Below are 576,716 nucleotides of genomic sequence, written 5' to 3' on the forward strand. Positions count from 1 at the left end.
GTTCATAGGGCTTCGTGAGCAATTTTTATTAGAGGTTTTCTTGGACACAAAGTGACCAGAAAAGAACACGTAATTCTGGTATTGTACATTTTTTCTGATAACGTACAGTGTGGGATAAATAATAAATTCCTTTCAGGGAACAGACTTTTGCAGATGCCCAAATGCATTTTTAGATTTTTTTTTTTTTTTTTTTAGAAATAAAAAATTTTTTTTTTACAATTCCATTTTTTTTTTTAACTCCCATTGGAGACTTATACTTGTATGTTAGGGGAATGAAGGGGTTAATAAATGTTTGGAGTGAAAACATGGGCTGATTTTAAGGGGTTAAAAAAACAAGTGTAATCTCATTGTAGGACACCAGAGTGTTCAGGGTTAGCTGATCCTTGGTAGTAAGAGGGATTATGTCAGGGTCAGCAGCTAGCAATTTGTTCTGGTTACAGAAAACAAATAAGTAAGAAGAATGTGAAGCGCGTTGGGTGTCCGACGCTGGAGAGGTCTAGTTAAAGAAATCATGTCAGCCAGGGTAAAGCTGGAGGTCCATACAACTCCAGGAAACCGCGCTGAACAAAGTGAAACTATTCTAGCAGCGACAATTCATAAGCAGATTATCAACAGCACGCCGGTAGCGAGGCAGAGGGGATGCAGAGCCACTGTGGGAACTACGGACAACAGCACTCCGGTAGCGAGGCAGAGGGGGTGCAGAGCCGCTGTGGGAACTACGGACAACAGCACTCCGGTAGTGAGGCAGAGGGGGTGCAGAGCCGCTGTGGGAACTACGAACAACAGCTCCTGAGTAACACACTTAGGCCTCTCTCAAACAGGCGTTTTTGTACAGCGTTTAGCGCTGCGTTTTCAGTACTGTACAACGCTCCCATTCATTTCAATGGGGCTGCTCACACAAGGCTGAAAATGCTGCTTTGAAAAAAAAAAACTGTTTTGAAAGCACTGCATGTTTTATCTTTGGGCGTTTTCAGCTGCGAGTCTTCCATTGAAATGAATGGGCAGCGTTTTCAGTTGCGTTTTTGCAAACGCCCTGTGTGAGAGACGCCTTATGCTTGAAAGACCACTTGACGGTCAAAACGTGGCATTTTACTGAAAAATAAAGCATTTGTGATTTTATGCAAACTATTCTAGCAGCGAGGAAGGATGTCATTCTGGCCGAGTACAGGATGTAGTGCCAACTCTGCAGTGTAAGAGGCGCAGTCTCTCCCCCCCCCTGTATTTTTGGACTGTAACTACTGCAAAAATCCGTAGAAGATCCGAGAGTACACAGAGGAGACCATAAACATGTCTGTGTGGCTGCACCTTCAGGCTCTGTTCGCACCTTGTTGGAGGGCTGTGGATCCCTTATTAACAATCCAATTCTCAGAATGGTTCCTAGAAATGCGAACCATCAGCAGCCCGGGACCTCCGTTAGCCTCTGAATGACACGGCCCTTTTTATGCCCCACTCACGCCAGTGACGTATATGCGCTATACAGGACACACGGTTGCATGCCACCGTGCCCGTATTGGCGATTACTACTGTAGTATTTGGCACTGTGGGGACAGCTCACATCGGCGCAGTCCTGGCAGCGCCATGTTTCAGTAGGCGCGCCATCCGACTCAAAGTGAAATCACACATTTCAGTGCACACTTCTGTGCAGACAGAAGCCCTTGGTGCGCACCAAAATAGAGCATATTGCTTTTTTTCCCCCATGCTCGAAATGCGATTTTGTGGCCACAAATATGCCCATAGGTGGCCGCCCTTAGAATTAGGTTTTTTTTTGCTTTTCACTTTCAAAATTCATGACTTATTTTTCTAGCGTCGGAGAGCTTGCTCTTTGCATGGCAAGTTGTATTTTTCAAATTGTATTAATTTTACGATCCAGTGTACTGGAAATGAAACCTTAAACCCCTGCTGGCCTGGGAGCTGCGACAGAACATACATTGGCTGGCAGGAAGACGACTGCCGGCAATGTACGTAACCTCACAGGAAGGAGAGGAATCAGCCAGCTGGAGCGGAGGTGGTGACCCCCTCCCCCGGACTGCAGGAGACAGGAAAAGATGGGGGAGGTGAAGATCTGTTAAGTAGACTGACGGGGTAGAATAGGTCAGTATATAATTTTTAATGACAGAACCCCTTTAAGGAAAAAATAAATAAAATAAAATTTGTAAGTGGGGTGAAATGGAAAAATATTCTGCCAACCTGGGGGTGGGGGGTGGGGAAATAGTCCTATTTTTACAGTGTGCACTATGGTAAGAATTACATAACTTTTCTTGGGTCAGTATGATACCAAGTTATATATATTTTTTTTTCTGTACTGCTCTTAAAAACAAATATATTTGAAGGAAAAAAAATTATTTTCTTCTGCCATCTTCTGACCATAATTCCCCCCCTCTGTCGATAGGGTTGTGTGAGGGCCACACAGGACATCCTGTAGTTTCAATTGGTAACAATTAGAGATGAGCGAGCATATTCGATAAGGCAAACTACTCGAGCGAGTAGTGCCTTATGCTAGTATCTGCCCGCTCGTCTCTAAAGATTCGGCTGCCGGCGCGGGTGACAGGCGAGTTGCGGCGGTGAGTGAGAGAGGGAGAGAGAGATCTCCCCTCCGTTCCTTCACGCTCTCCCCCGCCGCTCCCCACCCCCGCCAGCAGCCGAATCTTTAGAGACGAGCGAGCAGGTACTCGAATAAGGCACTACTCGCTCGAGTAGTTAGCCTTAGCGAGTATGCTCGCTCATCTCTAGTAACAATCTGAAGGTTATATGACTTTTTGAATGCTTTTTGTAAATTTTTAATTCTTGGGGAGATGTGTTTTTATTATAGTTATGGAAAAAATGTTTTCCAATATGAGACTTGTGTATACAGCAACATGAAGGACATTATACAGCAGGACTGAGCAGTGTATCTGTAAAGCCAACACAGAGGCGAGACAGTAGGATCAGCATCATCTGTGTGGCTTTCACACTCTAGCTGCTCTCTCCTCACCTTTGCGATGGAGGAGGTTACATGCTGCCCAAAGACATGTATGGTTGCCTGCGTACAGATTTTATCGGCAAACTCACAGTGCAAAAGGGAAGAGGTGGCATTTTTCTGTAATAAGTAGTACACTTGTACTACTGAGTTATGAAAAAACAAATTCCCAGTAGCATGAAAAACTATAATGTTATATGGGGAAGAAGCGGAGCCTCCGATGCATATATGTGAACATGTTTGGCAGTTTTGCGCTGTGACGGTGAGGTGATGCACTGGGAACAGCGCAGGACAACCCACCTGAAAGCAGATATGTGTAATATTACATATATCACATTCAATATTCTGTCAGTATGTTACCATTTAGGAAAACTATATTACCTCTGTAAAGCTGAAGAAGAGTCCTACACCCCCGAGGATTTTCAGGGCTTCATCAGCGTGGATCAACGCTTTGTTGCCGCACGTCTCACATGATTTCATAGTAATCTTACAATCCTGAAGGTAAAGGACAGGAAGAACATCAATAAGCAGAGACACGCAACTGAATGATCAGCAGGGGGATATTCAGACAGTTCTCAATTAGACAGTAACTGAGCGCACACTTACAGGGGGTACAAAAACTAGTTACTGGGGTCTTCCAGAATGGGGACTTTAAGTCTGGGTTCCCAATGAGCATAAATCTCGCGGAATGTTCGCAGCAGGTCCGCACGGAAATTCTGCAAGATTTCTGCAGCGGAAAGGCTGCTTCAAAACCCGCACAGCAGCTTGTCCACCTATATTCTGCTGCGGAAATGGCGATACAATTGACATATGGCAGATTTGAATTCCGCACCATGTCATTTCTGTGTGGCTTGTCGCAGCGTGTGAACGAGATTTTTGCAAATGCTGTCCACTTTGTTGCTTAGTCTTGGGTTTAAAAATGCATGCAGAAAGTCTGCACGGAAATTCCACCCAGTGTGAACCCAGCCTAAGAGTAGGTTTACACTCGCTGATTTGCTGCGGCCTTTGGTGCAGCAAATCAGCAATGTGTGACCATATCCTGAAGGGGTGCTGCCATCCTGGCTTTTCATAGCCTAGATCGGAATCTGCAGCTATACTTCGTGGCCACTTGGCAGCTACTAACTACAGAAAGAGCCGGGCCCTTCAGCTCCCATTGAAGTATATGGAAACTACGTAAGCAGCCGGCACAGCCAGCACCGTTGTTACCCTTCACTTGATTCCCCGCAGCTCCTGTTCCAACGGTGCCAGGTCCGCAGCTACATTAGTCTTTCGGCTCCAGTGACGATGTCCCAACACGAGGACATGTGAACGCTGCAGCCATTCACCAGCCGATTCTGAGTTACAGAGCCGATAACTGGCTGCCCCTGTGATAGGACATAACCGCTGGAGCATAAGCTGCGTGCAGTGCGGGACCAGGCACCGTTGGAATGGGACTTGCAGGGGCTTCGACCAGGTTGACATGTGTGAAAATGCCAACTTTGTGCGGACACAGCGCTAGAACCGGGTATCTAGAGAGTATGGGAAACACGGCACCCTGCCCCCCCCCAAGCCTTCAAATTTGAGCCCTATAATGTAGTTTATGAAGCTCAAAATATGATGACCGGTTCCCTTTAAATTCCCTTCACAAGCCCATTTAGACTTTATGGGGAACGAAAATACGTGAAAGGCAGAGTGAAAGCACCACAAATGTAAAGAAGAAGAAAAATAAATGTAAACTGATCAAATTCTAAAAACGGTTATTAATGTTGACGAGGAGCGCGCTGCTCACCGCTTGGCAGAATGCAAACTCTTCGTTATATTCTGCTACTTTGCCGGTGACGTTCAGCCATCCACAACAGCCCAAAGTCTTCTCCGTTTCTCTCCTGGTCGCATTGCTCATGGTAGTCCATGCTTCGTTAAGAAACCGCTCCTGTAGAAAGCAAAGTAGTGCTGGTCATAGCGGAGGTAGGGGGACCAAAAACACACAAAATGCAGGGCTTCTAATAAATAGATAAGGTGTGCTACTGGAAGAATAGGACTCAAGTTACCGTTACACGGGGTGAAAACAGATTTTCGGTTATAACGGTCTTGTGTACGAGCAACTACTCACAGGGCAAGAATTACCTTAGTAGACACTTCTTAAACAAAGGGACTAGTGAGCCACTTCTTGCTTGGTATAAACAGGCATTTCATAGAATGGTAGAGTTGGAAGGGACCTCCAGGGTCATCGGGTCCAACCCCCTGCTCAGTGCAGGATTCACCAAGTCATCCAAGATAGATTTGTCCAGCCTTTGTTTGAAGACTTCCATTGAAGGAGAACTCCCCACATCCTGTGGAAACCTGTTCCACTCATTGATCACCCTCACTGTCAAATAGTTTTTTTCCATAATATCTAGTCTGTCTCCTCCATTTGTTCCTCTTTGAATGACTACCTGCTCACTGTGAATGGAGGCGCGCGGCTTGAAGAGATCTCAGGCCTGCTCCACCTTCACTCATTGAATGACTATTGCTGCTGTGTGAAAGCATGGTTGCTAGGTGCTTATGTGCCCGACTGTCAACCTACAAAACAACATCTCAATTGACTGTTGTTGAAAGGGATATATTGTTTCCAGTGATATCAGAGGGTGATCGCATTGTTAGTCAATGGCATAACTGACAGAAACCTGCAAAAATGTCCGCCCCCATGATCACATACTAGCAATGCAGATAATCCCACAAAACACATATGCATACGTGTGCACACATGCAGACTACCTATTCTGCACCGCTCACTTTGGGTTTACAGCACCTTTAGGAAAAGGTGTCTATAATTTGCAATAGCCCATTTTGGCCCATGGCAACATCTGACACACGTGGGTTCGTATGCAGTGGGATTTGGAGCCGGGCCCGCTCCATACCCAGTGGGTGTCAGCTACCAAAAACAGGCTAAGCTTGACTGCAGATTCAGAGAGAACTTGAATCTTGACAGCTAACAGTTTAGATGCTGCAGCACTTCCAGATAGCGAGGGCCAATAGTACCTGCATCTTGGCCCAAAACATACCAGCCCTCACACAACCCCACTGGCAGGACAATATAAAGTAGCTTTTGAATTGCTTTCTATAAACACCTACATATAATGTAAAAAAACAAGCCCTCATACAGCTACGCCAAAAAGTAGAAAAAAGTTATGATTGTTTTAAAAGCATGGAGGCAAAAACAGAATGGACATGTCTCCAAGGGATTACAAACCACAAGCTAGACTGACAATGGGGGGGAAAAGGGGTCCCTTACCTGTTGAGATGAATTCATAGCCAAGCAGGAGCAGGAGACCACCAGTTGAAAAATAAAGATGAGAATTAAAACCACCATATACTGACAACAGTTAAGGAAGCTGAACCCGGGGATTTAAAGGGAACCTGTCATGTTGAAAATACAAGTCTGTTCTGTAGGCGGCGTGTTCTAGCAGGAGGGGCTGAGCAGATGGAGAGTTTTGTGGGAAAAGATTCAGTCTAACTTGTATTTTATCCATTTTTTTGCTCTGCTCATTCTGAGTTTACAGGTCCAGTGGGCGGAGCCATCAGTGATTCACAGAAATCTCTGTATGCACAGATAAGACCGCCCATTGGACTCCTAAATTCAGAATGAGCAGAGGTGTAAATGACTAACGCACAAGTTGGACTGAATCGACACACACACACACACACACACACACACACACACACACACACACACACACGCACACACACACACACACACACACGGCCAGCGCTTTCCATAGCAACGCTATGAAAAACTTCAGACAGCCTGATTCGCCGGCATCACATCTGTGGACAGGCGCCCTTAAGAGTCAAGCAAGAGGAGCCAAAGCCCCTCCGAGTCAGCACATCACTACCACAACCCGGCCTCTCCTGCACATCGGGAACGGAAGCACTGATATCTCAGAAGTAAAGGCTCATTTACAGGAGCCAATGATCCCTCAAATGACAGTGAGTGACAGCTTTGAGCGATCATTTTGCATAAACTATTAAGTAGCTACTTAAGTACCAATTAAGTATGCAAATGAAGCCTTCCCTGAATGAGGTTAATAGCCCTAGGCTCTTATCTGTGCTCAGATCCTTTGTTCTCCACAATGCTATCAGCACTTCCCTTGGAGAACTACTGAAAAGAGTGAAAGACAAATTTAAGGTTGGACTGAATTTAAGGATCAGCTAGCAGTGCACAAAAAGTGCACGAAGGGCGCATATTTAGACCCAACGATAATCACTAAAACGATCACTTTTCAGCAATCATCCCTCTGTGTAAATGGGTCTTAAGACTTTCTGCAAATTTGGAAAGGGAGCATTATTTTTTAAACCCATATCTCTCCACTAAATGTTCTTATCAGCTGATTGATGACCACAAAAGTCATTTGCCTTGAAACAATGATCATTTAGACACGCACTTTTTCGTTTATTCCATTGTAGGTCTGTCAGGAGGGTCTGGAAAGGCCTAGGATTTGGTCTGCGGATCGCCTATTGTCCATTTGCCTATACCCCTTCTTTAATAAAGCCTTCTGACTGGTCAGTATGGCACGTTTGGTGTGCCAGCATGACCTGCCATGTGACGGATACCAACACAGCTTAAAGGATACAATAAACAGCATCACTTGGTGATGACTAACTGCTCCAATTAATCCAATGATGGCAATTAGAAGAAGGAAAACTCCAATGGCGATGACTCCGCCGATGATGTGGAGGCTGGACACTATCCCGAAGCTTTTGCCCCATGCTGCCACTCCAATTAACAGGAGGCCCACCAGCTGAAAGAAAGGAAGCAGCATTAGCACCGGTATACAGACTTACCATAGACAGAGCGGCAATAGGAGAATATCTACATCTTACTACGTAACCTAAAGAATGGAACTCACCGACTTCCTAGAATGAAGTCTTCTATACAACCAGTATACAGTTACATCTTGCAGAACGCATTGCGATACGCAAAACCTTCACACGAGCGCTGTCCACTCGCAGTACAGCCGGGTGAAAAGATCGCGGCTATACTGCATGAAAGATCGCGTGAACGGGTTAATTCCAGCTATTTTAAGTAGCCCGTTCACATGATCCGAGGTGCGCGTTTTCCAGCTCCCATAGGAGTCTATGGAAAGCACGCACCAGAGATAGGTCAGGTCCTATCTTTGCCCGCACCACATGCCTTATCTTTGTTAGGTGCACAAATTTAGCCCACCTAACAATCGTTCATGTGAACGCTTCTATAGGAACCCTAATGGTCTTGCTAGGATTTACTGCAGCTTTTTCTCAAAAAACCAAAAATATACAAAAACAGGTCAATTGGCTTCATGTGCGTGTCAGCAGATGGGGTTACGGTTTGTATTGCTACCCTGTATCGCCAAGTCAAATAAAATCACGTCTCCACAACCCCCAGGCCGGTCCTTCTTCCACAAGCCCTGCGCAAGTCCTTCTGACCGAAATGTGGACTAGAGCTTTGATCCAACAGCGCTTATCTACTCCTCTGTTGATACGAATCCATGCTTAGTTCAAAACTACAATTAGACGACTCCTTTACGTTCTACAAGTGCAAACTATTGATGGCGTATCCTTGGGACTCCTACCAATCTACTATTGATGACCTAGCTCACCACTTGGGATCTTGCTGATGAGTCATTTGCTGGGTTGGTGAGCTCATGCACTGAGTGGATTTCTGCAGGAAGCAGACAGCTCCGTTGCTACTGTCGTGGCCAGGCTTGGTAATGCAGGCAAAGTGCCTACTGAACTGAATGTAAACTGTACCTGCAATACCAAGCCTGACCACTGAAGAGAGAACGGAGCTGTCCGTTTCCTACAGAAATCAGCTCTGTTCATGAGTATACTGGCCTTGCAAAAAGCTAATCAGCGGTGGGTCCCAGATAATGAACCTCTGTCAATCTACTACTAGAGAAGAGACCTGTGCTGGAGTGAGGTGGTGAGTTCTATATTTTTCCTCTCTCATTGTCTTACAATCTACTACTAATAGCTTGTCCTACTGATAGGTCATCAATAGTTTACAACTAGAGATGAGCGAGCACGCTCGTTTAAGGCTGCTACTCTTATTGCGTAACTGTGTACTCGCTCAAGCAGCATGCGGGGGGAAGAGTGAGGCCCCCCCCCCCCATGCTGCTCAGGTGAGTACACAGTTACTCGATCGAGTAGCAGCCTTCAACGAGCGTGCTCGCTCATCTCTATTTACAAACCTTTAATAACTGCAATTCATATCAACGCAGCGATCTATATTGTGCCCCATCTTCACGTACAGTAAGACAGTAAGTGCAACACAATCCTCTGCGCTAATGACATCAGTGTTTATACATTTAAAGGGGTACTCCCATATTGGCCAATTATGGTAGAGATGACAAGACCCCTCTACATGCAGCGGCCAGAAGCAGGCAAACAATTGTTTGCTGCGCTACATGGTTTCTGGAACTCTATAGAAGTGAGCTGAAGTTACAGACACCGAGCGGGACCTGCGTGCCAACTCATTCTAGTAACTTTGGAGTTAGAGAAAGTGTAGAAGAGCCCCCTGGCTGTCCCTATATGCCCAACCGCCACAAAAGTTACAACAAATCTGCTTTGTAAAGCCACAATGGAAGAAAAAAAAATGTTTAAGTCTTCTTGCAGGAAAAAAGCCCAAGTAATACATTCCCTTAGACTAACCACACACACACGCTAATGAGTCTACAGACTTGTAGCGGCACATACTTAAATTCCCTGACACCTAAAAAAATTACACATGTAATTAAAAATCAAATACCAAAATATTTGCAGTGCAAAAAAAAAAAAAAGCAACCCTGGAGGCTAAAGTCAGACGAAGCCGAAACACTGTAGCTTCTGCACCCAGACCAACCCGCAGCAAAGGGGATACAATGTTACCAGACAGAACATCCCTGCAGACATAGATCACCCCATCAGGCAGAAGGCGACAACTCAGTAAGGCCGCCTGCACACGGGCCGAAAGCCGCCACTTCCGCCATTTCCGCCACTGAAAGTTTGCATAGGAGTGCATTACAATACGCACTCCTATGCAGACGGACGCGGTTTGGCCGCGCGAAATCTCACGCGGCAAACAAACCGCAACATGTCCTATTTTTGTGCGGGGCACGCACTCACCCGGCCGCCGGCTCCGGTCTGCGCATGCGCCGGCTGCGCCGCAGCCGGCACATGAAAGAGCTGGGGCCGCCAGGCGCAGGAGAGTACGCGCTCGTCCCTGCAGGCTCTCGGGTCGGGTCCCGCGGCGAGAATTCTCGCTGCCGGATCCGACCCGCTCGTGTGCAGGCGGCTTGATCGTTCAACTAATGTCATTTATTCCCATCCCAGGGGCGATCCCAACAAGGTGTAAGAGGAGCGGTCATGTGCCTTTTATTCACCGCTGTAGGATGTTCTGCCATCTTCCTCCATCACATAGAAGCCGCAGGAGGCGAGTCATGTAATATCTATGTAATCATCTGGATGGGTAGGACACAGATAACCGAATACAACAGGTTTTCTAGGTACTTTTTTCAGTCTATTAAAACGAGAAAAAAAAAAAAAAAGTTGGAAAACAAAATCCAAGGCCGCATTCTAGCATCTGCCAGGTCAGCGATCCAGAAGGCCAGGAGACCCTGTGACACTGATGACGAGCCAGCACACAGGACAAAAGTCACACAGAGGAGGCCCAGCAGCTTACAATACAGTAATACTATAGCCAACTTCTCACTGGTCATGAGAGGGTCTGAGACCCCCTAAACTCATTGCCAGTAAGATGTACCTCTTGCTTAGCTGCAACCTGTAAGGAATAAACAAGTAGTCACTGAGGCAGAGGGAACATTTAAAACCTAACTGAAAAGTTAATAGTAAACCAAGTAATCTTGAAGATATGCTACCTTTTAATGGCTGACAAAAATACATGATGTTAATGCAAGCTTTCACCCCTACTTAGGGTTCTTCTTCAGGCTTCAATGAAATAGATCCGAAGAGGCATGCATTATATAATGCATTGCCTCTTCGGATCCATTTCATTTAAGCCTGAAGAACCCTGAGAGGTTCCAAAGCTTGCATTAACATCATGTATTTTTGTCAGCCATTAAAAGGTAGCATATCTTCAAGATTACTTGGTTTCTCTTAGAAAGTATCTGAAACTACGCCTTTGTTTTCCTCAAATCGTTATGTGATCTCAATTCTGACCAACTCAGATCTGCCTGGGGTTATGGATTCATCCTCTAGTCAGTTTCTCAGTTTTTGTGCTACAAGGATCTACCACAGAACGTGCATAGAGGCGGACACAGACACTCCTATCACTGTTACTAGTGATGATCACAGTTATAATTGAGGAGATCACAACTTATCCTCCTGACTGTATAGTTAAAGGTCTGTAGCTTATTTAAAAGACTAATAGCTAACGATAATTAAACTTCCCCCAGCAGGCAAAAATGGTATCGCCTCAGCGAATGCATCATGGGAAACATGTGAGAATGAAAGCAAAAAAATCTCACCATCAAGAGGGTGCCAGAAAAGCATCAGAGAGGGGGCTGCAATATGCGGAGTGTGACAGGTAGTCAGAGAAGGAGGACGCAGGGACGGCAAAATGTGTTTGCACCGGAGTGGCCCTTTAATCCTCACCAGTTGAAACACAGCGATATCTGATCCCAGGGCGAAATCTTTAAGAATGACCTCAATTTATCTTGAAATTTCCTTCATGAACCCATCCGAACACCAAGTGCACAAAAGGAGTCCGTTACGTTGCTAAAGCAGATTAGTACAACCATCTAAGGCCCATGCCGCATACAGTATATCCACGTCGGCCTCCATTGGGGTATCAGACGAAAAAAGTTGGGGCCGTCACATAGAAGCACTTGGTCTAAAGAACAAGCAGACCCCCGGATTATTTCATAGAGGACACAGTAGTCACAGGCTGTTTGAGAAGTGGTGGGTGAAGCACCCAGCTGGCACCACAAGGGTGCCAGCTCATCAGCTACTCTTGCCCACTATGGGCCTTTCAGTACCAGGGTCCTACTACTAAGAGCGGACATACACTGTACAGCGTGCTACACTGTCTGCGTGGGTCCGATGTTCTACCTCATCTACCAAAAAGGGGAAGTGACACAGACGGCTTCCCCACGACTAGCCAGAGCCCACGTACAACTGTCACATGGCATGCAAATCAGAACACAACAGAAAACTTTCCCCTTACACCCACTTTTTCACTTCCTCTTGGAAGTCAGTCGCAATTTTGAATAACATTGTTGCCTCCCAGCACCTGCATACGGCATTCGCATGGACCGGTCAAGAGGCCGCGTGAATGTAGTCGCGTACATGGGGGGGTCCAGGTCTGTACTCCTAGATAGGTAGCAAGAAGCGTCACCTGCCCAGGAATAACTAGTCTCCGGAAACACGGACCCCTCCAGCCTGTAGGTCAGCATCCCCACAGACACCCCACTCCACCAGCAAGTACTTTCATGGTGGCATAAGGCCTCATTCACACGGGCGTCAAAGTCTGCGATTTTATCACAATGCAACAAAAATCGCATGTATGTGAAGGCCAGGCTTTCCAATGGGTTCCTTCACATTTGCAATGTTTTGTAGCATGGGACATTGCTAGTCCAAAACCCCGCTGGTTCTGCATCCCATGCTTCCCTATGGAGCCTTCCTCTCTGTTGCATTGCATGAAAACACGATTCTCGCGTGGTGCGACGCAACTTTGACAGTAGGAAATCCTACTGCCAAAGCCCCTAACCTAAGCCCTGGCTGCAGGCAAGAAAAAAAAAAGTGTATACATCACCTTATAAGCGCTGTCCGGCGCTGCTGCAACCTCCTCCCAGTCCCCGGCACTGGTCTTCTTCATCTCTTCTGGCCGGGGATTGAAAAATCCCCGCCTCCTGGAAGTGCTGCCTCTGAATGGCTGACGCTTAGCCAGTTAGAGCCAGCACTCAATGAACCAATCACAGCCATTTGAGTGCTGGCTCTGATTGGCTAAGCGTCAGCCAATCAGAGGCAGTGCTTCCAGGAGGCGGGGAGTTTTCAATCCCTGGCCAGAAGAAATGCTGAAGACAGCTGCTGGGGACTGGGAGGAAGCTGCAGCAGCCCCAGACGGCGCTTCTAAGATGATGTTTTTTTTTCCCCCTGCAGCTAGGGTCTTATATTTCAAGCCCCCACCCAAAAATCCTTGAAAGTGGTGCTGCAGAGTTACGCAACTTTGTAGCGCTACAAAATAACAGTATTGCAGCGAGAAAACGCAGCGATATCGCATGGACCAGCGATGCGTTATTGCTGCAATGCTGTGTCGCCCGTGTGAAGGAGGCCAAAAGTTATCATCACCTGATGAACCAGCGCTTGCTCATCCGGCAGCTGATCTTGGGTTTATTGACAAGGCCCGATGGTCAGGTAAACGCCCGTGCCCAATTATCATCAGGCCAGGTAGGTGTTCAATAGAGCCAAAGATTCTATGAAGGCCGCTTCAAGCCAAAAGAGAAACAGACCTTCCCCAAAAGGGGTTTCCCAATGACGGAAATTACCTAGAGGTAACATGAAAACCACCTAGAAAGTCCCTGACTCCTCGGTCCCGGGCCGCTGCCCATATTTGTACATGCAGTTTACTACATCGCTGAATGCTGCCTTTGTACATTTGGCACAAGGTGAGTCCACATCGGCCTTCACCGACAGACTCCCCCCAGGTTTAGAAGTTCTCGTTTGAGGGAGAAAACGAAGACTCTTGTTTATAGACTTTCCTCCCCTTCCATCTTCCTCCCATTCTCCAAACTCCCACCTCCTGTGATTGCCACTTTCCTTGGTATGCCGTGTAACAGCCAAAGAAGAGTCAATCAAGGTGGATGGATGCATGGACCACCGGCTCATGAATAGGCCGGACCTACTTACAGCCCGGCGCTGCAAATGCTGGACTTCTCATGCTAGGTTTTGTGCTCCAGATCCACAGCACATCCACGGCTCCACAAGAGAAATGCCGCTGGATCAGAGTGTCCGTCACATCTTTATGTGAGGATAAAGGACGTGAAAGTTTATTGCTGCGACTACAACAAAACTGTGAAAAAGCCATCATTTAGGGAAAAAAAAAAACCACCATGGCATTTTTGCAGCAATAGACTTGGATGTAACCGCACTGTGTGGGTGAAGTCCATAGAAAGCAAAACCCAGAAGCTCATGTAGTTGTTGGCGTGTCTAGTACTCCGCCCTGTGGTTACTGGCAGCGGTCAGGGAATGCTGTGACCGGTAGTTACAGCCGGAGACCAGCGCCCTGCAGTAGTCATGTATGTTGGTGGCTATGGAAGAATCACAGATTTTAATGGCTGGCAGCATTGGCGCACGTTTTTATCTTTGGGCATGCAATCACGCACGACTGGACTCTGTGTGCCGCCATACCACCTCCTGCTGCACTCTTCAGGTTTACATGAAGAAGGTTTGTTCCACTTCTTACCATTGATGACTTTATCTTCAACATCACCCCCAGCGATCAGCTGCTCCCTCAAGACCCTGTTATATACAAAGCGGCCATCTTGCAGAGAGCGCCGTACGTTGTGCAGTGGCCCTGCTTGGTATTGCAGGTTAAGTCCTATTCACTTCTATGGAAGAGTTCCTACAAATACCAACCCGAACGTTTGCATGACGTACAGATCTGTCTGTGTACTGGAATGGCAGCCCCAGGAAGCAACTGACTGAGGGTCCCATGTGGCAGACCCCCACCTATGGCCCTACTGATTAGAGCCTCTCACACTGTATATGTAGTGTACGCTTATTGTATGTGCCAGGAGAGTATACAGATCCACCTCCATTCATCCCGGGCAGCGGCCTGCAATAGTGCCACCCGCTGCACTACCCCAGTGCAGATACCATGCGGGAAGCCGCCCTTAAAGGGATTGTGCCGCGATAGGATAGGGGTTACACAGTGTCAGCAGCTGGGACCACCACTGATCCCCAGAACAGGACGGAAGCGCAGGGAGCAACGGTGGCACACGGTCACCGCTGCTCCAGTCAACCATTGGATGACCAGAGACCCCCGAGGCTTCCCCCCCCTTTGGTCTTAGAATCCCCCGCTTCCTACATATGTGCGCCTTCCATATTCACATATCACATGAAATATCGCCTTTACACTACCAAAGCTCTATAGCGTAATAGGTAGTATAAAGATGGCGGCGACCCAAAAAAACTGAATGGAGGGAGGGCAGAGAAGATGCAGGCGATACCACCCCCCCTCCGGGATGGGGAGAGAGTTCCGAAATCGGAGGGTGTTTTTACGGCTGCTTACAGGGGCGGAGCTGCTGCGCATTTACCGCAAACCGGATGAGTTACAAAATCTGCCCCAAAAAAATAAAAAATCTGCCAAAATCCACACGACAAAAACCCGTCCGGCGACCTGCGGACCGCATCCTCTGTGTTGCGAACGACTGCGGCAGCACGCAGGCAGTCATGCTCAGTACAGGGCTTTTTTCTTTATTTGTATTTCCCCACGCTGTTGCTTAGCAACCCGTAGCCTGTACATAACACTTGCATATCGGGTGCGGATCAGACACTGGCATCAATGGAAGCCCTCCGAAATTGTCTACCAGCCACAACAGCAGTCTGTGAGCCTCCGGGGCAGACAATGCTCTGTGAGCGCCGGACTCACCATGTACACCACGTTGAGCGCACACAGCGCGTTCTTGGAGCAGGTGAAGCCGCCGCACACCATCCTCCTCCCGCTGCTCCTCACACCGGCGCCGCTAGGAACGGGGATGTCTCTTTAAGAGGGAAGGCTCTTCTCCTTCCTCCCTCTGCACCGCTAGCCGGTGACGTCACTGCTGAGCGCTCATTGGCTACGCAGCACGCAGCCGTCTCCGCATCCGGCGTACAGTAGTTCCTAGGAAGTCCCTCTTTCCGGCGTAGAAGTGACGTCAGCGGAAGTGGACCGTAACAGGCGGCCATGTTGCTCCACCCGCCTCTCCCTTTATAAACACTGCGCTGAGATGCGACACATAACTGTTCTTTGTTTGCTCAGTCCTAAATAAAGGATTACAAAAATGTATCAGAGAGCAGAGGTTATTGCTGCTGACAGCGATTGTTCTCAGTGAGAGAAACCACGTAATATTGTGGATATGATACCTTTTACATGATGTTACTAGCAAGCTTTTGTGTCTTCTATCCATTCTAGCCTGATGAAGGATCGATAGAAGACTTGAAAGCTTGCTGTAACATCATTGGTTACAATACAAACAATGTGTTTTCTTGTCCCATTGAAAACAATTCTAAAGGCAATGCGAAAATATAGGTCATGCCTAGAGATGAGCGAACCTACTCGGCCACGCCCCTTTTTCACCCGAGCACCGCGATTTTCGAGTACTTCCGCACTCGGGCGAATAGATTCGGGGGGGGGGGGGGCACCTTGGGTGAGTGGGGGGTTGCAGCGGGGAGTCGGGGGGAGAGGGAGAGAGGGCTCCCCCTGTTCCTCGCTGCTACCCCCTGCTCCGCCATGCCTCCCCCCGCCCCCCGAATCTTTTCACCCGAGTACGGAAGTACTCGAAAATCGCGGTGCTCGATGGAGTAATTACTCGAAACGAGTAGGTTCGCTCATCTCTAGTCATGCCGTAATTTTTTTCCCACACCGCATCAATGACTCCATTCAAAGGGGTTCATATTCGTGCGAGATTTGTGTGCCTCATAACGCACAACTCTTGCATGATTTTCTCGGCCTCAGACTGTGAGCCTAAAGCCGGATCCCACCTAACTTTTGGGGAAAAAAAGCAGAGCATGGCATAAACGATTAAAAAGTCACAGTTTTGGCCCGTGATAGAATTCTGGAGAAGCCGGATTATTTAGCAGACAGTTCAGATGTCACATGCAGATCGGTGTCCATCAGGACCGTTAGCGACCGCTGTATGCCTTCGGCTACTTTCACACGTGAGTTTTATCGCGGCGACTTTGCCGTGATAAAACGCCGGCCGAAAATAGTTACCATCTAAAGCACATGTGTCAAACACAAGGCCCGCGGGCCGAATCCGGCCCGCTGCCTCGTTTCATGTGGCCCGCGGCGTGCCGACGCTGCTCACCACTAAGCTATTACCAGCTGGAGTGCTGCAGCTCCCCGCTGGCATATTAACATTTTTCACAACACTTCTGCCCTATTCAGCAATTCCAGCAACCTGATTGGTTGCTTGGTGAATCAGCCAACCCAAACAACCAATCAGGCTGCTGGAACTGCTGAATAAGCAGAAGTGATGTGGAAAATGTTAATATGTGAGCGGAGGGGAAGCAGCGCAGACAGCAAGGAGGAGGTAAGTATGTGGTTTAGGGGGCTAATGGTGGCTGCTGGGGGGAGTTAATATGGTGGCTGCTGAGAGGGGGGGTTAATGGTGGCTGCTGAGAGGGGGGGTTAATGGTGGCTGCTGAGAGGGGGGGGGGGTTAATGGTGGCTGCTGAGAGGGGGGGGTTAATGGTGGCTGCTGAGAGGGGGGGTTAATGGTGGCTGCTGAGAGAGGGGGGGGGTTAATGGTGGCTGCTGAGAGAGGGGGGGGTTAATGGTGGCTGCTGAGAGAGGGGGGGTTAATGGTGGCTGCTGAGAGAGGGGGGGGTTAATGGTGGCTGCTGAGAGAGGGGGGGTTAATGGTGGCTGCTGAGAGAGGGGGGGTTAATGGTGGCTGCTGAGAGAGGGGGGGTTAATGGTGGCTGCTGAGAGAGGGGGGGTTAATGGTGGCTCCTGAGAGGGGGGTTAATGGTGGCTGATGAGAGGGGGGTTAATGGTGGCTGATGAGAGGGGGGTTAATGGTGGCTGCTGAGAGGGGGGGGGTTAATGGTGGCTGCTGAGAGAGGGGGGGTTAATGGTGGCTGCTGAGAGAGGGGGGGTTAATGGTGGCTGCTGAGAGAGGGGGGGTTAATGGTGGCTGCTGAGAGGAGGGGGTTAATGGTAGCTACGGGGGGGGGGGGTTAATGGTGGCTATGGGGGGGGGGTTAATGGTGGCTGCTGGAGGAGGGGGGTTAATGGTGGCTGCTGGAGGAGGGGGGTTAATGGTGGCTACTGGAGGAGAGGGGTTAATGGTGGCTGCTGGAGGAGGGGGGTAAATGGTGGCTGCTGGAGGAGGGGGGTAAATGGCGGTGGCTGCTGGAGGAGGGGGGTAAATGGCGGCGGCTGAGAGGGGGGGGTTAATGGCGGCTGCTGAGAGGGGGGGGTTAATGGCGGCTGCTGAGAGGGGGGGTTAATGGTGGCTGCTGAGAGGGGGGGGTTAATGGTGGCTGCTGAGAGGGGGGGGTTAATGGTGGCTGCTGAGAGGGGGGGTTAATGGTGGCTGCTGAGAGGGGGGGGTTAATGGTGGCTGCTGAGAGGGGGGGGTTAATGGTGGCTGCTGAGAGGGGGGGGTTAATGGTGGCTGCTGAGAGGGGGGGGTTAATGGTGGCTGCTGAGAGGGGGGGGTTAATGGTGGCTGCTGAGAGGGGGGGGGTTAATGGTGGCTGCTGAGAGGGGGGGGTTAATGGTGGCTGCTGAGAGGGGGGGGTTAATGGTGGCTGCTGAGAGGGGGGGGTTAATGGTGGCTGCTGAGAGGGGGGGGTTAATGGTGGCTGCTGAGAGGGGGGGGTTAATGGTGGCTGCTGAGAGGGGGGGGGTTAATGGTGGCTGCTGAGAGGGGGGGGTTAATGGTGGCTGCTGAGAGGGGGGGGTTAATGGTGGCTGCTGAGAGGGGGGGGTTAATGGTGGCTGCTGAGAGGGGGGGTTAATGGTGGCTGCTGGGGGGGTCACTATTAGGGCTTGTTCACATGGGTATTTCGGTAGCACAAATACGCTGTGTATTTGCGCAATCAAAAATTGCTAATGCCTGCATATTTGGGCACGGAAAAAAGAACGCAGATGGGCCCACTGAGATGGTGCCCAAATATGCAGTGAATACATAGGTTTCCTGCGCATTCACCACGTATTTGCGCGGCCCATTCACTTCAATGGCCTATTGGGGTGCGTAGTACGCAACAAAATAGGTCCTGCTGTGTGACAATATACATCATGTGAATGACTCACTGACATCAATGGCTTCTATTCACTGCATATTATGTACGCAAATACGCTTGTGTGAACGAGCCCTTACTGTACTGTCTTACAATTACAATCGGCCCTTTGAAGGTCACCATAAGCCCGATGTGGCCCTCGGTGAAAATGAGTTTGACACCCCTGATCTAAAGCTTTGGATTCTGAGGCATTTGTTCTGGTGCAGAAAGTCGGCCGGCCATAAAAGATAGCGAACATAGTGTGCATTCCAGCCGACCGCATCTACGCCATCTGGAAAAGATAGATCCTGTCCTATCTTTTGTTGGAATATGCCAGTCGTTCCCATAGACGTCTATGGGAGCCTATAGGAACCATTAGAAAAGGGAATGGGGAGGGAGTTTAGCAGCGGCTCGCATTGCTAAAGTTCCTCCCCTTGCCAGCAGCTCCCATAGGCTGTGGAGGGAGGAGGGGGAGTTTAGCATGGCAAACGCTGCTAAGCTTCCGCCACCATCCCCTCCCCTTGCTGGCTAGGGCAGAGAGTGGGTGGGAGTTTAGCCTACTAGCTCTGCTATACTTCCCCCCTGCCTTTGCCGGCAAGGGGTGGAGAGGGGAGGCAAAGCTGAACTCTCTCCCCCGGCCGACAGTATTTCGGTCGTCTGAATGGGTGAGAAAACGGGAGATGTAGCCACGGCTTGGTTACGGCTGCCTCTCGTTCATGCGATTTTTTTTAATTGCAATTCGGGCGGCCTTAGGGAGGCTTCACACAGGTGTATTGCGATTTTCGGTTGTGTAAATACGCTGCGTAAATACAGAAGTGCGTGTGTTTTTTGGGCAGCGTATGTACGTGTTATGTATACTTAATACAGCATTTGGCACATGAATACACATAAAGCTAGGACATGTCACAATGCTTTTACCCAACAGAAATACGCCGCGAAGATTCACAAATATGAATGAACCCCTTGAAATTAGTACAAAAAAAAAAACGTGTGTAAATACGCAGCGTGCACTCATGTGAATGAGCCCCTAGGACGGCTTCACATGGATGTATGTGCATTTGCGTGCGCCTCAGTTCAACGTACTTGCGCCGTGTACGAGTCCATTTTGCACACGCACCTGTGTATCTTACAGTACTTTTGCTGCCCGCAGGGCATGTCTATTTGCGCACGGTTGACGAACACGCCCCAATTTAAATGGCTTTTTAGCCTAATAAGATTGCAGATGTGTTCTTTTTCCAGCGGAATTGCGTAGCGTATTGCGCATCTCCTTGCATATTGCGCACATTTGCGTACCGCCCACTGACTTCTATGGGGGCTCGTTGTGTTCAATTGCACACAAAAGTAATTCTGTACTGTGGACATGCCAGCCATCGCGTCGACGCACATGCGCAGTACACATTATGCTGCGCCATCGCTAGGCGATGACGCGGATCCCGTGACCTTTCTGCCATGATGAGTGCAGAAAGGCCGCAGGTCGGACGGCTTCTATTGACTTTAATGGAATCCGCCTAGAAATAGAATATACCGCCATTATTTTCCCCACAAGCGGAAAATCACAATTGATTTCTGCTCGTGGGCAGGAAAAAACACTTTCCCATAGCATACTATGGCAGGTATTTGCTGTGGAATCCAGGGGCGGGCGCCCGCTTTGGGTTCCGCAATGCAAATCCGTCCGTGTTCAGGCGGCCTTCGTAGTTGCCTACTTCTGGCCTTCTTGTTGTATCGTCTATCCATAGATAATGGTTCTCTGCCATTTGCTAAACTTCCAGATGATTTGTGTGACCTCTTATTTCTGCCAGATAAAGCATTCAGAAATGCAAAAAGTTACATTAAAAAAAGGAGAAATTAGACTTTCACCGCCGCTCTCAGTGCTTTCATTGTCTAAATGTAATTTATTACAATATAATACATGCAGTATATTAAATAGTAACATAAAATAGTGCAATACATTTGAATGTCTCAGGATTGCCACCTTGTGGCTAGAGGTGGTAAGATGGATATTTCTCATCCTTTTTTCTTAAAGGGGTTATGCATGCTTTAATCCCATCAAGACTAGAGATTTTTCATTTTTTTAGGGTGCATTACATGGGCATATACCCGCGATTTTTATGTACATCTCATCACATCACTTGCAAGTGTTCAAGTGTGTGAAAAATTCACATAAAAATCACCCTCTATTCCCTATCAGAGCAAAAAAAAATGGAATCACACTCGTATAAATCTCGCATTTACCTTGTGAGTGCAATGCAATTTTTTTCTCCTATAGGGAATAAAGAATCTCCCAATAATTGGACATACTGCAAATTCTCTAGCTGGCAGTATGAGAATAATCCCTCATGTAAACACACCCATTCTTCTCACAACTGATTTCTGTGCATCTTGCAATGCAAATTGTAATAGGAAAAACCAGATGGACGCCTTACAGACTAGATCACAATGTTATCATGTTACTATGAAAGGTGGCCGAAATTTAACTGTGTGCTAAAAACTGTGCTAACAATTTGGTGAAAAAACTGACAAGAACAAAGACAACTAAGGCCCAATGTCCACGGGCAGATTTGATTTCCGGCACCCGCGCGGAAGATCCGCAAGCCAAGCCGCCAATAGGGATGCATTAGCGGATCGCACAAGCAGGAGAAAATCGCAGCATGCTCCATTTTCTGTGGATTCCCGCACAGAAGGCTTCCATTGAAGTCAATGGAAGCCGTCCGATCGGTGGCACACCGCAGCTGACACTGTGCCGCGGATCCGCGGAAAAGCAGGAGATTTGAAAAAGAAAAAAAGGCACTGTGCATGCGCTGTGCTGAAGAAGGAAGATCGAGGCCCGTGGTGGATCTGGAGAGGTAGGAAAATATCCCATGGCCACAGGCACGCACGGATTCTGTGCGGGATTCCAGACTCAGAATCCATGCGTTCCGTAGACATTGGGCCTAATACGTGGTATAAAGTTAGACAGAAGTGCAAAAGATTTATCATCCAGTATGAGTCACTAGGATAAGGCTGGCGTATTTTTGGTCTGTCTCTTTAACTACTGCACTAACTATTAAGCCCCATTTACACACACAGATGATCGCTCAAAATTTGTCAGAAACTGACAGTTTTGAGCGATCATTTTGCATTAGCTACTAATGGGCTAATCAGCCCATTAGTATCTAACTAGCTTCATTTGCATGTATTTAGAGAACAGCAGGCGGTCTGTCCTCTAAATATATCGCTATTGTTCTCCAGTGGGACAGCAGCTGAAAGAATGTTATAAGCACTGCCCACAGAGAACTCAACGTCCGATCCCTCTTATAAGGGATGACAGATTTTACACTGTGCTGAACTCAGCGATGAACGAAAAGTGCACAGTAAGTGCATGATGGGCACATTTACACGCAACGATTATCGCTCAAAAGATGGCTTTTATTGTTTTAATTTCTGTCCTGATTTTTTAATGTACACGTATATACAGCTGGCCGGTGTGGAATTCTGTGTGTAGAACACGTAGCATCAGGATGTGAGCACTGATGGAAGGAGAAATCCAATATGAGCTCTAGCACTCTACGTTACTTCAGAAGGGTCGGTGATCCGGGATTATTCTGATTGCCAGATTGGAGTCAGGAAGGAATTTGTTTCCTCTTAAACAAGGAAAACTGGCTTCTACTTCATTAGGGTTTTGTTGCCTTCCTCTGGATCAACATAATAGGCTGAACAGGATGGACATATTTTTTTCAGCCTGACATACTATTTTGAAAACATATCTGTATTTAGAACATATTAAACAATTGTGTATACATTTTTAAAAACTACTTACGAATTTTGAACTACTGAGAGCTCTTAGTCATAGCATAGCATGTCATTCTGCACAAAACAACTCCCTCTTACTAAGCGTTACATACCAGGGACACCTTACGAGACTTGTCATTATGGAGAGTCTCAGGATTAGGGCTCCTTCACACTGCCATTCGCGATATCGCTGCCAGAAAATTGCGGCAATATCGCCTATGTGATCATGACATGTTTGAGCGACAGCGATGCTGTTTCTGACAAATAATCTCGCATCTCATTGCTGCCGCTTGCGATTTTCTCGCGCGATAGACTATAGGAGTTTTTTAATGTTAAAAACACATTACATTGCATCGCACGAACATCGCAAGTTCGTTCGTTGTGATAAAACGGAGGCTCTAAAGGGAAACATGGGTGATAAAAACAAAAGTAAAAGGCAGAAAGAAAGGGAAGGCAGTGATTTACAAACATCACAGGACAGAAGACATCTTAAATGGGAATAAAACCATTGGAAAGCATTGAATGGCTGTGATTGGCTGACACCGCATGAGTTAGCCAATCACAGCCATTCAAGGATGTCATTGAATTGCTGTGATTGGCTGGCGCCGCGTGTGTTAGCCAATCACAGCATTAGCTTTCTGGAGGCGGGGATTTCAAACCCTGCATCCAGAAAGCAATGCTCTGTCGGGGACAAGGAGGGAGCGACAGCCTGCAGCAGCGCCCCAGAACGCGGGGGGAGGTGAGTAGTGATTTTTTTTTTTTACACCGTATTCCAGGCATATAAGGCGACAGTTGGGGGATCGTCCTATATGCCCCGTCGCCTTATATGCCGGAATATACAGTAGTATTATATTTTTTTCATCTCCCCATAATGATTTTGTGACAGATTATATAGTTATATTAACCCTTTCCAATCCACTGTCTGACGTCTGAAGACATTCTGAAGGCTGTACGGCTCTGATGTCGGAAAACGTCCGGCAGGGTATTCTTACTGTAGATTACTGGCTACTCTGTTGTCGGGGGCCTCTCCAGCATGTCACATAACGCAGCACTGGCTCTAGCCAGCAGATGGTGCCATTGTATAATGGCAGAAAGAGAAAGCCCCCTAGGAAACCCTGAATGTAAAATTAGATTGCAAAGGGTTAATACCTGCTGTATGGTGTTAATGCCATAAGGTTAGCATCACACAAGTGTATGTGTATTTGCGGAACAAACATTGGTTTCTTGCATGTGCATCAGTGTATATTTTGCTGGTTTTTGCTCGTGCAAGCCATGTACATTTGAGCGCAAACAAATACACACCGATGCTCCCAGCCATTGAAATAGCTAAGTAGTTTAACGAGTTCAAGATGTGTTATTTTCCATTTGCAATTGCGCAGCGTATCACATACCCTGTTTCCCCGAAAATAAGACAGTGTCTTTTATTAATTTTTGCTCCCAAAAATTCACTAGGTCTTATTTTCAGGGAATGTCTGATTTTTTTCATGAAGAAGAATTCACATTTATTGTTGAACAAAAAAAATGAACATTTTTATATACTGTACAGTAGTTGTCATCACAAACCAGCAAAACCAGACAAACTGTGAATTTCTTGTTACTACTCTACAATCAATGGTACATTTACTGATCCCGATAGTTATGAACACAAAGCAAGATTTATCCAATGACAGTCATGTCATCATCTTCTGGAACATCAGCATAAGAATCCAAACCCTGAATTTCCTGGTGATTTTCCTGTGACTCTATTTCTTTCAGAATCATTGGCCCAAATCTCTCATGTCTAGCAATAGCACTGTCCTTAAATGAGTACTTCTTGTCCTGCCCGACTCACACACAGGGCCACAAGAAATAGGGGCTGTAAAGTACCTGGCTCCCACACACTCTCTGGAGACTGTAACGGTCCCCCACAGCAGTTCCTGGACCACTTGTACAGCAGGGACAGTATTGCAGCTCCCGGCCACCAGGGGGAGCTCATCACAGCAGACTCGCACAGCAGGGACAGAACTAGGCCTTACTTTCGGGGAAGGCCTCATTTTTAGCACTTCAGCAAAACATCTACTAGGTCTTATTTTCAGGGAAACACAGTATCTCATAGTGTACTGCGCATGTATTTGCGCATTCCCTTTGACTTCTATAGAGACTTTTGGCATGCAATTGCTCATGAAAATAGAACATGCAGAATTTTTTTTTTGCGCAAGTCAAATGCGTATTAAAAATACGTGCATCTAAACGAACCAATTAAAATCAATGTGTTCTATTCACTCCATATTGCATGCACAAATACGCATGCAGATTCGCCGGAGTGAAGCTGACCTAAGGCTTCGGTGCGTATTTTTATGTCAGTGCACTAGAAGGCAATGTTCTTCCTGTTAATATAGACTCATGCATACGCAAAAACGCATACAATCATGTAGTGTGATGGTGTGCAAATCATTATCTGACAGTAGGAGTTGTAGAAGGAGATGGGATTCAAAGAGAGACCATTGATTGGCGTAATAGGTCACCTGACTGGGTGTCGGTAAGCTGGGTAAGGAAGAAGCGGTAAGCCATGGGCATAGTTCAGGGAAGAAGGAAGCCTGGCATTATGAGTGAGGTAGGAAAAGCGTAAAGTCTATAGTCAGTCTAAGGCCTCTAGCACACAGGCGTTTTTTCGTGGCTGTTTTGCCACGATAAAACGCCTGCCGAAAATTGCGACAATCTGAAGCATTGGATTCTAATGCATCCGTTCAGATGGGCGATTTTCCGGCACGTAAAATTGTCCGTCCGGAAAAGAGAGCGCATACGGTGTGCATTCCGGCCGGCCACTTGTCCCATCTTTTTACTGAAATACGTAGCCAGTTCTCACATGGAGCCATGAGAGCTGTCAGAAAAGAGGAGGGGGGGGGGGGGGGGGGGGGGGGGAGTTTAGCAGCAGCTCGCGTTGCTAAAGTCACTCCTCCTCCTTACCTTACTGGCAGCTCCCATTGGCTGAGGAGAGAGGGTAAGGAAATTAGCATGGCAAGCGCTGTTGAAGTCCCCCCCCTTCCCTTTGCCAGCAACTCTTATAGGCTTCTATGGGGGCTTTTATTGGCGATCAGCTGGCAAAGGGAAGCAGCACTTAACCCTTTCCAATCCACTGTCTGACCTCTGAAGACATTATGATTTAAAGGGGTTGTCCCGCGCCGAAACGGGTTTTTTTTTTTTCAATAGCCCCCCCGTTCGGCGCGAGACAAACCCGATGCAGGGGTTTAAAAAAAACAAAACGGATAGTACTTACCCGAATCCCCGCGCTCCAGTGACTTCTTACTTACCTTGCGAAGATGGCCGCCGGGATCTTCACCCACGGTGGACCGCAGGTCTTCTTCCATGGTGCACCATGGGCTCTGTGCGTTCCATTGCCGATTCCAGCCTCCTGATTGGCTGGAATTGGCACACGTGACGGGGCGGAGCTACGAGGAGCAGCTCTCCGGCACGAGCGGCCCCATTCAGAAGGGAGAAGACCGGACTGCGCAAGCGCGTCTAATCGGGCGATTGGACGCTGAAATTAGACGGCACCATGGAGACGAGGACGCTAGCAACGGAGCAGGTAAGTGAATAACTTCTGTATGGCTCATATTTAATGCACGATGTACATTACAAAGTGCATTAATATGGCCATACAGAAGTGTATACCCCCTCTTGCTTTCGCGGGACAACCCCTTTAAGGCTGTACAGCTCCGATTTTGGAAGACATCCATCGGGGGTTCTCTTACTCTATATTGCCAGCATCTCTGCTGTCGGAGCCTATCCAACGTGTCACCTCATGCAGTACTGGCTTTAGTCAGCATATAGTGCTGTTTAACGGCAGAAAAAGAGTAAGCCCCCTAGGAAAACCAGGATACAAATTGGATTGGAAAGGGTTAAGTCTCTCCCCCTAGCTGATGGAATTCTGCAGCCCAGCCGTCTAAATGGGTGAGAAAACGGGAGATTTAGCCGCTACTTGGTTGCGATTTTCTCTCATTCGTGCGATTTTCGGCCGCGATACGGGCATCCGAAAATCGCAATGCTTGTGTGAAAGAGCCCTTAGGACCTTTAAAGGCAAAGGAAAAAATGGCAGCAGCGGATTATCCTGCCTGATTTCTCTGCTGCCCTTTTTGGTTTATTTTGTATTCTCTTTATCATTCTACTCTCTTTGTGTGGTTGGTTAGGGTGAAATGGCATTGAGCGCCTTAATGTTATATAATGTGTATATCTGTCATGACCCAGGGTTACTTCCTGCTCCATGACAGATATAAGCCTCGGTCACACGGGCGTTTGTTTGCGCGATTTGCGGATCGCATGACGGATGCGCATCCGCAAATCGCGTGACCGGGGCCGACGATTCGCCGAAAAATCTGCAGCTAGCAGCGTTTTCAGCGAAACGGCCCAGCGCTGCCCGCTATCCTCTGCCACAGCTGTGGCAGAGGAGAACGATGTTCGCCCATTGAATTCAATGGAGCCGGCAATACAGCCGGCTCCATTGAAAGCAATGGGCTGCCGGCGAGCGCTGGATGAATTTTCGGGAAGGGCTTAAAAATATAAGCCCTTCCCTGAAAACCATCCTAAAATGTGTAAAAAAAAAAAAAAAAAAAGGATACTCACCTTTTTCCTGCAGCCGGAGTTCAGCCGCGTCCGGCCGGCAGCTCTTCTGAACTGCTCTGTGTAGTATTCAGCAGGCAGGGATTTAAAATCCCCGCCTGCTGAATGGGCTGCCTCTGATTGGTCACAGCCCCCACCAATCAGAGGCAGCTCTCACTCACCTATTCATGAATTCATGAATGGGTGAGTGAGTGCTGCCTCTGATTGGCTGAGCGCAGGGACCAATCAGAGGCAGCTCTCAGCTGTCATTCAATAGCTGAGAGCTACCTCTGATTGGTCCTTGCGCTCAGCCAATCAGAGGCAGCACTCACTCACCCATTCAGTGAGAGCTGCCTCTGATTGGTGAGGGCTGTGACCAATCAGAGGCAGCCCATTCAGCAGGCGGGGATTTTAAATCCCCGCCTGCTAAAAACTACACAGAGCAGTTCAGGAGAACTGCCGGCCGGATGCGGCTGAACTCCGGCTGCAGGAAAAAGGTGAGTATACTTTTTTTTTTAACACATTTCAGGATGCTTTTCAGGGAAGGGCTTATATTTTTAAGCCCTTCCTGAAAATTCATCCCGCGCTCGCCGGCAGCCCATTGCTTTCAATGGAGCGGGCTGTATTGCCGGCTCCATTGAATTTAATGGGCGAACATCGTTCTTCTCTGCCACAGCTGCTATAGCTGTGGCAGAGGAGAGCGATCTTTATAGTATATGTTCTCAATGGGGTCGGCGCTGCTGCCGCCTGCTCCATTGAGCGCATATATAGAACACAACTAATCGCAGAACGCAGATAGGCGCGATCTGTGAATTGTTGTGTCCTATAATTTATCGCACATCCGCATAAAAAGCGGACATGTGACCGATCCCATTGTGAAGCATTGGGTGTATATATGCACGGATCACATGCACATGCGCAAATCGCGCGAACAAACGCCCGTCTCACCAAGGCCTCATGCATCACGAGTGTTCTTTCTTCCCAGTCCTGTCACAATAGTTTAATCCCCTAAAGGCCATGGTCAATGCTGGCCACAGCATCTAAGCGGTGGGCAGAAGGAGGCGGCTCCCTTTATCAGTCCATCGATACTATTGTGTCTTTTTTTCACCAATAAATTCACATTTAACAAATAAAAATTAGGTCAAATAAAGTCTATCCACAATAGTAGCTTACTTTCAATCTTTTTTTGGGGATTGTGTGTGTTTGTGTGAGGGGGGATAGCAATTCTAACTTTTGCTATGGAGCTTGATGATTTCATTGTATGATCCCCATGGTTACATGGCCTTGCTTTCTGTCTTTGCGACTCTACATTGGTAAAACAGACTTTCTTTAAAAGATACAAGACACGAGCCATAAGATTAAACCCATTACATTTTATATATATTATTGTGCAAAAGTTTTAGGCAGGTGTGGAAAAAGTGCTGCAAAGTAATATTTTTTTCCTCAAAAATAGAAGGTGCCTAACTCCAGATTTTTTTCTGCAGCAGGACAACGACCACAAACATAAAGCCAATTAACATTAAGGCCGGGTTCACACAGCTGAGATTCTCGCATGAGGTTTGTGCGTTGCTAGATGCACAAATCTTGCACAAATATTAACCCCTTTATTTTAAATGGGGTCCTGTGATGTGGGGAAAAAAAAATCAGGTCATGTTCTATCTTGGGGTGAGCCGTTGCTTTGCTTACTGTTTTTAATAGGGCCGGCGGTAGCATAGGAATAAATGGGACTGAGCTGCAGTAACAGCAGAACCAAAAATACGGCGCTGTGTCTAGTAATCAGTAAAGGGGATGTGGCCCTCTCTGGAGTTCTATACTGTAAGAAACCTCAGTCAGAAAATGACCTATTGACTTCAAGAAGAGAATATTGTATGTGTGAGCCTACTCTCTGACCTGTGCAGAGAGGGGGAGGAGGTGAACTGTGACAATCACATATTTTGAATGGTGGATCCTGTGTTCTATACACTGCTGGTATGATCTTTCATTATAACCTTGCCTGTGATAATATCAGGATAGCTGCTCAGTGGTCAGCGTGAAACCTGCATTTTAACCCTTTCCGATCCACTGTCTGACGTCTTAAGGCATTATGATTTAAGGCTGTACAGCTCCGATGTTGGAAGACAAATTGGATTGGAAACGGGTTAATATACATAAAGACGTGGAAAAATGGTCCAGCTGCTGTGTAACACAATGTTCACATGAGGCGCTGCATCAAAGGTCACATTATTTGATTATGTTATCATATATTTGGATAAGGTTATATAAACAACTTTGAGAAAGGTGTCCTTGGGACCTTATTAGATTGGAAAACACAAGGCTGATGGATACATTTCTTCTATCATCATATTCTTGTGTTTAGAAATATGGTTTATGTATTACTATATTGCCAGGATGGTAGATACAGTGGGTATTAGTGTATCATGATGCCACCAGGAACTCCTGGTGGAGTCAAGATTGACAGGGGGTGATGCCCCCTGTACGTGATTGCCTGCAGGTCCTGGCAGGCCAGTTACTTGAAACAGCTGCTGCATGTGCTTTTCATCCAAGGCGCCCTGGACCTCATTAACTTCATGGACGCCGCTGCAGGTGCACATTGGGCCAGCTGAAAGACGACGACGGTCCAGAATACAGCACCCCGCTCTGTGTTGAAGAGCAGAGCGGGGTCGGCATTAGTGAGGCCACACTGCCGTGAAGTGGCTTTTGCCGGGAGCAACGCAGAAGGCGCTCCTCCTGCCACAGATCTCGTGAACATTGCGGTCGGCAGCAGAGAGACACAGCGTCGGGGGTGCGGGAAGGGACAGACGCCGTCCACACTGCGCTGTACTCCCTGACATGCGTCCCCCTGACACTGCAGGAGGAGAGCAGGGAGCCTACACGAACGGCACACACTCCTTTACTGGCTGCTGTCACATATAGCAGGAGGAGGACAGCTGGGAGGACACAAGTGGTAAACTGGGGGACAGGCGGCAAGCTGCGCAGAGCTGCTCTGTCGCATTGCACATAGTATGACTCACAGAAATTACGCTTAGCGCCTTCGAGGACCTTAAAGCTTTGACCCTATCGGGAGCTAGCGGTGTGAGAGGGGCGTTCCGCCTGTCAAACCCCTAGCTTCCAGTGGCGTCAAGATACACTAATACCGATAGAGTGGATATAATAAGTCTACACACCCCTGTTGAATCTGACAAAGATGATAAAAATCAGATGAAAAAAATCTGACAAAGATGAATCATTTCACATTTATTTCCATCTTCGATGTGACCCGTTATCTGTACAATTCCAGTAAAAAACAAACAGAAATCTTTTAGGGTGAAAAAATAAGAATAACAAAACTAAAATACTGTGGTTGCATAAGTGTGAACATCCTCTTATATTTGGGGATGTGTTCAGAATTAGCCAATCACATTTAAACTCATGATAAATAGTAGTCAGTACCCCGCTGCCATTATTTACAGTAACTCTGATTTACCCCATATAAAGTTCAGCTCTTCTAGTCGGATTTTCCTGCCATTTTCTAAGGCCAGCTACACATGGGCGCTGCATTTTTGCGGAACAAACATTGTTTTTTTTGCACGCACATACCCATATTTTACTGTACTTTTTGCGTGTGCAACCATGTGCCAAAAAAAAAAGCACTGATGCTTCCAGCCATTGAAATGACTAATTAGTAGAGATGAGCGAGTATACTCGCTAAGGCACATTACTCGAGCGAGTAGTGCCTTAGCCAAGAATCTCCCCGCTCGTCTCTAAAGATTCGGGGGCCGGTGCGGGTGACAGGTGAGTTGCGGCGGGGAGCAGGGGGGAGCGGGGGGAGGAGAGGGAGAGAGAGGGAGAGAGAGATCTCCCCTCCGTTCCTCCCCGCTCCCCTCCGTTCCTCCCCGCTCTCCCTGCCGGCCCCCAAATCTTTAGAGACGAGCGGGGAGATACTCGGCTAAGGCACTACTCGCTCGAGTAATGTGCCTTACTGAGTATACTCGCTCATCTCTACTAATTAGTCTAATCATTTCAAGATGTGTTCATTTTCCTGCACAATTTCGCAATGTTTTCTAATTCAAGATCACCTGGACACGAGGAAGGTGTCTGTGAAGTGGATCCTGAAATGTTTGTCAGCAGATCAAAGGTGTGCCTGTGTGCAAGCCTCTTGGGAAATTCTAAAGTGTGATGGAAGGAGTCAAAAGAATGGAGACACAATAGTTTCCCGCGTTCATAGAAGTTCGGTGTGTTAAAGTCATCATCCAAGGTAATGGCGTGTGTCCTCTGGGATAAAGATGGGATACTGTTTGTAGACTGCCTTCCAAAGAGATTTACTATTATGGCCATATATTAGACAACACTTCTGGATTAGCTGAAGGAGGCATTCAAAACTTAAAGGCACAAAAAAGTTGACCCAAGGTGTTCTTGCACAACAATCCATCATTCCGCACAGTGGCTATCAACTAGAGCAAACCAGCTGACATGGGCTTCGAGGTGCCGGATCATCCTCCTTTCATTCGCCTGATCTGTCACCCTTAGACTTTCATCTGGTTTTTAATTTGAAGAAACATCTCAAAGTAACCTTAATTTGACTCCATTTCAGACACAACTGTAGCGGCTGATGCCTTGTTTGCCACTTAACCAAAGGGATCATATCTAGATGGGTTGAAGGATTTGGTATGATTCAGTAGAGTCAGTAGAATCTTATCAGCACCCCCTTGTAATACTACAATTATACATTTTATAAATGTAATAAATACTACCCTACCCATGCAGCCATAGTTGGACATACAAGCTGTTTAATGCTGGGGTTTCAGATCTTAGGCCCATGGCAATCAGCTGATCATAGGGGGGGCTAGCTTCACTTGAAAAGTGGAGTTGTCATGAAGAGACTAACATTTCAAACAACACACAAGAGGCCCCAAAAATCTTAAACCTAAGGACAAAAATGAATGTCCTTCAGTTCTGGCTAATAGCCAGATGAGACCCTTTTACTCATAATATACTCTACTTTATCAACTTCTAATTCCAGATAATTGAAGAGTATGCCTACATTTGTCTCCAAATTTGTGAGCAGGATTTGGCCAAGTGGTGAAGTCATGCCATCACCCTGTATATCTGGCCTATAAAATAAAATGAGTCATCCACAATACTCTACATTTACTGATGCATGGCAGTACTCGGCTTTCTAAGCGCCTAACATGTAAGTCCAAGTTATGCTTTTGAAGCCACTGATTGACTGACCTTGGGGATTAACACATTCTCCTTCATGTGGAACAGTTCTGGTGATAGTAAATATCAGTTACATAACGGCCTTCCTGAAAGTGACCTTCCGGGTAAGAAAAACAAAATGGCCGCATCGGCTTCTCTGACTAGCTGATATACATTAGTATGCATCAGTAGTCTAAGACATTGCACTTGCTTTGATTAACCAGTATTGCCCACATAAGTAGTCAGAGCAGCATGTATTGTCTTGGGTAACCAATCTAGTATGCATCAGGTAGTCACAGAAGTGGTGCAGCCATCTATGTTTGTCCAGGCCTGGAGGATTGTTTTAAAGTTCTTCTGTACTTTAATCAATAAGGGCGAAAGAACAGATCTATCAATAGTAATCTCAAACACTATGGCTACTTTCTAAGATACTCCTTTTACATGGGGAGGGAAAAGTTGCTAGCAAGATACGGAACACAACTAGAGATGAGCGAGCACCCAAATCCTCGGGTCCGCGTTATTCGAGTCGAGCTTTTCATAAAATTCGAGAGCCCTACTCTAGTAACGAACCCCATTGGCTAGAATGGGAGACTCGAGCATTTTTGTATGTGGGACGCCGGGGGCCGAGCTTTTTTTTTTCTTGGTTCGTGTCTCTCTTTCTCTCTCTCCCTCTTCCTTTCTTTGTCTTCCCCTTCCTGCCAGCCAAAAAATTTGCCATTGACGCGCACGCTGTGTTGCGGCGGGGAGGGGCCAAAACAGGCACGTCACAGCGGGGTGGAGCCAAAAACTGGGGCGGGGTCAAACGCGGTGTGATACTCGTTCGAGTAACGAGCACCATCGAGTACGCTAATACTCGAACGAGCATCAAGCTCGGCAGAGTACGTTCGCTCAACTCTAAACACTACTCATACCTTCACCGCCTTGCCACCCCCTGTGTGTAGTACTAAGTCTTCAGAGATGTCAACCTGGGAAAACCCTTCACGAGGTGATACTCGGGCAGTGGGTGGCAGTAAGAATGGAAGTAGACTTTTTGACGGAGTGACTTATATAAAACAGTGTGGCAAAATAAACTCAATTCCCCCCCCCATATTAATATATTAAATTGAAGCAATAATTTTACGTAACAGAAATAACTGCCCTTATCGTGAAATCTAAAGCCATCAATATATTACATATAGAGCCAAGACTTTAAAAATGATGCCACAATGATGTCCTAAAATTAATCGCCTAAAACAATAACCGTATTGCCAGAAAGGTTATATAAAACTGAAGAAGAACAGACCCCTGTAACTATTGTTTATTGGCCGCGGTGGGGTTGTGGCACAGTGGTCTGGACACGTAGATAGACTGGCTGCACTTTTCAGTCTGTCCAGCAGGTTGATGTTTGTTTTGTAGTTTGTTATTTCTTTAGGTGTTACTTTGGTCCTTTCTTTGCATTCCCTCAGTGTTTCCTCCTTTCACTGATTTTGTTCTTTTGTTTCCTATGTGGATTTTACCCTGGAGTTTGTGGAACTCTGTCTGTCCGATTGCATAGCCTCGGTCATTATTTAAGTCTGCTTCTGGGTCTGGTTGTTGCTGATTATTTTCTTAGTATTTGTGGAGAGGAGACGTATTCGTGGTGGACGAGTAGAGCTGTAAAGCTCTGCTGTAAAGATAAGTGGTGCTTTTGTTTGTTAATTTGTGTTTCCCTTCTTTTAGTTGTTAGAGTTAGTTGCCGAGGCACGAGACAGGGGGCCGCCTTTATTGAGGCAATAACGTCGATTTTAGGCAGAACAGTTCTTGTCCTAGTACCCTTTTCCCAAAAATAAGACCCTGTCTTTTATTAAATTTTGCCCCGAAAGAGGCACAGGGTTTTATTTTGGGGGGATGTCTTATAAAAGCAGCAGAGCACTGTGATTTCACTTTCATTTTCGGAGGCAGCGTTTCTGCCTCTGACAGCAGCTTTAGCACACCCCATAATTAATGAGGTGTGCTAAACGCAAAAAATAGAACAGACAGCACTTAAAAATCGAACGCATGTCTGCAAGGCTTCCATTGAAAACAATGGAAGAGTTATACCATGTTTAATTGCGGTAAAAAAAACTCTGCGTGTTACTTACCTAGAACGGTCAGGGTCCCTTCCGCTGGTCTGCAAAGTTCTGGCATATTGCTTGAAGTGGCCGACAGAAGATCGCTTTCTGGTAACAGGGTTCATAAACCCTGCCTGCAGAAAGCGCTGGCTCTGATTGGTTCTCGGCTCAGCCAATCACTGCAGCGCTGAATGAACCAATCACAGCCATCACATTGAATGGTTGTCATTGGTTTATCAAGCGCTCAGCCGTGGCGCTTGAGAACCAATCAGAGCCATCTCTTCCTGGAAGCTGAGTTTATGAACTCCATTACGAGGAAGCGATCTATCGTAAGCTGTTGAGGACTGTAAGCAAGCTGCCGGAACTCCGCAGAGCGGCGTGAGGGACCCAACGGCAACTGATAGGTAAGTATTGCTTTTTTATGTAGTGTAGCTAAGGCTTATTTTTGGGGTAGGGATTATATTTTAAGCCCCCCCCCCGAAAATCAGGGCAGGACTTATTACCAGGAAACACAGTAATTAGGTCTTCCTTTTGTTTAGATTACATGATATCTTATTCCATTCCATGGTTTGCTCCCTGTGTCACCACAACTTTATGTTCGTTTTGGGTGGTGTGTCTTATGCTCAGGGCGAATGTTACACCCTCTATATGAATATCAGACTCCAGATCCTGTGAGGACCCAGTGAAGCGATGCTCGGAGTTTAACATGAGCCAGGGTCTAAGAGGGTAAGTATACAAGCCATTGTGTATTGGAATAATCCATTTGTTAATGGCAATTTTTTAAATAAATGCTGTATCCACTTCCTGGCAACCAGGTTAAAACTATATTTCACCTGGTAACATGACTGGTTAAGAGAGGCTAGAAAAAAGGTGGCTTCCAGGAAAGCAGAAATCATTGACACGTGTTAGATGTATGAGTCACATATGCCATGGTTGGGCACGGCCGTCAGTCACACACTACATGCCACACTTCTTCCTCAGCCATCTATGGATGTTTGCCCATAGGGCTTGCGCACACTCTTGTCCCCTGTCTTAAAGGGCCAGCACATGCTCCTTAAACTGGGTTCCCTCCAGTTTGCACGTCCAGCTATACTAGCCATCTATTTGCACAAGCCCCTATTTGTATTTGTTCCGATTCTGGTTCCTGCTTGATTCCTGACCACTCTTACTTCTATGCTCCCTAACTTTGGCTCTGTTTATTGGACTACATTATTGCCTACTGTCTGTCTTGACCATCTACCTGGACCTCGTTACTGCTAGTCTGCCGCCAGCCCTAACGACTGTAAGTTTAACAGTTACGCACCTGTTCACACCATCAGGTGAAACACTTCGGCCTTATGCAGCCACACAGCTGTGCAAGTAAGGGCCTGGGGACCCCGCAGCAAATACCATATCCTGCTTCAAGGGGTCAAGTGTGAAAATCGGGATTCCTGAAGTGCTGTTTCATCAGATAGCTCAAAGTCAACTTTGGGCTATCTGACAAGGCAGACAGATGTGGACCCACCTTGTGCGGCTCGGTGGATCTGCATCCGTCTGCCTGACAATATGTACATTATATGTAATTAGGTTTGTAAATATGCATATGTATATAAAATGTATGTATCTAAATGATATGTATGAGATGTATGTAAATTATTTACTCTACAACCCTACAGCCAGCTTCCTCAGATTTTCCAACCACTTTACATATCCAGTAAATGAAGCTGACACGTTGGTTGCAGTAAATACAATATTCATTTTATCTACACAATGACTTCTGTTTCTAGGTTTCACAGATATTTACTATAATTCTTTTATATTTAGACCTCAGAAGCATTGGGAACATGAGTTTGTGTAAAAGGGAAAGCACAAAGAGTTGGACGAGAGGTAGCAATTAGAGATGAGCGAACGTACTCATCCGAGCTTGATACTCGTTCGAGTATTAGCGTGTTCGGGATGCTCGTTACTCGTAACGAGTACCACGCGATGTTCGAGTTACTTTCACTTTCATCTCTGAGACGTTAGCGCGCTTTTCTGGCCAATTGAAAGACAGGGAAGGCATTACAACTTCCCCCTGTGACGTTCAAGCCCTATACCACCCCCCTGCAGTGAGTGGCTGGCGAGATCAGGTGTCACCCGAGTATATAAATCGGCCCCTCCCGCGGCTCGCCTCAGATGCGTTGTGACAGAGATCAGGGACAGTGGTATCGTGTTGGAGCTGCTGTAGGGAGAGTGTAGGCTTCAAGAATCCCAACGGTCCTTCTTAGGGCCACATCTAACCGTGTGCAGTACTGTGGAGGCTGCTTTTTGCAGTGTTGCACATTTTTTTCTTTGGTATATCGGCCGTGCAGAGCATTGCGCCCTGCAGTAATAGTCCAGGGACAGAAGTGTGGAGGCAGAGAGAGCGTTAGGAGTTATTGTAGGCTTCAAGAACCCCAACGGTCCTTCTTAGGGCCACATCTAACCGTGTGCAGTAGTGTGGAGGCTGCTTTTAGCAGTGTTGCACTTTTTTTTTTTTTGGTATATCGGCCGTGCAGAGCATTGCGCCCTGCAGTAATACTCCAGGGACAGAAGTGTGTAGGCAGGGACAGAAGACATATATTATTGATTGAATATACGCAGTGGTCCTTTTCAAAAAAATATTGGGCAAAAAATCTATTTGGCCTGCCTGTCACTGTGCTCAGTGTTCTGGGTCCGTGTGTGCTGGGGGTAGTAGTTTTCCAAAATCATACGCAGCCAGCTAAGTGTTACAGCAGGCTTGCGCCAAATTATTTCCTGGCTCTGAAATCACCGCTCTGTTGCAGTTAATAACAGTGCAACACTCTGCAGTTCTGTGACACACTCCAGGGACAGAAGACATATATTATTGATTCAATATACGCAGTGGGCCTTTTCTAAAAAATATTTGGAAAAAATCTATTTGGCCTGCCTGTCACTGTGCTCAGTGTTCTGGGTCCGTGTGTGCTGGGGGTAGTAGTTCTACAAATAAATACGCAGCCAGCTAAGTGTTACAGCAGGCGTGCGCCAAATTATTTTCTGGCATTCCGTAAACGAAGTCAGCCTCCAACCACAGGCCAATAAGCGGCACATTTAATTACAGCGTTCTGTTTCTGCACTACTGGTAATACACCATGCTGAGGGGTAGGGGTAGGCCTATAGGACGTGTACGCGGGCGAGGACGCGGAGGCCCAAGTCAGGGTGTGGGCACAGGCCGAGCCAGTGCGGTGGCCAGGGGTAGAGGCAGGGCCAGACCGAATAATCCACCAACTGGTTCCCAAAGCGCCCCCTCGCGCCATGCCACCCTGCAGAGGTCAAGGTGCTCTACGGTGTGGCAGTTTTTCACAGAGACGCCTGACGACCGACGAACAGTGGTGTGCAACCTTTGTCGCGCCAAGATCAGCTGGGGAGGCACTACCACCAGCATGCGCAGGCATATGATGGCCAAGCACCCCACAAGGTGGGACGATGCCCGTTCACCGCCTCCGGTTTGCACCACTGCCTCTCCCCCTGTGCCCCAACCTGCCACTGAGATCCAACCCCCCTCTGAGGACACAGGCAGTACCGTCTCCTGGCCTGCACCCACACCCTCACCTCCGCTGTCCTCGGCCCCATCCAGCAATGTCTCTCAGCGTAGCGTCCAGACGTCGCTAGCGCCACAGTTTGAGCACAAGCGCAAGTACGACGCCACGCACCCGCACGCTCAAGCATTAAACGTGCACATTGCAAAATTGATCAGCCTAGAGATGCTGCCGTATAGGCTTGTGGAAACGGAGGCTTTCAAAAGCATGATGGCGGCGGCGGCCCCGCGCTACTCGGTTCCCAGTCGCCACTACTTTTCCCGATGTGCCGTCCCAGGCCTGCACGACCACGTCTCCCGCAACATTGTACGCGCCCTCACCAACGCGGTTACTGCCAAGGTCCACTTAACAACAGACACGTGGACAAGCACAGGCGGGCAGTGCCACTATATCTCCCTGACGGCACATTGGGTGAATTTAGTGGAGGCTGGGACAGAGTCAGAGCCTGGGACCGCTCACGTCCTACCCACCCCCCGAATTGCGTGCCCCAGCTCGGTGGTGGTATCTGCGGCGGTGTATGCTTCCTCCACTAAACCACCCTCCTCCTCCTCCTACGCAACCTCTGTCTCGCAATCAAGATGTGTTAGCAGCAGCAGCACGTCGCCAGCAGTCGGTGTCACGCAGCGTGGCAGCACAGCGGTGGGCAAGCGTCAGCAGGCCGTGCTGAAACTACTCAGCTTAGGAGAGAAGAGCCACACAGCCCACGAACTGCTGCAGGGTCTGACAGAGCAGACCAACCGCTGGCTTGCGCCGCTGAGCCTCCAACCGGGCATGGTCGTGTGTGACAACGGCCGTAACCTGGTGGCGGCTCTGCAGCTCGGCAGCCTCACGCACGTGCCATGCCTGGCCCATGTCTTTAATTTGGTTGTTCAGCGCTTTCTGAAAAGCTACCCCCACTTGTCATACCTGCTCGAAAAGGTGCGCCAGCTCTGCGCACATTTCCGCAAATCCCACACGCACGCTGCCACCCTGCGGACACTGCAACATCGGTTTAATCTGCCAGTGCACCGACTGCTGTGCGACGTGCCCACACAGTGGAACTCTACGCTCCACATGTTGGCCAGACTCTATGAGCAGCGTAGAGCTATAGTGCAATACCAACTCCAACATGGGCTGCGCAGTGGGAGTCAGCCTCCTCAATTATTTACAGAAGAGTGGGCCTGGTTGGCAGCCATCTGCCAGGTCCTTGGAAACTTTGAGGAGTCTACCCAGATGGTGAGCGGGGATGCTGCAATCATTAGCGTCACCATTCCTCTGCTATGCCTCTTGAGAAGTTCCCTGCAAAGCATAAAGGCAGACGCTTTGGAATCAGAAACGGAGGCGGGGGAAGACAGTATGTCGCTGGATAGTCAGAGCAACCTCATGTCTATATCTCAGCACGTTGAGGAGGAGGGGGAGGAGCATGAGGAGGAGGGGGAAGAGACAGCTTGGCCCACTGCTGAGGGGACAGATGCTGCTTGCCTGTCATCCTTTCAGCGTGTATGGCCAGAGGAGGAGGGGGAGGAGCATGAGGAGGAGGGGGAAGAGACAGCTTGCCCAATGCTGAGGGTACAGATGCAGCTTGCCTGTCATCCTTTCAGCGTGTATGGCCAGAGGAGGAGGAGGAGGAGGAGAAGCCTGAAAGTGATCTTCCTAGTGAGGACAGCCATGTGTTGCGTACAGGTACCCTGGCACACATGGCTGACTTCATGTTAGGATGCCTTTCTCGTGACCCTCGCATTACACGCATTCTGGCCACTACGGATTACTGGGTGTACACACTGCTCAACCCACGGTATAAGGAGAGCCTTTCCACTCTCATTCCCGAAGAGGAAAGGGGTTCGAGAATGATGCTATACCACAGGGCGCTGGTGGACAAACTGATGGTAAACTTCCCATCCGACAGCGCTAGTGGCCGAAGGCGCATATCCGCGGCCCAGGTAGCAGGGGAGGCGCAGAGATCAGGCAGCATGTACAGCGCAGGCAGGGGAACACTCTCTAAGGCCTTTGACAGCTTTCTGGCTCCCCAGCAAGACTGTGTCACCGGTCCCCAGTCAAGGCTGAGTTGGCGGGAGCACTGTAAAAGGATGGTGAGGGAGTACGTAGCCGATTGCACGACCGTCCTCGGTGACGCCTCTGCCCCCTACAACTACTGGGTGTTGAAGCTGGACACGTGGCCTGAACTCGCGCTGTATGCCCTGGAGGTGCTTGCTTGTCCTGCGGCTAGCGTTTTGTCAGAGAGTGTGTTTAGTGTGGCTGGGGGAATCATCACGGATAAGCGTACCCGCCTGTCAACCGACAGTGCCGACAGGCTTACACTCATCAAGATGAACAAAGCCTGGATTTCCCCAGACTTCTCTTCTCCACCAGCGGACAGCAGCGATACCTAAACAATACGTAGGCTGCACCCGCGGATGGAAGCATCGTTCTCTATCACCATCCAAAACGGGGACCTTTTTGCTTCATCAATCTGTGTATAATATTCATCCTCCTCCTCCTGCTCCTCCTCCTGAAACCTGACGTAATGACGCCGAACGTGCAATTTTTCTTAGGCCCACAAGGCTCAGTCATATAATTTTTCTAAACAATTTTTATACGTTTCAATGCTCATTAAAGCGTTGAAACTTTCACCTGAACCAATTTTTATTTTAACTGGGCTGCCTCCAGGCCTAGTTAGTTACCAATTAAGCCACATAAACCAAAGCGATTAATGGGTTTCACCTGCCCTCTCGGTTGGGCATGGGCAATTTTTCTCAGGTACATTAGTACTGTTGGTACACCAATTTTTGTGGGCCCTCGCCTACAGTGTAATCCAATTAATTTTTTGCCCACCTGCATTACAGCTGACGTAACATCAGCTGTGATGGGCAATGCAATGGGATATTTTTATGTACCGCCGGTGGCTTCCAGGGAGCCACCCATGCTGTGGGTCCACAGGGAGTTGTATATGCATCTGTGTCCACTTCTAAAGAACCCCAGTCTGACTGGGGCATTTCAGGAACTCGGGGGTATCTTCGATGAACCGGACCGAGTGGGGTTGGCGGTTTCACGGTTGCTGGCGCTGCATCAGGGGTCGCTTTGTGTGGAGGATTATTGCTCCAATTTCAGACGCTATGCGGGTGACACTGCATGGAACGATAGTGCCCTGAAGGACGTTTTTCTGCAAGGTCTCCCGGACGCGGTCAAAGAGCTGTTGATCTCCTATCCCGTTCCCGGGTCCTTAAAGGAGGCTATGGAGCTAGCGGTGAAGGCAGATAGGAGGCTCAGGGCTGGGAAGCAGGACAGGCAGACCAGTAGAGTCAGGGAGGTCGTTTGTCCTGTTCCCTCCTCTCCCGTACCAGTCTCTGTTCCCGAGCCTATGGAACTGGACCCGCTGGATCCCAAGGAGCGACGCCGAGTTCGGTTATTGCATCATCTCTGCCTCTACTGCGGGAAAGCTGGACATCGGGTGATAACCTGCCCCCTGAGGCCTCAGCGTCCACAGTCTGAATCGGCAGAAAGACTCCCAGTCCTAGGCGATTGCAGGGAGGGTCGCCTAGGACCACAGGTACGTCCTAGACTTCTGATACCCTGCCAGGTTAGATTCCGGAACTTCTCCCGCCTAGGGCAGGCGTTTATTGATTCCGGAGCAGCCGCTAACCTGGTAAGCATGCGTCTCGTTGAGCCCCTGAGGGCTGAATTTGTGGCGCTGAAGACGCCAATTCGTTTTGCTAGCATTGATGCTACTCCTCTTGCTTCGGGCTTGGTACGATGGAGGACCCCAGTGTTACAACTCACGGTGGGGGGTCGCCATTCGGAAGGTCTATCATTCCTGGTGATGGAGAAAATGTCGGTAGACATGGTACTAGGGATGCCGTGGCTGGCGTTGCACAACCCCCAATTCAATTGGGCCACTGGGGAGCTAACCCATTGGGGGCCGTCCTGCCATAGCCATTGCACTTCCCTTCCTCCCTGCTCAGTCGATACCGCACTCAGTCCCCGAGGTCTCACTTACCTTCACACCACGCCCGCCTGCACTGCTGCTGATGTCGCCACCGATGCCCTGCAGGGGGGACGGAAGAAAGGGGTGGGGTCTCGTATGCAGTTGCGTTGTGAGGAGAGTCTGTCGGTATTTGAGCCGTACAGGGTGGGACAGAAGGGGTACCAGTCCTCTGGAAATCGCAAAAGGAGGGGTCGCAGGGGGTTCCATAAGTCTTTGTCGAAACCTGTTGTCCCTTCGGTGATGTCCCTTCAAACTTGTCTATTTTTTTTCTGGGGCTATACATTATATATCTTGCATATAAGTGACAATATGGTGTCGGATTATCTCATGGAGCACAGTGCTTTTCATTTGGACTTCCTTTATTTGAACCACTTCTGTAAGTCGATGTTTATTATAACTTGTCTTCCCTAAATGAGGATAAGATGTAACATTGTGTGATGTAAGACTCGAGTTTCCACACATTCCGCTGCTTTACCACCAAATATTGCTTTAAAGTGAACCTTTTATGGACATAGAGACTATAAACATGTCTTATAGATATCCTCGATTAGCAGAGAGTGTTTAGATCTGTTGGTGACCCTTCTATAAGTATCTGAGAAATATCCAGCTCAGATAATAATAAACTTATTGTAAACCAAACTTTCACCTATTAACAACATATTACAGATGAAATGGAAAACGTTTATACATTATGAATACTTCTAATTAGTGTTGGTTTAGCTCCATCTTACTGTCTGAGGCCTTTTCAGATGGGCGTGATTTAGTCCCATTACGTGGCCGTGATAATCACGGCCGCATAACGGGACGGAGTAAAACTCCTGATTTCAATGGTTTTGCTTTCATTAGCGGTATTCTCGCCCATTAATAGTACGGACGAGAAAAAATAGGACTTGCGCATTCGGCCTTGTGTTTTTGCCTTGACATGTAACCTAAGCTGTAGAAAAAGGTCATACGTAGGGTTCACATGAGCGTATGTTGGCTGGGTATTACGTGTGTATTTCTTACGTGCATACGCAGTAACTACGCCTGTAACCTGCATATTCACTGCGTATGTTAGGGCTCCCACCCACTAGCGTTTTTTTCTCCACTGCACTGCGAGAGTAAGTGAAAACTCTCGCAGAGCAGTGCGAGAAATCGCATCGCTGCGACAGTCTTTTCAATGGGGCCAGCGGCAGCAGCGCTAGCCCCATTGAAAAGATATGGAGAATGCTGCGGACTTCTGCCACAGATGTGACAGCTGTGGCAGAAGTCAGCGGCATGCTATCCCATTGCTTGAATGAATAGTTAAGAGCTATCTGCCATTGGCTGAGCGCTCAGCCAATAGCTAAGCAGTAGCTGCTATTGGCTGAGCCCTCAGCCAATCTGCACAGCCCTTTCAGAAGGCGGGGAATTTTAAATCCCCGTCTGCTGAAAGAGCTCAGTAGCAGTGCCGGGGAGCCAGCTGGAGGAGGCGGCTGACAACAGGAGAGGTGAGTAACTTATTTATTTATTTTTTAACCACTTTTTTATGATTATCGGGGAAGGATTATATTTCAAGCCCTTCTCCGATAATCATTCTGCGGGGCTTGTCAGAAACCACTGCTTTCAATGGGATCGGCAGCAGTGCCGATCCCATTGAAAGCAATGGGATAGCATGCCACTGACTTCTGCCACAGCTGTGGGAGCCATAAACACTTAGGCAGCCATAAACTATAATGGTGCATATTAAAAAACCCAGGTCTGAATAACCAATGTTAAACAATGGGCTTTCAGCACTGTATATTACACGTGTGAAAAATATGCGCACAATACGCAGCTAAAATATGCTCGTGGGAGTATAGGTCCATTCAGAAAAAAACAATTAATGCTTCAAAACATCGTTTAAGCTAACGAAAGTGAACAATAATCATTCAGTTTAAATGCAAGCCAACGACTGGACAACGAACAAGAATCGTGCGCTTCTAGTTCATTGTCGGGTTTACCCATCATAAAAATCATTGTCAGCCTGTTGGCTTCTCGTTGCATTTAAACACTGATCGTTCAGTGTTTCACGTAGGAATGTAAATGAAAAGTTAGAACAACACCTCTATGGCGCCACCTATTCAAAGGCAGCATTATTGCAAGGTAATGTCAGACTTTTTAAACAAGGCTTATAACAATGACTGGGAATTGTAAGCCAAAGCCATAATAACCATGCACAGACAGCTGTTTCAAGGTAACTGCACTTCATCAGTCAGCAGCAGGTTTCTGGCCTGGCTAGTGACAGGCCTATAGACATGGGTCACATAGAAGGAGTGAGAAGACTTATAATGAATGGTCATTCTGGCTTTGGCTCACAATTCCCTGCCATTGTTATAATGCTTGTTTTAAAAGTGTGACATTGACTTGCAGGAATGCTGCCTTCCAAGAAGTGGCACTGCAGAGGGGCATGCATGGCCTTATAAGTCTCCCACACCTTCTAGGTGCTCTCCCTAAGGCTTTATTCACACAAGCACTGGCGTAACTATAGAGGATGCAGGAGATACAGTTGCACCTTGGCCCAGGAGCCTTAGGGGGCCCAAAAGGCCTCTCTTCTCCATATTGGGAGCCCAGTACTATTAATAAAGCATGATAGTTGGGGGCCCTGTTACAGGTTTTGCATTGGGGCCCAGTAGCTTCAAGTTACGCCTCTGCACACAAGCGTATATTGGTCACTGTTTTCACGACCAGCCGATATACGCTACCATCAGACAGGCGATTTTCCACCACGTAAAAGCGCTTGGCTGGCTAGGGGAGTGGTGGGAGGTTGACGCTGCAAGTGAGAGCAGGAAGAAAGATCACTGGCTGTTACCTTCGCCTGTCCTCCAGTGCAGCCTCCAATGATCCCAGGGAATAACACAGGAACTTTTGATTATATTATCACTCTTTGCAATCGGGATAATGTTTGCTTCCTCATTGTCATATTTAAAGGGGTTGTCCCGTGAAATCAAGTGGGGTTATACACTTCTGTATGGCCATATTAATGCACTTTGTAATATACATCGTGCATTAAATATGAGTCATACAGAAGTTATTCACTTACCCACTCCGTTGCTGGCGTCCCTGTCTCCGTGGCTCCGACTAATTTCTGCATTTTCTGGCTTCTTCAGATGCGCTTGCGCTGTCCGGTCTTCTGCTGTGTTGACTGGGGCCGCTCCGGCGTGCTCGCGCCGGAGAGCTGGTCTACGCATCGTCATCGTAGCTCCGCCTCCGTCACGTGGTGCCGATCAGCCAATTAGGTGGCTGTAATCGGCAGTGGAACGCAAGACAGGAGAAGATACTCCACGGTGCACCATGGGAGAAGACCTGCGGTGCACCATGGGAGAAAACCACGGTGCATCCTTGGGAAAGGACCGGCGGCCATCTTTAAAAGAAGAAAAGAAAAAACTGCCCGAACGGGGATGCAGGTAAGCGATTTTTTTTTTTTTAAATTACAAAGGGATTGTTTTAAACGGGGCATAATGTGGGGGTATGTTGAAAAAAAATGTTTTTGATTTCGCCGCGGGACAACCCCTTTAAGCTTGTATGGAGATATGTGCACGTATATAGACGTAGGCATAAGGGGCACATATGAACTGCTTTTTTAGACATTGTGCATCTCAAGATGTTGGGTCAGACATTTAGTTGCGAATATGATTTTTTATGCATTTTTTTCCAATCCAAAATGCTGGAGGTCAAATTTACAATATCCCAGGTGTATAGTTTATGAAAATATAGGTATGAGGGCATAATATGCTTTTTGTTTTTGTTTATTTCGATTTTTTTCTTTCTTTCTTGTGTTTCAAAAATTTAAAACCCCTGATTCAGAAACTCCTGGCAGTGAAAGTGTTAAAGTCATGGGTTTTATAGGTAAATCTGAACTTCATTTTCAGGTCGGCATCATATAGGCGTATTTGCATGTGAAAAATGTACCCGTGCAACATGCAAAGAAGAGAACCCATGCATTTCAATGGGCTTGCTCACATTTTCATTTTATGCGCACGCATATCAGTTGCGCAAAAAAATATGCAGTGTGCTCTACTTCTCTGCGCATTTTTAAAACAAAGGTCCCTATAGAAGTTAATGGTGTGCAAATGCACGCGTAATACGCAAGGAGATGCGTTATACGCTGCGTAATTGCACAGAAAAAAAACCATCTGGAACTTATTAGACGAATTAGCCATTTCAATCTCTCGCCTTTGTTTGCCGCACGCAAATGTACCTGCCCTGCAGTCGGAAAAAGTACAGTAAAATATGCGATACATGTGCAAAAAAGCCCTATTCAGTGCGCAAAAAAGTTGCGCTAAGTTGAGCGCAAATGTGCATACCCTTGTGTGATGCCGGCTGAGTGATGTGAAAGATATAGAGAGTCACTGCTTTCCTGACTCATTTTGCAACTGTTTGTAAACAATTTTTTGTGGAGCAACACAGGAAGTTTTGTGAAATAAGGAACAAAATGAAATTTTAACTGATTTTGTCACTTTTCACGGAGGTTCCTGTAGTTGGTAATTAGTATGCACAGCCTATGGGACACACGGGGTTAGTTGTGTGCCTGTGCCATCCCCGTGAGGTCACTGGGACTAGAGCTCTATAAAGAGGTCCCTGCACTGAAGTCTTGCAGATCCTCCACCATGAAGGGCGCTGTTGTTCTGCTGTGGCTCTTGCCGTCCCTGATTCATGCAGCTAAACTGCCGACACCAAGTGAGTAACCGCTTCTGTTACTCCTTCTTCTTTGTGGGGTTGTGGGAATAATTAGTGATTTGTCAATTGGAGGAAATGTTCTATTTTTGCTAATTCTGTTGAATGTAGGTTAGCTGGAATGCAAAGCTTGATGCCGTCCGCCGGTGCGGAAATACTGCGGCGCTTATTCTGCAGGTCCCAAACCCAAATTAACGGATGGCGGTAATAGATGCTGAGATGAAATCTTGTAGATCGGCTGCAGAGAACATCAGGGGCTGCAGGGTCCGTTCTGAAGTACTCAGCGCTTGGTATTAGGCGAGATGCAGACAGACGTATACGTGGGCGCAAAATTTAGGCGTACAATACGCAGAGAATAGAACCCACTGATTGGTTTGTTCAAATGCGCATATTTTCCTGCACATTTCGGTTATGCAAAAAAAAGTAGTCAACGGGGATGCGCAAATGCACACACAATACGCTAGGAGATGCGTAAAGCACTGCGTGATTGCGCAGGAAAAACACATCTGGAACCCATTAGACTAATTAGCTATTTCAATCGATGCATATTTTTTTGCAGCGTGCAAATGAACATGACTCGCGGGTGGAAAAGTGACAGTAAAATATGCTGAGGCGCGTGCAAAAAAATAGCGTTCTTTCCGCAAAAACACTACGTTCAGGCGCGCAAATACTCGTGTTCGTGTGAATGGAGCCTTACAGCAGCTTCAGACGGCCATTTGATCAATTGCACACTCTTTAGCCAAATGTATTTGCACAGTGGCCAAGGTAGATTTGCACGGTGCATAGTACTGTACTTTTTGCGCACGCAGGGCATGTTAACACGCGAGCACGACGCACCCCCAATGTGATTTAAAAGGCTATTTTGCTTGATGAGGTCCAGATATGTTCCGTTTTTTCACGGACGTGTGCAGCATATTGCACATTTGTTTATGTATTTGCGCACCACCCATAGACTTCTATGAAAAGTTAAAAATTGAATCGCACTCGTATGAAACTGGCATGTAGAAGTGAGTGTGATGCGATTTTATTTCTCACTCATTGGCGAAATTTCTGCAGTCTCGCAGATAAATAGAACACGCTGTCTCGCAGCATCATTACAACAGAAAAATCGCACATGTGAATACAACCGCTGAAAACAACGGGGGCTACGTCATCGCGTCGCGCAACGCACAAAACTCACCTCATTTTCTCGCCCATGTGAATGCACCCTTAAGCCTCTTTCCCACGAGCGGATATACGGTGATGACGTTCTTATGTTTTCACGCCCACTCCCTATAAGCTCCTGAATGGGCATTTTTCCGCGATCCCGGACAGCGTTTTCTCGTCCACCCTGGAAAATCCTCGCTCTGCCAAAATCCTCGGAATGCCTTCCAATGCCTGTATAGTGGCACCTGTAACATTTCGCAGCTCCCATAAACTCCTATGGGAGCTGAAAAAAAGGGGAGGGGGAGGCAGTTTAGCAGCGTCCAACGGTGGGAAAAGCTTATTGGTGCCTCTATATAGGCATTTGAAGTCATTCCGAGGATTTATGCCGACTGAGGAATTTCCAGGCTGCGGCGTGTTTTTTCGCTAATACGCCGCGTGAATGAACAAGAAAATGCTAATTAGGCTCGGGAATTGATCGCGTCTTCTCTTCATTCACGGAAATTTACAGTGCGTGCGGGTGACCGTAACGCATACGCTCGTATGAAGGAGCCCTAATACTGTATTTTTTGCGCACACATGTCCTGTGTATTTGCACACACAGAAAAATACGCAAGCGTGCTTCCATTGATTTCAGTGGACAATTAATTAGCGCAGCTAAAATTCGTATGAATGGTTGTTAAAACTTCCGTTTTATTGCCTGTTGAGACAGCCCCGTTCCGGCGCATATACACCGAGCCCAAGATACCATCAGGCGGGGGGAGACAGTTTAGCTCTGCTAAACTACCTCCCGATTTCCCCTGCCTCTCAGGAAGGGGAGGGGCAGGATTGGGTGGGTACTAGTGTGCTAAGCTGCCACCCACTATCCGCCCCTTATTGGCTGCCGGCAATTAGAAGGGTGGAGCTTAGCAACTAGCTCCTGCCCTGTTCCTCCTCCTCCCATTACAAACAGCTGGCAAGGGGTGGAGAGGAGGAGGAAAGGGGGTGGGAGTTTAGTAGACACACTGCTAAACTCCCTCCCACCTGCCTTCTCTGGAAGCTGTCAAAGGCTCCCATAGGAGTCTATGGGAGCTGCCACCTTATTCCGGCAAGGAAGATAGTTCCTGAACTATCTTTCCTGCCCGGTGTAAAAGTGCCCGGCTGAAATGCTCTATCTTGGCCGGCCTGGTACTTTAACGCTGCGGGAATACGCCCATCAGAACCAATGCATTAGATGGGCGGCATATATTAGCCAGGCGTGAAAGTGCGGCCGATGTACGCTCGTGTGAATGACGCCTGAGACTCATTTATCATCAGTATATGTGACTGAGCTTATGCAACTGTCCTTATTATTACATCTCCGTTTTGTATGGAGCTGTAATAAGTCTGTCATAAAGGTGATACCTCTAGCGTCATAAGGAGGATATGGAGGTTTTATCTGTCAGATGTCACAAGTAAGGAAGAATGCCTCCATACATATGGCGCCCAACGGAGCCTGTACAGCCGCAATAGGAGGCTTTCCAGGCTCTATAAAGAGGCACAACAGTAGTATGAGGCCTCCTGTACACGGGCGTAAGTGTAATCACGCTCGACAGAGGAGGACATGATTGCGCTCTGAATGGAGACTGATCCTGTCCTCTGGGGAGCAGGCCCTGTTCACATCAGCGCGGGACACACCCGCGTCATGCTTTAAGAGTCGGGGCTGTCTAATGAGTAGGCAGGCCAGTCTACATAGTAGGCAGGTCAGCCTAATTAGTTGCTGGCGTAGTAATTAACACCACCAAATTGCGCAGTTACAAGCATAATTTGTGCACAGGGGCGCACATTTTTACACCCACATAGACTTCTATGGAGCGTTGGTTGTGCAAATGCAGGCAAAAATAAAGCATGTTGTGTATGTTCGCCGGCGGCAAAAATGCACGCAAAAAAATGACTAATGTGAGTGAACCCATTTAAACCTATGGGTTATAATGGTTGCAGTTCCCACGGCCGATTTACTGCACGCAAAAACGTGCTTAGTAGTGCTCGTGTGAATGAGGGCTGAGGCCAGATTCACATGGGGGGTATTTGCACACGCAATATGCAAAGAATAAAGGCCCATTTAGACACAAGGATGATCACTCAAAATTCGCTTAAACGGCAGTTTGAGTGACAGTTTTGAACGTTCACTTTGCATAAGGGTGCATTCACACGAACGTATATCGGCTCGGTTTTCACGCCGAGCCGATATACGTTGTCCTCGGGTGCAGAGGGGGGAGGATGGAAGAGCCAGGGCCAGGAACTGAGGCTCCCGCCCCCTCTCTGCCTCCTCTCCGCCCCTCTGCACTATTTGCAATGGGGAGAGGCGGGACGGGGGCGGGGCCGATTCCCGGACTTTAGCCCCGCCCCATCCCGCCTCCTCTCATTGCAAATAGTGCAGAGGGGCGGAGAGGAGGCAGAGAGGGGGCGGGAGCCTCAGTTCCTGGCCCTGGCTCTTCCATCCTCCCCCCTCTGCACCCGAGGACAACGTATATCGGCTCGGCGTGAAAACCGAGCCGATATACGTTCGTGTGAATGCACCCTAAGTGTGTAAATGAAGCTCACGCTGTATGCAGAAGACAAGCGACCCGGTATCTTCAACATACAGCTGTTGTCTACTCGGAGCGCTCAGTATACAGCTGACCGGTCTGAGCGGGGTGTGCAGAAGACAAGCGGGATCGGGTATCTTCAACATACAGCTGTTGTCTACTCAGAGCACTCAGCTAGTATACAGCTGACCGGTCTGAGCGGGGTGTGCAGAAGACAAGTGGGGCCGCTTGTCTGTTGTATACAGCTGTTTTCTTCTCGGAGTGCTGGTATACAGCTGAGCGCTCCGAACGGGGTATACAGAAAACAGCTGGAGCGTTGTCTTCGGCATACTTCTACTGTGTTCTCCGAGCGGGATACCAGCACACAGTCCTGATAAGACTCACCGTTGTCTTTCAGCTTGTCTTAACGAAAACTGCACAATGTCCGCGCGTTTAGAGCCAACGATTCTCGTTCAAAAGATGTCTCTGAGCAAATTTTGAGCGAGAGTCTTTGGGTCTAAATGGGCTTTAAAGCCCATGAGTTCACTGTTCGGCCGATCACAGCTATTAACCCTTTGAATGCCGCCGTCAGTTCTGACAGCGGCATTTAAATCCTCGGGGGTCCGCACGGCCCCCCCGCGGTGAGATCAGGGGAGCCGTGCAGGTGTCATGGCAGCTGGGGGCCTGAAGGCCCCAGGGCTGCCTTGAGAGACTGCCTATCAAGCCATCCCCGTGGGGTGGCTTGATAGGCTGCCTGTGAAATTGCAGTACGACGTAATGCTGTAGCATTACGTCATACTGCAGGAGCGATCAAAGCATCGCATATTGTAATCCCCCAGGGGGACTTGAATGTAAAATAAAAAAAAAGATCAATAACGTTTTTTTAGTTGTTAAAAAAAAATAAAGTATTAAAAGTTTAAATCACCCCCCTTTTGCCATATCTATAATTTAAAAATCTAAATAATAAAATAAAAATACATATCTAGTATCGCCACGTCCGTAAAAGTTTGCTCTATCAAAGTAGCACATTATTCACCCCGCACAGTGAACGTTGTCCGAAAAAAAAAAAAAGAACCCCAGAAATGCACTTTTTTTAGTCACCCTGTCTCCCAGAAGAAATGCAATGAAAATCAATCAAAAAGCTGTATGTATTCCAAATTAGTACTAACGAAAACTTTAGGACATCCCACAAAAAATGAGCCCTCGCTCAACTACGTCGACGGAAAAATAAAAGTTATTGCACGCACAAAATGACGGCAGAAAATAATTGAAAAAAATGAAATGTCTTTGAAAAGAAAAAAAAAGAGTAGTATAGTAAAAAAAACCTATACAAGTTTGGTATTGTAGCAATCGTACCGACCCATAGAATAAAGTTATCATCTCGTTTGTGTTGCAGTTTGTGCACCGTAGAAACAAGACGCACTGAAAGATGGTGGAATGTTGTTTTTTTTTCATTTTACTCCACTTAGAATTTTTTTAAAGTTTTTCAGTACATTATATGGTACTTTATATAGCACCATTAAAAACTACAACTCGTCCCGCAAAAAAAAGCCCTCAAATAACGACGTCGATGGATAAATAAAGGAGTTACGATTTCTTTAAAGGGGGAGGAAAAAACGTAAATGGAAAAAAAAAGGGTCCGCGTCATGAAGGGGTTAACTAGTTTTTGAATAGAGTTCTGTATCAATAACATGTTTATTCCCTGGATAACAGAGAAATCCCCATCACAATCTGCTGCAATTAATGATGAGATTCAAAAACTGTCTGAGCAGCTGTATGCGAGTGATGTAAACCGAGCGGACAGTGGTGACATTATCCTGAACCTTCAGCACAAGGTGTCCAGCTCCCAGACTGGTACAGGGACAGACTTCTGCAGCCAAAAGTAAGCCGACAACATGGTGACATGTACTAATATGATGTATAGCTATGTATGTATTATTGCTTGATATCCATGTTTTATGCTTTTAATCAAGTCATGGCATGCCCAGTTCCTCAGTCTCATCTACGCTCTTCTCATTTGCATATTTCCCAGAAGAGCATGAATGGCCTTATAAGCCTCCTCACCCCTACTCTCCCTAAGGAGAAACGATACCCTTCCAGACCCAAGCCAATATAAAAGTATCTTTTATTATAATTTTCTAGGACAAGTAAAAAATCAACAACAATATAAGACCTTGTTCACATCTACGCCAAGCCTACCATTGTTTGGCTCTGTTATAGGGGCCAAGCAATGCCAAAAAAACGGATCAGACACATGCTGGACGTTAATGGCACCCGATGGACCCATTTCACTCGGGCTCCTGCCATGCTGCACAATACTATTCCTGGGCAGATTTGCGCAATTTTGTCTGGCATTTTGCGCCATTTCTGCGTTGGCTATGAATGCAGCCTCTGATGTGGATGTGAATATGCCCTTACACACACTGTATATTAGAAAATTTTAATGATCCGCTTTACATAATTTTGTAGGTAGAATAAGTATTATTAACCTGGGTTCTACAATACAAATATATCCTACCCAGTCAGCAAATGCAGGACGATGGGACATCCGGGCTCCTCTAATAGTGAAAGAATAGATATATTGTACTGAGACACAAACAAGTAGAGATCCAGGCAACGCTCCAATATAGATCCTGTTCTTTCCCAGGCAACATTTCTGCTACAATGAACCCTTCTTAAATAATACAATAGTGCTACTATGTCTACAATGTATACAAAGTCACTCAAGTGAATCACAAATACAAGGATCGTCGTGTAAAGTGTAGTAGTGTATGTGTATGTGAATGAAGCTGGAATTGTATTCACTTGTAGACACTTGTACAACTGCAATTTAATTTTACTATTGTTAAGTTAAACCATTAGTTCAGTTTCCTTCTATGGAGATATAACCTAGAAGGCTCAGGTTGGCATAGGGAGCAGTCTGTGGGAGAGAGGGGGTGCAGTTTGTGAAGGGGAGCATGGGCAGCAGCCTGTGTGCAGGGGAAGAAGTCTATGGGAGGCGGCATATGGAGCAGTCTGTGAGAGAGTGAGTAGTCTGTGAGGGAGGGGGGCATGGGGATCAGTCTGTAAGAGAAAAGGGGGACATGGGGAGCAGTGTGTGTGAGATAGGGGTACATGGGGAGCAGTCATTTGCAGATGGGGCATGGGTGAATACAGAATATGGAGAGTAGTTTAGGAGAGATTGGCGCACAGGGAGCAATTTATGCGAGAAAAGGGGCATGGAGAGCAGTTGGTATGAGATCGGGCAATGGGGAAAGGTTTGTGAGAGGAGAGCATGGGGAGCAGTCTGTGAGTGAGGAAGCATGAGTAGAAGTCTATATCGGGTCAACAGGAGCAATCCGTGTGAAATGGCAATATGGAGATCAGTTTATTTGAAAATGAGGGGCATGCTGAGCAGTCTTTGTGAGAGGGGGGCTTGGGGAGCAGTCTGTGAGACATGGGCGAATGGGGAACAAAGGTGACATTATTACTTTGTGGTACACTAATACTGGCATTGTACAACTCAAATCTGGGGCACAGTATGAGCACAATCTGTTTAGCAGTATATTTTTGGGAACACAATCTGCAATTTTGTTTTCAGGGAATGTCTGTGTGGCACTATTTTTGGGTAGTATCTTTGGCTAACAAGCTGTTGGCTTACTTCCGACACCCCAAAAAAACATAATATTCATACAACTGAGTCTAGGCTCGGACTGCAGGTGAATCCCCTGTTGGCCCCAGGCTCCTACATAAGTGATGCACTGTGAAGTACACTCGCTGCACTACATACAGATAGCGGTATCCCAGACAGTCTATACATCCATATGATAAACTGGATAGTTTATGTATTTCTATAAACACAATCTGCATGGGATGACAACTAAGCGCCAGTATTCTTCCTCCCTGGAACATACCTTTTCATCAACACTGGAGGGGCTGCTTTTACAAACTATCCTCCAGTCCCCTACGGCGGCCAGTGGCATGGCGCTATGTAAGCATGCATGCTCGGCTCACATAGCTGAGAGGTCCCCAAGTCCAAGGCAAGACCCAGAAAGCAAGCTATCGAGAGGACCCCCAGGAAAGAAACAGTTTGAGAGAATGACCAAACAGCCAGGAATCTTCTGCAATTGGTGGTGGTAGTGGAGTCATGTATTATTTGCATGTAGCACTATAGTGAGCCTCAAAATAATTTTTCCCACTGGGTCTTAGCACCCCAGTCCAACACTGATTAAGTTCATGGCTCCCTGAGGCTAAGACTGCCACTTCTTCTTTACCAGGTTGGGAAAATGCCTGAGAGGTTCACACAAATCCAATTGAGCTCTACCAGGTCTAAAATAATGAGCTTCATCAAAGAAGCACAAAACATCCAGTAAAATAAGTTGAGTGGGAGTCTCCCATCTTTCCCCCAACTCTAGCAATCTCAGCACTTTTCTAGGTTATGTACTTAAAACCTATTCCCGTGTGAGAGGAATCTAGGGGAAATATACGCATTTTCCATGACTACCCCATCTCTATCACACAATATGTATATAAATATTTCTTCTGTGTGGGAGGGAGGACATATACCTTCAGACTTGTGCCAGAATCTTTTAAGAACTTGGCAACACTTCTTGAAATTCTGGAGATCAGTGCTGCAACTAACTTCTGAATTGACTGAATGTTGGTATAATATTTCAGCAGTTGGTGCCCCACTTTTAATAGCCTTTTCCCAGGGCCAAACTTTGTTGAAAACCTGCCCTGGACCATGTGATAGGTAAGACTCTCTTGACATTTGCGCTGGAACCTCCATTCAAAGGTTCTGTTCCAGATCCAGCACAAAATACCAGAAGAATAAGCACTTTTTCTCCTCGTAAAATGCCAGACAGCTGACCAGAACCTGAATGAACCCCAATGGAGTCTGTTCAATGCTGTTTGGCTCCATCATTGGATGGACCCATTGGCCAATGGATTCCCCTTTCCTGCTCCCTGAACAGAGCAGGAAAATGGAACCCCCACCGCAAATGTGAAAGCAGCCAAGGTCCATTTAAACTCAATGTATGCTTTCATGGTAACATTTAGTTTTACCAGCATCACTTTGCCACCTAGCCTAAACCCTTCAGATCTACTGCTACAAGACTGAATCCTGCAGAGCTTTATATATGCATCACCTTAGTTTCATATACAACTCATTAGATAGAATGAGGTTTTGTTTCTATATATGTGATGGGACTTTTTTGCCTCACAAGTCTTAATTCCTACCCTTTAGGCTTTTCAAGTATGTCAATGAAGCCAAACTCTTCGCCCGTCCAACTTTTGCCCGACTAATCTCTTTGCTGGACAATTATGTTAAGCACACAGGGACTGTGGAAATAGTCAGCAAAGAAGAGATCCAAGAAGAAACCACCTTTATAAAGGAAATATTCAAAACTTCGATCATGAAACAGCTTTCCAGTTTCTTGATTTCAAAAGGTATGCCAAAACTGCTTCACTAATAGCACAAGTGTTGCTTTCCTCGGTGCTGGTGTAACATAGTGGTTACCAGCTAGGGGGTGCAGTACATGTTTTAATTTCGGCTGACAATTTAATATATACTGCAGGCTGGACCTCTTCTTCCCCTGGCAATAAACATTCACCTCCTCCTTCCTCACAGAGGTAGTATGAGCTGTCATCTTCTCCTTCCCTCTCAGTAAACTGCTAGTTTCATATCTCTCCCAGCCACCCTCTACTCAGTCATTGCATTCAGTACTGTAGAGCAGTCCGTCAGTCTGTCTGACCAACCGATTTTAGAAGACTCTTAATCCTTCAGCCTACTGAAGGTTGGAAGATAGTGTAAGCAATGCATTAAATTGAAAATTTTTAATAAGATGAATTGGGGAAATGTTTTATATCCAAAAATACATTACAGGAGTATTCTGGAACTTAAGCTACTAATGACCTATCCTCAGGATAGGTCATCAATAGTTGATCTATGATGGCCCACCACTTGGAATCCCTGCTGGTCAGCTGATCATTGTGGACAAAGTCAGAAGCAGACACCTCTGTGCAAGGACTTGGGTTGATATTCCATTGAATGAGAGCTGTGCCTGTAATACTAACCTGAGCCACTGCATTACGGACAGCGCTATCTGCTTCCGACTGTCTGCAATGATAGCTGACCGAGTGTTGGCTGATCGACGAGGAGTGGCTGACTTACCCATCAACTGATGACCTGACCTAAGGATACGTCATCAGTGGTTAATTCCCAGGCATCCCCTTTATTAGCCTAAACAGATGTCTCTTTGCAGCACTACTGATACGTTATAGAATAACCATGACGTCACTTTGTGTTTTGTCTGACATGACTGTTTTAATGAACAGGTTATTACACATCAATTGAAAGCTTTGAGAATGACTTTCGGGAAATGTGGTTTGGACTGTTCACCCGCTCTAAAGGGCCCTTGGACTCCTCAGGCTTTGAACATGTCTTCCATGGTGAGATAAATATTCTAAGCAAATTGAAACTCAACAGCAACAGCGGATACCAAAAGAGTTACAAGAGAAGGAAAGCTTATTACTGAGTTTGGGAGTGATATTGGGGGAAAAGTTAATATGAGGGTGAAGTATAGATATCAAAAGTAGTAGCTATTGTAGGGCCAGATTCACATCTGCGCTGGCTCCTCCATGCATCAGTGGCCGTGCGTAAATAGTATTAGGGCTCAATCACAGTGCCGTAGGCGCAACTACACTCACTGGTACGGAGCGTAGCTGTGCCTGAATGAGGGGAATCCCTTCCCCTTCGCCAGCAGTTCAACCTCCGCGTCAGATCGTGGGAGTTTGAAAAAGGATGCGGGGATTCGGGGGCGGGCACGCGGTATGCACTACAAATCACAGACAGCAAAAGACAAAACAAAATCACTGAAATCCCATAGAGATCATTAGTTTAGTCCCAGTATACGACTGTGATTATTACGGTCATATAAGGCGAGAAAACCACGCTCATCTGAATCCGCCCTTAGGTAAAGGTACAGTCCCCTGGTGCAAGCACCAAGTCGTGGCCGACGCCTAGGGTGACATCACATAGTGCCATTTTCTTGGCAGACTGTTTTTTTGTGGGGTGGTTTGCCATTGCCTTCTCCAGTCATCTCCCCCTTCCCCAGCAAACTGGGTACTCCTTTTACCGACCTCAAAAGGATGGAAGGCTGAGTCAACCTTGAGCCGGCTACCTGAACCATGCGGGGATTGAACCTGCAACCTTCAGATCGTGAGCAAGAGCTTAGGACTGCATTTTGCTAACTCAACACTCTGCACCACACAAGGCTCTTAAGTGGATTTTAAATGGGCAAGTGTGATATTGGGCCGTGAATCACGGGTCTATATTGTGCTCGCCAACATGTGATTTACCTGTGGATACATCACTTCGGCGAAGCAGCGATCCTCCGCAGACAGCTAAGAATCGCAGAGTGTCTCCCATTAATTGAAATGGGGAGATCTCGCACGGCATCGCACTGGCAAGCACCTAGCATGCAGTGCGATGCTGCCGCCGGCCCCATTGAAAGTAATGGACGATAAGATGCGAGGGCATGCCCAAAGATAGAATGTGCTGCGATTTGTTTCCTGCATCGCTCATGTGTATGACCCCATTCAAAAAAATGGGGTTCATGCTTGTGCGAGATTTGTGTGTCTCACAACACAGAAATCTCGCCCCTGTGATGTCGGCCTCAGGGCTCCTTCACACGGGCATGTTTCCATGTGCAATACGCAGAGAATAAAACCCAATGATTTCAATGGGTTTATTGAAATGTCTTTTTTTTATAAATGCGCGCACAAAAAAATAGGACCTGCTCTATTTTTGTGTGCATTTGCGCACCAAAGATCCCTATGGAAATCTATGGGGGAGCGCAAATGTGCGCAATATGCAAGCAAATGTGTTCTTTTTCCTGCAAAACCACATCTGAAACTCTTTAGACTAAATAGCCCTTTAAATCAGGGTGTGTCTGTCTGCCACGGGCAAATAAACATGCCATGTTCACGCAAAAAGTGTAGTCAAATACGCCGATACACACGTAAAAAAAAACTTTGTACATAGCAGAAATACCTTGCCTTGAAGTGTGTGCATTTGCGCATACGCCGGTGTAAAGGAGCCCTTAGGCATTAGGCATAGGGGAAGGGGGTAGTTTAGCGCGACTCGCTCTGCTAAGCGCCCCCTCCCCTTGCCGGCGGCTCTCATTGGCTAATCGCGACCAAAAGATAGGACAAGTCCTATCTTTTCGGCCGTGCGTAAAAGCATGCCTGTTGCTTCAATCAGTTATTAGCAATCAGTAATGTCTCTGTAGGTCATCCATGTTTTCTATAATGCAGGTGAAATCCACAAAGGAAAGATAGCCGGATTTCATAGTTGGGTGAATCTCTATCTGCTGGAGAAGGCTGGTCAGATTGATTACCTCAGCTACAGCGCAGACGGACCGGTAAGTGCGAACGCCTGTTGTTTGTTAATGCCCTGTTACACTGAACGATCAGTGATGAGCTCATTGTCCATCGTCTATGCAGCATATATCGTTCAGTGTAAATAGCTGCTGTTCAGTTTTGAACAGCCACTATGTTAAGTCAATGGAGAGGGGCGGGGGAGCGCGAGGAGTGAAATCTCCTGCAGCCTCCACGGCCCCCCCCCTGTGAGAAAGCCAGCACTACTAGCTCCTGTGCAGTATGTGCGGGGACGAGTGTCGGGCATCGTTTGCCCGACATTCACCCCATCTAAATGGGCCTTTAGCCTTACCAGCAACTTCCATCAGAAAAAAAGAAAACCTCTTCTTTGTAAAGTGTTTCCTTCTTTTCTCTATTGCAGAAGGAAAGGTGACCGTTGCATGCGATTATGGAAATAAGTCCTCAGGACATTAGTTTCCTGTATTAATTGTATGTTATTTGTAAACAATTAGCACTAGCAGTCTAATTTGCATATAAGGGGCTGCATTACTCTTCCTAGCATGGGTAATACAGCATTGGGTAATGTCAGATATGTTCAGTGACTCAGAACTGCACACAACTGGAGTCCTACTGTCCCTTGTCATTAGCATAATCACCACTATGTGGCAGTATTTGAACATGGTTAATTGAATTACATTGCAATGAGTAAAGAGTTAGACCAGGATGAGTACTAAATATACTGAATGCACCCTAAATTAGCTTCATTAATACCGGCAAGTGTGGAAAATAGAGGCCAATATCAATTCATTTAAAAGCAAGAGGATTTACACACATAATTAAAGAGAAGTCGGGGTAGTTTTGCGTGGGCCAATAGTCTTCAGAATGATCAATCAAATGAGCGATTATGGGTGACTATCGGGCCGTGTAAGCACATCAGCAGACGGGGTACTGAGCGAGAAGTCACTGTGTGGTCACTAGTGCTTCCATATTAGTTTACGGAAATGAAGCGACTAGTCAGCGACTTCTCGCTCAGTACAAACAGACAACCCTTCATCTTTGAATGACTGTCTGTTTGCAGTGAATGAATGCGGGTGGGTGGAAAAGATCTCCGGTGCTCTTCGGCTCCATTCACTAAATGACTATTGCTCCTATGTGAAAGCACAGGGGTGATGGCTATTCCTTCTAAACCCACGCCTCGGGCAGCTTCAGACGAACGTATTTGCGTGCATTTTTACACAAGCAAAAATTGCGAACGCTTTTGCGCATAAGAAATAATGCAAAACGCAGAATAGAACTCATTGATTTCAATGGGTTTGTTCTCATTTCCTTTTTTTGTGGGCGCATTTATTGCACGCGCAGAAATAGGACCTGATCTATTTTCCTGCGTATTTGCACACCAAGGGCCTGATAGAAGTCTACAGGAGTGTGCGCAAATGTGTGTAAAAATGCAAGAACATGTGTAATTTTATGAAAAAGGGAACACATCTGAACCTCATTAGGCTTAATAGCCTTCTAAATCAAGGCGGGGATGTGTCATGTACGCATCAGCGTGCAAATCAGTCTCCTTCACTGTAAAATACTTTGCGCTGTGGCGAGGCATTTGGGTGGTTTACATCTGCGTTACAGCCTCTAAAAATAAGCCAGGCAGCTGAGGGGAAACCGAATGGACCCCGTTACAGTCAAGTGGGTTCGTTCAGTGCTGATCGATTCCGTCGGCCACAGGGATTTCCCTTTCTTGCTCCTGAAGCAGGGAAGTGGAACCTTGGGCGCCGGTGTGACACCACCCTTAGGCCTTGTCCTTACGAATGCCATTTTAGCGCTCCGATAGCAGCGCTAAAAATATACAGCTATCGGAGTGCTAAATCGCCTAAATAAAGAATAGCTGCGACCAAGTCGTAGCTATTCTCTACAAGTTTAACACGGCCGGCTGCGGCGCCTTCCAGTGCTCTAGCGCCGCACCCCCGAGATGAAGGGAGTTCCCAGTGGGGAGGAAGGGGGTCACTGGCAGGGATGTTAAACTCCCTCCCCCTCCCTTTGTCGTCTGGCTGGCATAGGAGTCTATGGAAGCGCCGGCGTTGTGCCGTCAAGAGATGAGACAAGTTGATGGAGAGAAATCTCGGCATTAAAAAAAAAATCCTGTCTTATCTTTTGATATGCAATTTTTTTTTCATTTTTTTTATTTTTTTTTAGGCTTGTCAAAAAACTTGTTCGTCTGAAAGAACCCATAGGAAACCATAGGCTCTTTTAGATGCGATTTTTTTTGACACACCAACTCTGTATCAAAATGACATTCATGTGAAAAAGGCCTCAGCAAGCAGTTGACTAGAATGGAAATAGCCAATGTTATCCTTTCATCTTGTCTTGTTACTTCTGTTGCATCTGCAGTGGAGCGGTTATCCTGATGTTTTCGCCTTCCAGTTTAAGTGGTCGACCTATGTGAAAACTCTTAGCTCTTTGTTTTTGGGATCCAGTCCTGAGTTTGACATTGCGATGTACACACTCTGCTACGTCACTCAGCCGGATAAGATGTAAGTATTTCTATACACCATGCATGACATACTGTTATGCTACATACGTAGCACATACTACTCTGTCCAGGTAGGTTTATATTCGGCATGTAGGGGACAATGTTGCAGAAGTCATTGTTAAGAGAAGATCTTATTAAGTACATTGGGGGGGGGGGGGTAAATTTGCGCGTTTTTTAAAGTCAGTTTTTCCTTTATTTACAACCAATGTATCAAATGTTGCACGCTGATGATGAATTAGTCGCATCGTCAAATAGGTCTAGAGATCTCGAGTCCCGTTTCATACCACCCAGGTGCTGGAGTGAGATCGCAACATATTTTGTGACTTTTTAAAAAGTCAAATTTATTAAATTTGTCTGAATTTGTGCAAACCCTATCTCCTTTTATAGACACTTTACAAAGGTGAAGTTATAGGCGTACAACAGCAAAAAGTTACAAAACATTTTTTAGCAAAAATTTGCAATGTTTTTACGACAGAAAACTAACGTACAGCCTCAATAAATCCTCCATTCTGCTTCTAATCTATATCATATTCAGCAAGCCACACTTATCGGTTACCAGTTGCAGTTGAAACACAGTTTCTTCTAAATTTGGGGTGCATCACTGACATTGTATTTAATAACTGTTGTACGAGATAATGTATATAATAGCCATTATCCTTTCTAGTCAGTGATAGAGAGGTTTATGTAATGGGTTCCCAGAATAAACTTACTTTCTCTACTGTTTTCTGAAAGTGCCTGACCATTTTCTTTAGCAGTTTAATGGTTGTAATAAAAGTTTATATTTTTGTAACTCCATTGTCTGCTCCGTATCCTGTACCTGTATTGTCTACCATCTACTGCAATAGGGAAAATAGTGAATATAAAAATACTGATAAGCAGTACCAGACTCCTCTCTGCACACACTGAAAATTTTGTAAAAGTTAAATTTGAAAAAAACAAAAACCCCAGAACGGATCGGTATAAGTGACAGACCGCAGAAATCAGCATGCCTGACATGAAGAGGATGTCCAATCTATTAGAGCATATACATGATAAAGGAGGGTCACTACTAAATGTTAGCATTACTCAAAACACAGAGTTATTATATAGAGTGTCTTTCAGTCTGGCAGACCTGACACTACCATCATATGGTCATGCATTTAGTTGAATGGATGCCCACAGCTTGCAACCCAAAGTAGCCTTGAAAAAAAGTGACCTCATGTTGAAGTTGGGTCAAAACCAGCAGCAAGTGGGATGAACACAAGTAGACAGGAGTCAGCAATCTTTGGCCTCACCAACACGGAGATTCTTTTCTCTCTGCGGTCCTCTTGGTGTATACTGGCAGCAGACATGGCAGCTGCTGTGTCACCATTCCAAACTCCTGGTATCATGGCACCGAGGATGTAAGTGCTGATGCCAGAAGAACAGGCATTGATTTTACGTCCCTTAATTGGCTGCGGCGGCGGCGGCCACCTGACATCCACTGTCATAGACCAGAAGAGCTGCAGGAGCCCCTGCGCTGTTTTTCCAGGGGGAGAAGAGAGGCAAGTATTGCTTCTTTTGTTATTTTACAGCATAGACAACTGTTTAAATTTCAGACAACCCCTTTAAGATTGGCATATGGTAGACTGGAGGTTGAACCTATTGATCCTTCAATTCTCTGTTTTCACTGTACAAGCTTATTAGATTTTGCAGAAGACCTTACAATATGACAGTGGGGTAATCAATAAGTAAAGTCTGGCATACAAGCTTCGAAGATGAGTCAGATGAACCTTATAGGTCACCAGCCTTTCATTTCTTGTGAGTCACATTCAATTGTTGAATGTGGAAAAACAAAAAACATGACATTTCAAAACTTTTGCAAAGCAATAATTTTGGTGTGAAATTTGACACATTTGTATTACACAAATTAAACTGGCGATGTTCATGTGAGAAGGGGGTTAGAATATGTCTGCAATATGTTGTTGCAGGTGGTGGTATCACAACACAAATTAAGAATATGATGCAGCGGAAGGAGTTACAAAATAAGCAAAATTTACTTATAAACAAAGGAATGAAAATGAGTAACGATGTATTTAAAGGGTTAACACTTTGCTACTTGCAACACAATCCACCTGAGACATAGCATTCAAACGGCTGATATGTCACTATCCAGTAGGCCTGCATCCCTGTGACACTATCTCAGTTTGAACCTGTGAGTACCAGTACAGTCAAAATCCTCTTGTGACAGGCCTGTTTAAATGTTTGTATCACAACCATGTTCACCCCTAGTGGTTTTTACTGATGCCAGCCTCACTTACGACTCGTTGACAATGAGCTCCTCTGTGTCGTTTTTGGTCTTGGTCTGTTGCTCTGCCACGCAGCCCACATTTGCTTTGTCTTTCAGACAGCTTTTCTAACTGGATCCTGATGTTCACTCAGGTCATACAACAGCAGCAACTCGAACAGCCCTTCTCCCATGCAGGGGCTTAGGCTCCTGCTGCCTTTTCCTGTATGGCAGCAGCAGCTCCTCTGCAGTTTGTTGCACCTTTCTGTAGCAGAAGCTCTCAGCAGTACCTCCATTTACTAACACAGTCTCTGCACTCTGTCTGTGGTGCAGCAGAAATTCCTTTTATAGTACTGACCTTATCTCACTAGAAAGTTCCCAGGGAGCATGCTCAGTTCCGTTTTAAAGGACCAACTTGGTGCTCCATTGTGAAGCTCAGTACACCATAGGCATTGACACACCTTCAGTCCTTTTAGAAGCAGAATTCACCCTCTAGGAGTGTGTCATAACTCATGGTTAACATGGGGTTGTTAGCCACATGTGGCTCCTGAGATGCTGGTTGGGAACAACTGATAAACAGTAGAGCATAATCTAGCACCCATGTGGAATACCTTCTAACACTTATTGTTCACTTAAAGAAGATGTCCACTTGTAAACTATTGGTTGCCTATCCTCAGGATAGGTCACCAGCAGTAAATCGCCGAGGGTCTACTACATAGGACCCAAGCCGATCAGCTGTTTCCTAGCTGGTGCACTGAGCTGGTTTCTGCAGGAAGCAGACAGCTCTGTTATCACGGCAGTGGCCAGGCTTGGTATTACAGCAAAGTTGTCATTCATTTCAATGACTGCAATACCAGCCCTGGCCACTACAGTGAGAACAGAGCTGTTTGATTCCTGCAGAAATTAGCTTAGTGCAGTGGCCCTAAAAACAGCTGATGACGGACGCCCAGAGGATAGGCCATCAATAGCTTACAAATGGACAACCCCTTTTAAGCACTATTCTATTAGAACATACACAGGTAACACCTCTAGATTCATTACAAATGATTAACTTTATTATCTAATGATACTCGGATAAGGCTTTCTTTATACTAGTATCAAGGCTTCCATTTATTACAAAAACCATAATTTGGTGCCGGATTCAAAATACAACAGATGCAAATAATAAGCAATGGACTCCATCAACTTACAAGGGTGTTCGTCAAGGTATCATTCATTTGACAGCATAAATAGATATGCATGCTACATTATTCTTGCCATCAAACGTGACAAAAACCCAAAGGAGGTTCCCAACGCCAAAGTGATCAAAGCCCCAAACTGTCTTTTCTTGTTCGGTTTCTTTGGCTGTTCTTCTCCTATATACTGATATCTGTTTCTTTCAGGTGCACGGTAAAATTGGGTGGATCTACTCTCAAAATCCAAACCTACAGTTGGCCCAACTCATCCTACGGAAGTGGCAAAAGATATTTATCAACCTCTTACCCCAATATTTAGAGCAAGTGTTTGAAACATTGCAAATAACCTTTGACAAAAATGCTTTCTTTTTTTAATAAGCCATGACTAAATAATAACTGTAGTCTCTTTAATAAATCTAATATTTAGTCAGCTGATCAGACGCAGCAAACATAATGTTCAATTACTGTATGCTTTGAGTATTGAAATTCCATTAAGGCTTTACATTGTAGCTTTGTGGCAGTTTTTGAGCCAAATTCGGTAGTGGCTGCAGCAGTAAGAAGTATAGGTCCATCCTTTATATTTCCCATAGCCTTTGAATCCACTTCTGGCTTTGGTTGTATCAAAAACGTCCAAATATCCTTCTCTGTACACCTTGGAGGTTGTACAAAGCTTTAATACAATTGTATATATGAATCTGAACTCCTATTAATAAAAAATAACGTGATATTAGTGATGTTAATATTATTTCATGTTTTTGTCTGTCCTCTTGTTGTTTTTCAACTAGAGATGAGCTTTTTTCTAGTAACTGCCTACTCGGGCAAAAAGATTCAGGGGCAGTGGGGTGGAGCAGGGGGTAGCAGGGGGAAACAGGGTGGAGATCTCTCTCCCCCCCGCTCCCATCAGCAACCCCGGCTCACCCCTGGCGCCCCCCAAATCTTTTCGCCCGAGTAATTGCTCTAAACCTGCACGTTCGCTCATCTCTATTTTCAACCCTTAAAAGTGAGTTTTATCTTCATTTTTTCTTTGACTATCCAGTAATCAAAGATATTTTAGAATCTATTGGGTCCCATTGACACCAGATTAAAGTAATTGTATTAGAAGAAATACTATGGTTCCCACATAGAAGTAAATCTGTTGTAGGAAGAGTGCCAGGACCTGACTGGATAATGCCCTCAACTACTTTCCTTCACCAAGAATTAAAAAACAGGACAGCACTTCAGAGAATTGCTTAGTCAAGACCAATCAATGGTCAACAAATAAATGGTCTGCCATACCTGTGTTCCAAAAAAACATCAAACAACATGCTGTGGCGGTACCTCATGATCTAGGACATCCAAGAGCAGAGAGTGAAATGGAACAGCCGACAGGGATACAATAGCTTGGTCATAAAAGTAAATAGCCAAAGGAAAAAATGAGTTCCAGGTGAAGGCACATACGTAATACATAAAGAAATGATAAAGACATAATGAAGGCACTTACTGCAGTGGGGGGCAGGGGGCAGGAACTACATGAAACCCTCCTGGTATCCAGGTCAGCCCAAAGAGTTGTTGCAAACCAGAATTAGAGTTCTTGATCCATATATGGTGGGATAGAGCTTCTTTGTCCGTAGAGACAGAATCATGTGTCCGTGCAACTTGTTTCGGAGAAAACATTCTTATTTTATCAAGCACAGCCGGAATTACAATGTGACAGAAAACAGATCTTATAGAGTGTTTTACCTGGTATTCATTGGTGGCAATGGGAGGAGGAGCACCATGCATACTTATGTTCGTGCCTTTCCTTCACCAGTCATGCTGCTACCTCCAGCCTGATACCGCAGCCCAACTTTCAAGGCCTAGTACACTTCAATATACTCTTCAATGCGTCAAGATGTAGGGGAGTGAAGTGAGTGACAATTGCTTCATTGGTCCATAAAGGGTACAAGAGGCAGTAATGACACAATACAAGTAATTATCAGTAAACTTAAAATTTTTATCACTTGAACCAAAAACACATTCTTTTGGTAATTATTTTCAAGACTATAGTTGCAAAATTTGAGTAATTTTTTTGTCACTTCACTCAATATTCGTCAGATTTGAGAAGATACATGTGAATTGGGCGTAGTTTCCCAGAAGACCTAGATGGAACCAAATGTATTAAAATAAAATGTAAAGAAACCTTGTTATTTGTATAGCGCCAACTAGAGATGAGCGAATATACTCGTTTCGAGTAATTACTCGATCGAGCACCGCGATTTTTGAGTACTTCCGTACTCGGGTGAAAAGATTCGGGGGGGCGCCGGGAGGCGGGGGAAGGCGTGTCAGAGCGGGGGGTAGCAGCGGGGAACAGGAGGGAGCTCTCTCTCTCTCCCTCTCCCCCCCACTCCCCGCTGCAACCCCCCACTCACCCACGGCGCCCCCCGAATCTTTTCATCCAAGTACGGAAGTACTCGAAAATCGCTGCGCTCGGGCGAAAAAGGGGCCTGTCCGAGTAGGTTCACGCATCTCTAGCGGCAACTTATTACGCAGCACTTTAAGATAATTTATTACCCCACAGCAAGCTGGGTACTCATTGATATTAATTGTATAAAGATAAAGGTTGCAAATTTATGGTGCAAATCCTCATTTAAAATGTGCATTTTTATAAATATTGCCACATCTCAACAACTGCAATCTCCAATTTGACTTTAGTAAAATATGTCATGATAAAGGGGCGATGTGTTTGAGAAATATTTTAGTCCTGCCTTTATAGTTCTGAAAAGTGTCCAGAAGTTTGGAGAGGAGTCGTAAAACCTAAACATAGGCTCTTCTGAGACAGGCCAGCTGGGTTCACCAGCGTCTCGGCTAGATCCTTAACCTCATGATGAAGAAATTCTGACACCAGTCTCCTATAGTTCTGGAACACTGCGGACCCTTGACCACGCGACAGAAAAACACCCATTAACAGGAGCCTCAGATAGCCACTCAATAAAGTACTTCACTTGGATGCTGTATCACAATGGAACTTTAATGACAGCAACAATGTTGCACACATAGTTTGGTTAAAGTCCCTTTTACTCCGAACAATTCACTTGGATGAGCGAAAATGAATGATAATTAAACAATGAACTCAACTAATGGAACATTAACAATTTCTCTCTCTGTGATGTACTTTTACATCACAGTAGTCCAGGATGGGTATGAAGCTGGCTCAGGAGCTGAGCCCGCTGCATGCCTGGTGGGTGCCAGCTGTTCCTGACTGCTGACACCCGCTGCAGACATCTGCGATCAGAGCTAGCTCTGTTCACGGCTGTTTGACAGCTTTCATGCCTGGTCAATCCTGACTCCAACATGTAAATTGGATGCCCCCCCTCAAACCCACCATCGGTCCCCCTTGTGATGTGATCATGGGGGTGCCGATGATTGCCATGGCAGCCCTGTGAAGGCTCACAGGGCTGCATATATTTAACCAAAGTAGCCCCTACCAATTGGGGGCTTAATATGTTAACGCAAAAAACACCATATACTGCAATATTGAAGTATTGTAGTATGTTGCAGACCGCTGTTTCCTAACTCCAGTCCTCAAGGCACCCCAACAGGTCATGTTTTCAGGATCTCCTATAGTTAGAACCCCTGTGGCAATGTCTGAGGCACTAACAATAACTACATCACCTGTGTATAATACTATGAAACTCTGAAAACATGACCCATTGGAGTGCTTTGAGGCCTGGAGTTGTGAAAAACTGTTGTAGACACAAACAAATAGTCACAAGTTCAAGTTCCCTAAGGGGAATAAAAATAGTGTAAAATTTAAGTGAAAGCTAATTTTAAAAAATTGAAAAATATTAAAAATTCAAAAAAAATCCTCCTTTTCCCACCCCCCAAAAAATTCCATAAGTGAGGGAAAAAAACTGGAAAATAAATTACACTGTTTGCAGTGCATTTTATAATTCCCTGTGGATCTACAGCCAACATCTGTTTGTAACTAGAGATGAGCAGGCACCAAAATGCTCGGGTGCTCGTTGCTCGAGTCGAACTTTCCGCGATGCTCGAGGGTTCGTTTCGAGTAACAAACCCCATTGAAGTCAATAGGTTACTCGAGCATTTTTGTATATGATCGATGCTCCGGATAGGTCTTCACTTGTAAAAAACCAGAAAACATCCGAAATCCACGGAAACACCACAGAAACGGATAGGGAAGGGCAGGGGCAGCATGCAGGGCTGCATCTCAGGCTCCCAGGTCCCACTATTAAGCCACAATAGGGGCAAGAGTCTGCCTTCCCCCCTAACAATTTTTACTTTGGACAAACCCTCTTTAGCAAGGCACACCTTAGCAAATCACCACACTACCTGCAACCAAGCACAATCACTGCCTGGGGGTCACACCGCTGCCTCTTCTCCTGGGTTATATGCTGCCCAACCCCCCGCATGACCCTGCGTCCACAGCACACACAAAAGTGTCCCTGCGCAGCCTTCAGCTGCCCTCATGCCACACGCTTACTTCATAGCTACACCACCCTCATGTCTATTTCCAAGTGCGTCTGCGATGTGGAGGAACCGGAGGCACACACTGCAGAGGGTTGGCAGGGCCAGGCAGCGACCCTCTTCGAAAGGGGTGGGCGATAGCCCACAATGCTGTTGAGAATTGATGAGAAATTAGCATTCGATCTTCACGTGAGCGGGCCCAGGGTCAAGCTCGTTCCCAGCCTCCACCTTGTGTGACCCAAGGTGCCGCGGGTTACATAGCAATAGCTCAATCGACACCGCAAGGGGAAAGCCATCTGCACTCTGCACCCTACCCAAGTCAGTCAGTGTCTTTGTGCCAGACAGGTAAATCACCGCAATCGGAAGTCTGTGTGCACCCACAGCATAGGTGGGTCCTAGGCGACCCAAAACATCAACCATGAAGAAATCAGGGTGCCCAAACATGGCAGACTTTCACTGCGCCTCTGCACAAACCCTCAGCAATCGCGGGCATGAAGCGGACTTCAATGCTAGTTCAGCTGCGAAGGTCTCAGTAAATCAGTTAGGTTTTCTTTCACCGCTCCAATGACTGGATTAGCCAGGAAAAAGTCCCACAGGCCCAAACTGGCGCAGTTGCAGTTCCCCCGGGACGTAGCCCTCAGCCCACACCCTCAGCAATCGCGGGCATGAAGCGGACTTCGATGCTAGTACAGCATTGAACGTCTCATTAATGCAGTAGCGCTCCTCTTCTTTGGCCCAAACCAGTTATCAGATAACTGTGGTAACACGAGAGCAAATACATGATGCCCAGTGCTGATCCCCTGACCCCAAGCAAGAGGAGGAGGTGGCCTTACAAGGCCAAGAAACCATGACCAGGACCCACTGTAGCCTGTGTGGGAAGCATGTGAGCAGGCCCTTAGTCCGGCTCGGTCCCAGCAAACACAGTGTGGTACCCAAGGTGCCATGAGTTACATAGCAATGGGCAATCTGGGTTCCCTCATACTATTCATTCTGTGTTGGTGTCGGATAGCTCAATCGACTCCGCAAGGGGAAAGCCATCTGCACTCTGCACCCTATCAAAGTCAGTCAGTGACTTTGTGCCAGACAGGTAAAACACCGCTATGGGAAGTCTGTGTGCACCCACAGCATAGGTGGGTCCTAGGCGACCCAAGACATGAACCATGAAGAAATCAGAGTGCCCAAACATGGCAGACTTTCACTGCGCCGAGGACATAGGCCTCTGCACAAACCCTCAGCAATTGTGGGCATAGAGCGGACTCCGATGCTAGTACAGCTGTGAATGTCTCATTAAGGCAGTAACTCTCCTCTTCTGTGGCCCAAACAAGTTTCTCAGATAATTGTGGTAACACTAGAGAAAATACATATTGGCCTCGGCCCACAATTTATGCCCTAGTCAGTGAGTGTTTTTGGGCCAGATAGGTAAAACACCGTGATGGGAAGTCTGTGTGCACCCATAGTATAAACAGACCCCTGTAACATTCCAGTAGAAAAAGTATAAGCAGACCCCAGTAATATTTCGGTTGCAGTAGTATAGGCAGACCCCAGTACCATTTCTGTAATAGAAGTATAGGCAGACCCCTGTAACATTTTGGTAGCAGGAGTACAGGCAGACCCCTGTAACATTTCGGTAGCAGGAGTATAGGCAGACCCCAGTGCCATTTCTGTAGTAGAAGTATAGGCTTACCCCTGTAACATTTAAGTGGCAGCAGTATAGGCAGACCCCTGTAACATTTATGTAGCAGCAGTATAGGCAGACCCCTGTAACATTTACGTGGCAGAAGTATAGGCAGACCCCAGTAACATTTATGTAGCAGCAGTATAGCCAGACCCCAGTATCATTTCTGTAGCAGCAGTATAGGCAGACCCCAGTGCCATTTCTGTAGTAGAAGCATAGGCTTACCCCTGTAACATTTAAGTGGCAGCAGTATAGGCAGACCCCTGTAACATTTATGTAGCAGCAGTATAGGCAGACCCCTGTAACATTTATGTGGCAGAAGTATAGGCAGACCCCAGTAACATTTATGTAACAGCAGTATAGCCAGACCCCAGTATCATTTCTGTAGCAGCAGTATAGGCAGACCCCAGCACCATTTCTGAAGTAGAAGTATAGGCAGACCCCTGTATCTTGTAGCAGAAGTATAGGCAGACCCCTGTAACAATTAAGTGGCAGAAGTATAGGCAAACCCCAGCACCATTTCTGTAGTAGAAGTATAGGCAGACCCCTGTAACATTTCTGTAGCAGCAGTATGGGCAGACCCCTGCAACATTTACGTGGCAGAAGTATAGGCAGACCCCTGTAACATTTATGTGGCAGAAGTATAGGCAGACCCCTGTAACATTTTTGTAGCAGCAGTATAGGCAGACCCCTGTAACATTTACGTGGCAGAAGTATAGGCAGACCCCAGTAACAATCTTGTAGCAGAAGTATAGGCAGACCCCAGTAACATTCTTGTAGCAGAAGTATAGGCAGACCTCTGTAACATTTAAGTGGCAGCAGTATAGGCAGACCCCAGCACCATTTCTGTAGTAGAAGTATAGGCAGACCCCTGTAACATTTCTGTAGTAGAAGTATAGGCAGAACCCTGTAACATTTCTGTAGCAGCAGTATAGGCAGACCCCTGTAACATTTACGTGGCAGAAGTATAGGCAGACCCCTGTAACATTTACGTGGCAGAAGTATAGGCAGACCCCTGTAACATTTTTGTAGCAGCAGTGTAGGCAGACCCCTGTAACATTTACGTGGTAGAAGTATAGGCAGACCCCAGTAACAATCTTGTAGCAGACGTATAGGCAGACCCCTGTAACATTTAAGTGGCAGCAGTATAGGCAGACCCCTGTAACATTTTTGTAGCAGCAGTATGGGCAGACCCCTGTAACATTTACATGGCAGAAGTATAGGTAGACCCCAGTAACAATCTTGTAGCAGAAGTATATGCAGGCAGACCCCAGTAAAAGTTCTGTAGTAATAGTATAGGGCAACCTCTAAAACATTGAGGTACCATGAGTGTAGGCGTGGGCCCGAAAAATTAGTGTACCAACAGTACAAGTGTATCTCTGAAAAATGTATCAACCGAGAGGGCAGGTGAAACCCATTAATATTTTATGAAAGATACAGCTCACTGTTGCTTAATTTGTAAGAGAGCCTGGAGGCAGCCCTGTTAAAAAAATTGGTTCATGTTAAAGTATCTTTAAAAAATTGTAAAAACATTGTTAGATGAGCCTTTTGGGCCACAGAAAAATTGGCACTTCAGCGCGATCACATGTTGTTTCTGGAGGAGGAGTAGCAGAAGGAGGACAAATGTCAGAGACAGATTGACAAAGCTAAATGCCCCGTTTTTCCGGTGATGGAGAAGAGTGATTTAATCTGCGGTTGCAGCGAAAAGAATCTTTAGGTTCCGCTGCTCTCCACCGGTGGAGAAGAGAAGTCTAAGGAAATCCAGGCTTAGTTCATCTTTATGAGTGTAAGCATGTCGGCACTGGCAGTTGACAGGCGGGTACGCTTATCCGTGATGATTCCCCCAGCTGCACTAAACACCCTCTCTGACAAGACGCTAGCGGCAGGGCACGTCAGCACCTTCAGGGCATACAGCGCAGTTCGTGCCACGTGCCAGCTTTGACACCCAATAGTTGTATGGAGCAGAGGCATCACGGAGGATGGTGGTACGATCAGCTACGTACTCCCTCACCATCTTTTTACAGTGCTCCCTCCGACTCAGCCTTGACTGGGGAGTGGTGACGCAGTCTTTTATGGGGAGCCATAAAGCTGGAAAAGGCCTTGGAGAGTGTTCCCCTGCCTGTGCTGAACATGCTGCCTGATCTCCGCGCCTCCCCTGCTACTTGGCCCTCGGAACTGCGCCTTCTGCCGCTAGCGCTGTCAGATGGGAAGTTTAGCATTACTTTGTCCACCAGGGCCCTATGGTATTGCATCACTCTCGTACCCCTTTCCTCTTCAGGAATGAGAGTGGAAAGGTTCTCCTTATACCATGGGTCGAGAAGGGTGTACACCCAGTAATCCGTGTTGGCCAGAATGCGTCTAACGCGAGGGTCACGAGAAAGGCAGCCTAACATAAAGTCAGTCATGTGTGCCAGGGTGCCAGTACGCAAGACATGGCTGTCCTCGCTAGGAAGATGACTTTCAGGATCCTCCTCCTCCTCCTCCTCCTCAACAGCCCATACACGCAGAACAGATGAGAGGCAAGCAGCATGGGCACTCTGCAGAGTGCCCAGCTGTCTCTTCCCCCTCCTCCTGCTCCTCCTCCTGCTCCCCCTCCTCCTCCAAAACGCGCTGAGATATAGACGCGAGGGTGGTCTGGCTATCAAGCGACATACTGTCATCCCCCATCTCCTGTTCCAACCGCAAAGTGTCGGCCTTTATGCCTTGCAGCGAACTTCTCAGCAGGCATAGCAGCGGGATGGTAACGCTAATGACTGTAGCGTCGCCGCTCACCATCTGGGTAGACTCCTCAAAGTTTCCGAGGACCTGGCAGATGTCTGCCATCCAGGCACACTCCTCGGTAAAGAATTGGGGAGGCTCACTACCACTACGCCGCCCATGTTGGAGTTGGTATTCCACTATTGCTCTACGCTGCTCATAGAGTCTGGCCAACATTTGCAGCGTAGAATTCCACCGTGTGAGCACGTCGCACAGCAGTCGGTGCTCTGGAAGATTAAACCGATGTTGCAGTGTCCTCAGGGTGGCAGCTTCCCAGTAACCGCGTTGGTGAGGGCACGATTGATGGTGCGGGAGACGTGTTGGTGTAGGGCTGGGACGGCACACCGGGAAAAATAGTGGCGACTTGGGACCGAGTAGTGTGGGACCACCGCCGCCGCCATCATGTTTTTGAAAGCCTCCGTTTCCACAAGCCTGTACGGCAGCATCTCCAGGCTGATTAATTTGGCAATGCGCATGTTTAAAGCTTGAGCGTGCGTGTGTGTGGCGGCCTATTTGCGCTTTCGCTCCAACGCTTGCGCTAGCGACAGCTGGACGCTGCGCTGAGAGACATTGCTGGAAGGGATCGAGGACAGCGGAGGTGAGGGTGTGAGTGCAGGCCGGGAGCCGCTCGTGCCTGTGTCCTGAGAGGGGAGTTGGATCTGAGTGGCAGGTTGGGGCACAGGGGAAGAGGCAGTGGTGTGACCCGGAGGTGGTGAACGGCCTTCGTCCCACCTTGTGGGGTGCTTGGCCATCATATGCCTGCGCATGCTGGTGGTGGTGGTGAGGCTGGTAGTGGTGGCTCCCCAGCTGATCTTGGCGCGACACAGGTTGCACACCACTGTTCTTCGGTTGTCCGCGCTCTCACTGAAAAACATCCACACCTTTGAACACCTAGGCCTCTGCACGGTGGCTTGGCGTGAGGAGGTGCTTTGGGAAACAGTTGGGGGATTCTTCGCTCTGGCCCTGCCTCTACCCCTGGCCACCCCACTGCCTCTTCCAACCTGTCCTGCTGCTGCACTTACCTCTCCCTCTGAAGACCTGTCCTCAGTAGGCTTAGCAAACCAGGTGGGGTCAGTCACCTCATCGTCCAGATGCTCTTCCTCCGAATCCTCTGTGCGCTGCTCCCTCGGACTAACTGCCCTTACTACTACCTCACTGATAGACAACTGTGTCTCATCATCATCGTCCTCCTCACCCACTGAAAGCTCTTGAGACAGTTGCCGGAAGTCCCCAACCTCATCACCCAGACCCCGGAACCTTTCCAAAGGTTGGGCATTGGTCATGACAAACTCCTCCGGTGGGAGAGGAACCATTGTTGCCCAATCAGGGCAGGGACCCGAGAACAGTTCCTGGGAGTCTGCCTGCTCATCAGAATGTGTCATTTTCATGGAGTGAGGAGGCTGGGAGGAAGGAGGAGCAGCAGTCAGAGGATTCAGAGTTGCAGCAGTGGACTGCGTAGAAGACTGGGTGGCCAATACATTGCTGGATGCACTTTCTGCCATCCACGACAGGACCTGCTCACACTGCTCTGTTTGTAATAAAGGTCTACCACGTGGACCCATAAATTGTGATATGAAGCTGGGGACCCCAGAAACTTGCCTCTCTCCTAATCCCGCAGCAGCCGGCTGTGATTCACATGGACTAGGAACTCGGACTGTGCCCACACCCTCATTTGGACCTCCGCGTCCTTGCCCGCGTCCACGTTCACGTCCTCGACCCCTACCCCTCAGCATGGTGGATTACGAATAGAGCAGACACAGAGCGGTGTAAATAATTATGGAATTATTTGCATACACTTTCACGCTGACAGCGGTATTGTAACGCTAACTCCAGGCAGAAACAAAGAATACGGAAGGCTGCAAACAGGCCTAGCTGTGCAATAGTGATGCACTACAACTCCCACCAGACACCCTGTAAATTTCAGACGGTCAGAGGTAGCCCAACGATTGAGCTTTTTTTTTTTTCTTTTTGAAAAAGAATACAGGCTATCTAGTGTGTATATGACTTTCCCTCTATCAGTGGCTGTGGCCGTACGCTGTGCGTTAAGTTCACTGCAGACACAGACCGGTGTAAAAAATTATGGAATTATTGGCGTACAGTTTGAGGCTGAGAGCAGTATTGTAACACAAACAGCAAGCAATAAAAAAATTATATGGAAGGCTTACACAGGGGCGGAGAGGAGGCAGACAGGGGGCGGGAGCTCAGTTCCTGCTCCTGGCTCTTCCATCCCCCCCCCTGCACATGAAGACGGCGTATATCGGCTTGGCGTGAAAACCGAGCCGATATACGTTCGTGTGAATCCAGCCCTGTGTGATGCGATCATGACTCATTTTTATAGCACACTAGCTTACCCGTCACGCGTTGCTGCGAAGACAGACAGACATACATTCGTTTTTATATATCTAGATAACAACCAATCACAGCGCAGCTTTCAAGTTACCTCAGCGGTATAATATATAACAATCAATCACAGCGCAGCTTTCATGTTACCTCAGTGGTATAATATATAACAACCAATCGCAGCGCAGCTTTCATGTAACCTCAGTAGTATAAGAAGTAGCAACCAATCACAGCACAGCTTTCATGTTGCCTCAGCAGTATAATATATAGCAACTAGAGATGAGCGAACGTACTCGTCCGAGCTTGATACTCGTTCGAGTATTAGCGTGTTCGAGATGCTCGTTACTAGAGGCGAGCACCACGCGATGTTCGAGTTACTTTCACTTTCATCTCTGAGACGTTAGCGCGCTTTTCTGGCCAATAGAAAGACAGGGAAGGCATTACAACTTCCCCCTGCGACGTTCAAGCCCTATACCACCCCCCTGCAGTGAGTGGCTGGCGAGATCAGGTGTCACCCGAGTATATAAATCGGCCCCTCCCGCGGCTCGCCACAGATGCATTCTGACAGAGATCAGGGAAAGTGCTGCCGATGCCGGAGCTGCTATAGGGAGAGTGTTACGAGTTATTTTAGGCTTTAAGAACCCCAACAGTCCTTCTTAGGGCCACATCTAACCGTGTGCAGTACTGTTGAGGCTGCTTTTTGCAGTGTTGCACATTTTTTTTTTTTTGTATATCGGCCGTGCAGAGCATTGCATCCTCAGTCTGCAGTCATTGTACAGAGTATAGGGCCAGTACTGGTGAGGCAGGGAAAGAGATATTCAGGCTATGTAGGCAGTGGGCTTTTTCCCAAAAATTGGGGAAAAATACTATATTTGGGCTGCCTGTGACCGTCTTCAGTTTACTGCGTGTCTGCTGGGGGTAGTAGTCCTAATTAATACGCAGCTAAGCGTTACAGCAGGCTTGCGCAAAATTGTTTCCTGGATCTGCTGTCTCTGTTACATCAGCGCCGTCATCCCGCCAGAGGGAAACAGTATACATAATATTATACGCTGCCTACAGTATCTATCTGCTGGGGGTAGTAATCCTAATTAATACGCAGCTAAGCGTTACAGCAGGCTGGCGCAAAATTGGTTCCTGGATCTGCTGTCTGTTACATCAGCGCCGTCATCCCGCCAGGGGGAAACAGTATACATAATATTATACGCTGCCTACAGTATCTATCTGCTTGGGGTAGTAGTCCTAATTAATACGCAGCTAAGCGTTACAGCAGGCTTGCGCAAAATTGTTTCCTGGATCTGCTGTCTCTGTTACATCAGCGCCGTCATCCCGCCAGAGGGAAACAGTATACATAATATTATACGCTACCTACAGTATCTATCTGCTGGGGGTAGTAGTCCTAATTAATACGCAGCTAAGCGTTACAGCAGGCTGGCGCAAAATTGTTTCCTGGATCTGCTGTGCGTTCCGTAAGGGAAGTCAGCCTCCAACCACAGGCCAATAAGCGGCACATTTAATTACAGCGTTCTGTTTCTGCACTACTGGTAATACAGCATGCTGAGGGGTAGGGGTAGGCCTAGAGAACGTGGACGCGGGCGAGGACGCGGAGGCCCAAGTCAGGGTGTGGGCAGAGGCCGGGCTCCTGATCCAGGTGTATCGCAGCCGACTGCTGCGGGATTAGGAGAGAGGCACGTTTCTGGCGTCCCCACATTCATCTCACAATTAATGGGTCCACGCGGTAGACCTTTATTAGAAAATGAGCAGTGTGAGCAGGTCCTGTCGTGGATGGCAGAAAGTGCATCCAGCAATCTATCGACCACCCAGAATTCTGCGCCGTCCACTGCTGCAACTCTGAATCCTCTGGCTGCTGCTCCTCCTTCCTCCCAGCCTCCTCACTCCATTACAATGACACATTCTGAGGAGCAGGCAGACTTCCAGGAACTGTTCTCGGGCCCCTGCCCAGAATGGGCAGCAATGGTTCCGAATCCTCTCCCACTGGAGGAGTTTGTCGTGACCGATGCCCAACCTTTGGAAAGTTCCCGGGGTCTTCGGGATGAGGCTGGGGACTTCCGGCAACTGTCTCAAGAGCTTTCAGTGGGTGAGGAGGACGATGACGATGAGACACAGTTGTCTATCACTCAGGTAGTAGTAATTGGAGTAAGTCCGAGGGAGGAGCGCACAGAGGATTCGGAGGAAGAGCAGCAGGACCATGAGGTGACTGACCCCACCTGGTTTGCTACGCCTACTGAGGACAGGTCTTCAGAGGGGGAGGCAAGTGCAGCAGCAGGGCAGGTTGGAAGAGGCAGTGCGGTGGCCAGGGGTAGAGGCAGGGCCAGACCGAATAATCCACCAAGTGTTTCCCAAAGCGCCCCCTCGCACCATGCCACCCTGCAGAGGCCGAGGTGCTCAAAGGTCTGGCAGTTTTTCACTGAGAGTGCAGACGACCGACGAACAGTGGTGTGCAACCTTTGTCGCGCCAAGATCAGCCGGGGAGCCACCACCACCAGCCTCACCACCACCAGCATGCGCAGACATATGATGGCCAAGCACCACACAAGGTGGGACGAAGGCCGTTCACCACCTCCGGTTTGCACCGCTTCCTCTCCCCCTGTGCCCCAACCTGCCACTGAGATCCAACCCCCCTCTCAGGACACAGGCACTACCGTCTCCTGGCCTGCACCCACACCCTCACCTCCGCTGTGCTTGCCCCATCCACCAATGTCTCTCAGCGCATCGTCCAGCCGTCGCTAGCGCAAGTGTTGGAGCGCAAACGCAAGTACGCCGCCACGCACCTGCACGCTCAAGCGTTAAACGTGCACATAGCTAAATTTATCAGCCTGGAGATGCTGCCGCATAGGGTTGTGGAAACGGAGGCTTTCAAAGGTATGATGGCGGCCGCGGCCCCGCGCTACTCAGTTCCCAGTCGCCACTACTTTTCCCGATGTGCCGTCCCAGCTCTGCACGACTACGTCTCCCGCAACATTGTACGCGCCCTCACCAACGCGGTTACTGGCAAGGTCCACTTAACAATGGACACGTGGACAAGCACAGGCGGGCAGGGCCACTATATCTCCCTGATGGCACATTGGGTGAATTTAGTGGAGGCTGGGACAGAGTCAGAGCCTGGGACCGCTCATGTCCTACCCACCCCCAGAATTGCGGGCCCCAGCTCGGTGGTGGTATCTGCGGGGGTGTATGCTTCCTCCACTAAACCACCCTCCTCCTCCTACGCAACCTCTGTCTCGCAATCAAGATGTGTCAGCAGCAGCACGTCGCCAGCAGTCGGTGTCGCGCGTCGTGGCAGCACAGCGGTGGGCAAGCGTCAGCAGGCCGTGCTGAAGCTACTCAGCTTAGAAGAGAAGAGGCACACGGCCCACGAACTGCTGCAGGGTCTGACAGAGCAGACCGACCGCTGGCTTGTGCCGCTGAGCCTCCAACCAGGCATGGTCGTGTGTGACAACGGCCGTAACCTGGTGGCGGCTCTGCAGCTCGGCAGCCTCACGCACGTGCCATGCCTGGCCCACGTCTTTAATTTGGTGGTTCAGCGCTTTCTGAAAAGCTACCCATGCTTGTCAGACCTGCTCGGAAAGGTGCGCCGCCTCTGCGCACATTTCTGCAAGTCCCACACGGACGCTGCCACCCTGCGCACCCTGCAACATCGGTTTCATCTGCCAGTGCACCGACTGCTGTGCGACGTGCCCACACGGTGGAACTCTACGCTCCACATGTTGGCCAGGCTCTATGAGCAGCGTAGAGCTATAGTGGAATACCAACTCCAACATGGGCGGTGCAGTGGGAGTCAGCCTCCTCAATTCTTTACAGAATAGTGGGCCTGGTTGGCAGACATCTGCCGGGTCCTTGGAAACTTTGAGGAGTTTACCCAGATGGTGAGCGGCGATGCTGCAATCATTAGCGTCACCATTCCTCTTCCATGCCTCTTGAGAAGTTCCCTGGAAAGCATAAAGGCAGACGCTTTGCGCTCGGAAACAGAGGCGGGGGAAGACAGTATGTCGCTGGATAGTCAGAGCACCCTCCTGTCTATATCTCAGCGCGTTGAGGAGGAGGAGCATGAGGAGGATGAGGAGGAGGGGGAAGAGACAGCTTGGCCCACTGCTGAGGGTACCCATGCTGCTTGCCTGTCATCCTTTCAGCGTGTATGGCCTGAGGAGGAGGAGGAGGAGGATCCTGAAAGTGATCTTCCTAGTGAGGACAGCCATGTGTTGCGTACAGGTACCCTGGCACACATGGCTGACTTCATGTTAGGATGCCTTTCTCGTGACCCTCGCGTTACACGCATTCTGGCCACTACGGATTACTGGGTGTACACAGTGCTCGACCCACGGTATAAGGAGAACCTTTCCTCTCTTATACCCGAAGAGGAAAGGAGTTCGAGAGTGATGCTATACCACAGGACCCTGGCGGACAAACTGATGGTAAAATTCCCATCCGACAGCGCTAGCGGCCGAAGGCGCAGTTCCGAGGGCCAGGTAGCAGGGGAGGTGCAGAGATCAGGCAGCATGTACAGCACAGGCAGGGGAACACTCTCTAAGGCCTTTGACAGCTTTCTCGCTCCCCAGCAAGACTGTGTCACCGCTCCCCAGTCAAGGCTGAGTCGGCGGGAGCACTGTAAAAGGATGGGGAGGGAGTACGTAGCCGATCGCACGACCGTCCTCCGTGACGCCTCTGCCCCCTACAACTACTGGGTGTCGAAGCTGGACACGTGGCCTGAACTCGCGCTGTATGCCCTGGAGGTGCTTGCTTGTCCTGCGGCTAGCGTCTTGTCAGAGAGGGTGTTTAGTGCGGCTGGGGGAATCATCACAGATAAGCGTACCCGCCTGTCAACCGACAGTGCCGACAGGCTTACACTCATCAAGATGAACAAAGCCTGGATTTCCCCAGACTTCTCTTCTCCACCAGCGGACAGCAGCGATACCTAAACAATACGTAGGCTGCACCCGCGGATGGAAGCATTGTTCTCTATCACCATCAAAAACGTGGACCTTTTAGCTTCATCAATCTGTGTATAATATTCCTCCTCCTACTCCTGCTCCTCCTCCTGAAACCTGACGTAGTCACGCCGAACGGGCAATTTTTCTTAGGCCCACAAGGCTCAGTCATATTATTTTTGTAAACACTTTTTATACGTTTCAATGCTCATTAAAGCATTGAAACTTGCACCTGAACCAATTTTTATTTTAACTGGGCTGCCTCCAGGCCTAGTTACAAATTAAGCCACATTAACCAAAGCGATTAATGGGTTTCAGCTGCCCTCTTGGTTGGACATGGGCAATTTTTCTGACGTACATTAGTACTGTTGGTACACCAATTTTTGTGGGCCCTCGCCTACAGTGTAATCCAATTAATTTTTTGCCCACCTGCATTAAAGCTGACGTTACATCAGCTGTGATGGGCACTGCAATGGGATACATTTATGTACAGCCGGTGGGTTCCAGGGAGCCACCCATGCTGTCGGTCCACACGGAGTTGTAACTGCATGTGTCCACTTCTAAAGAACCCCAGTGTGACTGGGGCATGCAGTGTGGGCCGAAGCCCACCTGCATTAAACATGACATTACCTCAGCTGTGATGGGCAATGCAATGGGATATATTTATGTACCGCCGGTGGCTTCCTGGCACCCACCCATGCTGTGGGTGCACACGGAGTTGTAATTGCATGTGTCCACTTCTGAAGAACCCCAGTCTGACTGGGGCATGCAGTGTGGGCCGAAGCCCACCTGCATTTAATCGGACGTTACCTCAGCTGTGATGGGCACTGCAATGGGATACATTTATGTACAGCCGGTAGGTTCCAGGGAGCCACCCATGCTGTGGGTGAACACGGAATTCCCATTGCGGAGTTGTACCTGCCTGTGACTATTTATAAAAAAACGCGGTCTGACTGGGACATGCAGACACCTTGACAGAATGAATAGTGTGTGGCACATAGGTTCCCCATTGCTATGCCCACGTGTGCAGATCCTGATGGCGGTGGCACAGGATTATATTTCTCATTGCTTCTGTACAGCATTGTGGGCTATCACCCCGCCCCTTTTAAAGAGGGTCGCTGCCTAGCCGTGCCAACCCTCTGCAGTGTGTGCCTGCGGTTCATCCTCATGGCAGACGCACTTATAAATAGACACGAGGGTGGTGTGGCATGAGGGCAGCTGAAGGCTGCGCAGGGACAATTTGGTGTGCGCTGTGGACACTGGGTCGTGCAGGGGGGGTTGGGCAGCATGTAACCCAGGAGAAGTGGCAGCGGAGTGTCATGCAGGCAGTGATTGTGCTTTGTTGGAGGTAGTGTGGTGCTTAGCTAAGGTATGCATTGTTAATGAGGGCTTTTCAGAAGTAAAAGTTGTTGGGAGGGGGGCACTCTTGCCGCTATTGTGGCTTAATAGTGGGACCTGGGAACTTGAGATGCAGCCCAACATGTAGCCCCTCGCCTGCCCTATCCATTGCTGTGTCGTTCCCATCACTTTCTTGAATTGCCCAGATTTTCACAAATGGAAACCTTAGCGAGCATCGGCGATATACAAAAATGCTCAGGTCGCCCATTGACTTCAATGGGGTTCGTTACTCGAAACGAACCCTCGAGCATCGCGAAAATTTTGTCCCGAGTAACGAGCACCCGAGCATTTTGGTGCTCGCTCATCTCTAATAGCAACCAATCACAGCACAGATTTCATGTTACCTCTGCAGTATAAGAAATAACAACCAATTACAGCACAGCTTTCATGTTACCTCAGCAGTATAAGAAATAGCAACCAATCACAGCACAGCTTTCATTTTAGCTCAGCATTCTCAATATCCAGCCTCAGTCTTGCAAAACGTTTTGGCGGATGCATCATTTTGTAGTTGAACACGCTTGTTCGTAATGCCTTTTGCTTTCATGCTTGAGATGGAAATCAAACGATCTTTGTCTGGGGGGCATAACTGTCGACGATGCTCGCACGCACGCCACCCATCGTAGGATAGATGTACTATGCCAGTAATCTTCCCAGGAGTGTACTCAACAACTTCCCAAAGTTTCATGGCGATTGGATGAATGGTGTAGTAATGCATAAGGGACAGACAGACATTCATTTTTATATATATAGATGACATCAGGAAGTAAGAGAATTAGATTCCGTACGTAAAATTTGGACCTAATTCTTTTGCGCATAGAATTGAATAATGGAGTTGGGACCCATTAGCTTTTCCTATTTATGACATAATCAATGCTCGTGCCAAATTTCCCGTTTCTATGACACCGGAAAGTGAAAAAATTAGATTCCGCACGTAAAATTTCGACGCCAATTCTTTTGCGCTAGAATTGAATAATCGAGTTGGGACCTACGAACTTTTCCTACTTATGACATAATCAATGCTCGTGCCAAATTTCCCGTTTCTATGACACCGGAAAGGGAGATAATTAGATTCCGTACGTAAAATTTGGACGCTAATTCTTTTGCGCATAGAATTGAATAATCGAGTTGGGACCCATTAACTTTTCCTATTTATGACATAATCAATGCTCCTGCCAAATTTCGAGTTTCTATAACACCGGGAAGTGAGAGAATTAAATTCCGTACGTAAAATTTGGACGCTAATTCTTTTGCGCATAGAATTGAATAATCGTGTTGGGACCCATTAACTTTTTCTATTCATGACATAATCAATGCTCGGGCCAAATTTTAAGTTTCTATGACATTGGAAAGTGACAGATTTAGATTACGTACGTAAAATTTTGACGCCAATTCTTTTGCGCTAGAATTGAATAATCGAGTTGGGACCCAATTACTTTTCCTATTTTGGAGATAATCTATGCTTGTGCCAAATTTCATGTTTCTACGACATCGGGAAGTTGGAGAACTTTTGGCGAGTCAGTCAGTCAGTGAGTGAGTCAGTGAGGCAGTGAGGGCTTTCGTCTTTATATATATAGATAAGCCTGGCAAAAGTGTGTAGAACATATCCTGCTTTTTTTCCTTTGTGCATGTAACAATTGTAGAAATGCATTAAAATCGCATGAAAATCAGTCTGATTTTTCAAGACAAATCTTACCGCAACAGGACCTATCTTACTGCAACAGCGCAGAGTTTGAATATTCAAAAAAACCTTTGTTTATGCGCTAATACACTCTGTAGTGGCGAGCATATTAGCGTAGGCACTCATGTGTTTTTGCCCTAACTCATAGTGACAAGTTTTTCAAAGTGGTTTGAAAGTGAGTGCTGATTGGTAGTATTACCGTAGTTCTACGTCCTCCCCAGAAGGTTATATACATTGCATGAGTCCATTATTTGGGGGCATTTACAAGAAATTTTGAAAAAAATAACATTTCTTTGAGCAGCTGAAGCATTAATATGAATGAAATAATTAAATCAGGGATTAGAGATGAGCAAGCGTACTTGGAAAAGCACTACTCGCTCGAGTAATTTGCTTTATCCGAGTATCGCTGTGCTCGTCCCTGAAGATTCGGGTGCCGCTGCGGCTGACAGGTGAGTCGCAGCGGGGAGCAGGGGAGAGCGGGCGGGAGAGAGGGAGAGAAAGATCTCCCCTCCGTTCCTCCCCGCTCTCCCCTGCAGCTCCCCGCTCCGTGCTGGCACCCGAATCTTCAGGGACGAGCACAGCGATACTCGGATAAAGCAAATTACTCGAGCGAGTAGTGCTTTTCCGAGTACGCTCGCTCATCTCTATCAGGGATACATCATTCATTATGTAATTCTCCATGCTTATATAATCCTTTACATGTAGACAATGATGACGGGAAAACATGACAGCAATGTAACCAGCAGAACTAGTTTAACCAGACAACCTAATGTGTAGGTCTGATTACAATGTAACGTCACAATGTGCCCCTGTGTGCCGGGAGAAGTTATATACTTCTTCTCAACTTGATTATTTTCTGTTTTAGGCTAGAATCAGATGACTGTATTTGCACACAACACATAGTGAATAGAACCTGACAATTTTGTGCGTGCAATTCGGTCATGCAAAAAAATATGCATGTGCTATTCTCAGGGAAATAAAACATATGGAACTAATTACACTAATTGGCCATTTCAATGGCCATGTCCGTGGATCTTTGCATACGCAAAGATCCACAGTCCCAGCCATGGACATGGCCAATTAGTATAAGTACAGTAAAAAAAACGGCGCACGCAAAATCGTAACCCCTGATGTGCAAATGAGCACATAAATGCATATACACCTGTTTGAATCCGGGTATTTGTGTGTGCAAAATGTGCCCATGCAGTACGCAGAGAATGGAGCTCATTTAATATCAGTGCGCTCATTCTCATCACTCTTTTTTGTGCACCAAAGATCTCCATAAAGGTCTTAGGGAGATGCACAAAGACACACTTAATACCCACACAATTGCGCAATATGCTACGTAATTCTGCTGGAAAAAGAAGACATCTGAAACTCAGGCTAAATAGCCTTTAAAATAATGGCCAGGTTTTGTCCTGCGACCATGTGAAGTGGCCCCGTAAGTGCAGGAAGTACAGTAATATGTAAAAAAATGCACACAAAAGTTCATAATTTATGCTGCAAATGTGCTGCACATGTGCCCGTGTGAGGGGGCCCTTAGGGCTCTTTCACACAAGGGACCTAAGTGCGCAAAAATCCTGTGCACAAAAAAAATTGCGGCTTACTGCGCACAAAAACGTGTGAATGGATGATTTTCTTCAATCATGCTGAATTGGCATTAAAATAAATTATTCACACATTTGGGAGCTGCGTGTTACAGAAAAACTGCATTGCTTTTAGGGAGTTCAGTGGATGAACCTAGAAATAGGAGTAATTGGGTTAGAGAGAGAGATCCATCTTCCCGGCTGAGGAGCACCCATCTTCCATCTGAGGGTTTGCTATCACAGAGGCGCATGAGGGCACCATTAGCCCTTATGTTGCTGAAGATGGAGGAGAGAGAACGACTTCACCTCTAAGAAAAGACTGAGAATGGGAATGAGTGAGCCTGAGTTTTTTTTTCCACAAAAGTCCTGTAATCGAGAGCCCTTGTAAGTAACCACTCCGTCTGGTGACTGTGTATTTTCCCAAGCAAGCCAAGTGCAGAAGCCTATCAAATTTCTAAATACAATCTGAAGTTTGTTTTGCAAGTCCTACACGGCCATCTGAAATCCGGATCACCGTATAGTGGTACACCCTTTTAACTGACACCCACGCATCCTAGAGTCTTTGAGAGTGGTGCGATAATTACTGCCATTCTGTGGCCATTGACTTTCATGTCAAGTTTTCTGAATAATACTGATCTGCCTGCACTGTAAAGCCTGCCTGCTGAAGTTGTTTGTACCGTGTTTAAAAAGTCACTAGTAAAGTTTTACCAGGCCTCAACCATTCCTGAGGACCTGAGGTACGATACACTTGTCCAGTGATTATTGATTCGCAGTGTATGAATGCCGGTGTGTGGAACGGTGGCGTCACGAACTGACAATTACTACACCCTCCTCCTGAGGACTACTGGCCCTATTCTTTGCTGTTGTAACTCCCTCTGGGACCAGGAGTTGGTAAGTGCCACCGTGACAGGCCCATGCACTACACCATCCCAACTCTAGCCGGATGCTTGAGTAGCGAGTCATTCCCCTGCAGTATCCCACACTTGGGTCATTGCAATTTTTGGCGTCTCTCTCACAGGACGTTACACGTCTATGAACACTCCTGCGCATTGCGCAACAAAGACAGGTGAGGTCCTATCTTTTCATGCAGTAGGGAATTTCAGTTGCTGAGGTCCTCTATTTTTTTTTAATTGGTTACCATTTTTTTTTTTTTGTGGGCCAAAAATTCTTCGTCTGAATGTTTCCATAGGAAACTATTGGTTCTAATAGCCGCAATTTCTTTTGTACGCAGAATTTATGCTCGCTTAGGTCCTTGTGTGAAAGAGCCCTAATGGTAATTATTAAAAAGGATATAAGAGGGTACAAGTGGTGGGCTTAGGGTTTCCCCGATATGATGGCCTGACGGGCCATGACTGAGGCTGGCTCCTGCGTATAGAGCGCCAAGCTCCACAAAAGAAGTCATGGTCCCCTTGTCCTCCGGTGTGGGCAGATGGAAAACTAGAGACTCTTTACCCGGTTCTGGCCATACCGGTTTGGGAAAGGGCTGAGTACTGAAGTAGTCCTGCTCACTGCCCTAGCTCAGAGGCTCCATGTGTAACTCATATAGGTGTCTGGAGTTGACATTTATGCTTCAAATAATTAATTTTAATAAAACAGCAATGAAGTAGATGAACCCGATCCCAGATACCGGAGTAACTTAGGCCTCCCTCACACAGGGCGTTTGCAGAAATGCAGCGTTTTTCAACTTTTTTCAGCATGCAACTGCCGTGTAAACTTATTCTGAAGACTTCCTCACCAAGTTGTGTGTGGCTGGACTCACTTTACCCAACATACAGCCATAGAGTCAGTACAGTAAAGTAGTAGTGTGACCAACTGGTGACCACTGAGAGCCCATGACCAACTGTCCAAATGCACGTAAGCACCAAGCCGCTTTGGTGGTGGTTAACTCTGCACCCTTCTCGAACCTCTCTGACCCCATTCTTACTATCTAAATGGGTCTGAAAGCACCATGCGTTACATTCAGATATCAACTGAAGAACAGGCGTGCCTGAATTTTCATTGCTTGCTTAAGTTAAAGGGTTAAAGCGTTGGCCTGGAGATAGACTGTGACTTGCACCACAAATTTGCCAAAATAGCTACATGCGCCAAAATTTGTGCCAAATTTTGGCAATATAAAACTAAACATGCTCTGAGATGCTCAAAAAAGATGATGTCAGAATTATAAAAGAATTCATTGCTGCACCCCAATAGAAAAATCCAGTGACTAAGTGCCAGACCAGACTTGTTGTAGAGAGAGTTATAGCCTGCAGGGCTGGAGAATGAGGCCTGCAGGAGGTATAGGGGCTGCAGAGAGAAACTGTATCGCTGTACAAAGCATACAAAGCAGTGAACTGTTTGAAGAACCAAGAGAGTCTGGGACTCGACTGTGGAACTATTAGATCAGAACTATGAGAGGACATCCAGAGAATCATCGATGTCAGGGTGTAAGTAAGGCCGGCCTCAATAAAAGCCAACATGTGTACACAATTAAAAGGACAGTTGTAACAGGCCTACTAGCAGAGATAGTGACAATTCCACAGACAGTAAGTCTGTTAGAAGTTGCAAGCATTCGAACCCACTTGAGAGGCTGTGTATCGTAAAAGGAACTTTTGCTTAATATTCTATAACAGACTTTTCACAATTACAATTGCTACAATTTTAAAACTAACTCAGGCCTCATGCACACGGTTCAAATTGAATTGCGAATCCCACATATGTCAGCAGGCGCAGGCGATTCACTGCTCAATGTGCCCGTTGATGTGTGTGAAGATTCCATTGAAGCCAAAAATTACGCACAAAATTACATTGATTTTTTTTGTGAACTTTGCGCATCAAGTACAGGTGTTCTACGTTTGTCATGTGCATTTACACACACCCGATGAGCTCCTGCAGTGCTCATATGCCACATATTTTTTCAAGCAATATGTTCATGTGAACGAACCCACTGAAATCAATGGGTTCTATTTACTTCTTAATACGCTGAGCAAATACGCACCTGTGAACAAGCCATAAGACAGATGGGCATGTTTTTGTCCCATTCTGGGGCTGTGAACATCATAGCTGCAAAACGGGACAAAACAAAACCATTGATTTCAATAGTTTCATTTTCACTTTCCGGTCTCTATGTGCGAGAATGATAAGGCAGGACCTATATTCCCACTTTTTTTTTTCTATCTGTTTAAGCCCTTATATGATGATGAAACTTTATTTACATAAACCATGAAATCCATTTAGACCAGATACTGTTTAGTAATGCACCACTTACTAATATAATATAGTGAAAGGGATTTGAGTTGGTCAAACACATGATATATGAACTTTAGCAGCTCGCTGAGGAGACATGTTGGCTTGTTGCTTTCGCATATGAGCTGCATGTGTTTTACGAACTTCCGCTGCTCGCCGAGGAGACATGTTCACTCGTAGCTTTCACATATCTGCTGCACGAGATTTACAAACTTCAGCTGCTCGCTGAGGTGAAATTGTGGCTTGTCGCTGTGTCATGTAAGCTACATTAGCTTCACAGCAGCGTTGACCCCTCTGTGGTGACATGTTTACATGACAGCGACAGTTTGTTACAACACTGGACTACGGTTCACAATTAGATGAAGGCTGGACTGGTGTTGGCGGCATCAGCACTTGCGATAACATGATATCACGTTCAGGGGATGTAAGGTGGTAAAGGACTATACTTCAATGTTGTTGGTCAATATGTACTGCCAGCTATGTATGTGGACATTTGTGAGGTGTCATTTATTGGAGTCTCCACACAGATGTCCAGCTGTCTCACAACCAGCTACAAATTGGCAGACTGAGTAGTGCTGTATCCACAGCAACTAAGGTCGCGGGGATTTGTGGGCGATGTGGTCTGACCATAATCCCTCATTCAGTTCTCAGGGAAGAAGGACCTGTGACGACGTCACCGTCTTGTCATCAAGGGTGGAGCTCAGAGCCCCGGTGACTGATCACATGACGGTGACAACATCCCAGATCCTGTAAGCGCACAGTTGCTGTCTGGCTCTTCTGGTTTAGTACCTGTGATGACATGACCCTCATTGCGCCTCTGTGGTGTTTGATACATAATAAACAGCTCTGTTACATAGACGTCACACACACACAGCTCTGCTACATGGATGTCACACACACACACAGCTCTCCTACATGCACGTTACAGACACACACAGCTCTGCTACATGCACATCACAGACACACAGGTCTGCTACGTGCACGTTGCACACACACACACACACACACAGCTCTGCTACACACGTGTCACACACACAGCGTTGCTACAGGTACGTCAAATGTGACTGACCACAAAACAGTGACATTACTGGTCCTGTAAGCACACAGCTGCAGTTTAGCTCTGCATGTTTTAGAACCTATGATGACATCACCATCGTGTGATCAGGGGTGGAGCTCAGAACCCTGGTGACTAATCACAAGACGGTGACATCATCACATTTAACTCACACAGTCACTCATCACCCACAGACAGGTGGTCGTTAGTTAGATATTTTGAAGATGGTTTGTGAACACAGGGTGAGCATCTTTAAAGTATCACTATTCAGAGATGTCTAGAGAGACATCTACTGGGTGTAATTGAATGTAGAAGTGATCCATGTGAAAAAAAGTTTTCAGCACTGTTGACTGGGCCAGGTCTGACTTTCTTGAAACAGCAAGTGCACTACTTGTGCCTTGCAGATTCTCCATAGACCTCTCAAAAACAGCTGTAGCAATGTCTTCTGCTTGTTGTTGAGAGATTGGTTTCTATTTTATTCCAGGTCGGACTTCCAAAATGTTTGTTTCCTCGAATTTCGCCACCATCATTCTCAGTGCACTTGGTGACATTGGGCCTCTTTGCATTTGACGAATTTGCAGAAATTCTCCTATTGCTCTTGATAAATTGCTTGCACATGTCCTGACTAATATTATCACCAAGTTTGGTTCAATTACGCCCAGTTTATGTCTCTCTAGACATGTCTGACAAATTGTGATCACCCTGTACATACATTATACATGACATTTAGGATGGTTTCAGGTCTATGTTGGATCCTCTGCTCGGAGGTTGCGTCACAGATCCGGCTCAAAATACTAGAAGGAAAAGCTCTGCATGCAGCACTTTTTCTTCCATTCAAAAGCCAGGTAGCTGAGCGGAAACCAATGCGGTCTGTTCAGTTCCATCCTAAGACGGAACCGCTCAGCTGTGGGGACTTCCCTTTCCTGCTCCCGAACATAGCCGGAACCTCGGGCGCAGATGTGAAACCACCATTACTTTAGTTTATTATTCTGGCATTAAGATAGTAAGGCCAGCTTCATAGTGGCAAGGGCGATATCTGGCCGTGATTCACAGCCCGATATCGCCCTCGCAATCCATATGAAACCCCATAGATGCGAGGCATTTTAATGTGAAAACAGTCTGGCATCACTGTGCAGAATCCCTTCCTCAGTGCGGGGAATCCCTTCACCCCGCCATGGCTTAAGGGATTTCCCTGCTACGTCTGAAGGGATTCCCTGCGGGGCTGAAGGGATTCCCCTCTGGGATGAAGGAATTTCCTGCTGCGGCTATTGCGGAGGATTGCGGAGTTCTCCCATTGCCTTTAATGGGTCCGGCAGCCCCATTGATGACAATGGGCGGTATCGCAAAAAGATAGAACATGCTGTGATTTTTTTTTTTCACACAACATCACAGGTGGGAAGGAAGCCATTGAAAATCATTGATTGCAAAATTCAGCTTTCTCGCTCATTCTCGCAGCATGCGAAAATACAGGAAGAAATAACGCTGCACGCAACACTGTTTCTTCTGGTAAAATGCCGGACATTTGAGCAGAAACTGAACGAACTCCATTACAGTCATTGGGGTCCGTTCCATGCTGTTTGGTTCCGTCATAAGATGGATAGAATCGGCCAGGGGGTTCTCCTTTGCTGCTCCCCAGACGGAGCAGGAAAATGCATCCCCTGACGCAGCAGTGAAAGCAGCCTTAGGGCTTATTCAGACGACCGTATTTGCGGAGGCATTTCAGCACATTGAAAAGTCGTACATATAACGCAAGCTGCGATGCATTTGTGCAAGAAAAAATAAGACCTGCTCTATCTCTCTCAGCCGTATCTCTTATACGGGATGTGAAAAGATCAGTCTTGCCCTATCTTTCGCCATGTTACGCAGAAAGCTGCCATAGACTTTTATGGCAGCAGAAAAAATGGGAGTTACCCTGGGTACAATGTTGGGAAAAGAAGACAGCTGGCCCTAATTAGGCACTTTATTGCCATTCTAAGGGTTTCTTTCGATCATTGTTTGCCATCACACCTGTGTGTTTTTTTTACGTGCGCGCTGCAGCATCTGGTGTGGATAGCTTTAAAAACGGCAATTACGATTGGGAGTCGAGCTCATTAAATATTCAATCATGCGAATATACATTCCGTACGGGCGAACACATACACACATACGCCCGTGTGAAGGAGGCCTTAGGACTTATTGGCGAGGGTGAGAATCTCGTGTGAGTTTTGTGCATTGTAAGAAGCACAGAAGTCGCACAAATATGAACTTCATTCTTTTGGAAGGACTTATTCCCACAAGCTAAGCTGCAAGGATAAGGGTCACAGCATGCCCTATCTTAGGACATTCCCTCGGAACACCTCACCCAGGGGCGTAACTATAGAGGGTGCAGGGGATGCGGTTGCACCCGGGCCCAGGAAACTTAGGGGGCCCATAAGGCCTCTCTTCTCCATATAGGGAGCCCAGTGCTATGAATAAAGCATTATAGTTGGGGGGCCTGTTACAGGTTTTGCATTGGGGCCCAGAAGCTTCAAGTTATGTCTCTGTGCAGCATGGTTTAGGTATGGATACGGGTACAGATACAGATAGAGTGGGGCCCCAGCTCACGTTTTGCATCAGGGCCCCTGAGCCGTTAGTTACGTCCCTGGCCTCACCCATTGTTTTTCAGCGGTGGTCCCCTGTAGAGAGAGATTAAAATCCTTTGAATCTTCTGATATTACCATACAGATCTGCTTATTAAGTGAAGATATATAAGGATAAGTTGGGCATTAAGTTAAACCTCTAAAAACTACCGAGCCCACAGCAACCCTTATTTTCACCTCCTCACGGGACTACACAAGTTTTACCACGATCAGCACCATTTCTGAATGAATTCAACTTACGAGTCCTGGGGTGAGTAGGATATCAACTTAAGCCCTGATCAATCCATCCGCCATTGCAGCCTATTCCACAACCTCTCACTAAGGAATACTGAATCCCATGCCCATCCTAAGGAAAAAACCCTGCAAGATGGCCTAGACCATGTATCCCCAGAGACAGAGCTCATACATGGCGACTGGAATTATTGAGTTCCTTCCCTAAACTATGCTCTGATCCTGTCCTGGAATTTTAGGAAGATAGTCATCACGTAGCGCCGCGATCGAGCCTGGACAGACGCTTGTAACACCAATGAGTTTAACAAGCTGTCACACAAAGCACCCTGCCAGATTTTTTTCGTGGATCATCAGAGCGATAGCCATTCATACCCAGATGGCTCTATCCCACAAAAGCTCTATCACCGACGCAGCAAGCGACCCTACAGCAGGTGAACACCCGAGCAAAAGGGTTCCATCCTCATCCTTGGTAGCCCTGTCCTCTTTAGACAACGCACTGCTAACCTATATCCAAAAGATGTTCAGGAAGTAGCTGCAAACGGCTATGCACAACATCTCCAAGCAAGTCGGTGACCCGGGTAAGCTAGAGCTGAAAACAGATGAAATCATTGACGCCCTAAATCAAGAAAGAACAAAGTGGGATGACTACTCAGCTAGGGTGGAAGCTCTCAAATTACAGTTCGAAGACCTGGAAAACAGGAGCAGGAGAGTCAATATTTATATTAGATGCCTGCCAAAGAACATCAGCAACCTGAAAGAAGTGGCAATTAATCTATTTTCTGCCCTAATGCCCAAGGTCTCCCAAGAATCTTTCCACATGGACAGGATACACCGCGCTCTCTCTAAACCTTCCAACATGGAACAGCTGTGAGACATCATACTCAAACTGCACTATTCAGAGATGAGATGAGACAACGAGATGAGATGAGACAACGACAACAAACATCGACCTGAGGGCTGCTGTGACTAATATATAATGTTTTGTTGGGCTGGCTCCTCTACCCCCCATTCTCCCCCCCACCACACACACAACTGGCGCCCACAATGTAAAGGGATTTAATTCCCCTATCAAAAGGCGTAAAGCCTTACTGCAATACCTGAAAGAGAAAGAAGCCAGATATAACTTGTCTTCAGGAGACACACTTCTCCTCAACTTCAATCCCAGTACTCTATTGAGTTTTTTCATCATTTGCCCCCCCAAAAATACCAAGGAGTCTCCATACTCCTGCACAACTCTCTCCCTATCTGCATTAATAATACAGAAATAGATCCACATGGCAGATTCATACTTTTACATGGCTTCTTATATGACCGAAATATTATAATCCTTAACTCATATGCTCTAGTTAAATGCCCCTTTAGACTTTTCTCTCTTATTGCAAATAAACTAAAGGTTTCCCACAACTCCAGTATATACTGGATGGGAGACTTCAACATGACACTTTCAACTGCCCTAGATTGCTCCTCACCTGGGCCAGATAAACTCAGTGCCTCTTAAAAACTTCCTTGAATGTTACAATGAAGACCTTGGCTCTAGCTGATGTCTGGAGAGAGGTTCATTACACGTAGAAAGGCTACACCTTCTACTCTCAGCCACATTGAACATACTCCCGCATAGATTGGACACTGATCTCTAGCTATTTAGTACCCACACTAGTCCAGGCCAGGGATATTCTATGTGCCTCCTCTGATCATGATATAATCCTCTTTCACTTCTTGACCCAAAAAGCCCTGTGACCTTCGAAGGGATGGAGACTAAATGAAACCCTCCAGAAGGACCCAACAACTCTCACATAAATAACACAGCAGCTAACTTTATATTTATCCACAAATGTTAACCCATAAACTCAATCAAAATGAATGTTCTACTTCGACTCCTCTATCTGTTCAGGTGCCTCCCAACTAGCATCCCCTCACCAGACTTGATGGCTATGCAACAGGCCATCTCACAATCTATCTGGAACAACAAGAGACCCCGAATTAAACAACAAATAATATTCCATCACAGAAGAATAGGGGGCTATCCGTACCTAATCTACAAAAGTACTACTCAGCACAGATGGTCCAGATCCCCCCATCTTTGCATGCCCGGGAGCCCCCCTTTGTGGGGAGCTTGAAGCCTCCCAGGTGTCTCAGGGCTTTCTTCTGGGACAAAAAATCTAACCCCTGTACTATACGACACCTCTCACCCCTCATTTTTCACCTCCTTAGAATATGGAAGATGCAGTAAATAGAGTTACGCACTCCTTATTCTCAGACTACCCACCACTATTTCCTATTATCCCCAGCCAAGCCTTTTCCCTAAGCAGGATAATGGATAGTTTTACCTGGTGGCGAAGTAGAGGATTGACTTCATTATGACATTTTATCACATTAAATAGATTCATGAATATACAACAAATCACAGAAAAATACTCAGTACCAGGGGACTTGTTATTGGAAGCCCATCAGATTTATAGCTTCTTACAATTTATACTTCCTCAACCACACTACCAAGTATCCAATACGCCATTGGAGAGGCTGTTTACCTGGTCACCCCTCCAACCGGGGACAATTTCTCTCCTATACAATACCATGAACCAACCCTTGTGTGATGACAAACTTCCGTTCATGAGATGCTGGAAGGCGGACCTGAACATATCGCTCTCTATGGCAAGATGGCACCACTGCTGTACATTTGTTGCCAAAGGTAGCCACCAGGTGACCCTGTCCGAAACCTCCTACAAGATATTACATACGACACACTATGTCTCCACAACCATAAACAAGTTCTCATATTCTACTTCTGCAAATTGTTTTAGAGGTTGTGGGACACTGGGTGCTGTCATATCTGGTGGACATGTCCAACGGCGAAAACGTTGTGGAGGCAGGTAGCCAACCAGGTCTCGAGAGTATTCAGCAAAACATTCCCCCTCACCCCTTCGGTTTTGCTGCTGGCAGACAAGCTCACTGCGTATACTAACCAACAACACAAACTCTCTCAGTATATTTAAATGGCAACCAGGATCTGCATGGCATCCCAATGGTTGAAATCCTCCCTTAATTTCAACTCTATGATAGCCAGTATTTCCAAAATGATGAAAAACTATCTGCTACAAGAGACGATAGTATAGAGGGTTTTCTTAAGACTTGGCAACCATGGTCTGACTATCTAGATCCGTGATGGCGAACCTTTGACACACGTGTCAGCACTGACATGCGTAGCCATAGTCGTTGACACGCGGCCGCTGTCGGCTGTTCACCCCGTTAGTGGTGAATACCAGCAGGGGCTGTGGCTCGCCTGCTGGTATTCACTAACCAGCGCTACTAGCAGCAGTGATCCTGGCGTACACCGTAATGTCAGTGTGCAGCTGGGATCCTCCTCTCCCCTCCCCCGACGTCACCTAACACTTGGTTCTACGAGAGCGTCCGGGGAGGAGGCGTCCGGCAGTACACAGACGTCATAGTGTGCGCCGGAGATCATCACTGCTACTAGTGGCGCAGAGGGCAGCGGAGGAGCGGAGCTTCAAGGAGATGGAGGTGGTAAGTATATGGGTCGTGGGGGGCACTGTCACTGCTGGGGGCCGCTATAGGGGGCACTGTCACTGCTGGGGGGCCGCTGTGTGGGGCGCTGTCACTGCTGGGGGCCACTGTGGGGGGGTGCTGTCGCTGTGGGGGGAGCTGTCGCTGCTGGGGGCCGCTGTGGGGGCGCTGTCACTGCTGGGGCCACTGTAGGGGGCACTGTCACTGCTGGGGGCTCATCATTACTGAGATAAGTGATGCTGAGACTGCGAGAGGCAAGGGCCTCTGCTATGGCTATTTTGGGTTTATTAAATACAGTTATATATTACAATTATACATTTTTGTTATTTAAATTATAAAAATCGCGAATTTATGTTTTTTTCTCGAAGTGACACACCACCCGAGTTATGCTTGGTTTTTTGGCGCATTTTGACACACCGAGCTCAAAAGGTTGCCCATCACTGATCTATTTATTCCAAATATGCCGAGATTATGACCTCATAGGAGAAACTCCCCCAAGACACACCAGACAATGTTATCCTGAACGTCTAATATATAAACAACAGTTAATTCATGGCGGATACAATAATGAGTGGTAATTTATATATTATGTTGCTTATTTGTTTGCTTGACAAATGTTTACAAAGCTTTGATTGATATCTCTAAGGCCTCATGTCCATGGGGAAATTCAGGCCCGCATGGAATTCCTGCAGCGGGTCCCTCCTGCACTGCAGACATGAGGCCAAGAAATCAGATTATACTTATCTTACCCACCGCACAGCACAAATACAGCTGCGGGTGTGCCGCGGGACCGGATGGCTTCCATAGGCTTCAATGGAAGCTGCGGGAGCAGTCCATGCGGAAAACCCGCACAAAATGGAGCATGCTGCGGGTGGTTTCCCACGCGTGCGATCCACGTGCCAGGGAAAAATGACGTCCGCAGGTATTTAATTACCTGCGGGTGTCCAATGATTCCCTATGAGCACAGATCACACGTGTGGAACACCCGCGCGGTTTTACTAATTCCATTTTGCCCATAAACATTTGGTCTAAAGATCCCCTGCAAGGGGTAATTATAAATATATGAAATCCAAATAAAACCTTTTGAAACTAAAAGGTATGGGAATTTAAAAAAAAAACTGAAAAAAACCAAAACTGAAAGCGATCAATGTTTTTGAAAACCCATTGAAATCAATGATCAGTTTATTTTGGGTTTTACATCAGTTTCTCTCCTCCAAAAATTCAGACAGAAAGCCTAAACTGAGCCGTAACGCAGCTGTGAAAGCAGCCTTCCCCTTAGGATAGAGTTAGACAGCATAAACAATAATACTTTTTTTTCCTGCTAATGAAAGAGTTAATGCCGCCCTTCCACAGAAAGCCCCCTCGGGCGAGTGACATGCCGGAGGCCGTGTTCTAGAACGGTGCTACAGACAATTTGCAGCACATGATGAACGGGATGGAGTTGTCTGACGTTCCTACGATGCGTAAACCTGCCCGGCTACCAGGATTGTATCACCTGCCACACAGCATTGTTAGGCTGCCTCGAACAAGCAGTCTATTTATCGCTCTGCACAGACTGCGGTCACCTTCCGTCACCCCAGGCACCTGCGCAGGAGGCAAGAGCCGAGCGTGTACGTCTCCCTACCTGACACGGTTTCTGCTTCTTTGGGACTCTAAGAGAATATAAGGGATTCCTGTATAAATGGATTTTTCTTAAGTGTCTCTATGTTCTCTTTACCTTTCTCTTTATATCAATATTGTCTTTAATGGGGAAACCTCTCATTGTACCGCGTGCACCTGGAACACAGCAGGATGCTGCCAGCAGCTCTGTGGAGAACAATGGGTGATGCGAGGGCACGCCCAAAGACAGGACATGCCATGAGTTGTTTACCATGATACGGGAAAAAAAAATTGCTCACGTGTATGACCCCATTCAAAAGAATGGGGGTTCATAGTCATGCCAGATTTGTCTCACAACGCACAAATCTTGCACGGTTTTCTCAGCTGTTAGAAAACGGCTTTAGCCTTTAGAAAAATTTGACGCAGCAAATATCACACCGATCAGCCGTAGTATTAACCCTTTGCAATCCAATTTTGGATTCAGGGTTTTCTAGGGGGCTTTCTCTTTCTGTCATTATACAATGGCGTCGTCTGCTGGCTAGAGCCAGTACTGCAGTATGGGACATGCTGGAGAGGCCCCCGAGAACATAGCGGCCAGTAATCTACAATAAGAATACCCTGCCGGACATCTTCCAACATCGGAGCTGTACAGCCTTCAATCAGAATGTCTTCAGACGTCAGACAGTGGATTGGAAAGGGTTAACCCCTTCTCACTGCAGCCCTGTCTTTTTTTTTAAATTTGCATTTTTCATACCTAGTTTAAAAAAAAATCATTGTTTTTTTAAATTTCTTTAGCGACATAGCCACATGAGGGCTTATGCTCTGTGTTTTCATGCTGATGCGAGGCGGTTTTTTTTGGCAAAAACGTCTCCCATCACTTCTGTGAAGTAGTGATCCTCCGGGGGCGGCTTTCAGCTGCGTTAGAGGATTGGCAAGTGTTTCCCATTGTTTTTAATGGGATACCTCGCATTGCACTCATATTGAACGCCGTGCGATGTGTTTTTCTGTCAAATAATGGACAATGCATTGCGAGGAATGCGAAAAGATCAGACATGCAGCGATTTTGTATAGGACTCTATTCAAACAATTGGGGTTCATATTCCTGCAAGATTCATGCGTTTCACAACACACAAATTTCGCACGGGTTTTTGAGCCGTGGCAAAGCCGCTTAAGGCAATGCCAAATTTATAGGTTTTTTTATGCTGTACTACTTAATAGAAATAAAATAGTCTTTTTTTAATTGCTTCCTATCGCCATGTTCTGAACCCCATAATGTTTTACATTTTCTGTCCGTGAAACTGTGTGAGGCCTTGTTTTTTTCTGTGGGGTGAGAGTTTTTGTATATACTGGTACCATTCAATTTTTTTTAGATGGGGTGATCAAAAAAAGATTAATTTTGGCATTCTGTTTTTTCTATTCTTGATGGTGTTTACCATACAGGATAAATTATGTGATATTTTAAGAAATTGGAATTTTACAGACACGGCAATGCCAATTTTTGTGTTTTTTGTTTTTACTTTTCTCTGTGATTATGAAAAGGGTTTTCCTTAAACTTTTAATAGTTAAAAAAACTTTATTAATAGAGATGAGCGAACCTACTCGGCCACGCCCCTTTTTCGCCGAGCACCGCGATTTTCGAGTACTTCCGTACTCGGGCGAAAAGATTCGGGGGGTGGCGTGGGTTAGTCGGGGGTTGCAGCGGGGAGTGGGGGGGGGGGAGAGGGAGAGAGAGAGGGCTCCCCCCGTTCCCCGCTGCTACCCCCCGCTCCGCCACGCCTCCCCCCGCCCCCCGAATCTTTTCACCCGAGTACGGAAGTACTCGAAAATCGCGGTGCTTGATCGAGTAATTACTCGAAACGAGTATACTCGCTCATCTCTATTTATTAATCTTATTTTTTTTTTTTTAACTTTTTTGAGTCTCCACCATCTGTTTGCATGTACAATACATCATACATTGCACATTTACAGTCAGTCTATTAGGACCTACCACAAGCAAGGCTTAATGGAAGGAAATGCATTGCAGATCAGGGGACCTTCACAAGGCTCCAGGCTGGCATGGTAACCAAATAGCCCCCTGCCTGTGACTGTCGGGGTGAGAAGCGACCTTCACAGCTACAGGCAGAGCAGGACACGGGAGTCCCGTTCTCAAGATCAGCGGGGGTCTCTGCCATGAGAATCTTACCAAATCAGCAAGTTATCTCATATCCTTGTAATTCTGGTACAACCGTCTTAAGTATTAGGGCTCTCTCACACATGCGCTTTTTACGCTCTCATTGATTTCAGTGGGGCCTCGCAGACATGCGCTCGATTTTCGAGCACTGTCTGCTCTATTTTGCTGTGTTTAGTACCCCTCATCACCTACCTGCATCTGAAAACTAAAGTAAAATCGCAGCAAAACGCTGCGATCAAAATCTCGCCATTTTGCCAAGCACATGTGTGATAGTGGCCTTAGGTCTCATGTTCACGGGGAAAATCAGGCCCGCTGTGGATTCTCCATGCAGAATCCCACAGCGCGTCATTCCTTTCCCGGGGACATGAGGCCTGAAAACAAGAATAAACTCACCTGTCCTTGACGCTGCGTGTCTCCCCTCCGTTGCGGCCAGATCTTCTTTCTTCAGCCCGGCAGCGTGCCACGCGCATACGCCGGGCACATCTGCCGGGCCGAAGAAAGAAGATCCGGCCGCGACGGAAGGGAGACCTGCAGCGTCAAGGACAGGTGAGTTTAATTATGGTACAGGTGTTCTGCAGATCCGGACGGCTTCCATAGGCTTCAATAGAAGCCTGCGGGAGCTGTCCCCGTGGGACACCCGCCTGAAAATGGAGCATGTCCATTTTTTTTCCCGCACGCGGATCCGCATCTGAAGCGAAAAATGACATCCGCAGGTATTTAACTACCTGTGGGTGTCCAATGCATCCCTATGGGGCGCGGATCCGCGTTCGGGAAAAACGCTGTGGATTTTAACCCCTTGGACATGAGGCCTTAGGCTTCAAGACACAGTCTTCTTGTATGCGAAAGATGCCAAAGTCAAGCCAAGGAGACCCAGATGCCAAGGCTATATTTGATTCCACCACCTCAGTACTGATGATGTCACGTCCTACTCTATATGGAAACATCCTGTTGTACTGTATGTACACTATCATAATGGCGTATTGATTTGTATAGTCTATAGTTACATCATTGTGCAATTAAAGCCTACGTCTGTGGTTAACTTTTAGACAAAGAGACCCTGCAGGCAAGAGGGGTTGCAATTCTTATTGCTATTCCCCCGTACATGCATCTACTTGTAAAGTTGGATGAACTTGTGTAAATAAAAAAGTTTCTCAAAACTTGAGTTACTCGTTGTTTGTCTCTTTTTTAAAAACTTTCTTTGAACTGTGATTCCGAATAAGCTTTTTCTGTTCTTTAAAAAATAGCAATCCCCATTTTTTTTAAAGCCCATTCTAAGCTGTTGTCAGGGCCTGGTGTAAAACTGTCACGAGAGAAGATGTGGTAGCAGACCTCATTGTACAATAGGATTCGTTGCTAGTCTGGTTGGTGGTTATCTACTTCCTGCATGCCGTCTTGCAGCTTAGTTTCAGATGATATACGTTACAGCTTCCTCTATCTCTACGCTTTTATTTAATGCCCAGTAGATGAATCTTTCGATAAAAACAAAAACTTTAGACTTTCTTTAGAACTTTTCCTTCGGGCCTCGAGGGCAACGAATAGAGTTAAACCCATCGTTCATTGTTTAGGCTATGACTGTAGTGTCTGGGAGGGACATTGTCAGTCAGCTTCGAAGCACATCTGAAACTTTCCTGCCAGTCCAGGAAGTGCACACGTGAACAGAGGAGATGCCGCGACTGACAGAGTGAAAGAAGAGCAGTGACAGCACTGAAAAAAAGTTAGTTTAACTGTACAGGTGCTGTGTACCTGACACGGGAGATTTCAAGGGAAAGCCTCTTACCAAAAAAGACCGAATGGATACATTCTCCAAGTGATTTATCTTAAAAGGTGTTATTCATGTGCACATCTACTGGGAACATAACAGGGGATGAGTGGCGAGCTTGGAAGAAGCAGAGATGGGACACCGGGGAGTTTCCGGACAAGTACTCCGAAGCACCAGAACTCAGCGGCTATTCGTGGAGAGGTAAAAAGACATAATGTGACCAAAGCCCAACTCAACAGACTCCGAAAACTGGTGGAAAATGTGAGCGATCAGCAGCTGAGAGTCAGCCTGGTGGTGACCTTGAATAGCTTACGAGGTAAGGAGACTGCCTTGTGATACTCTTTGTGTACGTGCAATATGTGCGGTAGACATGAGGGATGCTATGTGAGGTCAAAACAGTTGACCTATATATATTTCGTATGTTAGGGGCATTTTTTTTTGCATGCATTCATGTTGAATCTGTACCATTAACACCAGGAATGGGATGTACTAAGTGTCTACATATTGACCATTGATCAAACGTGGCGTGCATGTAAAGCTGATGTTACATTGTGAAAGAAAACCCCAGACTTAGGCCGGCTGCACACAAATGGATTTGCATTGCGGGAATCCAGGGTCGGCGTCCACACTGCAGATCCGCAGCAAATCACGTTTGTAGCATTCTATGTAAAATTACTTTTTCCTGCGTACTTACTGAAACCAATTGCGATTTCCGTGAGCGGAGGGAAAATCATAGCATGTTCTATTTTAGTGAAGGCAATGGAAGCTGTCCGACCCGCAGCCCGTCCGCAATTAACATTCCGGATAGTTGTGGGTACAAAGAAACATTTTCAAAAATCTTTACTGCGCATGTCTGATGGCAGCTCGCCGCTGCTATCAGCAGTACAGATAAAGAAGAGAATAGACAGGTACGCACGGATGCCGGCGACAGTCTGTGCCAGATTCCGCTGCGGGCTCCTGCATGTGGAATCCGACCCGTTTGTGTGCCGCCGGCCTTATAAATTTAGTAACTGATGCCCCTTAATGCCATCTGTCACCCACAGACTTCCATGTTAAAAAAAGTATGTCACATGACATACCTTTTTCTTAAAGAATGGCTCTGAAAAAATGGCAACCCTGGCAAACACCGGATGAAGGGAGGCCAAAAGAATACTACATTGATCTCCACTCTTGACATATACCTGGGACATATGTCACTGAGACACAGTGTGAAAGGAGCCTAAGGGCTTAAACAGAAGGGAACATGAACAAATACGTTCAGCACTATGGAGCATACTAGTGCATGAACCTATTCACACTATTGCGCACGAGCAAAAAAAAGCAGGAAGATTGCCCTTGCCCTATCTTTTCTTGCACATAGAAAAACTCTGTACGAAAAAGATAGGGCAAGTCGTATTGTTGCTTGCTTGTAGTAATAAGGGCATAAACAAAGGAACGTGTTTGCGGAGGTTTTTGCATATGTGAATATCACGCCTACAAAACCCAATCAATCAAAACCACTGATTTCAATGGATTCATTCTCACCAGAGGAGAACTTATTGATATCAATGGGCCTCTCTATTTTTATTGTGTATTTGTGCACCAAGGGCTCCATAGAAGTCTGAGAGGCGCGCAAAATGCAAGAACACGCGCAATATGCTACACAACTCCGTTAACGAGAACACATTCTCAGGGCTTAAACAGATGGGCGGGGTTTAGTCTCATTATGCGGCAGTGATTGTCAAAGCCGCATAACGAGACCAAACAAAAAAAGCAAAACCATTAATTTTTAATGGTTTCGCTTTCACTATTGGCATTTTTGCGAATTTATGCTATGCACGAGAAAAGATAGGACTCACCCTACGTATTACCTATGTGCGAGAAAGATACTGCAAGACCTATCTTCCCGCGTGGAGTTTGTATACTCCGGAAAAAAAAGCCTGGTTCGTGCGCAACCGCGCTCTATAGCAACGAGTGTTGTTGCGCTCACGCCCCTCTGTTTAGGCCCTCAGGCGAAATTCGGATCGGATAGCTTACGGAAATCCTGTCTGTGTGTTGTCAGATGTGCTAACACTGCAGATTGACATGCGCTGTTCTCATCCAAATATCGGACAAGAATAGGACATTCCACGATTTTTTTTTTACTCGTGCGAGTTAAAGAAAAATCCAATGTGCATTAGCCCGTTCAAATGAATGGGGGATATTTCTGTCAGATTTTCAGACTGATTTTTTGCTTGGCCCGAGAAAAAAATTCCATGTGCGTGTACCCTCAAGCTTTACTTTATCCATGGTTATATACACAGTGCTCAGTGAGCACAATGTATACTATACAGGAAGCTGCAGTGCTGCTTCCAGTGTTGGTTCCACCAATCAGTAGAACCCGCATGTTTTATCCATAGCTGTGCAAAGTTTAAAAAAAAAAAAATTGAATGATGTTCCTATAATTCCCAAAAAAGTAGAATTTTTAATTTAAAAAAAAATGGAAAATTGTGCGCTATAGTGTCAAAAATGAAAGTTAAGCCTAGTGCACTGATTTTTATTGCTACTACCGTGTTTCCCCCGAAAATAAGACAGTGTCTTATATTAATTTTTGTTCAAACATTTTTTACTTTTTTACTTGTATAGCTGCCTGGACACTATTTAAATTGACTTTTTAAATTAACTGTTAGCAGGGCTTAATTTTGGAGTAGGGCTTATATTTCAAGCATCCTTAAAAAGCCTGAAAAATCATTTAGCATCCTCAAAAATTCTGAAAAATCATGCTATGTCTTATTTTCAGGGTATGTCTTATTTTCAGGGAAACAGGGTATGTTTCATGACTAATATACAGTTTCTATAATATTGATTGTGTATATAAAATACCGCAAACCTATTTTACACCTTGTAGATGATTTGGGTGAGAGGTCACGACTAAAATGATGGGCTAATATATACAGGAGCGAGTGCAGCACAGATAAGTGCTGTATTGCTGTGAGAAGCACTATTGTCATTTACTACATTCAAGTACATAAACCATGCTCTGCCATGTATCAGAATGACTGCCATTGGGCTCTGGCAATGCTCCGCTGGTTTCCATGACAGCACATCTTGTGCCAATAAATACAACTTTCAGCAAATGAGTAAAGATTTGTATTGTTGAGCAATTTTATGCCCACCACTGTGCAAAACTGTGCTAAGTATATATCCTGGTAATGTGGCAGCACATAGTAACCCAGCCTCACCACTATTACCTTATGAAAACCTCCTATGCAAGATTAGTATGGAAGCAGAATATAAATGTCATCTATTATCAGCATAGAATGGATATTTCACTTAGATTTCAGCAAGTCAAGGCTATTCTTTGTCATTAATCACTGCAGAAAGTGGATAACAACTAGCCACAATGGAAACAGCAGTTCACTACTGGCCTACAGTGCAGCCCACACACTGAGGTGGCGGGAGAGTCATTCCATGTCAAGTGGTCTAAAACAAGAAAAAGTCCACTGTCATATCTCAGATTTTGTTCAAATCGCCTATGGTATCAATATGACATTTCCAAAAGTTTTAGGTTCGTACAACTAATGGTTCCCGATTTAGCGCCCCTCTGTTTAAGGAGGATGGGGGGGTGTCTGCAAGTGTGTGCACAGCAATGAATAAAATGGCATTTTTTAAGTTATTAATCAATTTGGAACCATGTGATCATGAAAGCTAAAAATTGACGGTCCTGAACAACTTTTTATGCTAAGTTTAATGGTACAATTGTGAACATTTCTGGTTCCAGAGCTAGCTTGAAAACTTTGCTCGAAGGGTGCCTCAGAATCTGTCATTCTCTGCAGAAGGAAATTTGGGCCACTCTAGCATCTACCCAAAAGGTGATACAAACCTGATATGTGAACCACGTATTATACTAGTGGGAGTCACTATTCTGGTGAGTTTTCAGCTTATAAAAACCTACAGGCACTTCGCAGCAATCCATCAGATATGTCATTGTGTACAAAAATGATAAAAGTTACCGCTTTCTTAACCCTTTGCAATCCAATTTTGGATTCAGGGTTTCCTAGGGGGATTTTTCTTTTTGTCATTATAGAATGGTGCCATCTGCTGTCTAGAGCCAGTACTGCGGTGTGGGTCATGCTGGAAAGGCCCCCGACAACAGAGCGGCCAGTAATATACAGTAAGAATACCCTGCCGGACGTCTTCTGACATCGGAGCTGAACAGCCTGCAATCAGAATGTCTTCAGACATCAGATAGAGGATTAAAAAGGATTAAACTTAATTATAAAAAAAGAGCTTACAGTGTTTTCTTACTGATACTATGTGAAAGGGAATTTTATTTTCTCTGTTATATCAGTAAGTTTTCATTTTGCAATGCCAACTATGGTGTGGTTATAATTCTGTCAAAGTAGGGGGGTGTTTGTGCAAAACTACTAAGTATCAGAGCCGGCTCATAAATTAAAAATACCACCAGAACCAAACTCATAATATAAATACAGCACCAGAGCCAAGCTCATAACATAAATGCAGCACCAGAGCCAAGCTCATAAAATAAATGCAGCGCCAGAACTAAGCTCATGACTTTAAAGCACACCAGAACCAAGTTCAGTAAATAAATACAGCACCAAAACCAAACATGAGTACAGCCACAGAACCAAGCTGAAAACATAAATATAGTAGCAAAACTAAGCAATTGTGTCGTTGGGTTTGCCGATTGTTGTGACAGCGGCATTGTCCTATTTCAATACCAGGTTTTATCTTGAACTGGCATCGCTGAAACCAGGTCATGAGTCTCTGTTGGCCCAAACAGGAGGACAAAGGGATCAGTACTTCAATCATGGAGCTCGGCCTGTTGCTCCCTATTCCACCAGGTCCACTCCTTGCCCTACAGGCTGAAACCAACCCGGAGAACCGGATAAGCCCCGAGTCTGCCACCAGTGCCCTCTCACAATATATTAGTTACACTTAAAAAGAAGAAATAAATGGTCATTTCTGTACATTTTATAACAACAAATCCCCAAATGTCTTAGTTAAAGATGGCAGGCCTTGTGATTGGACGAGGGGATCTCTACTATAGAAACCTTTTGCCCTTCAGATAACAAAGCTGCCTCCAATGAAGTACAGTATTTTTTAAAACCCTTAGAATATCATGGCAAATCAATGATTCTTAGTAAGGTTTACTAACTATACTGTTATTTTAAGCCTCAGAAGCTTAAAAATTCCAAGTCAGTACCTACAGGAGATGATTATCTGCTGTTTTCTTTGGATCTTGGTCTTTGGTTACTTTGTAGCTCAGTGCAAATGGAGTTATGATCTGTGACTACGGTTTACCTATGATGTTTGTAGAGAGTCTGCAGTAGTCTGAGACACCCCTCCTGCCTCATCATTGGTTTAGAGACACACTCTCCCTATTTTATCATTGGTTGAGGCTGCTGTTCTCTCCTCTCCCTGAAACTCCGCCTTCTCTCCTGGGTTGCTTTTTATAGATACAGCAAAGTTTAACTTGGTTGTGATAACCTTCTGCAATAAGTTATCTTATCTTAAGATAAGAGAACAATAGATTTTTAATAACTTAACACAAGAAAACCCATTGTAAAGCAATTAAAAGGGTAGACAAACGCTGGCACAGAAAGTCATCATAACTTGTTAAAAGTCAGGTTAAAATCTGATACATTTGTAACTTAGCTCTATAGGGCAGAGCTGTGATTTGTGACTATGGTTCACCTATGGTGTCTACAGGGAGTTTGTGGTAGTCTAAGACACACCTCCTGTATCATCATTGGTTCAGGCTTATGCTGTGTCCCTCCCATAGAGCTCTGCCTCCTCTGATTCGTTGCTGTGTATTAATATAAATGCATGTCTATTACAGGCTCAGCAGGAAGTCAGTGCATGGAGTTAATTTTTAGTACAGAGAAGGCAGAATGATTACTAAACCACAAGTGAGAGAAAGATGATTATCAGATAACTGAAAAAAGGTTTGGTACCATACACATATATCAAGACATTTAACCCTTAGGGCTCGGTCAGACGAGCGTGTTTTAGGTCTGTGTAAAATGAATGCTTCTAAAAGAACCAGTGGGTTCTTCTAGAAGCGTTCAAATGCACAGAAATTTTAGTGCAAAACAGCACGCACCTAAAAAGGAGTTTCCATTGACTCCTATGGGAGCAGAAGTTAATGTAAACTCCTGTGCTGGGAATAGATACCCGCTGCTTACAGCATTTAAAATGTGCTTCTGGTCGAAAGCACCTTTTAAATGTCCCGCTGTTAACTCCTGTTAGTGCCCGCTGGGATGAGGGGACTCCGAGGGTTCCGTTAATCCCCGCGGGACTAACAGGATTTAACAATGGGACATTTAAAAGGTGCTTCTGGGCAGCTCATCTTACTTGGCCTGCTGTAAGCAGCGGTGACTTTCTCACAGCAGTGATCTTCTCCCATTGCTTTCAATGAAGCTGCTGCTGCCCCATTGAAAGCAATCTGATGAAGCAGACCCCCCGCAGGGATTTGGCTGAGTGTAGGTACCAATCACAGCCATTTAATGATTGAATGGCTGTGATTGGTCCCTGCATTCAGCCAATCAGAGGCAGAGCTTCCAGGAGGCAGGGATTTTTAATTCTTGGCCAGAAGAAATTATTCAGAAGAGTGTTGGGGAGCCGGGAAGAAGACACGCCAAAGCCCTGACAGCGCTGCTAGGTGATGTATTTTTTTTTCAAGCAGCTAATGGTTATTTTCAGGGAAGGGCTTATATTTCAAGCCCTTCTCCAAAAATCCCTGTGGGGGTTGCCTTTATCTTATTACTTTCAATGGGACGGCAGCAGCGCCAGCCCCATTGAAAGCAATGCGATAGCATCGCACTCCTGTGCCACAGCTGTGACAGCTGTAGCAGGGGAATCTTTCGTGTCCACTGCAGTCCCCTCATTAACTGAACACTGTTACAGTGCTCTCACAGTGTTCAGTGATGAGGGAACCTTCGTGGAGCAGTTGCGTTTCTCAAAGCGCAGCTGCTCCAGTGAACGGGCAAAGTTTCATGCACTGCGCATATGAAACTTTGCCCATTCACGCACTTTCAGCGCTCGTCTGACCGAGCCCTTAGTCAGAAAGAACCTGGAGTGTGGCTTTAATGCAATAAGTTGTAAAAGAAACAGTAGAATAAAATGTTGTAATACTACATATTATTCCCATATAGTGATGTGGCTGCTGCTATTAATGTTGTTCTCTTGTGATCTTTTTAAGAACTACATGGTGATGAAGCTAATACATATTTTATAGGTCAGTTATGAATAGACATTGTGAAGATATTGGAAGGGAGTAGTAAAAATGTTACCAAGCCTTTTAATGATGTGTCCCTGCTGTGACACTTCATTCTCTCTCTTATATATCAGTATGCTCCTTCCTGCTTTATAAATGATTGTGCAGTCACATAAGTGATGCTGCCAGATGCCACCGTGAACAGACAAGATTCAGGGGCCTAATGCACATGGCATACTGTGGTGTCCAAGACCCGGGGCACACGCTGAGAAGATGGCAGGGTAGAGATGACACTTGTCACAGTGGCTCTACCAAACTCCTCCCCAGAGGGACGCGTGCAACCTCAGCCAAAGCACCACTTGGCCACTTCCAGGCAGCGCTGGGACAGCGGTTACCTGTATAGTAGTGTAGTGGACTGAAGAAGTTGTCACTCATGACGCCACCATTCCTGAGTCCACACACAGTTATATTTGAATACCTCAACCACTGGGAACGGGCAGTGACTGGAACTTTACTTCTCCAATGCAAATTTCACACACCAGTGCAGGAAGAACAGTTCAGAAAAGGTCAGGGAGGAGAACACAGGATGACACCGGGCCTACAGTCCTAGTTATCTGTATGACTCCGCTCCTGGACACGCACTGAAGGTGGACACAACACTCCGCTGACACTCACTTGCGGTTAGTAGCTTGAACACTGCATGGTGGGCTCCTTCTTTCACTCACTCTCAAGGTAGGGGTCCAGTGATGGGAACATCAAGATACCTCTCCTCAGCTTCCATACTTCACCACATGGGGGTTGATGGTACCCCCATGTGGCCAGCACTCTGCCTTTACACTCTACCATTGAAGCAATGGAACTCAACTCCACTCCTTCTCTCCTCTTTGACAAGACAATTGGTTACAATTTCCAGACATATCTTAGCCATTAACAGACATTAACCTATTACCTGCTGCAGCTGTGCCATACACATAACTAGAGACAAGACAATTTGCACAGTGCATTCACACTGAAGACATGACATGTATGACAATTATGGAAGGGCCAGAAATATATACTTCGGGCAACTACAATACTACAGCTCCATATAGCTTCCGAATTGTACACTTCTATGAGGCACAACCGTACCTGTGCATGCCTCCAATTTCATACAGAGGCACAGAAATGATCACATGATAAAATGTGGCAACTTTCATCAAATGTCATATTATTGAGCAAAGCTTGTAGAGAAGAATATCTTTTAGATATTGCGCCCCGTAGAGCATGATATGGTTATACATTGAGTCCCTTTAGTTACCCTGTGCGCACAAGGCTCTATATTCAATGTTTTCCATCCATTTCTTTATAAAGAATTACATTTTGGCTGTAACTGTTATCAGATACTGCAAAACAATCTGCTGTAAATGTCAGGTCACCAAGTGTAAGTACTGTAGAACTTCCAAGCATAGCTGTCTGTAGCTACATGCAACCAGTGCAGTTGTGCTTGGCACCAGCTTATAGGGTGGCACATGGTGGATGCAGGTTGCGGGCAATTCCCTCCCCCCCCATCCCTTAATTTGCCCAGCTAGATAATACTCCTCCTCCACCTTGTGGAGCTACATGAATCATCCTCATCCTGGCCCTGTCTCCTCTCCTCTGATGTTCCAAGACATCCCACAACACAATTGCTTAAAGGAGATGTCCCGCGCCGAAACGGGTTTTTTTTTTTTTTTAAACCCCCCCCCCGTTCGGCGCGAGACAACCCCGATGCAGGGGTTAAAAAAACCACCCGCACAGCGCTTACCTGAATCCCGGCGGTCCGGCGTCTTCATACTCACCTGCTGAAGATGGCCGCCGGGATCCTCTGTCTTCATGGACCGCAGGGCTTCTGTGCGGTCCATTGCCGATTCCAGCCTCCTGATTGGCTGGAATCGGCACGTGACGGGGCGGAGCTACACGGAGCCCCATTCAGAAAAGAAGAAGACCCGGACTGCGCAAGCGCGGCTAATTTGGCCATCGGAGGGCGAAAATTAGTCGGCACCATGGAGACGAGGACGCCAGCAACGGAGCAGGTAAGTATAAAACTTTTTATAACTTCTGTATGGCTCATAATTAATGCACAATGTACATTACAAAGTGCATTATTATGGCCATGCAGAAGTGTATAGACCCACTTGCTGCCTCGGGACAACCCCTTTAATTCTAATGCTGTATTTATGCTATAATCTTGGTTCTAGTATTGTATCTATTTACTGAGGTTGATTCTATTCATGGGTTGAACTTTGTTCTAGTATTGTATCATTGTACCAAGTTTGGTTTCTGCTGTATTTATGTTTCGAATTTGGTTCTGGTGGCATATTTATATTATAAGCTTGGTTCTGGTGCAGTATTTATGCTATGAGTTTGGTTCTAGTGCTGTATCTATGTACTGAGCTTGGTACTGGTGCTGTATTTATGTTATGACCTTGATTCTGATGCTGCATTTCTATACTAAGGTTGGTTCTGGTGCTATATCAATGTACTGAGCTTGGTTCTGGTGCTGTATCTATTTTCTGAGCTAGGTTCTGGTGCTGTATCTATTTTCTGAGCTTGGTTCTGGTTCTATATCTATGTACTGAGCTTGGTTCTGGTGCTGTATCTATTTTCTGAGCTTGGTTATAGTGCTGTATCTATGTACTGAGCTTGGTACTGATGCTGCGTTTATGTTATGAGTTTGGTTCTGGTGCTGTATCTATGTAGTGAGTTTGGTACTGGTGCTGTATTTATGCTATGAGTTTGGTTTTGGTGCTGTATCTAAGTTCTGAGCTTCGTTCTGGTTATAAGTTTGGTTCTGGTGCCATATTTATGTACTGTGGTTCGTTCTGGAGCTGGATCTATGCGATGAGCTTGGTACTGGTACAGTACTTATTCACTGAGCTTTTCTGGTGTGGGCCAGCACTGCTTCCAAGGTTAAGTGGTGGCAGGCGTCAAAATATTAGAAGGTTATGTTACGCTAGAAGTCTGAATTGAAATAATTAAAGAAATCCTGTGAAGTAATTTGCAGTATTTATATTAACCCTTTCCAATCCACTGTCTGACGTCTAAAGACATTATGATTTAAGGCTGTACAGCTCCGATGTTGGAAGACGTCTGTCGGGGTTCTCTTACTGTATATTGCCAGCCTCTCTGCTGTTGGAGCCTATCCAGCGTGTCACCTCATGCAGTACTGGCTTTAGCCAACATATAGCGCTGTTGTATAACAGCAGAAAAAGACTAAGCCCCCTAGGAAAACCAGAATACAAATTGGATTGGAAAGGGTTAATTTCAAGATTCAAGATTTCATACAGTCTAAGACAACAGTTAGTGGGGATGTGAATTAGCTGCTGCTCCTGTATGAAAAAGGAGATTCTAGAAGAGCATTGGTTGCTAGAGGTATAATATAACATTTGAAGTGCCTGTCCATTTCTATGGAGAAGGTGGAAGTGATGATCTTATAAAATGGAGATGTACGGTAACATTATGGTCTTAGGGTCTGTAAATTAAATCGTGCATGTGATATTACTGCGGATAGACTCTAAAACCAGAATACAAGTTTCCAAAAAATGTGTCACAGTTTTTGCAGAAAATACATTTTAAGCGCATGTTCTGGCTTATATTAGAGTTAGCTGATTGGAACTTCAGGCTGGTGGATTCTTCAGCGCTGCTGATGACTAAGAGCCTTATGTTTCTGTGCTGATAAAAATGACCTCTATTTAAATCAGAGCCGAGTACTTAAACTTTACAAAATGCTGACTGCGTTTCTGCCAGGATTGAAGAATTGGGTAATATTAGTCCAGCTTTCTCTGAAAACCGTTTTATTCAGTGATGATGGTGAATGTGCATTTTATATAACCTTGGGGTAGGCATTGCATCAATAAAAAGATCATCATGTAGTGGGATAGGTTTGCAGATCTGCACCGAAATCTTTCCAACCTCTTGGACTTTCCAACATTTACATGGAAAAGTAGCATAGCGCCTCAATAACCAATCAGGAGCTAGCTTCAATCTGTTAAATGGTTTATGTTGTGTGTGTATAAGATTGGTTATATATAAGTGTATATATTGATTTTCAGTGCTGATCAATGATGTAATTAGGAGCTCCTGGGCCCCAATGTAAAATCTGTAATGGGGCGCCACCTATCACATGCCAATTATAATAATGATGTCTCTTTATGTGGCAAAGGAGTCTTTGTGTTTTTGCAGGCACTAGCTGACATTGTGCGGTGGCCATGACGCAAAAGTAGGTCCTATGTGACCATGGCATCGGCGTATGTGCCCTGTCATTCAGCGCATGGGGTCAAGGTGTTATCGTCTATCTGTTGTATGGGGTTTGATTGGTTGGCTGGGAACTGGTTTTCCCGGCTGGCCAATCAACCTTTATTGTAGTATATAAATTCCAGCCCCCTCTGCAAGGTGGAGTTCTGGTCTGGTCCACATTCCCTGGTGTCATCTCATAGTCAGATAAGTCTTTTGCAGTTTTGCTTTCTAGTACTGTTGTGACTATTTTTATTTACATTTGTCAGTTGTCACCACTTTTAATTAGGTAGCCCCCATGTTTCAGATGAGGGGTTGCCCTTGTCAGAGCGATCGTCTTGCTTTTAGGCAGGGTTTGGCTAGATTAGTATGATAGGGTGAGATTTCCCTCTCCCCATTGTGTAGTTTTGTTATTAATCGTTTCATTCTCTGAGTTTCTTTTTGGACATCTATTATATCTGATCCGAATGTGGCGTTTTTGGCGTCTGTCTCGGACGTAACACCAGGGCCCCATTGCGACTATTATGCATTCCTTTGCTGGCTTTTAATATCCAGTCCCTATTGTACACTTCAAGAGAAAATCTGATTGGCTGCTGGAGTTTCAATTACTTGACTCACTTGACTGGGGAAGAAGGGGACCTCATTTTTCAATTAGTCCTGAAAGTAGAACTTGCACCTATCAGACATTTATGGCACAATATAATTTCTGATACGCCATGAATGACTCAGATGTGAATATCACTTTAGGTTCTACTTTGGCCCTTGATAGTGGTTCAAATGGCCAATGCTTGTTACAATTACATACATTATAGGTATGTGGAATATTTCACTACTATGGAAAGTGTAGTAATAGGTAACTGTAGTAAAAATATGAATTTGTATCTCATTCTGCATTGACCTTGGCATAAAACAATCATTCTAGTTTTTACTTCAAATCTTAACCCAACATAATACATATGCAATTGAGATTACAACAACTAGGGATTACCTGCTAATCCACCCTTTGTGAATACACCAAACAATATGTTGTAACTAAGCCTCCCCTTGTAAGTGATGATTTAGTTATTTAACATAATTCAACCTTGCACCTGTCGCTCCACCATACTTGATGCATCATCACCACATCATGACCCATTTACCCGTTCTCTATACAAAGCAGGCAGGCACAGACAAGCAGCATTTTATAATGGGCAGTTGAAATGATCAGCAGCCACTTTGTGATAATTACATAGTCTCCCATTCATCAGGTAGGTGAGATCAAATGGAAGCAAGTTTAAGTATAGCATGCAGCACAGTTTACCACCCCGCATAAAATGTATTACAGGTTGTTACCCCTGCAGAGAATGCAGTTGCTCTTAGTGTTTAAGTGCATCTTTGATTATGATTACACTATAACTTTCCCCTCCAATAACTGTAAATAACCATAGTGTAATGCAATGGATTATTACCAGGAATGTATGCTTGAGTGGGGCAAATACAGTCATGAGAAAAGCTAAGCACGCCCTCTTTGAGTTCTATGGTTTTATGTATCAGGACATGATAAAAATAAAAACAACCATCCTCAGAAGGTCTTAAAATTAGTTAAATATAACCTCAGGTGAACAACAATACATGACAAATTACCCCATGCCATTATTTAACAAAAAGTAGACCAAAATGCAGAAGCAGTGTGTGAAAAATTGAGTTCACCACTCTAATCAATAACTTGTAGAAACACCTTAAGCAATAATAACTTGAAGTAATTGTTTTCTGTATAACTTTGTCAGTCTCCCATATCGATCTGGAGGAATTTTGGCCCAATCTTCTTTACAATGTTGCTTCAGTTCAGTGAGGTTTATGGAAATTTGTTTATGCACAGCTCTCGTAAGATCTCACCACAGTATTTCAATTGGGTTGCGCTCTGGACTTTGACTGGGTCATTATAATATCTTGATTCTTTTCTTTTTCAGCCATCCATTTGTAGATTTGATGGTGTACTGGGGATCATTGTGCTCTTGTATGAGCTAGTTTCAGCTGAGCTTTAGGTTTTAGATCAATGTCCTCACATTTGACTCTAGAATACTTTGGTATACATAGGAGTTCATGGTCAACTCAATAACTGCAAGGTGCTCAGTTCCTGGGGCTGTAAGCCCAAATCATCACACCTGGGCATTATGGTCCATTTATGGTCGATTTAGCCACTTTGATCTTGTTTGTCCAAAGGATATTGTTCCAGAAGTCTTGTGGTTTGTTCAGATGCAACTTTGAAAACTTTAGCCATGCTGACATGTCCATTTTGTAAAGAAGAGGCTTTCTCCTCCCAACCCTTCCAAACAGGCCATACTTGTTCTGTCTTTTTCTAATTGTATTGTCATGAACTTCAACATTTAACAAATTGAGGCCTTTAAAGTCTGAGACGTAGCCTGGGGGGTTTTGCAGTTTCTCTGGGCATTGCATGGTCTGACCCTGGGGTAAATTTGCTGGGACATCCACTTCTGGGAAGATTGTCAACTACCTTGAATGTTTTTCACTTGTGAATATTCATTCTCACTGTAGAAAGATGGTCTCCAAAATGCTTGGAAATGGTCTTATAACCTTTCCCAGAATGAGGAGCAGCAATAATTACTTCTGTAAGATAATCACTGATGTCTTTCCTTCTTGGCATTGGTTTATTACATGCATGATAACTCCAGACCAGCAAACTACCAAAATGTTTGTCACATTTGCTGATGATGAATTAATCAAGGACATTTGATTGGCACTATCTGGTTGTTATTTACTCTCTTAATTCCTATAGAAGCAATAAGGGTGTACTTAAGTTTTCACACACTGCTTCTGCATTTTGGTCTAGTTTAAAAAAAAAAAAAATGAGACAGTGTAATCTGTCACGTCTTGCTATTCAATTAAGGTTGAACTTACCTAATAACTTTAAGACATTCTTAGGACCAGGTGTTTTTTCATTATGTCCTGATGCGTAAAACTATAAAATTCAAAGAGGGTGCACTTAGTTTTTCTCTTCTGACTGTACACAGATGATTTGCAGGTCCTTCTGCAAATGCCTTTGTTATGAATGATTATATTAGCTGTATAATAAGAAGTATAATGTAAAGTAAAGCAGATGCTTTGGCTGCCATGAGGTTTGTGGACAGGAAGGCTCTGATTGCCCCTTTCCGTCTTCATTATAGTTGGTTTTAACCTCTGTAGACTACATCCTCTTCAATACATCCTCTTCACAACATTAACAGTTCCTCTGATATAAGGTTGTACAAATAGACCTGTATTTACATAGGCGTCAATATTAGTTTAACCTTTTTGCTCATTAGATTGATTCTGGTTTGTTTATGTGTCATTTATTGTCTCAGCACTCTCAGCACTTGTGATATTAGAAGGGTGATTTGGAGTAGGGCTTCTCAATCTTTCTACTAGGGTCTTACCAGCCAGACCATGATGATGCTTGGGGCTCGACATTGGTTAGAATCCATGTCTAAAGTTTTAAAAATTACCTCTTTTATCCTAAAATAAAATTCCTGGTACCCAGAATAATATTAAACAAGTACAAAATAAGTCAATTATGTTGCAAACTAGAGATCGGTGCAACCATAGAAAGTGTAGCACATAATCACTTCTATCTAAACTGCCCCCCCAATTACATCCCACCAACAACTGGATGGAGAGGCACCGTACTCATTAGGCCCACCTTATAGGTTGAAAAACACTGGTTTAGACCATTTGATCATGACCATCAGTGTCATAAATAATGGGCACATCCGGTAAATCTTTGCCTTGTTTGCCAACAGAATTACACCTGTAATCCATGCGCCCCTTTGTATCTGTGCTTAGCTTTTGTCACGGCGACATCCGCAGAGTGAGGTGACATCACACCTTCAGCCCTGATCTGCTACATCCCCATGCCGATGCATGGTCACTGTCATTTTGGCACTGAGCACTGGCTGTTATGGGCAGATTGGTTGGCTGGGACTTGGGACAGTCCAGCCAGCCAATTGCCATTGGTGTGTGTATTCTGGACCCTCCTCTCGGAGAACACCAGTCATACTTTTGCCACAGTTGGTCTGTTCTGCCTTGCTGTTTGACTCCTGTCTGACACCTGGCTGCAACCTGTCTGACTCCTGTCTGACACACGTTTGACTTCTGTGTGACACCTTGCTGAATCCTGTCTGTAGAGTTTCTGCCTAATGTGCGATTTGACCCAGTTGGCAGTTCCTGATCCTAACCTGTATATTATTCTAGTTAAGCCTGTCTGGTTATAACTTTATCTGTGGTGTGGTTACATTCTATCCCTCTACATCTGTGGTTTTTATATTTATTTTCCATCTAACCTCTGCCTGTTACTATCTAGAGAAAGCTACGGTCACCCCAGATTCCTGATTTGGGGCCGTCCTTATCAGTGCAATCACCCTAATTATAGGCAAGGCTCCTCTCCATGTGTTGTACTAACATTCTGGTTCTCAGTGTTAATATATTGTGTGTATCTCTGTCCTCTTTAGGCAATATATTTATGTCCATATAGTCCACGTTGGATAAGTCCTGCACAGTACATGTTATAGCATGTTATATATACTAAACATTTTGACATTGTGTGGAAACTTTTAGATATAATTCTGAGAATTTTATTACCAGCTTCTTTATATGAACCACAATAGAACAATGCTATCATTACTCTGTGAATACCAGGGGATATTATACTAGATGAATGGCTAATTAAATGTATGAGAAAGCACTTTCTTATGCATTTATTTTAAGGGCTGCATCTTTTTATCTACTATATTATTATGCCTTGTATACACAGAACATATCTTTCATACATACTTACTCACTGCAAGTATATAGCAAATTATCCTGGGAGTAATAGAAGCAAAGATTAAAGAAATAATGGTAAAAATAAGCAGCTAAACTGCCTCAAAAGGAAATATGTTTAAAGAAAGCTCCAAGAAATATTGTGCATACAATAAACTACCTGCACTTAGCACACGGATGTGCAATTATGTATTGTTTTCTACTTAATTATTAGTTTTCTTTAAACGAAGACGCCTGTGCGAGAACGTGTTGGATTTCACATGACATTACAGCCGTTCCTCACTAAGAGGCATCTTAGATTCACGCTGTGTTATTTGATGCGGGTACATTGTGTAATGCTGCTTTCTTAATGAAATGTGTTTTTATACATGACTAATTAGGGGCGGAACAGATGGTGTTTCCTAAGTGCACTATGCCCATAACATCTACTTGTGAAATGTTCTGTCAGCAAGTCCCATTTTCCATCTTTGTATGATGTAGAACAAAATAGCATGTTATGAGCTTGTGGATTAATGGATTAGAGCTGGACATTGTTTGTTGGACAGTAAGTGTTACTTCCAAGCTGGACACATTATACTTTGTACCGATTCGCATGTATTTTCAGCCGGATCTGCGAGGAAACCTCCGGTTGGAGCTTCCGACGTAGATGTGAAACCAGCCTCAGAAGCTGTTTTGATGGCAAGTTACACATTTAGCTGCGGATGTCACTCTTTGCATTGCAAAGTAAGGCCTTTCCTCACAAACGAGTTAAAATCGCGACCATTAGAACCAATGGTTTCCTATGGCTTCATTCAGACGAATAATTTTTTGGTGCGCAAAAAAAAAATCAGACCGAAGAAGACAACACACAAGTGGGATTTCAGCGACCAAAATTTCCTGCTGCTGAAAATATAGGTCTTGCCCTATTTTTTGATAGAACAATGCAGGAGGCTCCATAGACTCCTATGGGAGTCTATGGAAGGCATCAAAAAAAGAGGGGAAATGAACTGCTAAACACTGACACGTGCCTCTAGTTGAGTCATTTAATAGTCATTAAAGTAGTTCTGCTGACCGAGGAATTTCAGGGCAGCAGTGTGAATGGCTGGAAAAATCGCAAATAATATCCGCTACTTAGTCATTGTTCATCCGATTTTCAACGTCGCTCATGTGAAAGAGGCCTAAGAAATTCAAAGGCATATCTGCTTCAAAACATATGATACACATGTGCAGTCTGCTGATTTGTTATGCAGCAGGAAATTGACACTATATGTCAACATCGCTAAATTATACCCCAAACTTTCTAGTTGAAATGTGTATGAGCAAGGAATACATCACAACATGGAGTTAAGAATAGACAGAATGAAAACCCACAGAACAAAAATATCAGTTTCTAGTTATACGTTGCATGCAGACATTAGCATTACTCTGAAAAGTGATGCACTCTCTCATGAGAAGAGTCTTGTCAAAGTGTGAAGTATCATTTCAAATCATACATTTACAGTTATCTCTCCACTAGAGGGCTCTGATAACAATTGAGAAGCGACTATTCGGCCTCATTTACACTGAAAGATGATCGCTGAAAAATCGCTCGAACGACAGTTTGAGTGACAGTTTTTATGGATCATCTTTGCATAGTCTATAGTAGCTAAGTAGTCTTAAAGAGCTATGCAGGCAGAAACAGACACCAATGATATCGCTTGGTGAACAATACAGCTGTTTTGCATAAGCAGACAGCTGCATTGTTCTCCAAGCTTACAGCTCGCACTCCGCTGTGAACTACCAGCGCGACAGAAGCTGAAAGAATCTTATCAGCACTGCCGACTGTGATATCAGCGGTGCAGGCTGTTAAGAGTTCATCACTCAATTCTAGAAAACTAGAATTGAGCGACGAACGAATCGTGCACAAAAACCACACGATGTCCGTGCACTAAGATGCAACAGTTATCGCTCAAAAGGTGGCTTTGAGTGAATTTTCAGCAATAATAGTTTTGTCTAAATGGGCCATTAGTTCTCTGACCACAAATAATGAGATGGTAATTTGTTTCTCACATAGACATACACATTTATATGGCTGTTTGTTACAAAAAGCTGCTTTAAAGAGAACCTGTAAAGAGACGATAAACTAAATTATGGTTCTTAAAGTTTAGATGATGTGGAGGCCAGAAATCCTCTTTTTATACTCAACCTCTCCCTAGTTCCTGCAGCGTACCCATGCGAACCTACAACAGCTTGACTTTCTTCAGAAGGTTGTGCCCACGCAGTCCTGTAGAGCTGAATGAAAATCTGCATGCACAGCCTTCTGAAGAGAGTCACGTTAGCTCTGCGTGTGCTGGCCTTGGACATCCGCAGGAACGGAGCAAGGTGAGTATGAAAAGAAGCTCCCTGGACTCTCCGTCACCTAAACTATAAGCACCATAATTAAGTTTATGGTGCTTGTAGTTGATGACAGGTTCTATTTAAAGTGGTTGTCTGGGAGTCCAGGATTAATAGTTGTTTTGTGGGGGTCTGCTCCTTGGGATCCCTGCTGTTCAGCTGATTGAAGTCACAGTGGCGCTCCGGTGATACTGCTGTTAACTCAGCCCATACCACGCACAACGCCATACATTGCATAGTGGCTGGGCCTGGCATTGCAGTTCAAATTGGGTTTGTGCATACTGTTAGCCCACCACAGCATTGTGTACTCAGGGATGGTGAACTCGGAGATGCCAGTTCACGATGGTCTCTGTGACAAAGTCCACTTAGGAGGAGAAGAAGAACGAAGAGGAAGAGGAGGTGAAAGATCATGAGGTGCTTGACCCAACATGGACAAACGGGGAGAGTCATCATAGCAGAGGGCGGAGGAAGAGGTAGACATTTCGCGTTCAGCATCATGCCAAGAGTAGGTTGTCACAAACAGACCTAAGGGCTGCATCGTCCCCATTAGCTACTACTAGTCACAGCAGCACCAACATCAGGCCCACAGCTACATCTGCTCACAGGACTTGTGCAGCCTGGGCATTTTTTGAAATTGCAGGGATGGCAGAAGAGCGGTCATCAGTAAGATCTGCGTAAGCGTTTATGGCAGGAACGCAAACAACCTCAACACAACTTGTATGAAAAGCCGCATGAATTCCCACCAGCTGCTGCCTTGGAGATCCGACCCGGGCCAGAGGCAAGGAGTCAACCTCTTCTTATAATAATAATAAGATTTGAAGAAACAATCTGAGCCTCATTAGCATGAAAATCACCTAGTCACACAACAAGGAGCAGTATGTTGCTGAAAAAATGCGCTGCTGAGAGCTACAGAGCACAAAACCTTCAGTTCACTACATACACCCATCTGGCATTCTTTATCAGCACTACCCCTCCCTCAGGCATTGTCTCACAAACTCCCTCTCCCTGCCAATGCCATTGTTAGGCAGCATTAGCTAAACAATGGCAATGTTTAGCTAACACTGCTAATCTCACTATGCCTCCCTTTTTCCCCCAGCTCCCATAGGAGTCTATGGACACTCCTGTGCTTTGCGCACCAAAGATAGGTCAAGACTAGAGATGAGCGAGCGTACTCGGAAAAGCACTACTCGCTCGAGTAATTTGCTTTATTCGAGTATCGCTGTGCTCGTCCCAGAAGATTCGGGTGCCGCTGCGGCTGACAGGTGAGTCGCAGCGGGGAGCAGGGGAGAGCGGGCGGGAGAGAGGGAGAGAAAGATCTCCCCTCCGTTCCTCCCCGCTCTCCCCTGCAGCTCCCCACTCTGTGCCGGCACCCGAATCTTCAGGGACGAGCACAGTGATACTCGGATAAAGCAAATTACTCGAGCGAGTAGTGCTTTTCCGAGTACGCTCGCTCATCTCTAGTCAAGACCTATATTTTTGCACAGTAGGTAATTTCAGTTGCTGAATTTCAGTCGCAGTTGTCCTATTTTTTAGGTGCAATTTTTTTGCGCGCCTAAAATTCCTTCTTCCTAATGTTTCCATAAGAAACCGTTGGGTCTAATAGTCACTTTTTTATACGGCTAACTTAGCTGCACAAATACCCTTGCGTAAACGAGCCCTAAAAAAAAATTTGCACTTGCATGGGAATTGCATGCAAATTCCATGGTATGTAATTGCCATGCGTTTTTCAATTCTCCCATAGAAAATAATGGGCAATTCTTGAAGAAGAATCACCCAAAAATAAGACATGCAGCAAATTTTCTAACTTGGACTATCGGTCCGAGAGAAAGATCTCTCCTCTTTTCCAATCTTGAAATCGGACAGAACTCATGGAGGAAAATCTCTAGTGTGAATGCACCTTACTAAACTCAGTTGGCTTAGTAGGTATTCTTAGAATGAGTATTGATACACCTGTGGTTTCCTGGAGGCTCACGTGACAGCTGTGGCTTAGCCCCCTCCTCTTGTCTTATTCTTAAAATGACTTGTTACCATTTGACTTCCTTTCAAGACACCCACATGCTGTCATCCTCGCTCGCTATTCATACGCCAGTGAATATATTTATACTGGTCATGAATTTCCTGAAATCAAGTGTGTGTGCCTGTGTGGTAGAAGAACATTAGGTGACAACCGTACTGAAATCTGTTACAGAAGAAGGGAACGGGGAGATCAACCACCTTATACAAAAATGTCAGCAAGTTGATATTCCTGTCATCAGACTGGTTGTCTTGGGTATTCGTAGACTATGAGTCAACTCATTTTTTCTTGACAACTTAGCTAAAAAAACATAGAAAGATAACATTTGAAGGAGGCATCAGACAACAAAAAAAAAAGAATTAAAAATACAGTGTTTATCTCAATGTCTCCAGGTTCCATCCCGGAATTCTGTCCGAATCTCTAAAAACAGGAGGTAGATGGAACCCCAGGATGGAACCGTAGGCTGTCATTGCTGAAACAGAGACTAATAAGGCCTCCATCTCAACAGGTTCCATTCGAATAGCGTTATCGAATACATTACTTTGCCTTACTGGTCTATTTTTGATGGTCTGCAAGCTTGTAGATGGTTGGCAACCCTGTCCACAAAAATGACGCTGTGGTTGCTTCCATATAATATAGGTTAACTAAGGCTCTATATAACTATTCCTGGTGTCCATACGAGGTATAACACGGCATATACATCCCTTCAAACTAGCTTTACTGGGCAGCGTGGGATGAAAAATCACCTTTAAAGGAAACCTATCAATGGTTCTAACTGTACTAGACCGACTACTGAATAACAGGCATTTCCAAATATATGTTTGTAATAGTCCCATTTGTAAGCTTCATGCATGTGCCTGAAGTTCCGCGGACGGGTGTATGCACAAAAAAAGTATCCCTGTTGTGGGCTGATTCGCTGTTCCCATCAGCGCATGTGTTGGTCTGTGGAACTTCTGGCGCATGCATGAAGTTCAAAGTACACCCAGAAGGGTGTAACTCAGCAGCAGCGGAGGTCGGGGGGTGTATGCTAAAGCTTGTGGCCAGAAGAAACGGTCTGGGCCGGTCCACCGGACCGAACTGTGGTATCTGCATATGGCGTGGGAAGGTTTTAAAAATGTTTTTCTGGAGTTATGCTGACAAATGGAACAGTTACAAACATATTTGGAAAGGCCTGTTATAAAGCAGTTATCTCCTGTAGTCTGGCTGGTCTCATACGGCCATAAGTAGCTGCACACCGCATGCAAGAACACAGCAAGTACACAATGACATGAGTACTGGCTGCATGCCATCAAACCCCATACACTATGTTAGCGTGCATGCGTGCTTAATATGCGCCAACATAGTGTATGCCACGATTTTTTTTTTTGCATGAGTAATACACGCATGAAAAAAAACACACACGTGTGAGTGGCCCAATAGAAATCAATGAAAGAATCAACATGACTCTTCTCAGCCAGATGACTCTTCTTTGCTCATTTGCATATAACATGAGATAATCTTGGAGCCTAATTGCAGAGGTATATGGGCTCGTTGAGAATGGAAGGGAAGTGATTTTTAATCCCCTGCCAACCAGAGATGTCAGTTTTTGAGAGAGATCGTGGTGACAAGTTCTATTTTACACAGATGCCATATACGTTAAACATACTGCACAAACACTGTGGACACTTACCTAAATTTAAAAAGTATTCAACAAACCAGAGTCCGCAGCATTACCGTCAGAGCTCCTGGCATCAGCGCTCATATCCTGGGCCCCATGATGGCAGGAGTTTCTGGAACTCATGCTACCATCTCTAATTGGCTGGAGTGGTCATGTGCTTTCGACTGGTCCTCTATCTGGACATTACCGCCGATACCACCTGCATCCTGGGACTCCAACAGAGTACACCCTCATTTTTTATATTAGGCAGAGCCCAACTGGGAAAAGGGGTTTTATTCTAATAACACTTTTTTGTTTACTACTTAGTTCTATATGTCTTCTTTCATAGTTTTCATGTCTTCAGTAAGAATCTACAATGTAGAAAGTAAGAAAAAAAACTTGGAATGAAAAGGTGCTTCCAAACTTTTGACTGCTACTGTAAGTTGCTGAGTTTTCCAAATAGCAAGGGATTCCATTATCTCCCTCATGCAGCCTGAACAATGTTCTTGTGTGGCTGAATCTCCGACCTGTCATCTTCCCGCACATTATTCCACATGCTAGTTTCTCACTTAGTAATTAATCTCTGCAGAGAGCACTTTTCTTCTATTTATCCCTAGATGCAAACTGCTCCTTGCTTTTACCCCTTGAGCATATGGGCTATTAGCAATGTATAAATATTTGTGTGCTGGCCTGGTTGGTTTTGATGTTTTTGTTGATATGCATTGACGTTGCCGTTATAGAATGTCTTTAGAATAGTGTCTTAAATATATTCTTTCTCGGATTTCTTCCACTGCCACCTCCACATTTTCTTTCCTGTCACTCAGTCTCATAATTACACAGTGCAGACACTGCTGATTGTGGCTTCTGCTAGTATTGTGTTGCTCTAAGCTTGCCCCCGCACCTCTGACTCACTGAGCATACCGGCACTGCTGGAGTTGTGTTGCTATCAAGTAAAGCATACCAAGAAACTGATGTTATAGGAGGCTGTTATCTCCAATTCTATATTGTCAGCTTAGCAGATATATGGAGATAATTCAAATAATAATCTAACTATGCTGGAAACAGTAAACCACTGAATATGGTGTCTCAGAGGACAACACAATGGCGGCTTTTTCTCTATATTAATCTTTGTATTATTTAGTATTACATTTTGCTCATACTGGTGTATAGTAAAGCAGAGCTTTGGGGTCCGGTAGAGAATACAGATAGACCACTTATTAGATTTGTTATTGGACTGTTGGAATTCATTATGTACAATACACACCTTTCTCATTGGTACCAGGTGCTTCCACCGGCTCAGGGGCACAGCAATGGGAAGCCCATTTGCCCCCATGTATGTTAATCCATTCTGGACTGGTGGGAGGATACACTGGTGTTTAGTGAAGAAGCACAATGGACCTCCCAGATTGCTTGCTGTGGATGGTTTATAGATGACGTCTTTTTACTGTGAAGTGAGATGTTGTTTGAAACATTTGTTGGTCATCATAATCAAAATAGTATCAATGTACATTTCACTAGTGAAATTAATGACAAGAAACTCACCTTTCTAGGTTTATGTATTGAAAAAGACAGTTATCATCGACTTGTCACAAAGACCTTTCGTAGTAAACCTACTTCCTCGAATGCCCTCCTCAATTGGGAAAGCCATCAGCCACAATCATTGAGGAGGGACATTCAGAAGGGACAATACCTACGTATTTGGTGTAACGTTTCCACTATTAGTTTCTTTAGGGAGGAAGTAAGAGAATTGAGAAATCATTTTACATAAAGAGAGTACCTGGATTGGGTGTTATGCTCTGCTTTTCATACTGCACTAAAAGTTGAAAGCTTGAAATATACTGGTGCCAATGAAGAGGGAAGAGAATCATAGAATAATGTACTTTATAGCCACGTATTATGACAGGTGTGGACAAGCTCTGGATATTCTCAGAAAGTATTGGGGAAACTTTACCTAATGATGAAGATATTAAGGAAGTGATCAATGATCACCCCCAGTGTACTTTTCAGAAAGGGAGATCAATTAAGGATAGATTCATACACAGCCATACCAAATTCAAAAACCAGCAAATGCGTGGCTGTATTTTTTAATACAGGATTTCTGTAGCTGTAATTTGAATGATGTGGTGTATGTCTGCAAATGTTCTTGCCCACTGGACTAAGTCAGAAAAACCTGACAACAACTGAGGAGAAGAATAGGTGACCGGCTGCAGGATATCGGTTACCAGAAGGACTTCCTGTCCCGTCCGACCTGAGCATAATGCACACCACACCCAGGACAAATGTAAAAAGAGACTGAACACCATAACAGAGTGAATTGCAAACAGGACTTGCGAGCAGACATCCAACAACAACTGACAAACAGCAAAACTTTCACCTAGAATACTAACACACATAAGCAGATGGAATAGTTAAATTACGTACAAGGTATTGGTTCATATTTTGGTCAAGATACTTAAGCTCATGAGCCCACAACAAGGGTCCTCGTTGTCTCATAAGTCCCTACTCTAACAAGACAACTCAAATCCCAGGGAGTCCTGCCTGCAAGCGGGTCGTTCGTCCCAATTGGGTTGGCCCCACACTGGAACCTAGTGGTCTGGCTCGCCATAGATGGTAAACGGCATACAAGCAGAACAGGACACTGTTCACACCAACAAATGAGGTAATCCCACTCAGAACCTCATGCATGCAGCCATACCAAGCAAAGCATGCAAGACTCCAAACACCAGGGTTCTGGGAGGAATAAGGAGAAAGATAAATAACCAGTGCCCTCTAGCAAGAGGGGCTGGCATTTATGTGCAGCAGACCGGTGGTAACTGGCTGACCGGAGAACTCCACACCCATCCAGCTCAAGCATTCCACATCTGTGCAAGTGTGCTCCTGGAAACCTATAGAACTACAGGTCCCATGAGCGCAATGCGACACTCCTCCATTATATTGGCTAAACATAAGGGAGATCCAAGTGTCCTGAGATTTATGTCCTTGAAATGGTGAGAAAACCTTCATGAGGTGGAGATTGAGACAAGAGAATACTAAATAAATCAGAATAAATTTTTTAAATGATATCTATGGTGCCATACGAGTTAAATGAATATATAATTTGAGGGCTTGATGCTGGGGCTGGAGTGGATAATGCATTCTAGAACATCTATTCTGTACTCGCGCAGTGATGTCGTATGATGGTACGATGAGAAGCTGTGTATGTCCCATTTAGAGGCATCATATATACGTTTTCTGCCACATATATAATAAAGTAAAGTTTTTTAAAGGGCTTTTTTTGCAGTGATATAATTTGTTGTACACTTCCTACTTGATATCATGTTAATGATAGTGAGACCACTTATTAGACTTTACTGTTTTCAGAAGCGTTGTACTTTTTAGCAATACACATCACTGACGTGTAACCTTGAGAGTATTGAAAAGCATAGTTGATATACAATAGTTGCACTTGTGGCCGCTGCAGGGAAATGTAGGGTTTGACAAAGTATTTATGACTGAATATGCCATGGGGGCACTTAATGCCTCCACTCTCATAGACTGCCCAGTGACACACAAACTCCTGCACATGACCCCCTACACACACAGATTGCTCCTTATACCTCCCTTTCACAAACTACCTTCCAGCTTGCTTCTACAGGTTATAGGAGGAGCTGAAGGTCCAGCTTCCTGTTTCCTACAGCAGATATGGGTGCAGGGAGGGATATCAGAGGACCGTGCAGCTATAAATGTATGACTGAAAAGTTTTCTCTATGATCAGGCAGAGAGCTTCATTAGCGCTCTACCTGATCAGAGAGTTCAGGGAGTCTGTAAGGGGAAAAACAATTCAGTATAGTCCCTTTGGGGATGGGGGCTATGCACATTTGCCCAGTTTATCGCCCCGGATGTCAGCCCTGGCTACTCTGATCACAGTATTTCATTAGCTGGCTAATAAATTCCATCTGGGTGGGAAATGGAAGTTATTCTAGCTATATTTCTAAAAGCAGGAAGTAAGTAAATGACTGCAGTAATTCAAGTTTCCCCTACATCGGCTTGATGACGATGTAGTATAGCCGGGCAGGTAACAGGCTGGTGTAGCAGGGCCGGGCAGGTAACAGGCTGTTGTAGAAGAGATGGGCAGGTAATAGGCTGATGTAGCAGAGCTGTGGCAATAGCAGACTAATGTAGCACAGTTATGCAGGTAACAGGCCAGACAAGGCTGGGTAACAAAAGGCGACGCAGTTTAGCATTTCACATGACCAGACCTTGGAAAAACTTGATTGATAATCAAGCAAGGCATGACTGAAGTCTCAAGATACAAATAAAGTAGTTAATGTGTTCATTAGCAACCACTGTGACAACAGTGACCAAAGACCATGGAGAGTTAACCACTGCATTGCCACAGTGGACCATACTGTCAAAACATGTTTCTCCTAGCCAAGAACCCAGCAATATGTACAGAGGACCTAGCGAAATGGCACAAGCTCCACAGAGATGCAGGTGGATGTTGCCAAAAAGCAGAGCAGCAAACAGCCATATGATTGACGCTACGCGTGACAAAAGCTAATAAACACCATGGACCGATCGCTTTTAGTTCAGTGCAAAAACTAATTGATATCAATGGCTAACTGGAGGTATGCTGTAAAAGAATGAATGAAGGAAGGAATGAAAAACAGAAGTAAGATTGTATATTGCAGTCACTTCCATGCAGTGCAGCCTCTTGTCTGATGCTTATCAGATACCATCTTGATGCTCAAATTTCTGTTTTTACTTTCACTATTCTGCGCTATCAGTCCCATGATCACATAACCAGCTACAATCTGTACCATCTCGGCTGCAAGAAAAAAACTGCCTTGACATTATGTATTCACCTAAATAAGCTACAAACCATAAGTATACAATCAGAATGATGAGCTGTGATCTCCTCTATTATAACTGTTACAGGAGCTGTGCGGTATTCATCAGTAACTGTGATAGGACAGTCCATGCCCACCTCTGACAAGCATGTGTGGTATACTCCATGCAATATCCTTGTAATATACTCAGCCTCACATGACCAGATTTGAATTGCGGATTCCGCGATCGGTGTCTGTGCAAACAATCTGCGTTAAAACATTGGCATTGAAAGGCATGTATTTCTGAATTTTCCTTCACATTTCCGGTTATGAATTGCATATTCCGCGGGTGGAAGAAAAATTCCAGCATGCTGCATTTTACCGAGGTATCCGTGCGGACGGCCTCCATTGAGCCGCCCATTAACATTGTGTATGGGCTGGAGATATCCATGTCATTGCTAAGCGACGGCGCTGGGAATACAAACAAAAATACAAGAGCACTGTGCATGAACGCTTGCGTTCCTCCGCAGTTATATGCAATACAGTTAAGTGCTGTACACAAGGTCATCGGCCAAGCTCACAGCCGGAATCAGCTGCGGGCCTCCCATATGCGGAATCTGACCTGCTAATATGAGCCTGGTCTAATGCTGATTGAGAAACTGACTAATATGAGAACACATAGACCCAAGTAAATCTATGCTGGTCAGCATTGAGATCATATGACTAACTGAGAAGAAGGAGGCCGAGACTTTCAGATAGCAAAGAGTAACTAACCAAGGTAATACTAACTGATTTGTATATACCAGGGGGATAGCTACATACTCAATGAAGAAAAAATTCACCGGAGCGGCCCTTTAACAATTGTGGGCTATGGATGATGATAATATGTAACACATATAATGAATGCTATTGGATTGACGTTTCTGTAGAAGAGTTGCTTGCAGTTTGAAGGAGTGAAGCCAAAATAGTAATTGTGAAGCACTGAAATCATTCATGTGTGGAAAGAGGAATCACGAGAGGGGCGCACCTGCTAATAATACAATGAATAGTACACATTATCGGTATTGTTGAAAAGACTTTGTGGATAATAAACTGCCTCCTTTTTGCAGAGTCAGGCCTACATGTTTGCTATCAGTCTATCTGAATAAACAGAACTGTGTTTTAAGATGTCATGTGGTTTTTTACGGTAATACTTAAAGGGGCATACCCTCTGTGAAACAAATAAAAGTTATTTTTTGTATAATGAAAAGTTATGGAATTTACAAAATAGAGGGTTCAACGTTAAAACCTCCCACAAATTAATCAATCAATATGATAATATTATAATGGATAATGGATTATAATTGGCACTAGATGAAAGAAAAACTCAGAGAATTTTGGGACCTTTTTCTTTTTAAGAAACCTGTCCAATCTAACAGGGTATGTCAGTCAGCAATCGGTATAAAAGAGGAAATTCTGCATAGCAACAGGGTCCATTAGACCCTTGGTATTGGTTTCTGGCAGACCCATTTCTCATTGGACATTCTGCCCTATAAGAAGGTTTTTGGGATTGTCTGATAGACAGTGGTGTGACAGAGAGAGGGAACCCGTGATTGGTCAGGGGAGGGAGAGAAGGGAAAGTACCACACAGGAAGACTAGGATGTGTGCCGTTACTTGGGGGTTATTCTAGGGAAAGCAAGTGGAGCAGACATATGTGCAGTGAGGAAGAGAGTAGTGAGAGATGCAGGGAGGGAGAGCAGAACAAGGAGCAGAGCGTGAAGGTCTGGTACGGGTAAGCAGTTGTGAGGAAGTCTGGAGAGGCTCTTCCTCCCACTGGAGTCACAAGTGTACCTGTAACTGCAGCGTCCAAGGAGTGGGCCCACAGCCGAGGAGACAGCTGGGTAAATCAAGGCCTTGTCACGGGGCTCTACCATCTCTTCCCCTGGTGGTAGCTTGGGACCCGTCCAAGTTACTACTGGGGGAGGTCACAGGGAAAGGCAACTAAAATTACTTTGAGTCTCTTGTGTTACTCGTGATGCCACCGTTTCCATCCTCTTCGGTGAAACTGGATTTTGTAATGAAAGAGTCTACGCACACAGGGCAACTTTTCATGGACAAACCAGGAATGGTCAGTAGTGTCCATTTACTTTAACTTCAGAACAGATCCAACAAATACCAAGGTACTGACACAAATTACTCTTCTAGAAGGTGGTGCGACAGGGAGGACTTCTTGGGGTGATTCGGGCAATCCACAGGCTAGTGTGCGATCCCACTCCCAGCGACTCTTTCTCTCTCACTCTCCAACTCTCTACGGGTCCACACTCACACTTTCTGTACTGTAGTATTGCCAATCAACAATCCCTCTCCTCATTTGGTACTTAGTGGTAGCACGGTACATCCCTGGTGGAGTAATCCCAGGTCGCACAACAGTGAAACGCTCGGCCTCTTCCATGCTTCCACACACAGACCGATGACAGTTTCTGTGTGCGGGCTGACTCTCCTCCAAACCACAGGGAGCACCCCATGCATTCACCAAGCAAACACATATATATCACAAGGTCACATGACATACAACATGATACATTTCTCAGACATAACCCAGACATTAACCCATTCAGTGCTGCAGAGGTGCAATGCACATCCAATGCATACACATAGAAGACACTGACAATACAATTGCACAGGACAAGCATTTAACATTATGAAGGGGCCCCGCTAACTCTGGGCCACCATATAGCCATGATTGAGAGAACCCAAGTGCCTTAGGCAGGGTCCAGTCACGTGAGTGAGTGAGTCAGCACAGCATCTAGTTCCTTAACTCCTTAAGAACCGGGCTGTTTTGTGCCTTAGGGACCAGACACTTTTTAGGGATTTTACCCATGTGGTGGTTTAACTGCTCGATTTCTTTTTCCTTCAGCTAGCAAAATTATTTTTCCTTATGGTATATTTACGGTAAAATAAAGTATTGGAACGGGTTCCTCATTTTGTTTCAGATGTTTTGATATATAATATGTATGGTTTTGGATTACAGGGCGCATACAGCGACAGTTGTGGTTGGTGTCGGCTTTGGGTTATTCTCTTTTTTATGTATATATTTTTATTTTATTCTGTAATTTTGTTTTACGTATTCATGTAATTATTTTTTTTGCTTTTTTTTTATCATCTATGTCCCCCATGATGTCATATAAGACCTCTGGGGGACATTCACGTTTTTTTGACACTTTTCCACTGTAGCTGGGGCATCCATAGGAAAACATCCCCCTGTAGTGACAATAGTCACTCGCAGAGTTGATCTGGGTCTTCTAGGACCCTACAGCCCTGCTGTATCAGTGAGCTCCCAGTGGTCACGTGAATACCAGGTCGCATGGTGGAAGTTATACTTAGTACACAGCGCTCATTGAGCACTATGTTGCCGGGAAAGGAAGAGGCAGAAGGTTAAAAACTGCTTCTCCCTTCTCCTTCGGGTTCTCAGCTGTGACTAACAGCTGAAAACCCATCCTTCTTCTGCTTGATTGCAGCAGCAGAGGCTTTAATCCCACACTGTATTTTTACTATTGGCTGGAATTAAAGCCCAGGACCAAGCACTGTATATTTACCGCGCTTGGTCCTTAAGAGGTTAATCTGCTCAGAAGGGAGCACACGGACACCAGTGCCATAGTCTCCACCGCCACAGAAGCCTCCTTTTCACTAAAGGTCATTTATTTCTTATTTAGGACGCAGCAGGACCTGCTTTTACACAAGCTGCTAACCTCCAACCCCCCCAGATCACTGAGGCTACCTTACTGCAATCGTACAATTGACGAATATTGTAAATAATTGTATGCAGAGGAACTGTGAATGTTATAAGTCTGTGGAGGTCAATAAACTGTTGCAATATGGTTCTACTACAACTTCAGTCTCTGCCTGATTGCGTCTATCACAACTCTGTGCCATATAGCACTGGCGTCACGACAAATTATAAGACTGCAAATTCATGTCTTGTTCGCTGCCTATGTATGGTAGAGCTATGGGGTTTTCACTAGTATGGTGACTATTATACTTTGTTCAGGTCCGGTTCACGCTATTTTTGTAAGTTTAATTGTATAACAATAGACATGTTTGAAGAGAACATGACAAGAATGTAAGTACAGATTGGATATTGTTCGTTCTACCAATTGAGCACATGTAGAAGTTTATTCGTATGTTTCAAAAACTTTCTTGAGTAATTCTTATGTCTCCTGTAATTTCCTTTTCCTACCGTTCAACTTTGTGCTCTGTGAACTGATAACATGTGGGAGGTTTGAAAGGAACACCCTGTATTTTCTGTAGCAATTCTTCATGATTTGTAAGATCTCAGCTTGCTGTCATTCAACCTTTGTTGATTACTTTCAGTGAATAATAAGCTATCCTGGTCATATGGTGGACACATACTGTAGGTGCAGAACCGATTATGGTTAGAGTAGATGTACTAGAACTGTGTTTTGTTTCTGCGCTGTGTAGGTGTGTGTCCATTTCATGACCCATGGAAATAAATAATGAAAATGGCTATTGAATGTCTGAATTAATAGGTTGTCTAGTTGTAAACTATTCAAGGCCTATCCTTAGGATGGGCCATCAATAGAAGATCAGCGGGAATCTGCCACCCATGCAAGCAGACAGCTCCGTTCGCACTGCAGTGGCCAGGCTTGGTATCACAGGCAATGTTACCATTCATTTTAATACCTGTAATACCAAGCCTGGCCACTACAGTGGAAACAGTCTACTTCCTGCAGAAATTATCTCAATGTAGAAACAAACTGGCTTAGTGAACTGGCTCTGCTGATTGGCAGTGGGTCCCGCACAATAGAGCCTTGTTAATCTACCATTGATGGCCTATCTTAAGGATAGAGGCGGTAGAGGCAGACGCATATTGGGAAGCAGAATAGAGTAGTAGAGAAACAGGATGTGATAGTGTTATGAAATTTATAAGGAAAATATGCCATTTTATTTATACTGCTGATTGCTTACATAAACATTGTGACAGAAAAACTTGGGTTTCTAATTTCACACTTAATGCGTATACAGTATGAAAAAATTGCATATACGGTGATTCAAAATATATTTCTACAATTGAAGTAATAATAATCAAATTGAGCACATGGGAAATGCTTGCATTATGGTTGCTGCCGAGTATGGGGAGAGATTATCCATAGCTGCCTGTATTCCCCCAGCAATCAGAAAGCGTCTGACATATCAGTAGGAAATAAAATATTACTGAAGCACAAAACAGTTGGGCTTCGCTTCATGAGTGTGCATCTTACCACATTGGTTATCATAACTTCCTGTATGGTCGATACATCTTTAACAAATACACAAATAGCAATAAGGCTTCCTTTATACAATATGGTTATGTGAAGCAGAGGGTATGGCCATCATCTGCACTCCAAAACTCCACAAAGTGCATCGTTACCTTGCCGTACACGCAGCTCCCATAGCCATTTGGCTTAGCCTGCTTCTTCCCCAGGCTGGGAGCGTTGTAGGAGCAGCTCACATCTTGCTTAAAGGGGTTTTCCATGACCTAAAAAAAGGTGAAAGGGCTTAAATTGAAAAAAAATAATACTCAGCTATACTTGCGGCTGCCCTCCCAGCACTGTAATCCCAATGCCCGCCAAATGGAACATGGAAGACGTCGCGGTCACGCGCCGTTCATTGTGCCCGTTATGGCTCAGCCACTTACAGGCTTCAGCGGTGATTATTATAAGGCTGCTGAAGCCTGTAAGTGACTGAGTGGTCACATGCACAATGTGCGGTGGGCACCAGGACTACAGTGCTGAACAGTGAGTCATTGGGATAGGTGAGTATTCAATTTTTGTTAATTTTATGCCTTTTTAACTTTTTTTAAGTCTTGAAAAACTCTCTTAAAAGGATTGTCTGAGTTCACTTTTGTTTGCTAAAACAAGCTTTCCCATAACCCATATTCACAAATTAGCATCCCTTCTCACAAATACCCCGTTTCGGGTCTCAACTTTAACATAATGTTTACAAGCTGCAGCAGCGTGTGTATGGGACGTGACAGGCTGCTGCAGCCAACGCAGAGCTCAGTGATTGATCTATATAAAGTCTGATTTTGTTTATGCATGTACCCTCTGATTTGTAATTGTTTCCGCTATATAGATAAAAATGATCATTCCTGTTATTAATAAAGTTATTTGGAAAAATGCTACATAAATACAACAAGGACATGGTGGGCAGGACATATTGCTGTTGAAAGTACCTACATCATACCTCCAAATAGGTCTTTCTTCAACTTTTTCTTTAACAATCTCTTTTTATTGACAAGATGTATAAACAGAGTTTATACAATCAAAGACAAAGAGTAAAAAATATATATAAAAATGAGCAGTAATGCGTTGTCAAATTGAAAAAGTAATCATAATAGAATGAACATAACAAAAAAGTAAACTAAATTAATGAAAAGTAAAACCAGATCAACAAGATCAAGGAGAAAAGTTGGCCACAGCGATGCCCTATAACTAGAGATGAGCGAACCTACTCGTTTAGGGTGTTTTTGCACTAGAGCACCGCTTTTTCCGAGTAACTGACTACTCGGCCGAAAGGATTCGGGGGCGCCGGAGGTGAGCAGGGGGTTGCAGAGGGGAGTGGGGGGGGGGGGGAGAAAGAGAGAGAGCTCCCCCTTGTTCCCCACTGCTACCCCCCGCTCCACCATGCCACCCCCTGCCCTCGAATCTTTTCGTCCGAGTAGTCAGTTACTCGGAAAAAGCGGTGCTCGAGTGCAAAAATGCCCTAAACAAGTAGGTTCGCTCATCTCTACCTATAACCACCCACTATGGAGCAAACAGTCTTTCTTTAACTTTAAGAAACAAAATCCGCAGGCGTAAAATAAAGAACTAAATGCTGCCCCTGCACCCACCACTCAGAACCCAGAAGAAGCCGGTGCGCTGTCACTTGCTACACATTCTGCACGTGACTACTCAGCCAATCACAGGCTTCAGAGGCCATGGAAGAATCACCACTGAAGCCTATGAGTGGCTGAGGGAGTCACACGGGCAATGAATGTCACGTGATCTCCCACCTGCTTCTTCAGGGCTCTGAGCGGCGGGCATCGGGGCTCTAGTGCTTGGCGGGGATCTCTGAAGTAGGTGAGTATGCATTTTTTTCCTTTATCTTACACAATTATATGCCTGGAAATTATTTTCTTAGAGTCGCAGAAAACCTCTTATAGGCCGCCTGCACACTGCAGAGCCGGATTCCACATGCGGAATCCCGCAGCGAAATCCGGCTCTGGCAGCAGCAGCGTCCGTGCTTACCTGCTCTGTCGCTGTTTTTCTGTAATGTGGATGAACCCGGTGGCTCGCCATCGCACGTGCGGCCACGGGTCGGACGGCTTCCATTGACTTCAATGGATGATGTCCGTGCAGAGCCCGCATGTAAATGGAGCATGCTGCGATTTTTCCCCCGCAAGCAGAAATCGCAATTGATATCCGCCTGTGTATAGGAAGTAGCGGATCTCCATAGGACGTAACAGGCGGTTTCCGCAGCAAATATTTGCCTGCGTGCCGGAGGTCTGAGTAATATACGATCCTCCTGAATGAATCTGTTGAGGCGAAGAACATACCTTATAAGGAATTGTTTAAACAAATATTAAAACCCATCATACTCTTTGAAAAATGTAATATAGCTATTGCAGCGCTCTGTTCACTTATACATATGCTCCTATCAAAAATAGACCCGTTTCCATGGCATCCGAGCGCAGTACTGTGCACTTAGAATGAGTCACACAATGTTTAGTGCACAAGTTAGAAGACCAGAGTTTGCAGTATTCCGACTTACATAAGAAACAGTTACTCCATACTCATGGGGTCTTGGACTGTACTGATACAACACAATCAGTCCATTGTCTCCTACCTGAGCATCCTGTATCACAAAGAAGCCATCATACACATCAAAGGCTGCCTTAGAACCAACATTACACAACTTTGTTCTTGTCATAGTTACCAAAGAGAACAAAAAAATCTATTACTGTCTTGCAGCATCCTACACTTGTGCCTCCTCGCTCTGCTCATCCACTTACTGCTAAGTGAAAATGAGTTTAGCAAAGTTTCACAACTTGCTGTATTTTTTTTAACCCTCATATATACTTTATATCTGACATGCTTGTGGGAAGTTTTCCCATTGATACAATTAGGCCGGGTTCACATCTGCGCTGGGACCTCTGTTTCGGAGGTTCCAACGCAGATCCGCAACAAAGTACCGGAAGAAATAGTGCTGCACACAGCTGTAATGCTGGGCAGCTGAGCAGAAATGGAACAAACCTCATTATAGTCAATGGGGTCCATTCGGCGCTGTCAGTTCCGTCATAAGACGGACCAGTTCAGCCAAGGAATTTCCCCTTTCCTGCTCCCGAATGGAGTAGGAAGACGGAACCCCCTACTGCAGATGTGAAAGCTGCCTTATCTATTTTTTAAATCTATTTTAGCAACTTTTTGCATTAGTTTTAAGTCACTCATTATGTAAAAAATATTTTTAATTTTTCTAGTTTCCTCACAGACAAAAAAAACTGATCGACCATAGAAGATTCCAGATTTAAACCCACCATTACTGCTAGTGGGGCAGGGCAGGCATTACCACTTGCAGAGCAGATTCTGGGCCGTACCTGGCATAACAGGTCCTGTCGCAGGAGTACATTAGGCTAGACAGACAGTGGCTTGTGGCACACAGCATGCTGGAGGCCTGACATCTTGCTTCTTGACTTTAATCAACTGTAAAACAAGTAACTGAAGCCGTCTCTGGATGTGCATCATACATCTGATGTTTTGTAAGGTGGGTCCTTGTGACAAACAAACAGTCTATAGTAAATATTACTCAACGAGGACCTCTGATTGCTTGACAGTGATCTATAGGGCGATCAGCAGTAACCGTTCTATGTAAGAGAAGCAAACAGTCCACAATGAAGAAGACTTACAGCAGCTGGAGTCCATGTCTTCCGATTCATGAAGGGCAGCTCTTTCTCTTATTTCTGGTGGGGCAAGAAGTGGAGGCAAGCCTAAAGCTCCTCAAGCAACACAATCTGTTCAGGGGTTCCCTACTAGGCAATAACTCATTCCGTGCAGATCACAGGCTGGATACTAGCTCTTGTATGGAGACATGGTACAGAACCCAGCTGGCAGCTATTCCTTCATCCTTCTTCAGCATGCAAGGCCATGCTAGAGGGGTATAGGATCCCTACTGGCAGCCGTTCCTTCCTTCTCATATCTTCACTGGCATGCTCTGCACTGATGCTGCATACAATCACTTTCCATAATGCCCAAGAACCTTCAGGATCTTTCCAAACATGTGATCTCATTACACTGCAAAAGGAATCGAAAGCAGTAATACTGAGTGACCACTAGAGGTCCGCCTCGTCCATAGTTTACCACAAATACCATATTAAAAACCAAGCTAATAACTCATGTTGCATGTTCCTTCATGACCACTCCCTTACAAAGCATAAAAAATAACAGATGCAAACACTTGCTTTTCTGTTTGCACATGTGCTCCATTGAAAACAATTTAGTGGGAAAAAAAGAAAGGCTACTTTTTGTTTGTTTGTTTTTTTCTGGAAAAAAACAGAACAGCAGACTACGCTATATTGTTTCTGTGAAACAGAATGGACATAAGATGAGAAGAAGAAATGTTTGTCTTTTTCTGTTCCTATAACAGGACAGAAACCCTAAATGCAGATGTGATGCTATTTGTATCTGCACATACCATAGTATATTAAGGCTGCTTTAACATCTGCTGCAGGAGTTCCATTTTCCTGCTTTATTCGGTGAGTAGGAAATGGGAAATTCCTGGCCAAATGGGTCTGTCTTAGGCTGGATTGAGACGAACGTATATTGGCTCGGTTTTCACGCCGAGCTAAAAATACGGTGTCCTCATCTGTAGGGGGGGGGGGGGGGGGAGGATGGAAGAGCCAGGAGCAGGAACTGAGCTCCCGCCCCCTCTCTGCCTCCTCTCCGCCCCCTCTCTGCCCTTCTGCACTATTTGCAATGAGGAGAGGCGGGACGGGGCTAATTCTCGGCACTTGGCCCCGCCCCCGCCCCACCTCTCCTTATTGCAAATAGTGCAGAGGGGCAGAGAGGAGGCAGAGAGGGGGTGGGAGCTCAGAGCACTGCTCCTGGCTCTTCCAGCCTCCTCACCCTGCAGAGAGAGACGACGTGTATCGGCTGGGTGTGAAAACCCAGCCGATATACGTTCATCTGAATCCAACCTTATGACGGAACCGAACAGCGCCGAATGGACTCCCTTGACTATAATAGAGCTTTTTGGTTTCTGATCAGCTGCCTGGAATTTTACAGGAAGAGAAAGCACAGCATGCAGCGCTATTTCTTCTAGATTTTTGTGCTGAATCTGCGGTGGAACCTCCCAATGTAGGTTCCAGTGCAGATGTGAACCCAGCCTTAGGCTATGCTAGTTATTGTCTTCTTAATTGTTGTGTGCAAGATAATATTGAGATTTACAGTATTCAATACTTCACATTTATATTTGTTGTTCTGTATTCCAGTTCCTGCAACCACAAGTCCAAAACATGATGTACAGTATACCGCTTGTTACCAAGTTTAGGTTTTGATAAAGGAAGCAATATATTTCTGTTCTAGAAAAACTCTCTTAATTAGGTGAAGTAACTTCTGTCCACATAGTTTGCAATTACCCTGGACCCGCCAGATCTCTTCATTTTATTGTGGAACAGTGTGGATACTATTCTTTAAGCCACACCTACTTAAAAAAACACTTTGCTGAGCATTTACCCTCTTCTTCATATCCCGATGCCTCCTTCTACCCAACTGTTAATGACTTTTTGTACTGTCATCACATTGTCAGTAATTGGCACAATATTCAGATTACTAGTAGTGGTCTGTAGTTGGAGTATTTTCTGGTTGGTTCACCACAGCACCGTTCAGTTATCATAAGGTCATTATGTGCTGCAGGAAAAAGATAAAAAACTAGGCACCACAATAAACAAAATGGGGTGCTGCTATTGTGTCAATGAGACTATATATAATAAAAAAAGGGAGAAAAGCAACACAATACGGGAAAAGCGCACACCCAAAATGAAAAAAACAAAAACAAATATAAACTTTATTGGTAAGTACACTGAAAAACAAGCATAAAAACAAAACAAAAAAACAATACGGTCCTCACTATATGGGGCAGAAAAGTCTGTGCAACCAATGATGTACTGTATATAAAACAATCAACTAAAATTAAGACTAAACTGTCAATTGTGGATCAACATATATCCCACACAATATATAAACACTATCTAGAACGCAACCAACATTTATCCCATAAATAATACAAAAGAATGTAAATTACAAAGTGAAGTAAAAGTGCAAACAAATATATAAATAGCCAAAAACATCATTTCATGAAATTAAAAAAATGGAAGCAATTACCAAACCCCATGATATGGTCTGGGAAGGAAAAATAAATGTAGCCCAAATAAACAAAAAGGCTGCACAGAATAAAATCCCCACGCCTATTGCTATACACAACTTCCTCAGGGGTGGTGACAAGATACCAACACTCCATTATATACTGTGTTCATGATGTTATCCGCACACACCGGCGTCCTGGCAGGTTGAAATAATGTTGAAAACTAGAAAGAGGTTTGGTGTTCATTAGAGATGAGCGAGTATACTCGCTAAGGCACATTACTCGAGCGAGTAGTGCCTTAGCCGAGTATCTCCCCGCTCATCTCTAAAGATTCGGGGGTCGGCGCGGGTGACAGGTGAGTTGCGGGGAGGATCGGGGGGGGGGGAGTGGGTGGAGAGGGAGAGAGAGATCTCCCCTCCGTTCCTCCCCGCTCTCCCCCGCCGCCAGCCCCCGAATCTTTAGAGACGAGCGGGGAGATACTCGGCTAAGGCACTACTCGCTCGAGTAATGTGCCTTAGCGAGTATACTCGCTCATCTCTAGTGTTCACAACGGACAAAAAAAAACTCTTCCGCTCGGATGTTCGTCGACTAATTTAGGCACAATATCAATCTGGTTAGAAACCCTTTTTCAAGCTAAATCATGAGGTGCCAAGGCATAAGCTGTGACAAAGTGTCCCAATCGGGAGTGGGCAGGAGTATATGTCATAGGGACTGCTGGTGATACCAAGTGGCTGATGCTCCATTGTCATGAGCAGTTTAGGCTTCAGATGCAACCTAGCAGAGGACTGGGGAAACTTCCAGAAACTTGCAGCCTATAAGCCGGAACAAAATTAAAATTTCAGTCAACCTTATGGAGCTTTATATGCCTCAAAGTTGTGTTAGAAGACCCAAAAGCTTGCTGTAACATCATGTATTTTTGTTAGCCATTAAAAGGTATCATGTCCACAAGATAACTTGGCTTCTCTTGCTGGGAACAATCACACTTTTCTCTACTGGCTAACACCGTACCAAACCTTTTTTTTGTTCAAAAAATTAGAATTTTTTTGTGATTCCAATTTTCCACATGACTCTCAATTTGGATCTACAATTTTGGATAGATATGAGCAAATGTTTGGCCGGTTCGAACAAATTTAGTTCATTCTGAATTAGTTTGAACTGAGCCTTCTCCAATAATAATCCTGGCCAAGCGGTTTTGCAGTTGACCTGTGGATCAGCACTGTCACCTTGCTAGGGTCTTAGGTTTAAATCTGACAACATCTGCATGGAGTTTTCATGTTATCCCCAAAACAATCACCTTTATCGAACTCCATGTAGAAGTTAGTTTTAGGTCAGATTTGACCAAAAACTAACTAATCTCACGCACTGCAAGACAACAGTGCTAACCACTGAGCCACCATGCTTCTTCCTACTCTTCTTCTACCTCTTCCTCCTAATTTACCATAAGTGCCACATGATGTAAAAGAAAATGTGATTCAGCAGACTAAAGTACCTTCATCCATTCTCCATGGTCCAGTTGTGATGCCCATGTGCCCTTTGTAGGTACTTTTGATGAAGCACAGGGATCAGAATGGGCACTCTGATTAGTCTCTGGCTTTGTAACCCAAAATGTAGCACTCTATGACGTAATGTGTATTCTGATACTTTTTTAATCACAGCCAATATATACTTTATAAGCGATATGTGTTACAGTAGCTCTTCTGTAGAATTGGACCATAGAAGGTAGCCTTTGCTCAAACATCAAAGAATCGAAAACCCATAACCTTGCCACTAGATCACTTGTTGTTTTTCCTCTGTCCACTTCTGCTAGGTACTAACCACAGCATATATAAGAATATTTTTGGGGATGTGTCTGATATCCAGTGGAAGAAACTGAAATAATTAAAGATGGTTGGTTTCACAATTTCACTTCTTCAATCCAAGAATAATAAACCGTCATTCGCATGTCAAGCACAACTGAATTTACCAGTTACATTATACCAGGGGTTAATCAGAGTCTGCAATTTGCAAATATTAACCTTGAACCGCTATATATTTTTGTCTTTATTACTTTCTGCTGTGTGCGTCACACATAAGTAACAGCATCCGATGACTAAACATTACTTGAGTGAATCACTGTACTGCAAGCCAAGCTCCACTAACTCTACTGAATAGTCAACCTGTCAACCTCGATCAAGGTCAACTTCTATCACTTGTAGGATGATTGACATTTCGGAGGCAGTGTTTGAAGGAGATCTATACAAATAAAACATGACTACTAGGAAATTAACTCTTCCATGCTTATGTATTATGATTTCACAGTATTTTTGACCGAATTTTTTGAATCACTCCATTACAATCTGGATGCATCCATTTTATTAGTTAGCATATTCTATGACGGCTCATTCTACGATGGTCCTTGTCAGTGCAGTAATATCCTGATTACAAACCTAGCAGGCACATAATTCATAATTTCAATCAGTAAAGAATTATATTACAGTGGGTGTTTGGCACAAAAAAGTTAATTGCAGCCGCTAGTGAAGAACTGCCTTGGATCTTTAAAGGTTTTGTTATGACTCAGATAGGTGCAAACATTTCATCCGGATGGGATGGGATGTAATATCATGTCCTAAAAGAATGGATATGCATACACCCAATATACAAATGCAGAGAACACAAGATATTTATAATGAAACCAAAAAGAGGGCAAAGGGATAATCTGACCCTAACCTACTAATGCAATGTGACCCTACCTAAAAGTGGAGCATTCGCCTTGATGAGGACAACCCACGTCAGGCATCTAGGACGACCCTGACTCTCCCTATTTGGAAACATAGATAATGTTTGCTACAATAAATAATAATATATGCGTTAAAGATTTTAAACAAACACACAATGAACCAGAAGAAACGCCAGTGCAGGAATACGCCTCTGAGCAACACATTTGCGCAGTGAACAAGGTTGATTTGTGTGTGTGTCTGCACATAGTCCTGTACTTTTTTGCGCATGCAGGGCCTGTTCCTTTTGCGTGCGCGATACTCCCCTGCCCTGATTTAAAAGGCTTATCTAATGAGGTGGGTTCTCTTTTTCACAGAATAGCGCAGCATATCGCACATGTTTCTTGCATTTCGCACACGTATTTGTGCACCTCCCATGGACTTCTATGGGGCCCATGGTGCGCAAATACGCAGGAAAATAGAGCAGTATATATTTTTTGTGCAGGTGAGAAATATGCGTGCAAAAAATGGAAGTGAGAACGAACTCCTTGATATCAATGGATTCTAGTCTCTGCATATTGCATGTATAGCAAATACGTCCATCTGAAGCCGCTCTTGAACATTATACCGCGTTGGATGAAATTTTAGGCTGTTATTATCTTTTTGGAGTAGATCATTGCTGTAATAATTATATTATATTTGCTCTGTAACTTTCTGGCATTCATTTCAAGCTTACTGAAATGATACGGCTTTAGAAAAAAAAGCCGTTTCACCTGACTGCACACCGTAACCGGAATTGCTCTTCTTCAAAAAGTAGATGTTAATTATATGCATTTGTCTGGATTCTCTGCAATTTCATCTCAGTGGCTTTAGTACATCTTTAATAATACAGTGTAGCGAAATAAACTTTCCATCTCTCTTCTTTCTCTCTCACTCATAAAAACTGACCTTCCCTGATTCATAAGATAGGATTGGCCTATAGTCACCCAAATCAAAACTCTTTAAGTTATCCATAAAGTTTTTCACACAGGTCTTTTAAGGCACAGATAGAAGTGGACTCACCAGGAATGGGAAATATAAGGGAAGGACCTTCTTGTTTGACCTATTTCTGGCTTTGGCTGCAAAAACTGCATCAAAAATACAATATGAAGACCCATGTGTGAAACCGCCATTAGCCATCTAAAAGCGCTAATCTAATACAGTTACCAAATAATACCACTATACAATAAGCAAATAATATTACCATACGTAATAATACTATGCTGTTCCTGAGAACCCATGATGTCAAGATCAACAATACCAGTAATAACACTATGCAAGGGCCGAATAAGACCATGAACACGTTTTACCGCCACACAGTGACAGGATAATATTACCATACTGTAACTAAAAGGACTATGCAAAGACCAATATTACCACCACACAGTGACTATACAGTAGGAGATACCAGATCTACAAAGACACTCTGCAGACCTTAAAGGGGAATACAGTAGAGTTAAATTCAATGAATCACGTCTTCTCTGATTGACGTCAATCGCTTTCACTTTTCTTTTCCATCTGGTCAAGACTGTCATGAATACTTCTTCCAGCCATGACTCATTTGCAGAATTTTCTCCCCACTTTTCCAGCATCCAATCCCAATTCTGCACAAACTCCTCACCAATAGAGGGTGATCGTGCTTGCTTTGAGCAAAGTGTGCCCTATAGAAGCCCAACACACTAAGTGCTGCTTACTAGAGATGAGTGAACTTTTGAAAAGTTTGGTTTAGCTGATTCACCAAATTTCGATTCGAACCAAACCTTCACCAATAATAAAATGGCAGTGACTCTTCTTCTGTGACTCAGTCATTAGCACTGTTGTCTTGCAGTGCTGGGTCCCAGGTTCAAATCTGACAAGACCTGCATGGAGTTTGTATGTTCTCCTTCTATTTCATAATTAACCTCTTTTTTTAACGTCATGCAGATGTTGCCCTTTGCCGATTTGCACCTAGGACCCCAGTGCTAATGACTGAGCCACCACACTTCTTCTGCCGCCATAAACATATGCACTACATAAACAAAGGGAATTATTATGAAGAAGAAACCCACAAAGAACATTAAAAAATCCATACAGATGTTGTTCTTGGTCAGTTTCGAATCTAAAACCCTAACACTGCAAGGCAACATTGCTAACCACTGAGCTCCCCTTCTTCTTCCTCTTCGACCTAAACAGGGTTCAACTGGTTCAGTTTTCTCAAGACTACTGTATAGATAGTGACCTGTTTAGCCTTAAATAGTAGTAGTGCATCTTTTAGCCCCCCCCCCCCCCCAGTGATAGTGCTTCCATTACACCCCACATAGTAATCATGCTTCTGTGCTCCTCTTAGAGCCTCACATAGTAATAGTGCCCTCACTCCCTTTTGGGCTCCCAATCAGCAATAATATCCCCTTTTATGCCCACTACTCAGTAACACTTCCCTTTGTTCCCCTACAGTAGTAGTGTCCTGGTTTGTGCCTCCACATCATAGCAGTGCCTCTTGTGTGCACCTTTAAAAAAAAAAAAGTTAAATTCACCTAACCCTATGCTCATGATGAGTTAGGACTTCTTTCTGTCAGTGTCCTACATTAGCGGCGGGATGCAATGATGTAATTGCGCCAGTTGCTCTGGACTGCTTAGGTCCTCAGCATATTCTTGGAGTTTAGTGTGCCGCAGATATAAACCAGCATAAGGCCTATGTCCGAAAATGGCGCAGCAGCAAGGTAATGGCTGTCTGCTCTGCTATAGCTTTTAACTGTATCCACATCCTGAAGAAAGTTTTATGAACATGCACAAAACTTTCATCTTTTCCTTGCCCATTCCTGGGTTGTTGTTTTTTAGGCTACTAGTATATGCACTCTTGTAATCATACAGTACTTTACATTTGCAATTACCGGTATGCAACTACTACAGAGCTGAATAGTGATTTAACACTGCTTACAACATGTCATCTATGGGTTTTCCTACTAAGTTGAACTATCAAAATGCACAAAAGAAGGTTTTGTATGACAATTCCATACTTCCACTTGTGAATAAGCTGGTACAATTAAAATAGGCACAAAGTGCCAGTTACATAGGATTACAGGGCTCACAAATTCCTGCAATACACAATGTCCCTTTTGGAATGTATTGGATATATCTACTTGCTATAAATATGGTTGTGGCTCCCACCATCAGCTGTCGGTTCATTGTACTTGGCAATTTATAAAAAGGCAGTACTGTACATGGAATATCTTATCAGAAGCATATCCTCAACTAGGTTGCCATATGGAATACTACTAGAATAATGAGACCTAGTAATTAAAACCTGTAAGCTCTCGCTTAACCCCTTGAGTGGCGGGTTTCCTACCACCCTGTTGTGCCCACCAGGGCAGGTTTTTTAAAATGGTCTAATAATTGAATTTCAACTAGTTTTGCAGTTGCGTCTCAAGAGCCATAACTTTTTCATTTTTCCATTGACATGGCCATATGAGGGCTTGGTTTTTGCGGGACAAGTTGTGAATTTTTAAACAGGGGGGAGGAAAAAAAGAAATGGGGAAAAAAGAAAAAAAGGGGCCATGTCATTAAGGGGTTAAATAATGTATTAACTTCCTTCTCTGGGTCATTACGACGCATGGATACCACATGTGTGATTGTATTTTTGATTTTTTACAAAGTAAAGGGAGACAAGTGTTTTTTTTATTTTTTTAATAATTTTTTAAATTTTTTTTTTTTTGGTCCCTTTAGGGGACTTCCACAGGGACCCATCAGGACCCCTGATCACATTCCGGGGGTCCGATGGTGACAGCCCTTTACATGCTGCAGTGACAGCCCTTTACATGCTGCAGTCACATAGACTGCAGCATGTAAAGGGTTAACACAGCAGAGATCGGAGGTTTTCTCTGATTTCTGCTGTAAGAGCTGGTACCTAGCTGTCCTCTGACAGCTAACAACCAGCTCTCCCTGCCACAGAGACCATCGGCTTGCTTCTGACAAGCCGATGGTCTCTATGGCAACCTGTAAACAAAGCAGGACATTGCCGATATGCCGGCAATATCTTCTGCTGATTTTTCAAAGCCCTTGCTTTGTTCTCTGTGGGTCTGTGCAGGCAGAGCACAGTGTCACAGCTTGTGGCATTGTGCTCTGCAGCTCCCATAGTGATACATAGCCCGGAAATCTTCCGGGCTATGTTGCTATGAGCAGTGGAGCTCGTCCCCGGAAATTTTCCGGGCGTGCCACTCAAGGGGTTAATAGACTTTCTGCTATGTAAAAGTTGTATTAGGGATCAAATATTTTGACCCTTTCCAGTCCGCTGTCTGACGTCTTAAGACATTATGATTTAATGCTGTATAGCTCCGATGTTGGAAGACATCTGCCGGGGTTCTCTTACTGTATATTGACAGCCTCTCTGCTGTTGGAGCCTATCCAACAGGTCACCTCATGCAGTACCGGCTTTAACCAGCATATAGCGCTGTTGTTTAATGGCAGACAAAGAGTAAGCCCCCTAGGAAAACCAGGATACAAATTAGATTGGAAAAGGTTAAGGAGGATTTCCGAGATTGGAGTGAAGGTATCTGCATTAGCAGAGCCATATTCTAAATATACTGTACTTGCCTTTTTGAAAATGCAATCCTTTATCCTCAGAACCCACTATACTCTTTTTACAATAACTAGTGGTGATGTGTTATCCACTGAGGTGTCCTATCACGTGACCATGGGGGTTCATCATACCATTGTATGGGGCTCCCCTGAAGGGTTAAGTGGTTGCCATTCCAATAATCTATGAGTTGCGCCAAAATGGCCACATCAAATTTTTATTGATTAGAACTGAGCATGCCCAGAAGGACATTCATTGATTGGCTGATATAAGTAGTTTCTGCTGCCCCGGAAGTGCAGGAAGTGTGTCTGTTAGAGATGAGCGAACGTACTCGTCCGAGCTTGATACTCGTTCGAGTATTAGCGTGTTCGAGATGCTCGTTACTCGAGGCGAGCACCACGCGATGTTCGAGTTACTTTCACTTTCATCTCTGAGATGTTAGCGCGCTTTTCTGGCCAATAGAAAGACGGAAGGCATTACAACTTCCCCCTGCGACGTTCAAGCCCTATACCACCCCCTGCAGTGAGTGGCTGTCGAGATCAGGTGTCACCTGAGTATTTAAATAGGCCCTTCCCGCAGCTCGCCACAGATGCGTTCTGACATAGATCAGGGAAAGTGCTGCTGATGCTGGAGCTGCTATAGGGAGAGTGTTAGGAGTTATTTTAGCCTTTAAGAACCCCAACGGTCCTTCTTAGGGCCACATCTGACCGTGTGCAGTACTGTTGAGGCTGCTTTTAGCAGTGCTGCACATTTTTTTTTTTTTGTATATCGGCCGTGCAGAGCATTGCATCCTCAGTCTGCAGTAATTTTACATAGTATAGGGCCAGTACTAGTGAGGCAGGGACAGTGGGAAAGGTGAAAGAGATATACTGTCTATATAGGCAGTGGGCTTTTTCAAAAAAATTTGGGAAAAATACTATCTTTGGGCTGCCTGTGACCGTCCTCAGTGTACTGCGTCTCTGCTGGGGGTAGTAGTCCTAATTAATACGCAGCTAAGTGTTACAGCAGGCTTGCGCAAAAGTGTTTCCTGGCTCTGCGTTGCCCATTACATCACCGCCGTCATCCTGTCCAGAGGGAAACAGTCTGCAGTAATTTTACATAGTATAGGGCCAGTAGTGGTGAGGCAGGGACAGTGGGAAAGGTGAAAGACATATACTGTCTATATAGGCAGTGGGCTTTTTCAAAAAAATTTGGGGAAAAAAAATATATTTGGGCTGCCTGTGACCGTCCTCAGTGTACTGCGTCTCTGCTGGGGGTAGTAGTCCTAATTAATACACAGCTAAGTGTTACAGCAGGCTTGCGCAAAAGTGTTTCCTGGCTCTGCGTTGCCCGTTACATCACCGCCGTCATCCCGTCCAGAGGGAAACAGTATACATATATACGCTGCCTACAGTATCTGTCTGCTGTCTCAGCTCAGCCTTTAAAAAAATAGAAGCAAAACACTTAAGGCCTACTAGTGGCCTTTGGACACTTGACTGCTTCTGCGCTGTGAATTCCACTAGCTCAGTCATACGCACCTACGTCTCACTACAGGCTTGCGCAAAATTCTTTCCTGGCACTGCTGTGCATTCTGTAAGTGAAGTCAGCCTCCAACCACAGGCCAATAAGCGGCACATTTAATTACAGCGTTCTGTTTCTGCACTACTGGTAATACACCATGCTGAGGGGTAGGGGTAGGCCTAGAGGACGTGGATGCGGGCGAGGACATGGAGGCCCAAGTCAGGATGTGGTCACAGGCCGAGCTCCTGATCCAGGTGTATCGCAGCCAACTGCTGCGGGATTAGGAGAGAGGCACGTTTCTGGCATCCCAAGATTAATCTCACAATTAATGGGTCCACGCGGTAGACCTTTATTAGAAAATGAGCTGTGTGAGCAGGTCCTGTTGTGGATGGCAGAAAGTGCATCCAGCAATCTATCGACCACCCAGAGTTCTGCGCCGTCCACTGCTGCAACTCTGAATCCTCTGGCTGCTGCTCCTCCTTCCTCCCAGCCTCCTCACTCCATTACAATGACACATTCTGAGGAGCAGGCAGACTCCCAGGAACTGTTCTCGGGCCCCTGCCCAGAATGGGCAGCAATGGTTCCCATCCCACCGGAGGAGTTTGTCGTGACCGATGCCCAACCTTTGGAAAGTTCCCGAGGTCTGGGGGATGAGGCTGGGGACTTCCGGCAACTGTCTCAAGAGCTTTCAGTGGGTGAGGAGGACGACGACGATGAGACACAGTTGTCTATCACTCAGGTAGTAGTAATTGCAGTAATTGGGAGGAGCGCACAGAGGATTCGGAGGAAGAGCAGCAGGACGATGAGGTGACTGACCCCACCTGGTTTGCTAAGCCTACTGAGGACAGGTCTTCAGAGGGGGAGGCAAGTGCAGCAGCAGGGCAGGTTGGAAGAGGCAGTGCGGTGGCCAGGGGTAGAGGCAGGGGCAGACCGAATAATCCACCAACTGTTTCCCAAAGCGCCCCCTCGCGCCATGCCACCTTGCAGAGGCCGAGGTGCTCAAAGGTCTGGCAGTTTTTCACTAAGAGTGCAGACGACCGACAAGCAGTGGTGTGCAACCTTTGTCGCGCCAAGATCAGCCGGGGAGCCACCACCACCAGACTCACCACCACCAGCATGCGCAGGCATATGATGGCCAAGCACCCCACAAGGTGGGACGATGCCCGTTCACCGCCTCCGGTTTGCACCACTGCCTCTCCCCCTGTGCCCCAACCTGCCACTGAGATCCAACCTCCCTCTCAGGACACAGGCACTACCGTCTCCTGGCCTGCACCCACACCCTCACCTCCGCTGTCCTCGGCCCCATCCACCAATGTCTCTCAGCGCACCGTCCAGCCGTCGCTAGCGCAAGTGTTTGAGCGCAAGCGCAAGTACGCCGCCACGCACCCACACGCTCGAGCGTTAAACGTGCACATAGCCAAATTGATCAGCCTGGAGATGCTGCCGTATAGGGTTGTGGAAACGGAGGCTTTCAAAAGCATGATGGCGGCGGCGGCCCCGCGCTACTCAGTTCCCAGTCGCCACTACTTTTCCCGATGTGCCGTCCCAGCCCTGCACGACCACGTCTCCCGCAACATTGTACGCGCCCTCACCAACGCGGTTACTGCCAAGGTCCACTTAACAATGGACACGTGGACAAGCACAGGCGGGCAGGGCCACTATATCTCCCTGACGGCACATTGGGTGAATTTAGTGGAGGCTGGGACCGAGTCAGAGCCTGGGACCGCTCACGTCCTACCCACCCCCAGAATTGCGGGCCCCAGCTCGGTGCTGGTATCTGCGGCGGTGTATGCTTCCTCCACTAAACCACCCTCCTCCTCCTCCTACACAACCTCTGTCTCGCAATCAAGATGTGTCAGCAGCAGCACGTCGCCAGCAGTCGGTGTCGCGCGGCGTGGCAGCACAGCGGTGGGCAAGCGTCAGCAGGCCGTGCTGAAACTACTCAGCTTAGGAGAGAAGAGGCACACGGCCAACGAACTGCTGCAGGGTCTGACAGAGCAGACCGACCGCTGGCTTGCGCCGCTGAGCCTCCAACCGGGCATGGTCGTGTGTGACAACGGCCGTAAGCTGGTGGCGGCTCTGCAGCTCAGCAGCCTCACGCACGTGCCATGCCTGGCCCACGTCTTTAATTTGATGGTTCAGCGCTTTCTGAAAAGCTACCCACGCTTGTCAGACCTGCTCGGAAAGGTGCGCCGGCTCAGCGCACATTTCCGCAAGTCCCACACGGACGCTGCCACCCTGCGCACCCTGCAACATCGGTTTAATCTGCCAGTGCACCGACTGCTGTGCGACGTGCCCACACGGTGGAACTCCACGCTCCACATGTTGGCCAGGCTCTATGAGCAGCGTAGAGCTATAGTGTAATACCAACTCCAACATGGGCGGCGTAGTGGGAGTCAGCCTCCTCAATTCTTTACAGAAGAGTGGGCTTGGTTGGCAGACATCTGCCAGGTCCTTGGAAACTTTGAGGAGTCTACCCAGATGGGGAGCGGCGATGCTGCAATCATTAGCGTCACCATTCCTCTGCTATGCCTCTTGAGAAGTTCCCTGCAAAGCATAAAGGCAGACGCTTTGCGCTCGGAAACGGAGGCAGGGGAAGACAGTATGTCGCTGGATAGTCAGAGCACCCTCCTGTCTATATCTCAGCGCGTTGAGGAGGAGGAGGAGGAGGAGGAGCATGAGGAGGAGGGGGAAGAGACAGCTTGGCCCACTGCTGAGGGTACCCATGCTGCTTGCCTGTCATCCTTTCAGCGTGTATGGCCTGAGGAGGAGGAGGAGGATCCTGAAAGTGATCTTCCTAGTGAGGACAGCCATGTGTTGCGTACAGGTACCCTGGCACACATGGCTGACTTCATGTTAGGATGCCTTTCTCGTGACCCTCGCGTTACACGCATTCTGGCCACTACGGATTACTGGTACACACTGCTCGACCCACGGTATAAGGAGAACCTTTCCACTCTCATACCCGAAGAGGAAAGGGGTTCGAGAGTGATGCTATACCACAGGACCCTGGCGGACAAACTGATGGTAAAATTCCCATCCGACAGCGCTAGTGGCAGAAGGCGCAGTTCCGAGGGCCAGGTAGCAGGGGAGGCGCGGAGATCAGGCAGCATGTACAGCGCAGGCAGGGGAACACTCTCCAAGGCCTTTGACAGCTTTATGGCTCCCCAGCAAGACTGTGTCACCGCTCCCCAGTCAAGGCTGAGTCGGCGGTAGCACTGTAAAAGGATGGTGAGGGAGTACGTAGCCGATCGCACGATCGTCCTCCGTGACGCCTCTGCCGCCTACAACTACTGGGTGTCGAAGCTGGACACGTGGCCTGAACTCGCGCTATATGCCCTTGAGGTGCTTGCTTGTCCTGCGGCTAGCGTCTTGTCAGAGAGGGTGTTTAGTGCGGCTGGGGGAATCATCACGGATAAGCGTACCCGCCTGTCAACCGACAGTGCCGACAGGCTTACACTCATCAAGATGAACAAAGCCTGGATTTCCCCAGACTTCTTTTCTCCACCAGCGGACAGCAGCGATACCTAAACAATACGTAGGCTGCACCCGTGGATGGAAGAATTGTTCTCTATCACCATAAAAAACGGGGACCTTTTAGCTTCATCAATCAGTGTATTGTATTCATCCTCCTCCTCCTGCTCCTCCTCCTGAAACCTCACGTAATCACGCCAAACGGGCAATTTTTCTTAGGCCCACAAGGCTCAGTCATATAATTTTTGTAAACAATTTTTATACGTTTCAATGCTCATTAAAGCGTTGAAACTTGCACCTGAACCAATTTTTATTTTAACTGGGCTGTCTCCAGGCCTAGTTACAAATTAAACCACATTAACCAAAGCGATTAATGGGTTTCACCTGCCCTCTTGGTTGGGCATGGGCAATTTTTCTGAGGTACATTAGTACTGTTGGTACACCAATTTTTTGGGGCCCTCACCTACAGTGTAATCCAATAAATTTTTAGCCCACCTGCATTAAACCTGACATTACCTCATCTGTGCTGGGCACTGCAATGGGATATATTTATGTACCGCCGGTGGGTTCCAGGGACCCACCCATGCTGTCGGTCCACACGGAGTTGTAACTGCATGTGTCCACTTCTAAAGAACCCCAGTCTGACTGGGGCATGCAGTGTGGGCCGAAGCCCACCTGCATTAAACCTGACGTTAGCTTTGCTGTCCAGGACACTGCAATGGGATATATTTATGTACCGCCGGTGGCTTCCTGGCACCCACCCATGCTGTCGGTCCACACGGAGTTGTAACTGCATGTGTCCACTTCTAATGAACCCCAGTCTGACTGGGGCATACAGTGTGGGCCGAAGCCCACCTGCATTAAACCTGACGTTAGCTTTGCTGTCCAGGGCACTGCAATGGGATATATTTATGTACCGCCGGTGGCTTCCTGGCACCCACCGATGCTGTCAGTCCACACGGAGTTGTAACTGCATGTGTCCACTTCTAAAGAACCCCAGTCTGACTGGGGCATGCAGTGTGGGCCGAAGCCCACCTGCATTAAACCTGACGTTAGCTCTGCTGTGATGGGCACTGCAATGGGATACATTTATGTACAGCCGGTGGGTTCCAGGGAGCCACCCATGCTGTGGGTGCACATGGAATTCCCATTGCGGAGTTGTACCTGCCTGTGACTATTTATAAAAAACCCCGGTCTGATTGGGGCATGCAGACACCTTGACAGAATGAATAGTGTGTGGCACATGGGTTCCCCATTGCTATGCCCACGTGTGCAGCTCCTGATGGAGGTGGCACAGGATTGGATTTCTCATTGCTTCTGTACAGCATTATGGGCTATCGCCCCGCCCCTTTTAAAGAGGGTCGCTGCCTGGCCGTGCCAAGCCTCTGCAGTGTGTGCCTCCGGTTCCTCCTCATGGCAGACGCGCTTATAAATAGACATGAGGGTGGTGTGGCATGAGGGCAGCTGAAGGCTGCGCAGGGACACTTTGGTGTGTGCTGTGGACACTGGGTCGTGCGGGGGAGGGGGGAAGGGGGTTGGGCAGCATGTTACCCAGGAGAAGTGGCAGTGGAGTGTCATGCAGGCAGTGATTGTGCTTTGTTGGAGGTAGTGTGGTGCTTAGCTAAGGTATGCATTGCTAATGAGGGCTTTTCAGAAGTAAAAGTTGTTGGGAGGGGGGGGGCACTCTTGCCGCTATTGTGGCTTAATAGTGGGACCTGGGAACTTGAGATGCAGCCCAACATGTAGCCCCCCGCCTGCCCTATCCGTTGCTGTGTCGTTCCCATCACTTTCTTGAATTGCCCAGATTTTCACAAATGGAAACCTTAGAAAGCATCGGCGAAATACAAAAATGCTCGAGTCGCCCATTGACTTCAATGGGGTTCGTTACTCGAAACGAACCCTCGAGCATTGCGAAATTTTCATCCCGAGTAACGAGCACCTGAGCATTTTGATGCTCGCTCATCTCTAGTGTCTGTCTATTAGAAGTTGCAGAGCAGCTGCTGCCAACAGGTGACAGACACAGTTGGATGCACCACCATGAGTAGGGGGAGCACAGCATCTGAAAGAGAGAAGCAGCCGTTGCTGCGTTGAGTCTACTCCGGGTACTGTTGACTGAAGGTGCAATGATCTGCAGAGAGGATAGAAGTCTCAAGCGCTATTGCAAGAGGCCCTGGTTTTTCTCTACTGAGGAACTTGAGACCAGCTGGGAACACATCTGGACAGCGATGTAGTGTAGGTGCAGCTAGTCTCAAGCCTAACATTGGGTGTGCATACCACCAGGGACCAGGGTAGTAAATCAACTGATCTGTGGAATAGTTCGGTGTCATATAAAGTGATTGGGGTTATGATGATAACAGATTTGGAGTGTGGAATAAAAGTGTACAGCTCGCGTGTATGGACTGAGACACACATATAGAAATTAAAGCTCATGGCATAGATACTTTAGTCTGAAGTTTATGGATGGAACTGCCTATACACCATGTTGAGCAAAATTTAATTTTAATTCTATCAAATGGAACTGTGTGACACATTACACATTTATTCCCAGTGTATTGGAGCTGATCGGACTCAGTATTGTTCTTACTGTTATTGCTATTTCGTATTGCATCTCAATTAGCTGTAATTTAGGGCTTAGGTAGCCATAAATTAATTGTATGGTAAAAGTTTAATTGCTCATATCTATCTATCTAATATCTACCGTGTTTTCCTAAAAATATCACCCTGTCTTATATGATTTTTTGCACCCAAAAGAGGCACAGGGTCTTATTTTCAAAGGAGGTCTTATTATACTTACCTAGCAGGCTCAGTCCAGGTCCCTCCCCCTGCTCTCCAGAGTTCCGACCCGCTTCCCGCAGTCCTTAGCCACTTATACAACATCACTTCCTAGTTATGGAATTCATGAATCCCACCTTCAGGAAGCGATAGCTGTGATTGGCTTTTCGACCGCTGCCCAGCCAATCAATGCAGTGTTGGATGAACCAATGTGAAGGCTGTCATTGGTTTATCCAGCGCTGCATTGATTGGCTGAGCAGCGGTCGAAGAACTAATCAACAGCCATTGCGTTGTAGAAGCTGGATTTATGAATGGACTGAACCATGGACAATCACAGCCATTGCATTGGTTCATCCAGCGCTGCATTAATTGGCTGAACAGCGGTGGAAGAATCAATCACAGCCATCGCTTCCTGGAGGTGGGATTTATGTTGTACAAGCGGCTGAGGACTGCAGGAACTGCGCTGAACCTCTAGAGAGCAGTGGGAGGGACTTGGACCAAGCCTGCTAGGTAATGTGTTCTTTTTTTTATGTAGTGTAACTAGGGCTTATTTTTGGGGTAGAGCTTATATGTCAAGCCTCCCCAAAATTAGGCCAGGGCTTATTTTTGGGGTAGGCCTTATTTTCATGGAAACAGGGTATCTATCCATCTGTAATATAAAACAATTTGTGATTTTGACATTTCTCCTGCACGTCTTTTCTAAGTGGCATACTTTATTGGCTTTTAAAGACAATAAAATCCTAACTTATACCACAAATGATGTTTTCAATCTGAGTGTGTGTGGGCGAATTGCTATGGAAATGATTCTCTGTTCTGGCTCACAAGATTTCAGGAAACAAGAAGACAGGGTGCCTCTATTACGCCTGCCAATTGATGTCCAGAATTATTCAGTACCCAGAGCTGCAGCTGCTCTCTAGGTCTGAACTGGGATTCATGCAGCTTGAAAGCTTACTAATTATAATAGCAAAGTTACTACATGGCCAAAAATGTACAGATATGGAGTTTTAAAGTTCCTATTAAATAGAGATAAAGTTATGTAAATTCGGAATGAGCATTTAGTACAATAGTGCTCCTTTTCTGGGAGTCCACATTAGTCAAACACATAACATGTATGATTATAGAGACACAATTACACATAATGTGCTGTATACTCTATGATATTATATATCATGTAATGTTTAATAATGTGACCACTTTATAATCATTCAGGACAAAGGGGGGAGACCAGAGGCGTAACTTGAAGCTTCTGGGCCCTGGTGCAAAATCTGTAACAGGGCCCCCAACTATTATGCTTTTTTTCATAGTACTGGGCTCCCAATATGTAGAAGAGAGGCCTTATGGGCCCCCTAAGGGTCCTGGGCCCGGGTGCAACTGCACCCCCTGCACCCCCTATAGTTACGCCCATGGGTGAGACCGAAAAGAATACACTTACACCTCTGACTTCAACTTCACAGAATTAATGAATCCCATAGGGTCGGGTTGTGTAGACAGGGTTGTGAATCCATATAGGGTTGCTACTTCATGGCAGTCCAGGTTTGCATAGGAGGTAAAAGAGCGCAATGGTTATTTAATAGTTTTTCATATATAGTATATGATATATACACTCCTCCCTCTTGCCAATATCAGACACATATAGTGGATATAAAAAGTCTACACACTCATTTATCACGTTAAAAAAATCCAACAAAGATGAATCATTTCAGATTTATTTCCGCCTTTGATGTGATCCATTATCTCTGAAATTCCATTAAAAAAATGCTGAAATCTTTTAGGGTGGAAAAAAAACAAACTAAGACATTGTTTTTGCATAAGTGTGAACACCCTCTTATATTTGGGGCTGTGTTCAGAATTAGCCAATCACATTTAAACTCATGATAAATTGTAGTCAGCACTCTGCTGCCATTATTTACCGGGATTCTGATTGACCCCATATAAAGTTCAGCTCTTCTAGGAGGATTTTCCTGATATTTTCTTAGTTGCATTTTTCAGCAAAAGCCGTAAAGAGCTTACCACACATCAAATGGGTCTGATTGTTGGAAGGTATCAGTCAGGAGAAGGGGACCAAAAACGTCCAAGGCATTACATATACCATGGAACACAATGAAGATGGTCATCAAAAAGGGGGTTAAATTTGGCACAACAGTAACATTACCTTGAAATGGATGTCCCTCAAAAGTGATGAAAAGACCAGAAGAAAATTGGTCCAGGATCTGCCAAGACGCCTACAGCAACATTAAAGGAGCTGCATGAATTTCTGGTAAGTTCTGGTTGTGTAGAGCATGTGGCAACCATCTCTATTCTTCATATGTCTGGCCTGGGGGGTAGGGGGGCAAGACAGAAGCCTTTTCTAACAAAGAAAAACATCCAAGCCGGACTATGTTTTGCCAAAACCTACATCAAGTCTGCCAGAGGCATGTGGGAGAACTTGTTATGGTCTGATGAGACCAAGGAGGAACTTTTTGGCCATAATTCCAAAAGGTATGTTTGGCATAAAGCCAACACTGCGCATCACCAGAATAGCACGATACCCACAATGAAACATGGTGGAGGCAGCATTATGCTTTGGGGATGTTTTTCTGCTGCTTGAACTGGGGCTTTAGTCAAGGTGAAGGGAATTATGAACCGCTCCAAATATCATTCCATTTTGGCACAAAACCTTCAGGCTTCTGCTAAAATGAGGAAGATGAAAAGGAATTTCACCTTTCAGCAGGACAACGACCCAAACCATACCTCCAAATCACCAAAAGTATGGCTTCGCCAGGAGAAGAGCAGAGTTTTGGAATGGCCCAACTAGAGCCCAGACCTGAATCCCATTGGAGATCTCTGGGTTGACCTAAAGAGGGCGCTACACACGAGATGCTCTCACAATCTGTGACAGGTTTGGAGAGAGTGACTCATGGGGGAATGTCAGTAACTAAAAAAGGCCTAACCGAACATGCAGTGCATTAAACTTATAGGTTTTTCTATGTACTGTAGCACGTTATGCCCCAGCAATTACTGAAGAAGAGGGTTTTCCTCGAACCGCGTTTGTTCTGCTGGTTTTACTCCTCATATGATAAAATCTTCATATCTTACCATCCTCACCGTTTTTTTGGAGTTGTTGCTCCTTGAGCCATTTTTCTTCCAATCCCACTGTGTACTTCTTGGCCTGTCTTGTACAGGTACTTGTCTGGCCGGTAGCACCTCCTACATATACTTGTACCACTATTCATCAACGAACTTTATATATATTCACCCATGGAATAGCTACCCCACTTTCCTTTTACCCATTAGGTCAAAAGGTACATCAACAAAGTATTAGTTTTGGGGTGCGCATATTTATGCAACCACGTTATTTTAGATTTCTTTTTACATTTTTCCACCCTAAAAGATTTCAGCTTTTTTTTTTTTTAACCCATTCAGGACCAGGCACTGTAAATTTATGGCGCCTGGTCCTGGGCTTAAAGCGCAGCCATATGTAAGTTTACGGCATTTATTTAAGCCTCCTGTTAGTAACAGCAGATAACCCGGAAGAGAAGGCAGGAGGGATTTTTAACCCTTTCTGCCTTCTCCTTCTCCCGAGTACTGAAAAGTGAAAGCAGAAGTGTAACTTCTACTACGGGAGCCCGGGGGTCATGTGACCGTCAGGATTCCCTGCTGTAGCAAAGCTGCAGGGTCCCAGAAGACCCTTAACACCTCTGCCAGTGACTAATGTCACTACAGGGGATGTTTTTACCTGTAACTGGGCTCCTATGGATGCCTCAGCTACAGTGGGAATGTGTCAAATAAAAAATAACAAAAAACATGTGAATGTCCCCCAGAGGTCTTATATGACGTCATGGGGGACATAGATAGTAAAAAACATAATTACATAAATAAGTAAAACAAAATTACAGAATTAAACAATATATACATAGGAAAGAAAATAACCCAAAGCCAATGCCAACCAAAACCATCGCTGTATACACCCTGTAAACCAAAACCATACATATTATATAACTAAACGTCCGAAACAAAATGAGGAACCTGTTCCCATACTTTATTTTAGAGTAAATATACTAATTTAAAAAAAAAACTATAAATGTTAAAAAAAAAATAAATCATTTTTTAGCTTTTTACCCCCAATAAAACTAAAAAATAGGGAGGAAAAGTCAGTGAAAAAGATATTAAAAAAATAGCCCTATATGTCCCGGAAAAATAGTTTTATACTTTGAGGCTCCTAGGTCCCAATACAAAATCCGGAACAGAGACCCTCACCTACCATGTGCCATTTATAATACTACTGTTACTGCTATAGACAAGGTTTTTTTGCACGCGTATTGCCGTGTTTTTACTGTACTTTTTGCGCATGCAGGGTATGTTCATTTCTGCGTGCCAGCTGAATACGCTCACTATTTAAGTGGCTGTTTAGCCTAATGAGTTCTAGATGTCTTCTCTTTTTTGACAGAATTGCATAGTGCTTCACACATCCTGTTGCACGTGCATTTGTGCCTCCCCATAGACTTCTATGGGGACCCTCGATGTGCACAAAAATAGAGCAAAATTGGAATATGTGTACGAACCCATTGACATCAATGGGTTCTATTCTCTACGTATTGCATGCAAATACACCCTTGTGAAGGAGCCCTTCGTTGTGCACATTTTGGCACTCGTAAACTCCTAATACACAGAGAATAGAAACAATTCATGTCGGTGGTTTCGTACACATTTCCCGATCCAAAGCTGCAAAAAAAATGTAACATAAAACAGGAGCCGATACGGGATGCTAGCAAAACGACTATTTATTTATTCATTTGTTCACTATCGCTTAACAATGGGGTTACGAAGAAAGCAAAATTAAAGCACTTCACAGACAGAAATTATCCATCATTACAGTAATTACTGCCCATTTATCCCAAGCTCCATTCATCTTCTTCGGGAACATGAAAGGCAGATCAGACCTTTGTTGAGGAGTTGAACCCACTAGCATCAGGTCACAGATTTACTGCCGAAGAACCACCTCTCAGGATAGATGGGCTTTATCATCCTTTGCTGCAGCAGAATTAAAATATAATTATGCAAAACATATTTATAGAGATTCCCATGAACTGAGGGTACAGTCACTAAGCTATAATGAGCTAATGCTAATCACTGTATGTTGGACGGCAGATCTCAGTCCAAAAATTTGCAAGGTGACTTTCTTTCAAACACTGTAAATGAATCATTGCATTTCCTCATTATCCGCTTATCTCTGGAAAGCTGTTAATTACCTGCTTGATTAGTCATAGGTTATTAGCCACATCTTAGTGATTTTGCTCCATTTTATATCATTGTGAAGTTGGTAATCCTTGGAATTAAAAGTTGTTCATATATTATTATTATATATCTACCTGCTTTATGCTCTATCTTATGGTTGATCACAGTGTTGGATACACTTAGGGCTCAGCTTATGGTTGATCACAGTGCTGGATACACTTAGGGCTTGGCCTATGGTTGATCACAGTACTGGATACACTTATGGCTCGGCATATCTAGCTACTTCATGTCCCATCTAATCGTTGATCACAGTACTTGAGTCACGTCCACCCAGTACGTGCTGGAACCGTAACCCACAGATCTCGCATATAAACACACAAACGTCATCAAAACAATAATAAACTAAAACATGGGAACTCTTTAGCCATCTAAATAGCCCCAGGGCCAGTGACCTACCTACACGTGGGCAATTCGCTCTGACAAGGACGTACCTGACCTCGTACCTCGGTCCTTAGTTGAACCTACGTGGGACAGGGGAGTAGCATAAAGAAACCCAAACTTAGTGTTGCGATGCAGCAGGCAAATGATAGTTCCAGGACCGAGCTCTGACTAGAACCACAGATTCATTGGTAATTCAGTCCAGCCTTAGCCAGACTAAATAGCCGTGACAATTACCCTCAGGTGCAGCTAAATATGTCTCATCTAATACCACACCCACCAGGGCCAGAATATGGAGAACCACCTACAAAACCTGTACCAGACTATCAGCATGGCAGCAATCCCAGAAACACCACAACAACTTGATACACTTATGGTTTGGCCTATGGTTGATCACAATGCTGAATACACTTTTGGCTCAGTTTATGGTTGATCACAGTTCTTGATACACTTATGACTGGGCTTATGGTTCATCACAGTACTGGATACACTTATGGTTGATCACAATGCTGGATACACTTATGGCTTGGCTTATGGTTGATCATAGTGCTGGATACACTTATGGTTTATCACAATGCTGGATACACTTTTGGCTCAGTTTATGGTTGATCACAGTGCTGGACACACTTATGGTTGATCACAATGCTGGATACACTTATGGCTGGGCTTCTGGTTGATCATAGTGCTGGATACACTTATGGTTGATCACAATGCTAAATACACTTATGGCTCAGCTTATGGTTGATCACACTGCTTGATAGACTTATGGCTCAGTTCACACCAGTGTTCAGGTTTTCATTTTTCTGTTCTGCTGTGGGTGTCCCTGCCCAATCTGTCTTATGATAAAATCAAAAAGCACCAGATGGACCCCATTGAGTATAATGGGGTCTGCCTGGCTTCCGCTATGCCCTTTGTCATTTTCAATAAATAGCACAGCATCTGCACTAATATGTCTGGAATTTTAGGGCAAATGTATCCTGAGGGTTCCAAATGGAATCTGCGGTGGAAGCGGGAATAGCGTAATGGGGTTGTACCATGTTATAACCCCTTGGTGACATCCGCAGTGCATGTGTAGCAGATGTGCATGGGAACTGTAGGGAGTGGGCTCAGGAGCCAAGCCACTCCATACGCGGTAGGTGTTGGCTGTCTTTGACAACTGCAATCAGAGATAACATCAATCGCAGCTGTTAACCATTTAAATATCATAATCAGCATTTAAACGTCTCAAAAAGCATCATATTTATGATGGACATTTGGGTATCATGGCAGCCTGGGGCCTTGTGAAGGCCCCCAGAGCTTCCATTTATTCCTGCCTATTAGCAGAATGCTTGCAGAAATATAATATACTGCAATACTGAAATATTGCAGTAGATTATATAAGTGATCAAAGATCTGTAGTTCAGGTCCCCAGTTAAATGGAATGAACCCCCCCCCCCCCCCCACCAGATTAGTCAGGTTAAAGTTCATGGGGACCACTGCACTCGGCTACCTACAGCAATCCCATGGACATGAATGAAGAAGCAACACGTGTTCTCAACCATCGTTCCTTAGGGCGGTCACAGGGTGGACATTGTCACAGTTAGTGTGGACCCAATAGTCAAATCCATACCAATCAGAGATTTATCCCCTGTCCTGCAGACAAATGATAAGCATAACTCCTTGAGAACAAGGTTATTTTTTGTTTTTTCGTTTTTGGTTTCTCTTCCCCACTTTAGTTTTATTTTATTGTGTTACTTTAAAACATAAAATATCTTTCGAAAAATTTTTTTTTTTTTACTGCCGCTGTCTTCTGACCATCATAACTTTTTATTTCTCCAGCGAGCTCTATGAAGGCTTGTTCTTTGCAGGACAACCTGTGGTTTCTAATGGAACCATTTTTGGGTACATATAACTTTTTGATAGTTTTTTAAATAAAACTTTGCCTTGGAGACGGAGTGAGTAAAAAAGCGTTATTCTGGCATTGTGTATTTTCTACCGATTGCGTTCACTATGAAGGGTAAATAATGTGTTATTTAAAAAAAAATCTGACTTATTTTTAATGCATCATCGAACCAGAGGAAGTGAGGCATGAAATGCGTTGTTGTAGTATTACAATTGTATCCTTTAATTGTATAAATAATAATAAATGTTTTTTGTTTTTAAAAGCAAAAATACTGTCATCAAAAGGCTAAAAAGCACATCTGGATGTAAACATTATATGGCTCGTAATTCACAGCCGTGAAACTGCTGTAACCTGTATAAGCAATATAGAGATCAGAGGAATACAGGCTGTACAGAAAGGATTTCTCCCTGCTGGTTGCTGTCAGTCATGCGCTCTGCTTCCTGCTGATGTTATTGCTCTAACCTGCAGCAATTGGAGAAATGCCATTAAATCCCGGCGAGCTGTTAGCTTCTACTTACCTGGACAACACACGATGAATTAAGATTTGTCTATGAAAGTGTTAAGGTGCCATTGTAATTTTGGCAAATGTGTGTCTCTGTTTAAGCAGAGGTATAAGTGTGAGGACTGATACAAACTGCCCTATTATGGCTTTGTATTGAGCTGCAATAGAATGACCATAGAGATACTTGTGGCCATGGAGATGCTTAGCTCTATACAGCTCTGTTGGTTAACTGCAGAGAAGTCACTGTGGATGGAGCGTTAGGCCTTTGTCACGAATGCTGTGCTGAAATCTACATCAAATCCAATGACAAGCAGAATAGCATGCATGAGCATGGGCATTCCACAACTTCCCTCTCATAGACTCATAGAATGGTAGAGTTGGAACGGACCCTCAGGGTCATCGGGTCCAACCCCCTGCTCAGTGCAGGATTCACTAAATCATCCCAGACAGACATTTGTGTAGACTTCTTTTGAAGACTTCCATTGAAGGAGAACTCACCACCTCCTGTGGTAACCTGTTCCACTCATTCATCACCCTCACTGCCAGAAGGTTTTTTCTAATATCTAATCTACGAAAAATGTTCATGTGGATTTTTTCTGCACTGCACTGAGAGATAGGCATGATACTTATTTTGGATGAAAGTACCAAGGATTAGTCCCGCTGAATGATAGGACTGGCCTTAGGCTTTGCGATGCCCTGTGCAAAATTGCCCTTTGGAGCTCAATGGATACTCTTTCGGCTTGTCGGATGAATGGAGCCAATGCATCCACTTAGGCTGTGTTTAAATCCTTGCCATTGTTTTCTTCATAAATGAAAACCATAATGTAGCGCCTGATCCAATTCGTCCTTATACATTACATGGATCCCGTTAACACATAATGAGTTGTGTGAGGTGTTCCACCACAAAATACATTACTTTGATGGGTAGAATAGTGCTGCATGATTCACTACTCTTCCCATTAAATTTGTGATGGAAGCTCTTGAAAGTCGTGTGGACAGAGCCTTAGAGAGAGCTTTTCTTGGTGTATGCATTCTTAATAGATCATTAACGTGATGTGATTTGCAGAAGGCATTCTGTGTGATGTCCACACCATCTTTTATCCTGACACCTAATTTATTATAAAAACCAGCACAATGACATCATTGCGGCAGTCTTTGGGATAAGACTCAATACTGTGAGCTGCACTGCTCCGAAGAATGGCTTTTTCTTAGTGAATCCATAGAGAGTAGTGACAGCAGGGCAGAGAGTGGTTCAAATAGTAAGTTGCACCTGTTGCTCCTCAATTTGTCAACTGGTGCTATATGTAACAGCACTGGTCGAGTATAGCTAAGTCCAACCATGAATCTGAGTAACAGCCTTCGATTTCTGCAATGGAAGTACATGCCAGATTTAATGCCAGTGTGTAAACAGCGCGTTATAGGACCCAGCGCCACACTTTTAAAGGGCACTGTGCTTGACAAAGTTATAGGACACTCTGAAAGTCAATCTTATAGGACATTTCGCCTGGGTACTGTACATGATAGGGCACTGTGGCCAATAATGTTATAAGATCCTGTGGTTGGCAATGTGAAAGGACACTAAAGGCAATGTTTAGGGCATTGTGGTTGATGATGTTACTCTTTTTCAGCACAACATTTTTGATGCATCTTATAGTCTGAAGTATCTGTAACTTTTGTGATCCAAAATATGAGTAAATTATATGCACAAACCGGTTATAGATTTCCAGACTAATTAGTCAGTGCTTATGAAAGCTACACAGGGAGTATGACTGCTCCGGCTTCTAAAGTTCTGAATATGAACACCTGCCGTAATAGGGAATGAGTGTTCTGCTTGCGCTTTCTTTTCTGAAAACTGTTCCAGAAACCTATCATCATAATGCTTTTAAACATGTCAAATGTTGAAACATTTTTAAATACCATGACGCAAATCAGGATTCATGTTACTTCTTTATATATGATGAATTTTTTGTGAATGCTGTAGTCTCTAATGTACTGTACAATCTGTTCATGACAGTAACTTCAAAGGCTGGAGACACGTTATAAATATTACTTTAAAGGGGCTTTGTCATTAAAAAAAAACCTAAACTTACCTATTCCTTCCCTGTCTGTCTCCTTATCACATCTTCTCCTGGTTGAGCTTCTCCAGTGCCCCAGGTCAGCTCACTGCAGGCTGGGCCCAGCTTGTTATGAGGGCTGGTTATCACAAACTCCTTCCTGCTGGGTCAGTGAAGGTCACATCCCTGTGCTGTAGCTTCACTGCCTAGGAAGGAATTGTAATCTATTTCAGAGACAGCTCGCATGAGCAATCTCTGAAGAAGATAGGCAGTCCTCCTGCTGGCCCATGAGCTGTGACATAACGTACATTGGCAGACTGCCAACCTAATGTACCGTAACCTCACAGGAAGGAGCAGAATCAGGCAGCTGGAGGTGAAGTGAGCACCCGGACTGCAGGAGACAGGAGAAAATAAGGCAGGTGAAGATCTGGTAAGTAGACTGATGGGGGAGGAATAGATAAGTAGAGCATTTTTCTTTTTTAGTGACAGAACCCTTTTAAGATCAAATATGAGAGTATGACTTCTAGGGAATCTAGTTGCCCAAGCATTTTTCTGACAAGCTTCTTCTAATTGGCAAAGGTATTTTCCCCACTGAATCGATAATTGGACAAATATCTATTCTGGATGGTTTTTGTAACATAGTAACATCAGTTACAGAACCTATAAATAGAGTATCACGTCCAATCAGGACAGGCTGGTTCCAAAAACCTGAAAGACTCACAGGCTGTGAACAAACAGACCGCAAGTGCCCACAAAACTGTGGTAAACAATAACGAAAACAGAAACCAGGGAAACACTGTCCCTATAAAACCTTTACCCAGGAAAGGGACCTGCCAATACACAGATAACCCACCCTAACAAGGGCGATCCTGACCATGTACTTAGGCCACTAGCAGACCCTACATGGGAGAGGGGAAAACCATAAAGAACAAGATATCAACAATAGTAGCCTGAGTACTTAGCTTGTTGAAGATTAAGGAAAACAGGAAATCCAGCACCAACCTCTAACTTCCACCGCAATCAGAGGGAGGCTGAATTAAACAGCAATGAGCTAAGTGCAAGGCCTGGTTAAATAGCCCTCCCAAATTACGCACAGGTGAAACCAAGCAAGCTTCACCTTAAACCACTCCCACCAGATTCAGAAGATGAAAAGTACCAAATGCAAGACCTGAAACAGACTACTAGAAAGGAACAGATCCCAGAACCACCGCAATATAAAGTTTATCCAAACATATCCGAAAACTGCAAAAATGACAGGAGGCTGTGTGAAAAAGCCATCCTCACTGGTAAAAACGTTAATGTCAATAAAATCAACTACCATATTCAAGATACGATTTCAGGCTCCATAGCTGACCGATACAGTCATGGATGCTGACGAGGCTGTACATTATCCAATGGAGTTCCTCAATTCCCTTGACTTGCCTGGGATGCCACCTCATCACCTGCGACTTATTATTGGCCCACCCATCACGCTGCTCCGGAATCTTGACTATCCTAGCTTATACAATGGTATGAGACTGTATGTTAAAAAATATTGCCCAACATAATAGAAGTGACATTATTGGTGGGAAAGGAAATAGGAGACCATGTGTTCACTTCTTGCATCGCACTGATTTCAGCAGATTTTAGTTTTAAGTGATTACAATTTCCGGTATCACCATCAACAAGCCACAAGATCGGTAAAAGACGTGCTGTGGTATTAACTTGGAGTCACTGTATTTTTCCCATGAGCAGTTATACTAAGGCCCCCTGTCCACGGTCGTGATTTTGCCGGTGGTAAATCACCAGCGAATCACGCCGTCTGAAGCTTCCCATAGCGTTACTATGGAAAGCGCCGGCCCCCTGTCCACAAGCGGAGAATCATGCTGCGATAGGCTGACAGCGGAAATCCGTCTGCCGGCTCCTGCTCCCAGGCGGAGATTCGCCGCGGGATACCGCAATGCCCGTGGACAGGCAGCCTAAGTCTGCTCAAAAGTAGGCTCAACAAATCATTTTTTTAATCTATGCTTTAGGTGGAAAACACTAAAAATTGTTTACAAACAAGTTTTAAATTATGTGTCACCATCAATAAAGCACAGTGGCCAAGAATAAAAAGTTTTTGTGGTCTCCATGCTGTTCCCATGGAAATGATGCATTGTATGATCTAGAGGTTCTCAAGAAAAAAGGGAAAATAATTAAATAGATTTAAAGAAAAAAACTAAATATTACAGACTGTGAAGTGTTAAAAAAATGACAAAAAAACGGTTGATATTCTTTGCCTCTCTAATTGGGCCAAAGACAACAATGAGTATTTCTTAGTAGGAAACAGCATTAGAAAATATTCATATAGCTAAATGTATACCTGGGCAATGTTGGGTATATAAACTGGTTGCTGATGGCTTTTTCTGAGGATATACCTTCAAGAGTAGACTGAGGTCCACCCTCTGAGGCCCCTGCTGATCAGCAGTTTGCCAAGCCAGTGCACTTATGCACTGAGCTGATTTCTGAGAGAGCTCTGATCTCTTTGCAGTGGCCAGGTTTGGTATTACAGGCTGAGTTCAAATTGAACTGAATGGATGTAATACCAAACCAGGCCACTGCAGTGAGAACTGTGCTGTCTGCTTCCTGCACAGATTATTTCAGTGCATCAGCACACCAGTCTGGAAAACAGCTGATGAGTGGTGAGTCCAAGTGGCTGACCCCCTCCGATCCACTGTTGATGGTCTATCCTAAGAATAGATCATCAATAGTTTACAATTAGACAACCCTATTAATAAATGCTGAGATAGTTAAGTCTAGAATAGTCATTAACATGGGAAATTTAACCCTATGCTTTCTATAGCCTACCATGTGTGAAGGCGGAGACCAGTCATTAATCCTCTGATTTGACTCAGATACTGTACAGAGAGCCCAGTCATGGGTGCTTGTGATCTTGCAGCTTTATTGAATTCTGCAATGGCAGGGCTCTATAGAGAGGTTACACCACTTTGGCACTGTTCAGAGATTTCTGTTGCTGAATATCTGACACAGCATTTTAAGCAAAGAGGAATTCTATTCAATGGCTTGTGCTTAGAGTTTTATATCAGATGGTGAGTAGCAGAAATCTCTGAGGATGGTCAGTCTTAGCTACATGCAACTCATGCACTTGCACAGTACATTGACAATCAGTTTGTATGGGGGGCACCAGGAAGATAGTGGCTGGGAAGGATTGTCCATTTTAGGTCCACCTGACCAGGTGATCTTCTTCCTCCTAGAACTACATGAATCAGCCTCCTCCTTGCTCTGGCTCCTCCCCTCTGATGTTCTGAGGTCCAAAAACTAACATTTTGCATTGACATAAGTATTCAAACCCTGTACTCTTTCCAGAGATGTTATACACCAAGTTATACACCTCCTCCTGTAACATCATAGCAACAGTCCTCCAGAACGCCACCGACTGTCTGTTCGCTGTTTCTAACACAATGTCTTCACTCTACCTAAGACTGAACATCTCAAAAGCTGACCTCCTGTTTCTGCCTTTTATTAACAGACCTCATCCTGACATCTCAGTGTGTGGCACCACCATAACTCCCAGACAGCACGCCCGCTGTCTTGGGGTTATAGTCAATCTCTCCTTTACCCCCTATATCCAATTTCTCACCTGAACGTTTCAGCTGCATATCAAGAACATCGCAAGAATCCGGCCTTTTTTCACTGTGGACACGCTAAAAATGCTCACTGCCGCCCTCATCCACTCTCGGTTCGATCATTGCAACTCGCTGCTGATCGGCCTCCCCTGTGCCAGACTCTCCCCTCTCCAATCCATTCTAAATGCGGTAGCCAGCCTCATCTTCCTGTCCAGCCGCTACTCGGACACCTCTGCCCTGTGTCGGTCGCTGCACTGGCTGCCTCTCAAATATAGGATTCAATTCAAACTCACCACCCTCATCCACAAAGCCCTCCATAGCACCGTATTGCCATATATTGCCTCCCTCATCTTAAGCCACCATCCAGTTTGTGCCCTGTGCTCCACTAATGAAATCAAATTAAGCGTCCCTTTAATTTGAACCTCTCATTCCTGCCTCCAAGACTTCTCCAGAGCAGCACCAATCCTCTGGAATACGCTACCCAAAACTATCCGGGCAATCCCGTACGCACAAAACTTCAGGTGTGCTCTAAAAACGCACCTCTTCAGGGAGGCATACCACATCTCCTAAACCAAACCCTCTTTAACTCCACCTGATAACATGCTCTCTATGTGTATAGATAGCATCCCACACTCTCCACCTCGCCATACCGCTCACATCTCCAGCCCCTTTACCTTCTGTATCACCCCATTATTTGTAGTATGTAAGCTCGTTGGAGCAGGACCCTCACCCGTACTGTTTCCATCAACTGATTACTATGTAACTGTGGTTTTGTTTCTGTTCCCCCTGTCTTGTAAGCGCTGCAGAATATGTTGTCGCTATATAAATAAAGATTATTATTATTAGGTGTTTGATTGGGTTCATGTCAGGGCTCTGGTTTGGCCACTGAAGGACATTCACAGAGTTGTCCCTAATGGTGCGGTTCGACGGCACAATCTAGTTCACAAAATCGTTCAAATGAACGAAAGTGAATGATAATCGTTCAGTTTAAATGCGAGCCAACGACTGAATAATAAACAAGAATCATGAGGTTCTTGTTCGCGATTCAGTTTCAGCCGGCATAAAAATCGGCGCCGTCTCGTTCACTTGTCGGGCAGTTTAGACACTGATCATTCACTGTTTCACATGATTTGCAGTCTGTATGTATTCTGCTTGAAACCCTGAACGATCAGTGAATGAGAACCGAATGATTCTCAATGAGAATCATGTAGTCTAAATAGGCTACACGAGCGCGAACGAGCTGGTGATGATGTCACCATCTCGTTCGCTCGGGCAAACGAAAATAATATGATTCTCGTTCTGTCTAACATGGCCATAAGCCCCTCCTGTGTTGTCTTGGCTTTGTGCTTAGGGTCATTGTCTTGTTAGAAGGTAAACATTCTACTCAGTCTAAAGTCCCTGGAATCTGGATTAGATTTATACCTCTGTACTTTGCTCCATTCAGCTTTCCATCAACTCTGACCGGTCTCCCTGTTTCAGCCACTGAAAAGCACCCTCCAGCATGATGCTGCCACCACCATAGGGATGGCATTGGGCAGGTGATGTCTGGTTTCCTCCAGACATAATGTGTAGATTTGAGGCCAAAATTCAGTCTTGGTTTCATAAAATCAGAGAATCTTGTTTCTCACAGTCTGAGAGTCCTCGGGGTTTTTTTTGGTAAACTCCAGGCAGACTTTCATGTGTCTTTTAATGAGGAGGTGCTTCTTTCTGCTCACTTTGCCATAAAGCCTATATTGGTGCAGTGTTGCAGTGTCGGTTGACCTTCTAGAAGTTTCTTCCATCTGCATACAAGATCTGGGGAGCTCAGCTGGAGTAGCTATTGTCTTCTAATTACTTAGTAGGGTGAGTTGGCCAGCTCTAGGAAGAGTCCTGGTTGTTTCAGACTTCATACATTTAAAAATTTTGAAGGTCACTGTATAGACTGCACAAGACCACAACATAAGAGAATGTAAAAAAAAACATTGAAAGGGTCTGAAGACTTTGCAGACCCATTGTATATTATGAGCTTGGTTCTGGTGATGTATTTATGGTATGAGCTTAGGTCTGTTGATGTATTTATGTTAGGAGCTTAGTTCTGGTACAGTATCTGTGTACTGAGGTTGGTTCTTGCTGGATTTATGTTACGAGCTTGGTTCTTGTGCTATATTTATGTTTGCTTCTGTTACAGTATTTCTTCACTGAGCTGTTCTGGTGCGGGTATGCTGCTATCGTGTTGCTTTCTGCACAAGCAGGATACAGACATGCTGCATATCAGTGCAATATATACAAGTTTTTTCTTACCTTATGATGGGGAGGAATGTCCATACGGGATGTCACTAGAGATGAGCGAGTATACTCGGTAAAGGCAATTGCTCGAGCGAGCATTGTCTTTATCGAGTACCTGCCCGCTCGAGATGAAAGGTTGAGGTGCCGGCGGCGGGCAGGGAGCTGCGGAGGAGAACGCAGCGGAACGGAGGGGAGATCTCTCCCTCCCTCTCCCCCCCCCCCCCCCCCCGCTCCCTACTGCTGACAGCCGCTACTCCCCGCTCCCCCGTGCCGGCACCCGAACCTTTCATCTCGAGCAGGCAGGTACTCGATAAAGGCAATGCTCGCTCGAGCAATTGCCTTTACCGAGTATACTCGCTCATCTCTAGATGTCTCCTAACATAAGGCTAGCATTGTCCCTGAGAGTTGCAAAATGGGTTTAATATGTTTATGATTCCGTGTCATACTGGAAGCCAGTGGAGGTCTGAGCTCATGGGCTTTACCAATGTTATCTTCTCACGTATCTATGACATATTAGAAGACCATTCTGTCTCTCTTTGCAGTGTGACATAACCAATAATACACAGATTCCTTTAGTTATTCTTATACAAGCTCTTCTATGATTAAGCACAAGCTTACTGCTCTATTATCCCCTGCTGAGTTCTTTACATCTCGTTGAACAAAGCAACCGACTTTTATTCTTTCCTGTTCTGTGGAAAGTTCTAGAAATTCACTGAAAAGAATATTCATGTCTGCCATACATTTTGTCTCTTTCAAGTGTGTTTCATCTACATCGTTCTAACTTATTTACCTCTGTGAACTAGCTTTGCAAAAACTAGCCTATGCGCTAAAATGCAACCTTGTTCATGTGCAAATACGTTGCACTAGGGCAACTGTTTTTGCGCAACCGCTCGCGGGAAGTCGCCCTAAGTTAGGTTGTTTTAACACTTTCCAATCCACTGTCTGATGTCTAAAGATATTCTGATTGAAGGCTGTACAGCTTCCAATGTGGAAAGACGTCCGGCAGGGTATTCTTACTGTATATGACTGGCCACTCTGTTGTCGGGGGCCTCTCCAACATTTCCAATACCGCAGAACTGGCTCTGGCCAGCAGGTGGCTCCATTGTATAATTGCAGAAAGAGAAAACCCCCTAGGAAACCCTGAATCCAAAACTGGATTGCAAAGGGTTAATAGCTGCATATTGCTTATCTATTAACAGAAGCTACTACTGCCAACTTCATCTCCAGCTTTATATGTTAAAATTAAAAAATATAGATTTATGTACGCCTGGTGTCCTCATTGTACCCTGATTCCTGTGTTGCTCAACCATTCCGCAACAGTTTCTGATAGAAAGCAGCCATGTTCTTCTAAGTCTGGGCAACCTCTTTAAGTGCTAATTACAAAAAATTATGGGTTTATTCACAAGTTATTTTTTTACATAAAAACATTAAATTTTTACAAAAATGTGGTTTTACCTAACTCAAAAAATCATCCGCCCCCGGCTTATGTAAATTCATTTTAAAGGGGTTGTATGAAATTATACCTGTATTTGTTTCCAGAAATAGTCACCTGTGAAGGGAATGGAGCTGCAATACCAGATATAGCCAATGGGGAAGAGTGGCACTGTTTCTTGGATAAAAGTAGACATTTTTTATTAATCCTAGACAACCCTAACAAGAACTTGTCTGACTTGTTAATAGAATTTACTGTTAATGGTGTGGCTTATATTCTTCCCTATCTTGTCTATTTCATGCATCTATCTTGGCTTCATTTATTTTGGTAGACATCAGAAGGGAAATGCAAAATCCCTGTGCAAAAACCATGTTGTGTTCTTTTTTTCCCCTTTTTTCTCTTGTGTTTTCTACTGCAGTGTTTTTCGATAGGCATATGTTTATCTGCAAAAAAAAATGCAAGCAGAAGGAAAACTTCAGATCTATGGATCAAAGACTGACTTTTTGACTTCTGTAGGTGACACTATTCTCTTTGAATGTCTGCATTATAGATGTGGCTGTGTTTAGGAGTGATGATGACTTACAGTATGCAATAAATAAATAAGCACTGGAAGGCACTTGATATCACATAAGAGTCCTGTAAATGGATTTAATGAAAAGCTTCAAATTGTAAGTCTATTTTAATTAATCGGTTCCCAAAGGATCATAGTTAGGGCTGTTGCATGGGCGTAACTATAGGGGGCGCAGGGGATGCGGTTGCACCCGGGCCCAGGAGCCTTAGGGGGCCCATAAGGCCTCTCTACTTCATATAGGGAGCCCAGTACTATGAATAAAGCATTATAGTTTGGGGCCCTGTTACAAATTTTGAATTGGGGCCCAGGAGCTTTAGGTTACGCCTCTGAGTTGGGGAACACAATACATTTCTTTGGTATGCCTAACAGAATGTTACCCAAATACAGACCGAAGAATATTAAATAGATGTCGCGGGTGGTGGTATCGCGACACAGATTGAGAATATGATGCAGCAGCAGGAGTTACAAAATGATACAATGTTTATATATGAACAAAGAAAGGGAAATGAGTAATGTTCTAACAACAAACAGGACTGCGAGTGTAACAAGAGAGCATCCGCTACGTCTAGAAGAAAGCAGGTTTCATCACCAACACAGAAGGGGCTTCTTTACTGTAAGAGCAGTGAGACTGTGGAACTCTCTACCTGAGGATGTGGTGATGGCAAAATCAATTGAGGAGTTTAGGAGGGGACTAGACGTCTTTCTAGAGCGGAAGGATATAAATTTTAGGTGACCAGCGAGTTGTTGATCCGGGCTGAACTAGATGGACATTGTCTTCATTCGGCCTAACATGCTATGTTACTATGTTACTGCGGCATACAGTTATTCATACCAGATAACAAACCAAGCTCTGCTACATCTGTATGTTACAATGTGAGAGCAGCATGGTATTTGATTCCGTCATCGTTGGCTTGCTCACTACTCGTTCGATTTAACCAGCGCTCATTCAGTCGTTCTCATTCGCTTATACAGCAAATGGGAGAGACTGAACGATTTCTTGTGTGAACGAGCCAACGATGTATCTGCCTGTATAAACAGGCTGCCGGACAGCGAACGCGTTAGCAATGATGTCACTCGCTCGTTCAGATGATAAACTGGCTTGTCAAAAAGTACCGTTAGAAAGGAAAAGAGAAGGAAGGAACGGAGAGAGGGAAGACAAGAAAGACTATTATAAATACAGACCTCCTTATGTGAAGCTGGAATGTTACAATGTAACACCCACCAAACAGCATCAAGGACTGGATTTCAACATCATGGAAAGCCATATGTGGGTTGTTGAATCGGACGGTAATCCAATAGGATGAGGCGTCCGAGCCGATGTGTGTATTGTCACATACTCTAAACACGTGTCAGACAGACTTTCTTTATTTCAAACAACTATTCTCTTTCTCTCCTTGTTTCTACACTAGACTCAACTTAATGCACAAGAGCCTCGTGTGGTGCAGAGTGTTAGGGCAGAATGCAGACCTAAGCTCTCGCTCACGACCTGAAGGTTGTGGGTTCAATCCCTGAATGGTTCAGGTAGCCGACTCAAGGTTGACTCAGCCTTTCATCCTTCCGAGGTTGGTAAAGTGAGTACCCAGCTTGCTGGGGGTAAAGATGACTGGGGAAGGCAATAGCAAACCACCCGCAAAAACAGTCTGCCGAGAAAACGTCACAATGTGACGTCACCCTAGGAGTCGGTCACAACTCGGTGCTTGCACCAGGGGACTTTACCTTTACCAATGCACTTATGGTGGCGTTACCTAACTGAAATGCCTTCCATTGTTCTCTTCTATTTCCATAAAGATAACAACTACATCAAATATTTAACAGTATATATTTAAAAATAATTGTTTCTATACAACGAACCAATTATATGTACAAAACTGCTTGACTTGCATTTGCGAAGGTGAAAAAGTTGGTAAGAAAGTACTTCCCTACCTCAGCCAGCAGGTGGCATAGTCTTTTACATTTCCTCTTGCAGATAGATACGGGCATAAAGAGATTACGTGGGTTTGCAGTTTATATTGGCATCACTGTTTGGCCCGACTTAAAGGAGCGTGATTTAATTGCATATTACGCATGCAATGTATGCGCACATAGTACATTGATTTTCATTGATCTATTCACACTTGCGTATATTCATTGTGTATAATATGTGCATAAAAAAGAACGCAGCATGTTCTATTCTACCATATATTACACGCGAGAGAGACTTATTGTTCTCTATGGGTGCGGAAAAACGCTGTACATATGCAGTTACGCAGCTCGTTTTATACACAGTGTTTTACAGTAGGGTTGTGTAAGCTCGGTCTTTAGGCTTAGGCTCCGTTCATACGTACCAGAAGTGGTGCAGATTTGCCGCAGCAGAAAATCTTCATCAGAATCCATGTCATTTCTGCATCAAAAACTGCGTCATATTGGTGTAGATTTTGATGCATATTTTGGTGTGGATCTGCAGAAGACTTCACCCCTTCTGTTGAAAGGATAGGATCAGCTGTGGATGTACGGATCTGCATAGTAAAATATCGATATTTGTAGATGATACGAAATTATACAAGATAATTAATACAGCAGAGGACAATATGCAGCTACAAACGGACCTAGATAAGCTGGGGGCTTGGGCAGAAAAATGGCAAATGAAGTTCAATGTTGATAAATGTAAGGTTATGCACATGGGCAGGAGAAACGGATGTCACCAATATACTCTAAATGAGGTACAGCTAGGGAGAAGTGATACGGAAAAAGACCGGGGGGTACTAGTGGACTATAGATTAAACTGGAGTAACCAATGCCAGTCAGCTGCTGCAAAGGCAAATAAAGTCTTGAGGTGCATTAAAAGAGGTATCGGGGCAAAGGATGAGAACATTATCCTTCCACAATATAAGGCACTTGTCAGGCCTCACATGGAATACTGTGTACAGTTCTGGTCACCGGTGCTTAGGAAAGATGTAGCAGTGCTTGAGGGGGTGCAAAGGAGGGCAACTAAATTAATAAACGGGATGGGAGGACTGGAATACCCAGAGAGGCTATTAAAATTGGGATTATTCACCATGGAAAAAAATAACTATGTATAAATACATGAGGGGACGATACAAGGATCTCTCCCATGATCTGTTTATACCCAGGACTACGACGGTAACAAGAGGACATCCTCTACATCTAGAAGAAAGCAGGTTTCATCGCCAACACAGAAAAGGGTTCTTTACTGTAAGAGCAGTGAGACTGTGGAACTCTCTACCTGAGGACGTGGTGATGGCAAAATCCATAGAGGAGTTTAAGAGGGAACTAAACGTCTTTCTAGAGCGCTATGATATTACAGGATATAGACATTAGGTGACCAGCGGGTTTTTGATCTGGATCTTGGAGTCAGGTAGGAATTTTCAAAATGTTGATCCAGAGATTATTCTGACTGCCATTATGGAGTCCAGAAGAAATTTTTCCCCCTAATGGACTAAATTGGCTTCTGCCTCATTGGGGGTGGGGGATGGACACAGGCTGAACTAGATGGACATTGTCTCCCTTTAGCCTAACATACTATGTTACTATGTAAAATCCATAGATTTTGAAGCAGATTTTGATATGGAACTGACGTGATCTTACACGGCAAAAAATTTGCATAATTTCTGGTAGTTTGTGAAGAACCACAAGAAACGGTCAGTCTGGGGCACACAGGCAATGATATCAGATACTGGAATTGTGTTCATATGGAGTTTGATGGTGGAGAAGTTGGTTGAAGCTTAGCCCCTTCTTCATTGGTGGTGTGAACCTTAAGAGTGCTTTTCCGCTGCACCAACAGAGCAAATAAGGTAGGAAGAACCAGCCTGAAGGCAATTCCATCCTTCTCTTAACAAGTACCAAGCTTGCCTGTCATGGGATATGGGTTGAGGAGTAGTGATGTGAACCATCACCTCTTGGAGGTCCTATTTTGACAGCTCTCTTGCAATGGACCTCTAGTTTAACGTCTGCTTACATGAGAATGAGCTTGTAAATGCTGTTAGTAAACCATCGCTCCATGTAAATGGGCCTTTAGGAAGGAATTTTTTTCCCCTAAATGAGGAAAATTAGCTTCTCCCTCATTCGTTTTTTTTGCCTTCCTGTGGATACATACTATGTTACTATAGGTTGTCCTAATAACTCTATAGAAACAGTGATGCAATTGGTGATTGGGAAATTCTATCTGAAATACAATGATATAGTGTAGGTAATGCATGGCTATAGTGGGCCTTGTATATTATGGACTCTATAAGGGATAGATGGTACCTAGCAGCACTGCGAACTGACCCATTCCTCGCATGATTGGGTTTATGAGTATAATGTGCTTTTATCCTTCATCTCAGTTCTGTTCCCGGCTTTGTTCTCTGTGTGACAGTAGCCACGCCATCAATAACCACTATGGCCATCACAACCAGCCTCTGGCAAAATGTTGCAATATATTGATTTTAACATATTTTTAGTGTTAAAATAACATGCTCTGTGAATCCTCCTGTGCCCAGGGAGGGGGCTCCGATTTTTCAGTAGACCGCTCACCGAGTTCTCAACTGCTAGGGATTATGTTGTTTTGGTGAATAGAAGAAAAATGACACAATCCATCAATATTCTAAGAAATTGAGGTTCTGTATTCCCAGCCTTAGTATGAAGCATCCTCCTTACACAGTGCGACTTCTGCTTAGTCCCGTTTTAGAAGACCTGCTACGTATCTCTTCCATTAGAGTGTGTAACACCACTACGTTTAATTATTCCTGCTGTTTTGCAACACTTTCGGCGCTCTGGTTGTCATGACAACTGAATAAAGAGGTAAAATTAAGATAACAGAAAAGTCTGTAAGGTTTCAGCATCACTTCCTCAATTTTCATTAATTTTCAGGAGGCACAACATTTAACTCCTTCCACCAATCAGATGGTTTTTATTGATTTTAGGATTCTAGTAGAAAGATGTAAGATCACCCCCAAGACGCTACTGGACTTAAAGGAACTGGACAGTAGGGCTTGGACCCTAAAAATGTAGATATGACTGCAGGAAGGCGAAATACAGACTAGTTTTAGAGAGGACCCTTTGACTAGAGCTGGTGACCACATATGATTACTGGTGTTGTGTTTTCGCTGATTTGCAAGGTCTAATATCCATGTGGATTTGTATCTTCTTCATAGACAATCATGGTGGTCTTGGGTATCTACCAGTTGACTAGTTCATTCTGTCCCATATATTCCCATACCACAACTTCCTTAACCCCTTTGATGTAACATAGGGGTATCCGCTCAATGGAGATAAATGCGGGGACATAGATTTTCAGTTTTCGATGTGTTTATTTCACCTTAACATTTAAATTGGAACATAGAGATAATTTCTGAATTTGCAAGCCTCACATGGGCAGAAAGATAAATACTTTGGGTGTTTCAAAAAGTTGTACCTAATTTGAAATCACTCCCCCCATACACCCCCACAGCCCCCATAAATGAAACTCTTACCAATAGAAAGGTTGGGGCATAGAATTTCAAGGGATTACTACTAGAGATGAGCAAGCATACTCGCTAAGGGCAATTACTCGAGCGAGCATTGTCCTTAGTGAGTACCTGCCCGCTCGGAAGAAAAGATTCGGGTACCGGCGGGGGGCAGGGAGCGGAGGGGGAGAGCAGGGGGGAACGGAGGGGAGATCTCTCTCTCCCTCTCTCCCCCCCACTTCCCCCTGCTCACTCTCGCAACTCACCTCTCAACCCCGCCGGCACCCGAATCTTGTCTTCCGAGTGGGCAGGTACTCGCTAAGGACAATACTCACTCGAGTAATTGCCCTTAGCGAGTATGCTCGCTAGAGATGAGCGAACGTACTCGGTAAGGACGATTTCGCAATCGACCACCGCGATTTTCGAGTACTTCACTACTCGGGTGAAAAGTACTCGGGGGCGCTGTGGGTGAGCGGGGGGTTGCAGAGGGGAGTGGGGGGGGGGGGGAGAGGGATAGAGAGAGAGCTCCCACCTGTTCCGCGCTGCTACCCCCACTCCCCTCTGCAACCCCCCGCCCCACAGCGCCCCCGAGTACTTTTCACCCGAGTAGTGAAGTACTCGAAAATCGCGGTGCTCGATTGCGAAATCGCCCTTACCGAGTACGTTCGCTCATCTCTAATGCTCGCTCATCTCTAATTACTACCTCTCGCAGTGCACAAACAGCCCCTAGCCCCAGTCATTCGCAATATGGTGACCCCGCAACACAAGGCCTTTTGTGTCCTGCATTCTGTATTATTTGTAATATTTTGAACATAAGTATTTTTCTGCCATTTAGAAGTCCTGGGGAAGTAAATCCAATAAAAAGCCATACCTAGTGCCTTCTGCATCCTGAAAAAACACCAATGAGCACAAAACACCACAAATCAAAAATGCTGTATACGTAATGTTTTCTATATTTCATTCTAGATTTTAAAGTGTCATCTGGCTCCAATGTTTTTGACTTAAAAAAATGCCACGAAAAACACTAACAAAAATGCCCCGAAAGCACGGAAAACGCTGTGTATGAATCCAACCAGAAGAATATATTTAGTTGCTACATAAATAGCGGTTGAGTAGTGCTGTAATACTATGAAATGTTCTCTTTGTATAGAGAATCTGGCCGTAATGACATGCACTCCTATGGGCCGCATGCTGTTTAGTACATCCTGCCTTCTTCTGATGTACTGCAGATATAGGTTTGATAAAAGAGCATATTTATCTCACAGTCTTGCAGACTGAAGATTGGTAACTAGTGTTATTAATAGAGGTGAGCGAGTACCAAAATGCTCGGGTCCTCGTTATTCGAGTTGAGCTTTTCGTAATATTTGAGAGCTCTATTCGAGTAACGAATCCCATTGAAGTCAATGGGAGACCCGAGCATTTTTGTATTTGACCCGCCTGGTGCCGATCTCTCTCTCTCCCAGCAAGCCACATACTGCTATGGACGTGTGGACCCTGGCACGCAGGGGCATAACTATAGGGGATGCAGTTGCACCAGGGCCCAGGAGCCTTAGGGGGCCCATAAGGCCTCTCTTCTTCATATAGGGAGCCCAGTACTATGAATAAAGAATTATAGTTGGGGGCCCTGTTACAGCTTTTGCATTGGGGCCCAGAAGCTTCAAGTTATGTCTCTGTGCAGCATGGATTAGGTATGGGTACGGGTACAGATACAGATAGAGTTTTGCATCAGGGCCCCTGAGCCTTTAGTTACGCCCCTGCTGGCACGTCACAGAAGGAAGTGGTAAAGCGGCGAGGGGTCGAAGTTGGCGTGGTACTCGCTCGAGTAATGAGCACCATCGAGTATGCTAATACTGGAACAAGCATCAAGCTCGGACGAGCATGTTCGCTCAACTCTAGTTATTAATCATTATTCACATTAATTATCATTATTACTTAAGGCACAATTACACAGGCAGAATTTGCCCAAAACACGTGGAACGTTCTGTACCATTATCCGCATGTCTTAACGTGCACTGCTGTCCCAATGCCTAACACTGTTAGTAAAAGCATAGGTATCGAGGAACATTCAGAAACCAATAATTCTAACCCCTTAGATGCCACAATCAATGCTCTCAGAGTAACTTTGACCCCTTAGATGCTACAGTTAATGCTTTCAGACATTTCTGTACACCAAAACATGCAATCAGAAGTGATCAATAAGTCATGTGCACCCCAAAATGGTATCAATGAAAATGTAAGCACATCTTACAACAATCAAGCCCCCACACAACTCCATGGTTAGAACATTTAAAAAAATAGTAAAACTCTCTGAATATGGTGGTGAAAAAAATCTAATTGTGTAAAAGTAGACAAAAAGTTATATAAATTTGGTATCTTCGTAATTACCCTGAACTGCAGAATAAGACTAACACATCATTTACACCACATGGGGAGTGCTACAAAAACGAAACCCCTACACAATTGACAGAATTGATGTCCCCACCACCAAAAAACAAAGAATTAGACTGTATTGTACTCTGAACAGCATACATACACTCCCACATTATAAAAGCTCAAACATGGTCAAATTTCAACAGTTTACACAAAATACATGTAGGGTTAAAACGCTTTCCATACCCTTCGAAGGAGCCCTTCAAGGGTATAGTTTCCAAAATAGGAGTAACTTTTGGGGTGGTCCACTATTTTGGGTACTTTAGGGGACTCTGCAAATGCGTGATGACATCTACAAATTGTTCCAGTTAAATAGTTTCCCTTCTGAACCCTGTCATGTGCCCAAACAGCCACTGGCGTAACTATAGGGGCCTTAGGGGGCCCATAAGGCCTCTCTTCTCCATATAGGGAGCCCAGTACTATGAATAAAGCATTATAGTTGGCGGTCCAGTTACAGGTTTTGCATTGGGGCCCAGGAGCTTCAAGTTACACCTTTGTATTAAGGGGTTAAGAGAAGTTGGGGGGCCCTAAGATAAACTTCACGTGAAACATCCTAAGTCCCTCTTCACATGGTCAAGAATCGTGTGAGATTTGTGTGCTGCGAGATGCACAAATCTCGCAAAAATATGAACTCTATTCTTTTGAATAAGTGATGCGGTTCGAGGAAAAAATCGTGGCATGTCCTATATTTTTGTACTCCTTGGAACGCATCGCCTATTGTTTTAAATGGGATAGGAAAACACATTGCACAGTCAGTGTTCGATGTGCATGCGAGTGTGATGCATTGTTTTCCACTGAAAACAATGGGAAACACTTGCCGATCCTCCAAAGTGACTGACAGCTGCGCTGGAGGATCGCAACTTTATTGCAGAGATGGGAGAAGTTTTTAATAGGAAAACGCATCTGCAGGTAAACTACACGTTCGCAAGCACAATATTGAGCCGGCTTTCACGACCTGATATTACGCTCACCCGTGTGTAGGTAGGCTAAAAGTTAACAAACTTCCTAAATGCAGTTTTGAATACTTTGAGACGTTAGAGGGGTTTTCTGGTTGTAAACTATTGATGGCCTATCCTCAGGAAAAATCATCAATAGTAGATTGGCGGGGGTCTATTACCAGGGACCCTACCGATCAGCTGTTCGCACTCATGCACTGAACTAAATTATACAAGAAGTATACAGCTCCATTCTTATTGTAGTGGTCAGGTCTGGTACTGCAAGCGTGAAATGGATGGGAACTTGGCCTGCAATACCAAACCTGGCCACTACAGTGTGAACAGAGCCGTCTGCTCAGGGTACAAGCACAAGCACGCAAAACAGCTGAACTATGGAGGTCTCTTGCATCAGCTCCACAGAATAGGCCATCAATAGTATATCGGCTGAGATCTGCTGCACAAGACTCCCACCAATCAGCTGTTCATTGAGCCAGTGTGCTTGTACATGGAGATGATTTCTGTAGAAAGCAGAGAGCTCTTTTCCTAATGCAGTGGCCAGGCTTGGTATTACAGGCAAAGTTTCCATTAAAGTCAATGGTCTATAGAATTTAAAAGGGTGGAAAAAAATCTGCAGCAGTGTGCCTAGAGGACACTATTCAAATGGCCATCTTAAAGGCGACTTAACTATATAGCTAACAAAGTAGCAAACATAAGAAGGAAAATGAAACCACTCTGCTTCACGAGAGAAGTTAGGGAAATAGTAAAGGAAAAGAAGTCTGCCTATAAGGGGTTTAAAGAAACTGGAAGTGTAGCTGACAAAGTAGTGAACAAATTAGACAGAAAAAGGCAAAAACATATTATTAATGCTGTTTATGCACAATAGGGGGAAGAAATGGTCAAACTGATAAAGAGAGGGATAAAAGGGAATATTAGTAACATCACGAGTAACAAAAAGAAGAAAAATTAGAACAAAAGTTAGAAATTCGGTAAATAACTATATTCATGGAGATGAGACCGTTGACCAATTAAATGGCTACTTTTGTTCAGCATTTTAAGTTGACTTTCAGAATCATAGTACATTTGGTCATAGTATTACTTCTACTTGTAAGGGTTCAGATCCAATATTCCTGAATGCTACTGTTGTAGGTGAACTTGAGCGTTTAAAGTTGAATAAGTCAATGAGTCCAGATGACATCTACCCCGAAGTTCTAACAGGTGATGTTTCTGATAGTATTGTACCTGTCCATAAAAAGGGTAGTAAATAAGAAGTTCAGGGTCCTGCAGCGAATGAGGCACACCACTAAGGTGATGGCGGTGGTAGTTGTTAGGGTTGTTACGGTGACACTAACAAACTCCTCCCCTGAGGAACTCCTGCAACCCCGGCCAAGGCACCGCTAGGCCTCTTCCAGGCAATGCTGTGTCAACGGTTACCTGAATAAATGGTGTGGTGGACTTGAATGAAGATGTCATGGGTGACGCCACCATTCCTTACTCCGCAGGATGACCGATGGGAAAAGAAAGAAAGTCCACACACAGTTGCTTGATAACTTCAGTCACTGGGAACGGTCACTGACTGGAACTTTACTGTCAATATTTACAACTTCACACACCAGTGCAGGAAGAACGGGTTAAAGAGGTCAGGGAGGAGAACACAGGATGAAAACGGGCCTACAGTCTAGGTTTTCTGTATGACTCCACTCCTGGTCATGCAAACTCCAGGACACAGGGTGACAACGGGCCTACAGTCTTAGTTATCTTTATGACTCTACTCCTGGACACACACACCAGAGGAGGACACAGCACTCCACTGACACTCACTTGCAGACGGGTGTCTGAACACTGCACGGCAGGCTCCTTTATTTCCTCAATTCTGTGATAGGGGTCCTGGGATTAAGTTATCCGGGTACCTCTTCCGCTTCCATTCTTCAGCACATGAGGGCTGAAGGTACCCACATGCGGCCGGCACTCTCCCCCCACACGCTACCGTTGAAGAAATGGAACTCTCTTTGATCTCACCTTTCACTCATATTTATGTCTTTCATACCCACATTACAGGACAATTGGTTACAATTTCCAGACATATCCCAGCCATTCACAGACATTAACCTCTTACATGCCTCAGCTGTGCAATACACATTACTTAAGACAAGATAATTTGCACAGTGCATTCACACTAAAGACATGACATGAATGACAATTATGGAGGGGACAGATATATGTGCTTCGGGCCACTACAGAAGTCAGTAACTACAGGCCAGTTAGTTTGACATCTACAGTATAGTAGTAAATGTAATATGAACACTCCTGAAAAAGAGGATAATTGACCCAACTGAAAACCAAAAACTTGTTGGACCCAAACAGCACGACTTTACTGAATCAAATTGTGTCAAACTTCTCATTGATATCTTTGACTATGTCAGAAAAGTATGAATAAACCCAAACCAAGGGTGGGACAAAATCCAAAATCTAACCAAAGTATCATGGAAAAGCTAAATAACGTAATTGGTGGTATACAACAAATTTACTTTATAGTAACTGGTTGATGTGTGTATAGTGCACATGCACCTGTGTCACTATAGGGCGGTCTTCTGTATCTGCATGCTTCAGTGTTCTCCGGGCACGCAATATCATGTCATCATATGAGTGCCAACTCCCTGGGAGTCAAGTGATGTAGTTTCAGAAAGAATCCATCATTTGCATACTCCTCATGCAAGCACCGTAAATATACCATATATTGCACCTGTCCAGCCATTTACTTATGGCCATCTGTGCCATCATGTGTGTGGTATTTCCTTGCCTGGTATATGACGTTGCCTTCCAATTACTTAAATAGATACATATTTCTATCAAGTCATTAACCCTTTGCAATCCAATTATGGATTCAGGGTTTCCTAGGGGGCCTTCTCCTTCTTCCATTATACAATGGCGCCATCTGCTGGCTACAGCTATTACTGCGGTATGTGACATGCTTTAGAGGCCCCCAACAACAGAGTGGCTAGTAATATACAGTAAAAATACCCTGCCGGACGTCTTCCGACATCAGAGTTGTACAGCCTTCAATCAGAATGTCTTCAGAAGTCAGACAGTGGATTGGAAAGGGTTAATAAGCAGCGATGAATGACGGGGGAGTTCTTATTGGTTACAGTGGGTTTAAATGGCGATACACTGTGTTTCATTTTGTTATCACCCCCAGACGAAGTTTAGCGTAGCTGAAATGTGGGTCAGGGAGGACGCAATTTTGATGTAATATACAGAATGGGTTAAGTACTCTTTCATATGCAGTTCAATCATCATTGCACGTAGTAGTTTTGCACGTTGCATTTTATTCGTTGTGGATAGTGTTGAGCAAACCCTAACCGTGAAGCCCTGTTTCGGGTCGAACTTTGCTAAAAGCTTGGTTTGACAAGAGCCTAAACCTCAGGCTATTCATCTCCGCCGAACGTGTAAAAAAAAGAAGGAAAATGAAGACAGAAGAAGAAGGATAAAGGAGAGGAAGAAAAAGAAGGGCACAAAGGAGAAGGAAAAATAAGAAGGATAAATAGGAAGAAAGAGGAGGAAAAAGAAGAAGCAAAAATAATCTTTTTTGTTCTTCTTCATTATCCCTTTTCCTTCTCCTTTTTTCTTCTTCTTTCTCTTAATTATCTTTACTTCAAAAGCAACTCAAAAGTACTTAGATACACTCCTCGGTGACCCAATAGTGTTACACAGGGCTTTTATAGCTCTTAGATAATGTAAATTGTCTTCTACCTCATTGCTTTTTTTGGCCTTACATACTATGTTAGTATGTATGCATGTTATATATCAGTTTTAGGGATTTTGGTGAAGTTCCTAAAACTGATGTATATCTGTTATGTGTGCTGCTGGGATCTGTAGTTCTAAGCTTCCTAGCAGCACCGACCTCACAGGGTTAATTGATTGAGCTGGCTGGGTGTGGTTCTTCCTGCTAGCCAATCTCCTGAGTTTGTGCTCACATAAAATCCCAGCTCCTGGTCAGTCTCTGTCTGGTCTTCAGGATGAGCAGTCATGAATCCTTGTCTGTTGAAGCTTGCTGTGTGATCTGTGTCTTGCTGGTTCATGTCCGTTTATACATTTATTTTGTGTCAGTTTAGCTTGCTAAGCTTGTTTGCTATGTCTGCACTAGGTTGGCCCCTAGGGCCCTCTAGTAGATGTGTTTTGCTAGTGTAGGGACTGCTAGATACGAGGAGCCTTGCCGGGGCTTGCAGCTTAAGTTCATTGGCCAATGTACGAACTAACACCTCGCATTTACATTCAGCTTATCATCTGCTATTAGTGTTTGCATTGTGGCTGCTCTATGCTGTGTATTCTGGCTCTGTGTGTCGTGTTGTTCAGTCCCTGTCATGTGGCATGTGAATGCAGCTTGTTCTGGTGCGTGGCTCCTAAGATCAGCTAGGGCTGGGATCTGAAGACCGCTGGGCTGCCCTTATTGGGGCAATGTCCCCGCTTACATAGGCCTTGACATCCTCCTGGTAGCACAGGGTCAGTTGCTAGAAACCCGTGTGCGTACCCAGTCGTCTTTGGTCATGATCGTGTGGGCCCCACGCTTAGTTTGCCCACACGATCGTAACAATAACATGGTTGATTCAAACTAGTTTCGACTGAGCCCAACTTTTTCCCCGAAATTCAGCGACCATCTGAGTTGAATTTTTCAAAAGTTTGCTCTACTACTTGTTGATATTTCAGTACCTATGATAAATTGGCCCATTACCTAATATATTTACTTACTTCAACTGTGTGGCGTCTGTTCTTAGCTATCTAACATCATCTCTTTTCTTTATGTTTGATTTAGCATTTCCATAAAATTTGTATTTTATGATAATTTCTTGATATTTGGTGTTTAATCATATTTAATTTTTTTCATTGGGTATTTATCACAAAAGGGGTGAATGAAGGTTGTACTGTGATATCACCTGTTTGGATTTCAGTAAAACCTTTTATACAGTTCCATATAAAGAGATCATAAACAAGTTACTGAACATTAGACTTAAATCTTGGCTAGTTCAATGGACCAGTGGATTCACAGTTGGTTAAGGCTGGCTTCACATGAGTGTGTTTTTGTGCATACATAGGTGCGTACATAAGTGCACACCCATGTACGTGCAAAAACACACGTGAATGCAGGTCCATGCATTGTTTTCAATGGAGCCACGGCTGCTGCTGGCGGCTCCATTGAAAACAATGGTCTGCCGGCACCTCTGCATTATTTTTCAGGGAAGGGCTTTACATATAGGCCCTTCCCTGAAAAAGAAAAATTTTAGTGTAAAAAATAAATAAATAAATAAACTTATCCTCCACCACTGTTCTGTCCCCTGCAGGGATGAAGAGCACATCTGCCGCATGCGGCAGATGTTTCCTTCATCCCCGCTAGTAAAAATAATTCCCTGCTCCTTCATCTGCCACATCTGTGACAGATGCAGCAGAGGAATTCTTCAATTCTCTACCACAGCTGTGATACATGACAGCTGCGGTATAGGATTCTGCTAGCACCCGTCAATTGATTTCTGGGAAGAGCTTTAAATATAAGCCCTTCCCTTCCGGTAAAAGTACTTTAAAACACAAAAAAAGAGATACTCACCTCCCTTCAGCTGCCGGGGCTCAGCCACGTCTTCTCCTGCTGTCCCCTGCTCTGTGGCGCTGATCTTTCAGCAGGCAGGGAGCTGAAAGCGCTCAATGTGATTGGCTGAGGTGCTCAGCCAATCACAGGCAGCTCTCCCCGAATGAATGACGGGGAATGCAGGGGACACAACAATGAATGACAAGGAATGCAGGGGACACAACAGCGGCGGACAGGTAAGTTTATTTATTTAATTTTTTTTACTCAAATATTTTTTTAGGGAAGGGCTTATATGTAAAGCTCTTCCCTGAAAAACAATGCAGGGGGCCGGCAGACCATTTTTTTCAATGGAACCGCCGGCAGCAGCCGAGGTTCCATTGAAAACAATGCGTGCATTCACTATGGTGCATGCATGTCCTATCTTTGCAGGCACACCTGTAGAACACGTGGCTAATAGATGAGTGTTATTGTGCGTGCGTACGCACGCACAAAATGCACGCTAGTCTGAAGCCACCCTAAATTATAGATATCCAAGCGTTGTTCATGTTGTGTATTTGAAACAAATGGATTACGAGTGGTGACCACTAGGTCTGCCCAAGGTCCTATTCTTTTTAATGTATTTGTAGGTGACATAGAAGAAAGTTTGATGGGCAAGGTGTGTCTGTATTCCAGTGACATAAATGTGTGTAATACGGTGGGTATTGATATTTCTTATGCTGTCTGTAACATGAAACATTATTTAGCTTTACCGGATAAATGGTCAAAACAATGGAAACACCAGTTCAATGTCCCAAATGTTAAATAATGCACTTTTAGAGAAGGAATCCTCTGGCTGAGTATCATATTGGCTGTTCCATGTTATCCAGGACTTTAGAAGAGAAGTATTTAGACATTCTGATTTCTGACAGCCTCACAATGTGTCCTAGAAGGATGCTTGGCTGTATAGTTAGAGGTATAACCAGTAGAAAGACTGAGGTTGTGATCCCTCTGAATAGGGCTCTTTCGAGATCTTTTCTATGTTCAGTTCTGGACATCCCACCTATAAAGACATTGATATAATAGAACAAGTCCAAAGATGGGCTGCAAAAATGGCGGAAGGTCTCGAGAACAAAACTTATTAGGAAGGACTTAAAGGGAAACTATAAAATTTCTATTCAGTCTAACAGCACCATGTTGTAGTGCAGGAGAGGCTGAGCAGATTGATGTGTAATTTTGTGTGGAGTGATTCAGCATAATTTGTAACTTAGTGATTGAATTCCCAGCGCTTTCTACAGTTTGGTTGCAGTCGGTGGTCTTACACAATGAACAGCAATCTTGCTTATATGAGCAGCATGCATACAAAGATAGCTATCTATCATTGATAGTAGCAACCACACACGCAACATAGTAACACAACAAGTTCTATTTCAAGAATGGGAGCAGCTGGCAGCCAAGTGTCTTCCAATGGAACTACAGACTCATAATAAAATAACAGGGATTGATGTGTAAGTCACAAGTTAGGCTGAATAGTTTCCCACAAAATTATAAATCATTCTGCCCAACTCATCCTGCTTTTATATCATACCAACCAGAGATTGAACTGCAAGTATAACTTTAAGGCCTCATGCCCATGGCCGCGTTGGACTCTGCCAGCGGAATATCGTAGCAGAGTCCGAAACGGCACCCCCAAAGACCCCATACTCACCTCTCCGGATCCGCCATGCGAGTCCCGTCTGCCAAGCTGGCACGCATGCGCAGTACAGCACATGACGTTCTGACAGTGGGCGGTGCCGTGTAATCATGTGAAACTTCCACTGTGACCACAGCGGAAGTATCGCGTGATGATGGCTTCCGTTGACTACAAAGGAAGCCGGACGCACGTTTTTGCACGGCAATTAGAGCATGCCACGATTTCTTTCACACTGCAGAATTCCACGGTGAAATTCCACAGCATGAACATTGAAATGCAGAAAGCTATTATGTTCAATAAAACCTAATAGCTGCGGGATAATGCCGTGGATTTTCCCCGCGCGAAACACAGCAGAAATCCGTCCGTGGGCATTAGCCCTAAAGATCTTGCCTGGAGGAAAGAAAACAAAGGGCAGACATGACTAAAACCTTTAAATATGTTAAAGGTTTAAAAGGGTTGTCCAGTTGTTAACTATTGGCTGCTTATCCTCAAGATAGGTGATCGATAGTAGATTGGTGGGGTTTGTCACCCAAGACCCTCACCGATCAGCAGTTTGCCTGGTCAGTGTCCTTATGCACTGAGCCAATTTCGGCAGGAAGCAGACAGCGTCATTCTTACTGCAGAGACCAGACTTGATATTTTTCTTTCGTTCACCTCCCCAAAAACACAGTAAAAAATAATCCAAAAGTCACTCACACTTCAAAATGCTACCAACAAAAACTACAACTCTTCCTGCGAAAAACAAGACCTCACAGTTCCGTTGCTGGAAAAATGGGTCTTAGAATGTGGCAATGCAGGTTTAGGTGTTTTTCTTTAAAAAAAATGTTAAAAAACAATCAATATAAACTTCCAGATAAGAAAGTTATCATGCTATTTTACCGAATGGTGGACACCATAAATCCAAAAAAAGTGGCGAACTAAAAAAAAAAAAAATTAATAAAAGTTATACAACCACTGGGACACATTATATGAACCCCAGAGTGGTGCCATAAAAAAATACAACTTGTCCCCAAAAACACAAGCCCTCATAAAGGCTATGTCAACGAATTATGGCTCTTGCAATGCAACAATGAAAATCGATTGGTCCAAAAGCAAAAAATCGGCTCGTCACTAAGGGGTTAAACAGTCCCGCTGATTGAAAGCACTCAACACTGCGTGAATCTAGCCTAAAACTATCAGTGAATCCAGACTAAAATTGTTAGATCAAAAAGCAAAAGACATTAATCTCGTGGTGCCAGATTTGACACCAAGTGAGAATCCAGTGTGACCAATGCAAGCAGAAATGTTGGAATCTGCGTGGAGATTTATGGTTTTTTTTAATGTGTTTCCAGTCATCGCCTTCTAAGCAGGAGAGAAATGTGTTAGTAAAGTAACGAACACTGGAGGGGTGATTGTATTAGTACAGGCTACTTCTTCTAATTTGCAATGTTTTACCAAGCACCAATAGGTAATCAAGTGAAGTCGGGGACTGCTGACTTTATCTTTGCAAGTCTTCGATTGGATAGCACCTACCAGCAGGACTGGAGACATATGCCCAATATTCATGGTGTGTGTTTTCCTCTCCTATAGAAAGAATGAGGCGATCAAGTCATGAATGGCCTCCACAACCTTATCTAAGTCATACCGGGGCTGCACAGTGCCATGTGCGGTCCAGGGTAAGAGGGTTCCCCATGTTGAGTCGCTTCGTGAGATTTTAGAATGATTCATGTTGCATGACTTTTTGTCTTCTGAAGTCACACTTCAATAGAAATCAGTTGGGCCTAGATAGTGGAATGGTCGAGGCCGAGTCCCTAGAGCTTACTAGTGGCTTAGTGCAGCCCTTTCCTGAAGAAGTCCCTATTACAAGGGTTGGGTACTAAGGGTTGGTGCAGCTGAGAGGTTATTGGCTCAAACCACATGGTTGTGATACATAAACTAGACTGATTTACTTTCACTCAATGGCAGCAACATGGCAATAAGGCAGGGTTTTGCTTTCACTTGGGGTGAGCAGGGTCGGCTCTCATTGTATAAGTGCATATAGATACCCCCAATTCGGAAACTCGGCTCTGCACAACTGGTACATAACAAGAGAGCCCGTAACATCCGATCCCCAAGCCTGACCACAGCGTCCTGCTGAAGACAAAAATAGTCCACAAAAGGATAAAATAGAAATGATTAATAAAACTACATACTATTTGGATTTTTCTCTCCTTTCTCATCAATACCTACTATTAGGTTACTTTCTGTACTGACATTCAGTAACAGGGCCCCCCTGTAACACTGCCGCCATGTTTCTTTAGAGGGCTTTTCCAAGTTATGTTTTTTATTGTTTTGGGCCCCCGTGCCCAACATTTTATAAAATCAATGTACTCACTACGGCGCTGGGCCGCAGCCTTGACTGGTCAAAAGACCCGGTGACGTGTCGTAAACCTGTCCCATGGGCTTCTAATATAGAGGCTCTGAGGCTGATTTACAGGACGGCACTGATGACATCCATGTCCAGCTTCCTATTGGCCACAACAGTCACATCAGCAAACAATGTACATGACCGCTGCCGCCAAAGTAAACAGAAGACCGGATCAGTGGCAAGCAGCAGCGGTGAGGAAGCAGCATGGTAGCAGGAGGTGACTAATTATGTTTTTTTTTAATTTTTACACCCCTTGAGAACCAGGCTGTTTTGTACCTTAAGGGCCAGACACTTTTTTAGGGAATTTACCCATGTGGCGGTTTTACTGCCATATATTTTTTTCTTCAGCTACCAAAATTATTATTGCTGTTTTTTTTCCGAGACATATAGGGCAATTTTTTAAATATCGTTTTCACTGCCTTTTTTACCGTTTTTTTTTAAATTGTTGTATTGGGGTTAAAAAGTTAAAAAAAATAGATTTTTTTTTTTAACATTTAGAGTTGTTTTTTTTTCAATTAGTGTATTTACACTAAAATACAGTATGGGAATGGGTTCCTCATTTTGTTTTGGATGTTTTGATATATAATTTGTATGGTTTTGGATTACAGGGCGCATATGGCAACAGTTTTGGTTGGTGTCAGCTTTTCGTCATTTTCTTTTTTATGTATTATTTATTCAGTTTTTTTTAACTTATTCCTGTACCCCATGATATCATGTAAAATCTCTGGGGTCATTCATATGGTCTTTTTTTTTATACACACTTTTCCACTGTAGCTGGAGCATCCATAAATGCAGCATCCATTGGAGTCCCAGTTACAGAGGAAAACATCCCCTGTAGTGGCAATAGTCACTGGCAGAGCTGATCAGGGTCTGTAGGACCATACAGCTTTGCTGTAACAGGGGGGACCCAGCAGTCACGTGGCGGTCGGCTCGCGTAGTGAAAGAAACACTTTCACTTTCACTTTTTAGTACATAGCGCTCATTGAGAGCTATGTACTCGGGAAAGGAGAAGGCGGAAACTGCTTCTCCCTTCTCCTCTGGGTTCTCAGCTGTGAATAACAGCTGAGAATCCAACCTTCATCTGCTTGATTGCAGGTGCAGAGGCTTTAATCCCATGCTGTATTTCTGCTATCAGGCAGGATTAAAGCCCAGATTTATAGTACTTGGTCCTTAATGGGTTAACTTGGTTCATCCCCCCCACTGATTTTAATATGGAAAACCCCTTTAAACATTTGATGTCCACATGTAGCTCCAGCATAAGGCCGGCTACACAAGAACATAAGTACAATTGCGCATACCTTAGCGCAACTTCTTACGCTATGAACCAGGCTTTTTTGCACTCATATCGGCGTACCTTACAATACTTTTTCAGGTATGTTAATTTGCATGTAGCAAGCAAACTTGCCAGTTGAAATGGCTAATTAGTTCTAGCAGCATTTTTTTTATCCTGCCAGATTTTGCAATGTATCATGCATCTCCTTGCATATTTCGCATGCATGTGTGCACCCCCCCGATTTACTTCTATGGGAACCTTTGGAGCACAAATGCGCGAAAAAATAGAGCATGCTCTATCTTTTTTTGTGTGTCCGAAATACCCAAATACGTCCGTTTGAAGCCGACCTAATGACTGAATTTTGCTAGTCATAAAGCGGATTTAAAAGACATACAGCGGCCAATGCCTAAACACTCAGCATGTTCAAAGGTTACGTGGTTCGTTAAAATTGATGACCAATCCGTAGAATGTAAGACTGACCTAGAATGCTGTGACTTGTAGTACGCTCGTAACTGTAAAGCCGCAGGTTGCCATTATCACCTCTTTTATTTTAGAACATCTGAATAGAAAATATGACTAAATGCACCGTATTGTTTAACACTAATGAAGACGGCAGCAAAACATAGCCGACTGCAGCGAGAAAGGGAATGCATTTCATCCGGGGAGCATAAATCTTTTTCCTAGTTGGATGTCACATTCACCCTTTAATATTCAGCAGCGAGCTGCAGGTTGTGGAGTGGGTGTAGAACAGTGATTTCAGCTCCTCCTATTCCTATACCATGAATAGTGAGTCCTGCTAGTCTTTAGAACACGCTTGGGTGGCATATTATTCTGCGATTACACCGTTTCCTAGCCCCCTCCTTTGCAAAGTCTTCCTATGAGATGCAAAATTGAAGTGCTCGTTAAAGTGCAGCCCTGACACTGGAGAGAAGGCAGAAGAATAGCTGCTGTGTCTCCGTGAATGGAGATCTGTGACAAGCCTTGTCACTGTGGAACCTGCGTGGAATCCGGGAGTCGGCTGATGCTGATGCTACTGCAATGAAGATTCCGCAAGCTCCTTGAGAAAAGACTATGGTGTCACCTGCTCGCCCCTCTTTGCACCTGGCAGACAATGGAGCTGAATTTCAAGGGAAGGATCAGCAGGGACATCATCAGCACCTTCTGCAGTACTGAGCCAGTGCAGTGATGCTTCTAAACAATGAGGTCTTACCTCTGAAGGATTGCTCTCCCCCTCTGTTACTGGGCATTATTTGCAGATAGCTATTGACTGACATTCTTGGGCGTTGTGTTTTCCGTCTGGAGATCGGATCTATGCTGCAGGGACACCTGTGTGGCGAGGAGGTGGCACATCGGATGATGGATGTGCTGAGCTGATTGCAGACCAGCAGTGTGCTTGATCAGGCAGACTATTCTGCAGCCCTTGCTATTCCTTGCAAGCTGCTCACTCAGGGGACCCATGAGCAGAGGAGCCACCCTCCAGCGCAGGACCACCTACCACATCTCTTTGACCCTAGTCAAACTAGAGGCTGTGGGAGAAGAAAAAAAGACTGACAGCGTTGAAGTATTCCGGAAACATGACACCCCTTCTCTTGGCAGTACACCTGGATTGGCCCATTGCCTCTCACTGGACAGAGATTTTCCCGATGTCTGGGCTTGGGCAGGGCCCACTTCTGGTTCCGGGGTGAGTGAAGGAAAAGAAAACTCTGAAGCAAGTGCACTATTGAATGATACCGGCACAGGGGCAGTTGTTGATTCCAAGGGGGTGCAGGATACCAACGATGTACCTTTGCCTGTTTCCTTGAAAGCAAAAAAATATGAAACCTCTGTCCCCGACCGAGAACAATGTACAATCCCCATCAGTTCTACATCGGTGGTAAAACGGAATGACACTGCAGTATCCAGCGATTCAGTTGTAACACCAGTAAGTAACGCAACAAGTACTTTTTCAACAGTGAGAGCAGCCGAAAGTCAAGTGTCTACCAATGGAACTACAGAAAAAGTGCAGTTCCATGAAACATCAAAAACTGCAGAACTTTTGTCAGGAGAAGAAGGTACGTGTACATCCACCCATTCCACTCCATCACCTACAGATAAAGGGTCATCACAAGTTTCATCAAAAGCTTTAGAAGTAACTACAAATACTGATAGTATAGCCCCAAAACAGGAAGAGAATGGTACCGTCACATCTAGTACTTCATTACCAGCAACATCTCTGAAGGACTCGGTATCCTCAAACAACGCAACGTCTTCAACCCAAAAACAGGAAATTAAGAAGTCTGAAACATCTAGTTATGCAGCATCAGGACATGGCGATAAGCAGACAAGTATATCTAGCACTGGAGACTCATCGGTCCAGAACACAAAACCGTCCGGTACCTCAGGGCAAGAAGGGGTAATGAAGAATGCAAGAACTACTAGTGGTCCAGTGCCTTTCAACGAAAAGGATTTTCCCTTTGGTGGAGTGCGAGTAATAAGAGGTTCCCTAATTAGGCGACCTGCACTTGATACTGATGTTTCCAGGGACTTAGTAACTACTTCTGTAGCTCCAGTGCATAGTGCCAAAATTACCGAAGGGGCCACTCCTCAAGTACCAGTCAGCGAATCTAGAATTACCCGTCGGAGTTTAAAGGCAATAAAGTTTCCAGCTGTATGTTCAGAGTCACCAACGCATACCAGTTCTGCTCCAGTTTCTGGAGAAAAATCTGACAAAGAAGTAGAAGCAGAAAAGCCATGCACAATACCATCCAGTGCACCTCGAATTACCGCTCCGCCAATAAGTGCTGCTCGCACTGCATCAGCATTGTTTTCTGCATCTCGATCTAGCGGAGCCCCGGTGATTGCAGCTAAACCTAGTGAGGCCAAAATAATTGCTGCTAGAAGTGCAGCTAGGGGAGTTAGAGCTGCATCTGTAGTGGTGTCAAGTGAAGAGTCCATAGGAAGCAGAGCTCCACTTGCAGGAACAGCGATTGAGAAAGCTAAGACTGTAGATACTGGCACATACCCTGGAGCAAAACCACCTATTAGTACATCCAAAACTTTAACTTCTGGGGCACCACCAGTTACAGCGATAAAAGGCCCTAGCATAAGCGCTAAACCTGTAATTTCATCTGGTGAAGCACCGGCTCCCATTCCTCGGACTAAAACCTCAACTGGAGTAAAACCACCAGTGACCGGCATGGGAACATACCCAGGAGCTAGGGCATCCACTACTGGGACAGCCAAATCTCCTGGTGCAAAAGGAACCAGTGATAGGCCTGTGACTTTAGTAGAAAAGAAAACTCTTGAGATCAGTGAGTTAACATCTCCCAAAGAAAAGAGTCCAGAGCCTTCATTTGTGCTATCTCTTTCACCATGTAAAGATATAGATACCATTTTGACAGTTGAAGGAGGTGATCTCACACCAGACAGTGATGACCCTGGAAAGACCAAACGGCTGGAAAGACTCTTCCATAGGCAGGATGCTATGTGGATAAGTACTAGTGTCACCACAGATTATTTTCTTCAAAACTCTCCCAATCGGCGCTGCCACAGTCCTCGACAACAGTCAAGTCCTACCTTTTTTTCTGGGCCTAGATACTCTTTTAGTTCTCCAGCCAGCCCACTACTCCCTATACCATGTCAACCAGGAACACCATATCGAGAAGCTCCAGTAACTGTATCTCTCTCAGTGAGCCCAGATAAGGCTGGGGAATCGCAGAAAAGCACTTTACAAGTAGATACCAAGACAAGACCTCCATACACTTCTAGTGTAAGTGTCTCAGGACTACCAACTCCTGTAGATCAAGGGAAGATCCCTCCTGTTCTCCTTACACCATGCAAGGAAAAAGGTAGTCGAATTCTTAAACTTAGTAAGGCCAAAAGTCAAGACAACCGTGACAAAAATGTAAGTCAAAAAAGTGGCTCAAATCGACTGTCATGGCCTGAAAATGAAGGCGGCAAAAGTCGTTCAAAATCCTCAACCAAGAGCAGCCCTAGATCTGAAACTCCAAAATCTTCTGCAGGAGGAAAAAATCTGCTGTCTCCTGCCTCATGTGACGCCAAAGCTTTTAGAAAGGGAAAAAGCAAAACTGTGGACAACAGTGACTTCGACCTACTACCTGAAGAGTACAAGAAAGGCCGCGAGGGAACATCTCCAACTGGGGACAAGGCCAGATCTTCAGCAGCTAGGGATAGGAAGATGTTAAAGTTTATTAGCGGAATCTTCACAAAATCTACTGTGGCCTCCTCTGTCTCACCAACCGGATTAAGTCCTGGAGACGAGAGAGATTTCGCTCAAAGTAAGTGTTTTTCTTAATCATTTATTTTTTATTTCTAGATACATAACATGTTTCTTTTTTAAAAATAAGCTAATGGGTTATTCAATGGGTTAAAATGTATATGTTGGTATGAAAAATTTAAAGGGGCTGTCCAGAATTTAAAAAAAAAATAAAAATAATTGAAAAAATGGGCTAACTACAGAAAAGTTCTTATAAAAGTACTCACCTATTCTATATCTCACTGCTCCAGCACCCCCACTCTGGCTGTCCTCAACAGGTCTTCCGTACTACCCAGCCAATCACTGGCCTCAACAGTCTCATGCCACTAGCATTACCGCTGAGGTCAGTGATTGACTGTAGCTGTACATACGGCATGTCATCATTACAGGGAAGTATCAGCGGGGACCACTGGAGCGTTCAGATTGAGTGGCTGGGGATTGCACATTGAGGTTTTTCTATTTTATCAACTTTCCTGCCGTCAGCCCAAATTTTTTAATGACCATACAACCCCTTTAAGATAAGTACAGCATCTGATTGGTTGTCTTTGAGGGACTTTTTGCCATAAGAGTTGCCAACTTCTCTCTTACAACATTACTATTAACTGCCCTATTGTTTTGGGCCTTTTCGTTGAGTGCAATTTTGGTATTATTTATTGCCTCATGCACACAGGCTTATTTCAGCCTCGTGCAATAATGAAGTTGTAGAGCCACGATGTGGCTCCCATAGACTTTCATAACGCCCAACTGTACCTCCATAAGTCGCTACTGTTAAATTCTGTATGAACCGTAACTTCTTATAGCTCTATTTTTCTAGATACGCTGCTTCTAAGATATAGAGTTGCATATAGAGCACCATATGGCGGTATGTGGAATAGTAAAAAAATGATGCTAAAACAAGGCCTTGTTCCTCCTACCACTTTGCCTTTAAAATAAAGCTATATCCTAATTCTAGGAAGCGTGCAAGCCCTCGCTGAGCTATTGGTACTGACAATGAATATGCTATATATTATGTTGACTAACTTGGTATGGTTTTTGCTCATGTCCCCTATTATACCCTGCATGCCGATGCTTTTGACCTTGCTGAATGTTGTTAGTTCAGATACCATTTTAATATGTATCTGAAATGTTCATGTGCAATCTAATTAACGTTACAATCTCACCCCCTTCTAAAGATCTGTCAGCACTGAATAATTTAAAATGTACCACTGAGATTGTAATGAATCCAAGTCAGTGGAAATACATCTTAGTAAACATGATAGCATCTCAGCTCGAAGATCTAGAAGAGATTCAGCAAGTGCAAGAACAGGGAAACTGCAAAGACAGCAAGAGGCAGAGATTTATTGCTGTTTTTACATCCAGCTACAGAACACTGGACCAACAGAATGACATCACCTTATGATATATTACAAAGGATCAACATTCGGGTTACTTTAACCATAATATTCACTTTATAGTAATGTAGTCACTAATGATCTTAACAGAAATCACCAGAAAAACCCATTTAAAGGGACTAAGGAACCAAATTATTTTTGTATTCATTAAAACCATTTCCATTTTTCTCAACTGTTTTTATTTTCTGATTGTAGAATTTTTTTTATCCTGTCCTCTATACATGGCTATGAGGGCGGCCATCTTTCCTGAGCTGCATTGAACAGCATTTAGAGATGTGCTTACAGCAGCTTCATAGGCCATTTACAGGATGGCCAGGAGGGAACCCATTGACTTGTATGGAGACTGTTCTAGACGTGACCTGTGGGGGTTATTTTGCAGGGAAGGGGACTAGATGGTCACAGCTTATCAACTACTGTGAACTGTGGATCCTATGGTATCCGCATATAGGTGTTACCTCTCACTGTAGGCCGGCCTGTGATGTTAGTGAGGTGACTGCTGCAAAGCCTTCTCTACAGATCAAGAAGTATCAGCCTCTTATTAGGCTTTGTGGTTAGTGGGAAAATTGCAGGATTTGGTTTTTTGATTTGAACAAAAATTTAAAAAAAAACATCAAAAATTCTTAAAATGTAACACAAAAATGTAATTTCTTGAATAGGTCATTTTTGATGACACATTCCCTTTAACTAATAGCATCTATAAGGCCGCTTGCACACAAGCGTTATTTTAACGCAGAATGGGCATGTAAAAAAAAACGCATATAAAAAAACCTATGGTTTCCTATGGGTTCTTTTAGATGAACAATTTTTTGACGCGCCTAGAAAAAACACGCGTCAAAATTTTTTTTTTAACGCCGATATTTCTGTCTGTCAAAAGATAGAACTTGTCCTATCTTTTGACAGCGAAATGCTGGCGGCTCCATAGACTCCAATGGGAGTCTATGCGAGCCGGCAGGCAAAGGGAGGGGAAGGGAGTTTAGCAGCATCAAGCGCTGCTAAACAATGAGAGGTGCTTCTAGTGAGGCGTTTAACTGTCATTTACATTGTTCTGGCGGCCGAGGGATTTCGGGGCTGCGGTGTCAGTGCCCTGCAAGACGCCGCAGCCAGTTGCGTAAAATCACGAAAAATAGGCACAACTCTATCCCGGATATATCTGATATGTGTGAACATACTCTTACATTTTCCAAATGAGCATTGCTTTACATTTTAAATTATTGCCTAGTACAAGTGCAAATATGCCAGTACTGTATGATGTTCAGCTGATCCTTTAAGGGGGTTTTCAAGATCCAAACTATTGGTGAGCCATCCTAATAGCAGATCGGCGGAGGTCTGACGATTAGCTGATGGAAAGCTTCTATAAAGGGACAAAACTGCCAAAACACTATCTGTGATATGTAGCCATCTGTAGCACAGTGGCTCGTTTTATATTACAGCTGTCCTGCATTCACTTCAATGGGAGAGAGCTGCAATACCAAACCGGGCCACTACATACAGACAGCATCTTGACAGTTCTGGACATCTGTAGCAGCTTCTCATCAGCTAAGGATAAGTCACTTATAGTTTTGATCTTGGAAAACCCCTTTAAGCCTTGTTTGGTCGGAATCACTGCTTCTTATGATAATAGATATAATGAAGCTTCTAAAAACATAACGTGTTTCTCATTTTAAAGCAACCCTCCACTTTCAGGACAAAATTCTGTCCCGGGACTGGTGGAGGGGGTACATTACCTGCAGTTGTTTGCGTTGGCCATTCCTCCGTTCCACCAGTTCCTGGTTCCATTTTCACAGGCTCAAGATGACCATTGCCATTTTCTATGTTGTAATTACACTAAACTCTGTTCTGTGATTGGCCAGTGCTGATCATGTGATTAGTGCTGGTCAATCACAGAGCAGGTATAGTACATTGGTTGCCCTAACATTACCAACGTACTAAGGACCAATAAGCAGTCTAAAGATGGTGGTGGCCTTCTTGGCCACCCAAAAATGGCACAGGGTACCAGTTGAATGGACAGACGACCAACACAATCAACTGCAGGTAATATACCACCTCCACCTTATGTTCCCGGAAAAGAATTTTGTCCTGAAACTGGAGGTTTGCTTTAAGTTATTTCATGCGTATCCCCTATCAAAATGTATTGTAGCTCAGTCTTAGGCCTCATGTCCACGGGCAAAAGAAGAATTAAAATCCGCAGCGGATTTTAACTCTTCTCCTGCCTGCGGATCCGCATCCCATAGGGATGCATTGACCACCCGCGGGTACATAAATACCCGCGGATGGTCAATAAAAGTGATTTTTAAAAAACGGAGCATGAAAAAATCTGGACCATGCTCCATTTTCATGCGGGTCTCCCGCGGGCTTCTATTGAGGCCTATGGAAGCCGTCCGGATCCGCGTGAGACCAAAATCGGAATTTACTTACCTGCTCCGGATCTTCCCTTTGCCGCGGCTTCATCTTCTCTCCGTCGTGGCCGGATCTTTTTTCTTCGGACCGGCGCATGCACTGGGCATGCCACCGACGTGCCGTGCGCATCCGCCGGGCCGAATAAAGAAGATCCGGCCGCGACGGAGAGAAAATGAAGCCGCGGCCAAGGGAAGATCCGGAGCGGGCGAGAGGTAAGTTTATTCTTATTTTTATGCCTCATGTCCATGGGGCAGGAGGGACCCGCTACGGATTCTCCATGTAGAATCCATAGCGGGCCTGATTTTCCCCGTGGACATGAGGCTTAAAGGAGATGTCCCGAGGCAGCAAGTGGGGTTATACACTTCTGTATGGCCATATTAATGCACTTTGTAATATACATTGTGCATTAATTATGAGCCATACAGAAGTTATAAAAAGTTTTATACTTACCTGCTCCGTTGCTAGCGTCCTCGTCTCCATGGTGCCGACTAATTTTTGGCCTCCGATGGCCAAATTAGCCGCGCTTGCGCAGTCCGGGTCTTCTGCTGTTCTCTATGGGGCTCCGTGTAGCTCCGTGTAGCTCCGCCCCGTCACGTGCCGATTCCAGCCAATCAGGAGGCTGGAATCGGCAGTGGACCGCACAGAAGAGCTGCGGTCCACGAAGATAGAGGATCCCGGCGGCCATCTTCAGCGGTAAGTATTGAAGTCACCGGACCGCCGGGATTCAGGTAAGCGCTGTGCGGGTGGTTTTTTTAACCCCTGCATCGGGGTTGTCTCGCGCCGAACGGGGGGGGGGGGTTAAAAAAAAAAAAACCCGTTTCGGCGCGGGACATCTCCTTTAAGGGTGGTTTCACACCCGTGTCTTGGGTTCCGCTTTCCTGCTCCATTCGGGGAGCAGGAAAGGAGAATCCCCTTGACCAAACGACTCTGTCTTAGGACAGAACCAAACAGCGCCGAACAGACACCGTTGACTATAATAAGGTCCATAAAGCTCTGAATGCAGCGTATTCTAGTATTTTGTACCGGATACGCGACGGTACCTCCAACCAGAGATGTGATACCACCTTTAGGCCTTGTTTGCTCATTGCAAATTTATTACAGGTTTTTAATGCATTTTTAGCCTTGTTTTGAGTAGTGTTGTGAGTGACTTGTTTTCAGGGGGACATTGTAGCGGTCAGTGTTCGGGGGCATTGTGGTTGGCACTATATAACATCCCTCCAACGAATGCCTCTAGAAGAGCATCTATTCACAGCATGCAGTGCAAGAACTGACATGAATTCCCTGCTTCCTCTTCAAGAAGAGGTTCTATAGCAGCTGTTGTACATATTATAAGACGTTCTTTACACTGTGATATAAATGATTAAGAATATTACAATTTATTGATGCTTGCAAAAGAAGGGAGGAGGGAAGCGGGTAAATCACGGATAATCTAGCAAAGCAGATGGGGAATCATGTCTTTTGGGAGCAGTTATCCTGTTTCAGTTATGTTAAATCAACTTCCCCGTGGCTGAGTGTTTAAAGGGTGCTATAGGGAACGTTTCTGATGATTAAAGTACACTAGAGGTTTAAGCACTGCTTTAATGGGTTTGCCATTTTTTTTTTTAGTTTGCTAGTTCTCCCAAGTTGATTGGAGGGGGTGGGGGGAGTGTTGATATTGGGAGACAGTATTACAAGCTGATATCTCGAGTAGAACTGCAAAAAGTTACAGCTTTCTACGGGTGCATTGAAATCAGTTCTGATGGGGGTCCTGGAGTAACAGCCATGCTGGACTCTTTTGTATCATTTATTTTGGGGTCACTGTATCATTCCCATCCCAGGTCATGGACATATTTTTGCTAGTAAATGAACACAGTGTAGAAATGGTTACATATATGTCCTTCTTATTATACACTTAATGGGGTACTGCTAGGGAAAAGTGATATGGAAAAAGACCTGGGGGTACTAGTGGACTGTAGATTAAACTGGAGTAACCAATGCCAGTCAGCTGCTGCAAAAGCTAATAAAGTCTTGGGGTGCATTAAAAGAGGTATAGGGGTGAGGGATGAGAACATTATCCTCCCACAACACAGTGCTGGAGAGGGTTCAAAGAAGGGCAACTAAACTAATACATGGAATGACGGGACGGGAATACCCAGAGAGGCTATCCAAATTGGGATTATTTACCCTGGAAAAAAGACGGCTAAGGGGCGACCAAATAACCATGTATAAATACATGAGGGGACAATACAAGGATCTCTTCCATGATCTGTTTATACCCAGGACTGCAACGGTAACGAGAGGGCATCCGCTACGTTTAGAGGAAAGCAGGTTTCATCGCCAACACAGAAAAGGGTTCTTTACTGTAAGAGCAGTGAGACTGTGGAACTCTTTGCCTCAGGATGTGGTGATGGCAAAATCCATAGAGGAGTTTAAAAGGGGACTTGAGGTCTTTCTAGAGTGGAAGGATATTACACGATATAAATCTTATGTCAATTGTTAATCCGCGTATACAGGCAGGTAGGAACTATTAGGGGTTGATCCAGGGAACAGTCTGATTGCCATTGGGGAGTCGGGAAGGAATTTTTTCCCCCAAAAGGGCTAATTGGCTTCTGCTCTTGGGGTTTTTTGCCTTCCTCTGGATCAACAACACAGGAGGATAAACAGGCTGGACTAGATGGACATTGTCTTCATTCGGCCTTACAAACTATGTTACTATGTTCTATTGTATTCATGTTTATATCCCTCTACTGTCAGTACATTTAGTATGTTAGAACGACTGTAAATAACAGGCCATTATTTAATCCTCTAGTCTTGTGTCTCACAGTTCACAGCAGTCAGTTGAGCATTGTGCTACTTTCTGCTTATGTTTTCTATGACTGCATGCTGCGAAGAGATGCAATTGAAGGATTAAAGAGTATGTAGGTTTTTATTCTTTTTCCATGATTGTTTTTAGGAACATCACCCTATTACAGGGGGCATTTAATGTGCATTTTCAAAATAATATTGGATTTTTTTTAATGTACTTATGTACTTGTTATTGTACATTATGCTGGTTGTATTAAGCAAACACAGACCCGTTTAAGGCACTGCAGATTTGAATAATGCAGCCTATCATTTACAGTAGTCCATTAAGAACCACACAAGGAATGCGATGAATCCAAAATATGGCATCATCATTTATCCATTTTATCCATTTCTAGGTTTTCTTAAAGGAGTCCTCTAAAATAGTATACAGAATGTGAATTCGAATAAGAACAAAACTAGTTTGTTACATATATGCAAACTGTGCTGCCATGTAAATGCAGACTAATTACTACACATATCCTGTGCTAGGTCCAAATGGGATTTCTACCATGGAGGCAGCCCATCTAACTGCAGGGGTGAAGAGGGGATCGGGCTGTGGTGTCCCATTACTTTCCTCCTTCAGAGACCAAGCGAGTGTCCAGGGTCTTCTTTGGGAGTAGAGACTTACCTCTGTCTTTGTTATAGCCTGGGTCATAATTGGGGTCCTAGTGCTCTTATCTTTATAGGTTGGTATCGGTGTCAAAAAGATCTCATGGCCAAGTTCTGGTTACACTCGATTGGGATTTGGCTTGGTTCAGTAGTATGGCTGTGTGCGTGAGGCTTCTGGCATAGGTAGTAAAATGTTCAGAACCAGACATTGCCACTGCCATAACTTTAATGAACAGTCAACAGTAATAGTTGGCCATATTTGGTCCACAAGACCATACAACGCTCCCGGATAGAGAAGGCTTAACAGTATAAACAGTTATTTCTCCAGTGGACTGGGTAGATGTGCCAACAATAAATAGTCACTTGTACCAAGGAAAACGGAAACAAAAGTCACTGATTAACTAAGCTGAAACTTTAAAGTGGGTGCAGTAATAGCAAAAATCACAATTTTCTTCACTTTAGCCTGTAGGGCTAGATATCGTCTCCATATGTGACAGAACGCCTGTAGGGCAAAAGTGCAGACTTAGCCTAACAAGCCGAGGAGCTTCTCTAAAACGTTTGCTGTTCACAGCAGCTCTCACTGCACTGTTCACTTCCTGGCATCAAGTCCATAATTTCCCTCCAGAGTCAGCCACTCCCCAAGCCTCCTGCACCCTTAAAGTCATGGGAACCACATAAAATACTTATTAGGCCTTAGTCAGACGGGCGTTTTTTGCCGCGATTTGCGCATGCGCATGCGTCCGGCGATTTTATAAAACCATTGCTTTGCAATGGTATCGGACACATGAGCGCTTTTTATGCGCTCGTCCGATAAATTATAGAACAGAAATCGCAGATTGCACCTATCTGCGATCTGCGATTCCTGTTCTCTTCTCTATATGCGCTCAATGGGGCCGGCGGCAGCAGCGCCGACCTCATTGAGAACATATAGAAGACAAATCATTCTTCTCTGCCACAGCTGTAACAGCTGTGGCAGAGAAGAACGATGTTTGCCCATTGAATTCAATGGAGCCGGCAATACAGCCGCCTCCATTGAAAGCAATGGGCTGCCAGCGAGCGCAGGATGAATTGTCGGGAAGGGCTTAAATATATAAGCCCTTCCCTGCAATTCATCCAGAAAAGTGTTAAAATAAAAAATATATACATACTCACCTGCTCCCGGCAGCCGGAGTTCCGTGCGGCCGTACTGCAGTGGGTGTGAAGGGGGTGTGAGTCAGACCTGTCACCGGACACATAGGTGTACCTTCAACCTTCATGTGGTGAAGTGATGGAAAAGGAGGAAAGATATCTTGAGGCCTTCCATACCAGGAGCTACCGCTGTGGAGAGAGAGAAGTGAGGAGTCCGCCATGCAGAACTGTCTACAAGAGTACAGAATGAGTGTCAGTGGAGTGTTCCCTTCCCCTATCCTCCTCCGGAGTGTTCCCTGTCTAGGAGTGGAGCACTGCATACAACTGAGACTGCAGGCCGATATCAGCCTGAGTTATCCTCCCTGACCTAACTCTAGCAATTTGTCTTTCTGCATGTGTGAGTAAGCTGTATTCTACCGACTCTTCTACAGTAACGTTTCCAGTCACTGCCCGTTCCCAGTCATTGAGGTATTCAAGTTTATCCGTGTGTGGACTCTCTTTATTCATCTGCTGAGTAATCTACGGTGAGAAAGGAACAGTGGCGTCACTCGTGACAACTTCACATCCACAACACTTATACAGGTAACCTCTGTCCCAGCGTTGCCTGGAAGAGGCTTAGCGGTGCCTCGGCTGAGGTTTTGTGCGTCCCTCCAGGGGGGAGTCTGGTAGAGCCACCGTGACAAGTGCCAACTCTACCCCGCCAGCTTCTCAGTGTGGGCCTCGTGTCTTGGTTGCCGTTGGGATACCACAATTGCAAGTTTAGTTTATGTGTGAGCGGTCCCAAATTGAAGGGGGTTATGCTGGCTTCTGTATTCACTCCTGACAAAGTAAGTGCATAATCATTCGCTTTACTTTACTCCATCTGCACTCCATTATGGGTTCACCACCCTGAGTGCCGCCTGTTTTTTACTCCATGTGTTCCTGTAACCGATTCTGGATTGGATCTTTAGGTCCTTGGAGCGCACCTTCCTTTTGATGGATGTCCTAGTGCTGGGGAGGTGACAACCCCATTTGAATAATTTCTAGTGCTTTCTGAGCCCATGGGTCTATAGGGGCTTCTCTCTTTTAGTCCCCCTTTATAGACTGGGTGCTTCCACAATTTCTCCAACTTGGTCCATTTGGGATCTTTGCACTATCCTATATTTTTTATAACCCTTTTATCTACAAATTTGTGATGTGTTTCAGATACTTTTGGACACTTTTCCCTCCATGTCTAGAAAAGAGGCATGGCTTTGTGGAAAGGGGGTGTGGACTAAATGCAACATCATGTATCAAAAATTGTGCTAAATTTGTGCTAAACCTTTGAGGCTAAATCTGGCATAAGCTAAGCCAAGTAATAGGTGGTATAAAGTTAGGCCAGGCTCACACAAGCGTAAGTTTACCGGTTAATCACAGGCAATCAATGCATTGCCTTATGCTGTTTTGCTCACATTTACGTGTATTCATTGCCTAATACGAGAGTCCAAAAAATAACGCAGCATGTTCTATTTTGCCTCGTATTACGTGCAAGATAGCCCATTGTTCTCTCTGGGTGCATAATTAAAGCTGCTCATATGCAATTACATTGCGTAAGGGCAGCACATGCATGCGGCAGTGCGGGAAATTAAAAAAAAAGAAACTCTCAGTACAATATCGCTGCTATACGTGGCGATAGGCTGGCTCACTGCCAAATCCACAGCGGTAAAACCCATGTTTTACACATACGGTCCTGTGAGCCTCGGCCTTAGGCTATACAGTCTAAAGGTTTGCCAGATTCATCATCCAGCAGAGTCACTGATAAATCTGTCCCGTTTAATAAACTTTCACCGTGAGGGGAGAAAAAGTTTGTATATGGATTATAAGAAGTGTAGAGTTTATATTAAGAAATTAACTATCACGTCTGAAGGCAAGACTAAGGGCTCCTTCACTTCATTTGTGAGCGCAATACGCAGAGAATTGCTGTCAATGGGTTTGTACACACTCCCATATTTTGTGCTTGCCTTTTATGCGCGTGAAAAAAAACACAGCATGTCCCCATAGAAGTCTATAAGAGTGCGCGAATGCAATATGCAAGGAGATACGCAATACACTGCGCAATTCCACTGGACAAAGAACACATCTGGAACTCATTAGACTAAATAGCCATTTCATTTGGGGTGTGTCTATATGCTGTGCGCAAATGAACATGCCCTGCGGGCAGAAAAAGTACAGTGAGACCTCGTACATAGTGCAATTGCGCATATGCCCACGTGAAGCCACCATTAACCCCTTCCTGCCCCATGACGTAAGGGTACGTCATGGGAGCAGGGTACTTCCCGCAAAATTATGTACCCTTACGTCATGGGGATAGCGCGAGATCATAGCAGATCTCGCGCTATCACGCAGCAGGAGCTGGCTGTCACTAGTAGTCGGCGTCCCTCTGCGACAACGGGGGGCATCGGAGATGCGCCCCTCCCGCTGTTAACCCCTTCCCTGCCGCGATCTAAGTAGATTGCGGCAGGGAAAGAGTTCACAGAGGGAGCGCACTCCCTCTGTGACTCCAGCCAGCTCTCGCGATAACATCGCGAGAGCCCGGCAGGTTGCTGTGGCAACATCACCCCAGATACCGGCGTCCTGTATTGCCATTGCCTAAGATCGCTGTAATAAGCGATAAGGCATGGCAGGAGAGAAGTCCTGCCATGCCTTATCGCAGCGATTATTAGTGCTGTAGTAAAAGTCCCTCAAAGGGACACAGATTGTGTAAAAATAAGAGCAAAATAAAGTACAAAAAATAAAAATGTAAAAAAAATCCTTTTTTAATGCTTTTTCTCATATTAGCATAAAAAAAATTAAAAATTGAATTGAACTTGCTTTTTATCCTGCATGGCAAAAAGCGTTAAAAAAATGCTAAAAAACTGAGGCAAAATGCTAATTTTTAGCATTTCGCCTCCCAAAAAACGTACTAAAAGTGATTTAAAAAAACGTGTGTACCCCAAAAATAAGCCCTCAGGCAGCTCCGTTCATGGAAAAATAAAAACGTTATAGCACTTTGAATGCAGTGAATTTAGAAAAAAATCATAATAAAAAAAAAAAGGGGTTTTATTGTAAAAAAGTGGAAAAACCTAAAAAAAATATAAGAATTTTGGTATCATTGTAACCGTACCGGCCCGCAGAAAAAAATGTATAGTGTCATTTATGCTGCATAATTAACGCTTTAAAAAAAACCCCAAAAATCTATGGCAGAATTGATGCGTTTTCTCTCCCTACGATCATAAAAAAAAATTATAAAAGTTTTACAATATAGTCTATGTACCCAAAAATGGTACCAATAAAAACTACAGTTCGCCACGCAAAAAACAAGCCCTTATACGGCTGCGTCGACGGAAGAGTAAAAAAGTTATGGCTTTTGAAAAATGGAGATGAAAAAATACCAAAAATCGTTTGGTCCTCAATGCCAAAATAGGCCATGTCATTAAGGGGTTAAAGGGCTATTCCTAGAATGACAGCTTATCATCTACCTGTACGGTCTATGTACTGGGACCCCTATCAATCACAACAACGGATGTGCCCTATTAGATGCAGATGGATCAGTAGCCAATAAATGCATGTGTTGAGAATCTTGGCAAGGCTGTAATACCAAAAGTGAAGCTACATTAGTTATTATCTCTAACCACAAACTGGTAATAGGAAAAACGGAATTGTCTAAAAGTCTTGTAAGAGGGCTTAATGTTTACTGTAAGGATATTGCTAATCCAAGAGCTCCTTTAAGACCGACCAGTATGATTCGATTGAGGGATATTACCACCAAGTGTAGAGTAGTGCGGCAACAGCTGTTTTCCCTCTGCCATCTGGCAACAGATTAAATGCCTCAAGAGAGCGTACTGTATATGAGTTGTGCGGAAATGACTTCTTACTCAAGCGGTTAAAAACATTTTTTGATGGCTGTTTATCGCGAAAAACTTTTGTACACTTTTTGTTTTCTATCGGAATAATGAAAATAAAGGGAAAGTTAGTAGAGGGACCCCCGAGGACCATCATCGACTGCCGGCTGTGCAAGCAAACTCATTATGTCCGACAAATTGGGCTTATCCATAATTGAAACGTTTTCACATTTACTTTGCAAACAAAGAGAAAAAAACAATGAACTGCGTGTCCCTTTAAATGACTTGTTCCTTTATATTATGTATCGGTGCTTTGAACTGGTTGCTTAAAAATGTACTATTCTAACAAAAATAAAATAATGTGTAAGAGTTATGCGCTCCCACTCCTGGCATCACCTAAGGCAATGTAACATTGCCAAGGTCATCATTAGCTACTGCTGCTTATTTGCAACTCATAGTCATCATGCCAAGCTGAAACGAATGATATGAAATAAAACAAGGGTATCATAACAGAATGGTGTAGACCGCATGAATAATTGATGTACATCGCCACCCTCGTACGCTCAGTCTCGGCTCTCTTTGACCTATTTTGTTAGGTAAACTTGCACTAGTTTTGGTGGCATTTGTTATTTGTTAAAGGAAGTGAAGTGTCTTCATACAGGCTTCAAGGATTTATTAAAGGGGTTGAGCCATTTGTAACACTTATACCCTATCCTTTGGGTAAGAGTCTGATCGATAGGAGTTCGGCCGCAGGGATCCCCACCAATCTGAAAGAGGGTCCCATGTACCCATAAATAAATGACACTTGAGCACGCTCCGTTCATTTCAATGGGACTGACAGAGACTGCTGAGTGCTTGTACTTGGCTATCTCCGGCATTTCCATTGAAGTGGATGCTCAACCACCTCTCCATTTATTAGTGAAAATCCCAGTGGTTGGACCCCCAACTGACCAGACACTTATTCCGTATCTCACTGTATAGGGAATAAGTATTAAAGTTGGCACAACCCCTGTAAAGGGAACTTGTAACCTCAAAAACTTCATTATGGGGCTTAAAGCTGAGGGAACTTGGAGTTCAGCAAACTGTGTTTCATACTCACCAGGAGCCCCATTCCAAGGCTTTATTCCCATGAAGTTAGCACGTCCTTATAGTTTGACTCTTCAGATGGCTCTGTGTGCATGTGCTCCCATAGATAGGAATAAGAGGGCACAATCTCATTGCAAGTGGCCACTCTGGGGCATTTAAAATTAACAGCAGCATTTAAAGCATTAAGAGCCTCTATTGGCGGTAACGCTGATTTCGGATGTTGTGGCTGGGTTTCAACTGGAGCAGGATCGGCTTTAGATGACTTCATAGAAATCCCGAATGCCCAGGATGTACATATATGTCCTGGGGTGTGAAGGGGCTAAAGGGGTTGTGCCAAGTTATAAAGCTACCTCCTATCCACAGGATAGTGGATAACTTCATGAGCAGTGGGAGTCCAACTGCCGGACCCCACCAATCCTGAGCACTGGGTCCGGTTGGTCTCCTAGTGAATGGAGTGGAGGTCCTGTAGGTGCACTGGCACTCCATTTACTTCAATGGAAGCGCTGGAGATTACAAAGTTCAGGAGTGAATAGAGTGGTGGCGCGCCTGCAAACTTCTGCTCCATTCACTCAAGGACTGACTGGACCCATGTTCTCGAAATCCTGGGGGTCCAGCTGTCAGACTCCCACTAATCATAAAGTTATGCCCTATCCTGTGGATACAGGATAACTATAACTTGGCATAACCCCTTAAATGGCAGAAGTTGAGACTTTCGATTCTGGGAATATGTTATCAGTATTATTCTTTGTAAATTCGATGGGAAGTTGGCATGGAAATTATCTTTCTAGCTGTGGCTAAGTAGAGCATTTTAATGGCCAACAAACCTAAAGCGCACACATTAGAGATGAGCGAGCACCCAAATGCTCGGGTCCGCGTTATTCGAGTCGAGCTTTTCGGAAAATTCGAGAGCTCTACTCGAGTAACAAACCCAATTGACTATAATGGAAGACTCGAGCATTTTTGTACGTGGGACGCCGGGTCCCGAGCATTTTTTTTTCCCTTGGTTCTCTCTCTCTCTCCCTGCCTGCCTGCCAGCCAAAAAATTTGCCATTGACGCGCGCTGCGTTGCAGCAGGGAGGGGCCAAAACAGGCACGTCACAGCGGGGAGGAGCCAAAAAGGGGGGCGTGGTCGAACACGGCGTGATGCTTGTTCGGGTAACGAGCACCATCCAGTACGCTAATACTCGAACGAGCATCAAGCATAGAGTACGTTCGCTCAACTCTAGTACAGATCATACAAGTAGAGCGCTGCTATTTACAGTCAGATATAGTATATGTAAATATATCTGGAGCTTTTGAGAACCAGAAAAATATAGTAATGATCATGGGGTAGAGTTTTCTCTCGATATTCAGTCTTGTTGAAGAGGACTAAAATCAACTCTCTGCAGCCAAAGATGTCTGCTTACATGGAGCATTGGCTCATAACCATCCGCGCAGCAAAGACTATAGATCGAGGATTCCTGTAAAACTGCAATGAGAAATGTAGCATACTACTAATAACCTGTCACTTGTGTCTGCTCTCAGACATCCCCTTTCCACTTCCGTAATGCAAAATTCAAGTTGCAGACTCAAAGTTGACCATGACTGAATTACAACGAAGGCTGTAAACAGCTGTTCTTTTGTATTTCAGGTTTTAGTTGCCTGCAGCAGCTGTCCATGGCCATAATGTAAATAATTCGACAAACTGAAAAGCTTGCATAAAAAAAAAGTAGAAGGAATCAAATGCTGTTGACTGGTCACAGCTTGCGGTCCACCGCACTCATTGCTTCAGCACAGACAAAAGCGGTGGCCAGAAATACCCATACCAGTATGCCATCATAACAGAAAATCAATGACCCCCTTATCATAGGGAAAAATCAAAGAAAAATATTGAAAATATAAAGAAAAGAAGAACATGATCAATGGAGACTGATGAGCTGGAAATGCAGCTTAATTCATGGCACTAACTGTGAGAAAACGGGACAATTTCCCTTTTTCAGAGCATTACAACATTTTGCACATATAGTTGTAATTATCACTGAAATTTATTTTTTGACTTTCCAACAATGTGTATAATTGCATGAGTGTTGATTTGGCCAAGTGCACATGAACTGCTTTAATTTGCAAAATTAATTGTATGGACATGACTTGATGCTGAAGGTTGACCATATTGAGTGGGTTACTGTTCTGTTGGTAGTACAGTTGTATGGGCAATTCTTTTAATAATGCGCTGTTATTGCCCTATTTTAAAGTTGCACCAACTGTGCATACCATATGTGACACGTGTGTAGGAACTATCTGCTGTGGACATTACTATATGTACCTTCCTCTTTGACAGCATGCATTATCGGTGAGCGTCATGAATATACAATGGTACTGATTTGAGTGCTCTCTCATGTAATTCCAGTTGGGTTAAGAGGAAAGTGTAGGAGGAAACCCTTCCCTGCATAAATAAATGTTTTTTTTTGCATTGAGTTTTCCCTCTCTTGCATTTAAAAAGCATCATACTTCAATTCAATTTTCCGGCTCAGATGTGTTTCTGGCACTGATCAGCTGGACTCTCTCATGAAGAAGCACAAGCTCAGCTCCCCCTCTTCTCTTTCAGAAGCTATGTAGCATAACCATGCCCACTTAATACTACACAGCTGTCTCTCTATCTCATCTTCTGTCTGAGTAGCAGCTGGTCCAGCTTCCATTCACTACTGATAAGAGCAGAAAATTCACCCAGGTGAATTATAGCCCTTTGTAATAGTAGCATTCTCTGCTCTGCCCTCTTCCACCATGCCCTGGCATTGTCATAGACTCCTTTGTAGTAGCTTAGTGGGAAGGCAGTGAATGTATGTATGTGCAGGAGCTGTCAGATTACTCTGGCTGACAGTATTTGCTAAGATTTTCGTTTTCCAGTCTGCAGTGCCTTGGAAAACATTACAAGCATAGAAATGGAACAATTCAAAATTTTTCCTGAACACAAATTACAAAAAGTCTTACCAGAACACATTGATTAAAAGGTAAACAAGAGTGCCAAGGCATACATGACCCGTATTGCAGCCATGTTAGAAATTTTCAACATTGACACAGCATTGGTTTTTCCATTCTGGGGTGTGTTGGCACACAAATCAACCCCTGCTATATCTGTGAGTAAATCTCAGACTGAAAAAAGATACTATGACTATGGTTGGACCCCAAAAGCTAGTATATGTGTGGGTCATAGCAGTGTAAGGCTGGTTTCACACTTGCACCCGGGGTTCCGCTTTCCTGCTCCGTTCGGGGAGCAGGAAAGGGAAATCCCCATGGCTGAACAACTCTGTCTCGGGATGGGACCAAGCAAAGCCGAACGAGCCCCATTGACTATAATGGGGTCCATTTGGTTTCTGCTCAGCGGTCTGGCTTTTTAACAGAAGAAAAGGTGCTTTGTGCAGAGTGTTTTCTTCCGGTATTTTGAGCCGGATCTGCGTTGGAACCTTGCAACGCAGTTGTGAAACTGGCTTTGGGCTCACGCCCACGAGCAATGCGGAATATGCCCGTGGATCTACGCTGTGGGAGTACCGCAAATCAAAACAAAAAAGTGCCAGCGAGTGATCATGTTTTTCTGTGTGGATTTCCACGGTTTCACTTCCATTGATCTCAATGGAGCCGTCCTGCTGCGAATCAGCGGTAAAATAGAACGTGTTCTTTCACACTCGCGAAAATCAATTGTAGAAATCCACATGTGTGCGTTGGCAGGCTGAAAGCTATTAGCTTCGATAGAAGCTTGCCACTGTGGAATTCATGCGTGGATTTCCGCCATGGAAAAGGCAATGCAAATCTGTCCGTGGGCATTCACCTTTAATACAGTTATTTTTGCTGGCAGTGAATTATTGATAAATCCCCACTAGTACATATTTAGAAATGAACTGATGGGCTCTTACCACTAATAATATATATATTATATATACTGGGAAGTATATGCACTCTTGGTGGCTACATGGAAAAACACAGGCATCTATCTCAAAATTGTGTCACTTATGTCAAAGAGAATTCACAATCAATGCCATTGTGCAGTGACGCTTGGTACTGAGTGCAGGGACACACCAGGCTGCTGGTGCCAAGTGCTATCTAAATAAGGAAAGTCATGAATGCTCTTGTGAATTACTGTTCCCAAAAGGTAATAGCGAATAAAGTAGTAACTATGTAGTAACAAGATAATACCGATTTGTTTGATTACACACTTGCATCTGTACGGGTCTATGAATGTATTACGCTATATATGATATTAGGTAGATTTACAAAAAAAAGTTGTATTTGCTGCCCATAGCAACCAATCACAGCCCAGCTTTTATTTTCCAAGAGCACAATAAGAAGTGAGAGCTGAGCTGTGATTTGTTGTGATTGTGATGTGCAACAAAGACAATTTTTGTTTTAGGGTGTGTAAACAACACAGCATTTCTGTATCAAAAACCAAGTCAGAATGTGCATCACTCAGATAAGGTAAAGGTCTGCAGCTGATTTCGGCTAGCATTTAAGTGGAGCAATAAAGTTACTTATCATCGTTCCTGCCTTGATGGAGAGCGCTGTTCACTGCCTGCATCTGGAAGCGCTACTGAGCGCTCTTCTGCATCACCTGACCAAAACCACATGATGTGGAAGCATGCTCAGTAGCGCTTCTGGCAATGAGCGGCGCTCTTTGTTAAGGCAGGAACGGAGATAAGTAACTTAAATTGCTCCATTAAATATTAGCTGTAGCTGGAAGGCTGAGATTAGCTGCGGCAGTCAGCAGGGGGAGCGGGGGGGGGGGGGGGGGGGGAGAGGGAGAGAGAGATCTCCCCTCCGTTCCTCCCCGCTCTCCCCCGCAGCTCCCTGCCGGCACCTGAACCTTTTCTCTCGAGCAATTGCCCTTAGCGAGTATGCTCGCTCAAAACTAATAGTCGTTCAGTGAGTGGAGGTGAAGCACGCTAGAGATCACTTCCTGGCCGCCCGCCAACATTCACACTAAACAGGCAGTCATTCAAAGATAAGCAACTGCGGGAGAAGCCCGCGATCCAGCGGCGAACTCTGCCTGTGTGAAAGCTCTGCATGAGCGCTAATAGCGATGACGTCATCGCCCGTGCAGTCGTTTAGCCGACTGTCATCCAGTGTAAAAGCGCCATAAGTAAGAAGTCACTCATTAATCATTTTGTTTCAGTAATCTTAAATGCAGTGACTAATGAGTGATTTCACACTCCGTACCCTGTTGGACCTGCTTTTACGTGGGATGACTATTGTTGGAAATAGCTAATTTAAGCAATTTTCTGGATGATAACCCATGTAAAAATACCCTAATTCTGACTTTTAGCCGGGAGTGTTGTGTCATCACTGTTAGGTTCTCATGTGCCACGACACCCTATTTAGGAATCACTGATATAAACATTAGATAACTCTAATGTAAACGCATATTACATATCAAATATGTTGCATAATATACAACTTAAAGCAGATCTGTCATCAGACTATGCTGCCCTATGTAAGGGTGGTATAGAATGCGTAAGGGTCTGGTCTACTAATAGTCAAAATGAAACAAAAAATGGGGTGGATTTACTAATACTGTCTAATATTTAGACTCTACAAATGTAGTCAATCTAAAAATGCACCAGATTTATCACAGTGGCTCATGCTGGATAATAAATCTGGCTTTTCTTTAGACTGCCCAGTCTAAGCTTGACTGTTCACATTTGCGTTGGAGGCTCCAGTCAGCATGAAATTTGCATCAAAATAGCAAGTATGCTGCACTATGTAGTCTGGAAAAATGTCTCCTTGCGTGGAAGGCGCTATACAGACCCCATTATCTATCAGTACAGGCCATTCAGGTCTGGCATATTCCGGATCCAACACTTCTGGTTTTCTGTTGTTCAGCTCTGAGAATGGACCTGAATGACGGAAGGAAAAAAACAGTAGTGTGAATCTGGCTTTAAAGGGGTTGTCTCGAGGAAGCAGTGAATTTTTTTTTTGCCCAGTCCCCCTAATTAAGCATACATTACTAAGCCCCCCCTGTAAATGACTTTTCTAGCTGGTTTCTACTTACCGTTCCAGCGTTTCAGCAACTTATAAAAGTTTCCCCAAGATGGCCGCCGGCTCTTTTCCCTTCGCTTGCTGCAGCCCGACGTGCGCGCTCCCGAGACGCTACCAGCTGTGTCTCCCTGACAACCAGACGCCCCGCAGCCGCCGACCGGACCCCTGGATTGAACGCCGCTGACCAGTCACCCACCGCCAGGCAGCAGGTAACCGGCGCTAGCCCCCGGCTCCCCAGCGTTCCCCCCCGGCTCCCCAGCGCTACGCCCCGGCTCCCCAGCGCTCCCCCCCGCGCTACGCCCCGGCTCCCCAGCGCTCCCCCCCGGCTCCCCAGCGCTCCCCCCCAGCTCCCCAGCGCTACGCCCTGACAACAGACGAAGGCCCCTCGGCCCAGCGCTAGGTTCCGGAGCCCAGCACTAGGCCCCGGAGCCCAGCGCTAGGCCCCGGAGCCCAGCGCTGGGCTCCGGAACCTAGCGCTGGGCTCCGGAACCTAGCGCTGGGCTCCGGGGCCTTCACCTGTTAGTGAACATCACCCCCGACCCATCACTTACCTGGGCGGCTTCTCGGGACAGCTGGGCGGCTTCTCGGCTGGGCAGCTCCAGTTTCTGCACCTTCGTCTAACAGAGGATGGTACAGAATGGCCGCTCCAGCACGCTCCCGAGCAGTGACAGCTCGTCTGCGCATGCGCAGAAGAGCTGTAGCGGGGAGCACACTGAAGCGGCTCGTGCTGAAAGGAGAAGACCGGACTGCGCAAGCGCGTCTAAAAAAGCAAGCTGCCAGCGAATTTAGACGGAACCATGGAGACGAGGACGCTAGCAACGGAGCAGGTAAGTGAATAACTTCTGTATGGCTCATATTTAATGCACGATGTATATTACAAAGTGCATTAATATGGCCATACAGAAGTGTATAACCCCACTTGATTTCGCGAGACATCCCCTTTAATTTTCTGCCAGTTTTTGCGCCAAAAATTGTCATATTTTTAGTGCATAAGGTCACACTTAAGTCACATCGCATTTCTTAGGAAGACAAACCATTTTCCACTAAGCCACACCCCTTTTAAGACTTTTTAAAAACTGTTTAAAAGTGTCTAAAACACGTCAGCAATGTGATGCAAAGCATGTATGAACGTTTCCTGGTGCATTTTCAATAGTACATTTTGCTCCTTTGTGTCTTTGGCTAATAGGAGCAATTAAATAATACACTGAAAGATATTTTATGAGTCTGGTTATTTATTAGGAAGGCGGTCCACCCTATTCCCCGCCACTCAGCAGTAATTGATAGCAGGCTTCTGTGTATCTGCATGCACAGCAACCCATCAATCATTGTGAGGAGAGCTGTGGAAGAAGGGAGAGATAGACGGAGCACTTTCTTTCTGAATGCCTTTATGACAATAGGACAGTGGACTCGTATCCACGCTATGACCCCTTGGGGGAGACCGTGGTGCTCCACCCTACAGTTGTACAACAACAGCAAGGGGGGGGGGGGGGTTGAATGCATTGGTCGTCAAGCATGAATGGAGATGATGGAAACAATCACTCTTTTTAATAGAAATTCCCGCAGTAGCAGATTGCAGATTGTGTTGACTGCAACTCCATGTATACACATCACGTTATAAGGATTTGTATGTATTACTTTGTTGGGTAGCTGCATTTTACCTTTGTCCCTAGAAATGTATATTTTTCTAATCTGGAGTTGTACTGCTTTCGAAAGCCTCCAATTCCATTTCCTTATAACACTCATTATAAGGCAGCATTCCTGGAAGTCAATGTCTGTAGAACTAAGGCCTAGTAACATGGCTGGGAATATAAGCCAAAGTCAGAGTTTACTCCAGAAGGAAAAAGTAACCATTTACATGTAAGAAGGGTACGGTATATCGATGTTTAATTATAGTATGATGTTGTTTTCTTTGTAATGGTATTGTCTCTTTAAGTGGGGCAGGAACTGAAGAACAGAGCTGAGCAGGAGAAGAGACAGGAAGTCGTTGAGAGAGGTTCTTGATGCAGGACAGAGGTTGAAATAGGAGTCTCTCCTGGTGTACTGCAGTGTCGCAGATACAGTCCTAAGGACAGTTCTGTCCAGGAGAAAGAGATTCAGCCATTGTGTGTGCAGAATATGCAAAGAAGGCAGCTAAACTTTGGAAAGGAAGTAGGGAGTCACTCCTGGTTTGTGCTACAGGACTGTAGTAATTGTCCTATGGAGAAAGTGAATTCAAAGTTGTTCCTCCCTTCTGGCGACGCTGAACCTGTACTGATGGGCTGGAGAGAAACTGATCACCGGTCGGCTGGGCACACAGCTGCTGCAGATATCCCATGCTGATGGGCTTAAAAACTGATGGTGAACTCAGTATCACTTATTGTTACTTCCGAATAACCAACTTGGACTCTGATTAACAACTGTTGATGCAGACTCTTGAACTTTATAGATAGACTAAGATACCCCAAAGTACCGAGCCACAAATCACTGTTTTCTTGTTTTACAGTTAATAATATTTAGTTTGTGTAGTGATGGCGACTCCTGTACCTTATGTCCGTCAGGCTGACATTGACCTGGAAAAGCAAGAAAACCCCAAACCCGCTGTCCCTTACATATAGACAAACCGCTTGGGGTGGTCTGTACAAGACGAAACTATATCAGTGAGATTGTTGCTCATCTACCTGGCTTTTCCAGACTCGTTCATACGTCACTGATTTGATGTGGATTTTGGTGCAGATCTGCAGCAGATTTCACCCCTTCAATTTGAAAGGGTGAATTCAGCTGCAGATTTGCACCAAAATCTGAGACGAAATCTGCAGCAAATTGGCAAGGTGTGAACATAACTTTAGGGGGATGAACGATTATTCATATAATTGCTTGTCCCCATAAAGCTGTCGTTGCTTGGTTGTACATCCTACCAGGGGGGTATACTGCTGACCCACAAGCATTTTATGCTCACAGCTGATCAGCCAACAAATGAATGCTCATTGATCAGCCGATTGTTTGCACTTTTACATGGCCACATGACCACAAAAAGAAGATTCAGGTGAATATTCTGGCTCAATTATTGGACCATGTAAAAGGCCCTCTACCCCATGCTGTAGCCATTTTTGCTTTTATACTTTTCTTTAAGAGGTTGTCTTTTGTAATCAATAATCTTTATTTATCCGCATATTAAAACCCAACTGATCAATTCTGCAAAAACCAATGGTAAAATGTAATACAAACAATACAAGTAGTTACCAAAAAAGCAATGTAGGTAGGTCATATAGGGTGTTACGTACAGTTTCTGGTTATCTGGTTGCCTAACGCCATTCTTAGAAGACCCAGTGATAACTTTGCTCTTAATTTGCTCTTTTTAACTTTGAACCGCTGATAAATTTGAGAACATTTCCCGTTGAGTAATAGCATAGGAGCGGATTATACATCGCTTGGGATGACAGGAACCTATTACAGCTCTTTGTGAACCTGCCTGTGTTCTCCTGGACCATGTATAAACAGATTGCGTGACTCAGATGCAGTGCAGCCCACAACTGCCACACATCTGACAAAGTAAGTACATCAGGGAGGCTCCGTGCGCAACAAAAAAGGAAACTAGTTCACTTCTGTTGTGGAGCAGTGTGTTAAATCATATACTTTGGCCAAGTGGGTGGTAGTGAGGGTGACAATTAACTACTGACACCATGAGCAAAATTACGCCTTTTCTTCTATTCGTATTGTTCCTGAACATGTTATTTTAAAGCCCAGTGGGGCAGTTACCTCAACTCATATTTGCGACTCTTGCGGGCCAATGAATCATGAACTAAAATGGATTGTTAAATGGTTTCTCCAAGGCAGAAGCCATGACATTTGAGTAGGTGGGTTATTTGAATGTTTACCCTGATTACTTGTTTATAGTCCTTTACTTATTGAACTAGCACCTATTCTTGTTGCTGCGGAGTGACGATGTGTTTGCTCAACCAGGATGTTGCCTATATTTTAAGCCAACCGTAATTATTTGTGGTTGACTTGACATGAAACTTCAACTCTCACCATGGTCTAGCCTGATGACGAAAGCCAAGTTGTCGAAACATCGTTGCGACTACAAATTAACATCTTGTAACTAAAGATTGTTGTGCTTTAGATAACACCCATTAGTGTATTGATGTGAGAAGCCAGTTAACAGTAATAACATCTATACTAACTTTTACTAGATAGTATGCTATTATTTGTTATAGCGCTAGTAGAACTGAAGTAAATACTGGTAAGTACTGAGTCGTGAAGAGATGTCAGATATGGTAAGTATAACACTACATTAATTTTGAAAGGACACAGCCAACCGTTTCCAATGTGTTTCATACCCGAACTAGGCACTTAGGTCACAGTGGGTGGTGTTGCCACTTGACCCTTGTCTGGCCGTAACTCAACAGCCACTACGCTGTAGATTGAATATCGATTGAGCATAAATCAAGAAAAGATTCTCTACACACTGTAGTTTGCTTCACCCGAGTGACCCCTGGCCAATTAAGATCACCCCGATAGATCATATATCCCCAGAGTGTCCAAATAGGCTTGATATTCTGAAAAAGGAGGTGTTTTGGATGTATAAACTCGACACTCTCCATCTCCTCAATTAAATTTCTGAAACTATTATCTCACCATTTCTACTAAAAGATAAGTTCTCCTTTATGGTTCACCAAGATGTACAGTCTTTCTTTTATTTCCTCACTCTGTGCAGATGCTTTTCCTTTTCTCATTTACATACATTTTCCCAGGGAGCATAGCATGGCTTATATGAGACTCTCTACACCAATATGGCGCCATTCGCAGGGAAAAACTTTATCCCCCTGGATTTTTCTAGGGGGGACTGCGGGGGTGAGCGCAGGGCAGCGAGGGGGAGCGGGGAGGAGAGTGAGAGAGATCCCTCTCTCTCTCCCTCCCGATCCCCTCTGCAACCCCCCGCTCACCCCCGCGGTCCCCCCGAATCTTCAGGGACGAGCCAGCAGGTACTCGAAAAAGGTGATGCTCTCTTGAGTATATCGCCTTACCGAGTATGCTCGCTCATCTCTAATAATGGGATTAAATTGAAATCAAACACAACAGAATCAAATGGAAACATTTCTTTTTTTTAAAACCATTGAAATCAATGGGGAAGAAAACCAGAAGTGTTTAATTCAGTTTGATTTCGATTTTTCTCCTCCAAAAACAAAACAATTCCAAATGTAACCGTTCAGTCATGTCTGACTCTTGGATACTCTGTAGGCAAGTCCTCTCCATGCTTCTAAATTCTCTATGGCTGCATTCAATTGCCTGATGTCCATTCCCGTGTCCTTCTTGATGGTGTCCAGCCAACGTGTCTTTTGTCTTCCCTGTTTCCTTTTACCACTGACAATTCCAATTACCTTTTTTTTCCAGCGAATTCTCCTTCATCACATGTCCAAGGTAAGTCTCTGTCTGATGATCTTGCCTTCCTTGGACACCTTTGGGTTGATACGGTCCAGCACAGCTTTATTGGGGACCGTAACTGTCCAGGGGATGCATTAAACTTTTCTCCAACACCACAGCTCAAAAGCATCAATTTTTCTTCTGTCTGCTATCCTCAATGTCCACGTCTCACAGCCATATGTTGCTATCAGAAAGACGATGATTGTGATTAATCTACGTTTGGTAGTGACTGAGATATCCTTGCACTTCCATATTGGGTCCCACTTTCATCCAACCAGGTCTCAGTTATTCCTGCTATGTCATAGTTTTCATTAATGCTTCCAGTTCATCAACCTTAGTTGCCAGACTTCTTGCATTAGTCACCATACAGTTTAGAAGATTTTGGTTATTTTTTATTTTAAGTGTATCCCTGTTAATTGTTGTGCCAGGTCTAACTGTACTAACCCCTCACTGCTCTACCCCCATTTTCATAACTGAGTTCCAGGTCACTGTCTATACTGTCTTCCACCCTATCTCTGTGATTGACTACCCAAATTACCTAGTTTAAATACTCCTCTAACCTTCTAGCCATCTTTTGCCCCAGCACAGCTGTACCCTCCCTATTGAGATGCAGCCCATCCCCATGGTAGAACCTGTAGCCGACAGCAAAGCCAGACCAGTTCTCCAGGAACCCAAACCTTCCTTCCTACACCAACTCTTGAGCCACTTGTTTACCTTCCTAATCTCCCTTTACTTTTCTGGTGTGGCACTTGGTACAGGTAGTGGTTCAGACAATTCTACTTTGGAGGTCCTTGCCTTAAGCTTACATTATAATTCCCTGAAATCATTTCTAAGGACCTTCCACCTACTTCTAACTTTGTCATTGGTGCCATTGTGCACCATGACCAGTGGGTCCTCACCAGTCCCTCCTAGTAATCGGTCAACTCAATCTGAGATGTGTCAAACGTGAGTGTCAGGAAGACAGCACACCGTATGACGATACCCATCTTTGTGGCAGATTGTCCTGTCTGAGCACCCCACTGTCAGGACCTGTACAGCCTGCTCTGTGCTCCTATTCCCCTTTTTACTGGAGAAAACATCCTCCTGGGGGTCAGAGGCCATGTCATACTACAGCAATTCTAATCCTGTAATGGCATTCCCCTCATCTGAAAACTTGTTATGGTGTCCTAGTTCAGGACTAGCCTTCCTGGATCTCTTCCCTCTACCCCTCCTTCTAACTGTCACCCAGCTAGCTACCTGAATATCCTGCACTCCTATACTACCATCCACCCCCACATCTACCCCAGCGAGTACCTGCTGAGGGAGCGGAAAACTCCTTTCCAGGTTGTCAATGGATCTTTGTGTTGCAGGCTGCATATTTAGATCCAGTATCTGGGCTGCTAAATACACAACACGCTCACATTTCATACAGCAGTATGAACCCTCGAATGGCTGTTCAAAGTCTGCATACATAGCACAAGGTGTACAGGGGGTAGACAAAAATATGTAAACACTGTACAAAATGCATTGGATTTTAATCATTAGCACTGAGGTTCCCTTTTGACCCCTGCTTGGCTGAGAGCTTTCCTGCTAAATTTGTGTTTACTTCACCTCTTGCCCTGCTCTGGGTGGTTTTGGAAGCCAACTGGTAACAGCAACTGAGTGGCTTAAACCTCTGATCAATGGAACCTTGTTGCTAGGGCTAATGTTCAGTTCTGCCCGACAGCTTCTGTGTCATATTACCTCCACCTAAAATTGGTCTTTACATGTCTTATTGACATATGATTTATAATCTCATGTAATTTAAGGCATGAACTTTGTATGGTGTTTCCATATTTTTGTCCACCCCTGTACACCGGACAGCATTGTCAATCATGGAGCCCATTCTCAATAGGGAAAAATTCAAATAGATAAGCAGTAAATAAATACAAGTGACTCTTCCAAAGTCCTTGAATCCAAAGTCAGTAATTCCAAGTCACACACTTAAGAAACAGCAGACTTAGAATACAGCATGTACACTCACTTATGTTTGCCTTATATAGCACTTATCTGTAATACTTCTGCTCAAACACAACAGAATCAAACAGAATCATTTCCCTTGTTTTGAAAACTCATTCAAACAATGGTGGAAAAAAACGGAAATATTTAATTCAGTTTGGAAAAAAAACGAAACGGAGGAACAGAAATCAATACCAGTCCGTGTGAGCAAGCCCTTACTCTTAGGCATTTTTACTCCTGCTAGTTTTACTTATGGGTTATTATTTTTTATTTCATCTATTTATGTTTTTAATGAGTTCCTTTATGTTGTCCATCACGCAATGTATTTTGTCGGAAACCTAAAACAAACAATACAATCAGAATGAAGCTATGATTGACTGCTTAAATACAGCCAGACAAGGGTCAAATGGTGGCACCACCCATGGGGACACCTAACCACTTGGTATAGTGGTATTTTTGTCATTTAAATATGCTTTGTATGATTTATAGTGACTTGACAAAATGCCCAGTTCGGGCATGAAAATCGTTGTCCGTAGTTGGCTATGTCCTGTCAAAATAAAAGTAGTTGCATGCTTACCATATCTGGCATCTCCTTAATGAGTCAGCACCGGCCAGCCTTTACTTCTCTTCTACTAGCACTCCTACAGATTTGATCAGTAGCATTGGCATTGCTAGTAGAGCAGCAGGACTCTTCTCTACTACGAGTTCTCACAAGCATTGTGTCTTGACAAGTACAACACACAAAGGTGAACATAAAAGTATCTGACATTCATTTCAGGTAATGGACATCTGTTCTTTTGCATTATTTGTGCTGGTTACTAGAGTTGAGCGAACGTACTCTGCCGAGCTTGATGCTCGTTCGAGTATTAGCGTACTCGATGGTGCTCGTTACTCGAACGAGCATCATGCTGTGTTTGACCCCGCCCCAGTTTTTGGCTCCTCCCCGCTGTGATTAGCCTGTTTTGCCCTTCCCCGCCGCAACGCAGCGCGCGTCAATGGCAAATTTTTTAGCAGGCAGGCAGGGGGAGAGAGAGAGAGAGAGAACCAAGAAAAAAAAAAAGCTCAGCACCCGGCGTCCCACATACAAAAATGCTCGAGTCTCCCATTGTAGTCAATGGGATTCGTTACTCGAGTAGAGCTCTCGAATTTTACGAAAAGCTCGACTCGAATAACGCAGACCCGAGCATTTGGGTGCTCGCTCATCTCTACTTGTTACTATTCGTAGGCATGTATTCCATGTAATACATTTTAAAAGCCATGCATTACATGGAGTTACTACTATTTCTGTGATTAACTTTGTACTATACATAATTGCTTAAGTCTTATGTAGTAAGTATTTTATTGAATACTTTAATATCTTTTAGTTCTTTTATAGGCTTCACTGTGTCAGTCAGTTGTTACTGCAATGTAGTGTCTTCATCAAACTTGTTTTTCGCAACCTTTATAAATTGATAAGTGCCATATTATATCATATTGTCCCTTCATCCAGGGTTAGACTAGATCACCAGAGAAATCTCAAGACATACTAATGGGCACTAAGAGTGTAGTAGAAGGTAACCCTCTTTGGAGCCAATCACTTGCCTCTAGGATCTATTTCATAATGCACAAACTTGCACACTACCTATGGCGCCTACATTTGCCGTATACACTGGAAAAAACTCCTGGTGTAGATGTCTAGCGTATTCATCAGTCTCTATAAGACAACGGCCAAAGAATTGTCCTTTTGGTCTCCGTCGGGCTTATATACACCACTATACCTTTTTTTCCCCACTGTATAGAAAAGCGCAGCATACTGAAGTTTCCTATACAATGACCCACTGCTAAAAAATGCATACCATGTGGTTTATTTATTTTTACAATTGGTGTCAATGGATGACATATATCTCTATGTGCATTTACAGAGGAATATATTGAAGCCTTTCATTGGAAGTATGCATCTGGAAATTTTACAGATGTACAGTATACCTCTGATAACAAACGCAAATGCAGTATGTACAAAGGCTATGTGTGGCAGGGAGGCCATGTAAAGACTGGGGTGTGTGTGGATGGCATGGTGTATTAGCGCAGACATTTTTGGAGCTTTCCTCTCCTAGACATTAATTCTATCAATAACTGCTCTGATTACATAAAATCATAAAGGCGTGTATTTTTGGTGCAGTTTTTGTAAGAATTGATGTCTACGGGGTAAATGTTCCTAAAAAAGACCCCTGCCCCTAACACGCAACACTACCAGTATTCACCCACACTCTGTAGACAGATTAGTTTATCTTCTGATGCTTAATCATAGAATTGTAGAGTTGGAAGGGACCTCCAGGGTCATCGGGTCCGACCCCCTGCTCAGTGCAGGATTCACTAAATCATCCCAGACAGATATTTGTCCAGTCTCTGTTTGAACGTTTCCATTGAAGGAGAACCCACCACCTCCCGTGGCAACCTGTTCCACTCATCGATCACCCTTACTGTCTAATATCTAATCTGTGTCTCCTCCCTTTCAGTTTCATCCCATGGTTTCTGGTCTTTCCTTGTACAAATGAGAATAGGACTGATCCCTCTGCACTGTGACAGCCCTTCAGATATTTGTAGACAGCTATTAAGTCACCTCTCAGCCTTCTTTTTCGTAAGTTAAACATTCCCATATCCTTTAACCTCATAGGACATGATTTGCAGACCGCTCACCATCTTGGTAACTCTTCTCTGAACTTGCTCCAGTTTATTGATGTTTTTTTTAAAGCGGGGTGCCCAGAATTGGACAAAGTATTCCAGATGAGGTCTGACCAAGGAAGAGTAGAGATTGATAATGACCTCACATAATCTAGACTCTATGCTTCTCTTAATAGATCCCAGAATTGTGTTTGCCTTTTTTTCCTATTGCGTCACCTTGTTGACTCATGTTCAGTCTGTGATCTATTAGTATACCCAAGTTTTGTCCACATGTGCTGCATTCTGTATGTGCTTTTTTCATTTTTCTTGCCCAGATGTAGGACTTTGCATTTCACCATTCTGTTAATCGCTGCCTACTGTTCAAGTTTGTCCAGATCTTTTGAATCCTCTATTGCTCTTCTCCAGTCTTAGCCATCCATCCTAGCTTTGTGTCATTGGCAAACTTGATCAGTCCCCCCTCAATTCTCATTTTTAAAATATTGAACAACACTAGGCCAATAGCACAGGGAACACAGCTGATGTTACATGTACTTTCTGAGAGAAAAATTATACAAAACAGGAATTTAAAAGTTCGGCCTTCTGAACATCATTTTTTTTTACTTTAAATTTTTATTTATTTTTGTTTAGCATAGTATCCGTAAGAGTTTAGCGAATACATTACAATATAATTGTAGCATTTCTCAACATCACTTTTAACCAATTCATCATTTTCACCCTGTAAACATCTTTTCTTTTACTATTGACATACACCCAAAATCCTTTTGTTATTGCTTTTGGCCTCTCTTGCAAGTTTCAATTCACAGCTTTCTGACACTTGCCCTACAGTTTCTGGAGACTGCATTATATTCTTCTTTAGATATGCCCCATTTCCAATTATCCATTTGCTAAACATATTTTCTTCCTTTTTATCATGTATTTAAGTTCTGTGTTCATCCATCCTGGTCTCTTTAAATGCTTACCATTCTTGCTTCTTTTATGTGTGATGCCCTTGTAGCAAGTATAAATATCTATGTTCTTGTCTCTATTTCTCTAGAATTGCAGGGCTACTTATATCACGTGTAAGTTAAAGTGCATGTATTAAAAGGAACACATTTTGGTAATCCTTTCTTTCCTTTCTTTGTATACAAATTTCTTTCTCTGTGTGAAGGTTAGAAGGTTTATAATTAATGATGCACGTGAATCATTCTACTGTACAGGGAATGGCAGGGCGCTACTACACAGATACATTAAAGCAGAATAGCATAGTTCTAGTCTACTGGACCAAGGTGGATGCAAAAACTTTAGAAATATTATCTAGTGACTATTACATTTATGTTCATTGGAAGATATACTAAATATATAACTTTTTTCCTTGTACTGAATAATTAGCCAGCCCACAGCTGGAATACTGTGTACACTAGTACATTACATTGCAAACAAATTTCAGGGATGGCTAACATTACTAATAAGATAGTGGGAATTTATTATATAACAGCAGATGGCTTTACATGTTTTTTTTCTATATGTCTTTACTGCTAGGAAATCTCTTGTCATGGCACTTTAGGCACCAACTAGTTCTGGGTTATAGGTGCAGGTCCGGTGTAACATCATGGCACAGCACCGAGGGTGATATACCATATGATACATTGTTTTAAGAAACATCTCCCTATCTGTAATGTTACTGATTGGCTGTCTATCATTATCATATCAGGTTCTCTGTAGGAGTTCTTAAATTGCCTCTAGGTTTTCGGGGATGATGGTAATACTTCCTGTATCCTGGTCAGGTTTAAATTTGGAAAACTTTCTTGCTTTGCCTTACTGTGGCCATTTCTAGCATGTTCTTTTGGATCTTTTGTCACAGTACTTGTCTGTAATTGTTGTGTATGTTTACTATATCACCTGAATTTTGTCCTACCTGTCTGTTGATCTCTAATATCTCCCATTCCTGCTATTATCCCTAATTCTCATGTAAGTCTTGTCCTGTCTTCCCAGCCCTCCGCCACTTCTGTCCAGTGTCTATGTAAGGAAATCTAGGGAATCTGGTAAAGGTACAGACGTGGGGTAACCCTTGCCGGGGCTATAGCCCTGTTTTAGGAAATATCAGTCAGGGTCAAAGTAGGGTGAGGTCCCTCTTCCTCCGTTCTGCATCTCTTCCATTTGTTCTGCCTGGACTAGCTCTCCTGTTCTTCATACACCTTCCAGTCTATCTGTCCTTTTGGTCAGAGGGACTGTGAGTTGGTCTCCCTCTTGGGGACAGGTCAGATATAACATCTCTATATGCAAGAATAATCTGGATAGAATTGTTTTTTAACATTTTATGAAAATGTAACTTTTTGCATTTTTACCATAGTTATTATACAGGTGCTTGGGTGTCACCTAATTAGATGACAGCAATAACGTAAGGGCACAAATTCTGACATATCAGCCTACTTGGAGCTTTTTGCCAGAATGGTAAAGTGTTTGTAGAGCAAAAATGTCACCATGGCAATGCATTTCTTTCAACAAGGGTTGCTTATCGACTTAAAGGATTAGGAGCTTCATTAAAGTGTATACAGCTCCTAACCACTTAACCCCTCCTCTATCTTCTACTCCATGACAAAAAGGTTTTCCTTCAGCTTTTTCATAGAATTGACTTTAACTTAATATATTACTGTTGACAGTAATCTTCTCTTAAAAAACTTAGTTCTTACAAAATGTACATATTGGAAGACGTTTGTACACTGATATATAAAATACATAGTATAATGGCTCAAGAAGAAATAAAGAAGTTCGGGAGCTCATCTTATTAAATACTGGTAATATAGTAATATACTATATCTTATTCATGCCCATAGGGACCAATGATTCCATAAAACATTGTGGGTGTTTTAGCTGTAGTATGAAGTGACAAGCCTATTTTGTGCCTTACCCCTTAGTGATCTCCCCATAGTGTTTTTATGTCCTACCTAACTGGGCTTTAATCCCCAGGGACGTAAAAACACGCTCCCTCTGGGGATTAAAGCCCTGCAGGCTCTGGACGTAACAGTTCCATGCTGTCAAACCTGGAGCTGTCATGGGGGCCGTGGGAGAGCCCCCCAGCACCCTCCCCCCCCCGTTATGCAATTGGCGCTATTAAATGGATAACGCCGATCACATAAAAGTAAATAAAAAGCTTAAAAAAGTTAGATTTTCAGCTTCCCTCACGGATCGCATCCATAAAGAGGGCTCAAACTACTCACCCCCATCCTCCCTAATGTCCCACGTTGATCTGGTCTGGAACAGACCCTCTGCCATCTTCTGCGCGTGCGCGCCAAAGAAAAAGTGGAGACGCATGCGCAGAAGACCAGATCAGGGCGGGACATTTAGAATTTCTTGGTTCCCACCTACTGAAGGTAGCCGGGATGCTGCAGATGTCACAGGGGACTGCAGTGAGTGGTCTCTGGGCCCATGGTCACCGGCATCCAATGGATACTGGCAATCACGTAAAAGAAAAAAAAAGTTTAAAAAAAGTAAATGTTTCGGCTGCCCTCATGGATCCGATCCATGAGGGCAGCTGAAAATACTCACCCCCGTCCTCCGTGATGTCCCGTGGTGGTCTGAAAGACCGGAGAGCCCGACAATTTTAAAATCCCCCTGCACGCGGCTGTCAGAGATAGCCGAGTACAGGGAGATGTCACTGGGGACTGCTGTATGCGGTTACCGATCACATGATCACTGTTATCCATTGGATAACGGTGCTCATGTAAAGTTAAAAAATGTTTAAAAAAAGTTTAAAAAGTTAAAGTTTTATCTCCCCTTACGGATTGTTCCCGTGAGGGGAGATGAAATTATATACCTAAGGTCCCCGTATTTGTCCCCCAATGAGATCTTTATCCGCAGACTAATTCCAGCTTTGGCGCATGCGCCCGCCAGCACTTCTTACCGGATGTCTCTGATTTGAACTATGACGCAATCCTTCTCCATGGACTTTCCCCAGCTTCTGCGATTGTACCCGCTGTCAAAATACCAGAAACTTGCTCCCACTTTGTCCCGCCCCCTTCCCTGCCCGAGAGTCAGCGAGGGGGCAGAGAGGGGGATACAGTTTAGCAGAGCTAAACTGTCTTCCCCTGCCCGATGGCAATCCAGGCTCGGCGTATATGCGTCAGACCTGGGCCGTCTGAATGGCAAATTTGTGTACCCAGTCACGCAACTTTCGGTCATGCTGCGGCCGTGACACAGCCGTCTGAAAATCGCTACACTTGTGTGAATGATTCCTTAGGTTCCACACTGGTGATCGCAATTTTGCCGCAATTTATTCACTGCGATTTGTGAATGTCAGCGATGTTTTTTTTGGAGAAGAATCTTGCATCGCTGCCGCCTGTGATAAGTTCATGGGACTTTCTAATGTTAAAATCGCATCCCAATGCCCATTTGTAGCGTTGCGATGCCATAAAAAGAAGCCTCCACAGGAATATATGAGAGATTTTAAAAATCGCACATCGCAGAAAGATAGAGCAAGCCACGATTTTTCATCCTCTCAACATCGCATCAGTAAAAACCTTGCGGATGAAAATGATACTATTGTAAATCATTGGTTTCAAATTCTGCTTTTTTTCTGACTATTAGGCAGGCGAAAATGCTAGGAAAAGCACCACGAAAAGTGTTCCCCTCCCCCCCAAGAGGTACTGGGGCACATTTATTAATAGCGCTGTGCCAGATTTCTGGTGTAAGTTGCACCTTTTTTTGGTACACATCAATTTAGACAACTTTACCATTGATTTGTGCCAAAAAAACAGATGTTACGCTTCTCACTCTACGTTGCAAGAGGGTCTCGAAAAGTGGGCGTGGCTTGCTGCTTGATCAGAATTTAGAGACACTTAAGGCCGCCTGCAGATGGGCGGAAATTCTGCGGCGGGATTTCCCGCGGAATTTCCGCCCCTGGAAGCTTCCATAGGATTGCGTTAACAAACCCAATCCTATGCAGAAGGCCGCGATTTGGCCGCACGAAATCTCACGCAGCAAACAAATCGCGGCATGCTCTATTTCTGTGCAGGGCTCGTAGAGCCCCGCACAGAAACGTCACTCACCGGCCGCCGGCTCCGCTCTGCGCATGCGCCAGCTGCCCGGCACCCTGCACATGAAAGAGCCGGAGTTGCGGGAGCAGGTGAGTGTCACGCTGCTCTCTGCAGACGCTCGGGTCGGGTCCCGCTGCGAGAATTCTCGCAGCCGGATCTGACCCGGTCGTCTGCAGGCGGCCTATGGCTTCAAACAAATAAGTCACAAAATTTGTCACAATCTCACTCCAGTAGCGGGATGATGTAGAAAGTGATGCCACGTTTGTAAACATGTTCAAAATGTGACAAATGTATCAACATTATGCAACATTTGATACATTTGTCACATTTTTAAACTGGAGAAGGGAACTAAAGTAGGCCAGAAAAGTGGCCCCAATATTTCCCTGTTGGTAAATTCCCCCCAATATATGTGAAACCACCTTCCTGCCCTCCTTGCATTTACCCCCCGTGCAGGTATTCATTTTCTTGCTGAACCTTTTTCTGTTGACTCATGGACAAACGTCCGTTCCTTGGCTCAAAGTTTTAATGCCCAATCCTCAGTGATTCAGTAGTTGCTATACTTATTTCTTTTTTTCCTCCTTTCCATACTTATAGCAATGTCATTATCATTAACCTCTTGACATATAATAGGATTGCCTCCCCCCCCCTCCCCAGGACAAATGGGGTTAGCCTATTACCAGCCACTTTTGCTTTCCTGCACCAATCTAGTTGTATATAAGAGGCAGTCCTCGCTGCTTACAACAAATGCTAACCATGCTATGCTGGGTCACAACAAGCGTTTAAGAGCAGAAGCCGTTCTTTGTAGTGGCTCTAAATGTTGGCTATCAGGTCAGATGGAAAAGGTTTGTCCAATTAAGAAGACCTCTTCAGCTGCAATTTATAGTACATTGTGAACGCTGCAATGCTCCCCATGGTATGCCTCGACTTGGTTCGGCTTCAGTAGTGAGGGGTGGTGTGTGCAAGTTTCTTGTAGCTCTCTGGTCCTGTGTTAAAAATATGGACATTACACAACTTGATTTTAAAGATTTAATGTCAAATTGGTTTATTCCCGAGTATTGGAGGGAAGAAAGTTACTGACTAATAAAGATTTAGTCTATTGACTGGAGTTCTCAGGTGCAGAAAAAGACAAGTTGGATGATTTTTGTGCAGTTTTTTTTTACTGTATTAGGGTTTATTTACATTAGCGTGTATGGGGCGCCGTTTTCACGGCCGACTGATATACGCTACGATCTGATGCATTGGATTCCAATGCAACAGATCACATATGCGTCTTCCCACGCTGGCCAATACAGCACTGGGTGCTTTTATGCCGGGGGAGAAAGATAGTCTTGGATAGTCTCGAAGCACCATAGAAGTAGCTGGAGGACTGGAGAAAAAGTGTCTCCTGTTGCTGACGGGGTCAGTGCTGTCATGTGAGTCCTGCTATTAGCAGGTAAGACCATTCCCACCTCCTCACTGCTCTCAAAGACGGAGATCCAGAGTGCTCCAGAAAGCCCCCCAAGAAATACAGCCCCGTTCCTGCCAGGACTCCCCAGTGGCAAATACAGGCCTGATAAGAAGGGGCTTCATTTTCATCTTAGCTGTGGAGCCTACTAAGCCCCATATAGACTCCTGATTATGTAGCTATATAGCTTTTTGGCAAACCCTTATTAGATACTACTAATAAACTAAAAAGATTTTCACAATCTGAAAAGTCCATATGGCTGATTACGAACAATAGTGATGGAATATGTTCTCTCACATAAGAAAGGTCTGCGCCTTGTATACCGAGAAACCAATGTAACTGAATGTGAGTCTTTACTGTATAAATGTCATTCCTCCAGGAAGCAGATAAAACCCAGCATGTATATTTCCTCCAGATCCCTGATTATTTTCCATTTTTTTCTCCCCATAAGAAATGCTGCACTAACAGATTTACATTGTAAATACGTGATCAGCCATCCACATCGCCCCGCTGGAGAACAGTAGCAGTAACTGCCAACACAGATAATAACACAAGATTGCTGAACATTTTATCCAGCAATCATTTCCATTTATTGTAACATGAAAGGAAAAAAATGGGAAGACGCAAGAAAAGACAAGAAGGTGATAATTACCTATTTACGTCTAGTAACCCATATTAACATATCTTTGGCAAGCAAGCTGCTGGGGATGTCAGTGTCGAGAAAATAAAGATGTAGAGCCTTTCTGGGCATTTACATATCCAGACACACTAATATGGAAAAGTGGGTGGGAGGTTTTGTCGAGTCTTCCTTCCAGCTTTTATTAACAACATTAGGATGGGGGTGCAGACAATTGTCATTTTCTAATCTAAAGAATGGAGCCTTGACTTTGTACTTTATGCTATTTCTACCAAAGCCTGAAGGTGGCGCTGTTGGTCTTAATGACTCAATGGTTTGGGGGCAAGATTCTATCTTGGGACCAGAGGCTGGAGTGGATATAATACCTATATATGAATTTCTCTGTTCCGAGTGCCATTTTTGGGTGGCCAAGATGACTGCTAAACAGATTATGCACTGCTCCATGATTGGCCAGTGCTGATCTCAAGAGCAGCAATGGCCAATCACAGAGCAAGTATAGTGTATTAATAGTCCTAGCACTACCAATGCACTACGAGTAATTAAAGGGGTTTTCTCACAACTTCCTGGTTGCTGCTGACCTGGACATGTGACTGCAGCAGCCAATCACCGTCTATAAACGCTGTGTCCATTGATTGGTTGAGATTTGTGTGTTGTGAGACACACAAATCTCGTAAAGATATGAAACTTTATGATACTATGCAGGGAAGAAATTGCAGCATGTCCTCACTCTCTGTAATATTGCCCATTGCTTTCAATGGGGCCAGAGGCAGCAGCGCCAGCCTCATTGAAAATAATAGGAGAACTCTGCAATCCTCTGCCATGGTAGTCACATCTCATAGTCAGCAGCAACCACAAAGAACAAAGTGGTTGTGAAGCAATTTTAAGTAATGGGAAAACCCTTTTAGGTAGTCTAAAAATGGAAAAGACTATCTTGGCCACCCAAAAAAAGTACCCAGAACTGGGGTAACAAAGAAATCATTGAGAAGATCATCTACAGGTGATATACCCTCTCCACCCTCCTGTCCCGGAACAGAATTTTGTCCCGGGATTGGAAGGTCACTTCCATATTTATAATATTTCCTTCTACAGCCTGAAGCTGGTGCAGTTAATGGTGTTATTTCGACCCTTTCATTACACATTACTTGACCCTATTATGATATATGGTAAGGAATAAGAAAAATCTTCCTTGTATATAATCTTTTATTGGGTCTCTACCACTAAAACCATTTACAACCACAGGTTAGGTGATAAATCTTTGCTTGGTAGGGGTCCAGCCACTGGGATGTCAAGGAAGCACTAGAACAGTGCACCCCTGAGTCTCCCAAGTGAATAGATTAGCGATGTAAATGTGTGACCACTGCTCAATTGGCCTTATCCATCTATCTTCTCCCTTCACTATCTATGGGACTCCAATGGTTTTCTCCATAGGTAGTGGAAGGAGCAGATAGGTGGATAACAGTTTTTGCTGGGATAACACCTTTAAACTAAACCATTATATTTGGCCTCACATGCAACGGTCTATTTCCAAACGTCTAATCCAACTTTAGTAAACTTTTGCCAACTTCATTATTTTTTATTTTTTTGGAAGATATCAAAAAATTACAAGTAGATAATATTTTCACATAAAAACTGGCAAATTATAATAATACATAAAGATTAATAGTGTATAATAATACAGGTGCTCCCCGACTTGCGAACAGGTTCCGTTCCGGGAGCCCGTTCGCAAGTCCGTTTTGTTCACAAGTCGAACAAATGGTTGTATGGAGGGGATCACGGGTGGATCCCGCTCCATACAACGTCGGGAGCAGGCTGTTCTTACAGCGGGCACCCGGCGGCAGCAGTTCCGACGAGCTGCGCCACTCTGACAGCGGTATTTAAAGTGTTAACAGTTCTGACGAGCGGCGCGGCTCGTCGGAACTGCTGCCGCCGGGTGCCCGCTGTAAGAAACAGCCTGCTCCCGACGTTCAGGGGGCCCGTACAGCGTCCCACGATGAGATCGCGGGACGCTGTGCGGTTGCTAGGCAGCCGCGGACCTCCTGAAAGGCCCCAGGGCTGCCTATGCAGAGTGCCCATCAAGCGCACGGCTTGATAGGCGCTCTGCATAGACAGCCCTAGGGTCTTTCAGAAGGCCCCCGGCTGCCCAGCAACCACGATGTGACCGGACAGGCTTCTATCAGGCTTGATAGAAGCTTGTCCGGTCCCTGCACAGCATGATGTAATGCCATAGCATCACATCATACTGTGCTGTACAGATAGTTCGTATCTAGCGAAATTCGTAACTCGAATGTTCGCAAGTCGGGGACTATCTGTAATAATAAGAAGAACAATATGAACAAATTAGTTGTAGTCATTGTGAACCGTAAAATAATGAGAATTACAGTCACAATAATCCATACAACATCATGGACCCTTCTGTATTTGTGTTCACAGACATTGGAAAAATGTCCCTTGTTTTTACTGACTGTCCAGGAATTAATGCCCTGATGGCAATCCTGTTACATTACAGTATTTGGATTAAAGATTAGTTCATGAATTACCGTGGTTCAGCACTGTAATTGAGGAAAGATTATCATTTGGTCATATCAGAGGCCAAGATTGAGAGTGAAGCCTCTTAATTATACTTTCTCAAAGCTCCTGGAAACATGAAAGATATATAATGCATAAAATATACAACCTATACAATGTGATAGAATAAAGCAGAACCTGGTCATGCAATAGGAGTCTTTTGTGCTCTTTTATCGTCATGAGCAGTGAAAAAAAATCACTACTTTGTAGGTCATAGGGTATAGAGAGACATTCCGTTATTAAATTAAGGTGTAGATGTAGCAGAGTTTATCTTGAGATTTAATGCCCTCGCGTTTGGTGAGATTGGTTTGCAGAACTGGAGGGGACAAGTTATGGAGAAATAGACTGAATCAAACCAGTGATATGGGTCTTTTTAAACTAATGAATGATAGTAGAATAAGAATGTTACATAATTCATACTCACGAACTGGCAAAACTTGGAAACAGACATAAATCATGACTAAAACAAACGCTTCAAACACTTACATGCATACCTGCACACATAGCGAGATGGAATAACCATATTATGTAGAGGTATTAGTTCTTATTTTGGCCAAGATCCTTAAGCCCACGAGCCCACTTCAAGGGTCCTTGTTGTCTTGTGGGTCCCTACTGTAATGTGACAACTTCCATATGAAATCTGCCTGCATATGGGGTGATCGTCCTGACAGGTACGGCCACATGCTGGAACCTAGGGACCAAGCTAGACATAGATGACAGGAGGACTGAACACAGCTCACACCAACATGCCAGGATTTGCATACAACACAGAACACTATGCATCCTGAACAGGACCATTCACATCACATATCCGGTACATGCACAGACATGCAGGAACAGGATACAGTTCCACAAAACACACTGAACAAACAGAGGAAAGCCCAGGAGCCTCTAGCAGAGGAGCTGGCATATATGAGCAGCAGACCTGGGGGATTGGTTGGCTGGAGAAATTTGCACCCAGCCATCTCAATCAAACCCCACCTGTGGGTCTGTACTGCTGGAAACCCATGTAGAACAACAGATCTTAGCAGCACACCCTAACAAAGGAATAGATAAATACAGTGAACTCTATGGACTAGTAGCCAGAACTACCAAAACTGGGCTGGTCCTTAAAGGGGAGCACCTCCCCCGAAAAGGGTGACTCCACTACAGGAGAGAGACTGGACACCAATGTGAGAGTAATGAGTGACCACTACACTGAACACTAAACCCCTGCACCTAACTAACCAGAAGTAATAAAACCCTGATAACTAAATACACGTATAGCAAAGAACTTTTAATACAAAACTCTCCAGCATAGCAAATGGCCAGCATACAAATAATATAACTGACGCCATTTGAACTAAGGAGCCGGTTTATATACATTATAGGTACAACTGATAAGCTGACTGGGTTAAAAGACAACCCAGCCAGCCTATCAGCTCTAGCACCAGAGGGGGATGCTAAATGACAGCTCACATCATATGAGCATGTCACTCCAGACCAGTACTGGAACCTGAAATTTATGGCACTATTGGCGCCATGACAAATACATTATGATAACTTTCTGTGCCACAGTTAGTTTAACGGGAATGCAATGTGAACATGGGTGATGAGCTCACCTGTGTAGCAGTTCAGCCGTTCCTTTCATGAAGATTCCTCTGGATACTGGAATCAAAGCAAGAACTAGGAAACATCCAGCCAGGAAAAATTAAAAATTTCAACTTCTTTATTGTAGATCAAAATGTTAAAAACCGACTATTCGATAATGTGCCAACTGTTCAGTCTCCTACACATTTCAGATTTTATTCCTTACTCATGAAATGCAATATGTGAGGCTGTCATCCCTTATCTAGAAAACTAAGAGAAGACACATGACATAAACATCCAATCAAGAATGACTTAAAGAAACATTTCCAGGCTAAACAATAGTACATTGTACCACAAATGATTAGGAATGTAAAAAAATATATATTTTTTAAATATTGAGATTATTAAAAATATCCAATTGGTTTCTCTATTTAATAATTTACTATCCTGATCACTGTCCCTTAGTGGTTTTTGCATGCCTTGTAAATGAAAAGCACTGACGTCACGCTGACGAAACTCTGCAAAGTGTTTGAACACCGAAAAAATATGAGTGTCCCCAATATGATTGACATCAGACAGATAATTTTAATATACTTTTTCAATGTACATGTGGTATATCCCACGTATAGAGAATTACACAATGTACTGTACAAGAAGCAAGATACACATGTGGTGTTAAAATTAAGGAAACCCCTTATCCTATATGTTTTACCTGTAAACGAGGATGTGACTCAAACTCAAGAATAAGACTTAGAACTAAGTAAGATTTTTTTTTTCTTGGTGCCAATTAGTATAAAAAAAGTTTTGTAGACTCAAAGCTTGAAATTGATTACTATATGACAGTGCTCCATGGTGGTTGGCCTGTAAATGCATCTCACTGTTTAATGGTTAGTGAACTTATTTTCATACATACTAAGACAAGTCAATTAAAGATGTAATTTAGTTGCAGCAAAAAAGGCTATCAAATAATTAATTACATCATTCGAAAACATCTTATGTTCTCATTGGTGTCTTAAAGGAGCTGTCCCACAACATGAAATTGCTTCACAACCACTTTGTCTTTCCTGGTTCCTGTTTAAAAGGGATGTGTCATCAGAAAACAAGATATTGTATGAATCAGGTCTTTGTGTTAAACATATTTTTAAATATATATTTTTTTAATTTTCGGCCACAATCTATACTTTTCTAAAAATCTTAAAATTCAGCATTTTTTACGCTGACCACAGAGCCTAATAATAGTCAGACACATCATGATCTGTACAGAAAACTTTTCAGCCCTCTTCTCATTATCATCACAGGCAGGGTTACATTTAGAGGTAACACCTATATGTAGATAATACAGGACCCACCATTCACTATAGGTGATCAGCTGTAACTATTTACTCCCCCTCCTTGCAAATTGACCTCTGCACAAGTCACAGAGCAAGTCTAGGACAGTCTCCATACAAGTCAGTGGGTCCCCACCTGTCCATTATGTGAATGGCCCATGAAGCTGCTGTAAAGCATATCTCTAAATGCTGTTAAATGCAGGTCAGCCAACATGGCTGCCCCAATAGTCACGTAGAGTCAATAGAATATTAAAAAATTGCAATCAGAAACTACAAAAAAATTTAAAAAATGGAAAAAGTTTCACTATTTGGTTTTAATTAATAAAAATACAGGTGATACATTCCCTTTAATAACAGTGTAAAACCCCTTTAAGGCCTTAGTCACACGGGCGTTTTTTCCCGCGATTTGCGGATCGCATGACGGATGCGCATCCGCAAATCATGTGACCGGGGCCGAAAAATCGCCCGAAAAAACTGCTCCTAGCCGCGTTTTAATAGAAACGGGCTGGAGCTGTCCAGCGCATTGAATTCAATGGAGCCGGCTCCATTGAAAGCAATGGGCTGCGGGCGATCTCACGATGAATTTTCGGGAAGGGCTTAAAAATATAAGCCCTTCCCGGAAATCTATCCAAAAATGTGTAAAAACAAAAAAAAATATATACTCACCTGGTCCCGGCAGCCGGCAGTTCTCCTGAACTGCTCTGAGTAGTATTCAGCAGCCGGGGATTTAAAATCCCCGCCTGCTGAATGAGCTGCCTCTGATTGGTCACAGCCTCACCAATCAGAGGCAGCTCTCACTTACCCATTCATGAATTCATGAATGGGTGAGTGAGTGCTGCCTCTGATTGGCTCAGCGCAGGGACCAATCAGGGGCAGCTCTCAGCTGAATGACAGCTGAGAGCTGCCCCTGATTGGTCCCTGGCTGATCTCCGTCTGCCGGGATCAGGTGAGTATATATTTTTTTTTTGTTTTTACACATTTCTGGATGAATTTCCGTGAAGGGCTTATATTTTTAAGCCCTTCCTGAAAATTCATCGTGCGATCACCGGCAGCCCATTGCTTTCAATGGAGCCGGCTGTATTGCCGGCTCCATTGAATTCAATGGGCAAACATCGTTCTTCTCTGCCACAGCTGTTACAGCTGTGGCAGAGAAGAATGATCTGTCTACTATATGTTCTCAATGGGGTCGGCGCTGCTGCCGCCGGCCCCATTGAGCGCATATAGAGAAGAGAACAGGAATCGCAGATAGGTGCGATCTGCGATTTCTGTTCTATAATTTATCGGACGAGCACATAAAAAGCGCTCATGTGTCCGATACCATCGCAAAGCAATGGATTTATAAAATCGCCGGACGCATGCGCATGCGCAAATCGCACGAAAAAACGCCCGTCTGACTGAGCCCTAAAAGTGTATTGTTTTTCTAACTGAAAAGATGGGCTGCATCAGCGATGCCTTAGTTGTAATAGAGCCAGAAAATCCATTTTTAAATCTTTATTGCAGTATTTTTGAATGGGTAATATTAGTGGATTTGTATGCATTGCCTACATATCATATGCATGATTAGAATAGCAACATGTGAGCGATCACTGAAATTGTCTTTAGCTCCACTTAATAGTTTTCTTCTAGGTCACTGAATCACAACCAACAGCGGGGCATCTAATGAAGTACAATGAGCACTAGTAGGTGTTCTCCCTGTGAAGTCACTTTGCTGGCCCAATCCATTTACACCTAGGAGCTGGTTGAAGCAATGATGAGTTTTAATTTCCTGTTTAAATATGTACCTGGCAGCGCTCTAAGTGGAGCGGTTAATAAAAATGATTTGCCATTTTCACAATGTGACTAATATCTACAGCATTGTTTAGCCATATTAGACTTCCGATGTATATTAATAGTCTAGGCAATGGGTAGAGCAGGAACAATCTCAATCCTCATATTGTTCTGTATATTTCAGAATAAGCTTGAAAATATTAAACCCATTAAATTATACAGCATGTAGCAAAAGCAACCCCCTATTAAATAAATGTCTTCCAGCTCAGGAATTTCAGGGGGGACCCCCTAGCAGCTATCTGGTATGGAAAGTTACAATTCAATGAGTTTAATAGTGAAATCTACTAAAAAGTTTCTCATTAATGAGGCCTTCTCCACCATTAGTATTATTGTGGCAACTGTTGTATCAGCAAATTAAAGTTTGGGGTTATTTTTTCTTCTTCTCACCCATACATGCTTAATGTCTAGACATTACTATGGGGGCGGCCATATTTCCTTAGCTACATTTAACAGCATTTAAGATATTCATATTTGAAATAGGAGCAGACAGCACTTACCAAATAGATAAGTAAATCTTTGACGCCATTTTTTGTATGGTAATCAACAGTGTTCTGCCATTATAAGGCAGTGATATCAAATTCCATAGCAGTACTTTATTCCATAATAATAGTGCAGGAGCAAAAATGAGACCATATTGCACACAGATAGGTAACAGCTGTTTCACATTACATAACGCTTCAAACCTTCACACCCCCAAGAGTAAGGTAAGGTAAAGTCCCCTGGTGCAAGTGCCAAGTCATAACTGACTCCTAGGGGGACGTCACATTGTGAGTGAGTGAGTTTTCTTGGCCGACTGTTTTTGTAGGGTGGTTTGCCATTGCCTTCCCCAGTCATCTTTTACCCCCCAGCAAGCTGGGTACTCATTTTACCGACCTCAGAAGGCTGGAATGCTGAGTCAACCTTGAGCCGTCTACCTCAACCATACAAGAATTGAACCTGCAACCTTCAGGTCGTGAGTGAGAGTTTAGGACTGCATTTCTGTTGCCTTAACACTCACGTTGTCTCTTCACAACACATAAACAATACAGACATCATATAAAACACTTTAAAAACATATTGTACAAATGTATGCAAGTTGTTTCTCTCGTTTAGACCTAATCCCCCCCAAAGCATTATTGCTATGGAATTTGATATCATGGAATGCCACCTGTTCATTCTACTTTGAGCATTTAATATATGCTTTACAGCAGCTTCATGGGCCATTCACACAATGGACAGCGGCTGACCCATTGACCATTAACTTGTATGGGAGACTGTTCTAGACATGCTCTGTGACCTGTGCAGAGGTCATTTTGCAGGAAGTGGGGTAGATAGTCACAACATATCACATATTGTGAATGGAGGATCCTGTGTTATCTACATGTAGGTGTTACCTCTCAGTGTAATCCTGCCTGTGATGTTAGTGAGTGCTGAAAAGTTTTCTCTACAGATCAGGAAGTGACAGACTAGTATAAGTCTCTATGGTGAGTGTGAAAAAAGCAACATTTTAGATTTTTTTTTATATATATAAAAAATCACCCAAAAATCTTAAAAATACGTTTAACACAAAAATGTGATTTATATAATAAATCATTTTCTGATGGCACATTCCCTTTAATTTCATCCCTATGGGAGAAAGTTGCTTGATATGTAAAATCCAGGCCAGTTTCAGCTCTGATGTTCCCAGGGCATTTTCTTTGATCCCCCCTATAAGAGTTTCTAAGCTTATTGCAATCATTACACTTATATGAGTGGCTTAGAGTAATCCTCTCTACAGTATCCATGGCAGCTTCTTTGCGTACATCTTTACTCTGTCCTTTCCAGCCTATTTGCTTTTCTTCCAGTACCTTAGATCTAAGCATGTTCTGCAGAGCTCCCTGATTACTTGTCATGCATTACAGAATCTTCATACAATTACACCGTGAGGATCATATTGTGCTCCTCTGCCATCATGTATCCCTGGCTCTTTACTTTGGAAGGCTCTTGTATTACTAGTTCTTATCTAAGCATTCTGCTCCCTAATCACTTGTCTAGGTAGTTGCTACAGACTTCTCAGCACACCGTGTCAATCCCATAAAACTGCTATCTAGATTTTCGAAATCTTCGTTGGGGCTCCTTAGTATCACTTTTGGATCCCTCATTTCTTTCCTGTGCCTTATTATAGCTTTAACATATTTCAGAGTTTAGATCATGTTCCCCCTTTCCCTTCTTTCCTCCAGTCTATATAAATTAAGTTCTTTAAGTCTTTTCTGATAAGTTTTGTTTTTGAGACTTTCCACCAAATCTGTAGCCCTGTCTTTGGACTCAATCTTTTTTTAAAATGTCATTCTGTAGGTTAGGTCTTTAGAACTGAACAGAGTATTCCTGATGTGGTCTCACCAGAGCTCTATACAGCAGCATCACAATCTCCCTCTTTCTACTGGTACCACCCCCTAGCTATGCAAACAAACATCCTACTTGCTTTTTATGAGGCTATCAGAAATCAGAACCCTTAACCCCTTAGCGCTATAGTTACATCCTACAGCGTCGGGGTATTTATGAAGATCGCAGGGCGATCTCTCTCTATACAATGCGGGTGCCGGCTGTGTCTTACAGCTGACACCTGACGGCAACAGTTCCGATAAGCCACGCGGCTCATCGGAGCTGTTAACCCTTTAACCCTTTCCAATCTACTGTCTGACCTCTGAAGACATTATGATATGAGGCTGTACAGCTCCGATGTTGGAAGACGTCCGTTGGAGTTCTCTTACTGTATATTGCCAGCCTCTCTGCTGTCGGAACCTATCCAATGTGTCACCTCATGCAGTGAGGGGGGTAGCAGGGGGGAACAGGGCGAGCTCTCTCTCTCTTTCCCCCCCCTCACTCCCTACCGCAACCCCCCGCTCACCCCCGGCGCCCCCCGAATCTTTTTGCCCTATTAGGCAGTTACTCGAAAAAAACCCTGCTAGATCGAGTAATTGCTTTAAACGAGCACGTTCGCTCATCTCTATTTTTAACCCCTTTAATTAATGGAAGATTAATTTCGTACATAAATGAGAGGTGGCTGTTTAGGACCAAAGATCAAAATTATCCTCTTATTTTGAGGCTGGGTTGTTCACAAGAATGCTCAGCCAATCACTCGCCTTACCGGTCACATGCCATTGTTGCACAGATGACCCTCCTGGCTACTGACTAAGCGGTCACATGAACAATTAATGGCATCTTACCACTACAGCAGTTTTTGGGACTGGAGTGACAATGCTAGACAAATGGGCCATTTGAAAGATCAGTATAGGTTTTTTGCTTCTTTTTCACCATTATCTGCCCCCTAGCAATGTTTGTTAACCCTGGAAAACCCCTTTTAAGTATGCATTTCTTCAAGGTATACTTACTTGCCAAGGGTGTTATATGTTCACATAAGCATTCTGTCTATGTTTCAAAAGTTTTTGGTAATGTTATATTACTCAAAGTAGACCAGGTGGAGCAAACTTCTTATAACACCAGCTTTTACATAAAGTTGTTTTATATTAGTGAGTACTCATACCAAGGTGTTGATTAGAAAGACTTTAAAGTAATATATTTCCAAACAGGTCCGTAACTAAGGTTGTGAACATTCTGGGTCCTTGAGTCGGAGGTGAGCATGAGGAGACCAGAACTATAAATTACATATAAAAGTTGGACGGCCTTTTTATAGATCTTGCTTTTGGGGCCCAGAGCTTCAAGTTACACCTTTCTTTCCAATATGCATTGTGATATTTTATATTTCCATTGGTATAAGGCAAAGGTTTCATTGCCATAGGTAATGCTCCAACTACTCTTATGGTTCAGGTACAACTGCAGGAGGATTTGTCACGGCTTGTCAGTCGTGACGGCGTCATGGCATGGTGGCCATGATGCCGGAACAGACCTGTCACCCTGCCACTATACAGGACACTGGTTAACACATGTTGTGCGGGGGCTGCTGGCTGCTACTTACCTGAATTCTACATACTGGTATGCTATCTGAGAGTCATACCTGTGAGAAAGGGTTTCGTATGTGGTTCATTCTTTGCTATCAGCAGGTGTGGAGACCTTTATATTCCTACTCCTCCCTTTCTGTTGATTCAGTTCAATTAGAGGAATAGTTAGAGCAGGTTGGAGCCTCTGTCCTGAGTGAAAGCTTTCCAGACAGTAAAGTGCTGGTTTTCTTTCCTTTTACTTTTTGTTAGTCTTTACATTGTTTCTTTGTTGTGTTTTGTGCATTTCTAAAGGGTACCTTATCAGGAATAGTCAGGCCCTAGGTGAAGACCGTGGGGCCGTCCTTACCAGGACACCTACCCCGCTTTTAGGAAGTGGTTGTTGATTCCCCTAAGTTGTAAGGGACAGCTTTCTCCATCTCTCTATGCCTGTAGTGATGTAGTCGGTGTTTACAGGGTATCGTGTGTGCTTATTGCGTTTTTGTGTGAATGCCACCCTGTGTCCGTGGTGCTCTTGTGTCTCGCGGACATGACAGAATTATGGTACCTAAGACCAGCTCCACTAATTATTAAAGCAATATCTTATATTTCGGTGCATGATTTCCAAAAGTTTTCAAACCACAAATTAACACAAAAAGCAATGGTAACTGAGCAGATGATTATTTTCTTCAATTACATATAGCCTACTACATTACATCTAATGCATTCATCATTCTCAGCTCTGGCAAACAGATTTCATGTTTGCTGGTGTTTCTGTAATAATTTATTTTTGTCTATAGCGGTATATCAGCATAAGTGTCATTCATCCTGACAGCAAGAGAATAGGAGAGACAGATTTACATGGAAGGACAGCTAGATTGAAAACGAAGCTCCAGGGTAAAATAAAATAGACCTTGCTTATGTATTAAAGCTTCAGCACAGCACTGCTCGCACTTATTCTTGCTGGCATCCAAGTGTCAAGGTGCCATTTCTGCAGGGAGTAAAATGGAGGCCGTGACTGCGAAAATGTTCAGCCAAGGAAACCCACAAATACATCGTAGAACTCCCTTTAGGTGATAAGCCACCAGCTGTAAACAATTTCCTAGTAGAATAGGGAATTACAGAATATCGGAAAAATCGTCATTTGAATATAAAAAGGAAAAAAGTTCAATAAAAGGGACATCAGTGAATCATAATTATGTATAAAAACATACTGTTCTTGCTAACATACAAGAACCCAAGGACCTTAAAAGGGTAAAACTTTTTTACCCTTAAAGGGAACCTGTCATCAACTATAAGCACAATTAATCAAGTTATAGTTTAGATAATGGGAAGTCCGACAAGCTGTGTCTCATACACGGGGTACTCCGTTCCTCCTGTAGGGTCTCCCAGTGAAGTCAGCGCAAGCACAGCAGATTGACTCTTTTCAGATGGCTGTGCGCATGCATTCCCATTCATCTATTAGGGGGATTCACACATACAGCCTTCTGAAAAGAGTCACACTGGTGTGCGCACACTAACTTCACAAGGTGGACACTGCAGGAACAGGGGAGCAAATGAGTATGAGACACAGCTACCTGGAGTCCCCATCATCTAAACTATAATCTAGTTTATAGTGCTTATAGTTGATGGCAGGTTCCCTTTAAGAATCATTCTGGGCATAACTAATAGTGTTAGGCCTAGGGGAACTATAAATGAGAGTCCCTGTGTCACAAACTGCCCCTCCGGCCCTACACTAGTATAATACAATATGTCTATTTTACTCATTTTGTATATACGTATATATATATATATATATATATATATATATATATATACATATATATATATATATATATATATATATAGTTAAAAAATGGTTACAAAAATAAATAATTTTTTTAACTTCCCTAGCTGACGAAGGTATAGGTCTACCGCCTGCCACCTTAAAACCCACATGGGTTTTTTACACCCCCCCCCCCCTCCTCCTGGTGTTCCTGGCTCTCTGAGGTAGTGTTTCCTCTTCTTCCCAGACTGGACCAACATAGGAATAGAGCACAGCTTCATGGAGCTCTACCACCTGCCTTCTAATTATCTAGTTAGCCAGCTCTTAGGCCTCATGTCCATGGACGGGTCGGATTCCGCATGCAGGATCCCTTAGTGGAATCTGACCCTGCCGGCAGGGAGTATTCCACACCAAAATCCTTGTAAAATCGGCATCTGAGCCACGGAGCATTCACACGGGCACAGAGATTTTGTCCACAGATTTTAGGTCCACAATGTACAAAAAAATAACTGTTATGTCACTCATGGAGGTAGATTCAACCACACTTTCAGATCCACGGCATGGCAAAGTGCAAACTCATAGCAGAAATCCAAGCGTTGGCCTCTTTTTAATCATTTTCATGCAAATCTTCACCAGATTTTTCAGCTTGAAAAATATGTTGTGTGAATATGCACTAAAGCCATACAGGGTGAAGATGTGGCCTAATTCAGTGGCAGCTGTGCTTGCAACTACCAACCTGGGTCGCTGAAATGTGGATGGCGCTGTCAGCTTCTATCCCTACTGACAACTGACCCTATATCAATATCAGTTGATCACTTACGGTCCTCAGCAGTGGATCCTTGAAGATTTATTATTGACAACCTATTCTAAGGATAAGTCATCAATAGTAAAGTCTGGTGTTGAGTGAAGCGAAGCAGTCGAACCCGATTATAGGTGAAAGGTTGCTAAAAGTTTGGTTTGGCAAGAACCTGTACCTCGGGCAGATTTTTTTCGAACAAACCAACTAAAAGAAGAAGGAAATAGAAGGAAAAAGCAGAAGGTTAAAAGAAGATGAAGTAAAAAATAAAAATAAGGGAAAAAAGGAAGGGGGATGAAAAAGGAAGAGATAAACAAGAAAATAAAGAATGAAAAGGGAGAAGAAAGAAAAAAGAAGGAAAAAGAGAAGGAAAACATCTTTTTCCTTTCTTTTCCTTCTTTTTCTTCTCCTTCTTTTGCCTTTTTCCTTCTTTCTTTTTTTCCTTCTTTTTTCCACTGACATTGCCTTAAAACAGAGTGATATACAAAGTTTTTATGGCTCTAGGCGAGAAAATCATGGCAAAATCGCGTCCTTGTTGCCCCGATATTTACACGTAAGCAATGCTTTAAAAAAAAAAAATAAAAAAAAAATCTTGCATTGCTGCCGCTAGTGATAAAATTGCGCAATTTTTTATTGCAAAAGGCAATAGGACTTTCTAATGTTACAACCGTATCGCAACGCAAGTTTGTTGTGTTGCAATGCGATAAAAAGAAGCTTGGGAAATATGGGAGATAAAACAATCGCAGAAACATAGAGCATGCCACAATTTTTTGTTCTCTCAACATCGCAGTAGTAAAAACATTGCAGATTTGGAGGGAAACCATTGTGAACCATTGGCTTCATAATCTGCTTTTTTAGTGACTCTCACATCACACAAAAATCGTGCGATTTTTCTTGCCCGTGTAAAACCACCCTTAGGCCTTAGTCACACGGGCGTTTTTTCACGCGATTTGCGCATCGCATGACGGATGCGCATGCGCAAATCGCGTGACCGGCGCCGAAAAATCGGCCCAAAAATCGCCCGAAAATCTGCTCCTAGCCGCGTTTCATTAGAAACGGGCCGGAGCTGTCCAGCGCATTGCATTCAATGGAGACGGCAATACAGCGGCTCCATTGAATGCAAGCGCTGCGGGCGAGTGTGGGATGAATTGTCGGGAAGGGGTTAAATATATAACCCCTTTCCTGCAATGCATCCTGAAAAGTGAAAAAATAAAAAAAATGTATGTACTTACCTGCTCCCTGCAGCTGGAGATCCCGGCGGCCGGCCTGCAGTGGGTGTGAAGGGGGTGTGACTCAGGCTTGCCCCTGATTGTCTCAGCGCTGAGCCAATCAGAAGCAAGTCTCAGTCACACCCATTCATGAATTCATGAATGGGTGTGACTGAGATCAGCCTCTGATTGGCTCAGGCTGAGCCAATCAGGGGCAAGCCTGAGTCACACCCCCTTCACACCCACTGCAGGCCCGCCGCCGGGATCTCCAGCTGCAGGGAGCAGGTAAGTACATACATTTTTTTTATTTTTTCACTTTTCAGGATGCATTGCAGGAAAGGGGTTATATATTTAACCCCTTCCCGACAATTAACCCCGCGCACGCCGGCAGCCCATTGCTTTCAATGGAGCGGCTGTATTGCCGCTCCATTGAATTCAATGGGCAAACATCGTTCTTCTCTGCCACAGCTGGAACAGCTGTGGCAGAGAAGAATGATTTATCTTCTATATGTTCTCATTGGGGTCGGCGCTGCTGCCGCCGGCCCCATTGAGCGCATATAGAGAAGAGAACAGGAATCGCAGATCGCAGATAGGTGCGATCTGCGATTTCTGTTCTCTAATTTATCGGACGAGCGCATAAAAAGCGCTCATGTGTCCGATACCATTGCAAAGCAATGGTTTTAAAAAATCGCCGGACGCATGCGCATGCGCAAATCGCGGCACTAAACGCCCGTGTGACTAAGCCCTAAGGGCGGCCTGCAGTGGGTGTGAAGGGGGTGTGACTCAGGCTTGCCCCTGATTGGCTCAGCCTGAGCCAATCAGAGGCTGATCTCAGTCACACCCATTCATGAATTCATGAATGGGTGTGACTGAGACTTGCTTCTGATTGGCTCAGCGCTGAGCCAATCAGGGGCAAGCCTGAGTCACACCCCCTTCACACCCACTGCAGGCCGGCCGCCGGGATCTCCAGCTGCAGGGAGCAGGTAAGTACATACATTTTTTTTATTTTTTCACTTTTCAGGATGCATTGCAGGAAAGGGGTTATATATTTAACCCCTTCCCGACAATTCATCCCACACTCGCCCGCAGCGCTTGCATTCAATGGAGCCGCTGTATTGCTGTCTCCATTGAATGCAATGCGCTGGACAGCTCCGGCCCGTTTCTAATGAAACGCGGCTAGGAGCAGATTTTCGGGCGATTTTTGGGCCGATTTTTCGGCGCCGGTCACGCGATTTGCGCATGCGCATCCGTCATGCGATGCGCAAATCGCGTGAAAAAACGCCCGTGTGACTAAGGCCTTAGACTGTGTTATACACTAGTTTTAGATGTATTGGTGAAGTTCCCATTTAGAGATGAGCGAGCCTACTTGGCCTGCCCCTTTTTCGCCCGAGCGCCACGATTTTCGAGTACTTCCGTACTCGGGTGAAAAGATTCGGGGGGCGCCGTGGGTGAGTGGGGGGTTGCAGCGGGGAGTGGGGGGGAGAGGGAGAGAGAGAGGGCTCCCCCCTGTTCCCTGCTGCTACCCCACGCTCCGCCACGCCTCCCCCCGCCCCCCGGCGCCCCCCCCGAATCTTTTCACCCGAGTACAGAAGTACTCGAAAATCGCGGTGCTCGATCGAGTAGTTACTCGAAACGAGTAGGTTCGCTCATCTCTATTCCCATTTGGTTTGAACTAATTTGGACCAGAGTTTTTTTTACCAAAGTTTCAGAGAACCAGCCAAACCAAACTTTTCAAAAGTTTGCTCCTCACTAGTAAATTCCCAGAAATGAAATTCAATAAAAGCCTCATCCTTTTTAAATTCAAGTAATAAACAAATACTTGAATACAATTATTGTACAGGTAAAATATAAAGCACTTTGAGGAACATTATGTCTCTTTACTGCGATTAAATAACCTGTTAAATAATAATAAATTGTTATGTTACAGGTTTCATATCAAAGTACCCAGAGATGATTCATTACCTTTTGTGCTGCAATTCTTACAATACAATGCGGATTCTATAAGTGGGTGTTCGGATAGTTAAGATTTAAATGAATATTCCAATTAGTGTGGGTTGGGTAAATGTAAAGGTTATTGTAGTTCTGTCACTTTGTAGCTCCCGTCTCTGTGTTCAGTTCTGTTCCTTTATTGTATATCCTCTCAGGTGTTCCTTGTATGCTTCTAGACTTATCCCACTTGTCATAAACCTGGTACTAGACCCCATAATCCAGCTAGGGTCATTTCAAGGGAGCCCCAGGTTCCTGTTGTGGGGTCACCCTTTTCAGGGCAGGTGCTCTGCTTGTTAGACAGGTTGACCACTTTTACATCAGAGATCGGCCTGTTCCTTTCTGGTCGGTTGCTTTGGTGTGTATCTTTGTCACTATGTCTATTCCTTGTGGTCTTTGTCTCATCTTAGTTGGATGTGACATAGGTCATCAATAGCTTTAGCCTGGAAAATCCCTTTAAATTTTTTCTTTGTCATTTGGGTGTAAGGTTCTCAGTAAGAGAAACAACGTGATCTTGTAGATATGATGCCTTTTTATGCTTACTAGAGATGAGCGAGCATGCTCGTTTAAGGCTGATGCTCGAGCGAGCATCGGTCTTTTTGAGTAACTGATTACTAGTCTGAGCACCATGTGGGGGGGGGGAGGCGGGGGGAAGAGTGAGAGAGATATCTCTCTTTCCCCCGCTCCCCGCCGCAGGGTGCTTGAACGAGTAAGAAGTTACTCGAAAAGACCGATGCTCGCTCGAGCATCAGCCTTAAACGAGCGTGCTCGCTCATCTGTAATGCTTACGAAAAAGAGATGATGTTACACCAAGCTTTCGAATCTACTTATGAATCTTCATCATGCAATAATAGAATATATCTGAAGAAGCATATAAGTATATACACATACATATAGAAGGGCGCACATATGATATGGTGTGATTAGTTTGCACCTGAAACAATAACAGAACAGGATGAGCAGAAGTATAAATACTTAATTAGTCCACTGTGCTAGTATTATGCCTCTAAATTGATGGGGGTATCTTATCTCTGCACCAGATTTTTCACCCAGCCATAAAACCTTCAAAGTTATTCAGGCCTATATTGAGAGTATCTCAGTTGGTCCTAAATTTGTACTCCCAAATTCTTCAGTGATGTTGAGATTTGAAATTGCCTTTGAATATAATAACCTTCATATGTTCTATTATGTCCTTGGCTACCAAAATGCTCATTCGCAGGTGTCTCATCTTTCTTTCCTTAAATTGTATGGTGTGGTGATGCGATGTAATCACACCATGGCATGTCTGTGCCCTTTTATGTGGATATAAATGTTTCTTTGGATCTATCCTATTATTGATTGATGAAGAACCCTAGGTAGTCTCGAAAGCTCGCTATAACATCTTGTATTTTTGTTCGCCATTAAAAGGTATCATGTCTATAAGATTACTTGGTTTCTCCTACTGAGAACAATCACATTTTGCTCTACTGGCTAACACGGTGCCAAATGTTTTTGTTTTTGGATGTAGGGTTCATGTTTTAGGTTAATGTATAAAGTTTTCCATTGAAATAATTTTGAGCATAAAGGCAATAATCGACATGCAAGTTCATCACTAGCCGTTTCTGTTAATGTATAATTTTTCTGGAAGGAAGCAAAGCTTTTACAGCTCAAGTGACCTACAATCCTGTGGCAGTTTCCAGCAGTGATGCTACTGAAATGACTGTGAAATTGCTTTGCAATCATTGCTTTGTAGAACATAAGTAAGCTGATTCTTGGTTGGAGACAACAGGCTTCAAAATCCAAAGTATATTGGATGTAGAATAAACCATGTTGGCTAGCAAATAAGTGATAATTCTAAAATCTATCTATCTATCTATCTTATATCTATTTATCTATCTATCTCTCATATCTATCTATCTTATATCTATCTATCTATCTCTCATCTATCTATCTATCTCATATCTATCTATCTCTCATCTATCTATCTCATATCTATCCATCTATCTATCTCATATCTATCTATCTATCTCATATCTATCTATCTATTTATCTATCTATCTCATATCTATCTGTCTATCTCATATCTATCTATCTGTCTATCTATCTATTTATCTCATATATATTAATATATTTATCCCATATCTATCTATCTATCTCATATCTATCCCATATCTATCTATCTATCTATCTATCTATCTATCTATCTATCTATCTATCTATCTATCTATCTATCTCATATCTATTTATATATTTATCCCATATCTATCTATCTATCTATCTATCTATCTATCTATCTATCTATCTCATATCTATCTATCTATCTGTCTATCTATCTATCTCATATCTATCTATCTATCTATCTCATATCTATCTATCTATCGATCTCATATCTATCTATCTATCTATCTATCTATCTATCTATCTATCTATCTCTCATCTATCTATCTATCTATCTATCTATCTATCTATCTATCTATCTATATTTTATCTATCTATCCCATATCTATTTATCTCATATCTATCTAATATCTATCTATCTATCTCATATCTATTTATCTATCTATCTATCTCCTATCTATCTATCTATCTATCTATCTATCTATCTATCTATCTATCTATCTATCTCATATCTATCTAATTATCTATCTATCTCATATATATCCATCTATCTTCTATCTATCTATCTCTCTATCTATCTATCTCATATCTATCTATCTATCTATCTCTCATCTATCTATCTATCTATCTATCTATCTATATTTTATCTATCTATCTATCTATCTCATATCTATCTATCTATCTATCTATCTCTCATCTATCTATCTATCTATATTTTATCTATCTATCTATCTATCTATCTATCTATCTATCATCTATCTATCTCCTATCTATCTATCTATCTATCTATCTATCTCATATCTATCTAATTATCTATCTATCTATCTATCTATCTATCTATCTCATATCTATTTATCTATCTATCTATCTAATATCTATCTATCTATCTATCTATCTATCTATATTTTATCTATCTATCCCATATCTATTTATCTCATATCTATCTAATATCTATCTATCTATCTCATATCTATTTATCTATCTATCTATCTCCTATCTATCTATCTATCTATCTATCTATCTATCTATCTATCTATCTATCATCTATCTATCTCCTATCTATCTATCTATCTATCTATCTATCTCATATCTATCTAATTATCTATCTATCTATCTCTCATCTATCTATCTATCTATCTATCTATCTATCTATCTATCTCATATCTATTTATCTATCTATCTATCTAATATCTATCTATCTATCTATCTATCTATATTTTATCTATCTATCCCATATCTATTTATCTCATATCTATCTAATATCTATCTATCTATCTATCTCATATCTATTTATCTATCTATCTATCTCCTATCTATCTATCTATCTATCTATCTATCTATCTCATATCTATCTATCTCATATCTATCTATCTATCTCTCATCTATCTATCTATCTATCTATCTATCTATCTATCTATATTTTATCTATCTATCTATCTATCTCATATCTATCTATCTATCTATCTATCTATCTCTCATCTATCTATCTATATTTTATCTATCTATCTATCTATCTATCTATCTATCTATCTATCTATCTATCTATCTATCATCTATCTATCTCCTATCTATCTATCTATCTATCTATCTATCTATCTATCTATCTATCTATCTATCTCATATCTATCTAATTATCTATCTATCTATCTCTCATCTATCTATCTATCTATCTATCTATCTATCTATCTATCTATCTCATATCTATTTATCTATCTATCTATCTAATATCTATCTATCTATCTATCTATCTATCTATCTATCTATCTATCTATCTATCTATCTATCTATCTATCTATCTCATATCTATCTATCTATCTCATATCTATCTATCCATCCATCTAATCTCTGGTTGCAATTCCCTTATGTAGATGGGATGGAGATTTGGTTCCCTGCACAGCGTCTGTGCTGCTAAATGTAATGCATAATTAATCTAATTTAATAACAGCCATTTAAAATATTATCCCCTATGGGAAGCAATCTATAATAGTTAAGCCTAATAAGGCTTTTATGAATGCAATATTACCAGAAATATTAGGATGTTTTTCGATTTTCTTATGTTTTGAGGCTTTATTATGAGTCATCCAAAAAAGTTATATAAAACCAAAAGACGTGGCTTCAACAAACATGTAAGATGTATAAACCAGTTATCTATTTTGTCCAATGTAGCTGGTAATTATGAATCGTCTAAAAGGGCCTGCTGTGTCTACAGAGTGATTCTTAATTTGTTATGACACACCTCGGGCACAATGCCAAACATTGCAAAGTACCAATGCAAAAATACAGCAAGAGCGAGGAGATGAATTCATAGTGCGGATAGTCTGCTGGTACTGACTTACAGCTCGGTCAGCTGTGAAATAGTTCCCCCTAAGCCTTTTCAGTCCTTTCAGTCTGAGTCTGAACTGTAGGCAGCATTAACCCACATACAGACACACAGAAGATACGTGACTCCCAACACTGGCCAGCAAATATTAGGATTCAAAAAAGTCTCAAAAACATCCATGAGAGCTGGATGAATCAAGTGCCCATAGTGAACTGCTCTGCGATGGTTATTAAGGGGTCTATATACTGTATTGGGTTTCCGGCTTGCAGTCAGTCGGGCGCAATCATATGGGGATCTGAGCGTCAGCTGGGAACGGAACATTTATATTTCGGAGGGTGATTGATTTATGAACAGGTTGAGTAAATGATAACATACAGTATATAATGTCCATTTATTCTGGTTATTTCTGCCTAGTGACCAATGCTGTGAGAATCAGCCTTGTATAGAAGCAATCTACCTGCACACCAGTGAATACTGAGAATATCTTCTATGTCTTAGTTATGCTTTTTGCTATAGCTTTTCTAGGGAATATATGATCAGAAATGACTCATGTTGGGTTTGCTGTTGTGTCCTGTACGGAATCATAGGCGTATGTATAGGGGGTGCGGTCACACCTGGCCCCAGGAGCCCTAAGGGATCTATAAGGGTGTCTACCCACTAGCAATATGTTCTTTCTTGGAATGCCAGAGCAATGATCATGAAACCAATGATTTTCAATGGTTTCATACTCATTTGCAATTTTTATTCTTAAGTCTCGCAGCGCACAGAAAACATCTGCGATATCGCTCAGTGTCTTCAGAGTCAGCTCCATTGAAAACATAGAGAGTACATTGCGGACTTCTGCCACAGCTGTGACAGCTATGGCAGGGGATCCCTTTATCCCTGTGGCATAAGTCCGTGATGCTATGCCATTGCTTTCAATGGATTCAGCAATGCTGCGACCTCATTGAAAGCAGTGGGTTGCAGGCAACCCCCACAGCAATGATTTTCGGGGAAGGGCTCAAAATATAAGTCCTTACCTGAAAATCTGCCCTAGTTGTAAAAAAAGGTAAAAAAAAAAAATAATAATAATACTCACCTAGAAGAGCATTCTGGCTCTTCTCTCCGGCATGGCAGTCTTCTTCTGTGTTCTGGAGGCCAGGGATTGAAAAATACCTGTCCTTAGAAAGCGCTGGTCTCATTGGTCACAGCGCTCAGCCAATCACAGGCAGCGCTCAGCCATTCATGAATTCAATGAATTATTATATTTCAAGCCCTTCCCTGAATAATCGCTGCGGGGGTTGCCTTCAACCCATTGCTTTCAATGGGGCCGTGGCAGTGCCGACTCCATTGCAAGCAATGGAATAGCATCACGGACTTCTGCCACAGCTGTGACAGCTGTGGCAGAGGATTCCTTCAACCCCGTGGTCCCCGCGGGGATGAAGGCATCCTCTGCCATAGCTGTCACGGCTGTGGCAGAAGTCAGCGATGCACTCCCTATGTTTTCAATGAGGTCGGCACTGCTGCCGCCGGCCCCATTGAAAGCAATGAGCAATATCGCAGAGTTTTCTCTGCGCTGCGAGACACTCACTCTCGCATTGCTAGAAAAAATATCGCTAGTGGGTTGGCACCCTTAGGCCTCGGTCAGACGACCGTTTTTTGCCGCGATTTGCGGTTGCGCATGTGATCTGCACATATATAGAACCATTGCTTTGCAATGGGATTGGTCACATGGCCGCTTTTTATGCGGATATCCGATAAATTATAGGACACGAGGAATCGCAGATCGCGCCTATCTGCGATTCCTTGTGTTCTATATATGCGCTCAATGGGGCCGGCGGCAGCAGCGCCGACCCCATTGAGAACATATACTACAAGGATCATTCTCCTCTGCCACAGCTGTAACAGCTGTGGCAGAGAAGAACGATGTTCGCCAATTGAATTCAATGGAGCCGGCAATACAGCCGGCTCCATTGAAAGCAATGGGCTGCCGGCGAGCGCGGGATGAATTTTCGGGAAGGGCTTAAAAATATAAGCCCTTCCCTGAAAATCATCCAAAAATGTGTAAAAAGTAAAAAAAATATATATACTCTCCTTGTATCGGCAGACGGAGTTCAGCCGCGGCCGGCCGGCAGTTCTATTGAATGACAGCTGAGAGCTGCCCCTGATTGGTCCCTGCGCTGAGCCAAACAGAGGCAGCACTCACTCTCCCATTCATGAATTCATGAGTGGGTGAGTGAGAGCTGCCTCTGATTGGTGAGGGCTGTGACCAATCAGAGGCAGCCCATTCAGCAGGCGGGGATTTTAAATCCCCGGCTGCTGAATACTACACAGAGCAGTTCAGGAGAACTGTCGGCCGGCCGCGGCTGAACTCCGGCTGCAGGGACAAGGTGAGTATATATATATTTTTTCTTTTTACACATTTTAGGATGATTTTCAGGGAAGGGCTTATATTTTTAAGCCCTTCCAGAAAATTCATCCCGCGCTCCCCGGCAGCCCATTGCTTTCAATGGAGCCGGCTGTATTGCCGGCTCCATTGAATTCAATGGGCGAACATCGTTCTTCTCTGCAACAGCTGTTACAGCTGTGGCAGAGGAGAATGATCTTTGTAGTATATGTTCTCAATGGGGTCGGCGCAGCTGCCGCCGGCCCCATTGAGCGCATATATAGAACACAAGGAATCGCAGATCGCAGATAAGCGCGCTCTGCGATTCCTTGTGTCTGGCCCGTTTCACCGAAAATGCTGCTAGCTGCAGATTTTTCGGCGAATCGTCGGCCCCAGTCACGCGATTTGCGGATGCACATCCGTCATGCGATCCGCAAATCGCGGCAAGAAAACAGACGTCTGACCGAGGCCCTAGACTGGGTTCTCACATGCCGGAATCCAGGGAAATCTTGCGGTTTGGCTGCAGCGAAAAAACGCAAGATTTCCACCAGGAAAGCGCTGCTTTAAAACCTGCAGCACATAGCCGCGGGTTTTGAAGTGGATGGCCGCACGGTTTTTTATTGTGGCCGGCGCTCCCATAGAGGAGAGCGTGGTCGCAGCGGAAAAAAAAATGGACATGCTGCGGCCACAACTACGGCTTCTGCCGGCTTTGCCGCGGCGGATTCGCCGTCCCGTCTGAGCGAGATTTCTGAGAAATCTCGTCCACATGGCTGGCTAACCCAGGGATTAGCGGCCGCAGGCGGATTTGCCACGGCTAAATTACGGATGAATTTCTGCAGCAAGTCTGCCCAGTGTGAACCTAGCATAAAGTCTGTCTTCCGCATATTGCAAACCAATACTATCAATGTAGCTTTGTAGTTGGGGGCCCAGTTACAGATTTTGCCCCGGGGCCCAGCAGCTTCAAGTTACGCCTCTGTGAGGAATCATTCCCTTTCACATGTAACATTGTGTAACAAGTACAACTCTAGGTAAGGATATGTTCAGATTGGTAGATTGTTTGCAGAAAGTTTCATACATCTAAGGGCTTCTTCACACGGGCAAGAAAATCGTGCGATTTTCGCGTGATGCGAGTGTTAGTAAAAAAGCAGATGATGAAACCAATGATTTACAATGGTTTCCTTCCCACCTGTGATGTTTTCACTCATGTGATGTTATATATAACCTGTGTGTCTGCGCTCAGTACTGTACTTTTTGCGCACACAAGGCCAGTTCACATGCGCGTGTGACACATCCTTTCTGTGGATTTCATGGATCTAAAGACTAATGAGCTCCAGATGTGTTCTTTGCCCGTGTTTTGCGCAGTGTCACACCCTTCTTCTTGCATATTTTCACACCTCCCATCAACTTCTGTGGGACTTTTGCTGCAGCAACACAGGAAAATAGAACAGGTCCTACTTCCGCCCGTGTGCGCGAAAACACGTTCTTGAGAATTAAGCCATTGTCATCAATGGATTCTATTCTCTGTGTTTAGCACGCACAAATTCTGCTCAAATCCCTGCGCAAAGACGGTTGGGTTAAGAAGCCCTAAGGCAGAGCTAATGGAAATCTACGTATCTATTTACATGGCAAAAAAATCAAACACTGATCCGTATTATGGATGTTACAATACACTCGTTTAAAGCTGGCCTTAGGGGGAGATCACACACAGCAGAAGTGCTGCAGACGTTGGACTGCAGAATTAATTGATGTCAATGTTTTTTTTTTCATTAATGGGATTCTCGCGTGTATTATTAACAAAAGATAGAATTTGCCCTATTGTTCTCGTACGTAGTTAATACTACCTGCGACAAAGATAGGGCAGGACCTATCTACCCACTTAAAAAAAAAAACAACTTGCGCGCACTAGAGAAGAGTTTGAATAGTAAAAAAAAAACAAGAAACAAAACCTTGATTCATGCGCTTATATGCTCCATAGCGGCTAGCGTACTAAGGCCTGTGCCCATGTGTTTTTGCCCTAAATCTTAGGGAATTGTCTTATATGTGATTCCCTACTATGAGATATGCTAAACCAGTCTTATGGCTCCTGTGCACAGGCGTATTTGCGGGCATAAAATTTACACCAGATTATGCTTGCGCAATAAGATAGAATATGCTAGCACTAAAGGTCCCACTAGAGATGAGCGAGCATGCTCGTTTAGGGCAGATACTTGAAAGAGCATCACTCTTCTCAAGTATCTGCTTACTTGTCCGAGCAAATGCGGGGGGGGGGGGGGGGGGGCGGCGGGGGAGAGCAGGGGAGAGAGTGAGAGATCTCTCTCTCTTCCCCCCACTCACCCCCGTGTCTCCTCGCTCACCTCCGCCGCCCCCGCGCATTTGTTTGGACGAGTAAGCAGATACGCGAGAAGAGCGATGCTAAAACGCCATTTAAATCAGGGCATGTTCGTCTGGCACGTACAAAGAAACACGCCCTGCATGCGCAAAAATAAGTCTTTGCCTGCAAATCCGCGTATTTTACTGTACATTTTGAGTATGCAAGGCGTGTTTGTTTGCCGCGGCAGACAAACACGGCCCCAATTTAAATGGCATTTGGTCTAATAAGTTCCAAATGTGTTCTTCTTTTCATGGAATTGCGCAGTGTTTCACCCATTTTTTTGCGCATTGCATGCTCATTTTTGCAACCTCCCATAGACTTCTATGGGGACCGCAAATATGCAGAAAGAAACAGCATTGGGTTCCATTCTCTGCATGTAGTGCTCATAAATTTTACGCGCACAAATACGCCCGGGTAAAGAAGAGCAAATACGCCAGACGCTCGCAAAAACAACTCGTTCACAGCACAAACACGTACAAAAGCGTATGCGCCCGTGTGCAGCTGCCCTTATCCGGAAGTAAAGATGTGATTGCCTAATGTCTAAGCCTAGAAAGCTCTGAAAAATGGTTGTTTTTTATATGCTGAACGTAGGAGAAAAAAGTGACTATTAATTATAATAACGTAATTGGTTTGTTTATTGAAACTGTGTGAAAATGTATATTTATTAGGATTAGGAGGAACACGCCATTCGCACGGATGAGGTCCGGGATGTCATGCTAATTGCACTTCACTACGTGTCCGTGAAGATGTTCATTGTACCTGAGGTGCAAGGAGAGGCTGGTTCTGTGTCAGCGCCATGATCCTCCAGTTGCCAGGCAACCGCTCTCAAAGTCTCCACAAAACACAGTAAAGAAGTCGAGGTGCCAAAAATAAATTGCATTTTGCACCTGTTACAAAGAAAGACAAAGATTATCTGATGGATGTAGCACCCCGTCACATACATTGACATACAGGAGCGCTCCATAATCACAAGGTGGACAAATACAACAACAAATTAGCAAATTCTCTTCTCCATTCGTTCTGCAAAATGCAAATCACTCTGATTTACCGTAACCGGGGTATGTTCAAGGCTGTGATGATTTGCAAGGAGTTGGCAATTGAGTGTGACCTTACTTAGATGCTTAGGACTACTATAAGAATAGGGACTGGAGGGACAGTGCAGGATCGCAGGGTGCAAATACTCCTCTCACCCGATCCTGAGATCTCCAGTCGGTATCTGGCCTTAGGTCAAAGTAAGACAAGCTGCAAGCGTGTGGGGACACAGACCTGGGTTCTGTTTGTGTGGCCTAGCCCCTACGGGATACCAGAGCTATCTGCGCTAAAGGCAGACACTACTTTATTACTGGCTTCAAAACACAGTATCTCGGCTCCTCTACTGAACGGCCGGTGTCCAGTATCTTGATATCTGCTTTTACTCCCAGAATCATAGAATGGTAGAGTTGGAAGGGACCTCCAGGGTCATCAGGTCTGATCCCCTGCTCAGTGCAGGATTCACTAAATCATCCCAGACAGATATTTGTCTTTGTTTGAACACTTCCATTGAAGTTCTCACTCACCACCTCCCGTGGCAACCTGTTCCACTCATTGATCACCCTCAATGGCAGAAAGTTTTTTCTAATATCTAATTTCTGTCTCCTTCCTTTCAGTTTCATCCCATTGCTTCTAGTCTTTTCTATTGTGGACTCTTTGATAATGTTAGGGAAATTCAATTGTTCCATTAATTTGCTGTGAGGCTCTAAATTAGAGGTAGTTATGGCGGCCGCCCTGAGAAAGCAATGGACACAGACATTATGACCGTGTCTAAAAGCAATCTACCCTTATTACAAAACATCTTTCTTTATATAGTATTTGTAAAGGAGAGTGGTCCATTGTCAATATGTGTACATTTCAGTCAGTCATATGCTTTTACATAGATAGCAGTTACACATTAAGGCATTATCTTTACTGGACACTATTGCACTGACCTTTGAACAGTGTAACAGAAGATAAGGAAGAATGTAAGATAGTTTTAGGCTCATAGCCTTCAGAATAACCACATACTGTGGCCATATACGGCCCAAAGATATAATCAGCGTGGGAACGCTTGAGTTTATTGTAAATATCACATGTTGTGGATTTTCTTGTCTACTATATGGCCGATCTGACCCTCCTCTTGAGCCAAACTTCTGTTACAAGGCCAGGCATTCTTCTGAATGGCTGTCATGTAATACTGGCAACTGTAGGGAAATGTCTAACTAACTAACCCCAGATTTCCCTAGCAAGATCATCTTTTCACCAGGGTTGGAGGGAGCAGGATTCGGGACACTCAGCTTTTCGCCTTGGGAACAACACTCTAAAAGGGATTATCTCTAATGAGCTCCGCTCATATTACACCAGCACCTTACAGAACCAGTTGACTTATAGTGGTGTCCAATGTGTTCCATCATGTTGTCTACTTTTCCTGTCAAATCTGACAGACCTGCAACGGAGGCTTAAGACAGAGCCTTCGACATAGATGTGACTTGAACCTTATTCATACAGTGTAGTTGATGGTAATTGTTTTTGCTCCAACACATTGCCATAAGTTTCAGCATGTCCATGAACCTGATATGGAGACTGATCTGCTACAATGTCTTTACATCACCTCTACTAAGCCTGAGCACTTTTAACGAAGTAGATCATAGTTGTTTTGTGCTGTGACAAATTATGTGCATCAATAGAGCATACAGAGTTCTGGCTTTGTACAGCAGACTAATTAGTCTCCATCCCCAGAGTAAATGAAGACATCGTTCACAGTGTCCTTTGTTTTTTTACAATGATACTTGAAAGGGATTTGCACCACAAGAGTGAGAAGTTAAGAACACTCATCTGATTTAAAGTTAATCTCCAATTTCAACAACTAATATGATTTGTTCCAGAAGATTTTAACTTGTTTATACTAATTGTGTCCTGCAACAATAAACTTTACAATGTATAACACGGGAGCAGCAGAGTTTGCAAATATGTGCTTATAAAACCAAATCAGGACCCAACCTTTGGGATGGGAGGACTCGAAGGACCAATTTTCACTACATAACAGAGTTGTGCAGATGGGTGATGGCATCATGACAATTCCCTAATCAAGTAATGTTCCTAGAAAAAGTTGGGGCATGTGCCCTGGGTGCAAAGTATGATGGGGGAACTCCCCTGCTACTAGAAACATTGGGTTAATAATAAAGCTTAGTTGATAATGTGGATACATACCATTTCGAAAACTCACTTTGCATGTTGGAGGAGCACTACCACTACCCAGATGCTGCATTACCAGGGCAGGCCAAGCAACAAAATGCAACCAGACCTGTATGAAAGAAAGCTCAACTTTGTCCCTCTTTAAAACAATGAAAAAACATGGAATATGCCCAAATGCCACATCATAAGAATAATAGTTCCCACAACTGTAGTACCAGGTCGCATTATAGTATGTAGAATTTAATTTCCCCAGAGCTGCTTTCTCCATTAAACAAATAGTTTCTGCAAGTGAAGAGTACATTGAGTATGTTGTTATTTTCATCCCATCCTACAATTCATTAGTAGTGTTGGGGGAAACGAACCAGTAGAACCCTGTTTCGGATTGAACTTTGCTAAAAGTTCGGTTTGGCACAAGCCCGAGCTGAGCTTTTAGCAAAGTTCTACCAAAAACAGGGTTCTACTGGTTTGGATCGCTTAATGCTAGTCCTGAACACTGGTGTATAGTACAGCCATAAAAGCCCTGTGTAACACTCTCAAAATCTTACACACGTTTTATGGCCAGATAGACTGTTTTATACACCAGTTTTAGGGGTTTTGATGAACTTCCAGTATGGTTTCATCTAATTCAGACCAAACCGAAAACTTTGCGAAATTTCGGCTAACCAGACTAATTCAACTTTTCAAAAATTTGCTCATTGCTATTCATTAGAAAAGGATAGTAACTACAGATGAGCGAACGTGCTCGTTTAGAGCAATTACTCGATCGAGCATCGCTTTTTTCAAGTAACGTCCTAATCGGGCGAAAAGATTCGGGGGCGCCGGGGGTGAGTGGGGGGAAAAGGGAGAGAGAGCTCCCCCCTGTTCCCCCCTCTGCTAAGCCCCGCTCCACCCTGGCGCCCCCCCGAATCACTCAGGCAGTTACTCGAAAAAAGCGATGCTCGATCGAGTAATTGTCCTAATCAAGCACGTTCGCTCATCTCTAATAGTAACTAGAGATGAGCGAGCACCCAAATACTCGGGTCCGCGTTATTCAGGTCGAGCTTTTCGTAAAATTCGAGAGCTCTACTTGAGTAACGAACCCCATTGACTACAATGGGAGACTCGAGCATTTTTGTATGTGGAACGCCGGGTCTTGAGTTTTTATTTTTTTTCTTGGTTCGTTCTCTCTCTCTCTCTCTCTCTCTCTCTCTCTCTCCCACTGCTTGCCTGCCAGACAAAACATACCATTTGCATGCGTGGCGGCAGGGAGGGGTCAAAACAGGCACGTAACAGTGGGGAGGAGGCAAAAACTGGGGCAGGGTCGAACACGGCGTGATGCTTGTTCGAGTAACAAGTACTATCGAGTATGCTAATCAGGCTCGGCAGAGTATGTTCACTCAATTCTAATAGTAACATATAGTAAGAAGAGTTGCCACTATTTGAAGTACACATGAAAACAGTTTAGCCTTATTGCATATAGTATATTACATGCAGGGTTGTAGCTATAAGAGGTACTGGTAGCAGTCACACTAAGGGCCCAAAGCTGCTATCAAACATAAGAAGTGATCCATGTTATAAATGGCAAACGGTAGATGTTGGCCCTCATACAGATTTTGCATTAGGGCCCAGCGGCTTCAAGTTATGCTTTTGATTGCATGCTCTTATTTGGCGTTATAAATATACATGGTGATTAAAAAGTCAGGGCCACCCAGAATATCTTTTGGACAAAAAAGCTATAAGTAGGAAACTTTATAAAACACTTGAATGGGTTGGGAGAAACCTTTTTGCAGCATGATGGTGCCTGTCTGCCATTTTGATGGCAGTCCTCTTGGATTCAGCCCAAGAAACATCAATAAAAAAGGGGGTCATGAGATACATGATTTAAGGGTAGAATTTCATCAGAAATTGATAGGTGTAATCATTTTTTTCAATATCTGCAACCATTTTCAAATTATGGATGATGTCTTGTTGAGTATTATTAAAGTTGTTTGGTTGAATTATATGATATGGAAAGCACTAATCGTATGTCTGTTCAGGTACCAGCAGATGTTCTTAACCCTTTCCAATCCACTGTCTGACGTCTAAAGACATTATGATTTAAGGCTGTACAGCTTCGATGTTGGAAGATGCCCATCAGGGTTCTCTTACTGTATATTGCCAGCCTCTCTGCTGTTGGAGCCTATCAAACGTGTCACCTCATGCAGTACTGGCTTTAGCCAGCAGATAGCACTGTTGTGTAACAGCAGAAAAAGAGTAAGCCCCCTAGGAAAACAAGGATACAAATTGGATTGGAAAGGGTTAATAATCCAGGACAGAATTGAGATCCTCCTGATGGTCGGTAACAAAAGTTCACATGAGGTGGCCGAGGCTTTCCATCAAGAGCACCAAGGAAGAAGCCAGTGAGTGCATGAACTGTCAAAAAATCAATTTAGATGTTCTGGGAAACCGGTAATGTCCAGGACAAACCAAGAACTGGTCATCCGAGCAGTTCTCCGATCCCCCGGTGTCAACAGCTGAGCTTTTATGTGGACTCTTAACAAATATAGTTAGCACAACTGTAGAGACCAGGGAGCAGAAACGCTGCTTAGACAACCCGTTCTCGGTTTGTCCTGGACGCTACCAGTTTCCCTGAACTTCTGAATCAGTTCCCTGACAGTTCCTGCACTCACTGGCTTCTTCTTGTGTCTTCTTGATAGAAAGCCACGGACACCTCATATGAACTCCTGTTAATGACATCAGGATGATCTCAATTCTGTCCTGGATTATAATGGCATTTTTATGGTACCTTAAAAGACATGTGATTTGTGTTTTCCATAGCACAGAATTCAACATAAAAACTTTATTAACACTCAACATGACATCATCCATAGCTGAAAATTGTTGCAGATACTGGAAAAAAGAACTTCACCTATTTTCTGATGAAAATCTAACATTAACTCCTAAAGGATGTGGCATTTTTTTAAAAATTTTGTTTTCTCCTCACTTTCAAAAAAATCATAATTGTTTAATTTTTCTATTGACGTCGCTGTTTGAAGGCTAGTATTTGGGGGGGCAGTTATATTTTTCAGTGGTGCTATTTGATGTACTATATAATGTACTGAAAATGTGAAGCGAATTGGAAGAAAAACCCAATTGCGGCATCTTAGGGTGGGTGAGTCTTGTCCTCTCAACATACACATTACGGCAAAAATGACATAATTACTTTACGACGATACCAAATTTATATAGTTTTACTTTTGCTGTACTACTTTTAAAAAATAAAATATCTTTGGAAAAAAATATTTTCTACCGCCATCTTCTCATAGCCATAAGTTTTTTATTTTTCTATTAAGCTAGTTGTGTGCGGGCTCATATTGTGCAGTGTGTCCTGCAGTTTCTATTAGTACTGTTTTAGAGTTAGTGTGACTTTTTGATTGCTTTTATGACATCTTTTCTTAAAAATGGGGTGACTAAAAAGCGCAATTCTGGCGTTGCATTTTTTTTTTACATTTCTGATGAAGCTCACCATGCGAGATAAATAATGTGTTACTTTGAGAGATTGGACTTTTACGAATGCGGAAATACCAATTCTGCTTTTTTTTTTTTATTATTAACATAGCAAAAGTAGTTTTTTTTAAAAAATTTTATTTCCTTTTATTTTTTCTAATAATTCTGAAAAACTTTATTTTACTTATTTTTACATTTTTTTTCTCCCCATAAGGGACTTGAACTAGCGATCATTTGAGCACACATACAGTATAATGTAATACAACAGTATTATATTATACCACATTTTAACATGCAGTCTATGAAGGCGTGCCACAGGCTTGATAGGCATCTATAAATGGTAGCCCTAGGGGCCTTCAGAAGGCCTCCAACTGCAATGACAACCAAACGGCACTTCGCAAGCTTATCACGGGGGGCTGTTCAGGACCCCCGAACCACAACTAGAGCATTTAATTGCCGCTGTCAGAATTAACAACGGCATTTAGAGTGTTAGCAGCCGAGATTAGCACTGATTACGCCTGTTTCAGGCTGGTGTTTGCTATCACAGGCAGTTGGCACCTGCCTTGTATGGATCGGGATCGGCTCATGATCCCGCTCCATATAAACCCCGAACACCCAGGGTGTAGCTATACATCCTGTGGCTTTGAAGGCTTAAGTCATGTATCCCATGGTCCCCTTTCCGTTGACGTTTCTTAGGCTGATTCCAATATGGCTTCCCCTACCATCTAAGTCTTCTACAGAGTTTCCTACTTGTATAGTTTTTCATTCGGAGTATATTTTGGGTGGTCTTGACTTTTGAATCGCCCTGTATTGTGGTACACCGCAGTATGAGTTGTTCAACAATGTATATAAGACACATTCAGCAATTTCATGTTGTCAGCATCATCTCTCGTATAGACAGCCCCTTGCATCAAAGTAAGTCAGAATGTTTTAAAGTACAATGTAAAATGATACTGTAATTGTATTTCTAATGATTTTTAGAGACTGCAAGGCTTTTTTGTAAAGACAGGGCTTTCTTGCCACAAGACCGAATGGAATAAAAACTGTAAGTTGCTTCATTGAAGTCATCAGCGTTAGTATTACAAACTGCATAAAAACGGAAATTAGATTTTTAACATATTATTCTAAAGCCCAAAGTTTTCCTCCCACTGCCATTCAGTGGTATCATTTAACATCGGCCAGTTGGCATTTAATTTACTGCTTGCCAATGTAATGGCATTATTTTGGGTATAGCTTTTTTTGTGCTTGTACATCACAAGTTATTGTCTTGGACTTTCTATTGCCTGCATCTTAAAGGGACACTTTATATTGACCCTGTCTTGTGTCATTCTGTACTTCACTGAGTGATATACTTAACTGGGCATTGAGAATTGTAACTGATTATCATTGTGGACATTAGGTAAGATATATTGATGTTACGTTAGTGAGCGAGGTCAATTCATGCCACTGGAATATTTTGTATTTGCCCCTTCAATATAGTTTTTCACTGGCTTGGTGATAAAATGTTGCAGAAAGGTATCACACTCAAGTAAAGGGGTTACACCAAGATTGTAAGTTATTCCCTATGCACAGGATAGGGGATAACTTGCTGGTTGGTGGGGATCTAACAGTTGAGACTCCCACTACTCTCAAAAATGGGGGGCTGACAGAAACCCCCAAGCTCTTGACGCTTGGCTAACTCTGCAGTCCAATTGAAAATGAATGTAGCATCAGCACATTTGAGCAACTAGATCTCCATTCAGTCTCCTCCTGACTGTGGGGGGGGGGGGGGGGTTCAGTAACCCTACAATGAAGAGGGCGGGTGACATTGGACCCTCATTCTCAAGATTGGTGGGTGTTTTAGCAATGAGACCCCCACCACTCAGCAAGTTATCTCCTTTCCTATTGATGACCTATCCTTCGTAATTGTAATTGCAGGCACAGCTTCTATTGATTTCAATGAGCGCTGCAGATGCAGTTACAAGCACTGGCCACTACAATGGGGTTGGAGAAACGTCTTCCACTCCAACCCCAGTGTATGCAGGTGCTGTCAGACGGCGGCCAATAACCTGATTGGCCAAGGTCCCAAAGGGTAAGCTCCGACCAATCAACTACTGATGACCTATCCCGAGGAAAGGTCATCAATAGTATTTTTTAATGAGAGAAGAATTGTATTTTAGGGATTGTAAGAGTTGGTAGAATTTAGGCAATTTATATTTATTGACTATGTGTTTTTCAGTGTCCACATTTATCACAACAAGAAAATTGGTAAAATTTGTGGTTGTTTTAGTCAATGAAGATCAAGAAATAGCTACAGAAGTAAAGAAGTGATAAATGTAGCAGAATGTAGCGTAAGGACATACATATGGATTTTCTGAACATTATGAGTCTGAACTGTAAGTCTCTCAGAAAGAAAGCACAGTGCTGCCATAAAACTTCATAAATAACAGAAGGCTGGGGAAACTGATTCATCATAAGGATTCTTACATTGTGGACTTTATTATTGCAAGATTCTGCTGTTCTCCAATGAGGGTAATAAAGTACATTAAAAAAAAAAGAAGATGTGAAATAAATAGAGATGAGCGAGCACGCTCGTTTAAGGCTGATGCTCGAGCGAGCGTCGGTATTTACGAGTAACTGCTTACTCGTCTAAGCACCATGCGGGGGCGAGCTGGGCGGAGCGGGGGGGGGGGCTGAGAGAAAGAGAGATCTCTCTCACTCCCCCCCCCCCCCCCCCCCCGCTACCCCCCGCATGGTGCTTGGACGAGTAAGCACTTACTCGAAAAGACCGATGTTCTCTAGAGCACCAGCCTTAAACGAGCGTGCTTGCTCATCTCTAGAAGTAGAGAAGATATGTACTTGTAGATATAGTGCTAGCCTGACTCATCACCTTTAAGGCTCAGTTCATATCTAGTTTTCAATGTTTACCCAACGTGCACTTTTTTTGCCTGAAAAAAAGTGTCCAAATGTGCTGCTGTGCGTATATTGGCTTTTATGGAAAAGAGGGATGTACACAGACTTTACTGTGTGCTTCTGTTCTTGGGTGCTTATGTTTGCAGCCATTCCTAAAAAAAGAAGCCCAGAATTGCATAGTTTGCTAGACTTTTTTGTACTTTGTAAAGACATACAGCAAACTTTTTTCATATTGAAGTCGATGGACGGTGTAAGGATGAAGTATGCGAAGGTAGAGCCTGTGTTTGCATATGTCAAATGTAAACATTTTTCTTGTACTTTTTTACAAACAGCTCTGACATCATTGATCATAAGTTAATGTTTAAAAATATACATTTTCTTTATTTGAAGAACTGATTTAAATGTATACATTTTTAGTATGCATATTAGCATATACTACCCCTGTATACAAAAAAATGAAATATAAACTAAGGTTTTAATACTCCAGCACTTTAGGTGTATTGGTGAAATTCCAGTTCAATTCAAACTAATTTGGACTGAATCAAACTTTTTGCCCAAATTTGGCGAAAAGTTTTCTCATCCCCAGCAAAAGATCTAAAATTCCCGTCTCTCTTCCAATAGCAGGTATTGGGGGAAAGAGGGATCAGTGCTTTGGTATAAGCATGCTGATCTTTTTTTTCACAAGGGAGATAAGCCAATAAGAGAGAAACTTATTAGTTGTCTACAAATATCCGAAGGGCTGTCACAGTACAAAGGGATCAGCCCTATTCTCATCTGTACAAGGAAAGACTAGAAGCAATGGGATGAAACTGAAAGGGAGGAGACACAGATTAGATATTAGACAGTGAAGGTGATCAATGAGTGGAACAGGTTACCACGGGAGGTGGTGAGTTCTCCTTCAATGGAAGTGTTCAAACAAAGGCTGGACAGACATCTGTCTGGGATGATTTAGTGATCCTGCACTGAGCAGGGGGTTGGACCCGATGATCCTGGAGATCCTTTCTAACTCTACCATTCTGGGATTCTAAGAAGTGTCTGGCAGCAGTTTATTCCCCTCCCCCCATTGAAAACCAAGTTGAGCATACATGTACATGGTAGGATCTGAGGGAATAGCTGTCAGCTGGACTAGTTTGGCTGTCAGGATGGTCAGCTTTACTTTTTCAAATATGTGCCCTCTTCTGCTCTCGATATGGATGATTGCAACATAAGACCACACACAAACTTTGCTCATAGTTTGCCTGCATAAGCACTGCATTCACAAATTGGTAGGATACTTTTAAAATTATTTTTAGATTAATTGCAAAGTTCATTTTTTATTTTATGCATTGGACTAATGAACGATGGCTGTAAAAATTCACATAGCCCTCAAATTCCCAGGCAACTAACAATGTCTGTCCATGTTACAACAAATGCATAAGACGCATTTCCTTCTTCGATTAGTAAAGCCGGCTTTAGTTACATTATGCTGTATAGTTGTCAGGCACTTGCCTCTTGGCATCATTGGAATTCATTTCTCATAATGCATAGGAAATGTATCTCTAGCTGTCAGCATTTCTTAACAAGCAGCAGACTAGAATGAGGGCCGTAAAACACTCCACTGGGGGTTAACAGCTCCCCGCATTCAGTCCTATATCCCCAGTCGGTGATGAAGAGAGGCGGAATCCAGGCAGGTTATTCCTGGCAATGAAATGATATCGGAGTACTGTGGCAGAAAAAATGTAGTCACAAGGAAGGAGAAGGAAACCCTTGAATTGAAGCATTTTGTACGGATGCGGACATTGATAAACTTTACGCCAGAAACGGTTAAGGTAATTGCTACTGGCCTCAATACTGTCTTCTGCGGGCCTCGAAAGGAAGTATATTAAATCTCCCCATACCAATGCTGTTTTCAGATTTCGGAGCTATTCTTGGCTGTGAGCACAGGGCTGCCCACACAGCCATCCATGCATGTGTCAAACAGATTCATGTTTATGGACCAATTCCTTCCCATCTTTCAAGGGGGAAAGCCATTATTCTTTGCCTACAGGGTCAATGGACACATATTTTGTCTGCCCATATTGTCGGCTATCTTTCTTAATAATACACAAGAAGGAGCTGCAAGGTCTCAAGGAGGAAATTCACCTTCTCTTAATTGAATCATAATTTCTAGAGGTGTCGGAAGTTATTATTTAATCCACTTCCAGATGTGAAATGTAAAGTTCATGAAGACACATGACATATACAGTGCTGTATAAAAGTGTTAGACGGGTGGGGAAGAAATGCTGCGAAGTAAGAATGCTTTAAAAATATCGAAGTTTTAATAGTTTATTTTATCAGTTAGCGAAATGCAAAGTAATGAACAGAAGAGAAGTCTATATCAAATCAATATTTGGTGGGACCATCTTTTGCTTTCAAAGCAGCATCAATTGTTCTAGGTCAGTGGAGGCGAAGGTATGGCACGCGTGCCAGAGGCGGCACGCAGAGCCCTCTCTGCTGGCACGTGTCGCCGTCAGCTGCTCACCACGTTAGTGAATACCTGCAGGGACCGCGGCTCCCCTGCCGGCATTCACTAAGCAGCGCTGCTTTGTGCGCTGATCCCCACCGCATATTAACTTTTTGCTCCCCACGTCTGCCCTAATCAGCAATTCCAGCAACCTGATTGGTTGTTTGGTAAATCAATCAACAGAAACAACCAATCAGGTTGCTGGAATTGCTGATTAGGGCAGAAGTGGAGAAGAAAAAATTAATATGCATTCCGGCCACACTGTGATGTCAGTGTGCAGGCAGATCCTCCTTCCCTGACGTCTCCTACTTGGTTCCGCAAGAGCAGGGGGAGGAGGCGTCCAGCAGCACACTGACGTCAGTGTGCACCTGCTATCAGTGCTGCTGGAGGGCGCGCCGGGCAAAGTAGGAGCGGCGCTTTCACAAGGAGGAGGGGGTAAGTATGTGGGTCTCGGGGGTGAATAGCGGGCCACTGTGGGGTGTCACTATGCTACTGGGGGGCCGCTGTGGGGTGTCACTGGGCTACTGGGGGGCCGCTGTGGGGTGTGACTGTGCTACAGGGGGCTGCTTTGGGGGGGGGGTCACTGTGCTACTGAGGGGCCGCTGCGGGGTGGTCACTGTGCTACTGAGGGGGCGCTGTGGGTGTGGGGGCGTCATTGTGCTACTGGGGGGCCGCTGTGGGGTGTCACTATGATATCGGGGGGTCACTATAGGGTGCCACTGTGCTACTGGGGAGCTGCAGTTTTGTTCAGGCGATTTTTGAGCGTCAGCAATGCTTTTTTTTGTGATTGCTCATGCAATAAAGTCAATAGGAGTTTCTAATGTTAAAGACACATTGCATGAAAATTGCAAGTTCGTGCGTTGCAATGCGATAAAAAGGAGACTCTGTAGGGGAACATGGGTTAGAAAAAAAGCGCTGAAAGATAGAAAATGCAGCAATTTTCAAATTCGCAACATCGTATGAGTGAAACTATTGCAAATGGGAATGAAACCATTGAAAATCATTGGTTTCATTATTCTGCGTTTTTACTCGCGCAGTTTTATCGCCCATGTGAAAACGGCCTAAGAGAACCAAAATAATCTTGTAGATATGTTACCTTTTAATGGTAACATATAAAATGATTGGGTATGTTAACAATGCGAGCTTTTAAGGCTACTTGGGTCTCTTCATCAGGCATGATATAAAAATATATCTGCAGTTTCGTCAGATATATTCTGCGATACATATAAGCCTGATGAAGAGACCCAAGTAGCCTTACAAGCTCGTGTTGTTAACATACATAATCATTTTATATGTTACCCAATCAGAGGTGTAACTTGATGCTTCTGGGCTGCAATGCAAAATCTGTAACAGGTTGTTCAACCCTAGTGCTTTATTCAAAGTACTGGGCTCCCTAGGGGCGTAGCTAAAGGCTGATGGGTCCGGGTGCAAAAGTTTATCTTGAGGCCCCCCCAACGTCTCTTAACCCCTTAACTTAGAGGTGTAACTTGAAGCTCCTGGGCCACAATGTAAAACCTGTAATGTGGCCCCTAACTATAATGTTTTGTTCATAGTACTGGGCTCCCTATATGGAGAAGCGAGGCCTAAGGCTCCTGGGCCCGGGTGCAACCGCATCCCCTGCATCCCCCATAGTTGAGCCAGTGGGGCTCCCTATATAGAGAAGAGAGGCTAAATGAGCCCCCTAAGGCTCCTGCGTCCGGGTGCAATCGCATCCCCTATAGTTATGCCAGTGAGGCTCCCTATATGGAGAAGAGAAGCCTGATGGGCCCCCTCATGCCCCCTAAGGCTCATGGGCCTGGGTACAACCACATCCCCTATAGCGAAACTCCTGTAAAGGTAACATATCTACAAGATTATTTTGTATCTCGTACTAAAAGCTATCACATAATGTTTGAGAGCTGTGTGGGTCTTTTTGTACCTTAATGAGCCATGCCGGGCTCTTGCAGTTGTAGTTTTCTGTGGCATAGCATATCCTGGGTGATTTAATAAAGACAATAAGTCACTCTTGGGTATTTCTTGCAGACAGATCTCTTACCACCTGTATCTTTCTCTTATTATGAGGTTGCTGTAATCTGACCTTTGTGATAATCACTGCAAGGAAAAAATACAAGTCTTTTTATTCTTTGCCTTTTTTTGCGAGCCATGTGATTAAGATGGCAAACACACATAAGAAATGTGCTTTCTGTAAAGAATGTCTTCTGGCAAGATATAAAATTCCGTTTTTATTGAACCCCGAGCAGTCTATCACTTGCTCTGTTATTATATAGCTGTTATTGCTAAAATGTGTAGGATGATAATAGGGCCTGAGTTCCTACATACGGAGTATTCCCACCGAGAACCTTACAAGCTTGGAGATTTGACCAACTGAAATATTCTAAAAATTCCCGTGCGGTCACGACTTTGAAATGGAAAAGCTGATTTTTTTGTTGTTCTTTGTACGAGTTTTTTTAGGACAATTACCAGAACATATTGTATAAATCAAGTTTTTAATTTATATTTTTAAAGAATTTGGTGAATTTTTTGCATTTTTGATGCCATGATCTATATTTAAAAAAATCCTAAATTCCTGCATTTTTTACACTGACCACAGTCTGATACTTCCTGATCTGTAGAGAAAACTTTTCAGCTGTTATCTCATTGACATTACAGGCAGCATTATAATGACAGGTAACACCAATATGTACATAACACAGGCTGCAAATCCACAACAGGAGATGGTCACAGCTTACCTCCTCCCTCTCTCTGCACAATGATCCATGCACAGATCACAGAGCATGTATAGAACAGTCTCTAATAGAAACCAAAAGGTCCGCTTCTGTCCATTGTATGACTGGCTACTGTAAAGGAATTGTAAAGCATGTCTCTGCAGCAAAGACAAGATAGCTATAGTCATATACAGGCAAGAGAATGGAAAAATCTACCATCAGAAAATTAAAAATAGATTAGAAAAAAGTAAAAAATAGAAACGATACATTCCCTTTAAATTGTATACAACTAATATACAAGAAACCTGCTGCTGCTGCCTACCACGCATCATGGTTGAGTTACTATTTGGCATCATATTATGTCAATACACTGTTATCCAATGTATGGGGACGGGGGGCTCTATCCAGAAGCATAACTTTAGGGGTATTCCCATCTCGTACATAAATGTCTGATGGATGCAGTTGCCATCTCTAGGACCTGGACTTATCTTTAGAACAGGGGACCTCCCACCCTGTCTGAGGTTACCTCCATGGCCACCGGTGGCTGGGTTTACAGAAAAAGGTAGTTTTGTATTGTTTCTGTAACTCCCGTAGAAGTGCATGGAAGCTTCAGAAACTGAATAGGACAGTGAGCTATGCTGTTATTTTACCTCCTAAGCTGTGGAAACAGATCATTGTGCTCTGCTGTTTCTGCTCTCCACCTTGCTTCTTTTGCTGAACACCTCTGAAGACATTCGTCAGCACAACAAATGTATGTTCCTAGCATTTACTGAGAAAGAGGTCTGCTGACCTTGAAACGTGTATATATTTATATTTACTGGTTTCATATATAAATAGAGAAGTTTGGCAAAATCCACTTTGTGCAAACATATATGTATCGAGGTCTCACCATATACCCAATTTTTCAACCTTTCTGATATTCGTATTTGAGTCAGGGCAGCTCACATAGGCTGTAGGTAGGGAGGAAATTACACAGGAGAGAAGAGAACCTATGACAGAATCTATGGGGAAATGGTATCCTTCTCAGTCTGTGTCTGTTAGCGCAAGGAGCAAGATATCTTTCATAGGCTGTGCTGATACATGAGAGCTAGTGAAGGAAGTAGCATCCTAGACACACAGGCCTTGCATCCAGCATGCATTATGGGGAGGGACATGCCTACATGAGAAAAGTTTGAAACTAAGTTGAAAACTGCACATCACAGGGTCTGAAAATGAATGAAGGGATTGAAGATTGCAGCCTGTAAAAATTGTGCTTTGCCATGTCCAAGGCGTCTGTAAGCTTTTCTATGTCATAATAGCTACTAATTATGCAAAGTAACCACACGTATCTGTTGTGTACATTGTTGTAACTCGGAATCTAAAGTGTTAATACATTTTCTTTTCTTTGCAGAATGTGTAATGAACAGCCAAGAATGGACTCTCAGTCGCTCTACACCTGAAATTCGAGTGGTGAGTCATTTATTTGTTCATTCCACTTAAAATGTCATGGTTTTGTTTTTCTCAGTGGGTGCCGGAAAGCTTGCATGAGTTTAAGGACTCCTACCCACTCGGGGTTTTTTTTATGCTAATGTCAATGGGACTTTCTAATGTTAGAATCGCATTGCACAAACTTGCGATTTTTGTGAAATGCGATTTTAACATTAGAAAGTCCTATTGACATTTGAATTAACCCTTTCCAATCCTGGTTTTCCTAGGGGGGCTGATTCTTTTTCTGCCATTATACAATGGCGCTATCTGCTGGCTAAAGCCAGTACTGCATGAGGTGACACATTGGATAGGCTCCGACAGCAGAGAGGCTGGCAATATACAGTAAGAGAACCCCGACGGACGTCTTCCAACATCGGAGTTGTACAGCCTTAAATCATAATGTCTTCAGACGTCAGACAGTGGATTGGAAAGGGTTAAAAAAAATACAGTGATATCACAGTGTTAAAAAAATGCTTGTGGGAAGGAGCCCTAAAAGTGCATTAACATATAGTGGAATTGGTACGGATTTTATGAGGTCTATAGAGATGAGCGAACGTGCTCGCTTTTTTAGAGTAACTGCCTACTCGGGTGAAAAGATTCGGGGTGGAGCGGGGGTAGCAGGGGGAATAGGGGGGAGCTCTCTCTCTCTTCCCCCCCCACTCCCCACCGCAACCCCCCGCTCACCCCTGGCGCCCCCGAATCTTTTCGCCTAATAAGGCAGTTACTCAAAAAAAGCGATGTTTGATCGAGTAATTGCTCTAAACGAGCGTGTTCGCTCATCTCTAGTGGTCTAAAATATGTACTCAAAAGCTGCATCAAAATCTGTACCATTGATGCGGATCTGCAGCAGACTTCACCCCTTTAAGTGAAAGAGTGAAATCTGCTGTGGATCCGTATTAAAATCTCCACTAGATGGCGCAGATATTGGTGTGGATCTTCACTAAAATTTACAGCGCAAAATATGCAGTGGATTTTGGTTCCGATCCGCAGCTTCATCCACTAGGTGTGAACTTACCCTAAGGATATGTTTACACGATGCACATCACGGCGGAAGTTTCTGCGGCAAATTCGGCCGCATCAAAAACCGCAGCATTCTGCCCTGTCACTTCTTGATGCGGAAACTCAAGGAAACACAATATTCGAAGATGGAATTACACATGTGGATTTTGCCCATTGGCAAAGCAATGCGTGAAATTTATATGGAGAATTCTGTGGTGAATTCCTCCATGTGAACATACCCCAAGAGTATTCAGTATATGCCATATTCTAACTGGATAGTCATAGATGAAAACCATTTGTGAAGCTCTCTCGTACATTAATGGCTCATATAGATGGGCATGTTACCACTCCAAACCTTGAGTTGTACAGAGCCGTGATAAAACGCGCATACTTGTGTACCTAGGTTTTAGATCCTGCATACTATATATAATATACAAATTCTTCTGGTCTTGGCCAGGTCATAGTACTGCAATTATTTGTCACTATCCCTACACAGATCCTTCTAAAATGATTGTGTTCTGCTGTTTGATCAGAGGCAATATAACTAATTGACATAATCAAGAAAAATAGTGTTCAGAAAGAGACTTGAAACCACAATCTTGTGCATCAAAAGACAATAACAGCTATTGATTGTGATATGACTAATACAATTATAGATAAAGGCTGCACTTTGACACTCATTTTGTCATTTAAATCAATGGGTTTTTAGAATTGAAGACTTTTTATAATTGCTTTTCCTTAAAAAAATGTGATTGAGTTCTCTGCTTGTGGTATTTTTCAAGGTACTGCAGACTAAAGAACTGAAATCTTAGTAAATTCTATGAGTCAGACTAAACTGACAGCTCCTCCCCTAGTCTGCTCCCCCGTTGTGAAGGTATATTCACTGCCTTCCACTGAGCTATTACAGAGGGCTGTATGACAGTGCCAGAGGATGGTGGAGGAGACCAGGAGCACAGAGAGCAAAGAAAACTACTATTACAGAGAGCTGTATGATAGTGTCTGTCATTGATGGAGGAGAACAGTAGGACAAAGAGCAGAGTAAGCTATTATTACAGATGGCTGTATGACAGTGGTGGCGGATGATGGAGGAAATCAGGAGGACAGAGTAAGGAAAGCTACTATTACAGATGGCTGTATGACAATGCCAGCAAATGATGGAGGAGAGCAGGAGGACAGAGAGCAGAGGAAGCTACTATTACAGAGAGCTGCAATTCACTACAGGTGAATTTACTGCTCTTTTCAGCCGTGAGGGAAAACTGGGCCAGCAGCTACTCAGAGAGAGGATGGAGAGATAGCTGTGTAGTACTGAGTGGGTGTGGTTATACTACACAGCCTCTGAAAGAGGAAAGGGGAAGAGCAGCTGAGTTTGTGTGTGTTCATGAGAGAGACCAGCTGATCTGTGCTGTGAATGCCCCTTGACAGAAACATAAACGAAGTAGGAGGCTCTCTAAATGCATAAGAATGAAACCTCAATGAAAAAAACAGATAATTGCATTATTTTTTTCTGCTGGGCTTAGTATGATAGTGTGTACTGATTTTTCATGCACATAGGTTTCCAGGGCCCTTAACGTCATATTGATCTATTTATAAAAAATAATAATTCACAGCATATTATAGTGTTACCTTGTAGAGCTAAGATTATGCCGAGAAGTCTAGAACCACACTGGGAAGCATGTTTCTGATAACTATACACATATGCAAAAACACAGATCTTAAAATCCTAAGCAAATTTTACATTTTAGAGATTATTACAAATTGGTGGTTGTGAGATAATGCAAGGAGGAATAGAATTCGTAGTGTAGAGATGGTATATTTATGATGTATTTCCTGACTATCATTGCAGAGACTGTGGTCTCCTAGAACTTTATTTAAAGAATATCTGACAACCAGACACACTTTAGAGCATGTGGATCAATAAATACTCATTTATGAAACTTTATACATTATTTATTAGCATTCCTGGGTTGAAAGGTCTTCAGGGAGTACCCTATGAAACTATAGTTTTATGAAAATTGTAGAGTCTTCAGAAAGTCCAGTATCTGCATTTCCTATAATCTTTGATTCAAAGATGGTTGATTTGACCAGGACCACTCTGGAAGGTTTATACGCAAACATACCAAAACTCATTGAACCCAACAAATGTGATACGATTTCTCTTTAATGCATTATTTTCTCTCCTAGGGTGTTGTGGGTAACATTAAAAGTGCTAAATCTGCCCTTGTTCACCGATTTGTTACGGGATCCTATCTGGCAATAGAAGCACCAGAAAGTAAGTTGGACTTACCCTACATACCTTTAGTATATCTGACGTCTATATATTCTTAGGATAGCTTCTGAACCTGACTGATATTTCTTCTGTCGGACCTTGATTTTTGTTAATGCACAAAAGATCCTAGTAAAGGTGGTTTCTAGTGATGAGCGAGCATACTCGCTAAGGGCAATTGCTTGATCAAGCACTGCCCTTAGCGAGTACCTGCCCGCTCGAAACAAAAGGTTCGGGTGCCGGCGGCGGGCAGGGAGCTGCGGTGGAGAGCGGGGAGGAACGGAGAGGAGATCTCTCTCTCTCCCTCTCTCTCCCCCCTGCTGAATACCGCTACTCACCGCTCCTCCGCGCCGGCACCCGAACCTTTTGTCTCGAGCGGGCAGGTACTCGCTAAGGGCAATGCTCGCTCGAGCAATTGCCCTTAGCGAGTATGCTCGCTCATCTCTAGTGGTTTCACATCTGCACTTGGGCTTCCGCTTTCCTGCTCTGTTCGGGGAGCAGGTAAGGGGAATCCCTGCGACCAAACGGCTCCATCTCAGTATGGAACCGAACAGCGCGGAACGGACCCTATAAAGTATAATGGGTTCCGTTCGATTTCTGTTCAGCTTTTAGATGGAAAAAAAAGTGCGGCATGCAGTACTTTTTCTTTCGGCATTGCGAGCCGGATCTGTGGCAGAACTTCTGACCGGAGGTTTCAATGCAGATGGGAAACCGGTCTGACATATATTTGTAATTGTAAGATTACTGCATTGGATGAAAACGTACAGTATACTATTCCTGTACATACAAAAAGCTGGAAATGTGGTCACTTGAAGGTCAGCAGACTGTGGCACTGGTATGACACTGAAATAAATAGGGAAGAATCTTTGATTGTGTGTTTTTTTACAGAGTGATTCTAGGAAACCCAAATATTCCTTAATAACTTTTTAATTTTTGTCTGGATGAAAATTGATCTGTGTTTACCTTGTATGTTGCAAAACAAGGACAGGGAGGCATTTAAGAAGGTTGTATGCCAGTTTTCTGGCATAGAAAAGTAGCTAAACTTTGCACAAGGGGCGCTCGCACAAGAATTTTGCAACTTTTCAGCCTTCTGCATCAGCCCTGCCAATTTTTTGAAAAGTGGGCAGGATATGTCAGGAGGTGGCGGGGCACCCAGACTAACAAATGTATGTGTAATTTGTGCCAGAAACTCACGTAAATTATGTAAGAAATCTATGCCTCGTCTGTGCCAGGCGTAAAGGTGCACGGAGGTCCAGGGGATGCGCTGAATGCATGCACTTCTTCATGTATTCAGCACACTGAGGGCTTGAGGAAATCTTTCTAAGCCTAGTGTCGAGAATGTCGGGCATAATACATTTTCCCCACAATACTGAAAATGGCTCCCCCAGCATTCAATCATTTTTTTGCAAGTCTGCATATTGGTGAAGACATCTGCTAATATGACATCAGTAATGGTAAAATAGTAATGTGACATCAGTAAAGCACGGGGCCTTATCGGGCCCAAAGGGCACATAAGGGGAGGCCCTGCATGACAGGGTTGCTAGGGAACAAAAAGAATGTGCTGAAGGGGTTAAAGTATAGTGAGTGTAAGAGCAAAGAGAGGGGGGTGCGTGCTTAGTGGGGGAGGTAGGAGTTGATTGGTTGAAAGAGAATTAGGGGTGGTAGTTAGGAAGCTTTTAAAAGGAGGATGTTTAGGCGGGAGCATCGTATTGGAAAAGAAAAGCGAGGAGAGTCCCACCCACTTTCCTTATAGAGAGGAGAAGGGTTAGATAGGTGTATATTACTGATATTTTAGGTAGAAAGAGTGATATGAATAATTATGGTAAAGTTTGTATATCATGTGGTGGCAGCCTGTAGTATGTGAGGGGAGTGCTTGGAGGCAGGTTTTTTATATTGGGTGGAGGGAGTTTTGGTAGGTATGTCCAGGGGCGTAACTATAGAGGATGCAGGGAATGCGGTTGCACCCGGGCCCAGGAGCCTTAGGGGGCCCATAAGGCCTCTCTTCTCCATATAGGGAACCCAGTACTATAAGTGAAGCATTATAGTTGGGGACCTGTTACAAGTTTTGCATTGGGGCCCGGGAGCTTCAAATTAAACCTCTGGGTATGTCCTCACCTGTAAGATTTCCCACCCTATAGGTTTATAGTAGTTGGGCCTCTCCGTATTTGAAAGTGTTAATATGTAATGTTGTTTTTGTTAAATAAAATGGCTGCTGTGGCCAAAAATATCCAATGAAAAGTTTAGTCTCAGTCTATTATTGAAGGTAATGAGGGAAGGTGGTAGCCTGAGGTGAGTCATGGTAAATTAGTAATGGGACACCAGTAAATAAACCCGTTTGCCAGAAGTCACGAACAATAAGCACACACTGTTCATGTTTGTGGCACACTAAGTCAAACACCTGTATGGCGGTCGCCTCTGAATGTCACACGTACATCATTGAAAGTTGTGATGGTTCAATAGGCATTAGGGGAAGATTTATGAAACTGTCTGAGGGTCCGTCCACACGTGGCAGAAATGATGCAGGTTTTTTTTGCAGTGGAAAATCTGCATGAAATTCTGTATCAAAACCACGTCAAAATCTGCATATTTGGTGCATATTTTGACTCAGTTTTGAAGATTTTATCTTTTCAATTGAAGGGATGAAGTCTGCTGCGGATCTGTGGCAAATTCTTCCAATAATGCAGATTTCGAAGTGTTTTTTTTCTAATGCAGAAAATCTGCGCCATTTCCACTATGTGTGAATGTACCCTGTATTTAGGGGGGGGGATATCATTGAAATACAGTAGACTATGCCAACTGTCGTACACTAAAGAACCATGGGGACATAGTGTGCCTTGGCTCAGCTGTATTCACATATCAGCAATCTTTAAAAAAGTTTTTTGCCTATATTTTATAGGAGCATTTTTTTTTGCACATTCCTAAATCAAGTACCTATCTTCAAACAAATTATATCAAAGCACCGCCAAGCCTATGATCATACATTGGGCTGCTTATTAAAAAAAAAACATAGGTGCTAGTATATAAGCATTAAAGTGATCCTTTCATGTAAGAAGTCTGGTTCTAGGTTGGAGCCTCTTATGTTCTAGCCTGTGCACACCGAGAGCGTAGTCAGAGAAGAGCCAGAAGTTGGGAACATGTGGTATCAGTTTGCAGTACAAGGGAACAAGCAGGTAATGTTGTCAGGAGGAAGCCAGGAGTCAATAACAGGAGGTAGCAGTTGGCAAGTATAGAGGATCAGGTTAGAAAGAGGCACTAGACTATTGGCAGGGAGCTCAATAATCGTGCACTACTGCAGTGGCAGAGCTAGGCTTTTATAGTTTGCCTAATCAGAAGCAAGCCAGGGCCAGGACCAGGAACCAGACCAGGATTACAAGATGATGGCTAAGCTTAGCAAGGGAGCTGTCCAGAGGGCTGGATAGCTCAGCAGGGGGAGCTGCAAACTGGAGCACAGGAGTCCCTGGGTTCAAGCCCTGACATGCCACTAGATTCATGGTATGACCATGGGCAACATAAGCCCAGGACAGATATACCTATTTGGCCCATGTTTGTTTTATTCTGAAACACTGCTGTATTTTAGAAAGACTAAAGCTTAAACTTTGACTTGGAGCTGTGCTCTCGAAGTCCAAGTGGTGGGCAGCGTCCGGCTCTCCCCACCTGCGCTATGAAGACCTACAGCTCCATCTTGATACTTCGGGCGGGGAGAATCCAAAGTGGCCCACCTCTTTGAGTCGAAAGCTCAGCTCAGAGTCAAACTTCTAAGAATATTTTTTCTGAAACACAGCAGCGTTTCAGAATAAAATGTACATAGGTTGAATGACCATATCTGTCCCGGCCTCATGCTGCCCGTGGTTCAGGCAGCATTAATCTAGTGACAGGTTCCCTTTAATTAAGTATGGTATGGCACAATACATTCAAACCTATGCTAGATAAGGCAGGTTTTTAGATGAGCAGAAACTTGTGCTATCTAGTTCAATGATTTCCCAGTTTTTCTACCAACCACCCACTCACACACTCTGCTGGATTCTTTGTGTGCTGTGGCTTAAGGTAGCAGAAAGCATTGTGTTTTGTCAGCATGAAAAAAAAAATTGCTTTTGCAAAGCCATAAAAGAACATCTCTTATTCAGAACATTAGAAACGAAGGGATTCATAAAAGTAAATTAATTACATCTGCGTAGGCTCCCAGCACGACCAATTCTATATTTTTGCTGAAGGCTATACAGGGGCTTTACATGCTTCTTGCATTGTATTTGCTCCTCATTAAGTGTAAATGTGAAATGTCACAACCAATTACATATCAACGACTATCGTATTAAAAATGGTTGAAAAATACCAGGAATTGTCCGATTAGTTGCTGCTTTGCTGATATAAATAAAGCAATAAATAATAATGTAATAATAAATAGATAATAGAATCATAGAGTTATCCACATAATTGCCCTCATCAAGCAATACATCAAGACCTTTTTTGCTGGTGGCAAAATTCCAGTAGCAGCAGTACATTACTGCTCATACACACACGTATGATGGCATGGAAAACTGCCAATGTGTGCCATATTACTTTTCTTGCCACCTTTGAAAAGTCATGAATAAGTAAGCAAGATAAGTTAGGTAAGAAGGGGCAGGACCGCCATCAGTCCGACAGAAATTGGCTTAAAGGGGTATTGAAGGATTTTACCAATGATGGCCTATCATCTGAATAGGTCATTAATACTTGATAGATGGGGGTCTGCTGCTTGGGATCCTCATTGATCAGCTGACGGTCGAGTCCACTGTCAATGCAGCGGAGCTGGACGTCTACATTGGCAGTCAAGGCTGGAACATTGACGTCAATAGGAGTGATACCTGCTATTATACTTCCGGCTTGTGGTCAGAGATGGAAGTGTAATAAGAGTTAGTTAGTTAGATAGTTATCATGCTTGGACGACGAGCGCCAATCTAGAATGACCACGACCGAGAGCATTGTTCCATTTGGTGTTGATGTCGGAGGAGGTACCGTTGCCTATTTGTCGCACCCACGAACGTCGCGGATGACCATGAGGCCTCCACCATCCGGCAGGGGGTCGTCTTTCGATTTTCCTAGCAATTGCTGCAGTTAGAGCACCGTGGGCCAGAACAGCTTCTGACAAGCGTGCAACATGACCAAAAAGTGCAAGTCGTCTGCTTGTTATTGTTTCTGTCATTGACTTAATCCCCGTGCAAGCCTGTATCTCACTGTTTCTGATTAAGTCAAACCAACGGACATAGAGAATCTGGCATTGGTATCACATGTGAAAGGACCCCAGAGGCTCAGTGGTTTGCAAAAGCAAAGTCCAGGTCTCCGAGCCGTACAGTAATATTGGCATTACGTAAGAGGTATCGCTCATAATGATTTGAAGCCTATTACACTCTCTGGACCTGGCCGCCGATGCCAACATCTGGACCTACTGCACTGTTAGTTGGCTGGAGAAACAGCTAATTGGCGCGCATCTGGAGCCACGGACTCCTACGAATCAACTATAGATGACCTATCCTGAGGTTAGTATATAAGTAGTAAAAGCCTGGAATACCACTTCAAATTATAGCACAAATGTACACATTCTCATAGCAGTCGTAGATTTTAATATCTGGTGCATTGGACAGCCGCCTAAAATGCGTCAAACTTATCAAGAAGTGTGGATCTTTTTATAAATTGGGAGAATTTTACTGCATAGTAAAATTGGTTTAGGCTGGGGAATGAAACCCTAATCTTAGTAAATTTCCCTTATTTTCTATAGCTATGGTTAATATTTTTGTAGTGTGCTATTGATGATCTGTCTGGGATGATTTAGTGCTGTGTTCCCCAACTCCAGTCCTCAGGGACCGCCAACATGTCATGTTTTCAGGATTTCCTCTGTATTGTGCAGGTGATGTAATTATTATCGGTGCCTCAGACATTGCCACAGGTGTTCTTACTATTGGATATCCTGAAAACATGACCTGTTGGGGGTCCTCGAGGATTGGAGTTAGGGACCTCTGATTTAGTGAATCCTGCATTGAACAGAGTTGTACCCGATGACCCTGGAGGTCCCTTCCAACTCTACCATTCCATGATGCGGCTCCATTACAGCCCTGAGTGACTGCACCCTTACATTTTAACTTCATCTTTTAGTTTCCCCAGCTGGTGTCCTTCATACCTGCTTATAGATTGTGTATGCAAAAATGCTGAATCTTTTGGGGAAAAATTGTCAAAACAGGACAAACAACATTACATATTTTCATGTTCTGTTCTAAGATATTTTGGTTCAATTGATCATATTTACCCTAGGAGTGATTCCTCTAAGCTTTTGTACAGACTTGCATTTGGAGCTTCTGGTCAAGGTTTCCACTTTAAATTCTGGGAAAAATAGTGCAGCATGCTGGGCTATTGTTTCCAATAAAATAACAGAAACTATGATGTAAACTGGCCCATTATAGCCAATAATTTCAGGTGGTTTCCATCATTTGACGTATCAAGTATGCCATTTTTGTTCGCTCTTCTGTTCCATAACACAACTAAGGATAGGAAATTTAAATTAAAGTGTGAACAGAGTCTAATTCTTTGTGCATAGAGATCTAAAATAAGTGTCATGTTTTTATAGTGTCAAGAACAAAGCCTCTGTCTATAGGTACCTTTACATTGGGTGATTAATCACTTAGAACAGCGATTTTCGTCAATATTCGCACCATGTACATACATCCACCATCACAGCATTGAGCAAGAAATCGCTCACGACTCACTAGTCGCTTCGTTTCAGCTCACAGGCCCATGTAGAGGTGGGCCTAGAATAAATACACTTTCGTTATGGCTGATTGGCCCCCTATGGGAAACACCTCCCTATCGGCCAATCAGCCCAGAGACTACAGGAGATGTTGTAGCGAGGTTATGAAGAAGAGCACGTTACACACTGAGGGATTTCCGACAGATGACACCTCTAGGACCTTCTGCATTAAAAAGAAGAAGGCACTCATCAGTGCCCAGCGAAGATGCGGTTATATGGGCCAGGGCTGAAATCTTGATGCCACCGTGGCATCAAGATTTCTCTGACCCCATTTACTGATTGCGTCTGGGTGCCACAGCAGATTGTTTTTATTTTTTCTGGTACTAATTTAAATCTATGTTTTTTTTTAATAACTTTCATCATTCATTATATTCCGATACAATAACTGATCTTACATTACATATGGTGTACCATCCACTATAATAAATGACGCCCTACTATGAACTTTATTGTCCTTGAAAGAGAACATGATAAAAATTGAAAATGTTCATCCTATGGGGAAAAAAAAGAGGTACTGATAATTACAATTAAGATTCTAGTTGACGAACTGTCTATGGGACATTAGTCCATGGTGGTAAGACACCATGTCAGTCCTTGACTATTAAGCTGTCAGCTCTGTCATTCCATTGTCACAATGTCTTCACACTCCAGTCTAATTAAATGGTAATTATGACAAGCAGCTACTTGACAGCATTAATTGTATATCCCTGCATTGCTCTTGGAGAGATGGTGTCTCTTCAATATACTGTATGACTCATTCATAAGAGAAGACTGAACAAAGATGCCAAATGCGAAGCTTCCAATAGCTGGAACAACTAATGTCCTACTATTAATCTATAGCAGACTTTTTTTAGCACCCTTCTCTCTGCTGAAATTCATTCCCAACTGCAGTTAAAAAATATGACTTAAAATGGGATTAGTGATACACTGCAATAAATGAAAACTGCATTACATGAGTTAAACGGCCACAGCAGCCCTTTTATTGATAATTGTAACTAACACATCGATGCAGTGAAATTTGCCAAACTTATAAAAAGACCCACACTTAATAGGTTTGACGCATCTTAAACTATCAGCGCACCGGAGATTGAAATCTATGACTGCTATGTGTACAAAATGTTAACTTAGGCCTCCTGCAGACGGCCGGGTCGGATCCTGCTGCAGTGACCACTGCGGCTCACCTCCTCCCGGTGTCTTATCCGCTCTGCTATGTGCAGAGCTGGCGTGTCAGCCGTGACGTTTCTGTGCGGGCCTCTGCGAGGCTCGCACAGAAATAGGACATGCCACAGTTTGCTTACGCAGTCAAATTGCGGGTGTCTGCATAGAATTGCATTATCTTATGCAATCCTATGGCAGCAGGCACGGGCAGAAATTATGTGGGAAATCCGCTGCGGAATTTCCGCTCATGTGCAGGAGGCCTTAAAGGGGTTTACCATTGTTACAAGTTATCCTCTATCTACAGGATAGGAGACAACTTGCTGATCAGTAGGGGGTCTCACCGTTGACACCTTCTCCGATCCCAAGAAAGGGGGTCCCATATTCCCCATTTTACTCACTATGGGCTCATTGCACCCACCCACAATGAGGAGGAGAATACGAGTGTGCTACCATTCCATTCATTTTCGATGGGACTGCCGAGATAGCCAAGGGGCAAGCACTCAGGTATTTCCATCAGCCCCATTGAAATGAATGGAGTGCCTACTGCGTATGTTCAGCTAACGCTCTATTCACAGTGACGTCACTGCAGGGGGGAGAAGCATCCCCACAGTCACAAAAATAGGGGGATTTGGAATTCCCATTCTCAGGATCAGTGGAGATCGTAGCAGTGAGACCTTCACTGATCAGTAAGTTATCCTGTGTATAGGGGATATCTTGTAATTTTGGTACAACCCCTATAACCTTTTCCAATCCACTGTCTGACGTCTAAAGACATTCTGATTAAAGGCTGTACAGCTCTGATGTCAGAAGATGTCCGGCAGGGTATTCTTACTGTATATTACTGGCCGCTCTGTTGTCAGGCACCTCTCCAGCATGTCCTATACCGCAGCACTAGCTCTAGCCAGCAGATGGCGCCATTGTATAATAGCAGAAAGAGAGAGCCCCCTAGGAAACCCTGAATCCAAAATTGGATTGCAAAGGCTTAATAAAGTGCATCTAGATGCAATACTCACATGATTGAGATACATTGATGGAGAAGATACCACTCGAAAATTCAGTCCAGCCAATATATTACCCTCAGATGTAAGCATCTCCTTGAGGGCACCTAAACATCATGGTAGATTACGGACACTGGTTAATTCCACTATCTTTTGAGTTTACCCCTGCTATCCTACATCCACAACCCCAGTCAAGTTACTGTCTGTTTGACTAGTAGGCTATCCTTAAGTTGAGTAGCCTCATATAGCACTAATATAAAAAGCTTGGGTACACGTGTGGAACAGGTCCACAGATATGTGTCCATACCAAGCAGGTATATATTGCTATACTTCTCCTTTCACTGTAGTGGGAAGAACCTCCTAAGGTGTATAGGTGCTTACGTTGGGTAGATCTGAGCATACATCAGGACATTTTCCCATACATAGCCATTTCATGTAATGTGAACAGACCCTAACTATACTTTATGCCTGGAAAACACAAATCATTTCCATAAAAGCTCCAAGTCTTCATGTCATCCAGTCGGTTCTCAGACCACATCTACCGTCATGGTGACTAACTCTATTGTTGTGTATGTCACTTCGTCTAAATTGAAAATGGCCTAAGAAAAATCATGATGTATATTAAAACATAATGCTGGCAGTGGACCTTGAGCAAGTCCCAGTAGAGTGTCACACAGTTTCCGCTGCGGTGCTTAATTGACTTTGTGATTACAGTTGTGAAAAATGCTTAATTGAAAGATTTGAAGGTGATTAATAAACATCCGCTCAGACAAGTAATTTCAGCAAGGTAATAAAATTCTGCAGTGACGGTGCAGCAGGATACTAAATCTATATACTGGCACCTTATGGCCATACTTCAGAGCAGAGCTGATTATCAAGATTTCTTCTTGATGACTTGGATCCTATCTATCTATTCTCTAAAACACATGGAATTAATTTGGCTTCCATAGTTTAAACTCTGAATTTGCTTGCATTTGATACTACTTTATATGTGTCTATCTAATGTCTTATCTCCTTTTAGATGTGTGGCATCAATCTCAGACAGGTTTGCTAATTAAATTGCAAGGTGAGCTTGGTTAAAGGGAACGTTACTTAAAAAGAAGGTTACATATTATTAAGGAAGTCACAGTGATCATGCAATATGGGGAAGAAAAATGATCTTTCTAAAGAACCATAGAATGGTAGAGTAGGAAGGGACCTCCAGGGTCATTGGGTCCCACCCCCTGCTCAGTGCAGGATCACTAAATCATCCCAGATAGATGTCTGTCCAGCCTCTGTTTGAACAGTTCCATTGAAGGAGAACTCACCACCTCCCGTGGTAACCTGCTCCACTCATTGATCACCCTCACTGCCAGAAAGCTGAAAGATGAAATAGTCCAATTTCTTGAAAAAGGCATGAAAACAATTGATATTTTACGGAAACTGAAGAGAGATCATCGAACTGTGAAAAAATATGTGAGTGACTCACAGCACAGGAGAATGCAATATGATAAAGGCTTAATAAGGAACATTTCTGCCAAATTAATTTTAATAAAAGGGCAGCTGTAAAAAATGCCACTGCTAAGCAGCAAACACGTATTTAAAGGTACTGATGTCTTTGGATTGTCATGAACCTCTTGATGCAGGATCCTTCAGAGGCTGGCAGTAGAGATGAGCGAACGTACTAGTTTAGGGCGATTTCGCAATCGAGCACCGCTTTTTTCGAGTAACTGACTACTCGGGCGAAAAGATTCAGGGGGCGGCGTGGTGGAACAGGCAGGAGCTCTCTCTCCCCCTCTCCCCCCACTCCCCTCTGCAAGCCCCAGCTCCCCTGCGGCGCCTCCCGAATCTTTTTGCCCAAGTAGTCAGTTATTGGAAAAAGCGGTGTTCGATTGCAAAACAAGTACGTTCGCTCATCTCTAGCTGGCAGTTGTACGTAAAGCTGTAATTCAGCTACCCCTAACCACAGCTCACTAATAGAAGCTTTTGTGCAGTTTTAAACAGTTTATTCCTCGATGAATGCCATGCAACACTGGATGGTCCAAATGCATGGAGTTCTGAATGGCTCTTGAATTGTCACCCTATTTTTACAAGATTGAGACATAAGAAAGGAGATGAAGTAGTAATGTGTTGGGCCGGAATATTGGGAAGTGAGATGGTTGGTCCCTTTACAGTCTCTGGGGTATCAAAATGAACTCTGATATGTGGAGTTCTTTACTGAGCATTTTTTGCCAGGGTAAAAAAAGAAGAATTGTGTCTTCTGAAATAAAATCATTTTCATGCAAGGCAATGCACCATCCCATGCTGAAAAAAATTATTGATTGCTTGACTGCCATGGGCATAACAGTAGATAAAACCATGGTTTGGCCACCATCATCTCCTGACCTTAATCCTATTGAGAACCTGCGGAGCATCCTTAAAAGGAAGATATATGATAGTGGCTGTCAATATACCTCAAAATAATAGCCCTGGAAGGCAATACTGGAGTCCTCTAATGAAACACAAGCAGGAACTATACATGGACTTACAAGTCGGATAAGAGAGGTGTTCAAGTCATATGAAAGAAGAGCTCATATATCAATATGTAACTTGATCAGTAATAGAGATGAGCGAACACTTATATCTTTTTTAGCCTGACTATGTACATAGTTCAGAACCTCCGGCACAGATCCGGTACAAAGTCTCAAACTAATAGCGCAGCATGCTGCAATATTCAGTCTTGTAAAATGCTTGGTGGCATGACGGAAACCCAACGGACCCATTATAGTCTACAGGGTTCATTGGGTACCATTATGTCCATCATGTGATAGATTTATCCCTAGTTGGCACTCCTTTTTTTTGTTCCTATGACAGAAAGGGAAAATGGGATGTCCTGACCAAAAATGTCAGCAGAGCCTGAATAACTATTTTACTGTCTTAGAAAACATTGACACAGCATCTTTGCGCTTGCTGTGGGATTTCGTCTAGGGGTTCCATCACAGGTGCCGAAAACGGCATTGTGATGGAACGCTCAAATGGAACCATTCACTGTCATTAGTGAAACAGACACCACTTTAAGGTCTGTTTGACAAGGCTTGCATTAGTTTCCACTGTAGTTGGAGTAATGAATAACATAGTTGACTATGCTATTGTATACTACAAATATAGCAGAAACTAATGAAACGTTGGCAAAAGTCTCTAAAGTGGTGTCCGTTTGACTAATAACAGTGAATGGTTCTGTTTGGTTTTATTTGGGTTTTTTCGTCAGAATGCCGTTGTTGGCACCTGTAACAGAACCCCAAGACGGAATCCCACAGTGTGTACAAAAATGCTGCATGAATGATACCTTATAATGCAGAACAGTGTCATACTGTGCGTTAAATGGTCCTGATATTGCACAGCTACATTTATTGTATACTGTGCCCATATTATATTGCCATGTAAACTGCAAATATCAATATCAATACATTGGTATACATTATACGACAGATGCTGCCCAGATAACCCTGCTATATAACATTTCAATAATGGAGTCTTATATTGCTAACTTTTCTTGTTTGCAATATACCATCTTACCTGCATCAAAGTTTAGCTATAACATGCTATGATATTATAACTAGAGTTGAGCGAACGTACTCTGCCGAGCTTGATGCTCGTTCGAGTATTAGCGTACTCGATGGTGCTCATTACTCGAATGAGCATCAATCTGTGTTCGACCCCTTCCCAGTTTTTGGCTCCTCCCCGCTGTGACGTGCCTGTTTTGGCCCCTCCCTGCCGTGACGCAGTGCGCGTCATTGGCAATTGTTTTGTCTGGTAGGAGAGAGAGAGAGAGACGAACCTACATACAAAAATGTTTGAGTCTCCCATTGTAGTCAATGGGGTTTGTTACTCGAGTAGAGCTCACGAATTTCACGAAAGCTCGGCTCGAATAACACAGACTTGAGCATTTGGGTGCTCACTCATTTCTAATTATAGCCCTAGCATAACGTGTAATTCACGGCTGGCGGCATTCATAACTAGTGTTGAGCGAGCCGAAAAACAGTAGAACTTTTTCGATTCAAACTTTCCCAAACATTCAGTTTGTGAGAACCCAAACCTCAGCTGATCCCACTAAAAGGAGGAGAAGGAAAAAGAAGAAGAAGAGGAAAAAGGAAGAAGGAAAAGTAATCATTTTCATTTTTTCCTTCTTCTTTTCACTCTTCTATTTTTTTATTTTTTTCCTTCTTTTCCTTTTTTCCATCTTTTTCTTCATTAACTTTGCCTTAACGCAACCTTCTGTTACTTGAGAAACAATAATGGCCAAATCACTTTTCTGACTGTGCATTAGTATGCATCAGTAGTCTAAGACACTGCATGCTGTTGTAACTGGTCAGTGCTGCTCACATGGTCAATCAAAGCAGGTGTATAGTGGCTTAAACTAATGATGCATACCAGAAGCCATCTTTGTTTCTGGACTGGAGGGTTGCTTTAAAACAGCTCTGTAGTACTTAGATACACTCTAGGTGACCTAAAAGTGTTACGCAGGACTTTTATTGCTCTTAGACAATGTAATACACAAGTTTTAGGGGTATTGGTGAAGTTCAGGTTTGGTTCGAACTAATTTAGACTGAACCAAACTTTATGCTAAAGTTCAGTGAACCGGACAAACCAAATTTTTCAAAAGTTTGTTCGTCACTATTCCTAACATTGCCGTAACTATACTCTACCAAGAAATGTGCCAATGGATGCCGAAGACTTTTCTTTCTTCTTCTGCTTGTACATTGTGTGCTATAAACGAGTCTTTGCTAATCAGCATGTGACCTGATGTGATAATGAAGGTCACAAATACAGGAGTCTTGTCTTTGCGCATTTGTCGTCATTTTCTCAGGGCTGTACTTGATAATGTACGAGGAAAAGACTGTGGTCATATGTCACTAGCAATGAAATTCAATGCACTCGGTGATCCTAAAGGGATGTGCTTATTGTAGGAATTCCAGACAGGTAACCACTATAGACCACAGAGCTGTACTTCATGTAATATTTTATGTTGAATTGCTGTTTGCCACCTTTGATTATTGTATTTGCAGTTCATTCTTCAATGAATAGTCTGATCTGACAGAAGCGGCATAGTTAGTACGTGGCCTAATTAACTTAAATCGCGTCCTTGGTGATTCTGGATGCTGAACAAAAGAGAATAGGTCTAATGTTTGGTGAGGAAGTGTAGGATGGATGTGGCTTAGGTCTTCCCATCTGAGCACTTTAGTGTTCGAGAGCAATAATATGGTTTATACAAATGACCTTGGAATAACAGAGGTTAATGTAGTTGTCTATAACTAACCCTATGCATGAGGTTAAGGCCGAATGCCCACGGACGGATTATCACTGCGGAATTCGCAGTCAAACACCCGCCGCGAATTCCGCAGCAATGTCTGTCGATAGACATGCCATGTTGAGCGATGCTCCCCTGCCCACGAGCGGAAATCAACTGCGATTTTACGCTCAAGGGCGAGAATCACAGTATGTTCTAATTTGTACGTAAAATCGAACAGACGGCTTCTATTGCAGTCAATGGAAGCCGTCCATCCCACGATACTTTCGCTATGAGCACAACAGAAGAATCGCGGGAAATCACGTCACTGCCCAGCGCCGGCACATCATACGCTGTACTGCCCATGCGCGCCAACTCACCAGCCAAGACCCCCGCAGCAAATCTGGACAGGTAAATATGGGTCTCTGGAGGGCGCCAGGTCTGATTCTGCTGTCGCAGCCGGAATCCGACCTGGCCAAGGGCATGAGACCTAAATGTCATTAATACAGAGGCAAGACTTGGGTTAACTATTTTGCAGGCCTAGAGGAATTTTAGATTGTTGATATGTTTTGTGAAACATTGTAGCAATTATTTGTTATGAGTATTATGAGAGAGAGAGAGAGAAAAGCTCGGGACCCGGCGTCCCACATACAAAAATGCTTGAGTCTCCCATTGTAGTCAGTGGGGTTCTTTATTCCAATAGAGCTCTCGAATTTTATGAAAAGCTCGACTCGAATAACGCGGACCCGAGCATTTGGGTGCTCGCTCATCTCTAGTAATTAGGCAATAACTGTACTGATTCCTAAATATACCACCCCGGCATGTTTGAGCCTTTTAAATCACATATTTGTATACAAAGTACTATTATATTTACAGACAGTGAAGAGGTTTTTACTTAATTTCAACTTATTAGCTGCAAAAAGCCAGTATAATTTCGCAGCACAATCCCTGCTATACACAGCCTTCCCTTCAGACCTTGCATAGTCGATGTCTGAAACCCTTAGCTTTTTTCCACAGTGCTGTGCACAACAAAGAATGTCACATCCCCTCACGCCTCCAATGGGAACTGTCCCTTCAACTTAGTGCTGAAGCTCCTGGTCGCATGGATAGAATGGGATTTCACGTGAATTTATTGCAGGCGTTCTGAAGACATGCAAACTACACATTTTAGTTGCACAACATATGTTTAACTTTTCCCCGTCTCTCCCCTTATTCTTATGTCTGGGATCTCAAGAGTGGAGCCAGATGTAAATCACACCACGGCTTTTACCCAAAGGGCAAGAAAGGGAGGAGGAATTTACAGGAAAATCTGCAATTCTAGCATTCTTGTTTTAAGAAAATTAAGTTGTACGTAAAGAAGTTCTCACAGCATGTTGTATATATGTGTATATATATATATATATATATATATATATATATATATATATATATACGATTGAAAGTACAGTAAAAGGTATTGTGGTTTAGGCAAATAAATAGTATCTTTTGTAAAACTAGAAATGATACAGTTTTGCAAAACATTTACTGTATATCAATAACTCAGTTTTCTAAATTTCTGCTTGCTAAGATTCAATAGAAAAGCATTATTGCTTACTTCCAGTGGATTATATGATGATATGCTGTGTATTGATTTATTGGATGACTGCAAATAGGGATCTTGATACAGAAAGCATATTGGCTAATTGTATAAATGAATCAACTTTATTTACTGAACCTAGAACATCCCTTTAACCACTTAAGACAAAAGGGTGTACATGTATATCTTCTGGGTGTGGAGTTTGTATGGAGCAGGGGCTGCCAAGAATAAATATCTATTCAGATGTGACTTTCACAATACAGTATACTGTAATGCAATACCATGGTATTGCATTATACTGTACGAGCAATCAAAGAATCGCAATTTTAAGTCCCCTTAGGGTACTAGAAAAAAAAATGTAACGAAGTTTGAAAACCTCCTTTGTCCTGTATTTAAATTTAAAAATCAAAACAAAAAAAACCCAAACATATCTGTTATTGCCATGTCCATAAAAGTCCGATCTATCAAAATTCCACATTTTTTATCCCGAATGAATAATCTTGGCAGAATGCAAAAGGCCAGAATTGTGCTTTTTGGGTCACCCTGTCTCTACAAAATTTTTTTTTTTATAAAAAATGATCAAAAAACTGCATGTACTCCAAGATGGTGCCAATAGAAATCACAAGATCACAGATCATCCGCCAAAAAAATAAGCCATATCCCAGTACCATCGACAGAAAGGTAAAAAAGGTATTGCAGTCAGAAAAAGATGTTTTATTTTTAAAAAATAGTACAGCAAAAAAAAGTTGGTATCATCTTGATCATACTGACCCACAAAATAAAGGTATTGTATCGTTTTTGCTGCAATATGTGCAGCATGAAAAAAAGACACCCCCCCCCCCCCCCGCCACCCAAGGATGGTGAGATTGCATAATTGCAATTTCTTTCCATTTCAACTTTTAAAAGTTTTTTACTTCACTATATGGTACATTAAATAGTACTGCTGGAAAAAACAACCCGTCCCGCAAAAAACAAGCCCTCACTCAGCTATGTCAAAATAAAAGAGTTATGAATTTTTGAAAGTTGGGAAGAGAAACCAAAAATAAAAGAAAGGCTGCATCCTTAAAGAGGTTGTACAATTTATAGCTGTTTTCAGACAGCTCCGTACATTGTACAGTGGCCCAGGTTGGTACTACAGGCTGAATTCTATTGAACGGAATGGGACTCGGGCTGCAGTACCAACTCTGGCCATTGCACAATGTATGGAACTTTTTGAAAACAGCTAGAAATGGGATAATTAACTAAATGCTACATGATAATTCAACAGCTACAATATTTTGTAGTAAAAAGCAATATGTGAAAACTGAAGGAAAATTGACTCCCTTCTTTACCCATATTGCTGAAGAACGTTTTCAGGATTCCCAATATGGATGGTCATCTGGCTTTTTCTGAAGCTGATGAACCATAAGAAGTATCAGCATACAGTTTAACAATGTGACAATGTTATTATTTAAAGGCATATGCTTTACATTGTTTGGTCTATTATCTTATAAAATAGCTGATGTTAATGCCCAGATATGCAATGGTTTTCCCTCATATTAACCCTTTCCTTGCTTGGAGTTTCTGGACATTTTGCACCTCCATTAGCCAGAACAATTTGCATACAGATTTTTGGTACAGATAAATACTAAATTACAAAATAAAATTTAAAAAAAATCATACTAAACCCCCATATTTATTTGGAAAGTAGACACCTTGCATATTGTCAAAATGCCACTCAGCGCTTCATATCCATAGACACATTTTTGTAATTGTGCTTCAAAACATAATTTTTTAATTAAAAATGCATATAAAGGCTAAAAATATAACTCCACAGAAAATTAGATGCTCAATTCCTCCTTAAAAAATTCATCATATGCAGAGTTCTTATATTCTTAAGCCCATGCCTGCATTCACATATCTTAATTAAATCACCAGAACTGGAAAGGCCAAAACTCTAGTTTGAAATTGAAAATTTTAAATAAAAGGTAGCAAGCTATAAAATGCAGGAAATGCATAGCTTACACACCTAGAAAAGTAAGTGCACCCATAAATCTTAGATATTTCCTGAAGGCAGACAACAGTACCGATTGCAGTTGTCTTGATAGGCTGTTGACAGCTATGTTATTCTTCACGTAACTTTGTGACAAACATAATTTAAAAGAAATCACATTAACATAAATTTGTGCCTGAAACTCTCATCAGCTTTCTGTATCAACTTCAACTTGCCATACCTCAGGCTGTATTTCAGATAAAGCATTGATTTCGATCCATATTTAAAGCCAAGATTCTTACATTCGGAGATACAGGACCTAGAAATACAGTCAGAAGTTAAGGCTGCAGGTATATACTGCTCCCACTTCAACTTCCTGTATTCTAGACTGTACTGTGTCTAAAATGATAATCCAGGTCAAAAAAAGCCAGAATAAGTAGCTTTAAAACAAGACCAAATCAAAGCTCTAACTGCAGTACAGCCTGAGATATAACCATTTGAAGCAAAGACATATCTCATACGTCTTTACCTACTGAAGTGCAAGGACGTAGGACATATATCCTGGGCTGACAAAGGGTTAACCAGAAAGCAGAATAATATCTGAATGCTTTATCTAAAGTGCCACGCTCTCAAGACAGGAGCTATTTAAGTAAATACATCAATAATTTGAAAAGTATTATGTATTTACTTTTGTCTTATATAAATAATATTTAAAGGGGTTTCTGACTGAAGACACTAAAACCCCTTGTAATCCTGAAAATAGTGCTCCCTGAACGCCCCATTTGAATTTTGTGGCGGTGCACATGTATGCCCCCTTATTCATTTCCATGGAATGAGGGGGGGCATAAAAGTGAATAGAGCAGTGGTCATGAATACACACCACTGCTACATTCACATGGGGGATTCAAGTTTTATCATCCGTGGGATTGGTGGGGATTCCAGCAGTTAAGTCCCAGTAATTAGACACTTATTCCCTATTCTGTGAATAGGAGATAAATGTCTTTATTTGGACAACCGCTCTAAAAATTAGACACAATTCAGTATGACAAATATGCAACTGGAAGGCGATACATACTTTTTTTCTTCTTTTTTTTTCTTCCCCTGTATCAGTTTGCATACAGAGACATATGTCAATCACTGAATAGGACTACACACTTCAAAGAGTTTTCCTATGACTTAAAATTGCTTCACAACCACTCTGTCCTTCCTGGTTGCTGCTGACCAGGACATATGACTGCTGCAGCCAATCACTGGCCACAACAGTGACCGTCTATAGCCAGTGATTGGCTGTAGCAGTCACATGTCCTGGTCAGCAGCAACCAGGAAGAACAGAGTGGTTGTGAAGCAAATTTAAGTCATGAGAAAACCCTTTAACTCCTACGCCTTGAATAAGCAAGGATTTACATGAATAAGTGTCAAGTAGTACTGAATCTTTCCCCACAAGACTACAGTATATTTCAATCTGCTCAGCTCCTGCTCTATACCCTCGAAAATTCTAAATTTGTCCTGTTTTGTGTTAGAAGATTATATTTAACATCATTAGGCTTAGAGTTCCTATGATGAAACAGACTGCTGAAAACTTTCCCTGATACAATAGGTTTATGTGCTGGCAAAAGGCCAGTTCCCAACCTTCCATGGTTGATGGACTATGACCTTAATCATCTTCGAATAGCAGTCCATCATCGTTATTGGACATGTTCTGCACAAGGTTTTTTTTTTACAATGACGTGAGAACAAAAAATAATTTATGTACTTCTGAACAGGAGTTCATTTTCCTAGAACTCATTCTATGTATTGTGGTACCATGATCACTGTTTATATATTTGGTATTCCACATTTGGAGTTTATTGAAGTCGTCATAATCGCTGAGACTGGGCATGTTAGGGAGTGGAAAACATAAACACCTAAAATGCAACCTTTAATTTTACTGATTTAAAATATGCCTGTGTATCATCAAAGGAAACATCCCAAGTACAAACACCTAGCCAGTGAATAATATACCAACATAAGTGGAACAAATAGAGGAACCGGATTTGGAGAAGAAACTAGGGAACATTAATGTTTCTAGGGATAAACTGTCCCTCAAGATATCTCTGCAGCCCCTAGATGAATATACAGCACCTGCCCTGACAAGGGCAACCCCATCATGGATATTTACCCTATTGCATACTCTCAATTTCCTAATAAATATGTTCCTAACATATATAGTTTCAAAAAGTCCCAATGTGTTCCCTTTAAATATAGGTTCCTCAAAGGACCAGTAAATTTTAACAATCACTCCAAATCCATAATGACATAATCATCAAACTGAATGACAATTAATAAAGATCTATGGGAATACCAATTCATCAACAAATTCCAATTCATAGAACAGTCAAAAAATACACTACGCAATAGGATACCTAAAATGATATAATGTGACCAGAGATTCTATGAAATGCAGGGGTAATACCATTGCCCTAGATGGGGCAAATCACTGTGACCACATAGAGAGTACAGGAGCCAGATGATATAGCCTGCTGGCTGTATTTAAGTAGTAACAGGGCGTTCAGGACTCTGCGTCTGTGGGAGTCACCGATGAGTGTGCGCACCATCGGATGCCAGGCCCATGTGACCTCCATCAGACCAAGCCAGTTTTCCCTGTCCTTATGTTATGCAGGAAGTCAAGGGAAGTAATTGCTCAAAAATGCCCACTTGACAATTGTCACTGTAGGCCACCACCCCACTCCTGCCACATAATGCAGAGATTTGCCAATGGTCAGATAGAGTACTACTCTCCAAAAAGTACCACGTAACCTCTACATTAGTTAATAGCAGCCGTAACACCAATAATGCTGTCCATGCAGAGCCATGTGGCGCTAGCCTTAAAGGTACAAAATCATATCAAGGGGCAGACAGAAGCGATGAAAAAGGATAATTATTATGATGAATAGTAATTCTTATTAAACAAAGGTAATAAAAAATAATAGAAATAGAGATTTTAGAAGGAGGAGCGTGTATCTTAACTAGACATTGATAATATTATTACATAAGCTAAATGAACATGCCCTCGGGCTATAAAAAGGGTCAAATTGAGCTATTAAATAACTGACCAATGAGACAATGAGTTCTCAAATATAAATGCTTGGATTTGCCCAACCTTAAAAATAGTCATTATTGAAGAGTAAACGTAATAACAACATATGGTGTGACCACACACTGATGGTTCAACCTGAAAGCGCCAACCTACAAAACTTTTTAGGGAAAATACGGTTTTAGACATGAGCGAGCGTACTCGCTTAGGCAAACTACTCGAGTGAGTAGTGCCTTATGCGAGTACCTGCCCGCTCGTCCCTAAAGATTCGGGTGCTGGCGGGGGAGAGCAGTGAGTTGCGGGAGTGAGCAGGGAGGAGCAGAGGGGAGAGAGTGAGAGAGAGATCTCTCTCCCCCCCCCCCCCCCCCCGTACATGGTTAGGCCATGCTCTTGATTGGCTTGGACAAAAAGAAAAGGCTGTATATCATTAGCAGGTGATCTGAGGGAATGTTGGAGGACCTGTTCATAATATCGGCCAATATTTCCACAAGATATTGATAACATCACTGGATCTACCATAGTGGGATGAGACGTTCCTGTCTATTTTCTATTATCTAATGAATGTTTAAAGCCCTGTTGTAGGGTAGATCCTGGATACCCTCTGTCGGAACAACGTCTCAAAATTTTGGCATGCGCATAGAAGTCCCTATTGAAGGAGCAACTCTTATGATCCCAGAAGCATTGTCCTTTAGAAATGCTCCTCCTCAGGGCTAAAGGATGCTGGCTACTCCAGTGTAAGTGAGTTCAGAGAGAGGGTTGGGGTCCTAAGATCAACCTTTTTTCATTATTTTCAGATTTATCATGTCATCTGAGCACAATTTTTAAAGCTCTATCCATTTTACTCTACTCATCTAAACTTGAAGATCTCCTTGGCTCCCCAGACCTTTCTAATACTCAAACCAAAGCCAATGCTCTGTCATAAACTGTTGCATCTAAGACTTTTGATAGATTATTTGTCAAATGGGTAGAGTTTTAATCGAGCTGAGGTGTAATGTACATTGTTGAGGAGTTTGATTTGGATTAAGAGATCATGAGCAGTCACTACTTAAGGAAACATTAAGAGCAAATGTTTGGAAGGAAGTTGAAGACTTAAAGTGTGGGAGAGGGGGTCTCTGTCTTAGGTTCATGCTTTATGTGTCAGTTAGATGTTGGGTCCTTCTTACACTCTGTGTGGTCCTGTTCCAGGATTTTGCCCTTCATGTTTTTCTATCCTTCAGATTCCTAATTCACATTTGTATCTTCCTAGAATACTCAAGGTATGCTTGTTAGGTAGCATTGATTAAACAGCTAAGGCTTCTTATTCCAAAACATTCTTTCGTTTTCTACTATGTAGTTGTATCGGTTTACACTGGATGGTCTTAGCTTTATTTATGGACTGGGTTGAGAGGGAATCTGCGATTGTAGCTTGTTCTATGTAACTGACTTGTTTCTTTTTTGTTTTTCTATTTACTTGCTTAACACCTTATCCCGCAGGTGTTTTAAACCTTAATCCCTTTACTCCCAAGCCATTTTTGCTTTTTTCATTTTTATTTCTTCTTCCTCACTTCCAAAACATCCTAATGTCTTTATTTTTCTGTTAACATAGCCATCTGGGGGTTTGTGTTTTGTGGGACGAGTTGGGATGGTAGCAAATCTATTGGTCTCAGATCGCGGCCCTGATGCCCAAAGCTGTTATCAAGAGCCTGGGCATCAGGATTGGAAGCTACACCAGTCAGCCTTGCGTAGCTTCTTCTGGAGTACTACTGTAAAAGGTGACAGATCAGAAGAAACCTCTCAAATGGCCGCTACAAAAAGGCAATATGGCAGATGTTAAGAGATTAATGCTATATATATAGTTGTTGTTGTTAGCCATTCAGTCGTTCACGACGCTCGCCAACCCTAAAGGCTCCCTCCCTCCATGTTTTTCGGTTTTGCACTGCTTCTTTCAGTTGTGTGATATCCATTCCAGTATCAGCTTTGACAGTATCAGCCATTGTGTTGTTTGGCATCTAGGTCTTCTTTTGCCACTGATCTGTCCAAGCGTTATACATTTTTCTAGCGCCTCTGCTCACATTACATGGCCAAAATTCGTGAGTCTGGTGATCTTGTCCTCCAGTGATATTTCGGGTCTTATAGGATTCAGGACTTCTCTGTTTGTTACTCTCGCTGCCCAGGCCATATTTTTTTTTTTTCTTCTTTTTTGAAGGCTAGGACAAGTTAAGATTTACAATTTGGCCATAAAGCTGAAGTAGGTCAATGCTTCACTCAAACGGTCTTCAGAAGAAACACATAGATGAGCCTCGTGTGGTGCAGAGTGTAAGCTCTCGCCTACAACCTGAAGGTTGCAAGTTCAATCCCCGCATGAATCAGGTAGCCAGCTCAAGGTTGACTCAGCCTTCCATCCTTCCGAGGTTGGTAAAATGAGAACCCAGCTTGGTGGGGGGTAATAAGTAATAATTACCTGAAAGCGCTGCGGAATAAGTTGGCGCTATACAAATACCATGATTTGATTTTTTTTATTTGATTATACCAAAGTGAAATCTGAAGTCTATTATTGTATTAGTAGACTGTCGCTTTGCTGGCATACGTTTTTCAAATACACTAGCCCCCAATGTAATATCTGCATACTTGCCAATTAATGATCTGCTTTTCAGCCACTTGAGGTTGTATTTTATCAACGGCATCACTTATAAGATTTATTGCATGGTGTGCATTAAGACTTATGTTACATCAGGTGTACACTGAGAAAAATGAAGTTGAGCATACTGAGCATTTGGCAGGTTTTGAGAGGAGGATTGTGCACATCTCTGGTGCGGCACAGCAGTTCATAGAATTACATGGTAGCTCAGTGGAAACTTTCAGCTTTGTGGGTATAGAGAGGATACACAGACCTATCCATGGAGATAAATGGAAATGAGCACTGTGAAGCATATTTGATCCTAAACTTGGGAACACGTTTCCCACAGGGGATGAATTATAAAACAATCTATTATATTTCTATTGATAAATACAGGATATTTGGGTTGGAAATTATGATTAGGAGGTGTCATGAACATAAAGGGTTGAGTAATGAGTATATGAACTATCTTATCAAAAGTATTTAGACACCCCTATCAGTAGAATGGATTGTGTCTTATAAGCATGTCATGTGTCCGAAACCATGCTACATAAGATGCAGATCCTTGGAGGTGTTAGTCATAGTTTGTCAGGAATGCTATTTTTCTCCTTAGGGAGAGCAGCTAGAAGGTGAGTGAGAAAACTTTAAGGCCATTCATGCTCCTCTGGGTAATATGCAGATAAGTGACATTGAACAATACCTCTGCAGCACCACCTATTGGAAGGCAGCATTCCTGCAAGTCATAGTTTGTGCATGCTATTGGATAAATGGGTTATTCCATCCCTCCTGAACTGCCATGCAACCACCGGTCTACAATGGTGCAAGAAGCATCGTCATTGGACAGTTGAACAATGGAAAAACATTCTATGGAGTGACAAATCACACTACTTCAGATCATATGGAGGTACTTGGGTGTGGAGGATGCCTGGAGAATGCCTTTTGCCTGAATGGGTTGTGCCAGTAGTTTAAGGAAATATGTCACCTTGGGGGATGTACTTTTCATACTCACTCTACTGTTACTGCAGTATCCCCTAGTGAAATCTGTGGGTGGTCTGAAAATCTGACTCTTTTCAAACTGCTTTTCGCATGCTCTCCTATAGGCATGGCGGTCTGAAAAGAGTCAGATTTTCAGACTGCACACAGACTTCAACAGTGGACAGCCCAGAGTGGGTGAGAATTCAAAAATACATCCTTTGGCTCCCCATCATCTCCGTGAATAGCACCATAACTTAGTTTACGGTGGTGTACTGAGGTGACAGGTTCATTTTAAATACGGTGGAGGTTCCGTTATGGTCTGGGGATGCTTCATGTGGCATACTCTCAATCCATGGTTTTAGTAACAAGAACCATGAACATGCCAGTGTACCTTGACATTATAGACAATAATGCGCTTCCAACAATGTGGCAATACTTGGTAATGGTCAGCAATACTTCCAACAAGACAACTCGCCTTGTCACAATTCCAACACTGTTTTACAATGGTCTGAGTATATGGGTATATCAAGATTGGACCGGCTATACAGAGTCCCGACCTGAACCCTATTGAACATCTTTGGGACAAACTTAAATGTCGAGTCAAAAAATATCAACAGCGTCCATCTTCTTAGAGAGAACTTTCCAGACATTTGCAGAATGACTGGAGGGTAAAACCAGCTGAAATATATCAGACATTAGTAGAAAGTATGGAGACTATCCAATATCATTAGGCCCAAAGGATCCCCACTAAGTATTAATAGGTGTAAATCAATACCACTTTTGATTCTTGCTCAGATATCCGATTACTTTTGGTAGGACAGTGTACTTACCTTCAATTGATTTTGTCTTTCCATTGGTTCTTCCTGTTTTAAAAGGAAGTCAATTGTTTTATGTTGTGATCAAGCACCTATGTGTTTGAAATGTGTAAGCTGTACACTAATAACCATGCACTATGGATTTTAATTATGCCATAACAAAGGAGTTAATTTATTTTTACAGTAGGTCAGGAGGGGTGTTGTGTCTCCTTAAGAAGAACACCCAAAAAGTGTGTGGAGACACCTAGGAGTGAGTAGGTTAGGGGATGGTAAAGTCTCTCCCCAAGGAGGGCACCCAAAAGTGGTGTGGGGACACCTAAAAGGTGAATAAGGGGACATATAAGGCCATGCTAGCTCCTCTGGGTAATTTATGCAAATATGTAGATAGAGAAATTGCTCTGCAGCACCCCCTATTGGATGGCAGCATTCCTTCAAATCAAAGTGACTTTATAAAAGGACTTAACAATAATTGGAAATAGAAATCCAAGCCAGAAAACCATGCGTATACAACTGTTTCGGGGTTATTGCTCCTCATCAGTGTGCAGCAGGCTTCTGGCTTAGTTTTTGAGAGGCCGATGATGTTAGTCAGGAGGGGTGTCATGCCTCATTAAGGAGAGCACCCTAAAAGTGTGTGGAGACACCTAGGGGGTGAGTGGGTCAGGGGATGGTATAGTCTCTCCCCCAAGGAGAGCACCGAGAAGGGGTTTGGGGACACCTAAAAGGTGACTAAAGAGATTTATGCTAGCTCCTCTGGGTAATTTATGCAAATAAGGAAGATGGAAAAATACCTCTGCAGTGCCACCTATTGGATGGCAGCCAATCATTGTTAAGACTTGTTATAAAGTCACTTTGATTTGAAGGAGTGCTGCCATCCAATAGGTGGCATTGCAGTGGCATTTTTCCATCTTCCCTTTTGCATTTATTTTTACTGAAGTGCCAAAATGTCCTTTATTGATTTGATGCAAATCATGCCTGCACGCTGCCAACATATAATGTCAGCTGGAGGTTATTAGCATTGCCGCAGTTTTAGATGAAATAGGATAAGATAGTAAAATATTGCTATTCACTGACTATTTCAAACATCTGAAAATAGTCATTTTTAGCAAACTAACAACATCATGGGGTTCTTGTACATTCTAGAGTAAAGAATGGTGGGAAATATTGGTAAAACACAATGAGCACAACTTTAAAAAACAAGAGTCCTATAGAAAAGTTAATTTACATGGAAATTAAAGTCATTTCCCAAAGAGATGTAAATGGCTATAAGCTCTACTACAGCCCTCCTGATTAAAAGCCTCCAAATCTGGCGGCTTGCACTTATCCACATATTGCTTCCTTCCTGCCTCCCCTCAGTTCTTGTCAGTTTCCATGGTGACTGAATAGTGGACGCGGTCTCTTGTTCCAGTATCCATGGAGACTCGGAAGTGCTCTGAAGTTGGGCGGTAACCTGTCATGGATGGAGAGTGACAAAAAGGGGTTGAAGTCACCACAGACAGTGACAAAGATAGAAGAAGGGAGGAAACTAATCAGGAACACAATGGCTTTAATGCTGCCGTCTCATTCATTGCAGCCGCTTCATAAACAATATATTGTAACCCGAGTTATTTCTTGAACTAATCATCTGCAACTAATTTAGTTGATACGCAAAAAAGATTCTAAGGGAAAGACTTATCCACTACGTATTTCAATACTCCCAATGATTTGCTGCGGGAAATACACAGTAAGGATCACATAGGCTCCCATTGTAAAGCTCTATACAACATGGCATAAGCTTTTTTTTTTTTACTGTATGGTCACAGTATGAAAGGCTGACAAAGACATATGTCCTTCCAGTTCAGTCTATTATCCTGCTGTGTGGATCCAGAGGAAGGCAAAAGAAACACCAATGAGTTAGAAGCCAATTTGAGGAAAAAAGTTTCTTCCTAACTCAACCAATTTGGCAATCGTAATAATCCCCGGACCACCGACCCTTCTGAAGTAATCAGTGACTATAACATATAATATTGTATCACTCTTAAACTCTTTTATCGAGTTCATCATCACTACGTCCTTAAGCAGAGAGTTCCACAGTCTCACTGCTCTTACAGTAAAGAACCTCTTCTATGTTGGTGTAGAAACCTTCTTTCCTCTAGACGTAGAGGATGCCCCTTTGTTACAATCACAGTCCTGGGTATACATAGATGATGGGAGAGATCTCTATATTGTCCCCGGGTATATCTATACATAGTTATTAGGTTGCCCCCCAGCCATCTTTTTTTCTTAAGTGAATAACTCCAATTTTGTAGTTGTAGTCCACCCATTCCGTTTATTACTTTGAACCTGCTCAAGCTCTGATATGTCCTTCCTAAGTACCGGTGCCCAAAACTGTATACAATATTCCATGTGTGGTCTGACCAGTGACTTGTAAAGAGGAAGAACAATGTACATGTCATTTGCCCATAGTCGTCTCTTGATGCACACCATGATCCTATTTGCCTTGGCAGCAGCTGCCTGACATTGGTTGCTTCTGTTAAGATTACCGTTAACTAAAATCCCCAAGTCCTTTTCCATGTCAGTGTTCCCCAGTGGTTTCCCATTCAGTGTGTAATGGTGACATGTATTTCCTCTGCCCATGTGCAGAACCTTATATTTATCAGTGTTAAACCTCATTTGCCATTTTCTGCCCCCAACTTATCCAAATCCATTTGTAACTGTATATTTCTAGCATTGATTACGTTACATAGTATCGTCCGTATCATGACTGTATCATCTGCAAATATTTATATTTTATTGTACAATCCTTCTACCAGGTCATTAATAAGTATATTATGCCTCTATATGTAAATGTATGACTCTATATAGGAAAGTGCATCACTCTATGATGTTCTATATTGTAAAAAAAAAAACATATGCAGATGCAAACACTGTGTGCATAGGGCCCTATGGAGATGTTTGGTGAATGTAGCCTAGAATATATGTTTGTGCCACTGCTCAGGAAAGAGCTGGGGACACTTAATATGTCTGTAATACTGGATTAGCACCATGATATAGCTATGTCCTGGACTTCCATCAGGGGCGTAACTATAGGGGGTGCAGGGGATGCAGTTGCACCCGGGCCCAGGACCCTTGGGGGGCCCATAAGGCTTCTCTATTCAATACAGGGAGCCTAGTAGTATGAATAAAGCATTATAGTTGGGGGGCCCCGTTACAGATTTTGCATTGGGGCCCTGAATCTTCAAGTTACGCCTCTGGGTTCCATCATGGGGTTATGCTTGAATACCTGAAAATGGAATCCAGAGAGAACCCCAGCATGAGATTATAGGCTTCCATTCCTGAAATGGAGAGCAATAAGGTCAACATTTCAGCAGGTTTGTTTCTAGAATTTGTGCCAGACAGAATAGTGTAGGTGACCTTGTTTTTAGGGATTCAGATAGAACCCCATGACAGGACCTCGGGGCATAGACATATCATGATGTGAACCTAGCCTAAAAGGTTACATTCCACTAAAATGTTTCAAATACTTAGCATAGGAACAAGTAAATTAATTAATCATAAGTGAGAAATAATGAGGAAAAGGATGGAGCATTCCTGATGGATATTTTATGGTCAGTGATTGAAGGTACTGATACAAAAGGTGTTGTCCAGTTATAAACTATTGATGGCCTTTCCGCAGGACAGGTCATTAATAGTAGATCAGATTAGGTTCACAGTCGAGGATCCCAGCTGATCAGCTGTTCACTGGGCAAGTGTGTTCATGCACTGAGGTGATTCCTGCAGGAAGCAGACAGCTCCATTCTCACTGCAGTGGCCAGGCTTGGTATTGCAGTGTCCCCTTTCACTTCATTGAGAACTTTGACCAGTATACCAGTTCAGGCCACTGCAGTGAGAACAGAGCTGTCTGCTTCCTGCATAAATCAGCTCAGTGCATAAACATCCTTGCCCAGTGAACAGCTGATCAGCTGGAATCCTGTGGCAGATGCCTGCTGATCTATTACTGATAACCTTTCCTGCAGATAGGCCAACAATAGTTTTTAAATGGACAACCCCTTTAAAAATTGGGTTCTTCCTCCAGAGCTTGCTATCCTGAACCCAAATCTGACTTCTGGCACTGAGGTTTGAGGAACTTCAGACTCCTAAAAAAATGTAGTTTGCATGACTTCCAGCTAACTCCACACTGGTGGCTGAACGTCTAGTATTATTTAGAAAGTTGCTTAGTTTTGCATGTAGCAAGCAAATGAGCAATAACACAAATTTTTGTGCAAAGATGTCCATAGTCGTTAATGTAAATGTGAACAGTACCTTATCCTTTGCTCACTCGCCATGTTTTCTAGGAATCGGTTCTCATTTACATAGACTTAACTATTCGTATTGTTTTGATCTTTATCCAGGTGATCAGTTTAAGAAGGAGATTAGTGTGGAAGGGCAGAGCTACCTTCTGTTGATAAGAGAAGAAGCTGGCGCACCAGATGCCAAGGTAATTGTGATTGCTGCTTGATTTTTATGCAGGAGCATATGGATAGGGAAACAAGACGGCAAGTCGGTAACTAGGAATACATTACAATGGTTATAAGAATACAGTGAGATTCTCTAAGATTTGGAAACTAAAATAGTTAAGACTCAGGAACTGAATGACAAAGAACTAAAGTTCACATACAGAAAAAGTTAACGAAAATACATACAAGGGAGCAAATCACAATACTCATATTTATAGTGTTGTGCAAACGATTTAGGCAGATGTGGAAAAAATGCCTTAAAGTAAAAATGCTTTCTAAAATGGAAGCGTTAATCATTTATTTTTGTCAATTAAGAAAAAACAAAACAAAAAAGGAATCTAAATCAAATCAGTATTTGGTGTGACCGTCCTTTGCCTTCAAAACAGCATCAATTCTGCTAGGTACACTTGCACAAAGTCAGGGATTTTGTAGAATTATACCAAATGATTAACCAATGATACCAAAAGCAATCATTAAGGAACAGAAACGGCTGTGTAGGAGGCTTAAAACTGGGTGAGGAACAGCCAAACTCTGCTAGAAAGGTGAGGTTGTGGAAGACCGTTTCATGTCATAGGTCATACATCATGGCAAGACTGAGCATAGTAACATGTCAACAAGACACAAGGTAGGTTACTGCATTAGCTAGATCTCTTCCAGTCGGAGATTTCAAAGCAGACTGGGGTTTCAAGAGATGCTGTTCAAGTTCTTTTGAAGAAGCACAAAGAAACGGGCATTGTTGAGGACCATAGATGCAGTGGTCAGCCAAGGAAACTTATTGCAGCAGATGAAAGACATGTCATGCTTTCTTCCCTTCGAAATTGGAAGATGTCCAGCAGTGCCATCAGCCCAGAACTGATAGAAACCAGTCTGTCCAGAAGTGATTTCATGGAAGAATTGTTGCTAAAAAGCCATACCTTCAACATGGAAACAAAGCTAAGCCACTCAACTATACACGTTTTCTTTTTTTGGAAAATTAATAAAAACCTTAAATAATAAAAAAAAACTAAACTATACACAAAAACAGGAACTGGGATGCAGAAACATGACATTTTGAAATGTGAAAATTTGAAATATTTGGCTGCACTGGAAGACAGTTTGTTCATTGAAGGTCTGGAGAGCAGTACAATAATGAGTGTCTGCAGGCAACAGTGAAGCATGGTGGAGGGTCCTTGCAAGTTTGGGGCTGCATTTCAGCATATGGCGTTGGGATTTGATCAAGAGTAATGCTTTCCTCAATGCTGAGAAATACAGGCAGATACTTATCCATCATGCAGTAACTTCAGGGAGGCGTCTGATTGGCTCCAAATTTACCTAGAATACCTGATGCTGTTTTGAATGCAAAGGGTGGTCAACCAAATATTGATCTGATTTAGATTTCTCTTCTGTTCATCACTTTGCATTTTGTTAACTGACAAAAATAAACTATTAAAATTTCTATTTTTGTAAGCATTCTTACTTCGCAGCATTTTTTCCCACACCTTCCCAAAATCTTTATACGTAGTGTTTGGTGCTCAGAAGAGGGTTGTAACAGTATATAACTGTAACAGTTATGGGGATTCAGTTCTTGAAATGACATAAAATGCAGTGCAATGTATATTATCCTGAATTAGTTGAAAGATCTAATGAGCTGACATCTGTGAGGAAACTCCTTTTTCGTGTTCATATTTTCTACAGCGCCCCTTCAGTAAAAAAGAAGCATTGCAGGGAATCCATATATTTCAAAAGACAATTAGTTATAGGATTTTCTGTGGGCACCTCCTGTCCTGAAAAGATAGTTGCAATTAACTAATGGAAAGACGTCCTGAGATGGAGCCCTTGGCTCAGAATACCTAAATATTCTGAGGCAAGGGCTCCAATAGGTCACAATTTCCCTTATTAGAAGATCTCTCATATTCATCTGTATGCTTCATAGTTATCTATCCTGCATAATATAAGCAATTCTGTATGTCCTCTCTCTTGTAGTGGTGACATATGCTTTAAACATATCCTTTAGATATATCATTACTGGGATGAACTGGAATCCCCTCTTACATCTCCGTAAGAGCGCTCCGATTACAGCGCTGAGAGTTTCTACTGTTTGGGATGTTACCTATTAAATTCCTCTTTGCCTTTTAGTACAATTGGAAGGGACAGAGCTGAATCTGAATGAACTGGCTGTCTTCAGATATTGAATGATTTTAGAAGCATTTACTAGTAGACGGAGGCACAGAGGGTATTTAGATAAATCTCCAGGGACTGGGGAGTGGCATAAACCAGTGTCTGCAATTCCCATTGACAGATTGCCTATTGATTTAACCTCTTGGGCTTTTTAGTTTGCTAACTGGGTGGATGGCGTCATCTTTGTGTTCAGCCTGGAGAATGAGGCAAGCTTCCAAGACATGTTCCAGTACTATGCTCTTTTGGCAAACTACCGAAGTGTCTCAGACCTTGCTGTGGCTCTGGTGGGGACTCAAGGTAAGGTGCTTTTTCTTTTTTAACCCATTAAGAACGTAGTGCTTTTTTAAATCTCATTTTCATTTTTCCTTCTCACTTTCAAAAAAATCATAACTCTTTTATGTTTCTAATGACGTAGCCATCTGAGGGCTTGTTTTTTGTGGACTAGTTGCCCTTTTCAGTGGTGCTATTTAATGTATGATATAATGTACTGAAAAACTTTTACAAGTTTCCAAGTGGAGTGAAATGGAAAAAAAAATGCAATTCCGGCGCTATTGGGGGGATCTTGTTTTCATGGTGTAGATATTGAGGCAAAAATAACCTGATAACTTTGGTCTGTGGGTCAGTGCGCTTACAACGACACAGTATTACACTATACTGCATTTTCACAGGCAGTCTATGAAGACATGCCAAAAGTCACAGCATTTATTCATGGCAGCCATGCCAATCAAACGGAACCCTGCAATCTCATTGTGGGGGGCCATTTGGGACCCTTAAACAATGATTGGGGCATTTAAATGCCACTGTCTAAATTGTCAGTGGCATTTAGAGGGTTAAGAGGCGTGATAAGCATTGGCGCTGATCGCGGCTGATGTGGGAGGGTCTCTGCTATCACAGACAGCTGGCACCTGACTTGTATATACACCCCGTACACACAGGACATAAATGTACACCCTGTGGTGTTAAGGGGTTAATTCAGTCTTGTATTGGGTGGTACACATGGGCATAACCTCCAGGGTAGAAGATACAACGCCTTCTATAGGAACTAGAAACCAGAGGGGCCCATCTACATGTAGATGTGAGGTGCAATTAGTGCCATTCACGTGGGTGTATTTTCTGTGCTGACCATATACTGACTGCACGGACCGCACACCGACCCATTAAATTGGTGTATTCAGGTGTCTATTATTTATGCAATCTATTTATGCAATCTGATGTCGCACGTAAAAGAAACCCAAAAAACGCATCTCTTATTTTGGTCCGTGTTCACAGACCAAAATCGCCCATGAGAGTTTATGGGATCGTAAAAAAAATGCAGCGAACATCGATGTTACATGCTTGTGTACTGCGCTTTATACGCATGTTGCGGGGCTGGAGTGAAACCAAAAAAGGGACATTAATTGGGCCTTTTTTTTCTTGTCTTCGTGCGTGAAAAATGGATGCCATACCAATGGCACACGGATTTTAAAAATGCACATATGTAACAAAAACATATGCAACATACAAATACACATCCAGTGAAATTGGTCTGCTTTTCACGAACCAAAATTTTACCTTTTGTGAATGAGCCGTTAGGGATCACTGTAGAGAATGGAATGGAAGAGTGAGTAGGCCAATAGAAAATTGAGATCAAGAAAGGACAAAAAAAACGAATTATTCTAATAGTATATTTTTTTTGTGCTTGTGATGAATCGGGTCCACAGACCAAGTTTTGATGAAGGGCGATGTGACTACCAGTGACACCTCTTGTAAAAGTTTTTTAAACTTCTAGAACTGCAGTATTATGTGATTGGAATATATTACCTGCACATCATGTATATACAGTAGTTATAGGGTGTATGTGTCTTATCTATGGAGAATATACGGCATATTTGACTTCTGGCTTACAGCTTTGCATCTACTTTCAGATAAAATTAGCTCAAGCAATCCAAGGGTTATTGAAGACATGCGAGCCAGAGGTCTATGTAATGACATGAAACGTTGCATGTACTATGAAACCTGTGCCACTTATGGGTTAAACGTGGATCGAGTGTTCAGTGAAGGTGAGGAACTTTATGTCATATTATCTGATGGAAGGTACCGTGGAGGGGTTTATAGGATACACTAGGGCAGTTTTGCATGTAGTATACTAGTATACATCTAGTTCATAGTAAATACAACTAATATTTTCACATCAGTATCAAATCTGTATTTGAATGAGGACCCTTTACAAGGGCTGACAATTGGGTATCAACCCTCGTTTCCTTGATTGTTGGCCCATGTGAAGTTGCACGTTAGAGATGAGCGAGCATACTCGCCAAGGGCAATTACTCGATCGAGCATTGCCCTTATCGAGTACCTGCCCACTTGGAAGAAAAGATTCGGCTGCCGGCGGCGGGCGGGGAGCAGCGGGGGAGGGCGGGGAGATCTCTCTCTCCCTCTCCCCACCACCCCTTCCCCGCTCCCTCCTGCTCACTGCCGCAACTCACCTCTCACCCACGCCGGCAGCCGAACCTTTTCTTCCAAGCGGGGAGATACTCGCTAAGGACAATGCTCAATCGAGTAATTGTCCTTAGCGAGTATGCTCGCTGATCTCTATTGCATGTACAAATACTTGAGTGTTTACTTTGTGTAGCTCAAAAAAATATTCGTTGCTGGCTGCACATCTCTCATTAGGAACTGGGGGGTGCTGCCGACAGTCATGATTCTCTACGGGGAATGAACGAACAAATGAATGATCGTCCTCTCTGCATAAAGTCTGAATTGGCACATATGAGATGAGTGCCAATCTCATTTATTACTCAACTACATCACGCCTTGTAAAAATACAATGTTTTTACAAAAAATGTACCCCTGATCCTGAGTAAAAGCCCTCTTATAGAAGCCAACATTCATAGGAACACTCTTTTGCCTGATTGCCGCACTAATGATGCTATAGACCTACAGGACTTAAATCTACTAGTGTTACTTGCTGGTTCATTCCATGTACAGAATGTTTGCTCTGTTAATTTGCATTCTGGGAATTGCTGCCAATTTTCTTTTAATTAGGTACACTGACCTTACTATATATATTTAAATAGGGTAAAAAATAAGATAAGGGACTTTCTAATTTAATGGAAATGACCAATCTGGAACATCTTTCTCTCTTTTTAATCTAAATAGGTTGAATCAATTTATATATACAGTGATTGGAGCTATATTTTAATGATACAAAGCTCCAAATAGCCTGTATAGACATAGATATAGCTGCAGAAAGCCCATATGTTACATTTTAATTTTAAGTATAAGACGTGGAGCTCTGAAATCAGAAAACCTAATCTCTAGCTTCTACTATTGATAACCTATGCTTAGGATAAGTAATCAATAGTTGATCGGCAGGGGTCTACCACTCGAGATCCCCACCGATCAACTGATCCTCCAGCCTGCTGGTAGTGCAGCAAAACTGGACATCTGCATCCGGATCCGGAGGTATAATAGATGGCTTCATTTTAATTGAAGTCAATGGGAGCAAAGCTTTTTATTATACTTTTGATTCCGACCCCAATGTGGACACCCGGCTCAGCTGCACAGAAAACGGGCCTGAGGATCAGATGATCAATAGGACCCAACCAGACCACAGACCACCACCGACCCAACCAGACCACAGACCATGTCTTATCCGAAGATCATCAATAGTAAATTCCCAGACTCAACACCATTAAGTCATTAATTGGCACAAAATTTCAGACCTAATGAGAATGAAAGCTGGAGATTACCATTTTACCTTTTATGAAATGATATGTGAAGACTATTTAAAATTAACTATATCTTTTTATACTTTATTTCTTTTGTTTCAGTGGCCCAGAAGGTCCTAGCTCTAAAGCGGCAGCAACAGCTACTGTCATGCAAATCATTACCCAGTTCCCCAAGTCATTCTGGAGGCTCCACTCCATTATCAGTGCAGGTAATGATGGACGGACATAATGTCTTCCTTGGTCATGTGATTCCATTTGCCATTGAGAACTTTCTGCTGATTCTCTTGTCAGCTCAACTAAACAACTGTGAAAGTCCTTTGACTGTTAACTAGATATATTACGTTCAGGACTTTTTTGCCTCTGAAAAATTGAAAGACATGCTTTTATCAAAAAAACATAAAATAAAACATACTTGCTTTTTTCCTAGACAAGCAATGGGGGACCAGGCAATGACTACTCATCCTCCCTACCTTCTACTCCAAACATCAGCCACAGAGAACTTCGTAGTGAGGTGTCAATTGGAGTCAGCACCCCGGGGTCACTCCACCGTGGAGCGAAACGTCGCACAAGCCTTTTCCCAGTAAGTAAAAACTCTAACATCTCAGACAATACTTATCCCTTTCATACTAGTGTTCCCCAACTCCAGTTCTCAGGGGCCGCCAACAGGTCATGTTTTCAGGATTTCCTCTGTGTTGTACAGGTGATGTGATTATTGTCGGTGCCTCAGACATTGCCACAGGTGTTCTTACTATAGGATATCCTGAAAACATGACCTGTTGGAGGTCCTGAGGACTGGAGTTGGGAAACACTGCTCTATAGGATGTGTAATCAGCCTTCCCATTATCCCAGCAATATAAGCAAAAAAGGGGGCGATATACAGCTAGACAATAATACCACCCTTTTGTGTCAGCAATGAAAAGTGACACCCATAGCCCACTACAGAGAGGGTGATAGCATGAACCGATAGTCTCATTTTATTATGGGGCCCTCCCTGCTCTATTTATGCCTTATAATATAATCTTCATACCACTTCTCTGACTTTATGGACATGGTGCTTGCAAAATCTATATATTGTATGCAGTGCATCCATGCAAAGTTCAAGCATTTTCATTATATAGTGTAATTACTAAATTGCAATAACTCCAAAGCAGAAAAATATAGTGGTTCAGTTGTTAGAATTGTTCCTTTGCAGTTCCAGAAGTTGTAGTTCACCTCTGACCAAGGGCAACATCTGGATAGAGTTATTTTTTTAGGTTCTCTCTGTGTTTATTCTTGTTATTTTTCTTGTCCAGTGTGGCATGGCCAAGTGTGATAGGTCAGCTGTTAGCACTCCTGGTTTGCACTACTGGAGTCGTAGGTTCAAATCTGACTAAGTGCAACATCTGGATGGAGTTTTTCTGTCATGTAGATGTTGACCTTGATGGGATTTGAACCAAGGACCACAACAATGAAAGGCAAAAGTACTAGCAACTGAGGCACATTAATAGAAATAGGGGACACGCACACACACGATACGGGACAACCATCTGAACCGTGGTGGTCCAACCTCAAGGCTCTCACGGAATTGAATGGAGCAGGGGCCGGCCTTGTGCGCTGCAGCTTCATTCATTTTGCCAATCTCTTGGGAGATGATTGCGGGTCCCAGAGGTCAGCTAGTTATTTCCTATTCTAAGAATAGGGTATAGAGATCAGCGAGTGTACTCGGAAAAGCACTACTCGCTCGAGTAATGTGCTTTATCCGAGTATTGCTGTGCTCGTCCCTGAAGATTCGGGTGCCGCTGCGGCTGACAGGTGAGTCGCAGCGGGGAGCAGGGGAGAGCGGGCGGGAGAGAGGGAGAGAAAGATCTCCCCTCCGTTCCTCCCCGCTCTCCCCAGCAGCTCCCCGCTCCGTGCCGGCACCCGAATCTTCAGGGACGAGCACAGCGATACTCGGATAAAGCAAATTAGTCGAGCAAGTAGTGCTTTTCCGAGTACGCTCGCTCATCTCTAGGTATAACTTAACTCACTTAGGATAATGTCACTGGAATGTCCCTTTAAAGATAAATGAACATGTCATAGAATTGACAATTTAAGTCAATGGAGGCTGTCCGACCCAAATCATCGCTAAGCGACAGCACGGGAAATACAAACCAAAAAACCCTGTACTGCGCATGACCGCCGGCAAGTGCCACGGTAATTCACAATACAGTGCAGACAGGTGCGTAGGGTTGCTGGCCGGGCTCACAGCCAGAATCCGCTGTGGATTCCGGTCCGCCCATGTGAGTCCGACCTAGAAGCTAATCATAGTTGAAATGAAATTTGGATTTGCGTTGTACACCCCAAGTTTTTTTCTAATCATGTTTGAATAAAACCATAATGTTTTACTGAAGCTGGAGTTATACCCGTCCTTTGGAGAACTTTTAACCTACCTGCCCATATTTGCAAAGCAGCTTGTGATACAAATTCCTGTACTAAAATGTCAATGTGCATCATTTTTGCTTCCTACTCACCAAATTTGGGAAGTCATGAAATTTTTTTTATCAGATTTATTAACTAGAGTAGATATATATACTGCAAATATTTTTGCAAATCCAATCATGCTCATAGCAGAACTAGATCAAATCCTGACTGAATAGTGAAAATGTGTCAAATTTATTAAAGTAACCCTCCGATCCTGAACAAACAAAGATGGCCGAACCGCATAACTGGCTACTTGATGCACACTGAGCATCAGCATGCAACATTAGTCTAAGGCACGACGCGCGCTTTGATTGACCAATGCTATCCCCAGACTATCGCTCTCTTAGACTATTGATGCATACTAATGCACAGTGTGTAGCAAGTAGTCAGACTAGAGGGTCAATTGAAGAACATTGTTTGTCTTTACATAAATTTGGCTCACTCTGTCTCCTTTGCTTAAAGGGAAACTGTCATCAATTATAAGTACCAGAAACTAAGTTTTGGTGCATATTGTTTAGTTGATGTAGCGTTCGGAGAGCTATGTCCCATAATCACATGATCTCCCGTTACTGCAGTGTCCCCCGGGAAAGTCAGCATACGCACAACCAGTATGACTCTTTTCAGAAGGCTGTGCTTGTGCATTCCCATAGTGTTGAACGTGAGTGCGCACGCACGTTGAAATAATCACGCTGGCTGTGCACACACAGACTTTATTGGGGTGATTATGAGACACAGCACCCCAAACTCTACATCACATAAACTATGAGCACCATAACTATTTGGTGCTTATAGTTGATAACAAGTTCCCTTTAAGCAAAGGAAATGGTTAGAGTGAGCCAAATTTATGTTAAGACACAGAGTCTTGTAGACCCACCGATCCTGGACAAACAAAGATGGCCGAACCGCGTGACTAACTAGTTTACATTGTTAGGCCTCGGTCACACGGGCGTTTTTGGGTCCGACTTGCCGACGCGCTTGCGATCTGCAGATATATAAACCCAATGCATAGCAATGGGATCGGTCACATGTCCATTTTTGATGCTGATGTGCCGATAATTATATGACACACCGATTCGCAGAACGCAAATCGGTGCTTGTATATGCGCCCAATGGGGCCGGCAGCAGCAGCGCTGACCCCATTGAGAACATATACTAAAGATTGTTCTCCCATTGAAGTCAATGGGGCCGGCTGTATTGCTGTAAAGCAATGGGCTGCCAGCAAGCTCTCAGCTATTGAATGAGAGCTGAGAGCTGCCTCTGATTTGACACAGTGCTCACCCAATCAGAGGCAGCACTCCTCACCCATTCATGAATTCATGAATGGGTGAGTGAGAGCTGCCTCTGATTGGCTGAGCACTGTGACCAACCAGAGGCAGCCCATTCAGCAGGCAGGGATTTTAAATCCCCGCCTGCTGAATACTACACAGAGCAGTTGAGGAGAACTGCCAGCCGGACGCGGCTGAACTCCGGTTGCAGCAAAAAGGTGAGTATACATTTTTTTTTTTTACACATTTTCAGGATGTTTTTCAGGGAAGGGCTTATATTTTAAGCCCTTCCCTGAAAATTCATACAGCGCTTGCCAGCAGCCCATTGCTTTCAATGGTGCAGATTTTTCAGCGAATCGTCGGCCTCAGTCACGCGATTTGCGGAATGCACATCCGTTAAGCGATCCGCAAATCACACGAAAAAACGCCCGTCTGACTGAGGCCTAAGACATTAGTTGATGGCAGATTCCTTTCATATTGGTGTAAAAAAACACCCGTCTTACTAAATGTGGGCCATTGTGTTTTATGCTTAGAGTAAAAACCATTTTCTTTGGATTCTGGTGCTAATGATTGAAGTTGAATGTCTAATTAGACGCTACGGGTCACAGTATAATACGTTGTGTCGACATCTTGTCCATTATGTATGTTATTAAATAAGGATGGAGTCTCGGGGTGCGCAATAAATGTCAACTAACTTGTGTATAAGAGTATTCTTATAAATGGCCTCCTCTTACTACGAACATGAAAGACGCAATATCCTGATGATTACTTCTCATGAAACGCTAAAAACTCATTTAACCACAACCTGTTTTACGAAGGCTTTATGAGCTGTTCCTGTCTGGCCTGTTCAGGAGGATATGAATAATGTGTCTCATAATAGCTAAGGGTTCAGCTCTACCGCTCTGATGGGCATATTGAATATACAATGTGATTGAAAAGTAGCCTTGTCCAATCAGTCACTGCTGAACTAAAGACTGGTCCCAAATGACTGAACTCTAGGGCAGTCCCCAGCCCTGATACTCTGCAATCTATCTCTTGTTTGTAACATACTAGGCCAGGGAAAAGAATAATTGTTGAATCACCTCTTTATTGTAGCACCGAAGAGGAAGTGACATGGAAAAGAGAAGTTTTGATAGTCGAGGTGAAGTCAGCGGAACCGGGAGAGCTCTGCCAATTAAACAGGTACCTCAAGTAACACATGCACAGCGTTGGAAATACAGTTTACTTAGCATATGATGTGTGATGGAACATAGATCTATATTTCTATCTCCATATGTGTATCTTATCTTACATCTTGTGCATCCCATAGCCTATGTCTAGGTGAAGCAGACCAGAATGGTGCTAATCACACGGTGTTATGCACTATCCATTTAGTGTACAGACTTCTGAAGTGCGTTCTGGCCTGACCGTAGGTCTATGGACTCAAACTTAGAGCATCAAATGAGCATGTAATGCTTTCAAAAATAGAAGTGTTAAGGCCCATTTACACGGAACGATGATCGCTAAAAAATCGCTAATCAGCAATTGTTTTAGCGATAATCGGTGCGTGTAAATGTTCGCCCATCATCCGCTTTTCAGGCACTGTTAGATGATCGTTAAATTCAAGCTAACCTAAAAATCATCCTTCACTTTTATCAGTAGTTCTCCGGGGGGGGGGGGGGGGGAGGGGGGAGGGGCTGATAGCATTGTCTCCCAGTGGAGAACTAAGGATCTGAGCGCAAATAATAGCCTATCAGTGAAGGCTTCATTTGCATACCTAATTGGTATTTAAGTAGCTGAGTAGCTACTTAAGTACCAATTAATACTTTATGCAACATGATCGCTCAAAGCGATTTTTGAATGATCATCTGCTGGTGTAAATGGGCCTTTAATTCACTGCGACAACCAAGGCTCTTATAAGCTGTTAGACTATTTCTCACTGAAAAAGGCCCGAAAATAAAATATAATCTTTATTAATTTAAAGGATAAAAAACCCCTCTAGATTCCGGGGGTAATTGAGACCCGAAACAGACACAAAGAGACAAACACACAAAAAACCTATGGGAATTTAAGCAATTGGCTTAGATACATCAATTCATACCGACATCATTGGTTTTAGAGGTAGGTAATACTGTGAGGGCGTAAAATGAATTAGTGAAAGCGGTGGCCGTTTACTATAAAAGGGGGCCAGAAAGATGGTCACTAAATAATTAGCTTGTGGTTATTATCCACTGGTGGAAACGTGCGCGTTATGTTAGAGGGCCTCGTTCACACCAGGATATATTGCCACTCCACAGTATTAAGTAAGGGGTGTTGATACTCAGCAATCCATTACACAAAAAAATATTATTATATTCATATCCAATTGTGACAACAATGCCCTGTGTCCATATGTCACAATTGCTACAATTGCTATTCCGATAGGGGCAACGGTCCGTCAAGACCCAAAAATGTGATATAATCCCAACCTATGTTGGGTCTGGCAGCGATCTAAATGTTTTAATAAAAAGCTGGACTAAAGTGGTGTTGACAATTCCTTATGCCAATTAATTCAGAAGGAGTCAACAACGTTTATAGTATAAATAGTACACGACAGACATACACTTGATTCATGTGTGTGTCAAACGCTGTAGTCTAATAACGACTAAAGCCAACAGAAGTCGTCCGTAATCGTCGACGCGTTTCTGCAGCACGGGTAAAATAAATTTACCGCTGCTTCATCAGGACGAAATTGAGACAATTTATTAGATTATACTAGATTTGTTGTTGTTGATCAATCTGTGTAGTGAGCATCAAAACTGCACAGATCTGATTTTGTATGCTGATGCCTGACAGCTGATGCTCAATACACTTAAGACGCTGCTGCGAGGACTAGTTTAGTGTAGTATTGATGGACACACGGGCAAGCACATTATAATGCCGTCCGGGTAATAGCCGCTAAACTGAGTTGATATAGCTGAACAAATTCTGGCCTGCGACACTTATATTGAATGAGTGCGTTATTTGATAATTATATAACGAACTTTTTTCAAAGTGTCGGCTGGTTAATTGTATAGGAGTCTGATGATTGACTTCCAGACACAATAAAGAGCCAAACAGAGTCAGTTTAGAATTGTGTTAGTAAACACCCAACCACAGCTAAACTGCACAGATCTGATTTTATATGCTGATGCCCGACAGCTGATGCTCAATACACTTAAGATGCTGCTGCAAGGACTAGTTTAGTGTAGTATTGATATACACACGGGCAAGCACATTATAATGCCCTCCGGGTAATAGCCGCTGAACTGAGTTGATATAGCTGAAAAAATTCTGGCCTGCGACACTTATATTGAATGAGTGCGTTATTGAATGATTATATAACGAACTTTTTTCAAAGTGTCCGCTGGTTAATTGTATAGGAGTCTGATGATTGACTTCCAGACACAGTAAAGAGCCAAAAAGAGTCAGTTTAGAATTGTGTTAGTAAACACCCAACCACAGCTAAACTACAGCGCGGTCCAAGGTAGTGACCGCTGGCTAAACTACACAACTAGCCCCTGTGAGATAGCACTTCAGTTTGACAGACCTGGTAACTGTCTGAAACTGGTCTGTTCTTATAGGGCTAGCTCCTCCTAGTGGGAGGGAGATACCCTGTGTTTCCAATTGGGCAAGAGACTCATGGGAGGTCCAGAATGACATGTCCATTAAGGGGAGGAGGACGCATGGTTTGTTGCTAAGCAACACCTAGTTGATTCGTAAAAATATATATATATATACACGTCAGGCCGCTTGACGCGTCGCCACATGCCGTGTGCGTTGCTAGGCAGCCGAACGGCTTAGGGGTGAGGCCGCAGCGTGTGGAGTGATGACGCTGCGGCGCTAGCTCCGCCCCCTATGTGCATCGCTACCAACGCTGCTCGTTGCTCAGCTACCAATCGGCCTACCAGCAGAGCTGCAGCGTCTGACGTGATGCCGTTGAGCGCAAGCTCCGCCCCCTCCGTGTGACATGACTGTCACTTAGGGAATTCCTCAATACAGAGGCGTTCCAGTACAACACATTGTTCATTCATTATTGACAGAGGTAAGGTATGAGAAGGCGTGGCTAACAGGTCACAGAAAAAAAAACAACTGACAGCCACCGTTTGTTAACTACTAAGGACAAACAAAACAATATGCATTATGATGCAGCTCAACACATTATTTGGATCCCCAGCATGAAGTGTTGTGGGACCTACTATATAGATATTATTTGGTATAATAAAGCACTGCAGTGGGATATAGATTGCGTAGAAATTATCGAAGACACTCTGCATACATTGTTTATTTATTGTTGTCGACAGTTAACAAACGGTGGCTGTCAGTTTTTTTTCTGTGACCTGTTAGCCACGCCTTCTCATACCTTACCTCTGTCAATAATGAATGAACAATGTGTTGTACTGGAACGCCTCTGTATTGAGGAATTCCCTAAGTGACAGTCATGTCACACGGAGGGGGCGGAGCTTGCGCTCAACGGCATCACGTCAGACGCTGCAGCTCTGCTGGTAGGCCGATTGGTAGCTGAGCAACGAGCAGCGTTGGTAGCGATGCACATAGGGGGCGGAGCTAGCGCCGCAGCGTCATCACTCCACACGCTGCGGCCTCACCCCTAAGCCGTTCGGCTGCCTAGCAACGCACACGGCATGTGGCGACGCGTCAAGCGGCCTGACGTGTATATATATATATATTTTTACGAATCAACTAGGTGTTGCTTAGCAACAAACCATGCGTCCTCCTCCCCTTAATGGACATGTCATTCTGGACCTCCCATGAGTCTCTTGCCCAATTGGAAACACAGGGTATCTCCCTCCCACTAGGAGGAGCTAGCCCTATAAGAACAGACCAGTTTCAGACAGTTACCAGGTCTGTCAAACTGAAGTGCTGTCTCACAGGGGCTAGTTGTGTAGTTTAGCCAGCGGTCACTACCTTGGACCGCGCTGTAGTTTAGCTGTGGTTGGGTGTTTACTAACACAATTCTAAACTGACTCTTTTTGGCTCTTTACTGTGTCTGGAAGTCAATCATCAGACTCCTATACAATTAACCAGCCGACACTTTGAAAAAAGTTCGTTATATAATCATTCAATAACGCACTCATTCAATATAAGTGTCGCAGGCCAGAATTTTTTCAGCTATATCAACTCAGTTCAGCGGCTATTACCCGGAGGGCATTATAATGTGCTTGCCCGTGTGTATATCAATACTACACTAAACTAGTCCTTGCAGCAGCATCTTAAGTGTATTGAGCATCAGCTGTCGGGCATCAGCATATAAAATCAGATCTGTGCAGTTTAGCTGTGGTTGGGTGTTTACTAACACAATTCTAAACTGACTCTTTTTGGCTCTTTATTGTGTCTGGAAGTCAATCATCAGACTCCTATACAATTAACCAGCCGACACTTTGAAAAAAGTTCGTTATATAATTATCAAATAACGCACTCATTCAATATAAGTGTCGCAGGCCAGAATTTGTTCAGCTATATCAACTCAGTTTAGCGGCTATTACCCGGACGGCATTATAATGTGCTTGCCCGTGTGTCCATCAATACTACACTAAACTAGTCCTCGCAGCAGCGTCTTAAGTGTATTGAGCATCAGCTGTCAGGCATCAGCATACAAAATCAGATCTGTGCAGTTTTGATGCTCACTACACAGATTGATCAACAACAACAAATCTAGTATAATCTAATAAATTGTCTCAATTTCGTCCTGATGAAGCAGCGGTAAATTTATTTTACCCGTGCTGCAGAAACGCGTCGACGATTACGGACGACTTCTGTTGGCTTTAGTCGTTATTAGACTACAGCGTTTGACACACACATGAATCAAGTGTATGTCTGTCGTGTACTATTTATACTATAAACGTTGTTGACTCCTTCTGAATTAATTGGCATAAGGAATTGTCAACACCACTTTAGTCCAGCTTTTTATTAAAACATTTAGATCGCTGCCAGACCCAACATAGGTTGGGATTATATCACATTTTTGGGTCTTGACGGACCGTTGCCCCTATCGGAATAGCAATTGTAGCAATTGTGACATATGGACACAGGGCATTGTTGTCACAATTGGATATGAATATAATAATATTTTTTTGTGTAATGGATTGCTGAGTATCAACACCCCTTACTTAATACTGTGGAGTGGCAATATATCCTGGTGTGAACGAGGCCCTCTAACATAACGCGCACGTTTCCACCAGTGGATAATAACCACAAGCTAATTATTTAGTGACCATCTTTCTGGCCCCCTTTTATAGTAAACGGCCACCGCTTTCACTAATTCATTTTACGCCCTCACAGTATTACCTACCTCTAAAACCAATGATGTCGGTATGAATTGATGTATCTAAGCCAATTGCTTAAATTCCCATAGGTTTTTTGTGTGTTTGTCTCTTTGTGTCTGTTTCGGGTCTCAATTACCCCGGAATCTAGAGGGGTTTTTTATCCTTTAAATTAATAAAGATTATATTTTATTTTCGGGCCTTTTTCAGTGAGAAATGGGCCTTTAATAGTTTATCTTTCTCAATTAACAAAAAGGCAAAGTGAATGGAAAAAAGAAAAATCTAAATCAAATCAATATTGGTGTGTCCAGACTTTGCCTTCAAAACAGCATCAGTTCTTCTAGGTACACCTGCACAAGGATTTTGTAGGATTATAGTCAGATGTATGATTAACCAATTATACCAAACAGGCAATAATGATCATCATACGTAGGTTGAAATACAGTCATTGACTGAAACAGAAACCTCTGTGTAGGAGTTTAACACTGGGTGAGGAACAGACGAACTCTGCTATAAAAATGAGGTTGTGGAAGACAGCTTCATGTCACAGGTCATACACCATAATAAGACTGAGCACAGCGACAAGACACAAGGTAGTTCTGCTGCATCAGCAAGGTCTCTCCCAGACAAAGATTTTAAAGCAGACTGGGGTTTCAAGAGGTGCTGTTCAAGCTCTTTTGAAGAAACACAAAGAAGTGGACATGGTTTAGGACCGTAAATGCAGTGGTAAGCCAAGGAAACTTACTGCAGCAGATGAAAGACACATCATTCTTACTTCCCTTCAAAATGGACGATGTCGAGCAGTGCCATCAGCTCAGAACTGGCATAAACCAGTAGCACCCAGTTATACTTATCTACTGTTCCGAGACGTCTGGCCAGAAGTGATTTCATAGAAGAAATGTGGCTAAAAAGCCAAACCTTCTATGTAGAAATAAAGCCAAATGACTCAACTGTGCATGAAAACATAGGAACTGGGGTGCAGAAAAATGGCAGCAGGTGATCGGGACTGATGAACCAAAATGTGGAATATTTGTTTGTAATAGAAGGCAGTTTGTCTGGAGAGTTGTTCAATAATGAGTGTCTCCAGACAGCGGTGAAGCATGGTGGAGAGCGGTACAATAATGAATGTCTGCAGGCAGCAGTGAAGCATGGTGGAGAGCGGTATGATAATGAGTGTCTGCAGGCAGCAGTGATGCATGGTGGAGAGGGGTACAATAATGAGTGTCTATAGGCAGCAGTAAAGCATGATGGAGAACGGTACAATAATGAATGTCTGCAGGCAGCAGTGAAGCATGGTGGAGATTGGTACAATAATGAGTGTCTGAAGGCAGCAGTGAAGCATGGTGGAGAGTGGTATAATAATGAGTGTCTGCAGACAGCAGTAAATCATGGTGGAGAGGGGTACAATAATGAGTATCTGCAGGCAGCAGTGAAGCATGGCGGAGAGCCGTACAATAATGAGTGTCTGCAGGCAGTAGTGAAGCATGGTGAAGAGCGGTACAATAATCAGTGTCTGCAGGCAGCAGTAAAGCATGGTGGAGAGCGGTACAATAATAAGTTTCTGCAGGCAGCAGTGAAGCATTGTAGAGAGCGGTACAATAATAAGTGTCTGCAGGCAGCAGTGAAGCATGATGAAGAGCGGTATAATAATGAGTGTCTGCAGGCAGCAGTAAAGCATGGTGGAGAGCCGTAGAATAATGAGTGTCTGCAGGCAGCAGTGAAGCATGGTGGAGAGCCATACAATAATGAGTGTCTGCAGGCAGTAGTGAAGCATGGTGAAGAGCGGTACAATAATGAGTGTCTGCAGGCAGCAGTAAAGCATGGTGGAGAGCGGTACAATAATAAGTTTCTGCAGGCAGCAGTGAAGCATTGTAGAGAGCGGTACAATAATAAGTGTCTGCAGGCAGCAGTGAAGCATGATGGAGAGCGGTACAATAATGAGTGTCTGCAGGCAACAGTGAAGCATGATGGAGAGCGGTATAATAATGACTGTCTGCAGGCAGCAGTAAAGCATGGTGGAGAGCGGTACAATAATGAGTGTCTGCAGGAAACAGTGAAGCATGGGGAGAGCTGTACAATAATGAGTGTCTACAGGCAGCAGTGAAGCATGGCGGAGAGCGGTACAATAATGAGTGTCTGCAGGCAGCAGTGAAGCATGGTGGAGAGCCATACAATAATGAGTGTCTACAGGCAGCAGTGAAGCATGGTGGAGAGTGGTGCAATAATGGGTGTCTGCAGGCAGCAGTGAAGCATGGTGGAGAGCGGTACAATAATGAGTCTCTGCAGGCAACAGTGAAGCATGGTGGAGAGCGGTACAATAATGAGTGTCTGCAGGCAACAGTGAAGCATGATGGAGAGCGGTATAATAATGAGTGTCTGCAGGCAGCAGTAAAGCATGGTGGAGAGCCGTACAATAATGAGTGTCTGCAGGCAGCAGTGAAGCATGGTGGAGAGCCATACAATAATGAGTGTCTGCAGGCAGTAGTGAAGCATGGTGAAGAGCGGTACAATAATGAGTGTCTGCAGGCAGCAGTAAAGCATGGTGGAGACTGGTACAATAATAAGTTTCTGCAGGCAGCAGTGAAGCATTGTAGAGAGCGGTACAATAATGAATGTCTGCAGGCAGCAGTGAAGCATGATGGAGAGCGGTACAATAATGAGTGTCTGCAGGCAACAGTGAAGCATGATGGAGAGCGGTATAATAATGAGTGTCTGCAGGCAGCAGTAAAGCATGGTGGAGAGTGGTACAATAATGAGTGTCTGCAGGAAACAGTGAAGCATGATGGAGAGCGGTACAATAATGAGTGTCTGCAGGAAACAGTGAAGCATGGGGGAGAGCGGTACAATAATGAGTGTCTGCAGGCAGCAGTGAGCATGGTGGAGAGCTGTACAATAATGAGTGTCTACAGGCAGCAGTGAAGCATGGCGGAGAGCGGTACAATAATGAGTGTTTGCAGGCAGCAGTGAAGCATGGTGGAGAGCAGTACAATAATAAGTCTCTGCAGGCAACAGTGAAGCATGGTGGAGAGCGGTACAATAATGAGTGTCTGCAGGCAACAGTGAAGCATGATGGAGAGCGGTATAATAATGAGTGTCTGCAGGCAGCAGTAAAGCATGGTGGAGAGCCGTACAATAATGAGTGTCTGCAGGCAGCAGTGAAGCATGGTGGAGAGCCATACAATAATGAGTGTCTGCAGACAGTAGTGAAGCATGGTGAAGAGCGGTACAATAATGAGTGTCTGCAGGCAGCAGTAAAGCATGGTGGAGACTGGTACAATAATAAGTTTCTGCAGGCAGCAGTGAAGCATTGTAGAGAGCGGTACAATAATGAATGTCTGCAGGCAGCAGTGAAGCATGATGGAGAGCGGTACAATAATGAGTGTCTGCAGGCAACAGTGAAGCATGATGGAGAGCGGTATAATAATGAGTGTCTGCAGGCAGCAGTAAAGCATGCTGGAGAGTGGTACAATAATGAGTGTCTGCAGGAAACAGTGAAGCATGATGGAGAGCGGTACAATAATGAGTGTCTGCAGGAAACAGTGAAGCATGGGGGAGAGCGGTACAATAATGAGTGTCTGCAGGCAGCAGTGAGCATGGTGGAGAGCTGTACAATAATCAGTGTCTACAGGCAGCAGTGAAGCATGGCGGAGAGCGTTACAATAATGAGTGTTTGCAGGCAGCAGTGAAGCATGGTGGAGAGCAGTACAATAATGAATGTCAACAGGCAGCAGTGAAGCATGGTGGAGGCTCCTTGCAAGTTTGGGGCTGTAATTCAGGAAATGTCGTTGGTTATTTGGTGAGGAATAAAGGTTTCCTTAATGCTGAGAAATGCAGGTAGATACTTATCCATTATGCAATAACATCATGGAGGCGTCTGATTGGCTCCAAATTTATTCTGCAGCAGATCGATGACCCCAAACATCCAGTGAATGTCTATTAAGATCTATCTTCAGCATTAGGCTGGGTCCACATGTGCGTAATTTCATTGCGTATTATGCGCTCATAATTAGCGGTAAATAGTGTCAATGAAAGTGCGTTGATTTTCATTGATCTATTCACACTCACATATATATTCATTGCATATAATCCGTAGGTAAAGAACACAGCATGTTCTATTCTACTGCTCATTATGCACAATAAAGCCCTATTGTTCTCTTTTCTTGTTTGCAAAAAAAAAGAAAGCAGGCCCCATTGATTTCAGCGTAAATAAACAGTGATACGTATATGTATCATGCATAGTCACTGCATATTTATGCAATCCCACTCACTTTATTGGCTATTTCGGACCAAGTAGGATATGCAGAGATGTTTTCTAACGCATGTAAAACGCATGTCTGAATACCTCAGTGCAAATCAATGGAGTTTCAGTTCTCCGTATTAGGCTAATTTCACATGGACAAGTGTAATATCAGCCTGATATTGTACTTGGGAACGTGACATTTCCCCGCAGATGCCTCGCATCACTTCAGGGAAGTAGCGATCCTCCGGAGAAGAGGCATATGTCTCCCATTGTTTTCAATGGGAAGCCTTGCATCGCTCTCGTAACACACAAATCTCACGTAATTTTCTTGGCCGTGTGAAAGCGGCCTCATGCGCATAAAAAATATGCACATAATGCAGAGCAGAAATACTCCTGTGCGCATGAGCCCTTAGTATCTCTTCAAGGGTATTCATTGTGGCCCGTCTGTGCAGAGGACGCTGCTAATACTTTTGTATACAGGTCTCTAGTAGTTGTTTGGTGGTTTTTGAGCTAGTGCTGCAGTATTTACCTCCCCTGACTTCTAACGACGACTCTTGCTTTTCTCTCTGGTACTGACTTTACTCTCTCCTGGATTCTGACAGCGGACTTGGTTTTTGGCTACTTTTCTGTTTATTCCATTAAGTTCCATTTTGTCTTTTTGAGCATTCTTACACCCCCCAAATTACACCTAGAGACATTTATGGAATCTAGCTAGGCTCCTGTGTGATGTCGCCCTTTTCAGGTTGGGTGCTCCACTTTCCAGTCTACTTTTGTTAGGATCAGACACCCAACTCTCCTCCCCACCCTTACTCTTCCTCACATACTATCTCTTACATCTAGTTCCTTGGATACTTCCTGTGCTGTACAAGTCATTCAGTCTGTCCTCCATCCCCTAGTCTGGTCCTTCGGCTACAATGACAGAACTGAACAAAATTGACATGTATCTAATAAAAAGAAGGATGAATGGAAACTAAAGTTTTTAGCAAAATTATGATCCTTATAAAGTAACATAAAATGTTTTTTCACTTTGGCCAAACCACTAGAAGGGACCTCTAATGTTAAGCTTATCATACAGTTAGTTTCCATTGCTGGACGTCAAGAGATCAGGTGCAATCTTTGGGCTAACATGGCAGGAGGTCTTTAATTTTACCTGCCACTCATCCACATTGGACCTTATTATATAGTCCACACTGAAATCAATGGGCTGCCATGTAATACATAGATATGACAGAAGCTCTACAGAGAGACACTCTTTTTATCCGCTCTCCAATATGACTAATAGATGTGGATCAAAAAAACAGGATCCTCTCTCTCTTTTAACTCAGAATTTTCTAATTGGGTAAGTGATACAACCCCTTTAATTATTGTCGCCTTTGGTTAATGTGCACACCATTTCTTACAGTCGCGAAATAACACAATTTATTAATTTGTGCTGGTTGCAGGCTTTATTAGGAAGCTATATCTAAAGCACTTAATTTCGAATCATCTATGTGAACACCGTAAATACATATAACGTACTATACTTCTGAGGGCAGCCCATACATACAGACAGCGCTTCATGTAAGGGGTTAATCCATGCCCGCTGTGCAGGGATTAATGTCCCTCCTGGTACATGCTAATTTGTTACCATTTGATTAGCTAATGCATTGGCACAATTGAACAGCAAATGACAAACACCCACACAGCCTTTCTCAAGTGAACACCTTAATTGTTACAGTTCCCTTCCGCAAAGCATGTTAAATGGAAAGAGAATGCAAGGACGCAGTAGAAAGCTATATTTTATTCTTTGATCGAGCGACTACCTGCTGTTACTTGTGGGAAGAGCTACCGCCAGAAAAACCCACACACTCCAATTGAATCCTTCCACAAAGAGCGTGGCAAGTCATTGTGGCCGGGGTTGCAATGTACAGTTGCCTTTTAAAGAGCTGTAGGAAGAATCAGACTCGCTGGGTTGTTGTGTGGGCGAGAGATTTTGTTTTGTATGACAGAAGGGACAGGATGCATTGGAAATGTGTTCACTTTTGAAAGACCAATGCAGAGAAATGGGATAAGAGGACACACAGAAAGTCAGGGGATGGCGGTTAATTGGAACATCACGACCCGTAGACTGATCTTCTATTTATGGTGCTCTGTAGTCATCCGATCTGAATGACAGTCCTAGATCGTACCTTCGTTCCGACTAAGAAAATGTTACAACAGTTATCTAATGATCTCTATTTATATAGTACCAACATGTTCCGCAAATCGGAGGGTACATATACAAGGCAGACATTACATACAGTAGTAAAGTAATAAACATTGGAACAATAGGAGTGAGGGCCCTGCTTGCAAGAGCTTACAATCTATGAGGAAATAGGGGTGGCACAAGAGATGCAAATGCTTGCTCTATACAATGGTCCAACTAAATCGGGTATACATCAAGTCGTATGAGCCGGTAACCAGCCGATATCTGTGTATGTACAGATATGAAAGACTTTTGAGTGCATGGAGGGTGGGGTACAGGGGGATGAAGAGGGTCAGGTTCTGAGTAATAATAGAGAAGAGGGGTAAGTGAAGAAGAGTTAGATTAGAGAATACGGTAGGCCTCCCTAAAAAGTCCCTCTTGGTACCGGTGATGAGCCAGGCACTGGGGATAGCAGTGTCTCATCAACAGAGCAGTCTGGTAGGCTTACATGGTGGCCGGCAGCTGTCTGGCACTTGAAAAAGTCCTCCTTGTCAGTTCTCCTTCAGCACGGCTCTTATTATAATAGGGCAGCTCACAAAAGTTGCAGTCCTGGACTCTTAGCGTTTGGTTCTGTGTGCAAGTTTCCTTTTTTTGCGGAGACAATCTGTTGCGTAACACCCACAGGACTCATCGGATACTCAACCAGAAGTTGCCTTCTTGTCTCTTGCTCTTTGCTGCGCCAACCACACCGCCAGTGCACATGCGCATGTCATTTATAACTTGCATGAGTCCAACATGCCTGCAGTATCCAGGACTACAGCAATAATATATAGAAACCTTTAGTGTGGTTACTTCACCACCTGGTAAATATAGACTAGAATAACCAAACAACATTGGGAATACTCTTCTTTGTAAAGAAGCATAGGTAACTGGGCACTCCTGTTGCACACACTTAAAATTGTGGATTTTGGCAATTAGCCTGATTGCATGCCAAATTTCATAGATAGTCAAAAAGGAAAGAAAACCCCGGGAGGGCAAAATCAAACCCTTTCTCAGACTTCGTTAAAATTCACCTGTACCACTCACTTTACAATCTATGCGTCACCTTACAATACTCACCGGCCATCGGAGCAAGAAGAGGTTCTGGACAACATACAACCATAGCAAAACCAGTGGCGCATTGCAGAAAACTGGTACAGCGTGAGAAAAGTCTTGGAGACATGAGTGTAAAGTTTGGATTATGGAGGATGTTAGTCTGAGATCAGAAAGCATGGGTAGGTGGTAGACAGAGATGAGGGAGGGGATATAGGGAGGTGCAGCACTGTGGAGAGCTCAATGGGTGAGAGTGATGAGTATATATATATATATATAGTATTTTATAGTGTATGGTCAAGCAGTGCAGTGACTGGCACAACGGGAGAGGAATCAATGTAACAGTTGGACAAAAGTTATAAGATAAAAGTTACTATTTGTAGTAGAGAAAAAAGTACAGCATTTTTCTAGCAATGTCATTACTTTACACTTCAAATACAGATGAGCGAGCGTACTCGGTTCGGGTGTTTTTGCACTCGAGCACCGCTTTTTCCGAGTAACTGACTACTCAGACGAAAAGATTCGGGGAGCGACGGGGGTGAGCAGGGGGTTGCAGAGGGGAGTGGGGGGTGCCCCCCGAATCTTTTCGTCCGAGTAGTCAGTTACTCGGAAAAAGCGGAGCTCGCGTGTAAAAACACCCGAACCGAGTACGTTCACTCATCTCTAACTTCAAACCATTTTTATAGAGTGGTGGATTTATATATATGGTGTAATTCAGCTCAGCAAACAATAATCTAATGGGAACCGCAATGCTGATTTTAAAAAAATGTTGATATAGAGGATATCTACAAAGTGAAAAATGCAAAAAAAATTTGAGGTCACAAGTGTGGATTGGAAGCAGCAAATTCTTTATTTTCAATACTTTATTAATGCATACAGTTTATCTGACACTCCCAACGCGTTTCAAACACATTTATGCATTCTTATTCATGGCGTTAAGTTAGGTTTCAAGTAAGTCTCTGTTTACCTTTTAGTTAGAGGCTCACGCAACATTACTCATCCCATCAACCCAACAGAAACTGATGGGCCCCTTTGTAAGCCCTTGGGGGCACTTGTGCTATCTATTATGTGACCGATCCAGTTAAGAACGGAAACGACAACCTATGAACAGGGCCTAATGTAACTGATTTCTTTTGCATTGTGTCTATTGTTATTTCATGTATTTATTTATTTAGTTCTTTTTAGCCAAATATGATAATGAATCCAAGAAAGGGCTAGGGATTAAGATTTTCAGACGAAAGGTTTTTCTATTCCCTGTCTTGGATTAGTTCACAAAAGCAAGCTTTACTATCACCCACTCTCTTGAATCTGTTCCCTACACCTGTGCCCATGGGCGTAACTATAGAGGGTGCAGGGGATGCAGTTAGGGGGCCTTAGGGGGCCCATAAGGCCTCTCTTCTCCATATAGGGAGCCCAGTGCTATGAATAAAGCATTATAGTTGGGGGCCCTGTTACAGGTTTTGCATTGGGGCCCAGGAGCTTCAAGTTATGTCTCTGTGCAGCATGGTTTACGGGTACAGATACAGATAGAGGGGGGGCCACACCTCACGTTTTGCATCAGGGACCCTGAGCCTTTAGTTACACCCCTGCCTGCGCCTGATAACCCTCAGACAAGTAGACATGACTGTATGATCAGACAAGGTTTGTTTGTAGCCATGAATACATAAAGATGTGCATCAGAGTTGCATACATGAAACAGCTATTTATTTTTAATCAATAGTGATGGGCAAACTTCACTTCGCCGAACTTTTGCAAAAAAGTTCTGTTTGGTTCAGAGTAGTTCTGAACCGAACCGGACGTTCACAAAAAACCTTCAAACTGGTGTATAATGCTGTCTAAGAGCCATAAAGGCCCCATATTACACTTTGAGATTCTTATACAGTGTTGTTAAGGCTTTTAGACAGTGTTATACACCAGTGTTCAGGAATAGTGTTGAGCGAACTGAACCAGTCGAACCCTGTTTCAGGTAGAACTTTTCTAAAAAGTTTGGGTTTGTGCTGAACTGAACTTTTAGTAACGTTCGCCCCAAAACAGGGTTCTACCGGTACTGTTCGATCAACAATATTAATCAAGTCGAGTCGAGCTTTTTGTAAAATTCGAGAGCTCTACTCGAGTAACGAACCCCATTGACTACAATAGGAGACTCGAGCATTTTTGTATGTGGAACGCCGGGTGCCGAGCTTTTTTTTTTGTTTTTTTCTTGGTTCTCTCTCTCTCTCTCTCTCTCTCCCTCTCCCTCTCCCTCTCCCTTCCCCTTCCTGCCAGCCCAAACATTTTCAAATGACGCATGCTGCGTCGCGGCAGGGAGGGGCCAAAACAGGCACGTCACAGCAGGGAGGAGACAAAAGCTGGGGCGGGGTCGAACGCAATTTGATGCTCGTTCGAGTAATGAGCACCATCGAGTACGCTAATACTCGAAGGAGCATCAAGCTCGCCAGAGTACGTTCACTCAACTCTACATACAACAGAAAATCACATCTACAAGCTCAAACAATTACATATTCACATAACTCTACAATTCCACGCTGTTTCCAGCACTGATTATCTGGAACTTATTCTAAACTGAGGTCCAGGCATCTATTGTTCTGCTCCACCTTTTATATTCCTGATTTCACATACATAAAAAGTCAAAATAAAAATATATATTTGGAGTATACATACATGTATGCATGTTCTATGTTTAAAAAGTGTAATATCTTCTAATGTCTTATGCAGTAAATTGATTATTTTTCAGAGTTTCCTACTGAAACGTAGCGGCAATTCTTTAAATAAGGAGTGGAAGAAGAAATATGTTACTCTGACCAGCAATGGAATGCTGCTCTACCATCCTAGCATTAATGTAAGTACATACTGGATAGGCATGTACCGGGAGCACAATGTCTCACAATATACACCAGTGATGAGCGGATTTTTGAAAAGTTTGGTTCAGCCGGTTCGCCAAACTTTTGCAAAACGTTTGGTTCGGTCCAAATTACTTCAAGCTGAACCGGAAGTTCACCCAAACCACTAAAACTGGTGTATAACACTGTCTAAGAGCCATCAAATGCGAATGCTATACAGGGTTGTTATGGCTCTTAGATAGTGTTATACACCAGTGTTCAGGACTAGTGTTGAGTAAAGTGAACCAGTAGAAGCCTGTATTCGGTAGAACTTTTGCTAAAAGTTCGGTTTAGGTTCATGTCAAACACGAACATTTAGCAAAGTTTCACCTGAAACACGGTTCTCCTGGCTCTGTTCGCTCAACATTAACCCCTTAGTGACGGAGCTTTTTTGCTTTTTTCCATTTTTGTTTTTTCCTACTCCCTTTTAAAAAATCGTAGCTCCTTTATTTATCTATCGACGTCGCTGTATGAGGGCTTGTTTTTTGCGGGATGAGTTGTATTTTTCAATGGCACTATTAATTGTGCCATATAATGTACTGAAAAACTTTTTAAAAATTCTAAGCGGAGAGAAATGGAAAAAACAACAACATTCCACCATCTTTCAGTGCATCTTGTTTCTACGGTGCACAAACTGCAACAAAAACGACCTGATATTTTTATTCTATGGGTCAGTACGATTACTACGATACCAAACTTATATAGTATTTTTTTGCTGTAGTACTTGCATTTTTTTTAAAGATATTTAATTTTTTTCAATTATTTTCTGCGGTCATTTTGTGCGCGCAATAACTTTTTTATTTTTTTGTCAACGTAGTTGAGCAAGGGCTCATTTTTTGCGGGATGTCCTGTAGTTTCCGATAGTATCAATTTGGAATACATACGACTTTTTGATCGCTTTTTATTGCATTTTTTCTGGGAGGCAGGGTAACTAAAAAAGTGTATTTCTGGCGTTCTTTATTTTTTTTTTCGGACGACGTTCACCGTGCAGAAAAAATAATGCACTACTTTGATAGATCGGACTTTTACGGACGCGGCGATACCAAATACATACTTTTATTTTATGACTTAGATTTTTTTATAATAGATATGGCAAAAGGGGGGTGATTTAAACTTTTATAACTTTTTTTTTTTACAATTAAAAAAACTTTATTGATATTTTTTAAACTTTACTTTGAAGTCCCCCTGGGGGATTTCAACATGCCATGCTTTGATCGCTCCTGCAGTATGATGTAATGCTATAGCATTACGTCATACTGCTATTTCACAGGCAGCCTATGAAGCCACCCCACGGGCATGGCTTGATAGGCAGTCTGCTAAGGCAGCCCTGGGGCCTTTCTAAAGGCCCCCGGCTGCCATGACACCTGTACGGCTCCCCCGATCTTACCGCGCGGGGGGGGGGGGGGGCGTGCGGGACCCTTTAAATGCCGCTGTCAAACGGCCGAGCGCGGCTATTGCCCGCGGGTGTCAGCTGTAATAAACAGCTGACGCCCGCGCTGTATGGAGGGAGATAGCGGCGCTACCTCCCTCCATACACGTCCTGCATCATCAGGACGTAGTTTTACTATAGCGCCGTCACTAAGGGGTTAATATATACATTAGTCCTTATGTACAAAAAGGGGGGAAAAAATGTCTCTAGCAACGTGTCTCTGAACAACAAGAAAATGTTGTCCTCTTGGGCAGTTTTGACACTGGTAACCTATTAGAAAGTTCCATTGACAATCGTGTTAAAAAAACACAGCGATATCGCAGCGTTAAAAAAACGCAAGTGGGTAGGAGCCCTTAGACTAGCTCTATATTCCATGTCATCAGGAAGCTCATATTTTACTTGTATGGCTACACTCACATGTTGCAGAATTTCTGCAGTACAAGCTAACTTCAGAAGAGTTGTTGATCCAGGGATTTGGCTGCCAGATTTGGAGCCGGGATGGAATTTTTACCTAAAAAGAGGAAAAGTAATAGAGAGCGAATGCACTCGGTTCGGGTGTTTTTGCACTCGAGCACTGCTTTTTCCGAGTAACTGACTACTTGGACGAAAAAATTCGGGGGGCGGCGTGGTAGTCAGTGGTTCGCCCGAGTAGTCAGTTACTCGAAAAAAGCAGTGCTCGAGTGCAAAAACACCCGAAAAGAGTACGTTCACTCATCTCTAAAAATTAACAGTTGTTTTATGGGGTTTTTTTGCCTTTCTCTGGATCAACATTGGAATATAATAACTGGAGCTGGATGGACATATGTCTTTTTTCAGCCTTCCATACTATGTATATACCCCAAAATGGTATCAATAGAAACTACCCCTCATCCCAGCGTTGGATGCAGGTAAACTCCCTCCCCCTCCCTTTTTTTCAGCTCCCATAGAAGTCTATGGGAGCTTCCAGCGTATCTCGGCAAAAAGATAGGACAAGACCTATCTTTTCCCGCTGCGTATATCATCAGTCTCCGTTTTCGGACACCAATGTCCTATTATTCCCGGCGCAACGTTTTTACGTGGCTAAAAATTGCTCATCTCATTGAAAACATTGGGAACCAATGCCTCAGATGGCCGAGATTTTTTATCCCGGCTAAGGGCGCCTACCCACTGGCGATTTTTTTTCCTGCGATGCTAAATTGCGTTTTGCGTTTTTCCTGAAGAGCAATTAGCATAGAATGTGTTCTTGTCCATTTGTTGTTTTTTTTTTTCGTTTCGTTGCAATTTTTCACATAGGAACTGTCAGTTGCATATGTCTCCTTATTTTTCTCTTAATGCACCCATGATTGTCAATGGAAATTAACGAAAAACGCTGCGAAAAAGGTGCGAAAAACTCCGCGAAAAAGGCGCGAAAAACACTGCGTTTTTCACACACGAAAATCGGCAACGCCAGTGGGTAGGCGCCCTTAATTAGCTGTGTAAAAATGCTCATGTGTATAAGGCCTTAGCCTTAGTTTTCCAATACGTTATCTGGTATGTTAAATGGCACCATTGAAAAATACAACTCCTGCTAAAAACAAGCCTTCATGTCACTGGAACAATAAAGTTATGATATTTTTGAAAATGGAGAGAAAACAATAAAAATAAAAAAAAGGCCGCGACAGCAAGGGATTAAAAGAAGTTATCCTACTGAGTGCTTTACTCCTGAAATGAGTGAACTTTGCACCTGATTCCAATTTTGCAGATTTGTCACACTGTTTCCTATAGGTCGGCAAATCTGCCTTTACTATCACCAAAGAGAGAGGGAAATCATGAGTTTGCTATGGTGCCGAAAGAATTCGAGTTGTGCCTTTGAATCTCTAGAATGTTTCACTGCAAAGTTATTTGATGTGAAAATTATATTTTCATGCTTTGCAAGTAGTGAATAATTGTAGTAGATATTCGAACTGTAAACTCAATTGGTTTCTGGCATTAATTTAAAATATGTTTGGCACTTTTTTATATTGGAGTATTAACCCTTTCCAATCCACTGTCTGACATCTCAAGACATTATGATTTAAGGCTGTACGGCTCCGATGTTGGAAGACGTTCGTCGGGGTTCTCTTACTGTATATTGCCAGCCTCTCTGCTGTCAGAGCCTATCCAACGTGTCACCTCATGCAGTACTGGCTTTAGCCAGCAGATAGCGCCATTGTATAATGGCAGAAAAAGAGTAAGCCCCCTAGGAAAACCAGGATACAAACTGGATTGGAAAGGGTTAACATCTCAGCTACCAGTGGCTGGGATCACGGAAACACTCACATTAGCCATTCTACATTGTTTCCGTAACTCCCATATCAGTGAATGGAAGTAGGGTAGCACAGTGAGCTACGCTGTTCCAAACTGGCATTGGGTCTGCAACAAATTAGAAATCAGCCTCCCATTCAGGGAGCAGGGAAGGGGAAACCCGCAGGTGAACGGCTCGTCTCGGGATAGAACCAAACACGCCGGATGAACCCCATTGACTATAACGGGGTCCGCCCACTTTTTGCCCAGCTGCCCGGTCTTTGGACGGAAGAAAACCGCTGCATGCAGCGCTTTATCTTCCAATATTTTGAGCCAGACTTGCGATGAAACCTCCAACCGGAGGTTCCAATGCAGATGTATAACTGGCCTAACTCACTCTAACTGTTGTTTGTGACAGTTTTACGAATGTGCTCCACAGTTTGCGATCGCAAGCCTATTAGAAATTCTGATCATACTCCATTATCATTTTCGGCTGTTCAGATGCTTAATCACCTGCAGACATACAGAGCTCCCTTCTTCACCCGCCACCTACTGTCTGTCTGCAAAAATGCACCACTGCTACTCTAAAAACTCTAAGGTCACCTTGATCCAGACGAATCTCACACCGCAGTGAATACAGAGAGAGGTGACTTTTTCACCCAATGACCCATATTTACAAGGCAACATTTCACACCACTATATGTTGTCACTGATGACAGGCGACATTAAAGTAGCCCAATTTACAACTTTTTTGTCATGATTTTTCTTTTACAATGCAGGGTCACTATTTAGTGAAGAAACAATAGGGGTCATTAATTTCACGTCTCGGTGTTCTCCAGGCATAGCTATACCTAAAGTAGCTAGATTGTTAGAGGCTCTGAAAGACAACTTCACACAAAGCAGTACAGCTTCACCAAGGAGATTAAATTCAACTGGCTACATTTATCAATGTATTAAACTAGTTTTTGGTTGTAGATACATTTGAAAATCTGAAATTCTTTCCAAATCCTAAGCTTTGTGTGTTTGCTTGCATGTTATAAAAGGTCATATACAGGAGCGTACCAAAGGCTCAGGGACCCGGGTGCAAAACCTCAACTTGGGCTGCCCCCCCACTGTGCCCATACCTAAATTGTGCTGCCTACAGCTGCAAAATGAATTTTCATACATGATCTAGCCCCTTGGCATAATCTTTCTAAACATGATGTATTTCCTGCACTGCATGAACATTTGTTTGTAGCCCGGCAGGCCACTCTCACACATACAACGCTTTTTACCACTACTAGTGTGGTGTCCTGAACGCCATCCTAACTGCGGTACTACGCTCTCATTGATTTTAATGGGGTTACCCAGACCTGGGCTAAAATGCGGTGTTTCTAACGGCGCAATTTGCAAGAGCTATCTGTTCTAGCTTTGCATTTTTCCATTTTTGAACGCCCCTCCTCACCCATGACAAAGATAGGGTGCATTAAAAAGCGCCGTACCACACGTTCAAAACCGCCGCTCGAAATTGCTGTAAAAATACCACAATTTCGAGCTGCTTTTTCTGAACGCATCTGTGAAAGTAGCCTTTGGGTGGTTCATGTTTGTCTTTGTACTTTTGAACCACAATTAAGAAAAACACATAAAAAAATCAGCATGTGGTATTCAAAGACTACATAAGTTTTTAAAAAACTGCCTACACTATTAAAAGCTGCATGTGTTTTTGATGCGTTTTTTAATTGTGTGTGAAGTGCATACAGTACATACAGGGAGATGTATAACTTATACCATAGATAGATAGATATGAGAGAGAGATATAAGAGAAAGAGAGATATGAGATAGATAGATAAATAGATATGAGATAGATAGATAGATATGAGCTAGATAAATAGATATGAGCTAGATAGATAGATAGATATGAGATAGATAGATAAATAGATAGATAGATAGTTAGATAGATAGATAGATAGATACAGAGGCGTCACTTGAAGCTACTGGACTGCAATACAAAGTCTGTAACAGGCCCCTAACTATAATGCTTTATTCATAGTACTGGGCTCCCTATATGGAGATGAAAGGCCTTATGGGCCTCCTAAGGCTCCTGGGCCCAGGTGCAACTGCATCCTCTGCATCCCCTATAGTTACGCCCTTGGTCATAGTACCTTGTACCTTGTACCTATAATTGCATTTTTTACTTTTACAAACCTCGTTATATAAGAATAAAAAAGGAAAAATTTAAAAATAACATAAAGATATAACACAGATTAAAATATGGCTTTGTGAATGTGCTACAAGATAAGTTTAAAAATTTTATTATAGTGACGCTCTGTTCCGAAACTGAAGAGGGTGGGGGATATGTTAACTGCAGTTGTAATTCTCTATTGTCCCTCCTTCCAAGATGGCCAATACAATCTTCAATCTACCTATCCCCACAATGCATTGGAAGCAATTCACTATACCTCCTGCCTGATTGGCCAGAGCTGCTCACATGATCAGCATTGTCCAATGAGAGAGCAGTGAACAGTGTGCATTAGGTCCTCTCCTGTCCTGTGATAGAATTTTTTCCCCAAATCACTAATATCTCATATCATGTAATTTATCTAAGAATGTCTGTTACATTTAGGGACAATTCGCACGGGCAAGTTTAACATCCAAGTTCCATCCGAGTTTGCAACTGACAGAACTCTCTAACTTGAACCCATTAAAGTGAATGCAGTCATTCACATGTGCAATTTTTTTTTTTTACAGGGCAATAGTCCATGCTTAAAAAAATTGCAGCATGTCCTTTATTATGTAAAATACATCCTTTGATTGCCACACATGCCATATGTAAATTGACTTCTTAAAGTCATAGAGGTGGAGCCTTGCTGAATAGTCACAAAGACCAGTCCCTAAGAATTACCATTCTGGCTTGACTGATTTCCCTGAGGCATGGATCGATCATGATCAAAATGTTCAAAATTCTGTGCATACACCATTGTCTTCTAGTTCTCCGGCATGAGGAGTGAGGCTGGGTATACTTGCATTGGCTTCACCGGCCTCTGCGACTAGTCAGCCAAATGGCTCCATCTCCATGACTTTGAGAAGTTTATTGGCATACAGCACATGCAGCAATCAAAGCTCATCTTTGCTATAATACAGGTACTAATTATATGTATAGATACATGATTAGAAAGCTATTTAACTACAGTACATGGCAGTGCAGATGTATTACGTGGGTAGATGCTGCTTACCAGTTCCCTTTAAATTTCACATAGAGCAAGTTAATCTTTATTTTCAAGGGGATGAGTGGGAATTCAAAAGTTGCTGTGGGGCCCAGTCTCTTTTAGTACTGCCCCTGGTCTTACTATTTTCTTGGGACAAAAAAGAGTTAAAACAACTGAATGCATTAAGTTGGAAAATGTCCCGTACACCACCCCCCTAACATGCGTTGTAGCACCAAATGCCGGCTGCAGTTGCAACTTGAAGAAAGTCTTCTTACCCTATACATTGTGAAATGTAAGCTAAGTCAGATGTCTATATACTGTATGTAGCTTTGTGTATACTGTAATTTAGAATGTCTTAAAGTGTGCATATATTCATATATTTATCTTTTTTTCTATTAAAAGGACTATTTGCACAGCACTCATGGGAAGGAGATGGATCTGTTGAGAACAACAGTAAAGGTACCAGGCAAGAGACCACCAAGAGCTATTTCTGCATGTGGCCCATCAGCCAGTATCAATGGCTTATTAAAAGATGTGAGCAGCCCATCGGTGATAGATGCCCCCAGTACCAAGCCTCCAACAACAAGTAAGTGATGTACATGTACACATTACTGTGCATCATGCAAGGTAGGGTCTTCGCTAAAACTAGGTCCCTAAAGAGAAGCTTTCAGGGACTCTGCAGACAGGAACTTATATGTTGCCAATACAGGTAGTTTTATGGATGGGATATGTACATACAGTAGTTCTCCGTTTATGCCTATGGATACACCCAACTGAAATAAAAGTATGATATATATATATCATATTTGAGACATTCTCTACACATTGATTCATTCAGATGGGGGAACAGTGGCAAGATTCCCAGTTTTTGTCCCACTACCAATCAAACACTCATGTTACAGCGCACTGTCACTGCTTCCCTGGTTCACCTGCTAGTTGGACCATAGTCAGGTACTGCCATCTTGCACACCTGTGCCTCCCTGGTGTCTTCCGGTAGGGTGCGTGTGCCCTTCCGCTCCCTCTATGTAAAGGCCAGTCCATGAGCCATAAACATATTCCCCACCAATCCTTATCCAGGCCTCACTATATTAGACATCCTCCTCATATGGAGGATGCCCAAGCAATCGGTCTGCTGTAGCCATTTTGACAAAGCCCCAGCTTCTGTATTCCAATTCTGACTTTCGCCAGTGTTCCTGACATTTCTGATTTCTATGCTCCCTGACCACAGGTCTGTATTCTGGACTTTGTTATTGCCTGCTGCCTGCCCTATTTTTCCGCTTGGACCTCATTATTGCGCCTCTACCACCAGCTCTGACCATAGCTAGTCCTTTGGGAATAAACCTGTTCACACCATCACATGCCATGCTTCAGCCCTGTGCAACATCAGAGCCACAACACCAAGATTACCTCTGCAATTAACAGCTTGGGGACTCTGCAGCAAAAGACCAAATCATGCTTGGAGAGGTCAAGGGTGAAAATCGGGGTTCCATAAGTGCTACCTCCTCAGAAAGCTCTAAGTCAAAACTGTGTGTGGCAAGGTGGATGCACATCCGTCTACCTGGTAACTTATCCTCATATCAGACACATATCCTCTATCTTCTGGACAGGTGATAAATGCAAAATTTGGCAAAAACTTTTTAAGCATTGCTTATATTACACCTATACCTCTCGAAACTGATTGACTTACAATGGGATCCATGTACAGGAAAAATAGCTGTAACCCCCACGATCATGAGAACAAGGGTCCTGTGTCCTCCCACATGAATGAGTGCGTGCTTTACTGCTCTATTCATTTCTGTGGGACTGGCGAAGAGAAGCCAAGTATAGCACTTGGAAGGACAGGTATTTCAACAAGACCCTGTTTGATGCTCCTTGATGTTGGGCGTTGCTGACCATTTTCCAGTAATCTCAATAGATTCCACATTGGATGCCCAAAGACACCGCACAGAAGATTAAAATAAACTCATGGATAAGGGCACCAAGACAAGCAACAATGTATGCGCACACATATAACCGCGATGCAGCAACTGACTAATGGCTTCTACTTTAATACTATCCTAAGCATAAGGCTCACACGGGGCGGATTTTCCGCATGAAATTCTGTCTGGAATTTCGCTGCGGCAAATCCGCCTGCAACCGCTAACCCCTGGATTAGTCAGCCATGTGGACAGGATTTCTCAGAAATCTTGTCCACACAGGATGGCAAATCTGTCGCGGCAAAGCCAGCAGAAGCCGGCGTTGTGGCGCGGGTTCGCTGGCTGCAGCATGTCCATTCTTTTTTTTTCCTGCTGCGGCCGCGCTCTCCACTATGGAAGCGCCGTCCGCAATGGAAAAGTGTGTGGCCAAGCTGCTTCAAAACTTGCAGCTAAGTGCCGTGGGTTTTGAAGCAGAGCTTTCTCGGCAGAAATCTTGTGGTTTTTCACTGCGGCCAAACCGCGAGATTTCTGCCGAAAGTACGCCGCGTGAGGACCCAGCCTTAATGTTAACAGCTGAGAAAACCTAATATACAAACAAATCAGTGCGTAAACAGTTCGCTCACTGATCTGTTGGTGTATTTGACCACACAGAAGGTGTCGTAATAAAGTAGTATTTTATTTGAACTTATACAACGCTTTTCAATCCCTACTTTGGATCGACGTCAGGTAAACAATTGTTGATACTAATCCACAAAAATAAACATAAAGTGATGCTAATGAGGATAAAAGTTACAAATGGAAGCAAACATATTCATAAAAAGACGTGATGAGTGATTTTGATAAGACCAAGGGAATCAATAAACAGCTGTATAGACAGTAAGGCCCCCTGCACACGGCAGAGACAGATGCCGCAGTGGCATCCACGTGTACCTGGTTACTTCAGTTTTCATCTGGACTGCGGATGGTATGCACGTTGAGCTGTTGGACATGCGCAGTACAGGTCTTTTTTTTTAACTCCTGATTTTCCCATGTCATCCGTGACTTTTTCGCAATGTCAATTGTAGAAGGGCCGGGAATCGGACGGCTTCCATTGATTTAAATGGAAGCTGTTCGTGTAGAATCTGTGCAAAAACGGAGGATGCTGCAATTTTTCTCCACTTGCATAAATAGATAGATAGATAGAATATGGCAAAGGTCACTATAAGGGTCAAAAAGCTCACACTTGCTGTCTTGCATTCCTTTTATATGCCAAATGGTGCCCTACCTGTAAAACCTCCAATGGTTTGGCTCAGCACTTAAATATAGGCTTGCTACAGCTTAAAAACCATTATCTCCCACTCATATTTCTATGGCGGACGTTGGCAACACTTGGCAATCTCCAGCAGTCCCATAGAGATGAAGGGTGGTAATGTGCATGCTCCATTCATAAGGGGAGACATGGTAATCGCATTCTTCTGATGAGTTGGGGTTCCCGCAAGTCATACACTTATCCTGTGAATACGGAATAAGTTTAAAATTTGGGGCAACCACTTTTAGGAGTAGCGGGCTGGATATCATCAGTGATCAGGACAGGAAGGGGGGGTGTTGGATTCACTGCCATTGAAATTAATGGGAGCGCTGCACTTCTATTACACTTCCAGCTTCTCTTATGATCAGGACCAGACTTCCCATCCTGACCATAAAGAGGAGCAGGAAGTGTAGAAGCATGGAATTCCCATTAATTTCAATGAGAGTAAAGCCGGCACTCCCACTTCCTGCTTTGACCACTTATGATGATCTCCTATAAGCTGCATTGACAACGGGCTGGATGATCAGCTGATAGAAGGGGATCCTGAGTGGTGGATCCCCGTCGATCAACTACTGATAGCCTATCCAGAGGTCATCAGTTGAAAGAGTCCAGAATTCCCCTTTAAGTATCCAATATGCACTTGGTACTTGATAACACAGAGGTTAATCTCAGGCAGAGTATGCAGTGGTGTAGCATTTGCCATTACTGCACATTGTATCATGATTACATAGTGCCACCTAGTGGCTAAAGACATTCATGTTTATGGCATCAACAGTTGGTTACAGTGAATCTTTCACACATTAGATTGAATTTGCAAGACAATAGAACTGGCAGCTGCCATCTGAACATCACAGAGAAGTGTCTCTTAAAGTATGTTAATGCTTGAATGCAGCTTAATATCGCCAATAACTTATGAGTGAATTGCTTCTAAAATGACTACTTTATCTTACATCGCCTTTTTAGCAAGCTTGCCCCATCTGGATTAGAAGCCTATGAAAGGTTATCAACTCTGCTGGAATGCATGTTTTAATTATCTCTTTTCACAACAGTCACGGTAATTGCGTCTTATAGCTGAGTTTAATTGTTATGTTCTGTCTCAGCTGAGTAATTTCTTTGTACTCTCTTGTTCCAACTATAATCTTAGCGTCTTTTTTTTGTTTATTGGGCTTGCATAAAATCTTTAATAAAACAGAGAACATAAGCAGGTGGGAAATTAACTGTTGCTTTAAGATTATAAGGGAACCTGTCAACATCACAATGCAATCTACCAGCATCATAATAGAGCAAGAAAAGCCGAGAAGATTGATATAAGTGATGCTGAAACTTTTTACAGAAAGCTATGCAATGTGTTGATTGAAATCCCTGATCATTCAGAGTCCAGTGGGTGGAGTAACCTAACTGACAACTTTCTTAATATGACTGTGAATGCAGAGAGAGCTGTCAATCACTCATAGAGCCGCCCACTGGATACCAGATGAACAGGCAATTAAATGATGAAATTACAAATGATGCTAAATCTTTTGTCACAAAACTATGTATCAACCTGCTCCTCTCTACCTGTTCTATAACATGATGCCCACATCTCAGACTGCAGGTTCAACATGACAGGTTTCCTTTAAGGGCTTGTACATACTAGAATGGAACATATACAATAGTGTATGACACTTGTGCAACACCCCAGAGGGATGACCCCAGACACTTGACTACTGTTCAGAGCTGGGAGGGATAAATGTTGGCTTGTTATGGCAGCACTTACCAGGCTCTGGTCCCGGAGGGATGACACGTAGCCAAGGCCAGAGCAGAATTGCAGGCAAGCTTAGACACCCCTAGGACAGGGAATGCCAATAAATGGGATTGGGGGAGTAGTAGTACTTATCACTCGTGACACCAATGTCATAGAATTCACAGCACTTTGCTACTTCTTACTCAACTAACCTGCTCCTTGGGGTTGTGGTTGGATGCCGCAAGCTGTCACATGCTGCACTCCACTTCTGCTCACTCCCAGCCTGTAGGGCTCGCGCATGCTCCCACCTCATTTCTTAAAGAGCCAACTCATTGGCTTTGGTTTTCGTTCATGGAGGTCTGGTTTATGCCAGTGCCGTTTTGGATTTTCCTAGCACTTGTAGGAGTGTCTATGGGAGTGTTCTGCTACCTGTTGTACCTGCTTAGTAATTGGGAAGGGCTTTCATTCTTATCATGGCTTTGGACCTGATTATTCTCAGTCGTCATCTTATGGTTGTTGGAATTAGAGCTGGATCTTGGTCTCCTGTTTTTTCCTGCTCATCTCAAGCTAAGTACTGTGGTTACTGGTTGTATTTGTATTCTTACTTGTTTACTTCTGTCCAAGGTAGGGACAGTGAGTGGCCAAGGAATGTGGATCGGGTGCGTTCTTATCAGGACGGGACATCATCTATAGGCAGCTATGGTCTTTGATTCTAGTCATATAGGGAAAGTTCCTCTCTCCATCTGTTATTCCACACATTACCTGTGGTGGTTCTTTGTTCCACTGTGTAAGCAGAGCCTGGGAACTGTTCGGGGGACCGGTTTCAGTACATCCAGGACAGATGTGTCACTCATGCTCCCTTATCCAGTCCCCCAATGATCACCAGTAATTCCCTGCTATATTAGGCATTCTCCCCTCTGATTGGCTACACTTGACTTTCATTGACCTTATTTGTCACAATAATCACCCAAGCAGGGCTAAAGAGCTGGATCCCGGCAGTGGCGGAAAGATAAGTACAGCTCAGTTTATTATTTTCATAGAGACAGCCCTGTTAAAGGATGTTGTTTGGTAACCAGTCCACGTCTTTAAGGAGTCAAATAAAGGATCTGATTGGATCTCTGATATTGAACAATTTTCACTATACTCGGTCTCATATGGGCATAAAACAGATTAGGAGCCAATGTCTGGACATACATTTCAAGAAAATCTGTTATTTGGTTTGCTTTGTATACAGGACATTGTTTCACAGGCAGATAGCTGATTTCATAGAGGAGTCCTGCAGGAAAGAGACTTCCAACATTGAGCATAAGGCTGAAAACACATTGCAGTGGGCGCAACTACGCTCAGCAGCATAGAGCGTAGTTGCGCCTGAACAAAGGACATTTTCTCTCCCCCGCTGGTAGCTCAAGGAAGCTTAGGTACAATTCATTTTAAGTAACAGCAGGCTAGAACTCAGAGGTAGGGAGGATACACAGGATGAACACGGTCCTACAGTCAATGTTATCCGTACGGTACCGCTCCTGGACTGGGAGCACTCCAGAGGAGGAAGGGGGGTAGGGGTCACACCACAGACACTCCGGCAGACAATTATTGACAGGAAGGCTAAAACAATAAACACCCTGCACAGCAGGCACGTGGGTGTAACTCAGTTGCGTACCTCTGTGCGGTGATCCTGACTTTGGACAGCCACACAGGAAAAGCCTGTAGTGTGAACTGATACCTGTACAGAACTATTATAGGACTCTCTCTCTCTCTCTCTCTCTGAGGGTAGGACTCAGTCCATTCACATCCACACTCCAAACGCTACAGGATATCGCTCCTTCTCTTCCATCTTCACCTACATGGAAGCTGAAGGTGCTTCCATGTGGCTCTTTGTTAGCACTCTCTTGAGTCCCTGAACAAGATGGCGCTCACAGATTGAAGACAAAACTCAGACCCTTCCCTGCTCTCACTTGTACCACATGACATAACAAACTGATACATCTACATGCAGGCAGTATTTTTTTTAATGATAACCTCTTCAAGCGCCGCAGCTGTGCAACACATGCATTGGATATGACAGGACAAGCTTTGCACAGTGCATCTACATAGAACAAAACATGTATGACATTTATGGAGGGGACCAGGATGGTGTTCTGGGCCACTACACTTGTATAGATTTTTATCTTCCATACATTGTCATACAGACTGTGTTAGATTCTGGGTGTACAGAGAAAGTTTCTCTTAGGAGTAATGCTTCTAGGGAAAATACACCCCCAACCCCATACATATAAAATCTGATGAAGGATACAAAGAATTTTTTTACTATACAATTCCAATAGAAAAAGTCTTTGACTAACTGGTGAAACTGGAGGCATAGAGTTACAGTAGATAGTTTATATAGCTCTTGTAAACACTATAACGACTCCATACAAATTGGAGCCTTCACCAATACCCCTAAAACTGGTGTTTAAGACTGTCTAAGAGCCATAAAACAACTCCTTCTCCTCTTCTTCTTCCTCCTCTTCTCCCTCTTCTTCTTCTTCTTCCTCTTCCTCTTCTTCCTCTTCCTCCTGTTCTCCTTCTTTTTCCTCTTCTTCCTCTTCTTCCTCCTCTTCCATAAATGTGGTTCAGTGATTAGCACTGTTGCCTTGTAGGTTCAAATCTGACCAAAGACATTATCTGCATGGCGTTTTTATGAATGCTTGTAGAAACCTATGCAAACATCCATGCTGATGTTGACCTTGGTCAGATTTGAATCTAGGACCTCAGTGCTGCAAGACAACAGTGCTATCCACTGAGAGAATGAGTTTTAGTATGTTTAGCCGAGACAAACCTTTGAGGTTTGCACCAAACTTTGAGCAAAGTTCCACCTAAAACAGGGCTTGACTGTTTTGTTTCGCTCAACACTACTTCCAAAATATTAATCCATATTTACAGGACCATTTTAAGACTCAATCTTGATCAAACCAGGAATGTCCTCAAGGCCCCCCACATATGCTCATTTTGGACACATTTGCATAAGCCATGCCACTTTCAGGTCTGTTAAATGTGATAAACCCACAAAGAGTGAATGGATTGGAGGCATGTACATGTATATAGTAATCTCTGAGTTATTTTGTAGAATCAAGGCAGAATAAATGTAGTAAAGCAAGTAGTTACTAATAACAACATGAGCCTTGCAACCATCTAGCATCTACAAACATACTGTAATAATGTTATCAAATATATCATGTTGTCTTGTTTTCCTGAAACTTGATCTAGGCAGGGGTGTAGGTAGGATTTTGTCAAGGAATGCATTGGTTCAAGATCAAATATATGGTCGCCCTGCTCTCCCTGTATCATGTGGCCTTATACCTAAACTATCCTTCAGCACTAAGCGAGTTAATCCTTCCCAGTGCCCCCTAGCCCAGCTGCAAGCTAATGAGCCATTACTCATCTATTTAACTGAGCCAGAGATGCTCCTCTTTGCCTGAGTTTTGGGGTTTATTTGTTTCTTGCTCCTAGCAAAGGTATTCTGCTTCTGATTTCCAAGCACCAACCGTTGGACTTGTTATTTGGATTTGCTTGAACTCTGCCTGCCCTGACCTTTGGAATTGTTACCTGGATTTGCTTGAACTCTGCCTGCCCCATCGACAGTCAGACTTGTGACCCAGATCTTGTTTGCATGCCACCAGCCCCAACATTGGTCCCTATCCTGACTGTGCGCTTTGGCCTGAAAACAGAAGTAATGTCAGAGCACTACCACATGCCAAAAAATGGAGAAGCTGGGAAAATGCATGCTTACTTGAGGCATTCAGACTTGCAAATCCACCAAACTGTAGTAGATAGTGTGTTGCACCAGTGCTGAGCCCCATGGGTGAGCCGCCACCTACACTGTGACTATTTCAGGGGGTAGCAGCCTGTTCATTCCCCTGCAGCGAAGGCCAGATCCCTGTGCAGAGGTTAAAGGGTGAATACCAGGGAGCCATCGGGATAACGGCCTTTGGTCTAGCCCAAAGTCAAACCAGTTAGTTGGCACAGTGGGTCCATACCCGCTGGTCGTAACAATAGATTTGAAAGCAAAAACATGATTTCATGATACTCTGTTGGGAAATACTTCTGCAATGTGTGTTTATTGTGGTCACCCAGTGGTTGTGATATGTGCTATGGGCTGCTGAGGATTTTGCTAGCGAGCCACGAGAATATATTGAATTTCTATAGTGAGAAACTGAAGTCCTTAGAAAATTTGCAGAGAGGTAAGGTTGGACACATCTGTATGCACTTGTCAGTGCCCTCAAAATAAAGTGACCATAAAAATGTCAGCTGCAGTGCCCTGTCTCATTCCTAACATTACTATCCACAGTTCTGCCTGCTTGTGAATGCCCATGAAATAAGGCTGCCCATACACATTAGATCACATTTGGTAGCCATTGGCCACTCATTCAGTTAACAGCTATTTTGCCCAACACCCCAAAACACATGCACTCTTGGCCAAGCATATATGTGTTCTGAGTATACATAGGTCATAAAACTGTTACCAGACACCTCTAGCAATGGTTTATCTCCCCAAGAACAAAAGCATCCGACATGATGAAATTTAGCTGGTCTCCCCCAACATCTGCCAACAGGGGCTAGTCACCTGCTTTGGCAAATCTACATCTAATGTGTACAGTCACCCTAAGTATACAATATCGATTTTAGCTATTGTTCAGGCCATACACCAGAGGTCCTCGATCTCGTATACCTTGTGAGTCACAATTAAAGGGAAACCGTCATCACCATCTCAACCCCACACTTAACTTCACTGACTGGCAGTGGATGAAGAATCAATCCCTTGTAATGCCCTCTTTTTTCATAATAAGCCAATGTTCCTCTGCAATTAGCTTTCAAATGTATCCTGTGCTATATGCAGATTAGCAGACAAGAGTCATCTGGCCGAGAAAAGCTTTAACTCTGAGTCGTGGTCGGAAGCCACATTCTAGTAAAAAATGGTAATATATTAAATGTGGTGGAATTGAAGATTATGAAAATTACATTTGCAGATTGAAATTTGAAACACTGTTATGATACCATTAGATTACCAATGTTCTGCATGTAGGACTTGCCAGTAATATTGTTAATGTGAACACCATGTTGTAGCCAGTAATTCAAGGCTACAATGGTAGGCCACACAGCAGGGGCTGGTGAGCCATATGTGGCTCCTGAGACACTGATTGGTGAGCACTGCCGTATACTATACTGTACTGTAAGGCAATATTAATCAGTTTGTGTATTTCAGAATGTGAGTAATAGAGACTGTTGGCAGTAATATTCATGCTACACTGATCTATCCACTTGATAGGTTTACTATTACCATATGAACATATTCTAAGCATTTGTAGGGTAATTATTAGTGAACCTGGATTCAGTTACAGTATATTGAATTGACCTAGGCTTGCATGCTTTAATAGAAAACTTTTCTCTAAAAACAGAGAGCAGTTCTACTGGAGATGTGATTTCTAGTCCATCGAGCAACAAGGAGCCTCCATCCTCTCCAATGAGTGAGAAGAAGAAGAATAGGAAGAAGAAGAATATAACCCCCTCGAAAACAGAGGGCTCAGCGGGCCAGGCAGATGGTGAGTTCTCCGCAGTCTTATGTATCAATATATCAAGAAGTCATAGTCAACAGAAACACATTATGATGACATTAGGGCATCCTGGTAATATTAAGAGTTGACCTTATCAGTGACTGTTATTCACTTACCTTACCTCTATCATGATGGTAACATTAAAGGGGTTGTCCCGCGGCAGCAAGTGGGTCTATACACTTCTGTATGGCCATATTAATGCACTTTGTAATGTACATTGTGCATTAATTATGAGCCATACAGAAGTTATAAGAAGTTTTTCACTTACCTGTTCCGTTGCTAGCGTCCTCGTTTCCATGGAGCCGCCTAATTTTCAACGTCTAATGGCCAAATTAGACGCGCTTGCGCAGTCCGGGTCTTCTTCTTTTCTCAATGGGGCCGCTCGTGCAGGATGCCGGCTCCGTGTAGCTCCGCCCCGTCACGTGCCGATTCCAGCCAATCAGGAGGTTGGAATCGGCAATGGACCGCACAGAAGCCCTGCGGTCCACCGAGGGAGAAGATCCCGGCGGCCATCCTCAACCGGTAAGTAAGAAGTCACCGGAGCGCGGGGATTCAGGTAAGCGCTGTGCGGTTTTTTTTTAAGTCCCTGCATCGGGGTTGTCTCGCGCCGAACGGGGGGGGGGGGGGTTGAAAAAAAAAAACCCGTTTCGGCGCGGGACAACCCCTTTAAGCTCACAAAGTCTAAGCTAAATCCATCCTGCCAGTATGTCTGCAATTATGGCTTTCATTTCTATTATATCATCATTTATCATAGAAGATATTAAGAAATATGGGTTGTCCTAATTAATTTTTTTCAATCCATGTTCCCCATGCCAAAACCTAATAAAAGACCCTATACTCACTACTCCTGGCTCCCCCACATGTTCAGCACTGAACTTCTCTACTCTGCCTCAGGTTTGTTTATAGGTGTCACAGGTTGAGATATGGCAGCGCAAGGCTCAGGATACAATGCAGCAGATGGAGTAACCAAAGTATACAATATTTATTTAAGAACGCAGAAATAAAAGTAAACAATGGAATAGTAATGAGTAGGACATTGAATTTCTACATTCAATTATCTAGACACAATATACTATCAGCTATAACGTAGGAATACCCTACAAGCAATATCTACAATACTTTGCTAATATCAGTCCGATTTAACAGGAATGCAGAGTCCAGAACATAACACGGGACATTTCTTTCAAATAGGGCTCATGTACCTCTATAGAAGTCCTCCTACTTGCTCCTGTGTAACATCTCAGTCCTTAAATAAGGACCTTTTCACACTCACTAATATGTTGATGACACTCAGGAGCTCGAGCGATGGCAAATTACGGTATCTCTAACAGTCTGCAGCACAAATTATCCCTTTTTATATCACAGCCTCAACCAATAAGTGTCCAGTGAGCATGCTCAGTTCCATAGGGCCAAATTTTGATACATGCTAGAATTTTGGTGTGCCATTGGGTTGGGTCCCTTACGCAGGCTGCAGAGGCAATCTGTGAAGGGGATGTCACAGACTGCTGCAGCCAATCACAGACTTCAGCACTAGAATACTGAAGTCTGTGATTGGCTGCAGCAGCCTTTGATATTTTTTCAGCCTGTAAAAACAGGGGAGACTAGAGCCACAGCACAGAATATGCAGGACAGGTGAGTATAAGATCTTTTATTATGTTTGGGCATGAGGAACATGGATTAAAAAAAATAATAACTCCGACAACATCCCCCTGGGTGCCGACGCAGGGGAGCGGTGAGTAGCGGCAGTCAGCAGGGGGGAGCAGGGGGAGAGAGAGATCTCCCCTCCATTCCTCCCCGCTCTCCCCTGCAGCTCCCTGCCCGCCGCCGGCACCCGAACCTTTTGTCTCAAGCGGGCAGGTACACGCTAAGGGCAATGCTCGCTCGAGCAATTGCCCTTAGCGAGTATGCTCGCTCATCACTAATTATAATATAACCACTTGTTGAAGAGTAATGCAAATATCCTTTACAGACATGTCAATGGGAAATTTGCATTGATGTATATTATGTAACTAATAGTAAAAGTCTAATATCTGTAACATTTGATAGGAATTTAAGCCCGTTCTCCTTTGCAGAACTGTTGTTCAGACAAGTTGGCAGGATTTCCCAGGGGTGTCCTAAGTTAAAGATAAATGTATAGCCTAGGTGTCCATATGTTACTTATAGCTTTGTCTTTGATCATGCATGAGCAGTCATTGTGTTTCTATGGCTTATTGTATACTAGCTTCTCTTTATAGGAACTCTGCACCTTGTGTCTGACTTCTTGCTTTTCTATATGCTTTAATTCTTTCGTTTTCTTTTCTTTCCCTCTACCCTTTGCCCCTTCTGCTTCACTCTTCGGGACCACCCGCCAGCCAAGCGCAAAATGTGGAAATTAAAAACTTTTGGTAGTTTAAGAAATATTTATAAAACAGGTAAAGAACATATCATAGCTATGTCTATATATCATCCTGGGCTAAGCAGTGTCATGACAAGTACTGGTCTTTGGAGTGTTTGCAGGGAAAATCCAGTGATTCTATGTGCCAATTTCCAGAATGAAAGAGCTCTATGGAATATGAAAACCAGTGAAACATGAAAACGTCACGGTGCTCTTAGAGCATCATGTGCATTTCTTTTTTGAGGCTTTTCAAAGTTCATATTCTTTGTGCTGCAGATCTCGCCTTCCTCCTTGCTCATTAGTAGGTTATCATCACCTGCCATATTAGTTATAGTGAATCTGCAGCTCTGTTCTAGGGTGGTAGCTCATAATATACACTGATTGATCACTATATTGGGAACAACTGGTGCGTGAAATCTTGGGATCAGTAACGCAGTACCACGTGATGGCCAGATCACAATCTGCTCTCAGGTAATATGCTAACCGCTCTTCTGTACAGCAGAAGGTAATATTTGGCAGTCATTGGTAAACCTGGTGAGAGGTGTGGTGCCAGTACGTCTATTACGTCATTCACACTCACGAACTAGCAAAACTCGAAAACAGCAGACATAACTTATGGACAGACATAGCACACTGATTGACAAACACTCAAAACACTCACTTACATACCTGCACACACAGCTAGATGGAATAACTATAGAATGTGCATGGTATTAGTTCATATTTTTTTGCCAAGATGCTTAAGCCCATGAGCCAACTTCAAGGGTCCTCGCTTTCTCGTGGGTCCCTAGTCTAATGAGACAACTTCCACATGAAACCTGCCTGCATATGGGCAATCATCCTGAAAGGGATGGCCCTGCGCTGCAATCTAAAGACCTACCTAGACCTAGATGACAAATGAAACACAGCAGGACTGAACGCAGCTCACACCAACACGCCAGGGATTTGCATACAACACAGAACACCATGCACCCTGAACAGGACTGTCCGCAACTCATGTCCGCAACCCTGCACAGATATGCAGGAACATGACACTGCTTACACTGAACACACTGAACAAACAGAGGAAAGCCTAGCAGCCTCTAGCAGAGGAGCTGGTATATATGAGCAGTAGACCAGTGTTGATTGGCTGGCTGGAGAAATCCCCATGGAACCAGATCAATCAACCCATGTAAAACAACAGATCCCAGCAGCATACTCCAACACAGTCGGATACTCCAATACTTGTTGTCGGTTCCCAAATCACGGTATCAAGAGTGTGCCAAATGGTTGTACCATGGACAGACATCAGACAGAAAATTACACAGCAGCAGGATATGTGTGGTTGATCCTAGAGGTGAATGTCGAGTGCCACATTTGGTATCTCAGCAACAATGTGCCACAGTGGACCAACTGTCCTCACAGTGCAACAGCTGAAAAGTTAGAAAATTTCCACATTGACCATGTCGCTTACCTTGCGTCAACTGGAGTTCAATGGCCGAAGACTGAAAAGGGTTCCCCTGATGACATCATCACCAACAAAGCCTCACATTGGCCCAAGAAAAATGTCAGTGGACCGTGGACATATGGCAGAAGGTGGTCTGGAGTGACAAGTCCAGTTTTCTGCTGAATTATATGACCTGGCCTGTATGTGGTATAAATAGCATGAAGCCATATCCTATGAGTGTACCATTGGAGTTCAATAGGCTGGTGGTGGTTGTGTCATGGTCTGAGGAGCATTTTTCTGGCATATTGGTCATTATACCACAATCCTTGAAAGGTGAATGCTTCATAGATCTGTTAGCTGACCATATGCACCCATATTTTTAGGACATCTTCCCCAACCACAGTGCCATCTTTCAACAGGACAGTGCTCCATGTCATCAAGCTCGGATCACTAAGGAGTGGCTACAGGGACACAACAATGAATTCTTTAGACTGCATTGGCCCCCAAACTCACCAAACTGTAACCCCATTGAACACATTTGTGATATGCCTCAAAGGGCTGTGAGATCTGGTCCCACTTATCTACAAAATGTGCACCAATTGACAGAGCTGCTGCAGCAAGCATGGGTCAAGTTGAGTATGGAGGATGTTCACGACCTTGTGAAATCTGCTCCCCAACATCTGAAACTCATGCTTGGAAAAAAAAAGGTGGGCCAACCAATTATCGAGTAGGTATTCTAATGCAGTGATCATTTAATGTACAGTACTAGTCACTCTTATGCTGTAGAGAGAGACAACCTGGTGCAGTGCTCATGCTGCTGTGATCACAGGACTTTATCAGCTAGCAAGGTCCCTTTACAGAACAAAATGTTTGTCATTCTGAATCAGGGTAAAGTATTCAAGTTATTTAAGCTATATCTCTATTTACTTCTCTTTTACCAAGGAGAAAGTGAAGGGCTAAAATAATTAAAGTTTCCAACTTTTCTGATCCGTATTGAAATTAATTGAATGTTGTATGTGCAGCTGGCAAGTGAATAAAGCTGATAAACGATACAGAGCACTTACATTTTAAATTCTAGATTGGATACTTGAATTTACACACTGAGGTTCATCTCTTCACAGGTTTTTAAGTTATTATTAATGGTGATATGCTTTAAACCCCTATACAATTGATCACAGATATTGGGTAATAACTGGCCCTTTGCTTAGAATGTTTTGTCAAATTTGCATAAATAGAGCAGTGACAGGGCTATAAGTATCATACAAAGCTCTATGATTCTGGAAATCAGTGGTGGTCAGACGGACTGTGATGTATCAAAAGATCATGTTCACATGATTGAAGGACATACGGAAGAAATAGTTGTGTAAACTGAATTTAGAGTTAAAATAATTGTGCAAATTGAGTCATTCAAATTCCTGGTTATGGCAGTATGAACCTAGTGACATCTTCCCTTTATATAGATATCCCATGATAAATACTATATTTCTCTGTTAGATCACACAAACATGTGTTTTTCAGTTAAAACATTTTTTAAATGTACCTTTGTCTAGATATTACTGCTATATACTTGTTATGATGCCTCTTAGTGTACTTTGATTCCCTCTTATAACGTCCACCAAACGTGTTCAGTGCGGCTGACAAGAAGTTGCTTCTAGAAAGTTGATTCTTTTTGGCTGGGCTGCCCGATGCCTAATATTACTCTGCTGTGTACAAGAAGATTCGGTGGTGGGACTGCACTACTGAACATGTGTGACCACAAGCATTGGACAGAAATTAGGTGGACGTTCTGACGGAGAATGAAATGAACACCAGGGGGTGCTATAATACGTATGTCATTGCAATATCTAGACACTGAAGCATTAAATTATTACAATGCAAAAATTCATGTAACACAACCTGCTAGTTTAATGTCATATTTAATGGTGTCCTTAATTCACGCAGACTCAAAAAAACACCAGATGTGAAACTGTTGTAAGGGGTCATTCAATACTGCCTAGTTTAGTTGAATGCAGTTAGCTTAGTAGGTTTGCTTAGAGCCAAATCTGGTAGAGATATCATAGAATGGCTGGGTCTACGTAGAGCAATAAAGGCTCTAATCAGAGGGATGATGATTAATAATTAAACAAAAAGACAACTAAATCCTCTTCCATTTGGGTAGCTTAAAATGTTTTAAACCAAATTCATTGCATTGATTTACTAGTGATTTGTTGGAAAAGTATGAATTAAAGGGGTTGTCCCGCGAAACAAAGTGGGGGTATACACTTCTGTATGGTCATATTAATGCACTTTGTAATATACATCGTGCATTAATTATGAGCCATACAGAAGTTATTCACTTACCTGCTCCATTGCTAGCGTCCTCGTCTCCATGGTGCCGTCTAATTTCAGCGTCTAATCTCTCGATTAGACGCGCTTGCGCAGTCCGGTCTTCTCCCTTCTGAATGGGGCCGCTCGTGCCGGAGAGCTGCTCCTCGTAGCTCCGCCCCATCACCTGTGCCGATTCCAGCCAATCAGGAGGCTGGAATCGGCAATGGAACGCACAGAGCCCACGGTGCACCATGGGAGAAGACCTGCGGTCCACCGTGGGTGAAGATACCGGCGGCCATCTTAGCAAGGTAAGTAAGAAGTCACCGCAGCGTGGGGATTCGGGTAAGTACTATCCGTTTGTTTTTTTTTACCCCTGCATCGGGTTTGTCTCACGCCTATTGAAAAAAAAAAAAAAACCCGTTTCGGCGCGGGACAACCCCTTTAACTAAGCACAGTGATAGTGGATCTGTTGTACGGGCTAGTGCTTGACCATTTCCATTTCATCCAACAGAGGAGAACTTTGAATTCATCATTGTATCTAGCACGGGTCAAACATGGCATTTTGAGACCGGCAGTTTTGAAGAAAGAGATTCTTGGGTTCAGGCTATAGAAAGCCAGATTCTTGCAAGTCTTCAGTGCTGTGAAAGCAGCAAGAATAAGGTAAGCCTTCAAGAATGTAATATGTAGCAAGGTTTTATCAAATTTTACATATATTGAAAAATGACACAATTTAGAAATTTCCAGATTAATGTATTTTTTTTTTTTTGCTAATTAGGAACAATATACAGTCACAACCAATTATTATGTATTACTCCAACAAATCTAAAGTGATATTGCAAATAGTCTCAATTAACCCTTTCCAATCCAATTTGCATCCTGGTTTTCCTAGGGAGCTTACTCTTTTCCTGCCGTTACACAACGGCGCTATCTGCTGGCTAAAGCCAGTACTGCATGAGGTGACACGTTGGATAGGCTCCAACAGCAGAGAGGCTGGCAATATACAGTAAGAGAACCCTGACGGATGTCTTCCAACATCGGAGCTGTACCACCTTAAATCATAATGTCTTCAGACGTCAGACAGTGGATTGGAAAGGGTTAATAGTCTCCTATAGTTTTGCAACCACAGCTTCCATGCGGACCTATATGTCTCCATGTAACAGGCTAGAAGCAAACTTTGTATAGTCAGATTCTGCTATCACACTGCCATCCATGCATAGTCTACTTTTTGTTAATGTAGCAAATGCAGAATTAGGGGACAGATACAAGGTTGTTTTCATCACTTTTAAGACTTTTAACTGGAGCATGCATGCTTGACTGCAGCTCCAGGGGCTATCATTCTCATGATCAGTTGGGGTCCCAGCAGTAGTGCCCCATACATTGATACATGTACTTGAGGGTATGCTGAGAATGTAACATGCATCTGTATAGATTCTATACATTATGTTAATATCTCCTAGGTCCAGGACACATTGGATAGATTCTTTGCTGCTGGTAGTATCTTTTCTCTGCTTCTCAAGACAGTTTTACCTTTCACGATCAATAATCTAATTGTACATCATAAGTTATGCCTGGAAGGAGGCTTGGAGAGGACTTGGCAGCCTAGTGCATTCCATATCAGATGGCTGCCAACTGTTTCATACATTTGACAAATGGCTGTGATCAAAGTTAACTGCGATTATAACCATTTAACTTTTTGAATGTCACAGTTGATGCTGACCACAGCATCTAAGCCGATAGCAGGAGGAAGGGGTCCATTCAGTACCCCTACAAGGCAGTCCTAGGGTGCAGATAGGCTGCCAATGCAGCTGGGGTCTTAGTCAAGACTTCCAGGCCTGCCATAGATACCAGCCTATTATACCCTACCCATGACAGTACGTGTAGGCCATGGATACCATTTTGAGTGCCCTAAGGGGCTAAAATAGAAGGACAACTAAGTTTACTTGTCACTGGTAACAGAATGCAACTGTGAACAGCATGAGTGGCCTAAACGATCTACTATGGCCTGTAGTGTCTCTGGACTTGTCCCCAGAGCACATCTGGGATGTCATTGGTCGACAATTGCAAAGGAAGCTGCCAGCAATGTATCTTGAGGATTTGCATGCTCAAGTACATTCAGCGTGGAAGAACATTCCTTAGATAACCATTAATAACCTCAATGATAGCATGACAAGGTCTGGAAGTTTGTGTCTATCCGGACTTGGTGCTCATACTCAATATTGAGAAAAATTAAGATGTTTTGAATATTTTGTCTCCATTTTTTTATCATTTGCACAGTCTATCGATCCTGTGATTTCCAGAATTCCATGACTCCTCTTGATATTTTTAATGTTGAGGAGTGTAACTTTTAATTTAGTTACTATGAAAATATATGAAGACACAAACACAATTATGTAAATAACAACTATGAAATCTCCAAAAGCCATAGGTGCATGACTTTACTTACAAAACAATCAGATGTGAATCATGGGTGTACGACTCGCCTAGAATGGACTTATAGCTCCATTGTATCCAGGACACTTTCATCTCTGTCCTCTCTACTATTCTGTCTTCCTGAAAAGGGAGGCCCTATACAGGAGCCTGTTCCTAATGACACTCTCGCTCACCCTATGCTTCATACGTGTTTCTGTACCCTGACTTCCTCTGGGGAGTGCACACTAGAGAGAGGTCAAAAGTGTATTCATTCAAAGTTCGCTATTAGAGGTCCACCCACATATGTAATAAGTCTCAAGAGCCATAAACGTACCATTTAAGGCCTTGTATAACTTATCAAAATGACATGCCTGAAGAAGATAAGATCGGAAGCAAAGCCAGTAAAACTCCTATTCTCAATGTATTTTGAGTCACTGCTGCTCGGATCCATGATTGCTCATTAGCACTAACATACTCAAAGAGCATCTCACATTCTGAGCATCAACATAAACCTATTTGCGTCTTCGGTATTTTGCTGGCAGTAGCTCATGTTGGCATCTGAGAAGTTAAATAAAGTTTTTTAAATTATATTTATTAAAAAAAAAAAAAAAGATTAAACGTTTTAAAAGAAACCTTTTACAAGTATTCAGATTTTAAAAACTCAAAGAAAAAATAAACACAATTGGTATCGAAAAAGTCCAAACTAATAAAATATAGCATTATGAGTGGATACCAGTCCCCCACAGATATATGGAAAGTTATGAGTCTCAGAATATGTTGACAAAAAGCTATTTTAAAAAAGTAAAGGTTTTTTTTTCTAATTGATTATAAGTAGTATAACATAAAATACTACAGAAAATTGGTATTGCCAGAGTTCTAGACTGCAGGATAAAGTGTCCTTTTTACAGCACCATGCATGTCGCCAAAGCAAAACCCCCAAAAACAGAGCAATACATTTTTTCAATTTCATCATACCAAAAAACTTTCAAAAGTTATACAATACATTTTATGCTACATCAAAAAAATAAAACTTTTCCCACTAAAGGAAGTCTTGACACAGCTATGTGGACGGAAAAACAAAAAGGACATGGAACTCGTAAGGCGGAGATGACAAAATGAAAATTAAAAAACAAAAAATGTCCGGTCTTCAAGAGTTTAAAGCTTTAGAGCATTTTATTAACTCAATTTCTAAGCTGTGATTTCTTTTATATGGAGTTGAACATAAATATGAAGTCTCCGAGCTATCCTTCTGCCTGTTATTCTGGGGAATCTACAGGGTCGGATCCCCATGGACCCCAATTATGTTATATTCTGCCTGGGCGTACTAGTGGATTGTAGATTTAACTGGAGTAACCAATGCCAGTCAGCTGCTGCCAAAGCAAATACAATTTTGGGATGCATTAAAAGAGGTATAGAGGCGAGGGACAAGAACATTATTCTTCCACTATGTAAGGCAATTGTCAGGCCCCACATGGAATACTGTGTATGGTTCTGGACACCGATGCTCAGGAAGGATGTTGTAGTGCTTGAGAGGTTTCAAATAAGGGCTACTATGTTAATAAACGGAATGAGGGGACTGGAATACCCAGAGAGGCTGATTATTTACCATGAAAAAAAACAAAGGCTAAGGGGCTATCAAATAACTATGTATAAATACACAAGGGGATGATACAAGGATCTCTCCCATGATCTGTTTATACCCAGGACTGCGACGGTAACAAGAGGACATCCGCCATGTCTAGAAGAAAGTAGGTTTTATCACCAACACAGAAGGGGGTTCTTCACTGTAAGAGCAGTGAGACTGTGGAATTCTCTGCCTGAGGATGTGGTGATGGCAAAAATCCATAGAGGAGTTTAAGAGGGGACTAGATGTCTTCCTAGAGTGCTATGATATTACAGGATATAGACATTAGGTGACCAGCGGGTTGTTAATCCGGGTCTACAGACAGGTAGGAACTATCAGAGGTTGATCCAGGGATTATTCTGACTGCCATTATGGAGTCAGGAAGGAATTTTTCACCCAAAGGGTCTAATTGGCGTCTTCCTCTTGGAGTTTTTTGCCTTCCTCTGGATCAACAAGGAGGTTGAAACAGGCTGAACTAGATGGACATTGTCTTCATTCAGCCTAACATACTATGTTACTATGTCTTCATGACATGTCAGGGGATCATAAATCTAGATTTTCCTCTTATATCACAGGACACTATGTATTCAGCACATATTCCATAATAATATATAGAGGTCCTAATAAACATGTCATTTTCTATGCCTTATATTTCAATTCAGTATATCCTTTGATTTTGAATAAACTGCATTGTACAATAGATGTTGCTCCTTCTAGAGTAGTGGCATTGTATAAAGTACAAGAGTAGGTTCAGAAATGTGACAATTTGATATTGAAATTATCTAACTACCGTATTACATTTGTCATTTCAGGCCCGCATGGACAGCCAAAGCGAAGCTGTAGCTATTCAAGCTATCCGGAATGCTAAAGGGAATAACTTCTGTGTAGACTGTAATGCTCCAAGTACGTGGCTTTTTATTTACCGTTACCCAGTTTTGGACAACTCTTGCAAATCTCACAAAAATGGAGACTCCTTGTAATGAGCTGTAATCATGTCCATTCGCCAGCTATCATGCTAATCTTTAGAGACTGAAGATAGGGCCGCATTCCGGAACAGCTGTCTTGGGCGTCCTTGGACCTAATTGATTTTTAGTATAGCTTTCCGCTAGTAGTCACAAATATATATTTTAGTTGGAAAGGAATGCCAACATTAGAGCTACTAGATCATAAGCCAAGCCTTTCAGATCTTACTCACCATAAATAGCAAAAGTTTATGGGGGGCATTCATAAAGCCTTTATGCCAGTCTCTGGCTTAAAAAAAGTCACACATTTTGGACCCGTGGGATTTGTGCAAAAATTTCCATCTGTCTGTGCCACTTTTGCCATTTCTGTAAAAATGTGGGCGGGGTTTGGGAGGGGGCGTGGCTTCCTGCATCAACATATTTATATATAATTTACACCAGAAGCTGGCATGAATTATACAAGGAATCTATGCCAGTTTGGACTTGGCATACATTTCTGTGGAGGTGTATGCTGCATGTATTAGGCACATCATGCACCAGAGGAAATCATATTAAGGCCAGCATAGCAAATGCTGGTCTTAATATATTTCCCCTTATATATAGTCATCAGTAGTAAATGCTTTTCATTTTTATAATATTGATCTTAAATAATGCAATTCATGGATATTGTCTCTAGTGAAAGTAAGTGAACTATTAGTATAGTACATATGGCATACCCTATATTGTAAATATTGGTATCTACTAGATCCCACCTGGGCTAGCTTGAACCTGGGAGCCCTGATCTGCATTGAATGCTCAGGAATTCATCGGAACCTTGGTACACATCTGTCTCGTGTGCGCTCGCTGGATCTGGATGACTGGCCTCTAGAGCTGACACTCGTCCTAACATCTATTGGCAATGAAATGGCTAACAGCATCTGGGAAATGACAACTCAAGGTCGGACTAAGCCAACTCCTGACTCTTCAAGGTAAAGTGCTTAGTTAGTGATAGGTATAATATTATGTATGTAAGACAAATTAGAATGTATCTTCTCTTGTTCTTTTTTGGGCAATGTCTTCTATTTGATAATTGCAAGTCAGATATGAGAAAAATTGGTACATCTATACCAGCATCCGAATGCTGAAGTCACACCACAAGTGGAATTTTACTTTGGTTGTACTGTTATTAACGTATTTTCTAAAGCACATGACTATTGTACATAATAAAAGATGTAGCATGCATATTAATTGACCTAGAATCAGTCAATATTTACCTTCCCTTATGCTCTACATGTCTGCTAGAACAGTGGTAGGGGTGGGGGCAGTGGCGTATATTCAGAGATCGCAGGGGTCGCAGTTGCAACCTGGCCCCGAAGCTAGGGGGGCCCAGACATCCTTCTCGTCACACTGAATAGGTTGCACTGTACTTTAATGCAGGAGCTGCATAGTGTGTTATGCACATTGGTGGCTCAAGGGAGTGGGTCCATTGTGGTGGTGTTGGAAAGGAGAAATCTGTGCCACTTAGCTGGGAGTGGTGCTCCATTGCTAAGTGAAAGTGCTGTTACCAGGAAGTGGAAGAGAAGAGGGGGTGGTGTTGGGAGGTGTGGGCAGTCACCTTCTGCTTCTCTGGGGCAGTGGTCCTCAGTTTCAACATGGGAAGAAATAGCATAGGCACCCATGCTCCCCTCCCTCCTTCCTCCCTGGCAAAGACAGTGGATAGATGAATCACCAGGAAGGTACATATATATGTATGTGACAGTATTCCTATGTATGCTTGTGTTTGGAGAACTCACACATAGGCAGGCTTATACATACAGTCAGCCAATCACCACAGTTCTGTTACATATAAATACCAGCCCCTCTGGCTAGAGGGAGCTGGTTTCCTCATCCCCCCTGGTGTTTGCATACATGCATTTAGCTCTACAGGTGTGAACAGTAATGTGTGGTGCGTGTCTGCACAGGGTGCCGGACAAGTGGTGTGAACAGTCCTGCTCCGTTTTGGATGCATTCCAGGATGTGTTGCTCTGAACTGTATCCTGTGCAGCTGGGATCATTTACCATCAAGGGTGTGGCAGGTCCTTATGTTCCAGCATGGGGCCGTCCCTATTGGGATGATAACCCTGCTTGCAGGCCAGATTCATAGGGTAAGTTGTCTTGCTAGAGTAGGGAACCATGAGGCAATGAGGACCCTTGTCGGCGGGCTCATGGGCTTATGTATCTTGCTCAAAATACAAATCAATACCTCGTACCATATCTATTCCATCTCTGTATGCATGCAGTTATGCCAGGTTAGTGTTTTGGTCGTTTATCAGTCATTGTGTATGTCTGCCTGTGAGTCCACTTCGCAGTTCACTGTCCCTTGGTGTTCTGTGCATTTGTGTAGTATCTCAGGTTACACAGCCAGCACATCCCATTTAGACATGACACCTCACCTACAGAAAGACATGGATAGAACAGAACGAGTTCAAAGTTGGTTCTACAAAAATGGTGAAAGGCCTTAAGAACAAAACTTATCAGTAAAGATATAAAGAACCTAAAGGGGTTGTAACAAGATTGCAAGTTATTACCTATTCATAGCCTAGGGTATATCTTGCTGATTTGTGGGGATCTCACTACTGAGATCCCTGCCGATCTTGAGATCGGAGATCCCGTGTCTCCCATTGTCCTCACTGCAGGGTACTGCACTCCCTGCAATGAGAAGGAGACTGAATGGAGCACTGGTTGCACAAGCACACCAGTGCTCCATTCACTTTCACTGAGGCTGCAGAGATACCTGCCCTGGTTTTTCCACCAGCCCCATTGAAATGAATGGAGTACTGACCGCGCATGCTCAGTAAACACTCCCTTCATGTTGGCTTCACTGCGGGGGAATAATCAGGAGATGAGAGTCCCATTCTGGATATTGGCGAGGATCTCAGCAGTGATGCCCCCAATGATCAGCAAGTTATCCCTTATCCTATGCATAGGAGACAATTTGCAATGTTGGTACAACCCCTTTAATTTGTATAGCCAGGAGGAAAGAAGGGAGGGTTAAAGGTATAAATAAGGTTTAGGAGGGAAGTGTTTTTTTTATCAGGAGGCTAAACCCTAGAGCAAAGGGCTACCATCTGAATTAGATGGGGAAAGAACCAAAGTAATGTCAGAAAGTACCATTTTACTGAAATAGTAGTAGATTCAGCAGAAACGATTGAACAATCAACAATACATGAATTCAAGCTGCCTGGGATACACATAGATCTATCTTAAGAGGGAAATATAAAGGAAATAATGTAATGGCAGACTAGATGGATCATGTGGTCTTTTTCTGCCATCAATTTTCTATGTTTCTATTCTCTTATACGCCTTAAATTTTATTTCTATGGTTCTTAATATTCAGGGAGGAGAGAGAGTCATGGATAAGAGCGAAGTATGAACAACGGTTGTTTTTGGCTCCATTAAAAAGCCCCGGTGTTTCATTGGTGAAGCAGCTCTTCAAATCAGTTCAAGAAAAAAGTCTTGCCAGTGTCTTACTTCTCCTAGCCCACAGCAACAAGGAGCAGATCAACAGTGCCACAGGAGACCGAGAAAGGCGTACCCTTCTTCATTTGTCCTGTGAGCTACCAAATGTGGTCATGACACAACTACTTGTCTGGGTGAGGCATTATGCTGTAGCTATAATTTTACTATCTCTTGAATACTTCATATTTTCATCATACCCAAAGTATGTATTATTCAGTTGGCCACAAACTTTACATTCAATGACTCTTTATCTTATCCCTCTTTCAGAATGGTGTTGACGTAAAGGCTAAGGACAGTAACGGTCACACTGCCCTCTTCTATGCTCGGAGAGCAGGAAGTCAAGAGTGTGTGGACATCCTTCTTCAACACGGGTGTCCCAACGAGCCATCAAGTTCTATGAGCACTCCTATCCTGAGGAGAAAAAGCAGTTGTACCAGCATTATAAGAACTGATTCCCGGACTGCCCTTGTATAGTCAGCCGTATCATTCACTGGCATGAGAAAAATGGCGTTCGATCAATGACTGTTGCCAGTGGAAGCTTGTCTGGTTGCTCTTCCGTGCTAATGTGTAATTTGTGATACAAAAAAAAGCAAGAGTCCAATGTATATACTGATGGTGTATGTATATTTTGAACGATGCATTTGATTAATGCCAGCCATCTCGATGATATTTCCCCACTGTAATGTTTTCAGCTTACTTTCCCTTGTTGCTGTGATCCAGCATAGTAGTATTTAATGCCTTAATTCTTTCGTTACCGAAAGAACAGCAACACTGAACAGTCCCCTTCCTTCAATGTTTACAGCAGGCAATTCTATCTGAACATATGTACAATTCACCAGTGTAACAGCCAGATTCGGTGGTCAAGGTAGAGATTTTTATAACACTGTAGATTATTGCCATCTCCGAGAATGTGTGAGTAGAGGTGGCCAAGAAAAAAAAAGCCAGAGACTTACCGTATTCAAAAAGGTTTGCACTTTTATAGAAGAAACCAACAGTGTTATACTGTGTATAGGCATTGGAGTCATTGATGAAGACCAAACTCAATAATATTACCCACGTTACAGAGGAACTGATCTTGTTCTCTCATTTCGATGGCAACAGTAATAATAGGACTCATGGTCATGCAATGGTATTGTCTCAATAGGACCTAATTCTAGACCCTGATCTTGTGGATTCCCACCAAAAAATGCACTTGTGAATATATCATTCTTATTCCCACGTGCTTTATACTGTATCTTGTTACATATGAAGTATGCAGTGATGTCAATCGTTGCCTTATTTAGGGTTATCAAAGAACATTTTGAAAGAGGGCAAGGAGCGAACTTGGTAATTGGCTTTAAGTGTATAATCCTGCCATGCCATAGACTCTACATTGGAAGCGTCTACTTTCAGCATTGCCATTGAATATACTGCAGAAATCAACTTATTTTTTGTTGAAGGCCGTTTAGCCAGTATGGTCTCACACGGAAAAGCCACATATGGGTTCATTTTGTGGAGTAGAAGCCACTTTGTGTGCCCTTATATGGGGCTTTTACAAGTATGATATGTGATGGAGCTTGCCACAATTTTTTTTCATGGATTTAGTATAACTTCTTTAATGAAAAATGTATGCCCTTTAATAAAGTCAGAGCTGTAATTTGAAGCTCTTGGCCCACAATGCAAAAATCTGTACCAGGCCCTATACCCATTTGCCATTTATGATACTTGAGCTCCTTGGGCACCAAGGCCTGGAAGCAGTGTGCCATCTATGAAACGTAGGCTCCTTGGGCACCAGGGCATGGAGGCAACTGCTACAGTACTTTTGCACTCCCTTATAGCTATGTCCCTGGATACTTAAAGGGCCTATAGCAGGCTTTGGGCACCACATTACAGACCTGTACAACATGGATCTGTAATTTTGGCCATGTGCATGAGGCCTCACACAACAAAGGCATTACAGATTAATGTTCAAGATACAAAAAATAGGACTTATTTCTTGAAAGTATAACTAATCCTTCAGCCAGCAGGTCACCATACTTCTTTATTACTCTCCTACAAGTAGTCCTATCAGTCTTTTGCAACTTGGCCTAGTGAGGAGACTATAACATCACTAAAAGAGAAGGTGACACCATCTAAAGGAGATAACAGAACACAGGAACAAGTTCCTAAATTGTTCATAAAATTGTGTGTAATATTCTTTCATGATATTACACGAGTGTATAATAATAATGTCTTCACAGTGTGAAGATTTCAAGTTTTCCCACCCATTCTGTGAAATAAAAGGCAAATTAGCCTAATGAGGTCCATAGATGTTCAGCGGTTCTCAACATTAGGTATAGAGGAAGATGCAGAAGAACATCTTTAGCCACAGCCTATGCACGTGATAATGAGGACAGTACTTCTATAAAGATCATTTTCAACACTTTAAATAATCATACTATCTGCTTTTTAAAACCCCTTTAAGGGTGCGTTCACATGTAGCTGACTGGCTGGAGATTTTGGTGCAGATTAGATGAACTAAAAATAGGGAATTGAACCCATTGATTTCAATGAGTTCATTCTCATAAGTGCGATTTGCGTGAGTATTCCGCATGCACATATAAATTAGGACTCGCTCTATTTTCTTGCGTTTTATGCAACAAAACTCCCATAGAAGTCTATAGGAGGTTCGCAAATATGCAGGGGAAAGCGTGAGACACTGCGCAAAACACAGGGAGACGAACAAGTGTGGAGCATCTTAGGCCAATTAGCCTTTTATTCAACGGAAAGGGTGTGAGGTATGCGTGTGTGACAATACGTGCGCAAAAAGTACAGTACTATGCGCAAATCTACCTCTTCAAACCTCGCTCATGGACAAATTCGCTGCGGCGAGCATATTTGCGCATATGGCCGCCCTTAGACAGCAGAATAGAAAGTTCAATAACCAGGATCCATGAAATCAACATTCATTGGCTTTGTATACAGTATGCTTGAGGGGCAAAAAAGTTTACAAAAAGTTTCTGAACAAATGCCTTATAGGGAACCTGTCATCACTTTTGAGCCCTGATGGGCCTCAAAGATTAGGGAATGGCGAGTTGTGTTTCATACTCACCGGGTGCCCCGATCCTGCACTGTGTCCCTCCGAAATTGGTGAAACAGCTTGACTCTTTTCAGATGGCTCTGTGCGTGCGTTCTACAATAGGAATGAATGAGAGAGGATGTGCACAGAGCTATGTGAGAACAGTCAAGCTGTATGCGCATGCCATACTTGCATGCGGGTTGTAGGTCAGATGTAGAGACTTGTGTATGAGTATACTGCAGGCACCAGGCACAATGGCTGAACCATAGCCGTGGTTAAAGTTTCCCTTAGATAGGCAGAGGTGCAAGCCTTTGTGTGCCAAATGAAAAACTGACTCTTTTAGCAGGTGTAGGTTTTTGCTATGATCTGCATACAGATTTGTATTATGCTCTTGCAGCTACATACATATGAGAGCAGGGGCGTAACTATAGAGGGTGCAGGGGATGCGGTTGCACCCGGGCCCAGGAGCCTTAGGGGGCCCATAAGGCCTCTCTTCTCCATATAAGGAGCCCAGTACTATGAATATAGCATTATAGTTGGGGGCCTGTTACAGGCTTTGCATTGGGGCCCAGAAGCTTCAAGTTATGTCTCTGTGCAGCATGGTTTAGGTATGGGTACAGGTACAGATACAGATAGAGGGGGGGCCCCAGCTCACCTTTTGCATCAGGGCCCCTGAGCCTTTAGTTACGCCCCTGTATTAGAGGAGTATTTTCTATTGTCACTGCTTCCTTGTAATTTTACAAATATTTTGCTCCATCCAGAGTTGTTCTATATTAGCATGTATTTCCACATAGACCGCACCATGTATATGACATCTTAGTTTAACATTGCATTCAGAGCTTATACTCAGTGTGCATTTGGAGAGTCCCAGACATATGCAACTGTAAAAACATTGCACACTGGCACAAAGTAATATGAAAGAACACTTTATTGGCATACATTGGTCTACTAAAGGTCTATGGCCAATTCTTCTATTCCGACAGATTTCTTTTGTCTTTTGATGGGCAGAATAACCTACGAAACTGCACTGCTGTATCCAGATTCCAAAACTACAGGTGGACCCATTTTAGGTCAATGGGATCTGTTAGAATCACTTAAAAATATAACCATAAAGCATCCGTCAAATCTATTATGGATCCTATAAAAACATATCATGACTCCAGTGTGAATACGGCATTGAACAAGGACAACATGCCACCACACCATAAAGCCGGAAGCTCCCAACTGTGCGAATGATGCCACTCATTCCATGTGTAAGGGAATAAATATGCAGTATACCACCCAAAACTCTATGATGACTTGCAGAATTTATTTACAGTCAATACTACTTTAAAGAAAACCAGATTTCAAGGGACTGAATCAGACAAAGGCAACCATTTTTCTGCTTCAACCCAATCAGCTGGGGAAAGCCATGTGTGGCCATATATAATAGAACATGTAGTATTACTTGGTGGCCATCCAAAGGGAATGGCTGACCATGGAAGGCAAGAGAGGGCTGGGTCTACCAATAACGTCTCTCTCATAGGGCATATGGGCAGCGGATGTCTCTGTGAGTCAAAGCTAAAGTATGCTTACCATCGAGAAACTTATTGTATCATCTGACTCAGATCCACATGTTACTGTGCATGGAGTTAGCCATTCATAGGATGGACAACAGGAAGATCAAGCATCGGAAGAAAATATATCCTCTTTTGGGTTAAAAATTCCATAAAATATTTAAATTAAAGTCCATATGGTTGAACGCAAAATACTCGTCACGCTCGATGCGTTTCAGACCAAGTTCTTGATCACAGCTAGCTGGTGCTAGATAGAGATGAGCGAGTATACTCGCTAAGGCACATTTCTCGAGCGAGTAGTGCCTTAGCCGAGTATCTCCCCGCTCATCTCTAAAGATTCGGGGGCCGGCGGGGGAAAGTGGGGAGGAATGGAGGGGAGATCTCTCTCTCCCTCTTTCCCCCCCGCTCCCCGCCGCAACTCACCTGTCACCCGCGCCGGCCTCCGAATCTTTAGAGATGAGCGGGGAGATACTCAGCTAAGGCACTACTCACTCGAGTAATGTGCCTTAGTGAGTATACTCGCTCATCTCTAGTGCTAGACCTTCCTTGTGTCAGGGGCATAACTATAGGGGATGCAAAGGTTGCACCCGGGCCCAGGAGCCTTAGGGGGCCCATAAGGCCTCTCTTCTCCATATAGGGAGCCCAGTACTATGAATAAAGCATTATAGTTGGGGGGGGGGGGGGGCCCGGTTACAGGTTTTGTATTTGGGCCCAGGAGCTTCACATTACGCCTCTGGCTTTATCCTATATTATTATTGAATTGACTCTCGATAGATATCTTTTGTCATGTTCTGTATTTCTTTTATAAAAGTGCCGCCGGTATGACATCATTATATTTATAGGGATACAACTAGGAATGACATCCATTCAGTGCAAATAAACATATTTTTAAACCAGTCCTCAAGCCTTCACAGTTCTGGGTGCTTTGCACTCGAATGTATGAGTAAAGAGTGTTGTTTTTTAATGCAAACCTGTTTCTATGTAAAATTTTTGAAAACAAATTCTATAGTATTTAAAAAAAAAAAAAAATAGACAGCTACCACCCAGAAAAAGTTGTGAACTTGTTTTTGCCGTGCACATGGTTAACGGTATCTTTTTGTGATCTTCTGGGATAGCTGTTTAATTTATTGGTTTATTAGAACTCATGTATAGGGTATTGGTTGGGTGTTTTTACATTTTGCGTGCAGTATGGCAGCTTAACAATGCACTCTTTATAAGTCGTATCTATTGTTCTGTGTAAGGCAGTTGTACATGTCTGAGAAGTGGAGATGAAGACTATATTAAACATTGCTATTGTGTTTTTAGATTTTTTTTTGTCATTTCCCTGTAATATACTGTGACTCATTCGCTATGGATTGTCTTGTTTAATTTACAGGTTCATACTTTTACTCCTGTTTTTATTATATTTCTGCTTAATATATTTGGGGTTCATGAAAGATAGGGTTTCAGTGACTACATTTAAATTTAAATGTTGGAAAAATTAGTTTCACCAGCAAAATGATCCAATTTAGAGATAATTACTCTATATGGAAAAAGGACTATACCCTACAAACTCAGTAAAATGCATTAACCCTTTCCAATCCACTGTCTGACGTCTAAAGACATTCTGATTGAAGGCTGTACAGCTTCCGATGTCGGAAGACGTCCGGTAGGGTATTCTTACTGTATATTACTGGCTGCCCTGTTGTCGGGGGCCTTTCCAGCATGACCAATAACGCAGTACTGTCTCTAGCCAGCAGGTGGCGCCATTGTATAATGGCAGAAAGAGAAAAACCCCTAGGAAACCCTGAATCCAAAATTGGATTGCAAAGGGTTAAAATTGCATATATATAAAGTTAGACATTGAAAACTTATTTAATGAAGGGGTGCAGAGCTACTCCAGCGCTGTGGACCCTTCAGTCTCAGGATCAGTGGGAACCCAGAGCTCAAATCCCCAGCAATTATAAAATGATGGCGTATCCTAGCAGTATGCCATCACTTTACAAGATGGGGATACCCCTCTCATTTCTTAATATATGTCTCTATGGTTGAGCTCTGTGTTTTTCAAAACCCCTGGATAGACCTTGATAGTTTCCTGGTTTCTTGATCTGCCTTATACATTAAAACGGTTTTTTCACTTCTTGCTGTTTTCAAACAGCTCCATTTATGGCACAGTGGCCTGGATTCGTATTGCAGGCTGAATCCTATTGGAGTGAATGGGCCTGCAGTTCCAATTTGGGCCACTGCACCTTCTACAGAGCTGTCAGAAAACAGCTAGAAGTGAATAAAGTCATTTTTTTAAAGTGACACTCCGGCCTGGAAAAACAAAGATGGCTGCACCAGCTTCTCTGACTGCCTGATGTACCCTGTGTATTAGTATGCATCATTAGTATAAGACTCTACACAGTGCTTTGATTAACCAATATTGCCCATGTGAGCAGCACTGGCCATTCAAAGCAGAATGTAATGTCTTAGACTACTGATGCATACTAATACGCAGTGTGTATCAGGTAGTTAGACAAGTGGTTCAGCCATCTTTGTTTCTCGTTTTAATGCATTTTTATTTATTACAAATGGAAAAGTAATTTTACAAAATGTTATGGATTACATCATATGTCTACTTACCCCATGTCCACCACCCAAACATGAATTACTGCCTGTTTATGCCACCAAAATGTAAAATAAATTAAAAAGAGGAAAAAAAAAAAAAGGAAAAGGAAAACTAAGAAAAAAATAATAAAAGATTCAGCGTTATTGTACATTTTTATAGGTTTGCTGTTCTGGCTTCTTCACTTTTCAGTCGTACCTGTGACATTTGTAGAAGCTGTGATTGTGCCTGACTTCTCACTTCTTGAAATCATCCTTGAGTGCTGAACATGTACTATAGGAACCTAAACTGCCTGCAGATTCAATCATCACTGCCTGTTGAGTCTCACTGGAAGGAATATGGTGTATCCATAAAGAAATAGGTTCTCCCCACTGGATTTGTTAACCGACTGCAAGGATGACATCATGTCACCAACACATGACCATTACAGCCAATCACTGACTTCAGGAGTGTAGCTGTAAACTAAACCCTTTGGGGAAAACTGGAATGGTGGTACAGAATCCAGTAGTTAAGCTTACTATAATGTCTTATGCCATTTCCCAGGATTTGGTATTTTTTAGTGAAACCAGAGAACCCTTTTAGCATAGTTGCCACTTTTGGCGCATACAGACATCATAAAGGGTCATCTCCCTCTCAGGGCTACACTCTGTTAGGCACAGCAGAGAGCAACTGCACAGCATGCCTCCCGCTCTTGTGAACGTGTCCTGACCATTTATGACATGGTAAACCCATTTCTTTTAGTGGGTATCATGTAATTTGTGGCCATACAAATCTTCACCAAGATGAACTGGTTGCATCGTGAGATTGAGTTTTCCCGTTGAGACAATCCGAGCCAGTATTAACCCTTTCCAATCCAATTTTGGATTCAGGGTTTCCTAAAAGGCTTTCTCTTTTTGCTGTTATATAACAGTGCCATCTGCTGGCTAAAGCCAGTGTGTGCACCAGAGAGGCTCTGACAGCGGAGTGGCTGGCAATAGATGGTAAGAATACCCTGTTGGATGTCCTTTGACATTGAAGCTCTACAAGCTTCAATCAGAATATAGGAAGACGTCAGACAGTGGATTGGAAGTGGTACGAATTTTGATGCACTTTTGGGGCTTTACCCTTTCTAATCCACTGTCTGATATCTTCAGACATCCTAATTGAAGGCTGTATAGGTCCAATGTCGAAAGACGTCCGGCAGGATATTCTTACTGTATATTACTGGTCGCTCTGTTGTCGGGGGCCTCTCCGGCATGTCCGATACTGCAGTACTGGCTTTAGCCAGCAGATGGCGCTATTGTATAATGGTAGAAAAAGAAAGCCCCCTAGGAAACACTAAATCCAAAATTGGATTGCAAAGGGTTAAACACATGCACGTGTTTAAGTCCGGTTACGCGGCCGTGATAAACAAAATGAAACTAATGATTTCAATTGATTTCAGTGGCTATGCTTTCACTAGCGGTATTCTTGGACAATAATTGCACGGGCAACAAAGATAGGACTTGCCCCATTTTTAATACTATGTGTGGGAAGGATAGGGGAGGAACTATCTTTTTTCAAACTCCTGCTCTATGGTGCAGAGTTTGAAAAGCCCGGGAAGGGAGAAAAAAAGCTGTTAATGAGCAACTATGCTCTGTAGCGACAAGCATAGTTGCGCATACGCTCGTATGAAACCGCTTTGCTGTGGATTTTTTCAGCTGCAGTAAATCTGCTACATGTGAAAGCACCCTACGTATAGCCCTCTTGAAAATCGCACGATTTTTGCGTGCTGCGAGAGTCAGTAAAAAAACAGATTCTGAAACCAATGATTTTCACTGGTTTCCTTCCCATCAGCGATGTTTTCACTGATGCGATATTAAGAAAACAAAAAATCGTGGTTTGCTGTATCTTTCTGCGATGCGCGATTTTTTTTTATCTCCCATGTTTCCCTATGGAGCCTCCTTTTTATCGCACAATTTTATTGCCGGCGGCAGTAATGTGATGCAAGATTATTCTAAAAAAAAAAGCATTGCTGAAGCCCAAAAATCGTGAGAACAACGACACGTTTTGGCCGGGGCAAAATCGCGATCCCTTGTGTGAAACTAGCCTCAGGGTTCGTTTACACCAAGCAATTGTTTTTTGAACGAGCGAACCAATTAATGACATCATTAGCTCGTTTGCTTGTGCGGCCTGTCTATACAGACAGATACATTGTTGGCTCATTCAAACGAGAAATCGTTCAGTCATTCACATTCGCTGTATAAGTGAACGAGCCAGCGATGATTTTTCTGCCTGCATTAAATGAATGAGGAACTATAAGTGAGTAATTATCATTTACTTTCGCTCATTTGAACGATTTCAGGAACGATAATCACCCCGTCTAAAAGGGCCTTTACTTACCTTCAGCAAGAAACCCTTTTGGGTATCATTCTCACAGACAAACCATTATTATTGTCCCAATGCATGGAAAAAGTTTTACAATAACAAATGAAGCAACTTTACCAAGTTTTCAGCCGTATATTCTAGCTCTGTGGTTGGTCTGTGTTTTGCCGACCGTAATATGGAGTTAGAGATGAGCGAGTGAGCGAGTATACTCCCTAAGGCACATTACTCGAGCGAGTAGTGCCTTAGCCGAGTATCTCCCCGATCATCTCTAAAGATTCGGGGGCCGGCGACGGTGACAGGTGAGTTGCGGCGGGGAGCGGGGGGGGGGGGGGGGAGAGGGAGAGAGATCTCCCCTCCGTTCCTCCCCGCTCTACCCGCCGCTCCCCACCCCCCGCTGGCCCCCGAATCTTTAGAGATGAGTGGGGAGATACTTGGCTGAGGCACTACTCGCTTATCTCTAATTACAATCATTCAGATCCCCAAATTAATTTTGCCACTGCAAGTTATGAAATAAAAGAAGTCATCTGATTGGTTGCCATAGAGAAAATCTTTCATTTCAATATCAATGTTAGTGTTCAGAGGCGTAAATAGAAGCTTGTTGCAAAATCTGAAACAAGGACCCCCACCTACCATTCATAATAGTAATATTCAGGTATGACTGCAGCCTGCGCACCACCAACAGCTGCGCCCCTGTTAGTGTTTATACATGGGATTATCATGGTCCTACTTTGCTTGTATGGCTGTTATGTGGATAGTAGCACAGATATACCCTATTCCTTCAGTGAAGGGTGAACGGGCAGTTTTGGCTTTTCAGGAGATTGAATTTCCTATCCCAAATCTCCGTGAAATAACAATACTATAAAGTTGTGTATGTGTTTTATTGCCGGGTTTATTTTGCAAATATAAAAATTATGTAATATAAGATTTTTAAAATAAAGTGTCAAACGGTTTATTGCACTTTTCCCAGAATGCGTTTTTTTCTATACTACTATGGAAAAACCAAGCTATCTGTTTCTTTACTGCAGACTGGGTGATCTTGAAATCTGACTGCAGGGTAAATAATGGATTTTTGTATTCAAGGGGTTTACCAGAATAACAAGTTATTAACTATCCATAACTTGCTGATCTGTGGGGGGGCGAGACCCCCACCGATTTTAAGAACAGAGGTCCAGTGCTCCCTCCTTCTCGACAGGGTGCAGATGCTTCTCCCACCTGCAGTGACATCACAGTGTATAGAGTCCTGGCCAAGCATGTGCGGTCGGCACGCCATTCATTTCAATTCATTGGGGCTGACGCAAAACACCTGAGCGCCTGCTGTTTGGCTATCACTGCAGTCCCTTTAAAAATGAATGGAGCAGCAGCATTTTTCCATTCATTCTCCTACAGTAAGACAGGAGAAATGAAACCTCTGTTTTTGGAATTGGTGGGGGTCTCACTGCATAGATAGATAGGGGATAATTTGTAATTCTGTTACAACCCCTTTAACATGTGCTAGATTTTTTCCTTTGAATCGTCTGTTTAATTTTCATTAAAAATATACATTGGTGCTTCAAGTTACAATATTAAATGGCTCCACGATGGCCACTGTAAGCTGAAACTTGAGGCCATAACTCTTTGGAAAACGAATCAGTTCCAAAGACCTCAAAATGGGATTTTTCCCCCAAAGAAAAAGAAATGCAGATTAGAGAAAGATAAGTAGTTATAATAAAAATAAAGCAAGTCCTTATATAGAAAAGTCAGAAAGACCTGCAGGAAGAAGAACTGGTAAATCACTTAGTATATGTGGCAAAGATTGAACGACTCCTATTTACATTGAACGAGAAGTTGCTCAGGAGTCGTACCATTTCAGCTTACTGAAACGGAAACTACTAGCGACTACTGAGTGACTTCTCGCTCAGCGTCCTGTCAGGGACCGTGAGCACACAGCCCAATAGTCACTCATCAGTAGCAGGAGGGAACAATGTACAGATTTTCGAATTAGTCCGGGGTATCTTATAGGATGTTTGAACAGATTCTTGGTTGTTCAGAAATAATAGTCCATACGAAGTTTTTAGGGACATATGCTAAGCTTCTGTTCCACCACGTACATGGTAGTAGGACCCAGTGGCGTAGCTATAGGGGTTGCAATATGTAGTAGGTTCCGTTCTTGTACTCTGTCTATGCAGTAAGTCTGTTTCTGGTACCATATCTGTTAAAGTAGCATCTTATACTTTTAAATCTTCAGAATGGTGGGGGATACATTCTTCATACAGCCCGGGGCACCTCCATTGTACCAGTAAGGCTTTGTGCACATCGGCCTTAGAGCTTCATGAGGACTTTCCATCTCATTTCTGGAGCAGAAAAACGGAATGAAAAGACAATGAAATGCTTCCTTTTTTTCCTATTGATTTCAATGAATTTTCAAAAAAATCATTGAAATCAATAGGAATTTGCTGCTGCTCCATATTTTTGGGGTCATTTAAGATTGTGGGGTTTTTTTTGTTTAGAGTTTGAATATGTTTGCATTACTCAGAAACAGTTGTCAGTGTTCATTGCAAAGTCAAAGACTGATTATCAAAGCGGTTGTCCGACACGTTTTTCTTCTTTAAAAACATGTTTCCCATCATACAAAATAAACTAGCTTACACTAACCTCTACCAGCTCCCCGCATCTCCCTATTGTCCTATTCTGAGCCTCTAGCGCACATCTGGCACAAATTGCTGGACGGCAGGACAGAACCCATTATAGTCAATGGGTTTACATCTGGAGCTGTTTGTTTCCATCATAGGATGGATCCAGAATTCTGTTTTCCTACTTTCATGATGGAACAAGTAGACAGAAAGCCAAATACTGGTATCAACCCAACTTAAGCCAACTGATCTCCCAAATAGAAGAGTAGCCTTGATCCCCCTCTGTTCCCGTATTTCAGCAGAGGATTCTGTGAAGTTGCTGATGGGGTTGGCTTAGCTACGAAAGGAACTCATAAAGCCATCTCATGCCAAGGGTAAGGGAGAAGGAAACTCTTAGCCATCATGGCATTCTTTGTGCTCTGACATTATTACTCATGCCTTGTGTATTATGTAAGCTGGGAGGCAATACTGTGGGCAAATGGTGAATGTGAATGAAATGCATGCCAGAATTTTGTAGTCTTTCAGCATACCGGAAAAAGTAATAATAGAAAGTGGAAGAACAGCCTGGGGAGATTAAAAGGGCTTGGTAGGTGCCAATTTTTATATCGGCTAACCCATTTAATAGTTTAGATAGGCAAATGCATTGCTGGCTTGTTTAAACAAGAATTATTCAGTCTTTTACATTCGCTGTACAGCCGAATGTAAAAAAAAACTGAACGAGCCAACAATGTTTTTTAATTCCTTAATAATGCCCTGCATCTAAAACATAAACAATTACAGCCCATCCCCCAAAAAAGTTTTATAGAAAATACATTATTGCCATTTAAAAAAAAAATGACAGCTGCATGTGCGTAAGAATAAGGTTTATACAGAAGCCAAAATGACACCTTGGATTCATTCACAATTTTTTAAGTGACATCATTACACTGAAGACAATGAGAGCCATTGTTATATGAAAACTCATTGATGCCCAATTTAAAAAATATAGCGTTTACACAAAACATACATTTTTTGGTAAATAGAATATCATTTACATACTAATTAATATCTTAAATACCTATAATATCTTGAATTCAGACATTTTTTAAAACATGGAGTGAAGTTCTCATAAACCGTCAAGAACTGTTGGACCAATCCTGCCGCTGTTTCTCCCGACTCCCCCATACACACAAACCTTCAGCTTAGTTGAACATTCATGTGTTTAGGGACTTAGGCCGAGTAACCAAAGGATGGGGCATCAAAATTTACCATGCCCGACATCATCTGCAGTGGGACAGTTGAGCCCCCCTCATGCACATCAGGGAGTCATCCAGCTCATCGGTGTATAGGAGCCTTAAAGGAGATGTCTCGAGGCAGGAGTGGATTTTTTTTTATTGCCCAGTCCCCCTAAATAACCATACATTACTAAGCCCCCCTGTAAATGACTTTTCTAGCTGGTTTGTACTTACCGTTCCAGCGTTTCAGCAACTTATAAAAATTTTCCCAAGATGGCCGCCAGCTCTTTTCCCTTTGCTTGCTGCAGCCCGACGTGCGCGCTCCCGAGACGCTACCAGCTGTGTCTCCCTGACAACCAGACGCCCCGCAGCCGCCGACCGGACCCCTGGAGTGAACACGGCCGACCAGTCACCCACCGCCAGGCAGCAGGTAACCGGCGCAGCCCCCCCCCCTGGCACAGCGACAGCCCCCCCCCATCGCAGCGACAGCCCCCCCCATCGCAGCGGCAGCCCCCCCCATCGCAGCGGCAGCCCCCCCCCATCGCAGCGGCAGCCCTCCCATCGCAGCGGCAGCCCCCCATCGCAGCGACAGCCCCCCCATCGCAGCGACAGCCCCCCCATCGCAGCGGCAGCCCCCCCATCACAACGACAGCCCCCCCATCACAGCGACAGCCCCCCCTGGCGCAGCCCGCCCCCGGCGCAGCGGCAGCCCCCCCGGCCCATCACTTACCTGGGCGGCAGGACGGCGGGACAGCTGGGCGGCTTCTTGGGACAGCTCGGCAGCTCTGCACCTTCCTCTAACAGAGGATGGTACAGAATGGCCGCTCCAGCGCGCTCCCGAGCAGTGACAGCTCATCTGCGCATGCGCAGAAGAGCTGTAGCGGGGAGCACACTGAAGCTGCTCGTGCTGAAAGGAGAAGATCGGACTGCGCAAGCGCGTCTAAAAAAGCAAGCTGCCAGCGAATTTAGACGGAACCATGGAGACGAGGACGCTAGCAACGGAGCAGGTAAGTGAAATAACTTCTGTATGGCTCATATTTAATGCACGATGTATATTACAAAGTGCATTAATATGGCCATACGGAAGTGTATAACCCCACTTGATTTCGCGAGACAACCCCTTTAAAGGGATTTTTCAAGTTATTTTTATATAGGTTAAATATGATGGCCCTGCCCCAAAACAACAAGTTAGCCTTTACTCACCCATCCCCTATTCCCGCTGCCTCTCTGTTCACCCTTCTAGGTTTCTGATTGGCCGCTGAGCTCAGTGATTGGCTATAGCATCCTGTGACATTCACCTAACCGTGTCATATAGAGACTTACTGCTGCCTGTCATCAGAGACACAGGGGGTGAACAGAGAAGCAGCGTTGGAGCAGCAGGAAGCTGGGATAGGCAAGTATAGGTAATATATTGTTTTTGGTTATGGCCAGCATATTTAACTCCAAAAAAATATAGAACTCGGAAAAACCATTTTAAGGTCAGCTTTATTTTTAGAGAACTAACATACCTGTACCGATAGTTGGCCCTTGGGAAAAGGTGACGGTTAAAGAGAACATTTCCATATAACTACATTAAACTAGGTATTTACAGATAAGAGGTATTTGTAGTGCTGTATTTATAGGGCTGCAGAAGATGACAATAAAAAGTGCCCTGCCATCCTCTGCTTTATTTTAACCTATTTTAACCCCCTACTAACAAGTGCTCACCAGGTGTTGTTATATGGCTGGAAACACAGTTCTGATAACAGCATTTAAAGGGATCGACAGAGGGAAGGGGCTCCCTCTGGCACCAGAACAGATTGCCTGCAGTAAGATTGCTGGTTTGTCATTTGGCTATCATGGCAGCCTGGGGTGTTATGAAGGTCCCTAAGCCTGCCATGGGTTTATGCCTACTAAGCCTTGCCTATGGCTGAGGTATTGCAGTATATTGTAAATGCAACAGACAATCACGAGTTCAAGTGCCCTATGGGGTCTTTAAAGAAAGCAGAAATAAGATGAATAAAGTTTATTCAATTATTAATACATTTTAAAAAAATATTACATTTTTTAAGAAAAATGCTTTTTCAAGTCATCGAATAAAAAATTGGTTTTGCTGCAACTGTAAGTCCAATTTATTAGATTACATTATTTATCCCACAAGTTGAATGCCATCAGAAATAAATGCAGAATACCAGAATTGTGTTATTTCTGGTCTCCAAGAAAATTTTGAACAAAATGTGATTAAAAAGTCAGATGTACCAAAAAAACTCACAGCACAAAATACAAGCCCCCACACTGGCCCTTCAAAGGAAAAAGAAAAAGGTTATTGGGGTCAAAAGATGGCAACAGAAAGCCAATTTTCAAAGTAACAGTATTTTACTGTTGTTAAGTAGTACAACGTAAAACATTTGGTATCACCGTAATCACATCCATGTAATAAAGATAATATTTCAGATCATTTTTACTGCACCATAAAAACAGAACTGTACCCTAAAAACAAAGTGGCAAAAATTTAGTATTTTTTTCCATTTCACCCAACGTAGAATTTAAAAAAGTTTTCTCAATATATTACATGATATGTTAAAGGGTATCGTTAAAAAATACAACTCATTCCAAAAAAAACCAAGCCATCATATAGCCATTACTGGAAGAATTAAAAGGCTATGTTTTTTTGAAAGTGGGGATGGAAAAAATAGAAACAAAAACACAAAAAGGGCTGCAGAGGGAAGGGGTTAAAAGAGAACACATTTTAACCCTTCAAGGACCAGCTTGCGTTGTGGCATACTTATATGCATACAATATACAATATATATATATATATATATATATATATATATATATATATATATATATATATATATATGGTTATAATATATAATAAAATAATTATTATATATACACACACACACACACATATTTTGTAACCGTTTTTGAACATCCCTGTCCCCCATGATGTCATGTCTGACTTCTATGGGACATTTACACAGTTTTTTTTACACTTTTCCACTGTAGCTGGGGCATCCATAGGAGAAGCATACATAGGAACCCTAGTTACAGGGGAAAGCATTCCCCTATAGTGACAACAGTCACTGGCAAAGTTGGGCTGAGTTTTGCTGAGGCTATGGGGGCACCCAGTGATCACGTTATCGTTGGGTTGAATAGCAGGGATGGCACTTCAGCTTTTTCTGTTCTCCACATAGCCTAGTGAGTGCTATGTAGCCTGCAAAAGAGAATGCAGAAGCGGTTATAAACTGCTTCTATCTTCTCTTCCGGATGCTTGGCTGTCTTGGAAAGCTGGGCATCTGACCTGCTCAATTGCTGGAGTAAAACTATAATGTGGCATTAAAGCCCAGGAACAAGTACCATATCTTTACAGTGCTTGGTCTTTATTGGGTTAATAGTAGAGATGAGCGAACACCAAAATGTTCGGGTGTTCGTTATTCGAAACGAACTTCCCGCGATGTTCGAGGGTTCGTTTCGAATAACGAACCCCATTGAAGTCAATGGGCGACCAGAACATTTTTGTATTTCGCCGATGCTCGCTAAGGTTTTCATGTGTGAAAATCTGGGCAATTCAAGAAAGTGATGGGAACGACACAGCAACGGATAGGGCAGGCGAGAGGCTACATGTTGGGCTGCATCTCAAGTTCACAGGTCCCACTATTAAGCCAGAATACCGGCAAGAGTGGGCCCCCCCCCCTCCCAACAACTTTTACTTCTGAAAAGCCATCATTAGCATGGCATACCTTTGCTAAGCACCACACTACCTCCAACAAAGCACAATCACTGCCTGCATGACACTCCACTGACACTTCTCCTGGGTTACATGCTGCCCAACCGCCCCCCCTCCCCCCCACAGCGCACACCAAAGTGTCCCTGCGCAGCCTTCAGCTGCCCTCATGCCACACCACCCTCATGTCTATTTAGAAGTGCGTCTGCCATGACGAGGGACCGCAGGCACACACTGCACAGGGTTGGCACGGCTAGGCAGCGACCCTCTTTAAAAGGGGCGGGGCGATAGCCCACAATGCTGTACAGAAGCAATGAGAAATAGAATCCTGTGCCACCGCCATCAGGAGCTGCACACGTGGGCATAGCAATGGGGAACCTATGTGCTACACACTATTCATTCTGTCAAGGTGTCTGCATGCCCCAGTTAGACCGGGCTTTTTAATTCATAGACACAGGCAGGTACAACTCCCTATTGTGAAGTCCCTGTTGACCGACAGCATGGGTGGCTCCCTGGAACCCACCGGCGGTACACAAAAATATCCCATTGCATTGCCCAACACAGCTGAGGTAGTAATGTCGTGCGTAATACAGGTGGGCTTCGGCCCACACTGCATGCCCCAGTCAGACTGGGGTTCTTTACAAGTGGAAACAGATGCATTTATAATTCCCTGTGGACCCACTGCCCGGGTGGGTGCCAGGAAGCCACCGGCGGTACATAGAAATATCCCATTGCATTGCCCAACACAGCTGAGGTAGTAATGTCGTGCGTAATACAGGTGGGCTTCGGCCCACACTGCATGCCCCAGTCAGACTGGGGTTCTTTACAAGTGAACACATGTAGGTTACACTCCGTGTGCACCTACAGCATGGGTGGCTCCCTGGAACCCACCGGCGGTACACAAAAACATCCCATTGCATTGCCCAACACAGCTGAGGTAGTAATGTCGTGCGTAATACAGGTGGGCTTCGGCCCACACTGCATGCCCCAGTCTGACTGGGGTTCTTTAGAAGTGGACACATGTAGGTTAAACTCCCTGTGGACCCACTGCCTGGGTGGGTGCCAGAAAGCCACCGGCGGTACATAGAAATATCCCATTGCATTGCCCAACACAGCTGAGGTAGTAATGTCGTGCGTAATACAGGTGGGCTTCGGCCCACACTGCATGCCCCAGTCAGACTGGGGTTCTTTACAAGTGGAAACAGATGCATTTATAATTCCCTGTGGACCCACTGCCTGGGTGGGTGCCAGGAAGCCACCGGCGGTACATAGAAATATCCCATTGCATTGCCCAACACAGCTGAGGTAACGTCAGCTGGAATGCAGGTGGGCTAAAAATTAATTTGATTGCACTGTAGGCGAGGGCCCACAAAAATTGCTGTATCAACAGTACTAATGTACATCCCAAAAATTGGCCATGGCCAGCCAAGAGGGCAGGTGAAACCCATTAATCGCTTTGGTTAATGTGGCTTAAGTGGTAACTAGGCCTGGAGGCAGCCCAGTGTAACGAAAAATTGGTTCAAGTTACAGTTCCAACGCTTTTAAGCGCATTGAAACTTATAAAAATTGTTCAGAAAAATTATTTGAGTGAGCCTTGTGGCCCTAAGAAAAATTGCCCATTCAGCGTGATTACGTGAGGTTTCAGGAGGAGGAGCAGGAGGAGGAGGAGGAATATTAGACACAGATTGATGAAGCAGAAATGTCCCCGTTTTGGATGGTGAGAGAGAATGTAGCTTCCATCCGCGGGTGCAGCCTACGTATTGCTTACGTGTCCTTGCTGTCCGCTGGTGGAGAAGAGAAGTCTGGCGAAATCCAGCCTTTGTTCATCTTGATGAGTGTTAGCCTGTCAGCACTGTCGGTTGACAAGCGGCTACGCTTATCTGTGATGATTCCTCCAGCCGCACTAAACACCCTCTCCGACAAGACGCTAGCCGCAGGACAAGCAAGCACCTCCAGGGCATACAGCGCTAGTTCAGGCCACGTGTCCAGCTTCGACACCCAGTAGTTGTAGGGGGCAGAGGCGTCACCGAGGATGGTCGTGCGATCGGCTACGTACTCCCTCACCATCCTTTTACAGTGCTCCCACCGACTCAGCCTTGACTGGGGAGCGGTGACACAGTCTTGCTGGGGAGCCATAAAGCTGGCCAGGCCCTTAAAGACTGTTGCACTGCCTGGGATGTACATGCTGCTCGATCTCCGCACCTCCCCTGCTACCTTGCCCTCGGTACTGCGCCTTCTGCCACTAGCGCTGTCGGCTGGGAATTTTACCATCAGCTTGTCCGCAAGGGTCCTGTGGTATAGCAACACTCTCGAACCCCTTTCCTCTTCGGGAATGAGAGTGGGCAGGTTCTCCTTATAGCGTGGGTCGAGCAGTGTGTACACCCAGTAATCCGTTGTGGCCAGAATGCGTGCAGCGCGAGGGTCACGAGAAAGGCATCCTAACATGAAGTCAGCCATGTGTGCCAGGGTACCAGTACGCAACACATGGCTGTCTTCACTAGGAAGATCACTTTCAGGATCCTTCTCCTCCTCCTCCTCCTCCTCCTCAGGCCATACACGCTGAAAGGATGACAGGCAATCAGCCGGTGTACCGTCAGCAGCGGGCCAAGCTGTCTCTTCCCCCTCCTCCTCATCCTCCTCATGCTCCTCCTCCTCCTCCTGTACGCGCTGAGAAATAGACAGGAGGGTGCCCTGACTATCCAGCGGCATACTGTCTTCCCCCGCCCCCGTTTCCGAGCGCAAAGCAGCTGCCTTTATGGTTTGCAGGGAATTTCTCAAGATGCATAGCAGAGGAATGGTGACGCTAATGATTGTAGCATCGCCGCTCACCACCTGGGTAGACTCCTCAAAATTACCAAGGACATGGCAGATGTCTGCCAACCAGGCCCACTCTTCTGAAAGGAATTGAGGAGGCTGACTCCCACTGCGCCGCCCATGTTGGAGTTGGTATTCGACTATAGCTCTACGTTGTTCATAGAGCCTGGCCAACATGTGGAGCGTAGAGTTCCACCGTGTGGGCACGTCGCACAGCAGTCGGTGCACTGACAGCTTAAAGTGATGTTGCAGGGTGCGCAGGGTGGCAGCGTCCGTGTGGGACTTGCGGAAATGTGCGCAGAGCCGGCGCGCCTTTACGAGCAGGTCTGACAAGCGTGGGTAGCTTTTCAGAAAGCGCTGAACCACCAAATTAAAGACGTGGGCCAGGCATGGCACGTGCGTGAGGCTGCCGAGCTGCAGAGCCGCCACCAGGTTACGGCCGTTGTCACACACGACCATGCCCGGTTGGAGGCTCAGCGGCGCAAGCCAGCGGTCGGTCTGCTGTGTCAGACCCTGCAGCAGTTCGTGGGCTGTGTGCCTCTTATCGCCTAAGCTGAGTAGTTTCAGCACGGCCTGCTGACGCTTGCCCACCGCTGTGCTGCCACACCGCGCGACACCGACTGCTGGCGACATGCTGCTGCTAACACATCTTGATTGCGAGACAGAGGAGGAGGAGGAGGGTGCTTTAGTGGAGGAAGCATACACCTCCGCAGATACCACCACCGAGCTGGGGCCCGCAATTCTGGGGGTGGGTAGGACGTGAGCGGTCCCAGGCTCTGACTCTGTCCCAGCCTCCACTAAATTCACCCAATGTGCCGTCAGGGAGATGTAGTGGCCCTGCCCGCCTGTGCTTGTCCACGTGTCCGTTGTTAAGTGGACCGTGGTAGTAACCGCGTTGGTGAGGGCGCATACAATGTTGCGGGAGACGTGGTCGTGCAGGGCTGGGACGGCACATCGGGAAAAGTAGTGGCGACTGGGAACTGAGTAGCGCGGGGCCGCCGCCTCCATGATACTTTTGAAGGACTCCGTTTCCACAACCCTATACGGCAGCATCTCAAGGCTGATGAAGTTTGCTATGCGGACGGTTAACGTTTGAGCGTGCGGGTGCGTGGCGGCGTACTTGCGCTTGCGCTCCAACAGTTGCGCAAGCGACGGCTGGACGGTGCGCTGAACTACACTGCTGGATGGGGCCGAGGACAGCGGAGATGAGGGTGTGGGTGCAGGCCATGAGGCGGTAGTGCCTGTGTCCTGAGAGGGGGGTTGCATCTCAGTGGCAGGTTGGGGCACAGGGGGAGAGGCAGGGGTGCAAACCGGAGGCGCTGAACGGCCTTCGTCCCACCTTGTGGGGTGCTTGGCCATCATATGTCTGCGCATGGTGGTGGTGGTGAGGCTGTTGGTGTTGGCTCCCCGGCTGAGCTTTGCGCGACAAAGGTTGCACACCACTGTTCGTCGGTCGTCAGGCGTCTCTGTGAAAAACTGCCAGACCTTAGAGCACGTCGGCCTCTGCAGGGTGGCATGGCGCGAGGGGGCGCTTTGGGAAACAGTTGGTGGATTATTCGGTCTGGCCCTGCCTCTACCCCTGGCCACCGCACTGCCTCTTGCAACCTGCCCTGCTGATGCCCTTGACTCCCCCTCTGAAGACCTGTCCTCCTGAGTAAGCGTTGCACACCAGGTGGGGTCAGTCACCTCATCGTCCTGCTGCTCTTCCTCCGAATCCTCTGTGCGCTGCTCCCTCGGACTTACTGCCCTTACTACTACCTCACTGCAAGACAACTGTGTCTGATCGTCATCGTCCTCCTCACCCACAGAAAGTTGTTGAGACAGTTGGCGGAAGTCCCCAGCCTCTTCCCTCGGACCTCGGGAATTTTCGAATGGTTGGGCATCAGTGACGATAAACTCCTCTGGTGGGAGAGGAACTGCTGCTGCCCAATCTAAGCAGGGGCCCGAGAACAGTTCCTAGGAGTGTTCCCGCTCCTGAGCAGGTGTCATTGTAGTGGAGTGAGGAGGCTGGGAGGAAGGAGGAGCAGCAGACAGAGGATTCGGATTTGCAGCAGTGGACGGCGCAGAACTGCGTGTTGACGATAGGTTGCTCGAAGCACTTTCTGCCATCCAGGACAGGACCTGCTCACACTGCTCATTTTCTAATAACCGTCTCCCACGTGGACCCATTAATTGGGCGATGAATGTGGGGACGCCAGAAACGTGCCTCTCTCCTAATCGCGCAGCAGTCGGCTGCGACACACCTGGATCAGGAGCTCGGCCTGTGCCCACACCCTGACTTGGCCCTCCGCGTCCTCGGCCGCGTCCACGTCCTCTAAGCCTACCCCTACCCCTCAGCATGCTGTATTACCAGTGATTTAATTTCACAGGCAGGAAATAAATTGGCGCAAGACTGCAGCCAAATATAATTTTTTCCGTTTTTTTAAAACGAAAGGCCCCACTGCCTCTAGTGAATGAATAATCTAAGTTTAATAACTGTGCTGTGTCCCTGCTAATGTGTCACAGAACGTGAGGGTAGCAGAGTTATTAACTCTGGCAGAGCAGGTATTTTTTTTCCCAATTAAGGAAAGCAAATGGCGAAGCCAGGATTAAAACGTAGCTGGGTGCGTCTGATTTTTAAACGTTGCACACGCAGCCGACACGTGTCCACCGCCCTTAGGACGGACAGAGGCAGGACAAATAGAATTATTTTCAGTTTTTTTCCACCAAAAGGCAGCACTGCGTATATTGAATGAACATGAGAAGTTTAATAACTGTGCTGTGTCCCTGCTAATGTGTCACAGAACGTGAGGGTAGCAGAGTTATTAACTCTGGCAGAGCAGGTATTTTTTTTCCCAATTAAGGAAAGCAAATGGCGAAGCCAGGAGTAAAACGTAGCTGGCTGCGTCTGATTTTTAAACGTTGCACATGCAGCCGACACGTGTCCACCGCCCTTAGGACGGACAGAGGCAGGACAAATAGAATTATTTTCAGTTTTTTTCCACCAAAAGGCAGCACTGCGTATATTCAATGAACATGAGAAGTTTAATAACTGTGCTGTGTCCCTGCTAATGTGGCACAGAACGTGAGGGTAGCAGAGTTATTAACTCTGGCAGAGCAGGTATTTTTTTTCCCAATTAAGGAAAGCAAATGGCGAAGCCAGGAGTAAAACGTAGCTGGGTGCGTCTGATTTTTAAACGTTGCACATGCAGCCGACACGTGTCCACCGCCCTTAGGACGGACAGAGGCAGGACAAATACAATTATTTTCAGTTTTTTTCCACCAAAAGGCAGCACTGCGTATATTCAATCAACATGAGAAGTTTAATAACTGTGCTGTGGCCCTGCTAATGTGGCACAGAACGTGAGGGTAGCAGAGTTATTAACTCTGGCAGAGCAGGTATTTTTTTTCCCAATTAAGGAAAGCAAATGGCGAAGCCAGGAGTAAAACGTAGCTGGGTGCGTCTGATTTTTAAACGTTGCACATGCAGCCGACACGTGTCCACCGCCCTTAGGACGGACAGAGGCAGGACAAATAGAATTATTTTCAGTTTTTTTCCACCAAAAGGCAGCACTGCGTATATTCAATGAATAATAACTGTGTTGTGGCCCTGCCTACACAATTCTTTCCCTGTAGTATCAATGGAGGGTGCAATGCTCTGCAGAGGCGATTTTGAGAAGAAAAAAAAAATGCAGCACAGCTAACAGCAGCCAGCACAGTACTGCACACGGTTAAATATGGCCCTAGAAAGGACCGTTGAGGTTCTTGAAGGCTACACTCACTCCTAACACTCTCCCTGCCTATGCAGCACTTCTGTCCCTAATGCCGGGTGCAACGCTCTGCAGAGGCGATTTTGAGAGAAAAAATAATTGCCACTGCTAACAGCAGCCAACACACAGCTATCAGTGGCCCTAATAAGGACCTTTGGGGGTCTTGAAGCCTACACTAACTACCAATTCTTTCCCTACAGCAGCTCCGGTATAAACAGCACTGTCCCTCATCTAACTCACACGGCATCTGAGGCGAGCCGCGGGAGGGGCCGACTTTTATATTAGGCGGACACCTGATCACCCCAGTCACTCACAGCAGGGGGGTGGTATAGGGCTGAAACAACACAGGGGGAAGTTGTAATGCCTTCCCTGTCTTTCAATTGGCCAGAAAAGCGCGCTAACGTCTCAGGGAAGGAAGTGAAAGTAACCCGAACACCGCATGGTGTTCGTTACGAATAACGAACATCCCGAACACCCTAATATTCGCACGAATATCAAGCTCGGACGAACGCGTTCGCTCATCTCTAGTTAATAGTTATGTTAAATAATGATCACACAAAGAGTTGGAACTTCAAAAACAACACTGTTATTAACACCATTAACTAGAGCCGACTTGTAACTTTGTATGTTAGCTCAAGATACTGTAGACATACAGTAGATGACACATTTATATTAGTTTTCCATCTTTTTTCGTGTTTTTTTTCTGCTGATACTTTGAAACAGCAGGTAGTAGGTAAGATTTGGTAAGATTTGACAAGTGTGGCTGATATCTATACTGGTATCCATATGCTCTTAGGTGATAAGTAAAATACTCCAATGTGTGCATGAGCTCTCCATTCACATAATAGAACGTTATTGCCAGGTCTGAGCAGCACTGGGGACCCTGTGAATACAAGAGTACAAAAGGAGTAGTGCTACCTCAAGACCGTATGAAAGTGTGTGTGTATATATATATATATATATATAATTAGGTATTATTTGTTTTCCTTCACATGACTCTAAAGGTGGTAAGTATCTGTAGTAGAAAACCCCTATCTACAGATTAGTTGAAAAATGTCCGACCACAAGGATCCTGAAAATGACACACCCGGAATGCCCCATGGAAATACAATTCCTCGCCCCATGGAAATAAAAGGAGCGCAGGAGTTTGAAAATAACTGCGGGAAGATATTCACGAAGTATTCACTACGTACCGGGAAGATAGGGTAGATCTTATCTTTTCTCGACCATACAATTAACGGAAAAGAGCTGGTGAAAACGAAATCACTGAAATCATAATGAAATCAGGGGTTTGGTTTTGTCCTATTATGTCGCCGTGATTATCACAGCTGCATGAAAGGGAGAAAAACATGTTCATCTGACTCTGCCCTTACACAAGCAAATTGGTAACCATTGCCTAACTGAACTGAACTATTCAGATTCAAGTTGAGAAATATATGCCTGCTTTCTTGCATAAATGGCGCCACTGGTTGAGGCAAAATGCAGCATCATGGACAGGTGAGGTGCTGTTTCTGGAAGAAAGCATACAATTTTTAAAAAAACCTGGACAATCCCTTTAATTTATGTAGTAGAACTAAATTCAAGAGCTTAAGATAGAAGACCCCCTGGTTGGGTCCCCAGCAATCACTCTGGATTGTTTGCACAACTTACATTAACTTTCTGACACAGACACAGTCAGCCAGCGCATGCGGTGTCGGACCGGACGTCAGGATCTATCTCTTACAGCACAACCTTGCTCCTCCTCCCCCGACTCTCTTACTCAGTGGACAGTAAATACTGGAGTTGGGGGGAGCAGGAACGAGGTAGCGCTGTAAGAGATAGCACACACAGCGATGGACTGGATATCAGGTCCTGCCTCCCATGTGAATGTGTCTGCATCAGGAAGATACTGTAAGCTCTGCAGGTGTGGCGCTATTACTACAAGGGCCACTACTAGGGACTCTATCACCACTGGAGCCACTATGGGGGACTGTATTACTCATGGAGCCACTATGGAGGATATTATTCCTACTGGGGCCACTATGAGGAATACTACTACTACTGGGGCTACTATGGGGACCACTATTATTGCTGGAGCCACTATTGGCATGACTATTACTACTGGGGCCACAAACAGGGTCAAAGTTACTACTGGGGCCACAAGCAGGATCATTATTACCACTGGGGCCTCTATGGGGGCCACTATTACTACTGGGGCCACCTCTACCACTGTGGCCACTATAGAGATCGCTATTACTAATGGGTCCACTATGAGGCCACTATTAGTACTGGGGCAACTATGGAGTCATGATTATTACTGGGGTCACTATTACTACTGGGGTGACCAACAGGGTCACTATAACTACTGAAGTCATTAAAGGGGTTGTCCCGCGCCGAAACGTTTTTGGTTTTTTTTCAATAGCCCCCCCGTTCGGCGCGAGACAAACCTGATGCAGGGGTTAAAAAAGAAAACCGGATAGTGCTTACCTGAATCCCCGCGCTCCGGTGACTTCTTACTTACCTGGTGAAGATGGCCGCCGGGATCTTCACCCTCGGTGGACCGCAGGGCTTCTGTGCGGTCCATTGCCGATTCCAGCCTCCTGATTGGCTGGAATCGGCACGTGACGGGGCAGAGCTACGAGGAGCCGCTCTCTGGCACGAGCGGCCCCATTCAGAAAAGAAGAAGACCGGACTGCGCAAGCGCGTCTAATCCGGCGATTAGACGCTGAAAATTAGACGGCACCATGGAGACGAGGATGCTAGCAACGGAACAGGTAAGTGAATAACTTCTGTATGGCTCATAATTAATGCACAATGTACATTACAAAGTGCATTAATATGGCCATACAGAAGTGTATACCCCCACTTTGTTTCGCGGGACAACTCCTTTAAGGGGAACACTTACTATGGGGGCCGTTTGGGGGGTCACTATTACTATTGGGGCCACATTGGGAAAGCTATTAGTAACTGTGGCTGCAGATGATATCTTATTACTAAGTGGAACCACATAGAGATTCTATTACTTAGTTGGTGCACAACGGGGATACTATTACTTAGTGTGATGACAGTAGAGTGCAGTATTAATTAGTTACCCACAGCAGGGGCACTGTTACATAGTGGGACCACAGCAGGGGCATTGTTACTATAAGGAGGCACTGAGAAGTTCATTAGGGATTGTGGAAACAAAATAGGGAAAGTGTGCTGCAGAAGTGAGTCATAGCTGGAAGAAATCTGAGTGGTGGTTTGGACTCAGAGAGAAGAAAACTGAATATGGACAACTCCAAACAGAGACAACATCACCTCTGATCACTGGAGGTAACTGCACTGTAATCACTACCACTGTGTAGAGTCGGTATTCAAGTACATTATATGATAACTGTAGAACAGCAATCGGGCTGGAACACTTGTCTGAAACTGGCCATAGAAAGAAGAAATATAGTTCCTGGTTTTGGTGCTATATATATGTTTTAACTTGGTTCTGGTACTGTGTTTATGTTATGAGCTTGGTTCTGGTGCTAAATCCCTGTTATGAGCTTGATTCTGGTGCTTTATTTATTTTATGAGCTTGGGTCTGGTGCTGTATTTGTTATTAGATTGGTTTTGGTGCTGTATGTTATGAGCTTGATTCTGGGGCTGCATTTATTGCACAATGTGCTTACTGTCCCCACTGACTTACTTTGCCCATACAAATAGTATTGCATAAAATAGAAACAACCACACAATTTAACCTTCACATTGCATCACAACTCCAGAACCCATTAATTACTCAGTCTAGGCTCCTCTCCGGAACTCTCAATCGCTATGTATTTGCAGCCTTTATCCCTCCTAAGCTGATAGCAGGCCTGCTTACTAAGCATCAAGTCTCTCACATGATATGCACCAATCGGTTTTGTTGTAGGCCATCCTACTTAAGGTCCGATGCTCACGAAATTCAGCGTCTTGATCCTTTACTGTGCCACACTGTTCCATACTCTCGCTGGACCCTGGTGTCCTTTCAGGCAGATCAGATATAGGCCTTAGTCCTGTTTGTGGAAACAGCTTCTCTATGGTGCCATCTCTCTCTGACAAATGCAGGACAGTCCCTAATCTCTCGGTGTCTCTTTCATAGTTTATTCGAGCCACATCACACCGTCCTTTTGCAGTCATACTTGCTGCTCATTGCAGCATTACCCACTGGGTTAAAATATAAGGCCTCATGTCCTGCTGTATCTGCTGTGCAGTCTACTGGTGCACTTCACTTACAGTGGCCACCACCACGATCCATTTCAGGCTGCAGTTGACATACTCACCAGTCACTGCTGCTCTGAAATCAGTTTCCTCTCACAGACATACTATTAAGATGGCTGCATGACCTTACATAGGGATGGGACCTAATATCCACTCCCAGCCTCAGAACTTTCAAATTCCTCCTGGACAATCTCTCAGAGGAGAGACAGAAGCTCCCTTCCCTCCCTCCCTCCCACACCAGCCATGTCATTAGGGTTGATTTGGATGGTGATGTGCCAGACACATCACTGCCTGCATTATAGAGAGGGCAGAACCTCCTCCTGGCAGAACTCTGCTCTTCTCATTACCCCTTCCTTGCTGCTAGTCTGGCAAGGAAGGCTGTTGGGACCTTAAACCAGTGGTGGCAAGTGCTACACTTACCTGGCAATCAGCTGGTCTCTGCATTCTATCACTGCTCCCCCTTCCGGAGGGTTCTGGGCATAATGCTGCGACCATTGCCTGTGTGCCAGAGCAGCTGTAAACCGCTGCATTTGTAAGGGGAAAGGGGCACTGCTCACCCCCCTTACACAACAGTAATAGTGGTTTATTGAAGGACTCCAGTTGTAAGCAGTATAGCAACAATCTTTGCCCCTCCTCTAGCCTCTCCATTAGCTTGATAAAGGGCATTTGTCCAAAATGTCACCATACTGCTTACATCTGGAGTTGTTTGATAGACCACTATTCATTTTCCATGAAATTCTTGTGTGTGCTACCAGAATTTTTGATTTCCACAAGGAAACAAAGTATCTCCTTTCCTCAATATTGTAGAGATGTAGCAATCATTAACATGACTGGTGCGTGATGATAACTTGATTTACAACACTGTAGTACATTGTAATTTAAGGGCTTGTCTGAGATACAGCTTCTTTATGAATACGAGTCCCCTATGTGCAAAACATAATTAAGAGCTCATACTCACCAATCTGCGCTTATCCCCTGCCGGTGGATCTGGGTCTTCCTGCTTATGTATTGTTTATAGGCTATAGTCAGCCTGTGATGTCCTGTAAACTTGCTGATCACTGAGCTTTGTCATTGGCTGTAGCAGCAGATTAACGGGTCATGACAGACTGACTGCAGCCGGTAAACAACACATCACCGGGTGAAGATCGGTGAAGATCGGGGGGGCATTATGAATTCTTTCCTATGTTTTGTACATGGAGGATACATTTTTATAAAGAAGCTATATCTCGGATAACCTTTAAGTTATATTGTGTTAAATGTCAAGTTAACATTTACCACATCTGTATGATGTACTGAAAATACTGTAAGTAAAAGACAATGATGACTTTCAGAATGGATTTACAATACTCAAAATCTTACCTTAACAGCGGGGTAGAAACAATAATCGAAATATATTGAATTCAATGTACTCGTTAAATGATACTTTGGAGTAAAGGGATGAAAGGTTTCTCGTTCTGCATTATCTCGAGTATCACCAGGTACAACTCACATTGTTTCCATACATAGTCCAAGCTCTACATCCTCTACCTCAGACCTGTGACTGCAGTTGCCGGCACGAAATCCTTCCACAAATCGTTTAAGGGATTCTTTACTCAATACATAGCCGGCTCCGCCACTCATGTATCCCTGCTTGACAAATGGCTTGAAGTGCTTGCCAAAATAGATAGGCTGGTCTGATGTATAATTAGAAAGCATGAGACGAAGGTTCTCCATCACCACGTAGGTATCATCATCTGCTTTGAGAAACCAGGCAGCTTGATCCAAGTAATACTCATGTATATAATGGAAAGCTCTGATGGTCTTCTGGTAGAGCTGATCTCTGCCTTCCTTGGTGCCCAGTCCAATAGTAGGGAACTCTTCACTGGCGATGGAGCTCATGAACAAAGTTACATTGCAATGACGTGACCAGGAATATTTTACGTGAAGTGCTCTAGCGTTCAAGTTATTAGGTGCTGTCATGATCCAACAAAGCACTCGGACTTTGCGTTCCAGCTCTTCGTTTATACTACTGTCATCTAAAACATTCAAATCCGTAGAAAATCAATTGCAATTAAGGTTTTACAGTGAGAACAGGCAAGCCTTTGTCTCTTACTAGATGTATATCTTGTAGGCTATGCCACTTTGAATATAAACGAAGGGTTCTTACCTGGTTTTGGCATTGGCTTCAAGTTTTTCCATATCCGGTTTGGTGTCTGTTCCTTTTCAATTTCTTCCATAGTTCTTAAAAGGAAGAATGTGGCAAGAAATCCAGTGATGAATCCAAAAGTTAATTTCTTCCATCCCATTCGAGGACAGTATAATGCCATGGGGAACTGACTTTGTGATACAAAAACGGGATGTAATAAATTAGAGATGAAATATGTCAGATCATTCAAGCAATTCGATTCAGATAATGAGCATTTCAATTGGTATTCTTTGTGTCTTTACCCCTTCTCTGCCTTGTCATCTAAACTCATCATATATCTAAATCTCCCATATAAAGGTGTAGGAGAGAGATATAGACACGCAAAGTCATATAATAAGAGGCATGCATATACGTGCACAGACATACACACCTGCTTTCATGTGCATAAGAGTGTATCTACAAAGGGTGCAGAGATAGTAGTCACACCCAGGGCTTGGTCATTTGTGCATGGAAATCTTCTCTGAGCTATTTATGAGAAGTCAAGGTAAATAATACATTTCTTTCTTACACCACTAGGGGAACATATTATATATGGATTTATTAAGGATTGTAAAGGAGTTATTCAGCTCAGAAGATTGGCCAATGTGTCTATGTTTGGAGCCAAAAGCAGACAGCTCTATATACTTTGCAGTGGCCCAGTATGGTATTGCAGGCCCAGCTCTAATTCACTCCAATGGGAGCTGTGTTTGCAAATTGTATGGAGCAACCTACTTCCAGCTCCAAACACAGAGACAACGGGCTAGTGAACAGCTGGTTAGCAATTGATGACCTATCCTGAACATAGATCGTCAATCTTCAGAGCTGGACAACCCCTTTAATGGTTGCTGTATAAATCCATATGCAGTGAGTTTCCTCTAGTGCTGACTGCAGGAAAACAGAGTTTTATCACATAACTGCAAAGAATTCTGGTCCTATTTAGATTTAACTGTGCTTTTACATGGAACAATTATCGTTCGAATTCCCGTGATCCGGTGAGAATCTGAACGTTTATCGTTCAATGTATAAGCATGCACCGACTGAGCGACGAACGAGAAGTCGTTCACTTCTTGATCTTTGTTCGGTTTCTGCACACTGAAAACGGAACAACGTATCATTCCATGTTAACCGGTCATCGTTCATTTTTGAAAGACTGCCTGCTTACTGTGAATGGAGGCGGACGAGCTGAAACGATCCCCAGCCCACTCCGTGCCCATTTGTTAGCGATGCCCGTTCCTGTGTAAAAGTGTGTCATGCACCAGTGTCCAACAGATCGTCCCGTGTAAAAGCACCCTCATAAACAATTCTCAAAAGATAATCAGCTCCCCAGAGATGCCCAGCCACATAAGCACACATCCCTAACACAGCAATCGCTGCCATCGCTGGTCATGTGGAAGTGGACGCATCCCCTGACCAGCGGCAGCAGTGGAAATGCTGTGGATTGTGCTATGGAATTTTCTAAAAAAACAAATAAATTAAGCATGATGTGGACATGAAGCTATGGCTGCTACAACTACAGTAACAGACACGTGCTTCAGCATTCATTCACATTTAATAGCAACATAAAAGTGCACAACTGTTGTTTATACTAACCGTATAATCAAACTACGGGGGCCCACCCGCCACGTCCAGGCAAAACCTGATGGATGAGTTCCTAGTTCTACAGACACTTCTCTTTATCTAAAATGCCTCCAGGTGGAGGGGAAAGCTAAATAGCTGGTTATATACTATGACTGATGGGTAAATGGAGTGCATGACACATGTAGGCAGCCACTGCTACACATGCGCACATGCCACAAGAAACCCAAAGTCTACACGTCCAGCAAAGTCCCGGTGGCAGACGGATATCTAACTCTTTTCATTGTCACATGTGCACCTTCTACTATAGACTTAAATACATACTGAGTGACAATATAGACCCCAGGGTCAGTGCCCATCGGGAAACATTCTTGACCTGAGATGCCAAGATCTTATGCAACATGGTATCATCATGCAGTCTCGCTACACTGGATATAAAAAGTCTACACACCGCTGTTAACCCCTTAGTGACGGAGCTTTTTTTTCCATTTTTGTTTTTCCCTACTCCCTTTTAAAAAAAATTGTAGTTCCTTTATTTATCCATCGACGTCGCTGTATGTGGGCTTGTTTTTTGCGGGATGAGTTGTATTTTTCAATGGCACTATTTATTGTACCATATAATTTACTGAAAAACTTTTAAAAAATTCTAAGCGGAGAGAAATGGAAAAAAAACGACATTCCACCATCTTTCGGTGCGTCCTCTTTCTACAGCCCACAAACTGCAACAAAAATGACCTGATATTTTTATTCTATGGGTCAGTACAATTACTGCGATACCAAACTTGTATAGTATTTTTTTTGCTGTAGTACTTAGTATTTTTTTTTAAAGACATTTAATTTTTTTCAATTATTTTCTGCGGTCATTTTTTATTTTTTCGTCGACGTAGTTGAGCAAGGGCTCATTTTTTGCGGGATGTCCTGTAGTTTCCAATAGTATCAATTTGGAATACATACAAATTTTTGATCGCTTTTTATTGCGTTTTTTCTGGGAGACAGGGTAACTAAAAAACTGTATTTCTGGCGTTCTTTATTTTCTTTTTTCGGACGACGTTCACCGTGCAAAAATAATGCGCTACTTTGATAGATCGGACTTTTACGAACGCGGTGATACATATTTTTATTTTATGATTTAGATTTTTTAATAATAGATATGGCAAAAGGGGGGTGATTTAAACTTTTATAACTTTTTTTTTAACAATTAAAAAAACTTTATTGATTTTTTTTTTAACTTTACTTTGAAGTCCCCCTGGGGGACTTTAACATGCGATGCTTTGATTGCTCCTGCAGTATGACATAATGCTATAGCATACTGCTTTTTCACAGGCAGTCTATCAAGCCACCCCACGGGGATGGCTTGATAGGCAGTCTGCTAAGGCAGCCCCCAGCTGCCATGACACCTGCACGGCTCCCCCGATCTCACCGCGGGGGGGCTGTGCGGGACCCCCGAACAGTGTTCAGGGGATTTAAATGCCGCTGTCAGAATTGACAGCGGCATTTAAAGGGTTAATAGCCGCGATCAGCTATTGCCCGCGGGTGTCAGCTGTAATAAACAGCTGACGCCCGCGCTGTATGGAGGGAGATAGCGGTGCTACCTCCCTCCATACACGTCCTGCATCAGCAGGACGTACTTTTACGATAGCGCCGTCACTAAGGGGTTAAAATGCCATGTTTTTGTCATGTTAAAAAATCTGACAAAGATGAATCATTTGAGATTGCCACCTTCAATGTGACCCGTTATGTTTTTATATTCACGGTGGGTCTTTTTATAATCACCACAACTTGTAAACTAAATTCCGTAGAAAAACTAAACCTTGTCCCCAATACGGGTGTTTCTTGCACAGCTCCAATATCCTGTATATAACAGCCTGTATTTAGTCGACTTCTTCAATCCGAGAAACAATGTGTTTGGTTTTGTTAAGAGACCACATCGGATGACCTCTTTTCCGTAAATTTGAGCAGACTCTTGTTTCCTCAATACAGTACCTGTTTGAATCAGAACAAATCCTCTTTGTACATATAAGCTCTGCTACTGCAATGTTTTATTAGCTACTGGCGCAAGACAAGAGGATGTTATCGGAATAGTCTGTTGCCTAAGGTTCCCGACATGGGCAAATGCCCACTTTGTGTGTGTTTTCAGACAACCATAAGTTGTAGTAAATCAATGCTTTACAGAGTTATTGTAAATGTATTGAATATATGAGTTTGCCTTATCCTCGGTGCTATCCCATCCCAGTAGGATGGTGTAGATTAGAGTTGAGGAAACATACTCTGCCAAGCTTGATGCTCGTTCGAGTATTAGCGTACTCGATGGTGCTCGTTACTCGAATGAGCATCAAGCCGTGTTCGACCCCGCCCCAATTTTTGACTCCTCCCCGCTGTGATGTGCCTGTTTTGGCCCCTTCCCGTGGCAGCGCGTATCATTGGCAAATTTTTTGGCTGGCTGGAGAGAGAGACACACAGATAGAGAGACACAGAGAGAGACAGACACAAAGAGAGAGAGACACACAGAGAGACACAGAGAGAGAGAGAGACACAGAGAGAGACAGAGAGAGAGAGAACACATGAGGCAAGGAAAAAAAAAAAAGCTCAGGACCCGGCGTCCCACATACAAAAATGCTTGAGTCTCCCATTGTAGTCAATGGGGTTCTTTACTCGAGTAGAGCTCTCGAATTTTACGAAAAGCTCGACTCGAATAACGCGGACTCCAGCATTTGGGTGCTCGCTCATCTCTAGTGTCAATATAATGACCGTATCACCTGGGGCAAAAAGATTAGATCCATTAAAAAACAAAGGCCGTTCCCATATGGCCATGTAAATATTAGCCAACGAGGAGGAACATTTCCATTCATCATTGATGTTCGCTGCTTTCAGATGTACTATTTTTTATCAAATGAAGAATTATTAAATTGAAGCGAGAATTCATTAACCATAATGATAAATGCATTTGTTTCCGGTGTGGAAAATATGGTACTGTCTTAAAAATATTGTTAATGTCTATAGTGCTTCTAAATGTGGAATTGATGGATAAAGAGTCACCACAAGTTTTGAGACCACAGAAACTGATCAAATAAAGTAGCAACATGCTCATTGTCCCTAATAAGACAAGGCTGAAAAGTGGTGGTACATGGTGGTCCACACATTCTCCCGTCCTGTCTCCTACAGATGCAATGCCGGCCACAATGAGCCTCAACAAAGATGGAAAACTCCTTGGTAAGATGGGTATTATTGGGTGTTCCACATATATAAAGTGGTATAATTTCTGTATATAGCGCCAATACCCATACCCTCATGCGATAGAAACATGAATTTTTTCTGAAAGCTCTCTGTTGGGTTCTCACTTAAACAACCAATAATAGTTTTATCAAATTGCATTTCCTGATTAAATTTACAATATAAACCGAGATTCAGGAGAATTACCTCCCCGCCCTTATCTGTAGAGGATCACTTCTGAAGCCTGTGATCTGTGATTGGCTAAACGGTCACATATACAATAAACGACGTGTGACTGCAGCAAACGTCTTCTGGGCTGAGAGTGACAGGAAGTAGGGCACCTGCAATGGACGGCAAGCCACTGAAGGGAGTATGACTTTTTTCTATTACTTCACTACTTCACTAGGGGGTTCAAAGAAGGGCAACTAAACTAATACATGGAATGACGGGACTGGAATACCCAGAGAGGCTATCAAAATTGGGATTATTTACTCTAGAAAAAAGAAGGTTAAGGGCCCGGGTCATCAAATAACTATATATAAATACATGAGGGGACAATACAAGGATCTCTCCCATGATCTGTTTATACCCAGGACTGCGACGGTAATGAGAGGGCATCCGCTACGTTTAGAGGAAAGCAGGTTTCATCACCAACATACAAAAGGGTTCTTTACGGTAAGAGCAGTTAGACTGTGGAACTCTCTGCCTGAGGATGTGGTGATGGCAAAATCCATAGAGGAATTTAAAAGGGGACTTGATGTCTTTCTAGAGCGGAAGGATATTACAGGATATAAGTCTTAGGTTAATTGTTAATCCGGGTATACAGGCAGGTAGGAAATATTAGGGGTTGATCCAGGGATCCAATGTCTGATTGCCATTAGGGAGTCGGGAAGGAATTTTCCCCCAAATGGGCTACTAGGCTCCTGCCTCTTCGGGTTTTTTGCCTTCCTCTGGATCAACAACATAGGAGGATAAACAAGCTGAACTAGATGGACATTGTCTTCATTCAGCCTTACATACTATATATATATATATATATATATATATATATATATATATATATATATATAGGGATAGTTTTCAGTGAAAAGCTTATATTTTTAGCCCTTCCACGAAAATCAATGTAAGGGTTGCCGGCAACCCACTGCTTTCAATGGACACGGACCTGCAATCACGCGTTTCTGCAAGTACGTGGGTGCGTGGTTTTGTGCGCACCTATGTATGCATACGCACACTCTCGTGTGAATGTACCTTAAGGGGTTATGGTCAGTCTTCCCATTAGTGGAAGTGACTACCATAAAAAATAACTTAATAGAGAGACATATTGGATTTTTTGGTTAAAAACCAGCGCCCCCTTTTGGTTTAAACAAGAGATCTGACCTAAGTTGGCACTACTAAGGGTTAATTGCCAGGTTTTCTCTCTCCCTTTTCTCTCCTTTTTTGCATAGTCACATGATTACTTTTTTGTTTATTTATGGATTGTATGCTTCTTTTTAAGCTGAGCAAGTTCTCCATGTTCTTATGCTAGCACTAAGGCCCAATGTCCACGGGTGGATCGGATTCCATACATTCACCGCTCCAACAATATCGGCCACCTTCTTCATTTGGAAAAAAAATGTTGTTATCACTCAAGTTCCTCCCTGTTTGAACTTCTAAAATACCCCTATAGGTGATTCAATTACGGTTGTAGACTTTGATGCCTGGTGTGTCAGAGGTATCTCTAAAGTAGAGGATTTACTTTAAGGAAAGAAGTCCTTTACATGTTTGCATGAATCATTCCAATTGCCCCATGAAGAATTTTATAAATACCTTCACTTGGGCCCCTGATTACACCCTTTACAAAGTATGAATCCTTTTCATGTGATCACCGGAAGCGAACTAGGGGGTATTTGTAAGGTATATACAGCATTATTAGATCATCCCCATCTATCTATCTTTCCTTTCCAACCCAAATGGAAAAAGGATCTCCAAGAGTCCTTCAATGAGGATCAATGGTCTGTTGGCGTACCAGCCTAATCTTAAAACTTTCCACTGTATAGATCATCTCGAAACCAATAGAAAACTTTTATACAGATGGTATTTGACCCCCTATCATCTTGCTAAAATTTCATCACAGCGCTCTAGCATTTATTGGAGATGCCATAGACACATTAGCTTCTTGATACACATCTGGTGGTCATGCGAACTTCTTAAGCCATTATGGGATTGGGTGCACTGAGCACTATGCTTGATTTTACAAGCCAATCTTCGTTGGGGTCCAAGTATAGCCCTTTTATCATTAGGTATAGATAGTTATAATCAGAGGTGTAACTTGAAGCTCCTGGGCCCCAATGCAAAACCTGTAACAGGGCCCCCAACTATAATACTTTATTCATAGTACTAGGCTTACTATATGAAGAAGAGAGGCCTCATGGGCCCCCTAAGGCTCCTGGGCCCGGGTGCAACTGCATCCCCTGCATCCCCTATAGTTACGCCCCTGGTTATAATACCACCAAACTCCTTATTACCTCTCATATTGTAACGGCAACCAGAACATCCATAGCTAGAAAATGGGGAAGTTCTGTCACCCCTTCTTTAACTACACTATTTTTCATGGTCCAATATAACGGCTTGATGGAACATTTGATCGCTACCAAAATGCGCCAACTAAAAAAATGTAGATGTCATTGGGCAAAGTGGCTCAATTTTTCAGGATACAAATGTTAATTTCTCCTTATTCAATAAACATTTGGTATAGAAAAGGATATGCTAGTATAGATAAATAAATTATTGACTCTATCAATGTACTAAACATAACAACACAGCCAACCTATTTCTTCTTGAAGCTCACTACTGAGCAGTTTTCTTTTTATTTAATTTTTTTTGCTCTATTGTTATTTTTTCTCCATTATTCCCTATATGTTTTAGACCCACAATACGTACCGCGTTTCCCCGAAAATAAAACCTACCCCAATAATCGGCTCTAGCCTGATTTTCAGGGGGGTTGTAATTTAAGCCCTACCATGAAAATAAGCCCTAGATACACTACATCAAAAAAAGCAATACTCATTTCGCAGGCGTCATTCGGGTCCCCCTCCCGCTGGCCTCTGGTGCTCCGGCAGGCTTCTGTGCAGTCCCCAATGCTGACAGAGCATCTCTTGAATAACCTGCCTTCAGCAAGCAACTGCTCTGATTAGTTCACAAGCACCACCTCAGCCAATCAGAGCCGGCGCTCGATGAACCAATCACAGCCATTTATTGAATGACATCATTGAATGGCTGTGATTGGTTTATCAAGCACCAGCTTTGATTGGCTGAGGCGGCGTTCATGGACTAATCAGAGCAATCGCTTGCTGGAGGTGGGATATTCAAGCCCCGTTACCAACAAGAGATGCTCCATCAGCATTGAGGACTACACGGAAGCTTGCCAGAGCGCTGGAGACCAGCAGGAGGGACCCGGACGGCACCTGCTAGGTGAGTATAAGACACCCCCTGAAAATAAGATCCTATGCCTCTTTCGGGGCAAAAATTAATATAAGACAGGGCCTTATTTTTCAGGAAACACGGTATGAGATGACCATTATGAGTTACTAGCGACTTAACTCTTGTATACTAAAAATGTTATTGTACATCTTGATCTCTGCAGCTATATTTCTTCCACAGGCTTCCACAGGCTGTAATGCAAGATATAATGGACACTCTTTCCATTCTACCTCACATGCACCTATTGTATGCTATAACTACCCTGCATTTAATGTCAATCTGGTGTTCATCTCACCAACATTTATCTTTAACGCATCACTTATATTGTGGAATATGGTCTTTTATGCCTTAAATTATATTTAGATTTGTATTCTCTTTTGAAAAAACCCAATAAAATGTTAAAGAGCTGCTGTGACAGCTTGAAACGTGTCAGTTTGTTACGCCGTTGTATGCCCTGCCTGTTAGGATATTATTATGTCTCAATAAAGCTGTGATTTAATGGATGCTTTATTCTATTCTTGCTGTCTTCTACAATTGATTTCAGTCAAGTCCGTGCATCCCGCTGGTGAGCTGGTTCATTTTCTCTGTTTCTTTTTCCTTTTTCCCATATTATATCTAGACACAGAGGTCAGGGAATCTAGTTAGGTTCCAGCCATGGCGTAGCTCTTTTCGGTGCGGGTGCCCTGCTTAATTGACAGGTCCAGTCAGGGCAACTATAGAGGAAAAACCTAGGACTTTTTCTCATCTCTACCACTGTCTACTGTTTTATTCCACTTTTCTGACATCTCAAATATCCCCTGTGATTTAAAGATCTTTCAGATTGTCCTAAGGCTGGTTTAGACACAATGATTCTCGCTCAAAAATCACTCTCATCTTTTAAACGAGAATCGTTGTGCCTAACTGCATTGACATCGTGCAGTTCTCGTTAACGAGTCACTAATCGTTCTCTTTCAGCATGCTGAAAGAACGATCAGCCTTGTCAGGAATTCACAGCGGGATACAGCTGATACTATTGTTTCAGATGGTATCCTGCTCCGTGAACACAGCTGGGGTATGAAGAACACAGCGTTCTAGCTGTGTTCTGCATACCCTGCTCAGAGCGCTCAGCTGTATAACAGCTGAGCGCTCCGAGAAGAGAACAGCTGGATGCAAAAGACAAGCGGCCCCGCTTGTCTCCTGCATACCCCACTCAGAGCGCTCAGCTGTATAACAGGAAAGTGAATAGGCGTGTCCAATGTTAAAAATGCATTGCGTGAAAATCGCAAGTCGCGATGTGATAAAAAAAATGTTCCATTGGTGAAACATGGGAGATCAAAAAAAGGCAAAACGCAGAAAGATAGGACTTAGGGCTCCCACCCACTGGCGATTTTTTTTCCTTTGCGTTTTTTCTCAAGAGCAATTAGTATAGAATGTGTTCCTGTCCACTGGCGTTTTTTTTTCGGTCCGTGCAATTTTTAACATAGGAACTGTCAGTTGCATATGTGTCCTTATTTTTTTCTTAATGCACCCATGAATGTCAATGGGAATTAACGTAAAAGGCGCGAAAAAGCCACGAAAATGCCGCAAAAAACGCGCCAAAAACGCGCGGAAAACGCTGCGTTTTTCACGCACGAAAATCGCAAACGCCAGTGGGTGGGCGCCCTTACGGTGATTTTTTTTTCAACATGGCAAATGGGAATGAAACCATTGAAAATCATTGGTTTCATAATTCTGCATTTTCACTCGCTCTGGCATCGCACGATTTTATCACAAGTGTGAAGGCAGCTTAAAGGGGTTGTCCCGCGGCAGCAAGTGGGGTTATACACTTCTGTATGGCCATAATAATGCACTTTGTAATGTACATTGTGCATTAATTATGAGCCATACAGAAGTTATAAAAAGTTTTATACTTACCTGCTCCGTTGCTAGCGTCCTCGTTCCCATGGTGCCGACTAATTTTCGCCCTCCGATGGCCAAATTAGCCGCGCTTGCGCAGTCCGGGTCTTCTGCAGTCTTCTATGGGGCCGCTCGTGTAGAATGCCGGCTCCGTGTAGCTCCGCCCCGTCACGTGCCGATTCCAGCCAATCAGGAGGCTGGAATCGGCAATGGACCGCACAGAAGCCCTGCGGTCCACGGAGACAGAGGATCCCGGCGGCCATCTTCAGCAGGTAAGTATGAAGACGCCGAACCGCCGGGATTCAGGTAAGCGCTGTGCGGGTTGTTTTTTTAACCCCTGCATCGGGGTTGTCTCGCGCCGAACGGGGGGGGGGGTTAAAAAAAAACAAAAACCCGTTTTGGCGCGGGACAACCCCTTTAAGGCCGCATACAGCAGAGACGCAGTGGATTTTCCATAGCGGAGTTGATTGTAGACAATCCAGTGTTCACAGTAGCGGTATAGTAGATCAAATGTTAGCGAATCTCATCTGCAAGCTGTAGAAAAACTCCACACAGAATCTGCTGCAGAACTGACTTGCCATGCGCATCTTATCTCTGTGGCATGATCATTTTTTGCTCCGGCCTTTCACATTGGAATTAATTAGCAAATGGTCAAATGTAGCAAATGGACAAAAAGATAAGGCTGGGGAAAACTGATCAGTATGAAGTTGTAGTAATCAATCCGAGAATGGTCAAAGGAGTTTTTGATGTATATTTCTTAATTAGAGATGAGCGAGTATACTCGCTAAGGGCAATTGCTCGAGAGAGCATTGCCCTTAGCGAGTACCTGCCCGCTCGAGAGGAAAGGTTCAGGTGCCAGCGCGGGGGAGCGGTGAGTAGCGGCAGTCAGCAGGGGGAGCGGGGGGAGAGAGGGAGAGAGAGATCTCCTCTCCGTTCCTCCCCGCTCTCCCCCGCAGCTCCCTGCCCGCCGCCGGCACCCGAACTTTTTCTTTCGAGCGGGCAGGTACTCGCTCATCTCTATTCTTAATCTTAATGCATTTCTAAGGCAAAGTCCATATTAAGTCAGCTGTCTGGCTATACATGAAGGTTAGTTGCAGCCTTCGCTCATTCTTCAGACCTTGTAATCTTCTGAACTAAATATGTGTGTCCCGTAAGGAGATTGAGGCAAGGGGAGGCAAACAAGATGGTGTTCAACAAACAATTCCTAGGGGATCAACCTATTGTTAAGGAATTCTTCTAAAAAGTAGGAATTGTCCAAGGCAGAGAACATTTCCGTATCAAGTTGTGGGCAGCATGATAGAGTGGAGCCACAAGTTTGAGAAACTTTGTTTCCAATTACCTTCCACAATTGTTGGACTTACACATGTGAGGAAAAGATCCTTCCTTATTTTACGTCTCCACCAGCAGTGTGAGTAGTTATTACATGGCTAAATGGAAAGGCTGAATCTTTTCCCCATGCATAGACCAGCCAAATTGGTATTGGTACAGAGTCTGGAAGCTTAGTGAGGGCTTCTTCAGGTGGGCACATGCGCAAATACGCTCACTGCTATGAGGCATACTTGCACATGAACCTGTCAAAAGTCTTTATTTTTTTTCCATCTAAACTTCGCACTATTGCGCACAAAAAAAGGACAAACCGAAAGATGGGTCGTGCTATATATTTTCCCGCACCTATAAAAATTAATATGATGTGAGAATCACACTAATGAATACAAATCCATTGAAATCAATGGTTCTGTTTTGTCATGTTTTGCGGGCATGACCGCAAAACGTTAGGAAAACACAGCCATCTGTTTAAGCCCTATGTCTTCTCTCAGCCTTCTTTTTTGCAAGCTAAACATTCCCAGATCCCTTAACCGTTCCTCATAGTACATGGTTGGCAGACCGCTCACCATCTTGGTAACTCTTCTCTGAACTTGCTCCAGTTTGTCTATGTCTTTTTTAAAGTGGGGTGCCCAGAACGAACGTGACACAGTATTCCAGATGAGGTCTGACTAAGGAAGAGTAGAGGGGGATAATTACCTCACATGATCTACACTCTATGCTTCTCTTAACCCTTTGCAATCCAATTTTGGATTCAGGGTTTCCTAGGGGGCTTTCTCTTTTTGCCATTATACAATGGCACCATCTGCTGGCTAGAGCCAGTACTGCGGTATGGGACATGCTGGGGAGGCCTCTGACAACATAGCGGCCAGTAATATACAGTAAGAATACCCTACCGGACATCTTCCGACATCGGAGCTGTACAGCCTTCAATCAGAATGTTTTCAGTCGTCAGACAGTGGATTGGAAAAGGTTAATACATCACACAGTTGACTCATGTTCAGTTTGTAATCTATTAGTACTGTATACCCAAGTCTTTTTCACATGTACTGCTGCTTATCTCAATTCCTCCCGTTCTGTATGTGCTTTTTTAAATTTTTCTTGCCCATTTTTCACTTCTTCCTATTAAATGTGATTCCATTAGTCATTGCCCACTGTTTAAGCTTTTCTAGATTCTTTTTGAATCCTCTCTCTCTCTTCTCTAGTATTAGCTATCTGCAGGTAATGTGAGGAAACAGATGTGATTTCTTACCTTCCCAAAGAAGATTTTGGGGGACATGGCAGTGGCGGAGAGTGGCGGAGAGGTAAGTTTATTTTTTTATTTATTTTTTTTACACTAAATTTCTTGTTTTTCAGGGAAGGGCTTATATATAAAGCCCTTCCAGGAAAAACAATGCAGAGGGTCGGCAGACCATTGTTTTCAATGGAGCCGCCCGCAGCAGCCGCGGCTCCATTAAAAAAAAAAAGCGTGCATTCCCTATGGTGCACGCATGTCCTATGTTTGCAGGCACGCACCTGCAAAGTACGGCAATGTGAATGCATTGTGGCTTATAGATGCGTGTTTTTGTGCATGCGTATGCACGCACAAAAACACGCTCATGTGAACGTACCCTTACGGTGTAAAAAGTCTGCAGCAAAAATAGTCATGGTGGCATAATAGTCATTCTACAGCATAGACTATGTGTTGTGGAAATGCCGCAGATTTGTACTGCAGAGTTCATGTATTACAGGTCAATGAATCATCTTTGGAAACGTAATAGTTTTAAGGATGCAGACGACTTAGAAATGTGCGAGACACGTCAACTTAAAACGTCTGACAGAGCGCAAATGATAAAAGTAGGTTGCTAGATCAGATTGTGCATACAAATAAAAGGTAAATTGTATGCAGTGAGCGCCCCCTTCTGATTATCCCCCATATTGCAGTAATTATAATTTACTATTATTCATTTCTCCAGTGATATGCAATATCATGTCAGATTTCCTGGGACCGGGGTGAGTAAATATACTTGTCTACGATGTTTGCGATACATATTGGGAGGAATAAGAAATAGTAGTGCAGCGTAGAAAGATGCCGAAGACATAACTGCTTCTGTGCCAGGGCTTATTCACACTAACGCATTTGCATGCACATTGCGCAGAGAATCAAGCCCATTGCTTTCACTGAGTTCTTTCCCACTATTGCATTTCGCGTTCGCAAAAATAAATGCGACATGCTCTATTTTTGTGCAAATACGCAGACGATCCATACAAAACTGCACAATGAGCTGAGGACTGCGTAGGCTGCACATCCTTTTGAGTCATAGCGTGGCTGCATACCGCGCCAATGTGAACGGTTCCCAGCAGTGTGGATAGTACAGATAATAGCGCTGATACATGCGCAATAGCATAAGCTTCACACCGCAAAGAAAATCTACGGTATTGCGGGCATTTCTGCGCCTCTGCTCATGGGAAGGAGCCCTAACTGTTTGTAGATGTAATATGCAGTAGAGAAGGTGTCATCATCGTTGTATATTTGCCCAGTTTTTTATGCTGAGGGTGGCAGATTTTTGAAAAGTGGGCAGTGCCAATTTGAGAGGGGAGTGGTCTCCTGCAGGTCAGTAAATTTAGCATAAATTTTTACTCTTATGAATTATAACTGGCGTAGATTGACTGGCACATAGAGCCTGTTATATATTGAGAGCTGTGCAACTCTCATTTAATTATGCGCATCTTATTTTAGCGCGGTTTCTATAAGGATAGGTGTAAGCATCATTTGTCTTAATAAATTCTCGTGTCTTGCTTTTTAACTACTTTTTTTAAAATTAAATCAATCTTAACTCATCAAGAAAATAAAGAGAAAAAAAAATACATAGCCAGTAGGGATCAGCCGGGTGATAAAAATCGGGACAATTTTTACTAGTTTTGATCTAATTTTTGGCAAAAAAAAACAAAACACCAAAATATTGTTGCTCTGCTTTGAGCACACAGAACAGGTGTGTTGGCTTGGCACTCCTACGTTGCAGTCCTGGAGTTCTAGGTTTGAACCTTACCTTGATAGGGATTTGAGCCTGGGTCACCAACACTGGCTCACCACCACTGTTGTTTAAGGAGGTTAAATTAGAGCACCCAATTTTTACCCCTATTGATTTTAATGGAAACCGGAATCGGAAGTCCTGAATCATAATTCTTTTTTAAATCAGGTCGGTCAATGCCAACCCGATTATGTCTAAAATCACTCAACACTATTAGGCACTAGCTATAGCAGACGTGCCTCCACTCCATTTATTTCAATTGGAGGACAGGAGATTGACGAGGGCTTGTACTAATTTCACATAATCAGTGTTGGCCAAACAGGGAGCAATGCATAGTCTGCATTAGGGCTCATTCACACGGGTGTAGCGATTTCAGCCGCCTGCATCACGGCCGATAATTCCATGAGCAAGAGAAAGCTGCAACCAAGTCACGTTTTTTCGCCCATTCAGACGGCCGAGGGTGGCGTATACACGCCGCAGCCCAGAATTCCATCGGCCGGGGGCAGAGAGTTTAGCATTGTTTTTGCGTGCGACCGGAGAAGATAGGTCTTGCCCTATCTTTTGGCTGTGATCAGACTGCAGCTCCCATAGAAACCTGCTCTGTGCAGTGAAGGGATGCCCTGCCGCTATGAAGGGGGTTCACCCGGGACTTCCCTTCATTACTATCTCCCACTGTGGGGAAATTCCTTCATCTCCTTTTGCAAGCCGACTCGCATAATCTCCCATGGGAGTCTATGGAGGCTTCTGTGATTTTCTGCCAAAAGATAGCTCAAGACTAGAGATGAGCGAGTATACTTGCTAAGGCACATTACTCGAGTGAGTAGTTCCTTAGCCGAGTATCTCCCCGCTCGTCTCTAAAGATTCGGGGCCGGTGACAGGTGAGTTGCGGCGGGGAGCAGGGGGGAGCGCAACTCACCTGTCACCCCCGCCGCTCCCCGCCCTTTAGAGACGAAAGGGGAGATACTCGGCAAAGGCACTACTCGCTCGAGTAATGTGCCTTAGCGAGTATACTCGCTTATCTCTAGTCATAGGCATCACAGAAATGGGGTGGAATGATCACATGATTGGAATACAAGGCTTGATGGATACAACTTATTTATAAGAAAAAGACCTTAAAAAAGGGAGGAGGTGTTGTGTTGTATGTCAGGAAAACATTCATCTCCACAGAGATTCAAGCTTCAGAGCATGGTGGTTCTGTAGAAACTGTTTGGGTAAGAATACAAGGAGAGAACAACAGAAAGGACACCATTGCAGCCATTTACTATAGGCGCCTGGACAAGCAGAAGATATTAATGAACTCTTTCTATATCAAATGTCCAAGCTCTCAAAAAAGCATGACATAGTTATCATGGGAGATTTTAACTATCCAGACATTTGTTGGGAATCTCTCTCAGGTAAAAGTAATGGATCCAACAAATTCTTACCCGCTCTTGCTAACAAAACTTTATTTTCCAAAAGGTAGAATAAAAAAAGGGGACCTGCTATCTTGGACCTAATTATTACCAACATGGAGCGAATAATTGAGGAAGTAAGGGTAAATGATGTTGAGAAGGCCGAACTTTTAAATTTCTATTTTGTATCTGTTTTCTCTCAGATAGTAGATGGAACATCAACTGATCTCCCCTGTGCTATTGGGGGAATAAAAGAAAGCAGGCTATCTATAAGCCCAGCAAATGTGAAGGAACACTTAGCTAACTTAAATTAAGTCAAGTTTCAAGGTCCAGATGAATTACATCCTAGGATACTAAAGGAAGCAGCGGAGGTAATTGCTGAACCACTTGACATTCAGCCTTACATACTATGTTACTATTACTGTAAGAGCAGTTAGACTGTGGAACTCTCTGCCGGAGGAAGTGGTGATGGCAAAATCCATAGAGGAGTTTAAAAGGGGACTTGATGTCTTTCTGGAGAGGAAGGACATTATAGGATACAAGACTTAGGTTAATTGTCAATCCGGGTATACAGGCAGGTAGGAACTATTAGGGGTTGATCCAGGGAACAGTCTGATTGCCATTAGGGAGTCAGGAAGGAATTTTTTGCCCAAAAGGGCTAAATTGGTTTCTGCCCTTGGGGTTTTTTGCCTTCCTCTGGATCAACACAGGAGGATAGACAGGCTGGACTAGATGGACATTGTCTTCATTCAGCCTTACATACTATGTTACTATGTTACTAAGATTGGAAAAGGGCAAATGTTGCCCGTATCTTCAAAATAGGAAAGAGGTGGATTCACGAAACTGCAGGTCTGTGAGCCTGACTTCTTTACCAGGAAAGATCTTTGAACAAATCATTAAACAGCATATATGCAAGTACTTGGATAAAAATTGAGTAATTAACCAGAGCCAGCATCAGTTTGCAACAAATAAGTCATGCCAGACGAATCTAATTTCCTTAAACTGTATGACAGAATCACCGACTAGGTTGATCAGGAAAATGCGGTGGATATAGTCTATCTTGACTTTAGTAAAGCATTTGACAAAGTATCTCATACGATACTTATTGAAAAAATGACCAAATATGGGATTGACAAGGCAACTGTTAGGTGGATTCACAACTGGCTGAGTGATCGTACTCAGAGTGGTCATAAATGGCTGCACATCCAAGTGGAAGAATGTATCAAGTGGGGTACCACAAGGCTCTGTCCTGGGCCCAGGGTTGTTTAACATTTTTATAAATGATCTGGAGGAGGGAATTGATGGGAAACTGATCAAATTTGCCAACGACACGAAGCTAGGAGGGATAGCTAACACTAGGGAAGAGAGAGAGAGTATTAAAAAAGATCTAGAAAAGCTAAGTCCTACATCTGGGCAATAAAAATGAAAAAAGCATATATAGAATGGGAGGAATGGGCTAAGCAGCAGCACATGTGAAAGACTTGGGTATACTAATAGATCATAGACTGAACACGAGTCAACAATGTGATGAAGCAGCCAAAAAGGCAAACACAATTCTGGGATGTACTAAGAGAAGCATAGAGTCTAGATTGCGTGAGGTAATTATCCCTCTCTACTCTTCCTTAGTCAGATCTCATCAGGAATACTGTGTCCAATTCTGGGCACCACACTTTGTAAAAGACATAGACAAACTGGAGCAAGTTCCAAGAGTTACCAAGATGGTGAGTGGTCTGAAAATCATGTCCTATGAGGAACAGTTAAAGGGTCTGGGAATGTTTAGCTTGCAAAAAAGGCTGAGAAGAGACTTAATAGCTCTTTACAAATATCTGAAGGGCTGTCACAGTGCAGAGGGAACAGCCCTATTCTCATTTGCACAAGGAAAGACTAGAATCAATGGGATGAAACTGAAAGGGAGGAGACACCAATTAGATATTAAAAAAGCTTTCTGACAGTGAGCGTGATTAATGAGTGGAACAGGTTGATGGTGGAGATGGTGAGTTCACCTTCAGTGGAAGTGTTCAAACAAAGGCTAGACAAACTGGAGCAAGTTCAGAGAAGAGTTACCAAGATGGTGAGCGGTCTGCAAATCATGTGCTATGAGGAACGGTTAAAGGATCTGGGAATGCTTAGCTTGTGAAAAAAAAGGCTGAGAGGAGACTTAATAGCTGTCTACAAATATCTGAAGGGCTGTCACAGTGCAGAGCGATCAGCCCTATTCTCATTTACACAAGAAAAGACTACAAGTAATGGGATGAAACTGAAAGGGAGGAGACACAGATTAGATATTAGAAAAACTTTCTGACAGTGAGGGTGATTAATGCTGGACAAACATCTGTCTGGGATGATTTAATGAATCCTGCATTGAGCAGGGAGTTAGACCCAATGACCCTGAAGGTCCCTTCCAAATCTACCACTCTATGATTCTACCAGAGATGCCATTCAAGGTCTTGCTGACCAGCTATGGCCAACCTCTACAATGTCTTTCTAAAATAGTCTGTAATACCAGCTAGAGGAGTGAATGCCTGAGGTTACAGGAGCAGCGGAAATCGCCAATGGGATGTAAGCTGAGAGTAATAGCCTAGTTCAGAGAGTATCAGGGTTGCTCGCATACATCAGACTGTTAGCCTATTAGTGGCCGGAAGGCCTGTGTAAGGACTATTAGGAACTGCATGCCATGTGTTTGTAATGTTCCAAGTTGTTATGGCCTCCTATGTCATATAACACCATACCTGCACCTTACATCCTTTTAAATACTCTAAAGAGCAATTGTATTCAGAAAATCATTGGTGGTCCGAGATCACAGACCCCCTAATATGATCTTCCTACATGTATCTGTGACATACGGCAAGATTATCTTGACTTTATTTCTGCATTATATCTGCTACAAATGAGCATTATTCTGGAGTTCTTATTAAGCAGGGGGTGAACATCTTGTGGCCCTGGAGCCACATGCAGCCTAGGATGCCATTCTCTACAGCCCGGAACCATCTGGCCACAGACACACGTGTCTCTATCTGATAACTGCTCAAATGTAATTTCCATGTTTTTTATGCTAATATAAGAAAAAGAGCCCGATAACGTCACAGAAGGAGCACACTCCCTCTGTGAATCTTTTTCATACCGTCATCTAGATAGATTGCGGCAGGGAAGGGGTTAACAGTGGGGGTTGAATCTCTGATGGACCCCCGCTGTTGTAGTGACAGCCGGCTCCTGCTCCAGGATAGCGCGAGATCTCTTCTGAAAAGCTAAGTCCTACATCTGGGCAATAAAAATGAAAAAAGCACATATAGAATGGGAGGAATGGGCTAAGCAGCACACATGTGAAAGACTTGGGTATACTAATAGATCATAGACTGAACATGAGTCAACAATGTGATGCAGCAGCCAAAAAGGCAAACACATTTCTGGGATATACTAAGAGAAACATAGAGTCTAGATAGATCGCGGCAGGGAAGGGGTTAACAGTGGGGGTTGAATCTCTGATGGACCCCCGCTGTTGCAGTGACAGCCGGCTCCTGCTGCCGGATAGCGCGAGATCTCTTCTGAAAAGCTAAGTCCTACATCTGGGCAATAAAAATGAAAAGAGCACATATAGAATGGGAGGCATGGGCTAAGCAACAGCACATGTGAAAGAGACTTGGGTATACTAATAGATCATAGACTATTTTTCTTTTAACATTTTTATGAGAGCCTGATAACGTCACAGAAGGAGCACACTCCCTCTGTGAATCTTTTCCATACCGTGATCTAGATAGATTGCGGCAGGGAAGGGGTTAACAGTGGGGGTTGAATCTCTGATGGACCCCTGCTGTTGCAGTGACAGCCGGCTCCTGCTGCCAGATAGCGCGAGATCTCTTCTGATCTCACGCTATCCCCAAGGCGTAAGTTTATGCCCTGTTGCGGAAAGTACCCCGCTGCCAGGACGTAAACTTACACCCTGGAGCGGGAAAGGGTTAAATCAATGTAACATGTCTCCCCAAAAGTGGGAAGCGCTTCCTACACCTTACATCTGCCAAAGGATCATGTGAGAGTTACAGTAATATGAGGACTATGTCCCTTTTGTCCACTGATTCAGTAATAATAGTCTATTGTTTAACTCAGCTATTAATCACTAAAGTCACTTCTGTTTCATAAATGTCATTGTGACTCTGAGCAGTGTGGTGTCACCTATTCCTCAGTGAGAATATGATTGTGTTTTCCACAATACCATGTTTATGATGAAAGACTTCCAATGTCAGTACTTCTCTTACCATTTTTTCTACAGTTTGCACAGTTGCTTGAACTAGAATGCAAAAATTAAATAGATTTTGTTTTAATGTGATACACTCCAGAGGCGTAACTTGAAGCTGCAATGCAAAATCTGTAACAGGGCCCCCCAACTATAATGCTTTATTCATACTACTAGGCTTCCTATATGGAGAAGAGAAGCCTTATGGGCCCCCTAAGGGTTCTGGGCCCGGGTGCAACGGCATCCCCTGCATCCCCTATAGTTACGCCCCTGATACACTCTATCCCAGGGGCTGGTTGGCATATTTTAGCCTGGGTGCAAGCTCAGAACACTAGACCATGAGTAGCGCCTCCCGCCCCCCCTCCCTTCGGGTATTTTCACACGTGGTGGGTTTGCTGTAAATTTCCTGACTGACCAATAAATACAGGAAAAATAGGAGCAGCTCACCACCAAGTATTAGGAATTTCTGAGTACACGTTGATATGGAGTCCTCCCATATAATAATATAATACAGATAATGGCAAAATGACGGCAGTCCGTGTAAACCAAAAACACAGCTGGATATGTTAAAATAGGAATCTATTCCTCATGAAAAACATATGAAAGACCAAATTCCAACACAAGAATTGTTATTACCGCAGAATACACATTATAGATACATTATTGAAACATTTAGTTAGTTGGATTGATTTCGATGTTCCGCCTCGGCCGTTGACAGGTGGCCTAAGGATGGAAACACGCAGTGCTCCTCACCACACCAAGCCAAACCATGGCCACACAAATTATTGGCAAAATTGTGTGACCATTAAGCCACCGTGTGTGGGTGTGATTTAGCCTTGAGTAGAAAGGAACACCATGTCCTTCCATACTTTAGCTGTTTATAAATACGGCACCAGAACTAACCTCAGGAGATAAATACAGCAGCAGAAGCAAGCTGAAAAATCCTCTTCTTTCTGGTGACGGCGCTTGATTATTCGCAGCCATTCAGTGAATTACATCACTGAATGGCTGTGATTGGGTCATCGAGCGCCGGCTGTGATTGGCTGGCGCTCGATCCAATCACAGCACTCGCCTTGCTGGAGGTGGGGTATTCAAAGCCCCGTCACCAGAAAGAAGAATATACCTCAGTGTGGAGGAGACAGCAGACTGCCGCGTCGCCACTGGAGACCAGCAGCGTGAGGCACAAAGACACCGCAGACCAGGTGAGTATAATCCCCCCACCCGAAAATAACACACTGTGCGTCTTTTGGGGCAAAAATTAATATAAGTCAGTGTCTTATTTTCGGAGAAACACGTTATGAGACAGACAACCTTTATAACTTAGCAGGCTTATATATAGTGGCTCAGCTCTAGTATATCTTTGAATAATACAGTGACTTTATAATGTTATCAAATACCATCTCTACACAGTCATAGTGATTGCAGCTCAGTTATCTCCATTGATCAGAGGTGATTTTGTGTTTTGTTTTTTTTTGGAGTTGTTCGTTTTCAGTTTTCTTCTCTCTGGGCACACTCTCCCCATCTTTCTGCTGCAACCCCTAATAAACTTTTCAGTGTTCCCTTTAATAATAATGTCCCTACTGTGGCTGCACTTAGTAATAAGACCCCCTGTGTGGCCACATTTAGTAATCAGTACCTGTATGTGGCACTACTTAGTAATAAAACCCCATATGTGACCCCACTTAGTAATAAGACCCTGCATGTGGACCCACTTAGTATTAAGACCCACAATGTGATGCCATTTGGTAATAAGACCCCCTATGGAGCCCTACTGTGTAATAAGACCCATAATATGACCCTACTTATTATTAAGACCCCTATATGGCCTTACTCAGTAACAGAACTCCCTCTGTTGCCCTACTTTAGTACTAACCCCCAGAGTGCTCCCACCTAGTAAAAAAAATGCCTCTATGCCCTAATTAGTAATAGTGCCCCCCTCTGTAGCCCCAAATAGTAATAGTGACCCCCTCAGTGTCCTAAATAGTAGTAGATAGTATAGAGCCTCCTTAGGGTCACTTGGCACACTACTAAAACTCACATAAGGGCAAACTTCATACACACTTACTGACTGACAGTTGTCTGATAATTTGCATGTTTGTGCAATCTTGCATAATAGAGCTTCTCAACTCCTTCCACCACCCGACTCCAGTGCTTGGAGTAGAGTGAGTGCAAGCGTGAGGCAGATGAAGGAGCGAATCAGTGGCTGGAGTATTAGGAGCGGTCCAGGTCTTTCTAAGGCCTCATTCAGACGAACGTAGTTGTCGCGCTGCTAGCAGCGCAACATGATTGTGGCTGTAGGTGCTGTAAAGATCACGTGAACGGGCTGCTTCTAGCTACTTGAAGTAGCCCGTTCACACGATCCGAGGTGCGAGCTGCGTGCTTTCAAGGCTCCCATAGGAGCCTATGGAAAGCTCGCAGCAAAGATAGGACATGTCTTATCTCTGCGTGCACCTCAGAGCCGACATGTGAGTTTGCACTCGCATGTCCTATCTTTGTTAGGTGCGTGCAGTTACGTGCACCTAACAATCATCCATGTTAATGCTTTTATTGGAGGTGCAACCTGGAGGGTTCATGCCTCCCTGCCACCCGGCTCAGTCCGACCTTACCCTGTACATATGCACTGTTGGGCCACTGTAAGGCCACGGAGTCCCTCTTTCAGGACCCCCTCTTTGAGGCAAGACTTGACTTGCAAATAGCAATGTCCTCATCAAAGCCAGCATCCCCATGCCTGGCACAACTCAATGCATAGTTGCCATCATAAGTCAGGACACATAAGCCCCATTCCTGGGACCACTCAGGACTGCATACCAGACCACCATTTTTAGATAAATTTGCACAAACCTTGCACTCTCTGTGTGGTCATTCTGTTGGTGACCATGCTAAATGCTATCTTATGTACTGGGATTTCATTTTCTGTGAACGGAAGTAGTTGTGTAGTCATTTACTCTTAGTGAGATCTGACTTAGCAATAGGCATCATTCATAACTGAATAAATGTATGAGCGCATTTAAATTGTTCCATTGTGGCAACCAAGCGCAGACCTTAAAGGGAAAGACAGCAGGGAAAAAAAAGAGGGTAGTCAATGGTGGCTCTGCTGCTCCTCTCTGAAGATAAAATGCAGCCTGGCTCGGCTGCACACAGTGGTAAAACCAGGCAATTCTTATAACCTGCTACCCACGGAGTCGGGTAGAGTAAGATGTCAGTCTGTCGTGACGCCAGCCTGCCTATGGGTAAGAACCCGTTCCAAGCAGAAACCATAAATATGAAAAGTGGAGAACTCAACAATAATGGGGGTAGTAGTCCTTGTTACTGGAGCGTTAAGTGTAGTACCTCGGTGCAGTGTATCGATGAAGGGAAGACACTTCAGGAAACAGACTGCAGCTGATGAAAACAGTTCAACCTTTTATTTGCAGGGAGAGAGGGTACTTGACTTTGCATTCACATTCACTTGCAGTAACTGTTGAATCACATTGACCTGAGATATTTGACGACTTGGCATTGCATTAGTAGACACTGCATTGAAACACTTTCTCGTGGGGACTGTGGCAACATATTGCAGTATAACACTTCCAGCTTTCACTCTATGACTAGGCTCCAGAACTAGACTACTTCTTAGAAGACTTTGTATGGATGTTCGCCATGTAACTCCACGGTCTCTATCTCTGTCTGTCTTCTCTCAGCTATCTCCAAGACCAGACTTCCTCCATGGCTGAGCTCCAGGACTAGACTGCCTAACCACACCCAAGTGCTAGCTTTTATATCTCCCCACAAACCAATCCTCGGCTAGAGGAAATTACTTCTACCCATTCCCAGGGCTAGCTAGAGGTGATTGACAAGACACAGAGCAGCCTAGGTTACATTCTGCAAAGTCATTCACAAGATACCTAGAGAGACACTAGACATTGACCTTTTGGTGACCAGTCTAGGCCAATACACATAAACAGACACAGTTTAACAGACATATACACATACACTTCACTTAAAGTAGCTAATAAAGTGCTGTGGAGGCTCCTAACTCTGGAACTCCACACCATCAGTACCTCCCCCCTCCTCTTCCCTCTCCCTTCCTCCTCCCTAATCACCCAGCCACATCCATTGCAGAACCACCACTTTTTCAGGGTTCTTATACAGTTTTCAATACTAATTTTAGGAGGTTTTATTAACTCTTAGTTCAGTTTGAGCTAATTCGAACAAAACAAATCTTTTTGAAGAATCGTCAAACCAGCTGAGCTGAACTTTTGAGAAGTTCACGCATCTCTATTGTATAGATTCATATTCTTGTATCTTAACAAATGTATTGTTAATTTTTATTACTTCCTCGTAAAACTACTGACAAGTTCATTTATTTACTCCGTTTATTGCTGTATGCTTCTGTAAATAGGATGTGAAAGGTGGAGCATTGTGTAACAGCTGTCAGGGAACAATGTAAACTGTCCCTAAAGAACTGGAAATTATGGTGCTGATTATCATCTTATCACATACTTTTTTCATAGCTCCCAATATTTGATATGAACAAAGAGGGGAAAATATTAAAGGGGTTGTCCCGAGGCAGCAAGTGGGTCTATACACTTCTGCATGGCCATAATAATGCACTTTGTAATGTACATTGTGCATTAATTATGAGCCATACAGAAGTTATAAAAAGTTTTATACTTACCTGCTCCGTTGCTGGCGTCCTCGTCTCCATGGTTTCGGACTAATTTTCGGCCTCCGATGGCCAAATTAGCCGCGCTTGCGCAGTCCGGGTCTTCTTCTTTTCTGAATGGGGCTCCGTGTAGCTCCGTGTAGCTCCGCCCCGTCACGTGCCGATTCCAGCCAATCAGGAGGCTGGAATCGGCAATGGACCGCACAGAAGCCCTGCGGTCCATGAAGACAGAGGATCCCGGCGGCCATCTTCAGCAGGTGAGTATGAAGACGCCGGACCGCCGGGATTCAGGTAAGCGCTGTGCGGGTGGTTTTTTTAACCCCTGCATCGGGGTTGTCTCGCGCCGAACGGGGGGGGGGGGTTTAAAAAAAAAAAAACCCGTTTCGGCGCGGGACAACCCCTTTAAGGAAACAAAGCACTAAAACATCCTGCAGATAGTAATAGTTAAAAAAAAAACTGGCTTTAAAGGGGTATTCCCATCTAGGACTTTCATGATATATCCACAGGCATGAGTACACACCCAGTGTTATAGAGCATGTCCTCTGTTAGTGGTACTATATTGACAACATCTTCCTTATCTGGATGGATGACTACCACCTATTAAGTGATTTTCATTTAATATTGAATGTGCAAATTCCTGACGTTCAGCTCATTATGACTGAATTTCAATCATTATTGAGTCATTTCAATCTCTTAACACAATTGTATACTGATGGGTTACATTCCCGTGACCCCCTTGTGTGTGTGGCTGAACATTATCCTGCTGGAAGCCTCTTGGTAGCTGCCATGAGAAGAACACATGTGGCTGCAGGATGTCCTGAACATATCGCTGAGCTGTCATTGTCCCACGTACCACTACTAGGTATGACCAACTGCCATATGTGATTTCCCCCAAGAGCATCACACCAGCAGTGGGGGCAGTGTGCTGATCCACAGCAAAGGCAGGTCTGAGGCGCTCACCCTGAGGTCTCCAGACACAAACCACTGCTAACGGAGGCAATTAGGGGTGGGTGTCAAAGGCAGTACATGTTATGGGTAACATGAGACCAAATGTGCTTCAGCCAAGCACCTGGAAATGGTTCTAACAGACACAGGAGTCTGTAACGGTGGCGCCACCTGTCTCTGGATGACGGACAATGAAACAGTTGAAGCTGCTTGTGCTTGTCGGACAATTAAACAATCTTCTTTATTGGTGGTTGGTTAAAGGCGTATTGAGCCCAGTCGCCTTATGTGCCCTCCCACATCTACTAGTCCCAGCACCTCCTAGCAGTCTGGTCTGAATGGCCAGGTGGGAGACAATTCGTCAATACGACCATCAAGCATCTCGCCTTCCAATTATGTGCCCCCTCTCTTTGATCGCATTGTAAAGGCATTTAGTGGGCAACAAGCTCTACACAAGCAGAAAAAGAGGTCAACTACAGACAAGTAGACTCTGAAAAGCTTTTTATAGGCCGAGGGTGTGACCACTTTTAGGGCCTTGGGTGGCAAGACTGTTCATCTAATCAGGCTACAACTCTAATCATTTGCATATCCGCCTGAGATATAAGTGCATGACGAGTTTTTCAGCAAAACGACAACTCCTTCTAGATGCTTTTTTTTTTTTTTTTTTTACAAAGAGTGTAAATATAACCAAGACAGGGCTCTGCATCATATAGATAGAAGAGGTCTGTGGGAATATTGCACCAAAGTCTCTGATTTGGTTTAAAGTGCTTTAAACTTATTGGTATTTGTTTTAAGATGATTTTTTTCTGAAGGATTAATTCTGGCAGACCGGCATAAGCTTACCAGGAACAACGTGGATGGATGTCTTGGTATTATTTTTAAAGCCAAGAATCTTAGCACCAAAAGTAGGTCCATAGCCCTTATTAGAACTGGAGCTACAGTCGGTTAAAGTAGAAAGAGCTGTTTCCATCCAAAACTGTAATGTCCTTTTTCTGCAGAACAACCAGAACTCATCCTCAAATACTGGGGGAGGTAGTTGGGGATTAAAGCAAAAAATCTGAAGGATTCTTGGGCCCAGTGAGGATGCAAGAGCTTCTTCACTGTCTTCTGGCAAGATCAGGGAGCGATTAAAGAAAATACTGGCTGAGGAGCTGCTTGGGGAGAGAAGATCTGGTGGTGTCATCTGCTGTGCCAAGAGGAAGATTTTGTGAAAGAAGTTTCCAAAACCAAATGTGTCAGAGGACATTGGCACTACTGCATCACTCCTGAGGAAGTATCAAGCGAAGGGGGCGTACTCATTTCCTCTTGTGCAGAAGAGGAGGCAGAGTTAAGGGGCACCAATTACAGAGCAGTGGAGAATCTGGAGGCTGAGCCCAGCTGATCGAGGGAGAGGCAAGTTGCTGATCATCTAGTCTGAAAGCATGGAAGAACTTTACCGATAGCCATGCCATCGGAAGGAGGCCAAGCAAAGAAGTGGGTCTAGCAATGGGATCCAGGAACGGGATCAGCAGAATTACTGAAGCTCATGCCAGCAGCTGAAGGGAACCTGGATAGCATGGAGCTCACCAGAAACATTCTAGATGGATATGCTTAAGCTGTCAGTGGAGATTCTGACTGATGTATTCAAGTATAATAGCAGGAATTTAATCTATCTAAACCTGTGTGTGGTCAAGCTGGAGCCATTTTTTAAGCAAATATACTGAAGATCCCCCCTCCCAAAATGGAGAACTGTTTCCTTGTCTCCAACAAGCATCTAAATAATTGTTCTCTGGCTTGCAATGAGGCCATTCCTACTTTCTGAGCTAGTGTCATTTTATGAGTTTGTTCCAGGTTCTCATGATTGGAACCTGTTATTCTGTTATTCTGCTATGAAAATATATGTTAATAACAATATGTCATTCTACCTTTCCTAGGGTACATCTTTCTACTGTCAACAGTGACATTTAAATATCTCTTGTTATCCTCACATTACTTTTTCTTTCCTCCTTTCTATCCTAGGCCCTTTTTAACCTTTTTTTCCTGTTCTGTAGGATTTTAATGACACCTTCAGGGCGAGCACCCACTGGCGTTTTTTTACCTGCGTTTTGCGTTTTGCGTTTTGCGTTTTTCCTGCACAGGCATAGAGATAACATGTGTTCCTGTCCACTGGCGTTTTTTTTGCATTGCGTTTGCGTTTTTAACATAGGAACTGTCAGTTGCATATGTGTCCTTATTTTTCTCCATTGAAATTAATGGAAAAGCCGCGAAAACGCCGCGAAAAACGCCGCGAAAAGCGCGCGGAAAAAACGCGGGAAACGCGGCGAAAACGCTGCGTTTTTTCCCGCGGAAAACGCAAACGCCAGTGGGTGCTCGCCCTCAGGGATGTAGCTATAAAAAATTTGCAAATATGGGATTGACAAGCCAACTGTTAGATGGATTCACAACTGGTTGAGTGATGATACTAAAAGCGTGGTAAAAAATGGTGGGACATCCAATTAGAAGAATGTATCAAGTGGGGTACCACAAGGCTCTGTCCTAGGCCCAGTGTTGTTGAACATTTTTATAAATGATCTGGAGGAGGGAATTGATGAGAAACTGATCAAATTTGCCGATGACACAAAGCTAGGAGGGATAGCTAACACTTGAAAAGAGAGAGAGCATTCAAAAAGATCTAGGCAAGCTTGAACAGTGGGCAGCGACTAACAGAATGGTATTTAACAAGGAGAAATGCAAACTACGTCTGGGCAAGAAAAATGAAAAAAAGCACATCCAGAATGGGAGGAATTGGGTTAAGCAGCAGCACATGTGAAAAAAAACTTGGGCATACTAATAAATCATAGACTGTACATGAGTCTACAGTGTGATGCAGCAGCAAAAAAAAGGCAAACACAATTCTGGGATGTATTAAGAGATGCATAGAGTCCAGATCACATGAGGTAATTATCCCCCTTTACTTCTCCTTAGTCAGACCTCATCTGGAATAATGTGTCCAGTTCTGGGCACCCCACTGTAAAAAAGACATAGACAAACTGGAGCAAGTTCAGAGAAGAGTTACCAGGATGATGAGCGGTCTGCAAATCATGTCCTATGAGGAACGATTAAAGGATCTGAGAATGTTTAGTTTGCAAAAAAGAGGGCTGTGAGGAGACTTAATAGCTGTCTACAAATATCTGAAGGGCTGTCACAGTGCAGAGGGATCAGCCCTATTCATTTACACAAGGAAAGACCAATAGCAATGGGATGACACTGAAAGGGAGAAGACACAGATTGGATATTACAAAAAACTTTCTGACAGTGAGGGTGATCAATGAGTGGAACAGGTGACGTGGTGAGTTCTCCTTCAATGGAAATCCTCAGACAGAGACTGGACAGACATCTGTCTGGGATAATATATAGTGATCCTTCATTGAGCAGGGGGTTGGACTCAATGACCCTGGAGGTCCCTTCCAACTCTACCATTCTATGATATTCAATCTCACTTTCCACAAAAATATAAAAAATCCTACAGATTATTAAAGAAAACTTTCCAGGGATGCTCTACACTTTTTTTCTGCACTCACCTTACTCTTCATGGACCCCCTCTCTTTTTAAAAAATGTAGACTTGACATTGGAGTGGTCAGTTTTCTGTATCTGAGTATCATGAACTTTAAAGCAACCCTCCAGTTTTGACATAAAATTATGTCCTGAGACAATAGGAGCAGGGAAATATGTTACCTGCAGCTGTCCTTCTCTGCCGCCCCTCCAGTCTGCCAGTTTTGGGCCCTGATTTTAGCACTTCAAAATGGCTGCAGCAATTTTCTACTAGCTAATGCACATTGTGCACTGCTCTCTGACGGGCCAATGATGATCACATGAGCAGCTCTGGTCAATCTGAGAACAACTATAGTGCATTGGTAGTCAAACACTATCAATGCACTGTGGGGATTAGGTAGTCTGAAGATAGTATTGGCCATGTTGCATGCCTGAAAACAGGACCTGGAACCATTGGATTAGAGGGACGACATAGAAGAACAACTGCAGGTAATACTCTTTATAAAAAAAACAACAAAAGTGGACTGCTACAGAGTGGAACCAGGTTGTCTTCCGTGACAAATCCAAGTTTAATTTGAGCACTGACAATGGCTGTGTTCATGTCTGGAGAGCTAGGGGTGAGCGCCTAGATTCTGCTTTTGTTGTGGAGCTGCACACTGCATCCACTGATGGTGTGATGGCCTAGGGAGCCATTCTGTATGATACCTCTAGTAGTGGTACAAGGGACAATGACAGCTCAGTGATATGTTCAGGACATTCTGCAGCCACATGTGTTCCTCTCATGATAGAGCTTACAAGAAACATTTTCCAGCAGAATAATCACAAGGGTGTTACAGGAATGTCCCCACAACATAGCCACACTTCCATGGCCTGCCCATTCATCACATTTATGGCCAATAGAACATGTATGGGACCATCTGGGACGCCAACTTCGATAGCCTACAAAGTTGCATTATGTAAAGGCTCAGTTACAGCAAATATGGACTGAAATGCCGCAGGATACCATATAGAACCTGTATGCCTCCACGTTTGTCTCTATCACATTTTGCATCCAAGCTAGAGGCAGCCAAACAGGATACTAGAGCCTCGATGCCTATCTGTAATACATCTTGTATCGAAGCTAAAAGCGGTACAACAGGGTACTAGAGTTTCCATGCCCGCCACTATCACATCTTGTATCCAAGCTAGAGGCGGCCTAACAGGGTACTAGAGTCTCGATGCCCATCTGTAACACATCTTGTATCCAAGCTAAAAGCGGTGCAACAGGGTACTAGAGCCCTTCATGCCCACCAGTATCGCATTTTGTATACAAGGGAGAAGCAGGCCAATAGGGTCCTAGAGAATCCATGTCCTTTTGTATCACATCTTGTATCCAAGCTAGAGATGATACAACAGGGTACTAGAGCCTCACTTCTAGTGTTCAGTTTTCCACAATAAGTTATTCTTTAGTGCTGATATTGTAATCACTTACTTATATCAACATTACAATCACACATAAAGCTTCATTCCATTCTGACCATTCCTTCTAGGTGATTGATTCTTTGACAATAAGTGTATATCCCCCTCTGGTCCTGGGACTGAATTTAGTTCTGAAACCGGAGGCTCACTTAAAACATATAACTATTAACCATTCACTATATGCCATACAATATAATAAAAGTTGGAAGTGATACAAACAGAGTCTTAAACAGATACAAAAAGTCTTCAGACTATTTCACTTTTTTTACATTTAGTTATGTTGTGGCCTTTTTTTTTTAATTCCCCATCATTCTGCACTCAATACCCCATAATGACAAAATGAAAACAGCATGTTCAAAATCTATGTCATTTTTTAAAATGAAAAACTAACATTTTGCATTGACATAAGTATTCAGACCCTGTACTCAGTACTTAGTGGAAGCACCTTTTGGCAGCAATGAAAGCCTCCAGTCTTCTTGGGTATGACACCACAAGGTTTCCACACCTGTATTTGTGAATTTTCCACCATTCTTCTCTACAGATCCTCTCAAGTTCTAATAGGTTGGATGGGGACCATCTGTTGACAGTTTTTTTGGGGTCTCTCCAGAAATGTTCGGTTGGCTTCAAGTCAGGGCTCTAGCTGGGCCACTCAAGGACATTCACAGAGCTGTCCCTAAGCAACTCCTGTGTTGTCTTGGTTGTGTGCTTAGGCTCATTGTCTTGTCTTCTGCCCAGTCCAAGGTCCCTTGCACTCTGGATCAGGTTATCATTAAGAATATCTCTATACTTTGCTCTATTCAACTTTCCATCAACCATGACCAATCTTCCTGTCTCAGCTGCTAAAAAACATCCCGACAGCATGATGCTGCCATCACCATGCTTTACTGTAGGGATGGCATTGGACAGGTGATGAGTGCAGTGACCGAGGAGTGGGTCACGACCTAGGAAACAGCGGAGTAAAGTTTGGCCTTGTCACAGTGGCTGTATCATCTCCCACCCTGAGGGTAATCGGTGACACGTCCAAGAGCCGAGGGCCGGTTAATAAAGTGGAAATCAAGTGATGGATTACCTTGAGTCTTGTGACGCCACCGTTTCTTCCACAATGGGGAATCCCTGGATAGTGGAGTAAATCCTCTCCCATGTAGCTTCCGTGGGGGGATTCCAGGGTGACGGAGTAAATCCACACACACGGGTACAGTTTAGGGCACAGCCTCTGGAAACGGAGAGGCGACTAGTCATTTTACTTAACTTGAAGAACAGAACAATTCAGCAGCTTCTTGGACAATGATGTGACCGGGAGGACTCATGGTAGAAACATCAAGAGAAACCACAGTCACAGTTATCTGTAGGTCCTGTCCCAGCATAACATTTCTCTCTGTCCACCGGTTACACATTCACAGACAGGAAACTCGCTGGCGAACTTCTGGAGAGTAGAAGTCCCCACACTCGCTAGGCCATCCTCTCGGCCTCCTCCATTCTGTCTGTGGGTTTAAGGTACCCACAGACAGCTGCATTGCACTGTTTTCTCTAGCAGATCTCAGAACAGACCCCTTGCAATCACATATATCAAGCATCATCATGTGATTGACAAAAAGATACAAAACCAAACAGTCATCTCACATACCAGACACTTAACCCTTTTAGTGCTGCAGCTATGCAATGCACACCATTCTTGCAACATGAAAGACACTGACAACACGAGAATGAGCATACACACCATTCAGGAGGGACTCCGTTGTATTGGGCCACTACAATGAGCAGTGCCTGTTTTCCTCCAGACAGAGGAATGGAGACTAAAAAGTTCAATCTTGGTTTCATCAGATCACAGAATCTTGTTTCTCAGTCTGAGAATGCTTTAGATGCTTTTTAGCAAACTCCAGGTGGGCTTTCATGTATATTTTACTAAGGATAGGCTTATTTCTGGCCATTCTGCCATAAGGCCACATGCACATGGCAGAGCCGGATTCCGCCCGCATGCAGAGTCCCGGAGCGGAATCTGGCCCTTGCAGCAGCGGCATCCGCTTGTACCTGCTTTTGTTTTCTTCAATCTGTACTGTGAATAGTCCACACAGCTTGCCATAAGACATGCTCAGTACAGATTTTATTTCTTGAATTCCTGCTTTTCCGGCGGAATCCGCAGCCCATCAATAATTGCGGACAGCCCGTGGGTCGGACGGCTTCCATTGACTTTAATGGGAGCTCTCTGTGCGAGAACCACAGAAAGATGGAGTATGCTGTGACTTTTCATCCATGAGCGTAAACCGCAATTGGTTTCCGCTCATGTGCATGAAGAATAATTTTTTCCATAGCATGCTATAAAGGGTTATTGCTGAGGAACCCGTAGGCGAACGCCTGCTCCGGATTCCGCAGCAAAAATCCGCCTGTGTGCATTAGGCCTTAAGCTGAGATTGGTCTAGTGCTGCAGTGATGGTTGACCTTTTGGAAGTTTCTCCTATCTGCACACCAGCTAGAGTGACTCGGGGGATCGGCGGGGGTGAGCGGCAGGTGGCGGGGGGTAGTGGGGGGAGAGAGAGAGATCTCTCTCACTCTCCCCCCTGCTACCCCCTGCAGCTCACCCCCGCCCCCCCCCCCCCCCCCCTGAGCACGCTCGGACCAGTAGGCAGTTACTCAAGAAGAGCGATGCTCGCTCGAGTAACTGCTTTATCCGAGCGTGCTCGCTCATCTCTAATAATAATTTGTGACGCCAGTGCTACATTAGCACCAGAATGTTGAATGTGATGCAAATAAGAAATTACAAGAACCAGGATTTAAAACGTAATAACTTTCCTTTCCATCTCCTTGGTGATGTCAGTAGCGATCATATATCAGTGGGCACATACAAGCCTTTCAGTAAAAGTGGTTATTCTCTTTACATGTTAGTAGTATCATTACCAGGAGTACTGTACATGGGATTCTTCAGGTTAGAGACAGACGTGATGCTCGGGGTAACATATAACAGTGCTGGTAGTTTTCCTTGGGACGGTTTAATGGCTCTTCAGTAGCGTGAACTGTGAGCAGTATACACCTTCGTTTTGGCCCAGGTTGGGGGGGTATTCCGTAGCCCTGGTGTCCACAATTATAACTCTGCTCTGTATTTGGGGCCTTCTCCTCACGGTAAAATGAATACTTCTGTGTTTTACCTCTCGTGTCTCAGCCACCTCAGGGCTCAGTCACATGGGCGTTTTGACGGGCGTTTTTCCGCACGCAAAAAAGATCGCACTAGATAGAACCAATGCTTTTCAATGTGAGTGGACAATTTTACATGCGGAAAAACACCTGCGGCAAAAATTATAGAACACTGATTAGCAAAACGCATGTAACTGTGGCAAACTGGTGTTTTGTGTATGTGAAACCCCTGGATGCTGTCGCATTCAGGGGTTTCACCCTGCACTCAACGAGACTGGCGGCAGCAGCGCCGACCCCATTGAGCACACATAGTAAAGATCGTGATCCTCTGCCACAGCTTTGGCAGAGGAGCGCCATCTTCTCCCATTGAATTCAATATAGCCGTCAATACAGTCGGCTCAATTGAAAGCAATGGGCTGCCGGCAAGCCCATATATTTTAAGCCCTTCCCTGAAAATCAAACCAAAAATGTGTAAAAAATTTAAAACAATGTATACTCACCTCTCTGCAGCTGCCGGGGCTCAGCCGCGTCCAGCCAGCTCTTCTCCTGCACTGCTATGAGGAGCTTTCAGCAGGCGGGAATTTAAAGCCCCTGCCTGCTGAAAGGGCTGCCTTAGATTGGATGAGCACTGTGACCAATCAGAGGCAGCTTTCAGCTATTGACTGACAGCTGAGAGCTGCCTCTGATTGGTCCTTGCGCTCAGCCAATCAGAGGCAGCACTCACCCATTCATGAATTCATTCATTAATTTTCCTGCAATCAATGTTTTTGGTACTCCATGCCTTGATTACTACTGGTTTATTGGTGGTCTTCTGTATATGTCAACCATCACCCTAGGGGATCCCAGTACCTCAGACACTACTCAGTAAATGTATTCTACATTGTAAGAGTCAACAGAAAGAATATCACTTCCTTGATAGAACAATACATTCGGTGCCAGGCAAACACTGGTCATAAATATACTTGAAGTGCATCTCTGCTGTGTCAATATAACTCTACACGTGGTCACAATTGTTCCTGTTCTCCTAAGATAGCCATTACATTTCCCAGCTGCTGGCAGCTATAGCTATCACATCCAACTCCCCCCGTTTAAAGCAGGCCCATACACATCTGATTGATAATGCTCATTTTCCCAAGGCTCCCAAGAATGGAATTCCCGTGAGCAAACTAAGAGAATATTATGTTATTTATTGGTGTATAGGGAAAATAAATGGGAGAATTCTATTATTATGTATGAATTATATGGCAGTATTATGCGGGCTTCTTAAGGGATTATTATTTGGATACTGTATATTATTTAGGTACTTTATGGTGATATTATCTGGCTATATATGGCAGTATTATCTTGGTACCATATGGCTGTATTATGTGGGCAAAAATTACCAAAAAAAATGTTACAAATAGGCAGGAGGGGACATACATTGCTTATTGCTCAGGGCCGCATTTTCTGTAAAATGGGAACTGGGGTTTGGCAGATAGTCTAGTCAGTATGACATTTGAACATATCTAATCCTTTGACCCTTCGCTGATCTGAGCAGGCATGTTTTTGATGGGGTCAGAAGACATAACTGTCAGCTAAACAGCAATCTGATGTTTTTGGACAGCTTTCAAGGGAACCTTTCATCAACTTCAAGCACCATAATCTAAATTATGGAGCTTATAGTTTAGGTGATGTGGAGTCCAGGAAGCTTCTTCAGATTGTAGAGTCCATGTGCCAGGCCCTTAGCCAAGGAGACAGCGGGGTACAAGATAGCAGTAGGTCACGGGTGGCTCTATTGTCTCCTCTAGATGAGTGACTAATAGCTCGACCTCGTTACTAACAGGGGAGGTCACAGAGAGTAACCTCAGTTACCTTAAAGTAGTTCTTGTTTGTCATCATGATGCCAACGTCCCTGGACAAGCAACGAATCACCTGTCCTCACTAAAGAGTAGTCCACACACAAGTACTTTTCCAACAAAAAACGGGGACGTGCGGTTTTGTCCTTTAACTCAAAATAACTTTTCTCCTTTCATACAATAAAGAATAACTTGCACTTTGCAAATATAATGTTTGTAGAATGAATTGTAGGCTCACATCTTTTGCCTCATTTCTTACACTCGCACAGTTCGGGTTCCCCAAGGCACACACATCTTCAGACGCAATTATCGGATGGATCTCCTTCTTGGGTAAAGCACTCAACTGCACGGCCTTTCCAACACGTTCACACTTGTGACTAAAACTAGGCTGTTTCTTACTGGTCTCGTTTAAGTTGTGGTTCTGTGGGGGAGCATACAATTCTTGCCCTCTCACACCCAAGCATGCTCTGCATGTCCTGTATTCCAAACTCCGGAGGGGAAAGACTCCTCACAAGGAGAGACTCCGCCAACAGCCCATCTCTCATCCATCTCCATCACCTCTTGCTTCCAGACTCTTCACCTCTCAAGCTCCAACTCTCAACTCTAACTCTACACACCAACTCCTCCCTCAGTCACCTGACACATTTCCACACGATACATTTTTAGACATTACCAGACATTAACCAGACATTAACCCTTTCTTGCACTGTTGTGTTAATACAGCTATCCTTCAACTCTACATACAGTGACATGAGACATACACAAAACATACAAATTCTGAAGTGCTAGAAGGACCCCAGCTCTGGGCCACTACAGCATACTGACCTGTGGTAAAGTCATTGTGCTCACAGCAAGCTTGCCTATTCTCTGTGCGCACTCCCATATGTCTCTATGCTGGCGTGCACACTGACTTTACCAGGGTAGACCAAAGGAACTGGCGACCAGTGAGTATGAGGAGAGGCTCCCCAGACTCCACATCCTCTAAACTATAATCACCATAACTTAGTTTATTTCAGTTTTTTTGGCAGCCCCTCATCCACCTGCATGCAAGTTTATGCCAACCCTCCTCTGCTTTGTCCTCCCTGCTCCATTTAATAAAAAGTTACAGGCAAATATTTCCACATTGTAATTGCAGTTTATACAGCATGTCCACCACTCCCTGCCACCTCCATATAAGCAAATTCACACAAGCCAAAAATTGTGAATTATTAACATGCTATAATGACAGCCTGTAACCTAGGCATACTGCCATTTCGCTTTCTAAGACAAGGTTCACATCAGCATTTTGCTTTCCTTTCTTCTGTTGTGTCATAGCAATAATGGAAAGCCGGATGCATCCTATGACAGAACCAAATAGCACTGGACAGATCCTATTGGCTATAATGGGGTCTGTCCGGCATCGGTCCTAGGATCCCCAGACTGATCTGTCCTGGGGCTCCTAACACAGGTGTGAACAGAGCTTAACTATGAAAACTCCACCGGGTCGTACTTTTGGATACAAATTTTGGGATGATTTTCTGTTAGATAGACATATGTTTTCCAACTCCTCTCATTTATGAGGGGACAGTACTGTGTAAGCTTGGCTCGTATGTCTACAAGTGATACTGATCATTCTATTTTGTTCTAACTCCTCAGGATTCCATATCATCTAAGCCATAGTATTCTAATAGGCTCAATATAGAAAAATTATTTCATGGTCAGACACTGGCATCCCACAGAACCGAAATTCATTGATTCAACCGAAACTCAAATGATTATAATCATAAGGTGAAGATTCTAGAACAAAAGTTCCAAGACCCTGAGCATAGCAGTGTACAGGAGGGGGACGCAATCCATAGCGTGCTGGATAGAGCATTAACCCTTTCCAATCCACTGTCTGATCTCTGAAGACATTATGATTTAAGGCTGTACAGTTCCGATGTTGGAAGACGTCCGTTAGGGTTCTCTTACTGTATATTGCCAGCCTCTCTGCTGTCAGAGACTATCCAACGTGTCACCTCATGCAGTACTGGCTTTAGCCAGCAGATAGCGCTGTTGTATAACGGCAGAAAAAGAGTAAGCCCCCTAGGAAAACCAGGATACAAATTGGATTGGAAAAGGTTAAAGTCAAATTGTGAATTACATAGCCCACTTTCTGTGAACAGAATTATCCTCAACGGTGCTGCTAAACAGAAATACGTTGTCATTCAGCTGAATTCTCAGAGCTTTCACAATTACAAAACTGCAACCCATTTGGCGTCTTGCTGAAAGCTTCTGTCTACACAGGCCAAACAGATAGTCTATGCAAAAAATTGTCCTATTTTCATATACAAGACATTCCAATAAAAAGGTTCAGAATTCCAGCAGGTCGGCTTTGTAAATCAAATAAAAAGTAGACGTAGAGTAATAGAAAACGTTCTTCTAGTTGCAAAGCGGAACACTGACAAACCCAAAGTGGATAAGCTAAATGTCAGAGACAGCCAGGAGTCAGAGCACATTTTTTTCTATTTCAATTCAAGCGATTAGACCATTGTTCTCACTCCGATGGATTCACTATGTTAATATTGGTTCTGTGGATATACTCCTGGAAGAAGCAATAACCAAAACGTACGTTGGGCTTTGGTGTGGTTTCCGTGTTGGCTTAATGTGATGGTTATTTGCACTGGATTTATACGCTATTTACCTTTCTATTCATTAATACTGATATATGTTTTGGTAACCAGCCTTCACATATACCTACATTATGGAGATTGCATTCTTATTACAAATCGTTATACGTAGTTTTAACTTTTTGTGTTATTGAATTAAGTATTTTGCTTTTACACAAAATGCTTTTTTTGCCCTATATGTGGATTTTATTTGGTGCTATTGGTTAATATTGGAAATAACTTGTAACAATATAAGCCTAATATGTTGCAAAATATAATTAACCCCTTAAGGACATGGCCTATTTTCGGCTTAAAGATGCAATGATTTTTAGGGGATTTTCATTTCCAGTTTTCAAGAGCCATAACTTTTTTTCTTTTCCGTCGACGCGGCCGTATAAGGGCTTGTTTTTTTGCGTGGCGAGCTATAGTTTTTATTGATAGCATTTTTGGGTACATATAATGTATTGTGTAAAACTTTTCTTTTTTTTTTTTTTTGAGAGCAGAGAGAGAAAACATATCAACTCTGCCATAGTTTTTTAATTTTGTTATTTCACAGCGTCAATCACAGAGCATAAATGACACAATACATTTTTTCCGCAGGTTGGTATGATTACGATGATACCTAATTTTTTTTAGGTTTTTCCACTTTTGCACAAAAAAAACACTTTTCTTTTGGAAATTATAATTATTGTTGCATCATTGCTAGAGATGAGCGAACGCACTCGTCCGAGCTTGATGCTCGCTCCAGTATTAGGGTGCGTTACACGAGACGAGCACCACGCAGTACTCAAGTCAATTCCATTTCCCTCCCTGCATGTTTTGCGCAATTTTCTGGCCAATAGACATACAGGGAAGGCATTACAACTTCCTCCTGTGACTTTCCAGCCCTATCCCACCCCCCTGCAGTGAGTGGCTGGTGAGATCAAGTGACCGCCGAGTATTTAAAGCGGTCCCGTCCATGGCTCGCCTTATTATACACACGCTGGCAGAGATTAGGGTGAGTGCTGTTCCTGCTATAGGGAGAGTGTTAGGCTACAGTTTGCGTCTTCAAGAAGCCCAACGGTCCTTTTTTAGGGCCACATCTGACTGTGTACATTACTGTTGTGGCTGCTGTGAGCAGTTTCGCGCAATTTTTTTTTTCATCTTGGGCTCTGCAGACTATTGCATTCTCAGTCTGCAGTTAATTATACAGAGTATAGGGGCAGTACTGGTGAGGCAGGGACAGTGGTAGTGTAGAATCCTGTCAACAAGTACCCTAAAAAAGCTCCTTCTTAGGGCTACCTGTGACTGTGTGCATTACTGTTGTGGCTGCGGGGAGCAGTTTTGCCCAATTTTTTTTTTTTCATCTTGGGCTCTGCAGACTATTGCGTTCTCAGTCTGCAGTCAATTATACAGAGTATAGGGGCAGTACTGGTGAGACAGGGACAGTGGTAGTGCAGAATCCTGTCAATAAGTACCCCAAAAAAGCTCCTTCTTAGGGCTACCTGTGACCGTGGGTATTTTACTGCGTGGCTGCTGGGAGTTGCCTCACTATTAACCAGCTAGGCCTTTTTGCAGCCTAGCGTATAATTTTTTCGGCCCCCAGTGTGCGTTACATAACCGCTGTGAACCTCCAAGTGCAGGCAAATAATTGCCTAATTTTTTACACCACTCTGTATGTCCCGTCAACTTCACGAAAAAGCGTACGGCCACAGCTGCTGATAGAGGGAAAGACATATACACTAGAGATGAGCGAGCACCAAAATGCTCGGGTGCTCGTTACTCGGAACGAACTTTTCGCGATGCTCGAGGGTTCGTTTCGAATAATGAACCCCATTGAAGTCAATGGGCGAACCGAGCATTTTTGTATTTCGCCGATGCTTGCTAAGGTTTCCATGTGTGAAAATCTGAGCAATTCAAGAAAGTGATGGGAACGACACAGCAACGGATAGGGCAGGCGAGGGGCTACATGTTGGGCTGCATCTCAAGTTCACAGGTCCCACTATTAAGCCACAATACCGGCAAGAGTGGGCCCCCCCTCCCAACAACTTTTACTTCTGAAAAGCCCCCATTAGCAATGCATACCTTAGCTAAGCACCACACTACCTCCAACAAAGCACAATCACTGCCTGCATGACACTCCGCTGCCACTTCTCCTGGGTTACATGCTGACCAACCGCCCCCCCTCCCCCCACAGCGCACACCAAAGTGTCCCTGCGCAGCCTTCAGCTGCCCTAATGCCACACCACCCTCATGTCTATTTAGAAGTGTGTCTGCCATGAGGAGGAACTGCAGGCACACACTGCAGAGGGGTTGGCACGGCTAGGCAGCGACCCTCTTTAAAAGGGGCGGGGCGATAGCCCACAATGCTGTACAGAAGCAATGAGAAATAGAATCCTGTGCCACCGCCATCAGCAGCTGCACACGTGGGCATAGCAATGGGGAACCTATGTGCCACACACTATTCATTCTGTCAAGGTGTCTGCATGCCCCAGTCAGACTGGTAATATGTACCTTAACAGTAACCGCGTTGGTGGTAATGTGGTGGTGACTGCGGACCTAGTAGCGCGGTTTTATTTTGTTGGTTTTCGGAATGTGGCCAGGATTAAGTTGGCCGTGGCGGGGGGATGGTGGGGGGGCTCTCTTGTAGTGTCGGTAAAGGTGAAATTCTTGGACTGGCACCAGACGAACCAATGCAAAGGCATTTGCCAAGAATGTTTTCCCTGTTGGAGGAGGAGGGGGATGTTTTTGAGGCACTACATGTCCTCTCCACGTGTCTGTGGTTATATGCACCTTAACAGTAACCACGTTGGTGGTAATGTGGTGGTGACTGCGGACCTAGTAGCGCAGTTTTATTTTGTTGGTTTTCGGAATGTGGCCAGGATTAATTGGGCCGTGGCGGGGGGATGGTGGGGGGGCTCTCTTGTAGTGTCGGTAAAGGTGAAATTCTTGGACTGGCACCAGACGAACCAATGCAAAGGCATTTGCCAAGAATGTTTTCCCTGTTGGAGGAGGAGGGGGATGTTTTTGAGGCACTACGTGTCCTCTCCACGTGTCCGTGGTTATATGCAGCTTAACAGTAACCGCGTTGGTGGGAAATGGCCTCGCCGCCATCATGTCTTTGGGAAGCCTCTGTTTCCACACCCCAGAGACATACCATTAGCAGCGGTATAGGCAGAGCCCAGAATTCGTAACATTTCAGCCGTAGCATTAGGACAGGCCCCACTAACATATCACTAGCAGCATTATAGCGGGAGCGCAGTCTTCGTTCCATGTCAGCAATAGTAGCACTCAAGACAGGCCCCAGTAACAATTCCGAAGCAGCAGTATAGCGGGAGCGCAGTCTTCGTTCCATGTCAGTAATAGTAGCACTCAAGACAGGCCCCAGTAACAATTCCGAAGCAGCAGTATAGCGGGAGCGCAGTCTTCGTTCCATGTCAGTAATAGTAGCACTCAAGACAGGCCCCAGTAACAATTCCGAAGCAGCAGTATAGTGGGAGCGCAGTCTTAGTTCCATTTCAGTAGCTGCAGTATAGCCAAGGCCCAAGTTACATTTATGTAGCTAAAGTGTAGGCCAACCCCACACACACTTCTGTACCATAAGTGCAGGCGAAGAACATACAAATTGCTATGATTACACTGTAGGTGAGGGCCCCAAAAAATTGGTGTACCAACAGTACTAATGTACCTCAGTAAAAATTGGCCATGCCCAACCAAGATGGCAGGTGAAACCCATTAATCGCTTTGGTTAATGTGGCTTAAGTGGTAACTAGGCCTGGAGGCAGCCCAGTTTAACGAAAAATTGGTTCAAGTTAAAGTTTCAACGCTTTTAAGAGCATTGAAACATATAAAATTGCTTAGAAAAATTAGATGAGTGAGCCTTGTGGCCCTAAGAAAAATTGCCCGTTCAGCGTGATTACGTGAGGTTTCAGGAGGAGGAGCAGGAGGAGGAGGAGGAATATTAGACACAGATTGATGAAGCAGAAATGTCCCCGTTTTGGATAGTGAGAGAGAACGTAGCTTCCATCCGCGGGTGCAGCCTACGTATTGCTTACGTATCGCTGCTGTCCGCTGGTGGAGAAGAGAAGTCTGGGGAAATCCAGGCTTTGTTCATCTTGATGAGTGTTAGCCTGTCGGCACTGTCGGTTGACAGGCGGGTACGCTTATCTGTGATGATTTCCCCAGCCGCACTAAACACCCTCTCCGACAAGACGCTAGCCGCAGGACAACAAGCACCTCCAGGGCATACAGCGCGAGTTCAGGCCACGTGTCCAGCTTCGACACCCAGTAGTTGTAGGTGGCAGAGGCGTCACGGAGGACGGTCGTGCGATCCGCTACGTACTCCCTCACCATCCTTTTACAGTGCTCCCGCCGACTCAGCCTTGACTGGGGAGCGGTGACACAGTCTTGGTGGGGAGCCATAAAGCTGTCCAGGCCCTTAAAGACTGTTGCACTGCCTGGGCTGTACATGCTGCTCGATCTCCGCACCTCCCCTGCTACCTGGCCCTCGGAACTGCGCCTTCTGCCACTAGCGCTGTCGGATGGGAATTTTACCATCAGCTTGTCCGCCAGGGTACTGTGGTATAGCAACACTCTCGAACCCCTTTCCTCTTCGGGAATGAGACTGGGAAGGTTCTCCTTATAGCGTGGGTCGAGCAGTGTGTACACCCAGTAATCCGTAGTGGCCAGAATGCGTGCAACGCGAGGGTCACGAGAAAGGCATCCTCCTCAGGCCATACACGCTGAAAGGATTACAGGCAAGCAGCAGGGGCACCGTCAGCAGTGGGCCAAGCTGTCTCTTCCCCCTCCTCCTCATCCTCCTCATGCTCCTCCTCCTCCTCCTCCTGAATGCGCTGAGATATAGACAGGAGGGTTCTCTGACTATCCAGCGACATACTGTCTTCCCCCGCCTCCGTTTCCGAGCGCAAAGCGGCTGCCTTTATGGTTTGCAGGGAACTTCTCAAGATGCATAGCAGAGGAATGGTGACGCTAATGATTGCAGCATCGCCGCTCACTACCTGGGTAGACTGCTCAAAGTTTCCAAGGACCTGGCAGATGGCTGCCAACCAGGCCCACTCTTCTGAAAAGAATTGAGGAGGCTGACTCCCACTGCGCCGCCCATGTTGGAGTTGGTATTCCACGATAGCTCTACGCTGCTCATAGAGCCTGGCCAACATGTGGAGCGTAGAGTTCCACCGTGTGGGCACGTCGCACAGCAGTCGGTGCACTGGCAGATTAAACCGATGTTGCAGGGTGCGCAGGGTGGCAGCGTCCGTGTGGGACTTGCGGAAATGTGCGCAGAGCTGGCGCACCTTTACGAGCAGGTCTGACAAGCGTGGGTAGCTTTTCAGAAAGCGCTGAACCACCAAATTAAAGACATGGGCCAGGCATGGCACGTGCGTGAGGCTGCCGAGCTGCAGAGCCGCCACCAGGTTACGGCCGTTGTCACACACGACCATGCCCGGTTGGAGGCTCAGCGGCGCAAGCCAACGGTCGGTCTGCTCTGTCAGACCCTGCAGCAGTTCGTGGGCCGTGTGCCTCCTATCTCCTAAGCTGAGTAGTTTCAGCACGGCCTGCTGACGCTTGCCCACCGCTGTGCTGCCACGCCGCGCGACACCGACTGCTGGCGACGTCCTGCTGCTGCTGACACATCTAGATTGCGAGACAGAGGTTGAGGAGGAGGAGGAGGAGGGTGCTTTAGTGGACGAAGCATACACCGCCGAACATACCAGCACCGAGCTGGGGCCCGCAATTCTGGGGGTGGGTAGGACGTGAGCGGTCCCAGGCTCTGACTCTGTCCCAGCCTCCACTAAATTCACCCAATGTGCCGTCAGGGAGATGTAGTGGCCCTGCCCGCCTGTGCTTGTCCACGTGTCCGTAGTTAAGTGGACCTTGCCACTAACCGCATTGGTGAGGGCGCGTACAATGTTGCGGGAGACGTGGTCGTGCAGGGCTGGGACGGCACATCGGGAAAAGTAGTGGCGACTGGGAACTGAGTAGCGCGGGGCCGCCGCCGCCATCATAGCTTTGAAAGCCTCCGTTTCCACAACCCTATACGGCAGCATCTCAAGGCTGATAAATTTGGCAATCTGGACGGTTAACGATTGAGCGTGCGGGTGCGTGGCGGCGTACTTGCGCTTGCGCTCCAACACTTGCGCTAGCGACGGCTGGACTGTGCGGTGCGAGACATTGGTGGATGGAGCCGAGGACAGCGGAGGTGAGGGTGTGGGTGCAGGCCATGAGACGGTTGTGCCTGTGTCCTGAGAGGGGGGTTGTCTCTCAGTGGCAGGTTGGGGCACAGGGGGAGAGGCAGCGGTGCAAACCGGAGGCGGTGAACGGCCTTCGTCCCACCTTGTGGGGTGCTTGGCCATCATATGTCTGCGCATGCTGGTGGTGGTGAGGCTGTTGGTGGTGGCTCCCCGGCTGATCTTGGCGCGACAAAGGTTGCACACCACTGTTCGTCGGTCCTCAGGCATCTCTGTGAAAAACTGCCAGACCTTTGAGCACCTCGGCCTCTGCAGGGTGGCATGGCGCGAGGGGGCGCTTTGGGAAACAGTTGGTGGATTATTCAGTCTGGCCCTGCCTCTACCCCTGGACACCCCACTGCCTCTTGCAACCTGCCCTGCTGCTGCCTCCCCCTCTGAAGACCTGTCCTGAGTAGGCGTTGCACACCAGGTGGGGTCAGTCACCTCATCGTCCAGCTGCTCTCCCTCCGAATCCTCTGTGCGCTCCTCCCTCGCACTTACTGCCCTTACTACTACCTCACTGCAAGACAACTGTGTCTCATCGTCATCGTCCTCCTCACCCACTGAAAGGTCTTGAGACAGTTGGCAGAAGTCCCCAGCCTCATCCCCCGGGAACTTTGCAATGGTTGTGCATCAGTGACGATAAACTCCTCTGGTGGGAGAGGAACCACTGCTGCCCAATCTGAGCAGGGGCCCGAGAACAGTTCCTGAGAGTCTTCCCGCTCCTGAGCATGTGTCATTGTAGTGGAGTGAGGAGGCTGGGAGGAAGGAGGAGCAGCAGACAGAGGATTCGGATTTGCAGCACTGGACGGCGCAGAATTCTGGGTGGATGATAGCTTGCTGGAAGCACTTTCTGCCATCCAGGACAGGACCTGCTCACACTGCTCATTTTCTAATAAAGGTCTCCCGCGTGGACCCATTAATTGTGCGATGAATGTGGGGACGCCAGAAACGTGCCTCTCTCCTAATCGCGCAGCAGTCGGCTGCGACACACCTGGATCAGGAGCTCGGCCTGTGCCCACACCCTCACTTGGGCCTCCGCGTCCTCACCCGCGTCCACGTCCTCTAGCCCTACCCCTACCCCTACCCCTCAGCATGCTGTATTACCAGTGATTTCACAGCCAGGAAATAAATTGGCGCAAGCCTGCAGGCCAAATAGAATTTTTTCCCTGCTTTTTACAAGGAACACCCACACTGCGTGTATTCAATGAATACTAAGTTTAATAACTGTGTTGTGGCCCTGCCAATTTGTCCCAGAACTGCAGTGATGCAAAGTAATTCGCTACCTACAGCAGATCAGGGATTTCCCATGCAGGAAAAAAATTGCCGCACGCCTGCGGTAAAACGTAGCTGACTGCGTCTGATTTTTTCTGAACGTCCAGCGCACAGCACACACGTACACAGAGCCCTGAGTACTGTAAGAGGCAGGCCAAATAGAATTTTTTTCCTGCTTTTTACAAGGAACACCCACACTGCGTGTATTCAATGAATAATGTATGTCTTCTGGCCCTGCCTACACAATTCTATCCCTGTAGTATTAATGCCGGGTGCAATGCTCTGCACAGCCGGTTTTGAGAAAAAAAAAAAATATGCAACACTGCTAACAGCAGCCTGCACAGTACTGCACACGGATAGATGTGGCCCTAGAAAGGACCGTTGGGGTTCTTGAAGCCTACACTAACTCCTAACACTCTCCCTGCCTAACCCCCACTTCTGTCCCTATTGCAGGGCGCAATGCTCTGCAGATCCAATTTTGGAAAAAAAAATAAAAATACTGTGCTAACACAGTACTGCACACTAGTAGATGTGGCCCTAAGAAGGGCCGTTGGGGTTCTTGAAGCCTACACTAACTCCTAACGCTCTCCCTACAGCAGCTCCAGCACGATAGTACTTTCCCTCAGCTAAGTCACAAGGCATGTGTGGCGAGCCGCGGGAGGGGCCGACTTTTATACTCGGGTGACATCTGATCGCCCCAGCCACTCACAGCAGGGGGGTGGTATAGGGCTTGAACGTCACAGGGGGAAGTTGTAATGCCTTCCCTGTCTTTCAATTGGCCAGAAAAGCGCGCTAACGTCTCAGAGAGGAAACTGAAAGTAACCGGAACACCGCGTGGTACTCGTTACGAGTAACGAGCATCCCGAACACCCTAATATTCGCACGAATATCAAGCTCGGACGAGTACGTTCGCTCATCTCTAATATACATGCTATCTAGGCTGTTGGCTCTTTCAAAAAAATCTGAAAAAAAACTCCTTCTTAGGGCTACCTGTGACCGTGTGCATTTTACTGCGTGGCTGCTGGGAGTTGTAGTGGCTCACTATTAGCCAGCTAGGCCTTTTTGCAGCCTAGCGTATAGTTTTTTGGGGACTACAGTGTGCGTAACATAACTGCTGTCAGCCTCTAACTGCACGCCACTAATTGCATAATTATTCAGACCGCTCTGTGTCTGCTCTATTCGTAATACACCATGCTGAGGGGTAGGGGTAGGCCTAGAGGACGTGGCCGTGGACGCGGGCGAGGACGCGGAGGTCCAAGTGAGGGTGTGGGCAAAGGCCGAGTTCCTGGTCCAGGTGAATCGCAGCCGGCTGCTGCGGGATTAGGAGGGAGGAAACTTTCTGGGGTCCCCAGCTTCATATCACAATTTTTGAGTCCACGTGGTAGACCTTTATTACAAACTGAGCAGTGTGAGCAGGTCCTGTGGTGGATGGCAGAAAATGCATCCAGCAATGTATCGACCACCCAGTCTTCTACGCCGTCCACTGCTGCAACTCTGAATCCTCTCGCTGCTGCTCCTCCTTCCTCCCAGCCTCCCCACTCCATGAAAATGACATATTCTGATGAGCAGACAGACTCCCAGGAACTGTTCTCGGGCCCCTGCCTTGATTGGGAAAAAATGGTTCCTCTCCCACCTGAGGAGTTTGTCGTGACCAATGCCCAACCTTTGGAAAATTCCCGGGGTCCAGGTGATGAGGCTGGGGACTTCCGGCAACTGTCTCAAGAGCTTTCAGTGGGTGACGAGGTTGATGATGATGAGACACAGTTGTCTATCTCTGAGGTAGTAGTAAGGGCAGTAAGTCTGAGAGAGGAGCGCACAGAGGATTCAGAGGAAGAGCCGCTGGACGATGAGGTGACTGACCCCACCTGGTTCGCTAAGCCAACTGAGGAGAGGTCTTCAGAGGGGGAGGCAAGTGCAGCAGCAGGACAGGTTGGAAGAGGCAGTGGGGTGGGCAGGGGTAGAGGCAGGGCCAGAGTGAAGACTCCCCCAACTGTTTCCCAAAGCTCCCCCTCGCACCAAGCCACCCTGCAGAGGCCTAGGTCTTCAAAGGTGTAGATGTTTTTCAGTGAGAGCGCGGACGACTGATGAACAGTGGTGTGCAATCTGTGTCGCGCCAAGATCAGCCGGGGAGCCACCAGTACCAGCCTCACCCTCACCACCACCAGCATGTGCAGGCATATGATGGCGAAGCACCCCACAAGGTGGGACAAAGGCCGTTCACCGCCTCCGGGTCGCACCACTGCCTCTCCCCCTGTGCCCCAACCTGCCACTCAGATCCAACCCTCCTCTCAGGACACAGGCACGAGCGCCTCGCAACCTGCACCCACACCCTCACCTCCGCTGTCCTTGGCCCCATCCAGCAATGTCTCTCAGCGCAGCATCCAGCTGTCGCTAGCGCAAACTTTTAAGCGCAAGCGCAAATACGCCGCCACGCACACTCAAGCTTTAAACGTGCACATTGCCAAATTGATCAGCCTGGAGATACTGCCGTACAGGCTTGTGGAAATTGAGGTTTTCAAAAACATGATGGCGGTGGCGGTCCCACGCTACTCGGTCCCAATTCGCCACTATTTTTCCCGGGGTGCCGTCCCAGCCCTACATCAATCGTGCCCTCCCCAACACGGTTACTGGGAAGGTCCACTTAACCACGGACACGTGGACAAGTACTGGCAGGCAGGGCCACTATATCTCCCTGATGGCACATTGGGTGAACTTGGTGGAGGCTGGGACCGAGTCAGAGCCTGGGACCGCACACGTCCTACCCACACCCAGAATTGCGGGTCCTTCCTCGGTTCTGGTATATGCGGCAGTCTATGCCACCTCCTCTAAACCCTCCCCCTCCTCCTCCTACGCAACCTCCACCTCTCAATTAAGACACATGAGCAGCATGTCGTCAGCAGTCGGTGTGGCGCGGCACGGCAGCACAGTGGTGGGCAAGAGTCAGCAGGCCATGCTGAAACTACTCAGCCTAGGTGACAATAGGCACATGGCCCTCGAGCTGTTGCAGGTTCTGACTGAGCAGACTGACCTCTGGCTTTCGCCGCTGAGCCTGCAACCGGGCATGGTCGTGTGTGACAACGGCCATAACCTGGTGGTGGCTCTGCAGCTCGGCAGCCTCACACATGTGCCATGCCTGACCACGTCTTCAATCTGGTGGTTCAGCGGTTTCTGAAAAACTACCTGCAGTTGTCAGACCTGCTCGGCAAGGTGTACCGCGTCTGCGGACCCTCCAACATCGGTTTAATCTGCCAGAGCACAGGCTGCTGTGCGGCGTGCCCACACGGTGGAATTCTACGCTCCACATGTTGGTCAGGCTGTATGAGCAGCGTAGAGCAATAGTGGCGTAGAGGGAATCAGCCTCCCCAATTCTTTACCGAGGATTGGGCCTGGATGGCAGACATCTGCCAGGTCCTCAGAATCTTTGAGGAGTCTACCCAGGTGGTGAGCGGCGATGCTGCAATCATTAGTGTCACCATTCCTCTGCTCTGCCTGCTGAGAAGTTCGCTGCAAAGCATAAAGGCTGACGCTTTGCGTTCGGAACAGGAGACGGGGGAAGACAGTATGACGCTTGATATTCAGAGGGGGAAGAGAGAGCTCGGCCCACTGCTGAGGGTAACCATGCTGCTTGCCTCCCATCTGTTCAGCGTGTATGGCCTGTGGACGAGGGGGAGGAGGATCCGGAAAGTGATCTTCCTAGTGAGGACAGCGATGTGTTGCATACTGGTACCCTGGCACACATGACTGATTTCATGTTAGGCTGCCTTTCTCATGACCCTCGCGATAGACGCATTCTGGCCACTACGGATTACTGGGTGTACACCCTTCTCGACCCCCTGTATAAGGATAACCTTTCCACTCTCATTCCTAAAGAGGAAAGGGGTTCGAGAGTGATGCAATACCACAGGGCCCTGGTGGACAAACTGATGGTAAACTTCCCATCTGACAGCGCTAGCGGCAGAAGGCGCAGTTCCGAGGGCCAAGTAGCAGGGGAGGTGCGGAGATCGGCAGCATGTTCAGCGTAGGCAGGGGAACACTCTCCAAGACCTTTGCCAGCTTTATGGCTCCCCAGCAAGACTGTGTCACCACTCCCCAGTCAAGGCTGAGTCGGAGGGAGCACTGTAAAAAGATGGTGAGGAAGTACGTAGCCGATCATACCACCGTCCTCCGTGATGCCTCTGCTCCATACAACTATTGGGTGTCAAAGCAGGACACATGGCACGAACTTGCGCTGTATGCCCTGGAGGTGCTGGCTTGCCCTGCCGCTAGCGTCTAGTCAGAGACGGTGTTTAGTGCAGCTGGGGGAATCATCACGGACAAGCGTACCCGCCTGTCAACTGCCAGTGCCGACATGCTTACACTTATAGAGATGAACAAAGCCTGGATTTCCCCAGACTTCTCTTCTCCACCAGCGGAGAGCAGCGGAACCTAAAGATTCTTTTCGCTGCAACCGCAGAAAAAAACACTCTTTTATATCACCGGTAAAACGGGGAATTTAGCTTTCTCAATCTGTCTCTGACATTAGTCCTCCTCCTGCTACTCCCACTCCAGAAACAACATGTCATCGCGCTGAACGGCCACTTTTTCTGCGGCCCAAAAGGCTCATTTACATCTACCAATGTTTTTACAATTTTTCAAAGTTTCAAAAGTATTGAGACTGTAACATGAACCAACTTTTTCAACAGGGCTGCCTCAAGGGTCTGTTACAAATTAAGCAACAGTGAGCTGTATCTTTAAAAAAATGTTTATGGGTTTCACCTGCCCTCTCGGTTGATAAATTTACACTTGCACTCTTGGTACACTAATTTTTGAGGCCCACGCCTACACTCTAATCCAACTAATTTTTCCGGCCTTCGCCTATGCTCATGGTATCCCAATGTTTCAGAGGTTGGCCTATACTATTACTACAGAAATTTTACTTGGTCTGCCGATACTGCTGCTACATAACTGTTACTGGGATCTGCCTATACTTCTGCCACATAAATGTTAAAGGGGTCTGCCTATACTTCTGCTACAAGAATGTTACTGAGGTCTGCCTATACTTCTGCCACGTAAATGTTACAGGGGGTCTGCTTATACTGCTGCTACAGAAATGTTACTGGGGTCTGCCTATACTTCTACTACAGACATGTTACAGGGGTCTGCCTATGCTTCTACAACGAAAATGTTACAGGGGTCTACCTATACTGTTACTACAGAAATGTTACTCGGCTCTGTCTATACTGTTACAACGGAAATGTTACTGGGGTCTGTCTATACTGTTACTACTGAAATGTTACAAATACTGGGCACTGCCTGTACTGCTGCTACTGAAATGTTACAGGGGTCTGCATATACTGCTGCTACACAAATGTTACAGGGGTCTGCCAATACTGCTGCTACAGAAATGTTACAGGGGTGTGCCTATACTTCTGCTAATGAAATGTTACTGGGGTCTGTCTATACTGTTACTACAGAAATGTTAATGGGGTCTCCCTAGACTTCTGCAACATAACTGTTACTGGGGTCAGCTTATACCTTTGCTACAGGAATATTACAGGGGTCTGTGTATACTATGGGTGCACTATGTCTTCCCATCACGGTCTTCTACCTATCTGGCCCCCCAAAAAACCCGACTAACTAGGGCATGGATTGTGGGCCGAGGCCAACATGTATTTTCTCTCACATTACCACAGCTATCCGGGGCACTGCAATGGGATTTCTTTATGTACCGTCTGTGTGTTCCTGCTAGCCACCCATGCTGTGGGTGCACACAGACTTGCCATAGCGGACTTGTACCTGCCTGGCACTTTAAAAAAAAACATAAATGTCTAGGGCATGGACTGTGGCCCACAGCCAACATGTATTTCCTCTGACGTAACCTCAGCTATCCGGGGCACTGCAATGGGATTTCTTTATGCACCGTCTGTGGGTTCCTGCTAGCCACCCATGCTGTGGGTGCACACAGACTTCCCATTGAGGTGTTTTACCTGTCTGTCCCCAAAACACTGACAGACTTGGGTAGGGTGCAGATGGTTTACCCCTTGCGTTGTCGATAAGGTATCCAAACAGAATAAGTAGTGTGTGGACACATGGAGTCCCCATTGCTATGTCACTCGCAGCACCTTGGGCCACACAAGGTGCTTGCTGGGACAGAGGCTGACCCAGGGCCCACTCACGTACTTCCCACACCGAGTATTGCTGCATTGTGGAGATGTGTAGAAGGGCTGGGCTGGCAGCGGAGTCCCCTTTATGCCCACGTTTGCAGCTCCTGACGGAGATGGCAAAGGATTGGAATGAAGCTGGAACGTCAATCTATTATCAATTCTCAACAGCATTGCGGGCTATCGCCCCCCCCCTTTCAAAGAGGGTCGCTGCCTGACCCTGCCAACCCTTTGCAGTGTGTGCCTCTGGTTCCTCCTCATCGCAGATGCACGTGGAAATAGACATGAGGGTGGTGTAGCTAAGAAGCCAGCGTGTGGCATGAGGGCAGCTGAGGACTGTGCAGGGACACTTTGGTGTGCGCTGTGGACGCGGGGTCGTGCGGGGGATTGGGCAGCATGTAACCCAGGAGAAGAGGCAGCGGTGTGTCCCGCAGGCAGTGCTTGTGCTTAGTTGGAAGTAGTGTAGTGCTTAGCTAAGGTGTGCCTTGCTAATGAGGGTTTGTCCGAAGTAAAAATTGTTGGGAGGGGGGGGGCACTCTTGCCGCTATTGTGGCTTAATAGTGGAACCTGGGAACCTGAGATGCAGCCCAGCATGTTGCCCCTCGCCTGCCCTATCCATTTCTGTGTCGTTTCCATCACTTTCATAGGTTTTGCAGATGTGCACAAATGAAAACCTTAGCGAGCATCGGTCATATACAAAAATGCTCAAGTCGCCCATTGACTTCAATGAGGTTCGTTACTCGAAACGAACTCTCAAGCTTTGCGGAAAGCTCGACTCGAGCAACGAGCACCCGAGCATTTTGGTGCTTGCTCATCTCTAATCATTGCATTCTAAATCCCATAACTTCTTTAGTTTTCCATAGTTGGAGCTCTGTGAGCTGTAGTGTTTATTTTTACAATTTTTGGGCACATATGACTTTTTTGATTGCTTTTATTGCGCATTTTTGGAGGTAAAATAGGCATTTTCCTTCACTTTTTTAAGATTTTTTTTTTCATATAAATAGGGGAAAATTAGCAAAAAAGTTTTTTTTTCTTTTTTTTATGTTTTTTTCTTTTTATATTATTTCTTTAGTTTTTTAACACTGTTTAGGTCCCTGAAGGGGACCTAATGCATAGCAGCTATGATTGCTATGGTTAGGCATTGCACAACTTCTGTCCTGCAATGCCTTATTGCTTGTTATAGCGATCATAGGGAATGGCAAAGCAGGATGCCTGTAGCTAGCGTCCTGTTGCCAATGTGACTCATCGGCCCTCTCCAATTACATTGGGTGGGTTCGATGAGATCACAGAGGGAGTGCGCTACCTCTGTGAACTCTTTACACGCCACGATCTACATAGATCATGGCGTGTAAGGGGTTAACAGCGGTGGTCGCTGTCCCGATGCACCCCCGCAGTTGTAGTATTTTTCCTGCCAGGTCGGTGCCGGTATTTTTTTTTTAGCGTCCCTTTTACAGACCGGTATTTTGGTCGGGCCGCCGTGTCCCTGTGGGGATGAAGAACACATCTGCCGAATTCCTGCCGCGAATAAAGAATACCCTACTGCAGCTGTCACAGATGACAGCTGCGGTAGACAATCCAGCTGCCGCCACCCCTTAATTGTTTTTCAGGGAAGGGCTTTACATATAAACCCTTTCTTAAAAAACAACCAAAACTGCTGTAAAAAAAAAAAAATCATACTCACCTATCCTCAGCTGCCAGGGCTCACCCGCATCCTGTCCCCGGCTCTACACTGAAGTTCTTTCAGCAGGTGGGGAATTAAAATCCCCGCCTGCTGAAAGAGCTGCTTCTGATTGGCTGATGTGCTCAGCCAATCACAGGCAGCTCTCAGCCATTGAATGAATGACTGTCACGGGGCTCTGCTGTCTTCCACCCAGAGGGTAATCGGGAAATCGTCCAAGAGGCCAAGGACAGACTATTAAATGGGTAACCCAAACTGTGGTTTACCTTAGTTTCTTGTCATGTGTGACGCAACCGTTCCATCCTCTGTGGTGAATTCTAGACCATGTAAAAAAGAGTCCACGCACACACAGTTGATCTTTAAAGGCAAAACCAGGAACAGGCGGTAGAGCCATTTACGTGCTAAAAACTTGAATAAACATGGAGAACTGTCCATACAATTTACATTCCCCGGCAAGACACTGGTGCAGGAGGACTCGTGGTGTGACACAGAGAAATCATGGGAGGACAGAGGGATTACACGGGCCTGATTATTCTGTGGTTCTCTGGTTCCGTCCACACTTCATCTTGTACTCTCCAACTCTCTACCGGTTCACACTCACTGGGCTGCATGGTGGGGTCTCGCACACTTCCAGCTCCTCTCTTGCTCTTCAGTGACAGGGCTTGGGTAGAAGGGACCGAAGACACACATATATCATCCGTTCAGCTTCCTCCATCTTCCCTACACACAGACTAAAGGTGTCTGTGTGCAGACTTGAGTATACGAAGCAGAAGGTTGATGGAAAGACCTCACTCATGCACCATGCAGCCACATATATAAAAACAAGGTCACATAACATACAAAAGATACATTTCCAGACATAACCCAGACAATAACCCATTCAGTGCTGCAGCTACGCAATACCCATCAAATTCACTCACATAGAAGACACTGACAATACACATAAGCACAAGACATACATAGACCATTCAGAAACAGCCAGTGTGTTCTGCACATTAACTTCTGTACACTGCATAATATCTATATACACCCTAGACCAGACCACCCTATCTATACCGACCCTCTTTACACAGAGTGATGTGCTGCTAATATTAGATGAGTTTTGGTAACTCAACAAACAATCCTCTGCTCATTTTTTGGCTGATCGCCGGCACCTTCACACCGGGCAACAATCGGATCAAGAATGTTCAGACAAGCATCTGTTCTCGATCATCGGCCCTTGTAATTGGGATTTTATAGGCGATTTATGTGATTTAGGTAAATGTATGGGTCTGTACTGGTATATATCAGGTAGAATATCTGCCATGCCTGTCACTTCTGTGTCTCAGCGCCCCACGGAGAAGCAGTTTAGGGATTTGCATTGTGATACTATTCCTTATCTGGGCGAGTTTAGTGACTGCAAGGACTGTGAGGTCATGATTTGGGGTTGGCTCTATGTCTTGACGTAGAGAGCTTTCTGGCTGTGTGGAGCCCATAGGCTGTGACAGTGGCAGTGAGTGCAAGGTGTGTGACATCTGTGAGTGCAGAGCAGCTCTACAGCGATCGGGGCGGATGCACACAGCTCATTGCTGGATGCTGCAGAACAACCATTATTAATACTAAGGAGAATGTCTTCTTCTCAGGTTCCCATCATGTCGTGATGTGTAACATCTGTATAACATCTCTGTCCGTAAGGGGATCCTGAAATTACCTCTTTGCATCTCGCTGGGACTTCCTTCACCACCTGTCACTACAAACCTCAGGTATGTACACTGGGGGCATACGGGCAAAGTGCACTCACAGATGAAGTGGAGATGAGTTTGTTACGGGCTGCATTAATTTGGCATTTTGATAACTTTTAATAATGCAGTAAGTCTACTAGCCTTCCTATGTAGAACTGCAGACAAGCAATCTCCATGAATCGTGCCAAATGTCAAACTCAGCTCTGCTGCAAATTTGCTGCATATCTTTGTATCTAACTGAAAGGCGTGCATTTAAATTTTCCATACATCCTAAGACAATTCATAAAAAATATTTGATATTTTTCTACAAGTGACATTATGGACTATTTCTGTAGCCGTTCTGCAGTTTTTACATTGATTTCCGCAGTTCTCTGTATGTGGTAGTTTGATCATGTGCTCTGATAACATTTAACTCCGGCAACGACTGCTTGAAATTAATTTCCATGACATTGAGGCTCATCGATGCACAAATTTTTAAACTGTCTGAAAAAAACAGCATATACAGTACTGTGCAGAAGTTTTAGGTAGGAGCATAAAAAATGCTGCAAAGTAAGAATCTTTTTCAAAAATGGAAGAGTTCATACTTTTATTTGTCAAATACTAAAATGCAAAGTAAATGAACAAAAGAGAAATCTAAATCAAATTAATAGTTGGTGTGACCAACTTTTGCCTTCAAAACAGCATCAATTCTTGCACACCGTTTTTGAAGGAACTCGGCAGGGAGGTTCAAAACATCTTGGAGAACTAACTACAGGTCTTGTGTGGATGTAGGCTTGCTCAAATCCTTCTGTCTCTTCATGTAAGTCCAGACAGACTGGATGATGTTGAGATCAGGGCTCCGTGGGGCTGTATCATCACTTCCAGGGCTACTTGTTCTTCTTAACCTGGAAGATAGATCTTACTGGCATTGGCTGTATGCTTAGGGGCGTTGTTTTGCTGCAGAATAAATTTGGAGTCTATCAGACATCTTCTATTTTTTCAAAAAGTTATTACTTTGCAACGTTTTTGCACACCTGCCTAAAACTTATGCACCGTACTGTACTTCAAGTGTTTTTAATGGAGTTTTTTTGTTGTGACATTTTGCACATCTTGATGTTTTTGAGGTCCTATAGTAAATTTTGAGACAAAACCACTTAAAAAGTCCATACCTAGAAGATGCTGCATTTTAAATAAAAACTCCAATAACCTCAAAAAATGCCACAAACTGAAACGTCAAAAATCTAGACACCATGTATGTAGACTTTAATCTACTGCACTGGCAATGTGAAAGTATAAGATTATCTTTCCGTATGATCAAGAGTCCAATGTGTGGCCACCTGTAGCTAGAAGCCTTCCCTCATATACTTTTTGAAGGTATTTTCCCCCGAACAGGCATGTAAAGAAAGCATTTTTTTAACTGATATGTACATTATTTACAGGCTTTTTGGAAGTGGTATTTTTTTCGCACATTTTTGCATGTTTTTTTTTCTAGTGCTTCTTATGTCCTTAAGAAGTTTATGTAAAATAAAACAGAAAAAACATCAATCCAAGAGTTTGCTGTAATTGCAAAAAACACTGACTCAGTGCTTAAACAGATGGGCACGCCGCTACGGAGCATATTAGCGCATGAACCAGGGATTTCTTTAACTATTCAAACTCCATGCTATTGTGTGCAAGTTTGAAAAAAAAAAGCGGGAAGATGGGTAGAAAAACTACATGTAAGGCTGGATTCACACGAACATATATTGGCTCGGTTTTCACGCCAAGCCGATATACGTCGTCCTCATCTGCAGGGGGGAGAAGATAGAAGAGCCAGGAGCAGGAACTGAGCTCCTGCCCCCTCTGTGCCTCCTTTCCACCCCCTCTTCGCCCCTCTGCATTATTTGCAATGAAAGGAGGCGGGACAGGGGTGGGGCTAAGTTCTGAGAATTAGCCCGGCCCCTGTCCCGCCTCTCCCCATTGCAAATAGTGCAGAGGGGCAGAGAGGAGGCAGAGAGGGGGCGGGACCTCAGAGCACTGCTCCAGGCTCTTCCATCCCCCCCCTGCAGAGAGAGACGACGTATATCGGCTCGGCGTGAAAACCGAGCCGATATACATTCGTGTGAATCCAGCCTAAGAAAGATAGGGCAAGTCCGATATTTTCCCGCAAGTAGTATAAATATGCAAGAATCCCCCTAGTCAAAATGAACCATTGAAATCAATGGTTTAGTTTGGTCGCCCATGTGTTCAAGCCTTCAGAAAATGCATGACAAGGGAAAGAAAAGCCACCAAAAAACTCACTGTTCTGCATTTAATATTCCCCTATTCACTTCGAGCAAACATCTGATCGAACTTTTTTTTTTCAACCAAAAAAAAAATCAGCAGAAAAAGCGAAGAAAAATGGTACAAAAATGCAGTTTTTTCCAAAAACACTGTGTATTATTTACTAATATTGTGTAAAAATTAGACAATGAAAACTTTGACAAGACAGTCTTAAAGTGCACCAGATTTTTCATTGAATGATAAATCGGTTGAATTTTAAGACCTTCTAGTCCCATTTTAGATCGCCTATTAGTTGGCTACGTTAATACCAAAAATTGAGCCAAAATTTAGGTGCACTTCTCAGCAATTTAGTGCAATTTTTGATGCAATAGCCATATCCTTTTTTAGGATAAAAACTGTCCAAAAGTGTCTAAAAACATGATGAATGCGCACAAGAATGTGAGACAGTTTTGTGTCCAATTTTGAATAGCAAATAAGCCCCTGTGTGTTAAACCACTGCAACAATCAAATGAGTAAAAATGATAGGCCATAGGTTTTGGGGGACTTTTAAGGGTTCTCTCACATGGGTGTATGCAATTTTGGTCTGTTTTGGACTGATTTAACAGTGTGTATTTCAGCGTTTTTGTTACATATGTGCACAAAGGAAGCATAATTGAGGTCACTTTTTTACTGTCTCTTGGATGATACCGCATGCAAATCAATGAGCCATAAAGTGCCCAAATAGTATTCAGTGCCTACATAACAGTGTCGTATGGTGGTCAAATATCAGTAGAAGTAAAACATGGAAGGGAAATCATTCACCAGGTCCATGCGAGTCAGAAGAAGGGAGTCGATGTGACTGCACAGTCATTGTATGCTTCTTCCTACCTTCTAGCTACATTATTTGACATGCTACTGATGTTTCCTTTACCAGATGTCAAGATACAAACAAAGATCTGTGGGTTTTGACTTCTATATACAATACTAGCTGATATACCTGGCCTCGCTCGAGTTAATTTGATACAGGGGTTTACGTGCTGTTTGCACAGAAAATATTATGAAGTCAAGGTTACTTTAGAGTAACCGAGGAATAAGATATGTATACACATAGAGGAGCATTAGATTCTCCTCAGACTGCATGTACCGATGTCCCACTGCAGAATGTGCCACCCCTCCCACTCTCCTCATTTAGGACCTAAAGAATGCTTGAGCCAAATTTCATGCTTGTACGACACCGAGAAGTTACATTACATAGGGGTGCACTTACTTTTGCAATTAGCATTGAATAATTGAGTTGTGACCCCTTTACTTTTCCTATTTAGGAAAGATTGCTCCTGCCAAAATTCATGTTTGTGCAACCCTGGGAAGTTAGAGAAATAGATTTGCTACATTATACAGGGGTGCTAATACTTTTGCACTTAGCAGTGAATTTTCGAGTTGCGACCCCTTTACCTTTCCTATTTAGGACCTAAAGAATGTCCCTACCAAATTCCATGTTTGTACAACATTGGGAAGTTAGAGAATTAGATTTGGTACATTACACAGGGGCCCAATACTTTTGCACTTAGCATTGAATTTTCGAGTTGTGACTCCCTGCTTGTATATAGGGAGAGAGCTGTCACTCTGCAAGCAGTAGGTGGGGGATCCAAGTGGGGCCTACCTCTATGACTCGAAGCTCAGGTCTGAGTCAAACTGCAAAGTGCATGTATTCTAAAACGCAGCAGCAACACATGAACTATGAATGGGTGAGGTGCTGTTTCCGGAAGAAAGCTGCCATCTTCTTTTAATCCTGTAAAACCCATTTAAAAGAACCTTAAAAGACCGGAGCTAAAAAAAATTAAGAAAATCTGCCTGGTCTACCCTGAAGCAGTTCATACAAATGACTGGTAACGGGGCAGTTGATATCAAACAGTTTTTGATGCACATGTTTCTTTCTAGCAATGGCATTTATTTATGGCAAGATCTCATGGCTGGCGTTCAACCTTGGCATACTAGTTGGCTTTTTCACCATCTCTCTCCTGCTGAACAGCGTCATTCACAGCTTCAGAATTCAGGCTCCTGTAGCAATTCACACTTGGAAAAAAATTGAGGATATGTCTCTGCTGAAGAAGATACCTCATACTCATCAGTCAGGTAATTACATAGTATTATCATTAATTAATTAATTAATTAAACTGTACCTCAGCTAGTGCGTTTGGATTGTCAACCCTGCAATAGTTTGTCAAGACCTCTTCCTCCTAACTCGCCCATAAACATACCCACCTGGCGTGGCTGAGTGTGCAACGTATTCTCAAAAGGTGAGGGGACACCTCTGATGGCGGCTTATCTCCTTTAAAAACAAATCATTGGTATACTGAAATTCAACATGCCCGACTCTTCTTCATCCCAACATCTGCCATTAGAGAGCAGCCGGGACTCTTCTATTGACATCACATGATCGCACAGTCCCATTCAGCTGGCAGTCATCTAATGTGTATGGTCACCTTACGACAAAGTGGTAGTCAATGATATGTTGTCTGAAAAGGAAGCATCAATTTGTCTCACTTTACTTATCTGTTGAAGTAGGATTAGTGGAGCACTGGCCAGAGAGTAGGTGAAAAGTTATCTAACAGTCAAACCAGTTTATTCTCTGTTTCATCTAGCATTAGTAGTCAAAACCATCTAGAAAAGTATTAAGGTGGAGAATCCTAGAATTCAGACTTTGCATTTTCATATATAAACTTTAGGATTAATGCCAAATTTGCATTACAATTAGGATTAATTAAATAGGCTGTCCACTTTGAACAATCTCTTTGTGTTTGAAAAGTCCCTCCAACAATAAACTGGCTTCACCTGTGTCCCACTTCTGTGGCCCTCAACAATCAGCTGTAATCTTAGGGTCAATCAGGCAGGAAGTATTAGATTTCCCTGCAGCGCCACTTCATGTTAAATGAAGCATTGCAAAGTCAAGGGTGCTGAGTCCTCCCAGGTACAGACTCTCTTTATAGCCACTCCCAGCTCTGACTAATAGGTGTAACCAAATGTGGGGATTGTCACTGACAATACTAGGCTGGCTATATGGGTGGTACAATGCTGCTAAAACCAGTTACCATAGAAGACATGTGGAGTTGCTCACTCATCCAACCTTAATGACATAATATTCCGACTCTCTTCTGCTTCCTATATTCCAGGGAGACTAAACTCATGATTTTGATGTCCATACGAAGTATGTAAAAATGTAAAAAAGCATGGGAGCTATTTAAAAACCACCAGACATCAGAATTCTGGCGTCTAGAAGTTACATGCAGCAAAACTGTGACTTTTGAGGCTTGTACGCCGCGTCCGCTACTTTTTAGGGGTTGTGACCATATCTGCCTCATCTCTTTTACTAATCTAGTCCAGAAGCTGGTGTACCAAAAAACCTATTGCAGCTCCTATTCAGAGTACTTTTTTTTTAGTGCACGGAGGTGCCGTTATATACATTTGTTGCTCACAGCCAAGCACTAGGCTTACATAGACAGATGTGTGGAACTCCGGTCTAAGTAGATAATCCCCACAGGGCTTAGGTATATTGGCTTTTATAGTTTGACTTCACCTCTGACCAGAGTCCATTGAGCTGATGAACTTCATGAGCATTGAAGATGTGATATCAGTAGAAAGGCTGTTTGCTTAATTTTACCCACAATGGCTTCCATGAATGTGTAGAGCCTTTTCTCGTTACCTACTGGTTTATGGGGGCACCCACCATAGACCGTAGTTGTATGACCTCATATCATACTGGTCAATCTGTCTAGGAGGACCCTTAAAGGATCAATTCTAAGTAAAGACAAAACAATGAAACAAAGACACAAACTCATTGTCTGGACTTTACCTATTGGGTTATTTAGTTTATATTTGGCAATGATTTATAAAGAAGACCCCTTTCTGTGGTAATTTAACAATATTTCACTGATTTCATCTACCCATTTTACAAGTTTTATGGTATATGTTAGTGATGAATACATCTGACTTTGATACATTTGTGCCATTATAGTATATACTGATTTATTTAAAATCCATGTTACTTCCTTTATGGAAACCTTCAAATACTTCACTTTACCGAGTTCTGTGTCTTCTTATTCTAATATGGTGAACCCATACAGGTTCTAGATTAGGGACACCCACTCATGTTTTCTTCCAATGTCTCCATGACTTAGAAGAAGATAAATGTTGTTATAATTATACTTGAAGTTAGAGTCATAAATTGATCCATATTTCTGTGTTTTGTTTTATTTTGTATCTGGGCGTTGTAGGTAGCAGCAAAGTCAGCGATGACCTGTCAGAAAAAGTCAGAATACTTTGCTGGATCATGACTAGTCCAAAGAACTTGGATACCAAAGCCATTCATTTAAAGCACTCTTGGACTCGTCACTGCAACGTTGCTCTCTTCATGAGTTCCACCACCAATAACAGCTTCCCTACTATTGGATTAGGCACCAAGGAAGGACGAGATCAACTCTATTGGAAGACTATTCGGGCTTTTCAATATGTTCATAAGAACTACTTTGATCAAGCTGATTGGTTCTTCAAAGCGGATGATGACACATATGTTGTGGTGGAAAATTTGCGTTTGATGCTGTCAAATTATACTTCAGATCAGCCAGTTTTTTTTGGCAAGCGCTTCAAACCATTTATCAAGCAGGGCTACATGAGTGGTGGAGCCGGTTATGTACTTAGCAAGGAAGCTCTTAACCGATTTGTGGAGGGATTCCATATTGGAGTCTGCCAACACACCACATCTACGGAGGACGTAGCAATCGGTCGGTGTATGGAAAAAATGGGGGTTTTAGCTGGAGACTCTAGGGACACTGAAAAAAGGGAAACCTTTCATCCATTTCCACCTCAGTCCCATCTTACAGGAGTCTTTGATAAGAGTTTTTGGTATTGGGCATACTGTTTTCATCCCATTGTGGAGGTAAGTTTGTGAAAGTTATGCTACTAAATACACAGAAGTAAAAGACAATCAGTTGGGCTTGAATATCTGTAGTATAATTATAAACATGGAAAAACAGTCAAATGTCATAAATATTCAAACTTTCAGTCCTCACACACACAGGGGAATTTATGACAGCTTCTACAGCAGAATTATGGCATTAAAAAGTCCCCACTTCTGCTGTAAACACCACGTGTGACAAAATTTGTGACTTTTCATGTTTTTTTGACAAAAAGGAGCGTGGCTTTTTGGAGAGTGGCCACCGCAGACTTACAGATTTATGTATAGTTTGTGTCAGAAATTGGCACATAATCATACCAGAAATCTACGCCAGCTCCTAGCGCAAACTCTTTTTGAGGATTTCTGTGTCAGCGCATGCAGAAACAGAGAGGCGCCTAGTATATATGAAGAAACGTGTCTCTTCATATATCAGTTGCATCGTGCGCCAACGGAGCTTATACTGAGACCAGTGTTTCAAACGCCGGTCTTAGTAAATTTCCCCAGGAGTGTTTTGTGGTTTATTTATCTAATATTCTACTAGTAGCATCTTTAATAAATCTGAGTCTAATGTTTTTGACTTGAAACAAGAAGCTGATATATGTAGCACTCCAGATTTCAAAACTGTTTGAAAAACCGGACCCAGGAATATAGACGGTGCTTTTTATATTGTCTTATTTAATTAAAGGATCAACCATAAGATTTCTCCAGCCTTAAAGGGAATCTGTCAGGCATCATGTTAAAGAGCAGGAGGAGCTGAGCAGGGTGGTATATAATTTTGTAGGAAAAGATTTAGTATATTTTTTTTTTATTATTTAAATTCTTTATTTATAATTTTAACTTGGTTACAGAAAGGGGAGGGGGGGGAATGCAAAAATTACAAAGCACTGAAATTTGTCCTAACATGCAGTTGGAAATGGCAATTATAATACAAGTAATGAAAATAACGAGACAGAGAAAAGAAAATTGTGGAAGGGGTGTAACGGGAGAGAGAGAGGGGGTGAAGAAGGGAAAGCAGGATAAGTTTTTGGGTAACTTTGCTTTAAGATCCAAATTGGGGTCATACAAAAAAAATAAAAATTGTTGTATTGGAGGGGTAAATTGGTTGGCTAACACAAGCATGAATGGAGGGTTATTTGTTCTAAGTTTTGAAGTATTTTTCAGGCTCTCCCTCTTGCAGGCATCTGGTTTTTTCAAAGCTGTTTATTATGCAAACCTCATTAAACTATTCAGGGATGTTGGGGGGTCTACGTCTTTCCAATGCCTTGGGATTAGTAGTACATGTTGTACTTTATTTATTTAACTTTCTACTTATTCTTTTTCTTATATAATCTCTTTTTGTTAAGAAATGCTTAATAAAACATATAAGTCTGAGAAGCATATCCATACAGATTGTTTAAACAAGCAGGAAGAAACATACATTTATGATCGAGAGACGCAGGTCTCGCAAGAGATACAATGTATCACAATTCAAAACGCTCATGAATGTTCTTAGAAATATTTTAATTCTATAAGGATTATGTCTTTTAAGCACATCATAAGACAATGGTGTGTCAATAACTATAAAAACAGTAAGCTATAAACCAATAAAAAGGGGGGAAAGGTGAGGGCGGAAGGGTTAGGGTAGAGAGTCATCTACACTGGTTCTTAATAGATTCTGGCCTGAAGACTTGCTGTTTGGTTATTTGTGAAGTATTTCCTCCGTAACTGTATATGAAATCATCAAGGGATGAGGGGGATTTGTTTGAGTTAAGCACTTTTCTGACTATGGACATGACATAGGAGATATGAGAGTTATGATATTGAAGGATGGTTTTGAGTCACAAAGCCATAGAAGAATTTGGGAATATAAATTTATAACAACTTTTCACACATTCAATAGAGGGCTAAATTATTCACAAGGATTTATGCGGGAATGGGAAACATAGTAACATAGTTTGTAAGGCCGAATGAAGACTATGTCCATCTAGTTCAGCCTGTTTATCCTCCTATGTTGTTGATCCAGAGAAAGGCAAAAACCCCAAGAGGCAGGAGCCAATTAGCCCATTTGGGGGAAAATTCCTTCCCGACTCCCTAATGGCAATCAGACTAATCTCTGAATCAACCTCTAATAGTTCCTACCTACCTGTATACCCGGATTAACAATTAACCTAAGATTTATATCTTGTGATATCCTTCCGCTCCAGAAAGACATCAAGTCCCCTTTTAAACTCCTCTATGGATTTTGCCATCACCACATCCTCAGGCAGAGAGTTCCACAGTCTCACTACTCTTACAGTAAAGAACCCTTTTCTGTGTTGGCGATGAAACCTGCTTTCTTTTAGACGTAGCGGATGCCCTCTCATTACTGTCGCAGTCCTGGGTATAAAAAGATCATGAGGAGACATCCTTGTATGGTCCCTTCATGTATTTATACATAGTTATTTGATCACCCCTTAGCCGTCTTTTTTTCCAGGGAAGTATGAGACATCTATAGCACAGATAACACTGCTGGCTTTGTGTACACCCCCCCCCCCCCCCATCCCAACAGTAATTCAGGGACCATAAACTTTCAATCCCTTATCAGTGTCTAGTTAAGAATGTTTGTGCACCTGTTGCAGTATTCCTGGCCTGGCGACGTTTCAACAGTAATTCAGGGACCATGAAACTTTCACTCCCTTATTAGTGCCTAGTTAAAAATGTTTATGTCTCTGCTGCAGTATTCCTTTTAAGTTCAAACCAATCACATCCATGTCTGTGCCTTGTCATAAGTATGAGTATCATAAGTGTTTATAAATATTCATGCCTCTTCGGATCTATTCTATTTTAGCCTGACGAAGATCCCGAGAGGTTCGCAAGCTCAGTATAACATCATGTATTTTTGTTAACCATTAAAAGGTATCATATCTACAAGATTATGGGGTTTCTCTTGCTGGGAACAATCACAGTTAAGCAGAAGTGACATACCAGATTTATATTTTCGTGACCTTCTGGTTATTTTTTTAAATCCATCCATGGTGACCAAATGGTTAGAAATTAGGGATGAACGAGTATACTCGCTAAGGCACTACTCGCTCAAGTAATGTGCCTTAGCCTAGTATCTCCCTGCTCGTCCCTAAAGATTCGGGGGCCGCTGCAGCTGACAGGTGAGTTGCACAAGTATAAAAGACTTGTGAACATACGTATGATGTACCTATTCCCCAAACACATACTTATGAGCGCTATATATATATATGATGTACTTACTTGAATGAGGGGTTCGTAGACACAGGCAACCTGCTCAAAAATCCATGTTGGCTTCTAAAGTATCACACTTTATACAGGTTTCTTTGGAGAGTAGATACTCCTCGGGTGTTTATTTCATAAGCACAGGACAACTGGTATAATACAAGAATAGACAAATTTGCCTCCCTTTTCAATCATATGACAGAGATATGTCAATAGCGTGGGATATTGCTTATAACTGGGTGACCAGAAGTGTGTGCGTGTGCCAAAAAACATGCAGCAGGAAGAAAATGCTCACCGAACCATGTTCGTGCACACGCTGGTCTGGAAGCTGATGTTCATAATTGCAATTACGTGCACATGCTCTCTTCATACACGCTATTCAGGCAGATTCAGTATGCTTGTTATTAAACGAGCATCACGTGTATAAAACTTATAGAGTACTATATCAATGGATATGTCAAAAAAGAATATGTTACACTTCAATTTTATTGCTGATTTTAGCAGGAATTGTTTAGTCAAAACTGAAACCCCATACTTTTATTTTTTTTACCAAAAATACACAAATCCCTCAGGAACCCCCCATTGTGTCCTAAGATAGCTGGGGTTTATTCTATTACCAGTAACTATTCAATTATGTAGACCAGTGGTTCTCAACGTGGGCATTATTGCCCCCTGGGGGCTGTTTTTACTTCTCAAGGGGGTGTTGGAACATAAAGGGGGCAGTGGGGGCTCGTTCTGTGTTTGCTTTGTTGATTTTTTTTTTCATCTAGTAATTACATTTTTCTAAACATTAGTAGCGATACCTCAGTTTTCGTCGATAATCCATCTCCAAAAAAAAGGGTGAAATCTGGAACCGATGAAAACTGAGGTAATTATTTCCATATGAATCACTTGCATGTAATGGGAATTGTATGCATCCTGCACGCCTTTATCATATAATGTATGACTTTTATAACTCCATGACTCCGCTACAGATCAATCACACTTCATAACACTGGATAACCTACAGCACAACCTAACCAGCTGTATTCCATAATGCCGCTGATTGGCTGGAACCGCTTCAAACTTTCACTTGTGTGGGTCTCTGGGAGTTGTAGTCATAGTGGACGCGAAGTGTCTTTTCAGAACACTGATATAAACTGAAACTCCCAGAGACCCACACAAGCGAAAGTTCCAGCCAATCAGTGGCATTATGGACTACAGTGGGTTAGGTTGTTCTGATTGATCTGAAGCGGAGTCATGGAGTTATAAAAGTCATACATCATTATATGATAGAGTGACATAAGCAGTAAATCTTGAAGCATACTTTATAAAAATGGCTGAGAAGAAGAAATGCCATCATTATTCATATGAATACTTGAAATATGGATTCATCCCTTCTCCTACAAATGGACAGCTTCCCTTGTGCCTCGTTTGTGAAAAGGCATTTTCGAATGAAGCTATGAAGCCTCCGAGACGAAGTGATCACCTTGCAAAAATGCATTCAGACAAAGTAGGTAAGCCTATTTCCTTTTTCCAAGGTTTAAAGTCAAAGTTTGAGAACTGCAGCACTGTAGGCAAGCTATCTGAAAAATCTGCTCTAAATGCTGACCCACAGTTAAAGAGATTGTCAATACTATGCTGGGGCATGATGCGTGTGCTATGGTAAAATTGATTCCTTTGAGTAATGACACAGCGTCAAGAAGAACTAATGAGATGGCTGCTGATGTGGAAGAAACGCTTTTGGACGTGTTAATGAACACAGAATTTGTAATGCAAATTGATGAGTCAACCTTAGAGACAGCAAAGCATTGCTGCTAGCCTATATTTGTTTCATTAATTGGAATGAAGAGGTTGTGGATGAACTGTTGTTTACCAGAAATTTCCAAGAAAAAAACATCCCTTTAACAAATGTACTTGTTTGTGCAACCGACAGAGCTGGATCCATGATTGGTCGATATTGCAGATTTATAGCCCATTTAAAATCTGCTGTACCTGGCATAACGGCAGTCCACTGTGTGATCCATCGGCGGCACCTTGCTGCTAAACATTTATGTGAGAGATTGCATGATTCTCTGCGGTATGTAATTAATGCTGTTAACAAGATAAAAGTGCACTCTTTGAACAAACGTCTTTTCCGCAAGCTCTGTCAAGACCATGATGAAGAATTTGAACATCCACTCCTACACACCGAAGTGAGCTGGCTGTCAAGAGGAAAGTGCTTACGATGCTTCTACGAATGTTTTAACACAGTAGTCAAGTTTCTTAGGCCGATTGACCCAAGCCTCTCTGATGCAATCGAACTACAAGGATGTTGCCTATTAGAGATGAGCGAGCATACTCATTAAGGGCGATTTCGCAATCGAGCATCGCTATTTTCGAGTACCTGGCTACTCGGGTGAAAAGATTCGGGGGCGGCGTGGTGGAGCGGGGGGTAGCAGTGGGGAACAGGGGGGAGCTCTCTCCCCCCCACTCCCCTCTGCAACCCCCCGCTCACCCCCGGAGTCCCCCCGAATCTTTTCACCCGAGTAGTCAGGTACTCGAAAATAGCGATGCTTGATTGCGAAATCGCCCTTAACGAGTACGTTCACTCATCTCTATTGCCTATCACGCAGACATATTTGAGAACCTCAATGAGGTTAACACAAAGCTATAAAAGAGACAAAATGAATTTCATTCTAATCTTTTCCTTCATTGCCAAACTGCACCTTCAATGTCTGATAGTTTCCGAGTCTTCGAGAAATTGCACGCAAAGACGTAGACAAACGTCAAGATGCAGACGTTTTTTGCTCACACCTTATGTCCTATGAAGAACGGTTAAAGGATCTGGGAATGTTTAGCTTGCAAAAAAGAAGGCTGAGAGGAGACTTAATAGCTGTCTACAAATATCTTAGGGGTGGCACACTGCAGAGGGATCAGCCCTATTCTCATTTGCACAAGGAAAGACTAGAAGCAATGGGATGAAACTGAAAGGGGGAGACACAAATTAGATATTAAAAGCAACTTTCTGACAGTGAGGGTGATCAATGAGTGGAACAGGTTACCACCGGAGGTGGTGAGTTCTTCAATGGAAATGTTTAAACAAAGGCTGGACAAATATCTGTCTGGAATGATTTAGTAAATCCTGCACTGCGCAGGGGGTTGGACCCGATGACCCTGGAGGTCCCTTCCAACTCTACCATTCTATGATTCTATGACCTCAAAGAAGACATGCAAACTAGATTTTATGGCCTATGTACCCTTGAAAAACCAACGTGTGTACTCAATCCATTTTCAGCAGATGCAGGAGAATTTCATCCCAGATAACAAGAGCAGTTAATCGACTTGAAACACGATGGCGAAGCCCAAGCACTTTTCCAACAATGTGGCTATGAATGTTTTCGGGTGAAAGTGAAGAATTCCTATCCTATTCTGTGGCAGGAAGTTAAGTTGCTCGTGTTAGCTTTTCCATTTAAGTACTTAGTGGAGAGGGGCTTCAGCGCAGTTCAGCAGCTCCTGACCAAAGCGAGAAACAAACTTCAGATGTGCGTAAGGGGCAACTTGAGATTGCAGTTGACAAAGATAGAACCAGATATTGTGAAATTGGCATCCGCTCATCAGGCCCAAGGCAGCCATTAATGACACAGATTGATTGTGGCAAACATTATTATTAGTCGAATTTCATTGTTTTTGCACTTTAATTAGTCTTCTGACCATTAAGGATTAAGATGTATCTTGCATTTTATTTATATGTTGTTCGTATCTATTAAATGATATTAAGGATGGTGGTATTGCTTGCTTCCCCCCAAAAAATATCTTCTGCAATAAAACCTATTTATTATTGTATCCACAATTAACCTGTTTTTACATATTTAGCACCTACATTTTAGCAGCTATAATTTAGCTGACAAATACTTCTTTGGTAATTTTTGGAGACATGTTTTCACAATTAATGCTAATCTGTTAAACACTATCAAACTTTCCAAAAAAAGTATTCAGCATTTATACTTTTAACTTTGTAAATAAGGTAAACTTTGGCTGGGTTTAAACTAGTACGGCTTGGAAGGTGCTGGCCACCATCTCAATACCTAAAGGGGGCGCTGGGCTGAAAAAGGTTGAGAACCACTGATGTAAACCACCAATTACTGTGCTTTGTTACATAACTCCCAAGTTACCTAAATACACCTTTTAAGCCTTATTAAAGGATTCCTACCTCTGAGCCTCCCTAGATGTGGAATCATATTACACTAACATTCCCCATGAAAAGAGGTCCTGGCCATTCAATACTTCTTCAATCAGGACCCCATAATGGCCACTCACCAGAAGAATTTTATTGCAGATGCCATTAGTTTTATCTTGACTAATAGTTACTTTACTTAGAACAACATTTTCTATTTGCAAACGAAGGGGACCACGATGGGGACCAAATTCATGCCCAGCTACACAAATCTATTGTGTTATTATTTTATTATCTTTCTATTTTATTGTTGCAATATCCTTTTTTTTAGCTTATTTTAACTTCCATGTTTTAATTGATTTTATAATTTCTCACCCTTTACTTTAGTGTTTTATGCAATGTATTTTTATTGAAGGCCTCCTAGACATAATCTCTTTTTCTGACATATCTTATGAAATAGTACTTTATATGTTTTATACACACGGTGCTGGTTTAATAATAAGTATACTGAATCCGTCTGGATAGCATATACGAACAGAGCAAGTGCACAAAATTGTGATCATGCATGACCCTTTGTTTCTGGACCAGCATACGCTCGAAAATGGTTTGCCAGTTCAGCGGTGTGTTTTTTTGTGCGTTCAGGCTGTTACTCATGGTTGCACCCGGGCAAGGGCACATGTACGCACTTCCGGTCGCCCAGTTATAATTATTGTCCCACTCTATAAACATGTCTCTAGATCATATTTTTTGAAAAGCTGTCTAACGAATCCCCCAAACACAAACATATTAACACTTGGTTTAGCTGAGTTTCCATGTGTCTTACAATGGAGAAAGCCACAGTCAGATTACTGTGGTAGTGGCTTATCTCCAGAGGTGGTAAAGGTTTTGGGTGTTGAAATTTAAATAAGCCCGATCCTTCTTTCCCTCAATATCATGTCCGTGGAAAATCAGGGGGGCTTCCATTAACACATGAGAGTTGCCTAGTCCCTCCAATCAGCAGGTTCAGATAACTGTAGCCAAATCTGTATGGGGGGCCTATAGCCTCCAGCGTGCATCTATATTATTAGAATAATTAATTTCTAGTTATGCGGACAGTGATAATAGGAAAACCATGTAAATATTTCGATTTTCTTCATTGGATAAAACCTATGTAAACTGTAACAAGCAGAAGTGTGGCAACAGGACTGAATCATATTTAACTGGATGTATACCACCAGCTACCAAATGGGATAGGTGCTCATCATGTAGAATGGAAAGGAGGTCTATCACATAAAGTCAGTTGTATTGTGCTAGAAGTTTGCTATTCTTTTCCTATTCTACAGATCTAGTCATGGCACCAGGGAAGTCTAGCAAACCCGGCATATATACACATGTGCAAAGTTGTGCCACTGATGTCAGGCGAGGAGTCTTCTAGAACTATGCATGATTTTGGTGGAAATCAATACTAAGGCTCTAAATCAGTGGTCCCCAGCAATTAGCTCAGTAGTGGTTTCCCGTCCAAACCAGTAGATCACGCTCTTGCTGTAAGACAATGTTAATAATTTATTTTTATCTCATATGTTTGTGACTATTTGTTCTGCAGGGTCCCCAGTGCTGCTCGGACCTGGCCATATCTTTTCATTACATTAGTCCCCGAATTATGTACACTCTGGAGTACTTTGTGTACCACTTGAGGGCGTATGGATACGAGTATCGTTACCAGCCTGCAGTACCCGAGGCTGCAGAACGACTGCCAGTGTACTATAAGGGGAAGCCTGCAACTGAAGTAATAACAATGACTACAAATGAAACCGGCTCACTATAGGCCGTTGGTGGCATCTACTGGAAGGAACCTGGGGACTCGTAATCACAAGTGACTTTTACCTGTCAAAGCCATTTTGGGCATATATACAGTATGAGCAGAATACAGCAGAATTTTGGTCAAGTTTTTCGGAGAACTCTCTAAAATACATCAGATTAATTTATTATTATTGAAGTTTTTGCAAATGAAAATTGAACTTTGTAATGTACTAGAAATATGTTCAATAGGACCAACATTAGCTAATCTCAACTGGTAGCTTCAGTATAAAAACTGGACTACCGAACTTTGACAGCTTAGTATTACTGCATCGGAAACTTACGATGACTACAGTTTGGTTGCGCTATGGGAACGGCTCTCCCTGCTGTTTGTGGTCTACAGTGATTTGGCTCACTTTTCCTTTACTTCTTTACACTGGCCTACATCTCATGTAATCACAAGAGGGGCATTACAGGACTTCGTGGACGATCCATAAATGGAAACTGAAAAATAACAATATACTTATACTAGACTCAAATGCATTTTAAGAGTGAAAAAATGTATATTGAGTTTGACAATTATGGTTTTCGAATGACAAAATGGAGACATAAAACCCCCAAATGTGCCTTATTATGAGTAAGAAATGCAACTTCTTCCATGTCAGCAGGAAGTGCTACATTTTGCAGACATTACTTTTGTAACCTTGGTGCAGATCATACTTAGGGGGAAATTTTCTAAGCCCAGCATTTCCTGCACCAGGCTTAGTACAATTTCCCTGGACACATAGTGCGCTGAGTACATGAAGAGATACAGCAGGGAAGGGGGGGGGGGGGGGGGGTAATAATGGGTCCTGATCAGTATAAAGATTACCAAGCTTACTACATAGATTTAATATCAGGACCAAGCTTACTGCATAGATGCATTACCACAATTGAGCTTACTTATAATATATCCACTACCAGTGTAAAGAAATATATATATACATATGGGTCCATCCAGAACAGCGTGTAATAGACACACAAAGAGATTTATGAAATTGTCTAAAAGAAAAACTTTCTTTGCTGCCCGTAGCAACCAATCGCAGAGCAGTTTTCATTTTACAAAAGCATTATAAAAAATGAAAGCTGTGATGTGATTGGTTGCTAGGGGGAACAAATCTCCCCTATAGTTCCTTTTTGCGTAGTATACCTGGATATATTTGAACCATCAACATCAAATAGATGGTTGCCGCACACAAAATGTCCTTATATCAAAGTAGGAGATAGAAAATTAAAGGCACTGACGCAGGCCTACCAGGATGTGGACAATTCATCCATACCATAAAGCACCTTCAACCTTCTTGTAAGCAGCATCCGGGGTTTAAGTTATCCACAAGACACCTTCTGAAAATGAATATATCTTTATTGGTCCATTCTTTGCAGCCAGCAACGTTTCAACTGCTCACGATTGGTTTGACAAAGACAACGGTGAGCAGTTGAAACGTTGCTGGCTGCAAAGAATGGACCAATAAAGATGTATTCATTTTAAGAAGGTGTCTTGTGGATAACTTAAAGGAGTTGTCCCGCGGCGAAATCCAAATTTTTTTTTTAACTTACCCCCGCATTCTGCCCCGTTAAAATCAATTCCGTTAGTTATTTTTAAAAAAATTACTTACCTGCATCCCCGTTCGCGCAGCATCTTCTTTTCATCTTTTAAAGATGGCCGCCGGTCCTTTCCCAATGATGCACTGCGGTTTTCTCCCATGGTGCACCGCGGGTCTTCTCCCATGGTGCACCATGGATTGTCTTCTCCTTCCTTGCGTTCCACTGCCGATACAGCCACCTAATTGGCTGATCGGCACCACGTGACGGGGCGGAGCTACGATGACGACGCGCAGACCAGCTCTCCGGCGCGAGCACACAGCAGAAGGCTGGACTGCGCAAGCGCGTCTAAAGAAGCAAGAAGACACCGAAATTAGACGGATCCATGGAGACGGGGACGCCAACAACGGAGTGGGTAAATGAATAACTTCTGTATGGCTCATATTTAATGCACGATGTATATTACAAAGTGCATTAATATGGCCATACAGAAGTGTATAACCCCACTTGCTTTCACGGGACAACCCCTTTATACCCCGGATGCTGCTTACAAGAAGGTTGAAGGTGGATATATTTGAAGGTGTGGTGTGAATCTAACCAAAGCTAGACTGGGTTCACATTTGCGCTATTATTTCCATCGTGCTAGATACAATACTTAAATGACATGGACAGTGCCAGACAGACCCACCTGACTATAATGGGGTCCAGCATGGCTCCTGACTCCCCCCCCCCCCTGCCATTCTACTGGAGGAAATAGCACCGCATTTTTCCATGATTCAGTGCCAGATCTGAGCCAGAGAACCCGACACAGAGCCTTAGACCTAATTCACACCAGCGTATTTGCGCTCCATATTACATGCATATTTTTTACACTTAAAATTTGGAGAGCTGAAGCCCCATTGGTTTGAATTGGGGGACTCAGCCCCAATGCACACGGGGCAAATTGAGCAGCGGATCCCACACTTGTCAGCAGATGCGGGTGATCTGCTGCTCAATGTGCCCATTGATGTGTGCAGAGATTCCTCTCCCCAGGCACACCAGCGGATTTTATTTGCGGACGCTCTGTGCCAAAATAAAATCGCAGCATGCTCTATTTTCAGAGCGGATACGCAGGGATGGCTACCATTTAAATCAATGGAAGCCATCCATGCCACGGCACTTCTGCAATGATCATTGCGAAAGTGTCGTGGATCCGTTATCGCAACGGCGCAAAGCAATCTGTACCGCGCGTGTGCTGCCGGAGCGCTGGTGGCTAATCCGCATACAGGAGAAAAGATCCTCTGACAGGTATGCAGGGGACACGGGAGGATTCCGTGTGGGATTTCCCACACGGAATCCGTGCGTGCCCGTGTGCATGAGGCCTCAGACATGTATACTTTTACGCACACAAAAAAAGCAGCATGTCCTATTTTAGTTTTCATTATGAATTGAAATAGGTAATTAAAGTAATTGTGATCACGTAGATACGTAATGAATACGCATCATGCATGACTTGGTACCACAGATCGTCTGCTGTAGCTTGTTAACCCCCTCCCCCCCACACTTATCTAAAATAACCACTGACAACTTCTTTTGGATTAATTTTGGCCACAGCAGCCAATTTATTACAACATAACATAAATACACTTTTTGACCATATTCCTAAACTAATTTTGGAGGGATCCTTGGAGCTCAAAACTAAAACTATCTGTCACCTCACTAACCAAGGAAAAATAGGTGTAACTGTCTCCCGTCTCCTAAAACCTGACTCGGGAGACCCTATTTTCCTAAACCACGACTCCTGTCTCTAATCACCTGACTCAGGAGACTCGCCACTTCGCCTCGAGTCGCCTACCTCCCAACCCCAGGGCTATTTAGCCATACCCCGGCTAGCCACAACAACCACTTTTTGCAGGGAACCCCCTGACAAACCAAGAGGCGACAGACCCAACTACTACTTAATCCGAACCGGAGGGGGGAGAAGGTAACTCTACTACCCCTGCCTCCCCCCCCCCACCTCCTCCTATATTGACTCCAAGGACTCCTCCCTAACCGCTGCTATGACGATATAAATACACCTCCCCCCTTCCCTTTATTGGGTGGGCGGGTAGGACTCTTCTTCCGTTCAGCTCCAGGTCCTTCTTCTTCCTCTGCTGCACCCGGACTGGCTCCTCACCCTCTTTTCGCGCTCTTTCTTTACCCATAATTCTTCACTCCCTTCTTTTTCACCCCTCCCCTTTTTCCCCATACTCTCCTGTTTATTTTCAAATCTATTAACTCCTTTCTCCCCGTTAACCCAGTCATGTTCGCCTCTACCTATGGCCCTGCGGGCTCCGGTTCCGGCCTCCCTTGACTTGGTACCACGGAGTCGTCTGCTGTAGCCTGTTAACCCCCTCCCCCCCACACTTATCTAAAATAACCACTGAAAACTTCTTTTGGAATAATTTTGGCCACAGCAGCCAATTTATTACAACATAACAATATAACATAAATACACTTTTTGACCCTATTCCTAAACTACTTTTGGAGGGATCCTTGGAGCTCAAAACTAAAACTATCTGTCGCCTTACCAACCAAGGCAAAATAGGTGTAACTGTCTCCCGTCTCCTAACACCTGACTCGGGAGACCCTATTTTCCCAAACCACGCCTCCCGTCTCTAATTACCTGACTCAGGAGACTCGCCACTTCGCCTCGAGTCGCCTACCTCCCGACCCCGGGGCTATCTAGCCATACCCCGGCTAGCCACAACAACCATTTTTGCAGGGAACCCCCTGACAAACCAAGAGACGACAGACCCAACTACTACTTAATCCGAACCGGAGGGGGGAGGAGGTAACTCTACTACCCCTGCCTCCCCCCCTCCTATATTGACTCCAAGGACCCCTCCCTAACCGCCACAGCCAGCCCTCCACAAAACCAAGGCTCACTCACTTCCCTCCTGCTCTGCATCTAGCCACAAATCCAAACCGATTTCATTTAGGTGGACCCCGTCCTGTCTCCAATAATTCCCTGTGCCAGCCTCCAAATCTATGTGTCGCACTGCTACTCTGCCGTTCCTACCTACAAAGCGCAAGACCTCTCTGATAAGTTTGATTCTCACCTTGTCCAAACCTTTTGCCGAGCGGACAAACTTCCAAATCCTTCTTGGCACTATCTCCGACCATACCACGACCATTTTCCGATGCGACGCTTGCAGTCTCAAGATATCATACCTGATATCTCTAGACAAGTCCCTAAAAGGCCTCTAACCCAAATCATTACCCCTGGCATGTACAACAACTATATCCGGGACCCTGTCTAAGCTCACCATTCTCTCGAATTCGTGCAAGACCTTGCACCACGACATCCCTCTAATTCCCATCCATCTCAACACTGCCTTCGATGTAGGGAACCTCAACTGCCTCCCATCTTGCCTAACACTAGCTCTCTCTGCCTCCCAATACACATACGAGTGCTCCATAATCCAAACTAATGCCGATTGTGGACCTGTAACAAAAGAAAAACAATATTGAACAACTCCCCTTTTAATCTACCCCCACCCACAAAAACCTTCACAACAACTGAGGACGCACATACAATTTGTACCGCCCTGCTTGCCACCTGCCTATCCTCCTAATCGACTCACCCGGTAACCCTTGTACCATCGCTTCCGTAGCTGCCCCCACTCTAAACGAGTGAGTCCCAAATTGTGAGCAATCGAGTCCCAACTCTAGCAGCGCCTTCTTAAAGACAGCTGCAAACTGAAAACGTGACAAAAACTGTCCATTCTCATGATGAAGTAAAGGGCCCAATCTCTCCACCGCTGCCCTAATATAATTTTTCCACGTCTTCACAGGGCACATTATTGCCCCCTGAACCCTACCCAACCTAACTATCTGTCCCCGCTCTGCCTGATCCGTTTTCGATCGGCGAATAACCAACTCTAAGTGCTCCTCAACTATCCTCACGTCCGTTACATGTAAACCTCCCCCAACCTGTTTACTGGGCGAAACCAACTCCCCCACCCTTAATGCCCCAAAAAAGGCTAACGAAAATGCCAACCTAAATAACAATCTTTCAAATAATTCTACACAAATTCTTTCCAGAACCATCCCAATCTTTTCTAGTAACTCAAACGAAACTGGCCTACGTGAATCAACCCTCCCTCTTCCTTTTTTAAAACCCTTTACCGCTTGCCTAACTAAAAAATTCTTAGTTATATCCCCCAAACACCGTAATTTGCACCTGAACGCTACCCCCGCCATAAAACGATTCACACGCGACACTGACATGTTGTCCTGCTCTACCTTTCCCAACCAACTCAACAACGCCCCCAATCTATCCTCCTCCGACTCCCCTGACCTAAATTGTCCCAACCATACTTCCCACTCCTGCCATGCAGCGATATAAGCAGCTCTAGTACCCTGAGCCAGTGACCTCCCAATCAGGTGCCCCACTGCTCGCTTACCACATTCCAAAGTTGAGACGGGCACGTCCTCCCTCGGTCCTCCGCTTCCAGGGCCAGGGTCCTGAATCACTCCCACTGAAACCGAGAAAGAGCATCCGCGATTGAATTTTTTATCCCCGGTACGTGCACCGCCACTATCCAAATATTTAGCTTCAAACCTTCCAATACCAAGTGGCGTAACAAATTTACCACTGGGGGGGGGGGGAGAAGCAGTCAGGGAATTAATCACCTGTACCACCCCCATATTGTCGCAATGGAACCTCACCTTCATGTTCTGAAAGCGAGTGCCCCAAAGCGCAATAGCCACCACTATTGGAAACAATTCTAAAAGCACAAGATTCTTTGTCATACCCTCTACCTTCCATCTCTCTGGCCATTCCCCAGCGCACCATTGCCCTTGGCAATATGCCCTGAATCCTGCACTCCTAGCCGCGTCTGTGAAAAGCTCACAGTCCACGTTCTCACTCACCTCCGAAATGATCATGGACTTCCTATTGTATTTCTTAGGAATGACGACCAAACTGCCAAGTCCCCCTTAACATTCCTACCCAATCTTATAAAGTGATGCGGGGCTCGTACCCCCGCTGTGGACGACGCCATTCTTCGACAAAAAATTCGCCCCATAGGCATTATCCTGCAAGCAAAATTCAGCTTGCCCAATAATGACTGGAGCCCCTTCAGCATGATTTTTTGCAAGCCACGGGCTCTTTCCACCTCGTTTTTTAAATCCTGTAACTTGTCCTCCGGTAACTGGCACACCATTGCCTCTGTATCAATCGTGATACCTAAAAACTGAAGGGAAGTCGTGGGTCCCTCCGTCTTATCAGGGGCCAATGGCACCCCGAAACGATCGGCCACCCACTGTAATGTACCCAAAAAAGTCGCACACACTGGCGACTCCCTGGGTCCAATACACAGGAAGTCATCAAGGTAATGAATCACTGACTGCAACTCTGCAGTGTCCTTCACTACCCATTCCAGAAATGTGCTGAAGGCTTCAAAGTATGCACACGAGATTGAACAACCCATGGGCAAACACCTATCAGCGAAGTACTTTCCTTCCCAAAAACAGCCCAGTAAGCGAATGCTATCCGGGGCCACTGGCAGAAGGCAAAATGCTGACTCAATGTCAGCCTTCGCTAGCAGCGCCCCTCTTCCCTACTTTCTCACCCAGCGTACCGCCGCGTCGAACGATGTGTAAACCACCGAACAAAGCTCGGGGTCTATGCCATCGTTCACTGATCCCCCTTTTGGATAAGAAAGATGGTGGATTAACCGAAACTTGTTCGGTTTCCTCTTGGGGACTACCCCAAGGGGAGACACCACAAAATCCGGTAAGGGAGGCTCCTGAAAAGGACCTGCCATCCTACCTAAGCTAACTTCTTTGGCGAGTTTCTCTGAAACCACTTCCGGATTCCTCATGGCTGAAAGCAAATTCTTTGTCGAGAAAGGAATTTTGTGCAACGGAGGCAGAATGTGAAAACCGTCCCGAAATCCCTCCAGTAATAATTTGGCCTTTTCCCTGTCAGGATACCTATTTAGGAACCTGACCATCCCTTCCAGTTTCACCGGCATCGTACCTTTTTCCAACCCCCCCTGGGGCTTTTCCTTTCCCTTTCTGGAAGCATTTTGATGCTCCATGCGACCCGGCACTGCAATGTGAGCAGATATGCTTAAATCTGCACCCTGGCCCAAATTTGCATTGGCCTTCATTAAATTGCCAACACAAACCGAACCTACTACCCCCTGACTGTCCACCTTGGTTTCCTCCCTGCGAGGTAGAGGCCAGGCCTGATGGCCCGGCTCCCCTGTGAAAGGACTGCCCGTAGCAACTTGGCGCCATTACCCGTAGCCATAAGCCGATGTCCTTCTGGTCCCATCAGATTGACGGCCTTATCGCTTTCTGTTGCCTAAATTCCTCATCGTATCTAAGCCAGGTTTGACCCCCGTACACTCGATACGCCTCGCCTATTGAGTCTAAATAGCAGAAAAGGCCCGAGCAGTTATCCGGGGCCTTTTCCCCTATTACACTTGCCAAGATGGCAAAGACCTGAAACCAGTTAGTGAACGTCTGAGGAATCAGACGCCACCTACGTTTTTCCTCCTGCTCCTTCTTGTACTCCGTTCTTTTATCTTTGTCCAAATTGAATTTTTCCAAAGGTAGGAGGGAGAATATTTCCACATATTCATCTCTCCATATTTTCTCCCTAACCTCCTTTTTTAAATGGGCCCCCAAGGGGCCCTCAAAGCACACATACACCTTACCCTTTGCCCTATCGTCCAACCTCACCGCATCCCCATCCTTATCTGTTTGTACCGCTACTGCCCCTCCCGATGCCGACTCCTCTACCCCTGCCGAGCTCCCACCCAGAGTACTTAGCCTACTGGATGAAGCCGGCAGCGAACTGCTCCAAGCCGCAATCGGCGACGGTCCTGTACCCAGCCCCCCAAGACTGTTTGCATGATCTCCCCCAGTCCCCCCGGCGGAGCCTCCCACTACTGAGACCTCCCGACCAGACGACGCACTACCCGGCGTGTTATACGCCAAAACAGGCAACCTGGCAGGCCCCATTTCCTGCCTCTGCAAAAATTCCCACATACAGCCTATCAATGCCCTCAACTCGCTGTCCCCCCCATGCGCCACGGACAAACCGACGCCACCGCTGCCTACCCCTAAATTCTCCCCGGCGGGCACGGACCGACTAACCACATTACAAGTGTTTTGAATCATAGGTAACTCACCGGGCTGCATAGGTGCTGTGGGCCCACCAGCCGCCGATCCGTCTTCCAGGCGTCTCGTCCTTGAATCCATCCAAGTCCCGCTTGGTCCATCCAATTCCTCCGCCGACTGCCGCCTCTCTGCTGCGCGCGCAGCCGCCCCGCTGGAACTCAAAAAAACGGCATTAACAACACCTCCTGGACCAGCCTCTCGCTGTCCGCCTCTGTGCTCCCCACTCCCTTCCCTGGCCTCCTGTCCGGCCCCCCCACGGTGTCCACACTGCTCCTCACCTGCAGCTCTGGACCCGCGGCTAGTTGGTTCTCCTGATCCTCTAGACGAGCCGGGGAAGGGGTGCTCCTCTCTGCTACCTGCCAATCTGGAATGCCCCCCCTCTCACTGCTCCTGGAGCCATCTGTGCCGCAACAGGCCCCGCCCCCCTTCCAGCATGGAACCTGAGCTGCACGCTGTGCTACGCCGCCAGGCAGGATTCCTCCCAGCCCTGCTCCCCCTGCCTGTCGTTGCGGGGGGCAGCCCGTCTGGAGAGACCATCGCTGGGCTCCTTGTGCGGCGCCGGCGCACAGGCGCGTGCTCGGGGCTAAGCCTCTCCGATGCACGCGCCCGAAGCGGCCTCATCTCCCTCTCCGGAACTGCCGCAACTCCCTCCTCTCCCTCACTTGCCATCCTCTCCAGCCACCCCATGCCTCTCTCTCCGCCGCCGCCGCCCGGATCCTCTCCAGCAAAGCCTCCATGCTCCCCCAGGTACCGTCTTCTTCAAGCTCTCCAGCCACCCCATGCCTCTCTCTCCGCCGCCGCCGCCCGGATCCTCTCCAGCAAAGCCTCCATGCTCCCCCAGGTACCGTCCTCTTCAAGCTCTTCCTACGCTCTTCTCCCTCTGGTCTTCTCCTGGCAGTCTTCTCCCTCTGATCTTCTCCTGGCAGTCTTCTCCCTCTGGTCTTCTCCTGCTGCCCTTCTTTTCTCTCCCGCTGGTCTTCTCTCTTCTTGTCCCGCACGCTCCTCAGGTCTTCACTCTTCTTCCGTTCGGCTCCAGGTCCTCCTTCTTCCTCTGCTGCACCCGGACTGGCTCCTGCCCCTCTTTTCGCGCTCTTTCTTTACCCATAATCCTTCACTCCCCCCTTCCCCCCCCTCCCCTTTTTCCCCATACTCTCCTGTTTATTTTCAAATCTATTAACCCCTTCCTCCCCGTTAACCCCGTCATGTCCACCTCTACCTATGGCCCTGTGGGCTCCGGTTCCAGACTCCCTTTTTCTTTGCACGTGTAAAAAAAGTAATGCACATACGCATAAAAAAATGCAATAAGCAAGAAATAAGCACAGTTTCGGTCCATGAAAACACAATGTATTTCATGGACCAAAACTGAATACTCCTTTGTGAATGAGCCCTTTACAAGGTAAGAGATATCTGCTCCTCTGCTCTGCCTACCACCCCGCCGTCCCACACACAGCCAGTTAGCAGGCTGGCTGCATGCGCCAACAACGTACTGAGTGTACAGATGGTCACTTCCCGTACGCCTGACGTCACCTGCCACAGAGCAGGGTCATGGAGTTATGGGGGCCAGTTGGGCACAAGTATAGTAGTGCAGATAGTGCTATATTAGCTGATACTAGCGGCGGTCAGCGGATTATATAGTGGATGCTTAGGCAGCCTCAGGCCCAGGGCGGTCACCTCAACCGCCCGTATTATAATCCGCCATTGAGGTGCAGGCCTCTTCATGTATTTAGCGCATCCCGGAACCTCCATGCCAAAACAGAAATGTATGCCAGCTGCGACCTAGCATACATTTCTGGTATAAATTATTTGGGCATCCTGAAAAACTTTCTTGGCATTCTGTAAAACATGGCGGCCAAATGAAGGCTGAATGTTGTACACACACAGGTGTCATAAGCACCCTCGCACACATCTACATATCCTCCTAAGCAATGCAATCTCAGGGAGCATCGATGTGTACATAGCTCTGCCCTGCTGATGGGGAACCGACTCTGTGTCCGACTTACTAATGAAGCTCAGTGCCTAACAACAGGGAGTGAATTGCAGACAGGCTGGTAGGGAGGCTGGTAACAGCTGCCTCAAACGTGATTTACAGTGATAGAGCAGCAAAATTTTAATTGAAATATATATACAAAAATGAAGAGACTAACAGAAGCTATTAGATGAGCAGAAGTTGTCTGAAAAGTTAGTGACCATTTAAAATTGAAATGCTCCTTTAAATACCAATTAGTTGGGTACGAATCAGGTTAAAGGGGTTGTCCAAGTTGTAACACCTCGGGACAACCCCCTTTCCCATGTAGTAGAATAACAACTAGTGATATACTCACCTTGTGGTGGCAATCCCAATATATAAATCTTTGTGTATTGGGATTTGGTGGGCCTTACGGGGATATTTGTTAATTCAAATGCTTTAAATCTGTTTTGATTCAACTATAGAAGTGTACGTACAATTATGCAATAGTATTAGGCAATGAAATATCTGTTTTTCATAACTCTGCTGACAAAGATGGAATTTAGCACGTAACCAACATGTATAAATATATTTGAACGTCCAGCTGCATGCATTAATACGGAAGTAGGACTTAGACAACCGACCGCAGCTGAGACGGACTACCGTTTTTTGATCACCGCGAAAATCCCCCAGCGATTTTACTGGAAACAGACGCAAATAACATGGGCGGACTATGCAATTACTAATTCATGATATAGCCTCCAATCATATCGGTTTTGACACATGTGGGGCGAGACAGCCCATTCTACTCTCCAGAGTGCTACCACGTGACAGGCAATACCAGATGACCGGATGAAGGAAGACGCTTATCCAATAATCAACCAACACGTTGTGTTTATGTAATTCTTGCCTGCCCCAAAAGGGCTGTTTTGATGTGCCTTATAAGAACCTGTTACGCGCCAAGAATAAACAGGAAGTTACTTTTTCTTTGAACTTGTGTCAGACTAAGTGATTTCTAGGAGACAGTGCGCACTGTCCGATACCTTTGATCAATCAATCTGGAAGGGTGTGATCATTCCTAATTGAGTAAGGCGTGGTTCCACAAAGGAAGGTTCCACGACAGCTGGTGGAGAATGCGGGCAGCGTGATCGATAGGTTCCAAAGAGCCCGGACACAAGGCACAGACAGACAACCTTGGACTTGGTGGGCCCACCTATCTGCAGAACACGGTAAGATAAATTGATTATCTATACCTGTGTGGCTAAGTTCAGGTTTGCCTGTGTTGTGTCAAGGCCGGTCAGTTTGGAGCCATACAACAGGTACTTCTTTAAGTCTCGATCACGTGATAAGAACCTGTTATAAAATATAAAGGAATGATTACATGCCTGTCGTTTTGAGAGTACTGGTCGGTTGGCAAGGTCAGTGAATTGCTTTAAGGGAGAGGAAGTCCCCGTGGGGCCCCTTGCTCAGGTCAGGTTTGGAGTCTAAAACCTTAGAGTAAGGGGACCTGTCGGGGTGGTTTGACTAGGTGGTCTTGCTCGGGTCAGGTTTGGAGTCTAAAACCTCAGAGTCAGGAAACGGTCAAACGTCTGGACAGGCACCGCTGCTCCGTTAGAGTCTGGTAAGAGACCTAGGAGGGGGGGCCTGCCAGACAGTATCCCGAGGGGCAGTTTAGACTAAACCAGCCGTACTGGTGCTCCGTCTACTTGTCTGTTTAATTGTGTGGGTATACCACCCATGTCTTGCCCAAATTGCAAAAAAGGATTGTTATTGACAATAAGTACCCTCTGATGGGAGATCTGTAATCAGAGTACTCCCTACCCCGCCCATCGCTGTGGTTATGGTCCACTGTTGGAGAGGGATGGTCCACAAATATTTGTTTATCGTTTAAACGTGCATGAGTGGATCCCTCTGGCTGAAGGTAGATTGTTGAACTGTGTAGCAGTAGAACTTTGTGAGGTTCTAGGACGGGACATACTGTGTCCGGCATCTAGCGTTACTCCTAGAATTTTAGACCCCCCCCCCTCTTCCCGCTGGTGCCGCAGTCCCGCCTGGTTTATGTGACATCACAGCAGTTGCAGTCAGTAATCGATTTTACTGCATGAGGAAGGCGTTGTCCCAAGGTCTTACAATTCAGACAACCCCTCTAGGCCTCAGTCAGACGAGCATTTTTTCCGCGCACAAAAAGGTTGCATTTATTAGAACCAATGCTTTCCTATGAAAGTGTTCACATGTACGTTTTTTTAGAGATGCAAAATACTTGTACATGCCAAAGATAGAACATGCGAGTGCAACTCACATCTAAAGGTCCGTGGTGCGCGCAAAGATAGGACCTGACCTATCTTTGGAGCGTGCTTTCCATAGACTCCTATGGGAGCTGAAAAGCACACACCTCGGATCATGTGAACGGGCTACTTCACATAGCTGGAATTCACCACATCACGTGATTTTTTCCACACGCGAGGGACGATCTTTTTGCGAGCCTATTGGTGCGCAGAGAAAACGCTCGTCTGACCGAGACCTTAAAGGGGTTGTCCCGCGCCGAAAGGGTTTTTTGTTTTTTTTTGCATAGGCCACCTGTTCAGTGCAGGACAAACCCAAGGGATGTGTTGAAATAAAAAAAAAATTTTTACTTACCCGAATCCCCTCTCTGCAACTTCTTCCTTCTTTTCCTCCAAGATGGCCACCGGGATCTTCACCCACGATGCACCGCGGGTCTTCTCCCATGGTGCACCGTGGGCTCTGTGTGGTCCATTGCTGATTCCAGCCTCCTGATTGGCTGGAATCGGCACACGTGATGGGGCGGAGCTACGCGATGATGCGTAGAAGGGGGCAGAGCCAGAACGCAGCTGGTGCCCGGACCGACCAGAAGGGAGAAGACCCTTCTGCGCAAGCGCGTCTAATCGGGCGATTAGACGCTGAAATTAGACGGCACCATGGGGACGGGGACGCCAGCGCAGGGAAGGTGAGTATACAACTTCTGTATGGCACATATTTCATGCACGATGTATATTACAAAGTGCATGTATATGGCCATACAGAAGTGTTTAACTTAACTTGTCATCGCGGGACAATCCCTTTAATCTGTATCATCATTATATATTTACACATACATGACTTACATTAGAAATCGTAATACAATCGTTTTATTTCTCTTATCATGAAAGTTGAGCAAGTCATTCTTTATAATGAAGTCTCAATACTCAGAGGTCATCTAAGGGTGCTTTTACACGGGATGGAATTAGTCCGTGTGGACATTTCTGCGTTCCAATGTTATCCCTAAGGGGCTTGAATTTGGCACCTGTTATTTTTTGTGGCACTCATTTGCCGCAGCTTAGCCAATCACTGCAGCACTCAATGAACCAATCACAGCCATCCAATGCGTCCCTTGCCCCCGCTCTCAGGGGAAGCCCTGGGAAAGCTCTCTAGCCATACCTCCCATATCTCCAAATATGGGAAGATATGTAGGAGATCCCCTGTAGCTCCGCCCCCTCTCTCTCCTTGCTATGGGGATTCCAAAGCTCGATCTTCTTCTATTGATTTCAATGGGGCACTGCTGCTGACGGCCTCTATTGAAAACAATGAGCAATATCACAGATTTTTTTTATCGCAACTTGGAGTGAGGGAAAACATCGCGAATGAGAATGAAGCCATTGAAAATCATTGGTTTCAAAATCATGTGCTTTCACTCGCTCTCACATCGCAGGAAAATCTATCGCCAGTGTGGAAGAGCCGTCAGGCCTCATTCACACAATGCATTCATTCGCATGAGCAGTTTTCCGTCACGTACAAAAATCACGCCATCTTGACCTATCTTTTGCCAAAAAATGCTGGAAGCTCTCATAGACTCCTATAGGAGCTGGAAAAAAGGGAGTGGGAGGAAGTTTACCTGCATCTGGCGCTTGGAAAAGAAGACAGCTGGTGCTATTTAAGCAATTAGAAGCCATTCCGAGGATTTCTGCCGACTGAACAATTTTCACGCTGCTGCATATTTTTCCTGCGATACGCCTGTGTAAATGGATGAGAAATCACTTATTAATCATGGGACTCCATCGCGGCTATTCTTCATTGATACGTTTTTTTCACGGCCAGTGTGAAAATGCATACGTTCGTGTGAAAGAGCCCTTAATTTGGAGGGTCCTGTTTTCTGGACCCCACTGCAGGACTGCTGAACGCTATGGGGACGCAGTTATGCAGTGTAATGCAGCATTATTACAATATGTGCACAAGACAATGACAATACAACAGTATGAAAATGCAATCAATGTAGAACATTACAGGCCGCGGGCACCTTGGCAGTGAGTTTCTTAAAATTTTAATGTAAATTTGCTTACAAAATTAAACTACTTTTGAATAAGTGTGTATTTTTTATCTAGTCAGGTTCTTGGCTCTGTCGGTCCTCTCAGTTCTCTCCTCCGGGCTTAAACAGACATATATCTTTGTGCACGTTTTTACACGTGTGAAATTCATGCCCGCAAAACACGACAAATAGAACCCATTGATTTCAATGGTTTCCTTCCCATGAGCATGCTTCTAGTGCGCAATTCCTGCATTGTGAGAAAAGATAGGCTCTGCCCTATCATTCTGCGTTTTACGCAGAAAGCTGTCATTGAAGACTATGGCAGGTTAAAAAAAGCAAGGGGAAGGCTGTGATCTTGTATGAAATGCACGGAAAAGAAGACAGCTGGCTCTTATTTGGCTTTAAGGGTTTCTGCATATGGGCGATGTTGCGTGCGTTTTCGCACATGCCAAATCCGTTGCGCAGACCGCAGAGAGTAGAAGCCATTGATTTCAATGCGTTCCCTCATATTCAGCATTTTTTTTAAATCAGATTTTATTGGAATTATTCAGATTTAACCCTTTCCTATCCAATTTGTATCCTGGTTTTCCTAGGGGGGCTTACTCTTCTTCTGTCATTATACAATGGCGCTATCTGCTGGCTAAAGCCAGTACTGCATGAAGTGTCACATTGGATAGGCTCTGACAGCAAAAAGGCTGGCAATATACAGTAAGAGAACCCCGACAGACATCTTCCAACATCGCAGCTCTACAGCCTTAAATCATAATGTCTTCAGACGTCAGACAGTGGATTGGAAAGGGTTAACACATTCAGCATTTTTGAGCTATATTTTTTCGCATGCACAAAAATATATACACGACATGCTCAATTTTTGTGTGCATCTGGACATCCAGAGATCGTGCACTGAACTGTATAATTTTTCAGTGTTAGGGCTTCTACCCACTATCGTTTTTTTAACGCTGTGATATCGCTCCAATTTTTCAAAGGGACTTTCTAATGTTAAAATCACATCACACAAAAATCGCAAAAGCACAACATTGCTATTTTTGTGCGATGCGATTTTAACATTAGAAAGTCCCATTGAAAAAAACACAGCGATATCACAGCATTTAAAAAAAACGCTAGTGGGTAGAAGCCCTTAATTGATAAAATTGGTGGCTAATTAGGCAGCTCAGCCCGTTCAAACACAGCGTGGTTGTGTCCTGCACCAATGTGAACAGGCCCGGGAGCGTAGAAAAGCACAGTAGAATGTGCGGGTACATGCAATCGCTGTCAAGAGCGCTCCTTTCATAGTGCAATTACTTTTCACTATCTGCAGCCCAGACTGCTTATAGGTATGAGCAAGGGGCTAACCACCACTGATTGACAGCTTTCTCAGTATAAGGGCTTATTCAGACCACTGTATATTGGCCGTGTATTCATGCCGGCCGATATAAGGCGTCCCTCTCTGCAAGGGGAGGAGGCTGGAAGCGCCGGGAGCAGTGCCCTGAGCTCCTGCCCCCTCTCTGCCTCCTCTCCACCCCCTCTCCACTCCTCTGCACTATTTGCAATGAGCGGACTCGGGATGCGGGCGGAGCGAATCTAGCCCCGCCCCCGTCCCGCCTCCTCTCATTGCAAATAGTGCATAGGAGCGGAGAGGGGGCAGGAGCTCAGAGCACTGCTCCTGGCTCTTCCAGCCTCCTCCCCCTGCAGAGAGAGACACCGTATATCGGCCAACGTGAATACCCGGCTGATATACGGTCGTCAGAAGCCGCCATAAGGCTGGGCTTACACGAACGGGTTGTATTCCACTTGCAGACAACCGCAGCGGAAGAACTACGAGTAATTGCACCTGCTCGTCAGAGCAAATCGGCGAACATCCATGCCATCCATGGCACATACCTGGCCTAAGGGTATGTGCATCCATCCTGAACCTCCTTTGAAAGTGCGTCAGAGATAGATCACCCCATAACAGTGTGTCCGGCACAGATATCCCCCATAATAGTGTGCTATACATGAGATTGTGCAGATTTCCAAGGATACCCAACAGCAGAGGCAAGCAGCTAAAGCAAACCATTGCTGTTCGTTTTATGAGGTAAATAAATCCATGAACATTTCAATCACGTCCAAAAGAGACCTGCAAAAAAAAAGACAAAAAATGTACTCATCTGTCACCGGCTTCTTTAAAAATATCTCTCTGCGGGATCTCAGATGGACAACTTGCTACATGGAAGGCAGAGACACTAAAAGAAACACAAGCACACTTTTAGAAATTAAAGGGCCACTCCAACGAAAACACATTTTTCATCCCTGCACCCCTTACCTGATTGCCTGTCACACTCTGGAGGTCTTTTCTGTATAACGGACTCACTTCCATACAGTGCAGCCCCCTGTCTGAGACTTATCGGGCACCATCCTGATGCTGAGATTTCTCCCTGCTTTCTCTTTCACTCTTCCGTGCTATCAATCCCATGATGCATCCGAATAGTATCACATGAGTGGCTAGAACCAGTACCATCTCTGCCTGCTGGAAGGACAGTTATCTTCTTCTGTATTCTACATGTAGTGGCCTAAAAAAGGCACTACATTGCACTGTTTAGCTGTGGGGACCGGTAATATAATAAACGGCCCTTGGGGGTTTAATCTAAATCATTTTACACAGCAGATGTAGGTAACCTAGCAACCAGTTAGTCATTTTATTCAGCTGCACAAGTTAGAAAAAATACCTAGAGACATGGTAGCAACCAGAGAGGTTGTGATTGGCTGCAGACAAACTGGTTAGGTGACAGAGGTGATAAATAACCAGACAACAGTCGCAGGAGGCAGAGTAGTGCCAAGAAGAGAATAGCACGAAGGAGAAGAGCCAGGGAGAGAAGCGCCAGGCAGAGAAGTGCCATGGAGGAGAATGGAAGCGCCAGACGAAAGGGAGCAGCAGTGCCAGAGAGAGAAGAACAAATGGGAGCAAGAGAAAGAGAGAAACAAGAGAAGAAAGAGAGAAAGCAGAGGAAAAGGGAGAAAAAACTGAACAAAATCAGAGAAACCGTGAGTAACAGAGAAGGAGAGTCAACTTTGACAGTGAGTAGGGGTACAATAAAAGAGATGTACATATGAAGAGAGGGAGATAAAGAAATAAAGAAATGTAAATACAAAGAGAGAAGGAGAAAAGAAATCCAGAGTAAGCTCCCAGTGTATAAGGGCTAATGCCGATCGACGGATTTCCCGCAGCAGAAATCCGCTGCGTTATTCCGCAGCCACAATAGCATTCTGCCTTTCAATGTTCACGCTGCGGATTTCTACCGCAGAATTCAGCAGCGTGAAAGAAATCGCGGCATGCGGCGGCTCGCCGGAAGGGACTGTCGCGGTGGATCCGGAGAAGTGAGTACGGGGTATTTAGGGGGTGCCATGTCGGACTTTGCTGCGATATTCCGCTGGCAGAGTCCGACGCGGATGTGGGTATGAGGCCTAAATGTGTTAGATGCAGGTGTCTTCATTGTTGAACTTGTGCATCATTTCTTAATCACACCGCGTTTGCAACAAGTTGGGGCGCCCACCCACTGGGGTTTTTTTTCCCTGCGAAATTAGCAGCATTTTTTTCTCTGCAGGGGTCTATGGGACTTGTAATGTTAAAATCGCGATTGCGCAAAATCGCAATTTACCGCGAAATCGCGATTTTGCGCGATCGCGATTTTAACATTACAAGTCCCATAGACCCCTGCAGAGAAAAAAATGCTGCGAATTTCGCAGGGGAAAAAAACGCCAGTGGGTGGGCGCCCTTAAGCAAAATATCTCACTCCGTGTGTAAGGGCGCCCACCCACTGGCGTTTGCGTTTTTCACGAGTTTTGTCCGCGCGTTTTTCGTGGCGTTTATCGCGGCGTTTTCGCGGGGTTTTCGCGGCTTTTCCGTTAATTTCCATTGACATTCATGGGTGCATTAGGAGAAAAATAAGGACACATATGCAACTGACAGTTCCTATGTTAAAAACGCAAACGCAACGCAAAAAAAACGCCAGTGGACAGGAACACATGTTATCTCTATGCCTGTGCAGGAAAAACGCAAAACGCAGGTAAAAAAACGCCAGTGGGTGGGCGCCCTTATTCAGCACCTCTCCACTCACAACTACAAATTGTGCCCAAGGGCACTGGCATCTGAAGTAAAACAAAAAGAGAAAACAAATCACAATTAATCGCCCGCAATAAAAATAGCGCTCACCATATCTAACCACCTAAATAAACTACAGACCATAAGTGTACAGTCAGGAGAAGGAGCTGTGATCTCCTCCATTATGATTTTATGACAAGATGCTTTAATCATAATCAGAAATGTGAAAGGGGTTTCTGTGTCCCCTGTAAATACCTTGTGTGATGGGGTCTTTCACACAGATATTATGTTGACTAAGGTCAAATGCCCATGGCCGGGTCGGATTCCAACTGCAAAATATCACAGCGGAATCAAACCCGATGCCCAGCCAAAGACACATACTCACCTGTCCAGATCCGCCGTGACTGTCTCGGCCGGTGTGCATGCACAGTGCATTTTGAAATTGCTGCGGATCAAATGGCTAGTATTGACTACAATGGAAGACGTCCGTGCGATTTCCCGCACCAAATAAAGCATGCTGTTGTGATTTTTCCCAGCGAGCGGCAAATCGCTGTTAATTTCCACTCGTGGGCAGGGAAGAATCATTTAAGATTGCATGTTATGGACGGACATTGCTGTGGATGTCCATGGGCATTGGGCCTTAAAAACAGACTAATTTGAAGGAAACATAAACCTACAGAGCTGGGCAGAATTGCGATCACATGACCACCTGAGAAGAAGGAGACCAGGAGTTTAAGATAGAAAAGAATAACTAACGAAGGTAATACTAGCTATTTATATATACTGGTGGTAGTTACATAGTGAATGAAAAATTATCAATGTCTTGGCCCTTTAAGTAGGAATTTCATTAGTGACTAATAGTGAGGCATGCATCACTTTGCTCTCACTGCACATTCATCTGTGGACCTAGAGCGCCACCTGCTGTCTATTGCAGACACATTTAGCAAGACCAACAGAATAATGTAAAATTGTGTCTATTTTCAGAGCCGTCATCTGGTGTTACTTACAAGGAGAACACATTTGTATCACTATGTATCAGTCTTTGTATCTGGGCTGTAGGTATATATCATATATAACCATTATAGTTCATTATGGTTTTCTAATGTGTCCATAAAAATGTTGGATATCTGTAATTTATGGATACATTGTTTTTTGTCTTCCTCTGGGTTAACATTGAGGGTTAATAGGCTGAATTAGATGGACGTATGTCTTTTTCAGCCTTAGGCTTTATTCACACGAGTGTATATCGGCCACCGTTTTCACCCCTGGACGATATATGCTACGTTGGGAAAGATAAAATTGGTGAACGGGCGCACAAATCAAACGTTTGTGCACCCGTTCAGACGGTATGGGTCCCGGTGCATATATGTCAAGACTACCATGTCGTCGCCCCTTTACCCTCCATCCCCAGCAGATGCTCACCTCTGTTATCCTCCCTGCTGACTCTTTGCAATGGAAGGCGGCGGGGCGCAGCTTACTGTGGTCCCATCCCACCTCCCCCATTGATGGCTATGGACAAGGGGCAGGGAGAGGGCAGGAGCCACGCTGCTAAACTCCCTCCCACCTACAGCCGCTGCCATGGGCTCCGATAGGAGCCCATGCAGTGGCTGATGTATTCCGGCCCAAAAGATAGTTCCAGGACTACCTTTTGGGCTCGACGTAAAAATGCCTGGCACTATATTGGCCAGCCGGATGCTTTTACATCTCAGGAAAACGGCCATGTGATCTGATGCATTGGAATCCAATGCATCAGATCACAGTGCATATAAGCCGGCCGTGAAAACTAAATGAAAAGCTAAGCTCCTGCCCTCTCCCCGCCCCTTGTCCATAGCCATTAATGGGAGGAGGCGGGATGGGATGACTCTTAGCTCCGTGCCCCTCCTACTGCAAAGAGCCAGCGGGAAGGAGAACAGGTGAGTGTGCAATGCAGAGGGAGGGGAAAGGGGCGATGGCATGGTAGTCTCGGCGTATATGCGTCAGGACCCATGCCTTCTGAATGGGCGCACAAATCAAACGTTCACCAGTTTTATCTCTCCCAACATAGAGTATATCGGCCGGCCGTGAAAACGGCGGCTGATATACGCTCGTGGGAATAAAGCCTGACACACTATGTTACTATGCTGCGATTGTCAATAAGTCGCTTCAATAGAATGGATTTCATAATCGAACGAGTTTTGTGTGCCTCGCATCGCACAAAACTCGCGCGAGACTCTTGCCCGTGCGAATAAGCCCTGAGGGCTTAAATGCATGGGCGTGTTTTTGTCCCATTTTGCAGCGGTCATAATCATGGTCGCATAACGGGACAAAACGAAACCATTTATTTCAATGCTTTCATTTTCACTAGCTTGTTGTATTCACGCCTGAGAAAACATCGGACTTGCCCTATCTTTCTTGCGGGTAGTTAATACTTCTAGGGCAGGAATGGGAATAAACGGTTGCTGATACTGAGCGTAGCTGCACATGAACCAGGGTTTTTTTTTACTCTTGGGCCGTTCACACTCCACGCCTTAGTGCATGAGTTTGAATACAACAGCAAGAAGATAGGTCCTGCCCTAGTAGTATTAACCCTTTCCAATCCACTGTCTGAGCTCTGAAGACATGATTTAAGGCTATACAGCTCTGATGTTGGAAGACGTCCGTCGGGGTTCTCTTACTGTATATTGCCAGCCTCTCTGCTGTCAGAGCCTATGCAACGTGTCACCTCATGCAGTACTGGCTTTAGCCAGCAGTTAGCGCCGTTGTATAATGGCAGAAAAAGAGTAAACCCCCTAGGAAAACCAGGATACAAATTGGATTGGAAAGGTTTAACTACGTGCAAGAAAGATAGGGCAAGTCCTATCTTTTCTTGCCTGTAATATTAACAGACGAGAATCCCAATAGTGAAAATAAAACCATTAAAATCAATGGTTTCTTTCTCTCTTGTTACTCGGCCGTGATCATCACGGCCGCATAACAGGACTAAAGCACGTCCATCTGTTGAAGCCTTCACTGTGGATTTTGATGCGGAATTGTTAGCAGGTTTTATGTCATTTTTATTTCCGCATCAAAATCTGCAGATAACCTGTGGGTTTTAGTGCACAATTTGCCGCGGCTAGTGGTGCGTCTTGCCGGCTAATTCTGGCTCGTGTTAAAGGTCCCTTAGTGTGTCCCCTGATAAATATTGCTATCAGAGTACCAAAAAAGCTTAGAGCTTGTTTACTTCTGCATTTCAAATTTTTTGAGAAACCATTGAAATCAATAGGGAATAAAAGGAAATATTGAATTCCATTTTATTTCCGTTTCTCTGTTTCTAAAAATGGAAAAGAGAGAAGGAAAGTCCTAACAGAGCCCTGACTTTACTAGGAATAGAGGATCGTGCTTTAGGCCTCATGTCCACGGTAAAAAGAAGATTTAAAATCCGCAGCGTTTTTCCTGCACGCGGATCCGCGCCCCATAGGGATGCATTGGACACCCGCAGGTAATTAAATACATGTGGATGTCATTTTCCCCTTGAGGCGCGGATTGCGTGTGCGAGAAAAAACCCGCGGTATGCTCTATTTTAGTGCGGGTCTCCCGCGGATATGGCTCCCGCAGGCTTCTGTTGAAGCCTATGGAAGCTGCCCGGATCCGCGGCACACCCGTGCCTGAATTTCTGCTCTTCGCGTGCGGGAGAGCAGGAGTTTTTAAAAAATGGAGTGCCCGGCGCATGCGCGCGGCACGCTGCCGACGTGCCGAGCACATCCACTGGGCCGGAGAAAGAAGATCCGGCCGCGACGGAGGGCATTTCCGCAGCGTCCGGACAGGTGAGTAAATTTTTCTTTTTAGCCTCATGTCTGCGGGAAAGGAGAGATCCGCTGCGGGATTCTCCATGAAGAATCCGCGGCGGACCTGATTTTCCCCGTTGACATGAGGCCTTAGTCATGTTTTTCGGCCGTGATGTTCAACGTTGCAAAGCGAAACCACCAATTCTTGCACGATAATAATACACACAAGAAAAGATAGGACTTACCCTATGTTACTCACATGTAGTTTCCTACATGCAGTAAGATAGGACAGGATCTATTTTCCCACTTTTTTTTTACTCACGAGCAGCAGCGCGAAATTTGAACTGTAGAAAAAAAAAAGACTTTGTCAGGTTCATGGGCGAAGACACTCCTTAGTGGCAAGCGTATTTGCGTTTAAGCCCTCAAACTCAATATTGCTTCATCTCCTAACATATCTGTGTATGGATTAGAGCTCTGTATGATTCAGAGCTCCAAATACCAAGTTACCCATGGGGACCTTTCACATGGGACGGAATTAGTTCTTTTGGCGGATATTTCTGTGTCACAATGTTATCCCGATGGGGCTTGATAAATCAGTGTGTCTTTACTTTAAAACTAGAGATGAGCGAGCACCAAAATGCTCGGCTGCTCGTTGCTCAAGTCGAACTTTCCGCGATGCTCGAGGGTTCGTTTCGAGTAACGAACCCCATTGAAGTCAATGGGCGACTCGAGCATTTTTGTATATGACCCATGCTCTGCTAAGGTTTTCATTTGTGAAAATCTGCAAAACCCAAGAAAGTGATGGAAACAACACAGAAACGGATAGGGCAGGCGAGGGGCAACATGCTGGGCTGCATCTCAGGTTCCCAGGTCTCACTATTAAGCCACAATAGCGGCAAGAGTGCCACCCCCCTAACAATTTTTACTTCGGACAAACCCTCATTAGCAAGGCACACCTTAGCTAAGCACCACACTGCCTCCAACCAAGCACAATCACTCCCTGTGGGACACACCGCTGCCTCTTCTCCTGGGTTACATGCTGCCCAACTTTCCCCCGCACGACCCTGCGTCCGCAGCGCACACAAAATTGTCCCTGCGCAGCCTTCAGCTGCCCTCATGCCACACGCTCACTTCATAGACACACCACCCTCATGTCTATTTATAAGTGCGTCTGCGATGAGGAGGAACCGGAGGTACACACTGCAGAGAGTTGGCAGGGCCAGGTAGCGACCCTTCTTTAAAAGGGACGGGGCGATAGCCCACAATGCAGGTGAGAATCAATGAGAAATTGACGTTCGATCTTCATTCCAATCCTGTGCCACCTCCGTCAGGAGCTGCAAACGTGGGCATGAGTTACATAGCTATGGGGAATCCATGTGCCCACACAGTATTCATTCTGTGTAGGTGTCAGACAGCTCAATCGAGACTGAAGGGGAAAGCCATCTGCACTCTACCCCCTACCCAAGTCAGTCAGTGTCTTTGTGCCAGACAGGTCAAACACCGTGATGGGAAGTCTGTGTGCACCAACAGCATAGGTGGGTCCAACGCAACCCAAGACATGAACAATAAAGAAATCAGAGTGGCTAAACATGGCAGACTTACACTGCGCCGACAACATAGGTCTTGGGCCACAGCTTCAGCAATCGTAGGCATGAAGCGGACTTCGATGCTAGTACACCTGTGAAGGTCTCAGTAAATCCGTTACATTTTCTTTCACCGCTCCAAAGACTGCATTAGCCAGGAAAAAGTTCCACAGGCCCAACCTGGCGCCGTTGCAGTTCCCCCGGGACATAGGCCTCGGCTAACAGCTTCAGCAATCATAGGCAGGAAGCGGACTTCGATGCTAGTACACCTGTGAAGGTCTTAGTAAATCCGTTACGTTTTCTTTCTCCGCTCCAAAGACTGGATTAGCCAGGAAAAAGTTCCACAGGCCCAACCTGGTGCAGTTGCAGTTCCCCCGGGACATAGGCCTCGGCCAACAGCTTCAGCAATCGTAGGCAGTTAGTGGACTTCGATGCTAGTACACCAGTGAAGGTCTCAGTAAATCCGTTACGTTTTCCTTCACCGCTCCAAAGACTGGATTAGCTAGGAAAAAGTTCCACAGGCCCAACCTGGCGCCATTGCTGTTTCCCCGGGACATAGGCCTCGACCAACAGCTTCAGCAACCGTAGGCAGGAAGCTGATTTCGATGCTAGTACACCTGTGAAGGTCTCATTAATGCAGTTATGCTCCTGTGGCCCAAACGAGTTTCTCAGATAACTGTGGTAACACGAGAGAAATTACATGATGCGCAATGCTGACCCCCTGACCCCAAGCAGGAGGAGAAGGTGGCCTCACAAGGCCAAGAAACCATGACCAGGACCCGCTGAAGCCTGTTCTGAAAGGATGTGAGCGGGCCCTTGGCCAGGCTCGGTCCCAGCAAACACCTTGTGTGGCCCAAGGTGCTGTGAGTGACATTGCAATGGGGAATCTATGTGTCCGCACACTACTTATTCTGTTTGGGTGTCGAATACCTCATCGACAACACAAGGGGTAAACCATCTGCACTCTGCACCCTACCTGAGTCTGTCAGTCTTTTGAGGACAGACAGGTAAAACACCTCTATGGGAAGTCTGTGTGCACCCACAGCTTGGGTGGGCCCAAGGAACTTAAAGACAGTACACATAAAGAAATCAGAGTGCCCAAACATGGCAGACTTTCACTGCGCCCAGGACATGGGCCTCTGCACAAACCCTCAGCAATCGTGGGCATACAGCGGACTCCGATGCTAGCGTAGCTGTGAACGTCTCATTAGCGCTGTATCGCTCCTCTTATTTGTCCCAATGCAGTGCCCCAGATAGCTGTGGTAACGTGAGACAAAATGCATGTTGGCTTCGGCCCACACTCCGTGCCCTAGTCAGTCAGTGTTTTTTTTAGGGCCAGATAGGTAGAACACTGCGATAGGAAAACTTAGTGCACCCATAGTATGCACAGACCCCTGTAATGTTCCGTAGCAAAGGTATAGGCTGACCCCAGTAACAGTTATGTTGCAGAAGTCTAGGGAGACCCCAGTAACATTTCAGTAGTAACAGTATAGACAGACCCCAGTAACATTTCTGTAGTAACAGTATAGGCAGACCCCAGTAACATTTGTGTAGCAGCAGTATAGGCAGACCCCCGTAACATTTGTGTAGCAGCAGTATAGACAGACCCCTGTAACATTTCTGCAGCTGAAGTATAGGCAGCCCCTGGTAACATTTCTGCAGCTGAAGTATAGGCAGACCCTTGTAACATTAAAGGGGTGGTCTCGCGAAACCAAGTGGGGTTATACACTTCCGTATCGCCATATTAATGCACTTTGTAATGTACATTGTGCATTAAATATGAGCCATACAGAAGTTATTCCACTTACCTGCTCCGTTGCTAGCGTCCTCGTCTCCATGGTTCCGTCTAAATTCGCTGGCAGCTTGCTTTTTTAGACGCGCTTGCGCAGTCCGGTCTTCTCCATTCAGCACGAGCCGCTTCAGTGTGCTCCCCGCTACAGCTCTTCTGCGCATGCGCAGACGAGCTGTCACTGCTCGGGAGCGCGCTGCAGCGGCCATTCTGTACCTTCCTCTGTTAGAGGAAGGTGCAGAAACTGGAGCTGCCCAGCGGAGAAGCCCAGCCCAGCCCAGCAGCCCCGAGAAGCCTCCCAGGTAAGTGATTTGTGGGGGGGGGCTGTCGCTAGGCCGGGGGGGGGCTGCCGCTGCGATGGGGGGGCTGTCGCTAGGCCGGGGGGGGGGCTGCCGCTGCGATGGGGGGGCTGTCGCTAGGCCGGGGGGGGCTGCCGCTGCGATGGGGGGGCTGTCGCTAGGCCGGGGGGGGCTGCCGCTGCGATGGGGGGGCTGTCGCTAGGCCGGGGGGGGCTGCCGCTGCGATGGGGGGGCTGTCGCTAGGCCGGGGGGGGCTGCCGCTGCGATGGGGGGGCTGTCGCTAGGCCGGGGGGGGCTGTCGCTGCGATGGGGGGGCTGTCGCTAGGCCGGGGGGGGCTGCCGCTAGGCCGGGGGAACTAGCGCTGGGCTCCGGAACCTAGGGCTGGGCTCCGGGGCCTTCACCTGGGCTGAGGGTCTAGCGCTGGGGAGCCGGGGGCTAGCGCCTTACCTGCTGCCTGGCGGTGGGCGTCTGGTTGGCGGCTGCGGGGCGTCTGGTCGGCGGCTGCGGGGCGTCCGGTTGCCATGGAGACACAGCTGGCGGCGTCTCGGGAGCGCGCACGTCGGGCTGCAGCGAGCGACGGGGAAAGAGCCGGCGGCCATCTTGAGGAAACTTTTATAAGTTGCTGAAACGCTGGAACGGTAAGTACGAACCAGCTAGAAATGTCATTTACAGGGGGGCTTAGTAATGTGTACTTAATGGGGGGGACTGGGCAAAAAAAAAATTTAACTGCTTCCTCGAGACATCTCCTTTAATGCAGTTACTCTCCTCTCCTTTGGCCCAAACAAGTTTCTCAGATAACTGTGGTGACACGAGAGAAAATGCATGATGCTCATTGCTGATCCCCTGACCCCAAGCAGGAGGAGGAGGTGGCCTTACAACGCCAAGAAACCATGACCAGGGCCCGCTGTAGCCTGTGTGGGAAGGATGTGAGCGGGCCCTTGGCCAGGCTCGGTCCAAGCAAACACCTTGTGAGACCCAAGGTGCCGCGACTGACATAGCAATGGGAAGTCCATGTGAGCAGAGACATTATTATCCTAACAGCGCTGATATATCCTTAGTAGGATACTATAATAACCACTCAATGTACTTATAAAAAAGAGCAGTGGCTTTACCATTCCAGCAGTGCTGATTAAGACATCCTCAGGAGGATACTGTAATAATCATGAACAAAGTACATTTACACAATATAAAATGTAGGAACGACTCAATAAAGATTCCTAACACGAATTTACTTACCGTATATACCGGCGTATAAGACGACTTTTGAACCCCGAAAAATCTGCTCTGCAGTCGGGAGTCGTCTTATGAGCCGGTAATACAAAAAAAAAAGTGTAAAAAAAAAAAATCATTACTCACCTCCCCCGGCGTTCTGGCGCTCCGGCAGGATGTCGCTCGCTCCTCGTCCCCGGCGCAGCATTGCTTTCTGAATGTGGGGCTTGAAATCCCCGCTTCCAGAAAGCTAATACACACGCCGTCAGCCGGTACAGCTATTCAATGACAGCATTGAATGGCTGTGATTGGCTGAAGGCGCACGTTGCTTCAGCCAATCACACCCATTCAATGATGTCATTGAATAGTGTGATTGGCTGAAGCCACGTGCGCCTTCAGCCAATCACAGCCATTCTGTAACTGGCTGACGGCGTGTGTATTAGCTTTCTGGAGGCGGGGATTTCAAGCCCCGCATTCAGAAAGCAATGCTGCTCCGGGGACGAGGAGCGAGCGACATCCTGCCGGAGCGCGACAGAACGCTGGGGGAGGTGAGTACAGATTTTTTTTTTCTCCATTGTAATACCGGCGTATAAGGTGACAGTTGGGGGGTCGTCTTATACGCCCCGTCGCCTTATACGCCGGTATATACGGTAGGCTATTCCCTCCTTTGATCCTGATGAATCGGCTCAACTATCGTATCAGGGCCGAAGAAACGCGTCGATAAAAGTGAAAAGTGACCTAATTATTGATCATATTCAGCCTTTGGATGATATATATAAATTGGTCACGTTGTGATTGAAGTGATACAATAGCTGATGGTATTCAGCCCTCAGATGAGATATATACAGATATCACTATTGGATTTAAAGGGATATAATTGATCATCGGCTTCAATTTATTATGAGAGAGTAACAACGAGATTGGGACAATGGTCCTTCACATAGAGGCAATATAAGTGTTTACTGTCTCTGATTGGAGGATCGTATGCTAATCATCAGAACAAGGCCCCTAAAAGCATAGGCCTCTGGAGGTCTCAAATTGGTGAATACCAACGTATGAGAATCACCAACCAGTGGCAACTTATGAGGAAAGAAAAAAACGTATGATCTCTTGACATAGTGTCTGAAACACACTTTATCCCTTTAGTTTCCTTGTCTGTCCCCTTTTTTCTGTTCCTTGTTTGTTTTTTTAGTGTCTGTCTAGTCCCCGGTGTGTGCTGAGTTATAGGTAGTGTGTCACACTTTATTTTAAATGAAAATTTGTAATAAAAGTTATATTTTAATAACACTATAAATAAATTCATCAATTTTTGGGTGCTTTTCAGTGAATTTTGATTTCAAGTCTAAAGGACCCCTCTGTCTCTGTGATTTTTTTTATTTCATGTATAGTCAGGGGATTACAGAGTTGAGCAAAATGCCCATAACTTACATTTCAGATATTAATTCTTACAAAGTAAAATAAAGTAATATTAAATGTTCTATTCCTTCAACAGCTTAACCCCTTAAAAAAGTAAAATAGGATCAGCGTATAGAGACCAGAAACAAGTTGGGGGAAGACGGAAATAAAATGGGGAAAAGACTTAAGGAAAAGATCAGGCGGGGTGAAGGCAGTTAGGCTGTGCTTATTGCTAGTCATATTGGTGCACCTGTGTTGGGAAAGTAAAGCATACTCTTATGTTGACTAGCTCTGAAGATATGTACCTGATTAGTTTGTTGGAGAGGTACAGGATATACTTGATGGTAAGCTAGATTACCATGGAAGGGACGATGATCTGGCTGTTGGGTTCCAAAGACACATCATCAGTAAGTATTGGTGGCATGACGACCAATTCCATTCATATACTGTTTCACGGTCTGAAAGGATAGCCGCTGGTTTCTCATTGACCATAAGCCATGATAATTTTGTTTTAACCAAATTAATGCTAACTGATGTTTTCCTCCAGGAGCGAGCGATTGCCATACGTGCAGCTAGGAAGCAATCAGATATTCATTTATGTGCAGGGAATATTAGGGATTCATTTGCCCAATAAAGCTTCCCAGGATGATGTATGTAATGAAATATTAGTAATGGAATATATAAGAGTGTATAGAAGCCTAGAGTTGGAAGGGCCCTCCAGGGTCATCGGGTCCACCCCTCTGCTCAATGCAGGATTCACTAAGACATCCTAGACAGATGTCTGTCCAGCCTTTATTTGAACACTTCCATTGAAGGAGAACTCGCCACTTCCCGTGGTAACCTGTTCCAGTCATTGATCACCCTCACTGTCAGAAAGTTTTTTCTAATATCTAATCTGTGTCTCCCCCTTCAGTTTCATCCCATTGCTTCTAGTCTTTGTACAAATGAGAATAGGGCTGATCCCTCTGCACTGTGACAGCCCTTCAGATATTTGTAGACAGCTATTAAGTCTCCTCTCAGCCTTCTTTTTCACAAGCTAAACATTCCCAGATCCTTCAACCGTTCCTCATAGGACATGATTTGCAGAGCGCTCACCATCTAAGTAACTATTCTCAGAACTTGCTCCAGTTTGTCTATGTGTTTTTTAAAGTGTGGTGCCCAGACTTGGACACAGTATTCCAGATGAGGTCTGACTAAGGAAGAGTAGAGGGGGATAATTACCTCACGTGATCTAGAATCTATGCTTCTCTTAAAGAAGGCTGGGCGCCATTTTGACAGTCCATAGGTTGCTCTGTTTCTTCTGCCACAAAATGCAAACTAGGCAGTTCCACCTTGTCCAACAATAACAAATGGTTTCTTCTCAGACAATAACGCATCTGGGACACATACAACTTTTGATCAATTAAAGAGTTCTTACTTCTTTCCTGCATCCTGGCTGGCAACTCAGTCCTTACCTCTCTGGTTTGTCTTCAGGCTCAGAGGAACCACAACCTTGTCATTTCAATTATTTGTAGGCTCAGAGGAACCGCAACCTTGTCCTTTTTTTCCCTTAGGCTCAGAGGGTTGGAGGGATCTTGTCCTAGACTTTTCAGAAGATTCAGAGGGTTGTAAGAGGGCATATAAGTTCCTCCCTGACTGGCAATGGTGGAGGCACTTTTTTTTTTAGATAAGGTGCTGTATAGATAGTTGTATAAAGTGATCTGTGAACTGTAATTGGCCTGAGCCTGTAAAACTTGTTAAGCTATGCCCATTGTGTAGATCTTGTAACCAAATGGAGCAAATGTGTATCATATAAACCAATGAAGCTTTGTAATTAACTGACAATGAACCATCAATTACTGGATGGTCTTGTGACCTTTAACAATATAATTATCTGACACTGAGCCATTAATTCTCTAAAGGGTCTTGTGTTCTTTGACTTGTAGATGTCTGAGGGATTGGCCACCCACAGGTATGTAGGACTCAAAGTTGTCAATAGCTGCACGTACACATTTTTCTGCGTATATAAGCTGGGGTAGAACCAAGATGGTCAGAGCAAACTGGACCCGCACAGGGACGCCTGCATGCAGTGTGGTATTTCCCCAAAAGAAACTCTGATCCATTTCGTTGGTGCTCTCCCAGCTGATGGTAAATTGGACAGATGATGGAAAAAGACTCCTAGGTGATGGACTCTGTCCAGTGGTGGGTATTTATCCAGCTGAACAGATGTCGTTTATGTGTTGTAAGTATATTCATGTGTAATATTAATGTGTTCATGTATTTTCCTTGGTGATATCAATATTTAACCTTTGCCTAAGAAAATACTGTAAAGGTATGCAATTAAAGATGAGCGAACGTACTCGTCCGAGCTTGATACTCGTTCGAGTATTAGCGTGTTCGAGATGCTCGTTATTCGAAACGAGCACAACACGATGTTCGAGTTACTTTCACTTTCATCTGTGAGACGTTAGTGCGCTTTTCTGGCCAATAGAAAGACAGGGAAGGCATTACAACCTCCCCCTGCGACGTTCAAGCCCTATACCACCCCCCTGCAGTGAGTAGCTGGCGAGATCAGGTGTCACCCGAGTATATAAATCGGCCCCTCCCGCGGCTCGCCACAGATGCGTTCTGACAGAGATCAGGTAAAGTGCTGTCTTGCTGGAGTTGCTATAGGGAGAGTGTTAGGAGTATTTTAGGCTTCAAGAACCCCAAGGGTCCTTCTTAGGGCCACATCTAACCGTGTGCAGTAGTGTGGAGGCAGCTTTTTGCAGTGTTGCACATTTTTTTTTTTTTGTATATCTGCCGTGCAGGGCATTGCGCCCTGCAGTAATTATACATAGTCCAGGGCCAGTAGTGGTGGTGAGGCAGGGAAAGAAGACATATTTATTGAATACCGCTGTATTCCAGTCCACAGTGCAACAGTTTGCAGTTATTTTACATACTCCAGGGCCAGTAGTGGTGACGCAGAGAGAGAAGACATATACAGTGTATATAGGCAGTGGGCCTTTCCAAAAACATTTGGGGAAAAAAAATCTATTTGGGCTGCCTGTGACCGTCCTCAGTGTACTGGGTCTGTGCTGGGGGTAGTTGTCCTAATTCATACGCAGCCAGCTAAGTGTTACAGCAGGCTTGCGCAAAATTATTTCCTGGCTCTGTATTGGCTGTTACATCACCGCTGTATTCCAGTCCACAGTGCAACAGTTTGCAGTTATTTTACATACTCCAGGGCCAGTAGTGGTGACGCAGAGAGAGAAGACATATACAGTGTATATAGGCAGTGGGCCTTTCCAAAAACATTTGGGGAAAAAAAATCTATTTGGGCTGCCTGTGACTGTCCTCAGTGTACTGGGTCTGTGCTGGGGGTAGTTGTCCTAATTCATACGCAGCCAGCTAAGTGTTACAGCAGGCTTGCGCAAAATTCTTTCCTGGCTCTGCTGTGCGTTCCGTAAGCAAAGTCAGCCTCCAACCACAGGCCAATAAGCGGCACATTTAATTACAGCGTTCTGTTTCTGCACTACTTGTAATACACCATGCTGAGGGGTAGGGGTAGGCCTAGAGGACGTGGACGTGGACGCGGGCGAGGACGCGGAGGCCCAAGTCAGGGTGTGGGCACAGGCTGAGCTCCTGATCCAGGTGTATCGCAGCCGACTGCTGCGGGATTAGGAGAGAGGCACGTTTCTGGCGTCCCCACATTCATCTCACAATTAATGGGTCCACGCGGTAGACCTTTATTAGAAAATGAGCAGTGTGAGCAGGTCCTGTCGTGGATGGCAGAAAGTGCATCCAGCAACCTATCGAACACCCAGAGTTCTGCGCCGTCCACTGCTGCAACTCTGAATCCTCTGGCTGCTGCTCCTCCTTCCTCCCAGCCTCCTCACTCCATTACAATGACACATTCTGAGGAGCAGGCAGACTCCCAGGAACAGTTCCCGGGCCCCTGCCCAGAATGGGCAGCAAGGGTTCCGAATCCTCTCCCACTGGAGGAGTTTGTCGTGACCGATGCCCAACCTTTTGAAAGTTCCCAGGGTCCGGGGGATGAGGCTGGGGACTTCCGACAACTGTCTCAAGACCTTTCAGTGGGTGAGGAGGACGATGACGATGAGACACAGTTGTCTATCAGTGAGGTAGTAGTAAGGGCAGTAAGTCCGAGGGAGGAGCGCACAGAGAATTCGGAGGAAGAGCAGCAGGACAATGAGGTGACTGACCCCACCTGGTTTGCTACGCCTACTGAGGACAGGTCTTCAGAGGGGGAGGCAAGGGCAGCAGCAGGGCAGGTTGCAAGAGGCAGTGCGGTGTCCAGGGGTAGAGGCAGGGCCAGACCGAATAAACCACCAACTGTTTCCCAAAGCGCCCCCTCGCGCCATGCCACCCTGCAGAGGCCGAGGTGCTCAAAGGTCTGGCAGTTTTTCACTGAGAGTGCAGACGACTGACGAACAGTGGTGTGCAACCTGTGTCACACCAAAATCAGCCGGGGAGCCACCACCACCAGCATGCGCAGACATATGATGGCCAAGCACCCCACAAGGTGGGACGAAGGCCGTTCACCGCCTCCGGTTTGCACCGCTGCCTCTCCCCCTGTGCCCCAACCTGCCACTAAGATCCAACCCCCCTCTCAGGACACAGGCACTACCGTCTCCTGGCCTGCACCCACACCCTCACCTCCGCTGTCCTCGGCCCCATCCACCAATGTCTGTCAGCGCACCGTCCAGCCGCCGCTAGCGCAGGTGTTGGAGCGCAAGCGCAATTACGCCACCACGCACCCGCACGCTCAAGCGTTAAACGTGCACATAGCCAAATTTATCAGCCTGGAGATGCTGCCGTATAGGCTTGTGGAAACGGAGGCTTTCAAAAGTATGATGGCGGCGGTGGCCCCGCGCTACTCAGTTCCCAGTCGCCACTACTTTTCCCGATGTGCTGTCCCAGCCCTGCACGACCACGTCGCCCGCAACATTGTACACGCCCTCACCAGCGCGGTTACTGCCAAGGTCCACTTAACAACAGACACGTGGACAAGCACAGGTGGGCAGGGCCACTATATCTCCCTGACGGCACATTGTGTGAATATAGTGGAGACTGGGACAGAGTCAGAGCCTGGGACCGCTCACGTCCTACCCACCCCCAGAATTGCGGGCCCCAGCTCGGTGGTGGTATCAGCGGCGGTGTATGCTTCCTCCACTAAACCACCCTCCTCCTCCTCCTCCGCAACCTCTGTCTCGCAATCAAGATGTGCCAGCAGCAGCACGTCGGCAGCAGTCGGTGCCGCGCGGCGTGGCAGCACAGCGGTGGGCAAGCGTCAGCAGGCCGTGCTGAAACTACTCAGCTTAGGAGATAAGAGGCACACGGCCCACGAACTGCTGCAGGGTCTGACAGAGCAGACCGACCGCTGGCTTGCGCCGCTGAGCCTCCAACCGGGCATGGTCATGTGTGACAACGGCCGTAACCTGGTGGCGGCTCTGCAGCTCGGCAGCCTCACGTACGTGCCATGCCTGGCCCACGTCTTTAATTTGGTGGTTCAGCACTTTCTGAAAAGCTACCCACGCTTGTCAGACCTGCTCGGAAAGGTGCGCCGACTCTGCGCACATTTCCGCAAGTCCCACACGGACGCTGCCACCCTGCGCACCCTGCAACATCGGTTTCATCTGCCAGTGCACCGACTGCTGTGCAACGTGCCCACACGGTGGAACTCTTCGCTCCACATGTTGGCCAGGCTCTATGAGCAGCGTAGAGCTATAGTGGAATACCAACTCCAACATGGGCAGCGCAGTGGGAGTCAGCCTCCTCAATTCTTTACAGAAGAGTGGGCCTGGTTGGCAGACATCTGCCAGGTCCTTGGAAACTTTGAGGAGTCTACCCAGATGGTGAGCGGCGATGCTGCAATCATTAGCATCACCATTCCTCTGCTATGCCTCTTGAGAAGTTCCCTGCAAAGCATAAAGGCAGACGCTTTGCGCTCAGAAACAGAGTCGGGGGAAGACAGTATGTCGCTGGATAGTCAGAGCACCCTTCTGTCTATATCTCAGCGCGTTGAGGAGGAGGAGCATGAGGAGGATGAGGAGGAGGGGGAAGAGACAGCTTGGCCCACTGCTGACGGTACCCATGCTGCTTGCCTGTCATCCTTTCAGCGTGTATGGCCTGAGGAGGAGGAGAAGGAGGAGGATCCTGAAAGTGATCTTCCTAGTGAGGACAGCCATGTGTTGCGTACAGGTACCCTGGCACACATGGCTGACTTCATGTTAGGATGCCTTTCTCGTGACCCTCGCGTTACACGCATTCTGGCCACTACGGATTACTGGGTGTACACATTGCTCGACCCACGGTATAAGGAGAACTTTTCCACTCTGATACCCGAAGATGAAAGGGGTTCGAGAGTGATGCTATACCACAGGACCCTGGCGGCCAAGTTGATGGTAAAATTCCCATCCGACAGCGCTAGTGGCAGAAGGCGCAGTTCCGAGGGCTAGTAGCAGGGGAGGCGCGGAGATCAGGCAGCATGTACAGCACAGGCAGGGGAACACCCTCTAAGGCCTTTGACAGCTTTCTGGCTCCCCAGCAAGACTGTGTCACCGCTCCCCAGTCAAGGCTGAGTTGGCGGGAGCACTGTAAAAGGATGGTGAGGGAGTACGTAGCCGATCGCACGACCGTCCTCCGTGACGCCCCTGCCCCCTACAACTACTGGGTGTCGAAGCTGGACACGTGGCCTGAACTCGCGCTGTATGCCCTGGAGGTGCTTGCTTGTCCTGCGGCTAGCGTCTTGTCAGAGAGGGTGTTTAGTGCGGCTGGGGGAATCATCACAGATAAGCGTACGCGCCTGTCAACCGACAGTGCCGACAGGCTTACACTCATCAAGATGAACAAAGCCTGGATTTCCCCAGACTTCTCTTCTCCACCAGCGGACAGCAGCGATACCCAAGCAATACGTAGGCTGCACCCGCGGATGGAAGCATCGTTCTCTATCACCATCCAAAACGGGGACATTTTTGCTTCATCAATCTGTGTATAATATTCCTCCTCCTCCGCCTGCTCCTCCTCCTGAAACCTCACGTAATCACGCCGAACGGGCAATTTTTCTTAGGCCCACAAGGCTCAGTCATATAATTTTTCAGGTGCAAGCGTTGAAACTTGCACCTGAACCAATTTTTATTTTAACTGGGCTGCCTCCAGGCCTAGTTACCAATTAAGCCACATTAACCAAAGTGATTAATGGGTTTCACCTGCCCTCTTGGTTGGGCATGGGCAATTTTTCTGAGGTACATTAGTACTGTTGGTACACCAATTTTTTGGGGCCCTCGCCTACAGTGTAATCCAATTAATTTTTTGCCCACCTGCATTACAGCTGATGTTACATCAGCTGTGCTGGGCACTGCAATGGAATATATTTATGTACCGCCGGTGGGTTCCAGGGAGCCACCCATGCTGTCGGTCCACACGGAGTTGTAACTACATGTGTCCACTTCTAAAGAACCCCAGTCTGACTGGGGCATGCAGTGTGGGCCGAAGCCCACCTGCATTACACATGACATTACCTCAGCTGTGATGGGCACTGCAATGGGATTTATTTATGTACCGCCGGTGGCTTCCTGGCACCCACCCATGCTGTCGGTCCACACAGAGTTGTAACTACATGTGTCCACTTCTAAAGAACCCCAGTCTGACTGGGGCATGCAGTGTGGGCCGAAGCCCACCTGCATTAAACATGACATTACCTCAGCTGTGATGGGCAATGCTATGGGATATATTTATGTGCCGCCGGTGGGTTCCTGGCACCCACCCATGCTGTCAGTCCACAGGGACTTCACAATAGGGAGTTGTACCTGCCAGTGTCTATGAATTAAAAAGCCCGGTCAGGTTGGGGCATGCAGTGTGGGCCGAAGCCCACCTGCATTTAATCTGACGTTAGCTCTGCTGTCCAGGGCACTGCAATGGGATACATTTATGTACAGCCGGTGGGTTCCAGGGAGCCACCCATGCTGTGGGTGCACACGGAATTCCCATTGCGGAGTTGGGGATTCCCAGTTGTACCTGCCTGTGACTATTTATAAAAAAACGCAGTCTGACTGGGGCATGCAGACACCTTGACAGAATGAATAGTGTGTGGCACATAGGTTCCCCATTGCTATGCCCACGTGTGCAGCTCCTGATGGCGGTGGCACAGGATTCTATTTCTCATTGCTTCTGTACAGCATTGTGGGCTATCGCCCCGCCCCTTTTAAAGAGGGTCGCTGCCTAGCCGTGCCAACCCTCTGCAGTGTGTGCCTGCGGTTCCTCCTCATGGCAGACGCACTTATAAATAGACATGAGGGTGGTGTGGCATGTAAAAATTGTTGGGAGGGGGGGGCCCGCTCATCTCTATATGCAATATCACCTATTTTATGTAAATTAGTTTAACTATCATCCATTTTATATCATTTTGTTCATTTATTATCTTATTAAATAAATTGTGTTGTATCCACCCACTTGTCCTTCTTTAAAGCCATATCCGAACTTGTTCTCTTTCAAGTTGGCAATACACGAGGAATCATCCTGTTTGTGGCGCCAAAGCTCTGCCGTGCAGCGTTCAAGGAGCGGACTCACAGCCGAGGAGACAGTGGGGTAGAGAAAGGCCTTGTTTGGGATCTGACCAAGGTGCCACTGGGGGAGATCAAGGGGAAAGCAAACGGGGGCTACCTTTAGTCCAATTGTCACTCGTGATGCCACTGTACCATCCTCTGTGGCAGATCTCCCAGATGTAATACAGTAGTCCACACACACAGAGTAACTTTCTGAACAAGAACAGGGAACTGTCGGTTTTTTCCGTTTACTGCAACACTTGAACTTATATTCCAATAAAACAGTAGTCAATTATCAGTGTTAAGGCAAGGAGGACTCCGCATGCATGCGTACCGGTGCTGCACACCCACGCGTTTCCATCATGTCCTGGCTTTCACTCTCTCTATACATGGAACCCATAAGTAGTCTCTTTGCAGGGACAAGCCCTGGCGGGAACAGAAGACCACCTCTCCGACTCTTCCATGGCTCTCTCTCACTCATACCTCTCTCTCTTCTCTTTTTCTTGTTCCCGTACCAACACATATACACAACAATGTCACATGACACATACAAAATGTTACATTTTCAGACAAGACAGAACATACCAGACATTAACCCATTCAATCCTGCAGCCATGCAATACACATAAATCAAATGCATGCCACAAACAAGACACTGACAAGACATTAACACGAGACAGACATAGAATATTATGGAGGGGTCCTATTAATTCGGTGCCACTAAATGTACATATTAATTACAGTAGTTTTATCTTGTGAACACTTTATAACGTGTTTGTGTGATTTGTTCCATGTCTAACAAAACGTAGTAAAACTTTTCCTGTATTCTCTTTTATGAGTAGTTTAGGCCCCCTGCACAAGGCAGAGCTGGATCCTCCATTCTCTGTCACTATCTTTTCTTTACTACGGATGAACCCGGCAGCACACCGTCGCACATGCCCAGTGCAGATTTTTTCTTCCCGCACCATCGCTAAAAGTCGGAATCTGCGACCTGTCCGCAAAGTGCACTGCGGATGGGCTGCGGGTCAGACGGCTTCCATTCATTTCAATTGGAAAATGGAGCATCCTGCGATTTTTCCACCGCAAGCGAAAATCGCAATTGATTTTCACTCGTATGTAGGAAGCAGCAGGTCTCCATAGGAAGTAACAGGCGGCATTTGGTCAGGATTCGCAGTGCGGATGCCGACGTGGATTCTGCAGCAAATAGAGGCTTTACACACATCGGAGTCTCTGCTAGTCATATACGGTAGTAATTTATAGAAGCTTATAAACTTATGTTAGGATTAGTTCATTTACTTTAAAATGTTGGTTTACTGTTTATATGAAAACAATAACAGATATGTTGTAGTGAATTCTGCTTTATAAAGAGGGAAATGTAATACACTGTATTTATATGTCAGGAGTAGAAATGAGCGAGTATACTCGGTAAAGGCAAATGCTCGAGGGAGCATTGCCTTTATCGAGTACCTGCCCGCTCGAGATGAAATGTTCGGGTGACTACACCCCTTAATGTATTCACTGAGGGGTGTCATGAGTATTTTGACCCCAAAATTTCTTTTCAGGAATTAATTCAATTTAGAGGAGAAAAAATAAAATTTCATATTTTGCCAATCTGTCATTTTAAAGACATATTTTTTTATATAGTGCCCATGAAAATGAGGATTTACACCCCAAAATGGATACCACTGTTTCTCCCATGCTCCAAAATATACCCATTGTGACCCTAATCTTATGTGTGGATGCACAACGGGGCCCAAAACGAAAGGAGTAGTCGGTGGTTTTCAGAACATAAATTTACCTTAAAGGCGTTTTAGGCCCCATGGCACTTTTGTAGAGCTCTTGAGCGGCCAAAACCAAAGAGAACCCCCACAAGTGACCCCATTTTGAAAACTAGACCCTGTGATCTCAGCGGCACGTATGGGGGGTAAAAAGTGTCACTCTGTGAGTCTTCGTAAGCTTGCCGAGGTGCAGCGGTCTCACACAGAAGGCGCTCAACAAGCTGCTCCTGGAACTGCATGAAGGCAAGCGTTCCCAGGGCTTCTTGTAAACTACGTATTACAGGTAGCGGTCTGAATAACGCTGGGCTTACACAGACTTACGTAGGCCCGCAGCAGATCCCAGCTGTGAGCCCTGCGTACGGCCGCGTATTGTAATGCGCATAACTGCCTACTTACACAGGCGGTCATTCGATGACACAGGTACCCGCAGCCCGTACACAATGTAGTTGCGTATGGGCTGCGGGTATATCCGCAACCATAGAGCACAATGGGTTGCGGATATCCGCAGTAAAATAGAACCTGCTGCATTCTCTTTTCTGCGAGTGGATTACGCAATTCCAACCCACTAATGTGAGCGGAATTGTGTAATCCAATGCAAATGATCTGCGTATTACCGCAGATCAGACGCATGCAGAATCCGTAATTCCTATCCGGTCATATGAGACCGGCCTAAGGTAGATCGCTATCTTTTTATCACGTGACCGGCGACAGCTCAACAAGGTCACTGCTCCAGGCTCTCGGCGACCGTTGGTCGCTGGGAGTAAAGAGATTTTAAATTTTTCTGGGCTCCCCGACTCCTGCGCAGGTGCCCGGTGTTTTGCCAGTGGTCGCATGTGCAGAATCCGGGAAAGTTCATGGAGGAAGATCGCGTCGGGGTTCAAATACGGAGGCCTCCGGTAAAAAGTTTCATCTCCTCTCACCGATCGCATCGGTGAGGGGAGATGAAGCTTCACCTTTTTTTTTACTTTTACGTGATCGCCATTATCCATTGGATAACGGCGAACACGTGATCAGGAACCGCTCACTGCGGCTGTCCTTGAAATCTCCAGGCTCTCAGCTAAGTTTTGTAGCCAGAAGCAGGGAGATTTTTAAATTACCCTGGCAATCCACGGCTTTTGCGCATGCGTCTGTGTGCGCAGAAGCTGGGGTAAAGTCCACGGATAAATCCGGGGGCCTTAGGTACATCATTTAATCCTCCCTCACAGATATGATCCGTGGGGGGAGATGAAACGTAAGCTTTTTAAACTTTTTTTTTACTTTTTAAAACTTTTTTTTTTTTACTTTTTACATCTTTTTTTTTACTTTAAATGATCACTGTTATCCATTGGATAACAGTGATCATGTCCCCGGTGACATCCCTCTGCTCCTGGCTACACATGGCAGCCAGGAGCAGAGGGATTTTGAATTTCCCGGGGCTCGAGCCCCTCTGTGCACGCGCCCGATGATTGACATTGAGCGCGCATGCGCAGAAGGGGACCTCCGGTCCCCGGAGACCAGGACATCGCGGAGGACCCGAGGTGAGTAATTTCATCCCCCCTCATGGATCCAATCCATGAGGGGAGGTGAAATGGACACTTTTTAAAACTTTTTTAAAACTTTTTCGTGATTGCGCAGAAGAGCGGCGGCGGGTCTGGGAGGACCAGAGCTTCGGGGGACAACGCGGAGGAGGCGGGTGAGTAATTTCAGCTGCGCTGATGGATCCGATCCATCAGGGCAGCTGAATCTTTAACTTTTTTTGAAATTTTTTTCACTTTATTGCGATCGGCGCTATCCATTGGATAGTGCCGATCGCATTGCCGGGGAGGGGACTGCCCGCAGCCCAGGATGACAGCTCCATGCTGTCGGCTACCTGCGGGCACCGACTGCATGGAGCTGTCACGTCCTCAGCTAATAGGGCTTTAATCCTAAGAGGATGCATATTTCTACGTCCTCTAGGATTAAAGCCCACTTAGTGAGGACGTAGAATCACGATGGGGCCGTCACTAAGGGGTTAATTACATTAAGGCCTCATGCACACGGGGCAAATTAAACAGCAGATCCCGCGCTTGTCAGCTACGTGCCAAAATAAAATTGCAGCATGCTCTATTTTAGAGCGGAATACGCAGGGAAGGCTTCTATTGAAGTCAATGGAAGCCGTCCCTCCTGCAGCACTTCTGCAATGCGAATTGCGGAAGTGTCACGGATCCGCGTCATCGCCTGGGCGGCACATCCGCATACGGAAGAATAGATTTCTGACAGGTACGCAGGATCGCCGGGAGCAGGCACGGGAGGCCTTAAGGCTTTTACCCACTAGCATTCTATTTTTTCTTGCGCTTCGAGAATAAGTGAAAACACTCGCAGCGCAAGAAAAACGCTGCGATATCACTCAGTGTTTTCAATGGGGTTGGCAGCAGCAGCACTAGCCGCATTGAAACCATAGGGAGTATATCGCAGGGATGAAGGAATCCTCGGCCACGGCTGTCACAGCTGTGGCAGAAGTCAGCGATATTATACCATTGCTTTCAATTGGGTTGGCGCTGCTGCTGCCGACCCCATTGAAAGCAGTGGGTTGTAGGCAACTTCCGCAGCTTGATTTTCAGGGAAGGGTTTGAAATATAAGCCCTCCCCTGGAAATCATTCGTAAGTGGTGAAAAAAAAACTGTTCTCAAGCTCTTTCAGCAGGTGGGGATTTAAACATCCCCGCCTCCTGAAAGGGCTCTGCTGATTGGCTGAGCGCTCAGCCAATTACAAGCTGCGCTTAGCTATTCATCAATGATGTTTAAATCCCCGCCTACAACCCACTGTTTTCAAAGGTGTCGGAAGCAGCAGCAAAATTTTGTATATCCAAGCTGTAAACCAAGCAAGAGAGCAATGACTTTCAAGTCACCACAGATTTTCGAGCTGTATCTGTCGTACTTTTTCTTTTTTAAAAGCAGTTTCATGTTTTCGTAAGTCTCTTTACTTATTATTATTATTATTTTATTAATGTATATCCCAATACGTATACACAAAAATATAGTTTAACGAAAATGCTGTCACGCAAAAACCATGGGTGATGGAAAATTTCTGATTACATTTTTGAATTCAGCATGAAAATTTACATTAGAAACACCATCAATGTCTCTTGTGACAAAAATGGTGTTTACCAGTGTTATAAGATGTTAATAGGTCTAGGGTCAGATCCGGTTATACAGGCTTTTGAGGGGAACCTGCCCTAATTCCAGGAGAGTGAAGACCTGTGGAATGTGGTACAAGAGGCGCATTGTACATATTTTTACAAACACCTTTAGGGCTAGTTCACACGGGTATATGTGTATTTCGATCCATAAATATATAGAATATATAGATTCCCTATGTATTTTGCACGTAAAAATTGCGCAACTTATTTATGCGTGTAAAAAAGCTTGCAGAAGCACCCGCTGTATTAATGCACAAAGACACAGTAAATATGCAGGTTTCCAGCATATTCACTGCTCATTTACACTTCTATAGCCTATTTTGATATTTAATACACAGCAAAATAGGACATGCTGCATATTTTTTCACGCAACCGAAAATCACGTGAAAACCCTAATGTAAATCAATGGGGTCTTAGCTCAGCATATTGCCTGCATAATACATTGTGCAAATATGCCTGTGTGAACTAGCCCTTTTGTCCACATTCAGTGAATCCGCTGCTCAATTTCCCCCGTGTGCATGGGGCCTGAGTTAGAATAGAAGAACTTTAGTTCCTGTTGAACCTCTTTGTAAATTAGTGGGTCTTATAAATCGGTTGTATTTCCAATGCAGTGGTTTATTTTTTTATTTTTTTTGGGGGGGGGGGGGGATAAAGAAGAGGATAGGGGAAATCAAGGCATTCATCACCAGCGATTGTCATAGAATCATTGAATAGTAGAGTTGGAAGGAACCTCCAGGGTCATCGGGTCCAACCCCCTGCTTAATGCACTAAATCATTATCCACCCCTGTTGGAATACTTCCATTGAAGGAGAACTCACCACCTTCCATGGTAACCTATTCCACTCATTGATCACCCTCACTGTCAGAAAGTGTTTTCTAATATCTAATCTGTGTCTCATCCCTTTCAGTTTCCTCCCATTGCTTCTAGTTTTTCCTTGTGCAAATGAGAATAGGGCTGCAGTGACCGAGGAGCGGGCCAGGGCCTATCAGACAGTGAGGTAGAGTTTAGGCCTTGTCACGGTGCCTCTACCGTCTCCCACCGAGAGGGTAACTGGTGACACGTCCAAGGGCCGAGGGCAGGTTAATAAAGGGCTTCCATGGGGGGATTTCTGAGTGATGGAGTAAATCCACACATACATGGGTACTGTTTAAGATACAGCCTCCAGAAACAGACAGGCAACTAGTTGTTTTACTTAAAGGGGTTGTCTCGCGCCGAAACGGGTTTTTTTTGTTTTTTTTTGCATAGGCCCCCCGTTCGGCGCAGGACAAACACAAGGGATGTGTTAAAATTTAAAAAAATATATTACTTACCCGAATCCCCGCACTGTGACTTCTTCCTACTTCTTCCTTCTCCAAGATGGCCGCCGGGATCTTCACCCACGATGCACCGCGGGTCTTCTCCCATGGTGCACCGTGGGCTCTGTGCGGTCCATTGCCGATTCCAGCCTCCTGATTGGCTGGAATCGGCAACGTGACGGGGCGGAGCTACGCGATGATGCATAGAAGGGGCGGAGCCAGAACGCCGCTCGTGCCCGGACCGACCAGAAGGAGAAGACACTTCTGCGCAAGCGCGTCTAAAAAAGCAAGAAGACCCCGAAAGTGCATTAATATGCCCATACAGAAGTGCTGAACCCCACTTGCTTTCGCGAGACAACCCCTTTAACTTCAGAACAGAACATCTCGATTCCGTGTCTGTGGGTTGAAGGTACCCACAGACAGCTGCCTTGCACTGCTCTCTCTAAAAGAACTGTCGCGGCAAAAATATATGGCCGTCTAGGGAAAGCGGAGTGTACCTCGTGAATGACGTCATATGACCCATGCTACGGCGGTAGCCTGATGAGGGACAGCAGAGTGTACCCTGTGACTGAAGTCTAGGTGACCCGTGCAGTAGGGCTGCTCACACCTAGAGTTCAGTACGTCATATGACGGAGGAATTAAATGACAGAGCCCACACAGTTATGGATTCATCAAAGAATTCCCAACAAATCGATGTCGGGCATCTTTATTTATAGCCCCCTTACAATGGGGTGTCGCAGCATCATTGGACAATTAACTATGCAGTTTATTGGTTAGTTTCCAATCCAACATTTGTCATAGGTCAACTTAACCCTTCATTTGCATACCTTCCAGAATCTTCCAAGTCAGCAGTGAATAACCTCTTGATGGAGTGCTGAGGGGCCCAAGTAGCTCGAAGTTCTTATCTTATCAACACCATATGTGTTCCTTGTACTTTAGCTAAGCATGTGGTCGGCCATTTTGTGTAGTCCTTTTCATATGACTGTGGCGTAATATTAAATATTACTTATATACCCACATTTACATACATATAGGCACACATACATACATGTGCACCTTCATACACATACATATGCACATATATACATACATGTGTGTGTGTGTATATATATATATATATACATATATATATATATATATATATATATATATATATATATATATACACACATCCACATATCTGAACATTATTCTTTTATTCCTAGTGTGAGGAGTCAACCCCTCCCTTAGTATCTTGATATTCCTAGGGCCCCTTCAGCTAACATGTGGAAGCTTCTTGATATTCTTATCTCATCTAGACATATGTCCCTAGTTTGTGAAGTAACTTCTCCTGGTATATTTCAATGGTGTCTCTAATTGCGCAGTTTTAATTCATATAACAATTATAATACCTTAATTTCTATTACAGAACTCAGAACAGACTCTCCCCTCTCCCGTACAGACCCAGAACACATATTTCAAGCATCATCACATGACAGGCAAAAAGATACAAAACCAGACAGTCATCTCACATATCAGACACTTAACCCTTTCAGTGCTGTAGCTATGCAATGCAACATGAAAGACACTGGCAACATAATACCGAGCATACACAGTGGGTGATTTTGGTGTCATTAGATTTGTGACATCCTCACCACCGCCAGGAAATCATAAAATTTGAGTCTAATACATTGAGGTCTTATTCTCAGGGATGATTTTTTGCAGCAAAGTTACATGCATCAAAAAATCGTGTCTAATAGAACCAATGGTTTGCTATAGAAACCTTCAGATGAACGATTTGGAGCCACATCAAAAAAATCACACCAAAAATTTGGTGCAAGAGAAGTTATCCTGTAGGGGAGAATAAGGAATTCCTCCGTAGTGAGGAGAAAGTCGTTTCTCTGCAGGGGAGAAGAAGGAATTCGCCCGTAGTGAGGAAAGAGGGGTTTCCCCTGCAGGGGAGAAGACGGAATCACCCAGCAGCAGGGGAATTTCTTCTTCTCCCCTGCAGGGGAACCTTGGCATCAGCGCTGCTGGAGAATTTCTTCTTCTCCAGCCCTGCTGAGATGAAGGGGAGACCTGGGAAGAAAGGAGTTCGCCTTGGGCTTTCCTTCATCTCTTTCTCTCCTCCTGGGGCTGCAGCACTTTTTTGCTAAAACATGCAGCTAGCTTCTGCGTGATTTTGTAGCCTGTGTGAATGAGCCCTGAGTGACCTATCAAGCAATGTCAAAGTTCCTATGTTAAGTCTAGCAGCGCTGCTGTGCTTCAGCAAACAGCGCTCCTAAAGAGAGTCAGGATTCCTTCACAGTGGCGAAGGCGATATCGGGCCATGAATCACGACCCGATATCATTCTTGCAACCCATACTGAAACCCCTGAATGTGAGGAGTTTGCACATGTATACCAGAATGTATGCATGTTGAAAAATGCACAGAAACTGCAGACACATTCCTGGATGCCCCATAGACTCCTATGGGAGCTGGAAAAAAGGGAGGGGGAGGGAGTTTAGCAGCGTCCAACGCAGGAGAATAGCTTACAAGTGCCGCTATTTAGGCATTAGTACTTATTCCAAGGATTTATGCCAAGCGAGGGATTTCCAGGGCTGCGGCGTATTTTTTCACTAATACATCACACCCGGCCGTGTAAATGAACAAGAAACCGCTAAATAAGCTTGAAACTTGATTGTGTTTTTCTTCATTCACACGAATGTGCAAAAGAGCCCTTAAACTGCAAGTCGTGCGGCCAACATACTGAATTTGACACAAGACATAAGTATGACAGCTTTCTCCTTTCAGACTACCGGCACACCACAGTGGGTGTGGTTTATTCCAAAAACTGCTAATTACACTCATTCTCTATGACATCTTGCCAGATACTCACTCCAGTAGTCTGTAAGGCAGGGTCTGGATGCAATCCATGTGAAGGGTGAGCGCAGCAAGAAGAAGCATCTAGATAAATGCTCTTTGGTTTCTGTAGTTCGCATTGGACTTTCCATAGGCACCTGGAAGGACTGTAAGTACTGTTTGATGTATGTTTAGGGATCTGACAACTGGGGGAAAGCCCTTCATCATCATTAATTGTGTATTCTTATACAAGGCAAAAAGGAAGCTCTGTACATATTAATGACAGAAGTTTTATGTTGTGATGACATTATTATAGGTTTCGTGTGATTTGTTCCATGTCTAACAAAACTTACAAAAACTTTTCCTGTATTCACTTATCTGAGTAGTTTCTCACAGTCTCAAACTGCTGGTCATATAGTCACTTATAGAAGTTTATAAGGAGGGAAATGTGATATACTGTATTTATATGTCAGGAGTAATGTGTGCATATACAGTGTATGTATACTTACTGTATTTTTGTTACATTCAGTTATTATTTAAGGGTTTTTTTTCAAGTAAGAAGGGAAAAGATAGCGAGAAGAAAAGAAGATACACACATCACGGATTCATCATAATTGCAGTCAGATGTGATGTGATGCAATGTGATCCTGCTGTAACCCCATGCCTAACACTAACCCTCACCCTAACCCCTCCAGCCAGAAGCTTAACCCTAAGGCCTCATGTCCACGGGCAAAAGAAGAATTAAAATCCGCAGCGGATTTTAACTCTTCTCCCGCACGCGGATCCGCACCCCATAGGGATGCATTGACCAGCCGTGGGTAGATAAATACCCGCTGATGGTCAATAAAAGGGATTTTAAAAAAAATGGAGCATGAAAAAATCTGGACCATGCTCCATTTTCGTGCGGGTCTCCCGCGGGGATGGCTCCCGCGGGCTTCTATTGAAGCCTATGGAAGCCGTCCAGATCTGCGGGAGACCTAAAATAGGAATTTAAAAGAATTAACTCACCCGCAGTGGACCGGGAAGGTCTTCTCTTCCTCACGGCCGGATCTCTCTTGCTTCGGCTTGGCGGATGTGCCCGGCGCATGCGCGCGGCACGTCGGCGACGTGCCGCTGGCGTGACGAGTTCATCTGCCGGACGAAAAAGAAGATCCGGCCGTGAGGAAGAGAAGACCTTCCCGGTCCGCTGCGGGTGAGTTAATTCTTTTAAATTCCGATTTTAAGCGCTCATGTCCGCGGGCCAGGAGGGACCCGCTGCAGATTCTCCATAGAGAATCCGGAGCGGGCCTGATTTTCCCCGTGGACAAGAGGCCTAAGCCTTCCACCCCACAGCCTAACCCTAATCCTACCACCCTGCAGCCTAATTCTAACCCTTCTACCCCACAGCCTAGCCCTTCCACCCCGCAGCCTAACCCTAACTCTTCCACCCCGCAGCCTAACCCTTTCACCCAGCAGCCTAACTCTAATCTCCTCCCAGTGCCATAACCTGAAGCCTCCAGGCAGCACATAACTCTGGCCACTGACTGCAGCCCCCCGGTGATGGATCGTACATGCCACAGGGGCTTGTACAGCTGTCGGGCTGGCCCTTCCCACTACTGTACCCAGCCTACACTTGTCTCCACCCCATACTTCCGGTGGAGACAAGATACACCATTACCCGTGATTTTGAGGGAAACCTACCCTACAGTCTGAGGACTCCTTCACACGAGCATATGCATTTTTACATTCACACATGTGCACCGTTAATTCGCATGTATGGACGACTTTTCGTGATCAAGTTCTGAGCCTAATTAGCGTTTTCTCATCCATTCACACATCCGGGTGTGATGTATTAGCAAAAAAATATACTGCAGCCCGGAAATCCCTCACTTGGCATAAATCCTCGGAATGACTTCTAATGCCTATATAGAGGCACCTGTAAGCATTTCCCTGCGTTGGATGCTGCTAATCTGCCTCCCCCTCTTTATTTCCCAGCTGCCATAGTTGTCTATGGGAGCTGCCAGCGTATATGGGTCGAAAGATAGAGCCAGAACTATCTTTTCGGGCCATGCATTAAAGCGCCCCTCGAAATTGGTAGCGTATTTTCAATTTTTTCATGCTAGGCAGCGCAAAATCACCCATGTGAACAAGTGCATTAGAATCCAATGCCTCAGGTGGGCGCATTTTTCAGCCGGGTGTGAAAACGTGGCTACGTAGCCGCGTAAAAACGCTTCTGTGAACTGAGCCCAAGTCTGATTCCAGGAAACTTCCAGGAAACAATGCTTGAAAAAGTCCTCTGTGAAGGACAATGTTGCAAGCTCCAATATATGCATGGAGTTCTTCTTTTAAAAGCAATAAAGATGTCGTTTGGATTTTTTACCATTTGAAGATCGCTTAAGGATTTCTTGAGAAAGTTCCATGGAGTGCTGCTTACACCTTTCCATTCACCTGATATTCCAAGGGACCTTGAAAGTCCAGGTCCACTGGTAAGCGTGCACCCTCTAGCTTCAAGCTTTCTTTACTACATATATCTCCCCCACTCGTGTGGTGATTTGGTGTGCTGCTGAAACTGTGTATCCCCCTCACAGGACCAGGGATGCTATACACATAGACAATGGTCAGACATTTAGCCGTGTGATGGCAGAATCGGTATGACTGCAGGAGCGGTTTATGACGGCTAGCAGGGATTGCAGTCAGTAGGTCAGGGAGCATGTTATCAGGCGGAGTACAGAGGGGTTTGTTTAGGGAATTCGGTATGCCTCCCTGAAGAGGTGCGTTTTTAGAGCATGCCTGAAGTTCTGCGAGTCCTGGATTGCTCGGGTAGCCTTTGGTAGTGCGTTCCAGAGGAGCGGTGCTGCTCTGGAGAAGTCTTGGAGGCGGGAATGAGAAGTTCGAATTAAAGGGGCGCTCAATCTGGTTTCGTTAGCAGAGCGGAGAGCCCGGGCTGGTTGATGGATTGAATTGAGGGAGGCGATATAGGGGGGCGCTGCACTGTGGAGGGCTTTGTGGATGAAGGTGGCGAGACATTGACATTCCGCCATGCCCCTCCCCACAAGTACATTGACAGCCCCCCTCAAGTACATTGACAGCAGACAACCCCTTCCTCCCCTAAGTGTTATACTCACCCTCCTGCTGGATTGAATTCACCCTCCTGCCAGATTGCTGCGCGTTCCCCAGCCTGTAGGTGCTACTGCACATGCGCAAAGTACCAGGCGCGTGCCCACGGCCCAAGCAGCGCTACTGCGCATGCACGAAGATCCAAAGGCTAGTCAACAAACCTGGGCCCCGATTTGCGCATGCCATACGAATGGAGAAGAAAGAAGAATGCAAAAGTCGGATCCCAAGCAACAGAATCGTCAACACATGGTGGGGGCGCCCCTGTAGGTAAGTATATAACTTCTGTATGGCCAATTTACAATGCACAATGTATATGACAAAGTGCATTGTAATGGCCATACAGAAGTCATTACATTTACTTGTCACGGCGGGACAATCCCTTTAACAGTTTATGCAAAATGATCGCTCAAAGCTGTCACTTGAGCGATCATTGCTCCGTGTAGATGGGCCTTCAGACAGATCACTGCGGAGTATAACCTTCTAAATATTCTGCAGAAGTGCAAAGAACTAGTGATGATGTCACCTGCTCATGTGCTCTTTTAGAGGATAGTTGTTCAGTGTAAATTGGGCATAAGGAGGAGCCGTCTTATCAGCCGAGAAGACAGCTCTGTTCTCAGACACTGTACTTGAGAAAGCAGATGCGAAACGTGCGTTGGGGCTCAGGATACAGGTCTTGACTGGCATGTGGTAACAACTTTGTATTTATATTTTGTGTGATCAGCCAGTTTTAATTTATTGCTTTGTTTGTCTGACTTATATTATGTATGACTTAAGCCCCCGGCACACTCCTGAAAATTCTGCAGCGGGATTTCCCACCTGCATAGGATTGTATTGCAAAACGCAATCCTATGCACACAGCCGCGATTATTATCACTCAAATTCGGTCATTTGAATGATGGGTCGTTAAGTGTGATGGGCATTAAGGGCTTATTCACACAAGTGTATATCGGCCCCTGTTTTCACGGTCGGCCAATAAATGCGACCATGTGATGCATTGGATTCCAATGCGCCAGTTCAGATGGCTCTGCTAAACTCCCTCCACCTTCCCTCCTCCTCTCTGCCCTTTGCCAACTACCAGCAAGGGGAGGGGGCGGAGAGGGAGTTTAACATACTAGCTCCTGCCCCATCCCTCCCCTTGCCGACAGCCGGTGAGGAACGGAGACGGGGAGAAAGTTTAGCAGACCTAAACTCTCTCTTCCCGGCCGACGGTATTTCCCAGGTTCAGCATATACTCGCCAAACTCGGGTCATCTGAACGGGCGCACAAATGGGAGATGCAGCCGTGACTTATTCATAGCTGCCTCCCGCTCATACGATTTTCGGCCATGCTGTGGCCGTGACTCTGTTGACCGAAAGTCACAGCACCCGTGTGAAGGAGCCCTAAGGATGAAATATAGTATGCTAGTATGCAAAGAGTCATTTTGGCATACATTAGAGCAGCAGTTGACTTACTCTTCTCATTACCATAGTTTCAGTCAATTCTATTTCCTTTCCCGCATGTTTAGCGCCATTTTCTAGCCAATAGACTTGCAGGGAAGGCATTACCACTTCTTGCTGTGACATGCCAGCCCTCTCCCCCCCCCCCCCACACAGCAGTGAGTGGCTGGGCCGATCAGGTGACTGCCGAGTACTTAAACTGGTCCCGCCCGCGGCTCGCCTCAGACACATGCTGGCAGAGGCTAGGGAAAGTGCTGCTGCTTATACAGGGATAGTGTTAGTGTAGGATCCTGTCTTCAAGAACCCCTACGGTCTTTCTTAGGGCTACTCTTCATAGTGTGCATTACTATTGTGGCTGGCTGGGAGCAGTAGTGCACCAATTTTTTTTTTTAACCATCTCGGGCTGTGCAGGCCATTTCAGTTATAGCGTTCTCAGTCTGCAGTGTATTATGCAGAGTTTAGGGACAGAGCTGCCTATGTAGGGAGAGTTATACAGTCCTCTTGATCCTCTGTACAAGAAACCCTACGGACCTTCTTAGGGCTACATCAGTTTTTGTATTACACATCTAGGCCTGCTTCCAGCCTTTCAGTAATAGCTTTCTCAGCCTGCTGTGTCGTACAACCAGCTCTCACCGTGAAATTGCTCTCTAATATTTCCTAGCCTACTTCTATAGAGAAAGTTATACAGTCCTCCTGATCCTCTGTACAAGAAACCCAACGGTCCTTCTTAGAGCTACATCTGACCGTGTGCATTATAGTTGTGGCTTGCTGGGAGTAGTAGTGCATCAATTTTTGTATTATGCATTTGGGCCTGTTCCCAGCCTTTCAGTAATAGCTTTCTCAGCCTGCAGTACTGTACAACCAGCTCTCACCGTGAAACTGCACTCTAACATTTCCTAGCCTACTGCAAACTACTTCAGTTATACCGTTCTGTGTCTGCAGTGCATTAGACAGAGGTCTCACAGCTAAACAGTACTGTAATATCTCCTGGGCCACTGCAAAGTATTGCAGCTCTGCCATGGTGTAGAGCAACTCACAATACCCTTTCCTTGGTGGGGTTGAGATAACCGCAGTTACCAGCACTATCCACTGGCTTTAGAGTCTTCTCCCACTCCATACAGCCTCTATTATCTACAAGTCTCTGCGAGCCATAAATTACCCCTAGGCAGGGGCGTAACTATAGAGGGTGCAGGGGATGCGGTTGCACCCGTGCCCAGGAGCCTTAGCGGGCCCATAAGGCCCCTCTTCTCCCTATAGGGAGCCCAGTACTATGAATAAAGCGTTATAGTTGAGGGCCCCGTTACAGGTTTTGTATTGGGGCCCAGGAGCTTCAAGTTACGCCTCTGCCCCTAGGTATCAGCCCAAGACAGTGGGTTAATTTTTTCAAGTCACAGCATAAAGCCTCCGCTATCTCCAAGTCTCTGTGTGCGGTGAATTAAGCCACAGTTGTCAGTGCTGTACAGTGGGGTAATTTATTTGGGCCCTGTTCTATTATTAATTCGCCGTGATGAGGAGTAGGGGTAAGGGTCGAGGACGTAGATGTCCAAGTGAGGGTGTGGGCACAGGCTGAGTTCCTGAGCATGGTGAATCTGTTGCGTCCAATGAACGTGCAACCTCAATTACATAAATGAAAGGCACAACCGTGCAAAGAAAACACAAACTAAATGGGGGAATTCTCTCCCTATACTCCCCTAGCCGGGGAGGGGGCCCTGCCTGCTCGGCAGACCGACCGCGCTGATAAGTGCGAGCCTGCATGCGTGCCTGGGCCACTGACCAGTCCCTAACTGGGAGCCATGGCACAAAACAAAAGAAGAAACTAAACCAAACCAAACAGTAAAGAACTTAGCTTAAAATGAAGAGCTTCCACCACACTGTGTTGCTCCGACGCTGTCCAACATAGGACTGAAGTGATTGACCAGCACCGGGGTCAATGCTAGCACAGTTTAAATAGGAGCTGAGCTAGTCAGCACCAGGTGCTGAATGACATCACTCTTGCCACTACTACACCCCTCAGCTCCAGGAGAGGTAGGAATACTGCTAAATCCTGGTCTGGCCTGAAAGCAAGGTGGGAACCTCAAAACGGCTGCAACAGTACCTCCCCTTCAAGGAGGGGCCCCAGGACCCTTAAGCTCAGGACGACCAGGGTTTGATCTGTGAAATTTTTTGACTCGACAGGAGTCCAAAATGTGACTTATTACCAACTGCTCCTCCCCATCCGCTAGCACAGGAGCCGGGGGTGGAGGGTCATTCCCAGGATCGATGAATCTTTTGAGCAGAGATTTGTGGAAAACATTGTTAATTTTCATCGCACTGGGAATTTCTAACCGAAAAGCAACCGCGTTACTCTTTTCAGTTATTTTAAATGGACCTATAAATCGCGAGCCAAGTTTAGCGGACGGTTGTTTGAGTATTATAACTCTGGTAGACAACCAAAACAAGCCTCCAACACGGAATTCCGCCCCCTCTGAGCGGTGACTGTTAGCAACTCGCTTTCTCCGCCGAACTGCTCGCCGTAACTCTCTCTGGAACTCGGCAATAATAGGCCCAGAAGAATCTGGCTGCCCCAGTGCCGGAGCAGTAGCAACACACTTCTTCAATTTCTGAACCCTCTCAGGATCCATCTTAAAACCCTCTTGGGAATAATCTTTGAGCGTCAGTCTCTCAGGAGGGGATATGCGGCTCCTGGAGAACTCATAGTCAGGGCGGAGTTTAATTGCACAATCATTCTGTCTGAGCGGAGGCCATCTGTCTGCCCCCTCTGGGGAAAACATATCAGAGAGGTCAGCGATGACTTCCGGCAGCTCTTCTGCCTGAATAGAAGCTAGATCGATCGACAGAAATGCAACCAGACAAACAACCAGGTCTCCATTTAACAATGTCCCCCTTCTCCCCGTCTACTACCGGGTTGTGTAGACGTAGCCAAGGCAGCCCCAAGACTACTTGCGAAGGGAGGGATTCTATGACATATAATGTTATAATCTCCATGTGAAACAGCCCAATTTTTAAACGGACGTTAGGCACACAAAACCTCAGACTTCTCTGCGATAGTGGAGCAGCATCAATGGCAGATACTGAAATGGGAGACTCCAGAGCCTTCATCTCTAAGCCTAAACGTTTGATCGTCTCCCGATGAATTAAGTTAATGCTAGCTCCACAATCCAGAAGGACTCTTATGGGACTGCCCACTCTGTCACAAAGGATCTCCGCAGGAAGCACCAGTCTGGAGGGTGATATCCAAGCAATTTAATGGCCTAGAGGGGTCCCCTCAGTAATCTCCCGGTCATCAAGTCCTGGCTGGCAATTATGACGGGGACAACACTGAGCCATGCGACCAATGCGGTTACAGGAAAAGCATCGACCTTTACACTGTACTTTGTTCCCATTCCTAGCCCTGGCAGCCAGAAACCCCAACTGCATGGGCTCCTCCACATCCGCAGGTAAGAAGCCAGAATCTATTGAGAGTTCCTGATGTCTCTCCCTGATCCATCTCCCAGCTTTAATAGCCAGAAACATGGCCTCATCAAGACTGCGGGGTACTGGATAACCTACCAGTACATTCTTGATTTTATTGGATAGATCCCACTGGAACTGGCTCTTTAAATCAGGGTCATTCCACTGGGTTTCGGCTGCCCAACGTCAAAACCCAGCACAATAATCTTCGACAGAGGAGTCTGCCTATCGTAAACGTCTGATATTCTCTTCAGCCACCAATATCTTGTCTGGGTCGTCATAGATAAGACCCAATGCAGCAAAAAAGTCATCCACCAAGTCCAAGGCCTCAGACGTTGGGGGCAATGAAAAAGCCCATGCCTGTGGCGCCCCCTGCAGTCTGGACATGACAATGCCCACCCTCTGGGCGTCGTCCCCTGAAGACACAGGACGCAGTCTGAAATAGAGCTTACAGGCATCCCGAAAGGATCCGAATTTCTGCCTATCACCAGAAAATCGGTCAGGTAGCTCAATTTTTGGTTCCTTGCTGGGAACCTGCAGTGCAAGTTGTCGCTGTTTAATCTTTAACCTCCGCAGCCAGCGTGCCAAGCTGGTGTGACAAAACCTCAAGGGGATCCATATTAACTGTACAGAATCTCCCTGAGTAGGTAAGGGCTGGTCAATCTCTTGTGTCCAATGAACGTGCAACCTCAATAACATAAATGAAAGGCACAACCATGCAAAGAAAACACAAACTAAATGGGGGAATTCTCTCCCTATACTTCCCTAGCCCGGAAGGGGGCCCTGCCTGCTCGGCAGACCGACCGCGCTGATAAGTGCGAGCCTGCACGTGTGCCTGGGCCACTGACCAGTCCCTAACTGGGAGCCCTAGCACAAAACAAAAGAAGAAACAAAACCAAACCAAACAGTAAAGAACTTAGCCTAAAATGAAGAGCTTCCACCACACTGTGTTGCTCCGACGCTGTCCAACGTAGGACTGAAGTGATTGACCAGCACCGGGGTCAATGCTAGCACAGTTTAAATAGGAGCTGAGCTAGTCCGCACCAGGTGCTGAATGACATCACTCTTGCCACTACTACACGCCTCAGCTCCAGGAGAGGTAGGAATGCTGCTAAACCCTGGTCTGGCCTGAAAGCAAGGTGGGAACCTCAAAATGTCTGCAACAGTACCTCCCCTTCTAGGAGAGGCCCCAGGACCCTTAAGCTCAGGATGACCAGGGTTTGATCTGTGAAATTTTTTGACTCGACAGGAGTCCAAAATGTAACTTATTACCAACTGCTCCTCCCCATCCGCTAGCACAGGAGCCGGGGGTGGAGGGTCATTCCCAGGATCGATGAATCTTTTGAGCAGAGATTTGTGGAAAACATTGTTAATTTTCATCGTACTGGGAATTTCTAACCGAAAAGCAACCGCGTTACTCTTTTCAGTTATTTTAAATGGACCTATAAATCGCGAGCCAAGTTTAGCGGACGGTTGTTTGGGTATTATAACTCTGGTAGACAACCAAACCAAGCCTCCAATACGGAATTCCGCCCCCTCTGAGCGGTGACTGTTAGCAACTCGCTTTCTCCACCGAACTGCTCGCGGTAACTCTCTCTGGACCTCGGCAATAATAGGCCCAGAAGAATCTGGCTGCCCCAGTGCCGGAGCAGTAGCAACACACTTCTTCAATTTCTGAACCCAATTTCTCCCTAACTGGGAGCCCAAGCACAAAACAAAAGAAGAAACAAAACCAAACCAAACAGTAAAGAACTTAGCTTAAAATGCAGAGCTTCCACCACACTGTGTGTCTCCAACGCTGTCCAACATAGGACTGAAGTGATTGACCAGCACCGGGTTCAATGCTAGCATAGTTTAAATAGGAGCTGCGCTAGTCAGCACCAGGTGCTGAATGACATCACTCTTGCCACTACCACACCCCTCAGCTCCAGGAGAGGTAGGAATGCTGCTAAACCCTGGTCTGGCCTGAAAGCAAGGTGGGAAACGCAAAACGGCTGCAACAGAATCACAGCCAACTGCTGCAGGATTAGGAGAGAGGCAGGTTTCTGGGCTCCCCAGTTTCATATCACAATTTACGGGTCCGCGTGGTAGACCTTTATTACAAACAGAGCAGTGTGAGCAGGTCCTGTCATGGATGGCAGAAACCGTGTCCAGCAATGTATCAACCACCCAGTCTTCTACGCAGTCCACTACTTCCGGCCTAGGGACTGCAACTCTGAATCCTGTGGCTGCTCCTCCTTCCTCCCAGCCTCCTCACTCCATGAAAATGACATATTCTGAGCAGGCAGACTCCCAGGAACTGTTCTCGGGTCCCTGTCATGAGTGGGAAAAAATGGCTCCCCTCTCACCTAAGGAGTTTGTCGTGACCGATGCCCAATCTTTGGAAAGTTCCTGGAGTCCGAGTGATGAGGCTGGGGACTTCCGGCAACTGTCTCAAGAGCTCTTTGTGGATGAGGATGATGAGACACAGTTGTCTGTCAGTGAGGTAGTAGTAAGGGCAGTAAGTCCGAGGACAGCGCTAGTGGTAGAAGACACAGTTCCAAGGGCCAAGTAGCAGGGGAGGCGCGGGAATCCAGCAGCATGTCCAGCACAGCCAGGGGAACACTCTCCAAGGCCTTTGCCAGCTTTATGGCTCCCCAGCAAGACTGTGTCACCACTCCCCAGTCAAGGCGGAGTCGGAGGGAGCACTGTAGAAAGATGGAGAGGGAGTACGTAGCTGATTGTACCACTGTCCTCCGTGATGCCTCTGCTCCATACAACTATTGGGTGTCAAAACTGGACACATGGCACGAACTTGCACTGTACGCCCTGGAGGTGCTCGCCTGCCCTGCCGCTAGCGTCTTGTCAGAGAGGATGTTTAGTGCAGCTGGGGGAAGCATCACGAATAAGCGTACCCGCCTGTAAACTGCCAGTGCCGAAATGCTTACACTCATAAAGATGAACAAAGGCTGAATTTCCCCAGACTTCTCTTCTCCACCGGCGGAAAGAAGGGGAACCTAATGATTCTTTTCACTGCAACAGGAGAAAACTGCATCCTCTATCACCACCAAAAAAGGGGGAATTAGGTTTGTCAATCACTCTCGGATATTATTACTCCTCCTCCTCCTCCTAAAACAGCATGTCATCACGCTTAACTGCTAATTTTTCTGAGGCCCAAAAGGCTCTGTTTAAAAGTTTTTTACAATTTTTCAAGATTTCAAAAGTATTGATACTTTAACAGAAAAAAAATTTTTTCACAGGGCTGCCTCCAGGCTCTGTTACTAATTAAGCAACAGCGAGCTATCACTTTAAAAAATGTTTATGGGTTTAACCTGCCCTCTTGGTTGAGCAATTTTTAAGGGTAGCACATGTACTCTTGGTACACCAATTTTTCTGGCCCTCGCCTATACTGTTATATAATTTTTCCGGCCTTCGCCAAACTCTTAGTACACCAATGTTTCAGGGGTTCGCCTACACTCTTGCTACAGAAATGTTACTAGCCCTATCACAGTGGTGACTTTAGAATAAAAATATTAATTTTATTAGACAAATATTAAAATATAACACGTAGGGGCACGACACATGAAACAAAGTAAAGGACGTGGTGTAAAACCATCAAAACACACAATAAACAGTTGCTGAAGGTAAATGCCCAATAACGCAGTTGTTGTGTATATGCGTTATGCCATGTGGAAACCTTGAGACCACTAAATTTCTTGTCCCACCTATTAGTAATGATGGTAGGAAGGTGGGAACAAGATAATAAATTAACCAGCCGGATACGTGGAAATGGATTATTTCCGGTTGCTAGTTGGTCTCTCACTGATTGTTGGTGTTGTATATTCCAAACACCATCAGTGGGTTTCGTTTCTGCAACTTGTGTGAAAGTTTCTTCACAATTATAACCGAGGGGGGTTGGTTACAACATTTCGATTCTTTGTATCATAAAGACTCGAAGTTTTGGTCCTAACTATGAGAAGTATCTCCAGAGGGTTTTGAGTGAGATACAAAAAAAATCCTCTTATGAGAGAGTTCTCAAGGACGTTACAGAACTTCCCCTCTGTTAGTAAGGGTCATTATTTATAGCCCCAAAAAATTCCAATTCCCGTTTTCTGCTCTATTTCTCATTAATTTTCTGCTCAACGCGTTTCACCACTTGATTGCGTGGATCATCAGGAGCATTGTAGGTTTTGAGATTGTAATAATATGGACACGATTATAAGGTCTAGATAGACTGAGTGGTGAAGAAACGAGTGTCCTGATTTTTAGAGGAACAACTGTCTCGGCAGATAAATCGAGGGTAGGACAGAGTCTAAAGTGGGTTTTTACTCCACAGGTCTCTTACAGTGTCATGGGCTCAGATATAAGACTGAAATAGTGTCCCATTAAAGTATCCAAAGTGATGCTAAATGCAGATATCTGTCCTGAAATTTTGGACAGAACCTGATGGATTATCCTCAGGTCTCTTACACTAACATGGGTTAGATTGTATGGCTGAGATAGCATCCAAAATAGAGTGTACAGAGAAACGCTGAGTGGCAGATCTCTGTCTTGAAATTAGGACAAACGGCTCATCAGCGTCCCATTCAATATGGATGTTGGGCCGATGTCTCCGAGGTAATCGGTCTCCTACCTCTACAAAGCACCCTCTCAGTAAGAGAGATAGGTGCATCCACTAAGGTCCTATATAGTAATGCCCCGATTTAAATCTGCTTCTCCTACTCCAATTGTAAAGAGAACTAGTAAGTTTCTAGCTCAATGGTTCAGGAGCTATCTGATAGAGCCCGCCCAGACCTCTTTTCCTAAGGTGTCAAAATTGACAGAAGAGAAGGATTGGATACAAGATGAAAATAACAAAGCTGGTGTCCGTAGCCCAGATGGTAGGCTAGGGAGTGAGCGCTGAATGCATAGTGCTTGCCTTATATAGTCAAAATCCCTCCTCTAAGGGTGTAGCCCAACTTATTCAACCTATCAATGAGGAGTACGCCCCTCTGTTTACACTCCATGTGTGAGAGGCAAGATGGATTTATATAGAAAGTCCTACTCATTGGGATGGTTACGGACCCAGGGCTCCTAATTGTCAAACAGTTATAAGTGGTTGACATAATATGTACACGATCGTGCATAAAGTGGGTCAGTGCGAGCTGTATTCTTCCTAGCCCGGTGGGTAGGAGGGATTAGAGGAGGTCCGCCGTCTGTTCAACCTCTGACACATGCCCCAGGGCCAATAGGAGTCCATCATCGTATCAGGGGGTGTGTATACGTCATGTGGTCATGACGCTCTGCGTGATGATTCCCAACTGGCGTGCCTGTGCGTCCCGGCGCATGATATGGCGGCTCGTGGAGCGCATACAGAGCTCCACGCAATGTCATGGACCGCACCGTTACGTAGACGTGGTATTGCGTCGTGACGTCACGAAGTCGCGACGTCACTACGTGCTGCGCTGCATCTAGGCGTGGTTGATGGTATTGGGCCGCCTCTTCAAAGGCGGATATTTGCATCGCGTATGACATGGCTGCCTCTGGAGGTGTGGTCACTCTTAGGATACTGATTGTGAGTAATATAGAAGACCCGGAGCGGATGGCCGGAGATAGCATGACGAGGGCCGTTCGGGCGTCGGACCGGATTTGATTTGTAGGCTATAGACTTCTAGGTCTAAGGGCAAATAAATGGATTCAAATGGGATATTTTATGTCCCTCATAAGGTCCTCAAAGGTGAGCGGAGAAATTGTCAGATAAGGACATACAAAATAAACTCATATTGTGGAAAAGATCCTATGTCGGATGTTCATTTATAATCAGTTGATCCTCTTTAGTGGTTCAAATAATCAATATTAAGATGCTTATTTGATTTCATGTCTGTAACCCGGGGTGGGGGGGGGGGGGGGGGGATTGCAGATAAGTGTGTAAAATAAGTGATTCAGACAATAAGGATATTTATAAGATAGTCTGATAAAAACCATAGGATTTGCAGAGGGTAGACAATAGACCATCACATGTGGTCTTTGTATGTTTATAGTACGTAGCGGGCATAGATAGAGGTTGTCTCAGAGGTAAGGTCACCAGGCATAGAGCTGGAAAAGACCCTTAAATAGTCTTTATTAGATGAAGCAGTTAAATGATAAGACTTCGTTTAGGCCAGTTGGTTGTGAGGTGTCACACCGAAAAATCCAATTGGCCTCTTTGCGGAGTAGTAGGTTGTCGGGTTTACCCCCTCTGCCGTCCGGTCTGATTATTTCAATCCCTTGAAATGCTAAACATTCGGCATTTCCATTGTGTAGTTCCCATACATGTGTTGCTACGGAGGTGATCTCTTTTCTCCCTATATTGCCAATATGGCCCAGGATTCTCCGTCGCAGTTGTTGACGCGTTTTACCAATGTATTGTTTTTTGCAACTACATGTAATCAAGTAAACTACATTTGTCGACAGGCAGTTTATAAAGTCGCGTATCTCGTATCTCTTGCCTGTGGCAGTTGAGGTGATGTTACCATACAGTGCGGCATGGGGTCCCGCGGTCGGCGCGCGTCGCTCCGGCGTCGGCTCCAGCAGCCTGGAGCCCTGTGTCGAGGTCATCCCAGCAGCTTGGGTTGGCCAGTGGGCGGCGGCGTGGGCGTGCCCGCCCGTAGGGTGCCGCCCGCACTCCTCTGTGCTTCTTATACAGCAGTGGGTGGAGTTGCCTCCTCCCACTCTCCGCCCCTGGGCGGAACCTTGTGGTTAAAAGACTGGCAGTGAACTGAGCTCATTGCCAGTTATTGGTTCTGCATGCACCTAGCCAGTCTGTCTGTGGTTCCCCTCAGTCAGTCCCTAGTTGTCGGTCAGCTCCCTCTGGTCCCCTATCACTCTGTCTGTTTTTGTTGGTTCTGGTTGCCTCTAATCTAGTCTGGCCCAGTCAGCACTAGTTGCTATCCAGCACCCTGCCAGTTTGCCTGTGAGTCCCATCTCCAGCCTTGTCAGTTTTGTTGGTCTGATTCATCTGCCTCCTCTGTTGGCACTCTGTTCCCCCCATTAGGTAGTTTCCTGCTTGTCAGCCGCCAGGTCCCTAGCCAGAGCAGGGACCGCCGTCCAGTTGTCCGCCTGGGGTTAGCCAGGGCCGAGGCAAGTAGGCAGGGACAGTGGGGTGCGGGAAGATCAGGGCATCCCACTTGGCGCTCGGGGGGCAGAGTGCCGTAACAGGTGAAGGAATTGCCTTTCAGAATGTATTGACATGCCAAGCATTTGGAGCATTTGAAGGTCCCGGTTGGTATCGAACGGGAGAGCCAGTTTTTGCAAGGGGTTGTCGGTTTCAGATAGCTTTTGACCACGTGGTCGCGAATATTGCGGCCACGTCGGTAGGTGATTTTGGGGAAATTTGAAATGTGCGGTTTTATATCGTCATCCTTTTGGAGAATTTCCCAATATGACTTTAGGATTTCAAAAATTTCCTTATGTCCGGTGTCATAGGTGCCAATGATCCTAATTTCGTTTTTATTGTCTATCCGTTGCTTCAGAATGAGGAGGGAACCCCTATCGCATGTGCGAGCATGTTGTTCTGCTGCGTCCAAGATTTCAATAGGGTAATTGCGTAGTTGAAACCTCTTTTGTAGTTTCCCACATTCTTTATTAAAGTGGGTGTCATCTGAGCAGTTACGTCTTGCTCTTAAGAACTGGCCCTTAGAGATTCCGCGTCGTAAGGGGAAAGGGTGGTAGCTATCCCAGGCTAAAAGACTGTTGGTGGCAGTTTTTTTACGATATAGATCACTAGTAAGGCTGCCGTCTGCTTGGATTTCAATACTGATATCCAAGAATGTCATTGTGGTTTTGTGTATCGCAGCTGTGAAGCGTAAGTTTAGATCATTATTATTGAGCCAGACCACGAATTCATCAAAGAGCGGTTCGGCGCCGGTCCACAATATCAGGATATCATCGATGTATCTAATCCAAGTTAGAATATGTGTGGACCATGGCATGTCGCTGGAGAAAACGATTTTCTCTTCCCACCAGCCCAGGAGCAAGTTGGCATAGGTGGGGGCGCAAGATGTCCCCATAGCGGTGCCCCTGAGCTGGTGGAAAAACGTTTTATTGAAGAGAAAATAATTGTGTGTCAAGATGAAGCTCAATAATTCCAAGGTGAACTGGCTATGCTGCTGCAAATGTAGACCTCTTTGTGTCAAGAAGTGTGAGGTGGCTTTCAGTCCTATATTATGGGGAATCGAGCTATAGAGAGCCTCGACGTCGAGGCTTGCAATCATTGTTTCTGGACCCACCACAATTCCCTCTATCTGACGCAGGACATCCATTGTGTCCTGCGCGAATGAGGGAAGAGATGACACAAATGGTCTAAGGACCTTGTCTAGGTACCTGCTGGCATTTTGTGTTAAGTTATCAATGCCGGACACGATGGATCGTCCTTTCAATGGGCTCGTCCCCTTGTGTATCTTTGGCAAGGTATAAAAAGTAGCCAATCTCGGTGTGTCGACGGTCATGAATTTGAACTCACGTTCGCTTATAAGTTTAGATTCTTTAGCAGCCATTAGGATTTGGTCTAATGTGTTTTTATACTTTTTTGTGGGGTCTTCTTCTTTGGATACTTTAATGGGACACTATTTCAGTCTTATATCTGAGCCCATGACATTGTAAGAGACCTGGGGAGTAAAAACCCACTTTAGACTCTGTCCTACCCTCGATTTATCTGCCGAGACAGTTGTTCCTCTAAAAATCAGGACACTCGTTTCTTCACCACTCAGTCTATCTAGACCTTATAATCGTGTCCATATTATTACAATCTCAAAACCTACAATGCTCATGATGATCCACGCAATCAAGTGGTGAAACGCGTTGAGCAGAAAATTAATGAGAAATAGAGAGCAGAAAATTAATGAGAAATAGAGCAGAAAACGGAAATTGGAATTTTTTTGGGCTATAAATAATGACCCTTACTAACAGAGGGGAAGTTCTGTAACGTCCTTGAGAACTCTCTCATAAGAGGATTTTTTTTGTATCTCACTCAAAACCCTCTGGAGATACTTCTCATAGTTAGGACCAAAACTTCAAGTCTTTATGATACAAAGAATCGAAATGTTGTAACCAACCCCCCTCGGTTATAATTGTGAAGAAACTTTCACACAAGTTGCAGAAACGAAACCCACTGATGGTGTTTGGAATATACAACACCAACAATCAGTGAGAGACCAACTAGCAACCGGAAATAATCCATTTCCACGTATCCGGCTGGTTAATTTATTATCTTGTTCCCACCTTCCTACCATCATTACTAATAGGTGGGACAAGAAATTTAGTGGTCTCAAGGTTTCCACATGGCATAACGCATATACACAACAACTGCGTTATTGGACATTTACCTTCAGCAACTGTTTATTGTGTGTTTTGATGGTTTTACACCACGTCCTTTACTTTGTTTCATGTGTCGTGCCCCTACGTGTTATATTTTAATATTTGTCTAATAAAATTAATATTTTTATTCTAAAGTCACCACTGTGATAGGGCTTTTTAGTAACTTTTGGAGACTTCCCGTCTGACTGCCTCATCTGTGAAAAATTTGTTTGCTGTGTATTCAATGGCAGGATTTTTATCACAAAATATTAGTACGACCCAATGGATGTCAGAGGCTGATACGTTTTTTTTCAGAGACTAATTACACCTCTAATTCTACTAACTTTTCAATCCAGGCTACCTTTAAAGAACTGACTCGTACCTACTGCGAATACATTAGAGGCTGGTGGGAAATTAAGGGCCTTTCCAAATACGAGGAACACAAAATCGTTCCTAGGGGGTTAAGAAATAATATACTCCCCCCTCCTCGGTGTAGGAATCCCGATTTCCTCAAAAAGTGGGAAACCGAGGTCACAGAGTCATCTCTACGACTTATCAAACTCTTAATTGAAGAAGAACAAGTAACCCTCGTTAAGAGTAAGAAATCACTAGAGGAACTTATTGAGAAATCGAAAAAGTTCTCATCAGACTCAGAGTATCCAACACTTGAAAAAAATCTTCAGGAGAATATCGCAAAATACACCCAGAATATCAAAGATAAAAAACACATATTATTTACCAGAGATCTGACTGATTTTCAGGAAAACCGAGCATATACCAGCACGAGTAGGCAATCTATTACTGAGCCGAGCTCCTCAGAAACCGAACAATCAGATAACGAAAAATTCAGGACACAACGCAGACAGCGACCACCTAGAGCAGGGCGAGGTCAGGGGAGACAGAGAGGCCAAGGACGCACAAGGTCCCAGTCACAACATTCCTCAGAGTTTCCAATATCACAATATTTTTTGAGGGACCGTCGGAATCCACCAGACAATTATTGACGGCACCTGACAGACCTGACGGACCTGACAACGACAAAATGCAGATCATCAATCTATCCAAACATAAACTTACCTGTCATGAAATCCAGGTCTTGGAAAGGGGGCTGTCCTTTGTCCCGACGACCCGCTATGAGCTGTTCGTCTGGACAAAGGACATCTCCCTCTTCATGAGGAAGCTCAGATGGAAGAAATACCATGCGATCCAGGATCGCAAAATGGCCAATGAGCTGGGTGTGTCCATCTCCGACGTCCCCGCGATCAGGGTCCTCCAAAGTTTGCAGGAAGATACATCTGGACCGATTGTCTACACTGATTGTAAGCCAATCAACAGGTCCCACCCCCCCCCCCCCCCCACAATTAGCTGTCCTGAATTGGACATCTTTGAGAATCTGGTATTAAGAGATATAAAAAAAATTCAAATCAAAAATGTTAAAAAACTAAATATGACTCAAAATGAAAAGAAAGCCCTGAAAGCATTAGAAAAAAACGATAACATCATCATTAAACCATCTGACAAAGGCGGTAATGTAGTCATATTAGATAGAGACAGTTATATCAGGATGTGTACTGATATTCTGGATGATGCAACTACATACGCTATTTTAGAAGAAGACCCCACAAAAAAGTATAAAAACACATTAGACCAAATCCTAATGGCTGCTAAAGAATCTAAACTTATAAGCGAACGTGAGTTCAAATTCATGACCGTCGACACACCGAGATTGGCTACTTTTTATACCTTGCCAAAGATACACAAGGGGACGAGCCCATTGAAAGGACGACCCATCGTGTCCGGCATTGATAACTTAACACAAAATGCCAGCAGGTACCTAGACAAGGTCCTTAGACCATTTGTGTCATCTCTTCCCTCATTCGCGCAGGACACAATGGATGTCCTGCGTCAGATAGAGGGAATTGTGGTGGGTCCAGAAACAATGATTGCAAGCCTCGACGTCGAGGCTCTCTATAGCTCGATTCCCCATAATATAGGACTGAAAGCCACCTCACACTTCTTGACACAAAGAGGTCTACATTTGCAGCAGCATAGCCAGTTCACCTTGGAATTATTGAGCTTCATCTTGACACACAATTATTTTCTCTTCAATAAAACGTTTTTCCACCAGCTCAGGGGCACCGCTATGGGGACATCTTGCGCCCCCACCTATGCCAACTTGCTCCTGGGCTGGTGGGAAGAGAAAATCATTTTCTCCAGCGACATGCCATGGTCCACACATATTCTAACTTGGATTAGATACATCGATGATATCCTGATATTGTGGACCGGCGCCGAACCGCTCTTTGATGAATTCGTGGTCTGGCTCAATAATAATGATCTAAACTTACGCTTCACAGCTGCGATACACAAAACCACAATGACGTTCTTGGATATCAGTATTGAAATCCAAGCAGACGGCAGCCTTACTAGTGATTTATATCGTAAAAAAACTGCCACCAACAGTCTTTTAGCCTGGGATAGCTACCACCCTTTCCCCTTACGACGCGGAATCCCTAAGGGCCAGTTCTTAAGAGCAAGACGTAACTGCTCAGATGACACCCACTTTAATAAAGAATGTGGGAAACTACAAAAGAGGTTTCAACTACGCAATTACCCTATTGAAATCTTGGACGCAGCAGAACAACATGCTCGCACATGCGATAGGGGTTCCCTCCTCATTCCGAAGCAACGGATAGACAATAAAAACGAAATTAGGATCATTGGCACCTATGACACCGGACATAAGGAAATTTTTGAAATCCTAAAGTCATATTGGGAAATTCTCCAAAAGGATGACGATATAAAACCGCACATTTCAAATTTCCCCAAAATCACCTACCGACGTGGCCGCAATATTCGCGACCACGTGGTCAAAAGCTATCTGAAACCGACAACCCCTTGCAAAAACTGGCTCTCCCGTTCGATACCAACCGGGACCTTCAAATGCTCCAAATGCTTGGCATGTCAATACATTCTGAAAGGCAATTCCTTCACCTCAACTGCCACAGGCAAGAGATACGAGATACGCGACTTTATAAACTGCCTGTCGACAAATGTAGTTTACTTGATTACATGTAGTTGCAAAAAACAATACATTGGTAAAACGCGTCAACAACTGCGACGGAGAATCCTGGGCCATATTGGCAATATAGGGAGAAAAGAGATCACCTCCGTAGCAACACATGTATGGGAACTACACAATGGAAATGCCGAATGTTTAGCATTTCAAGGGATTGAAATAATCAGACCGGACGGCAGAGGGGGTAACCCCGACAACCTACTACTCCGCAAAGAGGCCAATTGGATTTTTCGGTGTGACACCTCACAACCAACTGGCCTAAACGAAGTCTTATCATTTAACTGCTTCATCTAATAAAGACAATTTAAGGGTCTTTTCCAGCTCTATGCCTGGTGACCTTACCTCTGAGACAACCTCTATCTATGCCCGCTACGTACTATAAACATACAAAGACCACATGTGATGGTCTATTGTCTACCCTCTGCAAATCCTATGGTTTTTATCAGACTATCTTATAAATATCCTTATTGTCTGAATCACTTATTTTACACACTTATCTGCAATCCCCCCCCCCCCACCCCGGGTTACAGACATGAAATCAAATAAGCATCTTAATATTGATTATTTGAACCACTAAAGAGGATCAACTGATTATAAATGAACATCCGACATAGGATCTTTTCCACAATATGAGTTTATTTAGTATGTCCTTATCTGACAATTTCTCCGCTCACCTTTGAGGACCTTATGAGGGACATAAAATATCCCATTTGAATCCATTTATTTGCCCTTAGACCTAGAAGTCTATAGCCTACAAATCAGGTCCGGTCCGACGCCCGAACGGCCCTCGTCATGCTATCTCCGGCCATCCACTCCGGGTCTTCTATATTACTCACAATCAGTATCCTAAGAGTGACCACACCTCCAGAGGCAGCCATGTCATACGCAATGCAAATATCCGCCTTTGAAGAGGCGGCCCAATACCATCAACCACGCCTAGATGCAGCGCTGCACGTAGTGACGTCGCGACTTCGTGACGTCACAACACAATACCACGTCTACGTAACGGTGCGGTCCATGACATGGCGTGGAGCTCTGTATGCGCTCCACGAGCCGCCATATCATGCGCCGGGACGCACAGGCACGCCAGTTGGGAATCATCACGCAGAGCGTCATGACCACATGACGTATACACACCCCCTGATACGATGATGGACTCCTATTGGCCCTGGGGCATGTGTCAGAGGTTGAACAGACGGCGGACCTCCTCTAATCCCTCCTACCCACCGGGTTAGGAAGAATACAGCTCGCACTGACCCACTTTATGCACGATCGTGTACATATTATGTCAACCACTTATAACGGTTTGACAATTAGGAGCCCTGGGTCCGTAACCATCCCAATGAGTAGGACTTTCTATATAAATCCATCTCGCCTCTCACACATGGAGTGTAAACAGAGGGGCGTACTCCTCATTGATAGGTTGAATAAGTTGGGCTACACCCTTAGAGGAGGGATTTTGACTATATAAGGCAAGCACTATGCATTCAGCGCTCACTCCCTAGCCTACCATCTGGGCTACGGACACCAGCTTTGTTATTTTCATCTTGTATCCAATCCTTCTCTTCTGTCAATTTTGACACCTTAGGAAAAGAGGTCTGGGCGGGCTCTATCAGATAGCTCCTGAACCATTGAGCTAGAAACTTACTAGTTCTCTTTACAATTGGAGTAGGAGAAGCAGATTTAAATCGGGGCATTACTATATAGGACCTTAGTGGATGCACCTATCTCTCTTACTGAGAGGGTGCTTTGTAGAGGTAGGAGACCGATTACCTCGGAGACATCGGCCCAACATCCATATTGAATGGGACGCTGATGAGCCGTTTGTCCTAATTTCAAGACAGAGATCTGCCACTCAGCGTTTCTCTGTACACTCTCTTTTGGATGCTATCTCAGCCTTACAATCTAACCCATGTTAGTGTAAGAGACCTGAGGATAATCCATCAGGTTCTGTCCAAAATTTCAGGACAGATATCTGAATTTAGCATCACTTTGGATACTTTAATGGGACACTATTTCAGTCTTACATCTGAGCCCATGACATTGTAAGAGACCTGGGGAGTAAAAACCCACTTTAGACTCTGTCCTACCCTCGATTTATCTGCCGAGACAGTTGTTCCTCTAAAAATCAGGACACTCGTTTCTTCACCACTCAGTCTATCTAGACCTTATAATCGTGTCCATATTATTACAATCTCAAAACCTACAATGCTCCTGATGATCCACGCAATCAAGTGGTGAAACGCGTTGAGCAGAAAATTAATGAGAAATAGAGAGCAGAAAATTAATGAGAAATAGAGCAAAAAACGGAAATTGGAATTTTTTGGGGCTATAAATAATGACTAGAGATGAGCGAACACCAAAATGTTCGGGTGCTCGTTATTCGGAACGAACTTCCCGCGATGCTCGAGGGTTCGTTTCGAACAACGAACCCCATTAAAGTCAATGGGCGACCAGAGCATTTTTGTATTTCGCCGATGCTTGCTAAGGTTTTCATGTGTGAAAATCTGGGCAATTCAACAAAGTGATGGGAACGACACAGCAACGGATAGGGCAGGCGAGGGGCTACATGTTGGGCTGCATCTCAAGTTCACAGGTCCCACTATTAAGCCACAATACCGGCAAGAGTGGGCCCCCCCCCCCTCCCAACAACTTTTACTTCTGAAAAGCCCTCATTAGCATGGCATACCTTTGCTAAGCACCACACTACCTCCAACAAAGCACAATCACTGCCTGCATGACACTCCACTGACACTTCTCCTGGGTTACATGCTGCCCAACCGCCCCCCCCCTCCCCCCCACAGCGCACACCAAAGTGTCCCTGGGCAGCCTTCAGCTGCCCTCATGCCACACCACGCTCATGTCTATTTAGAATTGCGTCTGCCATGACGAGGGACCGCAGGCACACACTGCAGAGGTTGGCACGGCTAGGCAGCGACCCTCTTTAAAAGTGGCGGAGCGATAGCCCACAATGCTGTACAGAAGCAATGAGAAATAGAATCCTGTGCCACCGCCATCAGGAGCTGCACACGTGGGCATAGCAATGGGGAACCTATGTGCCACACACTATTCATTCTGTCAAGGTGTCTGCATGCCCCAGTCAGACCGGGCTTTTTAATTCATAGACACAGGCAGGTACAACTCCCTATTGTGAAGTCCCTGTCGACCCACAGCATGGGTGGCTCCCTGGAACCCACCGGCGGTACACAGAAATATCCCATTGCATTGCCCAACACAGCTGAGGTAGTAATGTCGTGCTTAATGCAGGTGGGCTTCGGCCCACACTGCATGTCCCAGTCTGACTGGGGTTCTTTATAAGTGTACAGATGTAGTAAAAACTCCGTGTGCACCTACAGCATGGGTGGGTGCCAGGAAGCCACCGGCGGTACATAGAAATATCCCATTGCATTGCCCAACACAGCTGAGGTAGTAATGTTGTGCTTAACCCTTTCCAATCCAATTTGTATATGGTTTTCCTAGGGGGCTTACTCTTTTTCTGCCGTTATACAACGGCGCTATATGCTGGCTAAAGCCAGTACTGCATGAGCTGACACGTAGGATAGGCTCCGACAGCAGAGAGGCTGGCAATATACAGTAAGAGAACCCCGACGGACGTCTACCAACAACGGAGCTGTACAGCCTTAAACCCTAATGTCTTCACAGGTCACACAGTGGACTGGAAAGGGTTAATGCAGGTGGGTTTCGGCCCACACTGCATGCCCCAGTCAGACTGGGTTTCTTTATAAGTGGAAACAGATGCATTTATAATTCCCTGTGGACCCACAGCATGGGTGGGTGCCAGGAAGCCACCGGCGGTACATAGAAATATCCCATTGCATTGCCCAACACAGCTGAGGTAGTTATGTCGTGCGTAATACAGGTGGGCTTCGGCCCACACTGCATGTCCCAGTCTGACTGGGGTTCTTTATAAGTGTACAGATGTATTAAAAACTCCGTGTGCACCTACAGCATGGGTGGCTCCCTGGAACCCACCGGCGGTACATAAAAATATCCCATTGCATTGCCCAACACAGCTGAGGTAGTAATGTCGTGCTTAATGCAGGTGGGCTTCGGCCCACACTGCATGCCCCAGTCAGACTGGGGTTCTTTACAAGTGGACACATGTAGGTTAAACTCCCTGTGGACCCACTGCCTGGGTGGGTGCCAGGAAGCCACCGGCGGTACATAGAAATATCCCATTGCATTGCCCAACACAGCTGAGGTAGTAATGTCGTGCGTAATACAGGTGGGCTTCGGCCCACACTGCATGCCCCAGTCAGACGGGTTCTTTAGAAGTGTACAGATGTATTAAAAACTCAGTGTGCACCAACAGCATGGGTGGCTCCCTGGAACCCACCGGCGGTACATAAAAATATCCCATTGCATTGCCCAACACAGCTGAGGTAACGTCAGCTGTAATGCAGGTGGGCTAAAAATTAATTTGATTACACTGTAGGCGAGGGCCCACAAAAATTGCTGTATCAACAGTACTAATGTACATCCCAAAAATTGGCCATGGCCAGCCAAGAGGGCAGGTGAAACCCATTAATCGCTTTGGTTAATGTGGCTTGAGTGGTAACTAGGCCTGGAGGCAGCCCAGTGTAACGAAAAATTGGTTCAAGTTAAAGTTCCAATGCTTTTAAGCGCATTGAAACTTATAAAAATTGTTCTGAAAAATTATTTGAGTGAGCCTTGTGGCCCTAAGAAAAATTGCCCGTTCAGCGTGATTACGTGAGGTTTCAGGAGGAGGAGCAGGAGGAGGAGGAGGAGGAATATTAGACACAGATTGATGAAGCAGAAATGTCCCCATTTTGGATGGTGAGAGAGAACGTAGCTTCCATCCGCGGGTGCAGCCTACGTATTGCTTACGTATCGCTGCTGTCCGCTGGTGGAGAACAGAAGTCTGGGGAAATCCAGCCTTTGTTCATCTTGATGAGTGTTAGCCTGTCGGCACTGTCGGTTGACAAGCGGCTACGCTTATCTGTGATGATTCCCCCAGCCGCACTAAACACCCTCTCCGACAAGACGCTAGCCGCAGGACAAGCAAGCACCTCCAGGGCATACAGCGCGAGTTCAGGCCACGTGTCCAGCTTCGACACCCAGTAGTTGTAGGGGGCAGAGGCGTCACCAAGGATGGTCGTGCGATCCGCTACGTACTCCCTCACCATCCTTTTACAGTGCTCCCGCCGACTCAGCCGTGACTGGGGAGCGGTGACACAGTCTTGGTGGGGAGCCATAAAGCTGGCCAGGCCCTTAAAGACTGTTGCACTGCCTGGGATGTACATGCTGCTCGATCTACGCACATCCCCTGCTACCTTGCCCTCGGTACTGCGCCTTCTGCCACTAGCGCTGTCGGCTGGGAATTTTACCATCAGCTTGTCCGCAAGGGTCCTGTGGTATAGCAACACTCTCGAACCCCTTTCCTCTTCGGGAATCAGAGTGGGCAGGTTCTCCTTATACCGTGGATCGAGCAGTGTGTACACCCAGTAATCCGTCGTGGCCAGAATGCGTGCAACGCGAGGGTCACGAGAAAGGCATCCTAACATGAAGTCAGCCATGTGTGCCAGGGTACCTGTACGCAACACATGGCTGTCTTCACTAGGAAGATCACTTTCAGGATCCTCCTCCTCCTCCTCCTCCTCAGGCCATACACGCTGAAAGGATGACAGGCAATCAGCCGGTGTACCGTCAGCAGCGGCCCAAGCTGTCTGTTCCCCCTCCTCCTCATCCTCCTCATGCTCCTCCTCCTCCTCCTGTACGCGCTGAGAAATAGACAGGAGGGTGCCCTGACTATCCAGCGGCATACTGTCTTCCCCCGCCCCCGTTTCCGAGCGCAAAGCAGCTGCCTTTATGGTTTGCAGGGAATTTCTCAAGATGCATAGCAGAGGAATGGTGACGCTAATGATTGTAGCATCGCCGCTCACCACCTGGGTAGACTCCTCAAAATTACCAAGGACATGGCAGATGTCTGCCAACCAGGCCCACTCTTCTGAAAGGAATTGAGGAGGCTGACTCCCACTGCGCCGCCCATGTTGGAGTTGGTATTCGACTATAGCTCTACGTTGTTCATAGAGCCTGGCCAACATGTGGAGCGTAGAGTTCCACCGTGTGGGCACGTCGCACAGCAGTCGGTGCACTGGCAGCTTAAAGTGATGTTGCAGGGTGCGCAGGGTGGCAGCGTCCGAGTGGGACTTGCGGAAATGTGCGCAGAGCCGGTGCGCCTTTACGAGCAGGTCTGACAAGCGTGGGTAGCTTTTCAGAAACCGCTGAACCACCAAATTAAAGACGTGGGCCAGGCATGGCACGTGCGTGAGGCTGCCGAGCTGCAGAGCCGCCACCAGGTTACGGCCGTTGTAACACACGACCATGCCCGGTTGGAGGCTCAGCGGCGCAAGCCAGCGGTCGGTCTGCTGTGTCAGACCCTGCAGCAGTTCGTGGGCCGTGTGCCTCTTATCGCCTAAGCTGAGTAGTTTCAGCACGGCCTGCTGACGCTTGCCCACCGCTGTGCTGCCACACCGCGCGACACCGACTGCTGGCGACATGCTGCTGCTAACACATCTTGATTGCGAGACAGAGGAGGAGGAGGAGGAGGAGGAGGAGGGTGCTTTAGTGGAGGAAGCATACACCTCCGCAGATACCACCACCGAGCTGGGGCCCGCAATTCTGGGGGTGGGTAGGACGTGAGTGGTCCCAGGCTCTGACTCTGTCCCAGCCTCCACTAAATTCACCCAATGTGCCGTCAGGGAGATGTAGTGGCCCTGCCCGCCTGTGCTTGTCCACGTGTCCGTAGTTAAGTGGACCGTGGCAGTAACCGCGTTGGTGAGGGCGCGTACAATGTTGCGGGAGACGTGGTCATGCAGGGCTGGGACGGCACATCGGGAAAAGTAGTGGCGACTGGGAACTGAGTAGCGCGGGGCCGCCGCCTCCATGATACTTTTGAAGGACTCCGTTTCCACAACCCTATACGGCAGCATCTCAAGGCTGATGAATTTTGCTATGCGGACGGTTAACGTTTGAGCGTGCGGGTGCGTGGCGGCCTACTTGCGCTTGCGCTCCAACAGTTGCGCAAGCGACGGCTGGACGGTGCGCTGAACTACACTGCTGGATGGGGCCGAGGACAGCGGAGGTGAGGGTGTGGGTGCAGGCCAGGAGACGGTAGTGCCTGTGTCCTGAGAGGGGGGTTGCATCTCAGTGGCAGGTTGGGGCACAGGGGGAGAGGCAGGGGTGCAAACCGGAGGCGCTGAACGGCCTTCGTCCCACCTTGCGGGGTGCTTGGCCATCATATGTCTGCGCATGGTGGTGGTGGTGAGGCTGTTGGTGTTGGCTCCCCGGCTGAGCTTTGCGCGACAAAGGTTGCACACCACTGTTCGTCGGTCGTCAGGCGTCTCTGTGAAAAACTGCCAGACCTTAGAGCACCTCGGCCTCTGCAGGGTGGCATGGCGCGAGGGGGCGCTTTGGGAAACACTTGGTGGATTATTCGGTCTGGCCCTGCCTCTACCCCTGGCCACCGCACTGCCTCTTGCAACCTGCCCTGCTGATGCCCTTGACTCCCCCTCTGAAGACCTGTCCTCCTGAGTAAGCGTTGCACACCAGGTGGGGTCAGTCACCTCATCGTCCTGCTGCTCTTCCTCCGAATCCTCTGTGCGCTGCTCCCTCGGACTTACTGCCCTTACTACTACCTCACTGCAAGACAACTGTGTCTGATCGTCATCGTCCTCCTCACCCACAGAAAGTTGTTGAGACAGTTGGCGGAAGTCCCCAGCCTCTTCCCCCGGACCCCGGGAACTTTCGAATGGTTGGGCATCAGTGACGATAAACTCCTCTGGTGGGAGAGGAACCGCTGCTGCCCAATCTAAGCAGGGGCCCGAGAACAGTTCCTGGGAGTGTTCCCGCTCCTGAGCAGGTGTTATTGTAGTGGAGTGAGGAGGCTGGGAGGAAGGAGGAGCAGCAGACAGAGGATTCGGATTGGCAGCAGTGGACGGCGCAGAACTGCGGGTAGACGATAGGTTGCTCGAAGCACTTTCTGCCATCCAGGACAGGACCTGCTCACACTGCTCATTTTCTAATAACCGTCTCCCGCGTGGACCCATTAATTGGGCGATGAATGTGGGGACGCCAGAAACGTGCCTCTCTCCTAATCGCGCAGCAGTCGGCTGCGACACACCTGGATCAGGAGCTTGGCCTGTGCCCACACCCTGACTTGGCCCTCCGCGTCCTCGGCCGCGTCCACGTCCTCTAGGCCTACCCCTACCCCTCAGCATGCTGTATTACCAGTGATTTGATTTCACAGGCAGGAAATAAATTGGCGCAAGACTGCAGGCCAAATATAATTTTTTCCCTTTTTTGAAAACGAAAGGCCCCACTGCCTCTAGTGAATGAATAATCTAAGTTTAATAACTGTGCTGTTTTCCTGCTAATGTGTCACAGAACGTGAGGGTAGCAGAGTTATTAACTGTGGCAGAGCAGGTATTTTTTTTCCCAATTAAGGAAAGCAAATGGCGAAGCCAGAAGTAAAACGTAGCTGGGTGCGTATGATTTTTACAGGTTGCAGACGCAGCCGACACGTGTCCACCGGCGTTAGGACGGACAGAGGCAGGACAAATAGAATTATTTTCCGTTTTTTTGCACCAAAAGGCAGCACTGCGTATATTCTATGAACATGAGAAGTTTAATAACTGTGCTGTTTTCCTGCTAATGTGTCACAGAACGTGAGGGTAGCAGAGTTATTAACTGTGGCAGAGCAGGTATTTTTTTTCCCAATTAAGGAAAGCAAATGGCGAAGCCAGGAGTAAAACGTAGCTGGGTGCGTATGATTTTTACAGGTTGCAGACGCAGCCGACACGTGTCCACCGGCGTTAGGACGGACAGAGGCAGGACAAATAGAATTATTTTCCGTTTTTTTGCACCAAAAGGCAGCACTGCGTATATTCTATGAACATGAGAAGTTTAATAACTGTGCTGTTTTCCTGCTAATGTGTCACAGAACGTGAGGGTAGCAGAGTTATTAACTGTGGCAGAGCAGGTATTTTTCTTCCCAATTAAGGAAAGCAAATGGCGAAGCCAGGAGTAAAACGTAGCTGGGTGCGTATGATTTTTACAGGTTGCAGACGCAGCCGACACGTGTCCACCGGCATTAGGACGGACAGAGGCAGGACAAATAGAATTATTTTCCGTTTTTTTGCACCAAAAGGCAGCACTGCGTATATTCTATGAACATGAGAAGTTTAATAACTGTGCTGTTTTCCTGCTAATGTGTCACAGAACGTGAGGGTAGCAGAGTTATTAACTGTGGCAGAGCAGGTATTTTTTTTCCCAATTAAGGAAAGCAAATGGCGAAGCCAGGAGTAAAACGTAGCTGGGTGCGTATGATTTTTACAGGTTGCAGACGCAGCCGACACGTGTCCACCGGCGTTAGGACGGACAGAGGCAGGACAAATAGAATTATTTTCCGTTTTTTTGCACCAAAAGGCAGCACTGCGTATATTCTATGAACATGAGAAGTTTAATAACTGTGCTGTTTTCCTGCTAATGTGTCACAGAACGTGAGGGTAGCAGAGTTATTAACTGTGGCAGAGCAGGTATTTTTTTTCCCAATTAAGGAAAGCAAATGGCGAAGCCAGGAGTAAAACGTAGCTGGGTGCGTATGATTTTTACAGGTTGCAGACGCAGCCGACACGTGTCCACCGGCATTAGGACGGACAGAGGCAGGACAAATAGAATTATTTTCCGTTTTTTTGCACCAAAAGGCAGCACTGCGTATATTCTATGAACATGAGAAGTTTAATAACTGTGCTGTTTTCCTGCTAATGTGTCACAGAACGTGAGGGTAGCAGAGTTATTAACTGTGGCAGAGCAGGTATTTTTTTTCCCAATTAAGGAAAGCAAATGGCGAAGCCAGGAGTAAAACGTAGCTGGGTGCGTATGATTTTTACAGGTTGCAGACGCAGCCGACACGTGTCCACCGCCCTTAGGACGGACAGAGGCCGGACAAATAGAATTATTTTCCGTTTTTTTGCACCAAAAGGCAGCATTGCGTATATTCTATGAACATGAGAAGTTTAATAACTGTGCTGTTTTCCTGCTAATGTGTCACAGAACGTGAGGGTAGCAGAGTTATTAACTGTGGCAGAGCAGGTATTTTTTTTCCCAATTAAGGAAAGCAAATGGCGAAGCCAGGAGTAAAACGTAGCTGGGTGCGTATGATTTTTACAGGTTGCAGACGCAGCCGACACGTGTCCACCGGCGTTAGGACGGACAGAGGCAGGACAAATAGAATTATTTTCCGTTTTTTTGCACCAAAAGGCAGCACTGCGTATATTCTATGAACATGAGAAGTTTAATAACTGTGCTGTTTTCCTGCTAATGTGTCACAGAACGTGAGGGTAGCAGAGTTATTAACTGTGGCAGAGCAGGTATTTTTTTCCCAATTAAGGAAAGCAAATGGCGAAGCCAGGAGTAAAACGTAGCTGGGTGCGTATGATTTTTACAGGTTGCAGACGCAGCCGACACGTGTCCACCGGCGTTAGGACGGACAGAGGCAGGACAAATAGAATTATTTTCCGTTTTTTCGCACCAAAAGGCAGCACTGCGTATATTCTATGAACATGAGAAGTTTAATAACTGTGCTGTTTTCCTGCTAATGTGTCACAGAACGTGAGGGTAGCAGAGTTATTAACTGTGGCAGAGCAGGTATTTTTTTTCCCAATTAAGGAAAGCAAATGGCGAAGCCAGGAGTAAAACGTAGCTGGGTGCGTATGATTTTTACAGGTTGCAGACGCAGCCGACACGTGTCCACCGGCGTTAGGACGGACAGAGGCAGGACAAATAGAATTATTTTCCGTTTTTTTGCACCAAAAGGCAGCACTGCGTATATTCTATGAACATGAGAAGTTTAATAACTGTGCTGTTTTCCTGCTAATGTGTCACAGAACGTGAGGGTAGCAGAGTTATTAACTGTGGCAGAGCAGGTATTTTTTTTCCCAATTAAGGAAAGCAAATGGCGAAGCCAGGAGTAAAACGTAGCTGGGTGCGTATGATTTTTACAGGTTGCAGACGCAGCCGACACGTGTCCACCGGCATTAGGACGGACAGAGGCAGGACAAATAGAATTATTTTCCGTTTTTTTGCACCAAAAGGCAGCACTGCGTATATTCTATGAACATGAGAAGTTTAATAACTGTGCTGTTTTCCTGCTAATGTGTCACAGAACGTGAGGGTAGCAGAGTTATTAACTGTGGCAGAGCAGGTATTTTTTTTCCCAATTAAGGAAAGCAAATGGCGAAGCCAGGAGTAAAACGTAGCTGGGTGCGTATGATTTTTACAGGTTGCAGACGCAGCCGACACGTGTCCACCGGCGTTAGGACGGACAGAGGCAGGACAAATAGAATTATTTTCCGTTTTTTTGCACCAAAAGGCAGCACTGCGTATATTCTATGAACATGAGAAGTTTAATAACTGTGCTGTTTTCCTGCTAATGTGTCACAGAACGTGAGGGTAGCAGAGTTATTAACTGTGGCAGAGCAGGTATTTTTTTTCCCAATTAAGGAAAGCAAATGGCGAAGCCAGGAGTAAAACGTAGCTGGGTGCGTATGATTTTTACAGGTTGCAGACGCAGCCGACACGTGTCCACCGGCGTTAGGACGGACAGAGGCAGGACAAATAGAATTATTTTCCGTTTTTTTGCACCAAAAGGCAGCACTGCGTATATTCTATGAACATGAGAAGTTTAATAACTGTGCTGTTTTCCTGCTAATGTGTCACAGAACGTGAGGGTAGCAGAGTTATTAACTGTGGCAGAGCAGGTATTTTTTTCCCAATTAAGGAAAGCAAATGGCGAAGCCAGGAGTAAAACGTAGCTGGGTGCGTATGATTTTTACAGGTTGCAGACGCAGCCGACACGTGTCCACCGGCGTTAGGACGGACAGAGGCAGGACAAATAGAATTATTTTCCGTTTTTTCGCACCAAAAGGCAGCACTGCGTATATTCTATGAACATGAGAAGTTTAATAACTGTGCTGTTTTCCTGCTAATGTGTCACAGAACGTGAGGGTAGCAGAGTTATTAACTGTGGCAGAGCAGGTATTTTTTTTCCCAATTAAGGAAAGCAAATGGCGAAGCCAGGAGTAAAACGTAGCTGGGTGCGTATGATTTTTACAGGTTGCAGACGCAGCCGACACGTGTCCACCGGCATTAGGACGGACAGAGGCAGGACAAATAGAATTATTTTCCGTTTTTTTGCACCAAAAGGCAGCACTGCGTATATTCTATGAACATGAGAAGTTTAATAACTGTGCTGTTTTCCTGCTAATGTGTCACAGAACGTGAGGGTAGCAGAGTTATTAACTGTGGCAGAGCAGGTATTTTTTTTCCCAATTAAGGAAAGCAAATGGCGAAGCCAGGAGTAAAACGTAGCTGGGTGCGTATGATTTTTACAGGTTGCAGACGCAGCCGACACGTGTCCACCGGCGTTAGGACGGACAGAGGCAGGACAAATAGAATTATTTTCCGTTTTTTTGCACCAAAAGGCAGCACTGCGTATATTCTATGAACATGAGAAGTTTAATAACTGTGCTGTTTTCCTGCTAATGTGTCACAGAACGTGAGGGTAGCAGAGTTATTAACTGTGGCAGAGCAGGTATTTTTTTTCCCAATTAAGGAAAGCAAATGGCGAAGCCAGGAGTAAAACGTAGCTGGGTGCGTATGATTTTTACAGGTTGCAGACGCAGCCGACACGTGTCCACCGGCATTAGGACGGACAGAGGCAGGACAAATAGAATTATTTTCCGTTTTTTTGCACCAAAAGGCAGCACTGCGTATATTCTATGAACATGAGAAGTTTAATAACTGTGCTGTTTTCCTGCTAATGTGTCACAGAACGTGAGGGTAGCAGAGTTATTAACTGTGGCAGAGCAGGTATTTTTTTTCCCAATTAAGGAAAGCAAATGGCGAAGCCAGGAGTAAAACGTAGCTGGGTGCGTATGATTTTTACAGGTTGCAGACGCAGCCGACACGTGTCCACCGCCCTTAGGACGGACAGAGGCCGGACAAATAGAATTATTTTCCGTTTTTTTGCACCAAAAGGCAGCATTGCGTATATTCTATGAACATGAGAAGTTTAATAACTGTGCTGTTTTCCTGCTAATGTGTCACAGAACGTGAGGGTAGCAGAGTTATTAACTGTGGCAGAGCAGGTATTTTTTTTCCCAATTAAGGAAAGCAAATGGCGAAGCCAGGAGTAAAACGTAGCTGGGTGCGTATGATTTTTACAGGTTGCAGACGCAGCCGACACGTGTCCACCGGCGTTAGGACGGACAGAGGCAGGACAAATAGAATTATTTTCCGTTTTTTTGCACCAAAAGGCAGCACTGCGTATATTCTATGAACATGAGAAGTTTAATAACTGTGCTGTTTTCCTGCTAATGTGTCACAGAACGTGAGGGTAGCAGAGTTATTTACTGTGGCAGAGCAGGTATTTTTTTCCCAATTAAGGAAAGCAAATGGCGAAGCCAGGAGTAAAACGTAGCTGGGTGCGTATGATTTTTACAGGTTGCAGACGCAGCCGACACGTGTCCACCGGCGTTAGGACGGACAGAGGCAGGACAAATAGAATTATTTTCCGTTTTTTCGCACCAAAAGGCAGCACTGCGTATATTCTATGAACATGAGAAGTTTAATAACTGTGCTGTTTTCCTGCTAATGTGTCACAGAACGTGAGGGTAGCAGAGTTATTAACTGTGGCAGAGCAGGTATTTTTTTTCCCAATTAAGGAAAGCAAATGGCGAAGCCAGGAGTAAAACGTAGCTGGGTGCGTATGATTTTTACAGGTTGCAGACGCAGCCGACACGTGTCCACCGGCGTTAGGACGGACAGAGGCAGGACAAATAGAATTATTTTCCGTTTTTTTGCACCAAAAGGCAGCACTGCGTATATTCTATGAACATGAGAAGTTTAATAACTGTGCTGTTTTCCTGCTAATGTGTCACAGAACGTGAGGGTAGCAGAGTTATTAACTGTGGCAGAGCAGGTATTTTTTTTCCCAATTAAGGAAAGCAAATGGCGAAGCCAGGAGTAAAACGTAGCTGGGTGCGTATGATTTTTACAGGTTGCAGACGCAGCCGACACGTGTCCACCGGCATTAGGACGGACAGAGGCAGGACAAATAGAATTATTTTCCGTTTTTTTGCACCAAAAGGCAGCACTGCGTATATTCTATGAACATGAGAAGTTTAATAACTGTGCTGTTTTCCTGCTAATGTGTCACAGAACGTGAGGGTAGCAGAGTTATTAACTGTGGCAGAGCAGGTATTTTTTTTCCCAATTAAGGAAAGCAAATGGCGAAGCCAGGAGTAAAACGTAGCTGGGTGCGTATGATTTTTACAGGTTGCAGACGCAGCCGACACGTGTCCACCGCCCTTAGGACGGACAGAGGCCGGACAAATAGAATTATTTTCCGTTTTTTTGCACCAAAAGGCAGCACTGCGTATATTCTATGAACATGAGAAGTTTAATAACTGTGCTGTTTTCCTGCTAATGTGTCACAGAACGTGAGGGTAGCAGAGTTATTAACTGTGGCAGAGCAGGTATTTTTTTTCCCAATTAAGGAAAGCAAATGGCGAAGCCAGGAGTAAAACGTAGCTGGGTGCGTATGATTTTTACAGGTTGCAGACGCAGCCGACACGTGTCCACCGGCGTTAGGACGGACAGAGGCAGGACAAATAGAATTATTTTCCGTTTTTTTGCACCAAAAGGCAGCACTGCGTATATTCTATGAACATGAGAAGTTTAATAACTGTGCTGTTTTCCTGCTAATGTGTCACAGAACGTGAGGGTAGCAGAGTTATTAACTGTGGCAGAGCAGGTATTTTTTTCCCAATTAAGGAAAGCAAATGGCGAAGCCAGGAGTAAAACGTAGCTGGGTGCGTATGATTTTTACAGGTTGCAGACGCAGCCGACACGTGTCCACCGGCGTTAGGACGGACAGAGGCAGGACAAATAGAATTATTTTCCGTTTTTTCGCACCAAAAGGCAGCACTGCGTATATTCTATGAACATGAGAAGTTTAATAACTGTGCTGTTTTCCTGCTAATGTGTCACAGAACGTGAGGGTAGCAGAGTTATTAACTGTGGCAGAGCAGGTATTTTTTTTCCCAATTAAGGAAAGCAAATGGCGAAGCCAGGAGTAAAACGTAGCTGGGTGCGTATGATTTTTACAGGTTGCAGACGCAGCCGACACGTGTCCACCGGCGTTAGGACGGACAGAGGCAGGACAAATAGAATTATTTTCACTTGTTTTACAAACAAAAGGCAGCACTGCGTATATTCTATGAATAATAACTGTGTTGTGGCCCTGCCTATACAATTCTTTCCCTGCAGTATCAATGGAGGGTGGAATGCTCTGCAGAGGCGATTTTGAGAAGCCAAAAAAAAATGCAGCACAGCTAACAGCAGCCTGGACAGTACTGCACACGGATAAATATGGCCCTAGAAAGGACCGTTGAGGTTCTTGAAGGCTACACTCACTCCTAACACTCTCCCTGCCTATGCAGCACTTCTGTCCCTAATGCCAGGTGCAACGCTCTGCAGAGCCGATTTTGAGAAAAAAAAAAGTGGCACTGCTAACAGCAGCCAACACACAGCTATCAGTGGCCCTAATAAGGACCTTTGGGGGGTCTTGAAGCCTACACTAACTACCAATTCTTTCCCTACAGCAGCTCCGGTACAAACAGCACTGTCCCTCATCTAACTCACCAGGCATCTGAGCCGAACCGCGGGAGGGGCCGACTTTTATGTTCGGGTGACACCTGATCTTCCCAGCCACTCACAGCAGGGGGGTGGTATAGGGCTTGAACGTCACAGGGGGAAGTTGTAATGCCTTCCCTGTCTTTCAATTGGCCAGAAAAGCGCGCTAATGTCTCAGGGAAGGAAGTGAAAGTAACCAGAACACCGCATGGTGTTCGTTACGAATAACGAACATCCCGAACACCCTAATATTCGCACGAATATCAAGCTCGGAAGAACATGTTCGCTCATCTCTAATAATGACCCTTACTAACAGAGGGGAAGTTCTGTAACGTCCTTGAGAACTCTCTCATAAGAGGATTTTTTTTGTATCTCACTCAAAACCCTCTGGAGATACTTCTCATAGTTAGGACCAAAACTTCGAGTCTTTATGATACAAAGAATCGAAATGTTGTAACCAACCCCCCTCGGTTATAATTGTGAAGAAACTTTCACACAAGTTGCAGAAACGAAACCCACTGATGGTGTTTGGAATATACAACACCAACAATCAGGGAGAGACCAACTAGCAACCGGAAATAATCCATTTCCACGTATCCGGCTGGTTAATTTATTATCTTGTTCCCACCTTCCTACCATCATTACTAATAGGTGGGACAAGAAATTTAGTGGTCTCAAGGTTTCCACATGGCATAACGCATATACACAACAACTGCGTTATTGGGCATTTACCTTCAGCAACTGTTTATTGTGTGTTTTGATGGTTTTACACCACGTCCTTTACTTTGTTTCATGTGTCGTGCCCCTACGTGTTATATTTTAATATTTGTCTAATAAAATTAATATTTTTATTCTAAAGTCACCACTGTGATAGGGCTTTTTAGTAACTTTTGGAGACTTCCCGTCTGACTGCCTCCTCTGTGAAAAAAAGAAATGTTACTAGGGTCTGCCTATACCTTTTCTACTGAATGGTTTGAGGGGTTCACCTATACTCTTGCTACGGAAATGTTACAGGGGTTCGCCTATACTCTTGCTACAGAAATGTTACTGGGGTCCACCTATGCAGTTTCTACTGAATGGTTTGAGGGGTTCACCTATACTTTTGCTACAGAAATGTTACTGTTGTCTGCCTGTACTCTTGGTACAGAAATGTTACAGGTGTCTGACTATACCTTTGCTATAGAAATGTTACTGGGGTCTGCCTAAACATTTTCTACTGAATGGTTTGAGGGGTTCGCCTTTACTCTTGCTACAGAAATGTTACAGGGGTTCGCTTATACTTTTGCTACAGAAATGTTACTGGGGTCCGCCTATGCTCTTGCTATAGAAATATTACTAGGTTCCGCCTATGCAGTTTCTACTGAATGGTTTGAGGGGTTCGCCTATACTTTTGCTACAGAAATGTTACAGGGGTCCGCCTATACTCTTGGTACAGAAACATGGCTTGATGATAAGTGTGATTGGGCTGCGAATTTACAGGGGTACAATCTCTTTAGAAGAGACCAAAGGAACCAGAAAGGGGGAGGGGTATATCTGTACGTTAAATCGTACTTAAATCCGAGACTACGGGAAGACATAGGAGTAGGAGAAGAACAGGTGGAGTCTCTGTGGGTAGAAATAAAGAGGTTTTCTATAGACCTCCAAAAGTAGCAGAAGAAACAGAAAACTTACTATTAAGGCAGATAGAAAAGGTGTCAAACCACAATGAAGTAATTATCATGGGGGACTTTAATTATCCAGATATAATATGGGAAAACGAGACCTGCAAATCTCATAGGGGTGATAAATTCTTGAAAGTAATTAAAGATAATTACCTGAACCAACTTGTGCAGGAACCAACAAGAGAGAGAGCCATTCTGGACCTAGTACTAACTAACAAACCAGACCGAATAAAGGGGGTACAAGTTGAGGGGCACTTGGAGAACAGTGATCACAATATAATCAACTTCCAGCTGGCATTCAATAAGAAGCCTTATCAGGGAGCGACAAACAAACTACACTTTGGTAAAGCAAAATTTGAACAGTTTAGAACTACTATTGGTAACATTAAATGGGACAACGTCCTCAAAAATATCAGTACAGAGGACAAATGGGAAAAGTTTAAAAGGATCCTAATCACCTCATGTGAGTAGTTCATTCCCTTTAAAAATAAAAGAACTTCAAGTAAAAGGAAACCGTTGTGGCTTGACAAGACGGTAAAAGGGGCAATAAACGAAAAAAAAAGCGATCACACTACTAAAGCAAGAAGGCAGCGAAGAAGCACTAAAACCATGCAGGTAAAAAAACAAAATATGCAAAGAAAAGATAAAAATTGCCAAGGAGGAGGCAGAAAGACTGATCGCCAAAGAGAGCAAAAACAACCCGAAACTATTTTTCAGCTATATTAACAGCAAGTGGATTTGCACCGAGAGCACTGGCCCTTTAACAAATAATGTAGGGGAAATCATTGAAGATGATGGAGGGAAGGCACTATATCTAATATTTTTAGACACTATCAATACCGGTGTTGTACCATTGGATCGGCGCATTGCCAATGTGGTTCCAATTTACAAAAAGGGGACCAAAAGTGAGCCTGGTAACTACAGGCCAGTAAGTCTCACTTCAGTAACGGGAAAAATTTTCGAGGGGATTCTGAGAGACGCCATCGATGAGTACCTCAAGGAGAACAAGGGAATAACTCCTCATCAGCATGGATTCATGAACAGTCGCTCATGTCAGACAAATCTGATCAATTTCTACGATGAAGTAAGCTCTAGGCTGGACCTGGGAGAATCTATTGATCTCGTATATCTGGACTTCGCTAAAGCATTTGACACCGTGCGACATAATAGGCTAATATACAAAATGAGACAGCTCGAATTGCATGAAAATGTGTGTAATTGGGTAAAGAATTGGCTCAAAGACAGAAAGCAGAGGGTGGTAATAAATGGTTCATACTCTGATTGGGCCACAGTCGCTAGTGGGGTGCCACAGGGTTCAGTATTAGGCCCCATTTTGTTCAATATATTTATCAACGATCTGATAGAGGGGCTGCACACCAAAATATCAATATTTGCAGATGACACAAAATTATACAATATATATAATGCAACGGAGGACAAGGTACGGCTACAAACGGACCTAGATAAGCTGGGGGCTTGGGCAGGAAAATGGCAAATGAAGTTCAATGTTGATAAATGTAAGGTTATGCACATGGGCAGCAAAAACGGATGTTGCCTATATACACTAAATGGGGTACCGCTAGGGAAAAGTAATATGGAAAAAGACCTGGGGGTACTAGTGGATTGTAGACTAAACTGGAGTAACCAATGCCAGTCAGCTGCTGCAAAGGAAAATAAAGTCTTGGGGTGCATTACAAGAGGTATAGGGGCCAAGGACGAGAACATTATCCTTCCATTATATAAGGCACTTGTCAGGCCCCACATGGAATACTGTGCACAGTTCTGGTCACCGGTGCTCAGGAAAGATGTTACAGTATTGGAGGGGGTTCAAAGAAGAGCGACTAAACTAATACATGGAATGACGGGACTGGAATACTGAGAGACGCTATCCAAATTGGGATTATTTACTCTAGAAAAAAGAAGGTTAAGGGGTGACCAAATAACTATGTATAAATACATGAGGAGACAATACAAGGATCTCTCCCAGGATCTGTTTATACCCAGGACTACAACGGTAACAAGAGGGCATCCGCTACGTTTAGAGGAAAGCAGATTTCATCACCAACATAGAAAAGGGTTCTTTACGGTAAGAGCAGTTAGACTCTCTGCCTGAGGAAGTAGTGATGGCAAAATCCATAGAGGACTTTAACCCCTTAACGACCAATGACGTATAGGTACGTCATGGAGCGTCGGGGTATGTATGAAGAGAGGTTGCGTGGCAACCTCTCTTCATACAGTGCGGGCGTCAGCTGTCTATAACAGCTGACACCCGCGGGCAATAGCCGCGAGCGGCCGCGCGGCCGCTGGCGGCTATTAACCATTTAAATGCCACTGTCAATTCTGACAGCGGCATTTAAATCCCCCGAACGATGTTCGGGGGTCCCGCACGGCCCCCCCGCTGTGAGATCGGGAGAGCCGTGCAGGTGACATGGCAGCCGGGGGCCTAATGAAAGGCCCCAGGGCTGCCTTAACAGACTGCCTATGAGGCCATCCCAGTGGGGTGGCTTCATAGGCTGCCTGTCAAAAAGCAGTATGACGTAATGCTATAGCATTGCGTCATACTGCAGGAGCGATCAAAGCATCTCATATTAAAGTCCCCCAGGGGGACTTCAAAGCAATGTAAAAAAAAGAATCAATAAAGTTTTTTTTAATTGAAAAAAAAAAAAAGTTGCAAAAGTTTAAATCACCCCCCTTTTGCCATATCTATTATTAAAAAATCTAAATAATAAATTAAAAATATGTATTTAGTATCGCCACATCCGTAAAAGTCCGAACTATCAAAGTAGCACATTATTTTTCCCGCACGGTGAAAGTCGTCTGAAAAAAAAAATAAAGAACGCCAGAAATACACTTTTTTAGTTACCTTGTCTCCCAGAAAAAACGCAATAAAAAGCGATCAAAAAGTCGTATGTATTCCAAATTGGTACTATCAGAAACTACAGAACATCCCACAAAAAAATGAGACCTTGCTGATCTATGTCGACGGAAAAATTAAAAAGTTATTGCGCGCACAAAATGACGGCAGAAAATAATTGGAAAAAATAAAAGAGGAGTTTAGTAAAAAAAAAACCTATACAAGTTTGGTATCGTAGTAATCGTACCGACCCATAGAAAAAAGTTATCATGTCATTTTTTTTGCTGTTTGTGCGTCGTAGAAACAAGACGCACTAAAAGATGGCGAAATGTCGTTTTTTTTTTCATTTTACTCCACTTAGAATTTTTTAAAAGTTTTTCAGTACATTATATGGTACTTTAAATAGCACCATTGAAAAATACAACTCGTCCCGCAAAAAACAAGCCCTCATACAGCGACGTCGATGGATAAATAAAGGAGTTACGATTTTTTTAAAGGGGGGAGGAAAAAACGGAAATGGAAAAAGAAAAAAGGCCGCGTCATTAAGGGGTTAAAAGGGGACATGATGTCTATCTGGAGAGGAAGGATATTAGAGGTTATAAATCTAAGGTTAATTGTTAATCTGGGTATACAGGCAGGTAGGAACTATTAGGGGTTGATCCAAACATCAGTCTGATTGCCATTAGGGAGTCGGGAAGGAATTTTTTCCCCAAAAGGGTTAATTGGCTCCTGCCTCTTGGCGTTTTTTGCCTTCCTCTGGATCAACAACACAGGAGGATAGACAGGCTGGACTAGATGGACATTGTCTTCATTCGGCCATACAAACTATGTTACTATGTATACTCTTGCTATAGAAATGTTACTGGGGTACACCTATGCAGTTTCTACTGAATGGTTTGAGGAGCTCGCCTATACTTTTGCTACAAAAATGTTACAGGGGTCTGCCTATACTTTTGCTACAGAAATGTTACTGGGGTCCGCCTATACTCTTGCTACAGAAATGTTACTGGGTCTGCATATACCTTTGCTACAGAAATGTTACTGGGGTCCGCCTACACTCTTTCTACAGATATGTTATTGGGGTCCGCCTATACTCTTGGTTCAAAAATGTTACTGGGGTCCGCCAATACTTTTGCTATAGAAATGATACTGGGGTCCGCCTATACTCTTTCTACAGAAATGGTACTTGGTCTGCCTATACCTTTGCTACAGAAATGTTACTGGGGTTCGCCTATACTCTTGCTACAGAAATGTTACTGGGTCTGCATATACCTTTGCTACAGAAATGTTACTGGGGTCCGCCTATGCTCTTGCTATAGAAATGTTACTGGGGTCCACATATGCAATTTCTACTGAATGGTTTGAGGGGTTCGCCTATACCTTTGCTACAGAAATGTTACTGGCGTCTCACTATACTCTTGGTTCAAAAATCTTACTAGGGGTTTGCCTATACTTTTGCTACAGAAATGTTACTGGGGTCCGCCTACACTCTTGGTACAGAAATGTTACTGGGGCCTGCCTATACCCTTGCTACGGAAATTTTACAGGGGTTCACCTATACTCTTGCTATGGAAATGTTACAGGGGTTCGCCTATACATTTGCTACAGAAATGTTACTGGGGTCCGCCTATGCTCTTGCTATAGAAATGTTACTGGGGTCCGCATATGTAGTTTCTACTGAATGGTTTGAGGGGTTCGCCTATACTTTTGCTACAGAAATGTTACTGGGGTCCGCCTATACTCTTGGTACAGAAATGTTACTGGGGTCCGCCTATACTGCTGCTACAGAAATGTTACTGGGGTCCGCCTATACTCTTGCTACAGAAATGTTACTGGGGTCTGCCTATACTCTTGCTATAGAAATGTTACTGGGGTCCGCCTATGCAGTTTCTACTGAATGGTTTGATGGGTTTGCCTATACTTTTGCTACAGAAATGTTACTGGGGTCCGCCTACACTCTTGGTACAGAAATGTTACTGGGGCCTGCCTATACACTTGCTACGGAAATGTTACAGGGGTTCACCTATACTCTTGCTATGGAAATGTTACAGGGGTTCGCCTATAGATTTGCTACAGAAATGTTACTGGGGTCCACCTATGCTCCTGCTATAGAAATGTTACTGGGGTCCGCATATGCAGTTTCTACTGAATGGTTTGAGGGGTTCGCCTATACTTTTGCTACAGAAATGTTACTGGGGTCCGCCTATACTCTTGGTACAGAAATGTTACTGGGGTCCGCCTATACTGCTGCTACAGAAATGTTACTGGGGTCCGCCTATACTCTTGCTACAGAAATGTTACTGGGGTCTGCCTATACTCTTGCTATAGAAATGTTACTGGGGTCCGCCTATGCAGTTTCTACTGAATGGTTTCAGGAGTTCGCCTATACTTTTGCTACAGAAATGTTACAGGGGTCTGCCTATACTTTTGCTACAGAAATGTTACTTGGGTCCGCCTATGCTCCTGCTACAGAAATGTTACAGGAGTTCGCCTATACTTTTGCTACAGAAATTTTACTGGGGTCGGCCTATGCTCTTGCTATAGAAATGTTGCAGGGGTCCACCTATGCAGTTTCTACTGAATGGTTTGAGGGGTTCGCCTACACTTTTGCTACAAAAAAAAATGTTACTGGGGTGCACCTATACTCTTGGTACAGAAATGTTACTGGGTTCGACTATACTCTTGCTACAGAAATGTTACTGGGGTCTGCCTATAATGCTGCTACAGAAATGTTACATGGGTCTGCCTATACTTTTGCTACTGAAATGTTACTGGGGTCCGCCTATACTTTTACTACAGAAATGTTACTGGGGTCGGCCTATACTTTTGGTACAAAAATGTTACTGGGGTCTCCCTATACTTTTGCTACAGAAATGTTATTGAGGTCCGCCTATGCTCTTGCTACAGAAATGTTACAGGGGTCTGCCTATACTTTTGCTACAGAAATGTTACAGGGGTCTGCCTATACTCTTGCTATAGAAATGTTACTGTGGTCCGCCTATGCAGTTTCTACTGAATGGATTAAGGGGTTTGCCTATACTTTGGCTACAGAAATGTTACTGGGGTCTCACTATACTTTTGCTACAGAAATGTTAATGGGGTCTGCCTATAATGCTGCTACAGAAATGTTACATGGGTCTGCCTATACTTTTGCTACAGAAATGTTACTGGGGTCCGCCTGTACTTTTACTACAGAAATGTTACTGGGGTCGGCCTATACTTTTGGTACAGAAATGTTACAGGGGTCTCCCTATACTTTTGCTACAGAAATGTTACTGAGGTCCGCCTATACTTTTGCTACAGAAATGTTACAGGGGTCTGCCTATACTTTTGCTACAGAAATGTTACTTGGGTCCGCCTATGCTCCTGCTACGGAAATGTTACAGGAGTTCGCCTATACTTTTGCTACAGAAATTTTACTGGGGTCGGCCTATGCTCTTGCTATAGAAATGTTACAGGGGTCCGCCTATGCAGTTTCTACTGAATGGTTTGAGGGGTTCGCCTACACTTTTGCTACAAAAAAAAATGTTACTGGGGTCCACCTATACTCTTGGTACAGAAATGTTACTGGGTCCGACTATACTCTTGCTACAGAAATGTTACTGGGGTCTGCCTATAATGCTGCTACAGAAATGTTACATGGGTCTGCCTATACTTTTGCTACTGAAATGTTACTGGGGTCCGCCTATACTTTTACTACAGAAATGTTACATGGGTCTGCCTATACTTTTGGTACAAAAATGTTACTGGGGTCTCCCTATACTTTTGCTACAGAAATGTTACTGAGGTCCGCCTATGCTCTTGCTACAGAAATGTTACAGGGGTCTGCCTATACTTTTGCTACAGAAATGTTATTGGGGTCCGCCTATACTTTTGGTTCAAAAATGTTACTGGGTCCGCCTATACTCTTGCTACAGAAATGGTACTGGGTCTGCCTATAGCTTTGCTACAGAAATGTTACTGGGGTTCGCCTATACTCTTGCTACAGAAATGTTACTGGGTCTGCATATAGCTTTGCTACAGAAATGTTACTGGGGTCCGCCTATGCTCTTGCTATAGAAATGTTACTGGGGTCCACATATGCAGTTTCTACTGAATGGTTTGAGGCGTTCGCCTATACCTTTGCTACAGAAATGTTACTGGGGTCCGCCTATACTCTTGGTCCAAAAATGTTACTGGGATCCGCCTATACTCTTGCTACAGAAATGTTACAGGGGTCTGCCTATACTCTTACTATAGAAATGTTACTAGGGTCCGCCTATGCAGTTTCTACTGAATGGTTTGAGGAGTTTGCCTATACTTTTGCTACAGAAATGTTACAGGGGTCTGCCTATACTTTTGCTACAGAAATGTTACTTGGGTCCGCCTATGCTCTTGCTACGGAAATGTTACAGGAGTTCGCCTATACTTTTGCTACAGAAATTTTACTGGGGTCGGCCTATGTTCTTGCTATAGAAATGTTACTGGGGTCCGCATATGCAGTTTCTACTGATTGGATTGAGGGGTTTGCCTATACTTTTGCTACAGAAATGTTACTGGCGTCTCACTATACTCTTGCTACAGAAATGTTACTGGGGTCTGCCTATAATGCTGCTACAGAAATGTTACAGGGGTCTGCCTATAATGCTGCTACAGAAATGTTACAGGGGTCTGCCTATACTTTTGCTACTGAAATGTTACTGGGGTCCACCTATACTTTTACTACAGAACTGTTACTGGGGTCTCCCTATACTTTTGCTACAGAAATGTTACTGGGGTCCGCCTATGCTCTTGCTACAGAAATGTTACAGGGGTCTGCCTATACTTTTGCTACAGAAATGTTACAGGGGTCTGCCTATACTCTTGCTATAGAAATGTTACTGTGGTCCACCTATGCAGTTTCTACTGAATGGTTTGAGGGGTTTGCCTATACTTTTGCTACAGAAATGTTACTGGGGTCCGCCTACACTCTTGCTACAGAAATGTTACTTGGGTCCGCCTATGCTCTTGCTGCAGAAATGTTACAGGGGTCTGCATATACTTTTGCTACAGAAATGTTACAGGGGTCTGCCTATACTCTTGCTATAGAAATGTTACTGTGGTCCACCTATGCAGTTTCTACTGAATGGTTTGAGGAGTTTGCCTATACTTTTGCTACAGAAATGTTACAGGGGTCTGCCTATACTTTTGCTACAGAAATGTTACTTGGGTCCGCCTATGCTCTTGCTACGGAAATGTTACAGGGGTCTGCCTATAATGCTGCTACAGAAATGTTACAGGGGTCTGCCTATACTTTTGCTACTGAAATGTTACTGGGGTCCACCTATACTTTTACTACAGAACTGTTACTGGGGTCGGCCTATACTTTTGGTACAGAAATGTCACAGGGGTCTCCCTATACTTTTGCTACAGAAATGTTACTGGGGTCCGCCTATGCTCTTGCTACAGAAATGTTACAGGGGTCTGCATATACTTTTGCTACAGAAATGTTACAGTGGTCTGCCTATACTCTTGCTATAGAAATGTTACTGTGGTCCACCTATGCAGTTTCTACTGAATGGTTTGAGGGGTTTGCCTATACTTTTGCTACAGAAATGTTACTGGGGTCCGCCTACACTCTTGCTACAGATATGTTACAGGAGTCTGCTTTTACTTTTGCTACAGAAATTTTACTTTGTTCCGCCTATACTCTTGCTACAGAAATTTTACTGGTACTGCCACCGTGGGCTCCCCCTGGAGTCTTAAACCACACTGCATGTGAATGATAGATAATAAATGCAAGGCATTGGTTGGTTGTTGGCCAAGATACATGAGACCACTAACCACTTCACGGTTCCTTGCGTTTTAGGCACCCAAGGTGGAATGAGCACAGAATGAATTGTGTGGGGACACATAGATTTCCCATTGCTATGTAACGCGTGGCACCTTGGCTCAAACAAGGTGGAGGCTGGGACCAAGCCTGACCCTGGGCCCACTTACGTGCTTCTCACACAGAGTATTGCTGCATTGTGGAGATGTGTAGAAGTGCTGGCACCTGAGTCTCTTTTATGCCCACGTTTGAGGCTCCTGACAATTTTGTGATGGAGGTGGCACAGGATTGGAATGATGATCGTACACCAATTTATCATCCATTCTCAACAGCATTGTGCGCTATCTGCCACACTTTCAAAGAGGGTCGCTGCCTGGCCCTGCCAAGCCTTGGCAGTGTGTGCCTCTGGTTCCTCCTCATCCAGTATGCACTTATAAATAGACATGAATGTGGTGTGGCTATGAAGCCAGTGTGTAGCATGAGGGCAGCTGAAGGCTGCGCAGGGACACTTTTGTGTGCGCTGTGGATGCAGGGTCGTGCGGTGGGGTTGGGCAGCAATGTCAGCATGTAACCCAGGAGAAGAGGCAGGAAGTGATTGTCCTTGGTTGCAGGTAGTGTGGTGCTTGGCTAAGATGTGCCAGCGCATATGCCTTGCTAATGAGGGTTTGTCCAAAATAAATTGTTAGGGGGGTGACGGCAGACTCTTGCCCCCATTTTAGCTTAATAGTGGGACCTGGGAGCCTCGGATGCAGCCATGCATGCTGCCCCTGCCCTTCCCTATCCGTTTCTGTGGTGTTTCCATAACTTTCTGACATTTTCTGGTGTTTGACAAGTCATGACCTATGCAGAGCATCGGTCCAATACAAAAATGCTTGAGTTGCCCATTGACTTTACTTGAAACGACCTCTCGAGCATCGCAAAAGTTCGACTCGAGCAACGAGCACTCGAGCATTTTAGTGCTCGCTCATCTCTAATCCCTATATGTCACCGGGGCAAAAAACACAGCAAGAGAATTTTTTTTTTTCTTCAGCTACAACAGGCACACCATATAGGACACCACATAGGTAAAATCCCTGAAAAGTCTTTGGTCCTATTGGACCAAAACACCCTGGTCCTTTAGTGGTTAAACTGTAGATTTAAAGGTACTCTGTCAGGTGGATCATATACAGTCATACACAGATAGCTGCCAATCACTGATAGCTCCGCCCATTGGACTATTCAGCTCAGAATGTGCAGAGATATAAATGAATAAAATCCAAATAATACTGAATATTTCCCCATAAAACTACATATCAATGTGCTCGGCCCCTCCTGCTCTATAACATGATGCCTGCGGTTTGGACGATATGTTTGAGCTCACAGATTCCCTTTTAACCTCATCTATACTTGTTATGGAAACTAACTTTTATTCAAAGCTGTGTTTTCTTGCAGAGAGGAGCCATGACAATTTCTATTGGACGGGTTTCATGGATACCATTCAGTTTTGGTTTTGTTCTAGTCATTTTTCTAACATCGGTCTGGACTAGATATGAACTGCATGATAATCATTTTCTGAACAAGTCCCATAGAACCCCATGGAAATGGAACATAAATGTGTCTATAACTCAAGGTGCAGTATTTCCCCAATGGTCTTTCTCATCTTTGTATAATTTTATTAACTAGTGAGTGATTTTTACTATTGCACCATATAGAACAATGGAAAATCATTCTGAAAGGGATTGCTCAGGAATGGCATAAAATAGTCCCCATCCACTATCATGGAGCACATTAATGAAATAGAGAAAAAGAACACAAATGCTTCTGGAGTTGCCAGACATTTTTTGGAACATCCTTCAGCTCCTTAGAGTCATTCAGATTCTGCAGTATTGAAGCTGTAAAAAAAACCTTTAAGAGGAGGGGATTGGACAAAAGTTGTCCTCAGCAGAGAGGAGGGGATTGGAGAAAAGTTGTCCTCAGCAGAGAGGCATTCTGAATATTGAAGTTGGGAACTCGCTTACCAGTGGGTTTAAAGTTTAAAAATGATTTGCTATATATTAATTAAAGAGAAGGAAAGGAGAGGGAGGAGGAAGAAGGAGAAAAAAAAAAGGTTTGTTTGTTTTTTTTCTCATGTGGTTCTGGAAGTCGTTATCAAGTTTGTTAAAATGTGCACATATGATTTAAATGTATAGTGATTGGTCCGTAATTGTTTTTAAGCAGAAGTACCATGTCAGTCTGTTAGCTGTGATCAAGAGCTATGATAAAAAAAACTATGTCTATCGAAATGCGTCTGTGCGTTGGCATGGTATCACACTGTACCCAGCATTTGATAAGTTTATGGATTTTTTTTGTAATCAAAGAAGAAAAAAAGAAGCGTTTTTTAAGCAGCCGGCTTATCTCCTTTTGTTGTTAATTTTCCCAGACCCTAATTTCAAATCACTCTTCCTGATTAAATGATAACTAGACTTCTAAATGAGAACTTTGGAGTTTTCCTGTAAGACCTTAGGCCCCCTGTCACGCCGGCTGAAGCTTTCCATAGCGTTGCATGGAAAGTGCCGGCCCGTGCCCACGAGCAGAGAATCGCCAGTGGGTGGGAGCCCTTAATTGGAGTAAGTGGAATTATTGGCTAATTTAAGTTAGGTTATAGGAAAAGTAAATGATGATGATTGCATATTTGCTGATTGTGTATATTGATTTTGCAGATAGTTTCATAAGTAATGAGCTTTCACGGAAAATCCGAGTATTATGTTGGATTATGACAGCACCAGCTTACTTACAGTCTAGAACTATTCACACAAGGAACACATGGACGCGCCACTGCAATAAGACTTTATTCATGAGTTCCACTGAAAGTGAGACCTTCCCAACCATTGGATTAAATACAACAGAAGGCAGAGATCAACTCTACTGGAAGACGATACGAGCTTTCCAGTATATACACAAACATCACTTTGATGAAGCCGACTGGTTCTTAAAAGCAGATGATGACACCTATGTTGTGGTAGACAATTTACGATGGATGCTTTCCACCTATATGCCAGACCAGCCAATATACTTTGGGAAACGGTTTAAACCCTTTGTCAAGCAGGGATATATGAGTGGTGGAGCTGGTTATGTACTTAGCAAGGAATCCTTGAAACGCTTCATAGAAGGATTCAGCACTGGGGTTTGTACTCACAGATCCGCCGTTGAAGATTTGGAACTCGGTGATTGTATGCAGAAGATGGGAGTGATACCTGGTGATACAAGGGACAGTGAAAAAAGAGAAAGCTTCCATCCATTTACACCTGATCATCACATGACAGGACATTTCCCAGTGGGTTCTGTTTATAATAAATACTGCTTTTATCCTATAATAGAGGTAAGTTGAAAGTGGTGTAAAGTGTTGTATGACAGTTATAAGAGAGACATACAAAAGCTCATCGGTGTCCCTCACAGGTGTAATTAGCTCCCTCATTTGGTAGTCTGCTATCTGCATGATGAGAGGATGCAGCTATCTGCCCTCCTTAATCAGTAAGTAACAGCCATGTTCCGTGATTGTTTTTATATTTCCCCTTCTGTGACATACTTATATTAGTGTAGGGACTCACTACAAGCAAGGAACCTTGACGTGGTTAGTGAGCTGATGTATCTTGGCCAACATCCAACCAATGCCTTGCATTTATTATCTATTATTCACATGCAGTGTGGCTTTAAAACGCTGGGGAAGCCCAGGGTGGCAGTACCAATGTGGTTCACTTTTTGAGGTGCAGGGCAACCTGCCGAACTATTGTGGCGTTATTAATAGGTTGTTGGTCTGCATGGTGCACTGCATGTATCAGAAGGTCTGCCACTTTGTATCCACTCTATGTGGGAGTATACACCAAGCAGCCACCCCCTCTATATTAAGAGGCTGTGTGAATGGCTGTTTCATCGGTGTCCCTCACAGGTGTAATTAGATCCCTCATTTGGCAGTTTGTTACCTGCATGTTGAGGGGATGCAGCTATCTGCCCTCCTTAGACAGTAAGTATGTGGCCATTTTCTGTGATTGTTTTTGATATACAAAAGCAGTTTAGATAAGGAAGATATAATAAAATATATGTGTATATATATATACATATATATATATATATATATATATATATATATTTACGTAAGATTGTTTATTGCCAACTTATCCAATTTATTGATTAAAACCAGCATGTATACGCGTTTCGAGGCTGGTGAACCTCTTCCTTAGTACTTGCTGCAGATACACGTCTGGATGCTTGCAGAGAGGATCAAAAATTTTGCATGTGTGTATAAAGCAAATGCAATTTTTACCTTGGCCATCTCCACTAATAACCTAATGGATGACCAAGCGACTGTCAGCTCATATACCTACAGTCTATAATACAAATGTCCAAATCAATACTGGTTTTACAAATACATGAACAGGTCAACTTTCCACTTACATAATGAATGCCCAATCTATATGGACGCTATAGAGAGAAGTGAACTGCTTGTGATTATGACTGAAGAACTGATGGACATTGTCAGGACAGTGTCCGGGATATGGGGGTCCCTGAGATATCCCGCAACCCCTGTCCCTGCCTACTTGCCCCCCTGGGCTAACCCCCAGGGCGACAACTGGGCGGCGGTCCCTACCCTCACTAGGGAAGCGGGACCCGGGAAGACAAACAGACACTGAGACAAAACAACGGTAGAATGGTCAGACAATCCGGGTTGGCAACAAGAGGGTACGCAGTACGGAGGGGTCAGGCAAACGTAGTCAAGTCCAAAAGCAGGTGTCAGGAAAGCCGGGGTCACAAAGAGTAGTCAGGATAAACGCGGGTGCAGCTGGAGAACCAAACTAACACTGGCAAGGGCTGAAAGGAAAACACACATATTTAAATGCTGTCAGCGCTCCCGCCCCAGAAGCTGATTGGGGCGGGGAGCCTGACAGCAGCAGGGCTAATCAGGGAGGTGCTGGGGGCACGCCCCCAGTCTTGCTGCACAGACAGTTACTAGGGAAGCCAGCCTGGTAGTCAAGTGACTAGAAGCACCAGCTGCCTCCCTAGCAACCCGGCGGCGACCAGTCTTACAGCGGCCCGGGGATATCACAAGAACCGGGGCTCCCCTATGCCGCACTCCTGTAACCCGGGTGGCAGGACCGGTGGTGTGGGCACGGCGGCCCCGAGAGTTGCAGGTTCTGACAGTACCCCCCCTTCTACGGGGGGACACCGGACCCCCATGGCCAGGTGCGGGCTTAAGCGGGAAAGCCCTGTGGAATGACTGGACTAGGCGTGGAGCATGAACGTCCCTGGCAGGGACCCACGTCCTATCCTCAGGGCCAAATCCTCTCCAGTGGACCAGGTACTGCAGCACACCTCTAACCCGTCGGGCATCAACAAGCCTTTCTACTTCATACTCCAGTTCCCCCTGTACCAGAGAAGGAGGGGGCGGGTTCTGGGTGGGTAGAACTGGAGTCACATACTTCTTAAGCAAGCTTTTGTGAAAAACCTTGTGGACCTTCCAGGAGTCAGGAAGTGCCAACTTATATGACACCGGGTTGATAACCTGCGAAACAGTAAATGGGCCAATGAACCGAGGAGCAAGTTTCAGGGAGGGAACCTTAAGTCTCAGATTCTTGGATGACAATAAAACTTGCTCCCCGACCACAAAAGGTGCAGAGATAGTACATCTTTTATTTGAGTATTTACGCAGTTTCTCTTGGGAACCCTGAAGGTTCCTACGAACCTGGGCCCAAACTGTGCACAGTTCCTCAGAGGATATGTCAGCGGCCGGATTGTTCGAGACAAAAGGAGTAGAAAGCGAGAACCGGGGATGGAGCCCATAGTTACAAAAAAAAGGTGACAATTGGGTCGACGAGTTAACATGGTTGTTAATAGCAAATTCGGCGAGAGGTAAGTAGTTGGCCCACTGATACTGGTTATCAGAGACAAAAAGTCGCAGGTACTGGATAAGTTCTTGATTCATCCGTTCCGTTTGTCCGTTACTCTCGGGATGGAAGGCGGAGGAAAAAGACAAATTGACGTTTAGATTTTTACAGAAAGCTCGCCAGAAGCGAGCGACGAACTGAACCCCTCTATCTGACACAATATCCTCGGGGATCCCATGTAACCGAACAATCTCCTTGATGAACATTTCAGACAGAAGTTTGGCGTTAGGCAACTTGCAAAGCGGAACAAAATGTGACATTTTAGAGAAACGGTCAACTATTACCCAAATGACCGTATTCCCCAGCGAGGATGGCAGATCAGTAATAAAATCCATGGACAAATGGGACCATGGCCTGAACGGAATGGGCAAGGGAAGAAGAGGACCCTCAGGACGTCTCCTGAGATTCTTCCCCCTTGCGCAAACCGGGCACGCGGACACAAATAACCGTACATCCTTGGCCATGTGCGGCCACCAATAGAGTCTGGATACTAACTCCAGAGTACCCCTGATGCCGGGGTGTCCAGCTAGGACTGAAGCATGTGTCTCCTCTAACACTTTCAATCTCAGTGACAACGGGACAAATAATTTGCCTTCCGGAAGGGCTTCAGGAGCTGATTGTTGAGCGGCGTGTATGAGAGGTGAAAGGTCGGAGGAGACAGCAGCGAGGACCACCCCAGGGGAGAGAATGCTCTCAGGCTCAGCCTCGGAAGGTTCCGGAGAACCAAAACTCCTAGACAGGGCATCAGCCTTGACATTCTTAGAACCGGGTCTATAGGTAACAACAAAATTGAACCGAGAGAAAAACAAGGCCCAGCGGGCTTGCCGAGCATTTAACCTCTTAGCGGAATCTAAATAGGTGAGGTTTTTATGGTCTGTGAGTACCGTGATCTGGTGATGGGCTCCTTCCAAAAAATGCCTCCACTCTTCGAAAGCCCACTTAATAGCCAGCAATTCCCGGTTGCCTATATCGTAGTTCCGTTCAGTGGAAGAGAACTTTCTAGAAAAATAGGCGCACGGTCTAAGGTTAGTGAGGGTGGAGGGACCTTGGGACAGTACCGCTCCCACACCAAACTCAGAGGCATCTACCTCCACCACAAAAGGGCAGGACAGATCCGGTTGTACTAGGACGGGCGCAGAAGAGAACGCCGCCTTTAGGGTATCGAAGGCCCTCAGAGCCTCAGAAGACCAGGTACTCACATCTGCTCCCTTTCTGGTGAGGTCCGTTAGAGGTTTAGCCACCACGGAGAAGTCTTTAATGAACTTGCGATAGTAGTTGGCGAAGCCGAGGAAGCGTTGAAGGGCTTTCAATGAACCTGGCTGGGCCCACTCCGTGATGGCTTTCACCTTCTCAGGATCCATCTGGAAGTCGCATGGCGTGATGATATACCCTAAGAATGATATCTTTTGTACCCCGAAAACACATTTCTCGAGTTTAGCAAACAGCTTGTTATGTCTGAGTCGAGCTAGCACAGTCTGAACATGAGTATGGTGACTCGGCAAGTCGGAGGAAAAAATCAGAATGTCGTCTAGATATACAACAACGAACACCCCCATGATATCCTGAAACACTGAATTCATGTACCCCTGAAAAATGGCGGGGGCGTTACACAATCCAAAAGGCATAACTAGGTACTCAAAATGACCGAGGGGCGTATTGAAGGCGGTTTTCCACTCATCCCCCTCCCGAATGCGGATGAGGTTGTATGCTCCCCTGAGATCAAGTTTAGAAAACCATTGGGCACCAGCGACCTGGTTGAGGAGGTCAGGAATGAGTGGAAGAGCATACTGGTTTCGGACTGTGATTTTATTTAGCTCTCTATAGTCAATACAGGGCCGGAGACCCCCATCCTTTTTCTCAACGAAGAAAAACCCGGCACCCACCGGGGATTCTGAGGGCCGGATGTGCCCCTTGGCCAAGCTGTCCTGGATATAGTCCCTCATGGATTCTCTCTCTGGAACCGTAACATTATAAATGCGGCCCTTAGGAAGTTTGGCCCCAGGAATCAAGTCGATTTTACAGTCCCATTCCCTATGAGGGGGCAGAGCTTCAGATAATTGCTTGGAGAACACGTCAGAAAACTCGGAGAGGTAATCTGGTAGGGGACTCCCCTCGCAGGTGGAGATTCCCACCTTCACTGGACCAAGGTGGTTGGCACAGCGGGGACCCCACTCTACCAGTTCCAACGTGTCCCAATTTACTACCGGGTTGTGCTCCCGGAGCCAGGGGAGGCCTAGGACGACGTCCACAGACAAATCTCTCATCACCAGAAAAGTGCAGGTTTCAACGTGTAGGGCTCCTATAGTAAACCTTACTTCAGGGGTAACCAGATTAACAACCCCTGCTTGCAATGGAGTGGAGTCCACTCCTGAAACAAAAATCGGAGTCTCTAAACGTAACAAAACCCCGGACAGTTGAGCAACGAAATTAAAGTTAACGAAATTAGCAGCAGCCCCAGAATCAACAAAGGCTTGCCCAGTACGGTGGAAAGCATGAAATTCTAGGGTGCAGGGCAATAACATTTTGGACAACACAGGGAGTACCTTGGCTCCTAGACAGTCCTCCCGACAACTGCCTAGGAGCGGAAGTTTTTCCTGCCGTGGCTTCTTAGCGCAGGTTGCAATGCGGTGACCCAGCTCCCCACAGTAGAAGCAGAGGTTCTTCTTCAGGCGGTATTCCCGTCGTTGCTTGGGGTTCATGGCTCCCAGCTCCATGGCCTCGGTGGTGGGAGGTAAAAAGGTCGGGTCAGTCGAAGAAGTGGGCGTGGGGAGTGGGGTGGTCCGAGCGGCGTGTCTGGCCCTCAAACGTCGGTCGGCCCGAATAGCCAGCGACATGGCTTGCTCCAGGGTTCTAGGCTCCGGGTGGGCCACGAGTAGGTCCTTAAGACCCTCAGACAGACCGGTCAAAAATAGGTCTTTTAGGGCGGCATCATTCCACCCGGATTCTGTACAATGTTGGCGGAATAGAGCGCAGTAGTCCTCCGCCATCTTGCGACCCTGGCGCAGGGCCAGAAGCTTGGAGACTGCGTAGCCGGCCCGGTCGGGTTCGTCATAAATTTGACCCAAGGCGGAAAAAAAGGCGTCAAGGGATAGTCAGGTGGGAGAGCCAGCTGGTAACGAGAAAGCCCAATTTTGGGGCTCTCCCCTCAGGCGGGTAATTACGATTCCCACTTTCTGGTATTCAGTACCAGAGGAGTGGGGGCGGAGATCAAAGTAGAGCTTGCAGCTCTCTCTAAATGCAAAAAACTGACCTCTCTCTCCGGAGAAGCAATCCGGAAGCGTGGCTCGAGGTTCTGACATTGTTCCTGGAGCGGAAGGGGGCTGCATGGGACCTGCAGCTGCCACTTGTTCCTGTAGCTGCAAGCGGGCTGTTAGGTCCTGGGCAAGGGTCGTAAGGACCTGGACCTGGTTCGCTAAAGCCGCCACGGCCTCCATCGAGGGGCTCAAAGTTGCCGGGCGGATGCAAGGGTCTGACCTTCGTTCGGCCAGTGTTACTGTCAGGACAGTGTCCGGGATATGGGGGTCCCTGAGATATCCCGCAACCCCTGTCCCTGCCTACTTGCCCCCCTGGGCTAACCCCCAGGGCGACAACTGGGCGGCGGTCCCTACCCTCACTAGGGAAGCGGGACCCGGGAAGACAAACAGACACTGAGACAAAACAACGGTAGAATGGTCAGACAATCCGGGTTGGCAACAAGAGGGTACGCAGTACGGAGGGGTCAGGCAAACATAGTCAAGTCCAAAAGCAGGTGTCAGGAAAGCCGGGGTCACAAAGAGTAGTCAGGATAAACGCGGGTGCAGCTGGAGAACCAAACTAACACTGGCAAGGGCTGAAAGGAAAACACACATATTTAAATGCTGTCAGCGCTCCCGCCCCAGAAGCTGATTGGGGCGGGGAGCCTGACAGCAGCAGGGCTAATCAGGGAGGTGCTGGGGGCACGCCCCCAGTCTTGCTGCACAGACAGTTACTAGGGAAGCCAGCCTGGTAGTCAAGTGACTAGAAGCACCAGCTGCCTCCCTAGCAACCCGGCGGCGACCAGTCTTACAGCGGCCCGGGGATATCACAAGAACCGGGGCTCCCCTATGCCGCACTCCTGTAACCCGGGTGGCAGGACCGGTGGTGTGGGCACGGCGGCCCCGAGAGTTGCAGGTTCTGACAGACATGATTACATGGCTGCTAGAGATGAGCGAACATGCTCGGCCACGCCCCTTTTTCACCCGAATACCGCGATTTTCGAGTACTTCCGTTCTCGGGTGAAAAAATTCAGGGGGCGCCGTGGGTGAGTGAGGGGTTGCAGCAGGGAGTGGGGGGAGAGGGAGAGAGAGAGGGCTCCCCCCTGTTTCCCGCTGCTACCCCCCACTCACCCACGGCGCCCCCCGGCGACCCCGAGTACTTTTCACTCGAGTACTGAAGTACTCGAAAATGGCGGTACTCGATCGAGTAATTACTCGAAACGAGTACGTTCGCTCATCTCTAATGGCTGCCCATTCATTTGGGTAAAACTGCAGTTGCATATTAGGGAAAATATATGGCTATCTATAGTTCAGCAACTCCTAAAACTTTGATATGCCCCCATACCCCTGATTCAGAACAGTGACAAAAAGTTTTAGTGCTTTTTATTATTGGTGTGATGGATGCAGCAAAGATATAAAAACCCGTTCTGTTTCCTGTGTACAAATCTTTTTAACATCACGATGAATCATAAAAACTCGAAAGCAACTCATTATTAGACCACATCCAGAACTTATCTAATCATTTTCACAGGCTGTTTTTGTTTTATATGGGTTATTAATGAGCCCCATATAGTTATTAGTGAGCCCCATACACTGTAATAATAAAACATGCCAAATAGTAGACAAGACTAAGCATAGGTATAACTCTAGATTGTGCTCTAGATGGTGCTCCAGAGAGAGCATGGAAGGGGCACAGCTAGAGGCTATCATTAGGTTTGAATGGGAAATGTGGGCAATGAAGTTTGGAACTGGGGAAGAGCATAGCTAGGCATGAATAGGAAAGTTTTCAAGAGAATGTGATGGGTATGAATAAGGTAGAGACTGGGTGGAGATGAGACAAAGGAACTGGTTATTCCTGCTAGCATACATAGACCAGCCGGAAGAAAAAAAAGCAGAGTTGATGCATATGGCAACCAATTAGTGTATTCAGACCCAATGTATCAAACACTAAATTCAATACTGTCAATGCAGTAAGATGCTAAGTTTCCCCTGATGATGGTTGTGAACTGACACAATTTTATCAGCGCCTGCTGCTAGGAACATAAGCAGATCAAAAAGAGAGCATAAAGTAATCATAGATCTATTAGTGAGGAATATAGACAAGTTAAATGTGCAGTATTGTACCTGGAATAGCATTGAGACCACAGGCCAGTGAAGCAGCAGCTGTTCTCCGTACTCACCATCCCTGTTCGGCTACACAGCTAAAGATGGATTTTGCTAGTAACAGTTCTCAGCTGTAAAAAACCTTGAAATCGCTTCTCTTTACATAAAAGTAAATGTAAGTGACAGCTAAACTTTAATTGCATGTCTATTCGAAAAATGTGGAGCTTTGTATCAGAAAAACAGAGCTCCAAGCCCTTTTATGGCTTCTTCACACAGGCGTGTTCACGCAATTTCGCTCACTGCTACGGAACATAGTTTTGTATGAACGGGGATTTTTTTCTCTTAAACTTTAAACTCTGCGCTATAGCAAGTGAGTTTGAAAAAAAAAAATAGTAAGATCCGTCCTACCCTATCTTTTCTCGCTTGTACTATTACACAAGTGAAAACGATGTCATTGAAATTATTGGTTTCGCCTTATCCCATTATGTGGCCATGATTGTCACAGCTGCATAACGAGACAAAATCACGCCTATGTGTTTAAGTCCTTATGGTGTTGTCTTTTAAAGGGACCGTCTGAGTAGTTTGTTTCTTTTTAACTCCATTCCCCATGCATTAAAATAACTAACCAGCATATACTTCCCGTTCCCCACTATGAACCGCACCGCAACTCTGGGTCTCCCTTCTGAGATCATGCTTACAGGCTGCTCCAGCCAAGCAACCGCTCGCTGAGGTCTTTCATTGGCTGCAGCAGCCTGTGATGCTCCATAAGCAGGCAAGGCTGCAGCCTGTAAGCAAACAACCAGAGCCAAGACTGAGCAGCGGCGCAGGAGATGCAGGTGGCTAGGAGAGATGAGTATATACCTGTTAGTTATTTTACTGTATGGGAATCGAGGTTTGAACAAAAAGCTACCGACAACCCCTTTTAGGATAGGTGGCTTTCTTCTTTCTTCCTTTTAATCAATGTTATATGATAATTGAATAGACTTGGTGGAACGTTTTTGACCACAGTTACTCCTTTGCTATGTGTAGAAGAAGGTTTCTGGTTATTTTTCACTTCTCATTAGAATCCCAGATAACCTGCCATGTTTTCCTTCACAGGGTCCTCAGTGCTGTTCCGACTTGGCCATAACCTACCATTATGTTGAAGCGGAGCTCATGCACACCTTGGAGTATTTTACCTACCATCTGAGGGCATATGGATATCAGTACCGCTTCCAGCCCTCATTACCAATTAATATTTTCAGATGAGGAAATTCCAGTGCAAACGTTACCATAACAGCAAAAGCGTCTTCAACACAGACACAAGTGACAAAACAAAAAAAACTAGTAAAAGCGACATGGGGAGCACTTGGTCAGAGCAACCAATCAGATGTCAATTCTAACAAAAGCAACTACACCCCTAATTTTGCCTGTTCTACATTTTCTCAAGAGGCCTTAATTTTTGCGGATCCAATGCCTTCTCCTGATTTCCCCGGCATTGCTTTCTAAGCTGTGAAGACGCTTGTGTGAAATCATGTTTCTAGAAGTCGTTGCCCCATGGATATGTTCCTGAATGATTTACGAGTTTTTACGCTGAATCTTTGCCCCGGTGGATGAAAGCCCGGCTGCAGTCCTGATGTATACATTATATGTGCAATTAGCAAGAAGCATTTGTACTGGTGTGTTACTTTCAGTCCAATACAAGTAAAGGCGTCTTGGGTAGATTTGCTACAAGGAGACACATTGGAGAAGGTCGGCCACACAAACCTCTATGGAGACCAAATCCTGTGTTTACTGCAAACTGAATATCCAACCGTGGTGTGAATACAGCCGTAGCTTTGGGGACATTTGCAACTTTAGATAGATAGTAGATAATATATCAGTTAGCTGTAGAGAGAGACATTGGAAACAGTAACTAACCGGGGATCATGGGGACTATGGCACGTGGTATTTCATTGACTGCAATAGCAAATGTTAGATGTTTGACTGAAAAGCAATACTACCTCCACTTGCATTGTAGAGTCATTTTCATGTTATTTTGCATACATGGACCACACAGATTCCATAGCTGGTGTTTCTTTACATAAACTATACTGTAATTTCCAGTTCGACAGCACTTATTATTCCTGCTGTGCAGGAACCCAAGTAGAAATTAGCTACAAAAACTTCATTGAAAAGAAGCTGTCAGGTTGTACGACCATCATAAAGTAAGTTTATGGGCTCTTAGGACAGGGGCCACTAGGGGCTGATTTCTGAGTGGCTAGAAAGGGAATGGGGAGGCAGGCGAGTTTAAAGAAGCACCCCCCAAGGACTCCTGTCCTATCAATCCATAAAGTTAGTTTATGGTACCCCTACGACCCAACAAGTTCCCTTTAAATAAATATGAATGAATGTTTATCATACACTTGAATTATATAAAAATTATTGTTTTTACAGTATTATGGCTTTTTCACTAGGATCCCATCTGGGGGTTCTGTCACAGCTTCTGAAAACAGCATTGTGATGCTTCATTTCTATTATATTTGGACTACAGAATAGTGAAGTCAATCATGTTATTCTATACTCCAATTATAGTGGAAACAAAAAGGAGGAGGTTTGTTGTTTTGTTTTTACACTTTTATTAGCCCCCCTAGGAGACTTTAGCTTGTGATTGTTTGATCGCTAATACTGAATAATGCAATACCATTGTATTGCATTATACTACGTCCCGACAGGCAGTTTACAAAGGCTTGCCACAGGCATTCCTTGATAGAAAAACATTCATGGCAACTCCGGGGGCCTCCGGCAGGCACCTGGCTACCATGACAATGGAAAATCACCTCCAGTCTCATTGCAGGGGGGGCATTTGGGAATCCTAAATGCTGATCGGAGCAGTTAAAAGCCACTGTCAGAATTTACGGCAGCATTTAAATGCTTGACCACTACGATCGGCTTGAATGCTGACGAGGTTGAAGTCAATGGGTATCAAAGATGGCTGACACCCGCCTTATGTGTAACACTGGAATTAATTAATTTTCCTCTATTGGTTAAAGAAGAGCCTAGGAGGAGAGAATACCCAGAGCTGCAAAAATAGGTAGTAAAGCTCCTAATGAGCATTCCTATAATGTTTTTCACTACATTTTGGGATTCCATTGGGGACTTCCATCACAGCTGCTGAAAACTTTTTTTGTGGCATTTTTGAACAAAAAACCTGCATTCTTAATTTCTTCACACAGCATGCTACTGGGGTTTTGTAAAACTGTGCATATTGCATCCACAGCATGTGATCCCGGCCTAAACTTGGCTATGTTGGTTTTCATGATCAAAAAAAGGGGGGAAAAAACAGATAAGCAAAGAAAATCGTGCACTCCAAAAAATACCTGAGTGTAACTTTGTTCCAAAAACTGCAAAACATGTTAGGACAAAATGTTAACCCACGTATAAACCATGCAAAACAAGCCACCTAAGCTCAGACAACAAAGAAACCTAGGAGAGCAGCGATACCTCCCCAAATAATAGAAGAACATACATCTGTTTCCCCAAAAATAAGACGTGTCTTATATTAATGTTTTCTACCAAATATGCGCTACGTCTTATTTTTCAATGAAGAAGAATTCACATTTATTATTTAACAAAAAAAATGAACACTTGTAATCGGGGATGGTATTGCTGCTTCCGACCACCAGGGCGAGCTCACGACAGCACACTCGTACAGCACAGCAGGGACAGGATAACGGCGGCAGGAGAAGGGGTAACAGCAGACTGTCTGCAGATCTACTGATGCATCTGGCAGTAGGAGACAACGGGGATGGCAGCAGGGGACGGGCCCTTTTGACATGCCTGCACATTTACAAGCGATGGCCGCAGAAGGGAACATCGGGATCGGTGGCAGGTGACTGTCTTCATGTCCTGCATGCAGCTGCTCTGCAACGAACGGTGAAGGTAGGGGACAGTGGCGGCGGGCTAAAAAGCATCACAGCTGCATGCTCTGGTGTTCGGGCATGCTTACATACAAACACACTTTACTATGCCTTACTATCAGGGGATGCCCTATTTTCGGGGGAACACGGTTGGATGGTGCAATTAACAGAAAGAGAATAAATAGCTAAACTCCAACCCCAAAGAATAACCATATAAATCCCATA

At 44.5% G+C, this 576,716-nt stretch overlaps 5 protein-coding genes and 1 pseudogene across 8 annotated transcripts in view; 4 read left to right on the plus strand and 2 right to left on the minus strand.

Moving 5' to 3' along the window:
- TSPAN31 (tetraspanin 31) overlaps positions 1-15,720 on the minus strand; it is a 17,803-nt gene extending 2,083 nt beyond the window's left edge. Inside the window, exons 1-5 of the mRNA XM_066584397.1 lie at positions 15,540-15,720; positions 7,546-7,713; positions 6,207-6,287; positions 4,725-4,865; positions 3,338-3,451 (exon numbers count right to left, since the gene is read on the minus strand). Of these exons, the coding sequence (XP_066440494.1) occupies positions 3,338-3,451; positions 4,725-4,865; positions 6,207-6,287; positions 7,546-7,713; positions 15,540-15,602 (567 nt within the window). The 5' untranslated portion in view covers positions 15,603-15,720. The remainder of the gene's footprint in view (positions 1-3,337; positions 3,452-4,724; positions 4,866-6,206; positions 6,288-7,545; positions 7,714-15,539) is intronic.
- A 30,770-nt stretch (positions 15,721-46,490) lies between these two features.
- LOC136585551 (uridylate-specific endoribonuclease D-like) lies at positions 46,491-65,356 on the plus strand. Its single transcript, XM_066584398.1, has 7 exons — positions 46,491-46,662; positions 52,041-52,209; positions 55,552-55,754; positions 56,643-56,756; positions 58,623-58,729; positions 61,071-61,213; positions 64,840-65,356. The coding sequence occupies exons 1-7, from the start codon at positions 46,593-46,595 to the stop codon at positions 64,949-64,951; spliced, it is 918 nt and encodes a 305-aa protein (XP_066440495.1). The 5' UTR covers positions 46,491-46,592; the 3' UTR covers positions 64,952-65,356.
- A 36,164-nt stretch (positions 65,357-101,520) lies between these two features.
- AGAP2 (ArfGAP with GTPase domain, ankyrin repeat and PH domain 2) lies at positions 101,521-371,675 on the plus strand. Of its 2 annotated transcripts, XM_066584399.1 has the most exons (18): positions 101,521-101,943; positions 275,629-275,687; positions 278,886-278,973; positions 308,518-308,603; positions 310,935-311,076; positions 312,684-312,818; positions 314,592-314,698; positions 314,917-315,069; positions 319,289-319,375; positions 334,702-334,806; positions 342,104-342,287; positions 352,061-352,204; positions 354,568-354,627; positions 358,835-358,983; positions 363,169-363,259; positions 364,064-364,286; positions 366,674-366,929; positions 367,063-371,675. In XM_066584399.1, exons 1-18 carry the CDS (start codon positions 101,733-101,735, stop codon positions 367,267-367,269), a joined length of 2,487 nt encoding a protein of 828 aa, XP_066440496.1. In that variant the 5' UTR covers positions 101,521-101,732; the 3' UTR covers positions 367,270-371,675. The 2 variants fall into 2 exon arrangements, with proteins under 2 accessions (XP_066440496.1, XP_066440497.1); XM_066584400.1 differs by lacking the exon at positions 354,568-354,627.
- A 19,408-nt stretch (positions 371,676-391,083) lies between these two features.
- LOC136606257 (glycoprotein-N-acetylgalactosamine 3-beta-galactosyltransferase 1-like) lies at positions 391,084-396,929 on the minus strand (annotated as a pseudogene).
- Positions 396,930-456,203: 59,274 nt separating this feature from the next.
- On the plus strand, positions 456,204-468,363 carry LOC136613181 (glycoprotein-N-acetylgalactosamine 3-beta-galactosyltransferase 1-like). Its single transcript, XM_066594025.1, has 3 exons — positions 456,204-456,396; positions 458,535-459,196; positions 468,136-468,363. Exons 1-3 carry the CDS (start codon positions 456,204-456,206, stop codon positions 468,355-468,357), a joined length of 1,077 nt encoding a protein of 358 aa, XP_066450122.1. The 3' UTR covers positions 468,358-468,363.
- Positions 468,364-499,468: 31,105 nt separating this feature from the next.
- LOC136585593 (glycoprotein-N-acetylgalactosamine 3-beta-galactosyltransferase 1-A-like) lies at positions 499,469-574,700 on the plus strand. 3 transcript variants are annotated; one of them, XM_066584401.1, is made up of 4 exons: positions 499,469-499,631; positions 562,812-562,989; positions 564,059-564,717; positions 573,712-574,700. In XM_066584401.1, the coding sequence occupies exons 1-4, from the start codon at positions 499,575-499,577 to the stop codon at positions 573,859-573,861; spliced, it is 1,044 nt and encodes a 347-aa protein (XP_066440498.1). In that variant the 5' UTR covers positions 499,469-499,574; the 3' UTR covers positions 573,862-574,700. The 3 variants fall into 3 exon arrangements, with proteins under 3 accessions (XP_066440498.1, XP_066440499.1, XP_066440500.1); XM_066584402.1 differs by lacking the exon at positions 499,469-499,631 and adding an exon at positions 515,023-515,156; XM_066584403.1 differs by lacking the exons at positions 499,469-499,631; positions 562,812-562,989 and adding an exon at positions 563,887-563,965.
- The last annotated feature ends 2,016 nt before the right edge of the window (positions 574,701-576,716 follow it).

This window comes from Eleutherodactylus coqui, chromosome 1, assembly GCF_035609145.1.
Source record: "Eleutherodactylus coqui strain aEleCoq1 chromosome 1, aEleCoq1.hap1, whole genome shotgun sequence".
Taxonomy (NCBI): domain Eukaryota; kingdom Metazoa; phylum Chordata; class Amphibia; order Anura; family Eleutherodactylidae; genus Eleutherodactylus; species Eleutherodactylus coqui.

Bases quoted from the DNA above. Each gene is read 5' to 3' on its own strand.
- AGAP2 (XM_066584399.1), top strand. From the start codon at position 101,733: ATGAGTGGCGAGCTTGGAAGAAGCAGAGATGGGACACCGGGGAGTTTC. The intron at 101,944-275,628 runs GTAAGGAGACTG...TTTTCTTTGCAG, and splicing joins GACCTTGAATAGCTTACGAG to AATGTGTAATGAACAGCCAA. The intron at 314,699-314,916 runs GTAATGATGGAC...CTTTTTTCCTAG, and splicing joins CCACTCCATTATCAGTGCAG to ACAAGCAATGGGGGACCAGG.
- LOC136613181 (XM_066594025.1), top strand. From the start codon at position 456,204: ATGGCATTTATTTATGGCAAGATCTCATGGCTGGCGTTCAACCTTGGC. The intron at 456,397-458,534 runs GTAATTACATAG...TGGGCGTTGTAG, and splicing joins ACCTCATACTCATCAGTCAG to GTAGCAGCAAAGTCAGCGAT. The intron at 459,197-468,135 runs GTAAGTTTGTGA...TTTGTTCTGCAG, and splicing joins GTTTTCATCCCATTGTGGAG to GGTCCCCAGTGCTGCTCGGA.
- LOC136585551 (XM_066584398.1), top strand. From the start codon at position 46,593: ATGAAGGGCGCTGTTGTTCTGCTGTGGCTCTTGCCGTCCCTGATTCAT. The intron at 46,663-52,040 runs GTGAGTAACCGC...CCTGGATAACAG, and splicing joins AGCTAAACTGCCGACACCAA to AGAAATCCCCATCACAATCT. The intron at 55,755-56,642 runs GTATGCCAAAAC...TTTAATGAACAG, and splicing joins CAGTTTCTTGATTTCAAAAG to GTTATTACACATCAATTGAA.
- LOC136585593 (XM_066584401.1), top strand. From the start codon at position 499,575: ATGGACTCTGTCCAGTGGTGGGTATTTATCCAGCTGAACAGATGTCGT. The intron at 562,990-564,058 runs GTGCAGTATTTC...TTGATTTTGCAG, and splicing joins AAATGTGTCTATAACTCAAG to ATAGTTTCATAAGTAATGAG. The intron at 564,718-573,711 runs GTAAGTTGAAAG...TTTCCTTCACAG, and splicing joins GCTTTTATCCTATAATAGAG to GGTCCTCAGTGCTGTTCCGA.